This window comes from Calypte anna, chromosome 6 (genome assembly GCF_003957555.1).
Source record: "Calypte anna isolate BGI_N300 chromosome 6, bCalAnn1_v1.p, whole genome shotgun sequence".
NCBI classification, from domain to species: Eukaryota; Metazoa; Chordata; class Aves; order Apodiformes; family Trochilidae; genus Calypte; species Calypte anna.
Genome location: NC_044252.1, coordinates 6,090,593 through 6,667,308, shown reverse-complemented (window position 1 = coordinate 6,667,308; position 576,716 = coordinate 6,090,593). Strand labels below are relative to the sequence as shown.

The 576,716-nt window shown below is 37.9% G+C and overlaps 1 protein-coding gene across 1 annotated transcript; it reads right to left on the bottom strand.

The window, feature by feature from the left end:
• Positions 1-130,115: 130,115 nt before the first annotated feature.
• Positions 130,116-478,082, bottom strand: NRG3 (neuregulin 3). Its single transcript, XM_030453174.1, has 10 exons — positions 477,374-478,082; positions 336,654-336,783; positions 228,205-228,278; positions 191,091-191,117; positions 155,653-155,755; positions 150,693-150,819; positions 142,490-142,617; positions 140,670-140,672; positions 137,030-137,200; positions 130,116-130,626 (listed from the first exon to the last, which is right to left on the bottom strand). The coding sequence occupies exons 1-10, from the start codon at positions 478,080-478,082 to the stop codon at positions 130,116-130,118; spliced, it is 1,983 nt and encodes a 660-aa protein (XP_030309034.1).
• Positions 478,083-576,716: the final 98,634 nt, after the last annotated feature.

The window sequence follows — 576,716 nt, the reverse complement described above, 5'->3', positions numbered from 1 at the left end:
ATGCTTGAGGACTTTGTGGCATCACATATTCCTTGGTTCAGACCTTTCTGACCCCAATTAGCAGCAGGATGCATGTAGTCTTCACCTGGGCAAGAGCTTTTAACTCTTCTTTCTCCAAAGAAAAGCAGTGTGCATAGATCAGATCCTTTTTGAACAGAACAAACAGGTAGGCAGCTTGTGGAGAAGCAGGGTACATTCTGCAAAACTGCACTGCTGCTCTGGATCAAAACATTGATACCAGCACAGCCTCTGCCTAAGCAATCACGAAGTCTTAACACACCTCAGAAGACCAGGAACTGCTGGAGCTCCGGATTCTGGCTCCTTTGGCAGCCTGCAACTGGAGTCCTTTGGGGATCCACCTTACTGCTGAAATTATGGCAGCTTGCCAAGATGAAAGCTACCACTTATATACACTCTTTACCCTATGTGAGCAACTGAGCACTTGAGAAAAGCCTGCTGAGTGACTTCCAAGGTAGAACTGCAAAGCAGAAACAACAGAAAGAAAGAGGACTTCAACAATCACTATTGACTTCCCCCTCCTGCACCCACAACTTCACAAGGGTCAAAGCCTTGCTTAATAGGGCTTGCTGTAACAAAGAAAATTACAATCAGACATAAAAGATTAGGGAACAAGCTTGTTTAAGGATCAATGGCTTGCATTTCTGATTTTGAAAGGAAAACATTTGGATGTAATTCAGTAATCCAAAGAGCAAAGACATATATGATAGTAAAGTAAGAGGGGGAAAAAAAAGGGATTTGAAGAAGAGATACGTTGTAAGTGTATTTCACTTGAATTCACTCTTTTTTCTTCTCATCTTACCACTGACAAATATTTGATGTAACGGGCAAAATGTATGCTTCACTGAGACAATTCATTTCTGATGCTTTTCCCTAACTAGCATTTGAATGATTCATAGAGATTTCAGATTTACAGTAACACTGAAGAGGACCCACTGGAAAATCTTACTCATTGTATTAATTGATCAGGTCAAAGTACTACAAGTTTTCCAGAGTGCTTCAGGGAGATAACTGGTAGGAAAAGCACTTTTTGGCCACTGGATTAGTACCTTTGGTGTTGAACCAGCTGTATCTTCATATTTCTGATGTCCTGCTGCAGAAGCCACCCTCAAAACAAAATTTGTGTACTGTTAAGCAACACAGTAATACACTTTTATAATTAATATGTTTCCCCAGAAATCCAGATTAGAATTCAACCACTCTATACTTCTGTCACCTTTGCTACCTTAAGTCAGTCTAGCGTAATAACAACATATGCATTTAAAGTGGTATCGGTCAAATCTCATCTCCCAGAAGTGGAAGAACTTGGTTCACTTCAGCCTGACCTCCAAACAAGGATACCATATCCTTACAGGGGACAGAGTACAGGCATTATGTAACCTCAGCTTGAAGCTTTCTCATCCACAGCTCTTTCACTGTAAAACAGAGTGAATCAAAATTCAAGAGCTGAGCTGAAAACATTTTTGAGGTCGTCTAAGCCATGGAAGCAGCTAAGACTGTTTCTACATTGTGAAGATGATGTCAGTGAATGAAGCAAACTTCTGATGCAGCCATGCTTAAGGCTCAAAGCCTGCTGTAGCAGCACAGGGCAAACAGAGCAAGACAAAAAAGCAGTCCTCATTCAGGAGGCCTCACAAGCTTTCCAGGCAGAAAGGGACCTGGGAGTCTGCATCGACAAGAAACTGAACATGAGCCAGCAGTGTGCCCAGGTGGCCAAGAAGGCCAATGGCATCCTGGGCTGTATCAAAAACAGCGTCACCAGCAGGTCCAGGGAGGTGATTCTTCCCCTGTACTCAGCGCTGGTTAGGCCACACGTCGAGTACTGTGTCCAGTTCTGGGCCCCTCAGTTTAAGAAGGATGTAGAGGTCCTGGAACAGGTCCAAAGGAGGGCAACCAGGCTGGTGAAGGGACTCGAGCACAGGCCCTATGAGGAGAGGCTGAGAGAGCTGGGGCTGTTCAGCCTGAAGAAGAGGAGGCTCAGGGGAGACCTCATCACTCTCTACAACTACCTGAAAGGAGGTTGGAGCCAGGGGGGGGTTGGTCTCTTTTCCCAGACAACTCTCAGCAAGACAAGAGGACACAGTCTTAAGTTGTGCCAGGGGAGGTTTAGGTTAGATATTAGAAAGAATTTCTTCACAGAGAGGGTGATTAGGCTATGGAATGGACTGCCCGGTGAGGTGGTAGATTCTCCGTCCCTGGAGACATTTAAAAAAAGACTGGATGTGGCACTCAGTGCCATGGTCTAGCAACTGCTCCGGTGGGTCAAGGGTTGGACTAGATGATCTCTGAGGTCCCTTCCAACCCGGCTAATTCTATGATTCTATGATTCTAACCTGCAAAAGGTGAAATTACCAGCCAACATATGCAGTCAATGCTGAAATCCAGATGAAAATTCAGTGCTCTCAGTCAGTGCCCAGTTTAGTCTCCCACTTTGTCAGACACACAAGACTGCTCCACCAGAATCTGTACAGTGGGGCTCTGATTCAACACAGAAGCCTCTGCTTTGAGGATAATTGCAGAATTGCTTTGTTTTGTCTTCCTATGTAAATCTGCCATATGGGCCTCGGCTACGGTAATGAAAGAAAAAGTTGAGTTTGATAATTCTTGGGTTTAGAAAGAGATTATGGTCTGGCAGCTGGCAAGTATGAAGCAGAAAAATTCAATCTAGCATGCTCAGCTGCACTGGGGAAGTAGGATGAGCCAAACCAGACTCTCTGCAGACAGAGAAGGAATTGCCAAGAGTGCTCAGGTACAGAATGTCACATAAGATTAAGAAAAAGGAACAGAAAAATTAAAGAGGCCTCTCCAAAAGGTAGAAGCGGGTTGAGACATGAAAAAAAAATGCAGTAATGGCTCATGTAAAGAAAATGTGGGGACATAAAAGAAGATTATCTTGGTAAGGAAATTATCTCTCTGTATGACTATGGATAGTCATTAGAAATTCATTAGAGTCTGAGAGAGAATACACTCTACAGCTTTACTGTCTGAGCAATCTAATTGCACATGCTGTACAGTGCTCACAGTGTAACTGGTTTTGAGTAGTGATATATAGGAGCTTCAGCCAGGTAGAGCTCCAGAAAGGAAGCAATACCTTCAGTCCTCAAAGTCCAGGATTTTATGAGGGAATACACAACAAATTAGCAAACTGTACAAAGAGGCCTGGTTTAAGAACATAAAATCAAGATGGAAAGACATACAAGATTTAGAATGGTGACCATGTTCACATTATAGTTTTAAACATATGTACATGATAATAAAAATATGTGTATATTTACATATTTTCATATGCTATATAAGTATAAATAATAAAGTATGGTTTTACATACACACACATATACATATATATACTAATTAAACTGTTGCTTTACTTTATTCTAGTCTCATACAGCTGTAATAGCCATGATGTAGAGTCAATCCTAAATTACAATACCATAAAATTAGACCCTTTTTCTGTAAATAAATAGTAAAGCCCTGCATTTACTTAAATTGGGACAGAGAAGACAGACAGAAAACAAAACTGCAGTGCCTCACAAAAGCAGATTGATTAACATGACATTCAATAACAGGAAATGGAAGTTCCTGACCCATCCCCAACCCAGTTGTCAAGTTATAATTAAAACCAAGAGACTTTCTATTGTGCAAAACATGTTACAGACAAAGTATCAACATTCATTTAAAATGAGTGCTTAGTGGCAAAATCCCTTTCTCAACAAATTAAAAATCTCTAAAAGAATCCAAGCAAAACTTTCAGGGTTTTTTGCCAAATCTTGTATGCTTCATTTCTCAACTGTTAAATGAGATTCTGTGTTCTACTCTCTGTTTTTACTATGGGCAGTAAGATACCAACCAGTGTCATTTGTGGTTTGGGCAGTAGATACATACTACTAGGCTTTCAGCCATCAAGACAGACAAAATAAAAGATACTACCAGACTTCAAGCCAATAATGAAATGATTGCTGCAACAGGAAATAATGAAGTACATCTGAAAAGGCTGCTATGACAACATTTGTGCTTCTGCTCAGGGACAATCAATCCTTAAACTTCCAAATTAATTCCTCCGCCCAGACACAGCTTGATAAAAATCTATAACATTTGCTTACTGGAAAGAAACTGAGCCATCAACTGGTATGAAGTTTCTACATTACTAATCTGACCTAACAACATGAAGTTGCTAATATATTTGTGCTGATATATATTCCCATCTTACCTATGCATGTCGATGCTGTGATGCTCCACCTGAAAATAGCACTATGACTGTTTAAGTATTGCTGTCTCCCCCAAAATCATGACCCTTTCCTGGAAAATATTTCCCTTATTAAGTAAGTTCATGGCTTCAGTTGTATGGGTTTTCCAAGCAAATATATTCCTAATGTTAAAGAGAAGGGTAGGTGTACAGAGACATGTATGTGAACATGCTAATAAACATTCAAACCCATACAGATATATACAAAGGCATATCATACATGCATACACAGAAATGCCAAAGATTTGGATAGATGCAAAAAAGACCCCTTTTAAAAATTAAAAAAAAAGCCTATTTTTTGTTCTCTTTAAAAGGGTATTACAATATGCACTCATGTATTTGAACTACTCTTGCTGACAGAATTTGATAGTATTTTCTTATTATCATACAGGTAATTCATCAAACATTTCATTTGATAGTGTACTTTGCTGACTGCTTCACTTCAAGAGTTATTAATAACAGCTGTTCGCCTATGATCCAAACTTTTATCTGCTTACCCAAGTGGAAAATGGAATTTTAGGCTATAGAAATTTAAGGCAGAAGGGTACTTTGGTCTCAAGCAACAACATAGTTATACAAAAAATCCATTGCATAGAATAGAAAAAAAATCAGTGCTTACCTGTGTTACAGATTCAGGGCTCAAGAGCTTTGGTGATATGCACAACTCAAGGTTAGTAATTTAAAAAGTAACCCTTTTTTTTTCCTGGGTTGCCCTGAATAAAAAAGCTGTACTTCAAGATGTCAGTAAATTTCTAGTCTCCTACATGAAGAGGTCATGTCATTGAAATAAAGACATTTTCTTCCCTGCTGGTCCTTTGGAAATGGTAAGATTGACTATTGCCCCCTGCTTAACACAAAGACAAGTGTATAACCCTTGCACTGAACTGAATACTGTTCCTAAATCTATCTCATACCTATGAAGCTACATCCATAAACCAAAACCTGAGTAATACACCTGTGAAATAAACCAAACGTGTCTCAACTATACAGAAATCTCACTGAGCTGACAATAGGAGCTGAAAACTTTCTGTGATGAAATTATCAGGAATTACTCTATCTCCTGCTCTTTGTGGGTAAGATTCAATTTGTTGGAACATAATCCATTAAATTTACAGGAGGAAAATGCTGGTTCATTAAACAGCTAAGGAGGTGAGAACAGTGAGTTAGAGCCTCTTTAAATCACATTTGTGTGCCTTCTAAATTGATCTACAGAAAATACTGTTGCCAAAGCAAAATAGCAATCACTATAAAGGAGAACAACAAACAAGAGGAAATTCTAAGACTTCCAACAACCATCCAGAAACTCAAGTAACTTTCTTCATCTCCTGTGTATTTGCCTGGGAAGGATCTCCACCTGGGGTTGAGTTTCAGTTGCCTTCCATACAAAAACAAACCTGATGGAAGAGAACATTCACTACTGAAGAGGCAGTGTGGAATTTACGGATTGATTTTCCCAAATGGATCTCTATTTATTCAACATAATGAAGAGGAGAGAAAACTCATACTTTATAATCTTTTTAAAACTCATATAAAGGCATTTCTGAAGTGAGCTTGCTCAACTAAATTTCTGAAGTTTAAGCTTTCTCATTACAGCAACTGTACTGTTTTGTGAGGGGCATTCAGGTACAAGCAGAAAGAATGCAAAATCAGTTCTGATGGTTCATCTGAAATGAGAGTCTCCAGTCAAGTTTCAGCACTACACATATATTCCCTGTTCTCTACTGTTTCCTGACAGGGATGATATTAAGTGGGAGGAATCACATTACTCAAAGGGTCTAATATGTAATATTACTTATTAGTTTCTAGAAGCATTAATAAACATTTCTCTGTAGATTTGTTTCATTCCACCCACCTGTCATCAGAAAACTGTGTTAGTGTGTTTGTGGCACTGTAAAGCATAGAGGAATCCAGTGACTTCGTTCACTTTCAGGAGAGTTGCCAAACACCTGTATTTTCTCTAGAAAAAAGTGGGAGCTACAGAAAAGGAGTGCAGTGGCTGTTTGAGTAATGCCAAGTGACAGTAAAACCCAATGAATAAGGTGCTCAGAGAATTTTCTCTATGCAGGTGGGTCAGCAGCCCTCCAACAGTTCTTGTCCTATTGCTTCTCCCCATTACTTACACATTTCTTCTTCCAGTTCTACAAATCATATTTGAGCCAGAAATCTAAATGAACATATTCGAGGGCCTTTCTACAAAGATGAAATTAAAAATGCTCCATCAAAATAAATTAAAAAGCCTCTAATCCTCACCACTAACCTCAGGTTAGTATATAAGCTTAGTTAAACACATGCAGTAATTTTCTTAATCAGCCAGCACTTCAGAAAGACAGATGCTTCTGTTTATGTTGGTCTATTATCAAATCCTTTGGTGTCTGAATAATTCTTATGCCTGTCCTGAATGTCCTGAAACTTCATTAACATAAATTTCTTCTCTATTATTCTGCCTTTCATGAGTAAGAGTATTTTTATTTGGTTGGTTAGCTTATCCTTCTTGGTATTGAGAATCATAGCATTTTGTGCATTTCCTGTATCTTTTATCCAACTGTAGTGGTAGAAAATTAGGAATAATTACACCATGTGTATGAGAATCAAAAGCTGTATAAGTACCAATTCTTCAGTCTTGAAACTCCCGTAGGAAACCCGTTGCTATACAGCTTTCTCATACAGGCTTTTATTCAAGAAATATTGCCTGTTAGGACTTTCTAGAGACTCATGTAAACTGAACATAAATCACAGACTGGTTCAGGTTAGAAGGAACCTCTGGAGATCATCTGGTACAACACCCTACTCAGTCAGGGCCACTTAAGGTGGCTGCACATGACCATGTTCAGGTGGCTTTTGAATATTTCCAAGCATGAAGACTTCACTACCTATCCAGGCAATCTGTGCCTTTTTCATCCTCACAGTAAAGTGTTTATTTCTTCTAATGTTCAGACAAAACCTCCTGTGTTTCAGTCTGTGCACACTGCCTCTGGTCCTGTCACTGGAAAAGCAATATACTTTATTATTTATACTTTATACTTATATAGTAAATGAAACTCAAAGCACTTTGGCTCCACCCTCTTTGCACCTTCCTTCAGGCATTTATTTACAGTGATGAGATTCCTTCTCTTCTCCAGACTCTCTCAGAATTTCTCACAGGAGAGATGCTCCAGTCTCTTAATAAGATCACCTTTGTTTTGCTCTGTCCAGTGTGTCCATATCTCCCTTGGACTGAGAAGCCCAGAACTGGACACAGCACTCCAGGTGTGACCTCACCAGTGCGGAGGGGAAGGATCACATCCCTTGACCTGCTGCATCCTTGAATTCATTAAAGGTAGATGGTTAGCAACTAAATGCTATAAGCCTTGACACACCTGTTTTATGGAGTGTTTTCTATCCTGTTCTAATACAACTGTGAAAAAACTCAAAAGCTTCATTAAGAAAGATTTTCCACATGTCCTCTTATTTCTTGTTTTATTTCACTCACTAAAAGTACAACCTTCAGCCACTCTGCTCAAGTATATCAGTAAATCAGGAGATGTGTGCAAGATTTAGCTGAGTCTAGATTTAAACAAAGTACTCAGGTCTTATTTCCATTTTGGACCCTAACAATCTTCACACTTTCTGTTTTAGCAAAAATCTCAGTGGGCCTCCAGCAATTTTTTTCCCCTTCCCTTCCTTTCCCCTTTCCCCGTAGTTATTTAAGAAATAGAATCACACAATCTCAGAATGTTTAGGATGGAAGATCCAAGATCATCCGGTCCAACCTTTGACTAACACCACAGTCAACTGCTAAACCATGTCCTTAAGACCAGGTCCAAACACCTTTTAAATGCCTCCAGGGATGGTGACCCCACCATTGTCCTGGGCCATTCTGGTGTCTGACAACCCTCTCAGTGAAAATTATTTTCTAGTATCCAACCTAAGCCTCCTCTGGCACCGTTTCCATCAATTTTCTCTGGTCTTATCACAGGTCACTAGGGAGCAGAGGCTTTTTCTCTCCTCGCTCCAACCTCCCTTGAGGTGGCTGAAGAGAGCTCCAAGGTCTCCTCTCAGCCTCCTCTTCTCCAGACCAAACACCCCCAGCTCCCTCAGCCACTCCTCACAGCACTTGTGCTCCAGGCCCTTCATGAGCTCTGATGCCCTTCTCTGGACACTCTCCAGCACTTCTCTGTCCCTCTTATAGTGAGGTGCCCAGAACTGAACACAGGACTCAAGGTGAAGCCTCACCAGAGCTGAGTACGGAGGGATGATCACCTCCCTGTTCCTGCTGGCCACAGTGTTTCAAATACAAGCCAGGATGCCATTGGCACTGAGGTCAAAGTGACAGGTCTGTAGTTCCCTAAAACATCCTTTTGGCCCTTCCTGTAGATGGGCGTTACATTTGCCAGTTTCCAATCTAATGGGATATCTATCCCCAGTTTCCCAGGACTGTTGATAAATCATGGAGAATGGCTTGGTGAGCACTTCTGCCAGCTTCTTTAGTACCCTTGGGTGAATACCATCTGATCCCATAGACTTGTGCACATCCATGTGGCACAATGGGGCACTGATCATTTCCTTCTGGACTATGGGGGTTCATTCTGCTCTCCATCTTGGTCTTCCAGTTCAGGGAGCTGTATCCTCAGGGAGCAATTGACATTGATGAAGACTGAGGCAAAATGAGGACTCAGAAGTTTGGCCTTTTCCACGTCCTCAGTCACAAGCTTCCCTCCCAGGTCAAGTAGAGGGGGGAGATTCTCCCTGGCTTTTCTTTTGCTATTTGCATATTTATAGAAACTCTTTCTGTTATCTTTAATGATACTGCCCAGATGTAATAGCATAGAATTCAAATGCATTCCTGGTTTTCTTTGAATCATGAGTACAGTTAATAAATACACAACATAGTGACTATGCTGCATATAAGATTACTAGATGCAAGGCTGTTATCAGCTTTCTCCAGCTAATATTTCTGAATTACTTCAAAACAATTACCAGAAAACAGCTTTCCTAACACTCTGAAGTCAAGCACTCCTTTCTACTAGTAGATTGACAAAACCCAAAACATTGGCTTTTGCTCATTACCTGTTAGCAATTTAATGTAATATCTAAAGAGCTTGGAAGTCTTTTAGCACTAATAGGCTTATGTCACAATTAACAGATAAAGCAGGAACTACTTATTACAGCTATTACTATCAGGTATGAACAGGTGGGTGTTCTGTGGCCAAAATTTAACTCAATCAACCCTGTTTTCCCTTTCTTCTTTCCATAAACTCTGGATACAACCATCATGCACATGCTTCAAAGATCCCACTGTATACAGTTGAATCCCACAAGGTAACAAATTACTCTTGAAATAAATAAGCTATGGTCTAATACATATGTTAAATATATTTGTTGTTGCCTATTTTTGAAGCTAATACAAACTTATGTGGCTATTAAGGACCATTATGTCTTGCTACATAACACATTTCTATATTCAGAATACAGAGTACATTCTAAAATAATTTTGTTTAATAGGTACAGTAAACATGTAAGGCACTTTTACGTGGCTCACCATCCTTCACTATTCACCACTGCCTAATACTGCCTTCTGTTTATCTCCAAGTACAGTACAGAAAACAAGAAAATTCCCCCCAGTTTTCAGCTTTAAAAACTAATTCAGATTAAAACATGACACTGACTCATAGAGGAATAAGCCAGGTGAAACTAACTACTCCAGCCAAACTTTGACAGATGTCTTCAATCAGCCTACTTATTCTCCATGTGGAAGGTGTAAGCCAGAGTGCTGCCAACTGCTTACCTACAAGGTTTTTCCCCCCATTTTCTACATTAGCATTGCTAAGGCAACAACCCATTCACTAAGTCCACTGTGAAACAACATGCTGAAAACAGATAAGGATGTGGGAACTGCATTTCTTGCCTGTCTTTCTACTGCTTTGCTCCTTCCCACACCCCTGGTAGCACAAGATAACTGCTGTTGTAGCTCGGAAGCTCAGGGAGAAGCACTGGAGAGTAACTGGCACAGGACTTCAGGGCATGAGCAAAGTTCTACCACAGCTTGCAAGAGCTGACTAGAAGAGAAGGCCCGGATGCACTGTCTGGGAACACATCACAGTGCTTGATGGAAGAGACCATACTCTATCACCACATTGATACCTGAGCTATGCAGATCACAAAGAACTCTTTTCAGAGGGTATCAGGAGCATTGCATGTTTGTTCCACTGCATGCAAAGGGTTAAGGGATCCTGTTTTGCTAATGTTCTCTTGATATATACCACTGCATTTCTTCTAGGCATAGATTTTTCAGCCTTTGATTTTCATCTCTGGCTGCTTTCACCCCTGGCTTAACTATACCATATATAGCTTCAGATTTTCAGCCAAGACTGTAAAGTGTACTTAATAATTTATCAGCAGGAATGTGATCAGCATGTATCGTTCTAGAGGACTAATGGAGTTATGGGAAAGAAAGCTACTACAAGCTTTTATGCCACCTACTCTAAAAGCCCTTGTCATTCAGGTATTCTAGAATTACAAATGCAAGCAAGTTGTTTAGGTTGCACTAATGTAACACTGCTCTTCAGGCCACATTCTGCTGCTCTGTAACTACACCAAACTGTGGAATCTTTTTGCTTCCCTTTATTTCATTATATGGTAAACTACATTTTTTCCTGCACATCAAGAGTTCTGCCCAAGATAAACCCTCTATGTTAGGCCTTTTCAAGACTGGTCACTACCTTGTAAATCTATTCTTTTAAATGTGAATGAAACAAAAACATAGAATCACCATGGCTGAAAAGAACCTTCAAGATCACCAAGTCCAACCAGCAGTCCTTCTCCACCTTTACCATTAAATCTACGTCTATAGCCCTGCCCTTTCTCTGCAGAGTTCTGTAAAGGAAAGTAATCCCCTACAATCTGAAGCCAAGCCTCTTTCTCCTACACAGGTACCTTCTGTTCCAGAGGCCTGAGCCTGATTTGGTCAGCAAGACCCAGGTGCAGTTGTTCTTCCTGCACTAATGGCTTTGAGGTCTATGCAGATGTAAGAGAAGCAACAAATAATCTGGTCTCAGCACCTCCAAGGCAACAGGAAAGTAAGAAATAACAGGTCCTGGAGAAACAAGTATCAGATCCACTTACTTGCAGCAAACTGCTTCAAGAATTCTCTGTAATACCTGCAATGATCCCTTTCAGTTCTGTGTCCAGATTCAAATTCTGTCATTACATGAGATTCTGGTTTGTGGTTAATCAGTTAACTCAAAGAGAAGGAGACCTCTGTGTCTTAATTGAATGCATATGCATCAAGCTTTATGCACTTATCCAGTGTACAAGGTTATTAGTGGAACTCTTTGGAAACAAAGCAAGAATAAAACCAGAATGTGAGTAGCTGAACTAATTTGTACAATAAAATATCTGTATTTTTATCTTGGAGTCATACAGCTTCAATTGCTATGGATTAAGTCTCACTATTTAGTATAATTGGCTGTAGGAGGCTGCACAGTGCCAAGACTGTTAGTTCCTAGAGTTCATTTCAGTGCTCAGTGTTACTCAGAGTAAGCCACACTTTACATGACACTCTTCCATTTACAGAATGTTACTTCAAATATATTTATTATTTTCCCTCGATCCATTCCCTGACATATTGCCTGCAGTTGTCTTCCCTGAAGCACGTGTACACATGGTGTATATATAAAGCTGTCAAAGATTTAAGTGTCAGTGAGCTGTGATATCCTCTCATTGCTATCACGGTGACACGCTGGGGGACACCCATCTCACCTTAGTCAAAGCAGTGTAGATCCCATGGCAGGGCTCAGGACTGAGAACCCCTCTGTGGTTAATGAGGAGAAACAGGTTTTTTCAGGTGATTCAGTAAGGACTTTAGGATGGTAAGTTACATATCCTAAAATCACCAGTTCCTCCCCTCTCACAATAAAGATTGTAAACTTTGCAGGACAGACATCAGCTCTCTCTCTGCTCTCCTGTGTACCATGCCAGGCACAACAGCACTTTCTGGGATGGTGGTAATAAATAATAATGATGAACAATGTCAGCTACAACACAAGTAAGCCGTGCCTGGCCATACTAACAACCTGGATATCACTGTATCAGAAGACTACTCTTTGTGGCAATGAGTCAAAACTAACTGGGAGTCTCCTGCTGAGCTTTTATTATTTTTTAGGAAAAATCTTTTGAAAATATTTTTCCTCCCAGCATTAGGAATTCCTCAGTGGATACAAATAAACGGATGCATTTAAAGAATGGAGAATTTTAAAGGAAATGTAACAATTAATTCTGATACCATTTATCATAATGAAATATTTAGGGGCTCTAATAGAGTCCTTGGTTTAGATGCAAGACTAGAATCCTCAAATGCTGTAAATGTGCTTAATACCACCAAAATTCATATATCTGCACCATTTGACACCATTAAAAGCATGGGACTTAAATTTTCACTGTGAAGATTGCTGATAAACAGTTATTGGAATGAAGAACTCTCTGCATCAGTCCTCCAGACAATAACCAGTGAATCAAAAGCAATGTGGAAGAGCAGAACATAAACCTCATGTCAAAACAAACCACTTAAAGATTATCACTCTAAAAAAATGTGCCTCATTCCCTATACCCTGTTTCAGCTCTTTACCCTTTTTCAAGAAAGGAATACTTTTTCAAAATAAGCCCAGGAAAATCACATAACAGAGCTGACTAACTTTCTCTTTGGAACATACCGAGTGGATGTACCTCACCATAATCCCCAAGATTATAAGTAATTAACAAAACTCCTTTCTCTTTGATAATTTCTTACCACTGGCAAACAAGTGGTTTTTTTCTCCTGGCTCAGTTCTGAGACTTCTTCTTGTTACTTTTAATACTGTCAAAAATAAAAGGAACATGGGTTTGGTGGGATTTTGGTATTTTCTGAATTACAGAGAAGAAAGCATTGGTACTAAATCAAGGTTACCAAGAAGGTAAATTACCATTCTCCATTCAAATGGCTACTGCTTTTACAAATATATGTACATTTTATTGCAGTCATTAGACACATAATGTACAGATAAGGGCTTTTCTTGCTTTGTTTTAGGATGTGGGTACTTCCTCCAGCAGTGGGGAATACCAATTGGTTTTATTTTTTGCTCTCTTCAATATCCATAGAGCTTTTTGGTGTATCCCCTATGGAAATACATAATGCCACGAGTCCCACTGGTATTATCTCTCCCTTCTCTTCCTCACCTGTTGAGTTTTTACCAGTTTCCTAACTGTACCACATCCTACAATTTAGTAGAAAAGCACTCTCTCTGCTCTCCTCATTTAATGGCAGGCTTTTCACCAGCAGCTTTCTGTTGTTCTCCCAAGGCTGACTCTCTGCTGTCATTTCACTGGATTCTCTCCTGCTCTTAAATTTCTCACCACGCGCACACAAAACACTCTTGACCAAACTATGTTGAGCCAAACACATTATATTTTTCCCAGTTTCAAGGTATTGTCAACCTTACCTAACAACTTTTGCCTCTCCATGCACTGGGGACTATAACAAATGTATGTTGTGTCACACAACAACATCTGCAACACAGACAAAATTGGGTCAAGTTTGCAATCCTGAAAGGAGATCCAAACTGTTAGGATAGGACCCAAGCATTTCTTACTGTATCTCCTCTACCTGCTTGCCTTCCCTCTTATTTGCATCCATCTTCTAGGCAGTAATCTTTCAGTCAAGAAATACCAGTCTGAGCCTGTTTCGTATATGGCTGCAGCTAGAGGGCTGAGTAATGAAACAAATCAAACACAATACATCAAGCTCTATCTGGCACATTCATAGCCTGTGACTGACAGCCAAGCTGGGAAAAGTCCTGCAGTGATACACTGTACCTATCAAAGTCTACTGTATCCTATAACTTCTGTACCACATTTTTGCCTTCGCCTGATTCTAAAGGAACAGTTTCATGCATCTTTTTCCTGACAGCAGGAATAGCTTAACAACTGCCTTTACACCTTACTCCTAGGTAGTCATTCCCCCTCCCTTCCTGGACCACTTCTGATTTTGGATTTTTTAACCCAGATGATTTTAGGCATGTAAATGACAAAATGAAATCAAACAGAGGCGCTGGAATTGTTGAAGAAGCTCTGAACGGTGGGGAGAACTCATACTGGTGTAAAGTAGGCAATTCATATTCATTCACTTTACTATCAGAGCAAATGTAACATTAACACACCTCAAAACTCCAAGAGGGGTGAGAGGATAAAGAACACAAGGGGATTAAGCGGAAAACTTGAGAGGAGTTTGTACCTGAACCTGTAATGAAATAATTGACACAGTTCATATTCAGGTGCTGAGTGATGACTTTTTATAAAGGCATATAGTGATAAGACAAGGAAAGATGGTAGATTTAGGTTAGATATCAAGGAGAAATTCTTTAGTGTGAAGGGTGGTAAAATGCTGGCACAGATTGCCCAGGGAACTTGTGGATATCCCATCCTTGGACGTGTTCAAAGCCAGGTTGGATAGGACTTTGAGCAACTTGGTCTAGTGGGTTCCTGCCTATGCAGGGAGGTGAGAACTAGATGGTCTTTAAGGTGCCTTCCAACCCAAACTATTCCATGATTCTATGATATGATCCCCAGGTAGAGCCTGCCTGGCTGGGACTTAATTTTTCATCTATGTGACACACTGGAGAGTTGTAAGCTTCATGGGTCCTGTAAAGCCATGGTTCATGTAAAAGCATGCAGCCTTCTCTAAGGAAACATGGAAAAGTGTCATTAGTTTCAGGGACTAAGAAGTTCAGGGTCCCCTTGTGCTAAGATAAAGCCTGAAGTGATTTCCTAGAGGCTTATGGCAGAGATTCTCAAAATTCTGCTTAGCTTTGTCAAGCACGGATGAGCACTCTGAATCACCACATGAGGTTTCTCTCCAAGGCTGTAACATCTTTCATATTGAGAGATGCACTGATGGGCAGGAGGAGCAGAAAATGCAATGCAGAATCCACTGCATATTCCATGTAGCACTGCAGAATCTGAGCCCAGTCCAGCTTCCTGCAAAATGATATCTAATCCTAAATTGCTGGGAGAGTATAAATGAATTTTTAATACTAATATTTTGGCACCATGAAACTGATAAAACAGGCACAATATTTATACATCTATGATAATAAAAGAGATGCTGCAATTCTCTCATCCAGAGGACCCACTATACCTATTTCAAGAGTTTGCATGCATATTATATATGCATAATGCCCTCAATATCCAACTTCTAGGAAACTGTACTTAAAAAAATTAAATTAAGTATTTTACTCATGATCTACCCCAGATAAAAAAACTGAGACCAGTAATTGTCTAACTGGCAGTTCTAAAGTGCTATTACTATTTCTGAACTACTTCAAATACCATATTAAGTAACATTTAAAAAAAAAATTCAGATGCAAAACCTTAAATATGTTCACAGCTTGGTTTTGGATGAGAATAGTTTTGATGGAAACATAGTTTTATCCATAGGAACCCTATGCATGGTATAGTCGCTAGGAGCAAGAGGCATTAAATACAAAAGCATATGGAACCCTTCTGGGAAAGAACTGTCCCCCTTTGCTACAAAGAACAATTAGAAATTATGATAATGACTCTGAATAAGTTCGTAATCCTGTCTCATCACATTGTTATAAATTGTTACATGAGAGAGATGACAAACAGAAAACCTTTTGCTCTGCTAAGCACAATACTCAAAGTGGCAGTGGCAGAAGACTTACAGAAAATAAACTTGGCAAAACATAGCTGAATAGTCACCCATCAGGAAAAATACATTTTTATTATCTAGCATTTCTAAGACAAATTTGAGTCTCAGGGAACCACAGAAAACATTAATTCCCAGCAACTTACAACAAAAATTACCAACATCCACACAACTCAGTCACTGGAAATGTTCTGAAACTGGAGAGATGTGCAACCTCTGGCTTCTTCTGCCTTTGCAAAGTCTCTTTACATTAACAGTAGCGTAGTCCTTGATTATGGATGAGAAGCAGACAGTGGTTTTTATGATAGGAAAAACTGTGTTAATAGTTTGCAATTTTAGTTTCCAGCTTTTTGGTCAGAAGTAAATGCAATAGATTGATTTTAAAGCTGAAGAAATAACAGCTCATTATTTTCTAACTTGATACTAATTTGACCTGGTTTTCAGCAGCTAAGATGGAATACATCTCCAGAGGTCCCTTCTAACCTTAACTGTTCTGCAAGTCTGTAATTCACTGCTTTTTAATGAATATATTTTTCCCAAGATCACTATGTTTAACTGAAGTTGTTAGATTACACATTTTATACTCAAGAGACCTGTTTTCTTTTAAAAAAAGCACCATTTTAGGCCCAGTGTTCCTACAGTCCATGCATTTTTCTCATTAATTCAAGAAACTTAATGTCCATTCTCGCCTTCCCTGGAAATGCTAAATGATGTTGCTGATACTCAGCACTGGGCTTCTGACTGGTTTCAGTGCTGAAACCATTTTTTGCCAAAAAGATAGGCTTTTTTTGCCAAAGACAGAATAGCAAAGATAGGAAAAGTGGTCAGAGGCTAGATACATGTCACACTGCATTGTCCTCTGATTGTGCTACTGTCAGAACATGTGGTTAGCCATCTGGAGCTGGATGACTTGCTCCAGGAGCTCAGTGTCAGTCTTTGACTGGCTAGATCAAACACAACCAGAAAATTACACTGTCTTTCTTTGAGCTAAAGTGCACATAAATGAGAACAGTTATAAGGCCAGAACTCTTGAGGGTAGTCTGGTGTAGACCAAATACTCTTCCAGTTGTCCAACTTCTACACAGCCAAGTTCCCAACCCTAAGTTCAAGGCTAGTCTTAGCTCATCCTTACCCTCAGTAGGGTTCTACATCCTCCTGTCCTCACAGAAACACCATCCAGCTGCTGTGTATGTCAGTAATTTGGGTGCACCAAGAGACTGCAAGCTCCCTCAAAGGGGTTTTGTTACCTCTGTTCAAGGTCACCTCTGCTATGGCACCAGCTTTGTAACCTTGGCTCAGACTGCTGTGAAAGATGCTAAGTTCAGAGAAAGCTGTGTAAGAAGTAGCTGCAGGAAGCCCTATCTCTGGAGGTCTTTTCTCCTTGCAAATAAACTGCTGGGAGTAAATGCTCACAGGGTCATGTCATGCAGCCTGTGATGGAAAGAAGGAACTTTCAGACACAGATATATCTGGATCCAATTCACCTGCTTCAGAATGAAGTTAATTACATGAGACTTGCATAAGACCTTGTGAGGTACACTTCTATTTTTAGCGGATCTTTTTCCTCCTTTTAAAAATTCCACTCACTGTCACAACATTTAGCCATTCCACAGTGCTTTTTATACCACCAAAGCACTACACATGGAACTAATTGCTTTGCAACCAGAAAGGTCAGCTAAGGACTTAGCTCCCAAAAGCAAAGTTAATGTTATTTCTTTATAAGGTAACTCATTTGATTGGTAATTATGCTTTGTAAATTTCATCTTAAGAGTTCCTATAACATATTCCTTATGAATTAATATTAACAGTTTCTCTGAGCTGCTCCAGACATTAGACAAGGTGTTTTCATTCTATCCCAAATCTAATGGTCTAGGGAAGGCTGTGATTTACAGTGCTCAGATACCATTACTCTGAAGCATTTACCCACCTACACTATTACTGATACTATTTGTTCTCATTTTAAGTGACACAAAGAAATAATGTCCTCAGTGTAAACCTCAATGCTGTTACCTTCTGTCCCTCTCAGCTCTGGACATCTGGACACCACTGCCCTTAAACTTGCTTTGCAGAGCTGCTGCCATTTTCTACCTCACTATGCTTGCTGGATGTGGCAGCATTAGTATGGAAAAACACTGAATAGTAGCAACAGAGATTACCTGCCTGAGCTCCCATGCAAGCTCTAAACAACTACAATAAACATAAGTCCATATATACAACAACATTCTGGTGCTAGGTTCTGTACAAACAGAAGCCAGGGGAGGGTAATTTCCACAGAAGAGTTAAATTATCACTAGACTACTTGAAAGAGTGAAGGCTTCACTCTTCATGAACCAAATGAAGACCTTCTTGAAAAAATGAACTGCAAGAAAAGTTACCATCATAATGTGCTAGTGAAAGTGGAGTGAGTGAAAGATCAATAAACCCCTTTCTGTCAGCTAAGTTCAGCCAGGTGAAGTGTGAAGATTCATTAATACCACCCTTAATTCTTAATTCACTAATTATTAATTCATTAATTTGTTTTAAAATGAATGACTCGATGACACTTTCCCTAAGAGGCATGAAACTGCATGCATTTAACTACATAATGTAGGGGACTGGTTTTGCCAAGGTTTTGTATTATTTTTTGCTATTTTGTCAGCCATACTCTTGTTATACCAGATCTTTAAGTTTTCATGAATATAACTTGTTGCATGAATTCTCCCTTTGCATGTAGTGTATGTATGTGAATGTATATAAGATGAAAGGAAAGGAAGTTCCTCATAGCAGCATCATGCTTTGACTCTAGAAGCAAATCTCCTGTTTTGCCCTACTGCTTTCTCATAAAACAGTTAAACATGTATCAGAAAATTTTAAGATTATCTCAGTCATGAACAGCTTCTGCAGTATATTCATGTATACAAATGTTACAGAACTTGTGTGATCTGACTGCAGAATACGTTTTTGATTAATCAGATTTTACGCTTTAATAACGAAACTGCAGGTGTGGTAACCACAAAATTAAAACCCCTAACAGCCTCAGAGTAATACTCCCATAAATATAAAAGAGTTCAAAGCATCTCATTTGCATTTTTGAAAAACATTAACAGCTTACTCTGTTTTCCTGTTCCCAGTAGAAGGCGATGCTTCTGTAGCCCAATTGGTACCTCAGGTTCTTGCTGTATTTCACATCTTCCAGGGAAGGCACACGTTGTGTCCCATGACAAAGGTTTACCTTTCCCTTTGGAAGCGGCTGCTGCTCTTCCACAACCAAGTTTTGGAAGCTGTCTTCTACAGAAGAGGTAAGATCTTGTTCAGAGACTGTATGCAAACTTTGATCAGCTGTTAAACATCTGGCTGTCCCCTTGTGAGCAGAGTATCTGGAAGAAAGCAGAAGAGGCTTATCATAACCTTACCATCTGAATGATCACCTTTTGTCCCATGAACATCTCTGAGTCACTTCTGTCCTTTCAGTTAATAGCACCTCAACATTTAGGATATAGAGCTGCCTTAAAAAAAAAAAAAAACTAAACACAAAAACAGTACAGAAGAGAACAGCAAAACAAACAAACCTCTAGGTGTATTTTAAGGATTTAAAAAAAAAACAATGAAACAAAAACCCAACAAGTTTCCAAATCCATTCTCACTGTAATCTATACTGCTCAGGTTTATACTGCCTCTAGACTGGCATTATATAAAAGTAATTGAGGCCAATTAAAGTGAGGGTTCACAAGCTATGCTAATGAGGACAGACTCAGTCTATGTATTGCATCAAACTTTCAGATGTTTTCAAAACAGTGATCGCCTCCCTTTTTGTTTTTTCTTTTTTTTTTTTTTTTCCCCCAAGCTTAAGGGAAGCTTCTGCTTCAAACATTGGTTGCAGAACCATCTCCAGGCCTAATCTGCTGTGTTTTATATGTGAGCACTATGACTTATCCCTAGAACTTGTTCTCTTTACCTTTTTATCATTATATAGCTGCCAATTCTGGATTTTTGTGCTTTTGTGGTTTTCTTTTATATAAAAAATGCCTAGTACAAACACACACACAATATACACCTACTTCTGAGATACTTCCTCATGAAATATCCCCATTTTAATGGAAATTATTATCCAAATTAAACCCACCCTATTCTATGGACTATCATTTGTGGCCACAGAAGGACTGAAGTTTACATATATCAGCTCCTTTGTTTTCAACCTTGTGTATTCAGGACAATAAACAACTCTTGCTTGTGTCAGCAAATTGCTGATATTACTGACATAAAAAACTTAAAAGCTAGAACGTGAGACAGTTAAGTTTCTTTCAAAAACAAGATACCACTTATTTCCTAAAAAATGCTGAGTAGTAAGAGGACATTGCAATTAGAGACAGTAAATGGACAATGGAAAAGCTCGGGAGGGTTAAGAATCATCCTGAAGACTCATGGGATTACAGAAAGGAAAGATCTCCACTGCTCTGCATAAATATTATCAACCATGGACTGAAGCTGGCTTGGATCTGTTGCTCCCGTGTAGCAGACCAACAGAGGGAAAGGATACAGCTCTTTAGGACAGTTCAAGTACTACTTCTGGGATCTAGCAGCAATCACAGAAAAACAAAATTAAAACAAACACAATATAAACCCAAGGAAAATAAAAATAAAAATAAATTAAAATAAAAAATAAATTAAACAAGAAACTTCAAAACAAAGGACATTAATTTCACTCAAAAAAACAGAGAAGCAAAACAACCCACAGACTTTCAGGAATCAAAGGTCAATGGCTTAATGTGTGTACAGGGTTTGCTGTACTAAGATCATATCCTATAAAATTGATGATCAGTGCTGGACAGTTTGTCAATGGCTTAGATAGTTCCTGTCCTGAAAGCTGGAAAAGCATGGGAGCAGTTGTCATGTCAGGATATTCCTGTCATGGTACAAGCATGTTACTGTACTTGGTGGACAGTGAGTTTCTAAGGATTTTCTCTACAAGAAGAGAAGGGGTTGAGTTCTTTGTAGTTATACTTCAGTATACTTAAGAACTGGAGAGGGTATGTGTATGATTAATGAGGCCACAAAACAAAGCCAGGCCATCTCTTCTTCTAAGAGACAGAACTTCTGCACTGACCCTAATAACCTGCTGTAGGTGGACATTAACACTGTCAAACCCATCAGTCTGGTTTGTCTCCATCTCTCATTTCTTTCCATGGCTCAATGAGATGCAAAAGGCCACTTCAATTTGTGCCATACACTGGCCAGTGTCTATACAGGTCTATACAGGTCTATCCAGGTCTATACAACCCAGAATCTTAGATGTGATACTAAATTCTGTTCAAGGAGAGGAGAAAAATTACCAGGGAAGGCAGGAACAGCCAGTAGGGCTTTGACTGCTTTTGTTTAATTACAAAGCTCCTACACAAAATTCTTGGCCCAAGAATACTCTCTAGAGATGTCCCCACACCAGTAATATGAGGAGGTTGCAGTGAAGAGGATGTATTGTTTAGACTTCCACTGAAGCCCAGTGTACTGTGTATTTTCCATGGAATGCAAGTGGCTTCTAAACCACAGATATATCTCACTTTTTTCATATACTGTAATCATAGATGTGGCTCAAACTCATGCAACCTAAACCTTGGTTCAGACGGCCACAATCTTCAGGTGGGACTCACAGGCTTGTGAGGGAGCAGCTTGTGGTTTGTCACTGGTGCAGCCATGCAAAAGATAACCTGCCAACAGAGGTGGAGAACTGAAATGCACTCAATTTTTCCATTTCATTCATTTTTAAAGAACCGAGATGCAACATCTGAAGGATGTAAAAGGTGCTGTGTAAATAGAGGAGTGGATCCAAATCACTGTCCAAGTAGGAAAGTTCATTTCATTTTGAAGAATTCTGTTTTGTTCTAATGAGTTTTTGGATGTGGAAATGAGAGAAGTGACTGCCAGACTGAATTTATTTCACACTGTCTGAACACTCTGCCCCCAGGGGGCTACACGACTCTGATTACAAGGGTACAGAGTAATAAGAAAAGGAAAGGGTCTGATCTGTCCATTGTTTCATGCTAAGTCAGTGTAATTATTCTGTTTTACTTTGAGTGAATTTTTTTTTTATTAAAAACATTTTAATATATAAATTTATATAAAAATCACTGCATATGTTGATTCATAGAATAACTAAAACAGGAGATGTTTCAAGGAAAAAGCCAACCAAAGTCTGCCTAGAAATACCCATGCCATCCATCATTCAGTCTTCATCACCTCACATACTTTCTATGTTGTTGTATTCTGGGCCTTTCCAAAGAGTGCTAACAACCTCAATATTACTGAGTAAAAAGAGCAGGTAACTGCCAGACAGAGGAAACAGGATGGAAACACCAACTCATTTCACACAGATTATCCAGCTGTTGGTTGTTACTGATCAGTTCTGGCTATATAAAAAAAATCTAAAAGCCCCCTTGGAGCTGTGTTACTCTAGAATAGGTTAGAAGTTCACTTTCAGTGGGTCATCCTGCTGAGGTGTTTCATATCCTTCCCAAAATAACAAGGACCCCTGACTTAATTTGGAAAGCTTTGGACCAGAGCTTTCAGAGGGTACAAAATGATCAAAAGTGTAGCAGTACCAAAGTGGCTTCTGATTTAAAGTAAAGCATGAACAGATACTAGAGGAGACTGCAGAACTGCAAGCAACACAGCAATGATTTTAGCCCCTTTACAGAAAGAGAGGACTCCTGAACTGAATGACAAAGGTATTTCTTTAAAATAACATAAAGAATCTGTTGCAGATCTTGAAATGAAGTTCAGACTTCCTCAGGCCAAGCCCTGAATCAAGACCTCTGCTGCTTTGCATCTGGTATCTTGCAGGACTGTAAATTTCAAGTTCCTCCAGTTTCCATATTGAAACAGGGATGTAGCTTAGATTAAAATCATTAATATTTTGCTTGTTATCAAAAGGCCACTTTCAATATAGTTCCTTTATCTCTAGAGGTGTAAGTCCACGTGAAATACACAGTATATATTTGTTTCTACACTTCTCAAAACCCAAATGTGTCCTTCTGACTTCTCCAGAACATAAAAGATATTTCTCAAAATTGCTTACAGCACAGTCTCCTGGAATCTGTGTAAACAGTGACAAGTTTACTTGCCCAAGTACTACTCTGGCTGGGGACTAGAGAGTTGTAGCTTGGCCACAGGACCTGATAACAGAGCTATAGCATTCATATATACTGTACTTGGGTTACTGTGAACCATATTCTACTTGTTCAAAGAGAGGAAAGATAAAGGGTATTATATATTCTTCCCCACAAAAGCCATTACAGTAAATGCTCCAAATGCAACATGAGTGTAAATATCAAACAAATATAATTGACTTCAGACTATCAGCACTTCAATATTAAGCATCAACAAGGAAACAGCTTTCCAGTCAGGTTCACACTTTATTCTGTGGCTCAACTAGATTTAGCATCACGACTTGCAAAGAAGTGGATAAGAAAAATATGTGCTTGTGACCCTCAAGCCCAGTAGGTGTCATTTTGTAAGTGAAAAGACTTCAGTGTGTATCACATTACAGATGCTGTAAAAAGTCCTCTATATCCTGCAGCTGAACAGTCAAGCCTAATGACACATTTGACCTTTACGAATATACAAACAGGATGGGAGAAGAGATTATTTTAATCAGATCTGAATGCATAAGAGGGCAACATGCAATTATATGGATTACACAATTATGCTTCTATCTAACATTTCAGCAGAAATCAACTCAGGGAACCAACAAAGATTCCTGTTGCAATTGCCACAAAGCACAATAGCACTCGGGTTATAATTTCAACTGCATTTTATTAAATACACACACACTTCCATTAGCCAAAAAATAAAAGAATTACTTTTAGATATATAAAAAACCATATTCTATTGCTGCGTGTCAAATGGTACTTCATTGGTCTGCTGGATGCACAGATAGGATATATTTGCAATTATTTTTGTTGCAAGTTTTCTCCTCATCTATGGACAGGGTAGAGAGCAGAAGGTCATAAAGATGGTAGAGAAAAAAACACATCTCATGCCAATGAAGTAGCACAAAGAGCATAGAAAAACTGTTTCTGGTGTTGGCTCTACCAATCTAGACTCTTGTAAAAGCTTCCACATACATGTTAGGCATCAGAATAGATTGCTATTGGACAGGCCCTAGGGTGAGCTTTGTGAATGAAGGGCAACACTAAAACCAGGACAAAATTAATGAAAAAGAAGATGGCAATGCCTGTGCAGAAACAACCAGTGAAATAAACAACTGAAGCACAAAACAATCTTGCATATTCCATGGCTTTCAATAGAATTATAGTGAACCATTAACAGAGGAAAGTAGTTCCAAAGAAGATGGAGGAAATTACAAAGATCACTGAAAAGTAACTAATCCAAGAAAAGTACAGTGTAGGGATAAATTCTAGTTTCATGCTGATCTCTTGGCTGTGGTGGAAACAACTGAAATCCCTGTTGAGACAGTGCTGGAAAGCCAGATGGTTTCTAGGCTGGAAGGTCAGGTGGGAAAAGTAAACTTAAATTAAACTGCTTGAGGTTTGTATTTTCCTTTTTTTAATCAGAGCCCTTACAAGGACATACCCACCTAAAAATCAACCACCCTGTTCCTAGAGTACAAAGCATACCTGCCAGGTACTGTCTGTGGTTACTCTAAAGTGCAGTATTCCCAAAGGATCACTGAAGTTATCATAAGACATACACCAGCTTTTGCTCCTGACCATGTATGCTGGTTTTAATGATTTGCTTCTGGTTTTGATCAAGCTCCTTTTGCCCCTTGCCTTGCTTCAAATCCATTTTAATGATCCAGTAAAACAAAGCACAGCAAAAATTTTATCACACAAATTGTTTCTCATAGCTACACAAACACTGCTTATGTTCAGGGAGGCTGGAACTGACAACTAAATATATTTTTATAAAAGCTGTCATTTTATAAAAAAAAAAATGTAACTAGTTAAGGTGGGGTCTTCTGGGGTTTTTTTAGACTTTCTATATTGAAATATCTTATTTCAATAAAGGAAGAGGACATATAGCTATTCACAGTAGATCTGAATTAAAACAAAAGGGTTTAAAAGGATAAAAATTGACACCTATATTACTCAGGGAGAAAGCCACTGATGTATAAGTGTTATTGAACCAGAAAGAAATAATGAGGCCATGGCTAGTAACTGAAAAGATGGAGTTAAGAATGATCATTTGGAAGACAGTTACACATTGCATTGAGATCCTTCCATTCTTTCTCTGAGAATGCAGAAGGCATAATAAACAAGAAAGGAACTCAAGTATGTGAATCTAAGAAGAAACATGAAGTAAATTGCAGCTCGTGAGACCTGTTCTAATCAGGAACCTGACAGAAGTACTTAACTTCCAGAACAAAGTCTCTGGAAAGGACAGATTCCTGTAGATAGAAAAGGCAGAGAAATACATTGTGGAAAGATCAGCAGCCCAGGGCAGAAGAAGGGGAAGAGAGAGATATACACACTGACTGCAGCAGCCATTTGTACTAATGGAAAGATATATTGTTGGAATATTATGGGAAACTGCATTTGAGTTCCAGGGCAAGATCAGAATACTTAAGAATAAAATACTTACAAAAGTTAGAAGAGTGATCAAGAATTGTTTGTGTGAAGTACATCTTAGATGGGATAAAAACTGCATGATGAAATGGAAACATTTTTTCCTGTGATGCTGTGCACTTGTGTTCATAGTTACTCCCTGCTTGACAATAGAAAATGAACAGAAATTGTGTGCTTAGCAAAATATAAAGGTAGCTGATCAAAATGTGATGAGAGCTTACGGGGTGTGAAGACGTATTTACAAGATTTACTGCAAATTTATTTCATTCTCTCAAAGTGAATATTTCAGGCATACATAAAATTGAGAGATGGTATCTGCCTAAATCAACTCCCTTTTAGAAAAAATGCTCAGAATACATTTACATTTCTATCAGACCATCAGTCATGAGTGAAACAAAAGAGACCAAGCCCAGGGCAACCTCAAGGAAGGTAAAAAGAGTTGCAGGAAGTTTCTACCTCTGAAGAAACAAGCAATAACTTAAAAAATTCACATTGTCCATTCTGTCAGTCCTGACTGTGAAGTGGCACCTGAGACACTGGAAATGCCAATGACAAGGACATGTGAGACAACAGAACAATAATTCTACTGAGCGTGAATGGGGGAACGAGGTGGTTGTGGTAGCAGCTTGTGTTTTCAAAGATGAGATGCATTCTTACTGCATAAGGATCAAATCTTATTCTGAATTAACTCACTTTTATGCCAGAAATGTTGGTAGCCATTAGATTAGGGACAACAATCTCTATTAATAGAGACCACTTAGGATTTTGCCACTTTTGCTAGATTCATCTATAGCCCCTGACAATTTATTTGAGGATGCCACAGTTTTATTTCATTAGTCAGACCAACATTTCATTACTGAGTAATATATTTAATTACTGAGTACTGAGCCTTGTTACTTTTTTCTCCCCTTCAACACATTCAGCCAAAACAGGACAGCTTGGTAATAAAACTATCAGAGAGCACTAAAGAACAAAACTTCTACATTTCATTTGATCTGCTTCACATATGAACTTCCCAATTTATATGTGTTAACAATATTGAGAATATCTAATTGTCAGTTACTGAAAAAAACATACAGCAGCTCATTAAAATAGTCTTATTACTGTGTTTAGTATGTTGCCATTTTAATGTTGGACCTTGTTAAGAAACAACAATGCCAAAGAAATATTTCAATTCAATAAAAATACCATATATTTATTTTCCTCTCTAAACAAGAAACAAAGCCTTGTAATATGAAAGGTTTCCCCTTCACATGTTATAACAACTTCTGACTTAATTTTTTCCTGCCTGTCTTTCTGCAAAGATAAAAGCCTGTAATCTGTGCTCAGCATTCATCTTGGTTCTATTCCTACACCATCCTTTAAGAAAAGCAAGCCCTCAGCCTGCAGCAGAACACCTACCAAGCTGCCTTGGAATCATGAGTCTTAAAAAGCCTGTAAGTTTCACCTACCAGAAGTGATGAGCACAGGTGCCAGAAAGCCCAGACTAGTGAGGCTCTGTGGCTTGTCAACCTGCCAGGCAGCTTGCCAAGGGCTGAGGCAGGAGAGCAAGCTAGAAACCCAGATGGAATCTGTCAGCATCACACTTCAGCTTTGCTGAAATGAAAAAGGAAATGTTCCAGTTTTAGCAAACCAGCAAGTTTCAATGAAGCTGCACAATGATTTGTTACTTTGAAAGAACTCAGACTATAACTGAGGTGGTTCTCTCCTATATTCTTATGAAGAAAATGTTTTATTAGAATTTTCCAGCCTTAATCAGGCCAAGCCACGGATGCTTCTTCCCTGGGTCACCTTCAGATTAGAAAACTTGCATTGCAATGTATAAAGAGATTCACCTCCTGTGTAGAATCATAGAATCATAGAATTAGCCGGGTTGGAAGGGACCTCAGAGATCATCTAGTCCAACCCTTGACCCACCGGAGCAGTTGCTAGACCATGGCACTGAGTGCCACATCCAGTCTTTTTTTAAATATCTCCAGGGACGGAGAATCTACCACCTCACCGGGCAGTCCATTCCATAGCCTAATCACCCTCTCCATGAAGAAATTCTTTCTAATATCTAACCTAAACCTCCCCTGGCACAACTTAAGACTGTGTCCTCTTGTCTTGTTGAAGGTCGTCTGTGAAAAGAGTCCAGTTCCCACCTCGCTACAGCCTCCTTTCAGGTAGTTGTAGGCAGCAATGAGGTCTCCCCTGAGCCTCCTCTTCTTCAGGCTGAACAGCCCCAGCTCTCTCAGCCTCTCCTCATAGGGCCTGTGCTCGAGTCCCTTCACCAGCCTGGTTGCCCTCCTTTGGACCTGTTCCAGGACCTCTACATCCTTCTTAAACTGAGGGGCCCAGAACTGGACACAGTACTCGAGGTGTGGCCTAACCAGCGCTGAGTACAGGGGAAGAATCACCTTCCTGGACCTGCTGGTGACGCTGTTTCTGATCCAGGCCAGGATGCCATTGGCCTTCTTGGCCACCTGGGCACACTGCTGGCTCATGTTCAGCTTCCTGTCAATGCAGACTCCCAGGTCCCTTTCTGCCTGGCTGCTCTCCAGCCACTCTGTCCCCAGCCTGTAGCGCTGCATGGGGTTGTTCTGTAAGTCAGACATCCATTTCCTTCCTCACATTTTGCATAGAAGAGGGCACATCTATTTTGGTGCAAAACTATTCTTTCAGTTTGAGTCATGGGTTACACTCACAATACCACTGAACCAGCCTCATAGCTCATCTGCCAGCCTTCCCTGGGACTTGGAGACTTGGCCAGACTCTAGTCTTAGCTGGGAATGAACTTGAAAGTATCTAAAGAAAAAAAATAGCAGAAAACCACACCTAATTAACTAGAAATTGAGCAGGTCTTTGATTTAATTCCTTTCCTGACTAGCACTTCTTTGCCTTCTGTGTTGCTATTAAGTGCTTCATGTGAGCTGTAAAGGTTTTTTTAGGCAGGAAGGAGGAAGGTTGTGAATGAACAGTGGAAATGTATGCTGAGGGCCAAAGGGAGCTGAAGAGCAGCTCATGTTTGGTTTATCCAGATAATCACAGTCTTGTTACTGAGAACTGTTCCTGTTCAACAGAAGTCCAAAGCAGAAGAGTGGAGCAATACAGAAAAAATGTGCCTTTAAATGAATGTTTTCTTAATGGCACAGGTCCATGATATCATTTTAGGCATTTCCAGGCTTTTTTTTAAAAAAAGATTCCTTCAATCTTTAGGATTGCCAAAATCTTTGAAACATAACCAGTTTTCAGATATTACATTAGCCCTCAGATATGACAAAGCACTGCAGAAAAAAATTACTAGCACTATCAGACCAGAAACATCCATTATGGTAACATTAACTGTAGACTGAGCACCTTTCTTAAGGCACCAATATTCCATTAAACAGTTCCATCGTAACCAAAGATGCATTTCCATATGTCACCAAGATATTCTGAAGTTCAGCCTAAATAGCAAATAAACAAACACTGCTCTAAGTCTACCCAAGTAACTCAAACTATTGAGACTGCAGGATTTGGTCCTGTAGCAGGGCTAGCCACAAGTAAGCTCATGTGCAAGACCAATAATTATTCAAGGTTGGTCTGAGCCAAGGGGTGCAATGCCACTGATCAGCAGAACCCCACAGTGAGATATAGCTCAGAAGAGAGGAGTAAAAATACTGAGCTCAGGAAATAATGTAAAGGATGACAATCAGTTGTCATAAAGCCACCTGAAATCATTTAAACATAAGCAGGGCTTTGTTATTAGGTATAATGTTGTACCAATGGGTTGCCAGGTTGTATAAACAGCCTTTCCTGTGATAATTAGTGGGACAGGGAAGTATATACATGGCACAGTCCTATGTAAAGTCAAAAAACTAGACAAATAATAAAACAAACTTCTAATAAAACAACAAACTTGAGCTGGTTTCAACACGTGTTCCTTTCCAACAAATACGGACACCCAGCATTGTGGCCTAGAGGAGCAAGTCTGGTGAGATGACATCTGGTGACATGTGTTATAGTTTTGGAATATTGCTGTATAACTGTGCTAAATCAAAGCCCTATGGAACGTCAAATATGTAAAATAAAAAAACTTGATAAATCTTTAATTAATTAAACATTAAACCATTCTTGCCTGGAACACCTGAACAGAATCTGGTCAAGCAGTGTTGGTCCCCCTTACTTCAACTGCTACAGAAGAAAGCTAGGAGGAAGAAAAAAGATCAAAACCACAGTAATATGACAGCAATAAACACAGGCTTGGCTTTTGACTGAGTTCCAATATTAGATCTTCACATGAAAACGACAGTGCCAGATGCTGGCTGAACTGAGTTCATGCCAGCCCTAAACTAAAAGCATCAGACATTTCAATGAACATATCTTAACACTTGTGATACTTGGAAAAAGACCATCCTAACTCAACCACTATGTTCTTGCTTTTTGCTTTTTATCTAGGATGAATATAACTAATGGTAAACTGAAATTATGATATGTTAAAATTATTGTTGTGGATGTAATATGCAGAAAAACCACAAACCAGATACTTGATCTTGACACATCTAGTAAGAGGACTTCATTATAAAAAGGATTTAAATGAAACTGAACATGGGAGAAAGTACAGCAAGTACAAATATACATGATTTCTTTCAAATAGCACCAACTGGGGAAAAGGATGTGAGGCTAACCAAGAAAAACTAATTGTATTTTAATAAAGAGGCTGTGATAATGCAAAAACTTGATTTCTTCTGATCCGACTCCAAGCATATTAAACCTCATGGAAATTTGATCAAATTTACTGGTTCAGAATTAAAGAGACAAATACAAAAGACCTTTACATTTTATGTTACATTTTCCCATAGCAAGCAAATCCATAATCTATTTAAGTATTTTATTGTGAAAGGTAAGATACACTTGCCTTCTTAGAATGTCTGGTCCATTATTACAGTCAAACATACTGAATTTGAAAGGTCACAAGCAAAAATTGCTCACCTAATGCCTATGGTTTTTATACCTTCAAGCTGTGCTGTGAGGTAAAGCCTGTGGTCACAGAATCATTTAGGTTGGAAACAGCCTTTAAGATCAAGTCCAACCATAAACCAGAGCCAGCTCGAGTATCTGCCTCCATGACACAGCCTCTTGCAGAACATCCATCATGTGTTGGTGACCTTTCAGGAACATCCCTAAAACACCTGAGTTTTTAATCAGTGTTTTCACAACACCAGTCACAGGGAGTCAGATATACTGCTATAGGGAGTCAGATATACTGCTATGTTTGCATCTTTGGAAGAAACTCACTTGTGAGTGTGAACTGCCTTCTAGATGGTACCAGAAGACTGCCATGCTCACGCTATTTTATTCCATGCTTAAATAAGATCTTCCATCAGTATCACTTCTCCCTTGCAAAAGAATAGATGAGGCACCAGGGACAAGGTACTCCTATTTCAAGGAAACCAATAAACATTAATTTCCTACTGATCCTGATGGGATTCAGATCAAATCTAAAAGCAGGTAGCATTTTGTTTCGTAAATTCCTATGTATTTGCAGACTAAGTTGCCAGTGAGTACCACATTTAATCTCATTTCCTTGAAAATCTTGCATAACCACATCATGCCAACATCATTTGGTGATAGCTTAGGTCAAGGCCTCAGAGCACCTCTAAAATGAAGGGGCTCTCAACATTCATGGTCTCATGGTCCATCAGTCAGGGTGGACTTCATCACTGTCCTCCAGTATGGATTTACACATATGCATGAAGTGGTTATGGGGTAGGAGGTTTCTCTGTTTTTCCTGAATGAACAGTACTCTACAGAGCCTCCATTTTTCCAGTACACTATTATCTCTCCAACATCATCATTCACCAGAAAATTACTTCTGAAAAAAATGACTTTAAAACATGCATTTTTAAGAGGATCGAAGCATATACAGAGATAAATCTGTGCAAAAATTCCACAGATATGTGACAGCATCAAGTGGAGCAGGTTGAGAAAGAAACATTTTAATTATAGAACCCTATAATCTGAAAAAGGGCTAGCTGATTTCTGTAATGGTGTAATTCTGCTGTTTTTAACATTACATTATGTAGCTATGGTATCTGATTAGGTAATTTACATGGAGTGATTTGACAGGAATTTTAAATATCCTTATTGCTTTATATATATCTATTAGAAAGGAACATTTCTATTTTCCTGTCTAATTATGCAGCAAGGATTCTGGTCTCTGCCATATGAACCCAGCAGACTAGAATTAAATTCTGAAGCCCTTGCATCATAGCAGAGACTCAGGTGAGAATTTATTTCAAAGTCCTTCAAATAAATGTTTTTTAAATTGGAGAAATTCAGTTTTTAAATGGCTAAGTATCACAAACCAACTCTCAGGATTTTCTGCTTTAACTTCTGCTCTGCCTACTTCCATTTGCTCTGACCTTCCTTTCACACCACTATTGTCCTGTATTTTGTTCTTCTATTGCTGTACCTCCTGCAGGATCTGTTATACCCTTACTTTTCATTAAAGAATCCTTCTCCAATGCTCCATATCTCTGTTCCTTATTTGTTTTACCCTTCTGCATTTCTCTGACCTGTCATACATACAATTTCTAAACCCACTCCTCACAGTTATATTATCTACTGCTGACTTTTATCCTCCAAATATTTAGTCTTCCTGTACTGATATCTCATCAAAACTAGTGCAGGTAATTAAAAGAACTGATGTCATCTACTTGTGCAGTTATTCCTTATGCATGTTTACTTATTTGGTAGGAAATTCCAACAGAGAGGTTAAGATAGGAGGAATTACTTTGCAATTTCTCTCTCAGCTGTTGCCCAACATTTTTTACTAGATCCCTAGCTCTTAAAAATAGTTATGGTGAGATGAACCCTATCCAAAGGTACATTTATGTTCACAAGTTAAGCATTACTAGGAAAGAGACCACACTCTTCATGGACATTGAAACTTTAGCTTAGATTGTTGTATTTTTAAGTCATGAATACTTTAGGCATGTAGCAAATCACACTCCCCAAAGCAATTCCCTGGTTCTGGAAACAGCAGATATATAGGATCATTCCCAGAAAAAAACAAGACAGGTTGGATGATGCTCACCTGCCCCTTGTGCTGAAGGGTAGAACAGTCCAGACCTGGGTTTTTCCATGCCAGCTGACCTCACTGCCTCAGAAGAGTCCAAAGCACATTTAACTGCACAGATGGAATCAGTAAGGCCACTGTATCAGCTAGCAATACTGCCATTTTAAATGTTTTACTGAGTTGTACCAAGGGCCAGGAGAGAGGGCAATACAAGAAAAATTTAGAATAAAATGGCTAAAAAAAAAAAAATGGGCCTTTAGTTAGTGTATCCTCACATCATGTCATTTGGGATCTGTTTGCACTGAACACAACCAACTTCTCTAAGAGCTTTGCCTCAAATATTAATTTAATACAGTTTAAACTTTGAAAGCTAATTTGGAAATGTTTACATATGGAAGCAGGAGACATATACAAGAAGAGGAAACGTGACTGATGCATGTGAAAGTTTGTCTGAATTTTGCATGGGAAGTTTATTTATGGGACAGATGCAGAACATCTTTATTGCAACTGGCATCCTGAGAGCAGAGTGCTATTTTACACTGACAACACATCCTTTGGCAATCCAGAATTCAGAGAGTTTGCACAGATCCAAGCCAGGACTGTAAATCCTGTCTACCAGGAGTTTCATGCTGAGAAGCTGACATTTCGGTAACTCCCTCCTCCCACTCCCTAGTAAAAAACCTGCAGTTTATAGATAGTTTAGGTAATAAACCCAGCAAACACATCTTGCTAAAAGCTATTCTCTTTCACTTCATAAGAACTCAGTGAAATACATAGATCTGATGAACACATACACCATCACAGGCAAACTAAAAGTGAATAACAGCAAGAGTTCAACAGCCTTGTTCTACACAAGAGGACAAGTCTCTATGTTTAGATATTTCCTTATCTGAACATTCCTTTCAGATTGAATACTGCACTTGTTTCAACTACTTTTACAAATAAGGCTGAAAAATAAAGGAATGTGAAACGCACTTGGACAAACAATTTCATGGTTTGTACATTTTTTTTCTACCAATGTACAGTCCTACCTCTAGAAAATAAGCTGTCAGGATGTGCAGTAGACAGTGGGTGAAAGCCACAGAATGTGGGCTCAGAGCTGTACACAATGAGCAAGAACAGTGTGGTTTTCCACCAAAAGTCAAAGGAACTCAAATGCAAAGTTAGAGTGGAGAGAATTTCACCAGGCTACCTGACTGATGTCCTCTCATCTCTATGACAGTATAAGGCTATGTATAGATTAGATCATAATTAGTCCCTTAGAGACAGATGGTACCTACTCAAAGTTAAGAACATACTCAGATCCCTATCTTTCAAAAACCTACAGATTCCAGATACTGTCAAAGAAAGCCACTGTCTTAGAGATAACTGAAAACTTTTCTCAATTTTTTCCCAGTGAAAAAGGGATTTAGCAAATTCAAGTGAATCTCAAACTAATCAAACTCAAGGCTTTAACTAGGTTTTGAATCATTATCACTGCTAGCTGATAATCACTTAAAGCAATAAAATTTACACCCACTACTACTACATCTCAGTCCTAAATGAAGAAATCCAGATAATTAGAGAGGGAACACATCATTTAAATAAGGAATTATTGGAAAACAATTCTAATGTAACCAACAGGCTTGAGCCTTCGAATCCCTTAGAAATATAGTCAAACACTGAGGTACCTAATAGGAACAAAGTTCTGACTTTTTTGAATGTCCAACAGCACTTTGTATCAAAAGCAGCACACAGCTCTAGTCTATAGGACTGTTGCTGAACACCACTCAGTTGAATAAGGCAGTGTACACAAGCTGCCTCTGATACTTGCTGTTTCTGTGTACTACTTCCTCTTTCTAATATGTAATGTTCCCTGCAAAACCATTGAAGGAAGTGCCAATGACTAAAAACTAAACACTATAAAATTTATTATTGTTTAATCATTCCCTAGTTTACTGCCTCCTAGCCCAGTGACAGGGTAGTAATACACTGAGACACCTACAATTCCTCTTGCTGACTGTGCTGAACAGAAGACAACACAAGATCGTAACTACAGGTCCCACTAGAAAGAAAGAGTCATGGCAACATACCAGAGGTTTATAATAACTTCTCAACTAAGCTTGATGACAATGCTATGGCTTCCTTAATCACATAGGGATAGTTGTAGGCCTGCTTCTCCTATACTTAACACATTTTATTTCCAGTAAGCTTAGAGTAGCATCCATTCTGTTCTATCAGTACCATTAGGTGAGCTTTTAGTGATTTTTTTTTTTTTTGTGAGAACACAAAGCTTAATGTAGCCAAAAATGCTCTTTCTCAACAGAAGCACATGCAGCCAAAAATGCTCTTTCTCAACAGAAGCACATGCTCTAATCCTCTTTTTCACTACACATTTGACAATTCCATACATCTTTGCTACTAGCTGCTTAAGAAAATTCAGGTCTTCAATCTATTGCTCTATTAATGCCTGAAGCCAGCTAAGAGAAATCTCTTCCTCCACAGCAACACTGCAAATTCCCAGGCTGACCTGTACAGCTAGATATAAAGATACTAAACTCTTCAGATGACCAAAGATTTGCACAGGGGTTGGAGCACAACTAGAGGCACTCAGACCAAACATATCCATAGGAACAGAACACTGAACATTCAATCAGACTGAACTGCCTTTTAGCCTTAGCTGCAGTAAGAACCAAATTGATTTTAAATATTCAGTTGCAAAATCTTGAAAATCAGTTGAAATATTCAAAAGGTTTAAAACCGTATGGATGACAAAGGGAAGTACATCCCACTTACAAAGGGAAGTGCATCACACTTACTTGAATAAAGATGAGTACCCCAAGAGCTCTCTGTATGGAGCTGACCACACCACCCAGTTCAGAGCTTGGTGCTCTCCCTTCATCTGCCAGGAACATTTGAGAGAGAACCTTACAGGGAAAGGACACTCTCTTTGCCACCTAATCCTTTCAACATGACAACATTGTGTTAGGGTAGACATGTTGTGGCAGCTACACCCAGCTCTGTCTCTGAGGTTAGTAACAAACTAAAACAGTTTTGCTCAGTCAGCACAATTTTTCCAAGAAGCACAGAACTGGCAGATATAATAACTACCACAACAGAGGCCTTGGACTATTAGTGCAAAGTTTATTTAATTAAAAAAATAATAAATAAATACTTTGACACACTAAAGCTGCAGGGAATATAGAGTTTGGAGAAATCTTTAAGTTTTGAAGGATGAAACAGCAATTCTAGAATTTATTCTCTGCATTCTAGACACATGTAACAAAACCTTTTTACTTGTTCCTACTTAAATTTCAACAGATGAAATGCATTTACAAGCATGCCAGAGTTCTGAAGCTGAGACCCAGAGTCTCTTTGATTTTCAGTTCTGATGTCTTTCATTCTGAAACTGCCAGGTACTGCTGCTGCATACAAATTGTTAAAGTGCTTGCACTTCATCTTGCATTAACTTCTAGGTCAGGTAACCTACAGTGCAAGAGACTATGTTATGAAAAAAGCATTGTTACTTCATTTACTAAAAAAACATTTATAAATTACACCAAAGACCTGGGGTGAACAAGGCTTTGTAAACCTGTCCTCAGAATCACGTTCTACACGATGCTCTGCTTTTATTGACTGTTCCAGAATATTTTTCATCTTTTTTCCCTCCCATTAAGAGGTCATAGAATCATAGAATGTTTTGGGTTGGAAGGGACTTTAAAGATCATCTAATTCTAATCCCCCTGCATGGGCAGGGACACCTCCCACTAGACCAGGTTGCTCCAAGACCCATGCAACCTAGCCTTGAACATTTCCAGGGAAGGCAGCATAAAATACCCACTATTGCTGTACCTTGTCTCCTAAAGCAGTTCTCTGAAGTTTAGTTAGACCCTTTTAACTGTGTATTTAATTACAATATACATGAACCATAGAAGTTATTTTATGTGACCAAATATTAGTGGCATTGCAAATGCAAGATAACATATCCTCATCACAATGTATAGCTACTCATACACTATTTTAAAGAACATCTCTCTCAAAAGATTAAATAACTAGTCTTTCTAAAAGTCAGTGTCATTTCCAGAGGAATCATGAAAACAGAGAATAATTCAAATGACCCTGACTGTTCTTTAAGATTCAACTTTTCCAAAAAAAAAAAACAAACCAAAACAAACCAGTGAATCCTTTCTTTTCTAAAGTGTAAATCCAAAAGGTTTATGATACAATAAGATTTTGGAATGACCCTACAGAAATATTACCAAAGCCATTCTAATTTATTGCCTCTGTAGATACCTTCCAAGACATTCTTTGTGTAGGAATACTTGTACGTTCCAGAGGTCAAAGACTACTATGCTATGCCTTTTTCAGCCTCAAAATAGCATTTTAGTTTCCTTTGGGCAGTGTACACCTGCAGCATTGTCTATGCAAGTACAGTTGGGAAAACAGCACTGTAGAGGTCAACTGCAGTAAAGGGAGTGAAAAGTCCATCGAGCCTTCATCATATCCAGTCCAACACTGTTGTGCCAAAATTGTGTTGTCAGTGTTGTATTGTGTTGTCAGTATTGAAATTTTCTTTCTGGTAAGATTATATTATTCAAGCTGAATCACCTACTGATTTGCTCACAATTCAGTGAGTTGTGGTTAATGTAGTCTTTCAGCGAAAGAGCATTGGAAATGAATGTGTGACCCCCCCAGTTCCCAATAGACTAACTTATCTTGTTATCCTTGATTAAAATTATGTTAACTAAAAAATTTTGTTATGTCTTGACTTCTCATGCAGTATCAAATTTTCAACCATCTACAACATTTAATATTTACATCATAGAATCATAGAATCAGCTGGTCTGGACGGGACCTCAGAGATCATCAAGTCCAACCCTTGATCTACTACCACTGCAGTTCCCAGCCCATGGCACTGAGTGCCACATCCAGTCTCTTTTTAAATATCTCCAGGGACAGAGAATCCACTACTTCCCTGGGCAGCCCATTCCAATGTCTGATCAACCTCTCAGTAAAGAAATTCTTTCTAATATCCAACCTAAACCTCCCCCGGCTCAACTTGAGACCGTGCCCTCTTGTCTTGCTGAGAGTTGCCTGGGAAAAGAGACCAACTCCCCGCTGGCTACACCCTCCTTTCAGGGAGTTGTAGAGAGTGATGAGGTCTCCCCTGAGCCTCCTCTTCTCCAGGCTGAACAGCCCCAGCTCCCTCAGCCTCTCCTCATAGGATCTGTGCTCAAGTCCTTTCACCAGCCTAGTTGCCCTCCTTTGGACCGCTCCAGGACCTCAATCTCCTTCCTGAACTGAGGGGCCCAGAACTGGACACAGGACTCAAGCTGTGGCCTCACCAGCACTGAGTACAGGGGCAGAATCACTTCCCTGGACCTGCTGGCCACCCTGTTCCTTATACAGGCCAGGATGCCATTGGCCTTCTCGGCTACCTGGGCACACTGCTGGCTCATGTTCAGCTTCCTGTCAATCCAGACTCCAAGGTCCCTTTCTGTCTGGCTGCTCTCCAGCCACTCTATCCCCAGCCTGGAGCTCCCCTTGGGGTTGTTGTGGCCAAAGTGCAGGACCCGGCACTTGGCCGTGTCGAACCTCATCCTGTTGGAATCAGCCCAACTCTCCAGTCTGTCCAGGTCCCTCTGCAGAGCCCTCCTGCCTTCCAGTTGATCCACACTCCCCCTCAGCTTAGTGTCATCTGTGAATTTGCTGATGATGGACTCAATCCCTTTATCTAAATTATATATAAAGATATTAAACAGAACCATCCCAACACTGATCCCTGGGGGACACCACAGCTGCCAACTGGATGCAGCACCGTTCAGCACCAATCTCTGGGCCCAGCCCTCCAGCCAGTTCCTAACCCAGCACAGAGTGCCCCTGTCTGAGCCCTGGGCTGACAGCTTTTCCAGGAGAATGCTGTGGGAGACGGTGTCAAAGGCCTTGCTGAAGTCCAGGTAGACCACATCCACAGCCTTCCCCTCATCCACCTGGCAGTCACCTGATCACAAAAGGAGATCAGGTTGGTGAGACAGGACCTGCCCTTCCTAACCCCATGCTGGCTGGGTCTAATCCCCTGTCCATCCTGTAGGTGCTGTGTGATTGCCCCCAGGATGATCTGTTCCATAACCCTGCCAGGCACTGAGGTCAGGCTGACAGGCCTGGAGTTTCCTGGGTCCTCCTTCTGGCCCTTTTTATGGATTGGCGTGACATTTGCCAACTTCCAGTCATCTGGGACCTCCCCAGTGAGCCAGGACTGTTGGTAGATGATACAGAGAGGCTTGGCGAGCTCTTCTGCCAGCTCCCTCATTACCTTTGGGTGGATCCCATCTGGTCCCATAGATTTGTGGGGATCCAAGCAGCTCAGGTCACTTACTGTTTCCTTCTGGATTACAAGGGGGCTGTTCAGATTCTTGTTTCTTTCTACAACCTTCTACAAGAAGGTTGTGCAGCTCTTTGCAGACATTTCTAGCCCTCTCTCCTGTGGTGGGTGCCGCCCCCTTATCAGCTGATTAATTGGTCTCACCTGAAAATGCCAGAAGGGTGTGCAGCTCTTCACAGCCCTCTCTATCCCTCTGGGCAGTGCTGGGTGCAGCCCCCTTATCAGCTGATTAATTGGCCTCAACTGAGACCACCAGCAGAAAGGTGTGCAGCTCTTTGCAGCCCTTTCTATATCCCTCTTGGCTGTGCTGGGTGCCATCCCCTTATCAGCTGATGGTTGTCCTTACCTGAAACCACCAGCAGAAGGGTGTGCAGCTCCTTGCAGCCCTTTTGAGCAGTCTTTGCAGCCCTGGGTGCCACACCCTTATCAGCTGATTGATTGGCCTCACCTGAGACCCCCAGCAGAATAATGGGCATCTCTTCACAGCTTGTTCTATCCCTCTGGGCAGTGCTGGGTGCTGCCCCCTTATCAGCTGATTGATTTGCCTTACCTGAGATCACCAGCAGAAGGGTGTGCAGCTCTTTGCAGCCCTTTCTATATCCCTCTTGGCTGTGCTGGGTGCCACCCCCTTATCAGTTGGTGATTGGCCTTACCTGAAACCACCAGCAGAAGGGTGTGCAGCTCCTTGCAGCCCTTTCAAGCAGTCTTTGCAGCCATTTCGAGCCCTCTCTGCAGCCCTGGGTGCCTCCCCCTTATCAGCTGATTGATTGGCCTCACCTGAGACCACCAGCAGAAGGCTATGCAATTTGATTTGTTCTCATGACAAGTACCAGGTCAAAAGAACTGGTCAGGAATAACCTGACAGAATTTGGCAAGGCTGTGCTACATTCTGCCTCTTAAAATCTCTTTTTTGCTAGCAAGGCCAAGTGCTCTGGAGACAGAATTATTTCAACACAAGACAAATATGACTTACAGATAAAACACCAAGATGACTGTTCCTTACTAGTAACCTTGCCTCATTCCTCACTTTCAAGACTAAAGCCACATGAACAGCAGACAAAACCACAAGTCCAAAGTCAAACAGCACTCCCTCCAAAAAAAAAAACAAACAAAAAACATGAGCAAGACCAATAAAAACTCACCTCACACCAAAAATAGGAGAAAATGTAAGAAGATTAAAATATCATATTCCTATTCCAACTTAATCTTTCACAGCACCCTCAGTATTCTGAACTCTTTTCAAAATAAAATATCCTTGAGGGAGGAATTCTCTTCTGGTAAAAACCCTCCAAAATGGAACTAGGTCTTGCTCCTATTCCCATGTTCTCCACAATGGATTGTAGTTACAAAGGATCTTCAACAAGTCATTTAATAACTCTGCACCTACGGGGACAGCATTGAAGAGGAGAGAAGTTCTGCTAGAGTTCTGCTACTCATCCTCTGCTGGTAGAAGATCTGTCCACCAAATAACATATTAACAAGTTTCTCCATCATTGCAGTTATGCTGTCAGTTTAGATTACAAGAACATTAGATACCAGATCCTATTTATACAAAACTTGCCAGAGTAAGATGCCATCTCTTGTTTGGGACCTCTACAAGCTGCTGTAAGGAAATCTGTACTTATTCAATCCACAAAGAATTTCTATTTTTTCCTAAAAAATTATTCAGAAATGCAAAAGCTGGATAATCTTTCTTTGTCTCCATGTGGGGTTGGCGTTGTTTTATTCTGTGTTTTTGTTTTCAGTTTGTTTCTTTGTTGCTGTTGTTTTGTTGTTGTTGTTTGTTTGGGGAGGTTTGGGTGTTTTTTTTTGGGGGGGGGGTTGGGTTGGTTTTTGTTTAATTGAAATCCATTATCAAACTGGATCCATTGAAAATAAGATTGAAAGCAAAAGAACTGCTGTCCTAGCCTGTTACTTTTAAAATCTGTTTTAAAATCTGAAACAACTTAGCAAAACGAAGAAAGTTCCCAAGTTGTTGGGTTTTTTGCAAGATTTTTCAGCACCTGCCACCTTCAGATGAAGTGATAGCAGACAATTTAACCAGAGACTCTTGTTTAAGCTGGCCCTCAACTCTGTACTAGCTTTAGAATATACCTAATGTAACAACATAAATTGGAAGCACCCTCCCACAGTCAGCATCAGAAAAGGGAACAATATTTGTACTGTGCTGAACAAGATGAAGAGGAAGCTTTTGAATCATTGCTCTTTGAGATATGACTTTATTCAAAATGTTATCGCAGTCTGAGAGAACAATGAGACAGAAGAGAGAATGCCTACAATAGATCTCAGGAAGACCAAGGATTGCTTTTGAGTCATTCTTATACAAACTGGATCTAGAAATTCAGCCCACTGTATAAACCAGTTAAATCCTTGATATCAGAAACTAGAAAAGGTTAACCAAACTCCAAACCATTTTCTAACCTGCCACAAAGAAAGAGAAAAATCTCTTGCCCCAGGATACATGATAAAATTTTGATAACTGATATCCAAACCCCAGATTTCTTAGCTTGATGTCTAGGCAAATACACAGTTGTCTATTGCCAGTGACCAAACAATACATGGTCAAGAAACTAAATATTGCAGAAATTGTTGAATAATAATACAAAAAAATTAAACTGGAATTAAATGCTTCCATTAAAAATAATTTTACAAATAAGCACAGAAAAGTGATTTGAATGATAATAATGAAGATAGAAACCATGTGAAATAAAACTACTATATGAATAAAATTCATGTACATGTTAGCCAAAAGAACATTTTTACAAACACTGCTTAATGTCAGACCTTTATAAACAGCTGCAAGATAAAAGAACAGAACTATTACTTGAAGGAAAACTATCAGGTGATTAAACATAATAATGTACAGATTAAATGAACTCCTTTAATTAAACTTCATGCTTCAAAAGAAATTGGCTAACATAAAAACCTACCCCAAAAATCTAATCACTGTGTTAGGTTAGTGTGATAATTTAAGACATAATTAAGAATAAGTGCAATAAATTAATATTTAACAATATTATTCCACTGGATTCACAAAATATTTCAGATCTAGGAATTAAAGGCTAACAAATTTTTCATCAAAACAATGATGCATCATTAATGCTGAATTTCAGCCAGCCTGAAAAATGGGCCAGTATTTTATGATTCTTTTCTGAAGACATTCAGGCACATTCAGCTCTTCTAAGATTGGAACTAAAAGATTACACTAAGTAGCAGATTCCTGTACAAGGGAAAGTAAAAACAAAACATTAATCACTCCATTTTCACTATCATGGCAATGATCGGAATTATAGGGTGGCTTTGGATGTGAATAACAAGGCTTAATGGATCCTTCATTTTAGGGAGGGGACTGGGGTGGATTTTATTTATACTCACCCTAAAACCATAGGTATGGAATGAACCAATTCTCTCTCATAGCTGTTATGTTGCTAGGTACACAACCTAGGTAACATACTCAGGTACTGTATTTACTGGGTATCATTTCCTAACTGCAGTGCTACTCAAGCTGAAGGAGCTGTTAATTCATGGTCTGAGGTAAAATTGCATTTTTGTATGTTACTACATAATCACCCATTCTACATTAGACAATTCTAACTCTGCTATTTTGAGACAAGTGAGTGCCCAGAGCTCTCTAGATTCATAGAAATTTAGTCTTAGAGTATCCACTTTCATAAATCACAGTCTTTATCCCCAGCCTGGAAAGTAAACTCAGTATTTGATCAGCAGTCAGAGCCTTTCCTTCCCTAATAAAATGACCTGTTCACAATCATACACACAGTTGTTAAGGGATTTCTTTTTAAGAAATTCCTTTAGTTTAATACATACTTTAAATATTTAATACATACTTTAAATATTTTGTTTGTGACAAAAAATGCTACACGACTCAACAACATTGACCCCTGTGGTCACAACTCAAGATGCTTCCTGAGATCACTAATCAATCACTCATGCAGAGATGTGTTCATTTCTGTTTATGTAAAACTCTGTCAGGCAGTTGTGACAGATAAAATTCCCTTAATGGAGGAAGTGCTAAGACCCACTCATGTTACCATTAGGTTATAGTGATGGAAGGGCATTACTTTAAAGTAGCAGCCAATCTCAGAGCTGCTGCTTCACCACATTACGGCAGGTTTATGACTATGTAGCATTCTTGACATCAAAATGGAGAAACACACACCATCTTCTTCATCTCCCAATAGTTGCTTTAATTAGAACTCAGTATATTAACACTAATTATCTGGCAATATTGTTCACCAGGTACATGCGAGAATTTTCAAAGCAGTGCACACAGACCACAGTAATCAATTAATTTTCAGAATAATTTTGTGACAAATAAATCTTATCTCCATTTTAAAGACAGGAGAGCTGAAGTTGTGAAGCTAAATGATACTTCCATGAAACAAGATTAAGACCTCAACCAGTCATTAATATGACACCATACTCAGGGCTTTCATCTTCTGCCCAAAGAACACAAAGATTTCAAAGTAAGATTGTTAACACAACTATGCTAAGAAAAGTATAATTTTAAATAAAAAGAGAAAACAAACTGATTTATTAGCTCAGCATTTTATAGCTTCACTTTATGATGGAAAATGTGGGCTATGTTTCAGCCTTTCACACAACAGAAAAATAAACCATCAAGATTTCTCAAGCAGTAATTCCAATAGTCACTCCCAAAGTGACAAGTTCCATGGAAACCACCACAATGCATTTAGTTTTCAACTTCACTCCTTAGTCATTTTAGTATTAGAAACCTGTTTTCTGAGAGGACAAGGATTTGTAAGCTATCTGAAAGAGAATGCCAAATCATCTCCACTACTAGGAATACTGAATTTGGTCTGTGAATCTGTATTACCTGAGGGACATTTTGATGCTGTTTTGGCTAGTCTGCTGGGAAGGGGAACATGGTTCTGAATGAGGCTAAGATAATTCAGTTGCTATAGCAATATGCTTCCAGGAGCAAGGCCTTGGTGAAGCTGTTCCAGGTTCTGCCCTTTTTTTTTTACCATATACTCTTCCAGCAGCACCAGAGTGAACAAAGTTTCGTTTCACAAGGGTCAAATGTTTGACAGATGCTCCATTATTTCTTTGCTAGAATTGATGGCCATTTTTAATCTCATCTTTTACTGCTCTTTACAGGAGGTAAGCAGCTGGTATTAGCTGTATATTTTGGGTCTGCACCATTCAAAAATAACCAACATTCTGCAGTTTCCTGGCCTAGGGTTGCCAGTTTTCCATCTACTTCATTTGCAGATGGAACTCCATAGTCAGGCTAACTAAGACAAGGGTTTACTACCTAGGATGTTTTGGTTTTGTTTGGTTTGAGTTTTTATCTCTGATCCAAATGTTACAAATCATACTTTATAGTTGAGCTCTACCCTTTGTCCATCTCAGGTCTTCAAAAAGGAGTCCAGGGACTTTGAGCTTGATACTTGGGTATCAAGCTTTCATACACAGCTTTCATAACCACGAACTCCAATGATCTCCACTATTGATTGTGACCATGACAACCTTGGTTTTCTCTTCTGTAGTATTCCCAAACAGAAGATTAGGACTTTGGTCTTCAATTCTCACAGGAACAGAGAAAATCTGATGACAAATTCAAATACATTTGAAGGGACAACAGAAAAACTGAAACAGACAAGTTAGGCTCATTAGTGGAATACACAAAGTATAAACCTCACAGTCTTTGAAAAGCAACTATAAACAAACAAAGTTTTGTTCTTTCTTTCTGAGATACATCTTTAGGCTGATCCTGAAGTCATCTTGTGTTGTAATTGAAAAAAGACATGGAGAACGTGTGCCATACATCAAAGACAGTGACACTCATAGGTAAGCTGGCTGTCTTAGCAAGATCTGCTCCATGTACCAAAATTAATAATTAAGGATGACTAGAGAGCTCAGATTGTTCTCAATGCAAATTATTTACCACAAAACAGCAGAAAACACTATGAAGTCTGAGGGCTAAACAAAGATAATAATTATTCCTGATGAACTCCATTGCCACTGAGCAGATGACCAAAGGGAAAAAAGCTAAAAGGACTGTTCAGAAGACAAGAATGAACAGTCCTAGGCATAAAGAAACAGACTGGGTGAAAGCCAAATATTGCCATTATTTCCACAGCTTCCTAAGCACACATTTCAAACCTGCTCAGATTGCTCTATGAGCACACAAAAGCTAAATCAATCTAGAGCCTTTGGAGACCAAGTCTTCAGAGACTGTTGTGTGACTGGTACAGTTATATTTTGTTTTAAATGAAAGAAAAATCTCACTGATATCTGTCATTCGACTCCACACAAAATTCTGTTGTGCCCTTCAAAATAGCTAGACAAGGACTCCAGAAGTCAGCAGCACAACTTGTTTACTTCCAGTAAATGCACATCTCTATTTTGATACTGTCTGCCAATTTCAGGTGAGTGAATCTGATGAGTGATGGTAGAGGCTATTCTCCTTCAGCAAATCTTCAACTTATGGACATGAATTTCACAGAACAATGGTAAACTTAATATCAGGAAACAACAAATTTCAGATTACACACCTTGCTGTTAAAGACAGTCTCACTCTGAACTTCTACAATCAGTGAAGAGATTATCAGCATTTTCAAAGAGATTTGAAGATCTGTGCTCTCATCCAAAGAGTTAAATCTGCTTTTCTCTGATACAGCCATGCTTCATCCATCCTATTCCCATTATTCCCCATCTCCTACCATACGCACCTGAGCCCAATTACACAGGTCAGAACTTGTGAGAAGATGCACTGAAGGGACATGGAATTATTCTTTAATATGGAAAACATGGAATATCCAGAAATGAAGTACTCAGAAAGAAATTAAATATGCTAGATGAACATTTGAAGGGGCTACTCTGCCCATTTCCAAACCTCTCATATTCAAATGCAGTGGCAACAGTTTTCCTGATTATTCAGCAAACAAGAGGGTTGCCCATCTCATTATCCATTCACACAACAGGGAGAAAAAACCCAAATTTTTGATTTGGAGGTTTTGAACATCAAAATATTGAGAAGAATGTTTCTGACTAGTCCAACAGCACTAGGGAAAGTACATGAAAAAGAAGCTGGAAAACTTGACACAAATTTCTTCTAAACACTTATTAGCAATGCCAAGCATTTGGGTGGTTTACTGGAGAAGTAAACTTTGGGTGGTTTACTGGAGAAGTAGTACAGAGCTTCTGGTTATTTCTCCCTACTTTACCTAACACATGGTTAAAAGACAACAAATCTAGCTAAATTAACTAAACATGATGCAACTCCTACTATTCATGCAGTTAAGCATGCTGCTGAGCAGTTTTAATTGCCCTTGTCCATACAGATACTTTTTATGCAGCTGTGTAGAGAAAGGAGACTACAGAGCTGGAATGGCACTGGAAACAGCTTTCTTCAAAGGCTTTGTGGAACTCAGGCATAAGGGTCTATCTATGGCTCTTTCATTCCTTGCTTCTGCCAGAAACAGCTACATCTGGTGCAGAAGAGGCTGAGAACAATCCCACAGCCTTTGGGATGCCTTTTGAATAACTACTCTAGTTGTGGCCTCTCTACAGTGACAAACTATACTCAAAAAAAATTTCAGTGGTATAATCTATATCCAAATATTGCATGACTGGGGCAACTACAGTACTCGTGGTCACGTCAGTGAAATGAAATCAGAGAAATTGGAAAAAAATTGACAAAGAAAAAAAAATGGAAAAGAACTGGTTTTTAAAAAGTTTTAATTAAAAAGGCAGCTGTAGAAAAGCAAAGATGCCCATCCTGTAAAATGTTTGTTCCTTACACAGATTTGCTACACAATAGAGGACATTTTAGAACACTGGGGAGAAAATTCTAGTTAACAAAGGAAAAAAAAATATTCCATAACTCAAATGGATTAAAAAGGCCGGTATCAAATAGGGTCCAGTGTTGGCATTAAACACAGTGGTGAATGTGGTTTTATTTCTATCAGAATATTCTTTCTCAGCCAAATGACAGCTGCAGTTAATCTGCCTAAAACATCTTCAGTGTAAGAGTAAGGAGCAAGGTCAAAGGATAGAGCCAGCAACCAGCTGCTACCAAGCTTCAGCAACGGCCAGAAGTGTCAGGTCAACTTAATTTTGATCCCAAGATTCTGGTTTTTGAACCAACCTGGAAAGTTTTTCATAGTTTTTAAATAGTTGATCGTGCTCCAGTTCAATGACCATATCATAGGAAACATTAGTTTTAGAGGGGAAACATACAGAAATAAAATATTAATAATTTGTGTCAGCAGAGGAGAGCACAATACGGAAAGTAACACTAGGAAACATTCACCACTACTACATGAAACTGATCCTCCACACTGCTTACCAGCTACACCACATGAGTACTTCCCTTCAAGCTTTTCCAGTGGAGCCACTTTTCACAGTTATTTCTAGGATCTTCTGAACAATTATTCATTCAGCAAAGAGAAATGAGACAATGCCAGGTAGATGATCATTCACAATAAACAGGAATATGATGGAAGCCTATCTATAATAGCACCCCTGAGTACCCCAACACTTACTGTCATCACATTTCCTTCCCTTAAGCAATACTACAAGGGCACAAAACACCAGAAAACCAATAGTTCACTAAGTCTGACTTATGGCAATTCTGTTGTCCTTCTCACCTCTTATTTAACCATCCTTCTCCTGAGGAGTCAAAGAGCAAATAATTGTGAAAAGGGAGAAGGAAGAGGAGTGAATTATTTGATCACTGAAAAGCCAATCCCTTTGTCCTTACAGTGGGCAAAAGAAACATTCCATATACATGTTACATGAAATACTGTTATATGTTACATGACAGATGAAAACCTGCAAAGGCAGGTTTGTTGGTTTTTTCCTATCAGACAATCTGTAGAAGTTCAAAGAAAAATGACTAGAAATGAAGTTTTGATCAGCTGTAGTTAACGCTTTTAAACGAGCTGCAAACTTCCTCAACTTTTAAAGCAGAGCTCTCTGGACCTGCTGTCATGCTCTATTGTGTTTTGCTTCAGTTTTCCCACTCACAAACTAAATAATTTGTATTTTACCATCTCTCAGGTGTGAAACAGACCTTATCCTACCTGTCACAGCATTTATTTTGGATTTTTGTTAAAAACTCTGGAAAAAAAAGCTGTACCCGAGGCAACACAGTAAGTCAGTTTCTTCCATGAGGTTCTATCCTTGCTTCAGAAAACTGCACCTCTTCCCACAAAACTAGTATTAAATTTCTAGATGGCAGTTTAGTAGCAGCCACACTCATTGAGTTCAACAGAAGAAACAACTTACTATGAGGGCAAGAAAGAACACAACCCCACCAGTGCCTCAGTACTGTTTGCTGAAGTTACAAAAGGAACATGAACAATGTTTTCCATGTTTTATTCATTTTATTCATAATTTTCTCACACTACCTCAGTGTTTCCTTTCCATAATGTTTTTACTTTGAGTGGTGGTCCAAGTGTGTGTGAAGAGCTGGGTGTGAACTTATCAATTCCTGATCAATGCCTGTATCATGCCTGATACAATCTGCACTGGAGACCTATGAAGAGATTTTCTATATTACCTGGAGGTTTTAAAATATAAACAGAAGAAACTTCAAGTTGCAGATCAGCTGGTGCCATTAAAAAGGAAAGTCACATCCAAGGGCAAATTTTGCACAGAAGTGCTTAGCAAGTTTCTCTTTTTTTCAGCAAATCCCCAACATCAGAATAATTGGGATGTAGGAAACTTTCATTAGAATGACAATCCAAGACAGCTTTGTTAAAACACAAAACTCTATTTGCATTTGCTGCTCAAAACAGTATTGAAAATATACCAGATGTTGCTTTCATATTCAAAATTTGAAAACTTTTTTGAAGTAGCCACACATTAGGATAAAAGTTCACAAAATAAAAAAACAAAGAAAAATCCTTTCCACTGCCTGACAAAACAAATTGTGGAGTTTACGACAGGAAAGACCTAGTGGTACAGAAGACTCTTGTTAGCATGGATATCCAGAACTGTTGTTGATGCTGCAGAAAGAATTGCACTGAGTAAACAGAAGATTACAAGAGATCACCTGGGTACTCAAGCTCCTGCTCTTTGTTCATCTGCCCTCCCTTGCTTCCTGCTCAGCAGGATCAGACAGCATTTCCTTCATGCCCTACTATGCACAATGGCCACAAAATGTCCCCAACAGCACAAAAAGAGGCCAGGAAGTGCAGTTTTAATGCACCCTTGGAGTAAAGCTGGCAGGATGATGGGCTCTGCTGGTGCCTTTCCAACTTCAGGGAACACTCTGAAGAAAACTCCTGTACAGTTCTGACATGAAATAGCAAAACCACCACCAAAAAAAAACCCAAAGAGAATTTTTTAAGAGCCTCAACCTAGACGTGCCAGCGCAAAATAGATAAATACAACCCCTAACAAAATCACAGGAATAAACCCAAATGGTTTTCACTCAACCCATACGCAGAGGACAAATCCCAAACACCACCTCAAACATTAACCAAAGCGTTATAAACTTCCAGTCATCAAGAAGCCATGTTACACATTCACTACTGTGCAAAAGTTCATATTGCTGCCTCTAATTAAACCCCCTGTTTAGCTCAATTAAAGCAGAAGTCCATCAAAACCCAACCGCTGACCATTCACTTGGTCTCACGCCAGGGCCGGGCAGTCTGGACCGAAAGAGCAGCTCAGCTCCGCCGCACTCTCTCACAGCCGGCTGCGCACACAACCAGAGGGTGGGAGCAGCAGCCACCGGTACCGGTACTGGTGCTCGTAGCCAGCCAGGCACCTGGAGCCGTGGCTCTGGGCTTACCGAGCAGCTCCTGCGGCCACCGGGCTTGAGGGAGTGGAAAGGAGACGGCTGGCCGTCACCACAGGGCAGTGGCCTCAGGTGTCTGCCCTGACCTAGAGGGGCAGTAGCCGGGGGTCTTCGACGTTTTATCTCACTGAGTGACCAAAAAAAAAACCAACCCCAAAACAAAATACTGAAAAGTTTTAATCTGAACGTGTTGCTCTTGCTGGTGTGATCAGATACACAGCTCTTGGGTCTTTGGCAGCATTTCAGTGTCTGCTCGCAGCAGAGATCTGGTCACCTCGTGTTAAGGTGGTGAAACTGGATTTCATGTGGAGATGACTGCCTGCTTTCTCTGGGGTTGTTCAAGGTGAACTGCATGGCATTTGGATTCATTTAAAAGCCAAGCCAGTGAAAAGATAAAAGCATGTGCTAACTGGCTAAAGAATAACAAAATAGTACATGGAAGGGAGGAACCAGAGCCACTCCAATAATGCTTTCTGAAGTCAAAGAGGGTCTCACTGCCAAGCCTTACCCAAAGATAAGCGGAGCTTGAAAAACAAATGTTTATGATTAAGCGTCTGACCATAAAAGCTGGTAGCATTCACTCATTAACTGTGTGGTAAAACAGGGAACACTGAAGGAGAGCTCACTTTGCTGTGCCTGCCACAGACACGGGCTGCTTGCATTTCATGGGGCAGAAGCACAAGCACCAGGGGGATGGTCTGTCCTTGTCATTTACCTTTTTGTTCTTCCTTCCTTTGGTATTTCTTGTGAAGTAAAAAACACACACCCTAGAAAGGTGTGGCCTTATCTAGGTATCAAAAGGACAAGACTTAGGGCTGTGTGCAAGTGTTCCCTTCCATTGCTTTTTCCCAGTATTTAGGCATCACTGAGTCACAAAACCCCCTGTGTAGTCTTGTTGATGCTTAAGTTTCCATATGTAAGATGCACAGGCTCTTAAGTTTTACTGCTCTACCCACACTTGGCGACCAGCACTGTGATAGCATAGACCTGCTTAGTGTCTAGGTTCCACTTAAAAGCTTTGCCAAATCTCATAAATGAGGCTTTTGCCTGCCTGTTCCAGATTCAGCAGTATGGGGACTTCACTGGCTTAGGAGCACAGAGTTCAAAGGGGCTTCCCAACCCGCAGGCTCCTGGCTCCACAGCTATCCATTAAAAATGCCAGAGATGACTGCTGAAGACAGGTCCAAGCACCAGCTCACATCTGAGGGGAAACAATATTTCCTTGTGCTTATTCACAAGGACTGCTCAAACATGCTGCAATGTAACACATGAAACAGTACTAATAGAGTTGTGGGGCTAAGAACATCCCTGTAAGAGCAGTGTCTATATAAAGCTCCCAGGTGAGCCTGGTGTAAGATCATGGCTTAGTCTGTAGAGGAGGGTAGAAAGCAAAACTTGATACCTGCTCATGATCTGATGCAGAGAAAATTCCCATCTGGCTTCATATTTGTGCTTGGCTTTATTATAAGTGCATTAGCAAAACACCAACCAAACACATCTGAATTTCATGCTCTTTGGTCTTTCTGCCAGCTTGCTAACACATGGTCTCCACTGAATTCAGATTTTCTGTTGTGTGAAACACGTAATATATCAAGTGCAGATTACTGTGTGTACCTTGCCAAATTCCTACCTGTAGCTGGAGCCAAACTCCAATCCTGCAGAGGTTAGACATAATACCCCAAAGTCAAACAGTATATCAAAATTAAAAAAAAATATTCTTGATCTCCCACAACTACATCAGAAGAAACCTGGAGGCCTGAGATTAACATCATATAAACACAATGCAAGCAAACTGTGTGACTGAGCCTTCTACCATAGGTCTGCAGATACGCAAGTACAGCAGAAAACTAAAAATTGCTAGGACATAATTAGGTACCAGAATTTTTCTTGAAGAGGGCAAGGTGTATAAGGCAAATCTAGTAGCCTCACTTCTACTATCCTTTCCACACCTTTATCTTATAAATTAAGTTGCTTTTATTTTATGCATTTGCTGGATTCAGATGTCATTATCCTGAGGCCATCTCTCTAATAACATCAGGCTTATCTCTGGGGCTGCGCTATCTCAGAATGTTTTGGAGATGGTCCAGTCTGCCTAGCAGCACAGACAGATGTTCTTAGACAAAAGAGAGTCCTTTGTGACCTGTTACATTGATAGGATGAATTTGGGGAGTAGCAACCTATCTTTAATTTTACACCCATTCTTTACCCCTCCTGACTGCACATGTAGGGAGCAGGTGACAGGTGTGGCAAGCACCCAGCAAGAACCATGGAGCCAGCACTGTGCAGATCTAAAAATGTCCCAGTCTCACATCCAAGCACTTGGCTGCCTTACACAAGCACCAATCTTACAAACTTAAGAGTCCTCCTAACCAAAATATTTGCTGATCTCCTGGTTTGGCTGACCACAGGTTAGAAAAACATACAGGGAGTTAGTGAAATGCCTGGGGTGACAGCCTTGATTCTTGGCACTTATTTGGCATACATTTCTCTGCTCTAGAAGGAGGATGCTGTTACAAGAGGTTTTTTTAGTATTCCTAAAAAATAAGTTATTAATATTTTTTTATCTAGAAATAGAGTCTGCTTCCAGCAGCTTTATGTTCCAGCTGCAGCTTATGGAGCTTGGGTTTGGTCAGTATGTTCAGAACAAAGGCATTTAGCTACTACAACTTTTCCTGATAAGAAGTGACCATCAAACTGACACCTGAATGAATCCGTGTATTATATGAGATTGTTCAGCAGATGTTTGACTGGCACAACCATTAGTTGGAGATGACTTCCTGCTAGTTCCCTGGTATTCCTAAAGGGTTGTTGATATCCAGTGCTATTTCACAAAACTTCCTTTCCCCTTTCCCACCCTTTCGTCCTTCCCCACTCTTCCTTTCCCCTTCATGTTTGAAGGGCACACAACAAAAGCTCCTAAGGCCTGATTTTGGACCTACAGATCCCCTTTAATGAATTACAAAAGCAAAACTAATTGATGTAACTTGAAAGAAAAACAAACACTGGCAACACTGGGGCATTTTTGAAGTATTTCTGTCTCACAATGTGCTGTCTTTACACAACTACATTTTTGAAGAGGAAGAAGAGAAAGAATAGCCATCATATTTCAAAGCATTTCTAATATTTGGGATGAGGTGTTGCATCACTTTTGCATGCCTGTTGACCATTTTTCTTGTTAGATACTTCATGAATATTGCTTCCTCTTCTCTCGTAATCCATGCTTGTTTCTTTCAGAAAGCCTTCCCCCTTCAGCTGTTTAAAATAGCACAGTGGCACTGAAAAAACCCCTCAGTTAGAGGTCACCTGTTCCTGAACAGTTACTTTCAGGTTTCTTCTCTTCATGGGAGTCACTAAACACCTGCCTTTCTCCCCCCCACACACCCCTCCCCCCCTCTCCTGCCTCATTATTTTGTTACCTCGGTGTTCTTCCTTCTGTTTTGTGTTTTTCTTCCTAATTAGGCACCTTTCACCTCTCAAGTTACAGAACTAAAGTGATGTTTACCAGTGTCATAATTCACTCTGGACACATTATATCCACAGCCACCCCATGAACTTTGTGTACAACCTGGGACAAGCTAAAAGAGCTCCCAGGCTCAGCAGGCATTTGGAATCTTGGCAGATGGGCCTTTTACTCAAAAGAGGAGAATCATGAGGCACGACACAGGCAGCAAAGTAGAAGAGGCCAGGGACAGCCCTGTGTGCCAGAAAAGGGATTAAAACTCCAAATTGTGTTCTCACTCAAGTTTTCTCAGTGTTCAACTTCTGACCCTGCCAACTAGTTTGGGATAAGTAGGAGAGCTCAGTCACGGTCGCTTCCTAGGCATTAGAAGAATTAATACAATCTTTAATAATCACTGGATCTGGAGCAGGACTCATGTTTCAGAACTATACATTAATGTGCTATTCTGTATGGTCATCTTTCTTAATACTTAATAGGCTTTTGCTACTCATTCAGCAAAAATCTGCCTGTCAGCCATCACCTGCAGATCTTTTTCTGCTGTGTTCTGCTGCATTGCTTCTCTAATGCTGTGTAGTACCTCTGCCTTTCAACCAGGTAGCCTAAAGGGCTGAGTTTTTGAATGGCAGCTGCATACTGGGTTTTCTTCACTGATATTTTAGGCTAACTCTGCAAACCTTAATTGTGGCTGAAAGACAGATCTGGTTCCTGTGTGCTTATTTAAGGTGTCATACAGATGAAGAGCAGCTCAGATGTTTTCTTTCATTTGCTTCCCATCAGGAGAGTCTGCACCAGCTTTTTTCATTCCTTTACACTGAGATCAAATCTATGAGAAAAATTTGTGCTTCATGCAGAATGCTGAATTCACCCTAATTTCAGTTTATAGCCCTCCCCCCACATTTCACTAACTGCAGCCTCATGCAGTTAGAAGACACTTTACCAGAGAAAGACCATGAGACATGCAGATGCAAACATAAATATGTGGAAACTGTAAAGAACAGAACTTAATCAGTAAAAACAAACCCATATGCACAGGTAAAAAATGCTAACCAGAATTCTAGTTTCCCAACCCACTCCTCTAACTGAGAGACCAGGAAATCCCTGGGTTAAATGAATCATGGTACAGATAACAAGGCTTTTGAATTAAGTCTTCCTTAATTTACATGAAGTTCAACTTTGAATTACTACCCTGAGGGATGTAGATGCTGGTTTGGAAGTATCTGCTTGCATTGGTTCAAGTCAGTGCTATTGGAAGCAACATGAAAAACCCAGATTAGTGATTAGTCCAAGCTGTAGTGTAGGTGTAGGTACTCCTATGGAATACTGAGCTTCAAAGCCAGCATTTTCCTTCCTTTCAAACTCCACAGCTCAGTCTCTCCATGATCAACCTCTTAGAGTGGACAAGAGGTGGGGTCAAATACAGCCCAATTTCAATTCAAAACCTGATAGCTACCCTAGAAATCTCTATCATACTAGAATTAGCCTATGCCAAATCCCAGGAGCCTGCTCTTTCCCAACGAAATTAAACCACTTCACCCCAAATTCCTGTCTTGAATCACTTCCTTATTTTATTTTCATTATTTTCATTTTGGAGTTCTTAATGGCACTGGCTTATTTTGCTGCCCAGCACTCACTCCAGTGTAGTCATAAAAAGTCATTGGTGGTAGCCTGACAGTGAAGCAGAATAGAGCTGGTTTTTAAAATCACTCCTGCAACACATCTAGAGATGAGGTGGTATTTTGTGGGTCTTTTTCCTGATATTACCTACAAGCCCCTAGATTGTCACAATTTCTCAGTAAAAACCATTTTCTGCTGGAAAATAAACTGAGATCCCAAATGCTCATCCCCCTAGGAAAATTAACACTTCTACCAGCTGGGCTATCCTGTTTGAGTTCTGACCAGACACAGAGATGTAAAAGGCTGGTATCCCTCTGCTAATAATTCTGCCTCAGTCATCAATACCTTAATACCTCCTTCAGAAGCAGAAAACTGCCTGTCACAACAGTAGATTGGACAAAACTTATTTGTCTCAGAGATGGGAAAAAAATAAAAAGGCTAACCCAGCATCAGTTCAAAATATATTTATACTTATTCTCATAATGTTGCACTGCTTTTACACATTTCATATTATCAACTTGTACCTACGATTTAATCAGATTAATTATATTGTCTACATATTTTAATTGCCAAAAAGACTTTAATAAAACAGTTCCAGAGGAGCTAACTGAAAAAAAAATAAATAAAAATGCACAGTTCATAGAAGTACCAGAATACACTAAGGGACAAGTGGAAACACTCAAGAGGGAAGCAAGGAAAATGAGTTGAGAAAAGCAATTCTTTTACTGGGAGAAATAAATTTTTAATGAACTGCAAATCTAAGCATTTCTAATCTTCTGCAGCCTCTGGTATCAAAGAGATCAGGTTGTAAAATCATGTCTGCTTTGTGTTACAAATATAAATGCTCCTTTCCAACAGAGACAGTGCCAGACAGCATAACTTCTGCCCCAGTCCTTGGGTACTGTCAGTGGAGAGATAGAGGATGCTGGCAAAGCAGAGATTGCAGAACACATGCCTGACCTTTGACTTGAGACTGAAAGGGACCTTTAAATGATGTTCCTGTATCTGTTGCCCAAAGATTTCAAATGACTTGTTCACAGGAAGTGGGTTGCCTTTGAGTTTTCCTCCTAACACCATTTGGTGTCAGGTTTAAGTACTCACCTCATATTAAATTCAAGATAAGGATATCAGTTTCTGGTGGATTTCTCTCAGTAGCAGGAAGTGGAATTCCTGGAAAGCAGTAGTGTTTTGTGAGAAGAATAGTGCTAGGAAATTTATTTGTTTGCTGATAGAAGCCGAAAAATACACTTGTTATCTTTAAAACTAAGAAACTGCAAATCCCTTTCTGCTTCTGCAAAACATCATCCGAGGTCCATAATAATACATTTTAGGCTATGCTGCTTATATTACTAGAAGGAAACAGTGCTTCTAAGCTTTACCACATGGGAGCTTGAATGAAAGAGAAATTTGACTTTGCCAGAATAGCATCTTCTCTGCATAATGCATTTAGTTCTGATGCATGTTGCTCTTTCTTCTGCCAGTTAACATGTGCAACGCTGTGTTTATGCAACTTTGACCTTCCTCTTCTTCCCTGTCTCATTTCTGTTTGCATGAGCTAAAGAGTGCAGTACATTTTTAAGGTCTCTACTTCGAAAAGCCTTGAGAAGAAGCCACCTCTTTCTCTGACACAAAGCTGTTAAAAAAGACAGATAGATTCCTTTCCAGCACAGTCACGACACAACAAATAAAGACCTTCATTTTTTAAAACAAGTAGATGAAAAGTATCCAGCAGACTTGTGCTCTGCTTAGTAATGCATCCTTGAAACAAAATAAGTCAAGAAACCCCCACAACCTGCCAGCTGAACAAGTGACTGGCTCTGTATGCACCCCAAGCCTTAAATGTTTTAAGGACAGCAGTTGTCAAATGCCATAAACATACATAAAAATCATAATCAAAGTTGACTTACTAATTTTCCTTTTTTTTCTTTCTTCTTAAAGAACAAACCAGTTGCTGTAGCCAGACTCAATGCTATGCTCCCACATATTTAACCACCCAGAGGAAAAGAGCTGGCACCTCACCTGAGTTTAATAAGGTTTCAAAATGATGTTTTTTTTCTTTAATCTACAGCTGAATGTCCCTTTATTCAATAAACAGTTACTCCCATTAATTAAAGAGGAAACTAGAATTAATTAGTTTGTACCAACTAACATTACTGCAATATTGGCTTCACAGTTATCTTTTCAAAAGCAGGCCAAGTGGTACTTTGCAAGTCAATGAAATTAGCTAAATAAAAAATGGGCATTTTTTTCTCACTTTTAAGCCAAAAATCAGCTGATAATCACATTTATGAAAGGAAGAGCCCAGCTGTAGCTTTTTGAAAAATCAAGATGGAACCATGAGAAAGGTTTCATTTTTCAAGTTCACATAAATATAACTAAATGTTAAGCTTTCCACAGGACAAGAAAATGCATTCAAAAAAGACCCATTCCTGCAGACTAATTTGTAAGAATATAGAGATTGGCCTGTTTGATTCAATCAGTTCATCTTCAAATCATCTACCTTGTCTTGAAAGCATATTTCAAAGATGGATGTAATAATCAATATGTAAAAATATAGGAAATTAGCAATGCTGAGGCTGGCTTTTCCTAACTGGAGGTTGTTGATTAACTGAACCTCCAAAACAAGCAGGTTTCTAGTGGTAGTCACCTGTCACTTTTGGGAACCCATTACCAGAAGACTAACAAAATATAAAAGGTAAATAAATAGACTAACAAAAAGGTTATGTCTTTCCCACATTTTCATAGAATCATAGAATCATAGAATTAGACGGGTTGGAAGGGACCTCAGAGATCATCTAGTCCAACCCTTGACCCACCGGAGCAGTTGCTAGACCATGGCACTGAGTGCCACATATTTCTCATTAGCTTTACCTATAGCAAGAAAAATTCTTCTGTTGTTTACCAGAAAGATTCTGGGCAAAAAGCCTGCAGGTTAATCAGTAACAGCAGCATCTTAAAACTGCTTCATTGGGAAACTTCATGCCCCTCTGGTCTGGCAAATAGACTTCAAAAATTGTGACTTATTGTGGGATAGCAGAGCTATTTCTAGCAGAAGACAATATTAATATCACCTCAGTTTCTGATGTATGTGGGTATGTGCTTTCCTGAGGGTGTGTTCTGTTGCCCACTGAATTTTGTAAATATGAGCTGTGGATTCCAGTCAGAGAGGTGTAATGGTGTCTGTATCATTAATGTTGTGTTTGCTGCAAAAGATAACAGTGTTTAAATGAGACAAAGAGCTGAAGAGAAGACAGTCTTATGGTTTAAAATAGTACAGGCTGTTCTGGAGAATTGCATTTTAACTCTGAAAAAAAACAAAACCCAAAAACTCACCTCATTTTTATTGTTGGGCAACTCATGGGAACCCTTACCTGTCAGAGGTGCTTATTACACATTGCATTCTTGGTGTAAGGGATATCTGGGTTTGATATTCAGATGGGTTACTTGAAAAGGAGCTGTCAGTACCATTCTCTGAGTGAATACATTGCTATAAATGGCTAATTTATGTCTTCTAAATCAGATACCAACCAACCTCTGCACCTTTTAGTATTGCACTTCTGTCCTTCAGTTCCTTAAATGTAAGGTAAGATGAAGAATATCTCAGAGGTGGTGTGAAGATAAAGGCATCAGTTTGTGTTAAGTGCTCAGAACCCATAGTAAAAAATAACCACAGACAAAAGCCTCTGAGGGCATTATTAAATCTTTCATCCATAGAGAGCCAGTATTACAGTAACTAAGGCACTGAGACCACACAATGAATGAGAATGATGCAAAAAGTATGTTAAAAAGTTAGACAGTGAGTGAACAGCATGAGGAAAGAGGCCAGGAGCCAAGAGCAGGGAACAAGGAATCTGGTGGCAGAGTAAAGCAAACTGACTTAAATGATGAGTTAGAAGGATACAGTTTGAAAGGGAGGGAAGAAAGAAAAAAAAACAACAAAAAGCACACTTGAAGTATTTGTGGTAATGATTTCACACCTAAATATTATGTAAAAACCACTAACTATGCTACTCAATAAAAGGTAACCTGACTTACTAAACTGACATACAAGGAAGAATATGTCATGCCTCAAAGCACATAAAACCAAAAGTGAATTTTAGCCCAAGACTGTCAAAAGCTATATTAATGATCTCAATAGCATTTCTGAAAAAGTTAATTGTAATTCTCATTGCAGATGGAAGCTTAAAAGATGAGAGGGCTTATAACTTACAGGACATTCACCTCTAGAGAGGCTGCCTATATACAGAGTGTTCTGTGCTTTTGTCATATTTGACCTGACTAAGCTTCACTCAACAGCATTTTCTACAGAAAAAGACATCCCTGCTCTGCTAATAGGGGTGGTAAAAATGGTTAAATGCAGTCTTGCTCCCTGTTTTCAATTCCTGTGGCACGGCAGGTAACAGTATGAAGCTGAAGAGGATGTTCCTCTAGGTGTGTTTGGTGTCTGTAGAACTATGGCACCTCACCAGCTCGTTCATACCATGTTAGATAGGAGGCTGAAGTGTTATCATTGTCCTGATGGCATAGGAAACCAAAGCAAAATCACAGGACTTGGGTGGAAATTAATGCAGTGCCAGTTTCACAGGTCTGTTTTATCTTCTTTTCCCCTCAAAAAGAGCAAAATACTCTAACGGAACTAATTTCAGCTTCCAAAAAATGATGTTTCTAATGACAAATTTTGACTAATTGCTGGTTTTGTTGCTACTTCAGAGTCATGGGTTTTGTTTGATCAGCTCTAATATTTATTTGTGGATGTCACTCAGGAAGCAATTTATCCCTTCTACAGTTAAGTGCCTCAAACTTGGTTTAAAGCCAGAGGTTACCACGCACGGGGTAAGAAACGAGCACAAGTGGCGATTTGACTCAGGCTAAACTCTTTCTGATATGCTGTCTCTTGCAAAAGCACCCTTGAGAAAGGGTGGATAAACACTATATAAACTTAAAACATCAGGACTGCAGCATCTGTAGAAGCTTTGCACTTTGCCTCTCCTGTTTCAGGCCTGGGCACTGACTCAAACCTCCAGGTACAGCCACAGAGCTGAGCCAGTTCCCCACTTCTCAGTTCTGTAGATAATCCTAAAGTTTTGTAGTAGTGGTAGGATGGGAGAGAAAGGAAATAAGGGCTGGAAGGGAGGAAAATTCATACCTAAACCAGGGCTTTGGTGGTACAGGCAGCTGAGTGTGGTTGTCTCTCTGCCTAAACATTTGACTCAGCCTCTGTTATCAACTCCCTCTTCCTCCACAACCATCCTTCTCTCATTCCCAAATGTCTCTTTGCTGACATTCACAGGGGATAGAAGGAAGTTGGTTTGAGTCAAAGTATCAGAGGACTCCTGCTGCTACTGGGAAGGTTCTCTGCCTGTGAGAGTTGACATCCTCATCAGCATCCATCATAGGAGCAGGTTGGGGTTAACTTCTCAGGTTAAAATAACTGATTCCTTATAGTTTGCAAGCAGTTGTCCTTCTTTGCCTATGCCTGTGCCAACTTGCTTTACAATGCAGGACACTCTCTATGTGATCCTTGTACTAATGTAAGGCTTGGATCCATGCTCAAGAGCAAGCCCTTAGCCTCTTAAACATTTAGACAACAGTTTCTGTTCCTATATGCTTAAATCTCAAAGTTTCTTCTCCTTCAGTTGTTACTCAAACGGGATGCCTCTGATAGGACTGGGAGCTTGTTTAGTGAAAAATACCTGAGAGAGAATAAAGTACTGGGGTTGGTAGTTTGCTTGTAGGCAGGACTGAAGGACAGCAGAAGAATGATGCATAGACACCTCACTGGAAAAATAAAATAACACTGAACAACAGCAACCTCTACAGGCTGTCCTAATTTATAGTAGATATCTGCACCATTTGGTTTTGGAAAAACTTTCTCCAGTCTGAAGAAGAAGGATTTTAGCACTTGCAGTGAAACATACCATCATTTGCTGCGATAGAAAATGAAAGAACATTTCCTTTTTATACTTTTTTATATCTTGTTATGATTTATTTTTTTTTTAATAAAAGGTTCAACATGCAGAAAAGTGAAAAAAAGAGAAGAAACAAGACCAGTGGTTTAGTCCTTTTTTCCTGGTAGGTTCTAAAGTGAAAAAAAAATTAGGTCTCCTCAAATAAACTGCAGTTCTTTTTCTTGCAGTTTCTGTCTTTCATTGTGCATACCATATGTATGTGCAAAGGAAAAAGAAAGCTTGTCTGATACCTCTCAACAGAAACTTCAGGCATATCATTGGAAAGCTGCAGGGTTTTTTTCTTTATTTTTCAACATGGCAAAACAAAATTTATGCACATCACATCTGACATTAGAGAGACTAAAATGATACAAGCTTCACTTAGGATTCCCATTAAATAATCTAGGATGGGAAACAAAGTGGCTTCTGAGCCATAGGCAATGTCACTGTGGGATGGCTGTTGCACAACAGTAACTTAACTACACCTTTGACAAAATACAGACCCCAGGGTTTTGTTAGAGAAGGAACCAATAACTCAGACTACGATTCCTGAAAAGAGAATGGGAGGGAAAAAAGAGGAGAAAAGCTAACTGAAATTTGGAGAATTGCCTGCATCTGTAAATCCCTATAGCAGAACAGGAGAGGAGGTTGCCCAGCAACAGAGGCAGTGACTGTAGCTTTCTGCAAAAGGAGAGTGAGGTTTGTGCAATTGCCATGACTCAAATTTCTCCTTCAGAGCTTGGGAATCACATTCTTCCCAGCCTTACCTATAAGATGCCAAATCAATAGCTAGATATAGGCAATGAGTATCATCTGCAGAGCCTGAGGTGCTACTGCTGGAGCCTCAGTACTAGAGAACCACCCTGAGGCCTGGGAATGCTGTGCTGCAATTGCTGTAGAATGGATAATGGACACATCAGAGATAATAAATACCTGTTGAAGCAGCAGAACAGATCTTCCAGTTGTAGATCAGAAACTCAAAAGCTTTGTGAACATCCAGAGATGCTCTATAATACTTTCCAGTCATACTTTTCTGAAGGAACATAGGTCTCAACACACATTCACAGCCAGACCACTGTCCCTTTATAAACTATCTACCTGGGCAGAATTCTGAGTACAAGTCCCAGATTCAGCAAAGACAGAGACTAAAGACCTTGGTCATTCATAAAAACCCCCAAGGAATTTTTACAGGCAGGGCTTCCTGGAATACTTCAACCCAGGGATTAGAATTTTCACAGCACCAGTCCAGTCCCCCTAGTACTGGGACTCAGCTCTTCTTGAGGTGAATAGAAGACAATTAGCATTTTCCTATCACCTGAAGTCAGGCATCCAGAATTGATGGATGCTTATTTGGGAGTCATATTCCTTGACAGAAGTTATTTTAACCAGGAGTAAAAAAACCCTCATGTTTGGTGAAGCTAATTGGAAAGTAAACAAATTATGTGGCAAATAATGTGTATGATAACCTTTGTGGTAGGTGCACATGAGAACATGACATTTTAGATTAAGAGGAGTGTCATTGTGTTTAGCTCAAATGCCTCTTGGCAGGCAGTGAAATGGCTGGCTGTATATTTACATACAAAATGTCATTTATATAAATCAAAACTTGAACACAAATACCTAGAGATACTGTTTCCTTGTGGATAAAATTTTATCATGGTATTTTGTGCATTCTTGAGTGTGAGGCAGGAACTGATAATTTGAAGCAGCATTCAGGAGTCACAGACACTCATTATCCCTGTCTTTGGCAGTTTGCAGAGAAATGGCAGTTTCTTACCCAAACCAAGGATTTTAAGGTTTAATGCCAAAATGTCTGTTGTGTGAGACTGTCTTGCAGGGTGGAAGCCCATGCATTTAGGGAAACTAAGCTGGAAACAAGATAGCTAATATCTTACAAAAATAGCTGGACACTCTTTAGACCTAAAAATCGGGAAAGAAGAAAACAGAGTATCTTTAGTGAGAGAAAATGAGAAATAATGTGTTACAATGGAACTTAAACTCCTCACCTGGTGTTAGACCCTTTCCTATGCCCTGTTCTGTAAAAATGTCTTAGGTTTTAACACAGAATAGAACTGAGTCAGAGAAGGATTAAAGGGGATATTTTTTGAAAAGCATTTAGTGGATCAAGGGTTGGACTTGATGATTTCTGAGGTCCCTTCCAACCCAGCCAATTCTATGATTCTATGAAGATGAAGCTGGTGGCCAAGGGCATTTACAAACTGCTAATTTTCAGTGGAGTGAGGAAGTTAATTGACTCTGGACATTTGATTTGATGCCTCTTTACTCTGTTTAAAAAAAGTTTACTGCTGTTATTCAAGGAGCATTTTGTAGTCACACACAAGGAAGGTGACAGTGTCTGCTCCTAAGCTCAGAAGAACCTGAAGTTGAGCAGTCTTCACAAGACAGTTGAGGCTTCGTTTTTCCCTGGGAGTCATTCATTGCAAATGGACTTTACCAAATTACTGTACACTGCTGAGCACAGCAAGGTACAGAACAAGACCCTTTTTGTCTTGTTTATTTCTGTGATTCAGAAAGTGACCTGCAGAAATCAGAGACAAACCTCTGCTGAAATTTGTAGTCATCCTTAATATAAAAAAAGCCCTTCTAGTCAACCACTGTAACACTTGTCTATCCTGAATAGTGTAAAAAGGAAGAAAACAATCTTTTGGGATTCATCCTAAATGGAACTGGCTACTAATCTGCTAGCAGGAAAAAGAGAAATTAGCTTTCCCCTTCCTCAGAGGCTCCTCTAAACTGCCAAACAACCAGGTGGAATAAAATGTTTTCATTTCAAAGTCTCTGGAAGTGACTACAACAAATGTGGCTTGCTGTGTGTCACTCTGGCCTTCTTTAGGTCTGAAACGCCACAAGTGGTCATATCATAGAATCATAGAATTGGCTGGGTTGGAAGGGACCTCAGAGATCATCGAGTCCAACCCTTTTACCACCGTTGTGGTTGCTAGACCATGGCACTGAGTGCCACATCAGTCTCTTTTTAAGTATCTCCAGGGATGGAGAATCCACTACTTCCCTGGGCAGCCCATTCCAATATGATTTCATCCCCAGTTAAAGGCATTGCCATCCTAAAAATTGCTTCCTGTGAAATATTTCAAACTGGACCCAAAAGCCATGGTAGATGTTTAGTCCTCCCTGTCCCCTTAATGAGGAAAAATGGAGAACTGGAAAATATTTGAACAGGTGGAAAAAAGTTACTACAATCCTAATTTCCATTCTCTGAGAAAACCCGGGGGCCTGATGTGAGTTTAAATCAGATTTCCACAGAGAAATCTGTTATTTTTTCCATCTGACAGATGGAGAGATTGTCTTGTCGTGGTCATTTCAGTCATAGCCATCCACTCTTCTGTCTGCTCTGTGTGGTTTTACAAAATATCTACTTTCTGCAAGAGAGCCAGTTTTACTTTTATTTCCTATGCAGAATTGCCTCTTGCTGCCTTAAGCAATTTTCATCAGAGAAGCTGGGCACACAGGGATAAGGGATACTCTGTTCACAGGACATCTTCCACATACAAAAGATTCAAATCAGAGACTAGGTGATTTTTGACATTTTTATATCCTTTTTTGTTTTGTGTGGTTGTGCGATTCTTAAAGAGATTTAGTTTGTTTCAGAGATCTCTGTGTTAAGTTTTATGGGGAGAAGTAATACTTTCATTAGTCCATCTGATATGGCTGGGATAAAAAAAAAAAAAGACACTTGCTTAAGCCTACCATCTCTTTTCAGATCTGAAAAATAATTTGCATGCTTGCAGTAAAAGTCCTAGCTATGCAGCTGTCTCTTATCACACACTGTTCCCAGCTTTAAAATGTATGAACAAATGTATTTGGAGTGATGAATAATAAATAATCTTTATCTCAACACTCTTCTATTCCACAAAGTCTCAAGGTACTTCAGAAAAAGTAATAAACTTTCTATAAAGAATAAGGACCAAAGTGCTGCCACCTCCAGAAGGAGAAGTGGCAAATCCTTAGATGTAGAGAGCTGCTCTGCAGAGCACAGATACACTCACGCATGCTGAGTCTTTGCATACTGAATGATGCATAAAGGTGGGAAGAATTCTCAGGGCTTTTCCTTCTATCCACAAGCACTTGTCTGCTGATGAAAAGTAAATGGGAAATAAAAGATTAAAAAGGACAAAGGTTGCATTATCCTGATTTCTAAACTGAAGTCTTAATTGGATTTTTAAAAGAGGAGATAGTAACCCATATTTTGCAATGTGAGGTGAACTTTAAAAATAAAATGAGAATGATCAGCTTGAAATTTGCCTGGAATGCCAGGTTTGAGATACTTGTCCATTGGGAAACAGCCCAATCTCTAGCAAATGTCTTGGTTTCTTTGCATTAAGAAGAATAGGACCAGCAGCAGCAGGACAGTGTCCTCTAGGGATTCTGGACATTAACCAAGGCCCAGCTTAGGAGCCTATACACAAACTTCCTGAAAACATTACTGCACTGCAATGTCATGCACTTGTCTCATTATTTTTATTTTTATTTTTTTTTTTTACGCTGCAATTCTCTATGTCATTGGGGAAGCTAAAGTGAATTGAGTTGGGAGATATAACCCTTAGTTCCCTGTGACTGAGGACTTCAGATGCCTATGAGCCCCTAGCAGGGTTTTGCACAACACAATTGTCACAGTGATGGAGGTTTATAGACAAATGCTGTAAGGGTGTGAGGATGCCCATGAGCTAAAGCCATGCAGGAGAAGAAAAGCAGAGCAGCAGATGCAGCAGTATTTGCAGAGGTGGAGTTACTTAAAGCTCAGGGATTCAAAGAGAGAACACTGACATGAAAAGCTGTAAAATCCCAGGGGAACAAAAAACAAAACAAAACAAAAAACCAAAAAAAACCAAACCAAAAAACCCCCCACAAAACCACCAAAGAAGAGGAAGTCAGCAAACCAGCAACATCAAAGATCATCCTATGCCAAGGAGCAAGGGGTAAAGCCTTTCTCATCTGATGATAACTACCAGTTCAAGAGACTCATCCAGAATCAGAAGAGTTCCTGCATGGCCCTGAAGCATGGTAATGCCAGCTATCCACTGCATGTATTAATAAATACACGTTATGCACTATGCTTGCAGACTCAAACACACAGTAGGGATACCCAGCCAAAAGCAACCCAGAAACAAAAGGCTAAGGAAGGCATGAGGAACATCTGCTTTCACCCACTCTTTGATTTCCTACTATCCATTTCCTCTTGGAAGCCCAAAATATCACCTAGCTCCGTGTTCATGGCAGCTGGCCACAGAAAGGGAAGAATACTGCTGGTTGAAGAGAGGGAAGGAGATGCACTAATCAAGCCTTTTCTCTCACCTGAATTTAGCAGGCAAAGTGACAAAGGAAAAAGCAGCAGACCCAGGGAGGGAATCTAGCAAGATGTGGTGGTTTAGAGAACTAAAAATGAGTATTGCTGTCTTTGGTATGATGGGTGTGGAGTCTCACAGTAAATGCTAGTACTGATTTAAATAGGCTGGAGCCGTATGCAGTTTATGAAAGGAAAAGCAGGAAACTTAATCTCATTTATTTTCCCTGGACAAGGGGAAAACAAAGCTTTTGTCCCCTTCTAGATGATCCTCCCACAAGAAATTCAGTTGTGTGCTGCAATTTCCATCTAAGATTTCCACCAGACCCAACTGTAGGGAGTTGCATAAGCAAGGCTGGGAAGAAGATCTGTCTTCTGGGGAACTAACACCACCAGTTTCTGCAGTACAGGCCTGTTCTGATCCAAATGAGCTGTGAAGCCTGGCTTAGCCCAAATTGGTAATTCTGCAAGCAATACAGATTTCCTAGTACAAAGAAAGTGTTCCTTTCTTCCCATTTGTATGTTTTTCAGAACTCTGTTGAAATCAGGGTTAAATCACAAACAAACAAAAGCTATGAGAAAAGATCCCATGCATGACCTCTGGAGGGGATTTACCTATGTAAATAACATATAATTTTCACAATCTAATTACTGTTTCATGTCCATTTCTTGATGTAGTCTGTATTTAAGTTGCATATTTGCCTCTATCTGCTTTCTCATAGTGTGTCTTGATACCAATATTCACACCACCATTGAGTGATTACTTCTGTGCTAGCCTTGAAAATGCAACACAGCAAACAGCCAGGTGCTGGGGTTGTATAACAGTGAATAAAATAAATCAGCCCTAGCATTTTTTGTTTTAACTGCAATGTTTGGCATCAGACCATATTGTCCTTTGGTTTTTTTTTCCTCAACAAGCTTTATTCCTCTTCCTATAAATTAAGGAAAAGTTGGACCTTACTATGGTTCCCTGAATTATCTGGAAACTGGATTTCTGTAAAAAAGGAATGCTCCAAGCAGTGGGTAATGCAGAATTTCCTGCTTATTGTACAGCTCTTTCAGATGGGAGAGAAAAACACTTTCTTTTGCTGCTGGATACACATTCCTTTCTCATCATATGAAATCTGAAAGAGCATTTTTATTGTTCTAAATCAGGGAAAAAAAAAAAAAAAGCTGGAAGAGCTCTCTGAAGACCAAAAAAAAATCAACAGAATTAAGTCTGCCAAAGTATTCTGGCACCAGTCTGAACCACTTTAGTTCCATTATGATTATTTTATATCCTGAGGTTTTGATGTTCAACTTACATATCAAAACAAAGGCGTTTTTTTAAAAAAACAGAACAATTGGAAAAAGAATGAAGATACTTATTATTTTAAGACCTCTCTCTTTCATAATTCAAGATCTGGGAAAAGAAAGAGGCTAATTCCCTAATCTTTTCTGTAGTTTAGTACCTAGGACTCAATGAACCATGCCCAGCCTGTGCCTGGCTCCCTACACTGACCACAGAGGAATTCCAGAGTCCCTCTGATACAGTCAGAGCAGCCAGGTGTGTCCTTTGCTGGGTGACTGCCCATCACCAGAGCCATTAAACTGGTGAGAGACAGGCTTGCAAGGTGATGATGATGTGGATATCTTATGACAATGTCCTATTGAATACAAAGAGTCTATCAGTATTCTAGTCTTCTACCCCCTTTTAAGAGACAGCTACACACTGCAGTTTTCCCCCCTTGCACAGCTGAACTACCTGAGGGTGTTTCAAAGATGCCCACATTCTGGCTGCTGCTCACCCGCAGGAGGACTGAGCTCACAGCTGGGTAACTTGTCCCACTTTTTGTTTTTTAAGAACTCTTTGCCTCAGTCTACACTGATTATACATTCACCTCTAAGTACCTTCACACCACAGGCATGATTCCTTAACAGCTTTGCAGTTCTGACTCAGTGACTTTGGAGATTTCCAGCCTACAGAAGAGGGAGAGCTGGTCTGAGCTAGGAAGTTACTTCTGTGAGAAGCCATAGAGTGTCTCCTGGGGATTTTATGTCCTCCACTGATTTATCATGTGCTCTATGGGTGTTAAGGCAGAGAGCTATTGCCACTGAGAAGGCACACAAATTTTAGGCTGATACAAATCTTCAGCTAATTAAGGGCTGCAGGTTACCCATCTCCTCTCCTCCCTTTGCTGTCTCCATTGCTGCCTGTAGAAGGCTCTTTAAATCTACTCCACTGATGCAGCTCCACAGGGGCTGGACATATTCATTCATATTCACATTAGGAACACAAATGGACACAACCACCACGGTAAGCTTTTGATATGGCAACCTTTCTCCTGGCTCCTGGTTATCAGATTTGTTGCAGCTCTGGCTAGGGACTAGGCTAAAACTTGTGCCCACTCTTTTTCACATTGAAATTTCATGGAAGGAAGAACTCCACAGATCCATTTATGAATTTCATTATGGGACAGCAACATGGAGAGACAGAGTTTAACAGGGCCTGGGTTCCCTAAAGGTTTGAGAGGACTGCACCCTGTACTGGGAGGTGACAAAGGTGCACTCACAGTCACAGCGCATTTTTGAAAATCACATCTTTATAACTTCATTTTATGGACAGATGACAGTATTATTCACTGAGGACTGCTTCTTTCCCACACAATACATTTAAAAGAGTTCTACTGGGATATAAAAATGCAATTTCCAAACTTATTAATATTAGATTTGTTGCTATGTAGCATGCTGCCATTTTTTAATCTATTCAAGCTGCGTCTTGCTCTTGGACAGAGTTCAAAGATGAAATGGACAAACTTTAAGTAATTCTGTAAGGACCACCAGGAATCTACAAGATCCCAGAACTGTTCTGAGCTTTAACTAAGTTTCATCTTTAACAATTCTGTTCTGCCTCCAAAAAAACTAAATAATGACTAGAATGTTAAGCTTATTTAGGAAGTTGCCATAGTGACAATTAACTACTTCTAAGCCCTTCAGCTTTATTTTACCTTTTTCTTCACTGAGGTGCCCTAAATTACTTGAATCCTGAATAGCTACAGTAATATATCCATGTCTTTGAACTAAATGACATGGTTTTGCTAGAACCCTCATTATGTGAATATTGATTGAATTTCTAATTGGAAGTAGGCATCATCTCACTGACAGCATCTCTGAGAGAAGCCATGTAAGAGCAAGGGAGATTATTAACAGAAAAGTAGGGGGGAAAAAATGCTGTTCCCATGAGGAAAGCAGATAAGCTGATAAAACTGAAGAAATAGTGAATGGAGTAGAATTGGCTTAAATGATTAAGTTTATATGGACTGCCAACCTCCTCCAGATGCAGTGCTTTTTATTTTGGCTGTTATCCTCTTGTGCTTTATTAAATATAAAAATACCAGAGGAACCCGATTAGAATGATTCTGAAATTAGAGTTAAATATTATTCATACCAGTCAAAAGGGCTTATTAACCCTAATTATTCTAATTTAGCTGCATTTTCTACTCACTTTCTCCTGAATTGAATAATCTTGCTATTATAAATTGTTTCATAGGATGTTGTGCCCTATATTTTACTCCACCACTTTTTCCATTTTCATTTGACTTTATGAAGCAGAGCTGCTGAAGTTCAAGTGCCTTTGATGCAATTAAAAATAAATCTCATATTCTCAATGTTTAAACTGGTCCCAGGCACCCATTTTTGATGTTTTTCCTAAAAACCACATCCAACCTGGTGTGTGAGGTTTGTCCTCAGATTGACAATTTCTGAAAGAACCATTTCAATGTTTTCTTTTCCTTTAGATCCTTCAGCTCTTGCTGAGGATGGACTTTGGAATGCAGAACACCCTCACAACACTCTGTGTGTGACCTCTGTGTGCTGGTGCTCATCAGGATGCTCCATGCACGCTCAGTTTTCAGCTTATCTTTTCAATTATTTCTGTGGATTGTTTTCTCAGAATCACTCATAGCTGTGGGTGGCTGAATTTTCTAAGTTGCCTCTCCTGGGTTTGGTCTCATTACCAAGGAGTACTTCAGGGCTTCATAAAGAGCAAAATCAGCCCCTTTCAGTAACATGGCTGCTTGTTTTCCTTGCCAAGGCAAAGAGGAACAACTAATGTGCCCCAGAATTTTTAATAGCTCCAAAGATTTATTTGTCTCTGTGTAATCCTCAGGGTCACAATCTCCCAGTTTGTTTGTGTGCTCCTTCTACAGTCTAACATCTACTGCTTAACTCCAGACAGCATCCTGCCTCCAGTAGAGCTTTGAGAAGTTCATGGAGCTCAGTGTCTGTAGCATCTCACTCCATGTTGTATCAATCTCCCATTTGCTTCCAACACCAAAGGTCTCCTGGGATCACCTGGACCATTAAGCAGTCAGTAATGTATCCAAGCATTTACCTATATGTCTTAGGCAAAGCTGAAGTCTGTAGCACTAACACATGCTGCTGTTCTCATGTCTGTTCTGTATTCACAATATTTTGGTAACCCATCTTCCAAATTAATCCCACTTGTTTTCTGCATGGCCCTTAATTATTTATCACATTAAAAAAAAAAAACAACAACCACAAAAACAAGTGCATTTTCATTTTTAGTGCTTTTTCTTTTACACTATAAACACAGTCGATTTCTACCTTCACGAGTAAAAGTAGTAAAAAACCCAACAGGTCTTTCTTACATCAGATAACTAAAAGCAGAAACTGATAAAAATTGAACTTTAAAGTAACTGGAGCAAAATAATTCCAATTTCACTTGATGGCATGCCTTTTCTCAAGTCAGTCCTAAGGCAACAGGAAAAAAGCAGATGACTTCACTATAGCTTTGATGAAAACAATATTCATCTGGATTACCCTTAAACCTGCCCTGGGGTTTAATAATCACTTTAACTGCAGATAGCTGAAGAGAAATAGCTCAATACTGGGTTTGTATTATTTTCCCCACATCTTGAAAAGAATCTCTGCAAGTCTACTGAATACCTCTTTTGAAATAAAAGAACAATATCCTAAAGCAAAGATGTTAGCTCCATCCCTATCTCTGGCAAAAAGAAACACAACCATTCAATGCAAACAAAATCTGGAACAAAAGGATACGATATGGTCATTTTTAAACCAGAGAAAATGATTCAGCAGCCCTACACTTCTTGCATGCACTGCAGTTCTCAGAATTTTCATAATTTACATGACTAAGAGATGTTTGCCTGCTCAACATGGTAATTCATGGGGAAATAGCATCTGGCTATTTGCAGTTATACTGACCTTGAAGAGCTTCCTGTACATACTTTGCTCTTGCAAAATACCTATCGCTATCACATAAAGCATAATATCAGTGACACCGTTCTGGTGAACATTACAGATCATGAAATAGACTCAGCTCCTGGGCCATGCACTGCTAGCACTCACTTGACAGGACAGTAATATGGAATGGAAGAATGAACAGACCTCTGTGGCAGCAGAACAGACAAGTGTCACAGCCCCAGGGTCTGCTTTCAAGGACACCACACACAGAGAGTGTCCCCAGCTCTTCCTCTGGCCAATCTGCCTTTCTGTGTCCATCTGGATGTGTTCCCCACAACGTGTCCCATGCCACCTGTGATGCTCAGCACAATTCCCAAATGTACAAACACAACACATGTGCTTTCATACATCCAATTCATTTGTTCAGCCCTATTCAATTCAGACACATTGATTCATGCATTACTTTCCTTAGAATCATAGAATTGGCTGGGTTGGAAGGGACCTCAGAGATCATCAAGTCCAACCCTTGATCCACTACTGCTGCAGTTCCCAGCCCATGGCACTGAGTGCCACATCCAGTCTCTTTTGAAATATCTCCAGGGACGGAGAATCCACTACTTCCCTGGGCAGCCCATTCCAATGTCTGATCACCCTCTCCCTAAAGAAATTCTAATATCCAACCTAAACCTCTCCTGGCACAACTTAAGACCGTGCCCTCTTGTCTTGCTGAGAGTTGCCTGGGAAAAGAGACCAACCCCCACCTGGCTCCAACCTCCTTTCAGGGAGTTGTAGAGAGTGAAATATTGGAGATATTAATACCAGCTCAGACACACAGAATGGAAAGGGAAGTAGCAGTGGCATTGAAATTGGTCTGTAACTGATGTTAGAAAAGATAAAGTCTGCCTGGCATACAGCTCTGCTTCTCGGGTGATGTGAGTGGTCGAGAAATAGAGAAGAGGATTGTGAACATTAGGAGGACATCAGGAAATGGAACAATTCTGTACGTTTGTTGTTTCTGTCTGGGAAGGAGACTTCTTAAACCTCTATGAATTACACTGGGAGCCTAAGGAGAAAAAACTAGACCTGTGATTTCTTGCAGAAATGTGCTGTGGTTTTTCTGCAGTGAGAAGACAAAAAGGAAAGGAAGAGGAAAGGGGAAAGGGGAGGTGGAAGGGGAGGGCAGGAAAAGAAAGGAAAGGGAAAGGAAAAAAATGAAAAAATAGGTTGCTCTTTCAGAAGTGATAACTGGAGGCAGTTACAAAAGAAATCAGCTGTTAGAGTGCAGGTGTTTTAAGGCTGGAGCCTGGTACTGAAACGCAAAATGCTCAGTTAAAACGTAGTTTGTATCTTCAATCAAAATATTCAATTTTAGACAAATGCACCAGCATTTTCCTTTGATATTTGTGAAAGCACATTTGCATTTTACCAAGGAAAGCATTTATAGTTATTAGATGTGAAAAATGCAGTAAATAAATTACTCGTTGTCAAACATCTCAAGTGGTGGTTGTGATTATGATGAAAGTATGGTATTTCTCTTCCTTTTTTCCTTCTTCCTCTCCTCTTTCTTTTCCAGTTCATTTCTAGAGTGAGCTCCTAGTTTACTTGTCAGTGCCCCAAACACATCCTGACACTGCTCAGTATTACATATGAAGATGTAATTTTATGGTGTCATATTTCATGATGTGGTGTAACTGGTGGCATCCAGTGTTTGTAGCACAGCATTTTGGTGTCCTTTATAAAATTCTTAATCCTTCTGGTAAGGAAGACTGACTCACTTTAAAAAAGTTGTTTGGGGTTTGTCTACACTATAGTGATCACTGAAATAACTTCACATCCAGTATAAAAAAATATACATAAGGCAATGAAAGATACACTGGAATATCACAATACCTGTAATTGTCACACATCTTAAACATCCAGAATCATAGTTTTCTCAGAGACTCAGATACACTGCTAAGTCTATGCCCACCCTTATGTACATTTGTACTAAAAATACTTATTCAGTGAAGTTCAAATTCTGTTTCCTAGATGTTAAAAAATACAGAAATATTCTAATTTCTTTATGAACTTTTTAAGATGGACAGTACATATCAGCAGATAGTTGAGAGCAACTTCACTTTATTATTTTCATAGTGTGTTAGCTTGGTATTTAATACCATGCTTTACTATTTTCACTTGACAAATTCCATATCTATTTCTTTATGACATTTTCACCTGTGTTTTAAAAATCTTTACTAATTGCGAGAGCTCAGGTTTTCACTACATACCTGTGTATGTGTAACCCTCTGTATTGCCACTGGGTTGGTCAGGCTCTTTTGTGTGTCTGCTACTGGAAAAAAAAATCTCCACCTTGAGTCTGTACAGTGAGTGGTTCACCTATTTCATGAAGTCTTTATCTTCTGAATTGGTATTGTTGCTAGTATTGGCAGAAAGTATCTGATTTAAAAAAAATTAAATCTCATCCTCTGATGGTGTTATGTTTTCATAACAGTAGCACAGCCCAAGGATGTAAGGAAAATAAGCGGTCAGGAAGGGAGACTAAGCCCAAAATCCTGTTTGCTTTTCTACCTGTATGAATTGATCTAATAGAAGATACTACTTCACTAAATTTGATGAACTAAGAAGGGAATGGGTGGCACTTCAGGGAGAACTGGGAAAGAACAACATTCCAGTGAAGCTAAACAAATGCCCCAAAGACCTTTGCCTACCTGAATGTCAAACTGTACTATGAGTGAGGTTCATGCTTACCTTTCTGTAGCAAGACGAACCTCTTTTAGGGTACGGCACTTCAAGGTCCAACCAGGTGTTCCAGCAGAGACTCACGAACAGTGCTCTGAGCCTATAGCCCACAGGGTTGACTAGCCTGGATCAATGCTGTTGCTCTGAGAGCGACTGACCTCTCTGCTAGCTAGCTCAGGAGTGAGCCCTGGCTGTGTCTCAGGCCTCACCTTTTATTGGCCCCCTGGTCCTGCTCATGCGCAGTGGGGGCCCACCCTAATTGGGCACAGGTGGGCTTGACACAAGCTCATGCTCACTCCCTGGCAATTAGTGGCACCTGGTTGCCTCGTTACACTACACCTTTCTGTATTTTCTATCTCAAGCCCAGGACCAGAGAAGCACAGTTTTTAAAAGCATACATTCATAAATACCATGTTTGTAAAAACAGAGATCTCTCCTTACAAAACCTAAAACATCATTGAAAACTGGAACTCAAAAGACTTATGCTTAGACAGGCTGAGTCCTGAGCACTGTCACTGGTGCTCTGAGGAGGCAAATTCTCAAACTGGACACCACCATAAGAACTTCTGCTATTTTTCTTGGAAAAGGAGTTATTACAAAGTCAAAGACAGAAATAAAAAAACAAAAAAAAAGAAAAAGAAAAGAAAAGTACGATGCAAATAGAAATCAGAATTTCTGTAAACCCCATGAAGTTTTGGGGAAAAAAAGCTAAGCAATTTACTAGATAAGGAAAAGTCATATGTGCACTCAGTACCCTTCAACACACTAATCAATTCTTCCTTTCCTAAAATTTTTTTTCAATAAAAATGCAGCCCAAGTCATCTTAGAAATCTCCTTTTCTCATTAAAATTGCTTAGACTTCTCTTGTTGCTAAGATATTTTGCCTATTTTTATTGACCAGTTTTCCTCTGGTCAATATTAATTGAGGAATCTCATTCTTTTAGGAAGGTCAAAGCACAGTTCCCCTGGTCTTAACATGCTTTGACTTGTTAAACTTTTTAGACATTACCTTGGCTGGCTTACTTGCATTTCTATCTTGATCTCTGGTGTTCACCCAAGTAGACTTAAACTATCATTTGTGTCCTATCCAAGGTCTAGTCTTTGGCTGCATTCTTTGCAGATAATTTACAAATTAATAACCTTTCAATAAATAACCTTTTAAAATAATGTGATTACAGCCACTTTGGCATCCTCCAGTGAGTTAGGAAAGAGAAAGAAAGAAAAAGCTGATCACACCAACCAGAATTGACAACAATGCTGGAGGTCACGTTAAGTTGGTTTTGCACTTTCCAAATTCTTTTGTTTCCATAAAAATGGAGCATACAGCTGTGCAAGAAAACAAAATGCATTATGAAGGTTTTTTTTCATCAGGATGATCCTATTGAGAAACAGTGAAAAGGAAATGGTATCATTTTCAGTGGCAACAATTCTCTGGAGACACCAATTCAACAGCTGTACCAGTTGATAAAATAATGCAACACAGATTATTTGCTCTGTTAGGGATTGGAGACAGGTTTCTTGTGCATTAATTAGTAAAAGTCCTTGTTAACAGCTCCTGTTCATCAGATTTCAGAGGATTTTTAGCAACAAGCAGCTATCTGGAGACATTAAGTAATTCAATGGAGTTGATGTCATAACACTGGTTAGGATAAAAGGATATGTTCGTTTCTTACTCTGTAGGCTCAAGGACAAGTCTTGAAGTATTCCACCTGAATTAAGTTTAGGAAAGTTGAATTTAGAAGTCTAACAAAATGCAACAAAGCTCATGAAAGAAAGCATGCAGAGAAGCAGAATTCTTATTTTGTTTTAGGTTCCCCCCCCAGGATTTGCTGTTGAACTCAGTGGCTGTCAATATGTCTCTTGGCTACACGTGATACGCTTATGGCAACTGGGTGAATAGTTTGGGAAGTACAGAGCTCTTATTCTATCTACATACTTACTACATAATTTCAGCATGCTTCTGCCCTCAAAATGAGCTGAGGAAATAGCTGGGAAATTAGTGCTTTTCACACTTCCCTGTCCATCAGTCCATCTACCTGGACTGCAAAGATTTTTCTGCTCTCTAATTTTGGATGTCTAATATATATGAGGCTTGCTAGCAGGTTTCTCTTGTGTGTGATCTTGGAATCTATTTAGAAAATTAAGCATTCCAGAGACAACAGAAGCATTCTTGATTTATTAGATGCTCTGGGCATGAACTGAGAATGACATCTCTCAAATCTGTGCTATGTGCCCCTCCTTATTCAAAATGCATCAGTTCAGACACAGAACCTCACAGATGATAAAATGCAAGAGGAAATAAAACCATCCTTAGATATCTTCCTAAGTAGGAAGGAAATGTTTAGAATTATTAAGCTGCAGACTAAAACTTCTTTAAAAAACCCAAAAACACACCCAGAAAAACCTGGCTACCATTTAGGGTGTTATCTGTAGTTTAGGATCCCTAAAAACAACCTACAACTCTTCCCACTAAGGTCCATAGCTTTTGAAGCAGAACCTTAGTAACCAAGTTTTCAAGACCATTTTTCACATTAACAATGGGGCTCACAGAAATCAAAGCATCACCAAATATTAAAAATTGATAACTAGGAATTGCTAGGTGCTTAAGAGAGTTGCTAAGTCTGGTTGTGAGAGAAATTATGGCAGTAATAGAGAGGACATTTGTTTTCACAGTAATTAGTTTTTGTGGAGATGGTCTTTTAAACAGAGTTCCTGGCTGATACAGTAAATATTTGGTTGGGTACCTGGAACAGTATATTTTAAGAGGTCACTTTGTAATCTTCCTTTGAGTACCCAGTAATTTCAGTATTTGATCAGCTATTCTGCAAAGTGAGATCCACTGCTTTTCATCAGAGCTTGCAGTGAAATCCAGTGGAATGGAGATGAGATGCTGCACACAAGCACTTTGCCATAACTTCATCTCAGAAGGCATCACCAACTGGAGGACACTGTCATGTTGTGCTCAGGAGTTAATGAGCAGAGCTAAATGTCAGATGAGTCCTCTTCCATTTGATCCTTACTCTATTTGTACCAACTTCTGCCTCTCTGTACCTGTGGCAAGATATTTTCCTTTGCTAACTGCATTCATTATTTACCCTTTTTATTTTTTCCCTGCAAACTAAAGGTGCTTTAAGGAGCAACTTTACCTCCAAAGGGAAAATACCAACATGCAATGAGAGACTTATAAAGCAATGAATTGCAACCCTTCAGCAGCTGAGGGGCGTAATTTGCATTACACTTCATTTTGTGTGGAGCTGCATTCAGTGGCACCAGAGAAGGCTTAGTGCCAGGGCACTGTTTGGGCTTCCCATGCCTGAGCAAAGCACTTCAGTGGTTTGCCATATCTCACCAACACCACAGTGCACTGCCACTTGGGTACAGCATAGACCATGTCTTCAAAAATTAATTATAATGACCCACATGCCATTTTCCATAGGCTTTGAATCAAGGCTTAAATAGATCTCCTTAGCTCATCCCAGGTGGGGATTCAAATCATCTTGAGGCTGAGTTCATAAAACTGGCATTGGATCCCTATCCTTGCACAAGTTGCTTGGTAATTTCTTGTTCCTATTTTCACATAGACTGATATTCACAGCCCTAATGACTATATGACTCCATATATATATGTAGGTAGCCTAGATAAATTGCCAGACTCACCTGTTTGATGTACATATGAATAGCTTTCCTCAAGGCAACAATAGCTTCCAAAACACTAAGGATATTTATCTCAAAAAGATCTTGCTCCTCTCTCTGGGGGATCCTGGTTTCCACATTGCTTTGTGTGGTAAACCCTCTGTCTGTTATGAGCAGAAGGAAGAGAGAAAACTGATCCATGACAGACTTTGACTTTGGTTGGTTTTTTTATGGTTATCTGCTGCAGTGGGTGCTACCAACTTAAGTCTAATTTTCATGGTCCTTAGTTACCCACAGATGGTAAATAAATGCTTCACAGTGAATCATTTGAGTATACTGGGACTTGAACTACAACTACTGCTGCAGTGAGGTATTAAAACATAGACAAATAGTAAGCTAAAAGTGATGTAAGTCAGTAGAACAAGTACAGTGGTAAGATGCTGTTTTTAACTACGTAACACAAACCAGATCTTAAATCACATCAAATCTTTCCTTGCTTATCTTGGAGTGCATTAAGGGAACAGTTTGCAAACAGAAACTTACTCTCTTCTCCTGTTACACCACCCACACCTCTATATTTACTGGTGAATCACCCTTCATAACTTGAAATTTATACTAACAGGTGTATGCCAGAAAATCACTTGAAGAGAAAATGGAAACTAGCAAAAGGAAAAACCTTTTCCAGCTCAGCTCAGTTGTGAGTTACTTGTAACAGGGAATCTTGGAGAAGATAAAACAAAATCCAAAACGGAGTTGGTGCTGGTTTTGCTAAAAGGAAATAAATTTTAAAAAGTAGTGTAGTACACATTTTGCATTGTTTAACTGAGAGCCCCTTTACGGGCACTCCTTTCTGGTATTGGTGCAGCAGAACAGGTACAGCTCCCACAAAAGCACAGAAATTAAATTAAAAAAGAAGGGGAAGGAGAATGTAAAATGATTCCTTGACACATTACCATTTCTTGCTGAGCCAAGATTCAGACAAAAAATTTGAATGTGGATAAAATGGGATAAGTTAGTTTTACACAAGTTAAAGAAATTACATTTCCTCATCTACCTCCATAACATTGCGTTTTAATATTAAATACACTCAGTCTAGATGTATCTACAATTTAAATATTTGAAAGCTTACTGTGGATTGAAGTGCTATATAGCCTCTGATTCCTCACCTCTGCCACAAGCTTCTTGAGGAACCTGAAGAAGGAGCTACAGTGAGTTGTCTCAGCACGTGCAGATATCTCTGTACAAGATTTAATGCATCTTTGAAGAATATCTCCTTCCTAGAGAAATTCTGTGGCAAGAGGGAGGGGAACCTCAAGAGAGAACACTAAAGAGGATCTGATGACAGATGAGAATCAAAGCAGTCAGTCAGGAGCTCGGTGCAATCATTTCTAAAAGCTAACCACTTTCTGTGAATACTGACAAGTTTGGAGAACTGCTGTGTGGATTATAGATGAATGACAAATTCTGTTCTGAATAGCAAAGACAATATTCAGAGTATAACAAAAGTCAGGACACACCACTTGCTTTCTAAGTCACCTTAGCCTGTAAGCAATGGGCACGTGGGGCTCATGCTCACATTCTTTGAACCTGAGTCCACAGATTCCCTAGGGAGTGGATCCAGACTGAGCATTTTAGAAGATCATTGTTACTGTATGTAAGCATGAAAAAGCAGTGAACTTTGCCTATACATCACATTACCTTTTTTAAAAAATAATATTAATTCACAGCCTCCTTAATCTCTTACAACAAAGAACCCAAAGTAAACCAACTTGTTTGACACACTGTATAACTTTTTTTTTCTGAGATATCTTTCTATAAATCTTTTCTTTCATAGGTGAATGGGACCAGGGTTGCTGGTGGATGGAGGGGTGACCATGAGCCAACAATGTGCCCTTGCGGCCAAGAAGGCCAATGGCATCCTGTGGTGCATTAGAAGGGGGGTGGTTAGTAGGGCAAGAGAGGTTCTCCTTCCCCTCTACTCTGCCCTTGTGAGGCCACATCTGGAATATTGGGTCCAGTTCTGGGCCTCTCAATTCCAGAAGGACAGGGAAGTGCTTGAAAGAGTCCAGCACAGAGCCTCCAAGATGATGAAGGGAGTGAAAATTCCTCATAGGATGAGGAAAGGCTGAGGGAGATGGGGCTCTGCAGCTTGGAGGACAGTGAGGGGTGACCTTATTAATGTTTATAAATACATAAAGGAGAGAGCCAGGAGGATAGAATGAAGCTTTTCTCAGGGGTGAATAACAATAAGACAAGGGGCAATAGTTACAAACTGGAGCATAAGCAGTTCAATATAAATATAAGGAAAAATTTTTCACTGGGAGGGTGACAGAGCACTGGGACAGGCTGCTCAGGGAGGTTGTGGAGTCTCCTTCCCTGGAGACATTCAAAGCCCACTGGTTGGACTTGATCTTTCAAGGTTCCTTCCAACCCCTAACTTTGATTGTACTCCATGACCCCCCTTTCTCCTTAGGTGGCCCACTGGTAGAATAAAAAAAATTAAAGATTAATGACTGGAACACTGGTCCAGACAAGTGAAAAAGCACCAAACATTCAGCACTGCTTGGTAAATATGAGAGCAGTTAACTTTTTGGTGCAACAAGATGCAAAAGAGATTTTCGTGGTACTTGAACTCTTTCAGGTTACAGATCATCCTCAAAACTTCACTCCAACTCAGTCAGAATTTAATAACTTGATCAGGGCACTGGCAGCTGAAAGCCTTGGGCTTCTTTATGTGGCAAGTCTGATTGGATAACATAGTAGTCCCTTTTTTGCCTTATAATCTATATGGATCTGTTTTCAACCCTATCAAGTGCAATAGCTGTTCATACAAAATAGAATCCCAGATTGCCTTTATTCTCTTGGCAATGGATCCTGCAAGCTACAATCAAGTTTGGCAAAAGAAAAAGTATAGAAGACTGACATATTACTTGTTTTTGACTGTCTGCTGAAGCTTTGGCTCTGTGTTAATTCCAAGAGACTACCCTCTAGCCAGACTTTGCCTTTTTTTTTTTTTTTTTTTTTTTTTTAACACTCCATCTTGCATATGAATATTTTACTGTGCTCCAATGTAAAAATGATAGAATTTGAACTGAGGAGGCAAAGATGAGATGAGGATATTCAAGCTTATCTTTATAAAATGAAAATGGTTTTCATCTTAGTCCTCTTGCTGAAGCAATTGAGAAGAATGTGTGCTTGTTGTTCTCCATTTTGGAAATATTTTATATTCTCATATTAATCGGGAAACATGTGTTTGGTTATGATATATATCTACTTTACAATGACAAATGACTGACCTCAGTGGATAACCACACAAGCAGTGTGGTCTTTTCCAATGCCAAAAGAGAGATTTTTAATCTGTTCTGAGCCATAACAACTTCAGAAATTCACACCCACAGAGCATCTTTGCACCAAGACTGAAGTGTTAAGAGACCAGGCTTTTGCATAAAATTAGACTGATTTACCAGATCTCTCTGATTTTTATCACTTCCCAGCAAGCAGAACAGTAGAAGGAGATGGCAAAGACAGTTTCCAAGTAAAGTGGTTAAGAAATTCTAGGTATTTTGTTGGTAGAAAGGAAACAAATTATGACCTAGTAGGTCAATAAACATACTCCAAGCTTGAAAATATGGTTTACTGAACTGAAAAATTCTTATTGATTATAATTACATAGCTCCTAAACCCAGCAAAAAATGTACTTGGAGCATTTGGTTCCAAGAGTCTGAAAATTAATGAAGTAGCGATGTAATTTGGGGCCAATATGTTTCAAGTTATCACAAAATGTGACACATATCAGGATTTTTCTAAATAGAAACTGGAAAATGCTGCCCACCTTGCAGTTACCATCTCCAAAATAGCCAGTGCTATTTATAGTACTTTGAGCTTATGTGCTATCTCCCTTTTCGTAGGAGTTTTAAATGCGTTGGCCTTCACACCATGCCTGTGCTTCTGTCACTAAACTTTTGTTTTTTCATTTCCAAAAGCAAGATTTCTGCACTGCAAAACTTGCCATAATAATCCCTTACACCATACTTTATTTTTATCCTAAAAGATAATTCTAAAAAATCAAGGCAATATACTTCCCCAGCTGCTCAGTGCTGTTATCATTTCTCCTTCTAGCTTTGCATCACATGCAACGAGCATTTCATTTGCCTAATGAAAAACATATTTAAGCTAATAAGTACACAGTGTTTTTATTTATATATGCAATTAAAATGTATCACTATTAATAGCTGACAGAGAGGAAGAGAAAGTATGATTACTCCAGTAAATGCACACTCTTTCTAGACGATAACACTTCACAGACAGCACTACAGAAAGAGATTTAAAGTTAGCATTAATGTGGAGGAAGACAAAACTCTGAGGTGTCCTAACCCCCATTGTCCAGTTCTGCAGATAAAGCAATGAACACTTTCCCTTTGCCTCAATGCACCAGAATTTATCATCCTTTCATAGAGCCAGTTTGTGCTCCTACCACCTTCTGGAGTGGTGTGGGTGGGTTCTCTCAGCGGAACACATTTTGTAGTTTACTCTGCAAGAACCAACCAGGCCATGTGCTGCTCCTCAAAGCCTGGTGTACAATAAATGTAATGTAAAAAGGTAAAAAAATGTCAAAAATGTAAAAGCCTGGTACAATAAATGTTCACTGAGCACAGGAGAGCCAGGGTTCCTTGCTACAGGAATGAGGAACCTGAAGATGGGGCTGTCTTCAGCAGGTATAGACTGGCTGGCACTGACACCTGGACTGGGCACAGCGAAATGAGATTAATCAGAGTCAGTGAGAGAGATATCTTCAGCCCACCCCATCCTTCTTGGAAACAGAGTTCAAAGACAAGCATCAGACACTGGCTGTCACTGAATGCACAGTCATGGCAGAGAGGACTAAATCTTTCACCTTTCTGCTGTTATCTCTCTCAGATGTTAGAGACCCTGCCAGAGGAAAGCAGATTTCTGCTTCAAGCTCTTCCTGAGCAGTTACTACACCACACTCTGTTCCAGCAAGCAAGAACTTCATGAGCAACACTATAAAGGCACTCAAATCTCTAGTATACATCATAAATCCTTAGTTATTGATAATATGCTGAAAGGCATCTTTTTCTCAGCATTTTGTGGATGGTACAAACATAGCTAGGATAGGAAAAATATTAGTAATATATATTTAAAAAAATCTTACTGCAGTTTACAATTATCAATAATTTTGCTGACTTGAAACTTTGGGTTCAGACAAAGCATTAATAACCACCTATGTACTGAACAGTGGGATTTTTAATTTTTTTTTTTTTTTTAACAAGCATTCCTCTGAAGTGAAGAAGGGAATCCATGGTTGAAAAATCTTGACTCTAAAAGCAGTGCCTGTTCACAGCAGCTGAAGGTTTGTTACCAGACAGACTGCTGGCTTCAGTCACTCTATACTTAGGTGAAATCTTCCTTTTGGCAGTGGGAGAAGGGTCAGCAGCACTGGAACCAGAGCTGAGTGAAGTAATCATTGCTCCTCACCTTTCACTGACAGACATCCACGTGTTGCAAGGCAAAACTCATTTGAAAAATGGAAAGGATGTGAAAACTCCAAGCCAGATGATATTTTGTAGGGTAGATAGTTGTTAAAAAAATGTTCATACCCTAAGTACACATGGAGTTCTGAAGCAGAAGACATTAGTGATAGCATACACAGTCTCTGAATATACTTGGATATAACCATTACTGATCTCTTGTTGGATAAGGAATGAAAATCAGGGGTTGGAAGGGACCTTAAAAGCTCACCAAGTCCCACCTCCCTGAAGGGTCACCTACAGGAGGTCACACAGGAACATGTCCATATGGGTTTTGAATCTCTCCAGGGAAGGAGACTCCACAACCTCCCTGAGCAGCCTGTGCCAGTGCTGTCCTTATGGAACCTCCATGCTCAAGTTTATATCTGTTGCCTCTTGTCCTATCATTGGCCATAACTGAGAAGAGCCTGGCACCATCCTCCTGGCTCTCTCCTTTATGTATTTATAAATATTATAAGATTATATTATATATATATGTATACAAATATATATATATAAAATAAATATTATGTATTTATAAATATTAATGAGGTCACCCCTTGCTCTCCTCCAAGCTGCAGAGCCCCAGCTCCCTCAGCTTTTCCTCATAAGGGAGAATTTCCACTCCCTTCATCATCTTGGAGGCTCTGTGCTGGACTCCTCCAAGCAGCTCCCTGTCTTTCTGGAACGGAGTGGCTCAGAACTGGACCCAATATTCCAGAAATGGAATCATAGAATCATAGAATTGGCTGGGTTGGAAGGGACCTCAGAGATCATCGAGTCCAACCCTTTTACCACCGTTGCGGTTGCTAGACCATGGCACTGAGTGCCACATCCAGTCTCTTTTTAAATATCTCCAGGGATGGAGAATCCACTACTTCCCTGGGCAGCCCATTCCAATGCTTGATCACTCTCTCCGTAAAGAAATTCTTTCTAATATCTAACCTAAATTTCCACTGGCACAACTTAAGACCGTGCCCTCTTGTCTTGTTGAAAGTCGTCTGGCAAAAGAGCCCAACCCCCACCTGGCTACATCCTCCTTTCAGCAAGTTGTAGAGAGCAATGAGGTCTCCCCTGAGCCTCCTCTTCTCCAGGCTGAACAGCCCCAGCTCTCTCAGCCTCTCCTCATAGGGTCTGTGCTCGAGTCCCTTCACCAGCCTGGTTGCCCTCCTTTGGACCTGCTCCAGGACCTCAATCTCCTTCCTGAACTGGGGGGGCCCAGAACTGGACACAGTACTCGAGGTGTGGCCTCACCAGGGCTGAGTACAGGGGAAGAATCACTTCCTTGGACCTGCTGGCGACGCTTTTCCTGATACAGGCCAGGATGCCATTGGCTTTCTTGGCCACCTGGGCACACTGCTGGCTCATGTTCAGCTTCCTGTCAATACAGACTCCCAGGACCCAATATTCCAGATGTGGCCTCACCAGCGCAGAGTAGAGAGAAGGAAGAACCTCTCTTGCCCTACAAACCACCCCTCTTCTCATAAAATACACACCAGTTGTCTGCACAAACCTGTGGGTGCTGATTTAGAGGCTCTAACACAGTGGTGTCCCCAGATGGTGCTGTTACAAATTGAGTTTTACATTCTGCTTCTCTGAAAATGCAGGATTTAGGTGGTCTCCTGGAGAAACTTCTCAGGTAAGAAGTTCATTGCAAAAGCTGAACCAGGTAGCTGCTACCTATAGTGTGCTGATCCTCAGCTCCCGAGTGCTGTTGGTGTTTAAAGTATGGACTAAAATAGAAGGGCTACACAATGCCAAAAGACTAGAGAGATCACTTCTGAGTTTAGCAGTCTTTAAGGAAATAGGCAAATGATAGAAAACAGGTAAGCAAATCTGTAAAACCAGACTAGAGGAATCACCAAGTGCTATGTATATTATAAACTATTCTTATTCACAATGCTAAAGGATAGATTCAGAATCCTGAACTTCAGTAACTATTTTCTGCCTCTTCTCTCTTTTTATTCATGGCCATAATGAGAGAATAATCAAGGAAATAGCTAAATAAGAATACATAACTTTTTTCTGCTGCATAGCTTTGATTTGCTTGTCTCTTCCCAGTCATACAGCACCAGAATACATGAGCAGTCTTGTCAGCACAACAGAGTCAATATTACTATAGAAGACTAAATTGTATTCTTTTCCCCCTTCTGCTACATTAACAAAATTGCTTGGTAAGTTCTGATTCTGGGACATTTGCAGCTTGCAGTAGCTGATGATGATGCATGAAGCAGAAAGTACATGTTGATTTTTAACTGGGCTCAATTCCTACAGGAGGAATATTTTAAAACTACAGTTTCCAAACCCTTATGATTCATAGTAGAGAGCTCTAACTAGATTAATTATGGAATACTGAGATGTTATTTTAGCTGAGTTAATTTTCTAATTAATTGCTGCATTGCAAATGCAGTTATTATATGGTTCTAGAATCTCTTCCCCCTCTCAGTTAATTAGTATTGGAAAATTAAATAAATTATGATGTTATGGTGAAATGACTCAGCTAGGTTCTAGGTGGCTGTGGCTGACTTAGCTGCAGTGCCTTAAGACCTCCTGATAGTCTGAGGAGAAACATTATAAAGCATATCTGTATATACATGTGTGTAGATATATATGTATATATCTGTATATGCTTTATGCCTAGGGATCACTGAGTTCCATTAAAACATGTATGTACCAGTTTGAAAACCATTTCATCCTAATTTATTTGCTGTGTTCTTTCACAGACAAAAACACTTCTCCATGTGTGAAGGTAGTTTTAGGCCCCTGTCCTTCCTTTTCTCTGAGCTTATGCATTTTATTTTTTCCTCCTCTGGCAATTGATGGATGTTTTTGCATTTTAATCACTCTTGTGAAAAAGTGCTGAATTTTAAAAGTTAAATGTATTTCTCAAATGCAAGGATACTGCACACAAAACCAAACTGGCCAAATTACACAGCTGCTCTGAATTATTCACATACCCAGTAAGCAGCATTTGCACCAGAGCAACTAAGTAAGCAGGAGAGAAAAAGAGTTTTGGCATGATTCTAGGAATTAGTACTCTCCATTTCTATGGCAACACTAATAAAAAGTTCTTACTAACAGTAAAATACATGCAGAATAAGAATAAATAAGCTAAATAGAAAGACATCTATTGTAAGCTTAAGTGGTTTTCCCTTTTTAATAGGAAGCATATGTACAAACTTGTACACATCTAAACTTTGGTGCAGCACAGACTTATGTATATATTATTAGCTTGGGTTGCCTGCAAGTAAAGACAGATGTGTGATGAATATGTATTTGACCTAGGATATCTATAGGAAGACTATTAAAATAGACAAATGCATACAGAGATTGGGGTTGTTCAGGCATTTTGTGGAACGTTAGATTCATTGCTGACTACTAATGAATTCAGGGTACTTTCAAATTCTTGGCAGTTTTTCTCTGACAAAAATGACACAATGACAAAAACACACAGGAGAAACTCTCAGCCAGGGAAATTTGCCCACCGTATTTATATTCTTACACAGAAAATAATTTGCTTTACCTCCTGCTGCTTTTGATCCAGCTACAAACATAACATATATAATTTTTCTCTGTACAAATATACATATTTATATATTCTCTTTGGTTTATAGACCTATATCTAGGAAAAACAAAGAGATTGTCCTTATCAGGTATTCTCAAATCTCGTTTGCACTGGAAGGATAATGATAAATAAACATCATGAAAGTCTTACTGTGCCCTCCCATTTGTTTGCAGAAAACATGATCTTGATGATACAGAGAAGTCTCATCCCATCATCAGATAAATCAAAATCCATTACATGGAAACAAGGAAGAGCAGATGGGATGAAGAATAATAAAACCTCATCTTCATGTTAATCTTTGATTCACATATGATCTGAATGTGCAGCAAAGCTCTACCAGCTTTATGGGAGCAGGTTTTCACATTTATTTTCACAGGGATTTGTATTTCCAAACTCCTGATAAAGAAAACAAAAACAAACCACTCAACAGTGAAAGCTGTAATATGTTTCCATCTTTTGGGTGGAACTAAAAGACTTATTTAGCAATGTTTCCAGGGCAAACTCAAGGAATTCAAATAACTTTGAGGCACTGTGGGGGAGATGAAGCATCTCTATGAACCAGGAGAATCAGTCAGAGGAAAGCAGTCTGAATCAGCCCAAGGTACAAGTGATAAAAACCATACCACGTGTATGCTAGAAGAGCTTTAAAATCTCTCCCAAAGAAAAGTATGAACATTTGGACAACAGATACAGTGCAAAATGTGACAAAAGTTGTTGCTGCCAGTGAGGATGTGTCCTAACCTGAGTTCCTTGGGTGCCACCTTCACCTCCCTGTGTTGTTTTCCGCTTTTTACTCCCATCCTTTGGGGGCCTGCCCTGGTTTGGGCACCTCCCCTTAGCTTAGGGACCTTGGGGGTCTGTACAAAGGTTTACAACTCCTTGTCTGCAATCCTGTTTGATAGATTTAATCCGGACTAGAAACAGGAGGCTCCTGTAAGAGTCCCAGCATGGGTCCTGGCTGGATGACTTCTGTAGATCCCTGTGAGATGCACCAAGCTTGCCTTGCCCCTCAGACATATCACAAAGCTGCCCATTTCAAGGTAGAAAGTGAAATGTTTTGTAATACGTAGCCATTTGGCATAATTGCATACAAATAATGCAGATATTTAGTTCTGCTGGCTATTCCAATCTATAGCTACTATAAAGAATGGGATGCCCAGGAGGTCACCCTAGGGTGGACCTGAGCCAGGTTCTCACCCATCTAGACCCCCTGGTTTAGACTGGTTCTTACCTGAGAAAAGAAGTTGTGAGCCCTCAGGCCAGATTGGTTTTGGTTTATTTTTTTCCCCCCCCAACAGAAAACAATGTAACAGCACCAATGAGAGCTTAGCATGGGAAAGAATAAAGAATTCCACTTTTTTTCATGGCTTTTCTCAAAGAAGTCTTGGTTTGAGACTGGTTGTCTTGACCTTCAAGCTTATGAGACATCTAAGACTGAAGCCATTGGAGACAGAAGCGCAGCATCAGAGTCTTGATATTATCACTTGACTAATCTGTTGGATTAGCACTTGCTTTTTAAGATATTATAATTTAGATTATCATTAACTACTTGTCAAAAAAGTGCCTGTTTTCAGTTTTGAGGTTTGCTTGGTTTTTCCTATCAGAATGTCTCAGCCATCATGGCTGTTCCCCCTTTTCCCCTATAACAGTAATGGCATATAACAGAGAAGTTTAATCTCTTCTCCTGTCTCCCATCACTGAAAAACAATTGGAATTAACACAAATGGTAAGGAAAGGCTGGCAAGTCTGGGAAGGGCCTTGCACTGGCCCTCCCAGCCCTAGTACATAGTTGGATGTCAAAACTTAGTAAGGAAAAACTTGCAGTGATAACTAATGTTTGGTAAAGGTATTTTAGTCTCTGCCACTTCCCACCACACATCACTGTCGAGTGTTTCACTTCTCACTTGGTTTCCCTGTGAAATGAAACCTTTCCACTTGTTTCCCCAGGCAGAATATCATCTCATAGGAAAGCTGAGGGCAGGGAGAGACATGGCAGTAAATACCTGAACTGTTTGCAACCCGTATTCCTTCAGAATTAAGCTAAATTGGGCAAAGCAACACAAACCTGAAATGTCTTCAAGTCACTAGGTGAAAACATCTCAAAACACCATCCAAAATGCTCTTGAGGGAAATGGATCATTTAAATGCTATTTATGTCACCCTGTTTGTTTTGGAAAACCAATCTAGAATTTTCTATAGTCATAGCTGTGCACAAATCTAGATAATTAAAAAATTATAATGCATAAGATATGGGTCTTCCTGGGATGAAGATGACTAATTTGAAAAGTAATTTTCATAAAAATGAAATAAAGAACAGATCAGAAGATGTGTAATCCATGAAATATTAAAAAGATTCATGTTTTGTTTTGGTACTTTGCTTTACAGGACTTTAGCTTTGAAAACAAAAATAATTCAAAAGATTGATTGGCCTCACAGGTTGAAAGATGCAAAACATTTGGATTATCAGTGATGAGTGATCCCTAATCTTGTTTGTGCAGTGTCATCCTTTTTCAAAATGTTAATAATTTATTTCATTACAGAATCTTTTAACTTGTTCCTAACATGGAGAAATTTGCATTGAGGTAATTTATACCCCAAAAATAAAAAGACAGAATCCCCTTCCCTTTCATATTCCACTATAATTAAACTGGTTCAGGACTACAAGTCGTACCTGTTGCCTTAATTCAATACCTTTTGTCAGTTTAGGTGGTTAACTAAAACCAGAGCAATATCATCACTTCAGCACTATTTATGTAAAGTACTGAACAAAGCCAGGTTAACAGGATTGATACAGATAGTAAAAATCTGACCTAAATAGTAAAAAAATCTGCTGCTTGTCACCTGTAGGATTTTTCCCCCCCCAACACTTCTAAAAATGCTCATTCATACAAGGTGGATGCTTTTGTCCTTGTAAGCACATCTCTCTATATACACTGCTCTGTAAAATCTGTTTCTACAGATAATAATCACACTTTAATATTTTACTAGGACAGTAATTTTTCTCCAGAGCCAGCTGTATTTATTCCAGTGATTTACCTTCTTAAACACACCATTCTCAGGTGCTTCATACTAAATATATTCCTTCTGTTACTTCCCAGCTGCACTTGTCTCAACATATGAATTCATAAACCCCATGCATTAAAAAAAAATTCTATTATATCAATTCTTTTATTTACAAACACACATTGAAATTTGTAGAGAATTTGTCTTTTCTCTTCCTGTAACCAGTTCTGCCAAGTCTAGATTAATGCATGAGACTCCAGCACGGAGAACCAGCCACAGTGCCTTACATCCTAAGTCTTTTCTCTTTTTAATCTATTTTGCCTTTAGCAAAAAATTGTGAGAATGTAGAAATGAACCTGTCAGATACAATTTCACTTCTCTGGTTCCTCCAGTGGAAAGCACAGAACCATGCAGTTCAGAGTGGGCAGAGCTGCTAGAAAGCCTTTAGCCAGGCTCCCTTTTTCAGTGTGTCTGTCCTTTGGTTTAATTTTAAAAAGCCTTTAAAAAACCAAAAAAACCACAACACCACAAAAAATCCTTTGGATTTAGGACTCTTCTTCATGTTCAGAGGGAAAGAAAAGACTTCATTACTTTGCTCCTGCAGCACACTCTTGGCCATATCATTAAACACAGGTCCTAAAACAGGACATTTTAAATGTGCTTTGATTCACAGTAGCAGAACAATACTTTGCCATGGTTGTTTTAACATACCATTTATCCATTTAAAAAAAAATAAATCACACTCCAACTAAGATTTATCAAGCCTGACCACTGCTGCAGCCAGCACAAGCAGCATTGGAGAAAGCCCTCATATAGATAAAGACCCCTGTGATAAACCACTGTGTAGATAAAAGCACAGGAACTAAAATGACTTGCCAAAGACATTGACTAAATTGAAGTGATTTAGGAATAAAATCTAGGATCCAAGGAAAGTATGGCCTTACAGTCCCAACAGGCTGCTCACGTGCCTGACACTGAAAAGGAAAATAAAGCTCAGTATATGTGTGATTTGACCTGCCAGGGTTATTTGGAAACCCATAGGGTCTGTTGTTTGCTGATGGGGGGGTTCTCCCACACAGGATGCTCCAGAGCCTTCAGGTGCTCCAGCTCAGCCATTTCCTTGGAGGGTGACCACTGATTCTCTTCACAGACATTACCCTTGATAGGGAGTGCAGCAAAGAGGGAACAGGGGGAAAAAAAACCAAAACCCAACACAAAAACCACTGCATACCTTCTAAACTGGGGTTTGGTTTTGTTTTTTTCCCCTTTTAATTCCATGGTGAGTGCATACTGGGCAGTAATTTGGAAAAAAAACCTGAAGGCTGCTACATTAGGGCACTCTCTCACTCCTGTTTTTTTGCACTTCAGCACATGCTTTCTGTGCTCTGCCAACAGCCCTCTCACATAGCTTAATCCTTATTCTGGCAAATTTTAACATATGGGGACTTACAGGAAAGAGATGTAAGATTTCTGAGTTAGAGCTACATTGTGGTATAGATTTCTCCAGCTGTCCCTTTGAGTCTTCTTATTGAAATAGTGAAATTCAAAGAAGCAATGGCAATATTCAGAATTTGGCCCTATTTACTCATCCTTAAAAAAACCTAAGAAGTTACAGCATGTAATGAATTACAAGAAAATGATCTTTATTGGACAAAAGCCTAGATATCCTTTTCTGACACAGAGAATTGAAACAGTTTGTGGCAAGCCAGCCAAAAATAACATCCGTTGCTCAGCATGGCATCCAGCTAAACTAATCTTTGTTTTCCACAGGAGATGCTTTTCCAATAATTTCTAAGAGCTAAAGGACTTCATTAAAAATGATGCAAGCATCGATCCAGATGTTAAGCCTTTCTGTACAATGAGAAGCCCTCTTGGAAAGAAGGAAAGCAAAATTGGTTCGTTGTTAGCTGGTCCCGAGAAAAGAGAAAAATATTGCTTATTTATTTGGTGTGACTACATAGGAGGAATTTATTTCATTGGTTAGAAAATGTCTGAAATGCATTTAATTATAATGGGTTTGTGTAATTAAAGTACAGGTAGACAGTTTCAACCTAAATGCCTTATTGTAGGAATTTGCTGTTGTTGCTAAGTCTGATCCAAAGAAAAGTATAACACTTATGAAAGTGAAACAGGGCTCAGTTTCAAATAACTAATTCTGAGTAATATTTCTCAGCTGGTCCTTGTAGGCTTTTCTTTAGTTCTCATGTTTATATTACTTTTCTATCAGCTTTCAACTTCAAAAATGATTCTTTTTTTCCAAATAATTCTTTGGAGGGTAGATGTATTCCTAAATTGAAAAGTCATCTGGTTCATTATTTTAGAAAAGTCTGTAGCATGTTCATTTTGCTTCACAAAGTTTGGCATGGGCCTGGCAATGCTATTTTAAATGTGACCTTCACATCTTGTACTTTGCCAATTTAGACTTCATAAACTATGATTAATGAAGAAAAAAATTCCAAATAACCCAGTGCTCAGGTTTCAAAGCCAGTTTATCTGCAAAAGCCCATTTGGGGGAGATTTCTTTATTAGTGTCTCAGCAAGTTATTCTCTTTCTCCTCTGTCAGTGGAGATTACCAGGAATTTTCAGGAGATTTATTCTTTGATTTTCACCTTCCTTTGGGTTTGGGACATCTTCCTCAATCTTTCCTGCAACACCACACTGCTTCTCTCTGGTGCTTGCAAAGGGGTTGACCAAGCACAGATCTAATGCCAGATCTGTTGAAGAACTAAAGAAGTATTTTTTTTCTTGTTATTTCCTGTTATTTTTCAAATGAAATCTACACTACCATGTCACACATCAAGCTTTATTCAATGTCTCAATTCCCACTCTGCTGCCATGATTATACTACCCATACTAAATACTACAATACTACTTTCAGCTAACTTGCAGCAATGGTTACATCCACTAATCACACTTTCTTGTTCTCCCAGCTCCTAAAATACTCTGCACTTATGTCCAAGTTTTACAGACTTCAGACCAACCTCTACAGTGCTGGGAGACCAGCACTGAAAACAAAAAAAAACCTTTTAAAATTTAATGATGTGACATGTCCTAATGAGAAACAGTTAGATCCTGGGCTATTCATGTGGAAGTCAAAAGCCATCAGCTCTGTGTTCCCCACAGACAGCAAATTAATTTTGCAAGTAGCTCTAAGTTGCTCTCTGCAGATGTGGCACAGCAGTGTACACAGAGGAGGGAGGCACTGGAAGGTACCCCCTGACTGCCAGATGACTGAGAGTCAGATGAAGTGAGGCCTCACCAAGCATTTCTTTGTAGATCTCTGACATTACAAACACTGTTCCCACTCTGAGACTGCCAGAATGAATTTACAGTAATTTAGGAGGGAAATTAAATGACGAGGCAGCAATGGGACTGCTGAAGCTGTGTCCTGAGAGTCTTTTTGTCATAGTGAGCATGTGAGATGCTGATATTCCTGATGTCTGACCTCAGACATGAGCCTTCACCAAAGGTGTGTTCTTATAGGAAAAACCAAAAGTCTATGTCCTTCCACACAGTCTCCAAGAAGGGGAAGTTTTGCCTCCACATCTGACACCAGCTGTAGGTTTTCCTTCTGGGTATAGAAAATAAAGCAGATTATGCAGTATGACCTGGCTAGCAAACTTCCACTGCTAACATACTATGCTCAATTTTGAAATATGCTGCTCACCTCAGTTCCTCTCAGCCCTGAGAGTTAATGGTTATTTTCTAGCAAAGAAAATAATTTTAAAAAATTCTAATTCTCTGCACTCTTCAGTTGTTAAAAAGAGCTGAACTGGAATCAAGTTAAAATATTTTAACATGAAGAACAGATGATGAATTCTAATTGTGTCTTAGCTATGCAACCTACAGATAACCCCAGCTAAGGTGGTGGTTGGAGTAGAAGTTAGAATTAACTGGTTAAACTTCATTATGACACAAGTAAACCCCACCTCAAAAAACAAAAAAACAAAAAAACCCAAAACCAAACTGGTGAAGCATCCAGATTCCAGCCATGGCAAACTGCAGCACTAAGTCCTGCTGACAAGACAAGAAAAGAAGTACAGAGAGAGGATTACAGGGAAAGAAGTGGGCAGCAGTTCCATTATCCTGGCAGCATGAGAGAGGCTTCTGTGAGAGCAAACGAACCCCAAATTTATGGTACCTGCCTAGCCTTGGGCAGTAATCCTTCCTGCTTTCTGCTGAGCCCCTCCCAGCTTCCCCACAGCAAGGAGGAGAAATTTGGGGTTTGTCTGATGGAAGTTCCTTGGGTCTTAAATGCTGACTCCTTTAGTCACAATATGAGAAAGGCAAGGCACAAGGCCCAAAAAAGGAAAAGCTGCAAAAGGGAAAAGCAGCACATTTCAGCAAAGAAGTAATGACTTCCATAACGAACCAGAAGCAAAAGAGTATTGGGACAGTTCTTGAGTAATTTGCATTTCTAACTAAAAATTAAAAACATGAAGCAATGGTACCTTGAAGTATTTATGTCCAACCTGTAATAAATGAAAAGAAGAATTGTCTGGCAAAACAGCTGATATTAGAGAAAAGTGGGCTCATTTTAGTACCAAGATCCTGTACAGTGGAAGAAATGTTAGATGATATTAATTTTTTTATTTATAAAATAATAACTGAATATGCCTGGCATCTAAACTCTGCTTTACCTAAACTTCTCCTAAAATGGGAAAAAAGGTGTCAAAAATTTTGGTTGTACGTTTAAAACTTCAAAATCAATTCCCCAAATACTGGGGTTTGCTCAGAACTGATCACCAAGCCACATTTTTTTAAGCTGCTTTGCAATGGAACAGGACGTGAACTCAAGCGAGTTAAAGTTTCTCCTGCACCAACCCTCTGGTTACCTAAATATTTCTTTCTCAAGATCCCATCTGGCAGTAAATAACATCCTTCTTCCTGGGGAAGAAATTTGCCATCATTTCTCATGTGCTTGGTGGAGTTGGATGAATGCAGCTTCAAGCAAGAGTCCCAAATCTGGACTTTTTCCTGGAGTCAGGGCTGCATGAACAAGGCAAGGGCTGCTGGACACTGCTCCAGGGATGGTGCAGCAAAGCTGTGTCTGCAGGCAGGAGCATCCTAATGCTCCACAGCCACAAGCACTATGAGCAGATTGGAGCTTTTCATAATTAATCTGCCCTTTCAGATTTCTAGCCCTTAAATTACCTTCTAAAGCATTTTTAGGGAAAAGTAAAGTAAATGCAACAGAGGCTAAAAATACCAAGCCTGTGTTAAGTGGCTTGAGGAAAAGCTTCTGTTCTTTGTGGTTAGATCATTGTCACCATTAAACTTGTAGACTGGGCCACTTCTGACCAACACAAAATAAATGGTGCCTGCCAATAACTGTCAAAATCAAAAGGAAACCCATTATCCCTTCTCCCATCTTAGTTGCAAGAGCAAAAAACAATACCAGGAAGCCCCTCCTTGGCCAGCAATGCCCCAGTGGGTTCAGAGAGCAACATCACTCAAAAAACCAAGCCATGCAAATACTGCCAAAGAAGTTGGCAGCCTTCAAAAATGTCTGAGTGATGAACAACCCTCCAGACACCTCTTTGATGACAACAGCCAGCCATGGGCTATTTATGGCCTTCCTCAAGTCTCCAGCCAGGCAATAAGAAGCTATCATCATGCTTGTGTATTACCTGAACTGCACTTGGCACAGACCCTGTGAGGTGAGGCTGAGAGAGCTGGGGGTGTTCAGCCTGGAGAAGAGGAGGCTCAGGGGAGACCTCATCACTTTCTACAACTCCCTGAAAGGAGGTTGGAGCCGGGGGGGGTTGGTCTCTTTTGCCAGACGACTTTCAACAAGACAAGAGAGCATGGTCTTAAGTTGTGCCAGGGGAAGTTTAGGTTGGATATTAGAAAGAATTTCTTTATGGAGAGAGTGATCCGTCATTGGAATGGACTGCCCCCTGAAGTAGTGGATTCTCCGTCCTTGGAGATATTTAAAAAGAGACTGGATGTGGCACTCAGTGCCATGGTCTAGCAACTGCAATGGTGGTTCAAGGGTTGGACTTGATGATCTCTGAGGTCCCTTCCAACCCAGCCAATTCTATGATTCTATGAAGTGCATTCCTGAAGAGTGCAGAGAAAGAACACCCCTCTTTTTATCCTTCGAAACAGAAAACCAGAAACCAAGTTCTGCACTCTTTTCACTTACTGATCAGGTATAGAATTCAGAGGTGCCATTAGCTAAAGCAAAAATGTATTGGAAAAATCCACCTCAATATTGACATTTCTTTGTGGATGGCACAGATCATGGAAGCAGTGAAAAAGCATTTAGTAAAATAGATAAATATACAATGCTTTCTAGCTTTCAGAAAGCTTCTCGACTCTGGGCCTGGCCCTCTATGGTAGGAGGCAGATATGTTATAAATTGTTTATAAATACCACATTTCACTTATCCACTTACACAAAAACCTCCTCTTTCAGGCTGCACATAAATACCCCTGTTCATTTGTAAGCAGTCATTCAAGACCTCTCCCTCTATCTTAGCTAATCAGCTATGGTTGATGTTTGATTCACTTGCCAGTGTCCTACTGCCACTTCTATAGTTATATTAGGCTTTCCATTTCAGACAAAGAAGAAAAAAAAAATCATCTGACACATACTTGCAGAGAGAAAAGCACATTTGTTACCCTAAGAAATACAAATTCCTCTTCTTCAGACAAACTGAATTTCTATTAAAATATTTTCTTCACCTGACATGGGAACTGCAATCAGAAAGGATATTGATTGCCCTGTACAAATACTCCAGTGTTGGTTTTAACAACACTGTTAGCATGCTTCACCTATCACACCAGTATATTTAGCAAAACCCAACCTCTAGCCTGGCATTTACACAACCACTGCACATTCACTATTTTAAATTCTCATTTCATGACATTTGTACCATTACCAACATAGTTCCCCTTACAGCATCTGGATCTCTGTATCCATTTGAACTTCTGAAGCAGGGAGAAAAAGACTGAGGCAAAGGTTTTCATGGAGCCCACACACACCCCTTGAGCCCCTTTCCTTTTTGTTGCAAACCCAGTTTCACCCCTCCAGCCTCAGTGAGCCTTTAGATGTAGGTTTTGCTGAGAATCACAGTTCTGTAACAGGGTATCCATTCCTGCTTTAAATTGGAACAAGTTCACCAGCTGCACCTGAGCACATCCCCTTCAGATCCAGCCCACATCTCCTGCCACCCCCTGCTTCCCACAGCCCAGCCACTCTTGTCCTGCCATGTGACAGAAAAAGCAACATTTCCAGAGAATTATTGCTCTGCACAGTTGTTTCAGGAAGTGAATGTGTGATTATTTTCTTTTCATGGGGAATAATTTAGGAAACAACCCTTTAGGGCCCAAGATTCAGTAATTATTCAGGACAATTAGTTGCCAAAGTAGCCTGGGAATGTGTTCCCAGGTGGTCCAAGTTACAGAAGCATGACTAGAACCTGAAAAAATTGTTCTCTCTGAAAGAGGTTGACTAGGGCAAATTATCCTTTTGAAGAGGGAAAAATAAATGGACTGAAGGTAAAATACAGACGTGGAGAATTTCAGATTATTTTCCTGTCTTCTTTCAAGTCCTCTGTCTCACACAGGAGAAACTGACACCTGCCATAAGGTGATATAAATGGGTTTTTTACTGCAGCAGTAAAAGTTGGTATCAAGTTAGACATTATTGAGACAGAATAAAATAGTTTCATGCCCCTAACTACTACTGCCATCTTCTCTTCAGTGGGCAGCCACCAGCTCACAGAAGTTTTTAAAAAGTCTCTGTATGCAAGGGCTTCATTATGAGCATCTCAGCAACTAAAAGATTCACCATGGAAGAGGTTGCTGTTTTCTTTAAATTAAAATGCACTTCCCTGCTCTATCAGAATTTGACAAAACCAGCATCAGACAAAGTATTTTTTTTCTTAGCAGATGAAAATGACAAGTGGTAAATCTTCCTTGCCCCGTGGAGAGCCATGGCAAGTGGAATTATGTGTGTCAGGAGGGCCACAAGCTCCATGCCTTGTTCAGGGTAATGCCTGGTAGAAAAACACATGGCATCTGCCCTCCTGAGAGCAGACCCAGCAGAGTGCTTTTTATCACTTACTCCTTCTTAAAGGTGTCATTGTGAGAGCCCTGCAGGACATTTCTGAGCTCCCATTTGGTCCAATCTGAATCAGCAGTGGAGCTGAAGCATCTCTGTGGTAGCTTCCTTCTCTCAGACAGCATCCACACTCACCAGATACCAGAGTTAAGTCCTCAGTGAGTGGAAATGCTCTGTCAACAGGCAGAGGAGAGATGGTGCTTTCTGCTGCTGGGCTGGTGAAGTAAAACCAGAGCAGATGAATCAGAGAACTGCAGGTGGCTGTTAGGAGAACACATTTCATACGAAGTGTAGATACCTGCACACCCCATTGTTTTCCAGGCAATTTCAACTTGTTACTCACACACAAGACAAGTAACAGAGGAAATAATACTGAACTAGAATTGTTTTAAAACTTAAATCTTGACAGCTTGGTCTGTTGATTCACTTTCCAGATTTCTGCGTTTGGATTTACTTACTGAAACCTGTAGGTGATAGCCCTGTACTTTGACACAATTTACAAGCTAGACAGAAACTCCAACAGAAAGATGGCCTTGCAGGAGTGTTATTTCATCAGAAATTCAACTATTAGGAAGGTCACACTGTATCGTTTTTCTTCCCTCTTTCCTTTAAACACCTTATTTGCTACACTCAGGGATTTAGAAAGAAAAATCAGGGCCACAGATAATGATTTGTAGTCAAGCACAGCCAAAGCATTAACCTTTCACATCTTTAATTCTAAAACCATAAAAACTTCCAAGGATGATCAGTCAGTGAGGCTCATTTACATTTTAGCTAGAAATCAAATTTAGAAGGGGAACATCCTGAACTGACCAGAGAACAAAGTATAGAAAATGCTACAGAGGCATTTTCAAGCAGTCCAAATGCATGGCTTCTGTTCCTGTGAAGACGTGTCCTTCATATAAGCAATTCTGTTCTTTGCAATTGAAGTCATGATTCCAGAAAATACCAGGAAAGATGAGCTATAGGAGAAGAGACAAACATACTGGGTCTTTCTCTTTAACAAGGTGACTAAAGGTCACCAAGCTGATGCTTGGTAGCTGGGTTGAAAACGGGAAGAGCCCTAGAGTGATTTATCCTTCTGTTTGAACAGCTGATGATCTCTCTCATGATTCTCACATACATTTCTAATGGGCCTTCGGGAGTTGGAAACAAGTGAAGGCACTGAATATAAGCTCTGTCCAATGATAAATGCCAAAATAACCAGAAATCTTGCTTTTTGACTGATGTTCTGCATTGTGACAAACGTACAAGGCAGCATCACACTAAGACTGTGTTTTGAATTCCACAGGAGGGAATCAGTGCTTGGCATTCAGAGCAGGGGCACCTCCCACCTGCAGATGCATTCCCTATCCCAGAATTATCTATGGAAAGAGACACAAGCTGACTTACAGAGGACAAACACTTACAGGATAATAAAAGCCACTAATACAAGATAAGAACCATTAGAGGGAAACCATTTGTTAAGGCTGAAAACTGCCTTGGCAGTCCTGTCCTGCCAGTGTGGTCACTGGGGATAGGTGCTGCTTTACATAGCAGATAACACTCATCCCAGCAGATCCATCTTCCTACCCATTTCCTGCAAGTTATCACCTGCTGTTTTCTAAGTACAAGCTTCAGCTGCACAATCACTGATGCTTCATGTCACCACAGTTCTCAACCAGCCCGCAGCAGATGCTACAAACAAGAAATAAAAAGTCACTGATATTCAGGCAGCTTCTGTCTGCCTCGGCTCCCCCGTTGGTCCTGCAATGCCTACACTGTCCCAGCCACCCTCACAGGCCACCCACCCTTACAAGGGTGACACCTGCACACACAGGAAGGTGCTGAGCCCCGTGGGGACACGCTGCATCCCACTGGGGCAGCACCAGGGCTGTGGCTCCCTTCACAGAGCAGCTACCCTTGAAAACTCCTGGCTGCTCAGTGCCTGCTCCAGATGGGATCAGCAGAGGCCCCAGACCCCCAACCATCCCAGCAGTGCACTGGAACAGGAGGAGGTCACTGCAATTTGTGATCTTCTTCCTTCCAAGGTGGAGTTTATTGCTCTGTGCATAGTAACCTGTGCTCTATGCTCCTCTCTCATTTATAAGCAATAAGGCAGCAAATAAAGCTTCTTGTAGGATGTCACTCTGTATTTATCAAATGTAAGAATTGCTTAAAGGAAAATCAAAAGTTTATCATTATCATAAGTCTTGCTAGAAATAAAGCCAGGATGGTGTCTGTGATTGCCAAAACTTTCTAGATACCAAAGGAGTTTCAGACAATCATCTCAATTTTCAAGGCTAGAAAATAGCTGAAACAAAAAAGCAGGCTCTGACTGCATGCTATTAGCAACAAAATCTCTTCTGCTAAAGTAGGTTTAGTGGTACAAAGTACAGCTGTGGATCAGGCTAAGGATATATGGAAGAGGAATTATGGATTCTTTATATCTCAGAACAATAGACCTAGGTGTAGATTAAAATTATTTTGCAGTACAGGGCATTTTCAATATCTCTCATGGTTTTAGGAATTCAGGATTCCAAGATTTAGCTTGCTAGCACTTAAACCTAAGGACCTGTGTAAGTGACATTAATTCCAATTAAAATTATCCCTGCTTAGGCACTAGTGTAGCAAGAGAGAATGGCAAGAATGCCAGAGAGAATTCAATTTAATTAACTAAATCAAAATAAAGACACATAAAAATTCCTTTACCATTAGGGTTTCACATGCCTGAGAGGTGCATAGTCAAATTCTCTGCATTTATATGGAAACAAGATAGCCTGCCCATTGAATGCATTATTGCATCCTGCTTTAATACACTGACCCTTGGCTTTCTGCTGCTGTGAGCTTTGTCCCAGATGAGCCTGCAGTAATGGAAGTCTGCTCTCAAGGCAGCAAACTCTATTTAAATACTTCCACTCAGGGCATCACTGGGAACCAGTTTGAAGAAAGCTCTGGAAACTTGCAAAATAGGGAGGTTTCATCAGGGAGAAAGCAGCTCTGGTACATGTGCAGGAGAGGAGGAATGAGAAAGGATTTTTGGGGAATAGACAGAACAGCAAGGAGCTGGGCAAGGGGAGGCAGCAGCCCTCACCTTGCTCATCAGGCACATCTGTGGGCCAGCAGCAGCTGACCAGAGGTGTCTGCACAACCATCTCTCTGCTGTGATTTAAAGCAAGAGCCCTCTCTGTGCTTGCCAAGAGAAATCTCTCTCCAATTGCTCAAAGCTCAGATGAGCTACTTCAAAAGAAAATAAGCATTTGTTGTTTCCTCTCCAGCAAAACCATCCCCTAGAGCCTCAGCTTCATTATCAACACCTACATTTGTGTTCCAGCTCCTAATAAGGACCATGGTGAATAGGCCTTAAACAAGAGCAAAAGAAAATATTTGCCAAAAACCTGAACAGTGTGCTCATTAACAGAGTAATCAAGAGCTTCCTACAGTCATCGGGTATCTTGTGAATGATTCTGCTGTATTCTTGCTCAGATTTCATCAGACCCTGACACCCTCGTGAGTAGACTGGTGAGGAGGGCTGAGTACAGGAAAGGAGGAAGGTGCTTTCAAGGATGACAGAATCAAAGAGGAGAAGGACCCCATACCTGAGCTCTTCCCCAGCTCAGCAAGCAGCAGCTGTCAATCTCAAATATGCCTGAACAGGACTGATCTCCGACAGCTCTGTTCTGCTGTAGCCTCACCCCTGAGCACCACAGGGAAATAGTGCAAAGTCTCAGAGGCAAGGTCTGATTAGTTGAAAGTTTAAGAATCCCAGTCTTATTTTGATCTCACTTGGATGCTCAATACCTCTATGACTTGACAACACACCTTGATTCTTCTTCATCCAACCATGGAACAGAAGGCAATCCCATTTGGCGGGGTTGTCCTCTTGAAGATGGAACTGCTCACACAGAGGGAACAATTCCTGTGACTCAGATACACTTGGGGGGGTTGTGTCTCCAGTGCAGGAAAACTATTCTAGGGCAAGCTTAAATTTTCATATGCAGAAGTTCTATCAGCCTTAGAGTTAAGCAGTTTTATTACTATAATTTGGTCTAGATTATCAAGTCCTTACAGCACAGATAAAAATAAAGGATGTTTAAACACAATCTTTTCATTTTTCCAAAACCAATTTACAAAGGAAACAATGCTCTGTGTGGCCCATCAGCAGGGATTTTCTCAGCTTTAGTAAAAGACACCTCCCCCTATCTATGTTGGCTCTTTCCTGCCAGCCCTATTTTATATGCCTCAGAAGATCCCTCCCATGAGTAAGCTGGAGGCAAGTCCCACTGCAAATGCATGGAATTTTGCTTTTATTTCTGGCCATACAAGTTGCTGATGCAGATGGCAGCTGGACAAAGACAAGATTTACGAGGCATTTGGGAACAAGCTGACATGTTGATTAGTAAACCCTGCAGTCTGTGCCAACTACTTAAATTTTATTAAAAAAAACCAACAACCCAACACTAATGAACTAAGTAGCAATTTCTTCTATTGTTAGCTTTCTCCTTGCAGCTACACAACACTGAATAATCATCCCAACACAATCACAGTTTATGGCTTGTTGAAAGCACAGCAGCTTTCAGAAATCCTGCTGCACCCCTGAAGCACCAACTACATCATCACTGACTCCACTTTTTAGGCTGTGCCCACCACCAAAGTGGGGAACAAGAAGGCAGATGAGCTCCATGAAAAAAACCTCTGGTCTGTTTGTCCTCAAGTGCAGGACCATCCTGCTACCATTGGTGGCTGAGCAAGGTGAAGGAACAAGGATGCAGCTTACCAAACTTCAGCTAGGAAATCATAAAACCCCTTTCCAAAGCTGCTACACTTTATTCATGCCACTGTTTCGCTTTGTGCTGTTGGAAATTCACATGTGATAGGAAATTATTCTCAAAATGTTTAATGGTTGCACTGGTTCACCCACTTCCACAGCTATGGTTCAAGCCAGTGATTTTTAGCTGATTTTTTTTTTGTGTGTGTGTTGCTACCATCCTGCTCCCTCAGCTTTAAGAGAGCTAAGCACTAAATGGAAATATGCCTACAAGATTTTTATTTCTTATCTTTTTAGCCTGAAAATGTAATAGAATTAAAGCAGCCAATTATTACAGAAGCACATGGCTTATTATAAAGCTGTCATGGGACACAAATTAAAGGGCCTTTGTACCCTCTTTACAAGCTACCTGCAGGAGCAACACCAGAGAATTAGCAACAGCTGATACCTGGCCTTTGCTTGGCTTCCTAGGGTGGGTTTCACCCTGCAAGTAGAAGAGCTGAGGGCTTCCTTATCTAGGCTGCACTGAAACCACATCAGTTTGAAATTAATTGATGTAAAAGCCCAGTTTCCTGCCAGGTTATCTTGGCTTGAAAGCAAAGCAACACAAGCTACATTCTAATACAGCCTCCTATACAAGCACTGACAATTGGCACTGCTGTAATTAGAGGCTTCTAATGTTTCTCACCCTCTTAAACAGCAGTTCCTTTTGTGAGACATGCAAGCTTTTGCACATCATTTATGTGGCCTCTAGAATACTGTTCTTTCAAAGCCTAAAAAATAAGTAGGAGATATCTGTGTGTGTGGTTGCCCTGCTTAGGAAATGAAGTAAATGACCAGAACTCAATTCTTAACTATAAAGAGTCCTCCTCATCATGTTTACCACATCAATAGCCAGTGAGGAGACAAAAGACAAGAATATGTTAATCTCTCAGTTTTGCATTACGAAGATTGATGCTCCATGGCCACCCAAAGGGTCATTCAGTGGAGCTGTTTGAAGAGCCAGAGCATCCTCTGCAGGGTTTTAAAATGAATTTGTACTTGGGGAAAAAAAAAATATCACAAGCATCACAAAAACCAACAACTTAGGAGAGGAAGTCTCCTCATCTGTGATCAAGATTGCCAATGTGTGTACTGAGGGAAGAAAAAAACCTGATAAATACACACTAATATACAGGAGAAACACATTAGTCAATATTGTTTCACGAGAGGGAACTTGAGTCCTCATAAATTTATACCTAGACATTAAATATACATAGAAGAGTTTTCTTTCTTGCCTGAAGTTATCTTTGACTGATTTACATCTTGAAGTATGAGCAATAGATCTTGCCTGCTGCTCTGTCATGCATCCTCTTCACCTCCATCTATGTTCTGACACTACAAAATCCATGGTTGTGGTTTTGCCTGGTGGAGGATTGAATCATCCCACCACAGCTCTGAACCTCAGCAAATTGCACTTTGTTTTGGAGATCAGGGTTTGATGCCTGTGCAAGGTGATGCATGCAGACATTTATGGACTGAATTAGACTTTTTCCCAAAGAAAAAGAACATAAGCCATGAAATATTGAACGCAGCAGGTTTTCTGCTGTTCTGCTGGAGTCATAAATTAATTCAGTATGAAGTTATGGCTGGAGAAATCTTCTGCTCTCTGGAGGATCCCCCTGCACTGGGAAGATCCATCCACCCCTGCTGCACATTCATAGCCCTGGCCTGGAGTCTGCACAAGTATCTGGGGGGGCTCACAGCACCCCAGATCCACAGGAGAACTGGGGAAGGGTACAATATCATCATGACTATTTCCACAGGGGAAACAATATGTAAGAACATAATGGAAATAACTGAAAGCTCCTGCTTCCAACACCACAAGCAAATGTGACATGGTTTCTCTAACATGCCCTGAACAATCCTTTCCTTGCACAGCAGTGACAGACACATCCTGGCTGCTGCTCTAAAACACAAGTCACTAAGCATCCCTGTTCATTAACACCTGATTTCCTGCAAATGTAATCCACCTTTTCTGCTCATGCTCTGCCAACATACCTGCACCCTCGACTCATTCTTAGGAATGGCAACCCCCTGCCAGGACAGCTGAAAGCAATTTGGAGTTCTGTGTAATTTGAATTCCGTGGATCATTCCTCTTAGGTTCCCACACTGACATTTAATTCTCACTAGATTATGCAGTGCATATTTGAATTGTGGACTACTGAGCAGTTTGAAAATGGGAAATAAATCCATTTCATCTCTTTTCTCCCTGTGCTTAAAATAATGCTCAGTTCATCAGCCAGGAGTCATTATTGTGATTACAGAGATACACAGAGTTATTCAGAGATAAGAATAGCATCATCTGTAGAGTGGGTTCCAATATTTGAGCTACGTGTAACATCTTAAACATGTTATATACAAGTCACACAAGAAAATAAAGCAGTAAAATGTGCATTTTTTTATACCATCATGATCTTATCTGGAATATAAACAGTCTTCAGACACTTGGAAGAAATACATTTGCTCTTCTGACTGTGTTCAAACTATTTTTGACACACTTTCAAACCTGATTAACACAAATGTAATACTTCTTCCAGTCTAACAATAACAAGACAAACAATTTCCTTGTATTCAAGCAACACTTGTCTTAAGAAAAAGATAAAAAGTACCAAAAGTGAGAGTATCAAAGAATTACCTTGTCAATAAAGCTTGTTATTTATGTTTAAGAGGTTTTCAGTGCGGCAGACTGCTTCATTTCTGTGCTTCGTTTCCCTTTCCTGCCTTTCTTCTCAACCAAAGACAGAGAGAAAAAAACCCCAAATAAATAAAATGCACCTGCCAGATATGACTTTACAAAGAGAACTGCTGGAGTACTCTTGTCTTTAAGCAGACAGCACCTACCACAGATAGAAGGCTCATAAGGAAGGGAAACATGTAATGACATGTAAAGCAGCTTAACAAACATCTTGGATCTAGGAGTGCTTTGAAACCCAATTTCTGCAATCAGAGCTTTGATACCTGCACTGTAGTCTTCTCTGATAATTGTATTTGTCAGAAATTCCTTCAGAAGGCAAAATCAAGTTATTACTGAACACATGTGCTACAAGCAGCTTTTACCAAGCTCTTCACTTCTCGCCTCATAGTTTTCCTTAGGTGCCTCTCAACACTTATGCAAGTACCTGGAGCCCAGCTTTTGTTCCCCTGTTCTGTTCCCCCTCCTGCTGCAGAAGGGAGGAGCCTGCAGTTGCACCACCTGAATCCCTCCAGCTTTAAGTACTCTGTTCAAACATCATCCCCCCACCCCTCCACTTTCAGATGCCAGCTTCATCATTACCCACCCTGAGCAGTTTTTTAATTCATGCCAGGGGAACACTGACCACTGTCTGTACATGTGGCATCTTGAGCATATTTTTGTTTAGCTCTATCTTCTCCTCCTTGAATCTTTACATTATCACCTGGAAAGAATTCATGGCCACCCATCACTAGATATGCTCTAGAAAAGCTTCAAAGTAAGGCTAACATTGCTGGCTTTTCTTTTCCCTTGCTGTATACACTCTCCTGCTGGAATTTCAGGTTAATTTATTCTGCTTCTGGATGCCTACAGTTTCTTTGACTCTCTGCAACTAATTTGCAGTCATAAAATGTCTGAAATTGACCTCTAGCCAGAATCTGACAAGGTGTCCCTAGGAGATTCTTTCCTCTCTATTTAGTGGATGCATACCACACAACAGTTTGTCTGTACACCTGTAGAAAAAAACCAAAAAAACCCCAAACAAAACACCAACACAAAAATCCCCAAACAAAAAAAAAAAAACCAAACCAAAAAAACCCCAAACACCAAACAGAAAAAGAGAAACCCTAAGAGGCTCCAGTACATCAATTACTTATTTTAAACAATCTAATAAAATAAATGTAACAACCATCACCCCAAATTTTGGAGTTGCACTGAAGGAGTTGGTCATACAAGGCACACGTTATCAGTATCCCAACCAATGGACAAGTTTATGACCACCTCCTGCTCTGTGATGCTGATTCACAGATCTGAAGCCTCTTAAGGCATGTTTAAAATCACCTGTACCACAGAAACAAGCTGCTACTCCACCAAAAGCATATGCTGGCAGCAATGCATTGTGCAGGAAGAAACCCAAATTCTTTTGGTTTTGCCCCAGCTCAGCTGGCCACAGATTATACATGAATTGCAGTCACTGCACTTTTTGTCACCATAGTGTTTAAATGACAATACTGGTCTTCAAGATAGAACACATGGACTTTTTCCTTTTTTAAAATTAATATTATCCCTTATTCTTACAGAATCCATGAAATACAAATGTACATCACAGAAAGGAATGCTTGAGTGAAGTCAGCTGCTCTGGAATATATTGATAATGGGGTTCCTTGTTCGGAGGTGCCTTAGGATCTATGCCCTTTGTGGCATAGAGGGTTTCCTAAGAAGGCACAGAGGAGAAAACTAAAGAATAAAGCGTTAAAATGACATTTTCCCCTATACCTAACTTTCCATAGTGATTAGAAAGCAACAGAAAACTGACTTGAATAGCCTGTCTCGATGCTTGAAATTTTATTTCTGTGGAAAATACTGCAACATCATTTTATTTTAAATAAATGTGCATCCATTTGCCTCCTGTAAAGTCCAGTTCTACATCTGGTAAAAAAATCCTATGGAGCCAGTTTTGTCTAAAAGACCAAAGTATTAATGCAATTTCTCCTTTCCTTTATACATTTTGTTTTAGTTACATATGGGGACTTGTTCAGGCTATGCTAATCTGATTGTAAATGAGAGTTTATAAACCATGTTCCATGTACTCTACCTGTTAAGTACAACCTTTGGTTGTCTTAAATAAATTAATTCAGAATTTTAAACTCTGCTTTATGCCAGCAACTATACAAACAGGTAAAGGGAGTCCCTATACCCCTTGGTGGGCTCTCTTGACTCAGGACTCTTCATCTGTCATTTGTCTTGTTTTGATAAGTGATTTTCTTTCACTTGCAATGATAACATGCTATTCTTTAAGGGCCAGCAAAATGAAACTTATTTTCCCACTGATATAATGACTTACGACAGACCTCGTTGTCCTTTAAGCTCCATGGTCCCACCAGTTTCCTACCCCCCTTACCATCCACAGCTAAGATGTGCTCTCCTGGGCTTGCTCTGACTTCACAGGACACTCAGGGTTTGCTGCAGCAGCATTAGGGCACATTACATCAAACCTATTCAAGTATTTCCAAGTATATGGATTGAAAACATCAGGCAAGAATTGGTATGGGAATGCACAGTGATGACGGAGCCAGGGGGACACAGGAGAGCTACAATCAAGCACAACTTCAGTCAGTGATCTGGCAAGGCAATCACCCTAAATTCTTCACAGCCAAAAAGAACAAACCCCTTCAATCTCAAGCTTGCTGTTGTGGGGAAGCTTGGTGGGCAGTGAGTGCAATCCTCTGGCTTCCCAAAAGGAGCAGCAAGGGCAGGAGGAACTTGAGCCATGGAAACAGAAGCTGTAGGCTTTCCAGCAACTTCCCAAGTCTTTCCCTACAGGCCTCCCCATCTGTCTGAGGTGCAACTCATGTGCACATACCTGAGCTGCAGTGTTTCCCTCTGTGCCATCCCCTCACAGCCATGTGAAAAGTTTCTTCATTCTGGAAAGAATGATGTTTGCATCAGAAAGCTGATGTTTGCATTTCTTCTTCGCAAAATTAATATTCTTGTTGGGTTTGGGCTACTCCAGATGCTTAAAGGAAATCAGGAGGGACATCTACAACCCAAGTATGTAAAAGGAGGATGCTAAAAGCACACCCAGTGGGAGAAAGACATCCTGGGTGCCACTGTGTGCACAGTCAGCTCTTGAGGCCATGCAGGGGCTCTGTTCCCTGGGCAGTGACTGGGGGGTGATTTGTAAAAGTCTGATTAAACAACCCAGCAGCATCACTTTACTTTGGTAACTATTGAAAGATAATTTGGAAATTTTCAACTCAAGTTGGGGTAAATAAGCCAAAGTTTGTCCTCATTTTCAGAAGAATTTGTCAACTGGACACAACAGCTTTTTCTTTATTGCTTTGGTCTTTAATTGGCCAGAATCTTTTTCTGCAGCAGGGTGACTGATTTAAAGGAGGCATTCATATCAAGATACAAAATGAACAGTTGTTCCTTCTCAACTTCCACCCTGTACTGGGAAGTATATATAGTATACATACAGTAATATCTTCAACATATGGCACATGACTGGTGAGCCATAGGAACACTTAGAAAACATAGAGCCATGAGTTATTGTTTTTATTCTTAACTTTCCCTAAAGCTGCTTTAGTGTACAGAACTAGGTTTTGCATTTACTATGCTTGGTTTTAGTGTGCACTGCCTATCATATATACCAAGAAAAATTTATTTCTGGGAACTTCATTTTGTCATGCTGTGATTGAGAAAGATGCTGTGATTGAGAAAGATGCTGCTCAGGTTCATGTTTAATCATTAATTGTTATTTAAAAATTTAAAAGTTCTAATAGACTGGTCACCTCAAACAAGCTGAAGAGCAGTAGTCACATTAAAAATGAAGTAAAACTATTCTATTCCCAAACTGGAACTCCCATGAGGGCCATTAAAAATATTAATTCCAAGTACATTAATTAATATTGAAAAACTTTTGTTTGGTATCCATGGAAATAGGCTTTTAAAATACACATGGAACACCACTAGGGTTTGGCATCTGTTCTTTCAAGCCCACGAATGTCATGCTTTAAGTCATTCTCTTCAAAAAACAAACCAAAAACAAAACAGCAAACTGTGTAAGACACTGCCCAGAGTTTGTATGTGGTTACTCCAGAATTCCTGAGCCCCAAAGCCCAGGGCAAGGTAGGCAGCAGCTTTCTTGGCAGGTATCCTACCTTGGCAGAGGAACCTTGGCAGGATGATCTCCCCAAGACACAGCCTGGAGGTGGGGAGCCCTTCCAGTGCCCACCAGTAATAGACCCCTTATGCCACCCTGAGCACTGGCTCTGAGCTGCTGGCCAGAGAACTGATTTAAGTCCTTTCCCCTGAAAGGAAAATAAAACTGTATGGTTTATTAGTCCCTAGGAGGTGACCTTTCACATTTTTTTTTTTGACCCATTTCCCTGTGGCCTGCCAGGGATTTCTGTTTGAGTTACTGCACATCCTGGCCCTCAATACTTGCCACTCTTTGGCACATTTGCTTCTCTATTCCTGGCTTTGCAAGTGTGTTCCTTCAGCTTTATGAAATTTGTCTTAGAGGTGCATTCAGCCAGTTTCAACTCTCCTTTTAAACATTACCTTTAAGAGGTGATCGGGATATACTGAAAAAGATCAAGCACAGTATCCTGAGAAGCAGGTAAGGAGGAAAACAGTGCTCTAGACTGACAATAAAATCTAATTTTTTTAAAGGATAACAGAAGGAATAAACTATTTGGAAGAGTTGATAATATTTTGTTTTCTTGATGTTGCTCTTAGGCTCCATTTCCCCCAGATCTCAGATAGACTTCTTGCCTTAACCTTAAACAAGATTACTTATTTAACAGGTATTTACACATCTTGGATGGAAGCACTTAATAAGAATGCTGGTAAAAGTGACAAAAATCCAATCATTCACAGCCTTTTGCATCTTAGTTGTTTTTAATTAAATCCTAATTTAGGATGAGACTGCTTGCATTTTTAGGACGAGACTGCTTGTGTCTTTAGGACTCCTAATTTCCCATCAAGAATTTATTTTCATTATAGTTAACCCTTTCAAAAGCTTTCAGTAATTTCAACATGTTCTACAAAAATACTCCTGTTACAAATGCACTGTCTCTTTTCACAGCAGCCCATAAAAGTAAATACTCCTGTTCTTGAAGCAGGCCAAGACCACATGTGCATGAACTGTCTGAAATTCTGCTGTGCTGGTGGGAGGTTAATCTGTGCCTGCTCCATTATCAGCCTGAGACACATCATTTAGGTTAGACACAAGGACTGTTTATGATTCTTGCTTCAGCTATTTGTGCCCATGCTTAAACTCTCTGGGCTGATGTAGTTTAGAACATGCTAGGGAATAGCACGTCCCTCTCCATCTGCTCATTTTGACCACAAAATTAGATCTACTAAAACAGATAGTAGCAATAATAAAATCTAGAAGGAAACGTGTTGGATAAGGCAGAAAAGTTAAACTAGCATTTTTCATTATAGCAAAATTTAATTTTTTCTTCAGGTACAGACACAATAGCATAACCATCCTCTCTTTTACTCAGGAAGCTGCACACCATACTTTAAAAATCTGGCAGACCTGCCCCAAACTTCTTAACAGTGCCCATGACAACTGATTTGGTGAATGCACTGCCATAGCATGGACTGAAAGACAATCATGAGCAGGTAACTGGCTTGCCCTATAGTAAAGTCCCTCCTCGTCACTGTTTTAGCAGGGGACACCAGCAGTACCCATCCATCCACATGGTCCAGGACAGCCCCCATGCCAAAAAGGAACCAGTGTGGGTAGTGGCAAAGTTCTTGCCATCAGAGCTACCAGCACACATGCAGGATTATTTGCTATCAGGAAGTCACCAGGAATCCCCAGATCTGTTTTGTTGCTGCTTTGGCACCCCTGCTCTGCTGCTAGAGTCACTTGCTAGGTTTAGGTGTGATTGTTCTCCTGAATGGGAGCAGAAACTTGGATGCCTCATTTCAAGCTCCTGAAGCAGCCATGGCCTCAGCACTGCCAGGCACTGGGGCTGCCAAGCCTGGCTGCAACCCTCAGCATCATCCCTGCCTGCAGAGTCACAAGTGCTTGGCCTCAGCAATTGCCAGGGGCACACAGACACCCCTAAACATTCTCTCAAAACAGCCACACTGTCATAAAAACCTTGTTAATTGTACCAAATTCTCTTTCTAGGCAATGTGGAGGAAAATCCTGGTGGAAAGAGGGTCAGAGAGGTGTCAAAGCCCACCCCTAAACTTTCTCTCAAAACAGCCATACTACCATAAAAAACTTGTTAATTGTACCAAATTCTCTTTCTAGGCAATGTGGAGAGCAAAATCCTGGTGGGAAGAAGGTGAGAGGTGTCAAAGCCCACCCGGGGGGTAGGAAACAAAGCTCAGTGTCTACCTTCAAGTGTCAAGACCTAAACTGCAGCATCTGATGCCCCCTCCCCAGCCAAGAAGGGGAAAAGGGAAAAAGGCAAGAAGCCCCCACAGATCAAAATGTTAACAGATTGAAATAGCACAGCTAATACAAATTCCAACATAAATACATCAACTTACACTCAACCTGGTCCTCAGGAGCAGCTAAGGGAACCACAGGTCACCAAGGAGGAGCACTAAGAAAGGCACAGACACCCCCTCAGCACAGTCCACAGTGACTGAGGAGGGACACAGAGGGTAGGAGACCCCTGTCACAAGTAGGGGCAGTGGCCCTGGCTGGAGACCCCAATGGCCTCTTCTCCACGGCACCTGTGGGTCTTACTCAGGGAAACCAGGACAGTAAGCAGGAGACTTGTAAAGCCAGACTGTCACTAATAAAAACAGAGAAATAGCATTTCATGATGTGTTTCAAAACAGCAGCCACAGCAGGAACACTCCTTTGATGCTACAAGTGATCAGCCCAAAGAATATACTGAAAATCTATCTGGATCAAAAAGAGTCCTACACAGAGGCTGCAGCTGCCACCAGCTTCTGGGCACTGGGGTACCAGGACAACTCTCTATGCACCAAGGAAGGATCCCTGGGCCACTGCAGGAACCCCTGTGACATCTCCTCTCTCATCTTCAGGCTCAGATATCATCATTTTATACCCTGTGATGGCAGAGTTGGGAAGAGGTCTACCCAGTCCCATTTAATATTTTATTAACAGCTGGGAAGACACTTGCTTGACCTGGAGAATCCAATAGTCTGAGAAATAGGGCTGATGATGCAAATGGGCACTCAAAGCCTCAGCAGCCAATGTGTTCAGTTGAGTAAACCCCGGAGCTCACTGAACTGGACACAGAAAAGCCCTGGAAGAGTTAACACTGGAAAGAGAGTCAGGGACATGCCAGGGAAATGCCCACCACAAAAAGCTGAGCAGAACTGGCATGAGGATTCCTTTGTCAAAATGGAAAGAGACTATGGCTGTTAAATCAGTAAATGTCATTTGGTCTCAAACATATTTCAAAATAACAGGAACATTATTTCCAATACAGGATACAAGACAGGGAGGGAGCTATCTCCTGTTCTTCTGTCCAAAAACTCAGAAACAATTTATCCTTGCTTTCCCCACATTCATTAAATCCCCCTTTCCATGTCACTTCTTCCTCACTCCCACATGTCATTAAACCCAGTTTGTAAACAATACTGTAAGGTTTTTTAGTTTCAAACTCAGTTTTCTATACGCTCTGGTACCCAATCAAAATTCTGTGCACCTTTTGGGCATTGCTGGGGACCCTGCTCATTACTTGTATTTGCTGCTCCTTCAGGAGGACTGCTGCAGGAATGATGGTGTTTCCCATGGTGGTAACTACAAATTGACAAGAACATCCCTGGCTTCTTTTTCCCAGTCACCACAGAGGAGGTGCATCACCAATTCACACAAGAAATCACCACACCTGGATTATAAAACCTCAAATCTATCTCACATTCAGCTGAGAGCTGCTCTATTTTCTTTTCTTTTCTTTTTTTCTTCTCCTTCTCCCCTCCCACCACTGTCCTGGAATGTATATTTCAGGAAAATTTTTTCTTCAGGTTTTGTCACATATTTGCAAAATCTGGATTATTTAACTAATGGGATAAATTCCTTCACGATTACTGATGTGACTGCTAGTACCTGTGTCTCTGATCTACTTCCCATTTCTTTGTTAACATCATGAATAACTGAAATGAGATTTCCAGTGCTTTTGTTTGAATTTTAGAAAACAAAACCTGAAAATTAGAGCAAGAGGGCTGCTTTCTTAGCCAAGCATAACTTACCTTCAGCTCAGCAGAGAGCCCTAATCTCCAAGGTTTCTGGCTGGATGGATTCCTTATCTCTGCAAGTAAGTGGTTATACAGTTTATGGTTATTTTAGTTGCTTCTTGAACTCATTTTTGCACTCCTGAAGCCTTCTTAAGGCTTTACTGCTGCTTACATCTTCCATAGCTTATTCTAAATTCCTTAAGAGAATCACTTTTTTTTTTTTCTCCTTCTACAATCCCCAAGCAGGAACAGATAAAGGAATGGCTACATGATTCTACACAAGTCATGTTCCTAATCAATTTTTCTTATTCCAGGTGGGAAACCTCATACCTTCCCTTCCAAACTCACTATCATTTTACAGGTGACACACAACATTGTTTTTTCTGTCAGATCCTAGATCAACCCTCCATCCAGTCCAGCATACATCATTGCTTGGAGATTTTGCTTGTTTAGATGCAATTTTTTTTCTTTGTTTTCCTTCAGAAACTCCAATTCTTTTAGATTTCTTTTTTTATTTAAACTGTGTTCAAATAGTTAATAATTTCTTTGGCCCCAACTATAAAGCCTAAGAAGCTGTCAAAAAGGCTCCACTTTTATCAGCAAGCTTCATGCAGACTTAATCATTTGTAATCTGAAATATTAAATTTGAATTACAGTGAAAGAATTTAAAACGAAGGCAAAATCCACACACAGTAGCAAAATACAGCAAAAGCACCAGGGCAGGTTATGCAGAGATCATCAGGGACTTAGGACACTTTCCTAATGAGCAGCTCCAGCATTAGGGGAAAGACCACATCCAGCTCTTGATAATCAGCTGCTAAAGTAATGATGGTTTCAATCACCCTGATAAAGTTGATGACAATGATTAAACCAGCTACTTAAGACATCTTCTTGATTAAAGTGATATTTAATCCATAAATCATGACATTCACTCCTGTTAGACTTCATGACCTCTCTTTCATGAAACACCACTGAAAGAATTTCCTTTTAGGAAACAAACCCCTTTCCAGTTCATCCAGTTTTACTCATTCTTACCCTTTATCTCCTAAGTGGGATGAGGTATGTTTTGCCCACCTGAAACAAGGTATTTGATAATCATAGAGCACTCCTTTAACATCCTTAACACTGTCTCTTGCATCCAACAGCAGCTCAACATTTTACATTTCTAATAATACCAGAGAAATTGCAGCCTTTGCCATTGTGCAGTTTGGACTCATCAAACATGCAGTAACTCATCATCTTATTTCCCATCATCAACCTGAAAAAGTAAATAGCTTATGATTTCTAGCATCTGAAAAATCTGTCAAATGCTAATAGTGAACATTTTCTTCCTCCTCTTCTCAAATAAGGATGCAATTCCCCCAGTGTGATTCAAGGGGGGCAAAGGACTGCTACCATATGAGGATATCTTCAGCTATTTGTCTGATAGTGCTCACTGAAGTTCCCTCAGGGAACTGGAACTTCTTTGCAGTATTTTTAAGGCATAAGTGCAAACAGAACATTTCAGCAGAAATGTGCTAAACAGACGAATTCAAGTAACTCTGGGTTTGTAATTACTTCAGGCTATTTTAGCCACAAAAATAGCAAATTATTGAGGAAAGGAACTACTAGCCCAAATTAATAGCCCAGTACAGTAATATAATTAGTGATAGCTTTCCAAGAAAGATTAATCCGTTTAACTCAAAGAGAGGGAAAATTGCATGGTAGATTATTTAGTCCATGTTGGGTCAGTTAAACAGATAAGAATAAAAGGTTCATTTGATCCAAAATCCAAAGTTACATCTCTGTATCTGCCTGGTCTCCGTTTACAGTAGAATTCACCACAAACAAATCTATAAACATTGCTCAATTCAAACTGAGAAAGCTCCCAGAGCAAGACAAACCCTGTGGGGGTTGTACTGAGAACCTGTTAAACCAAATGGTAAAACCCAGACAAACAGAAAGCACCTGACACTGCAGCACCCTGGAAAAGACCCAGATCGTGCAGAGCATAGAGGGAAAGGTGCTATCTCCCATTATCACCTCCATCCATCTCTTCCCACCCACCTCAGTCATGTGCTGTGCACTACATCAGCTTCACACATTCCTTACCAGGGTGGTTGTAAAGAGGACAACTCCATGTCCATAAACTGCCCTAAAACTTCCATGCCAAGTTGCTGCCACAGCATCAGCTCTTAGAACAGCAGTGATCTTAGGAGGCCAATCCCCACACTTGCCCAGGAAGGTCCTGGGAAGCTTCTGACAGCCCCCACACATCTCCAGTACAGCTTTATGGCTACCAGGACAAGCCTCAGGACCTCCAAGATTTCCTGGAGATTTGGTCAAAACCAGAACCAAATTTTAAATTTTTTTTTTAAAAAGTAAGCTCTGAATAACTGTCATATCTGTTATCCCTGGTAGAAATCACAGCCTTGACTAGGACAACTATTTTTGGAAGAATAGCATCAAAGTATCAAGCATGAGACAGAAAAAGAGATTCATGAGATACCATGGGAGAAACCTTGTGAAGGAGAACTGAAGGCTTTATATAAAATACCAAGAAGCAAGCAGAGGACATTCTTCAGCTGGAGGAGCTTGTATTAGCTGTAGAAGACAAGCCATAATCCTACCATGCCAAGTCCACTACAGTGGAGAATTTTCTGAATGAAAAGAAAAATAATGAGAAGAAACTGGTATAAATGAGAGCTGTTGGAGTAGGAAGTAGCCAGGCATATGCAACACTTGCAGTGCTAAATCTGACTGTAGAATCAGTAGTTGTCTGCCATCTCAGGCTACAGGAAATCAGGTTTTTTTAAAAAGTTTTGGTTTCCTTAGGTTAGCCTCTAAAATTAAATCTCTACAACTTTTTCTAGCCTGACTTCAGATGAAAAAGTAGAGATAACCAAACATCTCTCACACGAAACAACTTTCTTTTCTAATAGTGCTGCTTTTTTCCCCCCCATAGCTACTTTGATTCTTTAAAAAGAAACCAGCTTTGCTGGAAAACTTCACCTTTATAACAGCTTAGTCAACCTGCTTCACCCACCATTCTTGGCTTAAGCCATTTTTCAGACTGATGAGTCTGGAGGTACAGCTGTCAGTCAAGAACACTCAGGCACCAAATAGGCTTCACCTACAAATCTCTGGTTTTGTTCTCATGTGATTATGCTAAGTAAACCCTTTCCTTTCTTACCATCACTTTTTCTGCTAGATAACTGCAAAAAAAAAAAAAAAAAAAAAAAAAAAAAAAAAATTTTCAGAGTAGATTCCCCTACCTAGTAGCTCCCCTTTACTGCCCTGGATCTGTCTTGCTGGCTTGGAGCCATCTGAACAAAGAGGTTCAAAGAGAGTTCATTTTCCAAATCCTTAGCAATCAGCTCTCTCAAAATCTGTCCTAAGCTTTGGCGAGCCCTGCCCTTTCCCCAAGCCTTGTCTTCCTCCAGCTCCTCTGCTGTGAGCAGCCAGAGTCTCCCAAAATATCAGCCTCTTTAATGCATCTTTGCCTATGGGTAAGTCCTATTGTACCAGTGCTTGTGAATGACATAATTAAAACAAAAAAACTCTGCTACAAATTCATCAGAAGTAAAATAAGAATCTTATGAGTGGTTGCTCTTTTGCTGCCTGCCAAACAATAATTTTGTATCTCACTGTATTTAAAGTAAGAAAAACAAACTCTTCTGTCCATGGTGAAAAAGCATCCAAAGCCCACGAACATAAATGTAGTATTTAGCATTAAATTAACAATAAACCTTTTTTTCCTCTGAAGTAACACTGCTCATGAAACAGAACAGCTTCACAATTATCTCTGCTGCTTCATCTATGATAAAGGAGACATTTTGCAAGTAATCAGGCACTTCACTGTGATCTGTCTGTGCATATCCTAGCAGAAAAAAAGAGATGCTTACAAGAACATATCCTTATTTTGCATAGTACCAGTGACATTTCTATAAGCATTTTGCTAGGAAGAAACTGCAGTGTTTGCCACTAGCAGTAAATACAACTTCAAATATAGCTGAAGAGGTACTTTCTCAACATTTTCAACAGCTTGATATGAGTCTGTAAAGAGTACAAATTAAGTATTTAAATGGTTTGAGGAAAGTTTTTGTTCTGCAGATGACTTCCTGAGCAAAGTGGCTTGAACTATTAGAATTCAGATTGTCAAAGGGAATTTCCAGAGCTGTGCAATAGATGCTGCAGCCCTGTTTCAGAAAGCAGTCATAATTAATGTGCCTTTAGCATTGGCAAATGGCCTTCCAGAAGCACATGAAATTTTAAGCAAGTATCAAACATGATTCTTAGTAGGAATTTTATGAGCTACTGTCATGACTTTATTTCTTACATTTGGAGCTGCACCCTTGAAAGGAAGCCCAGCTCCTCAGCCCTTATGGGATAGAAAGCACATGGTGCCACGTTGGGGCATGAACCTAAGCTTCAAATTTCTCCATTCTGGAAGGTAGCAGACAAGAAACTTGCACTTTACCCTTGGGTGAAGGGTTAAAACAAAAGAAATACTCACCTACCAAACAGGTACATTTTCAAAACACTAAGCCATAGCTCTAAATGAAGTGAAAGCTTTAAGATAAAGCTGCAAGACTGCTGTATTCTAATACTTTAATGCCTTCTCAGTATAATGAATTCAGTTACTATGCAATAGAATAAAATCAGCTACCACAGAAACCACCCTACACAAACCAAAGAGAAAAGGGAAAAAAGAAAAGAAAAGAAAAAGCACAAACATTTTCTCAGAAATTACATACTTAGCAAATCAACCTCCTGCCAGAGCCATACCTCCAGGACTGCCTCCTCTCAGCAGGATAGGGCCCTCTGCTGCAAGAATGCAACAGGGAGAGACCAGAAAGGGGGGCCACTGGTGGGGATTTAGAAGATGTCATCAGTGATTTCAGCTGTGACTGCAAACCAAGTGAACAGCTTCATCTAAGGCAGGGGTGTAGGGTAGCTGGGAGCCTCACCTGGGGCAGCCCTATACTCCCACCCAAACTTGTCCTGTGCAAAAGAAAAAACCTTAGACCAAGAGGTTTCAGCATCAAACTCATTGGAGCGCTTGTGCCCAGGGGATGAGGTACCTGGAAGAGCAGCCCTGAAAGTAAAACATTTTCCTGCTGTTTTGTAAAGTTGGTGAGCTCAAAAGCATTTGGACTCACCCCACTAAAGTAAGGCAGATTTCAAGCAGAAAACATGCAGAAGCAGACTCCAAGTGACAGACTCAGGCAGTTATTCCAAGCTACATGGAAAGAAAAAAAAAACGTTTTGGCAGAAAGTTTCTTTGGGGTTTGGATGATGAATAAGCTCAGAAAAGAGCAGTTCAGCACAAATGACTGGAGATGTGCATGAGCACACGACCCTGGAAGCAGGGGAAAGGAGAAGGACATCCCTGCAAGGTGCCAGGGGCTGTGTGGAGGGGTGGGCATTGGATCCCTGTGGCTGCTTCATCTCAGTGATGTGCTAGTGCCCCACCTGGGCCATGCAGGTGGGGGCCACAGATTTCACCCAATCCCCACAGATTCTGTCAAATTTGCAAAGAACTTGAGCTTCTCTTTAGTTAGACTCTAGAATGAACAATATTGCTGCCTCTTTTCAGTTGGTCTCCTCTGCAAATGTAATGTTTTGGACACTTCAGACCTCATTCATTCCACCTAAAACCAGGATGGCAGCAAGACTGGAAGGATTGATTTCAGCAGAAAAAGACTTGGGCCTTCCAGGCAGCTGCTGCTGGATATACCCCCCTGAACATTGGTTTTTTTTTTTGTCTCAAACTCCAGCTAACCCCAGCAGATCCTCCAGCAGCCGTGCCAAATGAAGAAAGCTTCTGTCCTTAGACAGATTACTCTTGTCCCTCTTTGTGGCTTTGCTAACAAATGAAACCTCTGCTGTAAGAGACACATCACTGGTGACAGCAGCAGCAAACCATTTTGTTAAGGAAAAAGGACTGAAATCAATAACACACAATAAAAGATCTGTGACATTAAGTAGAGAAATGTGACTGCTCAGCTTCACTTACACATACAGTAAACCAATCTGGGTGTTGGGAGGATAGAAATGAGTCAAAATACAGATTGATTCTCAAGTCAGTTCTTTTTTTTATCCTTTCAAGCCGTGGACAGGAATGTACAGCTCCACACAAAAAAAAAAACCCAGAGGCTAAACATACCAAACTAAAACATTTTCTGGGATGCTGCACGACAGTTTTTCTAAGGTTATTCCCTTTCAACCAGTCTAAAAATGGATTCCATTTGAAGTTAAAGTATTTGTGGTACATACTGCACACTCCTTGAAGCACAATCTTTGTCATAGGCACTATGATTATTTTTCTTCTGTTTTTATTTCAGTTTTTAGCAGTGAAAAAATAAACACAGTTGAAAATAGGCACCTTTTTTCCTCAATCTTCAATCTGTTCAGGCTATATGGTTAAGTGGATATTTTCTTTAGCTATTTAGATGAATAAACATTACACTGAAGCACTTATTTCTGTGTTCTAAAAAACGTGTGTATGTAGCATTACATAAATATGTATATATTACTCATAAGCCCCAAATCCAACTCAAGTGTTTACCAGTGATTTTATTGACAGCAGAATCCATTTCGTTGGTATTTAAGTTGTCTTATTTCAATGTATAGAGCTACTAAAAAGAAGGTGGCACAATACTCACCCTGTGCAGTGAGAATGTCAGACTTCCACTTTAGGTGTTTCATGCCTATCTACAGATCAGTTTTAAGGTGACCACAGTTTTATATGTTATGGAAAAGATCTAGTGGTCAACAAAGGAAAGAATGAAATCAGGTATAATTCCATGATAAAAATTCATATATATAAATGAAGTCTGATTCACTCTACTTGATTAGTGCTCAGCAGAAATAATGGATTTGTGACAATTAGACTTGTTCTGGGGACCATTCATTCCACCTTTAGGTCTGAATATCTTGATGTCCATGTTGACTTAATTGCAAGGACTGAAAAACAAGTTAACCAATAATTAAAGCACATGATTTGCAAAGGTGATTCTTCCCTGGCAATTATTCCAGCTATCCCAGCTCAATATTCACAGTGAACAAACTGTGTTCCCATCACCATTGCTCCGTTCTGAAGTGATTTAATATGGGATTTGCTCCAGGGTGCATTGGCAGCCAGTGGGGGATAAGTGCAGGGCCCTGCCTGGTCTTTTTTTTTTTGCTATTGGAGGAAGAGAGGCCAAGTGCTACCACCTACACCCTGCCCTCAAGGAGAGAGAATTGCCTGTGAACTGCAGTACCTACCTAGAGCATGGGTATTTGCGCTGTGATTTCTCATTATCCTCTGAAGACACCTAGAGACACCTTGGAATTACTGTAATTGCAGAACTTACTAGAGATACTGAAATGTAAAATCATAGCTTTGTTGCCCATCTAGACAGAGAAGCCTTTGTTTAAAGGACTGTCATGAGTAGTTCTGTAGTGAAATGAGGCAACCAGGTGCCACTAATTACCAGGCAGTGAGCATGAGCTTGTGTTAAGCCCACCTGTGCCTGATTAGGGCTGGCCCCAACTGCTCATGAGCAGGATTAGGGGGCCAATAAAAGGGGGCCAATAAAATTACCACTACCTGGTAATTAGTGGCACCTGGTTGCCTCATTTCACTACATAGTTCCTCTCCAGTTCATCCTTTTATCTCAGTCCTGGGCGAGTTTTTCACCTTTAGCTTAAGAGGCTTCTCCTGCTGTGAAAGCTGGTGTTGATTCCTGGCCTGATGAAGGGGCTGAGCTCTCAGGATGCTCCCTCCCAGCCCAGAGTGCTGCAAGGCTGAAGGAAGGACTGGATAGCCCTGCTTGCCAGAAAGCAGTGGGGGGCTTGGTGTGACACCCACACACCTGGCAACAGCCTGTCCCTGTGTCTGTCTGTAACACAGGGGTAAGTCAAGTGAAACTGAGGTTAAGGACAGTGGGAAAGGCTGTCCTGAGTGCTCTGAAAACCTGTAAACCACAACATAAAACAGGCTTGAGTTTAGATATATCACAGCTTGCAAATAGATGCAAATAATCAGACATTTCAACATTAGCAGTCTGTGCAAATACCAGTTGAAGTAGCTGGAAAGGTTTTTGGTAAATGGCCTTTACTCGTGCTCCTGTCCCCTCTGCAGAGGAGGCAGAGCACATCTCTTACCTTAACTTTGTTTAGTGTTTTGGATGGTTTTAGGTACACTGAGTCTTGGAAGAAAGGTTTCTTAGGAAGAAAGACAGACAAGATAAGCATGCACATGGCAAATAAGGCTCAGAATAACCCTCCCCCAAGATGCTTTGGAAAAAACTCTGCCATGGTCTGATGAGATGAAAATGCAGACAGGCTGAATTTGCCTACACTGCCTCTCTGTAAAACATGCAGGGAAGCAACTATAGAAAATGTTATTTAAAATATAATTTTCTTAAATAAAATTAATACGAAAGATCAGCCTGGCAGCTGATGTATGCTTAGATCTGAATGCAGACAATTGCTGCAGAATGAGTATGGAGAGTTGGCTTGTGCATATACACAACTTTGAACAGCTCTGATCTGTAGAGTTGACGGACCTCACGCTACCTTCAGAACTGTGATCACAACCAGTTCCTGTGGCAAAGACAAATCAGTGATGGCAACTTTAAGAAGACTTTAAGCAACCCCACTTCTGCAATAATCGAGGAGGATATACAATGAAGCATAAAAAATCAAGTTGAAATCCTACTGCTTTGATGATGTTCCAAATTTACCCTGAGGGGCAGGGAGATTTCTTCTTGGATCCCTTCAGCTCAGGCAAGGTGAACTAATGATGGGTCAGGTAAAACCATGAGCTGTAACCTCAGGAAGTGTCAATCAGCCCGGTGCCAGCAGTCCTGGCAGAATCAGTCCCACCATGTTTTAATTTGTGTGTTTAATTTTGATTTAATGAGAAGAGCCTTTATAGAAGGCAGTGTGGACACCTTCCTTCTGGTGCCATCCCTGGGGAGGGAGCTGCCTTGGGGCTCAGGGCAGGATGCTCCCTTCTGAAGGGAGCACAGGAGCTGTGGAGGTGGAAACATGGATTTTGTTTCCATCAGTTCAACTGCTGAGCCACCATAAATACCCTCAATACCATCAATCCCTTCACATTAATCCTGCTTTCAATGAAACAGTTACCACTTGTAGACCACCAGTCTGACCTAGAAGTTTTAAGTAGCACATTTTTTTCTGTGTAAAACCTGAAGATGCCGCTGGTGTGCACAGAAATCTCCAGCATTTTATGGGCAACTTGATAGATAACAGAACTAAGCTGAACACAGCTCCCAGACAGTGGTTAGTATGGTTTGGATTGGAAGGGAGACTCACAGGTCATTTAAGTCCAACCCCCCTGCAATCAGCAGGGACACCTATAACTGCATCAGGAGAGAAACACAGATCTTATCCATAGCCAATTATTATGTGATGTAAATCTAAACATTTTGTAATTTAGATTTGTAACATCTAATTTAAATAAAAATAGTTACCATAAGACAAGCATTTCAAGTAAAGATGGCTTCTAATAACATAAAAACTTTATTTTTTTTTTTTTTTTTTTTTAGAAGCTTCTGCATCAAAAACTCAACTACAGAAGAACACAGAATTGGGAAATCACTAACAATAAACAAAATAACTAGTGCTGATGACCACAGTTTAATTAACATGAGAGAAAGAAAGAAATTAAGGCAAGTTTCTCAAATGATGTGACCTGGCACAACTTAAAAGCCATCCCTCCTCACCCATGGAAAAGCTGTGTCATGGCCAGGAGAAGCTCTCACTCTCTTCTCTAGAAGGAGTTCACAATGTACATCTTGCTGGGGTGGTTAGGGTGGTAAGACTTCTGCTAGCTGCTGTTTCCCTCATCAAGAACACTTAAAATCTCAGCTATTTTTAGGACATCCAGGTTCAGCATATGGCTCCAATCTTGGTGTCAACTGGTTGGTTTAAAAAAAAAAAAAAAATCACTGAGTATTCAGAACTCTTTTCTTTTCTTTGGATATTTATTTTTGCTTTCCTGAAAGAGATAAGAAATGACCTAAGGCAATGAGTTTAATTTGAACCAGAAAGTCAAAGTGAATCCTGTACCTCATTTCTGTCCTGTTTCTGCAGAGGTATGGGATGCTGCCCTGGCTCTGTACAGCAGTGAGCTTTATGTTATGAAAGAAAGATAATCTTAAAATATTGCCAAGCAAGGAAAATTCTAATCCTGATTTCCTTAAAAAAAAGTTCTTAGGCATGCTACTGGCATGACTCCTCACTGAGTCTTCTTTCATTTCACTGATGCATCTCAATAAACTTCAGCTACTACTGTTTATTTCACAGAAAGCAATGAACTATCTTCTTATTCTAGATTATTAATTATTCTTTGTATTCCTTTCTATTCTTCTATTCCTATTTTTGTTTTCCAAATATTTACACAATTGGGAGCTGTTGTTCCATACTCCTTCAAAGCAAAATGTACATTAAAACAATAATATTTGCCATCTAACTCAATTTTTTGAACTTTGGCATTTTTTTATATTACATATTTCAACACAATCCATGTTAGAGGTTCTTAACCTTTGAAGACATTTTAGTATTATGAGGGAGAAAGCCACATCTGAAGCTACAACTCAAAGCACTTCAGATGGCTCCTGGTCTTTGGTACTCGAAAAGAAACCAGAGGATTCTGGTCTGAAAACTCACAGTAATTTCCCAGGGCTGCACAGGAGAACCTGAAGAGAGTGGCAGAGCTGGGACTGGGAATGTTGATAGCAGTGGTTCTGAAGGAGCAGCAGGAAAATGCCTTGCAGCACAGGCTGCATAAATCCTTCTTCAAGGGCAAGATTTCCCATTAGATCTACCCAAAACAGACAAATGCAAGTGTACAAACTTTTTAATCTTTTCAGCCTTAAATTTACTCAGTGAACATCCAAATGCTAGGCTGGAAATTATACTCCAGACTCTAAGGGCAAGAGAGAATTGAATGTGAATAAAGATGATGAAGTGTTGCAATTTCAGTGATTTTTTTTAGTAAAACCAGAGTGTGCATAAGGCAGTCCAGAAGTGGGCCTTGCAGTGTAAGAGCAAGGAATAAGGACAAGAGTATAGCAATGTCCAGTTGCTATAGTGATGTGCTACAGACCACAGCCACTGTTAAGTAAAAAAGAAATATAAATTGCATGTATGTCTCCTCCTGATGGTGTTACAAGCCACAGTACAAATACAGGGTTTCCATGCCACTTACACATGATATCCTACACTCCATTTCCAGTCTTCAGTCTTCAATAAACCCCTCTCCATTACAGCTATAAAATATTATGGTTCTTTGTAGCAATAAAAAAAAATTAAAATTACAAGTTATCTTTCTGTCTTTTTATTCTACTATTTTTCTGGGAAACGTTTCAGAAGAAGAGCCTTGTGGGGTATTAGGAAATCACTCCTTGCTTACAGGACTGTTGACCAAAGAGGGACTGCTAAATCATTTCAGGAAACTAAGGGTCAGTGTTGGGTGAGGACTCTGTCTGCGCAGCAGACACTGCAAACTGTGCTCTAGCAATAAAGCATGGAAACATTATTACCTTTGTTCCAAGGGACACCACATTATGAATCTGGGACTTTCTGGCCCTTTCCTCCAATACTACCAACGTGGACATTAATAAATTCAGGTACTTGAACTTTTTTGGCAGTTTTCTTGCAAGAAACAACACATTTCTATGGCCCACTACTCTAATTGCTATGCAATAAATATGAAAAAACCCTATAAACACAAACCAACACACCCCACATATTAATATTTGTCTGCTGCTGTAGATATTTCATTTAAATGTCATGCTTGAACTTTGCTATTTAAAATAAAAAATTCCTGTTTGATAAGATGATTTGGAAGTGCCAAGCCTAAAACCTGAATACTGGGTGTCCCAGTTGTTTTCATGCACATAGACTTCCAAAAAAAAGGGGAGCATAATTATGGTAATAATGGACTACAAAAAGAAAAAAAGTTGGCACTGCCTTATATTTTCAGCAAGATGAAAAACTGTATTATACTATGAACAATTTAAAAATATAATTTAGATAAAATCCTGTTCTCTTGGAGGAAATCTAACAGTCCAGCATCTGGACCACAAAAAGGGGGCATTGATGGCCTTCCAGATAATGTATCAGACCACACACATAATGGGAGCTTTTACCTGTCAGGCTATTGAAATAAAATTTAAAAAATAAATCACAAAAGCTTAAACAAAATCTATACTTAATATTTGTTTTTTCCTAATCTGCTTGAAGATGAGCATTTCAAATTCATGCCGAGATAATAAGTCACTTTATAAGCTCATTGTTTTCCCAAGTGAAAAACAGTTTATAAAGAAAATCCATTTTATTGAAAGGCAATTGATATTAGTGCCATTGTCAAAACAGTTTTTATGCCAGGTCTGCTCCTTCAAGCTTTAATTCTATTTACTTCCACTGGGACTCTCAAAAAGTTTTTTCTTTAGCATTCATTTTCCTAACTTATGAGAGCAAGCAGTGTTCAATTCACACCCAAAACTGGACTAAAGAAAACTAGGAGTGAATTGGGAAGAGGAACTCAGATTTTCTCCTGATTTAAATAAGAAGTTGACATGGATTATCTGATGGAACATTTTGGTTCAGAAAGGTCTGTAGCATATGCCTGGTCATAAGCACATGCCACTGTCTCATTGGTTTTCCAAAACTTAAACCTGAAGCTGTAGGATTTTGATGAATGACAGTGGAATTAGCCACATGCTGGTATGTTAATTACTGTTAGAGCCTGGTCAATGATATTCAGCTCTTGTGACAGACCTGGCAAACCAGTCACTTGGCCAATGAACCTTGCATTCTGTCCTAGGCAGGGTGGTCACATCCTGATGTATGATTATCATGAGCTAAACTAAGGTAGCTCCATCAGTCAGTGCAGAAGTCCCTTCATCACATGGCAGGCTACTAACCTTTGAGACACTACACTGGGCATCAAGTAGAAGAAATCTGGGATGTGATCCCCTATTAATCTAAGTTAATGCATCATCGCTGCATTGACTCCATCAGCTGAGAGTGTGGCTAGCAAAATTCTGAAGAGCTCTTTTTCCAGGGATGTTTTTCTTGATCCTGCAGGAATTAGAATGTTTCAGAGTTGGGTCATGAGTATACTGAAATGCTTTCCATTGGTTAAAACTACAAAATACTCACCCCCATTTTGTATTTCGAATGTTGCAAGTATTCTACTGAGTCATTTTTGGGGCTAATTTGAAGAAATTCTACACAGAAGAATAAAAAAAATCAGAATTTACACACCTCATAATTCTGCACCACAGTATTATGCTGAAGAAACATAGGCTTTTTCTGTTCAGTTTAGAGAAAGTTCAATTTATTGAATTAGCTGTTCTCCCGGTTTACTCGAGTGTAATGCTGTGTGTGTGAGTTTTCACACCAGACTACACTTAAAACTTCATAAGTCAGATATAATTTTTAATTATGTTACAGGTAAAAGACTAAGTCCAGAGCCTCTTGTAGGGGCTCTGTCTGTTTCCAAGGCTGGGAACAGGTGTAATATTAGAAATTAACTGCATTTTGCACCAACTTGCATCCCTTCTGATCCACCGAGTTAAATGGGATCAGAAGTAAAGCAAAATTTGGCTTACCAGTCTGACTCTTTCAGGACAACTCTCTTTCGTGTCCTCTACATAATTAATTGCCAGACCTCAGAGAAAATCTTGTCCCATTCACTGTAAAATAGGAGGGTCCACTGTAAAATGGGGGGAAAATGCATTAGAGAAACACACAAACGACATTAAGGCTACCTAGTTTGATGTTTTCAATCCATTTTCTTTTCCTTTGCAAACACTGACAGTTTCAATAGGATCTGAAGCAATACTCTTAACAAATAATACACTAGTCCTTCATATGGTTAATATTAATGTCTCTCTATTCAAACATGCTGAAAACTGAATAGAACAGTTAACATATAACAGTCACACATCCTTTGCTGAGTACAAGGTCGTATCTCTAACATGAACTGAAGATATATATCCTCACCATTTCAGATCTTCATCTGTCATTCAGTCAAACATTTCATTCTCTTAAGTACATTGCTTTCCCCCTCTCTCTGGGTCTTTCAGGGGTGCTGAGTGAACACATTCTCTCCATAAAGGCATTGCTTATGATAGGGTTCTTTCTTCAGCAGAAATCTTGCTGTGTGTTTTCAGTATCTTACCAAAGGTGAATTTTTCAGAATTTGGTAGGTTTTGGGGAGAAGGAGCCTTAATCTCTGGATTGAAGATTTAATTTCAAAACATTTATTTGGGCAGGATTCTGCATTTTTTATTGCAGAGAGACTATCTCTTGATGAGCTTAATGAGGAACGATTAATTTATTGTGATGGCACTTCACAAATTATTGAGTCAGAGCTTTATATAGTAGCCAGTTTTTACATTACAGTCATGCTCACAGGGTTTAAGGGCAGAGGCAAGCTCACTTTGCTCATGTCCTGAGCTGGCAGGGATGTAAACAGTGTTGACAGAAAAGTCCTATGACTGTAGGGATGTGAGGCTGAGCCCACCTACTACATTTGGTCTTTCAGAAGGTTTATTTGGTGTGGGTTTGAGGCCCTACTCACCACAGTCAGCTCAGCACATCTACAGGGAGCTTCTGCCCAGACACAACATGTGGAAGAAACACTTCAGCCTTGAGACCACTCCCCAGAGTGATCCCACCTTACTGCTACCACAAAAGCTCTGTCTCCTTGAAGAGACTTGTTTTAAAGAAAAATTTCTTTTTTCTAAAGAAAAATTTCTTGCATTAAAGAAAAACTGCAAGAAATTTTTTTCTTGAAAACACACAGCAAAGATTACATCCATAGAAAGTTCTGTAAACAAGACAACTCCATCAGCTTTAGCTTAAAAAAAACAAACAAACAAACCAATACTGCAAAAGAAACCCAGAATAAGACTTGCTGAATGAAGACTGAACAGGAAATGTTTTACTGCCTTAACCAAAAAAAAAAAAAAAAAAAAAAAGACATACACCTTCAGCATTTCTTTTCCAAATTTACTTGACAGAGGATAAAATATTGCTTTATTCTGACTCAACATACAACAGCACTGTGTGATCGATTGTGCTATTTTGGGAAGTCTTGAGACTTGTGAACTGGAAAGTCTGGGGCACGTTAATAAATTTTACAATTAATTTGCTGCAAAGGAATATTAAATACATTCTGTATATATTATAATTTTTTTTTAAATAAATCTTCTGACATTAACCAGGGAAGGCTATTTCGCAATTATTTATGATAGTTAATTTTCATTTTCTCCATCAAGAGGCAGAATTTTAATACTAACAAGAACAGCAACGTGTGTGTCACTGAACCCAACTCAATGCATTATTGGGATTTTGTGTTTAGAATTTACAGGGGGAAGAGGGACTCAAAAGAAAGCAGATGCAAAAAATGCTGATAATGTGACTGGGTTGCAGCAAGCAGGAAATGACATTTCTTCTCTAAGGCCTTGATCCCCTGCAGAGTGATTTGGTGGAAACCATCTGCTCCTCTATAGCCTTGTTAGAATTGGATCTCTGCATGCTTGAGGGGCTGCCCATACTGAACTATCTGCAGGGTTGAAGCCTTATAGTTCACAAGCCTAAGCCATGATTAATTAAAATGACAGAAGAACTGAAAGTGGACACAGATTAGGGCAGTGTGGACACTTATTGGCTGGATTTGATCATACTGGATCTCCCTGACTCTTCTCTGAGCAACTCATAATAACAACAAAAACCAAAAAAAAAAAAAAAAAAGGAAAAAAAAAATACACACACACTCAGAAATGCTCTTTGAGAGCTTACAAATGCCTTAAAAGTGTAACAGTTTAGAAATGTTGAGGGGTTGGTAATGAACAATGAAGTCTAAGTTCCCAGTCAAAAAACCCCAAACCAAAATCCCAAACTAAATCTGCAGTAATACACACTTTTGCACTTTCTCTTCTTTGTCCTCACTACCCACCAAGGCAGCTCTGTTAGGCAAATCTCAGAAGATGGAGCAGCTGTGGGCTCCTGACCACTGCCTCTCTACAGACTTCATCCCTACTCCACATCTGGCCAAACCCAAAGCTCCAAATATTTCCCTTTCTTGGGCTGACTGACACATTAAAGATGGAATGTTAAGCATCTGACACAATTTAGGGATTCATTGTAATTTCCCCAGTAGTTACCAGAACTCAGAAGTAGATGTCTGTGTCCAATTCCATGATATGAACCTGGAATCAAGAGGAGAGGGGACCAGGTCTGTGCCAGAGTGATGGGACTCAGTCCCCAGGGTCTGAATCCCTGGCTAGCAGCTCACTGCAGCACTGTCCTGAAACCAGACAAGATTCTTACAATGCTCTTGGCCTTTACTGAAAGAAAAGATGCACAGCCTAAGCCTCCAGACAACTGAATGGGACCATGGTGAAATGTGCTGTAACTGAAACTGTATGTGGAATCCCACCTAGAAAGCACCTGATGTACGCCTCATCCCTCCTGGAACTTTTCCCTTAAAAAAATATTTTGTTAAAAAACACTATGATATGAGGGCGATCGACTATTTGGTTTCTTCTAAGTAGATGCTCTTAAATTAATGCATATAAATAATTTGTATTTAATCTCCTCCCTTCCTGCTTAGCAAAGCATCAAACTCACAGATCTTGTTTTTCCCCCCACCCCCCGGCAGCCCCCACACAAAGTCACTTGGTCAATACCGAGTCTCTTGGCGTTTCACTTTTTAAGACAAATTGTGCCTCTTGCTCTGCCTTAGTCAGGGGGCTCATGGGCAGGAAAGCTGTGTTCTCACTCACACTGCCCTCCCCTTCCACACCCGACAGGTCGTAGTCTTCCGCCCTCCTCGCGTCCGTCAGGATCCGAATCTGCTCCTGCACAGTTTCTAGCAAGATTTTCACTTCGTGTTGTTCTGCTATAAGACAATTACTGACTGGGGAACTCACGTTGACAAGTTCAGCTGAATAGGAGTTTTTGCACCATTTGATGCCTGTTACTTCAGAAACGTTTTGCATTTGCATGCAGGCTTCGTCCAAGCCCACAGACGGGATGATGGGAACGGAGTTGGCCCTTGAAGATGAATAGCTGACCAAGTCCTTCTGATCCACATTATTAAAATAAGGGGTTGTTGTCTCTCTTGAAGGCAGTTGCATATTTAGAGAAGTGTTCTGAGGAGTTTTTAAACCACCAGATGAATACCTGGAAAAAAAGCAGAAAGAGGGTTTTGTTGTACATTGAACACTCAAGAGGCAACGGGTAATGGGAACAGTGTGAAAGTCAGTGAAAAGATAGATGTCATTTTTCTCTCACACTAGGAGCAAACTGGTAATAGTGTGGCCCTGAGGAAAACAGCAGACTCGGGAGACCTGGTTTGGATTCTTAGATCTGCCATAGGAAAACCACTATTTTTCCCTTGACCACATTTTGCCCACCAGTATATGAGAATAATGACAATTTCTTTTCAAAAGCTTTCAGGAATTATACTATATTACAATTAATTTTGTAAATTTGAAATTCTGTTCCTGCACCCTACACCACTTTTTTCAGCACCAGAACTCTAGATGTCAAATGGGTATTTTAGGAAAACACTTAAAAAAGGTGCAGAAAAAAAAAAAGAGAACCTTAATCAAAATATGGCTGTGTAGTCTTTATTTACATAGAATAGCTGTCTGCAAACAAGAGCAGCACCTAAGTGCAATGTGTCTCTGAAAAACATATCTTTTATCAGTCACACATACTCCTAATGTTGGCCTGATTTCTTTTTTTAAATCTCATCTGGAAATAGAGCTAATACATTGGGCTTGAGTGTTTTGAAAAACATCCTCTGTCCTCCATTAAATCCTATATATCATAGGATCATTTTATTTACTGTGAGTCAACTTTGGTGAATTTTTATCAACATTTTCATTTTGTTTCAAAGCCAAAGTTATTACACTGATCAGAAAGTGTCTTTGCTTACAGGCAATACTTAAAAAAACAGAAATGGAAGGTATACTAAAAATTAAATAAAGGAAACAATGACTGAATAAAAAGATATTTCCTATCAAAAAGAGTAGTTTTAGAAATCTGGTGCTCTCAGAGCTACTGTATCTACTAGTCATGATTGCCAAGGACCATAGACATCACCTCAGTATTGGAACATATTTATAGTCAGATTTGTGATCATATCACTATTTAATAAGGCAAGGTAATGGTAAAGTCTTAATATGTCTTATCCATGGATGAGGAAAGCAACTTTTAGATGTGGTGTGGAAGTAGGTGCTCTGAGGTCTGACTTGAAGGCTGTTTTCCTGAAAGCTGCTTAAGCCTGCTGGACTTCCCTAGCTTTCTGCTCACACGTGCCCCACTGCTTTTGGCATTAGCAGAAAGAGAACTAAAGAAAAGAAGGTGAAAAGCATGAAACAGCCACAGTGCAGGATTAGTGTATAATGCTAATTAACTGCAAACACTTCCTTTGGCCCCGTCCTCCTGGTGAGCTGTCAGACAGGAGGTAGAGGAGGAGACGTCTTTAGGCTCCTTTCCAGCAGAGTGCTGCTGACTTGTAATTAACTTGTCAGCAGTGGCCTGGTGTTTGTGCAACTGCTTGACACATCAACCTCTACAGGAACACACATGCAGCTCTTCACAGCTCCTATATGAAAATCCTGCAGGTAGCCCCAAAGGACCCAAAACCACAGCTGGGAGCTCTGTGATAAGGAGGAGGTGGTGTGACCTTTGCTGCTTCCTGATGGAAAGAGATACTGCTTTGGGAAGCAGGACCCAGGGGAATGACATAACAAGAAGCCTTTTTTGGATACGTGCTGGAGTTTTTTGTACATGCTATACAGGTGCAATGTTTTATGCCTGAGCCAACTTTTGGTTAATTACATTTGGACTATGCTCAGACACACGTGTGGCCACTTAGGGAGGGGGCTGCCTTAGATCAGTTTTCAAGACTCAGTATAAATGAAATCCTGATTAGGGATATTGTTCCTGAAGGGAGGAAAATTAAAAAAAAAAAAAAACCAAAAAACAAAACAGTGCAGACCTTTGGGTTGTGCCCATTCTTGTTTCCTTTGCTTATTACATAATTGTTCAAACGACTATAGCTGGAGAGATCGCATCAGTTGCATTATCCCCTTTTTTGGTAATTCAGGCCCTAAATATATTCTGGGTTGCACCCTGAAAACAAAGGGAGTGAATGTTTTTAATGAATTTCACATGCAATGGATGCATAATATGGATGATATATAAGCAAAAACAAGAAAAGACTGAATTAAAATGGGTCTGGTGAGAAAACAGTAACATTTGCCAATTTTATAATAGAGACTCAGTTATTCTTGGTATTGTGAAAACTAATTGGCTTCAACAATAATGCCTAATGCAATGCCTGGCCTCTTGCCACAGTAGTTTTTGAAATACAGATAAATACACCCATTTTATGCCTGAATTACAAGTTTCTGCCCTGTGCTTCAAGGGCTTCCATAGGAGGGTCCAGGATGAATCATAGCACATACACTGTGTGCAACAGACAGGTAAAAAACTAGTAGGGATATTACATCTGAACTGTCTGAGACACAGCTTTTGGTTAATTACAAACTGATCCATGCTTCTGCTTGTGACACCAGACTGCTGCTGTTTTCAACAGACTGAGACTTAGACCTACAATTGCAGAATCTTAATTACATTTGCCTATAATTAACTTTTCTACAACTGTAGCATCTCCTATGAAAGAGGATAATATTTTATCTGAAAAATTACTTTGAACAAATTCATTCACGTGCATGTATTTCAAAGTGGAGTTCACTCCACCCTCTTCCTTAAACCAAGCAAAAAATGAAACTCATACATAATTATGCAACAATGATTATTTTATACAGTGCTTAAGAATTTAAATTAAAGAATAAAACTGACAGAGGTGTAATAATTTCACTGCCCCCTTAAAACAGATATGAAAAGAAGACAGAAGGGATGGAAACTTAAAGTATTTTTTATTTAACACAGTGCTAATAGCTTTGCTATAAGCCCCTCTGCTGTAGGTGTTCAGTATATAAGCCTGATGACCAAGTCCATGAAGATGAATGGGGATCATTACAGTGGCATTACCAGGCTTTGCTTCAGCCTCATAAGTACAGATACCTAAATATGCACACCCCCTTTTCTACCTGTAGATATGACACATTAGGTCTTATAGACTTAAACATATTTATATCTGGGTATATATGTCCAAAAAAGATATATATAGTAAGAAAGCTATGAAGTAGTTGCCATCACAGAAATGTGGTGGGATGGATGGACTGGAGTGCTGCCATGGGTGGCTACAGGCTCTTCAGAAGGGACAGACAAGATAGGAGAGGTGGAAGGAAGGATCTATATGTTAGAGAGTCTCTTGACTCTGTAGTATTGAGGTCTGGGACAATAATGTTGAGTGCCTGTGGGTCAAAATCAGGGGGAAGGCCAAAAAGGCTGATATCCTGGTGGGAGTCTGTTTTAGACCACCCAACCAGGATGATGAGAGGGATGAATTGTTCTACAAGCAGCTGGCAGATGCCTCCAAATCCCCAACCCTTGCTCTCGTGGGTGACTTTAACCTGCCAGATGTCTGCTGGGAACTCCACAAAGCAGAGAGAAGGCAGTCTAGGAGATTCCTGGAATGTATAGAGGATAATTTCCTGCTCCAGCTGGTAAATGAGCCCACGAGGGATGAGTCCCCACTAGACCGTCTGTTCACATTTGAACTTAATCTTGCCACTTCCACTGAGGATAACAAAAAGTCTTTCTATGGATACATCAACAGCAAAAGAAGGGGCAGGGAAAACCTCCATTCTTTGTTGGACATGGGGGCCAATACAGTTACCAAAGATGAGGAAAAGGCTGAGGTATTTAATACTTTCTTTACCTCAGTTTTCAACAATAAGAGAGGCTGTCCTGAGGACAGCTGCTTCTAGGGCATGTAGAGAGAAATAAGAAGCTGAACAGCCCCTCCTGAGCAGTCAGTGACCTGCTGAGCCACTTGGATACTCACAAGTCTATGGGACCAGATGGGATCCACCCCAGAGTGATGAGGGAGCTGATTCTGTGATATATATATATATATATATATATATATACACACATACATTCACAGGCTCTAAGGCACTAATTCTAATGCTTCATACCATGTAACACTAACTCCTGACACCCTCAAGGACTCAGATTGAGATGTAACTGGCATGGAGATGGTTTGTTTTCTTAAAGCCTCTCATTTCAAGCAGTTTTTTCTACTCCTTCAAGTAGCACACCGATTATATAACTGGTATTAGCTGTATTTTGCTCAAAACTGCAAATATACCGTTGCAAATAATGAGGATGGGTGTTTCTTCAAGGCAGAGGCAGCTTTCTTCTCAGTGTGGGATGGGAAGAGAGGCACTTCTACAGGACTAGATGAAAACTAATCAGCCCTTTTTCTATCATACAGAAACATACAAGATCAGACTAAGCTTCATCCAGAGATGTGATGGATGGACTTCAGAGGACTCTCAGAATTAGGCAGATAAACCCCTTTGATTTGTGTGACCCTATAGAGAAAGATGGAGAAGAAAGGAAGGAGTATAACCTCTTCAGGCAACAAGGGGAATTTCCATTTGGGATGGAAATCTAGTGAGAATACCAACACTATGAAACTAGCACATTACTTGGGTAGCAAAAAGCCATCTAATTTTGGGGAAACCTCTTTCTAAGATGGAATTCCACATAAATACTGAATAATTTTTTTGTTCAGAGATAAGATGCTTACCTATATTTTGGTTGTAGAGATTAATTCATTGCTGCAACACAAAATAACTTGCAAAAAGTTTTCTCATACTCTTAATGGATTTTTCATAAAAAACATCATCAGTAAAGCACTGTAATAAATCAAAGAATTGCTTTTGTTTTCATGCCTAACTTTGACATTCAAAAAATTAATTTCCATGGGTACAGTTAAAGAGTTTTGTTATTGTATTTGTGATCTCCAGAGAGTGCTCTGACTCCCTGTCACATCACATAGAGATGCACTCAGAGAAATGTTCCATCATTAAAGTTTATATTAGGAAAGTAACTCTACAGACATCCTTAGCATTCAAAATATGGATGAAGTGCTTTAGTGGACTGAGGCCAGAAGAAGGGCTCACAGAGTGGTTCAAATATCAACCTTTTGCAGAACTGCAAATGTAAAATACAGGCCAGTATAAAACGATGCTTGTAGCATCATACACTGATTTCCTAGAGAAGAGCAAATACAACAACCCAATGAGACAGCTCTGCTGGATCCCTGCCTTGGTGAGGGAAGGCTGGCAGCCTGCCCCTTTCAGGAAGGGGTATTCAGTGTCACAATTTTCCTAAGGAATTCTGTACACATTATCATAAAATGAACTCTAGGGCATTTACAGCAAGAACTAACAAACAAGCTTTTCCTTGAAGAAGCAAATAGTAATAATGGAGTATGAGATAAATCAGCAGTTTTTACAAGAAGTTACCAGACACCCCAAAAAACCCTTTGCTGCTTTCTTCTTTCCTAGGCAAGCCCTGCTTTTGATCTCTCTTTCCTGATTACTGTGCCCAACTTTGTTAGGGATATTTAGCCACAAAACAGGGAGTGAGCCCAGTTCTACCCTCACAGGGTACCCCAGGCTGGGAAGAGTGTTGAGGGACATGTTCATATGTGCAATGACACACACGTAGGGACCCTTATTCTTGGTCAGCACTTGTGGCTGTGATTTCCCAGGAGGCCAGAGTGAAAAGTGATTATAGCTCTTTTCTCCTGTCTGCAAAATTAAACACGTAGAGGGGCTTCTGATACCAATGAGTTCAGCTGCCTTCTCACAGTGCAGCTCTTCACTTAGCTGCATCTAGCTGTGAATCCTGCAAGTCCAAATGAAACTTGATTTTTTACATTCTGTTCTAGACATTGCTCCTGGTTTTATATCTAATATGTTTGTAGTGATTCTGCAGTCTTTGGAAACCTATAGGGATCTGTAAATATGTAAAATATCTCAGCAATTGCACTAGATTTCAAAGGCAGCTCTAAGTGCTCAGGAGCCCTTCTGAAATTCAGAACTTATGGACAGCTGGAGCTCACATTCAATATTCTAATAAGCTGAATTTAAAAAAGGAAGAATATTGGATTCTTTGTGCAGCTTCAGAGAGAAACCTGTGTGACCTGGGATTCTGTGACACGATAGGTCTTCACTGTACAGCAAAGACACTTCACAATGTACATCCATTTATTAAAAAAAAAGCATAAAACTTGGACATCTGAATTATTTTCTCTTCTTGGCATAGTGCTGATGGAAGAAAAAAAGGCTAAGCAAAAGTTACTACAACTGCCCCACCAGGAAAAGCCTAACTCATAAAGGGTAAGGTTGCCAGTCACTTACAGATTGTTCTGATCACTCCTTCTACAGCCTTTGAAAGGCTGAAAAGGAGCAGCCAGCCAAATAAAAACATATCACCTCCTAAGAGCCAGTGTGCTGAAAACATTCTTCTGCTTTCAGTACGACAAACTCTGGATCCACACTACACTACAACGAAGTTGGAAGGGCTATAACAGCAAAGCATACTAACCATGCACAAACTGGCTCACTTCAGGTCTGTTCTCACTTACCCATGACAAGGTATTGTGTCCTGGTCTGTGATCCTTGACTCTTCCAGCTGCTGATATGCTGGTCCTGTAATTCCATTGAACCTACCCCGAGGTAAGGGAGGAGTCCTCCGAAAGGCATTTCTATGCAGCATCCCACTTTTTTGTCCTGGGCTGCAGCATGAAGAGAGACTTCTAGGAACAACACCAAAAGTACAGTAAAAATTACCACAGCCAAAGCTGCACTTTTACTTCTGCAAAAGAAAGATTCAGGATTAATAAGGCACGGATTACTGTTTTTATAAACTTTGCTCTGGTGGTCTAGGATGTGAGTAGAAATTCTCTGTGGAAATATAGTACTGTAATCCACACTCAGCTCCTGTTTATGCTGTATTTAATATACCATTTCTCTTCGAGGAATGAAAACAACTACCTGGTATATTAAAAGTTTTCCTCTACTTGATGAAAGATGCTGCTTTGTTTCCATGCTGAATATCATAATCCTCCTATAGAGAGTTGACTCCTCAGACAGTATAAATAAACTGCAGAGCTGCAGGATACCTGCAGGTGAGCTCAAAATCAGATCTTTGATTCAGAGCCCAATGTATCACCTATCAGCCCACAGGGTTCTGCTTCCTCATAAAAGAAAATTAACTTGGGAAAAAATGTAAATGAAAGCTGTAAATGAAGCTTATGAAATGCAGCTTGAAGAAATAACCTAGGACACAACTTTTCTCCATGTGGAACAAGATTGCTTTTTTATATTGCTTTATTCTTGCTTTTTTACACATTTTCTTCTTCATACATAGGTAAATACTTCATTGTTTCTTTATGCAGTGTAATACAAACTTGAATATGATAAAAACTAGTAATAGTTTTCTATTTACTTTAGAAAATTGCTTTTTTTAAACAACATTTTTGTACTCTTACAGAAGGAGAATGGATTCTTTGCCTTTTGGGCGGGAATTAAAAAATATCTGAAATCCACAGTTTTGGGATATTGACTGTAAATTCAGATGTTGCTAATGCAACAATATGATGTTTTAATGTAAGCTTTATAGATGCATTTTCAGAATCATTATTATTGGTTTTAGAAATAATTTCAACTTCTGATAAAATTTAGCTATGCAAGAGACTTTTTGATAAGTTTCCTTATCTTTTCCAATTATAATGTGACTTAAAAACAATCTGCATTTTATACCTAGTGGGAGCTTTATTTATACTTATAGCCATATCTACTCCCAGTGCAATTTTTGCTTGGACCAAGTATATTGGACAAATTCTCTTAGACTGTAGAATTCTATTCTGCATTTCATTAAAACAGACCTTTTCTCCCTAAAGCCAAAACATAAGGAAGAAATTCAACAATCTACATCCTAGTGCTCAGGCTAGTAGTGTTCCATCATGATCTCCACTTTGTTCTCTTCCATGCTTCTATTTCCCTGGTGTTTTTAAATTGAAAATATCAATAAGCCATAGCCATAGCACTCCCTCAAGGATTTCCAGTGGTTCCCAAAGTAGATTTTTCCTTAGATATTAAGGAGGCTGTGCAAAAAAACCTTTTTAAAAAAACCTGCAGTACTGGCCTTTTAATTCTGAAGACTGGGTTAAAGTTGTGAATTACAGTTCATATTCTGTAAAACAACACTACCACATCACAAAACAATTGACAATATCTGCTCTGAGATTATTGCAGCAGGGGATCTTAAAAGATGCAGTGAAATGAATAATTTGTGATGAATAATAAATTTCAGAGTTTTTATTGATTGCAGTAAATTCATCAATGTTCTAAAAAAAGTCACCAAACTGATTGACTTCACAGGCTTTAGACTCACTGCAAACATTTGAAACCAATTTGAAATTTTGTTTAATTGTGGCTGCTTTGATGCCCTTTCACATCCTCCTTATAATTAGGTGGCTTTCCACCTAGTAACAGGCACATTCACAGAAAAGCCTCAAAAGCTCTGTATTTATATTATGCAACACATCCAGGTGTACCTGAGCTAACTGGTATAAGAGGCAAACAATGCCCTTTGGATTCCTTCAGGGAATTTCTCCTTTTTTAGCCATCATTACAGTTTCTTCTTCCCTGTACTCCAGCCTAACCAGTTGAAAGAGAGCAGCCCACCTAACTGAGCTGCTCAATCAAACAGAGCAGTAAGGAAAGCTGTAGCAGATACATCTTTAAAATCTATTCATCAATAACTCCAGGCTAACAAAAATCAGAATATGCTTGGAGTGGTTCCCAAGTCATTCATAAAGTAGAGAAAAAAATAGATCTGATTAATTAGTGGTTTGAAAGAAATAGTTCAGTCATCTCGAAAGTTAATTAAGAACTTGGAATCCTTTGATGCAAATTGTTTGGTGTGAAAATTTTCTTTAGGTTGAGAAACTGAGTGAAAACAAAGTCTGTCTCAGCAGGTGGAATATTCTCTTCTCAAGGAACAGACACAACTCTCAAGTGCAGGTAACCATGCTCATGAAGAGATGACTTGTAGTGAATTTACAGTTACTCTGAGAATTTTGCTGTATTACTTTTGAGTTAATCACTAAACAAAACTGTTTATCCATCACATTATGAATATGTTCATAAGTAACTTTGTCAACAGGAACATGAAAAGCATTAACAAGAGAATGACAATTAAAGTATTTAATCTTTAGGTGGGATCCCAATCCTTCCCTTCTTCTTTAATAAGTAAAAAGGCATGACAGAAACAGTGATGTGCATATTATGGCAGGGCATATATCTATTTTACTTATTCTTTTCCCCTTTCTCATGACTGAGACACATGAAAGATGCAAAATTGAGAGAAGAAAAGTTCTGAAGTCAAATGTAAACACTCTTCAAAAACTCTTCACAAATGTGTATTATATTAGCTACTGATCAGGAGCTGCAAACATGGCTGTTGAGAGCCTGGCTTTTGTCCTGGCAAGACAGAAATGGTGAATATGTCACCTCAGTGACTGAGCCCTGCCAGACAGACAGTGTCTTCTGACATTCTTTACGAGCCCCATTTTTAGTCTAAGTTAAGCAATTTACTGCCAACATTTGAATAGATCAACTATTGAGGCTTTCAACCAATTTTCAGTTTTAATAAAACTTATCTGTTATGCCTGAGAACATAAACATCTCTCAATAAATATAATAAATGAAACAATACTGCTGTCTTAATGCCCCTTTGTCAGGTAACAAGAACAAGTGGGTCAGCATGTCTGATTACCAAAAAAGCTGTTTTAAAGGGATCACAACTCAATCTCATAATTTTAAAAAAACCTTCTAATTTACCTCTGTTAGAAATTAAAACAATATGGGTTTCCCACTAACTTGTGTTAGGGTTATAGTAATAAGTTGTTTTACATATGCAAGCAGAGGATGTAAAATTCTCATACTGTAATAAGAATGCACAATATAGGGGAAATATTTTACAAGTAAGATTTACCAACTCCACCAACCCCAAATAACCTTACTGTTAGGCCCAAGATGTATTGGTTTTAGGAACTGGAACCAGACAGCTCCTGATTTTAAGAAATAACCAGCCACCACTTGTGCCTTTTAGAACACCAGCAGAGAAAACAGGTGTGGCTGTGAAACAAAATATTTCCATAGCAAGTAGAAATAAAACAATGTAGTTTAACAACAGCATAAAACAGAGAACCTGCAGACCTGCTGTAATTTTTCCAGGATCACATCAGGTTTGGAATGGGATGAAGATCAAAATGTATCTCAATAAAAAAAAGAAGTTTCCTGATTTGGTCACGTGCAGCCATTTGGCCACACTGAAGAATATTCAGAAATTAAAGAAACTGAGTAAATGATGAAACCATCACGTGATGCATATATTTAAGACAGCCTGTTAAGTGTTAAATGTTCAGATCTGTTGCATGTCTTATAAAGCATGGCCCTTGAATAAATCTTGAGATACATAAACTATAAAGAGAATTCTTTATAAATTAATTGAGGCATTCCACATCTTAGAACAGTTCTCAAGAAATTACTCTTAAGGTATTCTAGTGTTTGACATCTGCAAATAAATTGGGGTATTTTTTTGGTTCATGATTTTGTTATTTTTTTTTCCTGGGAATGAGATTTTGTGTGCAAAGGCATTAAAATGAGCAATCTGGGATTTTGAATTAGCTCACTGTAAATTCAATGTGGCTTATTCTGTAATTTCCCTGTGGAAAAAAAGGAAGTGTAAAGAGTTATTCAACTTTTATTCTAAGTGACAGTCATAAAAAAAGCAGAAGTATTTTCAGTCCTTCATTTATTTTCACATTTTTAAGCTTAAGTAATGTCATGGCACAGCACTTGGCCATTGCAATCATGTTATAAAAGGTAAAGGAATATCACTTTGTTTTTTCTGAACTTCACCTTTTAAATAAATGGAGATAAAACTCCTCTCAGAACTTCTCTGAAAAGTAGTCTAGGCAACGGTCCCATAGTTCATCCATGTTTACTAAAATTAGTATGCATATTCTGAGAGTCACTGTGTAATAAGGGATAAGCCCTGAAAAATGGATCTGACATGACAGTTGGCATTACTTTTTCGTGCTAAAATAAAGGCTTAAGTAAGGTAAAAGTAGATAGGACCCAAATATCCCTTCCTGGCTCATGTGCTGCACTTTGGTAGGTAAAGCAAATAATTTATTCAAAAGAGAAAGAACATGAAAGTCACTGGGGACTGCAATGAAAGTGCACCAAAATTTTTTTTTTAGCACTGTTTTAAACTTTCTTTTTCATAAATAAGTCTTCCCCTCCACGTTGTCTAGCTGAAAAAATTCTGAACTCGTTTTTCTTGGCATGCTCTGGACCAGAAGCTACCACTGCCATTCCACCAACATGATTGCTTATACCACACACAAGTTTGGTTTCTGGCCCTGTAATGAAGCATCTGCAGTGTTTTTCATCCAAAAAGACTATGAGCAGAACTTTAATCCAAATGGCATGCAGCGATGGGTGACTTTTCTCTTTTTATCCTCTTGGAAGCAAGCATCCAAACTTTTTAAAGACTAGTTTTCAAAGGCCACCATGTGTTCATAAATAAGTCATTATTCATTTCAAGTATTAGTTGTTTGAAGAAATAGTGAGAAATGCTGGAAGTTTGCAACTGTGTCTTCCAGCAGCATACGAGTCATTAAATTCCTGAACACCCATAAGGAAAGTCTTGTTTTTAATGGTTTCTCAAACCACAGTTGTTTCATTCACTGGTGTGTGCCTCCAGATTGGATGGTGCCTTTAAACATTTCCTTGAGGACTCTTACAAAACACAGATAAAACCAGTGAACATTGTTATTGCCTTTTTACATCTGCAGCTAAGAAAACACATGGACATCTGCTTAACGAGTTGGCTGAGGTTCTCTTGGAATCTTATCACTCAGCATCTCCCAGTCCCGGCAATCACCCTGCACACCTATCACCAGTATCACCAGTTCCACGACATCCCTCAGCTGCCTGCCAAATTTCCCAGCAGACAGCCATTTGCTTACCTATGTTGCTTGATGGGCTGGGTTCCTCTGTCAGGAGACAAGGCCTCTGGGAAACACTGAGGGCCTGAAAAACTAGACTCCAGAACTTTGTCAAGAATGGGCCCAGGATGCCTATCTGGTTTTGAATACTGTGGCACAGAGAAGGAAATTAATTAATACACAAAAAAGCAAAGAACATCGTTGATGCTATGCAAGCACAATTCATACCAGAGTGGGCAAGAAGTGCTACAAAGCATTTCTACATAAAAATGAGGCACTGCAAGTAATACATTCATTCACTCTTTATGTAGCAGAAAGCACCAGTACTGATTATCCCCATTATATTCTCTGCATCAAAATGCTGGTATCTGCATTAGTAGCAAAATTACTGCCCATAATGATAGGGAACATTGATCTCTTTGAAGAAAAGCCTGGCTTTGTGGCTGTCCAAGGCAAAGACTGAGATCACAAAACACCTCAGAGGACAGGCAGCACCCTTGTAGATCCTTTGGTGATTTCAGTCAAACATTGCTCTTATCAGCCTGTGTCACCATGAAAACCAAACTGAAAGAGCACATGTATCACCAGATAAGTAAGAAAAATATTTGAATCCTATCCATAGAGCCAGAATAACCTTCTGAACTAGTCTGAAACTTCTGACCTGGGTGTATCTGTGCTAGTAAAACATAATTCATACTGTGACAGCTGTAGGCATGGGGCAGTCTCTGGGCATGAAGCAAGAAACAAAGGTCTGGAGAGCAGACAATGGACATGAATAATAACAGCAGACTTTTTTTGTTTGGCTTGGAAGTAGAATCAATGTTGTTAGTGGTCATTGGGCAATAATTCAGAGATAACCCACATTTCCACTCAATTCCATGGCACTTTGCATATGGTTCATGTTGCATTACAATGACCTGCACCAAAACTACTTGGTCTATTTTTCTTTAATACATTTCTTTCTAAGTTGAGTTTGCTTTTTTTTAATACCAGATACCTAGATATCCATGTTATCTTTACAATAAGTGGGTATTGTGAAAGTTATTACATGATTATTATAGAAATAAAATAAAAATCAAAGCAAGGCCAAAAATTAGCATGCCATGATTTGATATCATAAACATTAGTGGAGATGAGATTTCTTTCAAAGTGGAGTTCTTCATAATTATTTTGTTGTCTAACAAAAGACCAATAACCCTTTTGAAATACAGAATTATTTTCTGATTTTGACTTATTCTTATCTACACTTCCCCAGGCTTTAGCAAAATAAAAAAGGAAAGTAATACAAGATTATTGTATTTTAAAGAGGTAACATGCAATTCTAGTCCATCTAGTCAGACTCTTTATGAACTATTTCTACAGATCAAATAACACATCTTCAACTTTTTTCTACAATTCTCTCCTTCCCTCTATTCTGTGAAATACCCACAAAAGCAGGGACAAAAATCATTGTTTATGTGCTGCTGCAGGCAAAGCTATGAGAGTGACAATGTGCAAAATGTTGCTGCATGCATGAAGTAAACAACTGAAGAAGAAACATATTCCACCCATTTCTTTCAGTTACCATGATCTTAGTTGTCACTTGTAAATTGTGTAGCTAAAATATTCAGGTATAAGTAAGATTTTGAAGGTACTCATGTCTGTGAAGGTTTTAAACTTTAATAGTTATCCTGCCAGCTGCAGAAATGAAACTGTCTTTGATTTCTGACCTGAGTAAATCAATCTGAGCTATGTAAAGAGTGGATTGGTATTGCTAGATATTTTTGTTATTTTTTGTGTTTGTTCATAACACTAAATTGAAGGTCCAAACAGCTTGTAAGATTATGAAGTGGATCATGAAGGATAATTAGAGATAAGCTGCATATTTGCTACATCCATGGCTGGGGTGGCTGTGGGCTGGAGCAATGGTATATACACTTTCCCCATTGAAACTGAGGGTAACCAGGAGCTTCAGAAGCTGCTCTGATGCTGATAGCAAAGTCTACTGAAGGTTCAGCAACCAGCAGCACCCAGGCACAGCCTGCATAAGATTTTTTTTTCTCTCTAACCAAACATTTATTTGCACATGGTTGGATTTATTCTCCTTTAGATTGCTGCATCCCTTTTCTGAGATCACATCTGGGGAAAAACATCTCCAGATTTCTGTACAGCACTAGATACTTTACAGCAGTATCAGTTGGTGATGAATGGTATAGAATTATTCCCCATCCATATCCCAGCAGAGCTTATCCCACTGCTTCCACAACCCAGTTCTCATGTGAGCTGAGCCCTCTGGCCATTATGAATTGCTGAATACTCAGCTGTGATGGACAATAAGCTGTGAAACACTTTCAAAGGGCTGTTCCAGTAGGCTGAATACATCACTGAAAGCTTATCTGTATTACTTGGGGTATTTTTATGGTTTTATTGTCTTCATGATTAATTATTTTGTGCTTGTTTGAACAATTACTGAGCAACTCTAATGCATATGGCTAAATAAATAAAAGAATAATGATAGCATTTAAAAATAAACCATTTTGCAAATTCTCAATTTTCATGGTCTCATGGAAAAATGATCTGTTATGTACAACTACTCAAGTCTTTGACAGTAAAATTTCACTCCTGCTGGGTTAATTCTAAGTGACTCTGCAATGGCAGCCTGGGCCAGGAGACAAGAATTCAGCTTCTGTCACTGTCCTGCTGCATAGCTGTGAGCATGTGATTCCCCTGCTCCATGCCTTGTCTTTTTTATTCTAAAATGTAGGATCCATGGATAACAAACGCCACTCAGGTGCTGCAGAACACCTTGACACTGTTGTCCCAGTGTTATGCAAAACAAACCACACATCTCTTCCTCCCCAGCTCTTTTTGGTTCTTAAATGGTTTTCCCAAACTACTAAAAATAAAAAATCCAGAAACAGCCGTGGGTATTGGAAGAGAGGTGATGTGGGGATCCCATCACAAAAGGGATTGAGAAGGCAGAGGGTGCAAAATAAAACTACATTCAGAAAGGGTTCATCAAGGAGGTAAAGAGCCTGTGACTTCTCTGGATGAGCTGACCTTGCACAAAAGTCCACCAGGTGGTCTATTCAACATCCTTATGACTGTTCCCAGATGCTCTATGTGTTTTCCCAATGCTCAGTGGTTTTCCCAAACTACTAAAAATAAAAAAACCAGAAACGCCCATGGGTATTGGAAGAGAGGGGATGTGAGGATCCCATCACAAAAGGGACTGAGAAGGCAGAGGGTGCAAAATTTAAATTACATTCAGAAAGGGTTCATCAAGGAGGTAAAGAGCCTGTGACTTCTCTGGATGAGCTGACCTTGCACAAAAGTCCACCAGGTGGTATATTCAACATCCTTAAGACTGCTCCCAGATGCTCCATATGTTTTGTTGCCAACACTGGTTCTAGACAGTAAATGCAAGTTTGTCTATTCTGGCAGTTTTTCCTAAGTAGTTATGGGATAAGAAAATGGGAAATTTGCTCTTGATCTTAGCTGATCACACAGTAACTCAGGAAAAAACACACCACAAGACTGAAGTGGGTCTGCCACTCAGCTTATGTTAATTGTATTTCTAGCACAGTGATTAAAAAAATTTATTTCCTACTACTGTCAACAAAAGGCCAGAAGACATAAAAAGAGCATTTCCCCCCCTTATTTGTAAGAATATCAGAAACCTGGGGCTAGTGATTGCAAGCTAGTTGAAACAAGTGTAGTGAAAAGTGAAACCACACACTACAGCATAAAAGGCTTATTAACCACCTCAGTGGGAAAGTGATGGGGAATTAATAGCTCTACTTAGTACCACGGGTGAAGGTATTAAAATCCACAAAGATGAAAAGGCCACTTTAAACAACCATGCTAACTCTCAGAAGCACTAAAGGAATGACAAGGTTTCAGCTTTTTTATTGTTTTGCTGCACAGCATATGTGCTAAGTTAGGAAAATTTAAAGGAACCCTGTAATCAAGGTGGAAAAGGGGTCTAGGCATCAGGAGCAGGATTAAGACCAATGAATACTGAATACAAGAAACCAGGAGGACCACACAAACTCCTCTCCTCCCTTGCATGGTGGATAAAGGGGCACAGAGTATTCACCTTTCTAAGGGGCAGCTGAAAATGACAATTTACTTTTGCCTCTGAGAACATCAAATGATTTCCTGCAGTCTTCTGGAACACATTAATTAAATATCTCTTGAAAACAGTATAATCTCTTTGGGAAGGGGTGCATAATACCTAAGTTTTGCATTGGGTGAAATAAATTTCCATCTCCTGCATACTTCAAAGATCCTGCAGTAAAAACTGGCACATCTATCTCCTCCTGACGGAAGAACTGCAGCAAGATTACCCAGTGCTTTAGTATCCAAATCCTAAAAATCCTATCCAGACACTAAAAAATCTAGCAAGAAATTGAGTGTGTTGCCACCAGAATATTTGGGCAAGGTAGTGCTCTTAAAAGAGACTCAGGAGAAATACTAGGAGCTGTGCTCAGTTATTTATGGATCCTGCTTACAGTATACAGATATTTTCCATGTAATTTGTATCCCTAACAATATAATGGAATCAATACTGAGAGAAATAGACTTGGCAGAGGTGAATACAATTACCAGCCATGAGCAGCAGAGGTTCAGAGACAATACAGCTGTCCTGGCAAAATCTAACCTTTTTTTCTCTTTTACTTTACAGCTGAAGAGAGGAAAGATGTGGAGGAGAGTAATACATGAGTGTGGGAAGTAAAAGCATATGGATACTTCAAAATATTGTCAATACAAACAAAAAAACCAAACCAGCTCCCTGACATACAACAAATGCCCAACTCTCCTTGAGTTCTTCCTCAGCCTTGGGAGGTGCTGGGATGTGGCCACTCTTCCTTGGCTGTGTTTCCCTGCTGATCAGAGAGGGCAAAACACACCCAAAAGAGTAACTTCTGAAATGGAATTCTGAACGGCCTACAGTTTGCAGTTGGCTCCTTCTTTTTATTTTTTTTATTTATTTATTTTTATTTGTTTGCTTTTTCTGCATATCCTGTTGTTTAACTTGAATATCCACAGCTGAGAGAGCATTCCTGCCATATGAATGTTTAATGAATATGGGGGAATGTTTAACACTTCAAATCCATGTCTTAAACACTACCTTTGGATTTAAGGATTGCTGCAAGGTAATCCATAGTCTAGGATGCAGCAGGAGTGTGCTTTAAAAGTATGGAGTGTGTTTTAAAATGAAACATTCTGAGCTTTTCACCTTGTATATGGTTCTTATAATATCACTGATGTAAAGAAGCTTTAATTGGTGTAAAGGTGGGATACCATGGGGACTGATGTCTAAAGTCCTTATCTTTTTCTTTTGCAATAAAGAATAGAATAAAATTGCTAGAATAAAATGCAAATTTGTAATTCATTTTAATACTTGGTTCAAATATGAAATGTGTGGGTTTTCTGTTAACAGCAATTTTGATACATTCACATGGCTTTTCCCATTGGAAAATAAAAAAAAATAATTCAAAATCGGCCTTGAAAACAAATAGTGAAAAATAATTATTTTCCTAACGTATAGCAAAGTGTAAAAAGGGAAAAAGGAATGATGAGGAGAAAAAGCATTTCACTGAGATTAGTCAAGCTCTTTACAGTCACAAACAAACCACTGGAAACACTGTCTGCTAGATCCTGGGTCTTGAGAAATAAGCAAAACCTCTTTTAGAGCAACACAGCATTTGGAAAGGTCCATGCATCTTTTACTAAATGTAGCAACCTCTGAATAAAATGTGATGGCTCTTTCAGAATAGACATTATTAGAAGAGTCATCAATAATAAGGAACCTTATGCAGCTGTTACAAGATGTACACTACTGCACTCTGTATAGAAGAAGAAGCAGCAGGGTGAAAAACATGAAGGGATCACCAGGTCTGTTCAAAACAGGCAGGAAAAAAGTATGGGAGAATCTTTTAGGGAAAGAGAGAAATGTGACAGACAAGCAAGACAGTTTTTCCTTTTAGAAAGAGCACTTGGAAAAGAAATGGCTTCCAGAATCCCACCAGCTTGAATGCCAGACTAGAGAACTATTCTCCAAAAAACAACCACCTAAATTTATTGAAGTTTCTGTATTGGCTCCTGGAAATGAATAGAACTAAGATTTCTCCCCAGATCCATGTGGTGGGAATTGCAGATGGGAATGGCAGAGGGATCACCCCCTGAAAGTGAGGGGGGGAAGGCAGCAACAGGAGCCCTCCCCTCCCCACCCCCAGATGTGCTGCTCTCTGATGGGGAGGAACTCAGCCATTCCTACCTCATACCATCATAAAGTCCTTTTCTGCTACCTTGCTGTACCCTTTGCCCCTTTTATTTCCCCTCCAATCTGCCACGTTTTGTAAATATTTAATGAACTGCCTACATGTATTCCTGCACTAAAATCTTGCTAACAACAGAAACTGTTATTACCCTGCCCTGTTCCACTACATCCTGCACAAGGTCATTCTGCTTTTCTTCTTTAGTATCTTCATTCCCAAAGGGAAAATGCATTAATGGCAAGGAGAAAACAGCTGCCTGGAAGCAGCCACAAGAACAAGAAAATGGTGTGTTAATTACCAGCACTGGTAATGCCAGTCTGAAGAGCATTAACAGCTGAAAAGCAAATTTGGATTAAAACAATAAATAAAAATAATGGGTTTCAATCCCTAATGGCTGGAATCTACAGACTGCTACTTTAGCCTTTATGGCTGTTGTTATGGCAAAAGAAAAAGACTTAAATAAAGCTTGTTGATGTGTTTGCCAGCTGCTCAGAAGACATCAAATAGTTCATTGTGATGATGGATTGACAAAACATTGCACTAAATTACAGTGAGAAAAAGAGAAATAACATATTCTTAGTGTGAACCAAGACCTACTTTATACATTAGAACAAAAGGATCACAAAAGCTCTTTTAACAACTTTACCTTGTGTTGCCACCATTGCAACATGACAACACTCCCAACAACTTTTTTTCTGGGGCAAGAAATAATAGATGACAAAATGTATTGAAAGTGAAATCCAGAGCTGCATAAAATCCCCTGGACTGTGATCCTGTCAATTTAGTGGAGCTATTTCTCTCCTGAAGTAGCATATTTTTTGTGAACCTCAAAGCATCTCATGACCACAATGGTGTTCCCATAAAGCAGTATCTTTGGGGAACTCGAGAATTGCTCTGAAAACTCCTCTGTCATGGCATGGAGCCTCTGCTCCCTCTGAATTGATTTAAATTAAATTGTATGTATTAAAATTACTACATTACATTAATTGAATGTAAACCAGGAGTTAAGACATTTGTGGCTGGGTGGGCAAGCTCACTTTTACTGAACTTCCACAGTTTTGATGCAACCTGGTAAATAACTTAATCAGCCCTTTAAGCAAAACTGTAATCCTTTTTTCAAAAAAAGACTTAGTATTTAGAAAGGTTTCAATAAATCTTTTATAATTTCCTATTATATTGATACCAGGATCCTTCTCAGTTGTTTCAAAGACTTTGTTCAAAATCAGAGAGCAATAATGTGCACAACAAGAGGGAAGAGAATATCATGGACTGGAAAATATCTCACACCCAGGGACAAATAAATTGATCATCTTCAACTTTCTTATTTAAAATACATTTTATGCATTTCATGGTTGTGAGATCGTATTAATTTACATATAACTATATACAGAAAATAACTAAATTAATTTCAAATTTAGCTTGAAAAAACATCTCTCTCTGGTATAAAATTATTCCTTTATTCAAGACCCAGGAAAATGACCACCATCTATGCAGTCTGCCCTTGGGGACTGATTTACAAATTTAGTTCTAGATGTTGAATTTCCTCTGACACTGTGACAAACCTCTGGTTTTTTTCATGCAGGTTCCTTAATGATTTGTCAACTTAAAATCACTTAAGATCAAGTGAGCCCCACTTCCCCTATAAACCATACCTATGAGCTGGAAACTGTAACAGGAATTGCCACTGCTGGATGCAGAGTTAGGGGGGCTCAGCAAGTTGCTACATGAACAACAGGTACCACGATCCATTGAAATAACTTCAGGAAAAAAAAAAAACCAACAACCAAAGAAATCTCTGTTTGGTGTTTTCCATTAACAGGCCTGATAGAAAACATTTTATGAAGGAGGTGAGAATTCTTGTTCCCATTGCTCAGATGCTAATGGCAAGATGGCAATGTGCTGCTGTCAGCAGCAGGAACTCAGCCAGGCTATTAAGTGTTGGAGCTGGCAGGAATACTTACATTTTGCAGCTGGACTCGGCTTTGTGCCACACACTCTGATTTTGCCATCATGCTGGAAGCATTTAGGCTGTAGGTTTTCCTATTCTGTGTTTCTTTCAGCTGTTCATGAATTTGCTTTGTTTGTTTCCTGCGGAGAGAAATAAAATTCCTGTAAGAAAGAGGCAGGTTGGTTTTCTGCTACAGCCATGATATTTTTATAGCCATGGTTCCCTTTGTTCAAAACTTCACTTGTATTAGAATAATCAGCTGAGCTAATTCACTGGTGTCTAATATTTCAATGCAGTGGTCATTTTCTAGCAAGGCTTAAGAAAGGAAGGGAAAAGCTCTTCTGTTTAAAATATCTTCTATTCTCTGATGACTATAATAACAGCTATAGTAATTTTAGGGCAGAATTTTGTAAGATCATCTCTTATGTATTTAACAATAGCTTGTGAGTAAGCCTGAATATTAAAAAAGCATTTTGCTTGGATTTGGAACAAAGATTTTGGCAAATAGAGCAGGCATTAGCCCCTGTTGGCAATAAAAAGTGTCAATGAATCAAAGCAGCTATTCTGCTAACAGCTGATTAGATTTGACCTGCATCTTATAAAGTTAGTTTGCTTCTGCTTACAAGCTTAAACTGAAAGAAACCATCAGTACAGTATCTGGGGCTGGGTTTTGACACATTATGTCAGAGCTAGGAATTAATCACTTGCAATATCAAGAGATAACTACACTATAAATTGAGGCTTCTGTTTTTGCCACACTATATTAGCAAACTGAGCTTTAAAGTTCTGTACATGATTAAGGATATGAGGTAGCAAACTTTATTTTACTTTGTTGTGCCACGAGCAGCTTTGGGACAGCAGCTGGTGTGGAGCCAGGTTTCAGAAGTAATTTCAGGCAAGTCAGAGAAATATAGTCTTTCTATATTGAAATCAGAAATTTTAGGAAAAAAGCTTCAGGAAATTTTGAAAAATTTCTGGTGATTTTTGCTGTTGAAAGCCTTGGGATATCATTAAGTTTGATCAAATCTTAACTTGGCTCAGGGCAATGGATTTGACACTGAATGAAGTATAAAAGTCACTTTAACCTCCTTCAGAGCAATCTGTGTCTAGTGTAGGAAAGTCTAAGAAACCAGAGGAAAATTACTTAAATTGTCAAGAGGGAAAACTAAGAAGTTCCTTCAATATGAAAGAAAGCAATGAAAAGCATCAATTCAGATATTCAATTTTAATAATAGCTTTAATATGTTAAAATAAATATGAGCTTTCCTCTGCCTTTGAGTCCTTTAGTTCTGTTTTAGCATTGCTCAATTCAAGTGTTTGTTTAAACTGAACGAGCTGTAGTCACCTGCTTAGAAGAACTATTTGTTATAGCACGGTTCCTGAACATGGTTCATAAACCACAATAAATCTCAGGCTCTACAGGTATCTCTTAGGCTTTTTGATTACATCCTAGTTTGAAACAGCATGGCAAACAAAAAAGAACAAATTTACATTGAAAGCATGTTACAAATATGAGTGGCATGTTTTGAGTATAGCTAGGAGCTCATATTCAGTAAGATTTATGAATCTGGGTGGGTGAGGAAATAATTTTTAAAGCAAAAAACTTGCTACACTTCCAATATTCTTTCTGAGCCAAAAGAAGTCAAATTGGAAAGTTAAGATCAGAATGATCTGAATAGATATAGAGTCTGAAGGAGTATACTGTAAAATTAAAATAATTAGTCAGTTGATCCAGAAACATCTCTTTTAAAACCATTTTTTGGTATCTACTCATTTTTGAAACAAATGAAACGGAGTAATCTAATTTGTAAAAGGTCAAAATGAACTCTTTAGCTTCTCATAAAATTCCAGAGGAAATTCATAAAAGCAGCTCTGGAGTTCCTATGAATATTTTCTGACTAACTAAAGTACAGACACTGAGATAATAAGCATTTATATCCCTATGTCCTCCTGAAAGCCAGCCTCTTGCATTTTAGTTTCCACCATGGCTATGGAACATCCAGTCTTTTTTGGTGACTGAGTGGAGACTTCATAGAAATTCTAAGCACAGACAGTAAAACTTGACCACAGAAACAAATTTTGGGAATCTCTCCTATACATACAATGTTCTCAGAATTTAATGAGAAAAACAGCAAAACAAATTACAAATTTTTGAAACTCTAATTTGGATTAATTTACAAGACCTAGGTTTGGAGCTGTATCTACATCTATGAGCACATGTAAGTAAATTGGAACATTAAGCTTCACTGCTGTAATCTAGCATTAACACTGAGATTCCTGAAGATAATTTACTGAAAGAAATAAACTAATAATTTCTTTCCTTTTATGTTCATGCAACCTAAGATTAATATTAGTTTCATGCATATTTGTTTTGCTGAACTATGGGATGCAGTTATGAAACTAGAAATTATTAATAATTCAAACTTAGCGATTAATGTATTTATTTTATAATGGTTAAAGGGTTGGACTCGATGATCTCTGAGGTCCCTTCCAACCCAGCCAATTCTATGATTCTATGATTCTATGGTTGTTTTCACAAATGGGCCTTATGTGTTCAACTTTAGAGATGTTCATCAATAAAGTGTTGTTACTTCAGCAAGAAATAAAAGTCACAAGTCATTTATAAAAGTCTAAGCCATCAAGAGTAGCCCATTACTGTGCTCTCCTGTCATTACCAACACTTACAGAACTTTCTGGTGTACTCTAAAAGGAACAATTGAAAGGGCACAGTCTTTAATTAAAGTTTGAAACTTTTTCAGATTGAATTTATTTTAAGGAATAACTTTTAACTCAATGGCACATAGAGAATTGCTTCTTTTAGCAGCAGGTATTATACAACTGTCATCTTAGGAAAGAATGGGTCAGTATCTTCATGTAAACTTTTTTATTTAAAAGCTTCACCATTCAGTTTCTGTAGGTGTTAGTAATATTTTAAGTATCTCACACATCAAATTAATCCCAAGGGTTATCCCCAATGCAGGAGAAATGCTTTGAAAACTCCTTAAGAAATATGATCAAGATACATCTGTCTTATGAAAAAGCTCCTGAAAATCTGCTGACTTAAAAGCTCATCTTTTAAAATATGATAAGGGCTGAGGCACCATAAATTTGTTGGGTTTTGTACCTTTAAGACATTGGCCAATGTCACAGTTACAATGCTGTTTTACGTGGCTTCTCTGTAATGCATCCCAGACACTCTTGGATAGTTTGCCAGATCGATCAGTATCTTACCTCTACTGAGCTTCATATATTTGATAAGACCTCTTGACTAAACCAGAGATGCTCATTTTCTCATTCCTCTTCAAGCTTGTCCCATAATCTGGTATAAGATCACTTTTAGTCACCCCAGTAACTCCTAACTATTGCATTTATAATGCAGATAAAACACCAAAACCACCACCCCCCCTCCTGCTGAGGACATCCTGTGACTTCTTCTTCAAAAAGCAGCATTTCTACTCACTATTTTTAGACATAGCTCTCTCCACTATCTCATAAAAGCTACAGTATTTTGAAAGCTGTTCCATCACAGCTCTCCACCACTCCCTACATCAGTGTAAAGGTGCAAACCCAAGAGGGGCAGAGCTGAACACCAGAGGGACATTTTATTCGCTCTGTGCTCAGTTGCTGACTGCCTGTCCTTCCAACTGGCAACCCCATTCTGCCTTTTCTGAATCTCTCTCTCTCCACTAGCAAAAGTGCCAAGCCTTTCTAGGAAGAAAGGAACACCTCATTCTCTCTTTCTTCTGCAGATCCAAAGTGCATTATGACAGAATGCAGGAGCTTTCTGTGCCCACAACTTATACTGCAGCCCAGGAGTTCCCAGAGAACTGTCTGGCCACAGCATCCTCCCAGCTAACACCAAATGTCATGCCCTAGGTCCAAAGAAAATTAAACAAACTCCCTCAAGACATCAGTATAATAGGAGTGCTTAGATGCAATATGAACCAACTAAAATCTTCACTCAAACCATGCCTAAACTACCTCTGAAGTTCAAGGGAAAGAAAAAGAGGGGGGGAGAAAAAGAAAAAAAAAAAAGAAAAAAAAGCCTGGTGACTTTTCCAACTCCTTTTTTTTTTTCCTGATACAATTGTCAATTTCTCTTCTTTTAATAAAAAGTAGTCTGTATCAGAGCTCCTACCCATTAAAATAAACTTGAAATAAAGGGGATTCAGATAAGCATCCGAACTTTTCAGTAGTGCAATCCTCCACATTTTTGATGCATGGACACTATGATTAACCTCATGCAGGTACTATTTATATTGATCTGTGTTCTCTCATTAGCTTCAGGTGGAATAGGAATGAGGGATGACAAACATATAGAACATATATATAGATACAGTGGCAATGACAAGCATGTCATGTGATTGCTGTGAGGTTTTTGCAATCCAAATTACACATAGAGAAATAAATATTATAAAATGATGGGAAGATAAAAAATTAGAGTGGAAAGTATTTCATTTGAATATAGTTTAGTCCAGATGACCACACCTACAATGTGCTTGTGCATTACAAATACTCATTATGCATCTACATCAGCAGTTTACAACTACTAGCTAGAGGTAACAGGGATCTGCAGTGAGCTTGCCTGTTTCTGCATTTCTAAATTCTGTTTGTTCTGAGCATACAGACACAAAAGGGACATTTGGGTATATGAAATGAAATGCAAAATGGAGATGGTAAGTTTATACTTTAATTTTCAGAACTGATTATTGCACTGATGGTAAAAGTCAGAAAATTATTATTGTCAAAAAATGAAAGGACAAAATCTCTTCTTTCCTAATATCAGAAAACAGAAGCCCAAAGACATATTACTCCCGTTGACTATTTCTTTGGACTCGGATAGCGTAGCCATGGGGAACTGCTCTGGCCTGCCCAAAGGCAACAACTTCAAAAAGAAGGAAGAAACTGAAGAACTGCAACGCTGTAAAAAGGACAGAAGCTGAGGAACAAACACACCAGACAAAGGCTCTTACTTTGTTTTGAAGTAGAACGCTGCACAAAGCATGGCCACTACGACTATGCCAAAGACGATACAGGCAATAGACAGCACCTGGCGCTGGTACACTTCTTCACTCTCTGTGAACAGCAAAATTGAGAGTTATGAAAGCAGCAGAAAACAGTATTTGCAAAAAGAAAAAAAGCGGATTTTGGCACATCACAGCTTCACTAATGATGGGCAGATAGAGGAGGGGTTTAGAGGTCTGGGTTGGCCAGTTCCTCAAGAGAACGGGCGCTTCTCTGAACCTCGCGTTTAGATCAGGTTCAGAGAACCAGGGCTTCCTAGGAAAGTTTGAGGAAATGGTTCCAATGCACAATGAAAGATACATACTAATAAAAATGAGAATAGTTTCATATTTTCTCTGCCCTACATGCTACTTTTCACCTTTTATATAACGCTTCTACTGTTGATAGGATAAAGAGCTGTACAACCCTGGAGTCTCTGGCTTAAGGCCAGACCCATCAGAGCTCTCATAAGGTACCACAAGATTCAGAGTTCTTTTTTAGCTATCCAAAATATCTCATGAATGGTGATTACAATGCCTTACTCCCATGCCATTCTTTATATTTGAAGCTTATGTACACCCCACCACAATAAAAAAAACTTCATTTAATTAACTTTGATGGAACCCAATGACTAGTATGCTACAATATCCCAGATAAGACTTTCATGGCAAAATTAATTTAATTAAAATTTAATTTAAAATTTAATTTAAAAATCAAACTAATAAGAATTTTTCTTAACAAATCTCAAAAACTTCCACTTAGCTTTTAAAGAGGAACAGAATGACAGTTTAAAAAAAAAAAGATAAGAAAACATGAGAAAACACTTGCTCATGACCACAGATAGGAGTGAACAACTGTAGTTACCACTTCCTTTAGTGTTAGATTTTATTTTTATCATTTCCATTACTTCTCTAGCCCAAAGCCCCAATGAACTAAAGATTGTTATTTTCTTTAGATCATTTCCTCCAAACAAGCAACATACAAACCAGTATTTTCGTTCATATATTTTAGGTAGCAAACCAACATGTAGGGTTTATCAAAGCAGAGTGCAAGCACTGCACATGAACAAACTTACATTCCCTTTCTCAGCTGGATACCTTCAGAGCTTAACCCCCCATTGGTATGAATACCAGACACATATGTCAAGTAGCTGACAGTAACTCCAAGTTTTAGGTTTACAATACTCAGATTCATAAGACGAAAATATTGTATGACAACAGGAAGGTGAATCTAGGGAAATACTGAGAAAATCTGCACCTAACTGGAACTCCAGTCAAAGTGTTACTCACTTATTTAATTTTGAAACTCTAAATTATTAAAATTAACTTTTAAATTATTGTCTTAAAAATAAAAAAGAAGCAAATACAGAAACATACAATTTTTACATATCTTAAATATAGCAGAAAAGGTTTTCATGGAATAGAAAAAAATTAGTAAAACTGATTCCAGCAGAGCTTCAGGCCCATTTCTAATTGGCATGTATAAAATTTGGATCTAGACAGTAAATCCTCACTGGCAATGAACTTTTGGAGGCTCAATTTCATTTTTGTTTGTTTAATATCATTTTTTTTGTTTTTACTAGCCTAAGACAATTATCTAACAAGAGGATTATCCACCTTCTATTTCTACTGCAGTACACGAAGGACTCAACTTACAGATCTTGAATTCTTATGTTGAAGTGGATCACACTGCAACTAGTTAAAGAATTTTCAGTTCAGCAATTGTTAAACTATTGTGCCTGGACACCAATTTCAGCACCTCACTAAGCATGGGAAACTATCAATTTCACCCAACTATCACATGCATACTTATTAACTGTAACTTCACTCAAACATTGCCTGAAATGAAAAAAATATCAATTTATTAAAAGAAACTGATTTAATTAGTGTGTACAAACAGGCTTAACTTTATCTTTTCTTTTCATTCAAACTAAGTCCTCCTTACTTATTTTTTTTCCCATTTTGTTATTTTTTTGAGAAATGGTGAGTTTAATGCAGCTATATTCTCTTGCCAGTCCTGAATGGCTGTCACTGCCTTGTTAAAGATGCTTAAGAATATGTCTTAGCAAGATATAAGCACTTCTAAGACTAGACAAGGTTATCTTGCTCAAACAACTATGTGAAGATTTAAGTCTTTTGTGTAGTTAGATTAATCCCTGCCACTAGCTTTCATCACATGCTCTTCAATGCTTTCTTTCCTTTCTATTCTGTTCAGTGCACATTAAAAAAACTCCTTATTAATTAACATTACTCCATTTCTCAAACATCTTTGCTGCTTTTTTTTATATCCTTTAAATCTTCATTTATGTATTGGCTCCACCATTTTTTTGTCTCCAACATCTTTCAATCAGTTCAGCATTTTTTCCCATTCTCTAATCTTCCACATTGGCTTTTTTTTTTTTAAGAAAAAGAAACCTGCACATTCTTATTGATAGGAATGCAATCTGTTTCTCTGCAAACTTAGAAGGTCTCTTCCCTGTTGCCTTGATTTAACATCACTATTGCTCTGCAAATAACACAGCCGAGATACTCTCTGGCCAAGGTCTACTGAATAGGGTCTCTACACAATGGAGAAGGCTACAGATGAGTACTGCAAAATACTTAGAGCAGACTACTTCTGCTCTCACAAAATAAAAAGCTGTAGAAATTCAACATATAGAAAAGAGAAGAAGTGAAAATTTCTCCTTAGTTGAAGCTGTGCATCAAAAGAAACTTCCTGAGTTCACTTAAAGTGTGAATGAAGTTTATTCACATTTATTTGTATATTCCTTGTGAAATAAATCACCTTAATCCCAATCTATTGAAATAAATACTCCAGGGAGAGGACTCCCCATTGAATAAGCAGCCAAGAAAATATTTCATCTACAAAGCAAAATATCAACTGCCATGGATATTCCTGGATAACCCAGCAGAGGAATCCAGACTATGGAACATGAATTCCACCAAACATTCCTATTATACAAAATACATATTCTACACTAACAGAAATACAGCCACAAACCACTGTGCTGTAAAGTAACATAGTAAAGTTTTCAGATGCAGATTCTTATATTTAATAAACATTCTGGAAAGAAAAGTTTTCCCTAGACATTAAGACAGGACAAACTCTCATGAGACATAAAGCAGGTTGAAAGGTTGGGTTCCCACAGATGAGCCCCCATTCACTACACGCACTGTTACATGTCTACTCCATTTTTATTTATACTATTGATTCTTTCTTCTTTTCATTCCTACCATAAAATTGCCTCTCCTTCCAACTCTGCCATGTCACCCCACCTTTAGCACTCCTTTGCACGGTTGCTACAATAATGAAGCAAAAAATAACTATTTATGATCCACGAAAGAGAAGTTTCTTTCACAGTAACATTTCATCTCTCCTTTACTAAAAAATAAAAAACCTACATGCCAACCTACATGCCATACTCCAGGTTGCTAGGTTGTTGGTTTTGTGTTTTTTTTAATTTATTCTCTTGCTCTTTAAAATTTACTCTTAAAGGCAGTCATCCATCTGCTTTATGTGTGGGGAAAGACTCACTGAAGCATACTCTTAAGTTACTTCTAAAGAATATGGTAGTTTTGTTGTGTAAATAAGCTGAAACTCGTCTCTTCTTTGAGATTTTATTATAAAAGGAAGGACACTGGTACAAGGTCCTGGAGAAACCATGTTTATAAACATATTACTGAGAGAAAATAGTTAATTAAACCAGATTATGTTAGACTTTCTTAGCATATAAATCCACAATGGCTGGATCCCAGTTCTATTTATTTTCTGAATTCACCAAAATATTTTGGAAAGGTATTTCAAATATGAAGAGCAGCATTGTGCAGGTGGCCTAAGCAAAATGATAAAAAATCCCCCAAAATATGTCACTATCCCCCTTGTGGTGCTTCCTTCAATGGCTCTTGAATAAAATTTCAATATGGTCACAAGCCTCACAGAGAATAATTACTGAATATGCAAATTGAGCCAACAGAGAAGTGATGACATTTACCATGCGAATGCACTATTGAAGCTTCGCTCTATAAAGGAAAAAAGGAAGGAAAGAATAGATGTGCAGATTAATTTTTCTGCTGAAATGTTTACTCTCAGTTCAAAAAGCACCACAACCCCCAACAGCATCCAGCATTCCCTTACCTTCTCCACTCCCCTCCCCTAACTCAACACACTCTATTGCTGCAAGGAACAAGAAGACAGGGAATAAACATGGAAAGGGCAGTATCTTGTCATTGGTATGTATGACAAACATTATCCATGTGTTTTCTCCCATTGATAAATGCCAATGAAAGCAATATGGAAATAACTCTATCACTTATTTTTCAAATTTAGAGGTATCTTCAGTCTTCTTCTCAATCCCTACTATTTGTGAGTTAACTGAGAACACGTGGCCTAATGGATAAAACATAAAAACAGTTTTTTTCAACAAAATACCTTCCAGCACAAAGAGAACTTCCTTTTCATCCCCATGCAAAAACCAAGCCATGCAAGTGCACTGAAGTGAATGCTGTCACCTCAGCTGTAACCTCACTGCCACACACGTCTTTCATTTCCCTTTGTTCCCTCCCTGTGCACTTTCTGACACCCCTCTTAGCATCCCAGATCATATTGGAACATCCTGCAAAGCCAGAACCTTGCTATTGAGGTGAACCTCAACAGCATCATTTGACATTTACACTCTCACTGGTGCCCTGCATCCTTAAAGTCCCACACACAACAGAGGAGGGCTACATGGAAAACCCATATGCAATGTCAAGAATTCCAATAAAATATGGATTTCCAGAACTTAAAAAGCAAGACAGCAGTTAAAGCATATTTCTCAATATGCTCAGGTTTGTGTGACAAGTGCTGAACTATATATGGGATTCTAAATTTAATTCTTGAAGATAGTAAAAAAAGCCTGCGTGTTCTACAAAACCTGTGACTGCTTCAGCCTCAGACTTCCAACCCTCCCAAGATTTTTCTCTGTTCTTTCACTTGCAAAAACCTACCACGCAGATTCACTGCCATATGCTGCAGCTTGTGCTATGGCAGAATGATTTAACAGCTTAAATGCTACAAGCCCCAGTTCAGGGATTTCTTCTTTGACCTTGGGGAAGTCAAGACCCTTGCTCTTTCTGTAATTTCAACGACAATGCTGCTTATCCCATTTCAATGATCTGCATGATATAATTAAATATAAACACATTCACCTTTAAAGAAATGAGGCCTGTGAAATAGAAATGATATAGGCATGAAATAGATAAACCTGCCCAAGATAAATCTGTTTCAAGATCTCACCATATGCATCACTTCACGTATAATACTATGTTTTATTCTAATTCTCAGCTACCTTTGTTTGATTCTGAGTTTTCTTTCTTTTACTTTTGTCATTCTGGGTAGAATTTCCCTTTAAAAGGCCTTCTAAATGCTCAGTTTCACAACTTGGGAGTGGAAGTTTGTATCTGCTATCAGTTACAGAAAGGGCAAAGTCAAGGTTAATTGCAGAGATTCTTGTTTCAGCCTGGAATGGGAGCAAGCTGAGTGCTGCTGGCAAGAGTTCATAAAACATTTCATAGTTCTGATAGTGATTCTCTCTTGGGAAGGTGATGGTGACTGTAACAAAGATTACCAAAATACCTTTTCTCCTACTGGTGGAACAGCCACAGCAGAAGGATCTTAATGAGAGCAAACTGAAATAGATATGCCCCATTAAAAAGTACACTTGATGATATTCAATATTGTTTGACTACTGGTATTTAGCATTAGTGAGACAAATTTCTGTGCACACAGAAGGCAGAAAAAAGAAAGAGATGACTTTTCAACCTTTTTGACTGACCTATTTTGATTATTTGATTCTATGTTATTAATCTTTCATTAGCACTAGTTTTGCAGTGAATATTAAAAATGAAGCAAGTTCAGTATGTTATAGACTATATAGACAAATTGTATATATATTATACATATATTATTATAGACAAATCTATGTGCTCTTGTGCTCTAACCTTGAGCTCTCAAACAGATGGTTTAGGTAGGGGAGTGAAAGGTGAAATCTCAATCAAAAATTAATAGACCAAAATCTCTTGGAAAAGGATTTCCATTAAGCCCATCCTTAGAAAAACTCAAAACCAAACCAAACCAAGAAAACAAAAAACAAAAAATAAAAACAAACAAACAAAAAAACCAAAACAAAAACCCCAAATCAACAAGAAAAACAAACCAATGAAAAAATAAAATGAGTCAAAGAGTGGAGAGATCTGCAAAGAAACAAAGAAAAAAAAAGGCTGAACGTACTATTGTTGTCTACAGTTACAAGAGGAGTGAAGGTGCCAATGTTTTTAGAAAAAACTACTTGTTAGGAAGTGAAAACTTAATAAATTGAAAGCTTGCTACTTACTTTTAAAAGAACAAGATTTTAACTCTGAAGGTAAATGATTTTTAACTTTGGTTTCCTAAGAAACAATCATTTCTTTGCATTCATCTTTTTTTCCTTCATCATCAGCATGAAAAATCTTTCAAAGTGAAACTTCTATTCAGCATTTATTCTTATAAGATGACCTTTTCCTGTGAAGTCCATGCTCAGCTGAGCTTTCCAGACCTCCTGAGGCCATGGTTAAGCCACACTTTGTGCTGGTAAATGGAGGAAGGAGACACAAAGGCATTTAGAGACAAGTTTCCTGCATGAGTTACTTAAGTGTATCATGTTTTTTTAGGATATATAGGCATATATGCAGGGACTAATTGAAAGATCATTAAGTGCAGCAGGTATTCAACTGAATATATAATCATCATACATTAAATTGTTTTATGAGTAACTCCATTAAGAGAGTTTTTGAGTGGTTTATTACATTAAAATATTATGCTTTATAAAGCAACAGCATTCTTTAAATCTGCCTTAGTAACTCCTTAGCTGATGAGGGTTGTTATTCCGAAGATCTTAAGCATGGCTAGTGTCTAGTGTAATAATGTCTTAATTTCCCACCTGATATTTTATTTGATCTCAGAGTTTGGATTGCTCTTTTCAAAAGCCCTGTCACTGGAATTTCTCCCCCAGGTGAGATGTGTGTGTCTGGTACCTCACTCACTTGCTAGTATTGAACACTCCACTCAAATCTCGAGCTAACATCAAAGATACCAAAGTGTATTTGACAGTTCTTGTTGATAGCTGTATTGTCAGAAGCTCATGCTAAGTCAAGCAATATTGTGAGTAAATGTCACCTCTGTTTTGACTGCTGTGGTTTTAACTAGGGTGCTTCTATAGCTTTTTTTTAAATAAAAATATGGTGTGAGTAGTGTCGGGAGAACCATAGAAAACAATCATTAGTAACTTGAAATGCTTTTTGCTTTCCTTCTCTTTACACTGGAAGAGAAATAAGTGTTCTAGCTGGGAAGGCTCTTGGGGATGAGGGCACAGAGGATAAGGACAAGGGCTTAGTCAGCTGCAGAAAGCTGTGACAAGGGATGTGCTGCTACTGAAGAGTGATGGTTTCTGTATCACACCGGGCTACCTATTTATGCATTCCATTCTTTTTGCTCCAAGCCCCAGTGCCTTGACCTGGCTTCTGCTCTCAAGCCAGGGATGGATGCACCAAGGAGAGAGAGTGCCAGAGAGAGTCAAAGAAATGTCCTTCTTCACAGTGTTTTATCAATCCGTGTTCCCCTCGAAACCACTGAAGCTCCCAGATACAGAGAGGGTTAAGGGATTGTACACTTGTGCACCCATTCCTTGTTTGGCTGCTTTTCCCTACCCACTCTATGAGGCAATGGAAATTTGAGACAGAAATCTGGCTTGATGCACACTGTCCCTCACCACGTCACAAAATATCCCTTTCAGTCAGGTCCCCAAGTCCATGTTTTCTCACCATAATGATTACAAAACTCAAGTCTAGGCTGAATAAAAGATCAGAGAGAAAATCAGAATATGTTGGCAGAGAAAAGTAATTATGGCAACTGAAAGCAGATATACTCTGCCTTTATTTCTCCAGAGGCTTTTTGCCAACGTGAGGCAGAATGCATCCACTTGTTCCTACTGAGCAATGGTGGATGCTTAAAGTCTTCTAACGTGAGCAGCAGTGCTAAGACACAAGCCCTCAGCCCACAAAATGTCTCTCAGAGCACCCTCTGTGCTCACCCACGTTGAAGGATCTGCTTAATGGATTTGGCAGTGGTTGCAGGTAGGCAGCAAGCTGGCAAACCCACGTTGCTTGAGTGCCAACTTGTATGTGTATGGAACTGCTGACCATGTGCCTGTGCTTCAGAAGGACTGAAGAAGGGAATTAAAATGAAATCTGACATGGCATAAAATGAAATATTACATGACATCTGTCATACAGCTTGTGTTCCCAGTGAAAAGAAAGTTCTTAAAGTGGTTGAGAATACAGGGCTACTTATTTTTGTCACTTCTCTTCCAAGCCTCCTTCGAAGGCAACATACAGCCCAATCTCTACACAGTAATACATATAAATGGGTTTTAAACACATGTGCAAATTGTAGTTCAAAGAAATGCAAACACATACTTAAAGGTAAGCATGTACACAAGAAAAATTACATTTTTTTACTACTAGATTTTTAAATTTCAAACTTCCTTACATATGTTGATTGTTGTTCAGGAGTGAAGCACAGAATGTGTAAGAAAAAAAATCCATAAACTTGCCACTTCAAAAAAGTGTATTCAAATTCATACAGTGCAATGCAACTTCCTATAAGCTACAGAAGGATAAGAAATTAAACTCAGAAATAGCAGAAAATTTTCAGAATAACAGAGGCAATGAGTTTACACTTAAAAGTAACTAAAAAAGTGAAACAAATAAACATCAAATAATCTCTGATCCAGAGGATGTTATTGAGAATAAGGAGCCAGCAGGGTATGTCAGGAGGAAAAGACAAAGCAGTACTTGCAACAAGAGTGCTTCCAAGTGGATATGAGGAAAAGTTTCTTCCCATGAGGGCAACTGGGTTGTGGCCCAGGCTGCCCAGTGCACATCTATGCTGGGTTTTAGCACCCAGCTGCTTGGGCAGGGAGCTCCTAAGGTTCCCCCAAACCTGAATTATTCTATGACTGCATGAAAGGAAGCAGCTTTACCAAGTCACTGTGTGGTGAGCTGAAGGACACACTACACCCATGTCAAACATTTTCAAGTGAAGCCTGACTGGTAGTACCAGAAATAAACATTTCTACACCGAGTGCCTGGGTGGGTGTTACAAGCCAGAAGCTGTCATACACGATAGTGATCCTGGCAGTATGGGACAGCTTTTGATGAGCTTTGTAACATCTCTGGTCGTGATTTTTACCTAAAAATTGCAAATGGAACTCCTTTGCCAGAAGTAAGCACTATGTCTGGTTCATCATTACATTTTAGCATAACGCTTTGCCAACCAGTCACAGCAAAGTGCTTTCTGACTCACTCTTTACATGACAGCCCTTTATGGATCCCTAGCCTTCATGCCTTTAAAAAATATTTCCATTTCTTTTCTGTTGCAGTCATGATGGGACATCAAGATCCTAAGAACTGCTGAGCCTTCAACAGACATTGCTGAAACATCACACCTCTGAGGATGGCTTAATGAAAAGGATGAGCAGACTTGGAGGCGATGAATAGCAGAACCCAAACAAAGGCAGCTCAATAGCATACAATAACTTGGCCTACTTGGGCCTGCCTGTGACCCAATTTTCTTTTCTGCCTGGGTGAGACATATTTTGAAGTGCTCAGATAGTGCTCAGCAGCTGAGGGTGGGCTGATGGGGAGGCAGGAGGTGACAGCTGCTGCACTGCCATGGTGTGACAGCAAAAGGTGAAAGAACACAACAGACTGCAGAAGAGACAGTGTCGTTTATGATCCCAACACCACAAAGAGGTGTGAGAGTTCATGGAGACACTTTTATGATTGCAACTGAAATTCCACCCAAAAAGGCTTCCTTGCTGGCTAAGCTGCTGCCTGGGGCTCTAAGTTATTGTTCTCTCCCCTATAGTTGAAGTTACTAATGTTTTAAAATTATATAACTTCATATTTTCAAGCAGTTTTAAATAGTTATGAATAACCCAGGAAAAATCCAGCCTGTAACATTAACAAGAAGGCAGCTAGGTAAAGTCTGCATAACTTCACTGTCCTTCAATTCCTCCTTTGATACTAAAGCCAAGGAAAATGAAGTGACTTCTCCATGTTGCTCTTCATACATCCTCTTTCACAACATCTGTTTTGCTTCTCTGAGCAGAACTAAGAGAGAAGACTCCTTCAGAATACCCTTCTTTACTCATAATCTTAACAGAATACATCTTACACCTACTCTAAGAAACAATCAGGATACAAATTATTCACCAAGTTGCCAAGGTATTTGCCATCATCAGTTCCAGTTTTCACATACTGTCAGTGAATGCAGAGGTGATGTGCAAAAATGGTAGTTATGCACTCAGAGCAATCAATTCAATAAATTGCCATTAAAAGTTAAGGAGTTCCTCAGCTGCTAACAATAAAGACATCAATTCTCAGTTTAGATGACTCTTCCACTAACAAAGTTTTGTTCATTTATTCTATATATATAATAAAAATGTAAATGTATATATGTACACTGAATTAACAGCTAAGAACTAGATTCAAGAAGCTACAAGACTGCCATTCATCCACACCCAATTCTTCTCACTTGCAGCTTTTATCAACTCTTTCTGGTTATACCCACCTTGTTTACAGTAATTTTTGAGTTGTAAACATGGAATTACTATTTTGGATGGATTTATCCAGGAAACCCACCTGCTTGGGCTCCTGCACAGTTAAATGGAGAATAACTAGGAATAGTGAGGCTGATTCTTCTCTATTTTGTAACATGAAGAAAATGTCACTGAAAAATTTAAGTCATACTGGTGTCAATCCAGCCAGTGCATGACCTGCCATTACTTTACGTTGGCTGGAACAAGATCTGTCATTCAGATGGGAGCTTTCCACTTAAAAATAGTTCTTAATGATCCAAAAATCCAATCTCAGGTATTCTTAACTGTCACATGGAACATGAAACATTCCAACAACAAAGAATCAGACCTAAGAAGATACAGATGAAATAAGCAACTACCATCTATGTGTCCCAATTAAGCAAATCCTTCATTGATCATGTCTCCATTAGGTAATGTCAGGTTTCAGCCCATTAAGAATTTCACAGAACTAACTGCAATAATTGAAGAAAGCAGATATTTTCCAAGTCAGTGAAATGCTTATGAATCCTCTGACAAGGCTTTTTTTTTTGCTTCTTTCTTTTTCTTTCTTTTTTTTTTTTTTTTTAATTACACTTCTAGGTCCTGAAAACAAAAATTTTCAAAGAAACTATTAGGAGACTTCTGTAAGCTTTTGTCTAATTTCAGAAATTAGATTGGGTGGGGATAAAATTACTAAACACAAGTATGAAGGGGTTGAAGAAAACAAGAAAACTTGATTTTTCAGAGCTTCTGCCACACATGTGGGTCACCTCTTACCATGCTGAAATGCACGGGATTTTTGCATGTTTGCAGATTCAGTATTGTGTTGCTATCACTTCAGAGAGGCTGGATTACAAGCACATGACATATTATCAGACATATATTAGTTTGTCTTCAAGAAAGGCTGGAGCTACAGCACATTGAGCTAAACATCAGGGATTTGCCAGTAGGCATTATTAGGTTTTTATATATATATGTGTACATATATACAGACAGATATAGAGGCTTTTCTGCCTCTGTCTTTCTCAAGTGTTCTTGTTCCTTTGCACTAAGCCTCCTCTGACACTACCACTTCATAACTAATAATCTGACCAAGTTTATCTGACTGAAGCAAGTACCCAGGATGAAAGCTCGTCCCTAATATGATCAAAACAAAAAGTAGTACATTTCCTGAGAAAAGTCCACAGTCCAAAAAGACATCTATTTTTTTTCCAAGGGAACAAAGTATTACACTCCAAGTCTTCTTCTGCATGTTCAGTGAACTCATGCTTCCTTTCAGAGGTCATTTTTCATTGTCTTAGCTGAGTGAAGACAGACTGAAGAACTATTATAATTTAAAATTCATATTGTGAGTTCAAGTGTGGGTTGGCTTTTCTTTCCTGCTCTTCACAACATGAAAATTCTGTGCTTCTGTGAAACAAATCACACAGATAAATCACATATATTTCTGTTAAACAAAGAAAATATATCATGTTTCCATGGCCAACAAAGTCCCCTAGAGACACCTAGCAGAGCGTTTCACATCCTTGTGGCATATTACTTAATACCTTAAACTTTGTAGAATATATCAATAGACTGCCTAACAAGTTGTCATTTGATGAACCAAAATGAAGCAAAAGGTATTTCTTGTAGCCTCATGCTAAATTTGACACCATTACATCACCTATAGGATGGGGAACTCAAATAGCAGTGAGACTGAGTTTACGTGACATTTCTTCACAGTATTCTAAAACCAAATCTGCCTAAAGAAAAATAAAAAAACAAAACAAAAAACAAAAAAAATAAAGAAGAAAAGTCCTTTAAGTCCTTTTTCTAAACTGCATATCATAGACTTTCAGTAACTTTTATTTACTAAATATTTTTATTCACTATCAAAACTTGGGCCCTATAGCCACCAGTTTGCATTATGATTCCTGTGAAAAACTTGAGTAGCAGAAGAACAACAGTTTCTGCTCCTCCCTAATAGGCACAAACTACCCTCTTCATACCATAAAACCAGATTATACAGACATCCAGCAAAGCAACCAAGTGGAATTAGTTTGTAAACCAGCATGACATATGTAATGTAAACATTACATATTTAAATATATTCAGATTTGAAACGAGGCAAAATCCTTCCTATGTTAATCAAATAGTCTAATGTTCAGCAGCCCACAGAAGCTGAGATGATGAAAAAGGAAAAAATACCCCTGAATAAATCCAATCCTAATAAATTTTACCTCATCAGCCAAACTGTACCTGTTAAACTAAACTAAACCTGTTAAACTAAACGGTTAAACTTTCTCTACTGAAGCATATCAAGTCTATGGGAAACCCTAAATAGCATCAACATATATTTTAATATATGTATATATATAGTTTAACCACTTTTCACTGGACCACTGAATAGTCTTACATGTTCCAATAAAAATACCTCTTCAGAGAAAAAAACACAGCACTGAATGAAACATTTCAGAAATTTATGGCTATGTTAAGTAAGAAATGTTATACAAGAATTTTATTTCTTAGCTTAAAATTTTACCAAGTCCTATCCAGGTAATAAAACTCTGAGTTATTTAAGTGAATTGCCACAAGAGGAGAACTTTAGAAAAATGCTCCACTTGGGATTCTTGTTGCTATTCCTGTGAAGTTTACACATTGATTAAGGCTTTTTTTTTTTTTTTTTTTTTTTTTCCAATAATGAACAGTAATTACAACTAATGAGCAAGTGAATCTATTTGGGAGATGAAGATAATCAATTTACTTGGGTTATCATTTAATGCATGGCAAACTATTGGGATTGTATTGACTAACTTTTCTTTCTGTTAATTAAAAAGAAAAAACAGTCCCTAGGATCAACCTATTTACTAACTGAACAGAAAGAGTGAAAATTGAACTAATATATTTTACTGAAAATTGCACTTTACATACATTTAGAAATACTTGATATCTCATGTCCTAATTATTTTTACTGCACTCCATTCTGGTACGATCTGTGTCTTCTTTCTGTTATTCTTTTTTATTTTTTTGTGGTGTTTTTTCATCTTAATTTAAAGTGCTCTTTCAAAATTGGATATTAATTTGTGTGACCTTTTCAATATTTTTTGAAGAGCATATTAATATCCCTAAATATTTGAGTAAAGACAGAAGTGAATTAGCTTCAGTTTTACTAATCCCATCTTGTTTTCCCCGTGAGCATCTCCTGCACAATTTCCTAGAACTGCAAGTGTTTGAGATACATTTTAATTTGCTTCCCCTCAAGTTCCTGTGGCACACTATATCCAAAAAACAAAGCAAAGAGGTCCTGCAGGTTTCCTTCTAGGAAGCTGAGAAGCAAAACTGAGTGAACCACACAAACCCAGTTCTTTGAAGAGGAATCCATATTCCCAGCCATAGGGTTTTTAGGACACTAAAAAGCAGCAGTGCCTGTAGAATGCATCCTGATAGATGCCTGCTCCTCTCCCACCTAAAAATAAGTCTACCTTAAGGTCTCCTCCTGTGCTAGGTGTCCATGTATGCCAAGTGCAAGACTTGGTTTATTCCCCGAGCAAGTCAATATTTGGATGGCACATGAGGAATTCCATCTTAGAGCTTCCCAGGGACTGATCCCACTCCCTCCCTTTGGCCTCAGGGCACACGTCCCACCAGTGATCCTCATCATGGTGCTGCTCATCTGTCTGGATACAGTTAGGAGGAACTCAGTGAGTAGAGAAATTTCAGTTTATATTCATATTTTGCAGCTAAGTAGCACTTAAGTTGAGTTAGCACATCATTCTGGAAGCATGATGAGTGCCATCCAATCAGCCCAGATCAGATATTTTAAACACAAATGGCTGAATTTTTTCTAAGAGTGTGTTAGTATAATAAGTGAGGATTTGAGGTTAAAAATAGATAACACACACAAAAAGGTAATTAGGGTCTATGAAATGTTTGCTCAACTGCTGTTAATTTTAGGAACAATTTCAATATAGTCAGTAAACACCAATCAAAACCAGGATTAACTCTTCAACTAAATGACAAACCTCTGATATGGGGAAATGACTCAGGCTGAAGAATAAGTGAAAAACAATCAGGCTAAAGAATAAGTGAAAAACAATCACTCTTTGATTTATGATACTTTTCAGTACTCCTGGGCCAGTAGGGTCTAAGTTAATTCTCACAGTAATGTATATAATAAAGACAATGACAATATCTGAAGCTCTGTGGCATCACACCTCTCATCCTCATAAAATCTGGGATCTCAAAACTCAGCTGAGGCTTTAGAATTAGTACTTTAATTATCTAAACCCAAAACAAATAAACCCAAAGTGGTGAAAGTATTTAGCTCAAGTAGAAGGAGCCTAATGAATCCTTCAGCTGCCTTTTGGTTTAAATTAAGTGGCTAATTTTTATTGTGCTTTGCTGACTGCTGCTGATGGGCAGGCACAGCAGTGTGGATGCAGAATAGCAGCAACAGATTTTACATGATGTGATTATTCACCAGTAAATGAGTCTGGGGAGAGACAAACACTGCGTTCACTTAAAGCTGTATTAAAATCCCTGGCACAGGCATTTTTAGTATGCCTGAGATGGTAGCTCTCAGAGTGAACACTGGAAGTGTATGGAAATGAATGGCCAGACTCAAACCAAAGGAGATTATTCAGCAGCAGAAACTCCAAATTCTTCCAGTGGGGTTTTTTTTATAGTTACATTGCAATTTCCTTGCAAATACTTAAATCCTCCCAGACACTCCTGTGGTTCTTCCTTTCCAAAGTAAATTATTCTCCTTACTGTTTACAAGAACAATCAAAAGTAGCCTGACTGTGTATCAAAGCCACCAAGTATTTTTGCAGACACATTGTTCCCAGTTATGGCTCAGGCTCCTCCACACTGAAGAATAAATGACAGAAAATAAAACATCATGGTGAATTGCAGGTATTGTCCTGGTTCCTGGTTGATCAGATGGACAGACCTCAATGTAAAAACCTGAATAAAAAAACTGAATAAAAAATATTGCACTTCTTCTATTACCATTATTATTAGTCCTTATCTCTTATTTTAGGTTGAGAAAAATATACACCTGTATATTTGCAGTGTTAAGACCCCATTGTTTGAATAGCACCTAATAAAATATGTACAATAAACTCTGGGGCACTGAACAGAACTGCATTGTGCTTAGTGTCCTGGACTCTCACTCTGGCTCCTACACACTACATGAAACAAATAAACTGTTATAAAGTTCAAAAACATTTGAGGCAAAGCAGCAATAAATAAGTCTCTTCACTTCCAACTCAGTGGGTATGTGCTGCCATGTATTTTGTATAGAGAGGGCTTCAAGTTCAGAGAAAGCTGGCTAGAAAATAAAAGGTCCTGATAACCTTTCAAAGCTCCACTCTACCACTGGGAAATGAAAGTTCCCCACATAGGTCTCCAATGGATTAGCAGCTTCATTGTGTGCAAGCCCTCCCCATGGCTTTTCATTATATTTCATAGTAACTTAAGCCTTTCCCTAATAAAAAGACAATGCCATGGGTGAGATTATGAAATACTCCAAAGTTAAATTGATAACGGTTTAATTAAATTTTGCTCACTAACAACATTTCTGGCATGACTCAGACAATAAAAGGGAAAAATGAATGCTGTAATTGCTTCTTTTGCTGCCTTTTCACAATCTTTGGAGATGCTTTTCCCATGACATTGCCTTCAGAGTATGCTGCAAGATCTGGTTACATGACATGGTTGCTCAATCCAATTTCACAGTGAGCACGAATGATTCCTTTTCACTCTGGGTTTCCTAGGGAGAAGGCTCTGCATGATCAGATTTTCTCTGATGCTTTTTAATTAAGAGAGGCAGGTCCTTAAAGGAAGCAAGTAAGCATGACTCTGATGAAGCAAGTGTTTACCAAGCCTTTTCCCAATGTCAACAGCAAGATCTTCCTGTTAAATTCAAGCTGTACATTCTGTGGTGAAGCACATCTCTGCACAGAGAAGGTTCATGGCATTTCTTATAAGCAAGATTCATTCACTTAGTAAAGAGATAATAAATGCATACTTCTGTACTTGTTTCTTTAGGTGTCTTTACTTTCCTTCCATGCTGCAAGTACTACCTACTTTGTGCTCCATGTGCAGTGCAGAATACTTTCACCATCCAAGTCACCTGAGATGGATAAGCAGAGGGATGGTTTCCCTAGCATCTCTTTTATTATAACTTCTACAGTATGTTTCTTATATACTATAGACTTTCCATATGGAAACCAACTCTGATTCAATGTCAGCTTGGAAGTTTTCCTCTGGTAAGTAGTTTGGGGTCAGGGCCTGATCATCTGCTGTTATTAAAAGTCACCATCCTGATGGTATTTGAAAGCTGTGTAGATGTGGTGCTGAGGTTTAGTGATGGACTTGGCACCATGCAAGGTTAATGGTTGGACTTGATGATCTTAAAGGTTTTTTCCAACCAAAATAATTCTATGTTCCAAAATATGCAGAACATCAACTATTTTCTGTGGAAGACATGAAGAGAAGTGATTAACTTTACACTTCCCCTTAAAACTGGACTGCTCTTAGGGCTCTAAACTATGTAACACAAAAATCTTGTATGTTAAAAACCTGTTTAGTCTCCTCTCAGATGTTCAGCATAATCATCCATTAAAAAAGCCCAATAAAGGATGAGATGATGATATACTTAGTGTTAAAACTCTAGTACAAGGGGCTATGAGTTGTACCTGAGCAATCTTGAAATCTAAACAAAACAATGAATTATGTTGGGGAAATAAATAAAGGAAAAATATGCATTTGTTTGCAATAACAGAAATTACCATAAAAACATGCACAAGTAAGAAATATATAAATAAGTGTATAGAGTATATAAAAATATATAAATACAATATACTATAGACAAACGTAGTATGAATATAAAAATTCTATCACATGCTGAAGGCTTGACTTTATGATCTTAGAGGTTTTCTCCAACCTTAATGATTCTATGATTAAATGACCTGGAAATCAAAATTAATTGCATAATATGAAACTTATTCATACACTACACTAGGTAGTGTACAGAGCCATGAACTGCTCTGAATCAGACACTCCTATCTCACCTACAGAGTACTCAGAAAAAACTTTCCTTGTGTATGCAAAAGCAGAACCTTTCACAAGTGGTTCAGCATCTAATAGGTCACCATTCATACCAGAAAAACCTTCATTTATCTCCTGATCACTCAAATAAAGACTTATTGATGTCTTAGTGATGTTTTAGCCCAGCTGGACACTGATTTCCTGATTCACAGGGAGACTGGCTGTAACACTGAATTTTTTCACTGATTTTTCTCCTCGTCAAAACTCTTGACTTCACTTCTGCCATGAGAGCCTTCATTCCCAGACTCTGTTTTTAGGGGTAACAACAGTAAATCAACACTTTTCTTCTAGAACCACAGAATCACAATGTTTCACAGGATCACTGCTACCTTTCTCAGCCGAGTAAGCTGCCTCCTAACTAACACTGAAGTGGTTTCTCCTTGATTTCTTCAAGAGGCACTGGACTTTTCCCCTCTCTTTTTAAACTTACCTTTCCTGCCTACATCAGCTTCTGCTGGAATTGATTTGGCATACAAACACGGGTCAACAGGAGGGATTACAGCATTTTCTGACCCTGATCCACCGTGCTCTGTGCTGAGCAAATAACCCTGGGAAGTAATCCAGCAGACAAGGATGTTTTTCAGACAGTACTTGTCTCCTCCGGTAAAAGCAGTAATTTAGCAGTAGGTGCAGAAAGGCAGAGCAGCAAAAGGAAGGGCAGCAGACATATCATATGCAGTATTTTAGGCCACTGTATTCATAACAAATCCTCTTGAAAACACCAAGCCCAACACTAACAGTGTAAACTAAATGGACTTTGCTATTTTATAAAGGTACACTTGTGGTTTTGGACACCCCCCTGGTTGTTTCTTTATCCCTAACTAAGACAAACTATGCAGATAACAGGGAATATATGGTCCCAAAGGAGCAGCTGATGCATATTCCCTATCAGGCAGCCATAGAGCTGTGCAATTATGAGCCAAAAAGTATCAGCAGTTTCACAAAAAAAGGCTGGCAGCTCCACCTGTCTGTGCTTAACCTACCCCAACCATTAAAGTCAGACATGCACCTCCCCTCCCAGGTACATGTGAACATACCCTCCCACGGGTGGCAAGTGGGTGAGCAGCTCAGCTTCTCAACACAGCACTTGTGCCTCTTGAAGAAGCTGGAGGAACACAACCACAGCTTCCAAAGTGGCTCTTATGCCACAGACTGCTTGCAGCAAGAGGCTGCAGTTGACAGCAGGAAGCCGGAAAGCTGCTGAGCATCTATCTGTGCACTTTGCCTCAGGGAAGGACAGGGAGCATAAAAAGGCACCCCAAAAAGCAGATGGGTACTGGGATTAAATAACTGCAACTCTTCTCCAAAGCCCTTAAAAAGTCAGCAGGCATCCCTATATCACTATGTTGTCTTCACACCGTGTGTAAAGAAGGAAGAAAATTTTAAGTGATGGTTCTCACACCATGGGCAAACCTCACAGGCAGCTGGAGGATCTGATGTCCTCTAGTAATGGACACCGTCTGATTGGTACCTCTTGAGATCTGAGGTCTTCTAAACCAATAATATTAAAATAATGAACTACCTAAACTCTTACCTGATTTTTTAGATTTTTAGAGTAATAACATCTTACTAATCAAGAATACTTAAATTTAGAACTATGAGTAAGAAACTATTTTTCTTTGCAGTACTCCCTTCTGGCAAAAGATGTAAGATTGTTCCCTTCTGCTCTCTCTTCAGAGAACAAAAACAAGAAGCAGAGCAGCCACAACATGATCACCCATATGAACAGTATTCTTCAGGAAAGGAAAACGTACTTTTGAAAACTTCTATAATTGTGTCTGGACAAAATGGGATGCATCACTAGATGATGCACAACTAGATAAGCAGGTTAGATTAGAATGTCAGTAGAGGTATTTTTCTTTGTGTTTGTGTATAACACAAAGGAAAACCATGTGACTTAAATTAAATGTGTATGTAGATGCTTTATCAAAAATAGAAACCAGAATACGAAAATAGAAAGGATTCTACAAAATTGAAGAGGAACCTATACATTAGGACAACTGGGTTATATATTTCCACAGACAAAAATATTAATAAGTTCAGTAACTTTCCCTTAACAAATTTATTTCATTTTACCTAGGTCTTATTTTGTTCCTAAAGTGACTGATGTTATATCTGACTGCTCTGAGATTTCCTGTCAGGAATTAAACTTTGTTTCATCTGATACAGTAATATATTTATATATCTAGTCACTTAACAAATTTTATAAGATACAGGTGGACTTGCAGGTTCTGTCTCTCAATCCTCTACCAGCAAAAAAGGAAACTCTTGACAGGTGAAGTGAAAAAAGAGGTGAATGCCCAGTTACCTAAACAAACCATAATTATATTGTTGGATATTATTCTTATTAGAAGTGTAAATTATAGTCAATTGTGGTGCCTGGAATAGAAAAATATGGGTTTGATTTTTTTTCATCACATATATTAATTTCAGAGACACTTTGTTCACTTGTAAATCAGAGCATGTGTCTGCAATGACTTTTGATCACAAACTGTCCAAACCAGTTGCAAATCCTTTTGCAAAGCATGCATTTTATCACACTGCACAAGATAACTTTACACATTTATATCCAGGAACACAGCAGAACCAAATTCTTCAAGAAGAGATTGATCTCTTCCTGTTTAAGAAAGTAAAACTTCACCCAAAATTTTTAGCTACCAGCACAAAAGGAAACTCTCTTGACAGGTGAAGTGAAAAAAGAGGTGAATGCCCAGTTACCTAAACAAACCATAATTATATTGTTGGATATTACTCTTATTAGAAGTGTATATTATAGTCAATTGTGGTGCCTGGAAGAGAAAAAAACATGGGTTTGATTTTTTTCATCACATATATTAATTTCAGAGAAAATTTGTTCACTTGTAAATCAGAGCATGTGTTATTTGCAATGACTTTTGATCACAAACTGTCCAAACCAGTTGCAAATCCTTTTGCAAAGCATACATTTTCTCACACTGCACAAGATAACTTTACACATTTATATCCAGGAACACAGCAGAACCAAATTCTTCAAGAAGAGATTGATCTCTTCCTGTTTAAGAAAGTAAAACTTTAGCCAAAATTGTTTAGCTGTTTCTTGTTATCAGTCTTTCAAGGAATTCCTACCTGCCTGAAATTCTGTTTCTCTTCTTTGTCACCCTGCTTACCTTTTCATTAAACCTGATGGAATCCCTGGCTGCCAGCTGGCAGTCTGCAGAGGAGGACTCTGGCCTTTGGCATCACTCTGTGCTCTTCCTATCTAAATGGGAGAGGTCAGGTATGACTGAAGATGGCAGAGGTTCTTCACAGGTTTTTGTACCAGGATTATCTTTAATAAACTGCAGGACAAACTGGTTTTTATAACGAAAAGAAAAAAAAAAACCTAGACAACCAACCAAAGATCCAACCCCCCCCCATTGTACTATTGAAGTCATTAAAAGAATAAAAGGTTACTTCTGGTTGGAAAGCCCAAAATGGAAAGGATAAATGCTTTAATTTTTTTGGGTGGCTAACTTAAAAATGTAACTCAGTTGCAGTCACACTACCTGAATAAAAGGTCAGCATGATCACTTGCTGGAGAAAATTAAAAAAACAAACAAACAATAACAGCAATGAAAAATACTATTTCGTTTTGTATTCAAGTTATATGGCAAGGAAAAGAAATCAACACATAACACAGAAAGGGACAAAACAAAGAGAAAAACATGCTATTTTTTGCCTTTTGTCTGCCTGTCAGGGCTAAGGGGAAAATGCATTTTTCTGAACTTCCAAAATATTTCATAGCTTTCTGACAAATTTAAATTTCCAATCTGCAAAACTCTTTCCCTTTAAGCACATGGAAAAAATTCGATGAGGTTTTTTCCTCCATTTACAAGAAAAAAAAAAGTTTTCTTTAGACCACATCTGCTTCCATAGCTCACTCTTACTACAATAATCTCAAAATAATAATCAGTTTGATACTGGTATAAGCTGGAAGTGCTCAGGACTATCTGTGCCACTAAACCTATGTAGCAAATCCTCTGCATAGTGTTAAGAAAGATGCTCAACAAACTCAGCTGCCCCAGCTGATAAACCTGCAGATGCTACTTGGAAAGAGCCAGGACATAACAATGTTAGAAAGTCTGTGGTAGAGAAAAAAGGAATCCAGATGACTACATGACAATTCAATACATCCTTTAACCTTGAAGACACAAAAATCACACAACTCTAAAATGTTTTACCAAACTTCAGGAAAAAGGAGCAAAACCAATGACCAGCATCATGACAGGATTAGTATGTAATTATATTTGCATTTTCAGAGGATAGCATGAGGAGCACAAAGATCTCTGATTAAAGAAGAGGCTTTAGATGAAGGTGCTGTGCTTACAGAAGGAATTCAGTTACATTTTGGATGGACTTATCACAAAGTATCTTGCAATGACAAGAAAACCCCAAACAAACAAATAAACAAACAAAAAAATTGGTCACTAGTGACATTTGGTCACTCATTGACTGGACACTGTTCCATGCTGCATTATGAAACGACCATTTATAAATAAAACCCACTATTTCAGTTTGATTTAGACACTCATTCTGGAGGTCATTTTTTCTTCCACAGACACATCTTTGAGTAAGCACACTATTAATTAAAAAGCTAATTCAATCAGGTCAGTGTTGAGTACTACTCTACTTTATCTGCAAAAGTTAATACATTATTAAGAGATACTAGGCACATTATGAACCTGTGTTTACACTAATTAATCCTCAGTGCTAAGACTGTGGATTTAATGCTGCTGAGCATTATATGTATAAAAACCAAACCGACTGATCCACTAAACCGTAAAATGAACTAAAAGAAGATTATCAATCACATGTGTAAAACAGTATCAATTCTTTATATACCAGTTTTAAATTACTGTGCCCCAAAGTATAAAGATTACTGGGTTGGAACTCTTATTTTGGAAAACTTCCTGAAAGTTGCAATAAATACCCTCTCAGTTCATTAGGGAATGCTGAGCTACTCGCCTCCTGTGCTACAAAAGCCAAAGGCTACACCACCTTCTTGCAGGTAAACCTGACATTAAATGGAAAGGATGGGGAAGTGTAATGTGAAGGCATTTCTGGGGTTCTTCAGTAATACCAATGCAGCATGACAGAATGATTCCTGATAAGATGATCTTAGGGTATTTTAGAAGTAAAGATTTACATCTGCCATATCCCAGGACATTTCACTTCCCATCATTAGTAGAAAATATATAATTCCAGAATATTTCTCCAAAAAAAAAAATAGATTAAAATGAGACATTTTAACTAGAGTTAAAGAAAGTAATTTACCATTAGGACAGTCAAGCACTGGAACAGGTTATTCAGAGCAGACATGCAGTCCCTAGTTTTTAAAGACTAAGCTGGAGAAAGTTTTGAGCATCCTGGTGGCATCTGAGGTAACCTTGCCTTGAGCATCAGATTGGACTAGAGACCTTCAGGTTCCACCCTGAATTATTCAGAGGTTCTGTGACTTCCATTCTACAAATAATTTTTAAGTAAACAGGAAAACTCACAGGCATACCAAGTAATGCTCTAGAGGACAGAAGTTTCAGACAAGTGAGGGGAATGGAAATGAAAAAGTGCTTGAGGAAGCAAAACAGGTGGCACAAAGCAGAAGGAAACTGTAAAGCTAAAAAGACACGAAGTATTAAGTACTATTCTCAGACAAAAGATTAAGATTTGAAAAAAAATTTTGTATGCTAGTAAATAATATACAGTGGTTAGTAAATGATACAGTATAGGTCAGGAATGACTTCAAACTCAGGGAGTCCAGGGCATAAAACCAGAGATAGCAAAGAGGTAAAAGATAGTAAATCATTTTAACAAGGATGTGCTGCTCCTTGTGCTGCAATGCTCCTCAAGATTCTTAAAAGACATTTGGGGCCCTGGAGATAAACATGAGACTGGCAAAAAGAACTCTTCAAAAAGAGAGGGCCAGCATTTATAACTGAATTACAAAAGAGGCTTTAAGCTGTGGCATAGGATAAATAAGTTCTGAACAAGAGATGCATTTGTGGACTTATGAATAATTCAGAAAAAATTAACATTACAGTCATATGGTAAGAAAATAAAGAGATAATACCACCAGCAAAAGTAATAGTGGAACCAATATAATCTGGGAATAAGAGATGGCTGGAAACAGAGGTGTGCCAAACAATGAAAAATAAAAACACCCGAAGGAAGAAAATAGCTAAAAAGCCATTCCCTCAAGTACAGTGACAGAAGAGTAATGAGGGTCAGTGACAGACTCCTTCAAACAGCAGAAGACCTTGCAAGCAGGTTTATCAGGATGGCTGTGCTATCAACAGAAGCATCAATATTTTTTATAACACTGAGAGAAAAAAGATGAAGAATAACATGGAGACATCAAAGAGATTGAGCAAGCAATAAAGATGACAAAAGGATAAATTTAATGATTGATGGCACAAACCTTGATACCATAAAAAGCAAGGAGTATAAAATGCTAGAAATCAGTAATGCTACATGTATCTTTTAGAAGAAAATTCCAAGGCAAGTGAACCATACACTGGTATTTTGATGAATTTTTATTAGCATACTTTACTGAGAGAAGAAACTGTACAAATTTAAATTGAAGCTTTAAATTTAGAAAATAATTAGGGAACCTGAGCATACCTCCTCTAACAGGGGTAGGGGGGAGAGTAAATGGGCTTATTAAAAGCTGAACTGTTTCCCCACTACCTTCTTCAAAGTACCAAAAAGGGGAACAGACTTTGTCCCCATTTCTGCTGCATGAATGACATGGTAAAGTAGCCCAAGCAGAAGCCAGGCACACAGGCTAGATGTGCAGCAAGGCATCTGGAACACATTTCAATCCTAAATTCACGAGGCAGTTTGTTACAGGAAGAGTTACAGCTTAAAGGTGATTATGAATTTTCTTTGCACAAGGATTGTTACATCCTGACTGCACACGAATGAGCAGAGTGAACAAGATGATTGCTGAGCTGATTCATGGACTACAGATGCTAAATCCAATCCATAAAGGTATCTGGGCAAGGATGTAACAAGAGCTGATACATGAATACTCCCAAGTCCTAAGTGATGCAGAAAAAATTACAAAACACTTGAAAACACAAGCCAACTGCATTACATTACTCAGCCCTTGAGCAGAACAACACCTGCCATAGAAGTTGAATAAATGCATGGCAAGGCAGATATTTTAACTGTCTTTCAGATGTCCTCTGTCAACAAAACTTGCACCACAGTCAATTCAGAAACTTTGACCCAGAACTGAGAAGCTATTGTTGTATTTAGCAAATAATTCACAAGAAATAGATTTATTTTTTTTTTTAAGTTTTCATGACATATTCTAGTCTTGAGCAGAACAGCTTAAAATTGGTAATCTCAGTCAAAACACACAAATAGGTATTTAACTTGCATAAAGAGGCTTAACTTAAGAAAAGTACACCCACCTCTTCCCTCCAGTTCACCCTTACGTCACTTTTGGAATAAAGTAATTCCAAATGACCTGATTTGTTTCTACAGGATTTTTAGAGGATTCACTCACCTTTTCCCACTAATATTCAGCCATTTTATTTCAAGGCAAGACTCACTACTAATTGAAAGAGTCAGATACTCAAGGCACAACCTTACTTTGAAAAAAGACTCTCCATCAGGCAAGAGAAACTTTAAAAGCACACTAGAGAGATTTACAAGAAAAAAGAGTGAAATAAAATGTTCGCTTATTTTAGTGATTTTCTCTTTAATGCTTATTAAGCAGTTAAGAGAGATCACTTTCTTCTTTTTGTCTTAAGCACATTGCCCAAAATACAGAAAGCATAAAGGAACATCATGCAGCAAAATTAGCAGGAGTCACAGTGTTCTTCTTGCTGGGGCAGATCTTAATTTGAATTTAGGAAAGTTTTATTATTTTACAGAGCACATTCTGACAGTGCTCTACATGCAATTATTTCCAGCTCAACAATTTGAAAGGTCTGCCCTATAAGTCAGCTGTAATGCACAAATTCCAGCACAACTGGCTTTATATGCAGTCCATGGGCTATACATTACACATGGAAGGAAAAAAGTGACACAAAAGACATAGAATATTTTCTCATCTGAAGCAAATTGTCCTTATCCAGAAAACAAATTAAAATTAGTTGAATAACAAGCACAATGAGAACAAATACAGAAAATGTAGTAGCTGGTATTTTTCTATTAATTTTTCATGCAAGTGTATATTTTAGTGATACATACACAGTTTTGTTTCTCTAAAGCTACTTAACTGTAAATTCTCTTTCTTAGCATTCATATTTTATGAGTTGGGCAAGTTAGTGTGTATGCAACTCCCATTTTTCAAATGCTGTATCACTTCTGGGTACAGGAAAGGATGCTGCAATTATAAAGAAATAACACGTTGGTGTGTGTGTGTGTCCTTAGAGCTAATCAGAGCAGTTGTGATCCAACTGATTCATGGGTACTGCTGTAAACACTGAAATACACTGAGTGACATTGATCATGAATCTGTGGGATTGTATAAAAGAGAAAAGAATAAGGTGGGTACAAAAAGAGAAAAAAAAAGGAGAGGAAGAACAAAAGCAGAGGACAAGAAAGGAATATACTGCTGGCTTTGCACAGTTACTCATTACATGCTAGGTTTTGTAAGCACTGTAGAGGAATTTATCTGTTTCTCAGTTTTAGGTGATTTGGAGCTGATCAGGAAAAGGACAAACTCACTTCACATTTAAATCCACTCACATACTTGATCTCCATTTCAAATTCTGTAGATTGTATTAGAAATTATAGACATGATATTGAAATATCCATTGGCTTCTCTGTGTTTTAGTCAGAAATCACGAGCAAGACAAAAGTAACTTTATTAGTATTAGGTTTTTTGCAGTCAACTAACACTCTGAAAACATCCACAGCTTGTAGGCATCAACTTTAAATATTCTTGGCTCAAGTGGAGGTACTTCAGTCTTTACAGCACTGAAGAACTCAATGTTCATCCCATGCCATGAGGGACCAGCAACTGGGCTGTGAGTGCAGCTGGCAGCACCCAGGATAGAGTAAGGCTCAGGCAGGGCAGCTTCCAGCATTGCTCTTTGGAAGTTCTTCAGCTAAATTAATTCCACGTTCCTTTCATAACTTAAAAGCTTGTACTTTTGGAGACTAAGGTCATTTTTCCAGCGACAGAAGGAAACAACTTACAGCAATTAACAGCAATGTGTGGGAACCTGCTAATAGAAGAATTAATGCTCTTAATCGCAAATAAACATTTTGCTCTTAATCACAAATACACTTTCTTTCCTCTTATTTCCATCTCCTCTGCAAAGTGCTTGGTCTAGTTCACTTTGTCTCACATTTCTCTATTTGTTATTTTGAGTTAATTATTTCTTTTGCTTTTTTTTTTTTTTTTTTCCATTTCACTGTCTAACCGTGATGACCCTAAATTGTTTCAGTTAATTCTGCTTAGAACTTCAATACCATCACATATTCTACTCCTCCATTACCAGGTTTTTATTTTATGTTTCCATTTTGATTTTCCTGTATATTTGAATGTGAAATGCAAAATTACTGAGAGTAACCTGAAAGAATAACCACAGAGGAATCCTATATTACAACCTAGTTTACTTGCTGATGTAGGCATGGAGTAGTGCATAATTATCACAAAAATAAAAAAGGATCATAATAATTCATATGTGAATTACTGAATAACTGATACAATAAATTTAACCACACTGACTGAAGTAGACGGACGTGATCCAAATGGTGTGTGAAAATTCTGAATCCATACTAAATGAAAGTACCTCACAGCGATTAATTTTATTCTTCAAAGAGGGAAAGTCAGCACAGGTAAACAAAAGGGCTCATCTATCATCCACATGCAACAGTTTGCAATTCTGTGATTATTTAAACCGTTAGGAATTAATCCTACAAGAATGACACATACACATTAAAAAACATTTCTTTTTTCCTGCTCCTTTCCTGCTGGTTTTGGCAAATCTAGTCAGAAGCAAGTACTGATAAATACCTGGGTAACGGGACAAACAAGTGATTTTCAGCACACGGGTTAGCTTTGAAATGGTGATAAACTGATGGGGACAAGAAATGGGACCTTGAGGCAATTTTTAATTATCATATCAATAACTTTATTAAAACCAGTCAGTCAGAGTAGTAACAGTATGTGCAGACTTCTTCTCATGCCTGTATCCAACAGCTCCTGCAAAAGAAAAGAAAAGGAAGCACATGAAAAACTGATGCAGTGCTCCCCAGAGCGCATCGGCAATTGTTCCACAGTGCTTACCGTGCTCCTCAGCTTCCAGCAATTACTGGCAGGACACTGTCTCTACTCATTCTAGGCACAGAGGACACAGAAAGACTTAGTTTATTGTCAGAAACATCAACTTTTCTATACAACTGTAATATACTTTACAAGTGCACCACTGTCATGAAGCATTTATTATGGTACTTACCTTCTGTCTTCCGACTCTCTGTGTCATTTACTGGATGGGACTCGACATCTACATAGCACTTCCAAGTGGAAAATGGACAAATAACATGGATTCACCATGACTACATAATCAGGGCACAGCAGCTCTGGCACTTGGAGCTTCTTCTCCCGTAGCAAGATAACTTCAGTACACAAGAAACAAACTTCTATTAATAACCCCTCCCAACTGTGTAGCCTAATAAAGGATTCTGAGTTCTCATGGGCATGCCCAGATTGTACTTACTGCTTTGAAGCCTCCTCCCAGGTCGTCTGTTAACAGGAAGCATGAAGTCCCACTGGCAAGTCTTCTGGCAGCTGTCTGTACATCATCCTCGACATGCAGATCTTGCCTTTGTCCTGCCAGGCTGGTTTCAGCACCATAAAACATCTAAGTCCCTGCCTGCACGTTTCTACCTCTGGTTAAACTGCAACTGAGTCCAAACGAGGCTGAGAGTAAAATCTGAAGGGTATCTAAAACCTGAAAGTCATCTAATTACATTAGCATACCCTTGTGCTGTTAGTTTTAACAATCCCCCCAGCTCAGTGATGCATTTACCTAAATACCACATGCAAAATGCAGCTTCTGAGGCTGCCTGGGTATAAGGTTACATTTAAATACACAGCTGCCAGTGTTGATGTCACCCAATTATCTCTATGTCATGATCAAAAAATGTTTACCTCTGAGCTACATCAGCCGTGCAAGAAACCAGGACACTTCCCAAACCAGAATGTACACAGAATTTGCTTATGCAGAGACATAAAACAGCAAAGTGCCCCCCATTACACAGATAAGATGCTGGGTCCTCAGCAGATATCCAGCCTTGAAGCACACGTCCTTCCTTCCTCAGGTGACAACACAGCACAATTGTTCTTGAAAGCAGCAAGATACAGGAATGGTTTTTGCCCGTCTCTCTGAGATACACAGAAACTCTCCTGGAGACTCATAAACAATTTTTAAGGCATCATAAATTCTGTTTTCTAGTCCATGGATAACACTTTGACCTTACTTGTACCCCTGATCAGCACATCATAATACACAGTACGTGATACACATGCACGTGGGAAGTGACATGGTCATGGATATCCATGGTATTACCACTGACATTCACCCACTTATACAGATTAATCCACCTAGAACCTCCTTCCAACCCAGCCACCAGCAAAACAGAAAAACCTGGGCCAATTCTGGCTTTCTAAATTTGGCAACATATTGTGCTATATTTTTTTTTTTTTTTAATTTCTGTAATTTAATAAAAAATTATTAGTAGCTTCAGTTAGAGAAATCAGAAGAAACAAAATACAAAGGAAGGTCACCAGAATATGTCATATATATTAACATTGTTTTATCCATTTTATCCACAGTTCACAGCATTATTATTTTGATAAAGCACTACAGGCTATTAACACATAGCATAAACAAGTTAGCCATATGGCAAATAAATCTTAGTCTTTCCTTTTCTAAATTATGCCAGATTATCCAACTCAGTTCATTGCCAATACAGAAAATGCAGATAAATCAGAAAAATGACATACCAAGAAAAATACAGAAACACACCAAACCAGTGTCATAGCTACGTCACAAATCTTTTGACTAAACCAAAACCAAAACCAAAGTTTATCCCCAAAACTGAGCCAAGATGCTTTAAGGCAGCCTGCAACATGTTCACCAGGTGGATGTTAACTTCCATTGAAGAGGTACCTCTTCCTAAAGAGTTACAACCACTGGCAGAGCTTCCTCTAACTCCTGAGGAGCCTTTACTTCCACCATTACTCTTCCAGCAGAGACATCAGCTGGAATACAAAACTCTCTTCTGATGCTCATGTCTCATTTCTCTAGAGGTGATAAAATGACTCTTCCCAGCTAAAAGAATCCCCAGGAAAATATTGAAGATCTAAAGCCATTTAATGCCTCAAGATACCATTGTTACTCTGCAACATAGTTTAAAAAAAGGGACAGGTATTTTACAAAGCGAGCAGAAAGACAAGGTCCCAAGACAAAAGGTAAACTAAATTTGAAAAGGTAAATCAGAAGATAATGAAAAGCTGGGACAGAATGAAGAATAGAGAGATTCATGGAGTGATAACAATAGGAGTAAAAATTACAAATATTGACACCTGTCACCATAGTCTCTCTTAGTTCTTCACAAATTTACTAAAGGAGTTCAGAGGAAACATTTTAAATGCTTATGATTAACAATAATAGAATATGCAGACATATATTTTGACAGACATTTTGGAGATTACTGTGAGCAGAATCTCTAAAAATAGATTTTGTGTAAGCAGGAATATCGTTGTACCATACCACCAGAAAAGGTGTAGATGCTTCACACTTTAAAACAGGAATACAGGGAAAACTGAGCTTTATTTTTGGAAGCACATGTTCTTTAAAACATGTGCATTCTTTGCTAATGTAATTGAAAATACATCTTCTCTACAGCACAGAAGAGTTACGTGGGTTTATAACCAGTAAGAGATGCTAAAGGGTAACAAAAGCAAGGACCATTTATGCAAACACTGGATATTTATTTTTATTGTCTGTTTGCTACTACAAGCTTCAGAAGACAACTGTGCAGAAACTAATGACCTTTATGAACTTTTTATTTCTTTGCAGATAGGAAGAATACCAAATTGCTGCAATCTTGCTTGTGGAGCCCACCAGAAAAACCAACTTTTGTGGTTTGGAAAAATCAAAATGCAATTGTTGCAGTGCATGAGACAAAGCCAGAGTCAAGTTAGTCAATGTGTTCCTGGAGTTATAGGCACAGAACCATCTTATCACAATGAGAAGGCAGTGAGAATCAGCAAAGTGAAAATAAAGCGTGAACAATCTTCTCCAATATTAACAGCTGCTCAGAGTGTAGAAAACTGAATACATTTCACATCATAGTTATTGCAAGAAGATATAAAAATTTTAATAATATCCCGTTCTTGAGTTTATTGCTCTGCTCAATTAAACATTATTTAACCATTCACTGCTTACAAGTGTATAATATATTGTTCTTAATCCACTGACTCCAGTGAAGCTGCTTCGGATTTTTCCAGAAAAGATAACTAGTTCTAAGGAAAAATATTTAGTCCCTCTGTAAGGCTTAAGTATCTGCAAGCTAAAAGTAGACACTAGATATAGCAACCACTCGTATTAGTTTTGTAATTCAGAGGGGGGGAGATTCAGGTTATCGCATCAGAGTTGTTTACACCATTTGTATTGGTTTAACTGCTAGGACGAGGACTATTTCATGTAATGACTGTAATTCCAACAAAATTGTAGCAACCTGACTTTTGAACTTTCTTGGGGCATTTTCTTTTCAATTGTATCCATTGTACACTACTATTAGAGAACAAAAGATTCAGGATCATTAGATTAGGTGGTGTGGGTGAACTGCTGAAATAGCCAGGTTTGTTCATGCATTGTAACAGGTTATTCCAATACTCACTCATCTTCACCTCTTTTATCCCTTTACTCTCTCATGCTCAGTGTAAGAAATGAATAAAACTGATGACTCCTGGTCACAGGTACTGACTCGTTGCTGAGAACATTTATTTATAAAGATCAGTCTCAGGCTTTTGCATCTCCATGTATCTGGCACTTAAAGCATCAATTTCACTCTGCAGCTGGGACCACATACACGAGGGCAGTCTCCACAACTCAGCTTTCAACTGCTACCTGTTGTACCAAAATAACTTGATCAGAAATATTTGGCTTTATCACAAGATTTTCTACTGGATAAAAAAAAAACCAAAACCATCTTTGCAAACCAGCAATTTTTTAAAGTAAAAAAAATTATAACAGGCTGTAGATACTCATATCACCATGCTATCTAATGCTAACAAAACATCAGTTTTCTCATGGAACAGAACCTGCTGCTTTCTTTCTCTTTTTTACAGCCATGCTGCCTCACCTGAGCATTACCAAGAGCCAGCCTGCTTTCAATTGACATGAAACTGTTAATACAATGAGCAGCTTTCCAGTTTATAGAATTAGTGTGATAATATTTACTTACCTTTGTGTTGGGAATGTAAATAAAATTGCATGCATCACCATTTGGTGAGATCCTGTGGGATCCACCCTGACAGTTCCCCATGCACAGGGCATTCCTGCAGGTGCTCTCTTAGGAAGAACCAGGGATCACAGGCAAGAAGTCTGCAGCCTCTTGCAGTAGGGAAGAAATAGTTTCTGTCTTAAATACTACTGAAAGACATTCCCCAGAGAGCTGGGGAATTTAATGCAGAAAGCCTGACAAAAAGTACTGTGACTGAGAATCTAAGGTACAGAGAGATTAAAATACCTTGCCCAAAGCCTTTATGGAAGAGGCTTTCCATCAGAGATAGAAATTCAATCTAGCTCTCACAAGTCAGTACCAAACTCAAGACTTAATTTTTTTTCTTCTGAGGTACTAGAAAGTGTAAAGCATTTCCTTATCACCAGAAATTTCATAAAGCTTGGCCACTCTAATCAGAATACCTAAATGCACATTCTTAAGGACACAGTGTCCTTTGAACACACCCTTGCCTTTCATTTAATTCAAGAGCAGCTGAATGTGCATACATCAGGACCATGCATACATTTGCAGCATTTAAAAGCTGGTATGCCACATCAATATGCCTACATTTATCTGTGCATACATACATACAAAGAAACAGACATGGCAAACTGAAGACAATAGCAGTAATAAAATACCAGCTACTGGTGGCTGGGAATGCACAACATTGAATATTGCATGAAACATAAACCTGACAACATCCCAAAGGCAAAGGGAGAACATGAGAGAGGTTAACACAACAGTCAGTGGGGCAGAGAAACTGAGCAGAGCAGCTCCTGTTCAAAAGTCCTGCATGTGAGAGCTAAGGACTGATAGGTGATGGAAAAGCAGTGTACACAACCTCTAACTACAGAGCTCTACAACCAGCATCCACAGGAGCTTGCAAGGGAAAACAGTGTTCAGCTGGTTCTCAGAGATACACAAGTTCAGATCTCTAAAGGACTGTGTAGGTATACACAATTCCATGTTTCTTCAGAGTAAAGTGGAACAAAAAAGGAAAAAGAAAAAAAAGACTTCACTCATCTACTTTCCTTAGTAAATATACACTAAGGTTGATGTATAGCCATTGTACATTTCATCTGTCGCCCCCAGGCAACTCTACAGACAGGCTCCTGTCCACTTGAGATTTTAGCTTTACCTACTGTGGAAGGAGGTCAAGTTTCCCTGGGAATCCAGACTTCCATAGTTTTCAAGAAAAATTGCTGGGCATGACAATGGAAATAAGGCAAATGAGCCCACAAATGCAATGAAAACATTAGACAGAATGTTCCTTGGATCACATACAAAGAAAAGCTCTGCAGCAGCTATACCTTGTCATTTTTAGTAACTGAAAATCATGTGGGAAAATACTCTTCTCACTAATTGCAATTATTTTTCACAGTTCAGAAGTAAAGTCACGGGGGAAGCTTTTAATGAGTGGCCCTAATTGGATGAGTACATTGTCACCTGATCTCTCTGTATACAGGGAGGGAATTGGTGCTTTGCTGTATGTGTAGTAAGGATTCCATATGTGGAATTCCTTCCTAATAATTCCTCAAAAAGACTGGAGGGGAGTTTGAGGAGCACTTGAGAGGCATTTGACTTTTATGTATGAATCTGGAACTTGCTTTTTTTCAGCCCACAGAAACCACCTCAAGCCTCATCTTAGATTATTTTTAGGCACAAGACACAAGTTTTCATTAATCTCTATACCATCATGATCTGTTCCAATATTAAACAACACAATCAGAAAGCTTCTCATATTAGATGAGTACTCTGAGCCAAGGCTTCAGGGGCTAGCTTTGTTTCAAGCCTTAAAGAGATGTCTTTAAGAAAAAGAGGAAACTAAACCACTCAAAATTAAAATAACTCAGCTTTGCTTCCTGGGTAACACTTCCCTGCCTCTTATGGAAAAGCTCACTCTAAGAATCCTATAGATATTCCTTAACACTGGGATCTATGCAAAGCCTTTAAAGTGACCATTCCCCAACTATGCTTGTCCACTAAGTCTGTCAAAGCTCTCACATCACTTCCACTGGTACTTTTTTTTTTTTTCATGTAAAGTCAAGTCAAACACTACACTTCTGGAGATCACAGAATGGTTTTCTATAGAAAACTCTTCTCCAGAGAGGAGACAGTTCTCTAGATATGCCACAAGTCCAAAAGCAGTTGGAAAAAATCCCTCAGCCTGGGAGCTATCCTACTAGTAGTGCATCCTGCCCATGTAGTTAGTACTCATCACTGTATTAGTTTCACAACTTATACACAACTTATCAACAAAATACTCATACACCACTTACAAGTACTGGCCATCACTTGGTTTCCTTTAAATACAAATCAACATAGGGAAAAGATAAATTAAAAGTAATTTTTAATTACTTCAATATGAATTTGCAAGTTTTTTATTATAGTGTTTTCAGTCATATTTAATGGTGTCTGCAAGATGTTTGTACACAAATGAGGCACCAATCCACTAACTTGCTGTGGACAAAGCTTTGCTTCCTGAAGGGAATTACCTGTGTTCTCTGCAGATCACCAGCTGAGAGGTGAAGCAGTGACCTGTTAATGCCATCAGGCTATTAATATGTTACAGGACAGCAACTGAGTCAAAAGAACTCTCCTTTTCCAAAACTATAAGAAGCAGTTAGTTATTCACTCCTGCTTTAACTTTTTCCTAACAAGAAGCTGATTTATTTCACACAATCACAGATGGTTGTCCCATTTCTTCAAAGTATTCCTCTGGCTTGTTGGTTAAAAGCTAACAAAATGGTTCTTATTAAAGCTAGTTATTTTTTAAATAGCAATCAACACCAAATTCAGAAAAAAAAATAATTGTGATGCAAAGTTTAGTTTCTTTTACACGAAGATAAGCATTACCTCTTTCCTAAATTCTCATACACAATATTGTCTCTCCAATATCATCACAATGGTGATACAACATTTATATGATGTCTCATTAAACATCAATAAAATACCAAAACATTGTTATGAAGTTTTTAAGCTCCCTAGCAGAGGACCAGAGAAAGATTCAATTGTCACAAAATTTCAAATGTTATCAGTAAATAGCAGTAGCCCAACCCACAACCCACTGATGGAGGCCACGGGAGTCTTCCCATTAACTTCCATGAGCTCTGGAATATAGCATAAGATTAATATTAGGAAGAGAAAGGAAGAGAAATGAAGACTTACCCATGAATTCAATTCCTAAATGGTCTGCTATACCCAAGAAAGCATGTAAAAGAAAAAAGAGACAGAATGTTAGAAACAGACTAAAATGTAAGCATCACCTTTATCATTTCTGGTAGCATTCAATATTCATAGGGCAGAGCTGGAGAATGCAATGTAGGGTCAGGAGCCCACTCTGTGGGTGCTGGTCAAAAAAGAAAAGCAGAATACCTTTCAAAGTGCAATTCTAAGATGTGAATTCAGAGTACTGAGATGTCACAGAAGGGAAGTGTATTTGAGAGAAAAAACCAGCACATTTCCTCATTATATTTACATTTGGCTGAAGTACTGCAAAACAGCTACCCACAGGAATTTAATTTTCTTTTCCTTCTGAAATTTCTCTAAACACACTTCTGTCATTACTTAAGACAAGGTTCTTGCTTCCATTTTCTCTGGAAGAGATCAAAATCTAAAGAGATAAATGGAAGGCTTTTACTGAGTTTTTCAGCTCTCACTCCAGCACAGTGGCCACACTTGCACTCATCACTATTGAAGAACTCCTATCTGTTGTGTATCAGAAAATCTGAATTCAGCCATCCATGTTCCTGACTTACCTATCTCACAGGTTGCATGCAATAGTTTCAAGACACTTAGAACTGAAGCAAAAATTTGAATGTTTTTAGAATATTGACTGATTTTATTATATTGAGTTCAAAACACTTCAGGAGCCTCTTTTTCACATGGAAAATTAGGATATGGTATGTCTGTAAAAGCCAGATGTTATAGTGCAAAGTAGATTTAAATTTTTCTAACATATTAAGTTGAGAAGAAGTATGTTTAAGTTGATATGCAACTGAAAAACCCTGCCTTTAAAATGTAACAAAGCCAAATTTTGTAATTGTCTTTTTCTTTCTTTCAATTTACAGTCACATTTCCCTAGTACATAACAGATAAATACATCATTTTGGTAAAGCTTCCAAGAGCAGTGTATGTGGAGAAGAAAGCAGTAGGGAAAGCACAGGAGGGTTACATGAAGGACAACGCAAGATGTGTTGGAACTGGGAGATGCTTGGAACTGGGAGGTGCTACTGGGAGCTGTGTGAAGCACTCAGTCCCACTAATGTACTGCAACCTTCAAAAATCCACTTAGAAACTATACAGCAATGTTAAATGAAGATTTCCCCAACTTTAAAGAACAGTAATTTTAAACACTTTATCATATGTATTGTCAGCTCTGGTAGCTTTGACAAGAAGGTGAAATATTTGAGTTTGGGTTAAAAAAGCTAGGAGTGATTTGCTTTTTTCAAGTTTTCAATCCTTTCAAGAGAAGGCATCAAGCATTAGGTTGCTCAGTTCACTTAGCATTCAAATCTATATAATAGCTGCTGAACTCTGTATTTATCTTCACACAGAAGACACACTATGCATCCCAAAAGACAGGAATGTAAGATGATGCTATGTGGTATAAATACCTGATTAGACTGGTATTAGGACAGGTGCATTATGCCAGTCTAGTGACACCCAAATGAATCCCTCTTTGGGATATTAAATACATAACTCAATATTACATGCATATGAATTCCACATTACAGGCTTCTAATCCCTTTTCTTTCATCACATATAAACATGCCTGGAACATTTGACATGGGGATGTAATTTTTATAAGAGTATGAGATCAGAAATATGAAAAGTGCACTCAATGTATGGTATTCACAGAGATTTTCAACTAGGGTTTTCCCTCTAATTTTCTGTACCTGTGAAATCTCCAAGTATTATCTGTGTGCAATTCACATTGTGCACGCTTCTGTAAACTAGACCAAGATGCAGTGAATAACTGCAGTCTTTAAGAAATGGCAGCAGAGATCAAAACACCATCATCTGGTCTCCAAGAAGCTAAGGATATTCACACACTAAGCAAGGCCATAAAATATCATCTCTTGAAATCTGCACAGCTGAAAAAACAATCCTTCTTTCCTAACTGGGCTATACACATTCTCTATGTGCTTTCCATTTGCAGCCTGCAATCAATCTCCTTATCAAGTTGACAAACATGGTTAAAAGCCACTTGCTCAGAAAGTGCAAACAAAATGCAGCTTTTCTTTAAAAAGGTGGAAAAAAGCATTTTTGAGCAGTTTATACATATGCGAGAGTCAAGTGTACCTGTAGCCTTCCTATGAAACATGTTCTACTGGAGAGGTTGGATATATGTCAGGTTACTTATTTTAAATATCTTAGGTGCCTGGACAGCAACTTCAGCTAATAACATAATGTGTCTATTGCTGAGAAAGCTGATTTACCCAGATTATGAGAAAAGGATGTCTAATGGGATAAACCTTTACAGTAAAATATCCAAGCTGCCAATTTACACCATTAAGCACAGCTCAACAAGCTCTGTGAGCAGCTATCTGGGAGCAGAAAGAACTAAATCTGTAATTCTTGCCCTCGTGTTTGGGGAAGGGATGCTGTTCCAGGGCCAGCAGCAAGGCCAAGCCACCAGCTGCACAAGGGGACATGCCACAGGTGATCCAAGGTGTCAAAGTTACTGAAAGCCTAACTCTGAAACTTTTTTAGTTTTAATAGAAATACATCTCCTGCAGTGATGGAGTTTGCCAAGGTGTTCAGTATATTGAGTCAGAGACACAAGGAAAGAAAATGTGCTAGAAGCAATGTCAGCAGTGATTAGCCAGACCTGGCATTTGGTTTTTTTTATCACTCTAAAATGTTTACTCCATTTAGCTACAGGAAAAAAAAAAGACAAACCAACAAAATACCACAAAAATAAGCAAACACAAACCCCACTTCTTTTGTAGATGAAAAAAAATCACAGAAGGAAACAAAAACAGTGATTCTAGCCCCCAGGCCCTTATCTGAGCTGGACCCTGCCAAATCAGCCTCTCAGGCCCAAACCTACCTTTCCAGGAGCTATAAAGAGCCTGCTGGCCCTCTTGGAGTAAAGCAGAGGCACAACTGCAATTCCACAGACATAAAAGGGGTTGGAAACCTCCCTGCTGTAAACAGTGGTGCTTCCCCCCCTGCACCCCAGGCATGCTGGCAGCAGGGAAAAGAGGGATGGGGAGCAGCACGTGGAGCAGGTGATGGCCACCCTCAGGCTGTCCCTTGGTGACCAAACACCACTCCAGCTCTTGCTCTCACTTGCACTGCTGCAGTGAAAAGAAATGATGTGGTGAAATGAAACTGCTGGCAGGCCCATGCCAGAGACAGGCATGGCACTGGGAACTGCACACCGAGGGGGTAAAGGGGAGGAAAAGAGCTGTGGTGGTGACCCAAGGCTGAAACAACCTCCAAAATGTAAAGTATTGACCCGTGACATGCCCCAGTGTGAAAACTGCTGCTATGCAGTTGTAATCTATAAATGATGAACTGCCTGCAGAGCAGTTCCTTGGACACAGAGAGTGCAATGGCAAGCAGCTCAGCACCAAGCAATGCAGCTTCTTGAAGGACTCAGTTCAGCAGCAATGTACACGAGAGCTATGAACGTGCTGAAGCGTGGGGCTGCTCCACAAGATGGGGTCATTAACCAAATAATGAGACAGATTTTTATATTGTTACTGTGATTTCTTCTTTTTCTCTGGTATTATGCTCTTAGAAACGGATACATTTCTCAGACCACAAGATTATTCACTTTTATATTTCACTTTATGAATATTTCTGTATTTTGTTGTTGATGTGAGAAAAATGCTGTACCTTATGTGCATTGCACTGTGGATTTGTTGCTAGTATTAAAACCATTTTAATTTACACTTTATGAATACATACACACCTGAGAATACTTGATAACAAGCACCAGAGAAAATAAATTTTCACTCACTAATGGATTAATTTATTTGTGCTCCACAAAGAACATGCATCCTTGTGTCTGGACTGGGGTTTTCTGGGGCCTTTTTCTTAGTCATATTAAACAGAGATTTTTTTGCAGTGAAAGACAGGTTTCATTATCTCAGCTGCATTCTACACTACATTATGGATACAAATATAAACTCAACATGTAAATCTCACCCCTGTATAGAGGAAAAATTTCAGGCATTACATAGTAATTGCAGACCACCATGGACATTTGAATCTGGTCCACAGATAGGTTGAGTTTGTCATGAAGGAAACAGCTTTGAGAAATCAGTGCAACAGCAAAGTATTTTTCTCTGCAAATGAAATTTATCTGTTCCAATAAACTCATAAGTTTTGTTAAATCATCCTTGCTACATTACTGGCTTGAACAGAAAATGCAACCCAACAATATGCTGCAAGCTACTTTTAGACAGGTTGAGTAATCTGAACAGATGATCTGCTGGGAAGGAACAGGACAAAAGTTTAACTCTTAAGTATTAGACTGATCCAACTTGATCTGAAATAAAGGAAAATCCTTCCATTCAAAAGGCAACCAGATTAGGATACCACCTAAACTACACACAGCTGCTGTCTTGCCCATTATGTTTTACTGTGTTTGCCAGCACAGTTACCAGGCTATTCCTGTATGCAATGCAAGTACAACAGTAACTGCTTTCATATGTATTTACCTGAAAGTATATTATCTTTGAATCCTAAATTATATTTTTTGCTGCCTCATTTTGCATGTGAGCTCATAGAGCTATGGGACGAGGGATTTCTCTGTTCAATAGGATGGGTACCTTGCTCCCATTTCTCTCTGACAGGAGCTTATCAGACAGCAAATGCATTAAGCTGTGATACCAGCCAAATGCTGTCAGAGGTTGGTTGGGGTTTTTTCAGTATCAAAACCTAAAAAACTCCAGCGTGCATTAATGTATTTTACAAATACATTTATTAGAAAGCACAAAATCTGATTTTGTTGTTTGTTTGAGAGAGGTTCTGGTGATTTGTTTTTTTGTAATTAGCTTACACAAAAGTATTCTACACATTGGGGTTTGAGAAATGATTAGGACAGCTCAGTGGAATCAAGACACAGAAGAAAGATAGCTCAGTAACTGAGATTTCAAAGCATCTTCACAGAAAGACATGATAGAAATTTATCTCTATGTAACATCTAAAAAAGCATCAAACTAAATCCCGAGAATGAGTAGATTAATATTCAGTGCCTCCTTTTTACACCCTCGGAAAAAAAAAAAAATTAATACAATTTTACCAGGTAGGCTGTTCACAATCTATTAGCTGCTATAATGGCAGCTAAAGGATTTCAGTTCTTTGCCCCACCTATGTTAGGACTCAGTGCTACTTGGCCAGTTTTCAATAAAATAAGAAATTACAGTAGCAGAGATGAGAAGAACTTAAAAAAAAAAAAAAAAAGAAGTCATAAATCTATAAAAAATTTACAGTCATATTCTCATCATAAATGCCAGAAGAGTTATATTCTCAATATATATTGATAGGGGTAATTTTATTTTAGACTGAATTATAAGACTCAGTCTGTGAAAATAAATATTGAAGACAACACTTAGAGGTTAATTGCTTTATCCATTTGTTTTTGAAGGATAAAAAAATAAGGCAAAGGAGGAAAAACCTAGACATGCTGTGAGCATTTGTATGTCTCTGGAGAGACTACTGTATGGCCTCAGGACAGAATCCCTCCACCCATCATCTATTCCACACCAAAGGAGCATTGGCAAAACATCCAGCAAAACCTGCTGTTACATAAATAATATACAGTGCTGAATAATGAAATCAAATACTGATTTCTTTCCTTTTGACTGACAAAAGCTCATTACTGTGGCTCACATCAACAGAGCAGAAAGACTGTTTCTAACATTTGAAAATAAGTAATATCAATGCTTACAACTCTACAGGCTTAAGACAAGCTGGACAATTCAGCTACCTACCTGATCTGTAGCACACAGGTTTGGAAGATTAAGTTTGTCTACTCTCTATCATTTTTAAGACCTTAAAATATCATCTCTACAGCTAACAGACTCCCTCTTTGAGGGAGTATGTTAGATTTTAATGAAAACCTTTAGTTTCATCAAGCAATGTAAGCAATCTCTGATATCTAGAATATTGTAAATAAGTGCACATTTTGATCCTAGTTCAATTTTTCTTACTGTAGCTATAAATTCAGCAGAACAAATAAACATTTCTTTCATGTCAAATCCATGGAAAGCCCACTGAAGTTACAGCATTAAATTTCCTAAATGCCTGAAGAGGGTGTTTAACAGTTTTAAGAGATCCATGCCAAAAAGTTTAGTGTCAGGTGTCAGCCAAACGCAGCCAGGCTTCTTTCTTCTCTGAATAGCCCATTGCTTTAATCAGTGAGCAGAGAGAACAGGTAAATGTTAGATACTGCTGCTACATACAGATATATTTTTGCTGATTTACTTAGCATTCATAAATCAATACAACTCCTCATCCTGCATGAGGACTTTAATTCATCCCAGAGTATCAATGTCTAAACTGTAACACAGAATACTTTGTCTCCAGTCAGACAACTTGAGGATGCTTTCTTATTTTATTTGCTTAAAGTGTAGTCCTGTTTCCATGAAAATTAGCAACAAGACCAAATTAAAAAGCACTTGCCTGTAAAAAGCCTCATAGCTCATGGTGACAAAGCTATTTATGAAGTTTTCTTATATGACAAAAATGAGAAACTGATGTGATCACTCTGAGATCAACTTCCCCCCAGTAAAAGCTGCACATTATATACTGCTACTGGGTTACTGATATTGCATTGAATGTTATAACCAGTGATTCTGAGAGATATTCCTGGAAAAAAAAAGATTTCTCTGATAGTCTGCAGTTTTGACAGATCAGCTAAAACCCACATTAGAACTGGAATTGCAAAAAATGTAATTTGTGGTTTTTGTTCCTGTTCATTACTGAAGCCTGTAATTTCCTGGCAAGTTTGGTGGGTTTCTGTCTTGGTTCCATACATCAGGCTGGTTCTATATTGCCATCTGAAGGCCCAACCTCCCTCACCAGGATCTCTGGCTCTGCTAACAGCTACACAAAGGAAAAAACAGCAACGTAGCCATTTGACTTAAAATTGCAAACTCTTTTCCTGGGCTGCTGCAGGAGCTATGACAGTGCCTGTACCTGTCCTACAGCCACAGTCACGTAGTAGGTGATTACAGCACTGTCACAACTGAGGAACTGTCAGAAGAATTAGGTTATGAACAATATATTCCTCTATCCTCTGTGTCATTTATGCAAAGGTTCCTGCAGAGCTGACACTCACGCTGCATAAAATCCTGTTCTCATCTCTTACCACTGCTCCAGCTTGGCTGGGGGGCATGACACAGCCTCTGCTGATGGCCTTGCCTTTAGCCCCAGGAATGCTGGCAGCTGTGTTCGCACATATTTGCCTAAGTTGTGCTTAGATCTTAAGTTATTAGGTACTTGCAGTAGCAATCCGTGCGGTCAGTCACACAGAGTCCTGTCAAGATGCCCACCTCTACAGTGGGAAATTGGTCCTTTCTCAACTATGTTGTGACAAGGTCTTATAAAGCTGGATAGGAGGGGAGAAACACATTTTTTTTGTTAAAAAACAGAAAAAAGTGCTAATCACGCCACAAAAGCATATTCAGCACTTTTGGAACATATGGTCCAGAAAGTTTTTGTAATCATGCACAAATGAGATTATTTATCTTATCATGAGCCATGAAAAAAAGACTTGACTGCAGCATTCTGTGGGAGAAAGAAGACTCTTCTGGTTAAATCAATGATGCAAAATGTCCATTAAGGTGGAATAAGTCTACAAGTTTCTTAGAAATCACTGCAGGGATTTTGGCAGCAAATGGGTATTTGATAATATGGGTCTGTAAAATACAAGCAGCCTCACAGAAACATTAAATGAATTGCTAATAGCTCCCTCATCTTATGAACATATGATATTTAATAAACATTTCTCATGTTAAATGTTACTTTATTCCTTCCACAGAACATTAAGCTGTCCTTCACTTGCCTGCTATAGGAGAATGTTTCAGATGCAATTGTGTTTACTGCTCTCTAAAGGCACAGAAAATTTTGTAGAGTTTTTGTCAATTTCTTAAAACCTAATTACTTTCTTCAACTTCAGGACAAAGAACTCACATCAATTTTTGAAAAAATAGAGCTTTATTCCATAAGGAACCAAGTAATTTAGTTCTACTGCAGTCAAAAAAAGAACCACCAGCAGCAGAGTACAGGTAGTTACACCAAGGTTTTTACTATTCAGTAAAAGTTTTAATGTCTGTGAATTCTACATTTCCATTCTAATGATAAGAAAGTTGCCATATTTATTTCTATCCATATACAGCTGCCTAGGTAATTGCCCTGAATTTTGCAGAGGACTCAGGAGACTCAAAGATTTGGGATTCTCAGACCTTTTGGGAAAGATGCTGAGTTTTTTCTGCCTTGATTTGGGAAACTACATTTCTTAAGGCATGTAATATTAAGAACAGTAATCATATTTACTGTATTTAATGTATGCTGAAGACACTTCCTCACATGGTTTAATTTTCAGTAATGTAAGAACTTAGCAAGAGAAATATTTGAACTTCCTCTGCTTACTCTCTGCATGTGTCTCATACTTCATGTGAGCAGATGCTTCGTGCAGCAGCATAGCTGAGTCTCATTTCCAGTAGTCCTGTGTTTCAGGCTCAGATGATGATAAATGGCTAAAAGCTTTCATCCAAATTTTCCCACTGTTTGTGGCGTTTGTTGCCTTATGGGCTCAGTGGTTTCCCCTGCAACAGGTACCCCTGAGTGTCTCTCAACACCTTCCTGAACCATCAAAGATTTATTTACACCAAGATCTCCTGTGTTCTTCCAAAGCTTACTGAGTCCTCTCTCTGGGAAATCAGGCATGGAAGTCCCTTTAGATCCAGCTAGATGTTATCCACATATATATTGTGCTCAAAAAGTTTTTACCTAAATGGCGTGGTTCTCACCTACACAGGTCTTCCCTCTTTAGTGAGGAAGAGGAAGAGTTATTTCTTTCAATTTTAAGGGACCATAACCTTGAAAGCTTTAAAGAACTTACTGCAGTGGACTTTATCAGAAAATACTGTGTTTGTCCAGCATCTCACAGGATTCAATGAAGGAAACACCAGTTCACAAATTAATCTCCTTGTAGTGCAACTCTCCTGTATCTGCAAGAAGGTGATGCCAAGTCTAGGCACAAAAATGGTGGTTTTGTTTTGGTTTTTTTGTTTTTTTAAAGATGCTGCAGGTTTGTTGGCTGTCCTGGTGTTCAAACCATGCACATACACAACTCTGCTTGCACTGTGCTTATGCAGAATATAGTATTATACCTTAGAGGGACAAAAGTTCAGGTATAATTGGCTTGCTAGAGAAACTAATAGGTTTTATTTTTGTTCTTTTGTTTTTTCTTTTTGTTACTTGGGAAATGTCTACTAAAAACTTTGTGATTTCATAAAAACATTCCAGCAGTTACACCTTCTTTAAAACTGGTGAGTACACAAAGACACCTAAGATGATTATTTTACTATCCAGTGTTTCCATATTCACAGACAGGCTCCTTGAAGGTCAGGAACACTTCAATACTCCAATTTGAGTGCTCTCTCAAGTTCCCTACCAGATGCATTCCCCAAACTCCGTCCTGTGCTTGCAGGTGAACTGTATGAACAGTCTTAATGAAAATTAAGAAATTTAAGAAATTACAGTCTGGTAATCATCAGGCTGTTGATGGTATCAAGGCAGAAAGAGGAGATATGAGCAGAAGAGCTCAGTTTTTCTCTAAATTAAAATCATAGAATCATAGAATTGGCTGGGTTGGAAGGGACCTCAGAGATCATCGAGTCCAACCCTTTTACCACCTTTGCGGTTGCTAGACCATGGCACTGAGTGCCACATCCAGTCTCTTTTTAAATATCTCCAGGGACAGAGAATCCACTACTTCCCTGGGCAGCCCATTCCAATGCCGGATCACTCTCTCCGTAAAGAAATTCTTTCTAATATCCATCCTAAACCTCCCCTGGCACAACTTGAGACCATGCCCTCTTGTCTTGTTGAAAGTCATCTGGCAAAAGAGACCAATGTCCACCCGGTTACAACCTCCTTTCAGGGAGTTGTAGAGAGTGATGAGGTCTCCCCTGAGCCTCCTCTTCTCCAGCCTGAACAGCCCCAGCTCTCTCAGCCTCTCCTCATAGGGTCTGTGCTCGAGTCCCTTCACCAGCCTGGTTGCCCTCCTTTGGACCTGCTCCAGGACCTCGATATCCTTCCTGAACTGGGGGTCCCAAATATTTTCTTTCTGGGAATAATTTGTTCAGCTAACCAAACACTAAGCCAGGTACACTAGAAAAGTGCAGAGCACTGTGCCTGAATTGCAGAATTGAAGCAAGATAGTGAGGTAACATGAGCTATTTGTTGAGATGTGAACACCAGAGAGCTGAGGAACATCACCAAGGCACCGAGGAAGCTGTAACAGTTCAAATGGTACCATTTCCATTTGGTTTTGGGTACTGACACACATGCTCTGACAATATCTGATCAACTGGAGTTTAGGAACGCACAGGCAATTCCTCCTATCATACAATCTGAATGGAATCACTGCTTTTTTTCCATGACGAAACTGCTTTGTTTATGGAAAGGTTATGGAAATATATATTTTGCTTAGAAGTCACTGGTTAATGATGGAAACAAAGAAGTTGTAGCAAAAAGGATAGCAAAAAAATGACCATAAGTTCTTCCTCAGAGTCTGTCTTCTGCAAGTTTGGATACATGATAGGCATTTATGACTCTGAAAAATAAAATTTAATGGCTTTTGTGCTTGAATACTCTAGGTCTTCATATTCTTTACTGATATAAATACATTAAAACAATATTAACTACTATAAAAAAATAAGCAGGGTGGTCTGAAAATGTTTGTTTGGGATGGATAATATGACTCATCCACGAGCTCTGAAGCACAGGGCTATGATAAAAAGAATTAGAAGAATTAGCTGATGCCAAAAGCAATAAAACCCCCAGCATATTGGGAAAAAAAAGCATATGATCTGCAGAGAACCCAGAATAATCTACAGCAAGAGCAGCAAAATTAAAGCTGCTCTTTGGCCCCATTTTATATGGCAATACACTGCAATTAATTGCTATGAACATAATTTAAATAGAGCGTCAAAGGGCCCCATTTATAGAAATGTGAAACTCACTGAACATAATCACTCTGTCAGAACCACAAAACCAAATTACCTGCTTGGGCACAAACCAGAAAAAAAAACCAAAAAAACCCCAACAAAACCGAGAAAAAAAAAAAAAAAAAAACGAAAAAACCCCAGAATGGTAAAAAAAACTAAAAAAAAAAGGGTGGGGGGAGGAATTTGCTCTGTGACATTCATAAATGTAAACTATCACTTAAAAGATAAGCAAAGTTATTCAGATGATTGTGGGGCTAATTTCTTAAACAACTTCACAGGAAAAGGCAAGAGAAAGCCCATAGGAAAGATGGGAAGAGTCAGAGGATTGACCATGTCCTGCCCTCTGTGAGACACCTCAGCAGTGGCTCTGCTTAGAATCATCAAATGCACTTCTTTTCTTTCTTCTTGTTTCTTCTTTAGGATCCTCAGAAGATTTAACACCTCCTGACATATCTCAGAGGACATTTTCCCTTCAAAGGTCTCTAGAATTACTCTCTCACTCCAGAATCTAGATGCAAATCTATTTTACATTCAATTAGATGTTAATTCAATGTTTCCCTTATAGCACCATTCTACAAGGGCATAAATTATTTGATAAACATAAACAGGGCAAATGGAAGGTCTGGATTCTTTTTCAGCTCAAACAAGGTATCTCAGTAAGTAAAGGAGTTCTGTTGGGTGGCCTAGAAAATAGATAGAAAGAAAATATTATCACCCACTTAGGTTTTGTTTTAAATCAGCAGGCCCTTGCTCAGAGGAAAACTGTGAAATCAAGCAAAAACTTTTTACTCCTCAGTGGGCCATGCAATGTCCATAAATCATCAACGTGGAAAGAGGAGTCAATTTTTTGCATTAATTTTCCTGTACTATCCAAAACATGCATATGTTTAAAAAAAAATAAAACTAGTACAGAAAACACCTGTTTTTTCTCTCATCACTAGAGAATGAGAGTCAGGAGTGTGGAAATCACCTCTACATGAGATTTAAATGAATTCTGAATCAAGGTCCTCCAAGAGGAAAATGAGTGAATACTACTACAGGTTCAACTAATACAATTTTTGTATATTTTGGTACACAGATGAAATGAGGTTTTCCCCCCCTGAAATGTACCAGTCTGAGAAATTAGATGTGCATATGGTCACGAAGTAAAAACCATTGCATCTCACACATGAATTCCAATAAAATCACTAGAAAACATCACTATCAGTTTCTAGCAGAAAAACAGGACACCTTACCAAAAGGTCTTCTCTTTTTAGCCAGTCATAAAATAAAGGTGTATATGACCCACCAAGAAGAAAATGCTTTCAGCTTGAAAGATAACTATATATAATATATTATCATTTCAGGAGGAAAGTAAACAATACTTCTATTTTTGCATGGGTTTAATTTTGTAATTGGAAAATGAAACTGCATCATCAATTTATTCATTCCCTAATACAGTTACAGTAAACACTGCAAGGTGAGGAAAGGTCTGGGTTATAATTTGGGCTTGCATTTTATTTGAGATTGCACCCTGCATTCAGGCACAAACTGGGAGGTGACCTCACAGTTGACAAGATTGTATTTACTGGGCTGGGAGTCTACATGGAAAATTCCTTTTTTTGTGGCTGCAATATTACAGAGCAAACAGTCATAGAAGTGTCAGATGAACACTGTAAAAGAGTTTAATATAGTGAAGGGAAAATGAGACAAAGACACAATTCTGCTGTGATTCCCAATATATTTATATTTTATATGAGTGTCAGAATCCCTGACAGAGAAGAAGATGAAGTAGGAAAATTAACCTGAAAGGTGGCAAAAAGGTGCCAAAGTTGAGCAGCACAATTTTCCAGTGCCTATTCCAACTCCCACTGAAATAGAACTGCTACTGACCTGAGATGCAAACTGTGCAAATTTCACAGGTAACTTTGGGAAGCTGAGCTTGTTGAGCTGAGTGTTGTGAAAGTCAAGTTTTGGGGGTTTTGAATTTATTTACTTTACCTGCATGCGGTCTTAAAACTGTGAAGTCCAGCTATCACCTTTCTTTCCTCTAGCTAAACAATCATTTTACTGTTATGTTGGTGGCAGGATGGAAAAGCAGCTTTTAAATCAGTGAGAAGCAGAAATCCCCTCTATGATGGCAGGAAGATGCCAGGCAACAGTGAAAAAGGCAGCCTAATGTTTGGGTCAGTGAGTAGATCCCACCCACACCACTCTAACCCAAATTCAGTAATGACACTGTTAAACAAGGTCCTTTTTCCTTAGAGCATGTACAGGTCAGTAAACAGCAGAAAGCAGAGGTCCAGATTATGCTTCTGACTCAAACCCTCCCTTTCCCATAACTTTTTTTTTTTTTTTCCCAGAAGCAGTGCGCTCCATACAACCAACTTGCAAGAATATTCTAATCTGAAAAAGCACCTGTCTCTATTTTGCATTGGCCAAAAACACCTGCCCTTGGATATTAGCCATTTTCTTCCTTTTACTAAAACACTACAGAGTGGCCACCATGTAGTGAAATGAGGCAACCAGGTGCCACTAATTCCCAGGAAGTGGCATGAGCTTGTGTTAAGTCCACCTGTGCCTGATTAGGGTGGGCCTCCACTGCACATGAGCAGGATTAGGGGGCCAATAAAAGCAGTGCTGAGAGAACCAACTGACCTCTCTGCAGGTGTGCTCAGGAATGAGCTGCGCCTGTGCTTCAAGCCTCACCTTTTATTGGCCCCCTAATCCTGCTCATGCACAGTGGGGGCCCACCCTAATTAGGCACAGGTGGGCTTAACACAAGCTCATGCCACTCCCTGGCAATTAGTGGCACCTGGTTGCCTCATTTCACTACACCACCACATAGTTAAAAACATTTAGGCATCTAAATACCTTTGTAAAATACAAACCCCAATACCTCTCTGAAGTCACTTTCAAGAAAAGAAACCTCTCCTCTTAGGCTCATACCTCTTAAGCTCTCCTGAAAGTTTTATTTCTTTGGGGGAGCAGCTACATTGTGAGGGACAAGTGACTTGCACCTACTCTTAGATTTGCACAGCCAAGGAGTCAGCAGGACCTGAAGTAACTGCAGAAGGAAAAAACAGTACACATGAATTACCATGGCCTAGGAAAACCTTGTGGTCTTGCAGCTGATTCTTACATGGTATTTCCAGTACTGCTTACTAGAAGTAGACCAGGTGAGCTTGGAGACACCTGGGTTTGCTGTGACATTTCCATTTTGCTGAGGCAATTCTACTTTTGCTGAAGTTGCACAGACAGAAAGCACAGCAGGGCATCCAAGGATGGAGCCTCAGTGCTCCAACGTGGAAAATTTCTGTGGTCAACCAAGAAACAGGCAGTAAACCTGAATCACTTGCACCATCATCCTATTATGTTGACCATCTGAGGTCTTAAAACACGTCTTAGGCTCCAGGGTGCAGAGCCTGATTTTTGTAATGTATATCAATTTACTTTTGATTTTCAGCCTGAATTCATACTGCAGCAATCTAAATCCATTCATTCTTCTGCCAACATATCTTTCTGCTTCAATTATTCTTATTTTTCCTTTATATTTATCCATTTGGCATATTTACAGACCCAATGATGTCTCTTTGACATATTTCCCAGGCCATCATTCTATACAGCTGTAGTTTCCAGACAGACATAAGAACATCTATCAATTACTGTACTGGATCAGCAATACATTCACTCAAATGTTGTTCAAATACTCATACAAAAACCTCTATCAGCACTTCCTACATTTCTATAAGACACAGAATATGTCCTATCAAAAAGTGTGTGTCTATGAAAAAGCATACTGTATACCTATTGGAGCTGCCAGAATCACCAGAAACAAAGCAAAACAAAAGCCCTAAGCAACATAAAATAGGTGAAAAGCTTCCACTAGCTCCTTTGAATCCTGGACACATCAATGGAGAGAAGAAAACAAGATCTGCCACAATGTGCAATTTCACCCCGAGATAGAGTAAGGAGTGCTGGCTGCATGGCTGCTCCCTCCACTACCACTGCATCTGTGGGAAAAATGTCAAACTGAATCTGGAGATTTCCCTTAAGTCCCTTTTGCATAGGAGTGAAATATCTGCTCCACTAACTGGATTTTATCTAGAATTATTAAATGGAGAGAACGTTTTTAGTAAAGAAAATGTATTCCCATCACATCTGTCTGACAACTTCCAGAAAAAATAAATCAGAACTGCTCAAGATATAACTGTTTCCATAACCCATTTTTGCACCAAGGAATAACATTTGGAATAAAAAGCTTTTGGTTTTAGACTGAAATATAAATTAAAGACTGAGGTCTTAAGACTGCAAATTTTAAAGCAAATTAAAAAAGAAAAATCATGTTGTGATGATTACAGGTTATGGGCATTCACAGTCAGACAAGAAATGCAGTCATGCACTTTACTTTCCCCTCTTTTGTGTAGCTGCTAAGCACTTCTGCACAAGACCATTACAATATAAATACTTTTTTTTTCATTGTTTAAAAATTGTATTATTTTTGCTAATGCTGTTTAGAGTGCTTGGACAACTTACAATAGTTATTTTGATGTCTCTTTGACTTCTCTGTTCAATATACCTTTCACACAAGTTTAAATACACACAGATCATTGCATGAGAGTTGTTAAATACCTGCCTGCCAACTCCACAGTACCTGGAGAAGAAATCCTTGTTGAGGAATTAATACAATTTGAAATCTGCAAGATAAATCTAAGGCTCAACTAGTGGTAGAGTCGAATATTAAACACTAATATAAGTGACTGAAGAAGGGCATATATGCCAAATACTATAGAGAAAAAAAATAAAAGGCATAGCCCTAAATCTGCCTGGTTTAAAGTCTGTGCCACTGTGATGGAGTCTCATTAACTGCTCTGCAACTTCACATCCTCATTTTCTTACAGTCCATCAGGCTGACTTGAACAAAATTAAACACACTACAGGGCAAAATAACCAGCTAAACTAAAATAAAAGACTTGTACTGTTTATAAACATTTTCTTAAGAAATTGCACATTTGAGATAAACATTTATCTCTAGAGGACTCCTCCCAGTTGTCACCTTTGGATGACTGGGATGGGGGAAAGCAAAGGTGTCTTGCTTGTATGAAACACATTCAACAGAAATACATTGTGTCTAACTGGGCATTACTAAATGGTATCTTCACCATAACAAAGAAAAATTAATCATAAAAACAGCAATCAAGCTCTACTGCCATGAGTAAGATTAATTAGACTAATTAGCATTTATCTCAATAATTTTGTTAGGACTGTACATCCCATTCACCACCTTTCCTTGGTTGTGATAATCCTTGCTCTCACTGCCTATGGCCATGAAATGCAAAGTGTGTAAGGACAAAGAATAATTTTCAGCAAATCCTAAGAAATGAATGTAACCTTTTTAACATTACCATCTTTTAAGCATTCAAGAAGATCAGAGATCAGGTCAGTTATTGAAAGACAAACCAGACCCATCCATTTGCTTCATCTGCAGTAAGGTGCAGGAATAGCTCGTGTCTGGAATTTACCACCACGTGTTTGAACAGTAAGCAGATGTTTTGTCAAGTCCCTGGTAACCCATGACAATTTTCTTCTCATTTTTCAGACATTATGTTTATAAACAAATTAATTGGTATGCAAGCTGAACCAGCAAGTCAGGATATTTTATCCATTTTGATGGGTATTTCTAGGCTTTAAAGATGACAGAGCAGACCCTCACTGAGGGATGGAACACCAGCTGAAGGTGGCAGCACAGCTGCTCTAGAAGACAGGGGTCCCTGCATAACAAACTACTTCCAAAGAATTCCAACTCCAAATAATTTCTTTTTGTCCTCTTTGTAACAAATATCTCTGCCACAACTAATATATTTGATTTGAAGCCTTTGGCTACCATGACTTAACCTGAGAGGATGCTGCCATTTTTCACAGGCCACTCAGTGTTTTATGGTGCATGTGGGCTGGCCAGGACACACACTGCTGCTTAAAGATTATGAAACCAGGGATGAAAGCCACAGGTGCCAGTATGCACCGTGCTTAAATCAGCTGATGACCAATAAAATGGCCCCACATGGAAATAATTTTAATTCCAAATTTCTTTGCAATGAACTCATACAGGAAATTTGGGATGGAGGATCAGATCGTTCAGGCTATGTTGTCTCTCAGTGCTACTTCCCCTCCACCCTGCTCCAGTTGATTTCCTTATAAAAAACCCAGAGTGGAATGTGATTTCCCATTTTTTACCTTTTTTTCTAGTGACAGAAATGTGGCAGTGGTATTTTCAGCATCTGCCAAAGTTTAAATGTCAGGTTTCTCTGCCAGGAAACCATCTTTTTGTACAACCAAAGTGGAAAGTTTGGAAATGGACACCACACCTTGGACCTTGTCTTGTCAGACACTGCCCGGCTCTTGCTTTGGATGCTAAGAAAGGAAAACCAGAGGTGAGCACAATAAATCAGTGTTCATGCAAGTACAAGCAGATTAAGTTCATCCCATTTGTACACATTAGACCCTTCACTTTCAGGTAGGGTTTAATATGACTGAAAAAAGATGCTTTTCTGACTGTGAAGGCAAGGCAAAAACCTTGCAATATTTTTGTTAAATTGTATATTTTAATGCATTTTCATCTTAGAAAAAGAGGCTGACTGTTTAAATTTTTTCTCAAGCTATGTCATGAAGAAATATAATTTGCCTTTTAATAGAACTGTCAAGGAACCATTCTCTCCAGTTTACTATATAGATTTGTATACCCCATACAAAAATGTTAGGAGTTTAATTGGAACAGACAGCATGACAGCATAATTTTATACAACTGTTTACAATTACTACAATGGCAGCTTCCACAGAGCTCTTGGTGATTTTTCAAGAGCATTTGCAAGCATAAAGTATGTGTTAGAAAAAAAAAAAATAGTAATTTGCTGCAGCTGCACAAAGTGGATTAAGGAAATCTATCAGTAATGACACAGATATTTAGAAATGGGAGATATTTTGCCCATCTGAGCACAACTGTAAGATTTGATTACTTTAATATAGCTTTTTTAATGGCCAGATTAAATAAAGCATTCTTTTTTAGCCTCAGATATATGGTACATACAAAAAAAAAAAAAAAAAAAAAGTCAGACTTAGACATTAGGAAAATATTCTAGTTGTTTACTTAAGGATAGAGTGGGAACAATTAGACCAAACAAACATCTCTGGTCCTTCAAATCAGAGGAAAGCACACAGCAGACATGAATTTCTGGCAATTTTTTTTTATATGGGAGAGAAGCAGCAAAAGTGTAAAAGACAGAAAAAAAAACAGAGTATGGGCCTAGGAAAGGCAATTCTCTGACAGGTTTTGTGCTGGAGCTGTAAACAACTTGGTTTCATTTGGCCTGGTCAGACAAGAGACTTTGCTCTTTGTTCTGAAAGCACAACTGCATCAAATAAATCCACATATTACCAGTTTGTTTTCCTAGTCACTAATTTTACAGGTTCTTCAGCGCTGGTTAAGCCCTGGAGTCAAAACTAAGGCTGATGTGAAGATCAGCAGTCAGGAAGCCTTTGTTTCACCATATGATGCTGAATGGAGACCTCCATAGAATAGTAGAAAAATAGAAAATTTCTTTTATAAAGGGCTTGCTGAACGCAAACCTCCCTAAAAGGAACTTTGTAAGCATAAGGGCAATAAGAAAACAGAACAGTCTGCTTAACTAGCCAGTAATGAAAAAAGCTCATTAGGGAAGTTTAATACCCCAACAGAGAAGCTTATAGGTAACAGCAACCCAGTTCTGTTCCTAAAGTGGTTTCATGGCAATGCAAGTTCTTCAGATCCACTATGCTATTTATTTATTCTTTATTTACATTTGAAGATATTCTGAAGACCCAAAAGATTGGTTTTGACCTTGAATTTTGTGCTTTTGTTGTAAGTTTTGTCATATACTCAAACCAGATTAGTATAATGCAACACGGACATACAGGGAAGAAAACTGGTCTCTGCTTAATATACATAAATTATGTTGAAAAAAGGAGCCCATGAGAGATACTGGGTTGAAGATGGAAAGAATTGGTTTTGTTCTTTAGGGAGGAGAGCAGGCAGAGCAGTATTATGCAAGGAAGCAGATTAATTGGCATTTGCTGGGCTCTCTGCTGCTACAGATAAACTGCTTCCACAACCTGGCCTAATTCATTTGGATTTACTTGGGTTATTTCCTTGTTCAGCCACAGGACCATTGCAGTATGCAGCATGCTGCAAAAATGATCTTGCAAAGTAGCATAGCCCCATATCAAATAAATTTCTCAGGAGCAAATTAAAACTCCACAAAACATCATTGCAGCACACAGTTGATCTGTCAAAGCAGAAAAGGCTAGAGTAAAATTCTTACACTGCAGTAAGAAAACTGGAGTAGTAATTCAAATGTACTGTCGATGACAATTAGCAAGAAGGTAATAAGGTAAAGGACACTCCAAACCCAAGTGCTTCCCAGCACTACATTTATATAATTGCAGGCCACATTTTCTCCACAGTACTCAGTAGCCTGATTTCCCAGTCTCCTTCTTTTCCTACATGCACAAGCCTGTGAACTGCTTTGCCAACACACAGAATAACAGGTTTCTTTTACACATTGCCCCTCCTCTGAAAATGGCCAGAAAAAAGCTGCTCCTATTCCCTTTTATCACAATGGGTTTGATAGCAAAGAAGTGTCATGAAGACAGAACTTCTAGATAGGGGATAAACTGCTTCCATTCCTTTGTCACCTGAGTAACATAAAAGCAATGCTACAAGGTGGGAAAACCCCACATTTTATTTCTAGATCAAGCTCCTGCATCTGTGCAGGACATTATTCAAGGCAGCAGAACACTATTTTATATATAAATACATACATATAAATACAAATGTGCTCTGCTGAGCATGCCTCTGAAAATTTCAGCTCCAAGAGTCACTATCTCAGCTTTTTGGTTTGTTTTGTTAAATATAAATAGGAGAGAAAATATGTCTGTCCTCTGTGAGAACAACTTGAAGCAACTCAAGAAACACGCAGAGAAATAAAGACAATTCAAATGCATTAGGCTTTGAAATCCTACTTTTAAGCAGATGGTGTGGGCTTTAGTTGCAAAAGTAAATTATGAGAGAGTAAGAATAAGTTGGAGAAAATAATTCCTGCCCTTCAACAAGTTTGCAGGTGACACTAAGCTGGCTGGTGAGGCCCACATGCCAGAGGGATGGGCTCTCATCCAAAGGAACCTGGACAAGCTGGAGAAGAGGGCCCATGAAGTTCAACAAGGTCAAGTGCAAGGTCCTGCACCTGGAGAGAGGCAATGCTCATTATCAATACAGGCTGGGGGGTGATGAGAGAGAGATCAGCCCAGTGGAAAGGGAGCTGGGGGTACTGGTGCAGGCAAAGCTGTACATGAGCTGAGCCCAGCAGGACAATTGCATCCTGGGCTGCATCTAAAGTAGAGTGGCCAGGAGGCTGAAAGGTGACTGTTGCTCTGCTCTGGTGAGACCTCACCTGGAGTACTGTGAGCAGCTCTGCAGTCCTCAACACAAGAAGTACTTGGACCTGTAGGAGGGGGTCCACAGGAGGTTCACAAAAATCTCAGTGAGATGGAACACCTCTCCTATGAGCACAGGCTGAGAGATTTGGGATTGTTCAGCCTGGGGAGACCTTACAGTGGCCTTCCAGTATCTGAAGGGTGACTACAGGAAGAACGAGCAGGGACTGTTTATAAGAGTGCGTAGTGATAGGATGAGGGGCAATAGTCTTAAGCCAGAGGAAGGTAGAGTCAGATTAGATATTAGGATGTTCTTTACTGTGAGGGTGGTGAAACACTCAAAGAGGTTGCCCAGAGACATGGTGGATGCCCCATACCTGGAGATGCTCAAGGTCAGGTTTGAGAGGGCTCTGAGCAACCTGATCTAGTCAGACATCCCTGCTCACTGCAAGAAGGTTGGACTAGATGATCTTTTAAAAGCCCCTTCTAACCCAATGCATTCTATGATTCTGTGAACTGGATTGATAAACTAAAAGAAAGAAAAGGGCTTTAGCTTAGACTGAAGGGCATAAGGTAATGAATGCCTGTGTACTGTTCACAAAATTAGATTTATTTTTAAAAAGGGTGGCTTAAAAATAGAAAAAAGACTACCCTCAATGTTCCCAGCACTGAAAACAGAAGGCTTAGAAGCACCCAGTGCAGGACGAACACATCTTTACAATTTTGCCTGCACACTGCACCTCCATCACTGACCCACCTGACCTGTGTTACCACTAAAACTTAGAACTCACTGATCCCATTTTGTAACTGCAAAGAAGGTTAAGTTATGACCATGTCAGGAAAGTCCTATAACTCCGTGCTCACAATGCAGATCTTCTTGGGAAGAATTATAATCGGATGAGTCCCAATATGTTATTTGACTCTATAAAAGAAAAACCAGCCAAACAAACAAGCCAAGGCAGACATCATGCCTTTTGTTTCTCAGTTTTGCTCTGCTCCCTCTCTGACTCCCTGTTCCTCACTGGTGATACTTTTTCTCTTTAATGTGTTGAGTTAATGCTGAGTCTCTGGTTTTCAACAAGCTTCAGTATTGATAAAGGCTGCATTTTTGAAAACTAACAACAGTGCTTATTGATTTACACAACTGATGATACAAGTTTCCACATCTCTGAGTAGAGAGGCTTGTACACCAACCACCTGGGTACCAATTTAGGATCTCTAATGACTTCCCAACCCTTTAGATAAGGTTGCTGAGCTACAGCCTCTGTCACATTTGCAAGAGTTGCAGTCAGGAACAGCCACAAAGTAGACATGAAATTAAAGCACAGATCCTAGGGAAATTCTTTATAGTTTTAGGGGTTAACCACTTCTCCACAGCCCTACATATGTCTGTAAGGTTCCTCAGTTACAGTCTCTCTCCTTGTGACAACCAGATGTTAGAAGGAGAATCAGATTCAGATAGTTGCCACCTCACCTAATAGTTACCCTCCTATCCATTACCAGTTAACTAGTCCAACATCTCTTCTCAAAAATCCTCAGTGTAGTGAACCAAACCAAGGCACAAAATACAAATACCATTTGGGACACAAAAGAAAAGAAAAACTACCAAGCCCTAACATTGAATTTTCAACAACCATTCAAAGGCATTAAGGAGTTAATGTTCACAGAGCCTAAGTGTAATTTGGAAAACTGACTGAAGGCATATAGGGGCCTAAATAGTATTAAATGTCTGTAGGTGCTGAAATCCCAATAATAATTTTGCACTTTGTGCCTTAATTTTTTCCTTTTGTGTAAGAGATTTTGCATTCTTATGCAGCAGATGCATTGTTTTACATTCTAATAGTGGTGCAGCTGCTGGTACCTAAGGCTTGAGAGATTTATGGATAATAATGGGAGTGCACAATAAATAAGTACATTTGGATGCATAGCAAACAGAAGCCACATCAGTCAACCAAAATGCTGGACAACTGATTCAAGTTTACAGATAAATGTACAACAAAATAAAAATCTCCAGTCAGCAAGGCTGCTTCTTCAGAAAAATGTTCTCATGTCATACTCCTGCACTGACAGGAAAAATCTACTGCTTTCCTCTTTGAACAAAGCATACTACAGAAATTTGTTTTCTAAGCCAACAAATGTCTTAAAGCAGAATAGTCATTGTCCTACATGGTTATCAATAAAAACCAACCAAACAAAAAACCCAAACCTATATAAATCAGTTTGTATAACAAGAAAAAAAAAGTCTGAAATTATCAGGATATAAATGCAAAGCCAAGACACCACTTTGCACACAAAACAGCTTCTCTTCAACACAATGACTGTTGTACTGGGCACAAACTGCTTCTTTCCCAGTCACTTCACTTACTCTGACATCTAATTTTTGCTTTTTTTTCTGGTGTAAATACCATATTCTATACAAATGAAACCAGTAAGAATTTCTGTGTATGCCTTTTACATGAAACAAAAAGAGACCAAAATAAAGAACCACAGCATTCCCAATCTGAACGTGACAAAATTTATGCAGTTCTTTTTCCATCTTGATCAATCAAAACCTCTGAAGCAAAAATAACGATATAGAAAAGAGCTCTGGATTTAATTCTTGTAAACCTACACCAAAAGTCAAAGGTACCTGAATACAGTCCTCATTAACAGCACTGGGGGCAAAGGAGTTTAACATGAACCAGGGAGAAGCCAATATAAATCAGAGAGCCCCATGGTCAAAACCTAGGGAGTAGCATCCTTACTACATTGATCAAAGCAGCTGTGTCTGCTCTGATTTCTCTTTCTCTTCTAGTTCTTTATGTCCAGCAATTAAAAACACTCAGAAACCATCCAGAACATCACAAAGCCCCTCTTCAGCAATCTGCCTGATCCAGGAGCCAGATCCTAACCACGAGCCTAAGGCAGCTCCAGTAGTCAAGGCTCTGCAGACAAGAAGTCCAAGTCTGTTCACATTCATCACCTTGAAAATGAGATTCCATCTGCTCCTCCTGGCCTTCCACCCTACTGCTACATTGTCTTACACAATTAGACCCCCACAAAACTCAGAGTATTTTTCTTTTACTCCCCCTGATTTGGTTTTGTCTTTTTTTGAGTCAATCGCCTACTTCAATATTTACCTGCTCCTACCACATGTATTATAGAATCTGCTGGTAAGGGATTTTGCATAAAGAGAGAAGCACTTAGGCAGTATCATTAATGCCTTCCCTGATCTTGTATTTTTCCAAACTTTCTCCTCTTAAAGAATCTCTTAGCTAATGCCTTTTACCCATTTTGTCCATCTTGACAGTCCTGCGAGGGGCAGAGTGGAAATATCTGGACATTATGTGCAACACAAGGATAAGAACCCTGCAAAGTTTTAGAAAAAGCCTTTAATTTCACGAGTACTGAGCAGTATCAATCCAAGAAGCAGGCTGCTGATGTTGCATTAGATTATTCCATTCACAGCTGAGGTATATCTGAAGTACACTAAATTAAAATCTAAGCAAGGTCTGGTTCAACCTACCACAAGACTGACTGACTGACTGTATATCCACCTACCTACCTACCTTGTCTTAGTTTTCTCATATAGAAACTTTCTCGAGGGGCAAGGAGGGGGGATAAATTATATTTATATGTGCTGACTTCTGGCAGTTAGCTTCACGATGCTGCCAGCTGACTGAGTTCAGCTAAGTATCTCTGAATTTAGGATGTTTCGCTGACCCAGCAGGGTTTATGTCCCTACTATCAGCACAGACCTGCCCTAGCAAACACTGAGTAATTTCCCTCTATTAAGAAACAGCCAGACATGAAGCATCTATGGCTTTGAGTCTTCCTCAGGTTGTCTTACTGAAGCTTTTTAAATAGAAGGGCTTATCTCCTCTACATATCACCCTATAATATCTAAATTTGGCTGTTGCCTAATTTACCACATTGTAATGCCTCTGTTGTAGAGCAGGAGAGTACATCTTCCCCATAAACTATAAAGAGAACTTAAGGTTATCTCAATTCAGACAGGGTGGTACAAAAAATCATGTAGAGCCTGTGATGCTTTCACAACATCATCTGGTGTGAGTTTTCTGACTGATGCGTGGTTGAGAAAAGGAGAAGTCCTGGAGGGAGAAATGGATTATTCTGAATGTACTCTCAAAGGCACAGAGAGCTCATAAAACAAGAACCAAGTGAAAAGGCTCACAATCTCCCCAAGCAGATGCATCTCTTTATTTAGCAACAACTCTTCTACTTGTTGACACCTTAAGAAAGCACCGTTATCAATGTCCCAACTGGGCCTAACTTGTTATTTTTCCACTTATAAACCCATGTAGTAGCCTTGTGTCTTAGTCACAGAACTAGCACCTATACAATGCTGTGAATGTGCCATACTACTTTTCAAGTAAAGAGAGGGAAAAGTGTAGCAATTGTCTACAAAACTAAACTGGATAGCAAATGTTCACTTATACATAACCAAGTCCAAATTCTGAAAATTCTCCTGCCTGCATGAAACACTCTGACAGATACTATCAGCTAAAGTTTGGCTTTTTTTCACATGGCATTTTCTTTTAAGTTTTGAAAACAAATGTTCAGTTTATAACCCTACAGCTGTATGAAAGTCCTGCTGTGCTCAACTCAACATGAATACATGCAAAGGGTACAGAAACACATGCATGGGAGCACACTATGGAGATGAATTGGACATCTCTCTTAGGAAGAAAAGCTAAGGGACTTGGGTCATTTTAGTCTGGAGTGTGACAGAGCACTGAAACAGGCTGCCCAGAGAGGTGGTGGAGTCTCACATCTCTGGAGACATCCAAACCCCAACCTGGACACAATCCTGTGTCACCTGCTCTAGGTGACTCTGCCCTGGCAGGGGGATTAGATGATTTCCAGAGATGCCTTCCAACCCCTACTATTCTATGATTCTGTGAATTCAGACGAGAATTACTGATGACTGCAGACTGAGCAGCTATCAGAAAATAAAACTTGATGAGAATGATACTTGGTCTTACCCATCGATTTCCTGTATGTTCCCTCAGTGGAAACATGTACCATGACAAAGAAAAGATGGTGTCCCAGAAAATGTTTGCTTTTGTCCATTTGACACATTATCCCTGATGTCTATTTGAAAAATGGTCATTTCGTTCTTTACTTTGAACAGAGAATAAACTGAGCAGCCAGGATCTAACAGGACACCTAAGAAGAGCTGAGTTTGTGGCATGAGGCTTTAGCACATGTGCTTGTCCACATGCAAAAGTCAGTGTAACTCTGCTACATCAGGACAGATATACAGATATACAGTACAGATATACAGTAAAGTATATCTGAGAAACAGACTTGGAGGATAAATTTTATCTTACATAAGTTTTATAATTTTTGGTGGTTCTCTGGCAAAAGGACTCACCTTACATGTTTGATACATACTGAGGAACAGGTTTTATTTGAAACAAGCCTCACCCTCTCTTTGCACGTAGGGCTTCACATTCTTCCTGTTCCAGTAACTGCAACTCTTCCAGATGCTCCTACTTGGTAAGATTAAATCTATCCTACTTCAGTCAACAGGTGGGGTATTAAGGCAACATTGATCTTCTGCTCTCTTGAGGGTAGGGCAATACTGTAAAAATACATGTTTCCCTATATTACAGATTTCAAGTCAGTGCAAAAGTAGATTTAGCTGGGAAACATAAGAGAAAGACTTGAGCTTTCTCTTCTAGAAAATAAACAACTAAAGAGACTGACCCACTCTCTTTTCTGTGGTGGGATCTGGGCATTCATCTGGAAAACAGGAAAATAAGGCCAAGTGACCAAGGACTTGAACCGGTGTTTCACCTCCTATGGTCATAGATTCTGTTCCCTGCTCATCTGTAGCCTCTTTTCCTGGATCAAGTCAGAACTGTTTTCTTCTGAATCTGAAGCAGCTTTCCCAGTGCAAGTACTATTAAGGCACATAAAAAGCTTGTGTGTTGAAAATGCAACCTTTTTTCAAGAAAAAGCTTTACTAAAAAATTCAACGAATTAGGTTAAATATATAGGCTGCCTTTCACAAAGAGCCCACACAGTTGATATTTTCTCCTGATAAGCATCAAGTTTTAACCCCTTTCTGTATCTTCAGAGACAACTGGAAACAGCTCCTTGGGAAACAAAAAGGAATGTGGACATCTGTTCATTGTAAAAATGTAAAGAGCATGTTGGATGTTAAATTACACTGCAAATTATAATTTTTATACCATTGTGTGGCTAAAGTTAAAATTATATATAATGGAGAAAGCACAGCCTAAATGATACAAGACCAGACAGGAAAAGAAAAGCCATTTGTGATCTGGACATTCATCTGGAAGATGGGAAGCAGGTCAAACAAAGCCAGGAGTCCAACCTTGATTTGAGAGAGAGAGTAAAGACCACATTCAGAGGCAATGTAGGAAAACATCATAGCAAATGCATGAGGTAAATATCAAGTGGTAACAGATGCAATTCAGATCCCAAAAAGGAAAAGCCCCTTAAGGAGGGAAGGAAATGAAGTAGATATGTTAGAATAGAAGGTAAGAGAGGAGAAAACAAACAACAAAATAAAAAAACCCCACGAAACAACAAAAACTACAACAACAATAAACCTGGAGAGTAGGGAATTAAGACAGGCGAAAAAAAAAAAAAGGGAATTCGTATCTTATATGAAGTAGACTCAAATCTTTTTAATAATGATAACTCAGCTGAGATGCTAAAATGTCTGGGGAAGATGGAAACAAGGTCGAAGAGCAGAACTACTTGTAAAAATTAAATGGGCAATGACAGGCAAAGGTTGGCTGTTTCATTTTGTTGTTTAGCAGCTCGTTACTGAATTCTTCATGTGACCATTCAGAGCCAGACAGTCACATCTGGGATTCAGGATGCCTACAGAAGGAACAAAAGATGCTTTCTGTTCCCCAGGCCCCTTCTTAACCTGCAAACAATTTGTATTTTTCTGGTATGTTCAGTGAGAGCAAAGAACCAGGAGCCCTCTGAAAAGGTTAGAAGTGAATCAAGTTCTCCAAATAGAAACAATCTCATCAAGAACTGCCTGTTACAATCTGTTCTTTGGTTTGCTCCTGGGACTATGCTGAACTGGTTTGTCTTTTAAGAAACCATTGCCATGATCACATTTATCACTGAAGAAAATGAATAAATATCCTCATGGCTGGCAATTTCAAGCCCCCACTGGTCAATACAGAAATATCTAGCAAAACAGTAGTCATACAGGGAATAAAAGTCATGATAGGACAATGTAAAGTCAAAGGATCATTTACTAGTTTCAGCGATACCAAGATTTTACCATTGGATCTTTTTGATCCAGAGAATAATAGTTTCATAAATTGGTGGGTTTGCACAGTAAAATTTTAAATAGAAATGGTTGTTCATTATTAAAAAAAAAAAAATTGTTATGGAAGGCCTGAGAAATAAGCCTGAAAATACCTTCAGGAGTCTCAATATTATCTTTTTTCTTAGAATATAATAATCACCTTGATGTGGTAAACAAACTTATAGTATATGCTGACCCCTGATGTTTTCAAAAAGATTGCCATTATACTAAGAAGATACTTAGATACACACATTAGCCCCAAAGCATCTGGTCTTCACAACAACACAGAGCACTTTACTGCATTAATATTGAACGATGTTGTCCTTAATAAGCAAAGATTGTTCAAATGAGCTGAATCAACACTGGTGGAAGCTCCATGTGAAGTGAATAGTCTGACAACATTTGCCTTAATAAGCAACCTTGCTGTGGAGTGTGGACTTAATGTGAAGATCAGTTAGGAGCAAAGAGGCTCTTAGAAATATTGGTTTTGGGAAGATGATCAAGACACTCAGCAGAAATGCTCTTGAAGGAAACTTTAGTCCTCACGTATGAGTCCCTTAATGTTTTTATTCTCAAGATTATGTTTGTTGGACTGATCTTGAGCTTCGTGCCTGTAAGAATCAGAGCAGAATTTGTCTTCCTGCTGTGGATTACTTACACTCATGGAACTGTACAGTGGAGGGGACAGATCAGAATAGCAGGCACAAACTGATTTATCTGCACGCCTTTGCATTGTTTACTAGAATCTTTTTCACACAGAACCACTCAGAGGAGAAGGCAAAACTCCCAGTTCAGACTTTGATTTAATACAGAGAAGTACATTTGCAGGTAGAAGATTAGTTGCTAAGAGAGAAATCCCTCTCTTCTCTCCATGAGCTCTTACTAACTCCTGCAACAGCCTATGTCATCTTTATGAAATATATACCATACAATTTCAACCAGTCTTCAGGTAGTTACCATCAAAAGCATGACCAAATCACTGAGAAAGTCAAATGGAATTGCTAAAGTGAAATGTTACCTGGACAACTTAGTAATTTCCTAAGACAGAACACAGTGAAACAAATACTTTTCAGCTAAATCACTGCCACGTTTTGTGCAATTTTCCTGCATGCCATCTCAGGATGACCCATCTTTGCTTATACTTTTCTCTCTGAGAGTGAAGAGCTATGGTTGCTCTGCTGCTGAATTTTCTGCTTACAAGTCCCCCAAATGTGATCTGAGAAGTCAAGTGATTGACTGTTCCTTGTCCATACAGGCAAAATCAGAGAAGTCCTTCTGAAAGACAGTGGGATATGGACACCACCAGTAACATACTGTGAGTATGAAGGGTGGGCAAGTCACACAAGTGTTAAATTAGATGCGTCCAGAGTGTCACAGGACACGTACTTCAAGCTCTATTTATACTTATGGTTTTCCAGACATGGGATGCCCAACAGCAGATCCAGAAAATCATAACGTGTTTGTAAGAGGAGTGGCTCTGAGTTAATGTGTCAGGGGCTCAGCACTTCAGAAGGTGGGAGTGTGGGAACAGGGCTGCACCGCCTCTCATCTGGGCCTCGAGATGAACCCGGAGCCATGGCAGAGAGCGATTCACAGCTCCTTCCTTATGTAAGGCTGTACCCTCAGCTCACAGCCATCTGCTGTGCCTGTTGTGTAACAAGCCCTAACTGAGCATTTCTGCCATTGGATGGTTTAAAGTTCCTTAAAACACACAGCAAAAATCACTACACAAAGCCCTAAAATTAGTTAGCTAAGTACAAGTCCCCTATCACAGGTGAATGGTGGCTTGGAAAAGCAGCCTTCAAACTCCTCTGCATGGGGGGAAGCTGGAATTTCCTTCTTGATTTCTAGCACCTATGATCTAGGAGGATACACTTGACTAAAAGTCTTTGCTGACTGCGATCTGCATTGCTAGATATCTCCAGTTTCTGTCTTGGGATTTATAATGAGAGCAAAGAAAACGAATTTTCAATTTAATTCTTATCCTTTGACACACAGGCAGTTTATAAAGATGGAGAAGGAAACAAATGCTTTTGATTTTTATTTGTTTTTTGCAGTGTTTTTTTCTTGTTTGGAAAAACCAAACATACTTCATACTTTAAGTGAAAAGCTATGAACAAAACAATGTTGACTAACCAGATGCCAAGACATTCTTATTTTTCAGAAGAGATGAACAGAGAAGAATAAAGATGTTCCTTTAAAACTAATACAGAATTTTGGTTGAAACAGACAATTTTTTCTACTTTTCCATATAAAGCTGTGCAACTTCTTATTTAAATGCTATTTTAGCTAATACTAAATGAAGCCTGATATGGTATCTGGCAAAGACTGACTATTCATTTAAAACTGAGAGGAAACAGGAATCAATTGTAACTCCCTCTTCAATCTTTCCAGAAAGGAAGACAGGGAGCAAGTGGGGGTGTTGTACAAACTCATTGCTGGTTGCTTTTCTAAAAAGACAGGGAATTCAATGAAAGTAGGGAAAGCAAACCTGTTATTGCACACAACAGTCATGAAAGCAATTAAATTTAATTCTGTTTGGAAATAGCTCTCACAGTGTTTTTATTACTTTTTTTTTTTTTACTTGAGAAGAGCAACACGGAATTGAATTATTTCCCCCTCCCCATTAGAAGATGAAGATCACCAGTGCTCCTTTTAAAATTTATTCTGCAGTGTTGATAGAGAGAAAAAACAATAATTGCTGAGTAACATCTATACTGCACACTCTGTACAACCGTTAGCTTCCCTATAGAAAGCAATATCACTTGCAGTTGTTTCCTATGCATTTATATTTATTTAAGACTGTAAGAAACAATTATATTATCAAAGCTGATAGTTATTTTGAATGTGATTTTCTCTGCCCACTGCATTGTTATCAGATTTGTGATTTCAATTATTCTGTCTTCAGCTTTAGCATCTCCTTATATTCTGACAATGAACACATTCATACCTCCACTTATCACTGGTGAACCATTTTATTAATGTTGCACTTCTGGTTTTGAGCACTTAATTTCAGTTCTGCAGAATAAAGCCTATTTTGTTGATCCTATTTTGGCAAAAAAATGAACCAAACTAAGAAGATTCATGCTGTTCACAGAATGCAAAACTTTACAACTTCAGTGCAACTCTAATTTGAAAACATGTCATGTAGTCAAGTCTGCGCTCTGAGGTCTCTACCCACACTTTATCGGAGAGCAAATATACCTCTCATTACCCCAAGGATATTTTTTCTCTCTTATTTTACCTTGCTGAGGTTTCATATTCCCCAGCCTGCCTCTCATATGATGCATCTTTTCTCATCTCCAGATAAATTCATTAAAACTTTTGAAATAACTGCATTCATTTTCTGCTTTATTAGTATTTCTATGAAGGTGATTCCTTCATTCCTTTCAATCTTTAATTCAATCTACACCAATCTAGGTTGACTTGTAATGCATTTGAACTGGAGGAACTCTGTGTATAGGTTGTTATAAAGAAGCCATAGTTAATAGAAATGTCATACCCCTTGATGGATACCAACAGATCTTACACTGACTTGTCATTTTTCAGGCACTTCACTTGACCACTGTCACCACATAGCTCTTAAAATCTAAGTTTTCAAGGCAATGAAATTATTTCATTTTTATAAAAGCTTAGCATATTAAAACACAATCAGTAATTTTTATTCTATGAACACATAGTTGATGTGGCAATCTTCTTTGCAATTAGATTGCTAAAACAGCATAAAATGGCAACTACTCCAAAAGACACTTGGTCTGCAGCCCCTTCTTCCATTTGGTGCTTTCAAATACAAAACAGCCCATCTGAAACAGATGACAATTACTGCAGAAGGGCTTAAAATTTTTTTTCCTTTCTGAGACAAGGTTAAGCCATAAAATTCCACTTTAGATTCAGATTTCAAAAGGTTTATTTGGGGTTAAACAAATCCCATATTAAATCTGTTTCTGAAGGATCTGACTACCACAAAGCTTCAGATGTCTACCACTGGCTACTCAGTCCACTTATTTTCCCCAAATTCTCTTCCACTGATACCTGCCTTTACCTATATCCAATCTTCAAAGCCTTTCAAATAGTAAAATCTTACAAGCTCCTATGCCTTCTAGAAATCAAAAAAGGAGGAAAAGACAAATTTAAGACGATTGTTAACAAACTGAGGAATGTTAACAAAAAACTTATTCAAGGTTCTAGAAAAATCAATCATTCAGTAAGAGACTCAATTTTTGTTTTCCAAATTATTTGCAAATATATTCTATAAATATTTAACAGCTGTGATGTGCTATTTCCTCTATTTAACAACAACCACTTTACAGACAACCATCATTGTGTTCAGTGCAGTTTCCAGAAAATTCAAAGCCAGCTCTGCTTAAAGCAGGAGGATGAACTTCGAGAGTTCTCCAGAAAAGTCCAGACTTCTCCTTCAACCTAAGTTAGCCTGTGATCTTACAAACACAAAACTGGATAGGGTAAAAAAAAAGTGCAAGACATTAGTCTTTTTGTTGTTGTTGTTGTTTGGTTGATTTTGTTGTTTTGGTTTGGTTTGGTTTTTTGGGGGGGGGTTGGGGCTTAGTGGAGGTAAGCGTGGGACTTCAAATACACTTCTGGAAAACATTTTTTTTCCTTTTTAAACTATCAAGAGTTGTTCTATTTATTTACAGCCCTAGTCTGCCAGGAGAGGGGTTTTGATCCTACATAACAGTGTTATTGAAGAATGAGTAACTGCAGATCCCAGACATGACACTTGCAGGTTTCTCTTTGATAAGATACCAAAGAAGCATTATGTGTGCCATGCTGAAACAGGTTCAAGTATTATAAAATCACCATAGGAACAAGACTTGACATCTGAAAAAGCCAGTTTAACAGACCCAAAGTGTAATGTGGTAGAAACTGATAGAGGGAAAAAATAAAATCAATGTAGAAACAATCAATGCACACATTTTAATCAAGAACATAATTGAAAAACTGGGGCTGTGCATAAATTTTGTGTGGAAGCTGAAGTCTTGAAACCCTCAGAGCAGGAATGATAAACAAAACCTGTTTCTAGTGGCCAGTTCCTGCTGTTTGTAAGTTGTTTACAAACAAAGTAAGATCAGCTTACAGAAGGAATCACATAATTGTGTTGACTGCAACAAGAGGAGCATAGCCTAGAGACTCAAACTTTCCAACCTATTTTTCTTTCTTTAGAAAACAATGCATTCATTTTGGAAAAGGATTGGATAGCATTCCAAATATTTCATAGAGGATCCCTCTTGACCTTCTGACTTCAAATGGGAAAACTTGAAGGTTAATATGACAAATAAAATAACTCTGTACATTATAGAACACTTTTTGCATAAGAATGTAGCCTTCAATGCTATGATAGGAACAAAAAAATTGAAGGTGCAGTTCAACAATTTGGTAAAGAGTTCAAAAACTTGGTAAAAAATAGGTAACATAACAAACCCATTCTCAATGCCTTGCTCACCACTTTGGAACATTCACACAGAACAGTTCAAGCCTTAAAGACTATACTTTGCCTCAATATAAAAACTGATTGAAAGCCTACATACACCTTACCTTTCAGGACTTGTTGGACCAGGCAGGTCTACTCCAGAATACTATAAAGGATAGTACATGAGTACATTTCTACAATTTATGTTGTATATTAGAGTTCCCAATCCTATAAGACACACACAGGACTACACACGCCTGAAAAACGACTTGTACATAAAGTAGTGTCAAAGCTGTATTTATAATGCTGAAGATGTAAGTGCCCTACCACTGCTGTATTTATTTGGAGAGAAGTTAACCCAGATGGAGAAAGCTGAAGCAATATTTCAGATATACCCTTATCTTTCCCTTCCAGCATGTGAGTACTATTTCTTTTCCCTTTGTCCCATTAGTACTTCTTCAACAGATGAAGGAGAGGATGACTGAGAGTTCAGGGTCTTGTTCTGCCCAGTAGCAGCTGGGCTGGTAGCAGACTGTGCTCTCAGTAGTGACTGAGAGCTGAACTGCAATGCAGGGTGCAGTGCAAAATTAATAAACTCCCTTACTGAGGAGGTTATTCATTTTTTTTAGGATCCTTGTGTTTCCCACAGTTTAAGGAGGTTTCTCCCGTATTCCAAGATTTAAAAACTTGTCAACATACTTGTGTTTGGATTATGGTTGTTCTGTTGCTTGTTTGTTTTGTTTTCTGTTTTAAACATCTTTCACTATTAATCAGAAAACATGTTTAAGAGTACAGAAATTAGGGAAGTGGGAGCTGTTAAAACCTGTGATGCCTGAAGGCCTAGTAGAAGGGCTTCTGTTTGGGTTGTTTTGGTGTTGCTCCATGTGTGTCCTGTATCTATTTTCTTAAGAATTTGATCCTAACTGAGCTGAAAGAGGATAGCAGGTGGCAGAGCTGACTTCAAGAAGCCATGGAAAGCTATGCAGTGTGCCTAGGTGGCCAAGAAGGCCAGTGGCATCCTGGCCTGGGTCAGGATCAAGGTGGCCAACATGTCCAGGGAAGGGATTCTGTCCCTGTACTCAGCGCTGGTGAGGCCACAGCTTGAGTCCTGTGTCCAGTTCTGGGCCCCTCAGCTCAGGAAGGAGATTGAGGTGCTGGAGCAGGTCCAGAGAAGAGCCAGGAGGCTGTGAAGGGATCCAGCACAAGTCCTGTGAGGAAGGGCTGAGGGAGCTGGGGGTGTTCAGTCTGGAGAAGAGGAGGCTCAGGGGAGACCTCATCACTCTCTACAACTCCCTGAAAGGAGGTGGTAGCCAGGTGGAGCGGGGTTGGTCTCTTTTCCCACAAGAGGGCATGTACTTAAGCTCTGCCAGGGGAGGTTTAGGTTGGATATTAGGAAAAAATCCCTTACAGAGAAGGTGATCAGGCTGGAATGGGCTGCCCAGGGAGGTGCCACCACCTCAATCCCTGGAGGTTTTTAAGAAGAGACTGAATGTGGCACTCAGTGCCATGGGCTGGGAACCACACTGGTAGTGGATTAAGGGTTGGACTTGATGATCTCAGAGGTCCTTTCCAACCTGGCTGATTCTGTGAGACACCATCAGGTAGTTTCAAGAGGTTTCCCAAAACAGCATCTTAAATACCTTAACCATTTAGTTTAATTAAACTACACATGCATAATTTAACAATCATTAATCTCTTCAAAGTATTACAGAATTTGTATTCATACCATTAGATGTACAGTCAAGACCTACCTCACACACAACTGAAATCAGGTATTAACCTGGGTTTGGCCTAATACTGTTAAAAATCCTGTGAAGTCATAGCATGCTATTTGCCACTATGTAACTTCAGATAATAGCTATGCTGAACAAACCTGGTTTGTTTTAGAGGGCTATTTGAACCAAAAACAAACAAACAAACAAACAAACCCAAAACCAAACAAAAAACAAGAAAAAGAAAAAAGGCAAGGTAAGATTAAAACCATATTGCTTCACTATTTCATGCACGATAATTTCAAATAAGCTAAAAATTGTTATCAGCTGCATCATTAGCAGTTCTGAATGTATTTACTACTGAGAATCCTAAGCAATACCACAAAACTCAAGTGAACTGGACTTGATTAGAAAGCTTGACTGACAACAGACAGTGCTGGCTTTGTGCAGTCCAGTCATGAGAGTACTCAGGTAAATGTTCAACTTGTGGAAATTAAGCCTTGCATTTAAATAAAACTTAAAATTAAGTGTAAATGGAAGTTAAATTGCAAAACTGACTGGGAAGGTCCCTAACTCATGCTACCCTTCTTTATATTGGAAGAGGTGTCTTTCCTGGACCATTGGTGTTTCTAGCAGATCTATGTCAATATGAAACCAAGGCCCCCTGCTCTAACATGCTCTAAATAATACAGTTTGTAAAGAAAGCCTCAGGAAAATAAAATAAATTTGCCTGTTTAGTTAGGAGGTTTAAAACGAGATTTCAGAAAGTCCTTGGCTTACTGGGCAGGATCAGGTGGTGAAACAATTTTACCAAAACAATGAAGCCAGAAACTAACCTGAGTAGGAAAGCATCTCCCAAGTAAGGAGGAACAAGTCTGTGCAACCAACACAATGCTGCAAAGAAACAACACCACTGTCTGCAGCAGATAAACACTGCAGGGCTTTTCATCTGCTTAGATGCAGCTTAACCTGGGACTCTTCTCTGGGCTTTGCTTGTGAGTTTCACCTCTACTCTTGAAAGAGTAAAGCTTGAGTTCCCTGTTAAAACCAACTCAGATGGATACCACCCCTACCCTGTTTTTAATGGATTGCCCTTACCCTTCTTTTTAGGACACAAAGCACCTTTTTCCTTGACATATACACAGCTTCTTTGTTGACACATCCACATTGGCAGAGGTAAAATCTGCCTATTCATTATAGGCTTTGCACATTACCATGAAAGGTCAGGCAAAAGGAAAAGCTAAACCACATACAAAACAAATTTTAACCAGAGCTATACAACACAGGGAATTACAAAACAATTGGTGTCTTTGGCAACAGGCTTGCACATGAAAACGGACAAGAAAATAAAGAGAAACCACAGAAAACTACTAGGAGAACAAGCATTATTCTTAAAAAAAACACAAATAAAACAAACCTAAATCACATTTTAAAGAGCATCCAAAACCAGACAATTTTTTAGTTACAAACATTACAGTATCCAGGTATAAGAAAAAAATCAGGAGACTGAATATGACCCTTTGTTGTATGTCATTTCATTTAAAAATGTAAGATAACATTAATTTGAAAATGGATTCACTTCCCAGAAATTCATCTTGGGTAATATTTTTTACATACTTTTATTAGCCAATAGAATTGAAAAAGGGCAACTGTGGAGGAGGAGAACATAGGTGCATGTGGTATTGTGGCATACACTGAGCAGTGTAGTAGAAAGCTACTTTGTCTCCACATCACACATCACTAAAAGTCCACCTTTACTCTGCAAATAAAAAGTAACTTCACTTGGCAAAGTGGAAAAAAAAAAAAAGTGGCATAATGTGTTTCCAAGATTATAATCCCCTCAATGCCAGACATTAGGAGCCACTTTGTAGTCATGTTTAGTTTTAGACTATGTAATTTGACTTATTAAGTCAAAAGTAGAGAAACACATTTTGGTTTTAAGCAGGGGAAATATTGTTCCAAATCATCAGTTAATCAAGTTATCTGATGCTTTGCCCTGCTGCAGCAGCAGATGTTTTATAAGAACAGAGACTGGAATATTAGCTTTTATCCTACCAAGGAAAACCACATTATTCCCTACACACAACTGCAGGGGTCCATGATGTGCTTTCTGACAACAGGCAAAGGGTCACCTCGCATGGCAAGAACAGCCTCCAGCATGGATTAAAAATATAAGAAAAAACATTTAACGTACTTGGATCTGACAAGATTGAGTCGGTTTTCGGCAAAAATTGGTCACAGCGGACTCCTTGGTAGCCCTCTTTGCACCTGAGAAAAAGGGGATAAATGACAAACATATGCATGCGGTAGTAAAAGGTTAATTTCAAGGTAGCAAAATCAATTTAAATTCCCCCTGCCAGTGTTGTGCAAGGGACTTAAATATTTCCAATTGTTTCAACTGTTATGGAATCATTACTGAAACACAACAGGAGCATGTAAAATCAATCGTATTAAAAACAACATCCTTTTTGATTGTTTTAGAAACTATGAAAAGAAACATCATTTAAGCATAAACCTTTTTTAAACTATCAATTCAGTGAAACAATCAAAGAAAAATCCTCTATATAATAGACATATTTGTAATAAAACAGACTCATTAGGTAACACAAAGCTTTATGAAGCTTCTCTACTGTAGAAACCATCAGATTAACAAACTGGTTTATTTTGGCTGTTTGAATAAGCAGGGAACACTTGTGTAGCCATTATTTTAAGAGTAGTTTCTACTGTGCTTAAAAAGTAACATGTTTAGGCATGACAGACAATGTCAGGCATTGTTTTTAAGTAGACAGTCTCAGATGTCTGTGTGATTACATTTTATAGCACAAAAACAAGACACTCTCCTTGCTTTAACAAACAAGAAGGGGCTTTGACTGAGCTTCTCATGCTCTAATTTATCTTGAAACCTTACTTTGGAGAAATTCTATTCACTGCATTTGGACTGTTCTCAGAACTCTCATTTCAAACAAGCATATCAGACCTTTAATTATTTATTCGTCAAGTAGTTTTTCAGAGAAAAGTGATGAACACTTTAATTATAAATGATAGCAACAGGGACTTGTGAGCTCCCAAAGCTCTTTCACATCATATAAACAATATGCTCCAATCAGCATCGCCACATCCACATTAGGATTGACACCTGCAGTTTGAATCAGAATGGTTTGGCTTGGAAGGGACCTTAAAGATCACCTTGTTCCAACCCTCCTGGATGGGCAGGGACACGTCCCACCAGACCACACTGCTCGAAGTCCCGTTCCAACCTGGCCTTGAACCCTTCCAGGGCAGGGGAAGCAACAGTCTCTCACTGGGCAGCCAGTGCCAGTGTCTCACAACCCTCACAAATAAGAATTTCTTCCTAATATCTAACTTCTTGTAATTTAATGCCATTGCTCCTTGCCCTGTCAATACCTGCCCTTCTAAAAAGTCCCACTCCATCTTTCTTGTATTCCCCCTTCAGGTACAGGAAGGCTTCTATCAGATCTCTCCAGAGCCTCCTCAATAGATACAAAAGATACAATCTCCTACACTAATAATATAATCTTACACTAAGATGGCAATTACTACTGTAATTCAGAGCTTGGTTTTTTAAGTTATAAGAACACTTTCAGCAAAGATAATAAACAAGTCTTGTGGTTTCATTGACAAATGATTTTTGACATCCATAAGACACCAAATAATAGTAATAACCTGATGTATACCCATGCTGCTAATTGGCATCACACCTCTAAAGAAAAAGTAAAATCATACAACCCAGTATAAAAAAAAAAAAAACAAAACAAAAAACCACCCAACAGGGAAACTAACAAAACAGCTCTGTTATGCTACATGCAGTAGTTCAGCCAAGTCCAATATCATTCAGTATTGCCCTACGCAGTGTGAATGATGATGTTCATATTTATGGATGCGTTAAAAAAGCTGTGAGTAATCAGGGAAACCTTGAGAAATGCTTTGATGCAGCTGACTGTTTCAGAAATGACCATCTGATTATATGGCAGGCAGATGTTCATTAGATATGTCTTTAAATAAAATGACCCAGGGTAAGGTATTGCTTTTAGTGAAGGGAGTGCTCTGATCTGCACGTGGAACCCCTCCAGCAAAGGATGGGAGGGACAGTCTGAGCTCCTTCAGGTGCTGAAGTGCTGCACTGTATGAGCAGGTTTGGGCACCTGCTTAAGTGCAAACCATGCTGAAGGGCTCTATAAATTAATTACAGCCTCCTTGCCAAGTAAATATGAAAAAGGAATTATCAATTTCACATTAAAATTTTCACCAAAATAACTCTTTCTAGGCTCCAGACCAAAAATATCAACAAGACTGTATGAATGTTATGATTTAAATCCTTCTCATGAAACAAAAGATAATCACAGGTAAAGCTAATCTGCTGCTGCTACAACACTCACAAATAGTACATCCCTGAATGATAGCTGCTACATTCAGATAAGATTCTTCTATCATGTGTTCTTCACATCTTTCATTGGTAAAGCAGACTTTCTCTAGCTTATGGTTTCCAACCAAAGACAAACTTCATTGTGCATTGCCCTTCACAGACCCACTCCCCGTGTCCTTTGTGTGCAAGCACACAGGCAGAAACACATTTCCCATTCCTGGTGCAGTTTTCTTTCTTTCTACTGGAGCACATTTACACTTAAGTATTAAAAAGTAAGCAAAGTATGTGCATTGTTTCAGTCCTTTTGTGCCTATTTTTGATGTTAAATGGTATTAATACATGTATATTCTAGTCACAGGGACCACAGACATATTCTGTGGACATTCCTCAGATATCTTGTGTATTCAGACCTTACGGAACCAAGGGAGCTTTCAAACAGATGACTGCTTCACATGTAGGAACAACACAGCACTCCAAATCCCTAATTTTCAGATAGGACACACTAGTAAAAAATATAATGAATGGGACCAGAGGAGGGCAAATGGCATGTGAAGTGTAGCTGAAAAATAAAATATATCTAAAGGCAGCAGAAGAAACAGAAGATATTACAAAGAACTCAGTAGAATTAGGGAAGGACATAAATACTTATGGCCAAGAAATCATTACCATCACAGTTTAAGTTTTCCCCAAATCATGGAAAGGTTTTGGTTTGATGGAACCTTAAAGATAATCCAAAAATATTTCCATATATTATCTATAGCCCTATGAAACAAACTATTCAGTTTTCAAGGGACAGTAATGTACAGAAGCAGGAGAGAGAAGCATCAGCAAACTGCAGAGGCTGTTAAAGATGATAATGCTGTGAACCCCCTCTCTTTCCTCCTTCCCTGTGTTGCTGCCCAATAATTTGAAATGGTAATAATTAATTTTTTTCCCTAAGTGTGGTGATCACATTACCTCTGACCATGGGATGAAGTATGCATAGAATAGTTTCTCTGCACAAAGTCTGGAATTTTGCAACCATAAGATGTAAGTTCCTCTGAAAAGGAAATCTTTTAAAATGGCATTTGAAATGCCAGTGAGCTATATATCAGTAAAATAAGCATATCTTAGGCCAAAAGTGATTTTTGACATTTACCTGAACTGCCTTAATAGTACAGTGCAAAAAAGATGAACTTAGATAAACCTATACTCAGATTCTAGTCTCCTAAACAGAAGCAACCCACTTTGAAAATAGAAATAGTACCAATGAAAAATAAAAGGCCAACGCTTGTTTCCTTCCACTCATAAGAGCTCCAAAACAACACTTGCAAAAATTCTGTTAATTAGAATGACCCACCTCATCATTTCACTGGACCAGTTACAAATTACTTTCTCATTACACCATTACAGCCATGGTACTGATGATCAGATGCCAACAGGAGTACACGTTGTATCTCATTAACTTTCCAAGACAGGAATTAAAGATCATGATGAAGAAATATTCTAGTGGTCTACACATTCACACATTTCCATCAAGTCTTATCAATACTTCTGATCAAGCATATCAAATGCAATATGCCTTATTATTATTATTATGCAATAAATATACAGTAAGGAGCAAGCCATGACATTGTAGGGTCCAACAGGCTGTCCCACAGTCTAGCCTGAAATGTTCCATAAATAATCAAAAGTTTCTCTAGCCTGCAGGTAACCTAAATATAGAGTGCCGTGCCTGCAAGTAGAACGACCTTACCTGGAATAAATAGAGATTTCTATATATTGTCATGATTGTTATTTGGTGAATATTTTATTCACTGGGGAAGAAAAAATAATCTTACCAGTGAGGGCCATACAAGATGCCTGTCATTTAACATACGCAGCATGCCACTATAAGCAGAAAAAAGGCTTCCTATATTCAACAGATTAGACCCTGAATAACAATTAAGAACATTTCTCAGTGGATAGCATGCCCAAAGCCAAACAGAAGATGAAACTGTCATAAAAATCAATAGTTTGCTAGTCAGGCTATCACCTGAGTCCTACAAGATTCCCACTCATTTTTGATGTGAAAATGAAGCATTAAGGACTCAAACTCAGCTTTTCTATATTGCAGAAATGTCCTGATTACTTGATTATTAGGAAGGACTGCTCTTGTATTGTTCTTTAAAAAAAATGAAACAGATAAGTCTCCATTTCATCTCAAAATGGAGAAAGGCAATGAAAATAAAGATTCCAACAAAACTCTAATACAGCATAAGCAAGTGAAACAGTCAGGTATGGAGCCGTGGAGAGGTACTACTGTTATCTGTTAAATGTTTACACCCAACAGAGTTTGGAGTGAAATACAAACCAGAAGTACTATTTTAACACCAAATTACCTAATGGTTATTGGAGATTTTTCCAGAAACAGCAGGACTCAAGAGACAAGGTATTTGTTGAGTAGTGCTGTCAGAGGTGACATTTTCCTCTTTGCAAATCTGTTCCTGTAGTTTCACAAAAGGAAGACTTTTTCAAGCTGACATGACTTTTCCAATACTGCTTCATAAAAGAAACATGCAGCAACTCATGAGCAAACTGTTGAAGGAAAAACCTTCTGAATTGTGTGAGTGACTGAGGGCAGTGGGCTGTAGGGATCTGCATGGATGGGAGGAGTAAGAGGAAGGCTGAGAGTCCCTCATACAGAATCAGCTAAAAAACCTAACACAGCAATGGGGGATGGCTCTCCATTAATTCCTCCCTTGATCTATTTAATATTCCAACATACAGACCTGAGTAAAGCTCAATCTATTTCTGAGATGAAACACCAGACTTTAAAGCTCGCTGAAAAAAAATTGAGTTTTCCTCAATGGTTTCCAGGAATGATTCAGCACATCTGTCTCTTTGCACTCCAATCTACTATAGAGAGTTAGTTTCTAAAATATGCTTCTCACTGGTGGGCTTTATCCTTCTTCCGTTCAAAGACAAGAAACTGTAGCTATTTTGTTATTAGATTTAAAATGTACCAATGAGACCTTCCATATGGACTCACTACCTAATAGTCTTCAGGTGTTGGTTATGGTGATTTTACTAAAATCCATAATGCAATCATCTAAATCATATACGACCACAAAAATCCAGTAGCCTCTACTATTTGGGATCACCTATAGTCAAGCAATTTTCACTAGCCAGCCCAGTATTTCCATAGACCATCAGTAAACAAAGAGGAAAAAAGCTAACATGGATTTTTGACAGCTCTTAGTAACCTCAGACATAAATAGCCAGAGGCTTTTAGCACCAAGAAAGAGAAATCACACCTTTTGTGCAAAAAAGGGGAAACAGATGCAGTCATTAGAAGGTCTGTTTAGCCAGGTGAGTCTCCAAAGTGCTGGGGATTTATGACTGCAGCCACATGTGCAGCTCTGTGACCCCCAGACACTTGAGCACTCCCCTTTTATGAAGTTCTAGACCTTACAGTCTATGTTACTAACAGAATATAAATTACTAACTATAATTAAACTACAGTCAATAGAAACGGATAAAATCAAATTAATTACATGAAAATGAAAAATTAAAAAACGGGGGAGGTAATAAAGAGTTGGGTAATGACTCAGTATGTCTGGAACACAAACATGAATCCATTCAGATAGGAAGGCCAAAACTCAGGCCCCTGATCTTTTTCTAAATTTTCTTTCAGATTTTGTTTTTCTTAATATATAAAATAATCTCCACAACACAGATGCAACTTACTTATTAAAAACGTATTAAAGTTTTTGTATCAGGGCTTGAGGACCCTTTATTTTTTTAACGACTTGCAATCCTGCAATTTGGCCACAACAAACCCATGGGGAGCTCCAGGATGGGCACAGAGTGGCTGAGAGCCAGCAATGTGCCCAGGTGGCCAAGAAGGCCAATGGCATCCTGGCCTGGATGAGGAACAGCGTGGCCAGCAGGTCCAAGGAAGTGATTCTGCCCCTGTACTCAGCCCTGGTGAGGCCACACCTTGAGTTCTGTGTTCAGTTCTGGGCCCCTCAGTTCAGGAAGGAGATCGAGGTCCTGGAGCAGGTCCAAAGGAGGGCAACCAGGCTGGTGAAGGGACTCGAGCACAGATCCTGTGAGGAAGGGCTGAGGGAGCTGGGGGTGTTCAGCCTGGAGAAGAGGAGGCTCAGGGGAGACCTCATCACTCTCTACAACTCCCTGAAAGGAGGTTGGAGCCAGGGGGGGGTTGGGCTCTTTTCCCAGGCAACTCTCAGCAAGACAAGAGGGCACGGTCTTAAGTTGTGCCAGGGGAGGTTTAGGTTGGATATTAGAAAGAATTTCTTTATGGAGAGGGTGATCAGACATTGGAAAGGGGTTCCCAGGGAAGTAGTGGATTCTCTGTCCCTGGAGATATTTAAAAAGAGACTGGATGTGGCACTCAGTGCCATGGTCTAGTAACTGCAGCAGTAGTGGTTCAAGGGTTGGACTTGATAATCACTGAGGTCCCTTCCAACCCAGCCAATTCTATGATTCTATGATCTATAAAGTGATCAAAATTAAGATATCTGACTTTTTCAAGAAATAAGCTTGACTTGAATATAGAAATAGTACAGTTCTTTCCGAATGGACAATATCAACATTAAGAAAAAAAAATTGTCAACTTTCTTTTAAAATGTTATAGCTGTTAAAAGTAAGTAGAACAAGTATCCACAAAAAAATTAAACTGAAAAGGCAGCATTAAGAAGGGTATCAAAAGTGTGCTTTTTCCTACTAAATTTCCCTTAGAACCAAGCTACCTGAAATACATTACTATCAACAGAGAAACTGAATCAGACTTTTTAAAAAAACATACTTGTATTTGGCACAAATCACTATTTTTTCAGGCTGCAATTGTCTCTCTGATATAAGGAAGTGCTGTTACCATCTAGGTGCAAATGGAGTGGTTTAAGGTTACAAAAAAGCTACAAAAACTTCAGTCAAGCCCAGATTTACAGAATAGAATTTTCAACTATTTGTTGACTCAACTGTTTCTAGATTCTTTAGCCAAACTAAATGGGGATACTTCAGTAAAATCTGAATTTTCTAAATCTTCTGTAGGAACCATTGAACTAAATGAGGCTTTTAGCATTTAAAAAGAACAGCAATCACAAAAGAACCCTGCTATATTCAAGTTGGTAATATCTTAATAATATTTTTTGGAAGTAGGCAACTACATAGAATGTCACCCATGCCACCACCTGCCTAATCAAAGAAAAAAGAAAACCTTAAGAACTGGACAGCTACTAAATACTGGTAACTCCAACAGGTAGCACTGATCTGATGTGCTTGCTGCCAGAAAACCCTGGTCATACACACAAAATGCTTCCTTGATTCTGTTATCAAAATAATGGCAGCTGAGGGCAATGAACACCAAAGTCATTATGTCCCATTTGAGATCATTTTGTAGGTTAGAATCAGTCTCTGATAAGACTAACTATGAAATTTGAGGAATACATTTGCTTCTCTTGACCTCCTTATCATAAATCATGTCCTTATCAGTGCCATGTTTCTGAGAATTCTATTCTGAATTCTTCTTTTCTGAAAGAAAAGCAGCACAGCTCCTGTGGCCGCTACACAGTGATACCAAATTCTTCTTGTCACATATACACAAAAACAGCAAGGCAAGTTATTCTTATATTACTCTTTCTTAATTCAACCTTAAAGACTTAAAGCCCTTATGAAGAAAAAAAGCAGAAAGCTGCTTTACAGCTCAGCTTTGCAGCTTTCCTCCTGTGTGACCTTCAGCCAGGCACTTCACAGCATCCCCACTCCAAGGCTGCTGTCAGAGCAGCTCAGAGGGATCAGCACTGCCTCCTCTCAGCTGGAACTTTGTCAGGAGAATTATCAAAAACATGCAATGATGGGGGTAATGTAAGCACTCAACATACATAAAATAAACATTTTCTGCAGAAAACAAATCTTCCATTGTCAAGCTCACTCATGCAGCACCTTTTTCATCAGAGAAAAAATATTGAGATTTTTACAAAATGAAACTACATTAATTATACATGCATTAAACGTTGGGTATAAGGAAAAGTAAGCTACTCTCATTTTCTTTTTGAAATTTAACTTCTAAAATATTAACGTGTCATGTAAAAACAAAGTCAAGCTTGGCATTCCCACCCACTTTCCTGAAGGATAAATTCCTTTCTAGAAATAGGATGTAAAGTCTTCTCATCAATTTGGAGCACAGAATGGGGAGTGGAGAGGAAAGCCTTGTCTGAACGACCTCTGAGGCTGGATGGGGAAGGCAGATGTTGTGGATTTAAGCTAAATCATGCATGTCAGAGACAACACAGGTACCTTGTCTTGGCATGCATACCTTTACCATTTCAGCTTCAGTCCTTTTGCCATTCTTCCTCCTTTTTTTTTAGGGTTTTAATGCTAGTAAACCCAGAAAGACTCAGACACAATGTTCTCCAGATCAATTTGGGGCAGAGAAACAGGTGTTGATGGAAGACCTCTGGTCAGTGCTACATTCCCACCCCCACTAACCCATTTTTTTTTCCTCCTTAGAAGACCAGGATGGAAGTATTCAGCAAACCAGAGTAACTTTCAGGGGCTGCCTCTTGCCCAGAGCATCTCAACAATTTAAGTGCAAAGAGCAGAGCCTGGGGCTCCTGCAGGTGCAATGGCCAACTGCATGCACTCTGAAACCACCAGTTCTGCAGCTGACCCAAACTTCAGCATGTCAGACAGGGCACTAGTAAGTACCCTTATCAGTTACAAACTCTTATTTCACAGGATTTCACTGTTAGGGTAACCATCAAGACAACCCACTTCAGTCTCACCCTTTTGCCTCTCTTGACATCTTGTTCAATTCTGTAAACATCTCAGGAACCAAAGATTCTGCTGGTTAAGTATAATGTTACACTGGTTCATACAAAACCTGTTTATTTCATGACACAGTAGCACACAGCTTAACAGGGATTACTCCCCACATGATTTTTTTGTACTGTTTGGCAGCCAGAGAAGTGTTCTGTGATGCAGCAGTGATTTTACTAGGAGTGACTCAGCTAATCTAAGGTTACCTTGGACATTTCTTCACTCCCTTTGTTACAGACTATTCTAAATACTCTATTGCCACCCTTGATAGTTTCACATCATTGCTATCCTCTGGTATTTCACCCCTTAAAACTGCACAACTAAATAACTATATCGATATATAAATTGATTCTTCAGAAGTCAGACCAGCCCTGCAGTGAACACATTTATCCCACTTTTGTGCACAGAATATAAATCTTTTCATTTATCAACTTGACAGAAGACATTACTCTAGAAAATAATCATCATTATAAGTTTACCTATGCCTCTAATGAGGTGGATTTATTTTCCCCACTGATAAGTACTTAGTCAATTCCTTTAAACATAAGTGCACAGACCAGTAAATAAAAAAATTACCAGGTTTTCTTTTTCAGTCATCTTTTGCCTTTTTGGTTTTCTTTAATGCCTAAATAATAATATACCTAGCATTAAAAATGAGATACTCATTAATTTTATTTATTTATAACAACTGTGTTTCTAAAGTAAAGAGAACTTCTTTAAAAATATTCTTGTGTTCTTCTTATTACCCAAATATGCTTTCTCTTCTTACAATTACCTGCCCCTCTACTTCCCTCCACCAGTTTTATGATCTACATAGTAAATTTAATCTGCATTCTATCCTGTTAAAGATTATTTATGAACAATTCTACATACAAAACAACGCTTATGTTTCAAAATACAGAACAATAATAAAACTCGTTTTAGAGCTGTGCTATTCCATTTCTGCAGGGAGAAAAAAATAAGATTGGGTACCAGAACAATGCCTTATGACACCCATATGAAGAGCTAAACCTCCCCCATGCTCCAGCCCTGGTATCTTACCCTACTGAGTGCTTAGTGGGGAAGAGAACTTCTCAAAACACAGGACTATAAATAGGATAACAAAGACACTGAAAACATAACCATCTAAATACAAGTGAGGGATTCCATACACTTGCAGCTTAAAAGACTATTAATTTACCTTATACTAGTTTGAGCTGAAGATTTACATGAAAATAAAAATCAATTGCACTTAAGCTTGGTGTCCCTTTCAATCTGCTTTCTGCTAAACAACTAGTAAGTATTCATGTGGGAATGGTTTAATGTAAGAGTTTGAATTGATTTGACATCAACTTCAAAAAGGTAGCCTGATGATACAGAGATTGATACAGCAATGTTCCCAACTTAAAGCTCGCCAAAGGATTAATCATCTGAAATCTGAAAAATAACAGCAAGGAAAATACATAAAGGTATCCTTTCATATTAATGAAATAATATAGCTTAACATTTAACATCATAAAGCTTAAAGAACTTCTTTGAGATTTCACTAGTGATTTAAATATCTTTTAAAAAATCCCTCTCATTAATGTGCTTGGTTTCTACTGTTCCTCTAGAGCTAGTATAAAATAACATGACTTAACCCAAATATATTTGAGGCAAAAGAGAAGCTAAACCTGAGCTAGAAATAAACATTTTAAAGCCTCAGGCAACTATAACTTAGTGTTACAATTATAATTGCTTATAATGTGATGCATAAAATTAAGAACTCAGGTTAATTCTTAGTCATTTTGCCATGTTGGCTCCCGACTTTATAATTTAATCTGCACGGTCTAATTACAAGCTAAAGGATTTAAAAATAAATAAATAAATGATTCACCAAACTCCTAAACTCATCTTGGCTTCTAATACGCAAAAAAGTTACATTATTCCATTATTTTTAGGATAGCATATGAGTCCTACACTTCACAAAAATAACACTAATAAACATAGCTGCCTAAATTTTAGAAGGGAGACATTAAAGATATCTTTCAATGTTCCAAATAATTATTTTCAAAAGTATCATATTTTGATGGTAATCATAAACACAAGAAAATTGCTCATCTACATCATCCACAAAAACATTTTCTCGGTTTCATAAATAATATTTTTTCCCAGATATGAAATATAAGATTATGCCTTATTTAAACAAACTCAACCTACAAAGATTTACAACTTAATCTAAAGCCTTCTGTCTCTAGAGCCAAATCATGGAAAATTAAATCCATCAATCTTGAAAGATGTTTTTCTTTTTTACTTCAAATTCTACCAGAGCAGGGAAAAAAAATTCTACTAATTAGCAGAGTTTTGCATATCTATCACTGTTAAGCAGTGCACCCAGAGCAGTATGGAAAGGAATCAATGAAATGCATAAACAAGTGTAGAATCACAGAATGAACTGGGTTGGAAGGGACCTTAAAGATCCAAGTTCCAACCCCCTGCATGGACAGAAGCACATTCCACTAGACCAGGATGCTCCAAGCCCCATCTAACCAATAGAGGAGTCACCAGGAAAGAACTGTTTCATTTAGCACCTTCTCAGAGTTTGCTTTTGGAACACTAACCCTTTCTCACCCTCCTTTCCCTCCCGCTCTCTGCAATTCTCTTTCACCTTTGCAGTTCTCTTTTACACTTTGGAGAAAGAGAATTCTTGGAACTCTTCTGCCCCCTTTATTTCTTGCAACCTGGATTCACTCGTATCCTTCTTTATTCTACAGGTTTAACCACCTGCCTCAAAGGGGACACATCCTCTGAAGTGTCCTGATCAACTGCGTAGCCTCAAATGATCCAGAATTTCAGATGCTCTTGGAAGAACACCAGGTCTGAAACTTCATCACCAAGCCAATACAGGACAGAAGCAGCTGCCTGGTGATTAAAGAACTGGCACATCTGGCATGTGGAGAGAGGCTGAGAGAGCTGGGTTGCTGTGCTTGAAGACAAGGCTCCAGGGGAATGTTATTGATGTGCAAAAATGTTAGGGGGGGGGGTACTGCAGAAGACAGAGCCAGACTCTTCCCTATGAAAAGACAAAAGATAATGCAATGCATTGAAGGAGACTCCACTTAAACACTAAAAAACCCACAGCAAAATCTCCCCAAATGCAATCCTTTCTAGAGCAGCAAAATTTATCTAAAGCCCAGGATTTTTCCTAAGTCTCAGTATAATTGTTAACAAGCATTCAGCATCATGAGAGACAGATGAGAGGGAAACAGATTTCCATATCTGAAAACAACATTCCCTGCTTTCTAAATGAAATGCTTGTATGAGATGAGTCATGGAAATCAATCATACAGTCTCCTTTACTTCCTAAAGAAAGCTCTAGGATCTATATATAGACATTGTTTCTCCCCATCATGCTCCAAAGGCTGAGGTCTGGTTTCATCATCTTTCCTTTAAAAGTAACTCACCTGATCTAGACCTATACTACAAAGAATAAATTACATAAATGGAATGCCATGTGTGAGCTGATTGTATTAGCTTCTTTTTTTTCCCCTTTTTTAAAAAACATTTCTAGACTTTTGACCTTTTTATCCTATTTTGATTGATACAGTAAACTGTACCCTGGTGAGACAAAAATGAGGAAGCGAGAGAGACAGAGGCAAAGCAAGAGATTGCATAAAGCTTGGAGAAAGCACTTTACAGCAAAGCAGATGGTTGCAAAAAAAAAAAAAAAAAAGACATTTTTCTGAAATCTCGCTGATGCAGCCTGCAATAATTCATTAATGGAAAAATACTACCAAAAAATATCAGTATAATACAACCATTTGTAAAACATCACACCTATTTTTCAACCACCTCTGTCAGAGGCTTACTGAATTTTTTTCTCAAGAGCCACTTATTTCATCAATCACCCACAATTTCTTTCTGTTCTGTTCCCACTATCTCAGTATACAGAGCTTCAGATTTCAGAAATAGGAGAGCCTGCAGTGGTCCATAAATGTGAAGCAGCAGTGAGATTACAAGTAAAAAGCCAAAAGAGTTCTGAAGTCCACTGTATACAACTGTATATCCAAGCCTTGTATCTTCTTTGGGAAGAAGGAACATGTTCACAGGACAGGGGTTTCTCAGAGGAAATGGAAACTGAAATAAGAATCAGTCATTGCATTTCCATTTCAAATGAGAGCCTCCATTTTATTCCTCACAACCTTAGTGTTCAATGAGTATCCAAAATCATCTTAATGATATATGGATAACTGAATTTATTGCACAGCTTTTCTCCTGCTTCTGTATTCCTGGTAGGAAAGGCTACCCATGTACTGTCTGTTGTGCTTCCATTCACAGACATTCATAAGGAGAGGGTATGTGTAGAGTATGTGTATGAGTATGTAGTATGTATGTGTAGAGCAGCATGTGGCAATATTCTGGTTTTAGCTGGTAACATACACCATACTATTCTCCTGGCTATAAGCTCGACTAAAAGACAACTGGAGTACTTAATTACAGCTCTTTTCTACTAAACTGAAGCTTGCCTAGCAATCCAATGTTAACGTAATGCAAGTCTCCTCACATGCATTAAGCACAGAATTTATTTTTCACACCCAACTCAACACACTTCCAAAGTTTTTAAAGCCCCTGCTGACTTCCAGCCACTGCAACTGGTGCTACTCAGCACTCAGCTCAGCCTCAGCAAGCTTCAGGAGGATAAACATCAGTACCCCTAAAGCCTTCCTACACTCTAATAATCATCTTACCATTTCAGGTCTTACTCTTACCTCTATAACCCACCCCAGATGTTTAAGTAACCCCTACACGACCCAATATTTGCCTAACTCAATTTTAGAAGGACAATTTTGCCCCTAAAGCATTCAGTTCTACCTGCTGAGATAGCCACACAAGCTGCCATCTGGTGGTGGGATTTCAGTTAATTAAAGCAATATTTCAAGATTTCTGGCCATCTGGTGAGATGATAAAACTTCCTTGCTACTGCAGAGAGAAAAGACACCCCACTGAGCCCCATGTACATATCAGTACAGTGATTCTTGAGTGAAACCAGTTCTTCACTCCGGGAGTTTTCCTGACAAGACCTTCCTGAGATCAGAAGCAGCTCAGGCTACAGCTACCCAGGCTACTCTGAACCAGAATTTATGCTATGGCCACTTTGTTGGCACACCAAGACCACTGATTTTGGTTAGAAAGCCTGCAGCTCAAATGGCCAAGTCACTCTAGGTGGACTGATACCTTAGAATTAAAGCATAGGGTGGACCCACAACTCTCATGGAAACATCAGGTTTCTGGACTGCAATTAACATGCAAAGATGCAGATGGAGTCACCAGAGCTGCCATCTGATTTTTAGCATCCATGTGTACACTGTGTTATGAAGCTAAGAGCTTACACATCTAAGATCTCTCTCCAGATTAGATTAGAACTCTCTGTAATTGTAACAGATTTCCTTAATGCTGCTTGCTGGATCAGGCTTCCTTCCTACCTGGTGTGAGTCAGAACCCTTGCCACAAGCACAAGAAGTTTAAGAAAGCAAACGACAACTGCAGAGAGAACAAAAGGCTCATGTTTATTTTTTCTCCTCTTTTAATGCTAGCACTGCACCAGCTGTTTTGTATTTTGTCAGTGGGTTTTGCCTGTTTGTGCACCCATTTCAACTCCACTAAACATGGGTTTCACAACTATGAATAAAACATCCATGGAACACGGTGCTGCCCACAGCTTCACCTCCCTCTGCATTTCACCAATCTACATGTTATGCACTTATGTTCTGTAAACCCAGATCCTGTGGCACTTCAATACACTTGTGGATGCTCTAGCAGAAGAGAACTGTTGTCATCTCTATTTATATTAAATCTCTGAACAGATGTTAGGCTACACAACATGACGAGTACCTTCAGATGAGTAAAATGAGGTTTTCTTCCCCACAGTATTCATAGAACTCCACTATGCTTTTAAAAAAAAAAGATCCTAGAAATACTTCAGTTTTTAGGGAACACCATTTATTTACAAAACCTGGTTTATCTGAGAATGCTTACATGCATTTTTGCATCCTTTTGGCAACAGGAAGATTTGGTGTTGTGTTGTATTAAATTAGAATATGTCAGAAGCCTCATGCCACTGTGGCTTCTGGGGTGTTAGAGGCCCAAGAATTAGTATCTACAGATTTTCTCCATAACATAAGCTTATATCCAGAAACAAGCTACAGCCACTCATTCATTGTGTATTTACAGAAAGACAGAATATTAAAATATTAATACCTAGAATAAGGGTGAAAAGCACAATCAAACCTTGTGGTATCATTTTCAGCTACAATCAACCAAGTGTTGCCCACTCAGCTACCCCCTGTAAAACAGTAATTCTTTATAGAAATATAAAAATCTGGAAGTGCCTGAGGCATGCCTTTCCATAGGCTGAGAAGAATCAGGACCAGTTCCAGGTGATCAGGTTGCAAATAAATCTGGCTAAAAATCCCAGCCACTTAAACATTTCAAGTAATTCAAGCAGGTATGTACATTGTGTACTGTTTTGTTTTTTTATGAAAAGATAGATCCAAATCTTAACACACACACACACACACACACACACAAAAAAAATCATGTCACAGAGAGCTGGATCCCCCTCATCCAGTCTTTTAGAGCACTGAAAGATTAGTGCTGTGTCCTTTATTCCTTCTGAAATGCAATATGGATACACACAAATACGTGTATCTTACTCCTTTTTGCAAGACCCTGCTTTTAAATCAGAAGTCTCAGATTCAGAAGTTCCACCTAAATACTGGGCTGGGGAATAACATCTTTATTTTTCACCCAGGTGAATTTAACCCCATTCTCACCCTAGAAGTATTGTAGAGGGTCATTAAAGAAGACAATCGTGTTTTTTATTCTTGGAAGCCTGGAGTTAGCAATCTGGATAGCAGAAGAGAAAGGAAAGAATTACCTCCCTGGGGACAACAGGCAAGTTCTGCTGCATATTCAGCATTTTCTTCTTTTTCAGTAGCATTTTTCTGGTTTAGCTACCTGAACACCAGGCTCAAACCAGGACAACCTATTCCAGTGCTTCAGCTTTGGGTTTTCTGTTGTTTTTTACATTCTGTGACTATGTAACAGACTCAATAAATACATCATATTTATATACTGACAGCCAGTGGGACAGAAAGCCAATTATTCAAATGACAGATCTTTCAATATAGAGGAGAAGATCTATCTATGTAATTTCCAAATGGATATACAGGTCTCATACAGAAATCATGCGTGCAACCTGAGCTTGGGAAGACATCTGGTAGATATGCTCTGAATTCTATCATTGGTGAGAAAGAAAATAAAATGTTGTATTCATACTTGCCTCTAGGTGTTTTAAAATTATCATTTGGCTGCTTTTTCAAAACAAGTATTTGTGCTGTATGAAAAGAAAGTGAAAGGAAGTTTCTTAGAGCAAAATTTCATTTTCCTGTGCCATCCTTTTTCAGACTAGAGGTAAATTAAAATGAAAACTGAACATAAATCAAACTGACAGCAATAGAAGACTGACACCCAGGGTCAGATGAGCCCTCCCTTTTTTCTATAATTTCACTGCAGATCAAAGGCAAAGACTCCTCTGGGTTACAGCAGAGCTCTGTGTGCTTGAATATGATGGCAATTATATGATAAATGCACCAAACACATATGGGCATAATAGTTAATATTAAATAGGCATTTTACTGTGAAAAAACCCATTACCTTTTTCACTAACAGCTCTAAGTGAAAATTTCAACTAGCTGTCATATCTATTCTTGTATTTTCACATATAAATTCAGACACATACACATTACCTACTGAAAGTGCGTATTTTTTAATCTATCTCACAAAAGATGAGAAAAGGAAAAAAATCCCTTGTGTTATGGGGTAAGGTATCTCTGGTTTGCAAGTCATCAAAGTGGCTGTGAATGATTTAAAGACTTCTGCTATTCTACAGCAGGTAGAAAGGTTTACATCACAGCCAGAAAAAAACCCCAAAAAAACTACAAATACAAAAAGGAACTGAGAAATCTTACACTATAATTTTCTTTAATCAAACAAATGTACTGTAATCTTTCTAGTTTATTAAGACACTTCACAGGGAAAAAACACTCAGTTTAGTCTGCAACCCCAAGCTGACAGCAACCTCCCCTCTCTACATTTTATGAAAGGAACTATAGGATGAAGCAACCAAACCCCTTGATAGAACTGTGCTTAATTGATTTGTCTAAGGCTGGTGGTAGAGAGGTAATCATGGTTTACTTATGAGAAAATTAATTGATTACATTTGATGGAAGCAGCATTCAACTGAATGTGCTCGTAGCCCTCTGACAGAAAGCAGAGACTCAGACTTCCTGGCAAGTAATGAAAATTTTATCTAAGTCTTAGCCTACCCTAAAGATCACCGTCCAGTGCCTGTCTTATTATTTGCTTGACTTTCCAAAAGATTATTTTCCTTCAGCTCCTAGAAACATTAAATAAATAAAAGATTTCATTCTGTCAAATCCTTATCACTACACACAGATAGATTTCATTTCAGCATCTTCGCAACACGGTGCTGATAAAAAGCAGGATAATTATTTATCCCTAAGGAATACATGAATAACTTTCTTCATTGGCAACACACAGAGCCACAGAAATTTAGAACATTCAAAATATTTTCATTTGAGATCTGAAATAAACAGGTACTTGGCAATGATATATTAAACATAAGTACTTGATGGTTTGCCCATTGCTGCTTTTATCAATTGCCATTATTATTTCTTAGAAGGGTCAATAAAACACATCCCTGATCTGATGGCTGCTGTTAAAGTTTATGTTAAAGTTTTATTGTGAAATACTAGCTAAAGCATTACCCCTGTATGCAGTACATTTGGGCAAGGCAATTGAAAATACAATAAATATTTCAGCAATACACAATGAAGTTTTTCATAGCTCTCAGTCCTAGTCTCAGGAGCCCCAACTTCCCTCATTTTGCTCATTTTCATACCCAGTATTGTAGATATGAAATGGATACATATTCCTAACGACAATAGTATTATTAGCTCATAGCATTTTGATTAATTTTGTTTCTTTGGAAAACCTCTCATCTAAGAGAATAAACAAATGAAAAAAAAAAAAAAATGTGTATGTTTTCAGACAGATCCATCCCTATCCTAGAAGAGGCATCTTTTTATCAGTGTGCAGCAATAAGAAATTTTGCTACTTACTAGAGGCACTGTTCATGCCCTCACAATTTATTGATACTTGCTTATACAGAATAATTTCATACAACATAAAGGGATGGAGGACCCTCAGAGTGGGAAGGTGTAGAAATTAATTTCTTAGCTTCTGTTTGCCACTTAATACCCAAATGGCAATCATGATAACAAAAAGTCCAATGCTGGCAAGTAATCTGGGGGGAATTAATTAACACCCTTTCTCCAGCTGTGAACCATGGGACAGTGGCTTTTTTTTTTTTTTTTAAGCCTCCCAGCAAAACCAGCATTAAGACACCAGAACAGGTGAACTGGAAAGTGCAATTCCCCACAGTCAGAAATCATTGCTAACATGCAAAGAACAGATCCTATGGTCAGAACAACCAAGCCAAAAGGGGTCAGGAATACCCCATTATATTGTTCATGCACTTGACTGGAAAAAATAAAAAATGTTCTCAGATGCAGCATTCAGACTTGTTTTTATTTCAATGATACATTGACTCAGAATCATAGAATCATAGAATCGGCTGTGTTGGAAGGGACCTCAGAGATCATCAAGTCCAACCCTTGAACCACTACTGCTGCAGTTACTAGATCATGGCACTGAGTGCCACATCCAGTCTCTTTTTAAATATCTCCAGGGATGGAGAATCCACTACTTCCCTGGGCAGCCCATTCCAATGTCTGATCACCCCCTCCGTAAAGAAATTATTTCTAATGTCTAACCTAAACCTCCCCTGACACAACTTAAGACCGTGCCCTCTTGTCTTGCTGAGAGTTGCCTGGGAAAAGAGCCCAACCCCCCCTGGCTCCAACCTCCTTTCAGGGAGTTGTAGAGAGTGATGAGGTCTCCCCTGAGCCTCCTCTTCTCCAGACTGAACACCCCCAGCTCCCTCAGCCTCTCCTCATAGGGTCTGTGCTCGAGTCCCTTCACCAGTCTGGTTGCCCTCCTTTGGACCCGCTCCAGGACCTCAATATCCTTCCTGTATTGGGGGGCCCAGAACTGAACACAGGACTCGAGGTGTGGCTTCACCAGCACTGAGGATAGGGGCAGAATCCCTTCCCTGGACCTGTTGGCCACACTGTTCCTGATCCAGGCCAGGATGCCATTGGCCTTCTTGGCTGCCTGGGCACACTGCTGGCTCATGTTCAGCTTCCTGTCAATCCAGAAGCTACCTTTTTTTTTTTTCTTAACAGAAGATGCTGCACCTTTGCAAAATAATCTGTTGCAACATTACAGAACTATGTAATAATGATTATTGTATAGCTGGATTTTCTATTTTATGTCATAGCACCTGCCATGCTGATCAAAACTTTCATTATATGGAAGTAACATCTTATATGTAAGAATAATTAACAGCTGCCTCTCAGACTTTAGCAACTAAAATCACCAAGGTCTTCTGCTTTGATTGGCTAAGTGGCTCATATTTGTTGAGCTTGTTTGGGAGGTAAAAGAGGTTAATGAGGCATTCTAAAAAGGAGTATAAATAATACTCAAAACTTTGATGACAGAAGATGAGCCTGGTGGAAATATGTAGGTGTCTCAGAAGGAAACTGTAATAACTTCCAATAAGAAATTGTAATAACTTCCAATTCTGATTGAATAATAGTATTTAAATAAATTCAAGTTCTGAATAAAATTGAATTCTAAATTAATAAATTCATTTATAACTCTGAAGGAGAAAAAGCACAGTATCAAAAAACCTGGTCTCTACTTTGAAACTATTATACTGGAATAAGAAAAAAATCCCTAGCTCAAAGTCATGTGGAAAAAAATGGCAAAACTACCAGGAGAATCAAACTCTGCCTTCCAGTAAATTTCTGTGAATTCTCCTTCAAGTGGCACAAGGTTTACAAGACAGAGTAATAATTTTCTATTATATACAAATGCTGAAAAGAATCTATTTCTATGTAAAATAAAACAGATGCCACTGCAGTTTAGCTACCACTATTTTACATCTTATTCCAGTTCTAGATTACTCTGTTTCCATTCACATTACTCTGCTGCCAGGAACTTCCAACTCATGGCACTGAGAAGGTTTCAAAATGCAAACCAGAATAAGGACAGTAAATGACCTTACACCAAAAGAGAAAAAAAATTGTGTGTAAAACTCTCTCCTAAATAGGTGATATTAAAAATAATAAATGTTCAGGCACCAGAAGGATTTTTTTAATGCATGCAGTCGGTGGCTTTATATTTGTATTATATTAATATGATTTTATATATATTATAATGTGTACAATGTAATATAATATATATTGTATTTTAGCCAGACATTTGGTTGTAGTTGCAAGCAGGTTTAATGTCTTATCAGTTTAGTGTTTAAGTCTGCTGAAAGTTCATTTTGATCTTTTAATGAAAAGCCTTTTCTAATGTAGCCTTTTAAAACACAGAGAACTTTTAATACATAAAAGTCATGGTTCAAGGATCCCCATGGACAGTAACCTAAAAAAAATGGAACATGAACTTAATTTGAAAACTGGAACATGAATTTAATTTGAAAATTTATCAGCCATTGCTTCATCTTCTGTAATGTAGATTAAACTTCACATGAATTCCACACTCCAAAACACCGTACAAGTTAGACATGTTTCATGTTTCATTTCAAATGCAGATGGACTTAATAGTTCAGGGTTAGTAGAAGTTGAAGGTGTTACAGAAAATAAGCACAAAAGGGTAAAAATTAAACCCAAAATTAAACTCTGAGTTTCCAGTTCCCTTAGACAAGATTTCTACAGAGAGAAAAACTGTCACCAGCTGCTTCTAGAGCAGCTGATTACATAAAGTAGTAAAACTTCCCCTGAACAAAAGTAAAATATAATATGGAGAAATGCCAAGTGTAAGTCAAGGAATCAAAAAAAGCTTGATTTGTTCTAAAAAAGCCAGTGATCAGAGTGGATCACTACTGATCTGTCATGTCAATGAAAGCTGAAAACATACTTAAACACTGTGAAATAGTCCCGTATCTTCTAAATAAATTGCTTTCTTGAGTGAATATAAATTCAAGGAGAAGACTAATGTAGGATGATTCACTTAAAGATCCCTAGGCAGGCACAGTGAGATTTTCTTATGTTTTTGGTGAATTCAGTTCTGCTGAAATACAGAAGGAAAAGGTCACACGTCAACTTTCTGAGAGGTTAAATCAGCTTTTACATCAACTAGCAAAGAGAATGGGTCTTTTACAGTCTGGGGAAGGACACGTTGGAATAATCAGCTTCAATGAGAGCAGTGAAAGTCAGAGAGGAGAGAACAGGTTTGGACGTAAGTGCTTATTTTCCATGCTACCATTTACTGCCAAAATACATTCAGTACCTTCACATTTTCAGAGTCTTTGTTATTCAGAATTTATTTTTTTAAAGAAAATATAAATTAGGTTTTTAGAAAAGAGCTGTTAAAACATTCCAAGAAATCATTTTGGTTTCTTAGAGTTACCTACAGAAAGATCATAGATACTAAAAGTTTTGAAAAGCTGCCATGAAAGCAACTGTGAGATTTGTCTCTTAGTAACAATACTCCAGAAGTCCAAAAGTAGAGCTTCCTCCTTTGGTGTGAAAACCAAACTCAGCAGAGCTCAAGATAAACTTGACTATCAGCAAGAGTGGAAACAAGACACAAAATAATCAAAGCATGTGGCCAAGTAGTCAGCCTCTCAGATTATTTCAAAGAATCATTCTGGTTGGAAAAAAACCTTGAAGATCACAGAGTCCAACCCTCTGAGATGGCAATGGTGACCACGAGAGCACAAGAGTGTGAAGTGCATGTGGGGACCCTGCTCTGGGGAACAGAAGCTGTGGGAGAAGAAGCTGACAAGGGGATAGGTTCTTCATATACTGAAGCTCTGCTACAGCAAACCTGCTCCTTAGGGAAGCTGCAGTAGAAAAACCTATTCCAACAGCATGTTTACAGCATCCCAGAAGCTCCACTAAATCCTACTTATCTTGTTGACTGAGAAAAAGTGCTGTGCTGTGTAGGTCAGCAATGTGATTTTTTAAAAATTTTTTATTTTTTTAATAGGACATCATGTGAGCAATGTTAGAAATCAACCACTATAAGAGATACTGCATGAAACACACAAAGTAAATACACTTTGTTTTTTCAAGTTCTGATGTTCTTGCCCTACTGCATCTTTTTTTCTTCTGACTAAAAAATATCAGCTCAAGCTCTCAATTCTGTGATTCGCATCACCTGCCATAATTATTGATTTTATTTACCTCCTACTGCAACCTTCCTGCTGACAAGAATCAAGGCTCATTTACAGCCATGCTGGTGAGTTGCTGTCTCAGATCAGTCAGGTTATTGTATTTGGTTGATATAATGCAGCTTAATTTTCTGAAAGAGGAATAGTTTATTGTTTTCTTTTAAGAATGCTCAATGCTGTCAGTTCCACTGAGGCAGAAGAAGAAAAGGTTTTTAACTGAAGCCATGACATTGACTAGAATATTGTCAAATTTAATACAGATTCCATGCCTGCATCACCCTAACAGGAAAAAGTAAGCTGGTTAAAAGCACAGTTGATCACACACAACTGTACTCAGAGGAATGTTCTCTGAAATGTTAATCACTTAAGTCCTGCTTGTCACAGAGAAAAGCAGTCACAATCCACAGAAAAAACTCTCCTGTTAACCTTATCCAAATGCAAACGTAACCCAGAGGGAACATGAGTTAATTGGATAAAAATGTACCAACAATAGATACATCACCTAAAAACACCACCAGAATCACAAACCTGAACCCCCTCCCACCAAAAATTGAAGCAACCACAGGACAGAAAAGCACCTGAATTCTTTGGCCAGACTGAATGAAATAATGGAACTGGTGTCATTTTGTGTCACCCTGCAGAATTGAAGCTAAACTTCATACAAGGAAACAGAAGTTTTTTCCTCTGTGAGTGATTTCTTTAAGATTTCAGACTTAACCTTTCTGCTGCTTAATGAATAAAGGATGGAACTTTTAAAAACAGAAAGACAAAGTAAAGGAAGAAAAGACAAAGTAAATCTTCAATTAAATCAGTCCTCTTGGTTGCCTGGTTCAGGCAAAAGCAATAGACCATATGGTTCAAGTGCCTAAACTTGCTTTCAGGTTTCTGATGAGTTTGTCTCTGTGGGATTGTTTCTGTCAGCAGCAAAATTTTTTTATGGTTTAGAATTTGCTTGCTAGCAGCCACCTGCTAATAACACCCCCACAGATTAGTGGGGTGCTCAGGAGTTTGAACGTAGATTAAAAAGTAATTGAGAAGGTTGGAGAAAACACATTAGAAACTATAATACCCACTTGAAGCGACCTCTTTCTTGTTTTGGAAATAATTTCTCTTTAGGACATTCAATTCATCAACCCACGACTGGAAAAGTGAGCTATTTGCAGTTCAGTAACTAAGTAGTAGATTTCCAATTTCCTTCTCCAACACCACTGCACACCATTTGTTTCAGGCATTAAGAGATACTACACCAAATTTTGCTTCAATAACTCTGACTACAGTTTCTATGAATAGCAAGTTAATAATAAATTCAGATTTCCTCTCTCACTGCAGTGCCACAGCACATCAAGAAGATGTAGAAATCTAACCATGACAGGATGCTCTGATAACTCTGGTTAAGCACAGTGCAGGACCTCATCTGTCTCTAGAAATCAGAGATGGACTCCAGCCAGATCTGAAATCTTTCATTAGCTCCTGCCAGTTACTACATTTTGAATCTCTTCTCACTAGTTCAGCCTTGCATTTGGCCAGGGAGAGGCAAGAACCAAAAGCACCATTAGCATCACTGTGATGTATTGCTCCTGGTACTCAATCAGCCAATATCCTCTCTCAAACCTCTCACTGCCAGACAGATCTCACCCTGTGCATATGCTTATGATTTAAACAACTTACCTGGAATCTAAGAATCATTTTTCACAGAGCAGATATGTTAGTGACTGTAAACTATTGACAAAAAAGAAATGGAAAACCTGGGGACTATTGAACAACTACTGGAAAGACTTGGGTGTTTTGCATTAATAGTATTCAAAGCAACATAATGACTTTGTAAGTCACTGAAAGGAGCAACATCCACACCATTTATCACTCTTTTCACCACAAATATTTTAAAGAGGTAAGTTTTATGCAACTGCTATTATGCAATTGTGGCTTGAAAACCAAGTCATGTGTAGTTCAGCAAGCCCTTCATTAATCCTACAAAGTTTCATTACACCTGTTTTTTCTATTATTTTTTTGTTGCTATAATACAAAGGTTTTATCCCCCTGGAATTAATAATTTTAAAATCTTTTCATTTCCTCAGGAAATGATCTGTTTTTACAGAGCAGATGAAGTACAGGGTTTTCATAGCCATTGATCTTTGAGGACAGGCCACGTTTTAATAAATTCGTGTAACACCTGCCCACAATAAGGAGAAATAAACACTGTTTCTGCAATTTATACTGTTTTAGTGATTGGACACAATTTATTTGGAGTAAAGTCAGCAGCTACACCACCTTATGACTAGGGTTTATTTCAGCAGATCAATACTGATGTACAGTGCAGTAACCCTAAGGAGAACACAGCCCATGTCTGTGTGTAACAGCCTCAGCCCTGCTCAAACACACCTGCAAACACCACTGCAACAACAAGCACTGTTACACTGCTCTAACAGGAGGGGAAAAAAAAAAAAGAGCCCAGATGAGAGCAATGTCCTTAGATTTTACACTTCTATCTGGAATGTTTTATTGCTTCTGCAATGATGACTGACAACTGGTTTGAGAGCAGTACACTGCAGCTTCCTGTGGCAAAAGCACAATCTTCTAACACCACATCCTCTAAAATTTACTTTGTTTCACATTTGAAGACTTTACCTATCCAAACATATCTGAAAAGGAAACCTTGCTTCTCAGCAAAGAAGAATTGAGATCCTTTATTTCTGATTTGGAAGGAAAAAAAAAAGTCTTCAATTACTTTGGCAAGATCTTATTGAAAAGCCATTTTACAACCAACACAGAAAGGATATTTGGGTTACATACAATGATAAAACTGGGAACTCCACCTTATTGAAATACAGATAAGGCACAGGGGTCAAATTTAATAACTGGACCAAGGTATTTGAAACGCCCATTTAAGAATGCTCTTGAAGAGAGTGGGACATTTTTTCTTAGACCCTAAGGATTAAAAGTATGGTTTTGAAACTCAGGTCTGAGACTTGCTTTGGCTGAATCATATTCTATCAATTTCATCTGATTCTAGATGGAATCAGAAATGTAACTTCATCTACACATGACAGTGACTGTCAAGTCAGAGAGGCAAAGAAAGACCTTGAATGCTGAAGTTAATTTCTGTTATAAATTTGAGCACACAGAGGTTGATCATTTGCTAATTATTGCCTCAGCTATGATGATGATGAAGTCTTTAGTAGCAGTGAGAAAAAAAATCATACTTTGGAATCACCATATTATGATGATTTACATTTTACTTGACAGATCAGTAAGCAGTGAAAACATGCTAGAGCAGTAAGTGGGATACTAAACTGAAATGTAAATGAATATAAAACTTTTTTCACTACTGGAAGACACACAATTTACTGCATTTGGCTGATTCTTCTTCTTCAAAATCCTGACATTAAAGAGCTATGCAAATGCTACTGTGATTTACTGTCCCTTTACTGTTTTTCTCCTACATGAGTTATCTTAAATTGATAAATTGAACTTAAAAATTCCATAGCAACTTTTAATAAGGATGTCAGAGAGCTTGATAAAGTGAATTAATCAGTTAATCAGAGCACCACAATGAGGTATTCTATGCAAGGACACAGCAAAACACAAAGGTAAATAGGGAATACATAAAAGAGGAATAAATTCAAAAGTAATGATAACAGAAACAGAACTGTACTTTGTGACTCAGGTGTACCCGAGACTGAAAATGAGGACATAAAACCAGAAGGATTTAAGACGAAGCTTTATAAAAGGAATTACTCCTTTTTACAGCGACTGTACAAAATGGGAGAAAATAAAGGGAAATGGAGATCCGTGAAAAGTCATTTCCATTCTTTATGTGATGGCCTTAAAGTAATCAGCAAAATCTATACCTTTAATAAAAAGACTCCTTGGTACTTTCAACTGGAGCTGACTACAGACTCTGCTTTACTGTTCACTTCTTTGCCTTTTCTAAATCTTTGCAAGGACCAAGCTCTGCCTGCAGTTCCCTTAGAGCAAAACAAATTGACCCTGTCCTGCTCAGTCAGTAACATCATCCAGATTTGAACAGCAGCTGCAGAGCAAATCAGCCTAACCCTCTGTCATTCATATGATAAATAGCAGTCACAGAATTAACAAAAATACTACCTAGGCCCAGAGGCTTCATGGAAGCCTCATAGACCAATACTCGTTGCATTAAGAACAAAACTACCCAGAAATACAAAGTGTTTTGGCTCAAAGTTGAAGGAACAGACCTACCCCAGCTGAAGCCACAGAATACAAGCTGCAGTGGGAAAGATTTCATTTATTTAACACACTATAATTAATACAATCATTAATTAAATTCTCAGATTATAATTTTTTTTGTGAGTGTTGATATTCAATACCCAATACATTCTAGTGTAACAAATACATGAAAAAAGCACCCTAATTCTCAAGGTTAGCGTAATAATTTTTTTAAATAATTTTTTTCAAGTGGTATATTAAGAGAATTATGAAAAAGAGTAAATGTGGAAGTTCATACTGTAGTCTCAAAAAAAGATATTCTTAATTAATGCTCTTTTATTAGGAAAATAGTAAGAAAAAACCAATTTTCAGAACAACTAATAAAAAAGCCACCCCAAATGAAAGCCAAGATATTTCTGTAAGGAGATAGCAGTCTTCCATGTCAGCAGAAATTAATCAAACTTGAAGGAAACCTATAAAATCTAATTCAGTTTCAGCATCTGCACATGAGAAGGTTTATGCAGCAGCTCAACTGACCAAATAATAGGTTAAAATCTGCACAACAAAGAGACTTCTACATCAAATTATAAAGAGTTTTCTTTTGCTTCTAAGGTGGAATCTACAGCAGCTCCAACCCAGGCTGTTTATGCTTGACAGATTTCCCATGAGAGTTATTAGCATATTTATCACAAGTATTTCTATGTGTGAGGCTCCATTTTGACAACACCCAATGAAACAGGTTCATCTCAAGCCTGCAAATTCAAGAAATCCTCAAATCCAAATCCCTGTACCTAGCCTCAAAATATACTCAGACCTCAGCTTTCCTTTAACTCTGTGTGCCCTGTGTTTCACACACTTCCAGTTTTCCACATTTTGGCCTCAAGCAATGAAAATATTCCATAGAAACAGAATGCACAATACTGCTACTCTGGACAAGATAGTGGGTATCTCAATAAGGAAACTTTGTTTCATGCAACACTGTTAAGCTCCTAATATCTACACCCCAAATTAAAACCATTTTGAACCACACTCGTTTTTCAAGTGAGTTTGTCTGTCAAAAGTTGTGAGCCAACTTTTACTGATTTTCTAAGAGCAGACAAGCCATATCCAAAACACAATTCTGCTCTGCTGACCAAGAAAATTGTCCATGAAAATCCCTGTAAAACATGGGGGCTCCTAAATTTCAGCAACACTCTAAACCAGTAAACATGTTATTTGGAAAGACTTGCAGGCTGAGTAGATGTGTTTGCCAAAAAGGCTGCAATAAGAGATAAAATGCTTCATAACAATAGATGAGTTTATAGCCCTCTCTCATTTAGCATCACTTCTGCTCTGCACTGCAAGACAGGGATGTTGGGAAAAAGGAATGTGGGACCTGTTACAGGGATCTACTGGAAGATATGATAATGTCTGGTGAAACACCAAGAAGATGATGTTGGTTGTGGTTCTATTTCACAAACCCTAAAACTGCAGAAATGATTTATTCCTGTTGCACAACCACTGCCCACACATGCCTTCCCAGCTACAGATTTTGGCTGCCATCAGGCCCCTCCAGGAGCTCTGAGGCTCAGCAGTGGCACCTGGTGGCTATTCTGTACCACATCCATTTACCTGCGGTATCCTAAGGGAGTTTGTGGACTACTTAAAAGCAAGTTTAATTTTTCCAAATATCTAAGAATATATGGAAGTTTTTTTTCTGATTAAAAAGGCTCCTGTACCTCTGCCTATCTTTATAAAGTAATTTTCTCATTTCAGTTTTCAATCTGTGTTAGGTTCTATTCTGCTCTAATGCTGGTTGGTTGTATTTTTTTTTAATATGACATCTTTTTCCTAATCACCTGGGCATTATTCTAACAGCCCTTCTCTGGTCTATGCAACGATGACAGTATCAGCTGATGAATCTTTCCTCCCCTTTTAAGTGTATTTTAGATTGGTGTTTTGACTGGAGTGGATTCTTTTTAAAAAAATCAAATATTAACATTAAAAGCTAGGAAACACAAATGTGGAATGATTAGCCAAAAAAACAAAATTAAAAAAAATCAAATTTAAAAAAAATGATAAAGGAAAAAAGAAAAAAGAACTTCTTATGCTAAATAAAATCCTAGATCTTTTTTAGAAGCCGGAGTTGAACTCCGGTCCCAAGGAGTCCACAGGCAAGGCAGAAGAAATATGGATGTTAAAAGATATGACAAAACCATATAAACCTGCACAATGTACAAATCACCAGATCAAGCAGATTATTTTGCATTTAGAGATGTATTTGTTCTAGAGTTTAAACCCTTACTGTCTTCTTTGAGGTACATCAACTTTTAAGCTCAGAATTAAACATGCCAGATGACAACTGTGTAAAATACATGTTTAACACATAAGAGAAAATATCTTCTGACAGCCTCAGCTCTTTGTTTACTGTACCACCTCTGTATAAAGATGCCAGGCATACTTTTGCTTCTCTTTATATTTAATTCCTTGTAATACCTTGGTTTGGTTTTCAAAAAACCCTTGCACCTAAAGATGGCACAATAAAATACCTCATCATCAGTATTGTGACAGGACACTGGGGAAGGGCCATGGAAGGCTGCTGAGGAGCTCAGCTGGCAGATGTGTGTGTGATGGAGAGACAGAGAGCACCTTTCTTCCCTAAATTTTACAGAGCATAACCAGCTGCAGTTGCAGTTCCCTGCTCAGCAGAAATGTCCTGCTTGTAAAGAGCAGACAATTCAACTGGATGTCCTTCAGGAGGTCGAGCAGCCAAAGCTTTTTCCCCCTAGAAGCTGCACTTCACTGGTACCCACACAGAAAAATACAGAATGACAAAGGTTTCCATGGACACTGGAATTAAAGAGCCACACTGGTGCCAGCATCTGTTCTTCTCTAGTGTAGATGGCAATTTTTATCGAGTTTTCTCAGACTCACTGCAAGTACTGGCTTAGGTAAGCATATGAATTAATATGAATTAATAACCTATCATCAGTATAAATAATTTTTTCCCCTCCTTTGAGGTGCTTCCAAGCATATGTTAAAAATAAGTAACACAAGCAAACCAATCTGAATGCTGGCTCATTCAAACAGATCTCGAGGCTCACTATACTACCAGTCCATTAGAAAAAAGCTTAAGTAACCAAACCTCATATCACATATCCTTAAGGTCACTAAAATGTAACATCAGTGGAGAAAAGAGATTGAGTTTTCATTGAGAAAACTCTTTTAGACCTCATGTGTTTTAATTTACAGGATGCTAGTGAAAGCAAGTTGATGACTTTACTCCCAGTATGTCAAGCACTGCTAGAGTAGGCTTTCCAGGTAAAACTCATCACCTGACACTGTCCCCAGAAGCAATGGAAAAGGTGGGAAATGCTCTAGTGAGCAGAGGGGAAGCATCAAATCTACCATTAGCACTGCACCGCATCCCCAAGTCCCAGCATGTGCCTGCACACCAAGAGCCATCTCTTCCCCACTAACATCAAGCAGCAAGCAAGGAGTGCCAGGTAAGGGTTCTCAGAACATACTGCTGTGCTCAAAGCATACATAAGGATGCTATAAAAACTTATCATAATATTAAAAGAACACATCTATATATAGGAGAGCAATCTAAGGAAACCCAGAACAAGTGTGGATTATATACCTGCCAAATGCTTTACATCTATGGCAAAATATTGGGAAAAGCCTGTTTGAAAAATATTTTCCTGGGAGAAACTGCCTCTAAATGCATTATAACCCCTTCAAGAATATATGATTCCTAATTTTAATATACAACTCCTAATCCTATTTTGGTAATTCATATCAAAATATGATGTAGAACCTGTGGACACAGGATGCAGAATTACAGACATATCAGTGCCTGGCCTGCCTGCCTGTCTACAAAATCAGCACTCACCTGATGTGGACTGCTGAGCTAAAAATGGTACTATCCCCCAAAGTCCTCAATACCTTAGTTTTAGACATTAAAAACAACAACAACAACAAAAATACACTCCAGCCCACTAAAAAATACTTTATTGGCAACAATAAAGAAAAAAATATTTCTGCAACTTGTAGCTTCTGAAAATCAGTGATAGAGGCACAGGCAGCTTAACTTACTTTTTCCTCCTGACCTCAAGTGACCCAGCATCTGTTTTCCAAACGTAGTTGTTTTGGAAAATGCTATGCATTTGGAATAATTACTCCTAATGTTGATAGCAATTCTTTGCTATGGTTATAACAAAAAACTGTGTCTTTTACCTATTACTAGATACTCTTCCTTCAACAAAGTACATTGCTATCACCTCTTCCAGCATGAAAACTACATTTCACAAACATCTATCTAAAGTAAGCTTCTAGACTTAACCTAAAAGAATATGGCAAGCAATTTCCAATGAGAGATTTTTCTAGAAGGCCTTGTCCTAAACTAGCAAGGCTCTGTAAATATAATTATGTTTGTGAAGATGAACACAGATCCACAATTTCCTTAAATACTGTCAATCTCATGCAAATGATCAAATTTAGTTTAGCTCTTGGTTGCACCAAACCACATATAATGAAAACCTCCACCTGCTACAGAAGGAATAACTTCTCTCCTTAAAATACCTGACGTGTCCACAGCAAGCTAGGCTTAAATAATGATTCACTGCTATAGATTAAATGCACAAAAGGCTACTTTTTATCTGCATGTGATTATTCCAGAACAAAACACTGTGCAATTACTAAAAATATATTAAAAAGTCTAGTGTGCACTGATAGGATTCCCAAAGGCAGCCTTATTTTAAGTGTCATATTCCTTCTATTGGTATTCTCTTTTCCATTTGAGAATCAAATGCAAAATTCAGGATGCTTCCAAAAAGTTAGAGTGTAAATAAAAGATCTTTTTCATGTTATGCCCATCAGTAGATGAATATGGCATAATCTGCTTGTTAGAAGATAAATACCTTGCCAAAATTAACAGATCTAATACCTTAACCTGTTGTACCACGTTAGCCAATTACAGAGCAAATTATGGAGAAATCCAGACAGAGGACCACACACAATAACCTCCTTAGCAAAGCCATGCAGTGCCTTCCAGTATCTGCAATTAATTATCAATTACCTCAAACCTATGAGACCTCAAACACCAACAGCTTGCTCTGTTAAAGCCTCGTTTTGTTTCCTTTGCATCTCAGAATGACTTGAGCTCTAGAGAATAAGATCCAGCCCATTCAATCACATAGTGCAATGGGTTCAGTTCAACCAGATGAAAGGAGCCAGATGAAAATATCATCAGTGAGAATAAACTAACTAAAACCCTAAAACCTCACAATGCTCTCACCCAAGCTTCTGTAACCCCCGTGAAAGTTACATCCATAACGTTGCAATGGGTTTTTTGCATTATAGTTTTAAGTCTTATTACAGAAGGAAGCATGAAGGAAAGTACACAGTGTTGTGACAGTCACATTAATCTACTCATCTGGATTCTGTGTCCATCCCTGGACAACTGAGGACAAGACAAGCAACTCCATGAGTGGCTAGAAAAGTTGCACAAAGCTCTTATCAGCTCCTCTAGTTCATGCCTTGTTAACAGAAGTGGTCTGACAAACAAGCTTCACACAGTAAGACCTCAGTCTTCAGAAACATCATCATGGTACTTTCATAAATACTAAATTCACTTGCAAAAGTCTTAGAGGCCCCAGTGATGTAATTTCATCTGCTGAAGCTGTTGACTCAGTGTGATGGAAATGTTTCATACATTTGCATTCATATCACATTCATAATGGTTTCAAAGGAGCTATTTAATGTCAATTAAATGCTATTATAGTGTCAAAGTGAGTTCATTTTAAATATATTTTTATTCTTCCTTAATACTTTGTTGCAGTACTTCTACTCTTTTAGTTCAATAATGGTACAGCAAAGTTAACTGACTACAAATGAACTGAAATAATGAGCAATTTCATTTTGTTCCCAAAGCAAATTACATTGGCCCTTGCCTGTCTGCCTGTCCAGTTTAAACCACAGTCTCTTCTATTTGTCCTCCAACAGTGAACAAACCAAGACTTAAGTGGATAAGTGTAATAATATATGAACTACTATTGGAGTAGCTCCTCTTCCTCCTTGACGTATTTCTAATGATGTTTTGTCTGTTTTCCAGCTTCTGCACTTAGCCACTGAGGACAAACTCATTCTTTTTTGCCTTTTATCAATGCTTCATTCTCCCATCCTTCAGAAGTTTTTAGGCTCTCTCACTGTAACTATTTCTGTTATCTTCCTAGCAGTTCCCTGCTTTAATGAACCAGTCATAAAAGTTTCCCTTGGTTTATTTTTTTTCCCCCATTAATTGGTAGACCACAGTTCTACCTGGCACTCAATTGTTTTTTGAGCTAATTCTGATATAATACCTCTTTCATCCACTCCTCACAGTCACACTCTCACAAAGACCTGTACCCTGGATAGATTTATTTAGTTATTTTTAATTTAATCTGTGCTTGTCATCTATTTTTTTTAGTAGCAGTACACACTGCTATAGATGGTAGCAGTTAAGAAGCCCTCAACGTGATGGGAGTTTCTCTTATTATGTATTTAAAAATGCTTTCACATCTGTTCCATATGAACCGGCACAAAAATGTCTGACCCCAAGGTGCAACAAATCTGTCTAAAAAGCATGAAGTTGTTTCCAGGTTACATCTGCTCTGATAGATTAAGGTTAGATTGATGGGGCAAGAGAACAAGACAAGGAATAGTTATCTTCTCCTACAAGCACTAGAAAAGACTGGGTAAGTGTGAATTTCACACTTTGCTGTCCATGTCAGTAGCCACGTTTTAGCCTTAATGATATGCTCCTAACTTTCTAATTTCATGTTTATATCCACTTGCTTCACACAGAAAAGCACTAGCTAGGGGGCCAATACGGGATCAGTCACTGGAAAAGGCAGAAAGGGTAAAATGATGTTTTCTATTGACAGCAGTATACATGGTAACTAGGCTGCTCAGTATCTTCAAGACAACCTGTGTTTGCCTGAAAACATTCCTACTAACACCACCTTCAAGCATAATAATATATAATTTCCCAAGATGAGACATTTAACTATAGCGTGAATTCATTTCTAAACATTAAGACATGGGAAAACAAAGGTACATTCAATTAAGAAAACCATGATATGAAACTACAATTATTGCTGTATAAAAGCAACTGTGGAACTCAGCTCTGAATACAAAAATCTGATCAAAGGGAAATAAATTCCTAAATGCTTCAGCAGGCAGAAAAGCCCAAGTCATTTTGTACCTACAAAGAGAAGTAGTTATTCTCCAGAGGGGATAAGGGATGGACAAGAAAGATTGGTCATGCTAAGGGATGTCTCTAGAAAATGCTGAAACCTCTATATTGCAGATTTTGACACTGATTTTTTCAACCATAATTTCATTAATTCAACAAATGCCAATATACCTTACTCCCTCTTCTCAAGGAGGCAAGGATATTTTAAGGTCACTTATAAGACCACTTGTCTTTGAGAAACTATTCCCAAGAGTAACACCAAGTTTCACAAAGACCATGGCAACTTCAGCTCTCTCAGAAGAAGCCTGCTCTTACATTAAAAGCAGCCACAATGTGGAAAGGCTAGCTGTTTCTTTATTATAGCACTTATAAAACCCATCAAAGATGTTTTACATGGCAAGAATTCTAATTTGCCTTATGTCTTTAGGAGCCTTGGGATGAGATTTCTAAAAAAAACCAAACAAACCAACCAAAACAAAAAAAACACAAACAAAAAAGAAAGTATTGCAAGCTCCTCAACCAAGACAAATATTTAATTCCAGGAACTTTCAAAGATAGTCTTTGAAAAGACTACATAATTCTAACTTGCCTCTCTAGTTTTGTAACAGATTCCATAGATTCCAGAAGCTCTAATTTCAGACACAGGCTATAGCACACTACAAGGTGGCTACAGTAGCCCTCTGGACTTTTTTTTCCAGTCAGGTTAACTTCTCTATAAAGATGCAATGGACACAGTAAGGTTAAACCACAGTAAAGAGGGATCTCTCATCAGCTCCAGCTTTAGAAGTAGCATTTTTCATGGGTTTTTCTAGCTTGCTGTCAGTCATTAGACAACGGGTGTTCCTAATGCTTCCTGTGTGAGTAGCTAAAATGTTCTATTAATATAAAAAGGCAATTGGGAAGCAGGCTCTAACACAAGCTGCCTTTGCTCAGCTCTGTCAAGAGAACAGAGGAGTAGAATGATCTGCACAATCACAAACCAGATTAAATAACCACAAAAAAATCTCTTGGAAAGCTGCTCAAAAGGACCCAAAGGAACTGAATAACGGCAGCAGTCACACTGCTTCCCTGACACTTTATGTAAAGTTGACCTCTCTGAAGGTTTCACATCCTTCCTAGGAGCAAACACAATGTCCCAACCAGAACCCAAAATGTTAAGATTGCAAAAGTGGATAAAGACAGAAGATTTTCATTAATCCAGCCTGATTTTAATTAATCCAGCTTGCTTTTAATGCCTTAAAATACTGATTTAGAATATCACTGCTTTTTTTGAGTCTTGACTAGGGAAAAAAATAGTCCATTTTAAACAATCCGTGCATCATCACAATACCAAGCTTCTGCAAACACTTTTCTTTCAGTAAACTTATTGAAAACATAACTACATATAAGTATATATAAGTACATATTGGAAACAATTTCTTAATATAATTGTGGTAACTTACAACAGAAATTCTACATAGGTTGCTTATGTCCCTACATGCCACAGGACCATTCACAGACCATACCTGTGCTTCCTGACACCTTTTTGGAAACTTAATCTTTTCAAGAGCTCCTTAAAGCTTCTGCTTATATCAAAGCACATTAGCTGAGTCTTATCAAACTGGTTAAAATTGTTGGAATTTGGTACAACAGAAGAAAGGGCAGCTATCAAGAAAGTTGAGTCAGTTACTCTTTGTAAGACTGAACTGATATTCAGCACATTGCAGTCAACTACCTAAATGTCTCTTCCACCCTCTCTTTAGTTAAAATACCAACCTTTGAATGATTGTAATATAAATCACAAATGTGATTTGCACTTCTGTGATGTAAATCAATGATATCTCTTTCCTACACCTGGGATAAGTAAATGCAATAATGTTTGGGGGATTTTTTGACACACATTTATTACTGTGTACCCTTCTTAAGCCTCATCTAGGTAATGGAGATGGGTTTAATGCTACAGTAATAAACAAAGAAATTTGCTCCTTGCAGAGATAAGCAACTCTCTTCAGAAACAATTTCCAGCTATCTGAAGAAGCATATACTTCATAATCTGTTGCTCAATTTATCATTGCCTAATAATTTTAAACACAGGAAAAGCTAATACATTAAACTCAGGTTTCTGATCTATGAATTATACATTTTTTTTTCATTTAAAATCATTACTACTGAATATCTGCTGTAGTGTTAATATTTTGTTGTAGTACATAGAGATCTGCAAATATCTGGGGTCAACATGAGTCAAAAGGCTAGAAGGAAAGTGAAAAAAAAAAACATGCCAATAATCACAGCAAGTGTTTCAACATCTGTTGATCTACTTGGTTTCCCATGGCAATCTTTCATTTCATGACTGCAAATTACTCATGCATATTCTTTCTTCCTAATTATGGGCCTTAAATTTATGAAAGCCTCAGTAATTCATAACAAACAGGTTACCCTTTAGATTTGGTGCAAAACAAATCACCCTTGGACAATTCATCTCCTGTAGGGCAAAGTTCTTTTAGCCAAATAATTTCAAGGCAATATTAATTCAAGAATATTTTTTATTTCATTTTTGTGAAAAGCAGTACCAAAGAGATGGACAAGTAGTGGAACACACTGCCATAATATCTAGACACAGAACTTAACAGTAAACACAAAAGCATCTACTATGTTTCCATGAGAAGTGAAAACTTTTTTTTATGGCTTTGAAGCAAACAATGACAAATAGGGTGACATTAAAAAATATATAATTTAAAATTAACCCACATCTATTGTTTATAGGGGAAGTATGGCTGCACTTTATCATAGAATCATAGAATTGGCTAGGTTGGAAGGGACCTCAGAGATCATCGAGTCCAACCCTTTTACCACCATTGCAGTTGCTAGACCATGGCACTGAGTGCCACATCCAGTCTCTTTTTAAATATCTCCAGGGACAGAGAATCCACTACTTCCCTGGGCAGCCCATTCCAATGCCGGATCACCCTCTCCGTAAAGAAATTCTTTCTAGTATCTAACCTAAATTTCCCCTGGCACAACTTAAGACCATGGCCTCTTGTCTTGTTGAAAGTCATCTGGCAAAAGAGACCAACGTCCACCCGGTTACAACCTCCTTTCAGGGAGTTGTAGACAGCGATGAGGTCTCCCCTGAGCCTCCTCTTCTCCAGGCGGAACAGCCCCAGCTCTCTCAGCCTCTCCTCATAGGGTCTGTGCTCGAGTCCCTTCACCAGCCTGGTTGCCCTCCTTTGGACCTGCTCCAGGACCTCAATATCCTTCCTGAACTGGGGGGCCCAGAACTGGACACAGGACTCCTGCCATGTTCTAGCATTGCAGAAAGAACTATTGGACTAGAGCTGGTACATGAATGTTCAATGCTCTTCAAATATCTCACACTGCCCTTGATTTCCACACTGTATGCAGGAGAAAAGTAAAACCTGCAGAACATCTATACTACTTATTACCCAATATATATATATATATTTTTAAATTGAGACTCTGATCCAGTTCTTTTTGATATACAAAGATGCAGACAGTGACTTTTGTGTGTGTGAGAATGCATCTATTAATAGGATTATTAAAATGTCTCTAGAGCATTTTTTCCCCCTGAGTTTCAATTGTGCCCATGAAAATAAGGCTTTGATGCAAGATTTGACTCCCTAAGGCCATCCCACTGTTAAATAAGAAATCTAGATTCACATCTGTGCCATATGCTATATTTAACTGCATGTCTGAAACTTACATTAACCCTTCCCTGAAGTTTCTGCTTTGGTATTTTTCTACTCTACTGAGTTTAAAGACCTGAATCAGTTTGTATTACAAGGCAGTAGATGAGTCTGGAACTTCATAAGAAAACAAGAGTTTTAGTCCCAACTATGCAACAAGGTCTGAACAAATGATCCAGAGCAGGTTTCTCCACCAGCACAAGCTTCTGAAAGCTAAATTCAGTTTGCTGGACAGAACCCACTGATCAAATACTGAGTAAAGATAGTATGTATGGGTTTAAATTTTCTTTCTTTAAAAAGCTACCAACTGGATGCCTGAACCACTGGGATTCTTCCAAAAACCCAGACACCTATCCTAAAAGAATACAGACTTTCCAAAACCTTCAGGTAATTTCTTCAAATTCCAACTTCACTTGTAAGATCTGAGCAACTTCTGGCTCAAGCACACGGAGGTTTCATGAGGATAAACACAGTGAAGAATGATGAAGATGATGGTGACACCATAGTAACAAGGTAACTAAATTTTTGGCTGTCACGTGGATAGATTCTGACCTCAGGATGCTACCTGAATTTGGGGAAAATAAGGTTATTAAAAATAATCAGCTTGGTGCTGTTCTGTGCCTTTGTTCTCTGAGCTTCAAATGGCACAGTGGTTCCTTGTACCTTTTTCTCCTGAGCCAGTGAGGAAGCATTTCCAGGGCACTAAAAACATTCCAAAGTGCTGACATGAGCTGAGTGCTCTCACTGATATTTAGGGGATTGGAGAGTCTCAGGCTGAAGCTCTTTTGTGTCCAGACAAACTGCATTTCAGCAGCCTGGTGGTATCATGTACTCACAGCATTAGCCCTAAGAGTCCTTCCAGATGCATTCCTAAAACTGATGTGCATAAAAGATGGAGGAAGTAGCTCTGCCAGCCACACTAATGAATAATACATCAATCAATTAGAACTTTTATGGGATAGGTAATTACCCAGACCTTTAAGAATATCTAGCACCACCTTCAATTCATTAACATCTGGAGTCACAGATTTCCAAATCCTGATCAAGATACTACAGGTCAACCAAATGTTAAAGGGCCCTTAACTGTGAATCACAAATGGTCAAAAAGCTACTTTCTTTTTTTTTTTTTTTTTTTTTTCCATGGAATCATTACACTTTGTCTACAAAGTTTAGATAAATTAATCTGATAATCTGATCAGAACTTGAACAGAATTTCGAGTGCTTTTTCCAAATAAACTTCCTCTTTTAATAAGCAATAACAACCTGCTACAGTTATATATAGGTAATTATTAAATAGATATGTGTAGTGTCAAATTTTGTCTGTTCCTTTTGTAACACTTGTAGAAAGATTAAAATTTTAGAGAACTCATACTGAAGAAATAGAAGAACAGAAACACTGAAACTGTCAGATTAGCACAGACGAAATTCTGACTCTCATATTCTGTCCTTTTTTCTTCTTTTACTTTCTTTTTATTCAGATTTAAGTAGCAGTGATGGTTCTCTTCCATCTACCTGTTATTTCAGAAGCTGATTTTTAAATCTCTTAACCTGCTTGGTCAAAGTAAGTTGTGGCCTGAGTAGTAATTAAAACACAGTGGAATGTAATTTGGAGGTCTGAGAGTTTATTTTAAATGACACTGCATAGAAATGCATATGTCTCATATGCATACTAAACCAGATATAGCTTTTTAAATTCTAAGGCTAGTTGTATTTATTAATTTAGACTAGTCAGAATTAACTAGTGAAGTTATATATTCCTAAAAAAGATTTTAAGAGGGAACACCAAAGATGTATTTATAAAATTTTAAGAAGTAGCATCTCAAATGTATTACAATTTTAAAGATGACTGTAGGCAGACTATTCTGATTTGGGGGGAAATGGGGGCTGGAGGACAGAAAGGGGGAATTTTGTGAGAGACAAAACAAGTAATTAAAAATAATGTGCAAAATTTTCAAAACATCTTTCCCTTGATCCATGGGTGGAGACACCATATGCCAGCTGGTAGCCCCTGGGTATCTTGCAGCAAACTTAGGGTAAAGTCAGATGGTGACACACAAATGGCTACCTTAAAGCTTTAGGAAATGCTGGACTGCAATAATCCCAAGTTTCTGGCCATAAGGAATTCAAGATGCAAGTAAAATTTATGTTAACAGCAAAAACAAAAAGTTGCTTTATGTGCAGTATCTGGGCAATCCAGAAAACCTCTTGTTGTCAAGTGCTTTATTTCCAGCAACACTGCTCTTTGTGGCCACCACCTATTATTGGAAACCTCTTCACCCCCTGTGCAGGGCCTGTGCCAGCATTCTTCACTATTATAAAGGGTTTCTTTTTAAATCACTCCTAGCTAGGGACATCAGATGCATCACAAATGAGATAATTGAAGCATCTGTAAAATCTGCTTTGGAAACCTCGTGAACTCTGGAAGCAGAACCAAAAGACTTGGCTGGTTCCTCAGCTGATGTGCAAGTTCAGTCAGGAGTAACATTCACTCCTGGATCCCAGATGTGACCCCTCCATTTCAGTGATGCTGAGCTTCTGTTTACTTTTCAGCCTGTGCTACCTGTTTAGGCTGTGATCCCCTCTGCATTATCTCCTTCTGTAAAATTCTATGCCAGGTAAAGAATTGCAAAATAGTTTTATGAACATATTTGATGCTGTTGCAATTAAAAAAAAAAAATAATATCGTTTTAACAGATTTAAGGCAGCAGTCATAAAGTTTCTAGAATCCTGTCAGCTAGATATTCAGTGTATTCACTGAAACTGATTTCATTTCTGCCAATTTATTCAGCAACAGAACTGATTCTCTATTATCTTAAAAACATGATAGGTCTTTTCACTACAAATGTAGCAGCAGAGAACTCTGATCACAGACCTGCAGCTGAGGACTTGAATTTGGTAGTTGAGGTCAAACCTCACCATGCTTTTTTGGTATGGGAATATTTATTTGGTATGATTTAAAGTTTTCTGAACACAAAGACTCAGTATACTTCTAGATTTTCTGCTACTTCAAATTCATTTTAAGGTATGAAGAACAGGATGTCACATTCCAAATTTTCTTTCCTTGGATCAGGACAATTAAACTAAGTACAAAAGGAATAGTCCTGTAAAATTAATTCTGTTTATAGCTAAATTTACCAATCTATAGTGCTAAAATAATCTTCTGCTCTTTGCATACCAAATTACAAACTAAAAGTTCTTAGGCTGCATAAGTGATATAACTCACACAGGAGATGCCACCCCACTGAAAAGAATACCATGTCTAAATATTTTTCACTTTTGTACTAGTAATTTACTTTCATTAGAAAAAGTTTTCTTTAATCTTCAGAAATCCTCCCTGCAGATATCTACAGCAATTATTTTCTGGAAGAAAAAGAAATTATTCTCTAGTATATCTGATGGCTCATCCATCACTGGAAGCAAGAGTTTTTAAGAAAGATGTTTAATTTTGTGTAAAAAAACAGTGATTTTAGCCACTGGTCTCTGTGGTTTTCACACAACTCTGATATACTTAACTACATTTCATAAAAACTCAAAAGTCATAAAAGCATAGCTAAGTGCTTTAAGATACATACTTCAAACCTGCAATAGAGCTCACAAATTGTACCATTTCATTCAGTAATATATATGTTATGTCACACATGGCAAGGTCACTGCAACAGACTGAAGCAAACAGTCAAGCTTTTAATAGCCAGGGGAAATAAGAAAGGCAGAATTGCAAGGAATGAAGGATAGCACTTGAGCTAACATACAATAAAACAAGGTATTTTTTTGACCAAAAAAAAAGGAGTAAAAAACCCACCAAAACAACAGCCCCCTGTCCAAAAAAAACCAAAAAAACCCCAAAACCAAACCCAAAACAGGGAAAAGGTTTTGTATAAAGTCTTTCTCCAAGAGGCCTGCAGAGCTGCTCAGATTTTGTAGAGAGATCCTGCATTAGAGGATTCCTAATACTTATCATCTTTATAAGAAGAATACTCATCAGGATTCTTCTGTCAAATGGGTCTTCAAGTGGTCTATTTCTTCCTAAGATACCAATTATAAAAAGAGAGTGACGTTTCTTTCCAGTGTCAGATTGTTGGCATCTTCAATCTGGGTACTTCAAGAGCCCTATTGAACAGATTTAGTTTTAAGTGGTAAATGTATGAGAAAGGTCAAGTGTGTCAGACTCAAGATATTTCAAAATCATAAAATAAAAAATAGCTCAGAAACAACAGAGGAATTAACTAAACAGAACTTTTACATCCTCAAAGTGCTTAGTAGGATGCTTCAGACAATCACATTTATTTGCTGACACCCATTCAAATACTCATATTCAATTAAATAAAAGTATTTCCCAATGAAATTTTCAAGGTCATGTATGTAAGAATGCAAACCTGAAATCCTTACAGGATGCTGGTATGGGATTGAACAAAGAAATGAAAGCTTTATGGTCACATTAAGCTCAGAAGGTCACACCTCTGTGCTGGCTCACAAAGGCCTCCCTTGACTCACCATAAAAAGCCCTCAGAATTAACAAGTCTCCACTGACAGTGATGGAAAATACACTAAAATCCATATGAAAATAAGTTGCAGAGAAAAATCGTGAGGGTTCAGAAACTGCTTTCATTCCTTCAGGATGTGAGTGGTATCTTTCACATCTCTAGAATCAAACCCAGTTGCCTCACTATTGGGAGAAAGACTTGACCACAGCAATCAGAAGCCTTGGCTAGCAGCCAGGAGGTGTTCACCACACTCCCTGCCCTACTCTTCCAGCTTTTTGTGTTACTCAAGGGCTTGAGACTGTTCTTGAGCACCCATTTTTTTAAACTAAAACTAAATTATGATGCCAGGTGTGAGACAGTCAATAAGACTTCCGAGTTTGATTCACCTCACCAGTAATTTCAGGAGATGTGAATTATCTTTCTCCCTGTTTTAATCTCATCCAGAAGCTAAAGAAATTCCGAAAGTATGTGCACAGTAAGGGCCTGCTATGAAAAAAATATCTGCCATAATGACCAAAATATTCCTGGCTAGCCTTTCACTTTGTTTGCTCAGCTTGGCTAGTCCATTACTGAAGTCACCCAGAATCTATACTGCAGCTTTATGAATTAGATTATTATTAAACTTAATTCAATTCTGTTATTCTTTCCTGTGTAGAAGTCTGCATCTTTGGTGCAGGTGATAACCTTGGTGGGAAATGAATACAATCCACCTTATAAAGCAAGGTCTGAGAATGATGCTTTAAAGAAGATACTTGTCATTTTTTTCAGAAACTGCTGCAGGTCCTACTGAGACCCTTGTGAGAAATCCTTTGCATTTCCATGAATTATTAAGAGTAGTCATCCAGCACAGCACTCAGACTTTTTGCTTGAGTGAGCCCTAACATTTGCTACTTAGCTGGTTTTTTGCAAATTTGTGTTTATTAGCTTTTGCAGGACATATGTATGATTCTTTCATTTGTGACCCACAGTAAATGTAACTATAGTGTCCTGCAATATGTCAGCTGGTTAAATGATTCCCTGAAACTGCTTCACTGAATATCACTAATTGATTTTAAATGTGATGATCATGAGCTGTCAGATTTTTTACTCTAGAGGTCTGCCTGATTTAACAGCAGGCTGATTAGACTATGGTATATTCAACTCTTTCATAAGCTGATTAAGAAAACCTCAACTGTACATAAAATAGCATCTTTCACAGCAACAGCACATATGAAAAATGGTAGATAAGTAACATAATCTTGACTATAAAAGGAATTTTATAAATGAAGCAAAATATAACTGAATATATATTGTCATTTTCTAGTTGTGCATCTGAATGGGCAAGTTTTGTTACATTATTTCTAATATAAATTATTTTTTCTTCTACTCAAAAATATTACTGAATAAGATCTCAACACAAAATGAACAAAACCAAACCCCAAACCAACTCTAAAATCATAGTCTACTGCTCTTGTTTTTCAGGGAGCTAAGACTAATGATAATGCTAACATTAAATAACATCAGAATTATGGAATGTTGACAGCCATAGTCAGTGAACATTTTGTTATTGGAAAACACAAAATAGTATCATGAAATAAATGAAAGGCAAAAAGAGAATCTGAGTAATCCCATGCAATACAGCCCTTTAAATGCAATGCTGGAAAAGGCTCATGAGCAACCAACCAGGTCTATGGTATGCCTGATATTTGAGTGACTTTCCTAAAACCTCAAACACAAGAAAAATTTCTGACTTTCTCAGTATTTTTTCATGGTGAATGTTCTCCTAGTATCCAAACATCTGAGCTTGTGCAAGCAAATGATTTCTTCCCCTCTCACACAGCCTCCTTGGAGAACAATCAACCACTTTCCAAGACTATTCTGCATTTTTGAAGTTCTACTCATACTCCATGGAGTCTTCTATATAATACAAACAGTTATGCATTAGTGTCTCCTTATGTATATTTTTCTTTAAATTGCCTGCTGCTCTTCTTGTTCGTCAATGGAACCTATTCAACTTCTCAGATTTTTTTTTTATAAAAGAAGGTGAAAATTTGTATAAATCCTTCTAGTTAAATGCATTTTATTACTCAGTGCTACTTACACTTCATAGCTCACTCTCCCATTTATAGGATTTTGCATTTCATGGACTGGTCTTTCAATTTGTCAAAACTTTGATTCTGTAAATAAAAATGTTTTCACCTCCTTCCCCAGTGGCATTAATTACAAATGCTAAGTTTCACTATTGCCATTAAAATGAAAACCCCAAACCCAAACCATTAGAACTAGATCAAGATGTTGACTTGGTGCAAAAGGAAACTGCTTACAATTACTTCATGACATTCATATTCCAAGCAGATGTAACTTTTGTAACTTTATTATGGTTCCTCATGGAACATACCTAAGTATGGCCAGGAAAAGCAGGCTGATCCATATTAAAACTGAGGTACCAATGCACAGGTTCTCCATCCATCCCCATCCCACCCTCCAGTTATTCTCCAGACATCCTATGCCAGCACAGAAAAGGAATTCGCCCACCTCTCCCTGCAGCACAGCTGGACCAAAGCTCCACCAAAAGAACTGATAGCAACAACTCTGTCATCAGGACTGTTATGTACAACTCAATAAAAGCAAAACTTTTTCTTGTCCCCTGCTGGTAAAGGAATCCTCTACAAGCAAGACAGCATTTTCAGCACTCAGGACATGTATATGAGCGAGTGCAATTTTTCACAGGGAAAGTAATACTGTTAATATGAATGAAATAATACTTTTATTCACTGACCCAAATTCATATGCCACAGACATTGCTCATTACCTGTCTTTTGCAGGCATAAGAACAGATGAGTGTTATCTACATCTTCAACTCCAAACTGAGCAGCCTTTTTCATCAGCTGAAGGTTAGACTTCATTCATTTATTTTGGCTAAATGTTACATTTCTGTCAATCAAAATACAGACAAAGATGACCTCCTGCCTTGAATGCTAGAGAGGAATACACTGCTGTATCAGTGTAAAATGGGAATAACCTACATTTGGGATGCTTCATTATGACATTAAAATATGCATCTCACTTCACCAACAGGGACCCCGATCCAAATTCATTCTTTTAAAAGAATAATCCCCACGTGCCTTCCTAGGACAGTGTTTTTCCTTCTCATGTCTAACAAAATCTCCATCTGTAATAGAAATTTATAATGTCCTTTTGCCTTGAATTAGTTGACATCCTGCAGGTGGACAATGAAATCCAACTCTGGATGGCTGCATAGCTGTTCCCATGCCACATAATATCCAAACAAACGGGAAGATGAGCAAGGAGGGATTTAACCTCAGAAACCCTTTTTCATGACTCCACAGTCCTTCCATTAGACAACATGAAAGTAAAAATGATGATATGTTGAAGCACATTTTAAAATGTTACTGGAATATTTGGCATTGGTATTATTCAGTTCAAGCTGTGAGCATCAGTCTCTAACTATAATTTTTTTTTGCTATGTTCTCCACAAGAACAGATTGGAACAAAAAGGGCTACAGCGACTTGAATTAAGTATAATTACAGGTTCTTCAGATATATTTTCACCCTTTGAGGGATCAATATATGTGATGGATAAAGCCCCAGTGATATTCTCACTCCCACTGCATCAATTTAGGTACAGGTGTTACCTGAGAACTGAAATATTAAATAGAGAATGAAAACTCTACAGGACTTACTACTTTGTGTGGGATGGCAAAAGATTCACACTATTATAGCAGTTACCACGTTTAATTGCTCATGTTGCATTATTCTGTGCCTTCTTAATGCAATTATTGCTTAGTGTGCAGAATCTGAGGTACAAGATGTCACAAATTCTGTGCACCTAGTTAACAGCCTGGGACAGCTCTACATCAAGATAACATTCTGAACACTCGTAGAGAGAATAAAATAAATCACTGACTTTCATCTTCCCCTTATTGATTGAAGGTACTTCACATTGATCTTCAGTTTTTCCAAACATATGGCAGGGACAACAGCCATCAATCACCTGTAACATGACCATCTACCTTACTTTGATTTACTCACACAGGACAGGGAACAGTGAGGCTGCTGAGAGTTTTATTACTGGTACAAGGCCTCACTTACAGGTCACCCAGACATGTCAAAAAACCCACATCATACCACCAATGGATTCTCATTCTAAATGACCAAAATAACCTCATTCACCTCTGCCTGACATTTCAAGATGACTAGGAGTTGCACCATTTCATATTAAAAAAGAAAAAGGAAGTCAAAGCACAGATTTTCCTGAGCAATTTTGCACAGGCTTGGACAAAATGAGCACCTGGTCCTTAAGGCTGCAGAGTCTGTATCCTCCTTCTGGACACAATCAATTGCAGACTGAAAATACAGCAACTCCAATGAGCACCCTGTGAGGAATTTCTAGGAAATGTATTTGCAAATACATTTTGCAAATATAGTCAAAGGATAAAGAAATATCTAATGTAAAAATTGTTTCCAACTTGCTCAGCCCCAGGCCTTTAAAGGCTGTAAACTCAGCAATCCAGGTTCTTTCTCTGTTGTTCTGGGGAAGAATTCCTCCACTTAACAGGTCAACTCTATCCATTTCTTTCTGGGCAAGAGGAATTTATGGTTTGTGCTGAAAAAATTTAGAACTGCAGCAGTTGATAAGCTATAAAACATTTCACAGTAAATTACGCTGAAATATATTTCTCCAAAATTTCATAAATCAACTAGAATCAAACTCCTCTACTTGATAATCTTCATCAAGCTACATTTACTCTCACCAACAACGTTCCTTCAAAAATAAAGCACTTCATAGATATCCTGAATTTCTAAACATGTGCCAGGTGAATGAAAAGCACCATGTGGTTAGAAAGGCCCTGCACAGAAAAAGCCTGCATGCAATTCTTCTGTTTCAATGAGAGATGGATAGAATCCCCAAACTTCTGAAAACATTTTCACAAGGAAAGATCATATTTGTACAACATTCTAAAGATAAAAATAAGAGATGAAGAGTATATTTATATGACAAAGCACACTACTTAAACAAGCCATGAAACTTTACAGTCAAGGTCCATAATACAGTATGAGAGACATGCAGTATAACTTGTATCTTCTGCAAAGATTGTCTGGTAAAATGAAAAGAAAATACATGTCCAAAAAGCATCCCACAGACCATGTCATGAAGCCTTAAATGAGCCTCTGTACAATTATGTGTGAAAAAATTGGACAGATGTCTCCCTGATTCTGTGAAATCCTGGCTCCAAACTTGTGACATTGAGCTGCAGGTTCTAACAAGCATCTGAGGAAGGACAGGGATTGAATCCTCCTGATACCCTGATCTCCTATAAATCTGAGATGTAACAGGGAAAGAATAAGAGAGCACAGAAAGCTGTCTCCTCTCTAGCTGTCCACAACTTGAGAGGTTTTCTTTAACATAAGAAAAATGTGTGTACATAACCTCACATTGACTCAGGCAGGGAAAGGTGTCAGAGATGAAAAGCAGGGATGCAACCTTCTTTTTGCTGTGTTTTCTTAAGGATATATTACTGCAATTTAAAGAAACTATTTGCTTTTCTGCTCTTTGAAGTTATTTCAAATGGTGAGGCCGAGATAATCTGTGTACATTTAAAATGGGGATTCATAATAAGAAAACACCTCAGAATTTTTCAAGTTTATGCTACAGCTCTATGGATAGAAAGAAAATTAATGATTTCCTTGTCAACAGCATAAAACCTATGACATGAAATCAGGATTAAGTCTGTCTGTCAAAACCTGCAAACAGCATTTAAACAGGACTATATTTTTCTGTGTAACACTGCAAATTCAGGTGGTGACTGGAGAGCAGATTGGGATCTGTGAATGCTGCCAAAATTGTCTTGTGCCATGATCATGAGAAAATATTAAGACCTTGCATTGCCTAACGAAGAGAAAATCTCCACACTGCCTTGCACTTAATTCACATTTCTATAAAGATTTTAATCGGCAATTGAAATTTCTTCTCTATTGTATAAATCAAAAGCAAATTGCATAGAAGAGCCCTCATAGCTGCATAATGGAATAGAGCATATACCAGCAGAAAATGAACAACATGCCTTGCAATGGTGACAAAAATGATACAGAATTGTCTGTCATTTCTGTATAATGCAAATCATTGTGATCCACAAGCAGCTTTTGAGGCACAGCTCTTTGCATTCAACTTCTGCCTTCTCTCAGGACGATAACAAAAACAGTTTTGAGATAAAATTTTGGGCTCAGAACAGATCATTTAGGTTCTGCCACTGTAGACTTTTTCCTCAGAAGTAGACTCTCAAGCCAGTGGCTTCTATGAGCATTTTAGTAGCTCCAGAAGGACTGACAGCTCATGTATGACCAATGACCTAACATTTTTAGCAAGAACATAAGAGCTGAAATGCATCCTTCACCAAACAGTATGAACATGAAGAGCACACAAAAAAAAATTCTATTGTTTCTTTAACCATTAGAATAAAGCCCTACATATATTATGTTGTAAAACAGATAGCAAATCATCCCTTGCTACAACCAACACAGTCAGAAGTATCAAGAGAAATCTAAACAACTGTCTGAGCATCCCCTTTCCCCATTACATGCTCTCTGTCTCTGGCAGGTCTTTATCCCATCATTTTGTTATCCAAGAACATTAAATGGAGTAATGACTCCTCTTTGGATTTGAGAGGTACTTTCCTCCTCTGGAGTTACAAGAGGTACTTTTATACTGAGAGATACTTTTCATGTGAGCAGACAGAAAAATTACTGTTTTGACAGAAAACACCTCTCTTTCCCAGGGCCAAAGAAGTGCTTCCCACTGATGAATGAAAAAGCTGATCTATGAATCCTCAACCCACTGCCAGAGAGTTTGAAATATCAGTTATTCTGACACATATAGGCCTAGTAACAAAAAAACCCCACACCAACAAACAAGAAAAAAAACCTCAAACTGGCAGTAACCTTGGGAAGGAACAAAGAAAAGCACATTTATTATACTTTTACTACATCTTATCAGCTGTATCTATAAGGAAGAATTAATGTTAGCTGTGCATGTTAGTATGTGATGAAGGGAAGTGATTACACAGGAATAACACTGGAATTGGAGCAGTATGACAGCTGCAAGTAGCATAAAGCATCCAATAACTTTCAGTATTTCTACCAGTCTTGTGTTATTTAAAAAGGAATCATAGTGAAGGACAGCACAGATTATATATAAAGAATCTGGCATGCAAGTAAACAAAAGTTTCTAGAATGCTTTATTTGGGGATGGGTTTTTTTTGGAAAAACCTTACCTGCTACTTCCTTATTTAGGAAGACATAACCTGTTTGCCTTTTAACAGAGCAGTCTTCCATAATCAAAAGATAACAGTGGATGAGTTATCAAGGTAAAAATCAATTGAATTTCTACAGCTGAATGTCTTTTGAGAGTGCAAGCTGAATAAATATATCTAGTAACAGGTATGAAAACAGAAGCCTTATGACAACTAACCAATATGTCGTTGCAACATCCAGCAACATCTCAAGTCAAAAAGCATGAAATTTCTGTTTGTGGTGGGTTGACCTTGGTTGGACACCAGGTACCCAACAAGTTACTTTATCAGTCCTCTCCTTGGCAGAACCTGGGGTAGAGCAGGGGGAAAATAAGATGGAAAAACCACAGATTGAGAAAAAGTTTAATAAAAGCAAAGGCTGTGTGAGAAAAAAAAGGAAAACAAAAGATTTCTATTTCCCATCAGCAGGAGACATTCCTCCCACCCCTTTCCAGGAAGCAGAGCCGCAGTATATGGAGTTATTGCTTCAGAAGACAAATATCAGAATAAAAAAATGCTTCCCCTCTCCCTGGTTTTACTTAAACTTTATTGCTGGGCAGAAATCATATGGTATGGAATATCACAGGGTCCACTGTCCTGTCTGTGTGCCCTTCCAAGATCTTGACCAGTTGAGGGGGGAATGCTGGAGAAGTGCTCAGCACCAGCTCAGCTCAGCTATCACCACCAATGCAAAGAACAGCAACATGTGGGCTGCTATAGTGAAAATTAACCTCATCTCAGCCAGAGCCATTCATAACCAAGACCATCTTGGCTTATAATGACTTTCTTTCCCTTGCAAATCCCAAACCACTTGCACTTTAACATGAGTTTCAGGTCAACTTTTTCCTGTGCTTCCTCGATGCTGTTTGCAGAATAAGGTTGCTTGTAAAGAGCCAAATAAAAAATTCACATGTAAAAAAGCCATGGAGATCTCAAATTATCTATTTAAGAGATGGCATTTGCATGTAAAAAATAGCATCTTCACAGATTGCTGCTCAGTTGATACACAGAAGCATTTTCTTACTTGAAAACAAAACCCTTGTCTGCTATACAGAGAAAAATTCTTACCCTGAATAAAATGCCCTCAAGTTTCACTAAAATTCTGAACAGAGACTGAAATTTCCCATATAATAAGACAGAATCCTAAATTATTTAGAAAGCTCCATGTTCCTTTAAAATTTATAAATATATGCCATACTTATATGAAGAACTATTAGAACAAGTACTGTTAATTTCTCTGTTTTGATTAATGAATGTGAGGAAGATTAAAAGGCTTGCTTTTTTTCCCAGGTTCAATTCTACTTACTCAAGTAAGCTGCAGCACTTGAAATAAAGTGAAGATTTATATTCTGGTTTTCACAAGTTCCAGAAATTTTGCAAGACAAAAAAGTGGAAGAGTCTCTCTCTCTGCATACATTAAGCAGGTTTTATTTTTTTGCCTGTTGCATTCTAAGATGTAATTCTTCATGTGTGCATGTGTATGTAGAAATATGTCTGTATAAATATACATAAATGGGAGTATAAATATGTGTACCTATAAGTATCTGTGCACAAAGTATACCTACATTAACACATAATAAAAAAGAATGCAAATCAAGCTTAGTTGATACAGAGCAATAAGCAGTAATCTTGATAGCAAATAGCACTAAAATAAAAGGGAGACAGGAAATGAATACAAACGTGCATGGAAAGAAAAGAGTTAAAAGTCATCAGAAATTAATTTCATACACTGCTTCTGAATGAGAAAATTTTCTATTACAAGCACATCTGTAGACACACAGAAGCACACAGTGAGAAGTGGGATGTTCTAATACCCTTCAAACATTTTCCAGCAAAGCAGCAGCAGCCTCAGTGCAAGGGGCACAAAATATTCATCAGCACTTGTATAAAAAAATCAAGACTTCCATGCCATCTTATTATCACTTCTAACCTTTGGGGTTAATTATATTTCATTACCATGTATCTATTTTGTTAACAATTACCTGCAAATGTGCTTTTGACTTTTTCAGCTTTTTGGAATTATTTTTGTAAAAAACAGTTGCTGTAGCAACATGGATTCTCAGTAATGCTTTATGTAATTTTACCACTTTGTTCAGTAAAAGTAAATGAAAATTACACTTATAAATCTGATATAGCAATGTTACTGTTATTTATTCTATTCTATAAGGTTTTTCACGTTGTAACTTAGTGTAACATTCCTGAGAATTCCTTTTGCTTAAAGGGATTGAAGAGAGAACCCTGGGGTAGGACCTGTCAATTCCACAACTGAAAAATATTCAAATTTACCAAGCACTCATTATTTCTGAAGTGATAACCTGTTTCATCTATTTTACTTTCAACAAGGCCATTGCTTTGAACAATTAAGAAATACATTTCAGTGACAAAATTCTTCCACTGATGTTTCAGAAATTAATCCATTTTTTAAAAATCAAGTAATTCAATCTGATTTCCATTGTACAACGGTTCAGACTGAGGCAACACAAAGTGCCCTGAACATTCAGATATTAAACCTCTCCAATTGAAACACTAAATCTCAGAAAAGCCAAAGAAAAGAGAAGAAAAGACAATACTGAGTAATCATTTTCAAGTACAAAGCCAAAATGAAAAATCAACATTCAGTATCTTGCAGAGACTGGAAGCTTTGTGTGAATAAAAATTTAGGGCATGTTTAATAGACTCGGAGAATACAAATTCAATCTTTTACCCACTAACATTTTTTCAGTACTTAAGAAGAGCCTGAAAAGAATAGAAAAATTCTGCATTAATTCTTTTTTGGCAAAATGCTTATCAGAAAGAAGGGTTGGGGTTTTTTAATACTCAAGAGTGTATGACCCTGCCTCTTGGTGGACCTACAGCACATTTGCTCAGCCTTTATAAGGGGAAATTGGAAAAAACACAATTTTTCTACTGCCACTGCTGCCCTCTCACACTCCTTTGGCTGCTGTGCCCAGCAGTGAAGCCTGCAGTTAGCCCAGTTATAGGCCAGAGAAACCTTGTAAATAGAATTAATGTTTTATACTGCCAAGCTTGAAAAGAAGCTCAGTCCCTTACCAGACACAAGTAATAGGGGTCATCTGCAAGTGGGTCTCAAAAGTGGAGACACCCTGGAATACACCTGTGGCCTTCTGCCCTTCCTTCCTTTCACACACAGGACTTGTTTCAGTATTTTTAATGCAGAAGATGACAACTGTGCCTCTGATAACTTATCCCCAGCCTCAACAACCAGACTGCAAAAGCTTAACCACTACAATTAAATAAAAATTAATAATAATCAGAAATGACTGGAGTGATAGTGTAACACAGTATCCTAACTCTTGAAGAACTCGTCCTGAAATGATCTTTTTTCACTTCTGTTTCCTCACATATGTGATGTGAAAAATTCATCAGTACTCTAAATTTACTTCACCAACCTGATCTTGGATTTTTCTTAAAGACTGTTTTGGAAACTATTCTGCATGTTTTGTGCATTCTGTATTCAGTTGTTCCATAAGTTGATCAGTAATGAAATACTCCCCTCTAAAAGGGAGGAGGGGAAAATTTCAAAAAATCCTATGAATTACCAAGGTATGTAAAGAACACGTGGTGTATTTCTTCACAGAGTGATATTCTACAGCAAACACTGATGAATCATTAGTTTCAGTGATTCCCACATCATTCCACCTTTAAAGAATTGCTGTTTTCAGTAACAAACATGAAACAAGATGCAGAATTCAGTAAGGAATCCAGAACTCAACAGAAAACTAGATTAAAAACCATTCAAATATTGCATGTACAAGAAGGTGTTACAATGAGAGACTGAGCATTGAACTACCAACACCTGAATCCACATAATACAGAAGCACAAAACCAACAACCTATTAAAGTTTTATTGTACTGAAAAAATCTAGAAAACTGAACTCTCCAAGAGAAGTGGGAAGGATGCAAGTATTTCAGAAGATGCAGTAGTTCAGAAAAATATTCAGAAGCCAGGATTCAAATGTAGTTGTACAGCAAAACTCTCAAAGTTCTGGGAAAGATCATATGGGAAATGATAGGAGGCTGACATAAAAAAAAGGAAAATAACAAAAAAGTCAAGATTATATCTGTATACAAGTCTCACTATTCACTCAATGATGGACTCTAAAACTATCCTACAAGACAGACATCATTTTGGAGAAATACCACATTCTGCAGGATTCAGGAAGCTGCTTTCTATCAATTTCTCTCAGCCTAACAATAAGAGCACACCAGTTTATCAAAGAGTGTGTTACAGGATGGTTTCCTTCATTTCAACACTGAATAAACAGCTCTTCTGCATATTAAAATACAGGTTATCTGCCCATTTAATTTCTGTATTAATTTATGAAATAAAGCTTATTGTAGTTTGGCTCCTCAATTAACTGTTCCAAAAATAAATATGCTTCCCAGTAATATAGTACTTATTGAATGTTTCATCTTTCTAAGCTTTCTAAGCCATGCTGCAGCATTTATAAGTATTTCACCTCCCAAGGCAATGTAAAGTGATTCTAGCACATCACCAGTGTGGGGCTCATACCCAGATGCCACAATGAAGAATCCGAATCTTTGAAGCAGTTTTTCAACAGATATCCCGTAAAACTCAAAACTTTCATATCATTTGAAATATCAGAATGTTTCTTTTTCCATTAGAACATGGCTCTTCATTCTAACCTACATAGGTCAGACCAAAATAATGAAACATTTTTCAGGGAAAAAAAGTTATTTTGAGTTAGGTTATTTAAAGGTCTCAGAAATGTCCTATTTTCCTTTCCCCTATCAGAAGCCTATGTAATTGATGCACGACAACACAGTCTATTTTTTACTACAGAAAAGGCATTTAAAAATAGCAAAAATAAGACTTTTTTAAAGTGCTAGAATATTTACAGAATTTGAGCAGGGTTTTAAACTAAATTGGTCTCCAAAGGCAAGAGATTGCTTATCAGAACATAAGAGTGTCAAAAGGAACTGGTGCTGTACCCTTTCTTCTCAATCTCTCCTTCTCTCTCCTATGCCCCAACACTTAAAGTAATGAGCTGATAGCATTTACTTCTTTGGGGAAAAGCAACACTGTATTTTATGGTTTCATCACAGTAATAAATCAATCCTCTGCTAATTACAAACACAGAAAAGAGGAGGTGAAGGAGAAGAGGCACTGCATTAGAATTAACTGTGATTTATGGCCACCTCTATAAATTAAAAGAGAGAGAGGATGAGCTGCTGAAAATTCGATTTTCAAACTGCTTTATTTTCATGAAAATATCATGGAAAAGATATAATGTGAAAATGATAAAGAATAAAATGTTTTATATAAAATAAAAAAAATTCTGTTGAGATAAGGAAGACTACACCATCCATCAGGAACCTGTGCCACTCTAAAATAAATCACAAAGTTTATCTATTACTCCTTCTGAGCTCAAAAGGAGAATTTAGTTTGATATTAAAGTGATAAAAAATTAGTTTCTTAGAGATGCAGGAGAGCAGCTCATGCTACAACAGCTCTGAGCATTACAACAGTGTGTAAAGCATGGACAAGTTAAGTTTCCCATAAGGGTTCCCATGCACAGAAAACATTTTGTTGAAGCACTGTATTTGCTGGAAAAAATAGTATTCAAAGAGCATAAATGACAAGATTCAATCAGAGAAGGCAAGAATCAGTATTCAAAACACAGTCATCTACAACACCAGAAAATCTCAAGAATGAAAGCACAGTTCTTTGCATAAAGAGCAAAACAATATCAAGAATTTATCTGCAAATAAGAATTTCTCTACAAATCTATTAATTTGCACTTCCCTCTAAACAAAAGCTTTTATATAACCAAGAAAAAATTTTCAGTCCATTTTTCATTCATGGACTTAGGGAAAACTATCTTCCAATAGCACAGCACAAGCAAATCCAACCCCAGCTCATCTCAACAGAAGTGGCATCTATTGGGCATTTCCTCCTGCAGATAAACTTGAGAACTTTCCTTAAGGTGTCTCAGGACATGATATTAATGCTTGAGGACCAAAATAAAAATTGAAAGTGAAGCCAGAACTGGAAAGGATTTGTATTTTTCTAAATTTGATTGATATTTGATGGCTAGGTATACCACCTTTTGTGTTATTGAACATATTTTAATAGACCTTTTAGGAATGAGCTAATAATTGACAGGTGTGGAAGGGATTTTGTTTTGGTTTTCACCTTACAGCAGTGTTTTCTTCCCACTCAGTTCCTACAAAGCAGCACTACTAGAGTTCAGCACTCAGCTACAAGAAATATTGGGTGTAGTTCAATATTACTTTTCCAGGAAGATTTTCAGTCTCATTAAACAAGCAAGTTGTGATGCTCTCCTAATTACTTGCTCTGACTAGTAACTGATTGGGTGTTTCATACTTCCACTCAAGGTGAACACTCTTAATAATGTCCACTGAATGCAAACATTCCAATAAACTTTATTTCCATAAATGAATAAATTTGCACTTACTAGGGCTACCAGTTCAGGCTATCAGTATAACTCTCAATTTTGCATGCTCTGTCCAGCAGCTATGGCCATAAATAAGCAGGATTTGTCATGCTTACTGTAACTGACCTTACTGAATACTGGATGATACAGATCAAACTGTGGCATCTCTTGCTTGGGTACAGAACTACTTGGATGATGACAATGTGTAGTTCTTTGGCTTGCAACCATTCTCTAAACATCAACTGAAATTAAAAAACTATTGTGAGTGTTTCATGCTAATGAACTAAGTTGCATAAATGTTGTTAAATAACTATTAAAAATAATAAGTTTGCAATCATATATTATACATTACAAACTATCCCCACTACTATAACACTACCAGGTGAGGCTCTGTTTTCATATGTAGAACTTTATCAACCTTTGACAATAATGAAGTTTGAGTATTTACATTTTTGTTACTACTAGTGGTTTCTATCATCCCTGCCCTCCTCAAAACAACCTTCTCTTCTCTTGTTGCCTGTCCCATACATTTACTTGACTACATGAGACTGAATTATTGAAAGAATTGGCAAAAATAAAGCTGAGTGGAGCCAGAGCTGCTGCATCACATTGATGTAACAGATATGAAAATTCTTTTTGTACCTGCCATTCAGAGCTGGAACATGGATGGTACAATCCATGTCACCTCTGACAACAGTGGAACTAAATGGCAAGCAGATGCTATTTGCTGGCTATTTATTTCAAGGTACAGAGAAGGCAGAACCTTCTCTCTGGAAGAACCAGAGAGAAAGGTGACTTGATTCAAAACACCATTCAAATTGCTAGTACAAAACAAAGGCAAATTATTCCCAAAGGGTGAGAGTAGCCAAACAGATATGTATCCTCCAGTAGTGAAAAATGTCAGATGTTGCCTTACACGTGGTTCTTTACTCAGGTTTTGCATTAAAAAATAATCTTTAGCTATCCTAGCATGTTTCTTATATTGTTATGTACTTTAAAAAAACATAGCCAGCTATTATACTTGGGAAACCCACATATCTCCTTACATCACTAATTCACTTCTAAAAAATATAGCAATCCCCATAATATTGCCTGCATCTCCTTCTTGACCCTTCTCTACAATAAAATTCAATAGCAAACATGATTTTGTATTGAACTACCTCCCTTCTTCACCCCACCCTCTTCTAGTGGTCTCTGAAAAATAATTCAGCCATCTCTGTAGTTTTATCACTTACTTTTAACTAAAAGAAACTCATCATAAATTACAACGTACAGTTTGCCAGCAGAAATGATCTCTGTAAAGCAGTGCATAAGAGACAGGCATCATTAACTTAGAGATTATTTAATTAATACCTAAATAGAACTGGTGTTAAAACAAACTTCCAAGCAGACTGACCCTGTACAAATAGATACCTAAGAGGGATATGTTTTAAAACAAAAACCTCCTATTTCTGGTTTATTATCTTTTTTGAACTCTGTGTTAAGACTCACTCACTTTCCTTCCAGAGTAATTAAAAAAATACAAAAAATGTATTTTTAGTTTCCCTACCCTGCAGAAAGACTGCCTAGAAACATTCTCCTCACTCTTTCTGCCTAACTCCACATAAATTCCCTTTGAAAATTTATCCAGCTTTAACTTACTATATTGCATGAACACCAATTCAAGTTATAATTAATATGTCTGGAAAGAAAACCATTACTCCACAACGTCTCCAATATTCAGAAAAATATTCCTTTTTCCAAGGGAAAAAAAAATGAGGGAAAATAAGATTTAAAAAACCCAACAAAGCAAACACAAACCCCCACAACAGACTAAAACAAACCCCCAAAATAACATTGAAACCTGCAGCAATAACCAGGAGCCTTCCACATGAGACTACAGTAAAGATTAATAGCCTGAACATTATCTTCGCAAGTTTCACAGAAGCCCATTGACTTCAGTTGAGTCATGTGCACCAGAGCAAGAAAGAAGAGAGTCAGTCTCATTATAAATACATACTGTAACATGCCCTGAAGTAAAAAAGATATGCTGTGGGAATGGATTTAAAAAATAATACTCAACAAAAAAAGCCTCAAACATTGGAGAAATAAGCATTCACTCATCTTTCGGTCTGAACATTTCTTTCCAGCTGGTTTAAAATCTGGTCTTTTAAAGTTTTTAGAAACTCTGAGCTGAAAACAATTAAACAAAACCCAGGTGTAGACTCTATAAGTGAACACAGAAGTCAATGATAATTGAAAATGTCACAGTGAAAGCACTAAAATCCTGTGTCAACTGCTACCCCTCAGCAGTCACAGAAGAATTAATGCCAGGTTAAGAAGCTGATGTTTGTAATGAAAAAGCTACAAGTGAAACATCTTTCTCAGTTATGAAAACTTACTTTTCTGAGAAGCAATATATATAAAAATATATGTGTGTATGTATATATATTTCAAATATATATATATATTTCATCTAACTTGATAAAGCCTATGCACACATAGAGCAACACAAACAGCCAACTCGACTTCTAGGTTGTCTTTGTATGGAAAGAATGTTATGGAAATGGATCTGAAACGAAGGAAATGCTTCTAATACAATAAAAGAGGACACCAATGAAACCTTTTTCTGTTTCTAGAGTAGCAGAAAGGAAATCAGATTATAGCCTGATTCAATTTGGGTACAGATGGGAAGAAGAAGCATCAGGATTGGGAAACAGTAGTATGAATTTATAGGCAATTGAAGTCTTCTGCAAGTCAATTTTTTTTTCCTGGGAAAATATGTATGTGGCAGGCAGCATTTATCAAATGGAAAATTTAGTTGAATAAAATAACAATTCAAAATAGGCTGTATACAGTGGTACCAGAATAGTGCTGCTCTGACTCCTCTGTTAAGAGTAAAACTCAGGTTATTTTCTGTGTAACTTGAACTCACCCCCTCATGTGCTTCTCCAATCTACACAGTGATGTTTAACATCATATCACACACTTAATAAAGTTATCTGTCAGTACAATTACAAACTCTTCCTGAGCAGAGTTCAAAGTGCAACACAGTTTTCTTTTCTCAGAACCTTTTTAAGTTTTTATGTAACAATTTAAACAAATTTATAAACCTATTTCTAATTTTTGCTTGAAAAGTACATAAGCATGGCACCTTAACTTTCTAAATTGAAATTATTGAGGACAGTCGAGGTGAACTCCCAAGCATCATCTCTGATTGAAGCATTCTGCCAGTAATCACTGGGTTTTCACATGCAAATCAGTGCCAATCCTACAAACTGCATCTCCATGGGCATTAAGATCCTCATGGCTGGGTTGGGCACAGCTGGATGGGAGACATGCAAACAGCATGACTGGAATTTGGATGATAAAAAAAAAAAAAATCAACCATAATTTTTTAAGTATATATGAACATATCTACACATTTCATACCCAGACTATTTCTAACATCCTTCTGTTAATAGGAAAATCACCAGAACTAACATTCACATATTACAGCATTTTGAGGGGTTTTATATTTCCCTCATCCTTTGGTCCAAAAAGATGTCACAGCGCCGAACAAGGAGAGGAAAATTTACTCTTGGGTTTAATATAAAAGGAAATAAGACAACCTCAGTCTGAGCAGCAAGACAATGCTTATACACAATGGAAATAAAGCCTACATTTTAAACCAAAATAAACACACTGGCTTTTCCTTTCAGTAAAAAACTTTAATTCCAAATTGGATGCTTTCTGACATGTGTGTTTTAATCCATTTACTGTGACAGGGGAAACCTGCCCATTTTCACAGACGTTACATTTGGTTTATTCTGCAGGTGAAAAGAGTTAAATGGTGATTTAAATGTGTGGCCAAGTGCCAAACAAACCACCTGCTCCAATTTCAGCTTCAGACCTGTCCACAGATTCAGTAAACATCTTAACTGAGTCCAAGAATTTTCTTGTTCTTAGTAACTGATAGAGAGTAGAGGTCAGGTACATGCAGTATTTACAAGAAGCTTACAGAAGTACTACAGGACTTGACTGAAATTTCTTTTTCTAGAATTTCAGTTCCAAGTTCTATCACATAATTTAAAGACTTTGGAGTCACAATTTAAAACAGCACAACAAAATTAAAAACTTTTAAAGGTAATGTGCAAGTGCCAAGACTGTAAGGTGTTCCAGTTATTCTACATAGGTTTTGTATGTAGCAGAAGTTTACCATTTGCCATTTATATTCTACCTGATGTTCAATGTATGAGAAAACCAAGTACACAACCATCACTTCTTGTACACTAAGAAACAGAGTCTCATCTATTTCAGAAACATCTGTTGGATTTCTTAACACTAACTTATTTCTTAATTCTAGCTTATTTTCCTTTTGGCATATACTGGCCTGTGAATCTGAAGAGACACCAAGTGAAGAAACTGAATGTAACACAAATAAAGGCTTGGTTGTGTTCAGAGATTACAAGGGTGTTCTAACCTTTAATAAATATTTTTTTGAGGAAAAAAAAAATAATTAATTTTGTTAAGTAAGATTTGCACTCCAGTAAGAGTCGAGATCCCAAAGCACAAACCAGATTCTGCCTGGTCAGCAACAGCAAATTTAATTCGTTCCTTCTAGGCAAGCCAAAGTAATGTTTGCAAATCAAAGAAGACTAACTCAGGTGTTTCTTGTTTTACCAGTTATGGAAAAACATAAATATCAGGAGGCTTTATCTGGTTATTTTTTGCAACTACAACTATGAACCCATGGACAGAAGTAGCAGGATAATCTGTATGGTCAAATCATCTGTGAACACAAGAAATGAAAATGTATTCATCTTGATAAAAACACCACCTTCTGACAAACTGCAAAGACAATGATGTGAGTTTGAGGATAACTCCATGGTCACATTTAAATACTACAGAAAATACATTTCAGCAAACTTTAGACTGGATGTTAGGAAAAAGTTCTTTATCATGAAGGAAGTGGAAAAATGGAACAGGCTGCCCAGGGAGGTGGTTGAGGCCTCACCCCTGGAGATACTTAAGGTGAGGCTTGATGAGGCTCTGAGCAACCTGATCTAGGTGAGGGTGTCCCTGCTGACTGCAGGGAGGTTGGACTGGATTAGCTTTAGAGGTCCCTTCCAACCCAAATTATTCAATGATTCTATGAAATTTCCCTTACTTGATGAATACAGTGCTAGGGCATCACTTTGTAGTCTCAGATGGGTGCTTTATGTCAATATACTTGAATGAAGATAAGATTTCAATTACTAAAGATCACTTCTGAATTCCTATTTACATTCAGCCAAACTGTTGCTACATCAAAATTCAAACAATTAATAGTTTTACTTCCAAACACATTCAAATAACTAAGCAGTGACATTATTTTCAAACACTTCTCCCACTCAGCCCAGAACACCAGAGTATACATCCATAGGTAAGAGAGCAAACAGCCAGGTTGCCTTCTGACTGAGTTAGAAGCAGTGATCATAGAGCTCAAAAAGATTTCTGTGCAGAAATATGGGTCAATAGATACAAAAAATGATGAGCACAGCTTAAAGCACAGTGCAGCAGTGGAGAGAGGAGATGCAGACATTAAGGAAACCCCATATCTGGAGTCAATACTCTAAAATTGCTGCTGAATACTCTAAAATTGCTGCTGTACCAATCCCACCACAGCATTATCACCTACAGATATTTCTTTAACAGTTCTTCACAGATTTATACTTTCTAAAAACATTCCTGCATTTCCTTCCATCAAACTATGTATTTCTATTTCCCTTTCATAGAATCATAGAATCGACTATGGAAGGGTTGGAAGGGACCTCAGAGATCATCAAGTCCAACCCTTGATCCACTCCCAGCTGCAGTTCCCAGCCCATGGCACTGAGTGCCACATCCAGTCTCTTTTTAAATATCTCCAGGGATGGAGAATCCACTACTTCCCTGGGCAGCCCATTCCAATGTCTGATCACCCTCTCGGTAAAGAAATTCTTTCTAATATCCAACCTAAACCTCCCCTGGAGGTTTAATTTCAAAAAATTAGCAACGAGTGATTTAAATCTTTGATGTTTTGTTGTCAAATGAATGCTTCAGAGCTATCACAGCAAGTGCTTAAAAAACCTGGTGTGAACCATGGCCCAACCAGTACCTTTTACTAACAAACTTGGCCAACAAGTCCAACTTTGCAACATAGACTCTGAACTAAAAAAAACAAAACAAAAAAAACCAAAAACCAAACCCATTAACAGTTGTTTCACTTATTTGATCTTTAAAAATCAGCCCAAAACATTAAAAATAGGAAGTTTGAATAGGAATGACGAAGAAGTTGGGCATACAGAAGTGGCAGAACTAGAAGGCAGCAATTAATTTGGATTTCAGAGAGACTTTTCAGGAACCTCAGTATCCAGGCACAAAAGGGATTCAGAAAATTACCATTAAAAGATGGTACACAGCAAGGGGAGTGAATGGGTGACTCCCACAGCACAAGGTCTCTAGGAATGGAATTGTGCAAATGTCTTTCATGGCACTATAGGCATTCAGGGTTCTCATAAACAGCCTTAAAACAAGCTGAATACTGAGACATGAAGCTTCTCTACTAAGTTATAGGAAAAACTATCAATCATGAAGCAATGCAGGATACTGAGTGGCTAACAAAATGACAGATAAAATAAAACTGACAATGGACAACAGAAATAAATATAAACGAAGAGCAAAAAAAAACCCCAAAAACACTTAACCTATCAGTGAGAAAAGTAAATTAGAAGCTAAGAGCTTTCAGGAAAGCAACAAAGCAACACAGGTTCCATTTTCTTATTGCAGAAATCCATGGTCTGTCTACATGAATGCTGTGTCAGCTTGGGCACTTAGCTCAAAAAGTATACAAGAGAAGTAAAAATGATTTAGAGAAGGCAAAGTTAAGATCAACAAATGGAAAAGAATAATTTCTGTGCAAGAAATTATGAAGAAATCCCTACTTCCAGCAAAAATACCTCAGTCTCTTTCCACAAAGACATAGCTGAAGGGAGAAGTAATGAATGCCTAGAAAAACATGGTTTTCAAGGTCAAGGTGATAAAAATTGATTCTTCATTCTGTCTTCCAAAATAAGGAGCAGGAGGCATCAGCTGAAATTAGGAGGAAACAGCTTCAAAACGAGATGAAGTGACTCATCACCCAATAAATAGTTGAGCTGTGAACTTCCTTGCTAATGCAAGTTTAGAGAGGTAAAGGTTATGTCTCAATTTAAGGAAGACTGAACACAACTGAGATGGAGAAGGTTGTTAAAGATTAACACATACACAGAAACTACATCCAGCCCTGAAGCAGCCTGATCCAAAAAAGGGCTGGAAAGGTATTAAGAAGTAACATAGATACTTCAGCCATTTTCTTACAGATGTTGAAAAAAGAGTAAGGGACCTCCAGACCGACCTGCTACAGTCACCTTGATGCTATGATGGATAGAAAACTGTATAATTACCATTAAGGTATAACACCTTGATGTATAATTCAAAGAAACCCCACTGCATTTAATATGAAATAGAATGGTAAACTGCACAGCTTGATAAAACTCGAGCTGTAAAAGAAGTTTGATATCTTTTCCATGTATTTAAGATTTTACATTACAGACATTCTAAATGTAAAATTTTAGGGCCATTCCTTTTAGGAGGCTGTTATGTGTGGTTGGTTTGGGGTGGGGTTTTTATGGGTTTTTTTGTTTGTTTTTTGTTTTTTTGTGGGGTTTGTTTGTTTGTTTTTGGTTTTTTGTTGTTGTTTGGTTGGTTTGGTTTTTTTCAGGAGCACAAATCGAATGCTAATTCTAAAACTCAGCTAAAAGTACTTTGCCACAAAAGCTGAAGTATTTAGAAAAATACTACAGATTTGCTTCTAATTTTGACAGCTGGAAGCATCACTTTTTAGCCAAGAGCACAGATCCTGAAAGCAGCTGGTCAATGAACTTACTGAAGGAGACTGATAAAAAACATCCCATCAGCAAAGCTACCTTGGAGCAACACAAGAAATATTTTTATTGTAAAGCTTACAACTGAGACCATTTTCTTTGTATTACATATCAGGTCCTATAGCAGTGATAGAACTGAGCCACATACACATAGAGCTTTTTTTTAATTTTTTTATCTAAGCAGACTTAGGCAACTCCAGGCCTATGGACCTGAAGAGCAGGGTAGTGTGCAGGATGCTGACTGGATTCAGAAACCACCTCAAGATCTGAGAAAAGCACAAGCAGACATTTCTGGTTTGAAGAAGTTCTGCTCAAGAAAGGCCAAGAACTGCCAGAGCATGTGATGGTAAAAAGCTGCTGGGCAGCTCACCCACTCCTTCCAGCCTGTTCCCTGCTCCATCCCCACCTCTCTGCTTGCTCAGCACAGCAAGGGCTCAGCTCTCAGTGCTTCAAAGCCTCCATGCCCCAAATCATTACAGCAAGGAACATCTTGTTCAGATAGGTAGTGCTGCACATGCAAAGTCTCTTCTCCCCTCAGCAGAAAAAAAAAGAAGAGAAAAAAAAAAAAAGAAAAAAAAAAAAAAAAAAAAAAAAAAAAAAAAAAAAAAAAGAGAAAAAGGAAACAGGAAAAAAGGAAAGGGAGAGGGGGAGAGGGGAAGAAGAAGGGGAGAGGGGAAGAAGAAGGGGAGAGGGGAAGAAGAAGGGGAGAGGGGAAGAAGAAGGGGAGAGGGGAAGAAGAAGGGGAGAGGGGAAGAAGAAGGGGAGAGGGGAAGAAGAAGGGGAGAGGGGAAGAAGAAGGGGAGAGGGGAAGAAGAAGGGGAGAGGGGAAGAAGAAGGGGAGAGGGGAAAAAGAAGGGGAGAGGGGAAAAAGAAGGGGAGAGGGGAAAAAGAGGAAAAAGAGGAAAAAGAGGAAAAAGAGGAAAAAGAGGAAAAAGAGGAAAAAGAGGAAAAAGAGGAAAAGAGGAAAAAGAGGAAAAAGAGGAAAAAGAGGAAAAAGAGGAAAAAGAGGAAAAAGAGGAAAAAGAGGAAAAAGAGGAAAAAGAGGAAAAAGAGGAAAAAGAGGAAAAAGAGGAAAAAGAGGAAAAAGAGGAAAAAGAGGAAAAAGAGGAAAAAGAGGAAAAAGAGGAAAAAGAGGAAAAAGAGGAAAAAGAGGAAAAAGAGGAAAAAGAGGAAAAAGAGGAAAAAGAGGAAAAGAGGAAAAAGAGGAAAAAGAGGAAAAAGAGGAAAAAGAGGAAAAAGAGGAAAAAGAGGAAAAAGAGGAAAAAGAGGAAAAAGAGGAAAAAGAGGAAAAGAGGAAAAGAGGAAAAAGAGGAAAAAGAGGAAAAAGAGGAAAAAGAGGAAAAAGAGGAAAAAGAGGAAAAAGAGGAAAAAGAGGAAAAAGAGGAAAAGAGGAAAAAGAGGAAAAGAGGAAAAAGAGGAAAAAGAGGAAAAAGAGGAAAAAGAGGAAAAAAGAGGAAAAAAGAGGAAAAAGAGGAAAAAAGAGGAAAAAGAGGAAAAAGAGGAAAAGAGGAAAAAGAGGAAAAAGAGGAGGACATAATAGTGCTTTTATAAAAACCAGCTGCTCATTCAAGTTGGAACAGTCACTACCTGTATCTCTTGTGATACCTACTGAAAGGTGCTGACCCTTTCTGTGGCAGAACTATTCTCATTTTAACTTCAAATCATGTGACAATGGTCAGAATTCTTTCTTCTACTATTTTTCTTACCTGGTTGGCTTTTAAAACATATTTTTATGTTATGCAAAAAACCCAGCATCATTATCCAATTTTTGGAAAAAAAAAAACAACCAACCAACCGAGCAAGAAAACCCCGAACCAAAACCAAGTGAACAACAAAACACAAAACCATAAAAATCTATAAGAAATAGAGAACAAAATATTTCTCAAAAATTCAGATTATAAAACATGAAGAATAAAACGGGGGTTACATGGATGGAATGGCAGACTGAGCTACCAGACACTGTTGTTGGGACCAGGTACTGAAGAACAGACAAAAGGGGTCAGGGGGGTAAGAAGGAACAACAAAGAAAGGAAACAGGAAACCCAGGAAAAAAATAGCTTATTTTTAAGAACTCAAATAAGCTAATTTTTCCTTTAACAGTATAAAGTGGTAGCTATTTTGACTCTGACATCCTGAAATTAGTCTAGCTGAGTGTCACCAAAGTGAGACTGCTCCAGTACATCATCAGTAAAGCTGAAGGAGCTTCAAAAAGTTAAATTTTCAGGGAAAATTCTATTCCTGTCTTCCAGCTATGTAGTGGGAAGGTATAAGCCTGACTCTTCTCTGAGATGAGAGACAAGGGACAGAAGCTGGAAAGTGGGAGATTCCAGTTAGAAGTATGGAAATTTTGTTCCTCTTGAGGCTGGAAGAGGTTTCCCAGGGGGACTGTGGAGGCTTCATTTCTGGAGATATTCCAGAGAGTTGGACATGGCCCTTAGAAGTCTTAATATGTAAAAAACCAAACTGAAGCAAACCACAACCACCTAGAAAACTCTAAGAGAAACTCAAAGATTGAAGTGATGCCCACTTGTGGTCACTAGTTGACACCAGTGTGTTTGGTATTTAATTCCAGTTTATGGTGACATGGAAACTTTCAGTCATTCTGATAGCACATTAGTTGGAAATTCAGTGCTACTGTCAGTAACTTAGGAGTACGTGGATAACACAGCTCAGGTTACTAATTACATTAGATCAGTGGTGAGTGAGTAAAACAACTGGTCAATAAATCAAAACAGCATGAACACTTCTTGCTTAGTACATTTGCCTAGGAAATTACTGACTGCTTACTCAGACACAGCTTATAGAGACCAAGATTTTCTTTCTGATAATCAGAAAAGGAGGTGTGCTGAATGAATCAATTTCAGTCTCAGTCTGAACCCATCTTATGAACTGTGACAATGACAGCTTAGCTAAAAGAGGTTCCCATCTATTTAGTTTGTTATTTCTCAGGATGGGAATAATGCAAATCTACTTTGGAAAGCCAGTGCTCTATATAATCACACCTACCTCTTGTTTCACTAAATTCTGCAGTGCATGTACTGGAGTAAATACTGTCTGCTGAATCAATAAGCATTCTGTGCCAAAATTGAGCATTTGATCAGAAATTATACACACTTGGACCAGCAGTACTTCTGCTATTTCAACGGGATTTTTTAGAGAATAAGACAAGAAAAACAATATCTAACAAAAAAACCTCACAACCAAAGAGAAGACTTCCTTGCAGACACTAATAAACCAGCAGAAAATGTAATTACATTTGCTTGTGTTTATGCAAGAATATTGCATTACAGTGAACTTGCCCTACAAAGCTCAATAAAGTGCAAGCTCAGATCTTTACTTTCCCAACTCAGTTACATTTTTCACCCTAAAATATGGAGGAAAAGCAACAGCTGCCATATAGATTTTTCATAAACACTCAAATTACCTAAAATATTTTGACAAAGAAAATCAAACCACTCATGTGAATGAGCTGAATCCCAGTTCATAGATTTCTATCAGTTTCAAAGGAATTATGCCTGAAGATGGAATCACAGGTCAGCAGTTATCTGGAATGAAATTCTCTCTTGGTATAACCTCCAAACATTAGCACTAACCTCCTTTACATTACAGAATTCTAAGAGTACATTAAAAAAACCCACAAACCACAACAGAAAGAACATCAAACCCTACTACCAAGATGCTAATATTTAACAGTGACCAAAGCACATCCCGGGTGATAGGTACAGAAATGCTCTTACTGTGTATGTACAGAATTCAAGAGGATGCTTTAGCTTTTATGAGCAATCTAAACCAATAACTGAGAGTTTTGCATGCTTCTCTAAATGTAAATGTAATGACACAAAACCATTACTCTTCTCATACATTCAGAGCTGTATCCCATCCCACCTGCCAAAGCACTCATTGTATTATTTGTGTATTATGTGTGCTTGCTTTGAAAAGCTGAATGTTTCAGAGAAGTCTAAATTACTATTTTTGAGTGTTCATAACTTTTTATTATATATAACAGGATTCAAAGCTATTTTTAACAGGATTCAAAGCTATTTGTAAGCACAATAGTAAAGCTGTTTCTTGGAAAATCAACACACACAGAAAAAAGAGTTTATATACCTAAAGCTGACATGAATCATTCATTTATACATACATACAAATTATGAAAACCAGAAATAGTAAAGCAGTTAAATGACTGCTAGTCAACCCTGCAGCCCCTGTCTGCTAATTCACCCTGAGTACATTCAGATACCCAAGACTAAACAAATAGTGAATTGTGTCCAAAACTGAAAAACCCTTATCCACGTGAAAACCATGTTCACTCATTCATGTGAAAAAGCACTTTTCCAGTGATTGGGTTAGCCAGCCAACATTAAGATAAAATTTCAAAATGGAAAAATATATTTACTGAAATATAAAGATATTTTTTTGCTAGCTGAATATAAAGAAAGTAATGTATATTAATAAGAAATGTAATTCATTAACTTATTATCTATCCAAAGCATGACCTGAAAAGATTATTCAAAGCAAACTGTTATGCAAAGACTTTGACTAACCCACAAGTAGAAAGAGACAACAGAATATTCCATTTTATACACTTAAATCAATTGCATGGCTTCCATAAAATATTCTGCTGCTGTAAATGCTGGGCAAAAGATTCATGTTAAACAACTGCACAAACTGAAATGTTTTACTGCTGAAAGACATCAGACCTCCCCAAAATAAAAGGAATAAATACAAAAAATCAGAATACATTTTTGTCTATGTAAAAAATCTACAAAACTGCTATGCACCAAAACATCTGCAACATTGCAAGACTGTGTTCCTTGATTCAGAGACCCTGAAAAAAAAAAAAAAAGGGAGTTTTTCTGTGGCTTTCAGGCTAAAGATCATCCTCCTCTAGCAGTTGGAAACATCTGTTTCTACTGCATAATCCTGCTTTTCTTATTCCATGATTCCTCCTGCCTCAAGGAAAACTGATGGAGATTCCATTCAAGAAGTGATGAATGCAGACAGGTGACAAACTTCAGCCCTGCTTTGTCTTCCATCACTTGGTTGCTGACCATAGCTGCTGATTGCTCAAATGGTGCAAAGAAGTCAGATGTTACTGCTCTCATCTCATCATTATTTAAAAGTTAGATTTTTTTTTTTTTTTTAATGTGCTCCTCCATTTTTGGAAGGTGAACTGAAACATTTTTCTGAGCAAATGTGGATTTCACTGATTCTACTAAAACATTATTCACTTACCTTCTTTAGGCAAGAACATTTTTGCTAATAGGAAGCTTTCTAAGAATCTACTTATTGTTTATTGCCTTTCCCATTACTGTTAATCTTTTCCTTATTTTTATAAATATTCATGTGATTTGGCTTCAGTAACCAACAGAGTTTTGTCTCCTCTTGTTTTGTGCTCAGTAATCATTACTGGAAGGTTGTTATTTTATAATGATTCACTTCAATATTGTAATTCTTATATTTGTATACCTGAAATAATTATTTCCAGCACTCTGATCCTTATATCTTATTTCTTTTGAACCAAACATCCCCTTGAAAACTAGTATCAGATATGATAAATACATTTTGGAACAGCAATTATGAATATCTCATTGCTGAAACCAGGCACTAGCTCTGTTAAAAAGATTCAACACATTAAAAAGAAAAACTGACACCAACTTACTAGAGCAGATGATGTTCATAAAAAGAAAATAATTATACGAAGACCTTGAAAAAAGAAATTAACAAAATAATCCAATCTTTGTACTAGTTGAGTCTATCAAATAGAAGACACTGAAGGATTAAAGATGGGACCACAGTGTGAAGTCCACACCATTAAGACTGTAATTATTCCTGAAGGATTCTTCTCTGCTGAAGATAAAACATTAACTAATGGAATTCACAAAATACTTCTTGACACTCAGAAGGTTAAAAAAAAAAAAACAAAGAAAAGGTGGGTAAGTCAGTCATATGTTTCTTACGTGTATCACTGACAAAAAACCTCACATACCTCCTGGCTTGTCATGTTATTCAGCTGCTTCTTAGTGCATCATAAAAGCTTACATATAAATATGACTAAACACAAAGAGGTTCCTAGTGCTGAGGTCTTTTTTTTTTTTTTTTGGGTAATTCTAAAGACCCTTAGTTGTTCCTTTTCAGTTGTTATAAGTGCCCATCTCTTTCTGAATTCTCCCACATTCTGAAGAGATGGGAATTAAAACACTAGATCTGATGAGACAAGGGGACAAATATGCACAATAAATGGAACTCAGTCACACAGCACTTTGGTCAGATGTATCTGAACACTGTACAGGGTGATACTAAAATGCAAATTATAATGTGAACTTCAGGGCCTGCTGTGAAAACACAAAATTTACTAATTTAATCTGTTGGTGCATAAAATCTTCAATGATGAATTACATGGCAGACAGTAGAAATACGAGTAGGTTCTTAGAAATACCCATCTTGCCAGCCTTCCCACCTCCCCCCTTATTTTTTTTTTTTTAGATGGTCTCTGTTGTTTTATTCTTTTCTTTACAGATCAGAATACTTGTCAGAAAGTGATTGTTCAAGTATTTGAAATACAACATGTTGTCCTAGGAGATGTAGGACATTATTCCCAACCCATGTCAAGCAAACGTCTGCAAGAAATCTTGTGTCTAAAGCTACACAGCAAGCTGGAGCACATGAAAACAAACAAAAAAAACACCTTGATTTTGAGATATTTGAAATTTGTTTATGAGTTTAGTTAATTCTTTTTTTTATTTACAATTTCCCCATACATTTCTGATCACTTTCTCAACAGAGTAAGCAGAGAAATTAAGGAATTAATTCTTTAAATTTATCTTGGGATAACTGCCCAATGAGATTTTAAATGATATTGTACAGCACAGAAAAAAAGCTGTTATCATCAACTAAAAAACCTCATTATCTGAGCACAGAAGTTCACTCTTATTTTCTCAACTATGAAATCTATGCTCTATATAACACCATGCTCATCCTTTCATGTTCTATTCCTTGCTCATGCACAAGAAAACATTTGAACACCACAAATATTTGTGTTTTCAGTACAAAGATTTGAAGATGCTCTACCAGTGGTTATATTAAATCACAAAAGCTACCACTGAAGATGAATTATAGAATCATAGAATTGGCTGGGTTGGAAGGGACCTCAGAGATCATCAAGTCCAACCCTTGAACCACCGTTGCGGTTGCTAGACCATGGCACTGAGTGCCACATCCAGGCTCTTTTTAAATATCTCCAGGGATGGAGAATCCACTACTTCCCTGGGCAGCCCATTCCAATGCCTGATCACTCTCTCCATAAAGAAATTCTTTCTAATATCCATTCTAAACTTCCCGTGGCACAACTTGAGACCATGTCCTCTTGTCTTGTTGAAAGTCATCTAGGAAAAGAGACCGACCCCCACCTGGCTCCAACCTCCTTTCAGGGAGTTGTAGAGAGCGAATAGAGGTGATGCAATAGTAGGGCCTTTTTTTGCCACACAGAGAGAAAGGATGGGATCCTGTTTCATTAAGCATTAAGGTTGGCATCTCTCTTGCCTTACTTCTCCCATGAAGCACCTAAGCTTAAATGCAGATTTTGATTTCCTCACTGTTCTTCCAAGAGAGGAAAAGAATGCACCTAGAGCATAACACACTTTTATTTTATTCCCCTTATGCAGAAGAAGAATTTTCTCATTAAACAACATTTTTATTTTCAGATTACCTCAGAGTAACCTTTTAGATGGCCTAAATTCTGGTTATCTGTCTCAGATATTTAGTCTACATTTCCTGAAGGGCTTCTGGATTTAACACTGCTGACACAAACTCCTGTAAAAGGAAAACCTCAAATACTGACAAGCAAGTCAACAACTATTTCTATTTACCATCTCAAGCATCCAATCCTTAGAGGCTTATCTTGCTCTCCTTGCAGTTCTTTCCTCAATCTGAGGCTTCTGGCTTTATTTTGCTTCCAAGCCTCCTCAGTCACCCTGGATGTATACAGCCTGATGCAATGAAAGCAACTATAAAGTAGGACACGTTTAACAGCTTAGCAGTTATACCACACAGCCTAGCAGAATTTTAAGTGAGAGCTGCATTGTTTTCAACCATAAGAACCAGAACACTTTGCTTACACTCAGAGATTTCATTTTTCAAAGTGGGAGATCCACATTTTTGAAAAGGCACAACAGGGGAAACCAGTATAAACCCCTTTAAGATAAACACATCATGTGTGGAAAAAAGATTACACACGTACAACATCTTTAAGACACAAAATTAAAGATGTTTTCAAATTTCAGACTCCTAACTGCCCAGGGACTTTTTTTTTTTTTTTTTTTTTTCACACATAAGGAAAAAAAACAACCCAAAACCAAATGAACAAACAAACAAAAAAATCTTACAGCTGTAATCTCTGTCACCCAAAATCAACTAAACCTCGTTGTGAGAAACCTGATTTAAACCTTAGGTCAACCTTTTTCTGAAAGGGAGGTTGAACAAGATGTCTCTGACTTCAGAATGCTAGGAAGTGGCAATCGGCATTTCCTTTTTCCCCACATGATACAGACCAGAAGGTGACTCTCAAACTGCTGGATAAAACCCCTCAGAGAGTCCAGCATCTTCACTCAAGCACTCAAGAAATTCCTAAGTAGAAATAGAGCTGAAAAGCCTGGTTTCAGTGATTTTCCTGGGACCTCATGAAGACAACACAGCAGGAACAGCACATTTTCAGTTTGGGTCAGAAAGCAATTCCTCACAGCATTTATCCTAACTCTTCATCAAGAACAAACCATTAAAAGTTTTGACTACAATTGCAGTAAATATCAGTATTTTCTCTGTTTTAAACTACAAATAATATTCTAAAACACATTATATCAGAAATAATGAGGTTTGTCTAACCCTAGAAATGCTTTTCACATATCTGCTACATATTCCAACTCTTCCATTTTTACAGAGCTCGCTGTCATTAAATACAAAGGCAATAAAATAGCTGTAACTATTAGATACAAAGCATCCAATTGGAATTATACTAATAGAACAAAATAGAACAACATTTTCAAAAGTCACCAGGAAACAGAAAATTTTACACTTGCAAAATAATCTGTATGCTTAAAAAAAAAAAACAACAAAAACCCACAAAAAACAAACCCCACAATGAAAACCAAAACAAAAGAAACCCCAAGTTCATTCCAACCATTAAAGGAAGAAAACCAACTTTCCTTTTCTCCTTAATTTTCGAATTTGCTGGCTAAACTTACACATAATTATACTGTGAGAATCCAGAAATTAGTAAAAAGTTGAAAAACATTAAAAATAAGCTGGCAGCTAAAAATGATAAAATAAAACAGATGGCTTTGTGCTTGAGATTAATCCAGCAAACATTTATCACTGGAGAACACATCCCTGTTTCAGTATAACACAGCCACTGCTGAGCTTTCCTGACTCAAAAAAAAAAAAAAAAAAATCCATATTCTTCTGCTTAACTGACCCTAGATTCATGGAAAACTCAAGGCAGGAGAACTCCATGAGTTCTCTCTCATGGCATGAGACTGCCATCTCATCATGCTGTGCCAATATTCACTGGTACCAATGCTACACGAGACTGTTCTGCTCCAAAAATACATCCTGAGATTATTACAGAGCTGCATCTAATAAAGCCCCAGTGAGTAAAGCTGCAAACACAGATAAGGGCAAAGGGCAAACAAACACATTTTGCAACTTTAAGAAACAAGGAGTTTATCCTCTACTTTTTATCTGGGTGCTACCTACTGCATGGGTAAATGGACCTTAGGTCATTAGGACACATTCTGAGAGTCTCCAATTTTATTTTTTTAAGTGGTGCTTCAGGAAGCTCCTGAAGAGTTTCCATGTTTTTTACTTTAGTATTTATAAAATATACTATATCTAAAACATATTATCTTTTCACTAAATCTATCTGCCAAAAGCAAACTAATCTGTTGGCTTGTAAGTGCCCTTGGTTATGCATTATAAAAAAGAACATTAAAAATATGGTAATAGGGAGCTTAAGTGTCTTTCAGAATTAAATATTTCTTTATTACTTTATTTAAGTATTTAATTTTCTTAACAGACATTTGTCAGGGTTTAACACTGGCCTGGCAATTAAACCGAATAACAGACGCTCTCTATTAATGTCTCTCTCCTCCTTGATAAAGAAAGGAGAGAGAATAAGGGAGAGAGACTTACGGGTTGGAAACTAAACTACACAACTTTAATGAAACAGTAATGATAAATAGGAAAAATTACTAAATATATACAAATATACAGGAAAATGGATACCACATTCCTCCCTCCTTTCCCCCAATAACTCTCATGTCACCACCGAGGCTGCAGGGCAGCACTGGGAAAGTCCAGGCTGGACTCCTGGAGTCGGCAGCAGTCGGGAACCGGAGGCAGGAACACACAGATATGGGCTGGCACGGATCAGGAGCACAGGCAGACGAACGGACGGGATCCTTCCAGGATGCCGGGTGAAGGAAGGGAGGAAGGGAAATCAGGAAATCCAGAAGTCTGGAAATCTGGAAATCCAGAAAAGATCTGGCTCGGCCCTCATGATGCCTCAAATTTATACTGAGTGTGAAGTATATGGGATGGAATACTCTGTTTGGTCAATTCTGGCATCTATCTTGTCTGTTCCGCCCCAAAGGAGGGCTCAGGTGGGACCTCTCTATCCTCCTGGACAGTAAAATGTTTTCCTCAGAGCTGAGCAGTGTCCTTGGCTCTGCACACCAGTCTCTAGCAGTAACTATAAACATCAAGTGTTATCAGTCCTAGAAGCAGACACTGTCTGAGAAACTTGCTGTTAATTTCAGCAAGTGCAACTACTTGCAAGAGACTTGGCTAAAAGCAAAAGTACAAGACAGAAAATCACCTCTATCCTGGCCCAAACCAGGACAACATTATTAATAAATAAAACATAAATAGATAATTCCTATTCCTTATTTTCTTTAAGTCAAAAAGAAAGTTTTGAAAATTTGGTAGGACAGCAGACTCAGAGTGCTGCTGCTTCTCACATTGGTACTACAGAGCATTGATTTTTCTGGTCTTTTTGCCCCCATATTTACATTTTTTCATCACAGAGAGGATTTTCTGGCAGTGCTTTGCAAAGTGAAACAAACTATGACAAGCAATGTTGCCCCTTATCACAAGGTGCAAATTATTTTTCCATCTCTCTACAACCAAAGCACTGAAAATTCTAATTGGAAAGCATCTACAAAGTAAATTGACATTTCACTAAAAGGTTTAAAAAAGGCTATCTTGCATTATTAGACTCTTTAGAAACTGAATTGCTGCTTTGTAATCAAGGAAATAAAACTGCCAGGGTTTTCACTGCTATTGCCACTCACTATGACTTTCAAATGACAGCCCTATAATTTTTCCCTGTTTATTTTTTCAGAGCCCACCTACTTCAGAAAATCAGATTACATTACAAAGACTTTTTTAGTTATGTTTGTGATATACTATTTTACCCCTACCTAAGGAACTCCTACATAATCCATCCACTTTCATTGAAGGAGTACTCGATCCTAGCCCTGTGGCTATCTTGAAATTCGTGAACCACAGCCCTGATTTTTACCAATAAGCAGAGTTCTGATGTGATTAAAAAATAAATTTTAAAATGTCACTGGTGCTTACAATACATATTTTTAAAACATGATAAGAAAATTGCTGGAATGGCTGAATATTTGAAAATTTAGTCTTTACAAAAATAAAACTAAAACCACTGCAGTAATAATGTCAAATTGCATTTAGGAAAATGAAGTAGCAGGCAGCTAACTGAAGTCTTTACTATTGCCTTACAGGAAAGGAAGAGTGTTCCTGGTTACTTTCTTTGTTCAGTGCAGAGTTATATAAGTTCTTAATAACATGAACCTTAAGGGTAACTCAACTTTTATTAAATACAAAAAAATGAGAAAACCCCCAGACAGTAGAGTTGACTCCTTCCACAAGGATTGAGTATGGTACTGAGTATGTTATGGTACTAAATGAAGGCACGGTACTCGAGCTCTCCACAGGAAATGCTGCTCAGACTGCTGAATTTATCTGCAATCCTAGATAAGATACACAGAGAAGGATAAGAATCACAGAAATAAAATTGATTTCTCACAACAGATCAAACACAGCTTCATAGCTGAAGCCTCAAGATCAAGCAACGTGAGCTGCACTCAAGCCTGACTTTTCAGGCATTATGTTCCCTGCTCAGAGAAACCAGGGGTGCACAGCATACAGATACCCAGGCTTATTTTATACTAAATATCTCAATTAAAAAGAAGAATTATTCCCTTCTGTGTGTAGAATCTAAACCTCCTTTCTTTAACTCCAGCTCAAAAGTCTGCTACTTCCCAAACATGCTCAGAATGGTCTCCCATGTCTCTCCCAAACGAGGATACTGTGAAAACCTCAATATCATTATTTCTGCTGCACTGTGTTGTAAACCATCTCAAACACTATATATAGTCCCAGTGTCACTGGAAGGAAAAAATAATCATAATGTAAAATTGTGAACACTACAACTCCAGGAGCATCAGCCAGAACACTACTGCCATATACAGCACCATATTAACCCAATTTTTACAATTAATGATTAATGTCTTCATTTTAGATCTAATTTACAGACTACCAAAGAATTAATCTGTAGCAAACGCCACACACTACGGCCACAACTAAACTACTAAAGTAGTTTGGCCACAAACTAAAGTAACACCAGGGTATGCACAGAGGACAAGTAATTTGAAAGAAGACTTGATAATAAAGGAAAGGCATTAAATCCCAAAGCAAGGAGCTGGGAAGGGGAGAAGAGAGAAAGACAACATTACATACAAGAGCAATTTATCTTTACAGCCCACTGGTTAGAGGCTTTGATGGCCCTAGATAATCTCTAACCCTGAAAGTTATACAAGAGTAAAATTCTGGTAAACTTCCAAGTGAACATAGATCCTATCTTACTGTTTGTGGAACAGTTAGTCAGAAACTTAAAATATTTTCTTGTGTCTGTGGTAGCAGATAGGTTCTGTGTCCTGATAGGTTCTGTTTGGATCCCAGACAGTATCTAAACCTGGACTGTACAGACTTAAATGTAAAAATATAAGATGGCCCTTTTAGGTAGGTCACATCTGCACAATACACTGTCAAGCTGTATATAAGGAAAAGATTCAGAGTACAGGGAGTAGATTAAACAGTATAAGCAATCTGAAGGCTTTTTTTTTTCTTTATAGTTTATAAAAGATACACTCATTCATTTTGAGATTGCTAGAGCATAAAACTTATGTAAAAATCCACTTTGAGACACCACAGCAATTCACAATTACTAAAACCAAGGTTAGTAATGCATAAGTTTTGCAAAACAATGATTTTATTTTTTAAAATCCAAAGTCAAATTAACACTGCAGATGCATATATGGGAGTAAAGCCAACTCTTCTAGCATACTAATAATTGCAGCTCTGCTGAAGAAACAGGAATAGTCAATAAAACATATTACTGAACTGTTTTGCCTACAAAATGATGGAACTAATTGACCTGCAAACTAATCATTACCTACATGCTACTGCTTGTCTTCAAGAGGCATGAGCACACCTTTCAGAACTTCATAGTTTCACCTGTGACTGAAAATCTATGACAAAATTAATTCCTGAAAAGGCTGCTGAGAAGAGACACAGTCTGTAAAAGAGAGTGGAAAAAGAGTGGTTGTTAAGCAGTACAAAATTATTGTTTTTATGGAATTAACCTGCATATTGGAACAGTTCTGATGTACTATTACATCATGCTGACCTGTAGAATATTTCTACCCCCCCTATAACCAACCAAGTCACATCAAACTCTATGGAAATCGAGTTGTTATTCAAAATGCAAAACAAAACAACAATTTCCACAATTAATAACAATGCTAAAGCTACAAGAAATAAGTGCCCCAAGGCAAGCAATTCACACCTAATTCATTTTTTTACCAGAAAAGAATAAGCTAGAGGTGTCCAAAACAAAAATCAGTGGTCTACCAGAACTGCTGGTTTCAGCACATGGATGTGCTTACCTCCAGCTGCCTCTGAGACAGGTTGAATTTCAACCATCATCACCATATAGAAGCCTGATTTTAACACATTACAAAATGAAAGGCTGTAACACAACGTGGTGCATCAGAAAAATACAATTATTTGATGTAAGTAATAAACCACAAAGTTTATCACTAAATTGTAACTTTGACTTCACATTAATTGCTTAACATATCTCCCTGAAACAAGTGTTTTAGGTCTGAGTTAGTGGTGTATTCAGCAAAATTTCATCAGGTTATTCTTAACTCTAAGGATGTGAGCAGGGAATCCCAGTAATTAATTTATTTAGATTTGAGTAAGAATGTGACCACATGGGCCACTGTCTCCCAGAAACAATCTCAGGTGACACAGTGCTCCAGCTCAGGTTTCTAATGTAACTGTGTGATTCTCTTCATCTGGTTCTTTGTTAAGTCATCTGCCTTTGCTAAATTCATCCTCAGCTATTTCAAGATAACTTGCATGATTTTGAATTGATTGAAGTTTCCAATCTTCCACAACATCTCAATAACCACAATCTCCAAACAAGGAGCTTTTTCACTTTCAAAATATCTGTCTTGTCAATTTCTAAGCAACAGAAAGAATAAAATCAAACTGCATTCTAACCTTAACATTAACCATACTTTCCTTTCCAGCATTTATCTGTTATTTTTCATCTCAAATGCACCTTGCTTCTGGGTTTTAGTACTACCAGCATGATAGCTGCAAAAAATACTCCAAGTTCTTCTGGAGACTCTTACAGCTGAGTTGTAAATACAAGAATGAGTCAATATAATTTTTTGCTTCTATTCTTTCACGCTTAACTTGGCAGGCCCAAAAGGTCTGGAAAAAAAGCAATAAAATTGTGGTCCATCTTAAGATATGAAATCAGATAAGGAGATGGAGTTTAGCCTACGGACTTCACTAAACTGTTATCTGGAGCAACAACTTTAAGCACAAACCCATAACCCCAGGTGATGGCAACTCCTCTGCCAGTCACATATAAACACAAAATGCAGAAGGGCACAAGATTTTTTTCCCTGTGGCTTGCATGATATGCAGGCACTGGAAAAAGTAATTACTTGAAATTTATTAGCACAAGAAATGTCCCAAACAGAAATCACAGTTACCAATCTCAGAGAAAAGGCCAGGCTGCTGTGATGAAACTCTGCAGATTTCCTCTGCAAGGCAGTGGAGTCTGTGTCACTGTTTCGGTCCATTTGTGGGCTTTCGGTCATATGAGATCAGTAATTCAAACTAAAGGCAAGAAGTGTCAGCTTGTGAAAGTCATCCAGATACTCCAGAACAGGTGAGTTCTGGCTCAGGGTTACTAATGAAGCTGAGTGTTGGTCCCTCCCCTTAAGTAAGCAGAAGAAATCAATCTAACAGAATATAATAGCTGGTTTGTCTGCTCTCAGCAATGAATTTGGTCATGGCTTTCACGTGGGGGATTACTGGAATTAAAACAGAAACCTCTTATTCATGAGGTAAGTGAGTAAATGTTGAAATTATAACACACCTTCAAGGCTGAGACCTAACAGTATGGCCAGAAGAAGCCTTTATCTTTCACAGTGGCAAGGAAATCTAAGTTAAAATGCAATTCTATAGCTTGGGCAGCTCAAACCTAGCACTAAACCCATCTCATCCCTCCTTCTACTAGCAGCAATGCAGATCAACACCATGGGATAAAAGCCCAAACATCCCTTCTACAGATTAAAGCACTGTGTGCCAGGCTGACTGAAATGCATCATCTCTGACCTGAAATCCACACCTCAGGGTAGATGATACTCTCTTGAACCTTGATACATTTTGTGCATGGCTGAAAACACAAGGCACCTATTACATCTTCTTCCAAATTGTTTATCTACACTAAAGACAGGAAGGCACCTACCCAGCAGAGGCAAATTACCAAGCACTGACAGATCCAATACTGCACAGGCACAAAATGAAGTGGCACAGAACCCTGCAGATCAAGTAATACTTCTAGGTCTAAAAACCTCAGAAGACCAATCTGGGGTTTTACACTAAAAAAGTGCAACAGAAACTACTTGGTATTTACCAGAGAAAGATGACAGCTAGGCTATAAATTACACATTTATAGCAACTTATTAAAATTTCCCTATAAAATAATGAAGGTGAATTCCTAAGTGCTCTTTTTTTCCCATATACCAGGTTGGAGCTCAGTGCTTGTGAGCTGAGGTATTTGATTCTCTCACCCTGTATCACACAGGCTGGAAGATATTAGGGAGCTCCTGCAGGGATGAAAGGAAGCCTCAGCTCTTCATACATGGTTTGTGCCCACCACGGAGGACAATGAGTGACACTGGTAAAGGAACACAGATGGATGTTCAGGTAAAATGTGATATCCATTGGTAAGCTACTGATACGGAAACACGTGTGATGCACACCTGTGACACAAGAGGAAAGCTCTTCCCAAATGGGATTTTCTCAATGCATCACTTCTTATGACTTCAGAAACAGCTTGAAATTATTATTTTTACCTTAGGGGAAGAAACACAAAAAAAAATCCCACATGTGTCATATAAAAATATATTACTTGTTTCCAATTGTTTTTCAGTGCAGATGCATCTACTGCTATCCTAACAGAACAGTGGCAGCCTGACTAACCAGAACATTTGCCATTAATGAAGCTGAAAGGGTTTTTCTTCAGGCACTTATGAAAAAATAGAAAGATAAAACAAGCATAAGGATCACATAGAATTTCCTAATTTTGTTTTTCCAGGATGTACACATATGTTGTGTTGTATACAGTAATGTAAAAAATCAGAAATACATTCACAAATAGACTAATTTAACTTAAACTTTAGTGAAGGAAATAAATTATATTCTCTCTTAAGATTTCATATATTTGATTTCTTCCAACCATACACCCAACCAAGAACACTCTGTACAATAACAAGTATGCCAAGAATTCAGGCACAGATTCAGAATTGACATCTCGGGTCTATTTTCAATGTACATTTTACACAAGATAAAAGGAAAAACAGTCAAAGAAATCTTCTCTGTGAAAATCCTGAGTACTATTTGCAATGGCAACATACCACATTATTATATTTAACATGATCATCAAGATAATGTTCTTTCAAAAAAGAAAACCTTACCACTACACTAGACAATAAAATGAGAGGAAAAAAAATTAAGAAATATTTGGACCATTTTTCATGTTAAAGGTCTCACTCCTTGATTATGTCTTGCAGTGCAATGAATATTCTAATTTACAAAGTCATCTCTGTGAAGAAATAAAATATTTTGCTGTAAGAGAAACTCATAACCCAGGGTTTCAAAGGCTCATGCTAAACACACTCTAGAAAATTTCAGATTAAGATCATTGCAATTTCCAGAGTGAAAGACCAAAACAATGGGATGAAAAGTCTGACATCACACAGAGTTATCTCAACATGAAGCATTCTCTCAGGCCAGAACTTCAGCACAGTGGGAGAGATGTGAAAAAACCCAGCTCTTCTACAGACCTGGAAAAAAACACATGAAATTGTGGAGAATTTGGGGATTTGGATTGTGACCTGTTGTCACTCGTATGCCCTATATTAAATCCTACAACGTTTTTAGCTAGACAAAGAATTAACATTTAAAATACACTTAACTTCACAGCTGAATGTTTCAAAATAAACTGTCTGGTGATGCCTCTGCCACAATTGCAAAGACACTATAATTCAAGTAAAACCAAAACCAAAACTACAAAGAAATTGAAATTATAAATCAGCTTTATGAAGCCTGCATGTCCTTTTCACAGCAAATCTTATTAAATGTGTAACTGCAACTGCCAATGCCAGAGAGTACAATTTACCTTTCCAAAAATTATTTTTTCATGTTTTTAAATTTACATCCTAATGAGCAAATAAGTCACTTCTCTTCAATGAATGATCCTGTTAGTGAAGGGAGAGAGATACAGTTTCCCTACCCAAAGGTTGCTGTTCCAAGTCTTGCAAACAGCAGCTGCTTTTCTAGTGTAAGTGAAAAAAAGGGAACACCAGAACAGGCAGAGGTTTTATTTCCCAAGCAAGTGTTGCTCCTTTATGAGTTTTCTTTGGGTGATTTGCCTGATAAATGCACCCAAATTATGTACAACAGAGCTAAGAAGCAAGGCAGACATTTTATACCAATGCCCTTTTTGTTCTTCCTAAAAAGACTAAGTAATCAGTCCCTGTTAGATATTTATCTGATAGATAGTATGACTATCTATCCTTTCAGATAAATAAATATTACAGCTAATGTTGCTTCTATATAAACATTCAGTTGTTCTGAAGATTCTATGCATGAGAGTGGCAACAGACATTTGCCTCTGCTGACCTGAAGGACACTTTGCCAGATGTTATAAAAATAAATCTATAATCCTACCTACTTCTTCAAAGGTAAAAAAAAAATAAAATTAAAAATCCAACAACAAAAATAAGTAAAAAGCTTTAACAAAGTGGCAAGAGGCCATAGACCTGCATCTCTTTTCAGTCGTTTCCTCTTTGACTTCTGATATTTCTTCCATCATGTAAGTAAACTCATCAAACCTAATCCGATCAAGTAATAAACTGCTATGATTTCTTAATACCTTACCTTGAAGGGATTATGTTTGACGTAGTGAATTAATACCATTTTTTTGGCAAAACAGTATGTTTAGTAAAAAACCAAGAGAAAAAGCTCTCAAAAAATTCTCTTTTCCATGTAAACAGTATCACAGGGCTGTACTTTCTATACCATCACAAAACCTCTCAAGTTCTCCAAAGTAAAAGACTGTCAAGACTATTTGAAAGGCCTTGGATTCAAGTAAGTACCTAAGCATACAACTGTCTTTAAATATATAAAGTACTTTTAGCTATGTGAGACAATCCATGTGTAGGAATATATTTAAATAACAAATTACCTATAATTTCTATTTTCCTTAAGTTCTTACCCTGTAAATGTCAGATGATCTCATATGCCATAATGAGACATCTTAGGTAGCTTTAATAATGTCTGGATTACAGAACTGAATTTTTATAAATTCATTTTAGATTAGATGAATGTAGACTCCCTGTTCACAAGGAGTCCCATGGATGAGACGAAGAGCAATGGGCACAAGTTGCTCCTGGGGAGATTCCCAATGGACACAAGAAGAAAATTTTTCCCCATGAGGACAGTCAGACATTGGAATGGTCTCCCAGGGGAAGTGGTGGGAAGGTTTGAAGCCTTAGCTGAGACAACTCACACAAACAATAACATTAGAAGGGTTGGACCAGATGATCCTTGAGGTCCTTTCCAGCCTGACACTGTGATTCTCTGTGATCTTTGACTCTTAAACTGAAAGACACACCAGCTGTCCTCAAATTTACTAGTATTTTATTCTGAATCCTTTGCTGAAACACCAGTGGTACTTACAAAGAAAGAGAGTAACAGCAAGATGTGGAATTAGTACTAAAGTCTAGATTTCTTCAGGAAGTAGAGCAGGACATAAAACTCAGTAGCCCAATGTGCTCATTGCTAGCCTCTATTTCTCTGACTGGCAAGATCAAAATAAATTTGCTTCAAATTAAACAAACATAATGCATTTCCCCAACAAACTGAATAGTATTACCTCTGGCTGAGTTGTTACACTTGGATTCTTTCCCTCCACAAGTACTTTGCACACAGACAGAACTGCATTATAGGGGAGAAATAATGGCTGCATATGATGCCAACCAGTTGATCTCCTAGTTCTCCCACTTTATTCTATACACAGATATGCCTACAATACAAATCTATAAACTCTGAAATCTATAGTAGGTAAGTAGTTTTAGACATCAAACAAGATTAAACACAAAGCTATCGCTTATATTTCTTTAAATCCAAAGAATTTATTCCATTTTAAAGTACTGCCACATCTTACAGTACTGCTCCTATTAAGAGCATGAGTCCTACTTCTCTTTCCTTCTGCTCACTAGCTCCTTTTCTGAACAAAACCTACCATCAGTAATTTGTCCGTGAGTATCTAAACCTATTTTTATTGTTTTGTATGGTAAACTGCTGAGCAAGACTTTTTAATTCCTCTCTTTCAGTTTAAAACTCAGCTTGAGTTTTAAAACCAGGCAAATAGTAATTTACTGATACCAATTTTGTTCCTTTTACGGTAGTTTACCTTAACTGCTCATCCACAATTCCTTTGAGCTAAAAATCATAGATTAAATAACTAATAGCTAAAATCAGTTTAGCTGCTATGCATCTACCTTTCTAATTGACAAAGACCAGGATTAGAGATTGAAAACCCAGTGATCAAATTCAATGTTACCCTCTCAGAGCATTTGGCTTTATAGTCAGAATGTGTATCTATGGAAACAACACTGATAGCAGTCTGTCTATTTAAAAGGCTTATTTATGTCTTCTTGTGAGATTCAGGTAGAACTATTACATAAAAAGTCAGGAATCATTAAAGCAGTATGAGCTTGGAATTAATAACTGAAATAAAAACAAAAAAAACCCAAGACCAAAAACCCCACATTATTTATACAGATGAGTGATTCGATTTTACAAACATAACCAGTTGGCAGCTGGAAAAGTACCACTGATCTCTTTAAATTGCAGCACAAATCATCCAGAAATCACAGACAGCTCAGGAAAAGTGCAGCCACAGAAAAGCTTCACACAGCTTTGGACACCTCCTAATGCTTCCTTTGTGCCTCTGCTTCTTACAACAAATGACATCTCCAATCTCTAGACATTTACTATAGAATAAAGATGAGGTCAAGCCTATTCTCATACCAATCTTCTGTCCCAAACTAGAAACCCCATGTGTGATACTTCTGCAATTTCAGAGGGCAGAATTAACTCCACTATTTATAGAAAATAAAACTTTGTTGTTGTTGATTTCAGAAGAATACCACAATGTCCTCTTGCCATATGCAGTGAGAACTTCTATCCTTTTTTATGAGGACAGTAAATGTTTTTGAAACTACAAGCTGACAGCAAAAATGCCATTATTTCCATGTAGAAACCTAGTTCTATTGGAACTTAAATAAATGGTTAAGCTTGCTCTCTAATGTGAAACCTACCCTGCCTCTCCCATTCCTATCACCACCACAACAACCTTCTGTTTCTTGAGCTTTCCCTACCTCAGGTTAGGGTAGAATGAAGAATGAATTGATGCTACATGTGAAGAGAAGTTGCACCAATATATTTTCTCATATTATGTACTCATATCTCACGTACTGACACTTGCTAGATGTATCAACTAAGATAAAACCTGAGAGACAGAAAACAAAAAGGATGTAAAATACCTATCTATAAAATATATTAATGTTCAGCCTCCTAATGCCTTGATATGCAATTTTCACCTGCATCTCTGTTTCCTTGCTCAAGACAAGCATGAAGTTCATCCTTTTCCAAAGTATATCCATGAGCTCACAAAGCTAATTCCCAACAGCCCTGAGATTTTATTAGCAGCTGTTTAAGCATTTACTGAACCAACTGAATACCCTTAACTTCCTAAAGAGTTCTCCAACTGGAGACTGAATTCCTGCTCCTCACTCAATTAATTGCAGAAGATTCACTGCATTTGACCTTATTTATGAAGATTAATGGAAAAAGGTGTTCAGAAACTTCTGGGCATTCTGCAGAAATGGTTGCACACTGAGCTTGAGCAATCATCTGACAAGGTGAGCTTTTAAAAGGTACCATACATGGAGCACAAGAAGGCTGAGAAAGGCAGTTAAATTGCAGGTTTAACAGTAGCATCTTCAAAATTACATCATTTGCATCATTAGTGATCTTGTTTACTATTTTCTAGCCAACTATTTTTTATAACATTTTTCTGTAGTAGCTCTAAAGCAGAGTGCAAACAGATAGGCAAAACACAATGCATTGCTAGGGCAGAATGTATTATTTCTCTTAACACAATACCACTCTCCTGCTCAATACAATTTTATTTTTTCAATAAAAAATTAGAGATGTAAACACTGAGGATGCTCCTCACTCTGCCAGACCCCTCTCTCTATCTGCTTCCCCCCCTTTCTCTGTTTCCTTCAGGCAGTCAAGAGGTGAGCAGTTTCCTCCCAATTCTAGTTCCTCCTCAGTAACTAAATAAATATAAAAAAGTCTTTTTAATTCCCTACACAGAATGAAATGTTTTGGACTACTCATCATATTATACCTTCAGGGATTTCCACTCTTAATTTATTTATTTTTGCAGGGTGGGAGGCTGGAAGGAAAAGAAAGAGGGGGAAGAAAAAGTAGCCTTAAGACCTTCCAAAATACAACTGTTTAACAAAAAAAAGAAATTAAAGATTAGACAATTCTCCATGCTTTTTACTGCTTTTTAATTTACATTTCTATAAGGTATAAAGGGATTTAAAAGGCTAACAAATAAAGGATATTTAAAGTATATACACAGGTTTTTTATTTCATTGTCAAAATGTTAGTAGGACACTTTTTTTTTAAGTGTACAATCATCTGTGATGATGTGGCATATACAATTTACATCATTACCATTCTAATGACAGGCAAATACACTTTAGAATAGCTGGGAGAATAAAGACAAAATACCTTTAAAGCCCTTATAAATTGAAAAGCACGTAAAAACATTGTGTAATCTCTCTAATGTCTATAGCACACATCAGGAAATTAAAAGTTAAAAAAAAATCTGTCTGTGGAGTACCTGCTTCTATTAAGATGTAGTAATTTCTTTAGTCATATGAAGATTAAAGCAGTTTGCAAAATGCAATTGCAATCTTTATGTACCTTGATTCAGTTAGTACATTACTGGTTAAGTTCAAATACTAAAAGTTACAAAGATACAAAACTAAAAGGACACCAAATATACCACAAAATTTCTTTCACCATTTCAAATTCAGCTTCCAGAAGTTTATTTCACTATAATTTCAGATTATATATTCCTTTCACAATATAAGATTCCTATCATAACAAAAAACAAGCTACATAGTAAATACACAAGAATGCTTTTCCAGTGTCTTTTATCAATTTGCTACTAATAGTCATATCAAATGGAAATATAAAATTAATTTCTTTTTAAATTGTTTTTTTAAAGTGCACTCCAGGGTTTGTAAACTCCTCTCTGTAAAACTGTGAATTCGATTGAGCACCAATTATTTGATCTTTATTTTCACAAATAGCACACTCAAGAAAGAGGCAACATTTTTCCTCCTCTCAAGGGACATGGGGGGAATTACCAAAATAAATTACATGCTGTGATTGTCGTAGTGTTCACCTGGCAGAAATAATCTCTTATGATATAAACCCAAAATATTAGTTCTGCTATGTAAATGTGCCATTTTCAAAGATGAGTACATGAAGTTCTGCCAAGGACTTTTTTCCTGATGGAGAGAAGGGGTTACCTACAACCATATTAACCAAATCCCTGTGCAGGTTGAATTCTATGATAGGAAAGCTGAAAATTAAGCCACATGTGTCTTGGTCACTTGGTTTCAAGTTTTGTTAAAAAAGTCAGGAAGAGACTGAACTGCTCGGTGAATTTTTTACTGATTTGTTTTATTTGGACAGATTTGTGTCTCTGAAAACAAATTACAGTAACTCGTCAGCTGGAGAGAATTGCTGCAACAATCAGATAAAGGGAAATAACTTCCATTTATTTTCATCTGCGTTCATTAAAAGCTGAAAATCAATGAAAAATTGATGTGGACAGGCTGCTTTATACACCAGAAATAACTGTATGATAGAAATCCCACCAACAGATTCCCCAAAGCTCTGCTTACCTATCCCATACCCTGGTAGAGCTAAACCACCCAGTCAGCCCCCAACCTTCACTCCTTGGGGCACTGCTTGCCTCTGTCCTTCAGAGCTCCTGCATCTAATACCACAAAAGTTTTCTTACTGGTTTGGCATGACCAGAAGCTACTGATTACATCACCTGACTGAATTCTTGTCACTAAATTGACTAATCCATGGTAAAACCTGATTCTGGGGAAACCACAGCAAATGCCAAGTACTTAAAACAGTCACTGATGGGGCCCCTGGTCCTACCCATCAGCTGCTTATCCCATGACTTCAGTTAGAAGCTGGATAAGGACCATGACTCTTCTTTAACCTCAGTGCCATCACCTGTAATTTGAAAAGGTTTTTGTTGGTTTTTTTTTATTGTTAATTTTTGTTTTTTATGCTTCTAAGGGTATTTCGAAAATGGAACTTATGAGATGAGCAAATATTCTACAATGGGCTTTTAAATTACAGAAATCCTTCACAGTTTCAGATCTCTCTAGCTGTGGTTTAGAAATCACATTATTTCTAGTGAAAACCAAATAGAAATGCACTGGGTATTTTAGAGAAACCTTTCAATATAAGCCAAGCAATTAAAACTTTTCCAACTCAGTGCTGACCATCTGCAAGCACAGGCAAAAGTAATACAAACTTATTCAATACAGTCCTAAAAATAGGTTTGAAAGCTTGTCAAAGGTATTAATGGATTAGATTTTCAAGCTCACTTACTTTCATATTCAAACTGAAAAGCAATTAGATTTTACTGCAACAAGTTTACTTTCTTGTTCAAATGGACATAAAAGACCATTACAACATAACTTTTTGGACACAGTCAATTTTGAAAACTTATAAAACTAAGACCTCCAGTAAAATTCTCTCTGCTACTCAAATTCTAGTGTTTTTTGAGTAGCATCTTATGAGGAGAGGCTGAGAGAGTTGGGATTGCTCAGTCTGGAGAAGAGGAGGCTGAGGAGAAACCTTAACACTTTCTACAACTCCCCAAAAAAGGCTGCAGTGAGATGAGTGTTGGAGATGAGGAGATGGAAATGGCCTCAATTTTTGAGAGGCCTCAAGTTGTGCCAGGGGATACTGCGATTGGATGTTAAGAAAAATGTCTTTACTGAAGGGGTTGTCAAGCATTGGGACAGGCTGCCCAGGGAAGTGGTAGAGTTACTATGCCTGGAGGGGTCAAAAAGATGTGGACATGGCACTTCAGGACATGGTTTGGTGGCCATGGCGGTATTGGGTTGACAGTTAGAACCTGATGATCTTAGAGGTCTTTTCCAAATGAATGATTCCATCATTCTGAAACCTCCTCATAGTAACACCAGATGCTTTTCTTAAATGCTGACCAGATATGTAAACTTCATAAAAGAACAAGCACATCCAGTAACACCCTTTAAATTCAAAAGCCAGCTGTCCAAAAGGTTTGCAAAACCTATAAAGAAAGCTGCTTTGAGTAGATATTCCTGATCAGAAACAGATAAATACCCATTATACAGAACATATGCACCCAGTATCATTACTCTTAAAAACACCTATAAGAGATTCATGAGTATCTCTTGTATTCACTTTTGTCCTGCAATGAACATCTGTCTGCAGGTCATGTTTTACTGCTTCAGGGATATCTATTTTTTTTTTATTGATTGAAAATTAAAATGGTAATTTATGTTGTGTGCTTCCATACTGGACCAGTGTGATGTTTTATTTTATTGATTTCCTGGTGGTTCCTTGCATACATTTAACAGCTTATGCAAAACCCTGACATGAAGGTCATTCCAGACAAGCCATTCCCAGTTCTGCTCTTTTCACCTCCCCACAACACCAAATCATTAGCTCTTAATTAAATCTTGTACATCTGGGGCTTTTTTAATCTATAAAGGTTCTTAAATATTAAGTCAAAATTGCTCTTTGTCCTCTGGTGTGTGCCCCATTTCCCTCATATTTAGGCCCAGCAAGCTTTTTTAAAAAGGATTTCTCTATTGATTGAGTGCTTTTTTTTTTCTTTCCTTCTAAGCTTTTAGCTGGTGTTAACCTTGTATGTCAGATCAACAATTTGTTACAATTAGGCTGATAAACTTTCAGCTTTTAACTGCAGACTAAGAGCTCATTTACTTCATTTAATGTAACCTTAGTTACCCAAGTTGCTAATTCTGTTACAAAAACAAACCTGAAATATTATACCAGGCATGAAAAACCTTCCAAAAATACACTTTGATAGCCTGACAATTGACAAGGCTTTGATGCTTCTAAGCATGTATTGGGTTTGGACTGAAAGGACTGATGATAAATGATGGTAGCATAGAAGGTGCTTGCAGAGCCCATTCTTGGGAAATACCTTGGATAAAAACACCAACTACAATAAGGGCACGAATGAAATAAATAAATGGAACTGTCTGCAGGGTGTTTGCCTAAAACTAGTTTATGTGGTTGATTTCACATAGGTATGAACATTCTGTAGTTACTGTTCTACTCATGATAGATTCACTCCAGAAAGTGATCATGACTGCAGAACTACACCTTCATTACTCCAATGGAACACCATCCAGAAGATGGACCATGCCAACTACTTGCAAATGTGGGGTTTGAAACCACAGGCCACCTTTCTGGTCTTAAACTGAAGCAAGAACCCAGGTGGGAAAGTACAAGTTTGAGGTACTGACCAAACATCACTGATGTGAAATACATTCAGACATCAACAAAGGTATTTTGCATGGACCCACCCCAGTAAAAACAAATCAGAAAATAGATTTAAAAGCCCCACCATCTCCAAGGAGACTGTATGAAAACTGTTACTCATTGATTAACCTTTGCTTTCCAAGATGAAAAAAAAACAAATAAGCTATTTCCCTGTTTCCATTTGCTTGTCTCTAACACCAGCTTCTGAAATAGGCAAGCGAAAAAGCAGACAATTGATTTGGTGTTTGTTTTTTAATATATTTGTGCATAAAGTGTCCTCTTTCTGCCTGATTATATCGAAAACAACAACATGGCAATCACAAAGGATTCAGTTCCTACAGAAGCTGAAAGAAGATAATACCTGTAATAACAGTATTTATAAAAGCTGGAGTCAAGAGACAATGCAGGCTTTGCATGAAGATTTCCGACTGACCTTGTTAGGGTCAACATATTTGTTTATAATACAAGGAAAAGATAAAGAAGAGGTGACTGGGAATAATCTAAGAGAATAACTCCCAAAATAACTGCTGTCTGTGATAAGGGAGCAAGTGAAAAATCAGTTATATACATGAATGTAGACTTTTCATTCTATTAAAAGCCAGTTCTTGTTACTTATTCAGCTACTGCTGTGATTGAATAGTATTGAAGATCCCCATCAGGCTCTGCTTAATGTCACATCTGAGGAAACTAAAATAATTGCAGCAATCCAGAGTACAGCATGCACATTCCACATCATGACAGCAGAAACCAGACAGCTCCCCAGTCAGATTTGCACATCCCACAGTCCTCACTAATCAGCAACAAGCTATGGCAAAACAAAGACCTGCTTGATAATGATTTATCAGGTTAAACCAGAGATCATTAGTCTGGTTACCAAAAAGCATCTATTAGGTAATCCCATCTACTTTTGGCCACTAACTTCAAATGCAACTCATAAGGCCACTTTACTAAGCCACTGTGTTTGAGAAGTAATAACACAAAATATTCCATTTTGTAATTATGATGTTATAGAATCAATCAATTTTAAGCACACAGAGAAAGCAAAGATGGGTTGAAGGCACATGGAAGAGTCAGACTGTGAATGTGTTTTCTTGATTTACAAATCCCATAAGATTAAGATCTCCCTATGGCAAGTGCCAACTAGAAGGGATTCAAAGTCCCAGATTTACTGCCAACTAAATAGCAAGACAGGCAAAGGTAAAATGAGTGTTCTAAATGAACTTGAACTCTCTATTCAAAAAAAGGGAACACACAAACAAGTATTAATGTCACCTGGTCAATAAACATTAGAGCCTAAAAGCTGTAGCCTATTCCAGGATCCGATAAGTACTCCTGAAAAGTTCAGGATTAAGTTCCTCCTGAAAAGAAGGAATCAAAATAATGACATTTAACATGTATAGTGGATTCTTCTAAAAGATACCCCAGGAATGCACCTCGGGATCTAGATAGAAGAGTAGGAATCCTCTGTCAGAAGGAAATGCAGCCTAATGTCTACTCCAACAAACTCCTTAAAAGAAAATGGGATACATTTTTATACTTTTATACCTATTAAAAATAATTGACTAATTAATAATTAAAAATAATAATACATAGTCCCATTAGCTACACACAAACTGCTGAGTCACTTTATGAATTGTAATTGCAAATCTTTAATCTGTTTATTTTACCTCCCTGATACTCCAGCTGAGTATAAATGAAGAGACCAGGGCTTCCATAACCAGAATCTATGGATGATAATAAAGATATTTATTGCCACCCTCATGCAATAAAGCATAATAGAAACTAACACCTGTGTTGTAAGGATGAATCTAAAGAAATATGTCAATATCCTTAATTCCCACTAAGAATTTAGTTTCCCCACTAAGAACACTAAGAAAGCTTTAAGGTCACAAAGGCAGCAGTCACCAAATTTACTCAGGATTAAGAGACTCAAAAAAGCTTATATCTGTCAGTAATTAATATGAAAACAAAAATGGTCAAGTATAATTCAATTTTCTAGATGAATGAGGACCCACTCAAATAATTTTTAACAGCTAAATAGCTTCTATGATACTTGGTCTAGAAATGCCACATGTTGGGTTTTTTCTTATTTAAAAAGGAAAAAAATTACATTTCTTTTTCAAGCGTTGCTTGCCTGTTTTCTGAGATGTCAACAGATTAAGCTAGTGAAAAGGATTGCTGGGTACTGCATCTTGCTGTTTTTTCCTATAGGAAATAGGAAATCTTTCGTGCTGGCAGCATTGGAAAAGCTTGTCTGGAATTCTGCCCATTTTCAGACATTAAGGAAGTTTTCCTGCTTAATCTGGAAACATTTTCAGGAAGTAAAAGGCTGAGATCAGAGTTTTTATTTTCTACTACATAGTTATATTACTCTGACCCTGGTGTGAATGGTGATTCTTTAAGCATAGATCCATGTTTTCTCCCAAATTATATAAACTCATTCTGTCATGTAATGCTGTAATTTTCTGTTTCTTGGATTGTATTCCAAGACTAGCACAGTTATTCTTTTAAGGTTACACTGCTTAATCCCTAAGAAAAAAAATAAGTTAAAACAGTAAGTAGGAAAAAACTTAAGAAACCTTTACCATCCCATTTGACTGATTACAGTCACTTCTCCCCATTCTTTTACTTTCTTCTGTAATCCTTGTAAACAATTGGGTTTGTTCACTAACTATACAGAAAACAAGAAATTTGAAAGGAATTTGGCATTACAGAAAAGAGACAGTGTTTGCAAGGCAAAAAAACAAGGATGTCTGGATAAATAAAAAATCCCTTGAAGTTTTCAAAAGAAAATCCAATGTTCTCTCATTTTCATTAACATCACCACTAAAATTTTCTATGCAAGAAGAGCCTGAGACTCTGAAGAGCCATGTGCACTTGTAAATTTACTTGTGAGCACTGGATTCTTGTGTGCAAGGCTTGGAATAATCATCTTTTTTAAAAATGCACATTTTTTTACTTCTCTAATAATGAATTGTCCAACCTATTAGTAAGCAAAAGTCTTTTATTACTTTCACTGAAAAACTGAGTGAGCCTTCTCATAGACACAAACATTCACACACACATATGCATTTAAATATATCACTTTTATAAATATATACAATGTTTTATTCCTTGGAGCTGTATTATCTTGAGTTACTATTTTTTCCCCCCCCAGTTACTGGGTTTCCAATTATTATTTTCAAGGAGCTTAAACATTTTCCACATGCATCAGAAGCTTAACTTGAGCATAATTTGATAATTCTGGAGATCAGTAAGTGATTAAGGAGTATAACCCCTACCTAAAATTTATGTCAGACTGTAATTATTATAATTTTCTAATGTTAGCTTGCTCATGCTTGGACAGTCTCTTAGTCTGACAGAAAATCATCACCATTTAAAGTCAAGCATAGAAAAAAAATCCAGGCTGCTCTAAGCCTGTTTATTAAACACTTCACATTTTGATTAAAACATTCCATTCCCATGAAGAAGAGCTTCCCTTCACAACTGTTCATTCTGGAAATGTCTCTCTATCCATGATTATCCCATTCCTGGAAAACACCTGAGGCAGAACACAGCTTTTGCCCCCCTCAGAGTTTTGCCCCCTACTCAGTGAGGACACAGCTGAGGATAAGACCTTAACATCCATCCCCCTCAGCTTTTTATTCTGAGCCACCCTCCCCCAGGTTCTGCTCTTAGGACAATGACATTAACACTTCTGATTTTTAAAAATTGTTCTTAGAGGGGTGTAGGGTCAGGAGAAATGTTCATTAATCTTCCCTGCAGTACAAAAAGCTTTTGCTCACTGAGTGCATCCATCAAGAGTGAAGTATGAGTATATATTAGTATTTATTATATATTAGTTTTTATAGTTATAAAATATATATTTATAAATATATAGTATCTAATATTATATTAGGAATTAGTATGTATTCTGTAATATGCAGCATTAGCTCAAAAATAAAAAGTATTGGGGTGAAGCTGCTATTTCTGGGCTACAAAAACCATTTTCTCCATAGACCCTGGGAACACTACACCTATAAGGATGCAACTCCAGGTTCTAGCTCAAGAAGGGATTTAAATGAAGAAATAACTATAAGATTAAGAGCAACTTTGTTTACAAAACACCAAAGAAGCTGAAAGTAACTTTTAAACAGGAGGAGATCACTCTGGACTACAGAGACAGAACTTCCATCTGTTTGGGTTGACCAATGCGATTCTGTGATTACTGGTTAAAAATAAATGGGGGGGGGAAGGCAGGGAATGGGGGGAGGGACACACACACACATGTTGGTGCTGTCACACATCTAAATACAAATTACTTATCCTTCAAAAAAACAAAAAAAATTTACCACATGCAGCTAAAGACACAGCAGTGTTTTCCTTCTATCAAATACAACAACAACATTTGGAATAATTCTGCAACAATATCCAAATTCTTTAATTTAATTTCTGTCAATATGTGGCATTTTGTTTTCTGATTTATGTTTAGAACAGCAACAAATCAAACTACACAGGAAAAGAAAGTGCAACGAAGTCCCTCTGGAGGGGACTATAAGTATCTTGATGCCCAAATTTCAGCATATAATAAAATTTATTAGAAACTTCATCTCTGCAAATATTATAGTTATCCATCATGCATAATGAACTAACTTTGCACTTCATTTAAAATTCATAGTTTATTTTTTACTAACGTGTTGCACATATCACTGCTCTCTCATCCATTTCCTTGTATTCAGGAATATTCTATTGTGCACCACTTGCAAGAATGAGGTAGAAAAAATATTCAGAGTGCAGTGCTCTGAACAAATTCACTCCTGTAAAAGTCATTACCATTCTAACAAAGATTTCTGAGGGTTTCCTGGACAAACTGAAGCAGGTCCTGCAGTTCAAACAAGGCAACGTGTAAGGTCCTGCACCTGAATCAGCAATCTCTGGCATCAAAATGGGTCTGGGGATGGAGGGATTGAAAGGAGTCCTGTGGAGAAGGATTTGGGGGGACTGGCATATGAAAAATGCAAACTATTTCAGTAGAAAGTACACTCTTCGAGCAGTGTTATCCTACTTGCTTTCCTTCAGGAAATTTCCTCTTACTCTTCTCTATATTGACCTTCTGACTCTTATTATTAATAAGTTTGTGCACTTGCCATATTTTTTATGTTTCCTTCTTGAAGGCTTGGTTTTGAAATAAGTGATAGTAACATCATTCTTTCATAGGTAGAAGGTGTTCTTTGCAAATAAGTGTGTTCTAGCAAGTGCTTACATACTCCATAGCCATCAATAGAATATGAACACCAAGTGAGACCCTTCTTTTCAGTATTTTCCTCCCAATGGATTCATTACAGTTGAGATCTCATCAAAGGGCTAGCACCATGCCGTAGTCTTTTGGCTTTAAGAATAACAAAAGAAAGATTTAGATAAAGGCACACACACATCTCCATATTATGCCTATTCATGGAATTGGTGTTGTCCTCAGGAAAAGTAATACACCAAGTTTCTTGGGGCTACCTCCAGGTCTATCTTCTATCACTATCACTCTGTGGACACCAGGCTGCATAGAGCTGTAAGTAGATACAGGACCAAAGAGAACTTCATCTGAACTGAGACATTTTAAAGGATTTAAGAAAGTGAAATAAGTGAGGGCTAATTATAGGCTGCTATCAGTTGCTGAGCACACTACTAATGCAGCAACAACAAATCACCAATTAACTGCATGTATGCTCTTGGGTTTTGACATGAATTTAAGTACCCAAGTACTATTAAAAGTAAATAACAGGCTCTCTGGTCATATGTCACCTGTAACATCACCAGCTCAAAATAAGTAATTACAAAAAATGAGAGGAAAATAAATAAAAAAACCCAACCAAACAAAAAACCCCATTCTTGATACCAAGTTTTTAATGTGTTAGAAATACGAAACTTATGAACTCTTAAGAAGAACTGGCAAAGAATGTGAACATCCCATTCATAAAGATTTTTTCTCTAAAGAAATGGTTTATAACATGATGTAACACTTTCCAAAATACACACAGCAAATGTATTTTTTTTAAAACAATGACTGTAATTACACTCTTAGAGATAACACAACTGGTATGACATAGTCATTCCTATCAGACTAAGAGCTCTGTTTTGGTTTTGTTTTTTTTTTTTTCCTTATTGAACTGTGACAGGACCAGAGGAAATGGATGGAAGGTGCACCACGGGAGGTTGAGGTTGGATGTTGGGAAATACTTTTTCACTGAGAGGGTTGTCAGGCATTGGAATGGCCCAGGACAGCGGTGGAGTCACCATCCCTGGAGGCATTTAAAAGGCATTTGGACTTGGTCCTTAAGGACATGGTTTAGCAGTTGACTGTGGTGTTAGTCAAAAGGTTACTGGATGATCTTGGAGGTCTCTTCCAAGCTAAACATAGTGATTCTGTGAAAGCTCCAACATAGGAAGCTAAACTCTCAGCCCCCCCCTCCAAATACAGTATAGGAAAATAAAATAATAATAATAATTATGATAATAACAAATAACAACAATAATGCCTCTCAATTATTTATCCTCCCCAAAGATATTCACAACGAGATACACATCTCTTTTGTGAATTATCAAAATGTTCCAAAGTACTGGAGAAAAGAAAAACCCTAAACCTTCCCCTCCTCCAATACTATTAACCTCTTTTTCAACATCCATTCTAATTCAAACTACTGCAACATGGAGATAATGCTCCTCTTTTTGCACCAATTTTAGCAAAGCTTTTCTCCATGACATTAGACCAATATCTCATTGACACATCCTCTGCCCCAGCAGCTGCAATGTCATGTTCTTCTGTTGCCCAGTAATATGAACTGATTTAGTGCAGGTGACTGAAAGCTCTTCCAACATGCTGAATGATTTCTAAAACAAATGGACCATTGTTCTAGTAAAACAAAGATTATACAGACCTTGGACAACACAACAACATGAAGTTCCAGTTTCCACTATTTTTTGGTTAGCAAACCATGAGGACACAGAAGTAATTTTGCATGGAAGTTGCACCCCAGATTTATAGACATCATTCCCTTGTGTGTATTTTTCCTCAGCACAGTCCACGTTAATGACATTAAATATTTTGCTCCAAGAGCATCAGACTGAAAACTAGACATTGTGATTGGATACCCTGAGTTTTAATGTATTCACTTTGAATTTATATTTTTGTATTTTTTTATTACAACAGCAGGGAAAAGAGAAATTACAAAATTTGTAAATTTGCAATTAATCACACTGATTCCATTTCCACTCAAGGAGTAAAAGTTAATTAACATAATGCCATTGCAGTTTGTTGCAAAAACAAAACAAATCCAGTATCTTACTGTGTACTCAAGGTTTATGATTTACTAGATAACTTTAATTTTGCTCCTATTTCTCTATTATTGCTGTTCCAGCATAGACTCAGAAGGTCTTGATCAGGAATACTGAAAACAACTGAATATTGCAGAAAATTTGCCCACCAACTCCAAACTTCCTAAACCATGCAGGATCTTAAGGGATGGAACTGCAGCCTTTGCAAGTCCTTGCCAAAAGCATGTTAAGAAATACAGACTTACAGGTGTAGAGAAGGCAACACACATCAGAAACCTGAGGAGGTTAAAACATATTTCTTTTTAGATCTGACATCAGCAGAATACTCTAAAAACACAATACTCTAATGCAGAGACAGTGTATTTTCTATTTGAATTTATTTCAAAGGTGAGACAGTGGTAACTTGGTAAGTCCATATTTTTTTCATGGTCAGTCATCTTTATAGAAGAACATGGGGATTTAATAATCAATTTATATTTAATATTCAGCCCTCTCTTTGTATCTTCCAACAAGAGTAAAGTAAAAAAGCAAACAGCCAGTGACAAAGTCAAAATACATAATTTAAAACCAGCATTTTAAAGCTAGATTTCATATTCAACAACACCTCCTGATAAAAAATATGACATTTTACATTAATCTGGCTGTGCTACTCTTTGGAGATTTAAAACATACATGCAAAAGAAAGTATCCTCCCTGTATTCAGAATTAAAGCTCCCTTTAAAGACAGCCAGCTAAAGCTCAGCTGAGTCTTACAGCACTATTCAGCAGACACAGTGAGGACTTTATGGTGCAAGGATTTTCTGACAAGCGTTAAACATCCATAGGGGATCTCCACTGACCTATTTGTAGGAGGTTTTGGTTTTAACTTACTAAGTCACAGGGTTTGGTATACAAAAGAGTAGAGCATATTCACAGATTGCTAGCATTATATTGAGGCTATGCAAAAGAAAACAGGATGCTAGGAAACACAGGATTCTTAGATTTGCTTCCAATGGGAATTGATTCTGTGTTAATGGAGATTTAAAATCTAACAGGAAACTACACATTTACTCCAGGGGTGATTACCTTGGAAAACAACAGGTGAGCAATATATGTAGCACTCAGGTCAGCTTCTGTGGCTGTTATAACCTTGGAGAGAACAGAAAAAGCCCTACACAATACCTAGGATGCATCATTAAGCATCTCAGTGCTTTCAGAGTTTAGTGAGAAGTGATAATAAGAAAAAGGTGGTATTTTGATTCTACCTTTTCTCCTCTTTCTGTCATTCCACAATAGGCTTTTTTACACATATAACAAGTTCTACGCATGGACAAGAACTCATTTGTCTTATCAGGCAAAAATGGGATTTGAATGCTTGATGTTTCAGAATTCTGTTATAAAAATGGTCACAATGATGCTGGTTTTCCTTCCACAAAAACGTAGGGTTTTTTTGGTTAAAAAGAGGGACTGGAAGCATGGGAGGGGAATGAAACAAAAAGCTCCTGTTTAATACACCAAAGCTGAAATTGATTAAATAATCTCATTTTTTTCCTTAATTTAATTTCAGAAAATAAAGCACATTTCCAAGAACTTCTGGTGAAAATATACTGAAGCTTTTTATTGCTTGCAGACATTCTTTACCTCATCTTTATTATTGCTTGCATTCAATTTTGAAGAAAATGCTAAGATTTTTTTTTCCTTATTAATAAGCATTTTAATGCTGATTAGCTGAGTGACTGACAGCATCAGCTGAGACACTGCAGAGACAGCATTGGTTCAAGCTTTCTTGTACAGTTTCAAGGTCAGCACACCTGAAAAAAGAAAGTCCAAGAGCTACATAGCAGGTCTGCATGCAGGATGCCAACAGAAACTGAATCTGTTTTCATCTTCTATTCCCAAAGTGATAGAAGCTCCTTTAAAAAACATTCTCGCGAGTTCAACTTTGCAGACCCAGGATTCAAGCCCTGAACAGCACCACTCAGGGGAAAGAAGGGAAAAGCTAGACCCCAGAAATGTGTTTGCTGCCTTGCTCCCAGATCCTTTTTGAGCCCAGTTTTCTATGATTCTATTCAACCTCTACTGAAAATGACAGAAATCCAAAGAGAAGAAAATTCCCCTTAATGGTGATAGCTGAAAGTAAGACTAAAAAGGCATAACAAAAGTACACTGTAAAGATCACTCTTGGTTAGCTTTATTCCTCAGGTACATTCTGCAAGCATTGCATTTTTATGTCTGTCATCAATTAATTTTCAGCACTACAGAGATTCAAATAATACAATACTCCTCATACTGAAATTGCAGATTCAGTATTTATCAGAGGTACTTAAGAGAATATCTGTTGCAATGTCTCCATGTCTGCTGTCTAGCCATGTTCTCACAGTGCTGGTCTTCCAAATCCCTGAACTGGTTCAAAGCACATGGACTAGACTAGAAGACATCTACCTGAAAGATGAGTAATTGATAAGACTCCAAAAGAAAGATCATCTAATGCTATTTTGTCACTTAAATGGCTACCCTAGGTTAAATTTTTTTAAAAAATATCAAGATTTAAGAAAAAAAATCTCTTATTTACTGAAATAAATCCTATATAATCTATATATTCTATTTATATAATCTATAAATCTCCAAAACTAAACTTCCTTCAAATCTCAGTTCCTCTCTATAATGGCTGTGCATCTGAATGATGTTATAAACCTGAAGTGCCACACAGAGAAGAGATGTAAACAGCAGAAAGCATATCAAAAGTTTCCAATGCTGATCAAAAATCTTTTAGTTTAAAGGTTTTGTAGAAATTCACTGATGGTTGTTTTTATGGTTTGAAATGTCTGTACTGCTTCTGTGTTCTTCCAGCAAAGCTGACATCAGACAAAAATGCTTTCCCCTACTACTGACTGATAATAATCTCCCAATAATGTCCACCATAGTAGTTCAGACTGCAAAAACAGGCAAACAATTTTTAGCTGGTTTTAAACCTAATTTTCATCTAGCCTTAGTAATTTATAAGAGAGGCTTCCTCTTCATAAGTAATTCCAGAGGTAACCTCTAATTTTTGCATTTTTCTAACATTGATCCTTTCTATTTTGATAATACAATTACAAAGATATCATAGGCCTACAGAAAAGCTGGGGAGGGACTATTTGCAAGGGCATGTAGCAACAGGGCAAGGGGTAATTGCTTTAAACTAGAACAGGGTAGATTTAGGTCAGACATTAGGAAGAAATTCTTAACTGGGAGGGTGGTGAGACCCTGGCACAGATTGCCCAGGGAAGTTGTGGCTGCCCCATCCCTGGAAGTGTTCAAGGCCAGGCTGGATGGGGCTTGGAGCAACCTGGGCTGGTGGGAGGTGCCCCTGCCCATGCAGGGGGTTGGAACTAGATGATCTTTAAGGTCTTTTCTAACCCAAAGCATTCTGTAAATCTCTGATTTCTATATACCTGGCATTTGTTGCTGGTTAAATGACTCAACCGTCCAGAGTTTATTCCTTCTCCTAGCAAGACTTTTTGCAGATGATCTTCCAGTGGAATGTGTGCAGTTCGGATTAGATTGGAAATGCTTTCAGTGAATTTAAGACACTTTCAGGGATGAGAATTTAAATGAGAGATTTCAGATGTCTGTATAACGCACTTCACAAATTCCTTCTTGCCTTAGGGAGGGCAAGAACACCAACAAAAAACCCTAACTCATTTCCAAGTTAATTTAAAAGCAGAGTTGGATGGCAGAACATTTGCATATGTTAGCTTCAAGAGAGATGCAAGAGATGCATTGATATTTGCACCCATATGACAAACTTTTCTACAAATACTTTGTGTGTACTATAAAAACTATACAATCCGTTTTTCACTGGTAGCTTTTGGAAAGCAAGGGGGTGAAACCCAGTTCTTATAAATTGATGGAATATTCCTTTGCAGGAGAAAGATTTCATGATTTTGTACTTTTCCAATTTTCAGAATGTGCCTTTTCATCTTGTGTTTAGCTTCAGACAGCATGTAGTGAGTAATAGCTTTCTGTAGGTCACTTCACTTTGTTTTCCTTTCAAATTAGAAAACAGGAGGAAGTCTAGAGGCAGTTTCTTCTATTAACAGATCATGTTTCTTCATGGAAGTTTGTTCTTTTATATAAAACAGATCTGAATCATCTCTACCAGTAGAGATATGCTATAATGCTATACAATCAAGATGTCTTGCTAACCTATCATGACTAGACACAGCTTCAGAAACACGAGTAGGCACAAGAAAAGGTGGTGATAAAAATGGAAGCCTCCACTAGCTTTACATTTTTTTGCTAGTGAGACACGATAATTAGGAAGCAATGCTGTGCTAGCAGTTATCTCCCACTCGGGTGCCAAATCAAGAAATCCAAGAATTATTAGCAGCCTCAAGTTAAACCTTTCTCAGCTGCTGAGCCAGCAACTCCATTTCTCACTTCTCTCTAATCAAATTCAAGATTATAGCCCAGCTCTTGCTTCAACCATCTTCCCAAACAGGGAAAACAGGGCTGGGTGTCTCTTTCTCTTCCAGGCCAACAGATGACAGATCACAGAAAGCTTCCAGAAATATTTTTGTTTCACTCACATTACTGGTTCTAAAAAAACTATACTTCTCCTACCTCTGGGAAACAACTGTACATATATAAATGAAAGAATTAACACTGCTTGATTTGACAGCTATTATCTCTGAATTACAAATGTGTGACTTTTATGTTAACTGAAACTGGATTTACATCAGCCTTTCAGTATTCAGGGAAAGAAAAATTAATTCCACAGTTTTTTCAGTCATCTCTGCAGACCTAAGTGTAAAATATATTCACTCTCTTAAACTTCAAGATTATCTTTGGATGCAAAGCAATGCAATTTCTCCTTTATTTCTCCTGCTTCCTCAAACTCAAGAATATTAATTTTAAAAAGCATTTCAAACAAGATGAAATGGACTATTAATTTAATTTTCTATGAATATTTATGAAGCACAGGTGAAGAACTAAGTAAAACGAGTGTGTAATTTAAATACTTGGTTGTGTATTTTTATGTGTACAGTACTGTGGCTTTTGCCTCAGTGCTCTGACTGGAAAAGTGCATCTGCATAATATCCTGAAACAGGAGGTAAATTTCATTACTTGAGAAGACAGACATGGAGCCAGGAAATGATACTGTTTAATAATCAAAGTTATTCGAAGGGGAATCATTAGAAAATCTAGGTGCTCAGCAGAAAGTAAATAAAACCTCAAATACTACCACGACAGCTTGTAACATGTCAATAAGAACTTAAAACTACCACTAAATGCAAATCTTGATATTGTGCTGTATTTCTTTTTGCCATGAAATGAATTTATTCTCCCTCAAATAATAAAACTAATACAAACTTGTTTTCAGAAAATACTTTAGAGGGATGACCAGATAACAGATTTGCCAGTGACTTCTCTGGCACATAGAGCTGCTTGGAGGAATGATACTGTTGTGTACAGCAACAACAATAATAAAACCAGATTTACTGCACTACTCAAAAACTTAAGCATGTGCTGAGAGTGACTTTTTGTAAACACATCCAGGGAAATGTCTGCCACGTTTGAAATACAGATTGTTACATTGCTGCATTAAACCCCCCTGTTTGCAGGGATAGGAAAGCAATTGGACATCCTAAGACTTCTCCATTTGCACACACATGTATTGCAAGCTTCAAGTATTTTCTGCCACAGAAGTTACACAAGATTGAACAATGCAAGTACCTGCTAAATGCAATAATCTAGGGGGAAATCTGTAAATAAAAACTCCTCTAAAATGGAGTGTTGAGACCGTGAAAATTAAGCACTAATTAAATTACTTTTATAAGAAGCTTTTTGGAGAGCCTCTGTCTTCTCAATGATAAATTATGGATTCATGAATCAGGTGTATTGAATACAGCTGTATTTAATGTGCATAGCACACAGTAGGCTCCTCACCAGGGGTTGATGTTAAAAGATTTAAATTTAAAAACTTATTTATTGAGTTCTTATAAAGTGATAACAGACTTTAATCTTAGAGATCTTTTAGAAAGGAGTATGGATAACTGAGAAAGCTCTGGTGCAGTTTAGTATTTGGACAAAATAATTTAGTTTTGATTAACTGATACTAATTAAATGAGCTCAGATTACAGAAATTTCAGACCAAGTGGTAAAAATCATGGAAGACTGAGCAATACCAAAAATATGTAGGCAACAAGTCCTACAGGTAACTTGGGCTTTAAACCATTTCATTTTGGAAGCCATTCTTCTTCAAGGTTCATATTTGAAATGGTTTTTAAAGGATAAAGTAGGGAAGTGGCAGCAAAGCCATGCAACCTTTTACTGTAATTTCAAGCAGCAAGAGCTTGAACAAGGAGTGTTCATGGGTCTGGGGTTAATAAGGAAATTGGGGGTATTAAGGAAAAGAAATATCTAAACTAGATAGGAAAAGCATGAGGTTTTCCAATTAAAAAAATGGAAACTTAATCAAATGCCATATTTGCTATGAATATTAAGGAAATAAGGTGTTTTTTTGTTATTTTACTAGCACTGTCTTGAGCATATGACTAAACTGATTCTATCCTTGTGATCTGTAGTACATGTGACTGACTTCTCAGCAGCATTTATGCTTCCTAACTATAGCCTGAGTTTTGAAGAGGTTCATGATGCTTTAGAGCCTGTTCCATTTAAGCTAACAGAAACAACTGCATTGCTGAAGGCAACCATGAGTTGTAAAAGGGCTGCTGAATAAGCAGGTGATGAAACAACAATGCAATGGGATATCTATATTAAAATGTAGTTGCTTAACAACAGCTTGGAGCTGCACAATGTGGTCTTTCAAGTTCACCTCAGGTTTTCTAAAGTAAACATGAAAGTAAAAATAGAAGCATTTCCAGCTAATGATATGTGCAGCTACACAAATATAATCTAGATATGTGCTACAGCTGTGCTCATGTAGCAGCCATTTTCTCAACAGGAGGTCTGCTGATTGCCTGTGAACATGGAAAGTATCCTAAATTTTAAGCACACCTTCCTTCTTTAAATTCCTGTAGCTGTGTTACATGCTCAGCTCAATGAAAGGAAACATTTTTAATGAAATTTAACTTATAACGTTGTGGCAGCAATGAAATGTTATATTAATTAATAGTGAATATTTTGTGGGTTTGCTTCATATACATGTTGGAAGCCCTGTGGAAAAATGTCATTGTAACACAAGATGTGTGAAGAACACAAAATGGAGTAGCTGATATTGTAAAACATCTGGGTCAGACTACAAGAGCTAAGTCACATAATAACTAAAAGAGGGGAATTATGTTCTTATAGTTTTAGATTTTTAACTTGAGGTTAAGTGCACATATTATATCCCATGCCCAGAACTGTCCTGAAGTCCAATCTATTCAATACCTTTCTCCTGCTTTTCCTGACATAAGTGGCTAATGCCTGGATGCTTTACTACTATGCAAAAGATTCACAGTAAAACCTGAGAGTATATAAACATATATCCAAATTGGACTTGAAATTAAAATTCAATCCTTCTGGTTTCACAAGAGCTGAACAAAGAAGAGCACTGCTGGCATAATTTTTAACCAACAAGGTGTAAAAATGAATTTTTTGATGCATTCAATGGAGCAAGACCACTAAGCTCAAAATTAATCAGAACAAGAAGGACACATAAAAGAATAGTCCTATGAAATCTGAAAACTCTGGGATAGTAACCACAGTAGTCTTTGTTGGATGTATATGATAACACATTATATATGTATATATATAGATATAAAAAGATGTTTTGTTTACTGCACTTTTGTGAATCTATTCTTTCAATATCTGCTGTGAGAAAACAGCCAGGCTTTATACTGCCTGCTTTGTGAAGGAGAGATGAAGGACAGGGACAAAGGGAGCATCTCATCGAATATACTCAAGTCTAAAAGAGTACAAGGGAGTTCACTGCCAACACCAAGATTTCCAAGATGCACACAATGGTCTTAATGGCTTCTTTCAGAAGAGAAATTTTACAGTGCAATCATCTTTCTCTCTCAAAAGTGTTGGCCACTCATTCATTCACTGTTTCCCAGTCCTAAAGGGGTAATCAAAAGAAAACGAAGGCACTAAAAAAAAAAAAAAAATTAAAAAAAAAAAAAAAAAGGATTCACACACACAAAAAACCCCAGAGTGACTGGAGAGAGAGTGTCTTTGAAATATAATTGTATAGACAAAACCCAATTAAATGCTGATGTGTCAGTGTTGACTTGATTTGTTTGTGTAAATAACAAACAAAAGCACCCTCACCATTCAACTTAAATTCTCAAGAAGGCAATAGGGAAAAAAATATTTCAGCATATGGAAAAACTAAATATGAAGCTTCCCTACTGCTGACCTACCCTATCCTTATAGCAAGCTCATGTTAAACCATTCAGAAAAATAAATACTTAAGTTACATCTTTAAAATAGCACAAACATTCAGTGCATCTCATTTGTTGCCTGGCCATGCAGGTAACTCTGCCAGTTTTCACCCCCAGGCAAATTTTCAGCAAGAGAGTGAGTAAAATGTAGAAATTCAAACAAAAAAGGAAATGTAGAATTTGAACCTAACCATTACTATGATATTTTTTTTCTCCAGTTGTCCACTAAGCTAAAACATCTCCTCTGTGGGTGAAGAAGAATGGAAGATGCATGAGGAGGGTTGTTTCAGACCCCTTCTTATGCCCTTCACCAGGGATGTATGCTGTGTTTTCTCACAAAACAGAAATATTAATTGCCACCAAATGCCTTTTTTTTTCCTTCAGCAGTTATTAGCATATTTGTCCTTAAACACGTACACACAACTGCACAAGAGCCTATGCATATAGATCATCTACTAATACTCTTTCAACCTGATGAAGTGGGACAAAAGTTTTTTTGCTACATCAAAGCCTTCACTCTGCAGCTGTTCCACATGGCAAATTCCCATTTCAGTAAATTGGTGCTCGGTTCCCAGAACAGATGCAAAATCAAACTCCCAAAGAGAATACACAATGCAGCTTGATTCTAAGAACAAAGTATCATTTCAGTCTCTAAGTTTTCATAATTCTGTATTGAAGTTACTCTTTTAATTGCAATGGGAATCCCATAACCCTTTCATTCTCAAGGAAAATTACTTTTCCCTATAGTTAGAGGACACATATTGTATTTTTCTATATGTCTACATTTTATCTACTATTTCAAAGGATCTAGGCTACAGACAGGAAACACACCTGCATCTCACTCCCTACAGCACAGGCCCTGACAAAGAGATGTACAGTCGATTACTAAGGTATGGATATAGAATTTGAAGGTCAAATTAAGAGGTTTCTTTTCATCAATAACATACACAGAAGCACCATAAAAGTGATTCTGAACAAGCTGCTGCTTGCAGCACTAAAGGTCCTTACTCAATTAAAAAAAGCATTATAACTAGTTTAATCACCTTTTAAATTTTAAATTGTGTCTTCTCTTGCTGTATGAATTTTTATTGCTTTCTATGGGTCTTTTTGGGATGCAGACTTCAAAGTACCCAGTGACAGAAGCAGATGTTTAATTCCCAGTCAATGCCTGAAACTTGTGCAAGCAAAGCAAATCTGGTACACGTGGGAATGAGCAGATTCACAAATGAGAACCATTTCCCTATGGAAGAACAACACCAGAGAGGGAGGAAAAAATTTCACTCTGCTGGAAAGAAGGAAAAACTCAACAACTCCAGCATTAGAATCCCAGCAAATAAACAAGAGCTTGGCAAAGGAGACAACAGGAAATATCTTGAAAGGCAAACAAACAAAGACAACTCTCTTATGAGATCTGCTCCTGCAGAGTTAAAAGTTTCATCCCTACAGATTAATAAAATGGTCTGTTTAAATAAATTAGCCAGTTAATTTATCAGTCAAATTAAAAATTTTCATATATTAATTTCTCCCTGCTATTAATTTGTAATCACTTTTGCCCAGCTTGAAAATTCTGACAATGGAAAATGCTCCTATGCTTGAGTGTTTACAGCTCATGACACTTTTAAGGAAGTCTGAAAGTCACACACTTGCTTTTAGAAAAAATACCTGTAATGTTTTATGTTGAAAGCTGAAAAAGTCACATTTTTCCATGATTAATGACTCCTAATATCTAATCTAATAAGCATGCCATAAGAAAACATAAAGCAAAGGAAATGAAGCATATACAACTGAGATGGAAAAATTACCAGCATAGTATTAAACATAAAAATCTGATTAATATTCTTCTGATTCAGCCTTTAAATCCATAAACCTCCATTTTAAAACCAGGCACAACTGATTTTGTGACTTTTTTCCCCACTTTCAGTGGTATTTAGCAGCCTATGTCCCAAACCATTAAGGTAAGTCTGAATATTCTAGGTATTTTCCATTATATTAGACACATCTACATATTTATATACTCAGTTTAGAATTGGGTCATACAAGTGTCTTAGATACACCTTTCATATGCCAAATACAGTATTAACTTTGAAGTAGAAAAAACCCACTTTTTATATGCTTTCATTTTGGATCACTTCTATTTAGAAGACTGTTTGAATAGTTCAGAATTTTTTCATTCTTATCTTTAGAAAAATGCTACAATATTCCTTCTGCATAGAATCCCCTTTTACTGGCCCCTAGTTCTAGAATAATTATATTTGGTGATCTGTTTTTCTCTTCTGATATTTTTTTTGAGATATTCAAATTGGCCACAGACATTGGAGCAGTTCAGGATTATAAAGCTGTACAACAGCTACATAGGAGGTTCAGATACCTGTTATAGTCCATTTTATCTTTCAGTAATCAAAGGTAAGAAAACCTCATTCCTAAAACTACTAACTGAACAACTCTTCCTCTCTCTAAACAACCAGTTTGATATCCTTAGCTGTTGTCAAAGCTATCCAAAATATAGGAAGGCTTCTGGAATATAGAGGAACTTAAGCTTCTAGACTTGAAAAGGTCCAAAAAAAACCCCTAAAGCATTAATCCTTACGTGTTTATATAACCAGAAAACAGAATACTGAAGATTTTGCTATAAAAGAAATAAAAATGCTGTTTTTTGTGTTTCTGTATTTCTATTAATAAGTATTGCACACTATTAAAATGAACCAAAACATCAAGTGTAAGGGATGCAACTGAATTGGAGGCAAACTCCATTGCTTTAGAACATGCTAAGTCTCAATTTTACCTTTTCTCAAGCTGTTTCCCTTGGACAGGAGACTATTTTTTGCAACATATTTGCAAAGGACTTACCGGCAGTGTTTATGTGATCCTGTTAAGGTTTCAATCACAAAGCATTCCCCTTCGTTCAGACAATATGCAAGATCCTTGTCTTTGCATGGCTTAAAGTGCTCAGATCTTTCAGTGGAATACGTTGTAGTATCTGTGGAGAAAATAAAAACCAGGTAAGAAATGCTGTAAGGCTAAATATTGGACATTCTTTAAGTATATATGTTAAAGAAATTTGGTCAAATTCATCCATTAAGACCAAGTGATCAAGACAGACCAATTACAGGAACCAAAAGCATAGGGCAAGCAAACTCCAACGTGACTGGAATATTATTTGAAATCAAATGCCTTTAAAAGATTCTCAAAAAGAATCTTATATTTGGAAATAGTAGCAGAAAGATAAACTTAACAGTAGCAAAGTTGAGTATAATTTCTATCAACCCCAATTTCCAAGGAATCCCTTGTAAAACAAACACGGATTTTGTGTTCTTTAACCAGAATATTTTCATATTAATACAGTAAAACATGGTTTTAAATAAACACATGACTTCACTTAAAAGGTGTAGTAATGGAATGCAGTAAATGTGTAATGTAATGTAGTAAAAACCTAGACAACAATAAACCCCCCAAAAAAGAAAACAACCAACCAAAAAAACAAAACCACAAAAAAAAACCACAACTACCCATGAAAGAAAAAAAGAAAGCAAAAAACCTAAGGAAAATGCTAACTTAACCAGTCACACCAGTCCAGAACTTAAATGCAAGCAAAGCCCTGTAGATTGTGTCATTTTAGGTAAAGCATTTGTAGGATTCCATAGGTCCATCCAAACACTCCTGCAACACAGCTGAATAAAACCTGATGAGAGTTTGAACTGGAACTCTGAAATCTGCAGCTTGATAATGAGATTTTGAGTAGGCTCACAGGGTGTTAGGGTGAGATAACAGATCTCTTTTAACCTTTCCAACTCAGCTGGATTAATCAACAATAAAGTGAAATCTTCAGAGGAAGATGGTAGACTGACAGATATTTTCATTTTCTTCATTAAGACAAGAATTTTTCAAATAAAGTGTGATTTTCAAAGAAGACAATGATTTCCACAGAGCCGTGGTTTAATCTCCATTTACAATCTTAATTTTAGAATCACTTTATGGGGACAAGGACCAGGCTCTAATATACAAACATACATTAAAATTATAAGAGAACATTTCATCATATACCATGTACACTATCACAAAATATTTTGTTGGCTGCAGCCAAAGGAATGAAGCTGTGCTCAATGCACAGAGAACTTCACAAACTGAAAATTAAATAAATCACATTAACTTCCTTCTAAGCTTATAACTCAAGAAAAAGTAAATATCCACCCAACTAATACCAAAGTTGAAAATCAAAACACTGAAATAAGATACTCCAAGTATGGTTCTGCAAGAAAATTCAGGGAATTCTAAAAACCTTTCAAAGTAACTTCTTTCATTCTTAGTGTATTTTGCATAAAACGGTGCTAAAAATCCTCGTTATCTAAACTAAGAGAAGGAAAATTAATAAAATATATTTCAAAAGGATTTAAGATAATTCCCATCATAACCATTGGCACTGAACTAATTTTTTTAGTAGTAGTAGTAATATTTCATACCCCAGAGAGAAAATCCTGGGAATAAACTCCAACATTCTCCCTTCAAACATTTTTGCAGATTGAAAATAAAAGGTCCTGCCATGTTCAGACACCACCACTTACAAAAAAAGGTTGAGGCTTTGTGAAAACTACTATGTTTTTAATGAGTACAAGAAAATTCTCAAACAGAACAAATCAAATGGAATTATGGAAACAAAACAACATTTATAAATGCAAATGAGGACTAGCACATCACTGTTGATATTTGAACAACTGTCATGTTTTATGTAATAAAAATATCTTTATATAGAAAAAAAATTAGCCAAGCCACCTTTTAAGGTCAGTTTTACATAGGAGCAAGTAAATGACCATTTACATTTGTTTAGGCAGAAAAAAAAAAAATATATATATATATATATAACCATAACTTGATATATTTCTAAATAAGGAAAACAGAAAATAATATTATTTGAAAGCACTTGAGACAATTACAATAGGTAAATAAAATTGTTTGATGAGCAGCAACTCAATATGGCATTAGAGAACAGAACATATATTTCTCAGCCTGCTGTGAAGCAGCAATCTGTGCAAATACCTTTAGGAAAGTAATTGTGTTACACAGACCAAAGCAATCTGAGACGTTCCCAAAGGACACAGTGTCTGAAGTGCAGGATACTCATCTTCTACCATAATTAGCTCTAAAATCCTTGTCAAGGTCAACATTTTGGAGCTTTAGATTAAATGCATTCTTCAAAGGCTTTGTTCTGGTTTATTTTGATCACTTGTCTGTTTAATAGTATTCAAGATTAAATAAATCAAGCCCGCAGCAGAAACTTTTGCCAGTGTGGCAGCATCAGGGCAGAGCAAAGACTGAGCACGTGTTGCATGGGCAACTCTCACTGCAGATGCAGCTCCAGCAATGCTTCCTTTGAGTACTGATGGAAATCACACAAGGAATTGGAATTCTCTGCCAATATAAATTGTTAACAGGCTATGGACACCCTTTGCACCAAACCAGCCCTCAAGAAGTGGAGTTTCTGAAACTTCCCGAGGAGTGACCTGGTGTTCTGCTCATCCAGAGCAACAGAAATCAAATTGTTCCCCTTACATCTCTTTTATTTATAAAGAGCTACAAATGCCAATCATTCATTTTCTGCACTTGGGCATGATTTCAAGTTTTTCTTATGTTGTATTGAGTTCTGTCCCTCTTTTTCAAATTAAACACAAAAGTTGAAGGTAACAATGAAGCTGCCAGCTTCTTATGACAGCCTTGGAAAGCACTTCCTATGCTGAAAAGAACACAATAATTTGTAACTTTTTTCTCTTTTAACTTAATACAGTCTCATTGCAAGTCAGCTTTAAGTTATAGCCTCTTCTACCTTGGAAATATTTGTGCAAGTGTCACCAGGTGGATGCACACAGAAACATCTGTCTGAGTCATGACAACATCTGGTCTGCAAAGATCAGATGTCAGCTACAAAGGTCATTAACATTCACGAAGCTCAAAAGCTGTGTTATTAATTGATATCTTAGCTATTCCTAGAGCTGTTTGGTATTTTCTGCTGGATATATTCCCACGCAGGATACGTGAGTTTTCTGAGAGGTTACAATCCTGCTGTTATTTCAGGTTGCTCTGATGATGAAATAAACTCTGTTACAACTTCATTAAATATTGAAGAAAACAAAACCTAAGAACTTGTTCTAAACAGAACTACATAAAGAACAAAACAACAGAAAGCACAGGAGAGACTGTATAGTTTTCTTTAATGTTTCTCTAATCAATAATAAATAGCATTGCCTTGTTTGCAGACACCTTTTTTTTTTTTCTTTTTTTGATCCTAAATAAATATTGAATTGACTTTTCCATGGTGGAATTGTCCTTCATCACACTTCAGAAGCCTGCTAAGTATCCACCACTCTATAGTGAAGTTTGTTGTTATGTTTTGTGTTTTTAATACTTGACAAACCCTAGTCAGTCACAAAACCACTAGTGCAACCTTTTAATTTATTTCTAGTCCCGCAAATCCAAATTCCAAACGTTTACATGTAACAAAAGGAAACTTCAGTGAAGTATTCAGATGTCCCTGGATTCAGTATATAAATGGCAATAATCCATAAGCCCTTAAGGTCAACTATTTTAGTTTTTAATTGCCAGTTGTCTGGGTGTTTAATGTAAAAGCAGCACATGCTAGGGTCTTATTTAATTTAAAATAAATTAAAATAAAGAATTTCAAGGCACTTTTGCTCTATTTTCCTTGCCTCACTTCACTAGCAAAGCTTTATTTATAATTCTCATTCTCCAAAACTGGGTATTCTATCACCAAGTCTCAGATACTGCTGCTTAATCAAACGACCCAGAACTCTGTTCACATTTCAATGAAAAGCTTCAAGACCTTTTCTTTAGAAACATGAAGTTGGTTAAAAAATGTTGTTGTTTGGAGGTGTCGAATAAAATTTGGTAGAAAATTTTCAGATGTTATGTTACTTTGTTAAGGTCTACAGCTTCATCTACAGAAGTGGAAGTGACTTTGGATTCTTCTCATTAATCTGTTTGTGTTTTATACCAGCACCAGATAGTGAATTATAGCAAATTTATTGACTGATCTGCAAGGCATAACATGGATACCCTCTTCAAAGTTACCAGATTCCTTTTTTCCAGTATCATGATCTGATATTAATAAATCATAATTGCAAAAGACAAATGCAGGAAAGGAGGGAATCAATAATTTAAAATATCCTGGGAAATGACACATTCATAGCAGCTGCTTCCACACTTACTGCAGCAGCAGCAACCATTTCCACCCATCACATCTGTCTCACAGCATTTCTGGCTTTAGAAATAGATTTTCCTGGATAGATGTCCAACAAAAAAGTTTTTCACTCCAGCATTAAATGATACCCACACACTGCATGCACCCCATTATAATGGTTTTTTCCTGAAAGAAAGCCTGAGCTGCTATAGAGGGCGTGGGGGGACAAAAAAGAAAAATTAGTGAGGTACTGAGGAGAGAAAGAGAAGATCCTGCTTAACTTTCCAGAAGCCACGAGTGGATAGGCACAAAAATTTTGTATCTCATAGAGGCACTAATTACTAATTATGGCACCTACTACCTACTTAGTGCATTCTCAAGGAGGAATATTTAAAGGCCTTGTATTTGGTTGGCCAAAGCCTGCCCATTAAAGGACTTCTCAAAAAATACTGCATATTTTTACTACTATTCAGTTATAACAGTTTTATAGATTCAGTATCAACATGCAAGTCAGTTTTACCTGCATCTTGTTATCCATTTGCAACCAATCCATTTAGCTGAGAATCTCTGAATTACTGAGGCACACAACAACAAGAAGTATATTTTAAATCCCCAGTTCTGTTTTGAAATGTCCTACAATAAACTAAGCCATCTACAGCCAACTGGACTTTCTCTGGCAATGCAGCTCCAGTTACAAAAACCAAAAAACCACAAGCCAACTCCTCAAGAAACCCCAGAATTTGACAAATATATCACATTTGCATTCTACAAAGAAGGTAAAAAGTTGATTTAATAGCACATGGAGAGCTAAATTTTATGTTCAGTGAAGTTAATGGCAAAATATTTACAGCAACTCCATATAACAAGGGTTCCCTGCAGTTATTACAGGATCACATCATGCTTTTTTCCTGGTATTTTATGTAGTATGCCTACTCAGAAAGGGTCTTGAAAAACATGCAAATCACACACAGAATACTTTTTTTACTCATAATACCCTGAATCTTAAAAACCACATAGCCTGTAATTTCTATTCCCATGCTTTTAGAAGTAAACAGAAGATGGGTGGTTAGAAAAGACACCAAGCCCTAAGCAAGACATTCATTAAGGGAAAAGGTGTGTAAAACTTTAATATTGCCTGCAAACGTGTCCTATGATTTAACTCTTTTAACTTTTTATTAATTTGTTGTAAAGTAAACATCCCAGAAATACCAGTTCTTAATGGAAAACAGAGGTCTTCCTTTGTCAGTGCTACCAGAACTCCAGTGAACATCAGGCATGGGAGACTGCTGGCATAATTTAAATAAAAAAATCCTAGTAATAAAGTATGAGCAAAAACCTTAAGTTTTTAGAAATGAAAACATTTTTTTAATAGTAAGTGGGTTCTTTTTCTAAACTCACTTGAACTGTTTGAATGCATATGTCTATGATTAAAACAAAAAACTTAATGAAAATATGAATAATACTTTATTGCATTTACAAAGACAGCAACTGTGTTCTGAATGATGATTATCTAAGCAGCTACCCCTTGGCCATTTTGTGCCAGATAAAATTTTATTTAATCCAATAACACTTAAAAGGCTTTGACTGCACCATGATATAAAGCAAAACTGTGCACCAGATCATATCCACAACTGGAAAGAAACAACAGCTCAAGCTCCAGAAATGCACAAGTTACAGACAGTCATCTCTCCAAAATCTTGCTCCATAAATAAATGCTATGGACATTTTGCAGATGTTTTATCAGTCTGAAATCACAATCCACTAATCCATATCTTCAAAAACACATTAACAGACTTTGAAGCTAGTAGTGCATTATTAGCAAAATATCATGTGTTATTGGAGAACTGCTTGCTTGCTGCAAAACATTAAAGCATGACTTTGCTCACAATTTAAAATAAATAAATTTATCAACCACTGTTTTTTAAAACAACATGTTAAAAATAAAAAACAACACAACAAAAAGACCACAAAAAAAACCCCTACAAAAAAAAAACCCCACCAAAAAAAGAACCACCAAAAAAAGAACCACCAAAACCAAAAAAGAACCAAAAAATCCCAAAAAACAACAAAAAAACCTAAAAAACAAAACAAACAAAAAAAACCAAACCAAAACCCGCCAACCTAATGGGATCTTGCAACTGGAACTGAAATGCAGAAAAGCAAACAAAGGCAGCATCACTTCAAAATGTATTATCTGATCACATCTGTCAAAACCAAACCATGGGTACCAATTAAATTCACCTCTGCACCTCCAGAATTGCACAGAGTCTGCATTCTCCTGTACAGCTCAAACTAAAATCAGAGAAAGCTGAACAAATGAGGGATGACTCAGGATCAAGCCTCGTGAGACACAAAAGGTCAGGGCGGTTTCAAAAGTCTTTCTAGGAGCCCAAGAAATAGGAGCGGCAAAAACTCTAAAAGGTTTTAGCATTTAATGTGAAGAGTTAATTCAGAAATTGAGTTACAAGAGTTGTGATGGGCACTTTAGGTGCAGAGAGCTTTTGCCAATCAGACAGGTATTCAGTTGTCCCTTGGCAGACCTTCTCATTAATTGATCTAAAAGAAATTCAGAGAGGAATTCCATTAAAAAAGCAGAATACTCAGTATTTGTGATCCACAGAACTGGATCCACCTTCTCTCTGCTTTGACCCCAAGCAGTGCCTCCTATCTCAGCACAGTAAAATCACTGGAGTCACAAAAAGCCCTTCAGATTGGATCACTCCATAGAACCAAAAGGTTGCACTCTTTCAGGTACATGGAAACAGGTCCAGGAAATAGTGTCTAACAGATAGGGAAACTGAAGTACAGTTAAATGAAGTGACTTTGTAGCAAAACGGAACAACACAATAACACACTAAGAAAAACTCCAACAAAATAGTAAAAATAAAGTACTTCAAGGGGTGACATCAAAACTTAAACAAAAAAGCTAACCAAAACTCCAGAACAATTCTGCATAGGTTAATGAAAGCTAAAAGAATGCAAGCATAATACAACTACACCTGTGATGGCTTCAGCCACCAGCACTCTGCAATGGAAAAAAAATTCCAACTTAATTTATCAAATCTAAAGTAGAGTATATCAGTAATTTGTGATGAACAATTCTTGGTTCAGTTTGGTTACCAAATAAAACGTTAGTTTGGAGTAATTATTACTTAGCAAGAATAGTAATAAAGTTGCCTTCAGAAAATCATACTCAGCTTCAAGTGATCTCAAGAAGATTCAAATATCTTTGCCTAAGGAGGACCATTATTTTAACTGGATTTGTTCCTTGTAAACAAGTTTAAGAGTTTCACAACTTTTTGCTTTCCAATCTGATATATTTGGACATCTAAAGCAAAGAAAAGAAAGCAGAAATAGAAGAAATTACAAGGGAAGCTCAGTGATCTAAATAACTCAATAGTGGCTAGAGGAGCAGAAAAGCAGGGCTATAATCATTATTATATGTAGTTAAAAACCCATTTAACAGCCCTCTAAATCTTTATCTTTCTTAGATCACAGTTGTCTTCTCTCTCCTCCTGCGTGTGAAGCACAGTGTGGGGGAAGGAGTTTAGATGCAAAGACTCATTCTAGCAGAGCCCACATGGTACATGTCTTGTTCCACATCTCCTGGTTCCCATCACAAGTCACATCAATAATCCAGGTACATCAGTGTCATCATTGTAGTGAAATGAGGCAACCAGGTGTTCCAGCAGAGACTCACAAGTAGTGCTCTAAGCCTATAGACAGGGTTGACTAGCCTGGATCGGTGCTGTTGCTCCAAGAGCAACTAACCTCTCTGCTGGCTTGCTCAGTAATGAGCTGAGCCTGTGCTTCAAGCCTCACCTTTTATTGGCCCCCTAATCCTGCTCATGCGCAGTGGGGGCCCACCCTAATCAGGCACAGGTGGGCTTAACACAAGCTCATGGCCACTACCTGGTAATTAGTGGCACCTGGTTGCCTCATTTCACTACACACCATAACTCGGCAACAAACCTCCCTCAGTTCATTCTACAAACTCCATTCACCCAGTTCAGATGTCTTGGGTTTGTGTGGCAAGGTTCTGGTAGCAGGGGTGGTTTCTGGGAGAAGCTGAGAGAAGCTTCCCCTGTGCTCAACAAAGCCAATGCCAGACAGCTCCAAGATGGACTCACTCAAGGCCAAGCTCCCCCACCAGTGGCAGTGCCTCTGGGATAACCTAACTAAAAAGGGGAAAAAGTTGCCATGGAACAGCGACTGCTTCAGGAAAAGAAAAAGAATGAGAGAGAAACAGCTCTGCAGGCACCAAGGTCAGTGAAGAAGGAGCAACCTTGAGGGGGAGCCATGCTGGAGCAGTCTGTTCCAAGGATTGTACCTCATGGAAAGCACCCATGTTGGAGAAGCTTGTGAAGAACTGAAGCCTGTGGGAAGTACTCCCACGTCTGAGAAGTTTGTGGAGCGCTGGAGCCCATGGGAGGGACCCCACACTGGAGGAGGCAAAGAGTGTGAGGATCCTCACCCTGAGGAAGGAGCTGCAAAGACTCTTGTGATTTGACTGCAAACCGATTCCTCATTCCCCTGCATTGCTGGGGAGGAGGAGATAGAGAATTTTGGAGTAAAGCCACCCCCAGGGAGGAGTGTGGGGAAGTTTTTTTTAAGATTTGGTTTTATGTCTCATTACTCTACTCTGATTTGATTTGCAATACATTATTTTTTTCCCCAACTCAACTCAGTTTTGCCTGTGACAGTCACTGGTGAGTGATCTCTCACTGTTCTTACCTAAATCCATTAGTCTTTTTTATATTTTCTTTCCAGATGAGGAGAGGAATGGAAGAGTGGCTTTGGTGGGCACCTGGCATCCAGCCATGGTCAACCCACCACAATAGATCAGTTGATGCTCCACAGACCCTTCCTTCACTTCTGTGTGAAAACTGTGTAATAGATAATTATCAAAAGCATTGATGCAATGGACAGATTCTGGTAAACAAGAACAATTACCCTGCAGTTTAGATTTCTATCAACATAAAATGAAAGCTTAACTAATCACCTGCTCTTCTGGATGAAGGGATTTTCTCCTTTATCAGCATTTGATGGAACTCTTTTTCTCCAAAAATGGTGAGAGCAGAGCAGAGAGGGAAAGTTTCTGTGGGTCCCAGGAGGGAGGTGAGCACCTACTCTGGTTCCCCTTTCCCTGACTGCTTCACCCTTGCATTGCTCTGGAAAGCTGAGATGCAAAGAAGTCTGAGAGTTGAAACTCCTCTTTGAAAGAGCAAATATTGATTGTGTCAGCTCCAAAACCTTAACTGACCTGGCCTTTATCATTCCCTGCATCCTGCTGATGCTTCTGTCAAATCAACTACCTCTAAGGCACAGAGCTGCCATGTAGAGTTTTACACGAGGGAACAAAAAAAAAAAAAAAAATGGAAAAAATGCCTTCCAATTTTTCTGCAAATCAAGCTGCTGTTGCCTGGATCTTCCATAAAGTGATAAATCATTTTAAATGAAAGATCTCACCAGACCTTCCACTCAACAAGTTGTTAACTTTGGTTTCAATATCAAGAAACTATAGGAAGTCCAGGTGATTTTTTGTGTTTTCTTTTACATCTCCAAGGACAAAGATTGTATGACCCATTACAGCCACTGGTCACACTGCAGTCACTCATTCCCAATGATTTCTTCCCTCCATAAATCAGACTTTGAGAACAGATACGGCAACAAAGCTGATTAAAATAACCCAAACTAAACTGAAAGATACATAAGTGCAATAGTTTCATTTATGTATGAGAGTGTTTCTTAAGAGTTTCTTAGTAGAAAATAAAAGTTCAATATATGTCAAAGGATAGGTGTACTTTGTTTTATAACTTGATTTTTTTCTAACTTTAATACCCTTAAAGAACTTTCCACAATTATAAGAAAATGAGATAGAAAATTCAAGATTGCAGATATGCCTAAACCACTTCTCAGAAAAGGAGATTTTATAGCTTAGCATAAGAGGATGCTATAATGTTATCAGCAATGGGCATAGTGTGAATTCTGCTTTCAAAAATCTGCTAAAATAATATTTCTGAATGCTTGAGCAGACATTCACTTATATTAATGGTTCTTCTTTTGACTGCTCAGGCCTCTCCTATACTCTTTTCCCTTACACAATAATATCACAGATAGCAGCTAGATAGGCTGTACTGTTGTGAAGTAATGGAAAATTGCAATTAGTTAGCATTCAATAGCAGCAGAGAGAATATTATCAACACTGAAGCAATTTTCCATGGCTAAGAATAACTGCCTTGTAGAAAAATTCTCTGGGAACAAGTACTTTGTGATTTACAGCTTAGGAGGACCACCTGCAAATTCCTTAAAGAGCGATAAGAATTCAATTACTCACTTCTGTATTTTAAAGACTTCATAAATTATTCTTTCTAAACATTCACATAATACAAAGGTTAAAAGAGAAAATAAAAGTGCTGCGCAAAATGTAAGGAAAAGACACTATGTTATAATAGATATTCATTGTCATGATGCTATTAGAAATCTTCATTGTAAAGCCCAGTTTTACGCAGAGATTATTTTTAAACATTTGGAAAACTATGTTTAACTTCTCCAGACATTCTTGAGAAAGGAATGATTTCACTACAGAACTAGAAGTGGCGTGACTGTAGCTCTCAGGCTTTTAACAACAGGAGGCAGTTGAGGGCAAACATCTTTGTTTTTCTCTTCAGAAGGTAAGAACATGATGCATCTTTTTCACAAACAACTCACAAAGCTTTCAGCTCTGAAGACCTTGGTGTTCCTGAAAGTGCTGCCCATCTTTTTGAAAAGCTTGCGTCAATGTATACACGAGAGTGCAAAAAGGAAATGTCACTGCAGAGTAGATAGGGGAAGGTTTAGTTTCCTCAGCTACTGCTAAAGGAAAAAAGCCCTAAAATCGATAATGAAGGCCTTGTCATTATTGGTGAGACTATTTGGTAGCACCAAGAACTTTTTAATCATTTATTTGCAATAATCTGTAGTTGCATATCTTTATATATACACTATAGTACAGGGAAACTCTTCTGAAAACCAAGTATGGGATTTTATAGATTTTTATAGCAAGCAAAAGCAGATGGCAAACACAGACCTATGGCTAAGCAGGGCAGGGAAACCAGTCCCTAACAATGCTGATGTTCTCCATACCTTGTCTCCATCTCCAGCTGGACTCTGGGTGACAGGACCCAGCAGCAGTGACAAGACACATGATGTCAACCCACCCAGCTGGGGGAGGAAGGGCTGGCTGTGGCCCTGCATACCCACAGGTCTGGAGGGAATCCAGGGTGTCCAGAGAAGCAGCTGACACTGCTGTCAGGTCACTGCCTATAACCTCTGAAAAGCCCTGGTGATCAGGGGATGTGCCTGATGACTGAAAGAGGGTACAAATCCTACCCACCTACAAAAACAGCCCAGGAAAACCTATTAATCCAACCTCAGCTCCTGGGAAGATAATGGAGCCAGGCCCCCCAGGGACTATCACAAATCAAAATATGAAGCAGATGATTTTCTTCTGAGAATGCAGGTGATTCACAGCATGGCTGGCCAGCAGGCATGGGAAACACACACAGCTCTTATATGATGCCGAGAAGATTATAAATGATCAGAAATTAATACAAAAAATAGCTATGAGAAGGAAGTCTAACATATGTGCCCCATTTAGTAATCTTTACAGGAGCTGTACCCTGCCACAATCATCAAGAGAGGAAATACAATTCAACCTTTTGACAATGAAAACAAGCCAGTAAACTAAGTTATTGCCACTCTTTTCAGCATCTTCCAAGTTCTAATAGGTCCTCCTGAGACCTAAGCATCAGAAGCACACAAGACACTCAAGTCTTAGAGTCTGCACACCTTCAATGACTTAAAAATGCCCACTAACACGCTATCATCTACTCCCTTTCCAATAATTCCTTCCCTATTACACACAGTGAGATTATAACCTTGCATTCACATAAATAGGCAAAAAAACCTTAGCATCAGCTGCCACTGAGTTTTGGTTACCATTAGCTACTGAACTTATATTTCACTTCCAGGCACCCATGGTATAAAAGCACAGAACTCTGACTTGCTGGTAGCATTGCATCTCACCACCAATTTAGCTGCCAGAGAACTTTGAGTTTATGGTTATTTCTGGACATCAATCTTTCATCTTAATTTTTAAGCTACAGAAGGACTCTTGCAGGCAAGCAGTGAGTATACTCTTCCAGCTTTCTACAGTATGATCTGTTTGCTTTGCTGTAAGTTATGATTTTCTTATTTTAGATAATCTAGTGAGCCTTTAAATAGTTCTGAAATATATGGATAAAGAGCGTCCCAAGAATTCTTTAACTCCACTAATGATCATGAAATAGTAAGTACCCTTGAGAACTAATAATCGCTACAATTTTGAAGTTCTTAGCACTCAGGTGAATTTTCTACTCATTAATGACTAAATTTTGTTGGTCTTATGCTTCATTTACCCTTTTCTTTATATTTTTAACAAAAAGTATCATGTATTCTATTTAAGGGTTTTAAAGACAGCAACTCTAATTTCATGTACCTGATAAAGCAGTGTAATTAAAAGAAAAATAAGTGTTTTCCATCCAGTGTCTAGAAGCTCAGAAAACACAAGATCTACAGGCTGGGCTTCTAGCAATATAAATTCCAATGCTACAGAAACCTCAGTCTCGATTCACACTTAAAATGATAATCAAAACAGCCTGACAGAGCAAAAACAATGACTACTTTAATATCAAAAAAAGTGTAAAGCTGATGTTAAAATAGCAACAACAAATTTGCACTGTTTTGATATTTTATGAACTTCACTATTTTCCCTTTTTCATATTAGGAAAGATGAGGAGTGAAACATTTGTAGCAGCTTCTCACTCCGAGAAGCATTAAGATGCAGTCATATCCCTCCTCCATTCTGTAATTACTTAGTTCAGATAATACAGACTAAGCACAATCGTAGCAAGCATCTCCGGGTACAAATTTCTTGCATTTCTTGCCTTTGCAAGAAGCTAGTCTTTAAGAAGAAACACAAATATTCCTTAGCTTTCTTACACAGTAACGTAGGCATCTACCAATATCAGGTAGTACACAACATGAGAATTCATATTGAAGTTGCATCCTTGTTTTATGACTCAGATTAATTTGGTATAAAATTGAAATAGAAATATCTCCTACCTTCACCTATGAGAAATTTAGGCAATATCACAAGCATTTTGTGTCTCACTTTCTCAGTTTCATGGTTGCAAAGCTTTCCACTGCTAAAGCAAACAGCTTGAGGTTCTACAAATCAGCAGTGTTGGCATCTGATCCAGCTAAAGTAAGGGGGAGGAGAATAGTTGTGAGATGGCACTGACAACTTCCCTTCCACTTCTGCACAAATGAGAAGTAGGCTGGGGCACAGAAATGGAACATTAATTAGCCATAAAAAGTAGGAATGCAGGTTTTGGTTGACTGAAGATATTAGTGCAGTAAAGAAAAAGCAAACTAAAAGAGTACTTTAGCTTACAAACTGCAGCATTAATAATGCTCATAGAGCTACAAGACAATAGCAACAGCAGTTCAGTTCTGAAAATGCAACCCTGAACACCTCTAATGGCAGCCTAATCCCATTTTACAATCTCTCCATTGGAAAATGCATCATCTGCACAACACTAGTGCCACCACATAAAGAAGCAACATCTGTGATGGCTGAAATACAAGTGCACAATATGAGCAATTAACAGCTGAGCAATAAAAGAGAAAAAGTGCATCGTCCTCTTTTGATGGGTTCAAATTCTTCTTTAATTCTAACATATACAATATATTTAGCACGACTGAATAATGGTTTTAACCTGTATCACTCACACATTGTTTTCAAGCTGCTAACCAGAAAAATAAGCTTCATCCTAACACCATCTCCTATGGTGTTAGGCTATTTTTAATGACATTTTAGAACTAGTAGGAGATTTATTGTCTACTTGGAAGCTGCCCAATAGGCAGCTAACATATCATTGCTGCAGCTGCCTCCAAATTTGTCACGTTACAAAGCTGACTCAGACAGTGATTTTGTGCCAGAAGATTTTTGGCGGCAGTAGCAAAAATCCTGGTAATATCTCTTCTGGAGAGCACAACTGCTGCTCTTGGAAGTGTGGAAAAGGCCAAGAAAAAAAAAAAAAGCTGATAAATCAAATAAACTGGTTCTAAAATGCTTCAGTAATCATTGTCAGAATTTAACAGAAGATGAACCGTAATGATAATCAGTTCTTATAACAGCATCCAGTCCCTTCCAACACCTGAAGGGAACCTACAGGAAGGCTGGAGAAGGACCTTTCACAAGAAAGTCCAGCAATAGGATAAGGGGAGATGGTTTTTAAATGATGGAGAATAGGTTTAGATTGGGCATTAGGAAGAAATTTTTCATTGTGTGGGCGGTAAGATTCTGGAACAGTGTTCAAGGCCAGGTTGGATGAGACTTTGAGCAACCTTGCCAAGCTGAAAGGTGTCTCAGGCTGTGCAGTGAGATTGGAGTAGGATCTCTAAGGTCTCTTCCAACCAAAGTCATTCTATGATTCTATGATCCCATCTTGAGTTTGTGGAAAGAAATCCAGACATAAATGTTTGCTCATTACAATATTTGTTGCCCTCTTCTTTCAGTGAATGATTAATTTTTGTTTCCCCAGACATGTTATTTTTTTTTTTAAATAATTCTCATGCAATGTTGGCCAGGTCACAAAAAGAAACACTTAAACATTTGAGGCTTTAAATAACTGAGAAAGTGGATTCAAACAGTGATACTTTACAGCAATATATCACCTACCTCACACAGGTTCAAGTTTAGTGCTCAACTGGGAGAGACAAAGAGACAAATGCCTGTCCTAAGCAAGATACATTTGCTTCTCTGCCATTCCCAAGGAAACATGAAGATTATTTCCTTTAAAAACCATCAGTCCTACTGTAAATCTTTCCAAGGTAAAGACTGCTTTATCTGTGCAAGTTCTGACCAAGGATAACAGGAATGAATGGGAAATGACAGTGTTGGGGAAAGAAAAAAAGAACTTAAAAAGTAAAAACAAATAATCAGATGCTAATACCTAATTTCTCCAAATTTATATGACATAGAGTAGCAGATTTTGAAAGAAACACAAAAGAAGAGGAAGGAGAAGGAAAGCGAGGAAGAAACTTAATTAAAAAATGGTGAAAATTCAGGATGCCCAAAGAAAACCTGCTCACACAAACAGGTAAAAGCTCTCTTCAGGAAAAGAAACAAGATAAATACAAAAAGTCCCACCTAGCCTCTGTGAGCCTACGTTTTACACAGCAGAAATGTAATGTGGATTTCTTCAAGACTGAAGGAATATAAACCATTAATTAGTGGACTACATTAAGTTTTATAATAGCAGCTATATGTTTAGGAATCCAGTATTTGTTTACATATTTTATTCATTTATTATATACAAATATTATTTCACAAATCAAGCTTCCACTTGAACAGCTGTTTAAAGCAGACTGAGTATACCATTGCTTTCCCTCGATTAGACTCACCTACAAAGCTAATCCAATATGAAAGCAAGGTACTAATAGAATTTGTTTTAAAAGCCCCAAAATTTAGCAAAGGCTTGGAAAACTCTGGGGTATGAGGAATCAAAGCATACAAACAGAAACTCTCTGGAACACACTTAAGTGAAAACATTAACTTCAACAGTGTGTTGGGCTGAACCAGACACCTTTTGCACAGGAGAAAGCTTCATTAGTGCAAAAGTTGTTTAAAAAGCTCCCACACCAGCTTCCTTAAAGAGCCACTGGATTAAGACACTTTTACCCATATCTAGGAGAAAGATAGAGCCAGAATTTCTTCCAGGCTGATCTGATTTTTGCTGCAACAGCCTCTGCAGGGCACTGGAAGTTGGAGTAAGCTTGAACAAGATAAAACAATTTTCAGATTATCTTGTTTTCATGAGCAATGTGGCTGGTATCTGGTGGCTCTAAAAATAAAACATATCGGTTTTAAAAAGAAAAAAAAAAAATCAGTCCTGAGATGGCAGAATTAATATTTCACATCCCTTTTGGCAGCTTCAATCTCTCCATTCGCCAGCTACCCTATTTTCTGTTTTCTCTGGTGGAATGTTTCATGGTTATTCAGCAGGTTTCTGTGTTTTCTATGCTATTGCCTTAGTACTGTCAAACATCCAAGCTGATCCTTTCTGCTAGCTAATTCTCTTCCTAGTAGATGAAAAGGCCTTCAAAATCAAAATTATCATCTTGAGCCTTTATTATCCAACCTAACCCCTTGTACATACAACTGCATCTGGAGTTTGAGGTGGTTCTTTGATAGGAAAGCAAGACACAGCACATCAGTATCTGCTAATCCTGGCAGCACAGATGAGTTGCTGGAAATCAGTATCAAAACTAAAGGAGCATTCTGCCCTGCCATGCACTTATGCATAAAGCCAGTAGACTTCTCTGTGAGTACACAAGACTTATGGATATTACTGAAAATCTCTGCAAATTTTAGTGGTGTACCAAAGTCCAAATCAGAAGGAAATTGCTTTTGAGTAATAAGATCAAAATCAGACCTGAACTGATCATTTAAAACCTGAAAAAAAATTGCAGAAACACCAAAAGCCAGCATTAGGGTTTTCAGACAACCTTTATGGCTGGATAACTCTCAGCAGGTATCAGAAAAAGCCACGCATCTGTCTGTAAATGTTACATACACCATGGTTACTTAGATCAGTATCTAAGCGTTGCTAATATTTGGGATATTCCAAGAATCATTTTACAAACCTTTGCATCCATGGCCAATTAGTGCTGCTGATGATCAGAAAACAAACAGATCATTAATGCTGTATTTTTCCCCACCAACACAACTGCACACACATCATGAGACAGTGGGTCCAGAAATCTGGATTCAGACATCACTGTACAGCTCAGGACCTGCAGTGTCCTTCCTGGAGGAAAGCAAGTACAAGTCCTGGAGATTTTACTAGGCCCACACTTCACAACAGCATTATCAAACAGATGTAAAATGTCTGAGGAGAGCAATCAACTAGGCAAACAGCTGAAAGATTGCACATTTATAAAAGTTTGGCTGAAATTCAGCCTTTTTACAGCTGCAGTCATGTTCATGACATTTTGGAAACAACTGAACTTCAGTCCTACAAAGATTTGCTTTTGTGTGCAAGTTTTCACTGCCCTATTTTACGACTCAGAAACTCATCACTTCAACTCTCTCTCAGGGTGAAGCTTAATTTTTAATGAGTTGTAATTAAGAATTGAAGCATCACCCTCTGCCCACCCCCACACTTACAACCCCAGCAACCATCTCTTCACTATTCCCTTTCCTCTCTTTTCAGCACTTGAGGCATAATGCACATAGTGTGGAACCATCCCATCTCTTCATAGAATTAGATGAATAAACTGAGAAGAAATCAGGAAGTAATTATTTCAAAAGTTGAGTACTTTGAACATTCCTTGAAATGCCACCATCAATCTGAAGAGCAGTCATTTTACCAGTTTTCATATCTTGGACACATTTTACCTAGCAAGAGCTTTCAAGGGTTGCGAGTAGCATTCTGAGATATCCTAAAAATCAGAGTATAGCAAAATGCAGGACAGAATCTGCCCACAAATCAAGAACACTTAGAAGTCTCACATTGTAGATGTTAATGTTCTCCATACTGCTGAGAGCTACATTTTATCTTACTTGTCTAGCACCAGACTATGCAAAGTACTCCAGAAAATACAGAAAATCAATGCAGGAAACCATGATTTATTCCTGAATTTGTCTCTCCAGTTCTAGGAAGAAACACAACTCAATACAGAGGTTCACAACTTGTAGAGGATTACCTAGGTAGTCTTCCCCTCTCATTATTCAATTTGTCCTTCCAGGTGGTCTTTATTAAAGGGCTTATAATTAAGTAATTACATATGCAGTCATTTCAAACATCTAAGCTTTTAGAACTGTACTCTTTATTACATTTTAATTTTTAAAAATCATCCTTGTTTCTGCAGATACAGAAAATTTATCATCTTTTTCCCCTTCTCAGTCTTTAATTTCCATCCTGCTTTCATCTGGACTTGTGGTAGAACACACATTTCCCAATTCCATTCCAAACTGCCAGAAACCTTCTTTGCAAGCCATACTTCATTGCTATACATTTGTTATTGAGTTGTCTTCTCATATAGTTATGGTATACAGAAACCTACACAAACACTGTTGCCCAGTAATTTCACTAGACCAGATGCTAAAGCTAATATTATAGATGGGTCGTGTGAAGTAGTGCAATTAATAGTGGGTGCTCCTATATGTGTCTGATTGTTTCTGAAGCTTTGTTGGTGCCATCAGTAGTAACTTCTGACAGTCATTTACAGGATTTATGTTTGATAAACTGAAGTGGCAAATCTGATAATCTTATCATACCCTTGGTTTTTAAAAAAAATTTATACATATGCATGCATACAGTTACAAATACACACTCTGGCTTACTTCCTTAAAAACCCATCACTTGCCTGGAATAAGATTTATGCAGTGGATCACTGGTAAACAACTCTGGCATCTCATTTCAGCTTTATGTGAGGAGAGGCAATAACATGAGAAAGACTAACAAATTATCCCTTGCTTCAGCTAGTATTTTAGAACTATAATATACAACATCAACCCCTCCCTTGGGCTTTGAATACCTCAGACAATTTTAGCATTTCAAGAACAATAAGTTCACCTAGATAACAATACTAGAAAGTGGAAAAAAAAACAAAACTAAACAAAAAACTACTCCATTATTTCCAATCCAAACAATAAGCATGGTATGTTAAAGGCTTCAATACATTTAATACATTTTAAGCCTTTTTATTGATATGAAGTATTTCAAGATCCACCATTTGTCACACATAGTATAGGCTCTGGGTTTTCTTGCTATGATCTAAGATTTCACATTCAAGCAATGCTTTTAAAGCACTGGTGGATGGCACTTAACGTGCTAGGTTTGTTTTAATTTGACTCCAGAAGGCACAACCTCTGTGCAGATAGCACTGCAGAAAATTTTGTTCCACTAGATGCACGTTTAGTTAGATATCCACTAGGGGAAAAGACATCTTGAATAAATTTCCATATCATCACAGCTCCTTGGCCTCGTTGACTGATACACTACAGAGGATTATGAGTAGAGTGGAAGGAATATAAAAAGAAAAATCACTATTTTAAGTCCAAGTCCACTTAGAAAGTTATGAATCTCAGCAGCATCATTTCCCTACCTCATTCTTCTTCAGTTTGCCCTTTCTTCTATGGAAAGCCTCCAAAGTAGTAAATATAGAAGCTGATCTTTTAATATCTTCTTTACAGAGGCTTCTGCCTCTACAAACTTCTAAATAAACTTCTGCAATCCCAGAAGCATATAAACCCAAATAGAATAAAAATCTCAATAAATGAATGACACTACAAAAGGCCCTGTCCTGAAAAAAGTTATCAAATTATAGAGAAAATTATCACTATTAACTTTCAACAGAAATATAAGTGAGCCACAGAGAAACTCAGTGATTCACTGGACCTGAAACACAATGTTTATGCAGCAAAATTCAGAAATAAACTCAGAATACCTGAACCATTCTACATCTGCTGTCTCAAATTTAACTTTCCTTTTCAAAGCTTTAGCAGACAAGATTGTGAATCCCAAACACCAGACCTTCCATAAGACTCAGGTGTAATAAGAAAGATCTTTAGAATGCTTATGTAATTGTCAGAAACCTGCAAAAGGTAAAGGAAATTAATCAGTTGTTTCTCATGCTAATCCCCACTAAACAAATTCACAGAATCATTAAAGTTGGAAGCGACCTTGGAAGGTTTGGTACTCCAGCATCCCACTCAAAGCTGGGTCAGACACAGAATTTAGATTAGAAACCTCTAGGAAACCTCCAAAGAGCTGTGTATTTAAAATGAAAATTATATATCAAGGAGACTACATCCTGAAGAGATATCCCATTAACCACATTTGGAAGAAAGCAAGCAATGATGATATTATTTCACATTCCCTCTTAAAAACAGTTGGCAAGGCTTGGCTGTGCAGCAAGGGCTACAGGATGCCAAAAAGGCAACACATCAAGTTATAAATCCAAATCATCTATCTTCAGGTCTCATTTTTCTCTTATTGTGAATATAGCCTATTGAGAAAATGCGTTTAAAATAGAAAAGCAACCTCATTCCCAAACCAAAAAGGCTCCTATCAACCTCCTGTTGATATGCAAACCCCTTGTCTCACATTTGAGCAAACCAAATCATGACAGTCACACAACATAATAAGGTTTTCCAACCATTCAGTTTGGAAGCATCTGGAAGAGCAGCTAGTTGAACTAATGGTAATGAGGGCACAGAACACTATAAGGAAATGACTATGATGTAATGGTTAAGATAAATTCAGTCTATCTTTGCTCATTTAATATATTCAAGATGATGTATTCTGTAATGTTCTTGGAGGCAGAGTTTTTCTACTACAAGATCTGTATTGTTCATCCCTTCTATACAAAAGCAAACAAAAAAAGAACAGTTTTAAAATAACAACATAGATCAATATTTTAAGAAAAAAAACTTGTGAGAAGTATGGTCTTGAAATAACTCAATGTAATGGTGGCAAACTGTAATCTTAAAAAAATTACACATTTATTTCCGAGGATAGTCTCTAGCAGTCATTGTCATTTATGCCTTTCAAAAAGCACATGATGTTGCCCATGTAAACACTATCCTGTTCTTCTGATGGGTTTCAAGAAAGTAATTTTTCCAGTCAGAACATCTAAATGACCACACATTGAAAAGCAGAATGTCTTACCCCCATCTGATTTGGATTGCTGAAGTGGATTGTTATTCATAAATTTTCACCTGCATGGAATAAAACTGTGGTGACCAAGCAGTAAATATTTGTTTATTGGATACAATGAAAGATTAATTCTGACCACAGGGCACTGTTAATTATTGTAGGTACTGTGCCAAATGTTTACTTAAAAACCAATCAACAAACCAACCAACCAAAACAGAACAGGCTCGCAGTGACCCACAGGGTTCCAGCACACAGCCTAACACCTTGCCACTCACCAGACAGCGTTTTACTTACCATCTGCAGCCAAAACATCCTCTTTTTTGCCCTGCTATACTACTTTTATTAGTTATATATATATATGTACCTGTTATACTAGCTTTTATGCACCTGAAACAAAATCTATTCCCATTTTGCTTTGGATATGGTGGAGAGTGTCCTGAGTAGTTATGTCCCATACTGAGGTCCCAGGTTACAAAATAGCTCTGCCAAATCACTGGGAAAGAAGTGCTTTATAATTCAGTTCGAACAAACGAACAAAACAACAAAAAAGCTCGCAAGAAAAGCCAAACAGCTCCAAAACAAAACCAAAGAAACCCACACAGGCAGTCAACCCCAGTCACCCAAAATCCCTACTCCCTAGGCTCAAAAGAAAAATAAGAAACGTAATCAGAAGACATGGAATTATTTTTATACAGTAAAAAGAGAGCTGGGTCAGGGAGAAGAAGAAAAAAAAAAAAAAAAAAAAAAAAAAAAAAAAAAAAAAAAGGACGAAAACCTCAAACAATCAAATTCTTTTCACTATGACAAAAAAGGAACCGTTTTCTGCTCCTCCTCTGAGCCAGCTGGCATGCTGTCTTCTCCAGGCAATGCAGAAGCCTTGGTTTCCTTTTGTACCCCTAGATTATCTTTACATCATGCATACCACAGAGATCAGTCTGCAGCAGAGAATGGCATCACTGCTGTGATTTCAAACACTGCCATGTATCAATCTCGTCTTGATTTAAGTTGATTAACTAGGATGGGTTTAATTCAAAGCATCTAGAAATGATAGTGAGCTAGAAAAAGCAATGAACTTTTTTCATCTAGTCTGGGAAACCTTACAGTCCAACATTAAGTGAAGCATCATGCCTACAGATTAGGTTACCTGCATTAATAGTATCATTGATTTCAAATACCTAAAATGAAGACTACCTCTGCAACTTGGGGTTTAGGTGTTCATCTCTTTCGGACAAGCTTCTCTTGTCTACACTGGGCTGCACAGTGCCCTATTACACCAAGACACCCAGCAGGCAGGAGTGCCACTGTCTCCCCTGTTTGCCTGGATTTCAGAGGATGCTGGTCTCTCAGAAACCCACAGCAAGAACATCCACATAGAAAGTCGATGCCTTGCACATCTGAAATAGAGGTTACTATTTACAGCCTTAGGTTTGCACATGTTCATTTAAATGCTCTCATTTTAAAAATAAAATCACATGACATTCTATTCCAGTGCATTTGTCAGTGATTCATCTAATCAGTTTGATCTTGTGCAGTCTGGTTTACTAAGTAGTTCCAAGTCTAAGGACCCCTTAAATTGTTTTGCTGAATTTCACCATGGCAGTTTCACAAGGATGAGCAGCAATTCACCCCCTATCCAATAGGCAGGGCTCCTGAAAGTGTCACTTCACCTGGGCCATGTCTTATCTTTGACTGATCCACCTTCAGCAGGGAAGCCTTAACCCTAAAAGCTCTCTGGATTTGGTTAACAACTGTCTTTTCCATGTATTAATACTGGTTGTATGGAAAAAAGGTTAAGAACAATCCACAGGGTTCCTAAAATTATCTACTCTAGATCTAGCATTCCAGCCTTCACATGACCAATGATCAGAGAAGTTTTTAAAAGACAAAAATTAATACTAATAATACACACAAAAAAGTTGTATTTGCATTCATATTGCACTTGCTGCTACTGTTGCTCCTAGATTCTGGCAACTCTTTGTCAAGTTTGCTGCCTGCAGATTTACACGCTCAAGATAAGGGAACTCCGGGATCTCTGCAGCAGTCTCCATCACGGATCATTCATGGGTTTGAAGATTCATGGGAAGACAGTAGAGCAGATTAAACCGAGTCCAGCTCCAGTCGCTGGCTCTGCTTGCTTACAGTGAAGTGATCTTGTTTTAAGCTAATTAGCACGTTCTGCTGGCAATGCAGACCCACAGAAGCCTGAAGCTCTGGACAGCTAAGTGTGAAAATGTTTACTCAGTTCTCAGGTTACTGCAGCATGTGAGGAGCTGCTGTGGTTAGGAGAAAGCCGTGTATGCAAACCAGTTGAATTCATTACTACTCTCATCTGCTGGGAGAAGATAGCAAGACTTGATTTCAATCAGCATTTTTAGATGCAGGTTGTTTACATGACATACCTACAAACTTCTCATGACAATCAAGAAGCGTTTTAGCATACACCCGTCTTTCCCTCCTCCCCAAGAGTTTTAATCCAGAGGAGATCAAAAAGGAAGGAACTGTGCAAGGTTTGTGACTTGCCCAAAATGCAGAGCAAATCACAGTGAGAGCTGCAGTTGCTTCATGGGACACCCAGCCCTGCACACAACCATCATATTCTGGTTTGAACAAGTGGAGCTAAGATCCCAAATTCCAGTGCAGTATCTGCTTGTTAGTTCTTCATGTTCAATTGTAAAAACCAACAATATTCTCCAAAAAAAAAAATAAATTAAAAATTTCAACATCAGAACAATGAGAACATGAAGTATGTCCACACTAAGGTCTGCCACTCCTATGGACTGGTTAATTCAGTTACTCCTTTTGTACCAACACAGATCTGAATGAGAACTAGCTGCGAGTAAAGACAGAGTTAGTGTACATTTATAAAACAGTATTGGTAATAGTTTTCACTATAATTAGGACTTCACTTTGTGGTAACACAAGATTATTCACAATTTTATGATACTATCTCACTCAAAATAAAATTACTGCTCTAAAGGTGAGTAGATATTGAGAAGTTTAATTGAAACCGTTTTCTGCTCCTTAGTACTTAGCATACAGATGCAGTTCTAATAGTTGTTGTCTTAAAGTGGTCATATTAGGAGTATGTAAAGAATGTGGTAAATAAAATCCTGTTACCTGTAGCTGTCAGTCATATGCACTCAGCATAATCTTTGAGTGTAAAAGTCATTTGAATGTCTTGACACTTAAATTTTAGTCTAACTAGAGTGTAGTGGCAAGTTAACAGTAGAGCTTGCCCTTATTTTATGAGGCAATTATATAATGGAAATCTTTCAGCTCCACATTCTTCAGAAGAAAACAATGATGGCTTCTCATCTTCATAACAGAAGAATTTTTATGCATAATGTTTTAAGGACTTGATGTCCCAGAAATTAAATCACTCTTCATGAAGTAAAAGCAATAACCTGGTATCACCTGACATTTAATGAAAGGAGACAATTTCATTATTGGTCAGTAACAAAGTACATGTCTGTTGGCAAGTGATACACAGTTCATACTTGTTAGTTCAACATAATATACTAAAAAATGCTATGCATAAAAATCAGTAATTTGGGTCATTTTTTTTTGTTTTCTTTTGGGTATTTTTACATGTTCAGAGTTTAGAACATTTTTGTACTTCGTTATATATTTAAGTCATTCAGACCAAGCATCATGCTTCCTGTAAAAACAACATTTAAAATATGATACAGAAACATTTTATGAACACTGGACACCAATCAAGATGATATTCATTGAAGCAGATAATGCCAGTACACATCATGGTAACATTTCCACAACAGTCAATATCCAAACGGCAGGTTTTGAAAAGCACTCAATGTACCTCAAGTTCAATTTCACTATTCAAAATTATGTGGTTTTTTCCTCAGGAAAAAACTAATATGCTCTTCCTGAAAACCCTGGCCCAACTTCCTTTTGTTAGGTGTGTGACTATAGCAGTTTATCTCAATACACACAACTGTATTTTAAACAGTTCTTTAGGATCAAAAACTTGGTCAAAAAAGCACTCAAGTGTATATGCTTAATGGTTAAACAAGCATTTTATAATGATCTCTCCCCAGAAGCTGCATATGGGGCTGAAAATTAAACAGAATTCTGCATTATACACTCAGAAATAGTAAAAGTCAGAGGCAGCTCCTTTGTATTAGGCATATATGATAATTGATGCTCTTTCCAAAAATCTAATGTGTTGAGCTGAAACTCAGATTTCATTATACAGGCAAGATTAACTTCCAGCCAGTCAGACCTGCAGGGCTGTATTTGTGACACAAAAATTCACTCCAGGATTTCCTAACAGAAGTCAGTAACTTGGACAGGCCAGCAGCAAGACACCTCTAACTTCACTGAGGTCATTACCCCTGCTCTCCCAACAGCCTGGACACATCTGGCTGTTACACCAGCACAGCTGCATGCACATCCATGGCCAAAGATCTCTCTACAGAGTCTATATGTTCTCCAGCCATGTCAGCACCACTCCTCTGCACACCCAGCAGGGCTTCTCAATACACACAGGTGACTGTGTACCACTGGGATGCTCTTTGCTACATGAAGCAAAATGATATGGATTAAATTAGGAAACATGAAAAGAGCTCCTGGAAGTGGCACTTCTGCTGGGCCATGTCCTATCTTTGACTGATACACCTTCAGCAGAGAAGCCTTAACCCTATAAGCTCTCTGGATTTGATTAACAACTGTCTTTTCCATGTATTAATACTGGTTGTATAGAAAAAAGGTTAAGAACAATCCACAGTTCCTAGAATTATCTACTCTTGATCTAGCATTCCAGCCTTCACATGACCAGCAATCAGTCTATATGTTCTCCAGCCCTGTCAGCACCACTCCTATGCACACCCAGCAGGGCTTCTCAATACACGCAGGTGACTGTGTACCACTGGGATGCTCTTTGCTACACGAAGCAAAATGATATGGATTAAATTAGGAAACATGAGAAGTCCCACAGAAGTTCAGACCGTACTATCTGTAGCCTTAAGTGCCCATTTAAGAGCACAGAATGGGTGCTGTAATAATTCTGTAGTTCACAGAAAAATACACACTCATGAGTACTCTGAACAGTCCTTTATATGACTAAGATCCAAATAAATATGACCATACATAGGTTCAGCATAAAGTATAATAACGTACACATTTAATTAGTCATATAACTTCATTAAGGTTTGACATTCACTCTTCAGATCGCTTGTAACTGAACTAGAGTTGTGTATAAGTCACCTAAGACATTACCTAAAAGCTGGTCTAACTTAGTCTTAAAAAAAACCTTAAATCTTTATACAAATAAATTTCAAAGGGACAAGTTAAAGCCTCCCACTGTTTACTATGAAAAAAAAACCCACACACCAAACTGCAAACAAACAAACGAAGAAATTGCTAAAAAGCTATGCAAAGAAAATCAATATAGACTGTAACATTCACATTGTTAAAAAATGTTGACATCTAATTGACAATGCTGAACTGCTTGGTTAGAGGAAAACAAGGTAGAAAGCTGGTTAAAGAAATTAAAAATCTATTCTAAAAGAAAAGATTTCCCAGACTTTTGCCACCTAAAAAATCAAAATAGCATACTTAGCCTTTTTTTTTTAATTTTATCCTGTCCAGTGACTATATATTACTTTTGTACAACGTATGGGATAAACAAATAAATCTGCATGGAAGCCCAAAAAAAGATCTAATCAGTGAGCTGTGCATGACAACTGGTCAGCTTGTGAACCCTGTAGTCTGACAATATATTTTTCAAAGACCTGCAGGTAGCCTTTGAGCTATGCTGTGTTTACTTAAAAAGAACTCATCCAAAACCAGAAAAATCTTAGCATTTTAAATTGTAGTGGGCCCAAAAAGTAGCTTTTTACTCCCCTTTACTCCAACCTAACAGCAGCATAGAAATCACAAGCAGGAGGAAAACTCCTCCTTCTCATTTCCATAGGGAATAGATGCTTCCCTTAGATGTACAGAAAATGTGACATCCTGTGATGTTCCTTCTGAATTCATTTTTTAACACCACCGTGTGGAGCAGGATGAGTCCACGTGCTCTTGAGCACAAGCAAACATCACATGTGGCTTGACAAGCAAGTTTGGCCCATGTGCACAGGGACTTCAACAAACCTGGGATAATTGGCATGGCACAATTTACCTGCTGGCTCTGTTCAGCTGCAATGAGGAGTTCTGGAGAGCACATCTCTGGGACAGTTATTCACAAATGTGTCTCTAGTTATTACTTCTTCATGATTTTGCTCTCCCACCAAACCAGTCTATAGGTGTGGGTAAGCTAAAATCTTCCTATTTAAATTTAACTTCTATTAGACTAATATTTTATGCAAACATTTTTGGATGTACCTTTTTACCACGACAAAATGAACAGACCAGACACAGCTGAATTCACCACTGCATCATCATAATACTTGTTCTTGGCAAATTCATCAAACATTAAAACTGCATTTTTTCTCTATATTTAAGGTTACACACACCTTTTTTTCCTCCAATGAAATTCTCTGGATTCATTTCTGCCAGTTTCATAGTGTATGGGCATATCTCATTTGAGGATGTAAAAAGGTAAATTCACATTCACTAAGAAAATTTATTTTACAAAAACTCCATACAGTCTACTTAATGTAACCATAATGTATTAATCAGTAGCATAAATGGAGATATTTCAGGAAACATTTACTACAAGTAAATTTACTGTATTTCCTACAAGTGCCTACAAGAAGCTCTCTGCAGTGGCTGGCAGCCTGCACAATGCCAATGGCTCACTGAGTTCTGTTGGGAGCCCACAGACAAAACTCTCCCTGAAATGGGTTTCCCTTTCTCCATTCACACATCCTGAACCTTCAAGGAAAGGGTTATTATAAATACAGTAAAGGCAAAGTATTCTGGAGCACATCAGTGAACGACCTCTGAGGAAGCAGATGGACATTCTGTAACTGAAATAACTTCAGGCAAAAGTGAAAAAGGAGCCTGCATTTTAAAATAAAGTAATATTCACATATTTAAGTAGCTGCAATATTCACATATTTAAGTAGCTAATCTTAATTAACAGATTTACTTATTGCTGAACAAGAGATTACAGGCTTATGCTTTATCTTTTCACTCTGTTCTGCTATAGAGTTGACTACAGAATAAAAAATAATTTCCAGGACAGCAAAGCAGCAACTACAATTTCATAAAGTACTTCCTCTGCCCCCTGCACACACTTAAAAGCACCTTTTCCAGAACATGAAGTAAGAAGTTGAGACAGCTGCCCTCACTCTTAACCAAGAAAACACAGTTACTGCTTTGAAATCCATGGCAGCAGCTAAAATACCTGTTGCTGAACCTTCTAAAATGAGAACACCTAATATATAACACCTTAATAATTTATAATATTAACACACCTTCTTAAATAATCCCCCATCTTTCCCTTCTCTTCCATCAAACTCCTAGCACCACAGGCTGAAGCAGCATGTAGGGCTTCAGTCATCACCAAGTTTCCAGAATTCTACCAATGACTGAAAGCACCCAGCATTCACAACAAAGCCATCAGAACCATATATTCACATCCCTAAACTCTATAAACACCAGAATAATGCATTCTACCTTCTGTGAAGTGTTCATCAGAGTCTCTCTGTGGTAGTGCCATCACTTTATTTTTATTATTACATCACATCTATAAAGTCCTTTTTTCCCCCACATTCCTTCATTTAACAAAAAAGGAAGGGTAGCTCTGTATCTTGCCCAAGGTCTTGAAGGCAGTTTCTGAAATGGTCTGCTGCTCTGGTTCCCTTCTTTTCATTTCATTTCTGGGCATTCCATCCCCATAATAAGGCAAACAGCAAATGTATTAACTGTGACTTGAAATGGACTAAGGGCAGGCCCTAACATTTGGTGTGAAAAGAGGAAAGGAAAAGTGTAATCATGCAATTAAAGAATATGTCAAGCAGTACTGATGTATTCATTTACCATCACTCAGAGAAAATAAAGAATTTAATAGAACACTCAAACATCTGCTTAACAAAGTCACTGTCTCCTGTAAAAGCCATCTGGACCCTTGTGGAGATGATCAATATGGAAGTCCCTAGCATTAAAGTAGCTATTAAAAAAAAATGTATTATCCTTCCTACTTTCATGAGAAAAATATCCTCAAGCCTCCTGTGATTTTCTTCCAGCTTCTCTCTAACCTTCAAAAATGTAATCAGAGCTGCACCTGAAGCTGCTGTTCATTGCAGATTTCAATATCATGTATAGGAAAAACATGCTACCCATGCCTCTCCTCTAGCTCATTATCTTTAAAAGATAAACATCAGACTTGCACAGTTAGCTTTAGATGTTTCTACTGGATTATAATCAATATAAACCACATTATTAACAGATTACAACTACAGATCTGGAACGGGCATCAACATTTTAAGATGCTGGAAGTGTGTTATTAAAACATCTAAAGGCTTCTGAGGTGCTCAGACTCTCCTAGCAAGCAGATGCTCTCCCCTATCTTTGCAGATGCCCTTTCTAAGTAGTTGATTTTTACTGCCTAATTGATCAGAACACCACGTAGCAATCTTTCTACACATTTCATGTATACATGCTACCAGGCATTAATTGACAGAAATGATGATATTATCCAGCAGAATGCATGTCAGAAGCCATATAAATACTCAACCAGAGGACTTACTTAGAAGGGAGATTTCTGCAGTAGTAAATAACTAATCCTCTCTGATCATTACAGAAATGGCCATAATTAAAAGAAAATATGACAGCCCTGAAACCATTAGCACACACTTTTTTAAAGCTGTGATTTTTTGATGTGGTTACCTGCTTTTCTTCTTGTAAAGTTAGTCCAACAGCTACAGAAAATGTCATATTTGAGTGCTGAAACAGTGAAATGTTTATCTTAACCTATGCTTCCAGAACTCCTGAGACTTTTAAAAATTTCTCAGAAAAATTGTCCACTATTTATGCAACCCCTTACACATCCTAGGGTGGTACCTTCCTTTGTGATTGATTCACTGAGAAGGAAAAGGGAAACCATTGCATTTTTGCTAATAGAACAATCCCCACTTTTGGCATGTTTTGTTTTATTTCTCTGGGTAGATCAGTGTGTTTATCTGGTGCCTTACTGATAATAATGTCTACATATTGAATAAGCTACACATTGCAAACTCAAGCCTAATGAAAACAAAAAAGTATTACCATTAAAATGAAACTTAGCAGTTGCCCAACTGTTGCATGAAACACTTTTGGTACAAGTTATTATTTCAAATAGCAGTCTATGTAAATTGATTGGCATTTTGGTACCCTCACCATGCTGCTTCTGTAAATACCAATTTAAGTGCTCAAACTATACAGCAACAAAACATGCAGTTAAAATTATGGCTTTTCTCTCCAGAGTTTGCATAAACATGCCAGCAAACTAAATGTAAATGGTAAGGCTATTATTACTACTATAGCATGTAGGGTACAATAATTCCTTTAAATTTTCCTTAAGTGTATTTGTATTTCTAAAGAATGGATTCATCTTAGTCCAGGTGACTTTAAGAGCTTTCAAACTGCAGTTGGTGTGGTGCAAGTATAAAAAGTCATAATTTCCAAATTGTACCAAGGAAAGAGAACTTAAACTACAAAGTAAAAGAAGAAACTGAGTCGTAAACAAGTTACAGTACAAGGAAAACAAAGCAGCAGGATTTATTTTTAAGAGGCAAGGATGTTTTTAAAAATCTGAATATTCTTAATCCGTTTGGAGATCCCAACCTTGCAGTCTCATTGCATGAGTTCCAGTTCCTCAGTCACAAAATGAAGAACTTATCATCCCACAAAAATTTAAACATGGGTTTAACCTTGCTTTGGTGTGCAAAGAGAAGGCAAGGCAGTGGAATGTGCATCCACTGCATGCCAAGGCATTTTGAGATGCCATGTTGCATTTATGGTTTATGATTAGGAACTACTTCAGCAATGTTCTGATATAGAGGCAGTAAATGATTAAAAACATTTTAGAGAAAAATAAATAACTGAAATAAAATTTAAAACAAAGCCTCATTCATATCTAAAACATACTAGAATACATTCAGAGGGAAGAAACCAATATGCATATAATATAGCTCATTATAAAATAAAATTTTGTTCTAACTAATGTGTCTGTTACTACAGGTCATCCATTATTTTTATGGGGTAGTCTTTGGACTTGCCTACACTGACAAGCAGACAAAAAAAAAAATCATTCCAAAATAATATAAAATAGGAATTGGGTATTTCCTTTTCTGCCATAAGCCTACCTGCAATGCCACGGGGTATACACAGATAACCACCAGCTGAAAGGATCTCAGTCAGACATTCACCAAAAACAAACAAACAAAAAAACAAAACCAAAAAAAAAAAAAAAAAAACAAAAAAAAAAAAAACAAAAAAAAAAAAACCCACACACAAAAAAACCAAAAAAATCAGCCCTGGAAGGAAGCTCAGGAGGACAGTTACTCCACCCACTTCCCAAGACATTCAGCGATGCCCACATTATTTCTTATAAATGCTTGACTAGATTTTTATTTAAAAAGCTTTCAGCATTAGTGACCTTTTCCTGGTGTTGTTACCATTCTCTTTTTCTTTATGGTGTTTAGAATGGTCACTTCTCCTTGCTGATGCCAAAAACTCCTTCTGCCCATCTTGTTTCTCTACAGCCTCCATCTGAAGAGGGAGTTACCCTAAACACAATTTTGCATTTGCCCCTGTCCTATTGCACTGGGTTTCTCTCCAACCCTTTCTCTGTCAGTGTCTGCCTTAGAGTCCTGTCTTTGACAGCCCCATCCTTTCCAGTTATCAGGTGCTATTTAAAAATGTACTACTAGACTTTCTACTCCTTTGTTCTGATCACTAATGAAAATACTGAATAACTCTGGAGCCAGATTTGATCTCAGTAATTGTAATAATACTTCAATGTTGATAACAAACTTTAGAACTATGCTGCAGTATTTTTCCAATCAGTCACTTACCTATCTGCACCATATTTTACTGCTTTACTTATGGGGGGTGGAACAACCTCTCCAAACAGAAAAAAAAGAGGACTTAAAAAAAAAATAAATACTTTGACATAGTACAACGTCAGATGGATTTCTTTTGAAAAAATTACTTTGTTAAAGGAAAGCAGGCTGACAAAAATTAGTCACTTCTTGGACAAATGATTTTAGCTTTTTGTTCTGTATATGTTTCTTTTCTGTGCCATAAGCAATATAAGTGCTTGAGTTTAGAAAGTAATTATTAAATAGTTACAATACTTAATTCTGCCAAAGTATTTGGGCATAATCAAAAGTAGGTGAGGAACATTGCAACCCCCTGCCCACAGTGACAGCCACATCAGAACACTGCAGCAGGATGATGATGAAAATACTTTTAGGGAACAGATGATGTTTCTGCCTTCCTGAACTGAAGGATGGGCCTTACAGGTCTTACCAAGACCTAGAGATAGAGGCTTGTGTTATTAAATGACCAGCTAGACCTTTTGCTTCTCAGAGTCGACTCCACTGAGCCACTGAGTCATCTTCAGTCTTGCATCTTCTCCTCCATTCAGACTGAATTTCTGTGAACAACTGAAAATCCAGCTGAAAGAGGAAAAGTGGTTTTTTTCCCCCATACCAAAAAGGCTCTGTTGCTTTGCTTGTGTGGGTGTCTGAAATAATACAGGTGCCACATTCATTCTAATCATATTAAGCTATCATTCCATATGCTGCTTTTATACAGCAAAAGCAAAGTTATGTGGTCCTCCTGTAAAAGAATAACCTTTTTTTTTTTTCCTACAACACAGTGCAGTGCTTTTGTCATGATAAGGCTGGAGCCTATTTTATCAGCTATTCTTTGTGTATTTCTTTCAAATTCTGTCCTTTGCTGTACAGATACTCCGTTTGCTTCTCTGCATCAATTGGAAATGTAGGGAAAATTTGCCCCCAAACTCAAGCAGATTAAACAAAGAAATGCAGGGAAGTATTTTAGCCTAGGAGTTTGAATCTTATTTTTCTAGTGCTTGCTCTATTTTTTTTTTTAATAAGTTATGTAGAAAAGAGTCTATTAAGTAGAAATTAATCTTTTGTATCAGTCAGAAGGCAGCACTTCCATACAGGAGCAGCATCTTTGTCCTCTACAGACATATTTAATAGCCATAAATTACATCAGATATGTAATTTTAGCACAATGCACAGTTTGAGTGAGAGTTCAGAACTTCTTTCCCTGTTCCATCTCTCCAGCAAAGCTGACAGAAGAAGTAAAATTGGAAAACAACATCTGAAAGACAAAAAGTAAAATACTCCAAGATACAGGCTAACAAACCCAAATTGCATGATGAGTTATTGCTGCTGAAATACCCTCACAAGATTTAAGATCAAAAAGCATTTAGAAAACACAGAAGCATCTAATTCCATAAATTTAATGGGAATGAATCTATAACTTGGAGAATGCATTACACAATGCTAGCCTGCAAAGGAGGACTTGGCAACCTTAGTATTTTAACATTATTTCTGTGAAGTGAACTAAAAGAAATGGCTCTGCAGTTCTCTTTCAAAGTCATTGTTCTTCCCAACCAGTTCCCCCTTAGAGCTAAGAACAAAATCCAGAAGTGTCAAAATGATACTACAGATAACAACAAAACTGGATATGCAGAAAACACCATTGCAAGTGGCCTAATGAAGTATTCCAATGCAATGGTAACTTTTTGCTTTATATAATGCAGGACACCAAAATGAAGTTTTCCCTTTAAAAACATTAAAATCCAAACTTCTTTTAAAAAATGTCACCTTCTAATGCTAAGAGGTGCTCTCCCTTGTCCTTCCAACCCTATCAAAACCCAGCATATTTTCAGGAAACACTAAGATCCTGGAGTAATGGCCTTCTCCAAGTGTAACAGGAATAAAATTTGCAACCATCTCTAACAGCAGACAGGGATCTGCTCCCCCCTGTTAGCACTGTAACAGCAACAAAGCAAAGCACAGCTTTTGGATCCAAACAGCAAATACAGCTCAACAAAAAATCCATTCCTCTCTCTGCTTTTCAAAGATGCATTGGTTTCTGCTGCTGGCCCTTATCTAGTGCAAAATTATCACAAATCAGCTGTTGTTCAAAAATTAAATGCTTGTTTGGTCAAAAAGATGCTTTATTTGAAATGTCAAGTGTGGCATTATGCTATTCCTGCTCCAGTTTTATCATATTCATACTCATCTGAATTCACATCAACAATAAATTCCAGCACAGCTCAAAAATCAGTTTAGTGATAGCTGGTAACTAATGGCACTGTTGATGAGTTCAAAAATATATATATCCAGAATTTGTTACATCATTTACATAACTACATTATCTTTATGTAAACATTTAAAGCAGAAAGCCTTGAGGTCAATTAAACAACAAGCAAATTGACATCTAAATTCACTGCACAATTCACATTTTAAAAAGGCACAAAAACCTTGGAAGGCCAGAAAAATTAACATACCATCCAGAGCCTGGCAAGCTGTCTGATAATTAGAATGCCTCACCTCAACAGCCTGAACACTGAAATCTCAGTGAAAACACAGAAAGAGAAGATGAAATGAGGGGAATCTTTATAGAGCAGGAGAATTCCAGACTACTATAGAGCAACATTACTCCTTGTGAGGAATCTAGGAGGAATATTTGCCTTCTTTGTTGTACATGTGTAGAGAATCCAACATTAAATCTTTGACCATATTATTTATTACTTCACACCACACAGACCTGTTCTATCAGACAGATGGAAACGAACAGACCTCCTGTTTTCTCTTTATCTCCAAGCTTTCTCAGCACTTCAGAGAATCCTTTAGATAAGGACTCTATTACATTATATTACATGGAAGTGAAAGGGTTTAGGTAAAAACAGTTGGTGCTCTAAACCTGAATTAATTCTTACAACAAATCCAATATTGATTTCTCAAGTGAAACAAAACAGAAGTCTCACCAATCCCAACAGAAAAGAATATACTACAAAAAATGTGGAAAACAAAAATCAAAAGAAAAAACAAAAATAAGAAACAACTCTGAGAAAATGGACAAAATATTACTAAGTCACAAAACTGATTAACTTGATGAAAGGAATGTATTAGAGGTAGAGAAAAAGAAAAGATGTCCATGAGTGTGTCAGTAACATAGCTTGAAAAAAAATTAAAGCACATCTCAGCTGTCTGCAAAGATACATTTCCCTGTAAGGGACAGACAACAGCCTCTGTGTGCTTCTTGGTGCTGTGGCACTGTTAAAAGAGCCCAGAAACTGAAAATTAATATTTTGAGAAAATAATCTGGTTTTTGTAAGCTGGTTCCTGCAGTTATAGGCAGTTCTCCCTCCATTCAATAGGTTTCAATAAAGTGTTTTACCCATAATAATTTTTATAATATCTATGGCAAGGAGACATTTGACCTTTTTCCCCACAAGTGTCTCTCAACCTGTCAGTAATCAAGCCACTTTAACATATAATATTCAACTCCACGTTTTAAAGCAACTGAGGAAATTCCCTATCATTACATAAAATCCATTTACAGCTATTCATACAACCAGACAGCATTAGAGAAAGACTGAAAAATATAAATCATCACTGCCTTAACAACAAACAAAGAATTCCATACAAGTCATTTAGTAAGTGATCAAGAAAGTAAAGATCTGAATATAAAATACCACATTATAATAATTCCTGTGACATTTAATCTATCAGAAAATAGTATTTGTGGCCAGATTCAATTAATAACTAGCATGGTTAAACACACACACACACATACAAATAAAAGGAAGAAATAATTTTAGAAAGAAAAAAAAAGTGTCTTTTTTGTATCATATTTTGAATGTACAGACCAAGAAATGGAAGCAAAGTTCTACCTTATAAACTGTAGGAAAAAATTGCCTGATTGGAACCTTCACAGCAAAGAGCACTGAATAAGTTCACAGCAGATGCAACCACCATGCCCACAGCTCTGTTTTCATCTGAACTATGGGCTACACCTCACTGGTACCAGTACCCGACCTCTTCTACCTACCTCATTTCATTGTTTCCCTGCATGAGTTAAGAAAGGATTATTTAATAACTGTGTGGGGGAGGAGTACAATGGAACATTTATTTTCTAGTTTAGTTGGAACTGAAAATATCTGTAAATTAACATTAAACCATGATCTTTCTAGCATCTAGCAAGAGTTCTTTGTAATTTCACATCTCTGCTTATTCAAATGAACTCCAAGGGGTAGGAAAGCAGAGTCCACGAATTTGTCCTGCAAATAACAACAATTACAGTAATTTTACATGTGTAGACAGACGTATCAAACACAGAACTGTATAAAGAAATTACATATTGCAATAAAAAGATGAAAGAGTATATTTTCAGTTTTATCTTTCTGCTTAAAAGATTTTATATCACATCATGAAAAAAAGGAATTGAGATAGAGGAAGATTTAGGATGTCATTTTGGCTTCTGTTAATTTATTCCCCCTTTCTCTATGAAGCTAAAAGGGGTATATATATTTTAATTGCCAAACAAAAAGACCCAAACCCTACAGCTGGACACATATTCCAAGATCTTCCTTTATCACCTGCCACTTCCTTCATCTCTAAAAGCTTCCTGACCATTTTGAGAACCTTGCTTTTTTGTGCTTTCAGTGGGGATTCCATTCAGATCTTTGTAAAAGAATTGTACTGCATTTAACTGTCTAACTCCAGATTTTGTGAGTCCACGCATAGGTTTTGCTATCTAGTTTTCTCCTTACCCTACTAGTATCTGTTCATCATCTCCAGGTGAATTAATTTTATTTATTACTTCATAAAGTTCACCTATTTTATATCTTGCTACTCAATTTTTTTCTTTGCTCAAACACAAGCTGAAACAGATATCTAGTGCAAGATATTGCACGTGAGCCAAACTGCTGATCTTGGTATTCATGCTGATAGCATAAAAACTTTCCACAGCATCTGAATTCCTATTTTACAGACCAATTAGATGACTTGACAGCTGTTATCATGTATAAACTTCAGTTCTGTATCAGAGCAGAAACTGTGATACTGAATGACAAATTTCAATTCTTAATTCTTCAAACTTATTAATTTTTACATCAGCCTTTTCTGTCCATGTCACCACTGGATGGGATGTAATATAATTTAAGTCTTTTTAAAAAGATGTACACAGAAATCAACACCAAAACTTGATTTTGCCCAAATGGCCACAGGACTGTCCCTGGAGCTCACAGAACAAGGGCTTTGCCCATTTTCCCTACAGAACAGAACCAAGTGGCCGCTCACTACAAACCTTCACTTGGTCTCCACTGCAAATGTAGATTTGCTGTATGTGTGAATATTCCTTCTTTTGTGTCTTAGCTATAACCAGAATCTTCAAAGTTTGATTCCAAACACTGCCAGCTTGGTAAATTCTTTCCCTCTCTTTCTGTGTTTGACCCAGGACACAAAGCACTCCTTACAGAAATGATTAATGATACTTTCAGGTATTAATGCTGACACTGGCACTGATAACTCCCTCTATTCCCAAGAGCTTATAAAAGATTTGAGCATGTAAAATAATTTATGATCACTCCCAAGTTTCAGATTTTACTATGCATGGTGAGAAGAGCAACTTCTCACAAAGGGAAAAAAAATGACATCCCAAAACACTGGTAGTTGGAAAGACCACCATACAGACAGACTGTTTGAACAGGCCTTCCATGTGGTTTCCAGTTTTCTTTTTGTTCCCTTACATAGATAATGCTAAACATCAACAAAACAAAGAATCAAGCAAAGAGGCATCAAAGTAGAAATTCATTCAGTCTCCTTCAGCATTAAACACCTGAAGTTCTCACCATCTTTAACAGGATACACCCTGAACACATGGGTTGGGTTGGAAGAAAAAAACTATCAAAGCCATCCTTCCAGATCCCTTATTCAAGCGACCCATTAAGGCTTCAGGAAATCCCATCTAGACAAGCTAGCTTGAAACTGTCATATCAAGCAGATATTTTATAACCTTGCAATGAAAGAAAAAGGTTGAATAACACACAGGCCAGTTCTGACAGGCTTGGGAATTGGGAATTGTGTGTGGGAGTACAACACCTGTGTTGATATTCCTGGTCTGGAGCTAAAGCATGTTTCATGTTGATGCTCAAGACTACCTGAAAATGTTTTCCTGAAAGTTTGCAACGGATTCTTAGCAGTCCCTGTGTTAGTTCAGCTTCTCTCTTCCTCCACTTTCGCTGCCTTTTTAATCTCACTTTTCTTCTTCCATACACTTTAATTAAACTCACTGAGCTTTTGAAGTTTTCAATTAAATAAAAGCATATCTTGCACACCAGGTGGGCAATTACAAACACTTGCTGCTCTAGTCTGCTGGTGAATTTTTCAAATTAACTTGTCTAGCTCCTATAAGAGTAGGAACACATCATTAGACAACATTCACATTCAAATGAGGCAGTAGGAAAGTAAGGCAACTGCATTTCACTTATTTGTAAGATGTAAACAAAACTGATGGCATGGCCACTTCCAAGTTACTGTGTAAAAGAAGCAAATACAAATAAGGGATGTGGAAGAATTTTTCGGGACTGCAGTATTTTGGCTGTTACATTTAAAGAACTAATGACTGTTTTCCTCTGTTTACTGACAGAATTTTTTACAATAGTGTCAAATGAGATACCTACCAAAAGCAGTTAAATCAAATGAAATTATGACTTCAGTTTAGATTTATTTAAGTTTTGCCCATTATGAAAAGATTTACCTAGTGTTTCATGTCTAATGAGTAAGGATTAAACAAACCAAAAATTAGCAAAAACTGCAGAGTATCAGAAATTCACTGGGCCAACAACACAAGCCCTTTCTGCCAACAGGTAGAAAATCACATTGAATGGACTTCAGTAAAGAAAATTAAGCAGCAAGTTGTTTATGCATTGTTTTTTCCAATACAAAAAAAAAAAAAAAAAAAAAAAAAAAAAAAAAAAAAAAAAAGGATTTAAGCATCTGACCTGGCATTTTTCTTAGATGTCCTGTTAAACCAATTATCCAGCTATTGATACTGAACATTGGCTGATAATTTCAGGAAGAGACAGAAAATTCATGAGCAGAACCTTTTAGTCTCAGTTTCTTCACTCCTGTGAGACTGATCATACCATCTATAAAACTGTTAGAAACAAAGGACTCCAGAGAGATGGCAGTCAACATCCCTGGACAACCAGCTAATATGTTGGAAGGGAAGTGGTAAAAAAAGCTGACATTTGTGTAAACACATTCCAGCTCTTGAGACCTGCAATCCTGTAAGGATGTGCATTTCTCTGGAGGCTGGACATGAACACAACATCTCAGTGAGGCAACAAGACCATAGCACTGAAAGACTAATTTAAAACTGAAATGAATATACAATTTTCATGGGTATGTAGGATGTAAGGATAGTGATTAAGGGCAAGTCTGCAAAAGAAAAAAAAAAAAAAACAAGGGAGAATAAAAGCAATAAATTAAGCAAGCTAACTGTACCAAGCAAGCTAACTGTACCAAACAGTAGAGGCAAAAGAAGACAGAGATGATAAAGCAGTGATGACACTCCATTTGCCTCTCTGCAAACTGCTCGGTCTTGTTACTGTTTGGATCTACAAATGGCACCAACAGAGAAGCAAATCTGTGTGGATCCCAGAATCCAGTCCTACTGTCCAAAGCCCTGTACCTGGAAACAGCTTCTCAAGTGGCACAGCAGAATTCTTTTGACTTCCCTTCCTGTTGCCTTCCCAGATTGCATAATCAATAAAATGCAAAGATTAACACTGATTGCAACTGTGAAATTGGCTTTTAATGGCAATGAGGGACTCTGCAATCAATTGGAGTTATAAGCAGCTGCTCTAAATTAAGCAGTGTGACAGCACAGCTGAAGTTTCTCCACACACAACCAACCTGTATTAGCAATGTTATCCCCTTAAGTAGAGAGGAGCCTTTCTCAAGCTGCTGCAGTAATTATAAATACCTCTTGTACTGGGAACAAATTTACTTACCAATACTCTCAAAGAAGTTCTCTAAATCTTAAAAATAGGTGGCTAAGTTAAGTGGTCATTCAGGCAGCTTATCTCATTAATCACAAGGAAGGAAAGAAATTATGATTTACATTTAAAACCAAAATTGGTTTTCCCTTAAAGGCCAAAACAATTCACTTTAAATCTTCAAAGGAAACAGAAGATTGAGACAGTTTGTAATAGCTTCACACAAACACCAAGGTTTGAATGTTGATTGCAGTTGGCTTATGTGACCACAATTTTTCTTTTCCAAGTTCTCTGCACTGGATAGTTAAGGAACAAATCTTGTCAAAGCACAAAATCTTTTTTTTGTTGTGTTTTGAGGCCCTTCTGGTTGAACAAGGTACATTTCTCCCACAATGCCTCTTTTTTTTTTAAAGCACTTCTTTACATGTTAAAAAAACCACAACAGTTTTCTAGGAAAGCTGGATGATCTTATTTGTGCCTAGCTATCCAGACAACACCCCAAATGGCCAAACAGGTAAGGTCTACAAAGCTAGAACTTCTACTAGAACTATGATGTAGCCTCACCTTCACATAATCTTTACAGCAATATTGTTTAATTTTGGTACACTTCCCACAAACTTGCTTTCAGCTAATTCATGTCTTCCTATATGGTCTCCCTGAATTTAATGGTAAAAAGATTCTCTGTATCCCTGAAATGTGATTATATCTACCCAGTTTGTCAAGAAATATACCTATAGTCCCGCTGTTATTTGTGCTTTGTATGGATCTTGCATATGGAACTTTCATTGAAATGCATAGAAATATGTTACAAAAACAAAGGAAAGGTCCAAAAATCTACTTACAAATACTTTCATACCTAATAATAATTTGCTGGTGGAGATGTACCCAGAGTCAAATTTTTAAAGGTATACAACCTGTTGAGGATGTGGTAAAGATAAGGACCCATTCTAACATTACTGAATTCTGGTTTAGGAGAAGAAGCAGGATGATACACAAAACACCTTTTTTCTTTTTCTTTGCTCATGCCATCTAATCATTGATATCTATATCATGCTGCTATCTATATCATCAGACTACTTTCAATATCTATCCTGATACATTTCACAGAAAGTTATTTTACACCTTTGCTGCATACCCTCATCCAAGCAAAATGGCAAATCTAATAGAAGGTAGTTTTAATTTAATAAACACAATACAATTTCATAAGAAGGTATCAAATGGGCTTAAGATGATCCCCACAGCACTATATTGCACTTTACATCACCTGATTTACTCCAAATACTTCTAATGTAAAGTTGTATAAATTTTGTGGAATAGGCACATTGATTAAAAAAATGTTTTAAACTTTTTCTAACCCAGCCCCAATTGGCTGTTACAACACCTTCATTTGCCCTCTTCAGATCACCAAGCTTCTAGAGGCTCTAGCTCAAGTTCTTCACATGTCAATCACCCGATAATAGTCTGAACTTTAATCCTTAGGCTCTGCAACTTTAAAGTAATGTTAACTGCTACTATGGGAACTTTTGGGAGGTGCACTATGATTTGTGCTGAATCTATCCAGATGGGTGAGGAGTCACCTCAGTGCCAATCCTCAATCACTTACGTATCTTGAGTGTCCTCAAAACAAGGGTTAGGCAACACTCAGGTGGGCAGTATGCAGTCCCTGAGCTGGGCTTAATTTCTGTCCCAAGAGATAAGCATCAAGATTGATATAATTGTGGGTGCATACAGAAATACCAAAGGAGTAAGAAAGATTTACTTTCTCCAGTGTTTCTAACTATATTTAAAGAGTCAAATTCTATTTGCTTCATAAAAGCAGCAAGGGATGTACAAATCATGCCAAAAGCAAAAGGAATGGGTTTTTTCTAATCAGCTCAAATAAGACCCTAAACCTATGGAAGAGAAATTTAGACTTTGGGTTGGTTTGGGGTTTTTTCCTAAATGGAGAGAAAATTTCAGTCCTGACTCCTCCCAGTAATATAAATATTACTTCATTTGGAGAACACTTGAAGTGCTAAGGAATAGACAGCCTTATAAACTGGCTAAAGCTTCAGCCTTGTACTCATTCTCTTCTCACAAAAAGTTTTTCAATTTTTCCAGCAATAAGTAAGACTTGTTTTTAAATATTATCTATTTTGAACTAATTATTTCCTGTTTGATTTTCTGAAGGTTTCAGTCAGCATACACATTCGTGCTACATTCTTCATTTCAGTTCTAATCCTTTCTTCTCTATTTCACATTTAAAAGTATGTGCCAATATAGTTTAGCATTGTTATCCTAATGCCTCTAGCCACTTTTTACAAAGAAGGATTAAATTAAATAACTCCTCCTATGTTTATTTGTATTTTAGCTGAGATTTCGTGTGAGAAAACTACTGGGAAAGACTCTGAGTTATACTTTACTTCATACATTGAGAGTTATATTTCTTTTCAGCACTTACCCATTACATTGGAGCGAATTCAGTTACTGTCTTGATGCATATTATAGTCACAAAGGTTAGATATCTGGAGTTATTAAGTCAAGATAACATACTTTAGGGGAAAAGAAACTGTAAAAAGTACAAACATTTACAACACACCCCTTTCCATGGGACTTGATTTTGAGTTTTCTCTCATTGCTGGTGTCATGAGTTTAAAGGCAGAAAGGACTCCATGGCAAGACAGGGTAGGGAGGCCACTTGTTCTCAAAGGCACCTTCATACAGAGTTTTGCACCTTTATAGATTAAGACTGCAGCAGAATAATTGTGGAGATAAGGGCTGTATTAGATTGGCACTAAATAAACAAAAGCACTGCCAAAATGCTATCTCATCAGGACGTAATAAAGAGCAAACCCCTCCTGAACATTTCCTAGGGCTCCTATTTTTAATGGATTTCAAAAGAGAATCAACATGAGTATAGCTAAAAAGAAGTTAAAACTCACTTGGAAGCAGCTTAGAGATTTCTCACAGACAACATGCAAGAGGTCACAGAAAATCCTTTGCCTCATATTCACTAAAGAACTTTGAGGCCCAAGTACTTATTTATGCTGCTTTTATGAAGAATGTAACAAAACTTTCATCTAGCTCTAGTCTTTAGGCTACACACTGTGATCACATTGAAGGGAAGGTGGTCTGGATAAAAACTGATTTGTTTTTGCTTGCAGACAAACATGCCACAGTGAATAAAAGCTTGAACATATTAACATTTCTAGCAGAATGTTAAAAAAAAGCTGAAGAAAATAGAGACTATTCATTCCATTAGGAGCTCAGCAGCTGATAACAGCACATACAGAAACAAGAAATCATTACTAAAACAAAACACAATTAAAGCAATTAGAAGTTACTAATTCTGCACCAGAACAATATTTGAAATGCATGGGAATCTGTGATGGGTTTGTTCCCTCATTTGCTTGAGAAGATGAACAAGATCTTGCAAAGTAATGAAGCCAGGAATAACAAATGATAGTCTGAGACCACGTGAAGGAGTTCTGTGTAGACTTCCTGGTAATTATGTGGAAACAAAAGAACTTTATTAGAACCTGCTAGGAAACGTTTGATGGATTTACAGGCTACTACCACGTAAAGAGAAATTGGTTATTCCTCATTTAAATAATGCCTGTTCTCTTCCTTTTGAACAAATGAGCTCTCTTGAACTACAGGTTATGTGAAGCAATAGGACCAGGCTGTGTGCTGCAAAGGCAGCGTATTCTGCCAATGTAATTGATAATTCAGCAATAATGCAGAGTAACTGAAAGCTGCAAATAGCTTTGGTGTTGGCAATATTAGATAATAGCAATATCAGACTGATCTCTGAATCACATATGTGGCAGGAAGAGTTGTTAAAAGATCATAAAAATAACTAAAATATAATTATCATGAATGTTCAAGTCTTCTGATTTAACTAGCCTGCACCTGGTTTTACTACATCAAATTCCTTTTAATGTTTTATATATTAAAAGCAATTATGAGTTCACAGGCAATACAATGGGGGGGGGAAAACTATCAGAAGTGAATTTTATCACTTTTCTTACAGTAACAACACTTACAATGCTTACATAGATCAACACCTGCCTTTCACAGCATTTAGATTAGACATCAACTTCTGACTGAAAAGAATGGTAGAGACATGATGATCATGGAATACTTTGAGAACTGAGTACCTAAATGACAAGTTGGCAAAAGAAGCAGAAAGAATTTATAAGCAAAGCCTTGCTGTACCATGATCTTCACTATAAAGACACAAGAAACAGCTCTGCTCATCAACTCTGACATCAGGTGAGGAATGGTATGGGAAGTGAAGAACACATAATCAGAGGCTGCAATGTCCTTTGCAACCCAAGTATACATAATTCAAGGCATAAACTGTACCTAGCATTAAAAATTTTCCTTGGTCCTAGAAAAGATCCTGTTGGATGATCCTGGCCACTGCGCTGCTTTCTTCCACACTTTTGTGGGACAGGACCAAAAGGCCATTTATCCACATCTCCCATTTCCAGACACATCCTCTTCCAAGTCATGCCTGTCCACTCGTGTCACTAAGGTTATTTCTCTCTGCTCACCCACCCTTCAGACAAAAACTGAGCTCACACAATTCCACTGCAGTGCCATACAAAAGCAGCAACAGGAACAAAATGAAACCCACCTTTTGTTTATATTAGCCTTCTTCCTCACCCCTGCAATGCAATGCCAAACATCCTCTAGCACATGGTAAAATCACATCCAGGCAACAGCTCAACAGGGTTTCCATCCTCCACCAGTTATTTGGCAGCCTGCTGTGCCCATGACTGATGTGCAAGGTGGTCCCAAGCTGTGGTAAAGCCCAGCAGGCAATGGGATCTGACCAGTAAGTCCAACTGGCTTCCTTTTTAATGACACAGGATTAAAATTCAAGCTGCAATGGATTCAACAGCCACTTAAAACTCAGGCTGCTGAGATCCTCAACACTTTCTATTTTAAAACAGACACTAAATGAGAAGGAAGTTTCATACAGAGCCTGCCTAGCATGAGCCTGTCACTGAGACACAAGTTTATGAATCATCTCAAGTGTTATGCTATCTACAGACCACCAGCTGGAGTGAAAAAATCTTTTGACTTCACAGTAAAGAACAGGTATTTAAACAAGTGCTTCTAATAAAAGTAGTCCCATAAGAAGTATCACATTTACAAAAGGCAAAAACCCAGAGTTCCAAAAGGCTGATAAAAGTAATATTAAAAGGTACCAGTACAATGACTCCAAATTAATGTCCTGGATAAGATAAAGAAAGCAAAGACAATGCAATAGAAGTCCTGTCAAACAAGTATTGACATGGCTATTTTTCAGTATCAATTAAAAATTACTGTTCTGTATGCCAGGAAACACCAGCTACTCATAGTTGGAGCCTGGCCATAACAGATTTTGCAAAAACTAACCTTGGGTTTTAAAGCTAGAAGAAATTCTTTCCCCAACTCCTCTTGCTTGAGCAGGCTATTAGAGATGACAGGTGGCTTCTCCATCAGAGGGAGACAAAGAAGCAAAATACCTTTACTGAAAGGCAGGAATGCTGTGCAAGAGAGAGCCCCATGACAGGCACTGTCACCAGCTGGGGAGGCTTTGAGGACAAAAGGAACAGAAGAATAAACGTGGAAAATATAAGATGCCAATGGATTATTTCCCCAATAACCTTACTCTCTGCCTCCCTAAACCCTCCTATATTCCTATATAAAACATGGATATTTAATACTGGAAAAAATTGCCTCTATTTACATTTCTTTCATCAGCCTGGCACACGCTGTGAGTAAGATAATACAGAAAATTAATACATTTTCCTACTGCCAGATGTGACCTGGGTTCAGAAACACCTTGGCTACAAGTTCTATCAGCTCTGCAGGAATTCTTTATTTTATTTTTGAGTGACTTAAATAATCCGAAAATTATTTGCATCCCCAAATTTTCAATCACTGAATGGTTGGAGGCCAATTAGAGAATTATCTTTCCTGCAGGGAAGTATTCACACTTGTTATGCATTGGCAGGTTCTGCTCACTGATAAAAGTAGTTTGGTTCTAACAAAGTATGTTTATAAATGCATGGGTTTGGAAAGGTTGGAGTTGCCCTTGGTCTGTGGGTTATTGATACTAAGTACTAGGCAAGAGTCATAGTTGTGACATGGTCTTTAATGCTGTCCTATATCACGGTACATTTTGCAAATAAAACTTAGTTGCAAATAAGAAGTTTTTAAAAACAAAAGCCAAAAAAAAGTTTTTTGGTGCTTATATAATGTTGCTGAAGTTTTGATTATATCATTCCATCAAAGTTAACCTTTTCTGTAAGCATTCTGGGGGAAAAAATAGTAAACTGAAGTTCTCATCTAGTTTTACTGAGTGAACCCTGGAGAAGGTTCGGCATGAAGTGGTGGGGAAATAAATATACATATATTTATTTATTATGTATGTATATATATTATAGTATATATTATATTAACTATATATTATATATTATATATATATAAGCTATATATATTATAATATATAATATTATTCTGTAGCACCCTCAGACTTCAAAGACTCAGAGAAAGCATTCAATTTAATCTTTTGACAGAGATCAGTTCAGAGATCTGTTTCACTGTCTGCCCTAGTAAAAGAGCTTTATGTGATCTAAGATGGCATATTCTAATAGAAAAAAAAAACCTGCCAGAATGATGAACATTAAAATAAATGAGGAGTGGGACTGAGGTGGAATTAACATTCCATTCCTCATAAAGACAGATCACAAATGATGAGAAGGTTGATCACTCTGGGGAATTGAAAGATTTGAAGCAAGATAACAATAGTAGCATTTAGCAAAAAGAAAAGAAATATGTAAAAACATGGACAACATTAATATAGTACAAGGAAAAACTGATACTGTCAAAAATAGTCTCAGAACATTATGATGAGGAGCAGTTGTGTTTTACTTCTCTAAAATAAATGCTATCAGTGGCATTATTAATTGGTAATTAAGTTGTTAATTAAAAACCACTTTCAGGTGTTATGTCGGTCTGTATTAATTCTTATAACAAACATATGACCCAAGGAAAAGTCCTGAACCCACACTAGACAAGAGGAGAAGTACATCAAGAGCTGAATGGAGTGGATGTCTCATTGTTTCAGACATACTGGGGAGCTGATAGTTTTGCATTCCTTCCTTTGTACTGGGCTGTAAGAAAATATCCAACAAAACATCTCCCACATTAGACAGAAACACTGTACACACACTCAGAAGCTTTCTGTGAAGCATCCTGTCTACAAGAAGCAGGCTAATAAATAAGCAAAATTCACAAACATCCTCAGTCTGTAATTGAATTGATGCTTTCACTAACACAACTATTACAAAAGAAAACTCTGTAATGGTGACAGCAATATTAGTCATTAGGAACTTCGGATTAGCACATCTACAGTTAGACTTATGGAATAAATGCCTCCAGGTACTGTTGTCTACCTGATCTCTTCATGTGGTTACTGGAAGATTATGCTTGATTACATAAGAAAATAATGATTTATCAAAAAAAGTGAAACTGCAGGCAAATAATTTGTTTCTCAAACTTAGCAGGGTATATATTCCCAAGTACCAGACACAAGATGATGAAAGAATTCATTCTGCATTAATTGCAATGGATAACCCATCACTCAGTGACTTGGAGTGCTTGTACCAGCCTCCTGCAACCCCATGACACAGCATAAATCCACCACACTTTTTACCAATTCCCAAATACATATTAACATAAATACCTGTTCAGCAGCTTCGTTTTTATTAAGTGAAACCACAGAAGAGGAAGACATCAGTGTGAAGAGAACAGTTTATTAATGAAAGAGATCAAACTCCAGTTAGGAGATCCTTGCAATACTAATTGCACATTCTTCAACAGATCAGTGGTCACGTTTTATGAACATTCTAGAAAACTGAAAACTTGACAGTGAATCTCAGGTTGCTGGAATGATAAGAACTGTAGATCAGCCATTTGACTTTTGGCATTTATAAATAAAAATAAATAGACATGATATTCTTAATAAGCATAACTTGATCTATATCCTTTTTATACAGAATCAAAAATCAAGAGAAAAGCATGCAGAATATTCATTTAAGTAACATTTATCTGCACAAAAAGAAGCTGCATTCAGTGGCCCAGTTAACATTTTCAAACAAGGCATCATGACTTCAGAAAGCAATGCCAAGTGGCTAACATGCAAGTCACAGCAGTTTACCATCTGCTTTGAGAAGATTACAGAGGTAGAGCAGAAATGATTAAAAAACTGGTGAAACAAATTTTTAAATGCAGCAATTTTGACCTTAAGTATTTGGGCAATTATTACAAGTCTCTGTCAGACCTGACTGTCTCATTTCTAACGTTCAAGGTCCTTCCTCTGCTTAGTTCTGAAAAATGCCTCTAAGAGAACGTACATAGTATTATTACATAGCCAAAAATAATGTTGTAGAAGAACTAATTAATTGCTCTTTTCACTTCTCTATCACTAGCTCAAGACTTACAGGGCTGAATTCTCTCTCACTTTACAGTACAGAATAGGCAGTAGATTTGTACTCCTTTGCCTTATAAATAAAGGCCAGGTAACATGCCAGAACAGAATCAGGTTTTTCACATCTGTGAAAAGTAAAAACATTATCCTGACCTCAGAAAATTGGCCAGTTCAATCATATTCCAAGAAATCTGCACATGCTGTACTTGCACATGTTTGTAATTTAAACATGGCAGCTGCAAGAAAGTGAGCAAGGCTCTAAGCAGCAGCCAGGCAGCACAGGCTCTCCAGAAAACTTGCCAGCTAAGCAGGGAAGGTGAGAGGTTCCTGCAGTTTTACACCAAAAGCACTGAACAACAGCTGAAGGTACCTGGGAGAACGTGAAATTCCCCACAGCCCTCCACAGTGAGCAGCTCATCCCCTGCTTTCTCACCTCTGGCATGCTCAGGGTGCACACATCCTTACACGAGTTCATTTTAAATCATTATTACAATTATTGATCTCCTTTCAGAAGTTCACCTGTAAATAAGTGTGTGCTCCTCCGTAAGCACTGTGAGGAAATGAAACCTTGCACAGAAGTAACAACATTCTGGCTCTATAAAACATGATTTTGGAACTGTGCTAAAGGAGCTTCTGTAACTGCTTGAACGCTGCCTGTTCTAATAAACTAAAGATGGTACAATTCACACATAATTGCCAGGTTCATTACATCAAATCTTATAAATACCTCATTACACTGCTTTACAGAAAATGCTCTTTAAATCTGCCTGCACTGCAGACTCTACGACTACTCAGCTATTGTGCTCAGAAGAGGTGAGCACCCAGCATCCCCAGCCAAGAACATGGGATCGGAAGCAGTACAGCAAAAAACCAAGTAACTGCACAGAATTTACACTGGAGTTTCTCTGCATGGCAGCCTAAGGACTTCAGCATATTGAGTTTGAGTCGTGGTTGCCAATGGTTCACTCCTTTAGTAGAACCCCTGGTTCTGGTAATAGGAAGTGGAAAAATGGGCAACAAAAATAGCATGAAAGCAGCTACAGCAGAAGTCAGCTCCATAAACCTTGTATTTTAGATGGGAAAATAGAGCTAGATTGAGATTTCACTATTCCACACAGTAAATAACACAGCTTATTTGGTCCTCAAGCCTCCTACAGAAAGGAGACAACAAATCAGGCACTGCTCAAAAGTGCTTTACATTTTTGTATTTGGTTCCAGCCTACTTCACTATAGCATCATGCATTCAGAACTGATACAACACTCTTCTTCCACGTTTCACTCCCAACCTTCCTTCGTTAGCTCTCCCCCCCAGTTAGCTAAAGATATATTAAAAAATTATGGCCAAAAATTATTAGAGGTTCCACCTTCTATGTTCATTGAATGATGCAGACTATTGGAAAAACACAAGTATCAGGTTTAAAAGCTGTGCTTTTTGTTAAAGAGTAATGACGGGGAAAGAAGGCAAGATTTCAGGTTTCATTTCCTTTTACTAACAACTTTCTTTACTGTTTACAGATTAAATACTGTAATTTTTATGCAAGTGTTTTATGTATAGAACTAGTCTTTAAAAATGGGTATTTGTGAAAAAAGATTAAAGCTAATAAATAGTGATAGTTGAGATAAGGATTATGCTCTGAAACTGAAATCAATGATTCAAGCATGCTCACAACTATAAAGTTACATATAACAATTTTTCAGTTAAGATACAACACTGCAAAGAAAGTCCATACATTAAACCACTGAAATAAATATTTTTTAAAAATAGTAATTTTAAATTATATAAAATTTAAATAATTATGGCAGATACTCAAGTTTACCTTGATAATCCACCTATTACATGAGATCAGTTACCATCACCCAACTGGTGAACAAGACTCACAAAATTCCTCTGCCCTTCTGATAAACTTTCTGTACGTTTTCCTAAATATGTACCCCCTGGGAACTTATGGAAGGCAGCCAATACATTCATTATCAGAACACAAGGCTATTAAAACAAACTCAGTGATAGCTGTCAACAAGAAATTCCCATAAAGTTCTTGCAATATTTAAATAAATATTTAAAGAACTTCAGTTGCTGTGTCCACCTGGAAGTTATAAGGAGCTACATTCTGTACTTGGAGGCTGGAAATAAATGCCCAAGCTGTTCCAGTTACAGAGAGAATTAAAGTGCTTACAATACTCATTGACTTCTGAAGCCAGATCCTTTTAGCTTTTCATGTAAAAGATACAAAATACACTGCTGAGTAACTGACTTTGGTGCAATTACTTTTACCTACATTAATTTTCTGTAGCAGGAACACAGCCTCAACATTCTGTTTGTACTACAACAGCTACAGCTAGAAGAGCAGGGGAAAATCACAGCCTGGAAAGTTTAAGTTGAAAAAACCCCGAAAAGGGGGGGTTATGAAAGGCAATACTCAAACTTTAAGAAACTTTTTTAACATCCAGTTCTATGTTATTTTCCTTCTTTAGGAACAAAATGCTCCTATACCATTTGCAGTCCCTTGTAACAGGCCACTTACATCCACATTAATACACAGTTTCATAAGGGTACTTTAAGGTACTTTTATATCTATTTTAAGTAAAGGAAGGATTATTTTAAACAAGGAAAGCATAGGTGGATTTCTGAAGCCCAGAAACACATATGGTAGGAACAGATGAATTCTAGGTGAAGGAATAGAGGACATATAAGTAACCTGCAGAGCACGACTCAAATACCAAACTACTTTAGATGAAAAGTTGGGTTTTTTGTTTAAAAAAACAAAACCAAAAAAACACCCCCAAAAACCCAAAACAAACAAAAACAAAAAAAAAAACACCCAAACCTGACATGTTCTATTTGTTTGGTATTGGTAACTCAAAAAAGATGGCTGGTTTTGGTGACATTGGCTACTGGAGGGGAGAGTTTATTAATGCAAGGCAAAGTTGGACAACTTTCTAAACCTGTACCTTCGTGCCAAAGGTGTCACCTAAGCAATTCCCTTTTCCTACATTTGCTTGAGAAAACCATCTCCAAATCACTCTAATCTGACCTACCACATAAGTACAGGCTAAGTGCAAAAGGATGTCATTCAGTTCATAAAGGCAGTAATTCTGATTTTACTCTATATTAGACTTTCATGCAAACTTGGGCTGAAAAGGTCTTGAGCATCAAGTCCAAGGGTTAGTCAAGGGATATTTTTAGGAAAAGCACATGTTAATATTAATTTCATTACTAGTTCTACATGATGTCTTAAGACAGACATGCCTCCTATGGGGTGTGCTCAATAGTGCAGATACTAAAGCAGATTATGATTAAATCTCTCCCCAGCATAAATAAGAAGTAACACCTGTCAGCACTGAATAATCTCTTTATTGCAATGTTTCTCTGTCTCACAATATTGTTTTAATTAGTGTTTACTAGAGAGGCCTGTGAGCTCTAGCAAAGCATGGTCACACAAGATGGCTTCTTAAAGCATCTACTTCTACTTAATAATTATGGTGATACACTGAACACTATGCAGGACACTCCACACATTCCTTAGGATATTATCTTTGTTTTTAGGAGGAAGTTTATTTTTTCATTTTACTTAAATATCTGCAGTATAAACCAATTTTACATACTCATAGAAGCAGGGAAGATTAAATTTAATCCATGCTTACATTTCATAAGCTTACACTGTTCAATAAACTCCAAACTTCAGATAAAATTTGTGCTTTCCACACATGCTCTCTGTCCTTGCTTGATCCCCAAATATATCCCCAAACTTTGAATCCCAGGAAAAGAACACACAAACAACAAAAGTTATTTTTCACTCTTGAGCAGATAATAAAGAAGAGCAGAGCTTATAAAGTCTTCTTCTCCTAGGAGAGGCAGTAATTTGATTTAGCTAACCTCAAAAAAAAAAAAAAAAAAGGAGTAAAGAAGAAATTGCAACTCAGGTGGGTTTTTTCTTCAGGTGTTTCCTGGAATTACTGAACATTGTACTTTACTTCATAAATTAGGGTTTAATGAGTAAGCCTGATCCTCTGTAGCCTGTCCAAGAACTCATTTTGCCTAAATTCTTGGTATCACATGAGTAGATGATTAGACAGAAGTAAAAAAAAGAAAGAGGGGCTGGAGAGCTCTACTTTCACAAAAATGTTAGCATAGCATTGTAAATGTTAGCATAGCATTGTATCAGCTACATTTCAGGATATTCTCATTCATTTAGAAGCTTTTGCATTGAATGTTTTCAAATTTGGAGTTTACAAAGAACATTTATATAACTACTTTTAATATATTTTTCTGCTGCATCCCTCAAGTCACAGGTTTTTTTATGGTACGCTACTCATAGTAGAGCTAATCTTGAATCATATCGTAGACTGAATCTTTTATTACAGAAGCTTTTCTGGATTTAAGTTGTCAGGCAAAATAGATTTTCAATTCACACTTTGATGATGTAGAAAAAAAAAAAAAAAAAAAAACACGACCAAATAACTTGATTTAGCCTCTTACTTTTTCTCTGCAAACATGGGCAGTTTGTGCTGCTCTGGATTAAAAGCATACCTGAAAAAATGTCACAGCTGAACCAGTTACCTTGAGAAAAATGGAAGGACACAAGTTTCTTATAGGTATATGTAAACACATTTTCTTTTCTCTCTAAAATAAAATCTAAAAAAATAGTGGAACCTTTCTGCCTTTGTACAAAGGATTTTATCCCCTTTATACAGCACTTTGTGTTGAAATAGCCACTTTTAGAACTCAGAAAAAGGGGTAGAGAATAAGCTGCCTCTCAAAAATAAAACTTATCTTTCTGATTTTCAGCATAACTCCATTCTAAAAACCTTAGCCAAGGGTAGTACATTAGCTTCAAAACTAGCCCTTGATTTGCAAGCTTGACCCAAGCCTTTCCATTCACTTCTTTTCACTATCTTTCCGGTGACAATATTGTAGCCCTGATCCACATAAAACAGAATTTTCTCCTCACCTGAATTACATAAAGCTGCATTTTAAATGTGTTACAAAGCTGTGCTGAATCAAGAAGCAGACAGCTTTACCCAGAGGCACAGAAGGTGGTACATATGCTTCTGCTCATGTAAGGTGAACGTGGTCACACACCCTATGTTCACAGATCATATTTAAACTGAAGCACAGAGCAGCGAGGCAGAAGTTAGGAGGAGAGTCCCAGAGATGGGAGTCTCTGGTCCATGGAAGATAAAGCTGCTTCATACCTTCCACCAAACACATGCAGATTCAGGCTCTGTAAAGTAAATCTCTTCACCATTTTCAATACTGAAAAGAGGGGTTCTATGCTAATGTTTCAATATTTATGAAAACAATAAAATAATGAGATTAAAATATTTTCCTAGCAGTTTACCAAGTTTTACAAACATCAACACCCACTTGCTTCTATATTTTATAAATATCAATATTTACCAACACCATGACAATAATTCAGTGTCAGTCATCTCATCAGTTGCATTTGGCTGATGATACACAAGGTATTAAAAAAAACCCTCTACACTACCACCTACCAGGATGTATTAGGTGCTGAATTTTCTTAACCTGCTATCAAAAGGAACTCTGCAGGAGACCTTCAGTCACATTTGACTTTTTAACAAGCTGCCTGCTACAGGCACATAATGCTAGAGCAATGGGACTTGTAAGAACACAGGGCACAACCATCACTCCTCATTATACTTAAAAGCACCCATAGCAAAGCCAGAGGTAGCAGCTTCCTCTCCTCAGACACAGCACACAGATGGCCAGGGTAAGTTTTATCCTTATCAGGGGCCACACTTTGTTTCTGGGACAATCCCCATGGGTTGAATGGTTGATGTAACTTGCACTAAATCCTTGCTTTTTCCTGCTATCATCTCTCTTGCGACTGTAACCCACCCAGGCACAGGACCCATATCCACATTTACCACATGATATATGAGGAGTCAACACCTACTGCCAGGACCACAACTCATCCAGACCTCACTTCAGCACAACACATCAGTAAGGAAAGAAAGCTGAAGGACAAATCTTTATTTATCATAAGACATAGCCTGGGGGTAACTGCATGAGCACTGCTGTACAAAGAGAATAAATGACAATACCACAACACAAAATAACTCTTAGTTACAACAGTATCCACAGGCTGCTCCTTTGTGCCCAAATCACAATGTGAGCCTCTGCCAGGGATGCTGCAGCAGCTCTAGCACCAACAGGAATCTCATACAGATTTTTAAATTAAAAAATTCATACCTCTGAGGGTGGAAGACATCTCCAAATCCACCAGTCCCAATGCCTCTCCTGAAAACCTTTCCCTAGGTCAGAACTCCACTGAATGCTCTTATTCACCCAGGTTTTAATCCTTAAGAGGAGCCAAAAGCCCCCACTGTGTTACCTCATCAGGTTTCCCAGAGTCAGGTGAGGAGCAGCAGCATTCCCACCCCCCTTGTACCCAGCCCTGCTCCCAGCTGTTCTCCATCTCCCACTTAACAGGGCTGCTCACAAGGCACAGCTGAGGCTGGGCAGCAGATTGGCCACAAGTCAGAGGTAAGAAAGGTCACCAATAACATTTTCCCTCTACAAAAGGCTAAATATTTAAACAAAACACCTGGGGGCAAGGCCAGCCATCTCCTGAGCCCAGAGCACGGGCTACCAAGGTGCTGAGGGGAAAATGGTTTCAACATGAAGACATGGGTTTTAATTTTAAAAGGTGATTTATCTTCCCAGGTTACACATTGCATAGAGCAAGCAAGAGGGAAAAATAATATATCTCCATAATAGTATTTTATTAATGATAATAACTGAAACATATCAAAGCTTTCTTGCATAGAGGCAAATACCCTTACACATCCACACAGGGAGGATTTTTCCAACATTTGGTGGTCATATGGACCTCTTGATAAAACATCAGTAAATGTTACATGAGCACTGAAATGGATGATATGTTCCAGTGTTATAATACTAGGTTTTTTGCACAGTTCTTTTATCATGTAAGAACACAGCCAATTCATATCAGAGGATAAGAATGCTAAACTACGGTTTTCTTTATAAAAATATGGGATATTTAATAAAACAGGAGATGTAAAACATTTCCTTTTCCATTAATTTTACCTAAAATCTGGAAACACTGAGATGTAATACTCACAGAACTATAATTTCTGGAAACCAAAATATAATCTGGAAATAAGTTTATGAATGTAAGCACCTTTGTGCTTAAATAATAGCTTAAAAGGATGAGCTGGAGCAGAGAAAAGAAGTATGGATGCAGTGATGTTTAGGGTACATTAAACATACAGACTCAGCAGCTTTAACAAACAAGGTGAAGTTTTGAAGCCTTTTCTGATTTGGGACACCACACTGCTCCCTAGTGAGAAGGAGGGAGGAATTAGGATCTGTGCTCTTGCACTATCAATATGCAGTATGTTGTGTTTGATGGTTGTGTACAGTAAGTTCTACAGATAGTAAATATACCACTCCAACAGCACAGGGAGGGAAGCTTCATACCCATAGTGGTGTTTTAAACCATGGATTTTCTTTCTGCCCAAAGTCAATGAGTTCACATTTATTTGTGTCTATAATGAACACATAAACTGGAAGTTCTTGTATCCAACTCTCAAAAGCAGGAAAATATTTTTAAAATTTATATTACCTTAAGAGGACAAGTTACAGAATGTTTCACCATGTAGAAGACTTGCCAAGAAAATGCAAGTAACCAGAGACATATGAAAGTACTTTGCTTTAAATGTAATGTTTGATAACAAAAGCTGAAACTACTAATCAAAGGACACCAAAGACAAAATGCATATACACAAAAATAATTAATATGAAAATTGTTCCTTTATGAAGACAAAGTTTCATGAAATGCAATTAGATTCCTACCAATTGCTACATTAGAAGCATAATAGTAAAATAGAAAACACATGCAGGAATAAGAACACAAGGACCCAATAAGAATTCTTATTTTACTCTTTTTCACAAAAACTGTTCCTTACTTTATATTAATCAGTTACGAGGCAGACAGAAAAAAATGACAAGCCAGGAAGATAAGACTGAGATTTTCATCCTCATTCTCTTTGGTTCTGTTACTGTTATCATCCCCATACTATGCCTAGAGGCTGTTTTCTTCCAGTCCCTGCTCTTCCTCAGGCCCATCTTCTTCTCTAGAAAACACTCCTTAAATCTAGAGTGTTTGGCTTACTTGGCTTACATGCTCTTTGCCACATATTCTACAGTTTTAAATAAACCACAGAGGGAATCCCAGCAGAACTTTCCTCTAGTGGCTGTGGGGGAGAATGGGCAAAAATAAATCCAAATAAATAAAGCCTGAGCTTTAGGAGTCTCCATTCCATTTCTTGCATTCATAGACTAAAAGTAAGACAACTTTGATAAACAACTTCTTCTGCATATATCACATTAAACTTCCCCCTTCAATTAAAGATAGCTTTTGCGGTTTGTGGCTTGACAGTCCAGTAAATCTGGCTTTAAAGCTGACAGTGCTGGATCAAAATCAATACAGTCATGCAAGATAAAGCACTGATCTCACATAGGCTCAGCCTGCTCATTTAAATTCATTCTGAAGGATTCATGGAATAGTTTTATACTAACCACCTTTCTGCTGAGTAAGGTGTCTCAGTAACACTTCTACAAGGAGACATCATATAACTCATCTCACTGCTAACCAAGGCAACATAAACTCCACATCACATATCCCTTGTTTTCAATCTGCCAGACTATTTTATTTCCCACACACACCACGACCAACTTTGTACAAAAGTTCACTACTGAATTCCATGGAGCAGCCTGTCCTCAGGTTAGATAGAAACACAGCCACTTCTTGGGTAAGAAAACAGCAGCTAGGTCTTCAGAGACCAGGACTGCAAAGAAGCTCTGAGGTGCAGCTGGCTACAGGAGCTGGATGAACTGCTAATTGCCTCTGATTACTGACAGTTTCCTTGTTAGGTAAATACCTGTTGCCAGCGTCTTCTCTATCCCCTGCCCTGAAGGAACAGAACTGGTGCTATCAACTCCCAGTCTTGGCACACTTAGATTTCTCTCCTCCTGGGGTGGGCTGAAGGGCTGAATGCTTTCAAGTCACAGGACAAATGAGGCAAATGGTTCTTGCTTTTTGTACAAAGTTGAGAATTACTGACCTAAAAGCTGTATGTGTAAAGATCACAATAGAATACTAAGTTTGCATTGCCCCAGAAAGAAAGGGGAGATGGGAGTCTAAATCTGCACAGAAGCAGCTCTGAGCTCTGGTGGGCTCCTGGAGCCCTTGGCCTTGTTGCAATAGCAGCTTTTGGGAAGAAAAAAAAACCAAACCTGGAGGGCTCCAACAGCATGACAAGACTACTGACCAGATCCTTGCCTGAAGCTGAGCTATCTCCCTAGGTGTGGGAAACCCCTGGATGGGAGAGGAGCCCGTGTCTAGGCAGCAGGACAGAGTTCACATCCCTCATTACAGGGCAGACTCAGAAGTTCCTGTTAAAAATTTTCTTGTCTTCTCTAGAGCCAGTGACTGGTGTCTGCTGTGGAAAAGCATTATCAAGTACACTCAGCTGAAAACATTCACAAGTAGGTCCACAAAAATAAATGAGAGACCCAGCAGCAACCTAAAAGAGGTTTTTTAGGAAAGAATGCGAATCAAATTTTAAGCATCAGAACATGAAATGTCATTTTGAGAGTGACAACAATGTAGACACTGAAGATTAAGAAGTACAAATTTTGCTTTTAAATTGTTTTCTACGGTCTCAGTTTATAAACACTGAGCATCTACAGTTTGGCAACATAATTCAGTTTCATCTCATATGTTTTTTCCATCATCTGTCTCCAAATCCGTATCACAAATAATGTGCAAGCAGTTTTACCTGGAATACAAGTCTGTAATAGTGTTACAACATAGTAGTGGCATTCAGTAAATGCTGCCAGAAAACAGAATGTGATTCAGTCAGAATTAATATCCTAAATTGATGCACAATGAAAACACATTTTCCATCAAACCTATTTAATGCAGCATGTGTTTTCCAGTGCACGAAAGCAGCAGAGCTCGCGGGGATCCTGCAGGAAAGAGCCCACAAAACCACCACAGATTTTTTGCCTATCCATATTCTGGCATAAGAAATTAAAAAGATTGGCTTATTGCTTTGTCCCTTGACTGTTTTGTTTTGTTTGTTGGTTGTTCTTTTTTTTAATTCCTGTATTTTAAAATTGGTGAGAAGCCTTTAAAATTCCCTTCTTCTGCTTCCTTGACTGTCACCTTGTCCCCTGACTGGGCAGAAGAGAGAGGATGGCACCTGAAGCAGGTTACACCTGGGGAAGGGATGGCAGGGATTTGTAATTGGTGAAATAAAACAGGTTCTACAAATAAACAGGCTTGATCTGTGGGAAGTCCCAGTTTACAGCTGAGAAGCTTTAGCCCCCCTTTCTAGCTCAGCTATGTAGAAAAAAAAAAAAAAAAAAAAAGATCTGTTTTGCATTTAGTGTCACCAAAGAGACTTTTCTTCTAGGACAGAGAGCAGGTCCTTCACCCAAACAGTGGTAAGTAAAGAAGAAAAGTCTGGATTTTGTGGGGTTGATGCTAAAATCCAGCCTTTGGTCAAAACTGAGAAGTGGATTTTAGAAATTCCTTCAGTTTGAGATTTGGGCCTCTCCTTAATCTCCGTATCTTTTAACCTGTATCCTACAGATGATATTAAATGGTATTAAATATATGTCAAGAACAAAAACAACAAAAAAGTTTTTACAACACTCACAGCATTCTCCTTCTTTCTTCATTTTACAGGGATTAAAATGCCCTGTGTCAGAAATGCTACAGAAGGAAAAATATATTTAATAAAGAAAATGGAAAGAAAGTTTCATGATCAGATCTCAGATCAGCCATATTTCACTGAAAACTTCAAAGAAGAGAAGAAATTGCTCTTAACAATCTAGTAATAAGGCTGACTTGCAAAGAAAGGGCTGAAAGAAAAAGGGCTGAATTCTTTGAATGAAACATTTTGAAAATTTCATATAATACATCATTTTTTCATTACTTGTTTGTCTGTGTTACAAAGACTGCTTGCTGATGTTTGGTCTGCCAAAGACACACAAGAAAAGAGCCACAGGTGAATGTTCCCTCTCTGCCTACTACCTACCTATTAGGAGCAGCAGAGCAGCATTAAAAAACCCCTTTCAAGCAAGAAAATAAATGTGTGCTAGCAGGAACATAATCCAATAGGACAAGTACTGGGGGAGCTCCTCATGGGTTCTGTGTGTCAGGGCTTTAGGGATGGCATTGGGGCACAGTTACTGCTGTGTCTTCTGGCAGCCTGAGGAAAAGCTGTCACAACATAAACAGATCCCCAAACTGCTACCATGAAATTAGAGGGCACTTTTTGTTAGGAAAGGAAAATGAGTGGGCTAAGCCTACCTTAACCTATAATCTGCCTTCACTACCACCACCAAAATCATTTCCACAGCACCTCTCCTTAAGAGTATCCATTAGCAAAGTTCATTCACAGTACGATTTATTTTTTTGTATTCAGCATTTGGAATACAATTCAGAGCCCTACAGCTTCAGAGCCCCATAGCACTATACACAAAACCAAACTGCAGATCAGGAGCTGATACCTGGCCCTGACACATGCTAACATACAACCAGTCCAAGCATATGTGAATATAGCAGAGCTTCATTTTGAGTTTGTTTGTTTATTTTAAGTATTTATTACAGAAGAAAATCAAAGAGCTGGAAAGTTTCCCTTTCCCTTCTGTATGACATTCACATTTACCTATTTACGACTTAAAACTGTACCAGGTGAGAATGAAAGTTTATTGATCTCCCTAGTTTTTGCTTCAGCAGTGGCAAACAGCTGGTGACTGAAGTATGTAACAAATCGAAAGTAACAGGCAGCCTTCTTTACACAAAATATTGTGGATGAAGAAAAAAGGTTGCTGAAACAGTTGGCTTCAGACTCCTTGGCTACAGCCTTGATAAAGCTTTTGTCAGAGTGGGATTTCAGACCTCTGAAATGCAGCTAAAAACTACTAGGCAGAAGAATTTAGAATAAAATATTTGAATCCTACATGTATAGAGTATTTTTTAAATTACTCCTCTGGAGAATCTGATGGCTAATGCTGGAAAACAGTACTGTGAGGTGACTCAAGAGTACTAAAGCATTGGAATAATTTTATTCCTCTTCAAGAAAGCATATAAACATTATGTTTAACTTTAATCATTGATCATCATACTGCTTTCATCTGGACCTAATCATTAACCTTAAACACGTGTCTAAATGCCTGACTGAAAAAGGATGAGATTATTCATACTCTTACAGTTAATTTGGGCTTGGATGTTATGGTGGCCTTTTGGCAGGCTGCACTGTGTACTGTGCCTGTTGAAAGCAGAAGCAAGTTGTAATGCCCTACAGCAAAGATTGGGGTTGTGCTGTTCTCTCCTGGTCCTTAATAAGCTGTGTAAGGTAGGTTCTGTAAGAGAGTCTCTGCATGCAGTTCTCCCCTGAGACTCAGACTAAAAAGTACATCTAGTGAACTGATCCCATTCCAATAAATTTTCTAACACTGAAAATTACTTCTGGCCCAGTAAAAGAATACTGATTAAAGTTCACTTGTTAGACTCTAAGATTAAAGCCTAGCTATTAACTGGCCTCATCAGCTATGGTGAAGGCCACAGAACCTTGCTTTTGGTACAAAAAAAGACTCTGTAAAAGTATACACAAAGATGTCTTCTGAAAAATATCAAGCTTATTTTTCCACACAGCCTCAAGCACTGGTACTGGAAAGGCAGTCCGTGTGTCAGTTCTCTCTCTCCTCCTGTGATACCATATTTATGACCCTTGTGACTGCAATGTCTGTTTGCCTGGAGAAACTGGAAAAGCAAACCAGAGATCATAGCAGCAAGCTGAAATCCATTTCCAGGGAATTATTTCAGATCAAAACATGCATCAAATCTCAAGTCCTTGTTGGAATAAAAACTGTGTTATAAAAAGGTGAAGCAAATTTCTTCTAAATCTCCCATGATTTCATATTCAGTCATGTCAAATTGTTTAATCCAGTAAAAGGCTGATAACCAGCACAGGGACAGAAAAACAAGTATATGAGCACTTTAAGAGGAAAATAGGATCTGTAGAACTAAAAGAGATCAAGACTATTACACAGCTGTTTGGTTTGTAGCCACTCACAGAGCATTGCATTTAGCATTTAAGCCACTTGTCATAGCTGTTCATGCACACACTGAAGCATTCCTCCTAACTGGATTGCTGGACTGTAATGCAATGCTACATTGCCTGTCATGATTTTTTATAGCTGGACAAGTAAATAGCCTTTGATAAATGCTAGCACTTGTTAGGGAAACATCACTTCTCCCAGGAACAATAACTGGACTATGTCCATGGCTTAGTTACCAAATATATGTCCAAACATTGTTACCAAAGATGAAGGCTGAGGTATTTAACACTTTCTTTACCTCAATTTTCAACAATAAGAGAGGTTGTTCCAAGGACAGCTGCTTCTGGGGATTGCAGAGAGAAATAAGAAGCTGAACAGCCCCCCCTGAACAGTTAGTGACCTGCTGAGCCACTTGGATCCTCACAAGTCCATGGGACCAGATGGGATCCACCCAAGGGTAATGAGGGAGCTGGCAGAAGAGCTCGCCAAGCTGCTCCGCATCATCTACCAACAGTCCTGGCTCACTGGGGAGGTCCCAGATGACTGGAAGTTGGCAAACGTCACAGCAATCTACACAAAGGGACGAAAAGAGAAACCAGAAAACTCCAGGCCTGTCAGCCTCACCTCAGTGCCTGGCAGGGTTATGGAACAGCTCATCCGGGGGGCAATCACACAGCACCTACAGGAGGGACAGGGGATCAGACCCAGCCAGCACGGGTTTAGGAAGGGCAGGTCCTGTCTCACCAACCTGATCTCCTTTTATGATCAGGGGACTGTCTGGCGGATGAGGGGAAGGCTGTGGATGTGGTCTACCTGGACTTCAGCAAGGCCTTTGACACCATCTCCCACAGCATTCTCCTGGAAAAGCTGTCAGCCCACAGCTTGGACAGGGGCACTCTGTGCTGGGTTAGGAACTGGCTGGAGGGCTGGGCCCAGAGAGTGGTGCTGAACGGTGCTGTATCCAGTTGGCGGCCGGTCACCAGTGGTGTCCCCCAGGGATCAGAGCTGGGCCCAGTTCTGTTTCATATCTTCATTGATGATTCAGATGAAGGGATTGAGTCCACAATTAGCAAACTCACACAGATGACACCAAGTTGGGGGAAGTGTCGATCAGCTGGAAGGCAGGAGGGCTCTGCAGAGGGACCTGGACATACTGGAGAGTTGGGCTGATTCCAACGGGATGAGGTTCAACATGGCCCTGGTGAGGCCACAGCTTGAGTCCTGTGTCCAGTTCTGGGCCCCTCAGCTCAGGAAGGAGATTGAGGTGCTGGAGCAGGTCCAGAGAAGAGCAAGGAGGCTGTGAAGGGATCCAGCACAAGTCCTGTGAGGAAGGGCTGAGGGAGCTGGGGGTGTTCAGCCTGGAGAAGAGGAGGCTCAGGGGAGACCTCATCACTCTCTACAACTCCCTGAAAGGAGGTTGGAGCCAGGGGGGGGTTGGTCTCTTTTGCCAGACGAATTTCAACAAGACAAGAGGGCATGGTCTTAAGTTGTGCCAGGGGAGGTTTAGGTTGGATATTAGGAAGAAATTGTTTACAGAGGGGGTGATCAGGCTGTAATGGGCTGCCCAGGGAGGGGGTGGATTCTCCATCCCTGAGGTTTTTAAGAAGAGACTGGATGTGGCACTCAGTGTCACGGTCTGGGAACCACGGTGGTCGTGGATCAAAGGTTGGACTCGATGATCTCAGAGGTCCTTTTCAACCTGGATGATTCTATCATTCTATGACTTGGAAAAGATTTGCACTTACTGTCTGCTACTCTTCTGTCACAGCTGATGAAAAACCCACTCCCTGCCTCATAGTATTCTGCAATTAAAGTGGTTTTCATTTTAGAGTCTCAAAGCACAAAGGAGAATTTTAAATATGCATCTTAAAAAGCAATGTATTTTGAATAGTTATATTACTTTTAATAAACTTGAAATGTTTTTTATAGCATCTAAATTGACATGAGTGGTTTTGTTCCTACAGTTCCCAGAAACAATTATACTTCTTACAGACAGTCTAACTTGAAATGGGATATTCAGGTAGTAATCCAGAATCACTTTTAGGTTTATTTGGTTGTTTCCTGACATTAAAGAAATAGTAAAGAAACTAATTCTTTTTCTGAAATAACCTGAAATGGTTCAGATCTACAGGCAAGAAGGTGAAGGACTAACTGTAAATTTTTAGGGCCTGCTATTAATCTAATGTAATTTTTTATTATCGAATCTGAGAAACAAAAGGAGCATATTTTTTCCAGAGTTAATGAAGCAAAAATATTTTTAGTCTTTGTGTATGCAACTGTCATTTATTTGGATAAATAAGTACTGTCACAAGCATAAAGTAACAGTCCTGCAAGCAACCAGTTCTGTCGATTGCCAGTTTAGACCAAAAATAAGATGTATATAGATTCAGTAGCATAAAATGACAGTCTGTGACTACAGGGTCACTTAGGAGCTTTTAAAGCCTTAAACTGAAACACACTTCTTGAATTTAGTTTAGTCACTGATAATTCAAACTAATGTTTTACACAGTATATGATGTATTACCACAAATCCAAGTTTGATTCTTAAAAACACCTCAAATCAAAATTTGTGATAGATGACTGAAAAAGCTGAGACTGATAATGAAAATTAAAAGCAGTTTCCTTTGAAACCAAATAAATTAATGCTACAGGTCTCTATTTATTTACTTGAAGTTACTAACCCTGATAAGGAAACACAGGAGCAAGGCATAACTGAATTTGGTGTCCCTGTGCCAATTTCAAACAAAATTCATGTAATCATTCATTCAGTTGTGAATCAGCCATTTGGTGGGATAGGGAAACCACAGCTTTCTTTTAAATGTCTACTTACACCTACTCCAGACAAAAAGGTGGGAAAGTAAATCCTGTTTCACAAACTCACAAATTTCACAAGTGAATAAAATGATTCTGAGAAATAAAAAATATCTTTTTGCTGTAACTGAACAGCAAGAAAAGAGACTCTGATGGAGGTAGAGAACTAATTGGGAATCAGGGAACTAATTGGACGTTTGGACAGAGGGAACAGAAACACCCAACAGACTTACTATTTGATAAAGGATGCATACTGGAAAAATGCACTGCTCATACTGTTTTTCAATAACACCTATGCCTGACATTTATACAACAGCACATCCAGTACATTCCCAGGAATCTTATCCACAATGCTTTCTGCTGTAAAAGAGACTGAGATTTGGAAGGCTTCTTTCTTCATGTCACCTCCTGCATTTTTTAATAAAGTACACAGATCCTTATGGAATATTGATGGAATACTGGTGGTATCAGTAAACTGTCAACTGATAAACAGGACATAAATAGTTTCTGTAAAATACCTCAGGTTTATAGTCTAAACAATTCAGGAAGAATTTAATAGCAAACATTTAGAGAAAGGCAAAACATACATAAAAACAGTGATGATTTTTTTTCCTTTTGAATTAATTCATCTTTACAAACAAAGGAAAGATTAAAAGCTTTATGTGGGTTTATGCTGGCTGAAACAGTTTATACAAGATGCAAACAGGTAAAGAAAAAATAACACATCTGTCAAAATCTTTAAAGCAGACAAAGATAAAAGATGGACTACTTGCACAGAAGAAAGCTCTAATTTTTACACTTATCTGGGGATCAACAATTGGAATTATACAGATAAAATTTCATACTTTTTTTCAGTATCAAAAATACTGCCAGACTTCCAACAGTTTTTCTTCTCTTAGGGAAGGAAGCTGCAGGGCAGGTAGGGGGGGTGACACTGCCAGCAGCAGTGCTGGCCCCCAGTTCACTGCCATGTTCCATCCACCCAGGTCCCACCAGGTGCTACAAGAGCAAACATCCAAACAACAAGAAAAAGTAAACTAACAGAGTAAAATGGTTTCACAGGGACTGAACATCCATTTTCCCATGAGATGGGGAACTATAATGATTCTTTATTTGAATCAGATAACAAATTGCACGAGATGATTGTTGTAGGTGCTCTTCCAAGTGACATAGTTTATTCTATTCACAGTTTTCCTACTCAGGGTAAGAGGTTGAAAGGCTGAGTCTACCAGAAGGCTAAGTCACATGAACTCCTTAAGTGGAGGCCTGGTATGTCATTATTTACATGAAATAATGTAAAATCATTTATGAGAGCCCACTTTTAATTTCATCTTTAAATGTACTAACAAGCCAGAGAAATGGAATCAGTTTAAGAAACTAAAAAGAGAGTAAATCTGTTAAACTGGTAAAGTTTATTTCCTCCAGAGCTGACAGATAGCTATGACTTGTTTTCTTTGGTTAAACAATTACACCAACATAAAACAACAACAACAGCAAAAAGCAAGATAACACATCTTTAACTTTCAGGTGCATAAAAAAGTTAGATAATTTGGCATGACAGAAACATCAAAAATCTCAGGAAAAACCATAATTTACTTGAAAATTCTATTACTCCAGTTGACAGAGCTTTTCAACATGGAAATAGTTTTCGATAGGTTTGAAAATCCCTGAGAAGTTATTCAAATATGGGGAAAGAAGGCAATGTAAACCTCTTGTGTCAACTCTGAGAAGTTTTTGCTCTTTTTCCTTTTAATATGGTAAATTGTACTGGGTGAAATGATCTGTTTGAGAATTACTTTGCTACAGCATAAATTGAATCTTCTATGTTACCTTGTACAGTGCATGACACTAGGAATGCAGCCAAAATTCAGGTCTCTGAATGAATTTTTCACTTTAAAATGTCTTTGAGTTGAAGCAATCAGGAACACAATTATGTGCTCTCCATCACTTTGCTGTATGAAGCGTTCATCTTTTGTGCTGCTGTCAGCATTACAGCAGCTTTACTGCTTTCCTATTTCTTTTGTATGTAAATCTCCAGAATATAATGAACAAGAAGCTATCATATTGTTGGAAAATATCTCCAGCAGATATCGTGTTTATCCTGACTAGGCATATTTTTATCAAGACTTGGAAGGTGGAAGGTGGAAGGTACTGCTTTAAAAGTTTTGACTAGAAACTCAGCTTGCTTTAAAATCTGTGCAACTTCACAGGCATTGTCACTGCAGAGGGTATCAGACAAACCTACCTGAAACAACACCATTTTGAGTGAAGAGGTTTTTCTTGAAACCAGCAGTCATCAGCACCATATTACAGCTTGATTATAAATGTCTGAGCTTCTTCATCAAGACCAGACTGGCTATATGAACTTTGGCTTGCACACAGAAATCTCTCCCAGCCTGCAAGTAAGTAACATCCAGTTGCTGTCTTCAAGAATTTTTGGAATTGGGGGTCCACTTCTAGAGGTAAAGTATTTTTGGCTCACCTCTCCAAACCCTATTTGTACATATGAACAGGAGAGATGCCATCATTCTCATGGAACTGAAGTAAGTAGACAGTGTTACCTCAAATGGGTTTGGAAAGCTATAGTTCCACTATAGTTGGAAAGCTTCATGTTCCACTGATAAATCCCAGTTTATTTAAACACTGACTTATTTAAATACTGCCACTGCTCATTGAAATCAATCTCATGTTAACATAACATTTTTCCTTTCCCTAGAACATTTTGGCAACTCCTGCCACCCATGTACTCCTCCTTATCTACTCCTCATCGTTTTCATTCCCAAAGTATTTACAAATGGATCTACAAAGCATGTACTGGAATTGCTAACCCACCACTGAAATGCAAAAATCTCTCAGGTGAAACAAAGCAATTACTTAGGAGTGCCCAACTCCTTCGACTTATCACAGCTAATTATTTGAGGTATTAACTGATGTTTCACAAGGTGATTCATAATTCTTTAAGAAGTTTTATTAAAACTAACTCTGAGTGGAGTTAAAATACCAAGACAAGCAAACAGGCAGATTTAAAGGCAAGCAGCACACTGAATCTATTAATGTATATTCTGGCAGCTGGATGAATACATTCGTAGTTTCCTAATCCCAAACAAAATTAGACACTATTCAAAACTAAGAGAGAATTTACAGTTTATTTATTTAAATACTAAAAGAGGTCATTCCTGGGAAAGGTTTCCATAGCAACCACCACTGTCAAAGATGGAGGAGAAAGGTGTTGGTTGGGCTCCCTCCCTAATGAACCTGGAATTTGCCACACTCCCCTTTCCTAGCAGGAGACTGCTCAGCCCCTGTTCAGTCCATCATTAATGCACCTTCCCATATCCTGCCTGAAACAGTACCTAAAGAGAACTGTTAGCTCATGAGCACAAAAAAGTATGAATTCCCTAAAATCATATTTTTTCTTCTGGGGAGAAGGCTTTCCTGACTTATCCTGATAGCAAAGAATGATCAGCAACCAAGCACTAGACTGACAATCCATAGCTGATCTGAGCAGAAAGCAAGAGATTAGAGTAGTGCTTAATATTTCCCATCTGGACTGGGTTATTGTACACATTAGCTCTTTTTGTTCAATACTACTTTAGGCCCACAGAGTACAATATTATTTCTGATTTGTTGTATCTAAGCTTGTACACAGTCTCTGATAATGAAAGGGCAAGTCACTAATCCTCTGCATCACAGAGTTGCTATCACCTGGCAATTTTGTATTCATACGTTATTGATTCCTGCAAAAGAAATATTCTTAGCTGATTTTTAAATTACGTACATACAAGAGATAGCTCAGCCTTATCTCTGCCTTTGGCTGGATACAACAAAGCTATAAAGATTTATTATTTTTTTTGAAAGATGATAGTACAAAGGAGCGTGCTGACAATGTAATTTAAATCTGCTTAAAACCAGAGAGTAAATCCAGTTTATGACAAAGCTGAAATAATAAGTTCATCTTATCTAATAGCATAAAGAGGGAGTGGGAGAACAATTACATTACTGGAAGGATGCACTTTGGAGAATGACACAGCATCTTACTTAAGATCTTATCCTTTCTGAAAGACATAGCCATCTTTTCTGTCATCAACACAAACGTTTCCAAAAAAATCTGGCTTCTATATTAAATATATATCTGTGTGTCAAAATCAAATGAAACAAAAATCAGGAGAATCTACCTATGAAGCATTTAACTTCCTTTGTCACAAAGGACACCATGTGAGTCACCAAGAGTCCCAGCACTGACAGTAATGAAAGAGAACCCTGATTTACACCATGTATGATTTTTCCAGAGAAAAACGCCTGGTCCTGCAGTCTCCTGTACATGGCCTGTATCCTTATTAGCATCATTCCTGGAGGTTAAACTTCCAACCTTTCCTCCTAACAACAGCTTCCCAGTAGGCTTATATGTGAAATAGTCAGAATTTCAAAAGTCCTGAGTAACCCAGCTGCTTTCCATGAGAATACTGGAAAATATTGCACAAATCTGCCCTCACATAGCTTTAAACATCAGCTAATAGTTCCTCATGCACCTTGAATCCCTTTTTGTTTATTCTTCTGAGAGAAGCAAGCACCAATATCCTGTGGAAACCCAAGCACTTCCACTACTGTTAAAGGTTTCAGCCCTGTCAACCTTCCTCTGTAATTATGTTATGTCTTCTTTTACCATTATGCAGAGATCAAGCACTTCAAGAAAAAACCCTTTTACTGCAGGTCATCCATTAATAGCTGGATCCTGTTCCAATTACTGTGACAGTAATCCCATGTATAATTCATCCAGTATAAGAACAACAGAGTCTGGCCAAGGCAGCGGTTCTGGTTCCCTTGCTGATTCAGAACTACCTCCAGAGTGGTTCTTTCATTGGTGCTCATCAAGAGTCAGAGAAGTTCAGGGCCAAATCAATAAAAAACATGTCCTCCCTCTACAGCTTGGGCAGAAATAGCTCCATCAATAGAGAAAATCAATTCATTTTTCTGCAGCTGCCCAGGATTAGCACCAGAGAAGACTAGACACCTTTGACTTTTAAAATAAGCTTAGAAGAGGCCAGAAGAACCATCTATAGGTCTAACATTTATGAAAAAGATTAGTATGTCTCCACTCAGAGCAGCCACAGGTAAGTTTTTGAAAGTACTAGAAAATATTGATTTGTAGAGATCCTTTACTTGATCTTTAGTTTTGGTTTTTTGACATATTTTTATTACTACAACCACACAGAACAAGAAAGTCTGTCTATACCAGCATTGCTCACTGAAAGCAATAGCAATCAATACCTTTTGACTTCTTAGCCATTCAACTCCATCTTATTTCCCAAACAAAATTTGAAGCAACATTCATAGAAGATAAATCACATTGTGTGATCTGGTCCAGACCCCAGACACTCCATGTGAGCAAAGTCCAGGTCCTTTCAGAGCAGGGGGCTGAGAAGTGTGCACGCTGCTGGCAGACAGAGCCTTCCAGCTCATCAGTCATCACTCACCAGTGAGCTGAGAGACTGGAATTTCTGAGGCATGAACTTCCAGGTGAGTTATGAAGTCCCCCCCGTGGAAGTCTAATGCTTAGAGCTCTGTGTTTCTAGGGCATCTCTTTTGTAGCACTGCTTAAGCAGGAGAGACAAAGCTGGAAGCCTTCCAGTGGAAACAGGTAAACAATGAAATTCTTGTCAATCTATCGGTATTTAAAAAAAGCTACATTTTGTCTGAATTAAGCACTCCTGCTCATCTAGATAGAAAATGCTAAGGAGAATTTTTGGCATGGCAAGGAAAAACAGTAGCAGAGTGAAGAAAAAAAAAATCGTAGTTAAAATGTCACCATTTCAGAATGTAGTTCTTAATTTTCTTCTATCTTTACAGAGAAGTAGCTACACAGTATAAAATTACATCTTGAATAAAGCTTACGGGGTAATTAAAGATCAATAAACATTGCAACAAGGCTTAAATTACTGAACAGATACATTTTATCTTGCAGACACCACACTCCAGCCTGGGCTGTGAAACAAACACACACAACCAGCCTGGGCTTGCTGACCACAGCACAACCTACCTGGGGCATCCCTAGGGCAGAGACAAGGGCTGCCCCATCTTCCTTCAATTATCTAAATTATCATGGAATTCACTGCTATGGAACCTGACACTTCAATTAGCTAAAACGCCTTGTTCTTTTGGGTTTGCTTATTGTTGGTTTTTTTCCTCCAAGGTCCTTCACTCTTCTCTCCTTGCCACATTCCCACCTCAGTCTGAAATTCTCCTGTTTGGAGTTTCTCCCTGTCTCTCTCTCTCTGTCTCACACACACACACACCCTGTCAAATATCCTGAAAAGAATGTTTGTCTCAAAACAGCCTCCCTGACAAAATGGACGCAGTGCTGAGGTGGAGGCCTCATTCGATAGCCATCTGGACTCTGCTCTCTCAAGGAGAGACCCCCATTTGGGGAACCACCCTGATAAACAGGGCCCTACTCTCTCAAGAGCAGCCCCTCCTTTAGTGGCCATCCCGATAAGCTGAATACTGGCCTGGCAAGGGGAGCTCTGTTTGGTGGCCACCCTGGCAGGCAGGACACTGTCCTTATTCGATAAGGGACAGGGGCAGGCACCCTGCAGAGGCAGAGTGACATCTTGTGTGTGCCCTGGGTAAAGCCACTGAAGAGGGCACATGCACAGAAATAAGGGTTATTGCTGTCATCCCATCTGGAGGGGAAAAGTAGAACCCTCCACCCCCAGAATGATGGGGTCAGGCAGCAAAATGAGGCACACTCAAAATGCTGGATGTGCATCCAGCAACCAAGGACCTGAACTTCCTACCAAGATCACTGCTGGATCCAAGGGTGATGATATCTTCTCTATCTCTTCTTTATCTCTCTCTCTCTTTTGCTGTGTTTCTGTTTCTAACCTTATCTGGACACATGAGGGTAACACAGTTTCTAACTTTGTTAAGTTTTATTACTGGTTGCTTTGTTAAATTTTGTAAATTGTAAGTGTTGTTTTGACAACTTTAAGTTTTGCTAAATGGTAATCCATTGCTTTGAAAGTACTATAATTTATAATTCTGCTAGTTGTAATCTGAAATACTTTATAATCTTACTCACTTTTAAGTAAACTTGGGTTTTTATACAAACCTCCTGGGTAATACCCTTTCCCCTGAGTACTGCACAAAGAATTCCCAAACTTAATCTCGCCAAATGGGTCGTTAAAAGAGATTAATTAGAGGATTGGGCACAGACACACTTAGGGTCCTCTCTGAGGGAGTTTAGAAAGCAAGGGGGTCCAGTCCGAATCTCCCTGGGTCAAGCCCCTCTCTGGGGAACCCTACCCGTGCCCACTCTGTGGGATGTGACATTTGGTTTGGCCCCCACATCTGGGGATGTCACTGAGGTGTGACAGTGCCTCACCCACCCTGTGGGGCATGACAACCCCCCACACCCACTTTCCACAAGAAGATTACCTGAATTAATATGTATGCAGGTCACCACCTTATATTTTATCTTATGCATTCTGTAGTCATCCTACAGAGTGTGTATTTTGTGAGCACTGTAGGGAAAACAAGTATATTTTTAACCTGGAAGCTCTTCATTAGCAGGGTATTTTAGAAGGGGACTCTCAAGCCCCAAGCCCAGAGGTGTCAATGGCACATGCTGGCAGCACTTGCTGACAAACCTCTCCATTTCTGGAAATTTTGGCTGGTATTTTAAAGTATCTGAATGGTATATGTGCATACAGCAATGTACAGTTAAAAATAAAATACACAGGGATGTCATTAGAAAGTATGCTAAAATCCAAATTTGAAGTGATAGCAAAAAAGATGTAACTTGACCCAATGTACTACTCCCTGCACCCACCAGCTAGTGGTTGATTTACTACATAATTTCAGACATGCTGTCCAAAAGAAAATGCTGGGTTTAATGGACACTAATCTGATGTGTTTCCTTTCACATAAATGTTGCATACATTTAAAAAAGACCCAAACCAGCAATATTGGTGTTAAAGATTCCTCACACTGTGTGCACCCTGTCAGCACACTGCACTGCACTGAGAGGTACTGACATATTGCAGCTCCCAGAATAACCTGCTCATACATTTGCTAAGCAAGAAGAGGCAAAGCAAATCTTCTAAGAACGGATGTGTTCTTGCATTTAACTGACTGCAGTGATAAGATGAATTAGATTGATGAGGCCAGAAGACTGCAATAAGCAGAGGAAAATGTGTAGTGAGTCAGCTGGCAGTGATGGATGCTGACTGGACAGGATAAAAATTAGTTTAACCCAGGAGCTCTTAAAGTTGACTGGATCAAAGGAGAGAAAAGAAAACAAAACAGATGGTCCTGACCTCTAGGTAACAATGAGCAGCACAAGGAGTCGAGTAACACCAGAGCTCAGTGCTGAAGACCTTGTTGGATCTCACTTAAGTTTTTTCTTATTCATCACAGAAATCTGAATTAATGTACATATTCTGCAACTGCTGATCGAGTCATACATCAGGTGACCTGGTGGCACAGAGTTTCAATGTTTTTGCTTTCTGAAGTGTCACAGTAAACTGGGAGAGGTCTTTGCCCTCTCAGTAGTTATTTTCTAGCCCACTTCCTTAAAACCAAGTAGTGAGTGGACAGAAAGCATCCTGACAGCTGGCTGGCCACACTTAAAATTGTCCCTAGGTGATGTGCAATGTGTAAACCCCCCTGAACCCTGGTGTAATGCTCTGAATGTCCAAATCGACTCTTGGTCACACACCTCAAAACACAGACAACACAGTTTTGTCTGCTACAAGACTTTAACTTCCATTCTTCTCTCGATCCAACCCTGGGATTGATCATCAGCATAAAAAGACAAACTTCCAAACCAGTCAGTATAGGTTGGCTGAAGTAAGTCTAAAGACCTGAATTTGAACATTTACAATATAACTGCAGCAAAAGGTATCCTATCATCAACCTCCACTTAAAGAAAAAGAACAGAAATTACAGACTTGTGACACTCATAATAGGAAAGCAAGAATTGCATTTTTAGCAGTGAGAAATAAAATGCATCTCTTCATCATGCCTTTTACATTTTTAAAGAAAATATTTAATGGCCATCCTCAGCTTTCTTCTTACTTGTTCACTTGTTCACTTTGAGTAAGAGCTAAGTTCAGTAACCCATAGGCAAAAATTACCAGAAGTTTTGGAACAATTTTTAGAAGTGCTACGGGATGTTCATGAAGCACAGTATTCACAAAGCACCTCTAATTCACAAAGTTTCCTCTAATTTATAATTGGAATCCACAGAATTATGATTAATTGTATTTACTGCAGTGTTTTGTGTATCAAAGAAACAACTCTAAGCTCCTCATCTCATTATTCTTAGCAGGGACTTGTAGCTTCAATATTTAATGTCAGGGAGAAGGAGATGGGTTCTAAAACCACCACTTCATTACACATTCCATGAGTCTATGAAATTAAGACATAGCCATGTACATGGTAAATTATGAACAGAACAACTACTATTTCATTTCCTGCTCTGGAATAGTTCTTGCTGTAAAAAAAAAGTCTAGTTTTCACTTCTAGAAATCACACTTCAAACTAACTGGGATCAAAGATAAAACTCATTATAGCAGTGATAACTAGTTTTCCCACTCACCCACAGATATCAACAGAAGAAAAATATTAAGCCTTTCTGATATTTTCAGTTTTACAAGAATAAAATAGCAGGCCTCTAAAAACTTGCCATATTGTCAAAAATGGCAATAAATATAAAATGATGGAAGTATGGATTCCAGGTTAAATTTTTAGAAATATTAAACCAGCACATTGTGACATTTCCTATTTAAAATACTTCACCTTTTTGATATGCTGATAGCTTACAAAGGAATGCTGAAGATTTCCTGGAAAAGCTACAGGTGCTTCAGGGACTATGAGAGAAAAATACTGCAGTGTACAGAATCATTGATGCATTAATTGTCAAAACAGCAAACATGTTCTGCTCCCATAGCTCCTGATGAGCTGAGGTCACAGCAACTCTTCTAAGGAAACCAGGTTGAATATTTTCCTTTGACAATTTTTGCAGTTATTATTGAATTTGTTATTAGCATGCCAAGCAACAACAGCCATAGCACCAGGGGAGCTCTAGAAAGGCCAATTCAGTAGCCTGAACTACACATTGTTTTTATCCACAAGTCATTTCACCACATCAGTGAGAACCTTTCCAAATGCCATGACACTGAGGTGTGATGTGTATGACAATGGGGCTGACTCAAATCATGATTTATGCATGGCATACAGGGCCTAAAAATCAGGTCATCCCTTACAGATGCAAATGCACAATGTCAAACTATTCTTCACAGAAATTTTACAATGTAGTAAAACAACTGACTGTAGATGGAGTGGATCAGCAAAATGCCTTCAGGAATGGCAATATTTATTTAGACTGATAAAAGTAGGTTTGAAAGGTATATGGTCCAATTACTGCCCCCTCAATTTGTGCAGCTTACATCTTACCCACATTTTACTTAGCACATGCAAAATGCAAAATTCAGTGTTTTTACTGGGAACAAACGTTTTACCAGATGGTCACTTAATCAAATGTATTTGCTTTCTAATACAGAAACTTTGCAACTATCAGCACATTTTTATAACATTGACATTTATAAATCTAAAGGCTGTTTCAGCTCTTTTTATGAAGTCAAATATTGTACAATAAATACTGCAACAGAATTCCCAGTTTCAAAGAGAGCAGATCTAAGACATTTGGGTTTGGAACCTCCCTCTGTATGCTTAAAACTTTTCAAGTTTGAGTCCATTAGAAAAAAAAATAATTTAAATCTATCATCTTTGGAAAGCAACTCAAAACATAACTCTTGTCTGCAGGCTTAATTTCACTATGCAAAGCTTCAGAGTACACAGAGATCTACAAAATTTTTGTGCTGAAGAATATTGCCCCAGAAGCTACACCTCCAAACAACAACCTGCCAGCAATAAGGCCTTCTGCTTACTGCTGATTTACCCTGGAGTCAACACCCCTGCTGAAAATCTCTAGTGCAGGAGTGGAAAAACTGAACTCAGCCCAAACTGAACTCATCCATCATGTTAGTTTTGTCCAAGACATCTCATGCTGAGACACCAGAAAGCTGACAAACATCACAAAAAGGCTCATCACAAAACTTACCAGGCTGCCAAGACAAAGGATTTGCCATGTCCAGACCCATCCATTCATTCAGAATACCTTCTCAGAGTTTCCAGAGTTATTTTCTTCCCTATATAGCTCAGAATCATCATATACTCAAAAGACAGGATTATTAACAAAGCTACTTCGATGTGTATTATCAGCCCATAATGGCTTTGGTGTTGTTTTTTTTTTAATTACACTCTGCATGGTGTGATTAATTAAATGGAGGTAACCTCTAGCCTGCATTAAAATAAGCATGACTTCATAGGATGGTTGTATATCAATTTATTTGACCCAAAAGAATAAAATTTGTCCTTTTATTTTTGTTATCCACCCCATCTCTAGTTACTGTAAAAAAAAGACCTCAAAAAAAAAACCCAAAAAGGTTTAAAAAGCACTGAAATATTATTTCCCTACTAGATGAGTTAAGGCTAACTATACAGACACAGCTAAGTAGAATCCCATGACTATGTGTGTGAGAACAAATAGCTCAGAAATATCAGAAAACCACCCCAGCACCTAACAACAAAAGCAAACTAAAAACACTTTTGTTCTTTTTAAGAGCATCAGCAGGTAACAAGTCATGATTTGAATTAACAGAATTTGAATGAAACCAAATTTTTTACACTTGCCTGACACAACAGAGTCTCAAGTCAACATCCAAAACACTCTTTAGAGAGATCTGGGAAGGAAATCTAATTCTCCATTTTAGTCTGCATGTCAATTCTGTCTTCCTGGGGGAAGCTTCTCCCCTACTCCCTTGGCAGAGGGCAAATCAAATTCACAACTCCAAGTCAAGCAGTCGCAGTTGCCTGACTGCAGGCAGACTTTAAAATGGGAAATTCTTGTTTTCCTATAGAGGGCTCTTCATTATCTCTTAAAATATTTATTAATTTTAGCTAATATTAAATATTAATTTAGCTCCACATGTGTTCCTTTTCCAGCAACAGTATAGCTACAGGAAATGTTTTATTGATCAAATACCAGTTCTCTTTAGGAACATCCTCAGTGAAATGATAGAAACAAAACTTCAGACAGTCCTTTAGGATGCAAACATTCGAAGCCAGTTCTTTCAACTATTTACTATTCAGCATAATGTCTGAAGTGAGGACACAGAAATTACTAAAAATATAATATATATAATTATACAAAATATAGAATATATATCATAAATATATATATAATGTTATATAATTATATATATGTATATAATAAAATTACTAAATATAAAAATAAGTTACAGGTGCATCAAGCCAATAAAATTTTTCTCCTCAACATCTGAATTTAAAGCCAGATTATAATATTCAAGAGAGACTCTTTGATTGCCCTTGGTTTAAATTGTATATAAAAAAGGATAACATGCATGGTTTATGATTCTGTTTTGTGTCTCCCTTTCATGTAAGCATAGAAACAGTATAAGCTATGGGAATTTAACAGGCAGCAAATGCTTCTTTCATCTCTATCTTTCTCTGTCTGCTCTCTCTTCATGTGCTTTGTATGCCTATATACATTCATACTCTTGTTCTTTTTTCTTAATGAATCAGATAAATGGAATACACTGGAAGATGCAGAAATATTTTTTCAGTGGGTGCCAATATTTATTACTATCATAAAATTATATAGTTTGCTGCATTATATACAATTATTTCCAATTAAAAGCATTTATTCTTAAGGTTAAATCTTAAGTGGTGCAAAGAACAGGTATATTAATGTCTCAGAAAGATATTTCAGGAATCTTTTAAAGCAGCAAATGACAACTTTCTGAAGTATTCTTTCTAAAAGTTGCCTTTTTATATAGTGCTGTGATGGCAGAAGCAGGACCAAAGGCTTACAAAGTATCACATTATTTATGTCAGTGATGAGCCACTAATTCACTTACAGTAATAAAAAAAGCAAATCTGAAGGGGAACAATCAGACAACCACAGAACTCAACATGGTGATGCTGAAAATGCCATGTTACACACAACAGAGAAGAAGTCACTTGAATTCTGGTCACCTATATATCCTGAAGATTGTTTTAAAATTAAGTGCTGCTTTTCTAGAACCTGGTTAGGAATTTACAAAAAAATATTATTTTTACCCACAACAGAATTATCAGTCACCTTTAAACAGTACCACAATTAAAAGTGGTATTCATGACAATTTTATAGGTTAATCTAACAGCTCAGGAGTTGAAGCTCTATTTTTCTTCATTGGCCTTAAAACATTGCCCTAGTTCACCATACTTTATTTCATTAATGTATCCTCACTGGAAAAGAAAGCATTAAGTACAAAAATACATGGCTTATATAAAGTTAAAATGGAATGACACTTAATGGAGAGCTAATGCCTTCCCCAAATGCATTTTAATCACCTACAATGGCACTGGCAGACTCAGGGAGGCTGTTTTTAAAAAAAAATAATAACTATCATGATGATCTGATCATGTCACTAGAAATTTTCTGTGGACTCTCTCTTTCATGTGTTCAACAGGGCAGGCTGCAGGAGAAATGGAAAACTTCAGTAACAGTTCTATACTGATTTCTTTTTAGCCCAGTAGTTCAGGTGCTCAAAACTTTCTAAATAAACTGGATAAAAAGAAGAAATAGATCGAGTGTCAGATCTCTGACTAGAAGTAGAGCTAAAAAAAAAAAAAACAAACAAAAACCTGAAAAAAGCACAAAAAAGCAACTCCCTCCTATGTTTGTTTTTATAAGAAACCAATCATCCCTCTCCTTGAGGAAGTCTGGGGATTTTAATATGAAAGATGATAATTATTTATATAATTGTATATATATATATCTGTATATATATAATTATATATCTTTAATCCTACAAAGGAATAAAGTTTTGCAGAAAACTAATCAGTGCTACGACTTCTGATCTGAAAACCAAGCAAATTTCCAACACAGTATTTGCAGCATTCCTGATGCAACGAACTTTAATGGTATTTGTACAGCTTCTGAAGTTGGATATCTTTATAGGTAACTGAGGTTAATAGAGATCCAGCAGCTAACAGAGAGATAATCATTGTTTTTAAAGACCACCACAAATTATCTCAAGAAGATAAAGAAGTGCTCCTGGCAGCTGGTGGAAGAAACAGAAATTCATTGTGGGAAAAAGCCTCTCCTGAGGAAGCTGCAGAGCTGCAGCTGCTCCACTATCAAGTCATTAACCAAGACAAAAGCAGGCAAGCACCTTGCTAGATAACAAAACCCCACCTTGCACCGAAACATACAATTCTAGAGCTTTACCTCAGCAGCTAGAGAATCTCACATTACTGAATATGTCCTTAGCTGAGTTACTCTCCAGACACAAAAGACAAAGCCATAGGGGTAGAAAATGCACTCGACTCCCTCTGCACCTCCCTTGGGTCACGTTTAAGTTCAAAACTGGGATTCCTCCTTGTGTAAGCAAACTGTAATTCCTTTCTTTTGACACCCTAATGGGAACAGAATTCGACCCAAAGCCACAGAGTTACAAGCCTTGCTCATCCCCAGTTCCACAAACCATTAGTGATGACCCAGCAGTGTGCAATCACCCCCTGTGTACCTGGGACATTTTCAAATGATACCAACTCAGCACAGCAGCAACTTAAGACTTGCAAGTGAAAAAGCTTGCTGTTTGTATTATTTTAAATTTGCCATAAAGGGGGTCACATAGCAATTAAATCTTGAAATGATTCTACAGGCAGCTAAATGGTGTATCCCTCTATAAGAAACGGATGAGCTTCCAGCAAATAATCTATTATGCATAATCCAACTATACTTTTTTTCCCTTCTAAGTCTGTCTCTGAAAAGCCCTATTAATTGTTTTGCTGTTGGCAACAGAGTACTAAGCCCACTATCAGTGCTTTTCAAAATGCTGTTAACAAGACAGGAATATAATTCATGCAAATATTTTTAATTTCTGAAAATATATTTAATCCATTAAGGCTATTTTCCCATTGAGTTTCTCTGACAGTAAAAGCCAGCAACAAGAGATGGATCCGATCAAGCAAAAAGCAAATGCTTTTCTACTGCTGCTCAGGCAACAAACTGGAGCCAGTCAAGCTTCCACTGCAGCATCAGACTGCTGACATGAAGAGCAGCAGCACTGCTAACCACTAATTCTTGTCAATCATGTGGCAAATTTTTCTAAGTGTTCAGGTTTCAATTTCTTAAGCCACTGAAATGCTGAAACGCTATAGCAGTATTTTAAAAACATTTAGACAAATCCATTTTTGTCTGAAATATGCCACTGAGCAGTCCACAATGAAACAATCAGATTTCCTGGCTAATAGGTTCACTGAAAACTATCAATTTTCAGTATTTAATTAAAATACTTTTACTCATCCAAGATGGTCATTATTTTCTAGTGGAAGTTGGAAGATTTCATTGCACTCCCTCAGCTGTCATCCCATCTTTGGCACGCTAATTATTTCTCTCAAATCAACTGCATTTCCACTGGAATATTGTTGTGCACGTAAAAATAATTAGAAAATTTCCACCAATGTTAACCTGCATCACTCAGTTTTGCTATTTAAATGCAATAGGCCTAATGGGTAGCAGGGGAGAGGGAAAGGGGAGCAGGTACAGTGTCTATTTATGGTTGTTTTTTTTTAAGTTACACAGAGTTACACATGAAAAAGAGCAGGAGCATTTAATTTTTTGACAAGATTGTGTAAACACAGCTAATGGTCTATCTACCCAAACTGGAGCAATACCCAGAATGGGAGTTACACATGCATATTAATAGCTGCACATCTCATATGAGCCTTTTGAGATTGCCCCAGAAACCTGGCTGTCTGGTGGTTTGTAACTGAGTGTTCAAAAACCCAGGTACAGATGAATTATTGGAAGATTGTTGGAAGAATTATTGGAAGGAACAAAATCATCTTGCAGTGACTGTGAAGCAACTACCTTGCTGCCAGGGCCAACATTACCTGCAGACTTGGGGAACCAGAGGAGTCCTCAGGTTGCCATCTTCCCTTTAAGCTTTCCCCCCAGGAAAGGGGCAGAAGGCACAGCAAGATCCCTGAGACCAAGCAGGGGACACTGGACACCCAGAGTAATTCCCACCTAAGGAGGATCTCTAACAAGTCAGTGTTTGCACCTGCTCTCTGTGACCCTGCTACAGGATTTCAGCAGCACTCAAACAAGCTGGACCAGAATCCACAAAATTCTGCTCTGAATGTATCAGAACAAACAATTCCTTGAATCACAGCATATACATGTGATAAATCATAACAAGAGATTACTACTCTGCTGCAGTTCTCCTGCATCCAGCACGGATAACATGTGGTAAATAAGAAGTGGAAATCTTCAAAAAATATATCAGTTCCTTAAAAATTCCTCCTTTGCCAAACAGGCTGTGCCCAGGATCTGAAGTTATCTGCAGATAAGCATCACTTATTGAACAGCACCTGTTGCCAGGTTCTTTCAGTAAGTTTCAAACAAACACATAGCTAACAGAAAACACTGGCATCTGCACAAGTCATGTAGAATCCTACTCAGAAAAGCAGTTCTGTTATTATTAAACAATTACAGACCTCTGGAACATCTTTGCTTACTTGTCTTATCAGATGACAGCACTGAACACTAAGAAACTGAAGACAGGATAAAAAAAGTCTTTGGTTTAACTGCAAAAAAATCCCAGAGATCCCAGAGATGGCAAGTTAGTATGATTTTAAAAATATATATATTCCCATTTAGCACTTATGGCTTTGGGGTTTTTTGTCTAACAGCAGGAACCAAGAACTTTCCAATGCTATGTACTACTTGAATCATTAATAAGTGACAGGTACTAAGGGCAGGTTGTACACTACTAACACCAAGACTGCTTTCCAGAAGTACACACTACAAAAAACATTCAAACTTTTTGATAGCCTGTCCAGCTCCCATGGATTGGAGAACAAAGATGCTTTTTCCTCTGGTATGATTTAATCTTAATAACTGGCACAAGAAAGCTGTATTTCAACTACCATGCTGTAAAACTACAAAGCAGAAATTTCTGCTCCAATAACACTGGGAAAAAATCTCTAGCTTTAATTACTGTTGTCATAGGATTTACCTGTTTGCAAATCAGTACCACTAACAAAATTCATCTCTAACCTGGTTTAAGGTCAACAAATGCTTAACAGTGGTTGACAATAGTGCAAAATAGCCATCATTCTAGATCCAAGCTCCTTGCCTTCTCTCTTTCAATCTGAAATAAAGCAGCTGAATCAAACACAAACATCCTAGGCCATCTTTTTCTAAAGAAGATTAAATCTGTAACTGGAACTGAGGGTTTCATACTGTAAAATAGCAGGTGATCGATGCCTGAAGTCTGCATGACAGAAAGATGCAACAGCAAAAGGACACTGGGATTTGAAGGAGGACTCATAGAATGAAAATGGCAAAAGGTTTTCCCCCACCTGCCACGTTAAATCATAAATCATACCCTGCAGGTCCCACTGCTGTGCAGGTGGCTCCTCTGTGTACATTGATGGATATAATCTCTATTATGGACTATCCAGTTCAGTTAAGGATACAAAATTTGTACATCCTTGTAATGGAGTTAACTACTGCATTAAGATGTCTTAATAATATGAGTAAACTGATAGTTACTACAAATTCAATAATATTCTTTTTTTGGGGAATCTGATATTCAAATGATATGGGGAAAGTATGAAGCAGATTAGGAGGCTGCAATAACTCATCGTAGAATCTGTGAAAATTACACTTTTCTTATCCAAACTAGGCTACCTTTCATTTAAATTAACTCTACAGAAGACTGGATAAGAGTGCTTACCATGCCCTTTCTAAACATTTAGGGAAGGGCTGCAGTATTTGGGATTCTCATCGCCATACTGGGAAAAAAACCAAACACTTTTACATTTCTGTGGTAACTTCTGAACATTTGCCTGTTTGGTTTATTAAGTTAGAAGTTACTGTCTGTGAATAACCAAACAAATAGCTACTGAAGCTGGAACAGCTCTTTCAATTAGCAGTGTGATACAAACAAGAACAGTTGTGCTGCGAATGAGTAAGTGGCTGGTAGAGGCAAGAGCCTGACTGGGGGAGACTGAAGAACGACTGCAGTGAGGATGCCATTCCTCACGCCAGCTCCCCCCACTCATGGACACCCTTTTCCAAGACTGCACTGCGTATGCTCTCTCAAATCAGCCAAATATTATCAGTCAGGAGATGGAAAAAGATGACAGACATCCCGCGGCTGGCTGACTCCTTCCCCTCTCTGCAGCAAGAACAGCCCACAGCAACAGATCTGGAGCAGAGGAAGGTGGAGCTGGAGTGGTTTCACACTCTTACACAGCAGCAGAGCAAAGACACCCCACCAGACACTTCACCATAACTCCTACCTGCCTGTCAGCCAGCCCTACACCAGGACCATGAGCATCCCTTGGGTCAGTCCTCCCCTGGAGGATCTTCCCAAGGAGAAAGGCCACGACATTCGGCTGATGTTGGGCAGGGCAAGAGCCCCAAGGGGCCCTGGCACAAAGACCCAACCTCTGAGGGCTCCCCAGGGCCAAAGAACTGTCAGAAAACCACCAACTGAGATGACCATCACCATGCTGGTAAACAGCAAAAGCTAAAGTGTCAGGTGGTGGAGGCAAATGGAGTCTGTAGAGCAGGGAGGAAGAAAAAAGCTTCAGATGACAACATCCATGTGTTCCATTCAAATTAAGAGTTTTGTTCCTGACCCTAAAATTACACTGCATTAAAGAAATAGAGTAATAACACCTATCTTCATCCTTCTGATCCTCTGTGTGTCCTGGAAAACCAAACAGAAATTATCTCCAACAGTATGGGGTCATGAGACTAGACAGATTATCCATCCCACCCTGCACAAAGGTATCAAAACTAGCTGAACAGAAGAGGTTTTATGAAGGCAACCAGCATCTTTCTGATGGTAGCCACCCAGGCTTAAGTGTTTAAATTTGGAATTTAAATCTTCAAAATTTTAGACATACCTAACTTGTTCAGACTGAAAGGTATCATGCCATGCCCTGAGAGTGAGTTTAGTGAAGATTTATTAATAACATCTATTCTATTTCAGCATTTTTTAATCCCCTTAAAAAACCCTGTTGTTAGTGTTAATAGGACTGGTTTGGCTTTGTTTTAAATAAAAGAATGGCCAGCTCAGTGCCTGGTTAAACAGAGGGGCAGCAGACACCAATGCACCTTCTGGACACATGTGAAGCAGTGTATCTTACAAGTATGCAGACACTTGGGTCTCCCTCTTCCTCTCTAAACACTTGACAGAACTCAAGTCGTTGCTTAGAAAAAGGGGAACTTGGGAAAAACAAACAAACCCAAAGAACAATAAAAGAAAAAGTAGAGGAGAAGAAATGCCATTATAAATAAATTAATTAAGCCCCTCATAGTAATTACCACTATTATTACCTACTATTGGCAGCAGGCAAGGACTTTTTTGTCAGGTATCACACAGTTATATGAATATTTTACAGAATATGAAATACAAAACTTCTCAAACTGGCAAAGTAAAACAAGAGTATTATCTCCATGCAATACATTTACTACTATGATCTTCCATGCAGGCTATAATATATTCAGTATGTAATCACTGATACTAATTTAATTTATTTTATTAAAAACAATTGCCCTACTTTATCAAGTTATTCTTGTGCCACTATATACCTTATCTGAGGGTGTGCTGATCAACATCTTCAAACATCTTCATCACAGATTTAGAGCTGCCTGTAAACTGGAATTCTAACACTACTTTTAACTCAACCAGAGGAACAGTCTGAATAATTGCATTACTTAGTTATTTATGGTAAGTCAAGTTTAAAGCTCATATAATTTAGTAGTTCTCTGAAGAGCTCCCAGCTAGGATACTTTAGTTGACTTAGTGAGCAGATGAAACCAGATCTGATTGATGAGGTAGCACCATTGAAGATGTTCAGGCTTAGCAATAATGGTGGTGTTTTCTAATGCCTGTGCCTCAGAGCACTCTGCAGAAATAATGAGATCACATTTTCACTTCTTATTATCTGCACTGTCTTCATGCTGGGATAGCCACTGGTATGACTTAAGGACAGCACTACAGATTAGAAGTGCCCATTCCCTCCTTTGTAATTACATCAGCATGACTCTCCCAATAAACAACAGAAATGGAAATTGTCACTACATAATAATGGCTTTGGATTCAACACCCAGGCAACACAAGAAAGCAGAATTTAGGAAACATTGGACAACCTGAAAGCATTAGATACAAGCCCCCTTTATTTATTTGATTTTGGTTTTTATTTTCTTTTTCAGCTAAAATAAACCAGGCCTCACTCTAAGGTCACATTGCACTTACCACACAAATACATCTTGTTTCTAACTCAGCAGCAGACAATACAGACGAATATGTTAACAGCTGTAAGTGACAAAAATATCAAAAAGCTTTAAATTGCAATAACTTCTTTGACCTTCCAGTGAACAATGTGGCATTTTTATAATACTGCTTTCTGTCCCTTAGCAGTACCTAACATTTCATTTCAGTTTGACAGACCTGAATAACTTTGACTCAGGAAGTTTTTTGAAAGTATGACACAGCAGAACCTTTGTTTTCAAGAAGAGCTCTACAATACAGCATGTTACCTGTCCAGATAATAAGAGGTTACACAATTATAACTGTGTATGCTGTGCTGACTGAACTCATTACAAAGTTCTTGGTAGGGAAAGATGCAGGAGGAGACAGACTGGATTAGTACAGCATCAGGGAGTAATTCAGGCTCAGAGAGCTTTTCATGGGTCACCTGGTCCCCTGCTAGCAGGGGTAATGCCAGGTTAGATAAGGATGCTCAGGGTCTTGTCCAGCCAAGTTTTGAATATCTTCAAGGATGTAGATCCCACAAACCTGGGTAGTTGTCCACAAACTGATTTGGCTCTTTTTTAAGATAGCAAATACAATAAAATATTCCACAAAGCCCTGCTATCATTCAGTTGCTTATTAAAGACCATGTTCACAGTATAAACTGATACCTCAAGGCATTTCGTTCCAATACCTATTACTGAGAGAGAAATATTTCCGTGGACCTGGATCCAGAGCACCTTTCTATCCTGACAACTTTACTGTAAATTTTCATAGTGCTTTTCTCTCTTGATTACTGGAAAAACTCAACAGGATCCTACTACAGCTACTTAGGTAGCCTGAGAAGGAACCAGTATCATTGTCTGTAAGATTTAGAAAACTGATGATTTGTGTTTAATTTTTTTCCTTTATTCTCTTTTAAATTCCTTTTTTTTTTTTTTTCTTGTTGCCATCAGAAAACTACTACAGATACAGAATTTGCAAGTGCTGTTTTCTTAGACTACATTCCAGCATTGCCTTGTAAAACTGAACACAGAACTGTCCTAAATCTTCTTTTCTGAGAGGAAATGAATATATTTAATACATAAAATACAATTCAACATCTTTAAGTCTTGAGGCTATTTTCCAATAACATTTTGTTTGTTGGCAACAAATGCAAAACTCCAGTGGTACAGCTTTGAATCTCTTTGTAAATAATGACACTGAGAACAAGCAACTACATTTAGTTTCAACCAAAGATTTAGATCATCATAGAGAAAAAAAGCAAGAAGGGGAAAAAAAAACCCTAACCAACCAACCCCCACAGTTCTGTTCCACTTACTACACATAAAAATTGATTGGAAAATTATACAAGCAAGATTTCATGTTAGATTGGGGAAATAAAAGGCAGTTTTAATTAGTATGATTATATTCCTCACTATAGAAACTAACATGGTTGTTTAAGAGATATCAAAATTGTATCTTTCAGTAGTAATTATTAAAAGCCTACGTGGCATTTGCCCACTGCTCTGCACTTCATGTGACTTCTGAAATATTACAAATCAGTGCTCTGGAACTGCCTGCTGAAATAAGTACACATTCATCAGATTTAATACCAACTTCCAGCTCTTTAGCAAACTGCAGTCTAAAATGACAGAGCATTAATTAGCAACAACTGATGTGACTAAGGTTTCATAAAAGCTTTCAAGAAGTGACCTTTAAACAATAAAAATACCCCATGGTTTGAAATATCTGAGTCAGAGACAACAGATGAGGTGACTTTTTTTTGTACCCCTTTTTTCTGCCTACTCACTGGATATGAATTAATGAACTGAACATAACTGTCATGACAAATTCAATTTATGCATACAAGAACACAAAAAAAAATCCTAATAATTAGCAAATAAAGCATCATGATTAACCCCATAGGTTACCTACCCACATTTCCCTATCTTTCCATAAAAAAGGATCCTTTGGTAGGCTGTAAATTCAGTGGTAGTGATTGAAAAAATATCAGCAAGGTAATGATTTCAGGATAAGGTACTTTTTGCCTTAATAATTTTAGATCAACAAATATAAATGAGAAATGTCTATTACTATCATTAGCAGGCTGCTCTCAGATGTGAAAATTAAACATTTTCCACCAAAACCATCCAATTACATGTGTTGTGTCTAAGTCTAGCTTTTCTTTCATAGATCTGACAGTGCCTTACACTGTCCCCCAAATCACCAGGACTCTGGTGCTGAGGTGCATTAAAAGCTTGCAATGGGGTTAAGACACATTAAATGGCATTTCAAATAATGTTCTGACACAGCAATCCCTGTGAATTTCATCACTGACTTTTGAACTCACAGACCTCCATGATGCATTAGAAGTCCACATCACGATCTTGAGTGATACATTCAGCATTTGAGTATCTGATTTCTAAAAGAAGTAAAATTGTCAGCACTTTATTATCTATTCCCTATGTACCTGAGCTGCTGAAGAGCTCAAGCCTTCTTTTTACATGCTAAAAAGAAAATATTGTAGAGCACATCCCTTGTTATGTTTGTCCTGCCAACAAAGATATTCTGGTGTTTTCAACTAAAAAACTCCAGTGGATTTTCTAATCTGGCACCTAATGGGCCCACAAACATATGAAGTAGACCCTGAGAGATGTGGAACAGACTCAACCTGTTCATATCATCTTCCTCCATTAAACTCTACCAGCAATAGGATAAATAGACCTCTAGATTGAAACCCCAAGAAACAGCATGTTCAGTCAGTCTACCTGGGTATCCCTTACTAACACGAGGTTGATTTAATTCTGCCTGTACATCTACTGTTAGCTGTATCTGCAAATATTCGTACTAACTGGAAGAGTCTGGCCTAGAGGCAGAAAAGCTGTTTATTGTTTCTTCATCTACATGGCAGTTCTGCCAAATTACTTGCACGCAGGGTATCTGCAAACAGGTGTGAAACCTATTACAGACCTACCTAGTCTATTTTTTTGCATCTTTTTTCTACTCAAAATTTACCTATTTCAGAAACCAAAGTAAAGGTGTGGAACAAGTAATATTCTGGGCTTCAAAACACATCTCATTTTTCCTATCAGTAACACAAAAGTTGCAAGAAATCTGGTACTACTTAAGAACAGCAACAGATAAAATTATTATTTCTGCCACGTTTTCTTCCATCATTACAGCTTTTTCAAGAATGACAAGAAGAAAGGGATTTCCTTCTGGTTTATAGAAGATTGTTTCTTGCAGTCTGTAGAAACCCAGCACAGATATTTGTTAAAAACATTTGGTGCAGAGACCTGAAGATGATATGGTTTTCTGCAAAAGCCTTCTCCCTGCAGCTCTGACTTCTCCTCCTCACATGTTCATCTTCTCAGTCTGTGGCTGGGGTCAAAAATCCCTGTCTGGAGAGACCTCTGCCCTCAGTGAGCCCCAAGTCCTTAGGAATCTGTGCTTAGGTGCAGCAGGAACAAGAACTGGACTAAGTTGTTCCAGCAGATCTGGAATCCAATTATGAAATTATGAAAACCTACACAGAAGCAGCTGTCAGCATTTTATATGAAACTCCTAAGTGGACACAACTCCTGTATAATGGGGAAAGATGATTCTCCTACTTCCCAAGCCTGACTTACTCAACATGAAGATTTCCTTATCCTTCCTTTAGCTGGATTTTCTCACTTGCAGACAAGGATAAGGCAATTCCAAACATCACAAGTATCCAGTGAAATGCCTCTCATTTCCAATTAAACAACTGACTACAAAACCCAAATAATTCCAGCTGTTTCAGATATCAGCTTTGCTTCTCAGCCTACAAAACCTGGATTTACAAGAGGTAAGATATCTCTTCTTAATGTTTTTATTAACGTTTTGCACTAGGAAGAATTAATTGGATTATATGAACTCCATTGATGTGGCTAAGAGCCTGCTTCTACATTTTGAGAGTGTGGCTTGATCACCTGAATTCTGAAGTTAATTCAAATTTCAAAGCCTTTCACATCTTAAGTAAAAAAGAAAAGTTTAATTTGAACTGAGAATTTGAAACATATATCACACAAGCATGTACAATAACCTTATTTTTAAGATCATTAATTTTCTTTTATAATGTTCAGGGACATCATTTTTTCAGGGTTAACACTTCATGAGAATTTTCTAAAATACTGAAAACTCAGTTGAAGAGAAAATGCCATTTCTTACTCAATTTGCATTAATAGGCACCAAAACTGAAACACAATCTCATGGTCATATACATATGTCTGTAAATCTTCACATGGCTGATTATAGGTATAAACATCTAAATACTTTTCTTCAGCACCTCCAAAACACCTTACTTGTCCTGGTTTAAACTAGGACAAATTAATAATTAAAATTACACCCCTCCATACTTAACACCCTTTGTTAATTTGTATGCTCTGCCTGTACTTTCCCCCATAATAATTCAATAAAAATTAGTGCTTTGCACAAGCATCACAATGCAGAAAGCAACAAAAAACAACCACCAACTCTGAAACCCACTCCAATATTGTCATCTCACAGTTTTTTCTGTGAAAAAAAATTACCACATCTAGCTCCTTTGGAATTAAAGGTCAGTAATAAATGAAAAGAGTCCTGTAAATTACTTTGAAGTTGTCAGAGATTTAGATTAAAATCTCATCAATTATTTCTGTATTCTACATATTGAGACTTTGGTTTTATAAGCTTTAGCTTATAAAATTTACCTTGCCTAACTGTTGCACATGCTATGACATGGAAATTAAATGCAAGAAGCATGAAACACATTAAGAGGTGAATGACAACATCAGTGCCATCCTGCCTCCTGCAGAAAAACTTTGCAAAATACCATAAATCACATTAACAGCAAGGGTTTGACCTGAAGATGGATATTTATCCTCATTCTGGGCTATCACAACAGCAATTCCTTAAAAAACCACTTAGAAATACAGGGAGTTACTATACATCCAGGCACATATTTCATTATCTGCCATGAAGAAAGGCAACTTGGGGCTGGGAGAGAGACAATTTCTTTTCTTCCTCTACATCTTTACCCAGAATGGCATTAAGCTATTTTGCAGCTGTCCTGCCATGTGTCACTACATGTTTGGGAAGAACCAGGTAGCAGCTTTTTAAAGAGCTAACCAGATGCCTCCCAGGGGAGACTGATTTGTCTGCTGCAAACATCAGCAGAAAGTTCAGCTGTGCTTGAGTGCGAGTCAAATCCCAGCATAATCCCAGAGTACAGGGATGGAAGGCAAAAGTAAAGGTCTCTTCAGATCTGTGTATTGAATTAGCTTTGTCATATATTTAAATAATAAAATGAACCCTGAAAATTACCTAATTCTATCTCTTGGTTAATATCCTCTTCAATTTCTCTTGTAAATTAAATAAGACAGTTCATTTTTTGAAGATAAATAACTAGAAGCAATTTCTGCTCTAGCATCACTCCATGCTTATGGCCTTTTAAACCCCCTGATACTCAACAATTATTGTTTCCTACATCAGCAGATGGAAATGACACAGTAATGTCTTCAGCAATGCTGCCTTAACTTGACAACCATGTTACACAAAAGTATTTTATACCAGTTTACTAAATAAGTAAATCAATGTTTAGCCTAACCAGAAACAGCCACATAAAAATATTCCAGAATACTATTTTTAAAAAAAATATATTTTAAAATAGCATTTGCCTCTGATACTTCTGTCTCCACACTGCATGAGAATTGGCAAAGCACTGACAAGAAACTCAGGATGGCCTCACTAACCTTGAGAAATTTATAAGAGAAATTTGCCTGCTCAGGCAAGCTCCTGACATTCAGAAAAAACTTTCTGAAAAATAAATAGTGTGCAAGATTTCAGCCAACTAATGGGTTTTAACTAGGGAAAACTGGTATATTTTATGATGACATTGACAGCTTTGGTTCCATACTTTGTCTTTAAAATGCCACATACAGCTCAGCTGGAGAACATCAATAGCACCTTTTTTTTTCCCACTTCAGTTATTTAACTTGCTATAAAACTTTCTATTTCTACTTTCTTTTTATTTTACTTTCTATAGTCGTAATGATACTGCAAAATTAAAGCAACTATTTTGATACTTGAGACCACTAACTCAGTCCTCTTTTAGGTATGTGCCTCAGTATATGGCTAAAGCTTGAATCACTTGTGCTCAGACTTCCCTTCCATGACTCCTAATGAAACTCTAAAAACCAAATAATAAATTTAGTTATTACAAATGGATGAGAAATTGGAAGAAAAATGCAATGTGGAGCTGTTATAAGCTGCAACCTCATCATTTATTTTCAAATATTTAAGAGAAGTCCATGTATGCATCATTGTGATATCAAGATTTCAAACAGAAGATGAGAATACAAAGGCAATGCCTAGAAATTTAACAGCTCATTCTTAACCATCACACTTTCTTTTAAATGGTATTCTCCATAAGGTCACCAGTCCCTCCCCACATACAGGTGTTAGAGAAGTTACTGAAATGTGTTTTATTTGGGCTTTGTTTTTTCCCATGTATATATTTTCTGAATCTTTTCTTTAAGCATTAGGGAAAACACTGGACAAAAGGAAATAGGTGGGGATTTTTAAAAATGGTTCCTTTTGCCAGTTAAAAATTTAGACTGGAATCTGAAGGACATTTAGTAAAGCCCTGCTGGTATCAGCATAACTTTTTCCTGGGTGCCTTTGTGTATTCATAATGAAGCTTCATAACACAGGCAAAATTAGCTTTAAGTGATTTCTTCTTTGTTCTAACTATGCAACAGTAATCTCTAAGCTGGTCCTGCTTCCTGTTTATAAGCTATCATTGTTGAGCCATTTCAAATATATGAAGAGTAAGTTGTATAAACAGGGAGGAAACATACTTCCTCCTACTTTGTTCAGTAAATTCACCAGAAGATATTCCCCCTAAAGCCAGCAGAACTGCTCCCTGCTTACCCAGAGTATTTATTTTTGGTGGCCTGAGGATCTCTTTCCGTGCAACAATTCATGCCTTTTTTAATGAGAAATTATTTATGTCATTAAAGCCAGTAAGATAAAGAGAATCAGCATTTAATATTTTTTTTTCATGTCATCTTTCTTATTACAATAAGATTTTTAGTTGCCAGTTACCCTTGAAAGTGAGTCATGGAACAGTGGCTGCCTTTGCTACTGGCTCTTCTTTAATTTAAAAAAACTGACACAAACAAGTGAAAAAACAAAAGCAAACAAACTTTTGAATTAATTCTAAGCAGAAAAATTGTGGATAACTTAATTTTTAAAACAATTGTTAAAAAAAAAAAAATTACCTATGGCAGTGCAGTAGAGTCAGATGTTTCATGCTGAGTCTGTTGACATCTTTCTTATTAAGATCAAATATTCTATATTCTTACTTTCAAACTTCTATGAAGTTGCAATTTAGTCAAGCAAATCAGGTAAACCAGAGTTACTGTAAGGGCCTATTGCTGACATTCCTATACAATCTGAATTATCACTTAGCTCACAAGGAATGTTTTCATAGGATTAATCCTCATCTTCACAAAGTGTTTAACTACTGGATTTCTAATAACTTCATCTGCATTAAATTCAATTCTCCAATGATCAACAAGGCCAAGTTTGCTTCTGGTTTTCTTACAAGAGGAAACAAAATTGTCAGTCCTTATCATCACAATAACATTTGGACTCCAGTTTCAAGTCTTCCATGGTCTTTCCATAGTGCTTTTGATGAATTAGACTTTGTTGAAAGGATTCATTTTGTACAGGAGAAAAATACTGATGATGGAGAGAATTTATCAGCAGATAGGATCATAATAAGGAAGCTTTTAATATATACACTAAAGAATCACTCCTACCAATGTCAGCTGAAACATTATGTTCATTATAGTGCTTAAAACATCTTCTAAGATCTCAGAAAAACATTTTTTCTAACCAGCAGCATTTTAACTCAATATCTGAACAAAAATAGACAAGTTATTAAAACCAAGCAGGCCACAGTTACAGGCAGATTGTTTTGGGGAAAAAAATAAGAAATTCATCAAGTGGTTACTAATAATTCAGTAGGTTCATCCTCACCCAAAGCAACTGCAAAGTAGTCTTCTAATATGTTTTATCTGTAAAAAGAAGGTTCATCTATTATAGCACTATACTTTGATCGTTGTTTTTATGTTACAGTATTTCCTACCTAAAGCCAGAAGCTACACTTTCAAGTGAATTACAGAATATAATAAAAGCCTTGGAATCACAGGCAATTGTTCACAGTATTATACTGCCTTTGAAAAAAATAAATTTTGCACATAATTACTTGCAGTCTGAATAACTCAAAGCAGTGTAGCTTTTAAAAAAAATCCCAGCTAATATTTTTGCTTGTATCACTATTAATAATCAGTAACATAACACCCTTCCTTTTTTATGTCTGCAGAAACAGATCTCAGCATCCCCATCCGTGTTGCTCTCAAGAAGACCAACTTTTCATGAAGCCTTTGAGTTGCCACCTCCTCCAGAGCAGATGGAGGCATCAGCTCCATTCTCTCTCTGACATGACCTCTATTTTGAGGAAAACTTTTAAGCCTGTGTTGCTACTAACATGAGAAATTCTGTCACTTCTCAGATTTTTTTTCAACTCTGTATATTGAAAAATGGACTAAGAATTATCTAGTGTAATAATTCTTCATTATTTCTGCCATTACTTTCAAAAGAAAATAGTATGCCTGATTGATTTCATAAGAATTCTTACTTTCAGTACTTCAACCCAGAAGCTTTTCCTTGTTTAACTATTTGTTCTATGAAATGTCTACAGTTCACCTGCACTGGGTGCATCCATCCCTGGCCATCCCCATCCCAGCACTGAGAAAACTGCACCAAAATCTTTACAGCTATTTCACAGTTATTCACACAATGCAAAGGTAGTTATGTAGATTAGGAAGGAGATGAACAAATTGCTAGCTATATACACAGAGGTTTTTATCTGTCTGTATAAATACAAGGGATTTATTTATTCCCAAAGCTTGCAAATCTTGATTACCCTGACTGACACAGAGGCTGGACACAGCATGGAACTGTGCTCAATCCATACTGCACACGAAGCTAACCAAAGCAGCTTAGATGCTTTTATTTGATGGCACAGAACTAATCTTGGATGCAGCACAATTTGCACAATCTCAAATCACTAAAGTGATTTTATCACCCCCACTTTTCATCATCCACACCTTATCCTTGCAGCCAGACTAAAACCTCCCTACTCCTCCCCTGAGCATCTCACCAATTCACAGGCCCGGAGTCGGCATCACTGTTTGGGAAAGTCCTGGGCAGATCCCTCACTTCTCTCTGCTTCCTCAAACAAAGCTGTGGAAATCAGCCACCTAAATCCGCCCTGATCTCCTTCCAGTGATCCCACTTCCAGAGCTTATTCAAACATATGGCCAGAAATCAGGCCCCATCTAACCTCTTATTTACCAGAAATATTCAGAACAGCTCAGTTTCCCCTCTTTGTCTGTAATTTCAATTGATACAAACCTCATTCCCTTGAGACATCAGTACCCTGCTTAAGTGCAAAATCTTATCTGGATACATCAGAAAAATAAGGAATTAGCCAAAATGGTGAGAAAACTTTAAAGAGTTATAAAGCCAGACAGGAACCTACTGAATTTGATTCTTGGAAAAAAAACTTGACTTGCATTGTTGCACCCCAAATGGAACTGAAATTTACTACCTCGAGGCACAGAAGTATCTGTAACATTACAAGGGAGATTCTCAGATTTCAGGTGTGTTCATCAGGAAACAAGTGTTTCCCAAATTAAAAATATATAAAATACTTAAAGAATCTTTGAGAATTTTTTTGTTTATTATCTAGACACTTGAAACCACATTTAAGAAAAAAATCCTTTGTAGAAAAGTAAATTTATGATTTGGTGATATCTAGAAGCTGCAGCCTTTGTTCTGGTTGACTTCCACTGTCATTACTGCCAGGCAGGAAGAACTGGGTGACAGAATGAGTAGAGAAAACCACAGTGATGACAGCCTGGGTTGGTTACTTAGAGACTGAAACCAAATTATGCAGGATGCTTATGCATCACTATTCTAGCTCAGACATTATTTACATCGGATCTCTAAGAGAAAATAAAGGCACACACAGACAAAATATTGCTCTATTTCTTGGTGAATTAGCACATGAAATACTGAAGAATGGATTACATACACAAGGAAAGCTTCTGAGAGAGCATGGACTTCAAAGGAATACAGCAGAAATGATGTAGTTTATTGAAAACAGAACGGAATCATTAAGGTTGGAAAGGGACCCTAACAACAAGTTCAACTCTCAATCCAACACCCCCAGTCAACTAAACCATGTCCTTTTTGATGGTAAAAGCCAACACTGCATGCAGGATAGCTTTACAGACACTAATTATTTCCTGATTTTACCTGGACACACAACTGGCTAAAGAGAACATGAATATAAAGCCTGATTTTGTATGTAGGATTTAAAGACCTGATTAGCAGAGAGCAAAAAAAATCTTTATATAGAGAAAAGAATTTTTTCACTTTTTCTTTGTGTATATATAGTGAAAACGTAGTCCTGATAAGCAGTTTTATTTTTTATTTTATGCCATCTACTAGGCTAACTTCAATTACAGCTCAAGCCTTAGAACAGCTATAAAATATATGTAGATGCAAATAGATGTAGATGCAAAACCAGTAAAGGTGATTTTAAATCAGACCAATTAAAGCACTCTGGTTCATCCTATAAAAACTCTCATCATCCCACTGACATGGCAACTTGTTTCTGAAGTACTTGTGGACACCTTGGTAGACATTTCTGAATTTATGAAAATATGGAATAAAGAAAAAACTGGAGTAAAAGATCTGAAAGCCTCCTTGGAACTTGTGAATAAAGATCAAAGTAAGTCTTTTCATACTGTGATTTCCATTTCTTCTTACTGCTTAGAAGTTCTGGTTTCTAAGTGCATATAAATTATCTCTGCATTTCCTATCCTAATACATGTAGAAATTGCCATGATAACCTTATCTGCTTTACAATTTTTAATATTAATATCTCCAGTGTAATATGGAGACTAATGCAACTGTAATATGCAACTTGTATTTATTTCCAAGTTGCATATTATATTTTGTATCTTATTTGCATATGTGATAGGGTACAGATTCATTTTATATCTTCCCTACTGAAGCAACATGAGCTTGTCTGCCTCATATATGTGGATACTCAAGAAAACAGAGACAAAGTAGCTTTATGTGCCAGCAGTCTTAGAAAATCCTAATTTAACAAAGGTGAGATGTTCAGAATGCAAGGAGCTCAAATGTCAGATTTTGTTTCTATTTCTAAACACATACTTGGTCCTACTCAAATTGCAAAATGAGGTTTACACTGCTAAAGGTTTCAAACACTACAAGCCAAAGAGTTAAAGGTATCCAATACAAACTGAACCCACTATCTCATCACACCACATATGCCCTAATTGGATTCACATGAGCTTTTTGTGTTCTGAAAACCTTAACAAATGGATTAGCATGTTGAATTATGCACCTCAGAAAAAAGATAAAAGAAGTATTTTTATTTCCTTTTTTTACCCAATGAGGTAATTAAACTTATATTTGGAAACTAGAATTACAGCAGAATCCAAGAAAGTTAACTCCAAGAACACAGAGGTTCAAAAGAATATTCCAGACCAAGGAGTTTTGTATTAAACTTATTCCCCTTAGCTAAATAAGAACATTCACAACACTACATCAACTCCAGTTCTGTCAAAATTACTTCTATGCCACAGCTTTCTGCATATATGCTAATTTATGTCTTAAAACCAAATGGAAAAAAAAAGAAAAAGCCACTGCTTTGTTTGTGCACTATTGAAATATATGCATTAAAATTAAATATCTAGACTCTTTTTCATACAATTTACAGAACTAATAATGCCTGGAAATTTGATGCAAGAATAAAAGCTTAGGTGTACCTAGAAATATTAATTTTCAACCTCACAGTAGGTCAGTAAACAGAAAAATTTACTCTAACTAAACCAAATAAAGAGAACTGGCAGCTGTACTGACACATGTTGGCTAGCTCATGAGATACTACAAGGACCCAATCAGATCAACCAGTTACAGGCAATTCCATCTTCATCAGGAAGGTGTGCACCTGAAGAAAAAAAACTTTAGATATACTTAGGTATTTTGAGCCAAGAGAGTCATAACTCCTGCATTTTATTTGACAGAGTTAATGCTGATTATCAAGTAACAGCTCCTTTACCTGCTGGCTGGACCTCATTTCCTTTAAAACCCTGCAGTGGCCACACTGGGTTCTGACAAAGAATTTGAGCAGGACAAACACCTGACACAAAATATCTCAGCATTGGACTAAAGATGCAACCTTAAAGGCGAAGATGGGAAAAGCAAAAGCAAGAACTGATTTCTGGTTTCACAGTATTATCTATTTAACCCTTTGAAAGCATCAAAACCCTTTGAAAGCTTGGCCACATCAGGAGTGGACTCCCTCCAGCCATGCTCAAGACTTCTTCAGTAAGTGCCCAAGTAATTGTGTTCTCAATGTGTGTCAGCAGTTTATCATTTCTATTTTAAGACAAAACCATGTTTGGTGCACACTGGCACGCCATATAGCTTATTCAGTGTTTAAAAGCCATATTGTACAGAGAAAAAAAAAAAGCTAATTTATCCATTCATTTTTGAGTTAAATTTTGTGCTGAAAACTTCTGAGAATGCACTAAATGTCTCCAGCTCCCAGAGGCTTCAATGATGCCTGAAATCCAGAAAGACTGAAACCACCATTATAACCTAACATACACAGATTAAGATCCTCATCCTTAAGATCTGAATGCAGATAAATGAAGAGGCTCTGCATGAATAAAGGCTCATAAAAGGAAAACCTTTACAATTAGTGTTTATTCAGCAAGGCAAATAAACATCATGTCTACCTTGAGCAGATGAATAAATTTACTTAATTCAATAAGCACTAATGAAATTAATAGAACATTGATTTCAGGGCAGCCAGGATTTGCCCAATGTATTTACCCTGAGCAGAACTGTATAAACACATTAATTGACCACATGGTTAGGGATTCAGAAAGATGCAATATAAATTCCACTGACATTTTTTTAAACCAATACTTTTGACTCAAACCTTATTGTTATTTCATCTCATTTTCTCTCTAAATTGTACCTTCTGAATCAAATCAATAAACTACTATTACCAAAATTATTTTTATGAAAGTCAAACTATACTTTATTCAATGAAAATGTAGGTACTTTCAGCATATTCACAGTATATGAGCAGCCATCAATACATGGGAGATGTGTTCAACATATTTGGTGTTTCCTTTTTAATAATTATTCTAAAGAGATATTTTGTAACCTGTTTCTCTTTTGAGTATCTAGTACTTATTAAATATCTATTTCATAGAATCATATCATAGAATCATAGAATTGGCTGGGTTGGAAGGGACCTCAGAGATCATTTCAGAATCACATGCAAATTTTATCAAATTTGTGCTTAGGATAAAAGAAAATTATCCACTTCTAAAAACAGGGGGAAAAAATGTGAATAAGTGCAGCATGAACTGCAGTGGCAAATTTTTTCCTAAAAAACCTTTATATAAAATGGACACTGAGTTTTGAGGTAATGAAAGTCAATCTCACCTCCAAGAAATGTAACAAGAAAAGTAAGAAATCTACTAATCACTGCTAGATAAAAAAATCAGATTTAACTACTGTAACTGTGTCCAAATGGATTCAAATTGTCTCAATGTACAGGGAAAGTTTTCAATAGAAAATTTTGGCTAAAGCAGTTCAAATGACAGCCCTATATGTACACATACACAATTTAAGATTTTATATTTATATTAAAATTTTATTTGTTGATATAAAGATTCTGAGAAGACTTCAGGCAATAATTCTTAGTAATTTTTAGCCAATGTGATCAACAATATTCAAAGTCCATTCTGTAAACTGACATTATGTACCAGGGACTAAACAGACCTGATTCAAAGACACTTCTTAGATGTCTCCTTTACTTTTGGTCATACACTTTATACTTATGACTTGAGAAAGTTCCTATAAGCACACAGAAAAGGAGTTCATACCAGTTATAGAATTCCAAAAGCCTCTTACCAGTAAAGGATCTAAAGTTTCATCACTTCAGCTACACTACTGTTAAGCATCAAAGCCCAAATGGGACAGAGAATCATTTTCCTTCAGTTCTCTCTATCTGTGATGGGTTAACTCCTCAGGAGACTGCAGTGGAACTTGAGCAGGATTTTTATTTTAATTAAAAAAGTAGAGATTACTTCATTGGAAAAAAAAAAACCCACTATGTTTTTGTTGCTTATGACAGATGCAATGGTACTAAGGTATAAATGTGAATAGATGCATTATTGTCAAAAAAAATGCTAATTCATTTGCAATTAAGCAAGGCCTGCTAAGCATGCACCATGGGATCTAGATAAAATGAAAGGAAAAAAAAAAAAAAAAGAAAATAAACTCTACCCTTTAAACCATATGAGGACCATGTTTCTTTTCTGCTGAAATACTGGATTATTTTATACATGACATCAAAGAAAATAACTGCAGTACTGATGATCATTTCATATATAAATTCACAGTCACTGTCAGTCTGCTTTGTTGGTTTCTTTCTCTTGGTTGGTTTCAAAGATGAAAACATATTCCAGCTATATGAGAAATGCAAGGGGTTACCAATCCAACTAGAGTCAGGAAAATTAATGTCTTGCACAACCAAGCTGCACTCTATGAAAACAGAAAAGACATGCAAGGCATTTTGCTTTGTTAAAGCCCCATGTAGCCCTCTAGTGATGTAGACTGATCCCACTTGATTCCTAATTGTAAAAATGCTAATTGTAATCTACTGGATTGGACTTCAAGAAACGTTCTGTAATAAATTATTGCATGCAAGACAATGCAGAGAATTCAGATTGTTACCCAGTGTTGCTTTAAAGTCTGCAGTCTGAGATTTTTACTCTCCTTTTAATTATTTTAATATTAGAAAATATACATTTGCTTAGTATACTCTAGATTAAATAATTCTCCTAGCAATAAGAGTTGAAAGGAAGTCAGAAGTTTGCAAAATAGCTATTAAAATAGTTAATAAGCATATTACACAGCCAAGGTATATGTCTGATTATTAATGGTATATCTACCAAGGTAGTTCATGCTTTCTAAAATTACGGAAAGAGCAAAAAATTCTTTTGTGAAAGACTTTTACTCTTCCAAATCATTAAATGGTTACTTATGAAATCCAGATTATTAAATGGTTTCAAAATATTAAGACATTTGTACTTCATATTCAAAGCCATGTGCTTCAGCTGTATCCTGACTACATGTACCAGCTTTGGAAATAGATTTGACAGTGTGTGAGGTAGGGAATATTATTCTTCCATCATACAGGTCAAATAGGAGAGTTTATTACTGGAAGTACCAGTATTGGAAGCACTGTTGCAACTGGTGTGCTGACAGACTGATAGAGGTATGAGTTTGATGGAGATGCAAGAGTTACTTCACCTGAATTACTGAGATACTTGCATGGAAGAAGAAAGGAATAAAACCAAGGAGCAGTCATCAAGTATGAATTAGGATTTTAGAATTATTCCATCTGATACTTTCACTATACTCCCTCTCCAAAAGTGCGGTGTAAGAATGAAGTGAACATCAGAAAGAGCTGAGTTAAATGTTTCTGTGGGAGACTGGAAAGAAAACATAGAGATTAGTACAATGATTTTACTTATTTAATAGCTTCAGCGTAATTACATCTATATTAAGACTGTCATAGTGAGGTATCAACAGTGCCATCATACTGCCTACATAAAAGGTGACTCATCAGAGCCCTGAAATTCAAGTGGAACACTTACTGTCACTTAAAATGGTTTAGGAAATTAAAGCAAATTTATGCAGCCTAATATACTAACTTACTCTGCTATTTTAACTGGTTTTCATTGAGACGCCAATCTCTTGGCACACAGAATGAATGCAGGAAGGAAGAGTTGCTTCTGAAAACAATGTGGCAACCTGGGAACAATGAAGGATGCAGGAGTTAAAAGAAGAGGGAGAGAAAAAAAAAGGCAGATGTCATCTAAGATGACAAACCGTAAAGCTCAGATTTACAGAAAGGGGAATGAGGGAAAGAATTAGGGGAGCCTGCAGGCCTTTAGGTTTATAAATAGTCACTTTATGAATGGTCATATTTTGCTGGAAATGTGTCTGATATAGAATTCTACAACATTTATTCTTAAGGCTGTATGTAAAACTAAAAGTCACTGGAAAAAATCCATGTACTTCATCAGTTAAAGCATACAATTTAGATTTTAAAAAATCCAACACATGTACATTATATAATGCACAACATCATATCCATCATGCCTGTGAATATATAGTGACCTGAGAGAGTAACAGAGTGACTTCCACATCACTGGGACATGACTTTTCCAGAGGCCAATCTCCACCTCAGTAAGAGCTGAGCCACAGCACCACTTCCCTGCACCTCACTCGACCCCAGGAAAGTAATGGTACCTCCTCTGCTTACTCCTTACAGGGACTCCAGGATTACTCCTTACAGAGTTCCAAGTTAGTCCTTACAAAGCCTCCAAGTGTTTTTTCCTTGTCTGTCCGCACCCTGAATGACAGCATTTTCAGCTAAGCAGATATATACAATTGTGTCATAAAGCAGAAAAGCACAAGAAGGTCACACAGAGTTATATTTTAAATCCTAGCAGAGTCCATTACAAACTTCCTATTTTGTAGGAGGAGGCATATCTGGAAAACTTTTTGTGAAATACAGAAAATTAATCTCTTCAGACCTAGACTAGGTAGGACAGGCTAACATAGCTAGAAAAGAGATTGTATCTTAAATGCATTTATTTAAATACTGTTTCAATTTTGATTCAACCTACTAGAATATGCTACAGATCTGTATTAAGTTTTTGTGAATTGCATTTTGACAGCACCAACAACTTTATTAAAAAGCCTATGAAAACCCACGAGCATTGGATAAATACACACATCCTTCATGTTTAAAATATCAATGAAAACAGTTTCAACTAAATAATTTCCTCCACTTGATTCCTGTACTTTAAAGTGGTGTAATCTATACCATTTCATCTATAAAGTTATACTGCTTAAGTACAGCCATAATGCAGCCAAATGTCCCATTAAACAATATAAAAGTGGGCCATTTCCTCTGCATGAAATTCTGAAAAAACATTACATTTCAGAGTAACGTACTCTGATTTCAACAGAATTGTCAGTTTTCCAATCAGCCTTCAAAACCACACTTCTATAAAACAGTATATTAGAATTCTATGGTATGTTATCATACACACGTTTGCTTTTCCTCACAAAACCTGAATCTTTTGTTCTGAAGTTATCATCTCAAATATGCCCAGGTAGCCAAGAAAGCCAATGGCATCCTGGTTTGTATCAGGAACAGCGTAGGGAGCGGGTCCAAGGAAGTGATTCTGCCCCTGTGCTCAGCCCTGGTGAGGCCACAGCTTGAGTCCTGTGTCCAGTTCTGGGCCCCTCAGCTCAGGAAGGAGATTGAGGTGCTGGAGCAGGTCCAAAGGAGGGCAACCAGGCTGGTGAAGGGACTCGAGCACAGATCCTATGAGGAGAGGCTGAGGGAGCTGGGGGTGTTCAGCCTGGAGAAGAGGAGGCTCAGGGGAGACCTCATCACTCTCTACAACTCCCTGAAAGGAGGTTGGAGCCAGGTGGGAGTTGGTCTCTTTTCCCAGGCAACTCTCAGCAAGACAAGAGGGCAGGGTCTCAAGTTGTGCCAGGGGAGGTTTAGGTTGGATATTAGAAAGAATTTCTTTACGGAGAGGGTGATCAGCCATTGGAATGGGCTGCCCAGGGAAGTAGTGGATTCTCCGTGTCTGGAGATATTTAAAAAGAGACTGGATGTGGCACTCAGTGCCGTGGGCTGGGAACTGCAGCAGTAGTGGATCAAGGGTTGGACTTGATGATCTCAGAGGTCCCTTCTAACCCAGCCAATTCTATGATTCTATGATTCTATGATATGTACTTAATAAAGAATTACAGAATTATCTGGGTTGGAAGGGACCTTAAAGACCATCCAGTTCCAACCACCCTGAATGGGCAGGGACCAGGCTGGTCCAAGTCCCATCCAACCTGGCCCTGAACACTTCCAAGGCAGGAGGCAACCACAAGTTCCCTGGGAAACATCTTCCAGTCTCTCATCACCTGCACAATGAAGATTTTCTTTTTTATGTCTAACTCAAATCTATATTCCTCTAGTTTAAAGTCATTACCCTTCATCACTACAAGCTGACTGACTAAAAGTCAGTAACACAGGACGACCTCAAAATGCTTCTTGAAATTATTTCTCACTATCCAGGTACTATGAAGAAGTACAAGGAAAAATAAATGGCTGAAATTTATTATACTTACTGAATAGCTGAGAAGCTACTGACCATCAAGTTGCTTATTTCAAAAATACTGAGGTAAATTGCACTGAAATTAGTTACCTGCTACAGGCAGCAGGTATATGAGATAAATACTGGTGCAAGCAAAGATTTTCATGACAAAAATTAATATTAAAGTATTTTCCCAAGACCACAATCCTCATGAGTAGTTGTCATGATACCACACCATTAGAACTACTGAACAGCAGACAGGACAGGACTTGGATGGGAACAAAGCATGAAACTGCAGCCCTCTATGAAAATCAACACACCAAGGGTTCTTTGCTTGAGGTAGTAAGATACCTGCAGATAGAGGTTTTTTTTAATATTAAGCTAGCTAGATTTTCATTCAGGTTACATTATTAATAATGTAGAAGTGTAACCTACAGAGTCACTGGTTCAAGTGAAGCATCCTTCTAAGCAATATCCCAGGATTAATGTTGCTAACCTACTCTGAAAATAAAGTCCCTGGCCATGGCCTTGCACCAACTATGAGTAATCTGTGCTGTTCCATCTCCAGCTTTCAACTAACATGGCATTTTTGAGTACAAGTTCTTTTCCTGAGAAGAAAATAAAATATATAACAAGTAAAAACAAGCCCAGCAAAACTGCTTGCACTGTATTAAGGGTCGCTGTACAATACCCAAATATATTTCCCCGTGGCTACTCCTTCCCACTTCTGTTGTAAAATACAGTAAATATAATTAGAGATCTGTAACTAGAACCCAAAATAAAGTATTCATATACTCACTTGTGTGGTAAAAGCACAAAAAGTTTCAAGCAATAGCTAGCACAGAGCTGTTACTTAGTTTTCAAGGGTTGGGTTTTGCTACCATAAAATGGGACAGAAACTGGAGAAAAGGCAGAATATTCCCCAGAGGACTATGTAGAGGTCTGAACAAAAATTTAGGTGCCAGATCTCACAGTCTGCATCTTGTAGTTAAACATTCATCTAAAAGGAAGTACAAGGGGACAAAATGCAATCATTTGGACTGAGCAAGATGAAGGCACAAAACAGAAAAATCAGCATTTTATGGATGATGATGATGATGATAATAACAGAGATAGCAGATCAAAGACAAGCAAAGAAACACAGTCTTTTTGAAAGCACACAAAAAACACTGCTTGACACTAAAGGCCAGGAATTTTTTTTCTTTGGTTGTAAGATTTTTCTTTTGCTTTTAGAGGTTATGGGACTCTGGGGACTTTATTAGTTGGAGCTGGAATTAATCCCTTCTGCCTTTTTCTCTTCAGACATAAGCACAGAAGACATCTCTGAATATGTACTGAGAGGCAGATAGATTACTAACAATTGTCTTTTAAAAAGCAATTGATGCTTTTTGCCCCTAGAACTCATCCCTGAAAGACACTTTCAGTCCAAATAATATGTTCTAGAACTCCACAAAATATCTGATTTTTTTACCAGGCAACAGTGTGTGGATTTGCTAAATGAAATGTTTGTCAAGTTTTACTCAAACACCTTGGAGTGAATAATCAAGTTCACCAGCACAGTGGTCACTTTTTCTTAGCTAAGCCTTCAAGAATAGCATGAACTGTTTGCATCTCTCCATGATGAGGACAAACCCCATGCTACCCACTACAAATCCACACCTACAAATATAAAGTCATCAATAAAAAGGAAAACTTCTTGATGCAAAAATTCCTCAGTGTCTGTAAGATTTATTTACATCTTGACCTTAACTGAAAAAAAGGCCACAAGACAATATCCTCCTGGAGCATATTTAAAAGAGATTATGAACTAAAAATTATTTCCATGACATGTTCATCCTATGTCAGCTGTTCCAGGCCAACTTGTCTTTTCAGAAAGAAATATAAGCTCCATGATCCACACAAAAATTCCAAGGGAAAGACTAAAAATTCAAAATTAAAATGCTACAAAGAGTTTCCTGAAAATCCATGAAGAATTGTTTCCTTCTGCATACAAGTTTATAGAGATATAACTACATAACATGAGAAAACAAGCCAGAGTTGCACTTATTTCCTTCTCTTCTTTGATTTCAGCTGACCACTTGTCTTTTGAAAAGCAACAGCAACCACTAATTTTATCTGTCCAAGCTTTTAGTAATCTAAAATATTTCCTCTTTTGATTGAAGGCAACAAGGCAAAATAAAAAAGGTCAAGCAACCCATTTCAGAATCTGGAATCAAGGCCATAAGCTGTAAAAGCCAGGGTCAGAGAAGATGGGCTGAAATACCAACCCAGGGAATATGATGACAAAGGAAGACTAATCAAAAGGATTATTGTCTGTCTTGCCTCTGAAACTAAGTCTGAGATGGGATATTTTTAGATGGGAAGACTCAAGTCAACGATATGATATACACTATCCCAGAAGGCCTGAAGATAACTGAAAATTAGGGAGGTTCAAATGTCAGCATTTCTGTGTTACAGTATTATCAACTATAATAAGGAAACAGAAGTGTTCTTTAATTTAATAACCAGCTGTCTAGGATGTAAATCAAAGAGTTAACAAAACAGTTAATGTATGATAAATAAACCATTCATAAGGGCAGTGGATAAATCACTGGTATTTTACCTCTGCTACCACAAATCATGAACTGAAGAACTTGTTCTTCTCAGTTTGAAGAAAGGTATCACACATAACCCACTTTGGCAAGATTAACACTCTATTAAGAGAAAATTTTAATTTCTGCTTCTCATCTACTCTGGGATATTATTTATGACAAGTGACTCTCTCGGGTTGTGAAAGCTAAATTCAACTACTACCTGGAAGGATATTTATATCCAGAATAAACTCAATCTCATATTCAATGCTTACAAATTATCTGGATCACTTCCATCTCAATGTGCTGAAATTCCTGAGTAAGTCAGGTGATGGATTTTCCATTATCTTCTGAAATAATAAATATACTTGACAATAAGCTAGTAAATGTATTTCTAATATGTTTAGCAAACAAAACTAAACAAAATCAGAAACAAATTAAAAATAACAAAATCATTTAAATCTCCAGGACAGAAAATGTGAGAAAATGAATTCACAATTCTTCAGGCCTGACAGAGCAGCAGCAGCTCATAAAGTGACCACTGTCTGGCACAAGTGATTAAAGGGGTTTATACATTCAGATAGGAAAATGGAGATTAATAAGGAACTAAAGCATCCCAGATGATGCAAAACATCCTTCTGCCTCATCCCTCACCTTGTAGTTACTTCTCACTAGTTTACCTGTGTGCCTTACCCAGAGGACTTGCTTCCAAGGTGGAACTAAAACTTGTAAGAGAAAAAAGGGCATGAGATTCCTCTGACCCACACCAACATCTAAACTACTCTCCTAAGCTTTCTGTTGTCAGTGAGGAGACTTAAGAGCCCCTATGCACTAATTTGTCTAAACATTTAGACAGAGATGAGATAAAATGAGGCATATTACGATTATCTTCACATATTCACATACTTCAACAGTCTTAGTTTCTTTTTCTTTCCCCCTTCCTCATAATTTTATGTAGTTTAACACTGAACTTTGCTCAAAGCTATGTAGCAAGGTGGGAACTGGACTCTTTTCACAGACGACCTTCAACAAGACAAGAGGACACAGTCTTAAGTTGTGCCAGGGGAGGTTTAGGTTAGATATTAGAAAGAATTTCTTCACGGAGAGGGTGATTAGGCTATGGAATGGGCTGCCCGGTGAGGTGGTAGATTCTCCGTCCCTGGAGACATTTAAAAAAAGACTGGATGTGGCACTCAGTGCCATGGTCTAGCAACTGCTCCGGTGGGTCAAGGGTTGGACTAGATGATCTCTGAGGTCCCTTCCAACCCGGCTAATTCTATGATTCTATGATTCTATGATTCATTTTGTCACTTTTGTTCTAGACAGGCAGAAACAGAAAACCACTTTCTACTAAGTAAATAATTATGGTCCAAAAGAAAATGATAGCTTCCTGGACATGTAGGGCTCTGCTGACCAGCATGCAAACTGCCTTCTCTCAGAATCATGGAAATAAATCCTAGTTCTACATTTCACAAATAACATGAATTCACTCTATGTCTATGCTGCTATTCCTACACAGCTTAAAGGTCATGCTGCACAACACACTTATTCTGATAAAATTTTAGAAGGGAGTGAACAGTGATTGAACTCAGCTGGTTTAAAGTTACACTGGATGTAAATTGATTGTATCCTATAATATTTAGGGATGCACTGTACAAAACAGAATATTTTTTTTTCTGCACAATTCATCTAGGCAAGCATGTTTTTAAAAGAAAACTAAATGTTTTTTTCTGACATAGTATAACTTTACTCCTTGAACACTTTAGGATTAAAAAAACACAAACAAAATACGCTTGTGCAAAGTTCATTAGTACTGAAGTTCACTGAACTGTAACCTTCATGATAGGTCAGAAAACTTCAGATCAGTAAACATAAACGTGCTGCTGCCTCCAGTGAATATATTCAATTTTAAGAGCTGTGTTCACCCCTTCAACAAATACAATTTAGTATAAACAGTCACATTTTATTTTCTCACTTTAAAAATGCCCAGAGATCAGTTCTAACACTTATGCTTTGATTTGTTTGAATAAAAGGCTATTTGACATTTTTGGTCGGTATAAATAAAAAACTTGGATATAAACATTTCCTCCAGTTCTGAAATAAAGCTTTTAAAAATCATATTAGAGTTGGATATCTGATGCATCAAACTAGGATAACTGGAAACCCATTAAATAAGAAAAAGCTTTTATACTGCATTTTTCTGTAAACACAGCTCACTCCTATTCTACACAGCTAAAACCAGTCACGGATCAAGCTGTGGCTGCAGTTTACATTTCTGTATCACTGATTATATCTGGAGAGGTGCAGTGAATAGCATCTGACTTTTTCACTACCTGGCAGCTCACTACAGAGCCAAGTTTCATAAAGAGGAGTCACCATTCCTCTAGTGTTTGGAAGTCAGAGACTCTACAAGCATTCAAGTTACCTGCAGTGTGATTTTACTGTATTAACTTAAGCGTTCTTATAACAATCCATGGCTGCATTCTAAACATAAAACCACCTTGAGAGAGCTACCAGGCATATTTTCAAGCAGTAAATTAGATGCACACAGGACAACCTGACAGGAGGGTGATTGCAGTGAAGTGAAAAAGTTGATGGTTCCAAGAAGAGATTTTTTTTCTGCAGAACCGAAGCACAACAGTTCAACAGTTTGCATAACATTGACAGTCCTTGACAATTACTAGACCACTCCAGAAAACCATTAAAGTAGCTGTTGCTGTGTTACTTCCTCCCCATTGAGACTTACAAAGTATTCTCAGAGCTGTAACTCCAGGATTTAGACTGCTTAAGACAGACAAGATAATATAAAGCATGTGGAGTACTTCATTGTCACTTAAGATAAAAAGTTGGAGATGAAGAGCTGTGCTGGTATTTCAGAAACTCAAGAGAAGCAGGTAAAGTAGCAGTTATCTTTTTTTCAAGGAGCACTTGAAAGAGCCATGCAGAGGTACCAGTGGTGTGTAGACAACTGGGAGATCAGCCTTGCACTCCTAACTGATGGGAGAACATGAGCACCACTAAGCCATGGGTGGTTAAGGGAAGAATCTGTGGTTAATAAGATTTATTGGGTCTGTGTTGATTTATAACAGAACAGGCAAAGTTCATCTGATGCTGTGATTTTTGGAAAAAGGGGGTTGGGTATGTATGCACATGGACATTTGTAGCAAAGCAGAGCATCCAGCACAACACTGGAATATGCTCAGATGATCTGGAATTCAAACTAAAACAAAAAATCTATTCTACACACACACACACAGAGAACAAACCTAAAAACCCCTAAAAACATTTTGAAACATATTTTTCTTAAAAAGAGCCACTTCATCCTAAGTCAAAAGACTTGAAATTATGAGAAAATGCACAGCAAAATGTGAAAGCTACTTACTTGTAATTCCAAAACGATGAAAACTTTTTCCCTGCTGTATCTAACACTGCAGGTAGGCAGGGGGTTTAGGGTTGAAAACCAAAGGCTGCATGAGTAACAGGTAATCAATTTGGTATTACCCTTAATTTTCCCAACATTCATCACCAGAAACAGAAATGCAAATAATAGGGTTTTTTATCCTCACTACAAATTCTGTCGTTCTGAAGCAATAGCAAAATATTAATGACTCACATATTCTGTGAATGAGCATAATGAACACGACCACACTGACACTTTCAATGTTGTGTAATTTGATTTGTTTGCAATTCCTATTCTCTCCTGTTTACAACCTGCAGGAAAGAAGTGAAGTATCAAGCCAGTCAGAACAGAATATTTATAAGACTCAACTTTATGGATTCATTTTAACTCTCCAGTAAAGTGGAGAGTGTTACCTTATTATACATCCTGAAAAACCAATCTGCACAAACCTCAGCAATAGCAATCCTTCTGAGAGCAACCACATTACGAGTTTAAATAGTGTCAGGAGAGAACTCAGCCAAATATTTAGCAAGCCTCCCCCAAAGCTGAAATTATTCTGATTAATAAAGTAGATACACAAATACTAATGCCCCTTTCTTGGTACCAAGATAGATTTTTAAATTTCAGTTTCTTTCGTCTCAAGCACATGTAGAGAGAAACCAAGGTGATGCTCCCAGGCTGGGTTCTGACTCGCTAACAGGGGCAAGGTGACCAGCAGTGAAGGGGAACAGTCTGTCACCTCCAAATTATTTCAGCATGCTGTCACCTGTGCCCCTTTTCATCAGTGTGGTTCTATTGGCAGGGTGACCCTGCTGTCCTCCAGAGAAGGACTAACAGCTCCTCCTTTCATGGTAAATTATGCTGCCCATACACATCATCCCCAGCACCTCTTTGGCTATGAGAGCTGGAACTTGTCTTTTTTAACACTGTTAAAATGGGCCAAGTGTTCTGGTACTACCAGAAAAAGGAGAGAGACCTTTGTTATAGGTTCTCTGAATTAGAATGGATAATAAAGTTTAGTGAAAAGAACATTTTGGGCTTCTTTATTCACTTTTTTAAGGGATTAAACAGAACAGTTCTAATTTTATTAGCAACACACCTAGAGCATTTCCATGTGTTTATTGCCTAAGCTTTCAGTAGATAAATAGACACACATCTCAGCTCTCCTTTAGAGTCACCATGTGTGACAAAATTGTTATCTTAGTTCTACTAAGATGCTGCAACATGTTGCACAGGACAGAAGTACAGAGAGTCCTTTGCTATCTCCATGCAACAACCTGAGGTTTCCTTAATATCTCTCTTCATTCTGAACTGGAAAAAATTAGGAAATAGAAACAGCAGGGGAGGGTGGCTTAGTCTCTTTCCCCCAATGTTCACTGTTGTAAATAATGACACATCTAATTTGATACTTGGTTCTCTCTACTTGTTTCTAGTGATACCCACTTACCTACATTTTACCTACTGGGGTGAATGGAAATAAATCTTTCCTGAAAAGCTTCTTTTCCTTCTTCAGTACTCAGACCTCGAAACAATAATTTTGGACACTACAGATCAACTAACTTTGATATAAAAAAAGCTTTACATTTTAAGCACTTAGAAAACAATTAGAGTCCTCTTTTCTGAAGAAGACTTGTAAAATCTTAATAGCTATTTCAAAGTGTTTCTAAATGCTGCTTCTGAATAACACACCTTAAACACCACAACATTTTAAAATTGTTTGTAATATGTGAATGAAGTGTTAAACAGACTATTTTCTTTTACACATCAGAAATACATTTTCATCTGAGTAAAAGCTGCTCCTGGTGTAATAAATAAGGTTACCAACCAGAGAATGACAGACAGTAGATTTTCATTATTTTAAAGGAGAACAGCAAAGCTGTATCTGTGGTTTATTATATAAAACCCTACGTTTTGATACTGTGATTAAAATGTCAATTTTCTTAAAGAGCCATTCTCCATCAGATAGATCTGATTACATTTGCATAGCTTAAGTATGAGAATTAAAATGACTCAAAATTGAGATAAACTCTGCTATGAAAGCATACACACAATGTTTGCACAAGTGCCTAAACAACAAACTCTTTGGAGCCACATCTATCAGCATGGCACTTCTGCAAGGTCTCCCACAGGCTCCAGCAGACCAAGCAGAGGGGATCATTCTGCCAAAACAGTCCTCAGAAAGTAGATACACAATGAATGGAAAAAAAAATCAGCAAGAATTATAATCTTTCTACATAGTTCTCATAATTCTCTAATATGCACTACAACACAAAGAGCACTTGTTATGGACAGCAAGTGTGCTGTACAAGTACCAAGGGAAGGAAGAGAAGGCTTCAAAGTCAAGAACCTGAATGAGAATTGCTGGTCTATAGAAGAACCACATTAGAGAGTGGCAAGGAGTCCCAGCCTGGACAGGGGCAGAGACTGGCCTAAGGACAAGCAGAGCTGCCCCATGCTGCAGGGTAAGTTGACTAAAGAGCTCCTTGGATTCATGGTCTGGATACCAGCGCACTGAGGTCTTGATCCAGACATAAACCTGGCACTGGGGAGATGGTCCCAGGCTAGGCTGAGGACACAAGATGAAGATAATCTCTTTCTGAAAGGCCACATCTTTTTCATTGCTGAAATAAAACCAACACCAAGCAAGGACAGCTCAAATAATAACATATAATAACAACACCTTTCAGCCCAGTTTTAACAGTTGAGTCCAGTCCTCCCCTGAGGGTGCAGCACCCTAATTTATGTCACAGACCATGACAAGGTAAAAAATTAATTACTCTGGATGTATGTGGATGTGTTTATCCCAATTCTATTAGGTATGGAGGTCTAACTGACTAAAGGGGAGGCAGATTAGATGAAAAAGACCCCTTTTCAGTTTTATACTCTCAGGTTTAGAAAAGAGTCTATACTGTACAGTTCTCTATGACAGCACAACACGGGGAACCATTACAAAAGAAAAGTGTGCTCCTAACTGTTGGGTTTTATTCATGACCAGTGGGTTAAGTATATGCAAACACCTCATGAAAGTACAATATTAATTTGCTTCTTGCAACAGTTAAAATACTACTTGAAAACACTTCTTTTGCTTCATCCCTTAAATATATATACACACACACATATATGACATTATATTATATATAAAATTAGTTCCAGGTCAAACTGAAGAGTCATTGCACACTTACTGGCAGGGCAAACAGGGCTTTCCATCTGGAGCTGAAGAACTGATATTCTAGACCCATTACAACTCAGCAGAAATACATGCCATGTGAAGAGGTAACTGAAAATAAATATTATACTTACTTGAAATTACAAACCACTTCACACTATTAATCACTTCAGCAAGCTGTGTATTTTTACACTTGTAATCACTCAAAGAGATAAGATTACTGATACAGCAGACTCAAAATAAATATACATGCCAATAGCTATTAAAAAAATGCAAAATCCAACAAAAACAAAAATCACAAACCTGCCACCTGAAAAAGAACATTTCTCCCAGACATCACCAAGACATTGATTTCTGCACATGCTTCCTGGCTCCTACCAGTCCTGTAATGATGATCTAGAGCAGCCATTCACAAATCATAAATGCCCAATACATAATCATCCCTTATGGCTACCAGCTCATAAAATGTTAAATTGCATTATGGAATCAATGCTTCCTATACAGCAGAATGATAGAGCAGTTCTGATCAGAAAGGATCTCCCTGGATGTCATCCAGTTCAAGACCTTCCTCAGACAGGTTTAAGTAGATCAGGTCACTCAGGAACTTGATAACTGAGTAGCCTGGAGGAAAAAGAGAGAAAAAGGTGACAGCTCCTCTGAACTGGGATTAGTGAAGAGTATCAGCAATGATGGAGGGAAATGGATCAAAAGCTGTGAAAGACCACTGGAAGAATGTTTCATTTTTTAAAATATAAGGACCATTAAACATAGTAGCAAGAATGAAATGACTAGCAACATTCTTTAAATAATGCCACATACAACAGGGTGGTTTAAAATTATTAAAATGGATTAAAATGGATCAGTATAAAACAAAATTTCCCTGTCACTTGTTAATGATAGCCACCCATTTCTCAGCAATGCATGAGACAAAAATAAACACGTTAGGAATGGATCCTCACAGAACTTCAAGGGACTCTCCTTCTTTAAATGTGAGCAGAATAACATCTTCAGGACTACTGAAGATGACACAAAATCAGGCTTTTATGAATTTAAGAGGAGAAACTTTGTACACTTTTAAACAATTTAGAGCAGACTAAATTTTTAACTGAAGATTACAGGTAATATGGCTAAAAGCAACTTTACCATCAGGGCCTGACTGACACCAAAAGCATTCTTCCATTTAAAAATAAAAGTTTCTTAAAAGTTACTGGTATTTGTCTTTGCAAAATTTTCATAGCACAGCTTGTAAAAAGTATGTATTTTGATCCAGTAAGAAAAAACTACAGGATTAATTTCTATGTTCTTTAGACCAGAGGCCAGACTATTTTGGCCTTTATCATGAAGATTTCAGGTCATTTGAAACTGATAAATTTATAAATAGGGTTTTGTTAATCCAGTTTTTTTTTTCCCCCACCATACTTGCCCTCCCTTACAGCAACTTATCAAATTCTCCAGCTACTCATGATTATGTTATAGCATTGATGAAGTGTTAGCATTTATGTGTTAACCTCATATGAAGTTTATAAATCTCAAACCACTTAGCTATTCTGTAGCTATTTCTCTATTTGAAAGAGAGGAAAAAAAGATAATTTACTTGACTATGGTTACAAGTGGAGGGCAAATTAAAAATAATAACAAATAAAGAAAGCAAACCTATATTTTCAAACAAAAAGAACAACCTAAGAGACCTGAAAAAAGTTCCAAGTCCTAAAAACAAAAATCATAATTAAATAATGAAGATCAGCATCACAGAATAGGATATTTCATTCTTCTCAGAGCCTCTGCCAAATGTAAATCAGGAGATGCAGACAGACAAACATAAAGCTGAATTTTGCTAAATCTGTGGGAGTGCTACTATGGATCAGTTTCTTTTCTCGGTTTCTGATCTCCTAAAACAGCACATCTTTGCTTTAATGTTCCAAAGATCTCCATACCACATTCCAAGTACAGGACATGGAGCTATGGAGAATATTCCGTTTTAACTCTGAGCAGACTCCTCATCTCCTAGCAAATCACTACACTGCATCTAACCCTCTTATTTCTCCTGCCAGTCACAAAATGGCATCTATTCTATGTATCCTACAAGGCTTCCATAAAAAGTGCAGAGAACATAGAGAGAATATCCAGTAGCTTTTTTACTTTTGTTAAATAGTGAGCATTTGAATGATACTCAAGTAAAGACATTTTCAAAGTAAGTAATACCTTTACCCTTTCAAATGTGTGACAGGGCACTGTCCTAGCTGTAATACTTAACTAATATTTCCATGCATTTCTGGCTTGCCAGTGAGCTAAGAAAACTTCCATGGTAAACCTTAAAATTTAAAAATACTTGAATTGTTTTTTTTTCCCAACTCCATAAAGGAAGGTACTATACAGGTGGTAAAAGAAAAAGACACCTGTTTTACTGTTTCAGAAGATAACCATATTACTCACTATGTATAGAAACTACCTTGGATATGGTTGATGCCACATTTTTTATACTGCCCAGTGGCCTAACTTTCTGTTCATGATTTTCATTACAGTAAGTAAAAGCTATTATTCAGCAGGGAACATAAGAATGATTTTTTCCTTTGTTATCAAATTTAATCAGATCTGTTATTTCTGTATGTTAAATTCATTGAAAATTATTGTGATGTTCAGAGAATTAAATGCTACGAGAAAAATATTGTTTACATAAAGTATTCACAGAGAAGCCCTTAGTTATACATATATATATATATATAAAAAAATGAGCTCTTTGATAAAGAAAGCCAAAACCCCAGTTGTTTCAGACCACAGACTGTACAATAATTGTCTTGAACAATTATTATTACATATCTTGACAATGAGTGAGAAATGAGGGTTATAGACTGGGCATTCCATCAATAACCATCACCTCTCTCTGGAGCTCCACAGCAGCATCTCCAAACCTTATTTACAGATCTGTGTCAGGTACAGAAGCATTTAACAGCAACAGAGCACTGCTGCAGAGCTGATTAAACCAATGCCCAAGTTCCCTTGTGGGCAAGAGACATGGAGGTTCATTTATAATTACATAAATTATAAGCCAACTGTAAGTAAGGTTCTTCCATTGTCAACAAACTTTGCTAAATGATGTTATGATCTTCTAAGACACTAGTAATATAAAAGGAAACAAACTAAATTTTAAGTGCTAGTGTCCTTTTATTTGTTTCCTTTTATTACTAACACTTATATAACAATGGCAAAACAGCATGAGAACCACGAAAAAAAAAACTACAGGGAGCCCTCCTGACAACAGCAAATACATGAACAGAATTTTCCATTATTTTCTTTTTAATTTGTTTTGGGCTTGAAAGACATTGCTCATCTAGCAATTCTCCATGAAATATATTATCTTTGTTTCCATTAAATCATTAACCAACTTCAAAAGTTGGAGCTTAAATCAAGAGGGCAGATCCCCAAGTTTGCAATGCTGCCATCTACTAGTCCACAGATGTTTTGACTCAAGTTGTGACAGTTTTTATTGAAGTCAGGTATTTCTGAAGAATCCAATTCTCTGCTTTCAGAGTTGGGATACTGGGGAGTGACAGGACTGCCAATCCCCAGCCACATTCACCCCCTTGTCTGTGCCCAGCTGACACAGCCGAGCAGCATCACTGCTTAGGTAAGGTCAGAGAGGAAGAGCAGGCACAGAGAAAACAAGGATGAATTTCTCACTAGTGACATGAGGCTCCATTTGTCAGGTTCATACTGCTCCCAAATTTATGACAGAAAAACTATTTGCATTTGTGGCTTTTTAAATAAAACAGCCTCTGTGCTCTATATATTGACTACCTTCCAGAAGGCAACTCAACTGTGACTTACTTTCTCCATCCATAAAGTGGCTGTATTATACCACAGATCTCAGAAAGAAACAGACCCAGTGGGCCTCTTGATAAATGAGAAATATCCAGAAAGCTGGAGATCACACACTGATGGAAAGATGGACAGAAAATGGTTGAGGATATGGCAAGAGTGAGAATGATATAGGAGTTCTGTACCTTGTCTGTGAGCTTCCAGCAAAACACACACCAGGAGAGGTAGGACACAGAAGTGTAAGTTCAGTATCTAATATTTATTGTACCTGCTTTGTATCACAAATATCCCATCACACACACCCATAAGTATGAGCACAACTCCTCCATTTCTGTCCCTACCCTGAAATCACAGCTGGAATAACTGAAGTTTTTTTACACAGTATTCTCCAGACAGAAGAAGAGATTCCAGTCAGAGTTTTACCTTTCTTATTCCGTTTAAAAAGCTCCCTAGCAGGACCAAACTTGTCTCTTTTGTGGAGTCCCCAGTACTTCCTGACTTCCAGACCCAGGTAACAAACACAGCACTTGGCAATGACTCTCCCTTGAATTTTATTTTTAAACTGATCTTTAAACCAGATTCCTGCAATTTGTTGCTCTCTCTCAGGCACACTCACTGCAGTTAGAATGAGGTAGGGCTGGAATACAGGAGCTCTACCTCTGCCTGAATAGTTGCTCTTGAGACAGCATGCCAGGGGTCTGCCTCCTGAGCAGCAGCAGTGGTACTTGAAAGACAATTTCTATTGAATCCAAAGGGCACTTAAAACCAAGTGCTGAGTGGAATTTCTACATCAGGTTGAAACCAGTAATCTACTATTAACCCCAGTTCCTCACAGCTGCAATGTGCCACAGCATCACAGCCCGCTTGCTTTGCCTTGGCATCCAGAAAGTGACAGGTTTTGTAGCATTTACTGTTAATTACATGAAAATTATTAATTACTCCTTACCATTTCCCCTGAGACTAGTAATTTTCAGGTGCTAAGTAATAAATGAATCATTTCGGTAAGATGAAACATCTCAACTGTTCATTCTGAGCTGGAGAGCTCAGCATTATCCCTGGTACACAAGAAAGCCTTGTAAAACTTCAGCAATGTGGCAAATTGCAATTAGATGTGCATCAGACAGATGCACACTTAATGATGTAATTAAGTCATACAATGAGGAAGTTCCAGCTATCTGTATCTCCTCTAGAATATTCCACACAGACTGACTGCAGTGCTGTTTAAATTACTCCTGATTTATGCAATCCCATGTTGGATACACACAGCACAGCTTTGAATTAGAGGCCCTGAAATTTCAACTATTTTGTCTAAAATGACACACGCTCATCCAACATTTTTTGCTGCAGCAGCACGTGCATCCGGAAGGGAGACAGCCCAGCAGAATGCCCCATATTGCCAGGAAGAGGACTAAGTCCTGGGTTGCAGAAGTAATTCCCAGGGAGCTCCACTCAATAAAGGAGCAGAATCCCCTTATCCTGTGCTCCTGCAGCAGCAGTGAAGGGATCTGAAATATCAACTGCACAGAGAGCACATTTCCAGCTGAAGCACCACTGTGCTCCCTGCTTCTGTTATCAATTCATCACCTGCTAAACAATCTGCATAAAGAAACAAAAGGTTTCTTTATGTTCTTTCTCAATGCAGTACAACAGGGATAATGTTTCTTCTGTACCAGTGCCATGCAGCTTTGAGAGATAATAAAATACTAAGGGATGGATGTTGCCCGGGTTATAGGTACTTTCACTGTAAAGGGTGAAGATTTGAGTTGCTTCATTCCATTTGCCACTGAAAATCCAAAAGTAATCAGCAACACCAATAGTAAGATGTATGCTCTGAAGATAAGAGCCAGCAGGAATACCTAATAGTGGATTATAAGTGAAGAACTAACTCCTTCCTAAGTGGACATTAACTACAGAAAACGCATTTTAAAAGTACCAATCCAATTTAGGCAAACTCTATCAGGTATCAGCACAACTTCAACTCTAGAAGTTATCCTGTAGATTCTTTTGATGCCATTTGTGATGCACAATGCCTCAAGATAAGGAAAAAACGGTAGAAAAAAAGGTTGAGTAAGGTCTTTGTTAAAAATTTCAACCTAACACTAAGCACAACTAAAAACCTTTAGCCATTACAGTCAAAATATATACCTGAAAAAAATGTTTTTTCATTCTCTTATATTTGATACACCCTAGAGTGATAAGAGAATGAAGAACATAAAAAACCACATTCTTCTTCAATACATACTTGAAATATTAATTTTAAAGCCCAGCATATTTGGCAACTCCTTCACTGCCACTTCCACTCAAGTGTAAAACAACATTACTGTGAATTCTGATGTGCCATAGTCCTTCCACCTCAGGCAATGATCTTATACCTCATTAGCTAAGTAGGTCTGAGCAGGATCAGAACTGAAAATGTGCAAAGAGATCAAGATTCAAACCTGGAGGATATTTGTACGTGAGAAGAATTCAAACACACAAATACAACATTTATCTGAACATCTCTAATCCCCTCATTAGATGCAAACACCTGCACTTCCCTTCACACACCAGAGCAAGCACCATCCTGAGACTTCCTCTAAGACCTTCTTAGAGATCAATTATTCTGGTTTTTAGTTTTTGGTCTATTTAACATGGTTTTACATGATACACACATACATGGATTTCATAGACCATTTGTTCACCCACAGTGATCCTCTCAGACTATTACAAACCAGACAAGACTTCCTCTCCACTCCTACAACCAGATGACTGCTAGTTAACTACCAGCTGTTTGCCAGGTCAACTTTATAGTGATTTTGTCCAGAACAGCTGTCCCTTTACCTCTCTTGTACTTATCCTAGTCATCACATCTGTGGTTCTTAAATATACGTAGTCATTCACGGGATTTTTTTAATATCTATAGAATACCTTAATTGACTAAAAATCTGCTTAGTCATTCAGAAAGTTCCTTATCCAGAGATAGAATACTCTTGCTCAGTGTAAGCTACCCAGACCTGCAGTCCAAATTTTTTCAGCTTTACACCAAATAATGCAATACATTAGTTAAGTTTCTTATAAAATTCAAGAGTGTTTCATTACCTCTGTATGTTACACAATTTCTCTCAATTGTTTTTGAAAAGTTTCATTATTAGCCTTGCTTCCACTGATCTTTACTAAACCTACCTACGATTAGACCTATGCCATTTTTTTAGCAGCATGTCATTGCTGCTAAATAGTTTATGAAAAAAACCTACAATAATTCATACTTGGTTTTATTTAGGTGCACTCTGATACCATTTAGCAATTGCCCATTTCCTACCATGTAGTGCTCTCAACTTTTCCATTTTTATTTATTTATTATTCATCCTTATTACTCCCTTGTTGATTAACTTCTCTTTTTAATCACATTTTTTAAATCGGAAGTTCTCTTTCAGGATTAATGAGCTGCATTCTTTGGCATGTAACAAATCAGAATTGCAGAGTTCCCAATTACCCTGGGATTCTAATGCTGCAGTAATACCTCCCACTCCATTCACTCCTAACTGCTTTCAGTTTCACATACGTGTATTTATGTATCAAATTGGCAAGTATGCCATATTTACTCTGTAATGTTGACTATACTGTGGTTTTACAAATCAAACAAAATTATCATAATCACTTTTAGTTCAGTGATCAGAGAACAGCAGGGCAGCAGAATGAGGCTGTTCTATGTAACCTAAGGTAGCTCTAGTGTTTTGCATAAAACATTAACTAAAGACTTCATAGGATGCTACTACCTTTGACAACACGAGTCCTTTCCTCATTCCCAAAAGGAATAAACAAAGAGGACACAGTATGTGGAGAAGTTTCCTATTTCTCCTATATTCTACTCAACTACCAAGACAGGATATGGAGGAGAAGAAAATCCTGTGGTCCACCAGGATTAACACTTGAAAGGCAGGCTGAAGAAACAAGGCTCCTCAGGAACCAACTTCTGAGCTGAACTAGAAACTGAGATGTAATCATATAAATATTCTTCTTGGATACTCACCAAATGCAAATGCATGCTCTAGGTAAAAAAAGGTATGGATTCTTATCAAGGAATGCTCTCAGACTTATTTTTCTTTCAATATTGAAAAAAAAAAAATTGAACCAACTAGACAGGGAAGTTTTGCTACATGGACTTGTACTTTACACTTTCACAAAGACACAGGTATGCTGCTATATTCCAAGGGGCCTTTTTTAATTTGCAATGAAGAAAAATGTGGTTTTACTGAACTATTTCCTGAAGGTTTATAGATTTATCTTAGATTCTATACTCCTCTGCTTCTAGATCCTGTTTACATGTGGTTAAAAATATAAACATCAGTTCCATCACCAAAGGCATCACCTCAGTAATGAAGGAAGAAAATTGTGTTTGCTTGTACCTATATTAACAATCAATTAGTCAATGTTACAAACATTAAGTTGAAATGGGTGGCTTGTGCCATAACACCAAAATCATTTACACACATTCAGGAGGATAAATATTCATTCCCCTTCTAGGACTAAGGCTACTAAGTGTCTAAATCACTACTGAAAAGAAAATTGGGTACCCTTGAAAAATGTTACTGCATATGCAGTGGTAATAGTGTGCTTCCAAAGGGTGATAAAATGAGAATTTAATTATGCATGTACTTGTACATCAGTAACTTGCATGTAAGCTCTCTGCATAATAATATACATATATAATATACATTGATAATACTGAATTATAATTGAATGCTTGTAATTATTTTCAGGATCAAAGCCCTTATTAAGAATTCAGATTAAAGCCCTATAATGGCAGTAGTCATGATGGACTTACATGTGGATATAGTAAAATTAAGTCCTGTAATAAGTGCTATATTTTGCATATACAATTAGATAATCTTAAGAATCATCTGTGCAGGGCTGACAATTAAATGCTAAAAGGAAAGAGATGAAACTGTGATGATATTGCTGACATTTAATAGGCAAATATGAAACAACAAAACTGCTGTAATAGCATTCCTGAGGAGATGTGGTGAACCTGTCAAATAACAGGAAACCTGACGGGATGGGATGTTTGGCCATCTCTGGGCTAACAGCCTGAATCTAATCTCTGGTTAATGACAAACACCAGGGGATTGTGGTAAGAACAGCAACTCCACTGCCTCCAACCTGTGTTAGCAACACTGAGGCTGAGCTCTTCCCAAGCAAGCAGAGGAGCTCCAAGGCACAACAACTCCACTGCTCAGCAGCAGCAGCTGTACAGGGACCTGCAGTGATCTGGGTTTTAAAAAGCATATCAAAGGCAGAGAAACACCATCTCTGAACTGCTTGTTATGGCTTTAAACACTGGTCATGAACACAGGGAAGAAACTACTCAGGCAAATACTTCCAAAGACACAGAAGACTTAGTTTTAGAGTAATATTCTGACTTAGTAAGGATTAATATTTGCTTTTTTGGAAGGCATTTATTGCTACATTTTGGGTATAGCCAGTTTTCTTACAAAGATTATACACTGCAATTTGTTTTGAAACTGTAAACATATAGTAGAACATAAACCTATAAACTAAACTAGGTCTTTCTGGGAATATTGTTCCTAAAGGCAACAACATCCATCCTCATGTTCACTCAGATCTCTAGCTAGCTGGGTCACGCTGTATTTAAAAGAGAATCCACCATCAGAATTAGGGAACAAATCAAAGTACAAATCAAAGTACAAAAGCAATGGCATCATAAAACTGACTAAAATAACTTCAGATTCCAATTCTATTTCTACAACAGTTTGTCAGGGTGTATCCTTGTCAACACTCTCACAGCTGCACCCTATCAAAGGCATGGCAGGATGGTAAAAGTTTCTTGCAACAGCAGCAGTTTAGAGGCTTTTGTTTGGTTTAAAGTAAAGCTCTTGATCATAATTACTTAAAGCAAAACTTTAAAAATATAAAATTTATTTTGCAGTATAAACTGGCTTGCTTTGTAGTTTCCTGTAATAGATCATCCATGACTTAATTTCTGAATTTATAACACTGGTATCTAGATCGTTTTCCCTGTAGCTTTCTCTTAAATATTATTCACTCAATATATGTACTTAGTTCCTACATAAGCTTCTTACTAAAACCTTTTCTTCTTAATCCTGCCTACTGCAGACAAGCAGCTCCATATCTTGTTCCTGCTAAGAACAATGACCAAAAAAAATATACTGGCTTTTTTTTCCACCTTGAAAAAGTAAATGAAGGCATAAAATAAATACCTAATTATTTTTCTAAATTATCTCCATACCACTGTTGTAAAAACACTGTAGCTGAAATATTGGATTGTATTTATTCCATGTCACTAAGTTTTAAAGGGACAAACTGCTCCCCAATCAATATTCAACAGATATGTCAGCTAAAGTTAAGCAGCAGAGTGGTTAAATTAGAGGATTCAAAATGAGGGCTGTGTGTGGCATCCTCACAAAAAATCCTTCATAGTTGACAGTCATCTAGTTCTGTTCACTCCCATTCAATCTTTAAAAATAAAGCTTTATATAATTTTTTGCTATTTCTATGATGACATTTGAAATGTGCTTTGGATTTACCATCTACTGGTAGAGCTCAAGGCAACGAATGATTTTAACTTCAAACAGCAAAATGCTGAACAGATTATGAAAAAACAAATAGAAAAATCAGAGTAACTATGGTTTTATTTTGCATATAGGGAGAGAGAGAAATTTGAGGAAAAGAGGATTCCTTTTCTTCAGGCTCCATTTATCCAGGTAGTGCTGAGCATATGTTCTGTCTGCTCAGGCATGCCAGGAACTTTCCTCCAAGTTGTGCAGTTAAGAAGGAAACTACTGAGGAAGAATTTGATGATTAATCAGTAGCTAACTGAGGTTATCTAGAGCATGAAAGATGGGGACAACATATTAAGCAAGTTGCTGTGGCAGCCAAACTCACCTGATAAAATAAAAATTAATGGCTGACCAAATATAAGGTAACTTTTTCACTGATTTTTATCTAGCTGGATTGGACTATAAAAGAGCTATCAGAGAAAGCTACCCATTAGCTGTCAACTCAGAATGCCCTAAGAAGCAATTGCTAATCCTTCAATGATATCTCACTACATCCTAATCTCTACAAATTGTTTTTGGAAGAAGTATTAAACTAGTCAAACCAGGTCTTTAATGCTTCTTGGAGTTATTCAAACTGTAACCCACTAGAGATCATTCAGAGTACTTAAACTTTTAAATCCAGTTGCAATAAATAAATCAGTTGGATATTGTCAGTGGCAGATCTACACCTTCTGTTTTGCCTTGTGTAAAAAAAAAAACAAAACAATGCAGGAAAATAAACCATAGTTACAATAAGTTAAAATACCCTACTAGGATTCATAAAAAAAAGGAGAGACCTCTTGTGGTTTAATTTTGCTTCCAAATATTATCTCCTATTATAAAAGGGTATAAAACACTTGTCAAGTGGTAGAGATACCATCAGTAGAATTTCAGTGCTCATACTACTCATACTACTACATAAACAATAAAATAAAACCCCATACTTTTTCTCACCTTTTTAAAATCTTGATTGCCTCACCTAGAATTATGAGAGGGAATCATTAAAATGGGTACAGCTAAACCACTGTGAAGCTGATACAAATTAATAATGTTGTAAGACAAATGAAGCATTTTAAAAAAGGAGAAAAGAGGGATGGAACTTGAAAAACATATATAATAGGGATATTAATTTAATGGAATAACTGTAATTAAGAACTCTCTCATATGTTGCTGAAGGAAACAATTCCTTTTGGCTTCCCAATGCCACAAAAGTTTAGCTGAAGACTTCTGAATAGTGTTCTGGTGGGAGGTAAAAATTACCACTTGTAGATAACAATCTAATAACTCGAAGTGCTCTAAGCAGGACAAACACAAGATATGATCAAGCAGAAATGATCAACAAAAGCAGCACAGAAAACAAATGTCTACCATACCATAACAAACAGTGAGACAATTAAAAAGCAAAGAAAACAGAAAGGATCCCAAAGTGCCAAAGTGATCCAATGGGCATCATCTTTTCTACCTATGTACCTCAGAAAGAGCAACAAATGCAGTGTCATATTAGACACTAGAAAATCTTCCCAAAGGTTAACACTGTGAAACACTTGAATGAAACTGTCTTGTGGAAGCTGAAAGCCTGGACAACTGGGTGCTACAAATCTTCTGATTACTGAAGAGGAAACTGTGAGAAGACAAGGAAAGGGACTAGTTATTAAGTAGGCTCAGCTTTTGTGACTGCATGAATTCACTCCCCTCACACAAGAACACTTACAATTTTTTTTTTTTGGTAAAAAGATAGCAGTGGTATAACTCAAGTGAATCAATGAGGCTAGAGAGGATAAGAAGACAATCTGGAGGCTGCACACTGCTGTGTCAAGAGCACAGCATGAAAATTGCAAGCTTGTATCACAGTAACTCGGAAAATAAAATTTTTATCCTATAAAAAGCAATCCCATGTAAAGATTACACAGTAAGATAATAAAAGTGAGCAAACAAATTGATTGGAAAAACTAATTTTTCAGCAGGCAAACAATAATAGACTCGCATATATCAAATTAGACAAAAATATTACAATTGTTCTGCATTTTCAGAGACCATCCTGGGCAAATCATTAATGATGTTTTGAAATGAATATACTAAAGCTTATGATGTCACAGAACCCTTTACAAATCTGAAAATAACAGGTTTTATTTAAGTTGTGACTACTATTTGGTGAAATATTTCAAGAAGTGAAGAGAGCCCAATGTTTCCATTAAAGAAAAGGAATGCAGATTAAGTGCAGACATCTGTGATGATCAGTGCTGAGTAGCTGGGGCTATATAAGAAATGTTAACATTGATCTAACTCATGACCTTACATGGAAGGGGCTATTTCCTTGACAGATGCCTATGCTGAGTTCTATTAGAACCACTATTAATGCTATATGAGACTTGTGCTGATAGGTTTTAATTGCATGACCAAGAGAAGTGGTTGAGCACAGGATGAAATAGAATATTCGATCACAGAATACAGTAAACAGGGGGGAAAGGTGATTGTCTTCCTACAGACTAGTATTTTTTTATGTCTAGTATCTAATCTTCAGCACATCAGACAGCTGCTTCTTGGAACAGGAAGAAAAGGGTCTTAGGTGATGAGTTTTGACTCAGTTCTCACAGAAAAACAAGCTGATTCAAAACATAAAAGCAGGATGCAGTTTGGTTATGACAGAAAAAGGGGACAACAAGGAAGGCAACAGGCATTACAAATAACAGGTAAAGCTTTTCACAGACTTGGGAAGCAGGAGAAAAAAAGAAGAATGGAAATAAAATTGAAGAGAGGAAGCCTGAGAATATAAAATATAAGAATACCAAATAACATTGCAATCTAATCCAGGGTAGAATGGAATTCTTCCTCTCCCTGAGAGAGAGAGAACACAGCAGGGGAAGACAGATCAAGTTAAATGACAATACATCCTTTGAAAAATAATATCTAGCCTGAGAACAAATGGGTAAGCACAGACACCAAACTTCACCTTTGCCTCTCACAAAGGCGAGGCAAATATTCCAAATATTTTGTCTCTCCACAGACTTTCTGAAGATTTTTATCGACTCAAGAGATCTAAAACGTGATGATAATTCTCAAAATAAAGTAAGCTTTGAATACAGAACCATCATTTTCTGCTTAACTGGAAAGAAGTATTGAATTTGTTTTGCAGTTGTCTGCATCAGTATTTTTGATTGTCATGCAGCAGAGAAACAGAAAGTGAGGCAAGAGAGATGGCAAGGGGAAAGAAAGACTCAATTCGACTTTCATAGTAATTACATAACACTCGAAATTAACAATTCTCTTACTAGGTAGATTTGCAAAAGCCACAGCAGCCCTTCATTGTATTTTTTTTAAAAAAACAGCATTTTGGATAAAGTAATATTAAAAGGGCAGTAAGAGTGTTACAAGCACCATTACGGTGAATGGAATTTTCTGGGGCACAATTCTCTGTTCATTGAGACTTGTGGCAGATTTTCAACAAGGGCAAGGGATGGAAGAGCAAAGTGCACTCAGGGGATGAGAATGACAACAATGAAGAGTTCTTTCAGCTCAGACTGCAGGTTGCAGGGACAGAACAACAGGTTCAGCTGGCTAGGAAATAACCCTGTTGGGGAAATTGAAAAGATTCATTGAAATGGCCCTTGATACCTGGAATCCTTTCTGTAGCTCCTATTACTTCTTTCTCTTTGGTAGTGCCACTCCAGGAGAGTCCTTGGGGGAAAAGCTACAGGATTCTGATGGAGAGCAGAAGAGAAATTGATCCCAGAGACTGCATCACAAGGTTATGGGCACAGCACACCACCTGGGGGCAATTTCCTTCTGAGCTCTTCAATAATTCATCCACAGGCAAGAGTTTTATCATAATAAATTAGGCCTACAAGAAAGCATGCTAAATTTTCTCAATACATACAATTCCACTGGCTTTTCTGATCTCCTGAGCTTCTAAATCTGTCTCTCAGCTTCCCTCTGAGCACAAGATCTCTGCTTTCTATCTCTACTGTCCTGTTCTTTCTGTGTTTTTCTGGAAAAGCTTCACTGAGCATCAATGATAGAAAAGTCAGCACAGAACACTGAGAACAGCAATCATAATTTCACTGCATCAGTAAAGCTCAGGTATCAGAGCATATATTTTTTAAAAATGAAATGAGGAAAGACAGCATCTGTTATCTTTATTCTGTACATGTCCTTCAAATCATGAATCACTTGGGAATAACTGTTACACGTCCCTCTTTAGAAGGTGCTACAGAACCCACAGATGACATTTCTGTATGGTTATCACAGTCTATGCTTTGAGAAGCAAATACAACAGCACATATTAGATTTAATGTCTACTGAAAAGCTAAGCCAAAAACTACAGTAATTTTAAATATACGCTGTGCCAAATCTTCCTTTGACTGCATCTTGATTTCATGTAAAAACTCCAAATATACCAGGTGGGGTTTTTTTTAGGTGTGTTTAGAGAATTATCTAAAAAGTGTATAGCCTGTGATTTCACAGTGACAATGTGTACTGCTATACAAGCAACTGCTTTTCTCTATGAGAAGTCAGTAATTTGATAACTTCACATGGTTCAGAGACAGTGCTTGGGACTTGGGGGAACTGTGAGGTTTATTTTCTTCTGAACTGCAACAAGGAGGTTGGGACTATCTTTTTAATGTAAATTTATTCCTTATTATTCCTTATTAAGGAATGACCTTGAAACCTCAGGAAGCTCAGTTCTCACAGAGTTGTTTCAACCTGAGGCTGCACAACTCTATGAGTTTGCTTTCTGAAGAACAGACACTTGTTAAATGGAGACTTCTGAATGGAAGTTCTAACCACCCATGCCTCTTACATGAAGCTCACCAAAGATGTAAGCAGGATTGTATAGGATACCAGGTGTGTACCTACATTAGCCATTTATTTCCTAGTAAATACTGACTCAATAAAGCCACTTTGACTCTCCAGGATTAGTGCATTGCTTGGTTAGATTATCAATGCTGTCTTAAATTAAAAACCACGTAAATATTACCTTGCTTCAACACTTTCTCTTACAGAATCATTTGCCTATTAACATACTCTTTCATTTTAAGACCTTAAGTTTACAGTGTAGCTTTCTGTACAAATGTTATTATCAAAGCTGCACCTGCAGATCCCCAGGAAAATTCCAAGGCAAGGCAACCACTCCCAAACTGAGAATCCCACAAAAATAATTTCATTTATTTTAAGGCTTATCTGGCTACCAAGTGCCCTACCACACAGTCACAGCTAAAATATGTAGAAAGGAAGGGGCCATGCCACTTGGAAAGATTCAACTTTTATGTTGTTTTTAAGCAAAACCATCTGAAAGAGCAAACTTTTTTACTGCTTAGATGTTCATGTAATGAGATAATGATGTCAGTGTTACAAATCAAGATTGACAGAACCTCTATGTATCATGGAGAATATAAAAACTTTGACAAAACCCTTCTGCAGTTACTAGCCCACCATTCAGTAAAATGACTGCTCTGGTCAGGGAGGACTGGCAGACTGAGAGGGTTTCCATGTGTCTCCTCCCAGGCCACGTGCAGAGCTTCCACTGACTTCAGTAGCAAGAAATAAAGATTAAAGGGCTATTAAATTAGTATTTCACTACTATTAAGATTAAAATTGCTTTAGTACTGCTTCAGCAGGGGAAGGATGGGTTCCCAGACAGACCACTGCCTGGAGTCAACTCCATGATTGCCTGGGAAAAGACATCCCACCTTAGGTGGTGCACACCAAATACTCTGGTATCAGGATGCCAAGCCCAAGCTTGCTGTTAATAGTACAAATCCATTCACTTATTACTCCTCCTTGTTTTCAGTTCATTCCATTATCCTATTTGCAACCAAAATACTCCCAGCTCTCCATTCCAAACAGCAGATTATGCCACTTAATGGCAATTAAATGTCCTAAAGGCATTAAAAAGGCTATTACCAAAACATATTTTCAAGCACTGGTATAAATCATGTCACATAGGCTTCGAAATTCAAACTGAGTGAGCCTACACTGACAACAATTGTTTTGGGGTCATATGTCTAGGTGTTAACACAGTACTAATATTCAGTAATAACTAATGATACTAAAACTAGCACCAAACTACTACAAAAATCTGAACATATGAGAATTTTGAGATGATAAACAGTATCTTATCCACCTTTAGTATATTTCTTAGGTAGAGATACTGTTTTTCAAGCCCAAGCCTAACAGCAGGATAAATAAACAAACAGGACAATACTTAGCAGGCTTTCTACTTACCTATTTACACAGCTAAGTCAGTAAGTTCAAAACCATTTTCAGTTAATTAGTTAATTAAAAAATAAAACTATGTTGATATTAGAATCCTATTCTTGGAAGTAAGTTGAAAAGTGAAAGGGTAGTCAGCTACATTGCTGCACCAAAGGGACACAAAAAGTCCTTTGCCAGTTTTTCTCCAGTTGTATTGTAGTTGAATACCCCTCTCACAAACTTTGCCTCATTCTCCATCTGAGATCCCCTCTAACAGAGACTCCTGTTAAACAATTTTTTTTTTTTCTTAAGAGATCAACATAGCTATGTTTCATAAAAGTCAATCAGGACCAAATGCAGAACAACAGACTGGGCTAAGTCATTCCTTTGTAACTGCTTATTTTTAATGTTAGCTGGAGCCCACTTATTCTCACTTAGCTCATTGCTAAGATTTGGCTAAGAATTCCACCTACTCAGAGAGCATTTTGACACTATCTATAGAAGACTACTGAAAAAGCTTCTTCCTTTTGATGTGAGATAGGGCAACAATAACGCTTCAGTTCTAAAATATAACAAGACAGCAATATAAGACATAGTAGTTACTAAAATTCCTGGTGACAACTGACTATAAAGTGAAGCTCAAATGATTTAAATGGGGTTGGTCACAATAGCAGTTTGTGGCCTAATGAGTGTCCCGAACTCAAACCTGATTCAGCATCCCACAGGGCAAAAATAATTTCCATCTGGAGTAACTGGTTGTTGTGGCAGCTGACATGCAGCCCTGTCTGGCTGTCAGAGACATCCCTGTTATTCAGGGACACAGCTTGGCTGTATTTGGAGATATCCTTTTAAATCACCTAATAAAGTAAAAGCTGCTGTCTCCTCCTCAGCAATTTTCAAGTCTAATGGATTGCACTGTTGGAAAATTATTTCAAATCATGACACACACAACAACCAAGGCTATCTGGTACTTTCTGAACATTTAAAATAAGACTCGTTGAATGTATTTCCTAATTTGAGCACTCATTATAGCATAACTTGCACTTCTCATCTGTACCTCTTCACCATGCCTTTATTTCATAAATAAAAGGAAAAGGAGTGACCACCCCTGGTCTCTTAGCTTCCACTAGCAATCATCTATAGCCTGTTATTCTCATTGAGGTTTAAAAAAGTTTTGAGGGTGAACTGCAGACTAAAAAGCAAGTCAAAATTGTGAAAATGACATCATTCTATAGCAGCTGTCTGCTAGAACAGCTCTGTGCTGTCAAAGTCACCCTTTTTCTGGTGAAAGGGGAAAGTCAAGGTAATTTCATTCATTTTTAGCAACCAAGCACAGAATTCCCAAGCTAAGAGTGCAGCACAGAAGATTATTCAACCATCTGCACACAAAGGCTCTCCATCTATGCTCTTCTGGCTTATGCTTTTAGAACACCTAGTGGGAAAAGTTCTATTGTTCTGAAAGGTAGGAAATCATCACACAAAGAAACTAACAAAGACATCAAACAATGCTGAATCTCTGATACTACATTTGGGGTTTGGATTTGTTTGGGTTTTTTTACATCAATGTTATCTTCCATAACTGCTATTGAAAATTGCATATCACATGATTAATCTAATATCCTCTTATTTCCTTTATTTATGTGTTTTGATAATCCCAATCTTCATTTATACAGAGCTGAACTGAACTCAGAAGCTTTTAATTACCTCTTTACCACTGAAGAGTTGGACTACAGCCTGGTGGTAAGAATTTCATTATGTTTGGCCTCTAAATTCTTTACCAAGCTTTAACAATTCATCTTCAAGTAAAATGTTCACTCCAGTGCCTGTCTGTGGTCTGTCCTACCGTGATTCTTACAGAACATCCCCTGCCTGGTTATATGTGAGTTGAGTTCCTCAGATTTGTAATTCCATTTCACTGCACAAAATATAGTAAATTTAGTTTTAAGTAGTATTTGTTAAAGTAGAAAGTCCAGGACTCTATGCTGTTGTTCAAGGGATAGTTGAAAAATATCTTTAATTAAATAATTCAAATGTCATGTATTTAATTAGAAATAATGTTACAGTATCTTCCTAAAAGCACTTAAAAATATCTGCCTAATAAAGCCACATTGCTTTTAAACATACAAAAATTCTCACAGTATAAAAATGAAACATCTCACAACAATTATTAATCATTTTTATCATCTAGAATTCCTCATTCTCACTGAAGGACTCTACCCCCAATAATCCCTTTACAGTAAGGACTTTTAGCCTAGGCCTGTCTAGTACACTTCATTTTCTACAGATACTTTACTTACCAGCCAGGATCGTTGTTAAAATCAGGGCTGGACATATTTTAATTACTATCTAATTTGAATAAATACCTTTTCATATTTCAAATATGTGCACTGTAAAGAAACTGGGAATGTGGAGCCATTACTCAGCAGCTCCTCAAACCATTTACATCCATTTACAATTACAGATGCACCTTACAGAGGTGAAGCTGTGACTAAAACTCCCCTATATCTGCCCAGCTAAGAGAGGAAAGCTTTTCTAATGTGTGTAAATATAAGGTGTAACCAAGCCTTGGGGTGTATCCTATCACCAAATTCAGTAAATGCAAGTGATCTCTTCCAACTCCCATAAAATAACAATTACCGTATCAGACTCTTTCTTCCCCTCTTAAACAACTCACTAACAATTCAGCTTCATATGTTCAGATGCAATCTGGCCATCCATGACCTAAAACTTGTAAGAATTCCCCATTGCAGGCAGATATTTCTAAATCCAATTTAAAATACTAAGCCACTACTCTTGGTTTTCATTTAGGACTCAGAAAGCCTCTGTAATGAATGTGCTCCAGCTATGAAAAGGTATCAGAAGCACTTCTCTCCCTTTGTGCTTTTGCAGAAAATGAAGCAGGACAGGAACTGCTGATGGAGCCAGGGCAAAGGATGTGTCTTCCCAGATCAGGGCAAACTCTGCTGAAGAGCTTCTTGTGCAGAAGCACAGGATGGATGCAGCTCCCCCCATCACCTCCACTGCCCATCCACCACCTTTCTTCTCTAAGGCAAAGTGACAGCAGTCATTGAGTAGCAAATGTTCACCTTCCCCACTACAAATGAGCCTTTGGACTGTCAGTACTAGGGCTGTAAGTGTCCTGTGGATGCTGCATTTTCTGTCTTGGTTTTATTATCATTATGAATGTCAAGGTTGTCATCTACAGGTAATGAGCTGAGGCTGAAGTACAACCTCCTCACAGCTCTGGTAGAATGAGAGCCTATGTGCAGTAGGCAAACCTGTTGCAGCAGTACACAGATTCAGTTCAGTAGCAGACTGTGTCATTTATACATTGCTTTATACATTCAGTGACCTTACAAGAGTGTATGTTACAATCTCAGTACCAGCTCTGAATGAGTATTTCCACCTATTAGATTTTAAAACTGTTTTAGTTTGCAACCTATATTTTTCTAACATTTTGATTGATGGAAACTAATTATAAATCAACTTTCTTACGCTGAGATATGGTCTTATGAATAAGCAACTGAGTCTGTGAAATGTATAGTATGCTCTATTAACATTAGAAAGATTGAAATAAAAAAGCAAGAGAAACCCAAACTGCTAAGGAAAAAGTTGTTGTATGTATTGGTGCATGGCTTTTGGGGGTTTTATTTATTTTATATTTTAAAAAATGAGAAGATTGAACTTTAATGCTATGACCCAGCTGGGCCAGCCTTCTGGTTAAAGACTAATGTGGTTTAGCTACTTACAAAATAATTGTATTTTGTATATATTATAGTTTGTATTCTACCATTCTCAATCAGGAGCACTGACACTCACCAGAATAATCCCCTCAGTTAAGTTCCTGAACCCACTGGCCACTGAACCCTGGCAGTGTAAAGTATTCATTTTTGATACCACTAAGTGGCAGGAAAATCACCATACCACTTCAGCACAGCTAATCTCTAGTTTTCAAACAAACACCCTGTTTCTCTTCTGTAAATTCACAGACAGATTGAACAAGAAAATTAATTTCCAGACCACATCTCTTAGAAAAAACATTAACAAATCACACGGCCTTAGAAGACAGTTAATAGCTTGTTTTTAGCAGAAATTCCACAAACAGATCCAAATCAAAATTGCTGGGATGGTTTAGTACTATTTTGATGATAACTCTCTGACCACCTGTACTGCAAATAGCTGAGGGTCAAGGAAACAAAGCTTCCCTATTTTTATTTTTATTTTTTTAATATTCAACAGTAATACTCAGCCACTGCAAGATGAGCCAGCTACAACTCCCAGCCACTCAGAGCACACTATTGGAAATGTTATTTTATTATGCATTAAACTGGGAGATAGAAGTAAGCATTAGCACTGCACAGCACAATGCTGCAGGTTAGCAACACTTTGTGATACGAGTTTTTTGGGTTTCTGAAAATCCTGGTTACATTTAGAAGCAGCACAGCAGCTGCAGACTCCATTCTGTGTTTTCCACCTTCCTTGCCAACCACATTAGAAAAAAGCCTTGTCATTGAGGTAAAAACAGACCACCAAAGCTCTTCCAAGAGAATAACTCCTTCTTATCTCAAATGCTTGCTTTACAAGTTCTGACACCAGTGAGAATAATCAGATCTGGAAAAGAGGCTATTTGCTATTAATACTAATTTATTGCTTTGCTGTTACACAGTGCTATAGCCCCTCTATCTGGTAACACTCAGCAGTCAAGGCTCAATTCCTACTGAACTAGAATCTTGAATTTTAGCAGTAATTATTCTATGAAAGAAATAATGTGAAGATAACGTCGTAATTTTGGTTCCAGAAAATAACAAAAGCTTCAAATGCAACTTGCCATCTCCTCTGTTTTAGGGAACATTTTACATCTATAAGCTTCAGGGAAAAGTCACTGTTGGCATTTCTCTAAGAAGTAATACAGATAATAACTGCACAAAACCAGAAGTATTACTTTCCAGGATATTTTTTAAAATATAAGAATCAGATAAGGAAATAATGAAAAAATGATGTGCAAAAAAATTCATGACCTACATGTCCTGTGACAGGCTCCAGCTAGGCAACTACAGGGTCCCCAGAACATGAAGGTTTTTATCACAGAACATATTTCAGGCAAAGAATAAAGAAGGTGATGGGATGTTTTTCATGGTAGTGCTAAACACACACACACCAGATGCACTGGAAGGACCTCAGTTCTAAAAAGCACATTAAATAATCCTGACAACTTTTTAAAAGCTGCACTTTAAAGCTGATGCACATCTATTTACACAAGCATGGTTTGTAAGCATTCTGCAAGCTAAGATACAGCAACAGATTTAATATCACATAAATTTACCCTGATTGTGCAGATGCAGAACTCTGCAAAAGAGAAAAGGCATCACTGGCACACCCTAAATCTGGGCTCTCTGCAAAACTGGGCCATACAGCAATTTCATTGTAAAAGCCAGACTCTAGACTACTTACTAGACTACTACTTCAGCACAACTACATGGAATGTTTTTTCCTCAGTTCTTTGCTAACAAAGTCACAAAATGCCTCAGTGAAAGAGTCTTTTTGTACAGATTAAAATACTAATTCATTTTTCTAGAAAGAGCACCTACCACATCACCAATTCATATGCATTCCTAATGTGCATTTTCCCTATCGGAATAAAATACAGGTGGGAGAGGTAGGGATGGGACTCAGCTCTAGGGCCCTTCAAAATGGCCAAGAGATTAATTAATAAGTTATAAGGGAAAAAAAAAGAAAGCCATAAGATCAAGAATTAAAAAACAAAAAGCAGGAATTCCTGTAGGTTTTTCAGAGCAAACTTACACTTTTATCTTCTCACTCACTGATGTTTTTATTGGCCAGAGAACCTTTCCCATTCTACCTGAGCTCTTCCCAAAGGTTTAATTCTTCTAGAAATAAAAAAAAATAAAACTACCCTGATCAAAAAGAAAAAAAAAACCAAACATTAATCAGTTGCTAAATACAAAGAAATACAAAGTTCCTAAGTGAATTGTCTTTTTGTCTTTGAAGAGGAATAGTTTGTCTCCTACAGTCAGCAGGCATCAGAAGAACAACCAAAAAAAAAAAAAAAAAGGGGGGGGGGCGGGGGGAAAAGAATCAGGGAGCAATACATTGTTAAAAAGACCTGAAAGTCACCCATTTTCCATTTCTTCTACATAAGAAACAGCCTTAAAAATGCAAAATACTGCCCTTGAAGGACTGAAGATCTGGAGTACTAGGGAAGGCAGGATGCTGAAAGCAGGTTAAGAGCTTCCCACCCAGAAAAATTAGTTCTGAGCAAGGAGAAAACACAGGAACAAAACAGCCTCACAAATGACACTTCTAACCCTCACCACACCAACCCAAGAACAAAGTCCCTTAAAATGAGAAATCATCTCATCACACAAAGTATCTCCTTGTTTTTCCTGTGTTTTGTCTATTCTTGAAATACAAAAAAAACACCCAACCAGTAACAGTACCATTAGCAAAGACTCCTTTCCACACAGCAGAACCTGAAAGAGACTTCTAAATTAAAAAAAGACACATTTTAATTTGCCATTCAGTCTAGTTAGCTACAGTGAAACCTCCAGGTTTGCTTTGAGGCCTACGAATACAAGCACCACAACCAAAGCAGGTCCCTTTCCTTGTCTCTGAGGTCCAATCCTCCTCGAAAAAAGGGACTGTGCCAATGTACAAACACCTGCTTGGATCTCCTGCTTGTGCACACACACACCTGCACACCTAGGGCTGCTGCAGCCCAAACTACTTCACACCACAAAGAATCTCAAAAAGAAATCATCAGCCCCAGAGACATACAAAAGTCTCTGGGGTTTATTTGTATTTGGGACCAGATAGTCCCAGATGATTTTATTAGATGCTTCTCCTTGTGCAGTTTGTTTCCAAGCAAGTCATGGGAGAACTCAGCAAACCCAAACTCCTGGATGCTTTAAGCACTTCCTGAAAGCCACATGAGCTATAGAATTTAAAGATGAAGTCCAAGCCAAATCCATACCAATCCGTGTATTTACTGAGCTTTGCAGGAGGTTTCAAAGCAATGAGTCAGATGATAAATGTACTGCAACACTAGACACAATACTGTAGATAGAGACAGGTCTTTGGCTTTAATTTTTAATTTCCATTTTCTGTGGGTTTAGACAAACCACTGACATTACTTTAGCATAATACTTTGCAATGAATCAATACTTTAATTTAATAATGGTATTCTGTTGTCAACATGTAATCTATCAAATCATGTCCTTGTGTAGGTACTAAGAAAACATGACAAAAAAAAAAAAAAAAAAAAAGTAAGGCTTTGTTTTTACCAGTAATCATGGGTTAAATCAATGTAATGAGAATCATTATGGCCCCCAAAAGAATTTTCTTCAGGGCTAAAAGGCAGCATGGAGTACTTTCAGCCATATCCCTTCCTCTCATCATACCACTGCTTGAGAGCTCTCCTACGTCATGGGATTCTAACAAACACTTCAATAAAAGGAACAGAAAGGAAATTTATCTGAATAGAATCAATGTACATATCTGTGGGTGAGGCTTATTTAAACATTCTACTTTCTAATGAACTCAGTAATAACTGCTCCAGTTCCTAACTATAAAGGAGATTAAAAATGGAAAATGGAATCAAGTCCAGTGTCATGCAACTTAATTGAACCAGATGAAGCAAGTTACAGCAGTAAAATCTGAAAAATAAAATAAAATTGCAATAACTTCCACTTTGGTGGTGTGACTACAATTTTGTATTTATTATTTTCATCTTGATGACAGCTTTGCTGTTGACAAGTACTGAAGATGGAAAACACGGATCTGATCATGTCTATGGTATGTTGACTCATGGTATGTGAACAGAAAGTAAGTGGGAATGGGGAAGAAGCAAATGCTTTCCAAACTCCCAGTTGTTCACTTCAGTGTTCTTTTTCCATTCAACAGCTTTTGATGCATTACAAATTGATAAATAATTGATATATTAATCTTAGTCAATGCTACAGGCACATGCTTTACAGCCATGTGTGCTCCCCTCAGTTTCAATGACAGCTCATGATCATAATGCAAAGCCTTCACATATAGATGGCATTTGTTGGCAGAAGGTTTAGAGCTCTGGGAAGAGTAGGTCTGGTTTTACTACAGCTTGGCACCTCCCACAACACTCCTCAGTCGGTGAAAACCCTGCAGTTCCATCTAAGTGTCATCCTTAATGTGTAAAAGCTATTTGAGTCAGTGCAAAATAAACCAAACAGCTTTTACCAAAATGTCAGTGTTGGTTAACAGTTCAGCTGCCAGGTGCTTGTTACTTGAGCCCATGCTGTGCATAGCAAACAGACAGAGAGATGAGGAGGATAAACGACTGGACCAGAAAATCTTTAGCAGGAAATCAAAGTATACTCAGGCTGCAGTCTGGACTCATAAAAAAGGTCAGAATTGGATTTTCACAAGATGTATTGATTAAGAGTTCTGTAACATCTCTTTCCTCGGTTACTATGCACTAGTTGAGCCCCACCTGTCTGACCTCAGTTGTCCACATCAGCCTTTGGTTATATGAACACAAGAGAAACCACAGTGCTATTTCATAGCTGAATTCACAGAGGAAATCTTACAAGTGCAGTATCTTGATTTAAACATAATAACATTACTGAAGAACCCAAAATACCATGAAAAAAATGCATATTGGAAAAATCAGGGGAGAGCTCTCTAGAAATTAAACCAACAGCTCAATACAAATAAAAACTCACTAGCATGTTCCAGTCAATTGGCTGGTTTTTCTGATCTATAGGCTGGACTATCATTCTAAATCAATGATTGATTTTTGTGTTGATCACTGAATAAAGAGGCTCAGCTGACAAGCCATAGTCCTCACATGATCATGAGAAACACACGCAGGCAAGAAGGCACAGAGTGAGATTTGATGAGTAAATGGCTTTTGCTTAGTCAGAATCTGAAGGATCTTCTTCAAGAACTTTCAAAACAGCTAACAGATAGCTTGACTTTGAGTGAAACACAACCAAGAATTATTGTCATTATGCACACCCACAAAAAAGGGAGAGATTTCACAACATCTCCTCAGATGAATACACACAGAGAGAAAAGGCTTTACCAACATTTGCTTCAGGTGGGCAATCATCTGGCTTTCTGAAGAAATAACTCCTGATTTGCCTTCCATTTTCTGAAGTCATATTTTGAGCCCATTTTAATGTGTTAAAGCAATTAAATAAACTGCACCATAAACCAGTGTAAAGAACGCTGCTTCTTTTCTTAAAAGCTGTGAAATGCTAAATAACCTATGAGTCCTGCCCACACATCTGCCTTGCCAAGCCAGAGGATGGCACAAGGATGTGTACTAATTTGAAAGGTCAGGCATCAGATTTGTCATGTGAGATTTATATCCACAGAGTACAAGGAAATCCATGACTTTCATTTCAATAGCAGCTGGAAGAACGGGCATAGAAGTAACACACAGCTCCATCCGGGAAATGAGGATGAATTTGTCTTCAAAAATTCCTCTTCTTCCTAAGAGATGTTTGTGGCAGATGCAAATACTTGCTTTGGGTTCACACCATGTCAGCAGGTCATGGCAGTAAGATTGTATTTCTCCTCCTTCTCCTCTCCAGTGGATACTGCAGCCTCAGAGATTTTTACATGTCTCCTCAGAGATGCTTAGATGTGTCAGGAAAGTACTGCTGCAGGCTTAAACAAAAAAAAAAAAAAAAAAAAACAAAAAAAATTCCACATGCCCTACAAATTCAAATCCTTTTTTATGTAATCTATTTAATCTTCCATTAATGATAATCTCTGCTATCAATGTGCCCAAACAGGGTCAATTTCTGCTGGATTTGCACTTCTTGCATTTCATCCTATAACCGAGCTGTATTTAATGAGGGGAAACACCCTGCTGTAAAAGGTATTAGCAGCCTCCCTAAAAAAAAAACTGTTACAAGACTCTGCTAATGCCAGGAACATTTCAAGATTATGGGTTTTATTCTTCCTTTGTGTGTCTTCCATGGAGGAGAGTCCTGCCAGCTGAGCATTATTTATTAATCAGGATATTCTTGCCTCCTAGACCTTGTAAGGAGACAGCACAGAGGAGCGGAAATTGCTGTGGATTTCTCTCACATACCCAAAAAGACAGGAAGGAGAGGATGGAAGAGCATTTAGACTCCAACAGATCCCAACTGGCAAGCCCAAGCAGCATTTCAGACACACAGGTCACAACAGTTTGAAACACCCTGTAACAAACCTGGTACACTCAAGGCTTGAAAACAGAGATACAGGTTGAAAAGCAGGCTCTATTTGCTGATTTTTTTTTTTAATGTTAATCCTTAAAAAAATTAAAAAAAATTGCCGTAGACAGCTCCCTGCATCTAAAATGAAATGGGTGGGGTTCTGCTACACAAGCCATTTGCCTTCTGTTAACATCTGACTTGCTTAGGTTGGACCTACAGAGCAAGCAGTCTTGCACACACCTGTAAGGGACAGTTCTTGTTCAATTACTGCAGCATACACCGGGGAAGTGAGTTACTGACTTGTTTGTTCTTCTGATGTAGTGATAGTTTGATGCGTAATCATTCCCTGCCATCCACCACCTGCACACCCACCCACCCACACACATCCAATTTGCTCTTCTTCTCCCGATTTTGTCAATTCACAAGATCAGTTCGCCCTGCGTAGACTCTCTGCCCCGAGGCTCATCAGCAAATAAATTTAATGGAAAAAATAAAGTTCAAATGACTCGCTAACAATATCCTCTGGTGGAACTGCCAGACATTAGCATGCAAAAGGGGAGCCCTGGGCTGTAAAAGCAATTCAGGTCGTAGCATTCAAATGAACTCAGGTTCCTAGCAGACGCAACTAAGAGTTAATGGAGGACACACGGATTCTCATTTCCTATGCAGCATCCAAGAAAACGCAGAAAATGACTATAATACAGTATAATCGAGCGTTTCACTAAATCGCACCACACAGAAGTTCTTTTGGCACACACTGCGTTTGTCCTAGATAACCTTTATGAGAAAGTTGATGCACCGAGACCAAATGAATTTTCAAATTTAACCCGAATCCTTAGCTTTGTTCCGGGGAAGGTGGGAAGAGCCAACCACCGAATATCAATCAGGGCACTAGCCCCCTCCTCTGCTTAAAAACAAATTACTCAGTTACGGCAAGACGGTGCCATGGCTACACCCAGGAGCCGGGAAAGCGTTTGACTGCGTCTGCATGTTCGCGGTGTGCCCTCCGCTCATTCCCGGGGGAACCGGCGGCGGCTCTTTCAAGAGCCGGGAGCTGGGACAGAGGGAGCATCCTTCCGGAGCCCGCTGTCATCTGTTTCAAGGGAGACAACTGTGTGGAAAGCCAAACTCTCACACCGACAGAGCCACGACCCACCCCCCCAGCTCCGGAGCACCGGTCTCTCCACCGCTCCTTCTAGGAGGCGCAGATGCCTCTGTGTGTGTGTGGGGGGGGGGGGGGAGGCAGTGGGTCATCAGTCGTCCCCTTCGCTTCCAAGTACCTTCCGCAGACCAGCGGGAAGGGGAAAGGCAGCTCTATATCTTCCCTAAAAATCTCAGCGCAATCTAGTCACCTCAAATGGCTGCTCCTGCCTCACCGTCCATCACCCCAGACGGGAACTTGCCGGGGGGGGTGGGAGGGGGGGCGAGATGAGGGCGCAAGCAGGGAGGGATAAAAGAAGCGCAAACTTAGGAGCTCTCCGGCCCCTCTCACGGCAACCACCGCACGGGAACCCCACGGCTCCCCCCGACCTCGCCGGCGCTCTGCAAACCCCGGGTTGTGACAGGGCGGGCGGTGCGGACACCCCGAGGGCGCGGTGCGGCTTGGCTGTACTTACGGATTTTGGGGGTGGTGCTGGCCTCCGGAGTGGTGGTGGTTGACTCCTGAAAGGGAGACAAGGTCCAGGACGGCGCCGAGTCGTGGACGTAGATCTTGTAGGAGGAGGTAGCGTGTGCCGCAGTGGGCCAGGCGGGCAGCGGTGGAGTGCTGGGGGCGGCGGGTGGCGGCCGGGCGCCGCGGCCGGGGGTACCGGGGGGGCCGCTGGCAGGCGATGCCGTGTGGGGCACGGCGGGGTGCCGAGCCGCGGTGGGCCGCGGGCCGCCCCGCGGCGGTCCGCGGGTGCCGGGGTGCCGCGGGGGGGCCCGGCTCATGGTGGTGAGGCGGGGGCTGACGCGGCTGGGCGGCCGCGGCGTGGAGGCGGCGGTGGTCTCCGCGCTGCGGGGGGGGGCGGTGGGCTTGGAAAGGAAGAAGGGGTCCTGCCCCACGCCCTTGGCGTCCATCAGCTCGGTGGGGACGTACTCCTTGACGGAGCCCACCACGATCCACTTGAGCAGCATGAGGCTGAGCCCCAGCCCGATGAAGCCGATGAAGAGGGGCACCACGCACAGCCACGTCTGCTGCCGGTTCCAGACGATGCAGTCGCTGCAACGCAGCTCTCGCGGCGGCCCGGCGGCCCCATCCCCGCCCGGGCCCCCCGCCGCTGCCGCTGCCGCTGCTGCCGCCTCCGCCGCCCCGGGCGCCGCGGCGCCGGCAGCCCCCTCGCTCATCCTAGGGGCCGTCCGCAGCGCCGCCGCGGCCCCGGGGCATCAGAGCGCCGCGGCTGCGGGCGGCATGCGGCGGAAAGGAGCGGAGCGGAGCGCGGCGGAGGGGGAGCGCGGCAGAGCGGGCGGCGGGAGCGCCCCGCTCAGTCACGCCGCCGGCACGGCATGCCCCGCACCGCGCAGCCTCCCGCGGCCGCGGAGTCAGCGGGACGGCCGCGCCATCCACCGGGCGCCCGCCTCCTGCGCTGCCCGCTTCAGCCGCTTCGCTCTCCTTCTTCTCCCTCCGCTCTCAGGTTTTTATTTTCTTTCTTTTATTTTTTTTTTTTTCCGGGTAGTAAGTCGCAAGCAGCAGCCTCCTCGATTTTTTTTTTTTTTTTTTGATTTTTTTATCCCAAGCGTGTAGCTCCGGCGGATGGTAGGCACATTCCTTCACATTCACATTCCTCGCGTCTCTTTTTTCCTCTTCTCCCGGGGCTGGGGATCTTGTCTTTCTTTTCTTCCTTCCTTGCTTGCTTTCCTCCGCTCCCTCCCCCGCCCGCTCGGCTCCTGCCTATGCCCGGCCGCGGCGCAGCAGCATCCCCCGGCTGCTCCGCGGGGAGGCGGCGGCGCGACGCAGCGCACCCGCCACTCCGCGGCCCCGCGGCCAACCCGCGGCCGGCGCCGGGCCAGGGAGGCCGATCCGCGGGCGGGGCCCCGGGGCAGGAGGCACGGCTCCGCAGGGCTCCGCGCAGCTCCTTCTTGCCCGCTCTAAGTCCGGTCCGGCATCAAAACTCCGGAGAGGGTTCCCGAATGAGGGGGAAAAAAAAATTAAAAAAAAAAAATCCACACACAAAAATTACGATGAAACCCTGGAGGGGGAACGGCAATGACCCAGTCGGCAAAAAAAAAATAAGGATCCGGTAAATATATAGGCACGCAGAAGGCAGCTCCTGCCAAGCTTGCAGCTTCTGTTCAATTGTGTATTCCTCTCGCAGCGCAGGGGAGGCAAGGCTAGCGCGCAGAAAGTGAGGCGCCTCCCACCAAAGCCTAATGGTTTCTTAATGCGCACAAGATAAATAAATGATCCAGGCAAAGCCCTCGGGAGGGTGTATGCCACGGCAAGCAAAGCCTAGGAAAGGAGGGAAAGGAAAGAAAAAAAAAATCAGGGGGGAAGAAACAGGTTGAACCCATCCTATGGTAGCATCCCACAGGCTGCTGCTGTGTGTCAAAGAAGACGTGTGTGGAGGGAGCAGCGAGGGTGTGCGTGTGCGTGAGGGAGGTGGAGACACCTTCAGAGAGGATTCCCAGCCAAAGACCAGGGCTGAAGACTGGAAGATGTTGTCCGACGCTGATGCTATCTCATAACTAACAAAGAGCAGCATTTTGTTGTTGCTGTTGCTAAAAGGGATTCCCTAAAAGAAGACAAACCCCACCAGAAAGCTGCAGCAACAGGAGAGCCCTTTCCATGCACCGGGGGAAGGGAGGGAGGGGGCAACTGACAGTGCAGACAGCGAGGTTGCACCTTTGAGGACCTTGCCAGACACGTTTTGATACTGAAATTAGTCTAAGCTTTTTATCTGCTCCAGAGCTGAACTCCCAAGTTCACGGTGCTTTTCCATTCATTTGCTGGACAAAACATTTAAACAGCTAGGGTGGTCACTGAAAGGTTAACAGCAGGGTACCAAGGGGTGGGTTTATTGCCATTTTCAAAATTTTAGAAAATGATAAAATCACCAGATGGGTTTGGTTGGAAGGGACCTTAAAGATCATCTAGTTGCAACACCCCTGCACAGGCAGGGACACCTCCCACTAGATCAGGTTGCTCAAAGTCTCATCCAACCTGGCCTTGAACACTTCCAGGGAGGCAGCATCCACAGCCTCCCAGGGAAACTCTTCCAGTGCCTCACCATCCTCACATTAAAGAATTTAATCTTGAAGTCTAACCTAAATCTACCCCTTCTCCAGCATAAAGCCATTACCTGTTGTCCTATCACTATGCACCCTTGTAGAAAGTTCCTCTCCAAAATGGTCTATAAAATAATGTATGTACAGATGTTTTAACCCTTTCCTCTGAACTTGGAGTCACTGCCTGATTTTGACACAAGAATAATTTCCTTATGAGGAAAGTAAGGTATTTTAAAGTATGTTGACATTTATACACAATTACTGAGCAGAAAAGTTGGAGACAAACTGTGAAATACATTTGTTCTCTATATACACAGACAAATACAGAAAATAATTAATGTTAATAGCATTTATAATATATAAAAATTGCATTAACTAGACATCTAGAGAATTGTCACTTCAAGCAATCCAACTGGAGTTTGGCAGCTTCTTTAACATGGGTCTGTCATAACAGCTATCTGGAAAATCTGGAAGTGGCTTATCAGGTAAAAGTACTGTAGGAAATTTGGCACTGGAAAACATGAATATATGAGTTTCTAATCCTTCAGTGAAGAGGCTAAAGGATGAGGAGAAAGCATTCAGAAACAACCATATGAACATTGCCCAGTACACAAACAGGTGCCCAGAAAGCAAGCAAATGGAGAAGATGAGGAATTCTTGGGGGATCTAGGGAGTTTTTGTCATTAATTTTATGGAATCCAGGGTTTCTTATGGAAATGTAGAGCCAGAGACTGCCTGCCCTCCTCTGTTCTCATCTTCTCTGCAAACTACGAATGCCTTTGTTCTGCTTTGGGCTTTGTATTGCCTCTACAAACATCCTTTAGCTCTTGCTTCTTCTGCAACCATATTGCTGCTCAGTAAGCTCAGTGTGAATCATTCTTTGTGTTCATCCTCAAAACAATTCGTACGTGCATCTTGGGAGAACAGAACACAGCAAATATGTTTTATAACCCTCAGAAGACAGAGAGCTTTTAGTTTTCTCTTGACTATGTCCTGAAGTCTTTCAGTGTTTCATCTGTCTCAACTGCACTTCTTCTTCCCAACTAAGATTTTCAGGCTATCTGCACCTTAACTTTGTAATGGTTCTAATGGAAGACATCAGGATGTGATGCCATTAAGATGACTCAAGGGTAGCTGTAGCCATTTCATTGTTTAATATTGAAAGACTTCATGTATTATGAGTAAAGATTTGCAGGCTTCTTTTCTTACAATTTCCCATTCTTACCATTGTGGGTTGACAAACTATTCTTGAGATTGATTGTGGGATGTTTTCAATGTGCCTTACTTAAGTGAGCTACTTAAAAACACATATTCCCATGATAAGTTCACAAAGGTCTTACTACTATCCTCTTTGAAGGAAGTTCTTTAGACTAAAAATATGAAATGGCTTGGATCTTGATACAGGAAGTTCAAAGCAGCTTTCCCTTAACCCAACAGTAAATGCAAATGTATTTCAAATAGGTTATCACTCAGTTAAAAATAAAAATAAATGCCATATACCTAGACAGTCACCTGAGTGCAGGCAATGTCTGGCAACCTCTTCCCGTAATAATTTAGTCATGAGTTAAAATGTTACAATGTGTACAAAAACAGTCTCTGAGTGCTTCCAGACTATTTCTCTGTCCTCACACATTAATATTCAAATCTTAATCAGTTTCTCAAATCAGCCCACTCTTGTTAAACTGAATCTGTTCAGTGCATTAATTCTAATTTACGTAGGTATTTGGTAAATTTCACTTGCATTTCTTCCTACTCATTCTGTATCACAGTGCAACACTTTTACTTTTTCTGGAAATATTCTCATCGTGTTCAGGAAACAATGTATAATTTATTTTTCTCCAGTTACTTTTTATCATAATATGCAATGAAACCCTTAGTATCTCCATGAGGACATCTGTGACTGGGATGGGATAAAGTTATTTATCCATGGTGGAGTCAGAGGTGGTATTTTCTGAAGGACTGGTGTGACAGGCACAGAACAGATACACTGTTTATTCATGCATTGCTTTGTTTGGCACAGGGGAGTTACAAGTTGGCTCTGTAGTAGGTTCTCTTATGTGGGCTCTTCGTGTCTGCGTTCAGCAAAACCACATAGGGCCACACAGCAGCTTCAAATAGTGAATTGTAATAAATGAGTTAAAGGAGGTAGATTTGTTTCAACTGTTTTAGAAACCTCAGTGTAATTGTCTTTAGAATAGCCAACAAAAAAAACAAATTCAAAACTGGAAAAAAGACACTTTTGGAGCTATGCCTGTTTCAGCACCAAAACAATATGCATGTGAAATGCTTGTATTCCAGTCCCACATGCACACACAGTTAGAAGCTTTTCTTTTCTTCGCATCTTTACTAAACATAAGGAAAAAAATAATTTTTAATTCATGTAAATATTATCTGGAGATACAAGCAACAAACCCTCTGCAGTTTCTTTGCTTTACGGTGCAATCAGCTGCTCTATAGCATCAACAGACTCAAAATTCCACCAGCACCCACCTCACTTGCTGTGTACTGACAGCTGGGTCACTGGATGTGTCAAAAAAACCCCAGAATTTCACAAACAAAGGGTGATTCTTCCAGGCTCTGTTCCAGCCACCTTAGCCAAGTACTTATCAAGTACAATCCAGGTGGCTCAGTCGTGCCTGGAGTGATCACCCAGCACTGACCTGTCCTTTCACAGAGCACAGGTAACCTGGGTTGTCCTCAACAACTCACAGGGCTTCAGTTTTTCAAATCATGTGTAACCTGTTTGTAAATGCCAGGGCTGCCACTAAATATTCAGAATTATGTTAGAATGTGCACCAATGAATAGAGACAATTCAAATATTTATCTTTGCTGGTTCAGAATGATTAACTGGAATACATCATGATATCAAAAAAAAAAAAAAAAAAAAAAAAAAAAAAAAAAATCTCACACCCCAAACCCTGAAAAACGTGTTGCAATAAGGAAATATTGGTAAACTGAATACTTTCTTTGGAATAATTCATTGCTAAATAACAAAAATCCTAAGAACTTGACTCATTTTTAGCAAGCCAAATTCTCAATATTCTTCTGCTTCAGCTGTCTGGATATTCTAAGGATCTCAGTGGGAAAAGTGTTTAGCAAGAGCAAAATCAACGTAATTTTTTAATTCCAGTTTTAGTGGTATTGGACCAGCCCCATAAGAACATAATAATGATTTCAGACTGAGAAATACAGTGACCAGGCTTAACAACGCCCTTGAGACATACTGAAGCCACTGCAACATAATAGAAATGCATCTATTATTCCTTAAGCCTTTGTAGCCCTTGAGATTTTTATCAGAAACATAAATTTAACATGCCAGAAGAAGAGATATTTGAAAGCAAAAATGGAAAACACCATCAGAAGGGTTCACTCCAAAGCAAGATGAAGTCAGCAGAAATCTTACACTATAATGCAGTCTATCTGGGACTAAACTCTAAAACAAAATTCAAACCTTTCCCAGATTTAGGACAAAAGGATTACAACAGTGAGTGAGAAAGTCTATGAAGCAGCCATCAACAGACAAGAAAGTTCAAATTATTTACTATTATGACTCACTTCTAACTTTTTTCCTGAAAACTTGCACATTTTCTGCCCCAATTAATACACTCAATGTCAATTAATCAGGCAGAAAGGTAACATATACTATTTCAGACCTTGGCATCATGGGCTGCCCAGGGAGGGGGTGGATTCTCCATCCCTGGAGGTTTTTAAGAAGAGACTGGATATGGCACTGAGTGCCAGGGTCTGGGAACCACGGTGGGAGTGGTTTAAGGGTTGGACTTGATGATCTCAGAGGTCCTGTGATTCTGTGTGATCTTTTCTTTCCAGAATTTTCTCCTGTCCCATGTAACAGAACAGAACCCTGCTCCTAGGTGTTGCTCAGTGTGGATATTGTCACAGGGCACAGTCCTAGAAACATTCTGGAGATGTTTGCACTTTTACTAGTCTGTTGCTAGAAATAAAGAATATTTACCTTTAGTTCTGCTGGCCATTGTAGAAGAGGTCTTTGTGGAGAGGTGACAAATAAACTTGTTTCTGCAGTGACTACCAAAGGGGCAAAGAGGCTAAAGTAATATGCTCTTAAAATGTACCTGAGAGAAAAGCAGGTGCTTGTCTGGGTCCTCCTCTCCCCAGCAGCCTCCAGGAGGGGAGGGATGTGTTCCAGCAGCCTCCAGGTGATGGGGACTCCAGCAGTGGCTCTGCTTCAGAGGTGCCAACCTTGAAACTCCTCCACTCACAGGTCTAAAGCATCCAACATACTCTGAGTTTCCCCTGGAAATTAACCCAAAATTACAGAGTTACTATAAAATTCAAGAAGAGTGTGAGGCATCCAGGTACTGAATTAGTTTCACCTATTTCAGTTTCAGAGATACATGAATGTTCTTTAAAATGGTAAACCTGCAAGGGTAGCAACACAGTGCAAATAGTTTCACCTCCAGATGACTTCAAATTAAGCCTTAAATCAATCATTGCCTTCTCTAAAACCTACAACTGCATACTAACACTGGTTGGTTTGGGGTTTTTTAGTCTTGATTCCTTTTGACAGTAAATAAAATTACCTTCTGTCACAGTCTTTGGATAAATAGTACATTCATCTTAGCTGTTACATCTTAAAGGTGAGATTTTTTTATTTAAATAAATGGCAGTTATTTTGTAAAGGTATTACAATTACTTAAAAAAACAAAAAAACCCCACAAAAACCAAACCAAAACAAAAAAGCATAGCTATAGAAGTGCCAGAAATCTATATTTGAGGGAATAATAAAACAGTGATGGAAAAAGTAGAACTTAAAATAGATTTAGTGGTCTCCCAAAGTCCAAAGTTGATAGGAGGAGAGATAGATTAAAACTTCCTCATCAGTCCCAGCAATTAAATTACACCCAGAAGAAATGGCTTATCTGCCAAGAATGACCAAGTAAACAATGAATCAAGTCAAATAGTCCTGCTGATTCTAACACCTAGAAAAAGAGTGACCAGAAATACTGATATGAGCAATTAACTTAATTTTGTGTAGATCCTAGAGGAAATAACTTGGAATTATTATTTTTAGTATTAGTGCTCACCCAGGAAATTGTTTTTCCTAGAATCACATAGGGAAATTGCCTGGGAGAATTATATAAAAAATATTGAGTGCTAATAATATGATTTTGGATGTCAGATATTTGGATGTTTATGACTCCTACTACTTAGGAGGTTCAGCAGCTTAGCAGGTACCTCTTTAAAGATGCCCTGAATGTCCAGAAAAGCAACAAGTAGAGCAAGCAAAAGGAAGCAGCTTCCTTATCCTTCCAGAGACCAGAAAAGGAACTAATTCTGTCAAACTTCATGGAAATGGTTTTGTGGCATTCGCCCTTAGAATTATATTTGAATGACCCTTTGAAGTAGAAAAAGCCCACAGGAACTCATCATTCCCATAGCTTAATCAGGAAGAAAAGCTGGATCTTTCATCTTTAAAGCTTTGAGACACCCATGAAATCATTCATATTTTCCAAGCACTTCACTTATTGGTGGACTTCAACTATGTAGAAAAAGCACCTTTTTTTTCTTTTTTTCCTCAACACAGGAGTCAGAAAAAAAAGTTTCTTTGCACCCCTATGTAAATATGAGGCACCTTTCTATACCCAGCCTAAAAAGCAGCTATGAAAAATAAAGCAGATGAGAATCTTGGTTTTGTTACTGTTGTGTAATTCAGTCTCACTGCAAATAGAGAGACACGAGGGAGGGACAATAAGAAGTAAAACAATGCCTAGAGCAAGACAGCTGCTGAATAAATATTTAAAAGAGAACAAGAGATAGAATGCTAATTGTTAAATACCTGCCTGATAAGTTTATATACAGAATCTATTGTATTAGATGCTGTGATTGAAATCAGGGGGGAAAAATGTAGTCTAAAAATTTTAAGATTTTGACAGCAATAGAATTACCAACAATTACCACAACTCTCAACCTCAGAGCTTTAAAATCAATTTACTTAAAAAAAAAAACCAGGATTCAGCCTTAAGCTAGTTAAGTACCAATGTACAAGTCTATGTTTCCACTTATTAACACTGTAGGTATTAATATTTATTTGTTCATTGGAAAACTTGAGATGAATTAGTTAATCTAAAATCCCAGGTTAGTAATTTTGAATCAAAATGCTCTATTTCTTTGTGTTTACTACAATTACACCAATCTACAGCCCTCATCATGATACTTTTTCACTACAGTTCAATAACTGGGGATACTATTTAATCAACAGTATTAAACCAATACCAATCTACCTTGCATACTCTGATGTGTTGATAATAGCAAGCATGATAAAGAGATGTAAAGTTTATTGAGTTGGCTCTTTTGATGGTTTTTTTGTGTTTGGTTTGGGGTTTTTTTTTGTGGTTTGGTTTTGGGGGGTTTTGTGTTTTGTTGTTTTGTGGGGTTTTTTGCTTGTTTGTTTGTTTCTTTTTTACCAGAGCAGCTGAGGTAGTTGGTTAAAGAAAAAGAGTTTTTATTCACACAAGGCTTGCTTTATTTTAAACTCTTCCTTTCCCTACAAAATTACATTTGTGCTGCTATTCATTTTTCTACAGCCTTCCACTTTTGCCTTCATCTCTTTTGGGAAAGTGAATCATATTTTAAGGAGGAACCTCTTCAGTCAATCTGTCTATAATCAGAGGATCAAGCTCAGCAAAATGGTAAATCCATACTCAGAACTCAGAGGCCAGGAATGAAAACTTAAAAATTTGTTGCTGTAGCTCCCTCATCATGCGAAGCTGTGGTCAGGGAATTAGTGTGTCCCCAAGTTCTCTGCAGAAGCTTCACCTTCTGTATTTCTAGAATCTAGTACAAAATAACAACATCGACAATGAAGCAAAATATTGGTCAAACTTGGGTGTTATTTTCAATGTTTATTTGGATATCTTAGATAAAACACCAGTGTCAAAACTGCTGCAGATCATCTGCTTCCATGAAAATCACCTGGCAATTGCATGAATTCTTTATAAATCTAATTTTCAAAAATCCAGGTGCCTGAATGTAAAGCTTAACTACATTTCCACAATTTTAAAAGTGAAGAGGTACTGATATCCCTGAGTTTTTTCCCCTGCATACTGCATTCCTGGATATACTTGGAGGCAGAACCAGATGTATGGTCAGGAGGCAGGGGCATGCTTGAGCTGATAAACCCCAATCAAGTTTTTGGCATGAAGAGAAGGTGAGCACAAAGCACAGTAAAAATTTACCTTATATCAAGGAGTTGATGCCATGAATGAAGCAGCAGCTGTACTGTAGATGTTTGTTGCCCTCCCCTCTGAAGGCAGGGAAAGATGAGCTTGTGGATTTCATTACTTTTGCACTCTTAAGGATATGTCCTAAGTTCAGCTGTTCTAATTTCAGCCTAATTTCAGTCCTCAATGTCAGCCTTTACTTCTCAGCCCTGCTGTGTAACAGCCCAAGCTGTACTGGCACCTCTGAGAAACTTTCTACAAGCAGCTTCTGACAAACAAAGTTTAAAATGAAAACTGCCCCTAAAATATTAATATGCTGTATATAAATTCAAAAGTGTACATAGCCATGTATCCAAAGAACAAAAAATATATAATTTTCAGCCCCAGAAAACCTATTGTAACTCATAAATATTGAAATATCCTAGGTGTGGTCAATCTATCCATTAGAGTCACTATATTCATTTACTGGTTTTGCACAAACTGCCCTTAAATACTGAGCTGCCTTTCTCTTTTAAAATGAGGAAGCTTTTAATGATTAAGCATCCTTTTGATAAAGCAGTGATAGAATTTTAATTACTTCCCCAGTAATGGTCACACTATTAATCCTTAGGAGGTAATGTACAGAAGTGTGTCTTGCCTCTGCTCCTTGCTTCATCTCCTACTTGTTCATCCTAAAAGCTTCTTTTGATTAAGAAAAAAATCAAGCAGGGAAATGTGTACATATAGCTAATAATGTACACGTCTGATTTCCTCCAAGACACTTTGCTTACATACACAAGATAAAAATAACTGCTAAGATGAAACACACTTTTCATCTTGAGACCCTATTTCCTATCGCATAAAACTTTCTAAAAATATGTTGCTTTTGAGATATATATTTGCAATTTCAACTCTAGCAATGCCAGCCACAGTGGGAACTTTGAAGGAAATGTTAAGTTCAATCAATCCAATCATTAAAGTTATGCAAATAGAAAACCACGTTCCTTCTTTTTCAACATTGCCACATTTTAGTTGGAATTGTAAGCTTCAAGGCATGAGGGTGGCATATAAAAGCCAAAAACTTGACAACATCATAGGGCAAATCTAGTCCCAGCTGTGGTCAATAGCAGAGCTTTTCTGTGTATCAAGAGGAACATGATTTTATTTACAGTCTTCACAGAGCAACTGAGAACTGACTCAAGTTCAGAGTGAACCTGTTGAGATCACTTGTCTGTAGGAACAGGCAGCAACTTCCACTGCGTGCTACAGGCTCAGAAGTTCTGAAGCAAAATGCACTAGAGCAGAAGAGCAATAGTAAGAGAGACTTGTGCTGCACGCTGGATGAGGTCACTGTTATTAATTTTGACAGCATTCAGTTTCTTTGCAGAAGGGAAGCAACTCAAATGTCCCACTCTTTGTCCCGAGACTGTGGCAGCACAGCAGAGTCCTCCAAGAGGCAAAGTTTCTCTGAGGCTGGTCCTGCTTGCTGTTTATAAGCTATCACTTTCTAGCCATTTCAAATATATGAAGAGTAAGTTGTATAAACAGGGAGGAAACATACTTCCACCTACTTTGTTCAGTAAATTCACCAGAAGATATTCCCCCTAAAGCCAGCAGAACTGCTCCCTGCTTACCCAGAGTATTTATTTGTGGTGGCCTGAAGATCTCTTTCCGTGCAACAATTCATGCCTTTTTTGATGAGAAATTATTTATGTCATTAAAGCCAGTAAGATAAAGAGAATCAGCATTTAATATTTTTTTTTTCATGTCATCTTTCTTATTACAATAAGATTTTTAGTTGCCAGTCACCCTTGAAAGTGAGTCATGGAACAGTGGCTGCCTTTGCTACTGGCTCTTCTTTAATTTAAAAAAACTGACACAAACAAGTAAAAAAACAAAAGCAAACAAACTTTTGAATTAATTCTAAACAGAAAAAATGTGAATAACTTATTTTTTAAAACAATTGTTAAAAAAGAAAAGATTGCCTATGGCAGTGCAGTAGAGTCAGAATTTTCATGCTGAGTCTGTTGACATCTTTCTTATTAGGATCAAACACCTCTATATTCTTACTTTCAAACTTCTATGAAGTTGCAATTTAGTCCAGCAAATCAGGTAAACCAGAGTTACTGTAAGGGCCCATTGCTGACATTCCTATACAATCTGAATTATGTCTTAGCTCACAAGTGCCCATGCCCACTATTTTTGGAAAACAAGAGGCTTAGGATGCTCAGTTTTAAATGTAAAGTCCTCAGCTCTCTGAGAACCTTGAGAACCATTAAAAAGATAAATCTATTGACAAGGTAGGTGAAAATCAAACCCAACCAGAAAGAAAGCTAGGAAAAAAAAATAAGAAAGGCAGATTGAAACTGAGAGCAAGGGGACAATCTCTTCTTTCTCTGAAGCTATTATGGTCAATTTTTATATTCAAATAATATACAATATGCTGGGATATAGAATCATAGAATCATAGAATCATAGAATTAGCCGGGTTGGAAGGGACCTCAGAGATCATCTAGTCCAACCCTTGACCCACCGGAGCAGTTGCTAGACCATGGCACTGAGTGCCACATCCAGTCTTTTTTTAAATGTCTCCAGGGACGGAGAATCTACCACCTCACCGGGCAGTCCATTCCAATGTCTGATCACCCTCTCCGTGAAGAAATTCTTTCTAATATCTGACCTAAACCTCCCCTGGCACAACTTAAGACTGTGTCCTCTTGTCTTGTTGAAGGTCGTCTGTGAAAAGAGTCCAGTTCCCACCTCGCTACAGCCTCCTTTCAGGTAGTTGCAGACAGCAATGAGGTCTCCCCTGAGCCTCCTCTTCTTCAGGCTGAACACCCCCAGCTCTCTCAGCCTCTCCTCATAGGGCCTGTGCTCGAGTCCGAGCTTTGGGTTTGCAATTTTTATTCTTATTTGGTTTTTTTCCAAGTTCAGAATCACCAGCCAAGAAAATGACTCTAATTGCTATGCTTTGCACAGAAATAGTGATTACAGTTTAGTGGACTGTTCAGACACAACACCACACAAGTGAGTGTGGTGAGTGATGCCTGCACCACACCAGTTTTCCCAATACAGTTAAATCAAGCAAAGGTTTCTCAGAAACCTCAATACTTGTGACCAAAAATGCATGGGTGTCAAACCTGCCAGACACCAGTTACATGATCTTTGATTTAGAAGTATTAAATAATCAGGAAAAAACAGTTGCAATGTAGGATGGCATTAAAAAGCAACAGCAGCAAAATCAATTTCAATTAGTTCCCAAAGAACAAATATGTAGAGGCCAAAAATATTTCTCCTATTTACTAATCTAGCTTATTTTTTACTTGGTTAGTTTTATGGAATTCATAAAAGGGTTAGTGAATGACTAGAAAGGTGCACATGAAAGCACTCAAATAGTGAACTGCCTAGAGATGTTTCTGTATTTCCATAATCCTTTTTTTTTTTCTAACATATTCCCTAATATATGAATATTACTTATATTCATAAAGACAAATATGTGGAAGACAGAACACTCTAAGTTCTACATTCATAATGAAGCATTTCAACATACTATTTATGGTAAAATAAAAATTGTCCATATGAAAAAAATAAATGGCCAGCTCATGTACCAGAAATTGTTGGTCTACTTACAGAATACATCCAGCTCAAAGCAAGTAAGCCTGCAAAATTAGCATGACAGTATCTGTACAACAGGGAGAAAACTCAGGTTTCCAATAGCATTTTTGGTGCCTAGTGTCTTTTAAGGAAAAGTGGAAGTAAGTGTGTGGAAGTCGTGCCTTTTGGAATGGGTAGTAGAAAAAAAATACAGTAACATTCTCTCTCCATCTGGTATATAAAATGGTATTTCTTTCCTATGAAAATGTTGGTGTCAGAACTGTAGTATCTAGTCAACCAAATCTCAGCCTTCAATGGACACTGAGTTAAATTTCTGCAGTCTTGGTGAGACATACTAACCCCCAAAGCTGTGCTATTGATAAATACATAATAATACATAAATACATAATGGGTGCTCTAAGCAATGCTACTTAAAAGAAAAAAAAAGGAAAAAGAAAAATTATACTGTGACATGTTGAGGGCAAGGATAGTTTTTATGATGAATATTTTTTAAAAATTTACTTAATTGGTTTATTAATGCAGTTCAACCATCTATTTCTTATTAGAAGTAAATTAGTAGATTAATCAGAATTCCAGCAATCTTTAGGAAATACCACAGCCAAATAATAGGGCTGCAAAACTTCTTCCATCAACAACCTGAGTTTTGGAAAATCTAGATGAGATGTTTTTTCCACTAACCCAGAAAAGTCAGTCCTGTGGTTGGCAGTGCCAGAATAATGTGTCCAAGTGCATCCTGTTAAGGAGCCACAGTGGGCTTCACATCAGAATCCCCTGTCACAGGTACATAGAGTATTTCTGCAATGTAGAAAACTCCAAGGGCTGGGCAGTGACTAGAATTTAGCATGGAACAATTTTCTTGATTTCACTGTAACTGGTCCCAGGCTTAAAATTAAACTCAGGCTTATATGCTTAATTGCCTTGAAGTTATCTTTATTTAAATTATTAGCATATCATCCCAACAGGTCGTAAACTAGTTTTATACCAATGCATAAGTATAAAAGTATTGATGTTCAGTCTGCCAGCATGGGACATTCCATAATTTATACATTCATTATGCTACCACAGACACATAGATCCGTATCACCCTGAGCAGCTGTACCCAGGCTGTCTGGATTTTACTCATTTATTCTTCTACCACTTGTGCTAGCATTGTTTTAACACACTAAGCAGGTGTGTTTACCAGAACAATCCTAAAAGTCACCTAATTGCACATTATATGTGCCTTCTATATAGCAAGACAAAATTCTTTTTCTGCTTGCATCCTTTTACCCCCTCAGAAAAGAAGAATTTTCCCTTCTTAACATAAACAGAGCACCCAAGTTAAGTGCTACTGTAACCATCTGGAAAATGTTGCTATCCTATGCATCTAGACAGAGCTTTTGATGCTCCCACAGAATCAGAGGTGAGGCCTCTTTGCCCTGAGGAAAGCCCCTACCCAGTATCACAGCCCTAATGCCACAAGCCCAACAAGCTGGGGCAGAGGGATACTGCAATCTGTTTGGCCTGTTAGCAGCCCCTTCAGTTCCTAGGGATTTAACCATGTACAGACACAAATCAGACTACAGAAGGGACACATAATGTGTAGGTTCAGGAGTGTGTGGTCATGCATGTCTTCATCAGACATGGTGCTCAGCAGTGTTTCCCTGTTTGGCTCTTCTTGAGGAAGACATTTGCAAGAGGTGATGCCAAGAGCAGTTCTGCTGTTAGTGTGAGTTGGTTCAGAGCACTGTGAAATGCAAAGGAAACTTTTCTTCTTGCCTTTGCAGTGTGTCTGATCTCTAATGTTACTTCCTGCATACTGCCAAAATGTTTCTTTACCTGTCAGATACCTACCTGGCAGGTTGTATCTGAAACTGAAGGTATTTGTTTGGCAGAGCCTCATTTTTCAGAAGGCATTTACTCTTTTGCTTTCCTTTCCCTTTCCACTGTGTTGTGGGTTTTTTTGTTTCTTTCTTTCTTTCTTTGGTTATTTTTAAGTGTCTGGCCTGCAGCATGTACTACAGAACAGATTAATTGCTTTCTAGGACACTTGGTGGATTCATTCCAAGAAAGAATCCTTCATAGGGTTTGTTTAACCATTTTCCCATAGATGATACAGTTGTGAAATTGTCTGTTGCTATTAGATCTATAAGCTTGAACTTGATCATTGTGTGCAATCACACATCTCTAAGATTCACCTCTCAGAATGAACCTTTTTCTCTCCTCTGTGCCACTTCTACTCCTATGAGTATGCCCTTAATAGCAAGTCTAAGATTCCAGAAGTGACCATCTCAAGACAACAAATGAACAAAAAGGATAACTTAAAAAAATCCTTATTCATCTAGAAGAGAATGAAAGTTTCATCTACTTTGAATTAAAATTGGAAAGGAAATTTGATTCAAATGGAGGAATTTTATCCCTATTCCAACACAGGATAATTTTATTCTTTGACAAGATCTTTTACTTCCAGGACTGGCAGAAGCTCCTTGCAGTGGCCCTGCCTCAGTCATTCCCAGCTTTTACCTTGAGATTCTCTCCCTCCAGGCACCCTCATTCACACTAAGGCTTGGTTGGTGTCCACCACAAAGCTTAACCCACCAGCAGGAATATTGAAGCTTTCAATTTACAGCTCAGTTCTCTTCCAGCTTCCCCATTCCCTGCATGAAAGCTCTTGCTGTCTCCAAGGCCCAGCTTCACATAGATTTTTCCTGCACAATCCATTGCCTTTCTTGGCAAGACCTGCAGGTTTTTCTGTAACATGAATAATTATTGAGAGTGTATTTACTAGAAGAGCATTAGAACCTTTTGGAAGACAAAAAGTGTTCTCCAGTCACATTGTGAATCAGGAAAACCGTAGTGCAGTTAGTGAAACCTATCACTGCATTTGATACAATTCTTGGACCTATTTTTTTCCCCCATTTTATAGAAAATGGATGAAATCATGGTTTTGTTTCTTTATTTTTTCTTTACACTTGCTAGTTTTCTTTTTAGGATTAGAACAGGTCTTGGCTAGAAGGTTGGGAGACTCCTTAATACTATTCTTGCTTCATCAGAGAAAGGAGAGCAATAGCCTCAGTCCTTGAATTATTTTCTTTTTCACAAGAATGAGGTATAAGACATCATTTCAATATAATTTCATCAGGGCAGGATCCATTCTTAAATGTTATTCTAGTGACTAAACTTGTGCTTTGATGACATGTTTATTGTTTAAATGTAGGAAAAAGCAAGAGAATTTTTATTCAGAGTGGGTGTTTTCACCTGCTGTATGTAAAAAAAAAAAAGCCCACAGCTTGAAGCACATCCGAGTAGCAGCAGTAATTAGCTATTGGCATATCATGCAAGGAGAAAAAGAGCTTGAAAGAAGATACAGCTTAATAGAGCTTTAGTATCCTAAAGCTACACAGAAAAGTTCTCAAAGGGAAATATAAATTGTGAATGGGGAACACTTATGATTCCTAGAGGGGTTAAGCAATAATAAATACATGGAATAAGGACAAATTATTCCATTGAAGTCTGTGTAAGGAATAAGATCAGGTATCTGTATGCAAGTAGCCAGCCAGCTTTTTACAGATACCAATTGCCAGATGACACAGGGCACCTTCCTGAGGAAGTTATTACAACTGTTCATCTCACCTAACACATCCATGCACTATCAACATCTACCAGGAAATCTGCACCCAACAAAAATGAGAATCCTTAAAGGATACTGTTTTATGAATCCATTTAAGACCTCAACACATTTTGGACCAATTTCTTTTTTTTTTTTTTACTGGAACAAGTCCTTTACTGTCCTAAATTTTTTACAAGCAGTCTTTTATATGTTTTATACACAGTGCTTTCAAAACCTGATGTAACTCTGCTACTAAGCAGGGTAAGATCAAGTAATGCATTTTAGATGGATAAAATGAATCTAAAATCTCAGAAGATTACAGTGATGTTGTCTTCTCATGTCTATTAGAGCCATCAATGCACACTCACAGGGTCAACTGGAGCCAACCTGAACGTGGGTCAGACACCTTGGCAGGCAGCAGCCTTTCCTTGCTGCTATTCTTTAGGGCCAGATGCCCTGAGCTACCTCACTTGTAGCCATGCAGGTATTTTGGGACTCTGAATTTTCCACCCTTTTAGTTTTTGTCTTCAAGCAAAAGGCAGGGTCACCCTACAATTCCAATTGGGCCTGGTAGAAAATGTTAAGATTTGAGCATTTGTTTCAAATTGGAAGGCAACCAAATTTTTGAAAGCTTCCTTAAAATGGAATTGCTTTTCTCTACCCAGACTGAAACGCTGGAGGAAACGTTTAAAAGGAAAATAAAATTTATGCTTCTGAGCCCAGATTTTTATTCATTAGGATTTTTGCCTCTCATTTGTTTGGCTTCTTTCTTTGTTCAACAAAAAGAATTATATAAAAAAATATTTCATAAATGGACAAAATTTTTCTCTGCTTCACTGTCCCTGATATTTCCTTGTTGTGCAGAGAGCCTGTGAAACAGGAGCTTGCATTCTGCAGCTGAATTACATTACAACAACACAGATGGAACTTTAGATACAAAGCCATATTTTTCTTCAAAGCACGGTTGATGCGTTACCATCCCATGTACGTAGAGACACACACAAAGAGGCTTTCAGTAACACAGATTTATCACTTTCAGTGAATGACATACTCAGCATTCTGTGTCTGCTGTCTTTAAGAAGTACAATCATTTACATTTTCTATTTTTTCCCCTTTAGCAGGAAAGAATTTTCTATTTCCATAGGTGGCCTTGTGTTGGTGTTCCATTTGGCTGGCATTCCAACTGCTCCTCCAGTTTGCCCATTGGGAGCACCTGCACGTGAAAACTGAGACTCTCATGGTCACTTGTGTGATTGCTCCAGGGTGTCACATTTGCCATTTCTGTCAGAGAAGGCAGATATTCATTGTAAGAACTGTGAAATTCCACCTTCAAAGCACAGATGTGAATTTCCATACATTCACAATTGTCAGAGGGAATGTTCAATGTTTTCAAGGTAAAATGTTCATTCCCAACAGCAAAATCCCCTAATTTCATGAAGGATTTGAAGTGAGATAAGAACCATTTATCAAAAAATATTGCTGTGAAGGTTCTTTGGTGTGGAGAGGTTTTATTATTTCTGATGTATTGCATATCTGATCTTAAAAATTAGAAAAAATATCTTATTAAGATAGTAATTTGAAATAACTAGAAGGATCCAGAATTTAAAAGAAAGAAAGAAGGGCAGAGCTTTGGGTACAGTTCTCTGCACAAACACATATTCACCATTGCCAGTTCCTGGGCTTTTTGTCCCATACAGACACATCAGTAGAGGTGCTGGACAAAACTTTCTGGAAGGATGAATATACACTGCTCTGACACTGTGATAAAGGAAGAGATTGCAAAGATACAGAGATGCTGCAATAGCCCCTTATCACTGCCTTTAAAAGAGTAAAAAACAATTGGAAGCAGCTCCTCAAGTCCTCCCTCTTTAAATGAATATTATTGTTACAGGAGTAACAAAAGATATAAGAGGTTCAGTTGTTGGAGTCTCTTCTGGAAAAAATGCTGGATTTTATATTGCTTTATATTTCTGGTAAATGGGATGCAAACTGTGAGAAAAAGCAAGGGAGAAGTATAATAATAATTTTTAAAAAATGAAAGAGAGAATCAGACAAGGAGGGAGGATGGAAGGAAACAGGCTTCTCCAAGCCTGTTGCTACTAGTGAGCATTGCTTTTCCAAAGAGAAAATTCCATGGCACAGCTGAAGAACTGTGGCTGTTAAATATAATGACAATAAGCAGCCATCTCACAAGCTAGTTGATATTTTCTGAGGTATTTAATGTTTAAGGAGATGAAAACATGAGTATCTTTTATCTATGAAGTTTCATAGTAAGAAGTCTTCAAGAGTATTTTATAAATTGATAAAGCAAGGAATGTCAGAAACAGCTTTTGGAGCTCTGTTTTTCATGCTTTCCTTCCCAGGTGGAAGTAACAAAAGGGTGGATGGCAGCCATGGAGAGTGTGGGTGATCAGGGTGCAAAATATTAGACAGCCCAGCAGTGGGCTCTGTTATGTATCCATGACTACACCTTTAGTCCTGCCCAGAAAACAGGGTTTAATTTATCTCAGAAAAGCAAAAACATTAATTATCTAATAAACGATAGAGCCCCACCTACTGTTGTTTCACCGCATATATATATCTAGATATGCATCCTAATACAAATATAATTAATTAGTGTATGGATGGGTATATTATTTATAGGAGCTCTAATTATGGATCATAATTACACAGTGTGTGTGGTTTACATATGCATACAGCTGCTTAACTTGCAGCTAAAATCTAGAAATATGAAAGGATTTCTTTCCAACACTGTGATTCAGGCTTTTCTGGCTAATAGGAGCACACACAACATACTAAAACCTCCCCAAGGAAAGATGAAAATTCTTCAAAAAGCCCTGAAAGTCTTTTGGTCAGTAGTTGACAGTATAAATACTCATTTTGCTGGTAACTCTGGGGTTTACAGTCACAGAGGTTCCATGACCTGGTACTGTCCTTACCAGTTTCTCTGCCACATGGTGTTTTCCACCCAGACTCTCTCTGCTCATGTGTAAAGGAGAACAAAGTATTCCAGCAATGTGAACAACCCTTTTGCAGTCCTAAAAGTATAACTTAAATTCAATGTGTGTGGAAGAGAGGATATACACTATTCTTATGTTAAATAGGTTGAACCACAGTACTCAGGAAGTTAGTAAAGGTACCATTCAGAAAACACCTACCCAGTGTATCCCATGCTCATAAAGAAAGCAGCACAGAAATTACCACCCAGCACAGAAGATGGTTTTAAAAAAGCCTCTTTCACCTGTCTCCTTATTTACTTTTCTTTCACCTGAGTTTTAGCTGAACTGGAATTCCCCTAGCAAAGTGAATACTTCCAAGAACTTTACTGAAATCCCATGTCCCAGGTGGGAGGTGTATGTGAAAACATCCAAACACATTCCTGTAACCTGCTGCAATAATAAATCAGTATCACATTTTGCAGGTAATGCCTTCTCTTTCAAGTGTTACCAGTTACTACAAGTTCACAGTTTGGTGTGATTTTAAAATAGCAGCAGGACTGTGTCAAAACTAGAAGGAAATAAGAGGTTGTGCAAACAAAGTGAGTTGAAGTAGCTAATCAAATGTGTCAGCTGGAGAAAAGGACCAATTCATGTCTCGCCTTGAGACTGGCAACAAGCTTCAAAAACCTGTTGTTAGCTGGCAGCAATTGTTCTGTCATTTTAATAGGTGTAAAGCCAAGCAGGTGGAAGCAAACCCTCCATTTTATAAGTACACTGGTTTCTACAAAGTCATGGTAGAGTTTAGATGATGCTTTATGTAAAGCTCTCCAAAATGTAGTTGCAGTGCCTTAACGAAGCTCAACAGAAATTAACTTCTAACTTCCAATTTGAGTACTAATTTCTTCAAGTGAAGCACAGACATCTCTCCAGCCTGACCTTCTGCCCCTGTTTTTTGCTGGCAACAGCTGGTATGGTTTGCTTGCCCCCAAAATGTAGAAAAAAACCAGGAGAACAAAAAAAAAGAGCTTTGTGGGATAGAGGTGCCTAATGGGCTGCTTGATCCTGCTGGGAACAGAGGTGTGAATAATCCTAGGATTTGCCTCCAGGAAGATGTTATGGCCTGGGTTCCAGGGGCAGGGTACAGGCAGTGGGAAGGGTTAGACAAGGTTTTATGTTACTGGATGCTTATTTATCAATATGTACTATTTTGACAATTCTACTGAACATTACTTGTAGAATGTAAACTACAAATCAATCAATAGATATTGGGAAACAATTTATGTGGAGCAAAGCACACAATAAATGATTCTGTTTGTGCACAGCAGCAGGGTCCCTGCCATCGTGTGCTCAGACACACAATAGTAGATCATTTCACAGTAGTCAAATGAAAGACATGGTCATAAATATTATTGTTTGCTGTTTAAATTATGCAAAATACTTGATTACAAGATCCTGAAGTAATTAACAGTCATGTAATTTTGGCAAAATTTTGAGAAATAGCTTTCACTCAAAATTCTGACATTTTACAAACAATCTATTAAAATACTTTATATGAGATAGTATTTTCAAAGCCTGAATGTTTATAATATCATAGTAAGCACTGATAGCTCATGAAGGAGAGGGAATATCTTATTCTTGGTATAACAACATAGTGTGCACCAACCTAAAACTATAGAAATTTTCACAATTTCACACCAAAAAAACTTTTATCTTTAAACTATGTGGTTTCTTTTTTTTTTCCTTTTTTTTTTTTTCCTTTTTTTTTCCTGGGTTTTAACACTGAAGGGTTGAATATATTAATATGATTTTCCTCAAATAAAGAAAATACCACACATATATATATATATACTTCTTTTGTTCAAGAAACAAAATCTGTCCTTTCTAGCATCCCTAAGCAGAACAAATCCAGAATGCAGGACAGAGAAGAAGCATTAGAAATCAGAAAATTAGCAAACTTAATTCATCACTATGTGCCTGAAAAATGAAGTTCAAAGTGGGTGTCTAGAACACTCTTTGGAGCTTTCCTCCTGCTCCTCTCACCACCATTACAATCTGAGGCAGAGCTGTGCTCCCACCTGTCTTCAGAAGGCACCTGCTCTGCTTGCCCAGGAATGCACATTGGGTGATAAACAACATGTGAATTATTGCTTGTATCAGAATATCTCAGGTCAGAAAAGGCTTCTGCTGTCTTGAGACCAACTTTCAGAACTTACAAGGACATAAAAAGACTGGTTATAGTATGAAAATATCTTGATTTTGAACTATATATATGGGATAGGTTTATTATATTCAATAAAAGCCTGGGGTTTATTTATAGTGTGATATTTAGTATTTATATAATATATACTACTTCCCTATCAAAATCAAAGGAGGATTAGGAACACGGTTTTGAAAAATATATTTAAGAAGAGACAAGTTGCTTTCTGAGTGTTTGGAGCACATCCTTGAAGACTATGGCATTGTGCACAGTCTAAAAGCTAACATTTCTAAGTTCTGCTGCAGAAGCACATTTTTTTAAGGATGAGCCATATAATGCCTTTGATGTTTGCATGATACTAGGACAAGAGTGCATTAAACAGTCTTTTTTGTCCCTCAGGGGCATCACTGCAAGGACTGCAGAGCAAAAATACATTGTTAGATATAAGTGCCAAAATCCAATGGCAAAACAGACAGGAACCTAAAGTTGTATAAAACACTTCTGGCAAGTTAAGATCAGTTATATTTTATAGTTGTTCACAGCACTGGGAGGCCAGACTATATAGTCTGTGGAGTTTTTTTACTACTGGCACAAAGAATTTAGGACCAAGTTCCTATTATTAAATCACCAATGAAATTTACTCTGGAAAAAGGAAAGATGGGAAAGTCTGATACTTCATGTGATAATTTATTAAATAGTTGTAAATTTCACAGGACTTCTGAATAACTTGCTTTTGAAATCATTCTCTGATTTCTAGATCTGCTTTTAAAACAGATCCTTCCTCTGAACACCCAGGCTGTGGTTTTGCTGCCTGACATCTCTGCATTTGACAGTTTCAGCTGGGTTAATACTCTGTAATGTTCAATAAAATGTCAGGGCTTCCTGAGAGTGAATGTATCTGGGGGGGAGGGAGGAAAATATTTTTTGGAGTCAGGATGAAGAGGAGACAGGCATGGCACAGACAGCTTCTGGCAAACTAAATATGAACTGAAGATATATAAGTGCACCTACTACTAGTTTTCCATAATGTTGACCATTTTGTCCTTAGAAATATACCCAGACTGAGCACTCTCTAAACAGATATCAGGGTCCTGTAAGCATAATTATTTTTTAAACTTTAAACTTTTAAAGTGTGCAACCCACAGAATGCTCCTTTACCAGCTGGGACCTTGTGTGAATATCAATTTTCACATCTCACAGGAGTGTGAAAAATGGAATTTTCTCTAGGACAGATCAAATGACTAGGATTAAATTTGAAAGGCCAGACATTTGGAATAACTCGATTGACTTTTCACAGTTAGGCAGCTTTACACCATTTGAGACCCTGGTCTAAGGTACACATTAATCTGTTTAAAGTATTTCAAGCATTTTAGCAGTATCTCCTAATAGCAGCTTTAAAAATCTGTTGCAAGCCTAAAAATATGTTACTATTCCATGTGTTTTATTCTCATATAACAGACTCAAAGGAGAAAAAAAATTAGGAATATCTGATATATTGTAACTGTAAACCCATATTCCAACCTTGACACTACCTTACAATATCAAGAAGCAGCAGCTTTCCAGTAATACTCCTGTGGACTTCAATTTAAGTCACAGAAAAGTAGATTTGATTATCACACATTCAGACCAGGCAGATTAATTATCACAGCAAAGTGTAAAGTGATATTTGAGACTGCAAATAGAAGGCACAGGTGTGATGCATGATTCTATAAAATTAATTTAGAATGAAAAAAATTTTCAGAAAGTAAAATGTAGCAACACTGCACTAACCAGCTCCAACTATTTCATGTATAAAATGTTCTGAAACACAAAGGTTTTGCTGCCAGCTTCAAGAAGAATTGAGTCCTAAGACAAAGACAACTTCTAATAGCAAATTCAATGCAATTTAGCAGTGTATGAATTTTAAATAAAGCAAAGTGAAAGAATATTAGGTCCACTAAAGACTGTGGGAAGAGATCTGGGGCTGTACTTTTGTCTGCACCTTTTTTTTTCAGGCACACCAAGCACATCCCTGCAAAAGACTGCAGACTGACTTCACAAGCCTTCCTATTTTCCAAGCCCAATAAGGAAGGCTGCAAACTCTCAGGGACCCTTTGAACTCCTGGGATGCTCTGGTCTCCTGAATCTTCTCCTCTGTTAGTATTTTGTCACAACCTAGCAATGTTATATAATAACAACCAGTGACACAGCTCCCTCTTTTCCATCCATACTGCCTCTTGTAAAGATACCCATATCCTTTTAACTCAGCTGGCCATATAAATCAACATTGCTACAGGGGCATAGAGGTCAGTGTAGCTGCAAAAACCCTCTTGAAAACCAACATAAATTCCCAGCTGCTCAGCTCTGGGGGTAGCTGGGCTAACCAGGTAAAATCTGTGGGCAGGTCCTGCTTCATCATAGACTGGATGGAAGTGTGAACAACATACAAATGGGAAACGAAATGGTGGAACTTCATAAATAACCTAAAGATGCTGCTACTCATTGATAAATAGCCAGAAAAAGTTAGATTTCCAAATGCTAACAAAAACTAAAAGAAGCTGCTTAGCTAATAATCCACCAAAATCTATTTCTGAGTTTTAGACAGACTAATTACATATTTCAAAGATGTGAGAACAACTTAAATCTTGAGGATAACTGAAAATTTCTGCCAATTCCACCATTATCAGCAGGGTGGTTGTGTGCCCACAAAAAAAAATGTGGTAGTGGCTTTTATATTGACTGTCATTAACATACACAAACCCTTCCCCTTCCACCCCCCCAAAATTTAAATTATTCTGCATATTATTACATCTACCAACATGCACTGCCATTTCACTGAGCCCTCCTGACCCCAAGCCTTTCTTTAAGTATAGTTCAGTGCAAGCCCCAGCATCCCATCTAACTCTGGAGGATAATGTTTCCCTGATTTAATATCATCTAGCTGACATAATAATTAATTGTTTGTATACAAAATAAAAGTCTATTAAGAAAAAAACCTTGTTGTGAATGCATACCTATCTCCTTTCTTTTCTCTCAAATTGTCCAGTTATATTTGATCCATGTGAACCCTCCAAGTTATTAGATCTTTTTATTTACATTGTTGATCAATGAAAACATTAAATACATATTGGAAAAGTCTTTATCTGTCAAATCTTTTCTCTCCACTGCCACACACGGCCTGAAAATATGAATGAAAAATAAATGGCCAACTCAAGTGAACAGGTAATGTCTGAAATAAAAATAAACCCCCATGAAGCTCTCAGCCACCACATATTTTCATCCAGAACAAGATTTGCAAATACTTTGCAATCTGAAGACAGACATCTTTAAATTATCTTTTAATGTATCCGACCTTTTTTTTTTAGAGCAACTGGCACAGGAACCCTGATGTTGTACTCTATGATTTAACAAATTTTACATTGTTAACCAGAGCTTGGTTTCAATTGCTTTATAGAACTACCATGGTGTAATCAGGTGAACTCCTACAATCTAACTGAATATGTACCCTGTGGACTGACCTTATGTAAATATATAAATGCTCAGATTGCTAAATTTTATCTTAAAATGCTACAATAGTTTCATGATGATTAATAAAGCAACACAAACCTTCTCAATTTAGGAGTTGGAATTCTGTCCAAGCATTAAAATCTTTATTTTGCTTGTGTTAATTTTGAAAATTTTGTATTTTCCATATTTATTTTAGCTGTAAAATCTTTTGCAGCTCCCCAGCTGTAACTGTCTTTCCTGTCTGTGCACTTAGCAATTTATTATTCTACATCCCCTTGATGTCAGTGGGACTAATAATATAGTAGGCACTCCTTCCTGATTACAGCATAACTCTTAGTTTAGAAAATCCAGTAGAAAAAGGGGGAGGTGGGAGGGGTGGAAGGAATAGTATAAGCATTTATATTTAATTATTTTATGGTGAAAAAGTGAAGTTTGGACTTTTATGCTTCTGCTCAAAACACTGAAATTATCCTTGGTTATTTTCCTCAACACATTTTTCTACAATGATTTCCCAGCAACCACTGAAAAACAAACTTAGCAACAACACTACAATATTAGCAAGAAAAAAAAAAAAAGGTATGAAACGTAAAACCTTTCTAACAATCAATAAAGCTCTAATAATGAAATGAAAAGCTTTCAGTACATCTCAGAAAATAATTCTGGGCACAAACACAAATGCCAAGCCCTCTTCACAAAGATATTTCTCTTTGACTTCCATTTCCAAGCTATGAATATAACAATAGCTTTATCTTTAACAACAGAAGGATGGAGATTTTCTACAGTAGTGCATGGTCATCCCAAGTGTCAATAAGTTTTCTGAAAGAGTGATTTAGAAATACCTCTATTAAGTTCATAGCTAAAGAATATTAATTTTGTATTTGGAAATCTTCAAAGTCATATCAGCAGAAAGATGTAGGATGTACAGAGATTTATCTTGGTGCTGTTGCAGCTCTGTAAGGAACAGAAGGTAAATGGAGAAGTCCAAGGTATTGACCCTGATGGGCAAAATACTTTCATGTTCCCTTTCTTTTTTCCTGCAAAGATGTATAGTACTACCTCTTATAGTGAATATCAACTTGGTGAATTCTATTAAAAGTATTAACTTTTAATTAAAAGTATTAACTTTTAATTTACTGTTGTGTTATTAATGTCTCTTTAGGTCTAGGAAACAAGTTTGAAACAGTGTGACATTAGTGCTGTAATTCTGCATTGCATTATGTAGTCTAATCCTATTGGGACAGACCTTGAAATGGAAAAAAAAGTCCAATTCAACAAAGTAAATGTGAATTTTAAGAGTTTAAACTGAATTGCATTGATTTTAATAGCTTAACAGCATAATACAGAGTAATTACTGATGAGCCCATAACATCCCTCCATGAAATTGAAATTATCATGAAAACCGTTTGTTGGGCATGAAAATAATTTGAATTTTGTTTATGTTTCTATGTTTTAATCCACAAGAGATGCTAAAATAGTTTCTCCCATGAGGAGGAAAAGAAATAAGGTATTCTACAATTCTCCATTATTTCTGTGTGTAAATGGGTTGCTCAGTACAACATATTTGCTTGTTCCTTAGTAGCAATTTCAGAAAAGGATTTAATGAGCCAAAGATTAGCAAAGACCAAAGTATTTTAGGATGAGTTTGTTCAGTTTCTGTTTCCTCACTTAGCCATTTTAATCCATGCTCTCTGTTACTTAAGCAGTGTGATATTACAGGCTGGAGAGTTGGGCAGGGAGAAACATGATGAAATTCAACATGGGGAAGTGTAGAGTTTTGCATTTGGGGAAGAACAACACGATGTCCCAGTATAGGTTGGGGGCTGACCTGCTGGAGAGCAGTGTAGGTGAAAGAGACCTGGGGGTCCTGGTAGACAAGAGGATGACCATGAGCCAGCAATGTGCCCTTGTGGCCAAGAAGGCCAATGGCATCCTGGGGTGCATTAGAAAGGGTGTGGTTAGTAGGTCAATAGAGGTTCTCCTCCCCCTCTATTCTGCATTGGTGAGGCCGCACCTGGAGTATTGTGTCCAGTTCTGGGCCCCTCAGTTCAAGAAGGACAGGGAAGTGCTTGAAAGAGTCCAGCGCAGAGCTACTAAGATGATTAAGGGGGTGGAACATCTCCCTTATGAGGAAAGGCTGAGGGAGCTGGGTCTCTTTAGTTTGGAGAAAAGGAGACTGAGGGGTGACCTCATCAATGTTTTCAAATATGTAAGGGGTGAGTGTCAGGGAGATGGAGTTAGGCTTTTCTCAGTGGTGACCAGTGATAGGACAAGGGGTAATGGGTGTAAATTGGAGCACAGGAGGTTCAAGTTGAATATCCGGAAAAATTTTTTTCCTGTAAGGGTGACAGAGCCCTGGAACAGGCTGCCCAGGGGGGTCGTGGAGTCTCCTTCACTGGAGACATTCAAAACCCGCCTGGACACGTTCCTATGCAAAGTGATCTAGGTGGCCCTGCTCTGGCAGGGGGGGTTGGACTAGATGATCTTTCGAGGTCCCTTCCAACCCCAAGGATTCTATGATTCTATATCAGGGGAGAAATAAACTCAGATTCACAGAAAGTGTTTCTGTAGTAAGGGAAGAAATAGGATGGGGGGAACCCCCCCTTTTTTGCTCATGAACCTAACTATTTAGGAGACAGGAGATATGACCACTATAAATATGAAAGGCATAATTATGGTTCATAGCTGTTCTCTGCATTACCAGGAAAAGAGGAAAAAATCAAAGTGAGGGTATATGAGGCTTGTTTAAGAAATACATAAGCTCTGCAGTAAAATGTGCCCCCCTAACACCAGCCAAAATGCCTACAGGCAATGTGATTCACATTGACTTTTGCATCTTTTTGTTTTGTTTTTAAATACCAAGATAAGGAGAGCCCAGTTAGCTTCTTGTTGTCAGGCTCAGCCATTGCTGGTTGTTTAATTACTGACCAGCATGGGCAACGTGTTCTTCCCCAAGCTGTGAGCACACAGACATCACTGGCCATGGTTTGACATTTTGTGACACCCAGCAGCCTGATTTAAAGAGCAAGGGTTGTTGTGTTTTCCCTGCACCTTGCAGAGGCTTCTGGCAGCTGTGTTAGGATTGCAGTGTGTAAAGGAAAAGACAGGAAATATACAGAGGTTTACAAACAGTTTAACACCTCTCACAGTTAAAGTACTGAAAACTCATCCCTGCACAATACTAAGTCACAGAGTGAATTTAAGGGAAATTATCCCTGCCTGTATTCTCTGTCCTGCTAGGAAAAGTCTGTGCTTCTGTGCTGGTGACCTCAGCATTCAAATCACTGCTTGTGGAAAGCAATCCATTATCTTCCCAGAAAACCCAGTCAAGTTCTAAGAGCTACCCTGATTAAGCCACAGATTGTGGGGGATGGATTTGCTCCAGAAAAGTAGGAAAAAGTTTCAGCAGCAAGAGGATGCAAAAAGATGGGAAAGTGTGTATGAGGGGAGGAGTCCAGGGACAGGGCAGAAGGGCTCCTTTCCTTGCCTTGCAGGAGAGCAGAATGGGAAAATAACAATAATCAGAAATGCCCTGCTGTAGCAGGAAGAAGTGATGACATTTCACCAGTGCCAACTTCATTCTACAGTTCTTACCCATTTCTTCATCAATAACATCAGGATAGGTACATTTTCTGAGAACAAATGCTCCTCTTCCCTTCCCAAGAAGTAATGATTTGCAGAAGACCTTTAATGCAAACCAAGACTGATTTTTTTTCTTGTTTCAAGAACTATTTTTTTATTTTTCAAAATAAATTCTCCTGAAGACAAAAAAACCCAATAAATTGCCTAGGCCAGTTTTCTTGTAAGTACAATATATTTCAGAGTGCTTTTAAAGATGGAAAATCCAGTACATGGAATAGAAAAGTATTTTAGTCTACCATCTATCATGCTGGCCTAATTTGAGGTAAACATGTTATGGAAAAAAGAAACAAAAGCAGGCTCAGAGCAACAGAATGTAATCACCTGTACTACGGGAACAGTCCAACCAATGAACTTTCTAGACCTACACAAAAAATGAAAAAGGTGAACTTGTAGGAAAATATTTCATTTATATTCCTACTAACAAATCACTCTGGTTTACCACATGTAGCTGCAGACTGCCCTTCTATTTTGAGCAATGAAATAAAATAGTCTTAGGAAAGGTGAATGGAAAATTCCTCTTCTGTAAATAGATTTCATAGGTGAGATAATATAAAAGAGATAGATTTCCCATAAAGAGCAAGCTTGCTGCAGCTTTATCTAGGACTGTCTTGACTCTGCAGGATCCCAGCAGTGGCACACTGAGAAAATCCCTGTCAGCAATTTTTATTCCCCTCCTACCCCCTGCTAGCTCTAATAACACCTGCTAAATTTATTTGCATGCTCTGCTATAGGAAATAAAAATTCTGTTTCAAATTATGGTTTTTAAATATAATCTGAATGTAATATCCTTTTAAATATAATCTGAACACAATATCCTTTGTGAAAGAACAAAGTAAATAACCCTTTGAAGGATGTCATGATGCACAGTCCTATTCTTTGTGACAGGTGATGTAAGTGCATGTCCTCACCCTGTGCTTGTGTTGTTCATAGGCATGGAGCTGTTTTATGGATCCTCTCTTGCTCCCCAGCAGCCTCAGGGTCCCATCTTTTTCTGTCCTCCCTGTTTACTTGGGTTCCAACAAGATGTGTTTCTTCTTTAACAGTAGCCCCTCTTGCTTGCTCATTTCCTTAGTTTATCAAAACTGTTCATGTTGTTCAAAGGTACAAGAAAAAATAATAATAATAAAAAAACCCCACAATCCCTCCAGATCCTGAGATACTGTAGCTACAAAGAGACAAGTAGCTCCGAGATAGAGTTTCATGAATGTGAAGGGGATTCTCAATGGACAGACTTTCCTTGTCATCACTGAGTTGTCACAGAACCATAGAATTGTTTTGCTTGGAAAAGACCTTTCTGACCATCAAATCCAGCCATTAACCTGGCTCTGCCAAATCTACCACTAACCCATGTCCTTTGCCCTGACTCCTTTGTCATACCACATCCTTACCAGCACTACTCTGTATCCAGTGGGATAACTTAGAACAGTGGCAAAAACCACATATCAGTGGTTAAGTTAACTGACAGAGAAAGAGTTTTGGCGAGAGATGGCATTGGGTGACTAGTACTTGTCACAATCAGAAAATCTAAAATTACCCTATCAGTAATCAGCCAACTCTTTGTCAGTCCAGCCCTGAAATTATACTGGTGCCACTTCAGGAAATGACATCAAGACTATGTAGGCTTTCTTATATAAATAGGATTTTCTCAGCAGAGTGAAGAAACTGCCCCAGTAATAATTACTTGTGTGTCCTATATTTGTAAGTGCTTTCCTTTCTATAAGCATATATCCAGGCTGGATTTATAACAATTTTTAACATAATGTAAAACTTTTATAGATAACAGTGATTTTCAATACCACAACAGGGCAGTTAAAGAAGATTGCCTGAGAGTTGATGTGTTCTGTTAAATTTTATTTACATTTCTTGAAAATTAATTCTGTTTTCCTGCATGCCTGATACATTAGATGGGAGGAGAAAAGTAGGACAAATCCTCGTGATGGGACAAATGCTAAGCTTGAGGGGAGAAATCCTAACCTAAAGAAAATACTACAGGCCCCTGAATCAGCATCCTGTCACTATTGCTGCCATAAATTAAAGGCAGAGAAAACTGTTTGTAAAGTAGCCTTGTTTCACTGCTGCTTTTTCAAGCATCAGTGTTTATGAAGTACTATAAACAGAAAGCCTCTTTGGGGTTGACTGACTTGTGATTCCTTCTGCTCTCTGCTGAGATATTATCCTAGAAAGGAAACTTCAGTTTCAGCATATCTGAATATTCTGGATCCAAGCCCACTGATCAAGTTTATAAAACAGTTAAAGATATTACATCTGGTTTTCACACCTGCCATGAAATATTGTCTTCTATACCACAGAACAACCCCCTACATGTCTATACAGACAAACAAAGAATTTTATTTGCCTTTTTGTAGCATGAAAAATCTCAGTAATGACACACCAGCTGATAAACCTCACATGGAAACATTTCATGAGGTTATGTAATACTTTTCCCAAAAATCTTTCAGAGATACTTTAGCACATTACATTATGTAAAGATGTGTTTGTGATAGAACAGAAGAAATGGGTTGATTGAGTGTTCTTAATTCTGCAGATCCTTAAAGTTCTGATCCAAAAATCTATTTAGTTCCTAAATTCCACATAGCTTAACATTAATAAATGTTTACATGGGGTTTAAACATAGTTAACGTACTCAAAGGAAAAAAAGATTTTTACTTTTCTGGACACAATACAATAAAAAGCTGAAAAAAAATTCCCAAACCCAGGGAACAGATATTAAAGTTATTCTAAGTGGTGAATGCCCATAGGTGCTTTGGATGAGTACTTACTTTCTATAATAACTGTTCTCTAGGCAGCAAGGATGAAATGTATTGTCAGCCTCTAACTATGCTTTTGTTGCTGGGAAAGCCAAACCCCACACAGTTTGGGATGTATTTTACCACAGGATAGCAATATCTATTCATTTATATAGTCACAAGTTCATACCCTTCTTTTTGATTTTTCATAGCATGCTATTTCCATATCCATATACTTTAAGACAATGCTGATGAAAACTTCCCTAGGGACTATGTCCTGGATGAAGCTAACCCTAAGATTCAGCACATCAACTCAACAAACCAGTGGATTTGCATCCTTGAATATCTGTTTAAAATCTGACTACAGAAAGCATGGACTATGTAACTCCCTGTAGGGCAGATGTTCTGGCTTCAGCAATACCCTAGGCATGCTTTGAAGGAAAGCTATATAATTACATTCATTATATATATTAGGTCTGCTTCCAGTGAGAGATCATCCTGGTGCAAGGCCTCCATCTGTAACTGCAAACAGCCTGCTGTAGGCTGAGTGTCCATCAGTTTGCACAGCCTGCCTTGGAACCAGACCTCACTTTCCAACCATTCTTTAACATTAAAGCTTAAATCATGGGCCTGGAACATGTAAAAAAAAAAAAAAACCAAAAAACCCAAAAAAACCAAAAACCCAAACACCTGAAAAGAGTAATAAATTAAATCCCCTTCTCTGACTATATCAGCCTATACTACAGGAGATTATTTTGAAATCAGTCCACACTCTTTGCATTTCTCTTTGTATTAGTAGGTATTAATCTCTTCTGAATCTGTGCAAATATTTCCAAATCTTCAACGTTTCAACTCAGGGCTGATTCATAAAATAGAGAAGAATAGATTTAGACTGCATGTTAGGAAAAAGCTCTTCACCATGAGGGTGGTGGAAAAATGGAGCAGACTGCCCAGGGAGGTGGTTGAGGTCTCATCCCTGAAGGAATTCAAGGTGAGGCTTGATGAGGCTCTGAGCAACCTGATCTAGGTGAGGGTGTCCCTGCTGACTGCAGGGGGTTGGACTAGATGACATTTAGAGGTCCCTTCCAACCCAAATTATTCTATGATTATTTCCTTTATCTGTTAAACTGAACCCCAGGCTAATTAGTTATTTAAAAATTAGAGCTCCCAACATGAAAAGATGCAATTCAGCCTTGTTGCATTTCTGAATCTAATAACTGTCCATCAGTTACAGTGACCAAAAATTAAACACACTAAACCCTCAGAATAATTCCAGGAAATGCATGGGCTGTAACTTTTGTGAGTGAATGCACCTGGGCTGTAAACCCACAAGTCTGCTCTGTGTTCTCTGAGGCTTTTTACCTTTGCACTTTCTCATCGATCTCTTCTCTCAGTTTTTTTTCTTTTCTGGACATTGATCCACAGATGAAAATTGTTGCAGAAGCAGAGAGATTCATGGCACATGTTTTGATTTCAAATCCTGTCAGGAAAACTATTTGGAAGGGAAGGGCATTGGGAAGTGGAGGATTTACGAAATGCTTCTTTGTGCCTTGCTCTCACATTCCAGACATAAATATTGCTTTCTAGCCACTCTGCTAGAAATAAAAAGCCAATCCATTCAAAATTATCCCATTTCTGAAGACAAACAAGTGCCTCTCTCAGTTGGATTTTACTTGTCCATCTGTCCATAATTATATGGCTATAAGCAATATTTATATTTATGAAGCTCTAGCCCACATAAAGGCACACCAAAGGCCCAGAATAGAGTGTAATTAAATTAGCATGTGCAGACTTGCTAAAAACATAAAAAACATCATATGTTTTTCACTTGGAGCATTTATTTCAATCTGCAGTTGCACACTATTCCTCAGAAGGTTATTGAAATTTTTTTGTCTGAATTGATAAGGTTACACAGCTTCTCTTAAATCCCAATATACCCAACAGACTCACAGTTACACATGGGGACCTGTGGTTCCCCAATAAGGCACAACATTATTTTGTATAATGTAAAAACTATGTCTCAGGGTGCATTAAGCTACATAATACAACAGCAGGGGCAAGAAGGTAAGAGAAACAAAAAAAGTAGAATACTTAAGAAGACAGAGGAAGAATATCTTTTCAGGGCATTTCTAAAGGCAGAAAGATGCCCTAAAGTTATCCCAGATGCCAGGGATTCTCACAGCAGCAACTGCAAAGTGTTAAAATAGAACAAATAGGTGAGTATCACTAGGAATGACCAGTCAAAGCAGAGCTAAGGATGCAGACAGATGTTCCCATAAATCTCTGTGCTGTAGTTTCACATGCAGATTAAAGAAACCTGCACTAAACATATGCATATAATGTTTCACAAATATTTATAATGTGATTACATTTTAGAAAGCTTAGATTTTTCACAAAACATTGAATTGGAGCCCAGAAGTGCATTGTATCATCTCTGTGTACGTAGGGTTGCAAGGAACACTAAATTGATGAAGGTTGATGCAGATCACCAAAATAAGCTTTTGTAAACTTCAGCAGGAAAGGTGTTGGTACAGGGACACTGACACACAGCCATACACACACACACACAAAAGAACAGCAGAACATTAAAGTGGATGAAATGAGACTGAACTGTAAAGAAAGTCATCTCCACGCATCCTAGTGGCACAATGCTAAAGGCTGCACCAAAATTAATGAAAATGAAGAAGAAACAAACGTGTTCCTTGTAGGAGGGAAGATGCCAGTCACACAGAACACAGTGAATTCTTTCCTTGGACAGTGGACAGATTGAGCCATTATTGAAATGGTGAAGGTTATTGGTAGTTAAGTGGTGTTGGAGGGGAGAGAGACAGATGTTGTGTTTGCATAACATAGGAGGGCTTAACACCTGCCTCTACTGCCTGCCCTGCCACTACTTTCAGCTGAGGTCAGCTTCTTATCTGTTAACAATGTTATAATCAATCATCTGTCCGTCATTTCAATCTCTTCTTGGGCAGAACAGACATGAATGAGTTTGTAATGTGGCCCTGGGAATTAAGGCTTTCCTGGTTTACCCTAAAAATCTTATGTCTGTGTATCCTCATAGTACAGATTACAGTTAACTTCCAAGGGGACCTCAAATAAGGTCAGAACTCTGCTGGTTTAGAGCTCACATACTCACAGAGGAATAAACATTATCCTGTTTTAGGAATATGCACCGAGGAGACATAAAAGAGTTGTGAAAAAGAGGCTGCCTATTTTACAGCTGAATACAGAGAAACCAGATGTGTTTTGCTGACTTCTGAGCATTAGTTTAAAACTTTCATTGATAAATGATTCTGTCAGTCTTACCAACTAGCAGATCATACTCTTGGATGTACAACCCTACTGATGTGACCATTAAGACAGTAATGAAAGAAACAGCAAAGAGATGTGTGTTAATGAATCCTCCTCCTGGTGTTTCACTGGGTCTCTGTCTTACCTGGAGGGCTGCCATACAAATGCTGACCCAGTCAAACTCTCTTGATCTCATAAAAATCAAGCAAGACAACAGCCTTGGGTGATATTGCTGTGGGCAATTCAGATGCTTTACAAAAGCCTGATGCAGAAAAATTTCTAGGAATTTTTTTGTGAGCAACAACAGTAACGAATCCGAACAAAATGCTGATTCAAATCCTGACATGTACAAAGCATTTAAAGAGAAAGTGTAGGCTGATGGAATGGGAAAAGATGGATAACTGGAGAAAAGGGATTAACAAGTGAGTGCCTCACAAAATTACTAAAATTTACCTTCCCTGTAATCTTTTCCAATTAAGAAAGAACAAGTATTATGTGAAGGTGTGACTGGTGACTACTTTTCAAGTACATCAGCAAGAGTCCTATTGCAGGTTTTTCTATCAAAATTAGCATTCTACAGACGTCCAATTCTACTGAAATTAGTGGAATGTTAAAAATCAATTTATCTTTTCAATGAGGATTAAATTATTTAATGAAAATGTAAAGTGTCAAGTATAATTGAAAACATAATTTTGTAGCATTTTTTAAAGGACTAATACAAAATATAAAAATTTTTACTAATTTTTAACTGTGCTTTCACACTGAAGCAGCATTCAGACCTTATAGAAGAATTTGAAAAATATGAGACTAAAATAATACATGTGTCTGTACATATATATAATCTAGACTTATTATTATTAATATTTTGATCTTTGGAACAGCATCTATCATATATTCATTCCTGACACCTTTGCTACTTTCTAATATTCCCTTTCCAGATCTGCTGTAATCATACTATACTTATCTACTTGTATGTAAGTATAAATGAAAATGTATAATTCCAATTAAACTTTAAAAGAAGTAGAACACAAAATAAATAAAATAAAATAAAAATCTGTTCTACATGTAATTGCCTACCCAACAGAATAGATGACATGTCTTAATCCAGTGTTTTTTATTCCAGATCTAAAAGCAAACCCATGAAAGTTTATGCCATCCAAAAGCCATTCTTTCATTAAGGCTGTTCAAGAAATTCCCTTTGCCCCCCAACAAATCCCACTAAGCAGTTATTACCTGGCTCTGTATCTCTCATCATTCTAATCACTTCAAATATGTCATTGACAAAAATGTAATTAACTCAATTTCCCTGTATACTAATAACACAAAATAATTGTAAGTGTTTTCTTTAATACCATGATTTTACTTTAGGCACTTGACAGCTGTAGGAAGATCAGAGGTCTCTGGAAGCTTTAGGAAAGGAACAGTGAGCATTGGTTTAACCCATGAAAACAGTAACATTTTTTTATTAAAAAGAGGAGAGAAAGAAGCATCTTTTCCCCTTAATAAGAAGAGAGTTGAATGTCACTGATAAAGATGAAGATTTCCTTGGTAGATATTAGGATACAGACATTAAAATATAGAGTTTCTGAAACTTTCAAAGCTAGGATTCAAGGACAGCTGTAGGACAACAGCAACAAGTTATGTGTACAGCTGGGAGAAACCTTGTCTCTATCTTAGAGCTTTAACATTTTTCCTGTTTTCACACTTTCAAGTCCTCTCTAATGTCTCACCTCTTGTTTTTGCCTCCAAAGAACTTTCATCAGATAATTAGAGCAGCACTTGATCTCTGGGAACAGTCCTGATTGGGACATGGCAGTCAGAGGTAGATACAGGTCCTGGAGCCAGGACTCTGTTTGCAAAGAGAAACAATGGAATGAAGTTATGCTCAACATAGGGGTGTGTTTTTCTACAAAATCAAGTAAAAATTCAATTTTCAAAGTGTATATAATTAAATTATATCCTTTAATAGTGCACCAGGTTATTTGGGTTGATGATTCAGGGAGCAGCAAGGCTCTACACAATGAATTTATTTTCCATTAAATTAAAGTGTCCTTTTTCCTTCATCTGCATTGCTCTTGATAATTTTTATTATCTTACAGGGTGCTATTTTACTTTTACCATGGGGTAACTGTTGAAAACTTCTTTTAAGCCAAGACAGCATACCTCCCACTTCTGTATAAAAGTGATAAAAAAGCATATTTATATTCGTGCTTTTTTTGATCCCTGTAATTTACTTCTGCTAACATTTTGAAGTTCTAACTATGTTTTCCTTTCCACTTCTTCTTATCTGTAATTTTATGCCCTTTTCTCAATTTTTGCCCTTTTTCCAGGTCAGAAAGAAAAAGAAATTACACAACAGATTTCAAAGAAACTACTTACAGCCTACATGATTTACAAGACAGCAACTAGTTACAAACCAGACATATTTCTGTCACATTTAGAGACCAGCAAGCAGAAAAACCTGATGGGGTAGACTTCTATTACACTCTATCTGTATCTGTGGTACAGCTTCTTTTTTTTCCTAGGTACTGGGTACTGACAGCTCATTTTGAAGGCTGGGAATAGAAACATCTAAGTGGCAGGGGTGAAGGAAAATCAAAACTAGTCAGGTTAGAAGGTTTTGCTCTAACTGCCTCCTCATTTGGATGGAATCACAGGTATCCAAACACCTGGAGAGCACCTAAACCATTCAGCAGTTCTCTCTGTAAGCACTTGAGGACACCAAGACTTTGTGAGCTGACCAGGGAATCGGGGAACTTGAGGGGCAGAGTCCTACCATTTGAACTGAAATGGGAAAGATGTGACAATGAGTTTCAGGAGATGCCAAGTGACCCAAATGTCCTCCCTGGTTGGTAACATCCATCTCCCAGTGACTCCGTATGAGCAAGCATGGCACTTGGCTCACCAGAACATTCCAGGCTCTCTCTCCTGTTTCCTGGTAGAAGAGCTTTTGGAATGCATGGCACCAGCTTGGCACTGAGTCTTTAAGAAAAGAGGAACTTGTTATTCTGGGGAGGCATGAGGGTGTTTCTGCTTCTTCTGAGAACACATCCCTGTCCAGCCATGACCTTTCAGTTACAAGAGCAAGAGGAATTAGAGAAGCCTTCAAGCGAATACCAATTTTACTTGATGTGAATGCCAAGACTTTTAACAAGAAGTTTTATTAAAATTTATAAAATTTTATATTAAATGTCCCAGACATCTTCAGGCTGATAGGCTAAGAGCATAAAATATGTTTAAAGGTAAATTAGGATGACCAAGTTGGTATGTGTGTGTTTCTGTGTCTGTATTTTTAACCTTACTAATTCCAGAACATCCTCACAAAACCAGGTTACACTATTAACTCATATACTGGATTTTTTCAATAAATATTTTTTATTCTAATTTCTCTCTGTGACAGAAAATAAGAGGGAATTTACTATGAGCCTAAGACATTCCTTTTCTAAAAACAGAGGAAAATTATATCACCTCTATGTGTTTTAATGACCTCCAGTTCTCCTAATGACCTTGTGCACTACTTCTAGCAACAGAAAAATCGTGGTACAATAACAAAGCAAGAAGAACTATGACTTTTACTTACAGTCCTTCTAACAGAGTAAAATATTACTAGTTTATAATATAATTTGGCTTACTTAGAGATATCTTTTACTTGATTTCCTATTTTAAATCTTATTTCTCTTTTAAAAAACCCAACCAAACAAAAAACAAACAAGGAAATTTCTCTCACCATTGTAAAACATTGTGCAGAAAGAGCCTATAGAACTCCACATTTTAATTTTTTTCTGACAATGTCTCTCTAATTCTGACAATGTTTTTTCATAGCTTTGGACTGGGTTCATGTAGTATTATTTCTGTACAATAATTTTTTTCTACAACACTGTTAAATTATCCACCAAGATGTATACATCTTTTAGGCTTTCATAAAAATTCCAAGACATGTGGACATGTTTCTAAAGAGTCAGAAGGACATTTCTATGTGCTATTCTTTTCCTGAGGCCCACAGGAAGACAAATTCAGGAGCAGGCCTTTCTAAGATATAAAATGTGTCAAAATAGAACTGTCAACCTTTTCAAAGTAATCAAAATGTTCCTGCCTCATCTTTCCAACTAGTTACTTTGACTCTAAGAAAATAAAATATTTTTTCCCTTCTGAAAATAAAATTTAAGTAGGGTATTCATATTTAGTATGAAAAGCAAGAATCATCTTTAATTCTGAAGGTCCAACCATATTTAAAAGGTAAAAGCTAATTGAAAATCACAGCCTCTACTCAAAACAATTATTTTTTCCTCATGAAAAATAACAAGACATTTTCATTCCCCCCCCCCCTCACAATTTTCAGCTTCCTGCATAAGTATTGATGTCATTAGAAATAGAAACTACATAATCAAAATACTATTTGATATTTCCAACCTGACCAAAGGTGAAAGATGTTTGGAAATCACTTGGAAATGAAATTCTGTGACATTTGTGCTCTGGCTTTAGATCTATAGAAGACCAACATCCAGGAAAAAAAATTGGAGAGGAATTAGTAAAATTATGTTATTTATTTCTACAATGATTTATGAGATGGGTTAATTCCTGTAGTTCAATGTCTTTTTCAGTGAAAGGGACATTATAAAGAGATGTTGATTTACAACTGTTGCTTAGGAAAACAAAGGAGAATTCATAGCAAGACTTCTATATCAAATGTTCAAAATTCTGAGGAATGTAACCTAATGCTTGTGGTTAAAGGTAAAAAGCCAGAGCTTTAATTAATTAGTGAATTCAGAAGGCAGGGCAGCAAAGTATCTTCTTCCAAAAATGTAATTTCTTACAAACAGCACATTCCCAACACTTCCCCAAAGTGTGTTCTCTTAAGAGAGAATTTTGTGGCCAGATCAGTGGGAACGTTGCTGTTGTTGAGCACTTTCTGTACAATAACCACAGTGAGTGCCAACGTTCTGCAGCTCTGCTTGAATGCATAAGCAGCTTAAAAATTGTTTAGCATTGCATTCAGCCTTTAAGAATGTAATAAGCTCTTTCTGTTTCTTCTATGCCTTCTAAATGGCATGTCAGAAACAACATGTCTTACACCAGCAGTATTCCCACCAGAAAAAAAACCAGTAAAACATTTTGTGTTCCTTACATAAATTCCAAGTGAATTATCAGGTTTCCATGGTAAAACACATTATTCTGGCATTTTTCACAATATTTATTAATCTATTCAAAATGCCTATCTGAAATTCTGTGCACACACACACACAAAATTCTAACAGATCTAAATGTACTAAACTCCCATAAACACAATCTTATATCACCAGTCTTGACAAACTCTTATGCAAATATCCTCAATTATTTTCTAAGCAGAAGAGCTTAAAAAATGAATGACCCTCCCTGCTTGCTCTAAGTCCAATGAACAGATTTGAATAATATGGGTGTAACAGATACCAAGCAAACTCATTATTTAATGTTTTCCTGAAAGAGCCTCCTGTTTAATTTCCCAGAGTGGCTTTAGATTTTACTCTGCAAAGTTGTTTAGGGAGGGAAATTTCAGACAATGATCTTCTGTATTTAACATGGGGACACAGGTAGTAGGACTGTAAGCCCTACTGCTAGTTGTGTGTCACTATAAATAATGGAATTAACTTTACCATACTAAGGAGCAGTTGCAATTACACCTAACTACCCATCACACTCTCCAGATCCATTATAAGAAAGAATAAATTGCATTTCTTTGGAACAGATTATGCTGCTTTGTTGAAAACATCTTCAGGGTGGGGGAAGGAGGAAGGAAGCCCCCTGCTCTTTGAGCACAGCATCCTTAAACAGATGGGATTACACATATGGATGAAATAATTAAGATTCAATATATAAAATGCTATATAAAATGCACTACAGATTCTGCCCTCCCTGCAATTAAGAGATTTTACTTTGGGCTACGGAAGCATCCTCCTACAAAAGCCAACCCAAAATAACTACAAAGAACTTTCTATATGCTAAGCTAAAAAACACTCTAAAGAGGAAAGTCAGGCATGAAATGCCAGAACTGCTCCTCAGCACAGTAATAGCAGAATCATAAAGGTGTTACTCCAAAACAGACTTTATGAATTAGTTTCACTCATGTTTATATTTTGATCTATACACTTTGTAACACTCTGCCTTCAATTAAAAACCTAATTTAAAATTTTCTTTTAAAAGAAACTCTCTCTTAAGAGTAGATAACAATTCAAGGAAAATGAACAGAAACTGAACACCAGCTGGGCTGCACCACATTTTCTGGAGGAAAAGAAAAATGGTAACAACGCTCAAGGGCTTGCTGACAAATATTAAAATGAATTTAACACAAGTTTAGTCATTGCAATCATATTCTGAAAGCTTCAAAATACATCTTTTTCCCATAACAATACTCTGCACTTAATTTCACAGTAGCTATTGTAGTCCATCTTCCATTTGCCTCACTTTATTATAAAGAGTAATCATATTTTAATTGCTACTTCACCTTAGCTGTGATTTCCAATCACTTGTGTCAGTTTGCCAGTACAAGCACATTTTTGTCTGAACTACGCATTTGATATTGGCACATTAATTATGACCTTTGGAACACACAGATAGCACTGAAACTTCCCAAAACCAGGATGAAAGCATATTTTTCAGTCTGATACACAGTGTTAGAGGTTCTCAATCCATGCTAGAGCCTCATTCAAAATCCGGGTTTCCAGCATTAAAACAAATGAGAATATACAGGGGACACAGCCTTGAAAAGTCAAGAGCATTGACTTTACAGTCTAGTGCCAGAACTTCATAACAGACTTTGGAGTTTAAGAAAAAGATAATATGCCAATTTATAAGCTTAAAATGTAGCCTACCATATGATAGTATCTAATTACACTTTAAATATCAGTATTTATTTTGATACTAATGGGAATATGTTTTGTTTTACCTACCACCAAATCAACAAGTAACACATCAGAGTGACTGATGTACCACTGGCTATCATTCTTCTGAGAAAGAGGGAGTCAATATAACTTTTAAATGAGATGCAAGTTCCTGATTTTCAGCCTCATTCTAAAAGTTTTCCTTCTGCTCCTAGACAATTAGAAATCACAACTCTAATTACTGTAAATGACATCCATCATTTCAAGTTAATATACATTAAATGAACGATAGAGATTCAATCCAAACAAGATGTCTGTGGTTCTCTTCCTATTTCTACTTCTGGAAAACATTTGATTTGACTATGCATTTAAAAGTTGATCTCTCATCTGTCACTCATCCTGGCAGCCCTCTGCTGATATTCTGTGTTCTGAGATTAATAAAAACTCTGCAGGCTCCTTATCCCCAGACTGAAGAGAGAGATATGGAAATAGAGTCGGTCAGCTGCCATCAGAAAATTCCTTGGGTGTCCTTGCTAAAATGTAAATCAAAGACTTTCACATGAACAGCTCAAAGAAAAGCACTCTCTTACTGCAGAAAAACATAACAGTTTTTGAATAACTTTAAAAATCAGATCAGCAATTTCCAATTTTGTCTCCTGTTAAAAAGCTGTTAGCAAATACATCCTGTCTGTCAAGGTACATGATGAACTGGCATCTCTAGGAAAGTGCCTTGATGTAATCAGACAGGCTAAGCTCTAAATGAATGAGAATACAGAAAACACATCTGGAATTCTGATGATTTCAAAAACCAGATCTGTCTCTCTGATACCACTCAAAACACAGTAAGCTCCTGATGGTTGCTTCTTTTCTCTCTCCAGTAGTGGAACAGTTGTACCTATAGAGAGAGGGAGAAGGTGTGGCAACAAGGGCCCCATTTTGTGTGATTCAGTGATCTGTGCAAATATCTGGGATGTGGGTGGAGTCAGTTAAACTTCAACAACTGCTTCACTGGGAAATCTTGGAGATGTCTTGTCAGGATTACTGGATATCATGGAAATGTAGAAGATTCTGAAGTGTGTTCATATCCCACAGGGATGTGCATCAGTCATATGCAAGGACCTATTTGAAACTACATAAAGAGGAATTATAAATAGGAGGTATCAGCTGATTCAGCAGGACTCTAAGGTACCATCACGCTATGTCCCTGGGAATGGGAGGAACAATGAGGAGAATTCCTACTAAAATAGTGATGGTCATGATGAGCAATTTCTGCACAGTTAACGAGAGGTGCCCAGTAGACCTCTCATGGCATGAATGAAATAAGAAATTTCTGTGGACATCCAAACAACACTGCACAGGACAGACCAGATATCTGTAAATGGGTGCTGCAGTTTAAGTGACACTTTGTGTGCACAAGGAGAAAGAACCCAAGCCAACCAAAAACCTCCCAGAGGAGGCTTGTTATACAAACTGGAAAAAAAAAAATAAAATTGAATGTCACATAAATTGTTCCTAATCTCACATGAGGTCTCATTCAGAAAAATATTTCAAACATTTAACATAATTCAGTGTGGAGACTTTCATGCTCTGTCTGAACTTCTCCCTATAAAACCAGAAACTGAGCAAACTTGATATAGCAGCAACAAGATTCAGATACTCAAAAAAATGAGGCACCAGAACTAATGTAAAGTCACCTGGGAACTATTTATATGAAAACATTACAGAGTGTAGGAGTCCATGGATATGCAAACAAAGAATAAATCAGATTCTGAAGGTTAATGTGCCCTTTAAATAAACAGCAAAATTTGGGTGATCTCTTCTCTTCAGGTTTGCATTGATGGTGATATCTCACAGTTCTGGTGATAGATAAACATGCTAAGGGAGCAATCATCCATGTAAATCAACAACAAGAATCAAGAAGAGGGAGGCAAAGCAAGCTTCTACTTTCAATAAAAAATAAATAAGGTGTTAGAGGAGTACATTTGTCAATACATAGGCACAGAGAATATAAGAAACAAAAACTCAAACCACTAAATGCAACAGTCCTTCATCACACAGAAATCCTGTTGAGGACAATGCAAGTCTTGCATGATTAAAGGCTGAAAAATTTGTCCCAAAGACATGATAGAACAAATAGTGGTTATTCCTGGTGTTTCACGTTGTCATACTTGAACACAAATGGGTGAATTTCAAGCACAGTAGGAGAATGATACAAAAATCATGGCTTCAGCAAATTGCTAAGCATCATTTCAGTGCCTGCAAGTCCCTCTTACAAACCTCTACACCAGACCAGTAAATAACAACTAGAGAAGAGTTCTTAAAACCCATCCAAAAAAGTGGAGAGATTCATAAATCCATGGATTGGAGTATAAGATAAATTTATTGACATCACTGATTCAGAGACTTCTTTAAACAGCTTCATCCAACTTGACACTGAGAGACCAAGAAACTAAAATGCTTGTAATACAAGTAATATAGTATTAGTGATGCAAATGATACCATAAACATTACTTGTATTAATAATGTGGGTAACAGGCTAAGTATTACTTCTTTACATTACAAACATAACTTGACAACCTATCAGCTGAGAACTAAGATGATGACAACTGATTTTCAGATATTTTTTAGTTCTAAACCAGCAGTATCAAGATTAGGTTCCTGAAATTAATCTGCTTTTTGACATACCATGAATTTCACAGGTAGATTTAAGACTAAGATTTTCCTGAATTTTTTTCTGCTGCCAAATCATTTATACTTTTAGGTTTAAGATGAGGACTTTTTCTGTTGGATTCCTTTTTAACAGAAACGTCCTAAAGCAATTTCTGACTTAAGCAATTTACATATAAAATTCAACTTTCAGTAAGAATGTGACCAGGTACTACTTTAGTATCAATTATCAGTGTCACACCCTAATATTTCAAAAATGATTATTACATATTTTCTTTAAGAAAATACTATTTGAAACAGAAAAGCAGAATTTCCATTTTCAGGTGGAAAAGTGCAGTGGTGGGAATCAAATGGCCACATAGAAAGTCTGTGGCACAAACAGGACAATCCTGACTTCCATTCTTGTGCCTTCATGACACGTTCCTACTTCCTCCCAACAAAAGGAGAAAAGAAACATGCAGATCCACTTTGGTGAACACAATGTTTGGTACAAAGCTGGGAGTTTTGCTCATTTTCTTAAACCCAGAAGCATAAAGGTAGATGCTACATCAGAGAGCCAATTTATTACATCCTGATCCAGTGACAGTTACAAATCCCAATAATTTTTATGGAATAATTATACATGGGAGTCCAGTCAAACAATGGTTGTCTATCAGCTAAAGTACATTTAATACAGTGGATATCTTGCTACTACTTCCTTTCATTATGACAAATACCTTCTTCAAAAGCAGTTACTAAAAGCAAGTAGGGATACAGGGGCTCGAATTTCTATGTTTCATACTTCCCCAGCTAGAAAATAAATAGTCCTTATGATTCAATGACATAATATTTTTGTCACCTTTTCTTCAGTTCCAGTGGCTGAAAAATGTAGTGCTTTTTTCTCTTTTGCACACTCTAAGCAAACCTCAGGTCAAAGCTGACTCTCAAGTAACTACACAAACTCCTTTCTACATGCAAAGTTGTTTCTCTGGATGACCTTGAAGGCAAACAAAAAAAGCCAAGCATCTCTTTATGGTACTTACTCTCTGCCTTGAAGCTGACTTCAAGGAAGGTAGCTGCTAAATGGGAATTTGGATCATGTAGTATCTGAAGCCTTAATCCTAAGAAATTTATAAACCAGTGTCAGCTGAACTGATACATACACAACAGGACAGCTGCAAACAATGTGGAAGCAACATAAAAAAAAATATTTTAGAAGTAAAACAATTACCTTTGGCTTTACTATATTTTACTCCTTGAATAAGACACCTGTTTTGAATTTCATTGTGTGACATGACCAGAGCAACAATTAATTTTAATTGCCTGTTTTAACCGTAGACAATAAGCTTGCAAATTTCCAAGTGATAAAATAGTGGAAAAGACTTTAATCAAGCTAAGATCCAGATGATGAACATGGGTATAGATCCTTAAATAATATGGATTAAAAACCCATCATAACGGTCTTTTATATGGTATAAATCATCTTGTAATTTCTCTGCCTTTAAACTGGTCATGCTTAAGTTCCTGTGTTTGGTCACTGAAGGATTTCAGTTTCAATAGAGTTGTAGCATCAGCTCTGTGGTGATGAGGGGACATTTAAAAGTTTGTGATGTATTGGTGAGACTGGATGATCTTTTCAAAGAGCAGTGAAACAGACATTAGACTGGGTACACAAAAAGGTTTTTCCTTTAAATCCTTTCCCCACAAAAGTGCTTTCTTTCTCCTCTTTAATAAGAATTTGTGGGTATATTTTCTTTTTCATGGAAAAGACTATTCAAGAAATGTGTAATATTAAGAGGAACAAAACCATCAAGTTGCACGTAAAATCTCACCTTAGAAACAAAGAAATCATTTTGCAAAGCATGATTTGCTCACCAGCATAATTGCATGGCAATACAGCTGGATGGCCTTCAGACTGCTTCTGAATCAATTATTTAAAGGGAATTCTCATACAGAAGGGCAACAGGAAGGGCTGTGCATATCCTAAGGCTGACAGCATTTTTTTATGGTCTATTTCCATGTTGTGACTAAAAATACACAGTTCAATTCATGGCTTGTATCCTGAACTAAGCATCCTTAGGCCCTTCATCACTTCACAAAATCCTGATTTCAGAGATGACTTTCTACCAAATTTCTCTCTACTGAAACAAACATTTCCAGATCTCATTACAAATTGGACTGTAAGTTTAACAAATTCAAGTCCTGAATTAATTTCAGTGTACTTGATATCATCCTTTATGTTATTACAAAAGAAAGACCCAAGCAGAGACAAAGAATTAAATATAAACTAATTACAGAGTACATTAAAATATTGAGAATTGAATTTCAGAGGTTGGCTGCTCTGCAAAATCCCTAAAACCTGGTGGTTTAAATTCAACTATACTAGATTTTATAAATCCAGGCTACAAACCCCCCTCACTTTCTCTGTTACACTATGCTTAAAATATTTAAAACAGCAAGCTAAACATTTCATATTTGCAATATTCTTGTCTCAAGATTTTGATCTTTGCAAACAGTAATAAACGTGTGTAGTGCTTTGTAAAAATGGTGACTTTGCTGCAGAAATCTTCAATTTAAGTAATACTTTGATAAAGTCATACAGGTACTAAACCCTTAAAAAAGCTAAAGGTAAACAAGACACAAGAAGTCATTATCACAGTGCACAACCAACCATGAACCAAGCAAAACAGCTCTTAAAAATCATTGCTAATTATTCAAATGTAGGAGTTAAGCTTGGTACCAGCATGTTTTCTTTCAGCTGATTCCACTACAGGACTTGAGCTATACCACACAGCTCTTAAAACTAATATTCTAGAACTTTCTTTGCAGACTTTCCCCTCTGACTTGAGGAAGCCCTAGCTCAAAATTCATAATTTAGAGGGGTGACATGAGGCAGTTACAGGCTTCTTTTGTACAGTGACAGCATCAGCTGTTGATGCCAGAAAAAGTCAGAGGAGCCAAACATGTCTGTGGAGAAGAACCAGGCATGATAGCAATGAAAGAACTTGTGAGAAATTCTAAAATAACCTCTCAGTTCTCCTATCACTGGAAATCACATGATACCAAAATCTGCTCTCATCCTTCTCCGATGTTGGCTGAAAACCTCTATTTTAAGTACTATTTTTTTCTCCAAATGAAAAAATAATATTGTGAATTCCAAATCACAAAATATTCTAAGACTTTTTTTATTATTATTATTTCAATATGGACTTGTTTCTGCAGTGTAAGAAGTTAGTTCTGGAGAGCAGAAACAGCTCTTACCTTTTAATTCACTCTTACTCATCCCTAAGATGATGCCTGACCTCCATACTACTGAGAGGATCTGAACTATGGGAAACTTCAGTCACTTAGGTTGACACAAATCAGCTAAATCTGGCTCTGAACATTGCCTGGAGCAGCACAGTAGGGATGGGACAAGGGCTGAAATGGGTCTAACACTAAACAGAGGCCACTCTCTGTGGAGGGTGTTTGTCACTGTGTCACTGTCATGGGATAGTGCCTGCTGTGATTTGCTTTAGAGCACTCATTTTCCTCTACTGGAAAGAGATGCCCCAAACACAGAGAATTCCAATCATTTATAAACCACCAAATAGGCCCTCTCATCCCTCCCATTTGTTCACATCTATTGCTGCCTGCAGGTGCCACAGGTCCCCAGAGCAGTAAGAGGATACATACAGAATACACAGGATATTCTGTTTATAATCCAATGTACAAGATAAAGTGGGATGAAGAAGGAAAAGAATAAGTGGTTGACACTTTTTAAATACATGGATGTCATGGTTACTTTCAAAGAGTTGGATGGTGAGTCTTCTATAGTCATCATGTAACAGTAGAAATTGGAATTTATAGGGAGATTTGCATTTAAGATGAAGAAAAATAAGACAAATAGAAAAAAGATCCCACACGTTACACAAATTAAACAAATTTTATGTATTATAATAACTTAAAATATTAAATATACTACTTGTGTAGTCTCTCATACACAGAGTAAAACACAATGAAAAAACCTCATGCAGCTAAATGATCACATTAAACTGAAGAACAAAAAAATGTTCTATGTATTGCAAAATAGCTGTTCATTGCACAATAAAACTGTTATTTTTCCACTGAGTATATTTTCCCTTGGAGTTCCTAAGACAGAGAAGAATAATAGAGTTTACAGCATTTGTTTCACCCTCATACTTCTAATTTGGCTTAGAAGCAGCTGAAATACAACTAAAATTATAAAATCTGTTTAAACTGCAGAAAAAGTTCTTAGCATAAGAAGTAGAAAACTACAAAGGAAAATGATGGGCAGCAGTGACAGAAAGTGAGTGTGTTACTCTCTGTAAAAATGTTTTGTGCTGAGTGTTCACTTGAATGGACTTAAAGCAAACTGGAAGGAAATGCAGGTGACAGTTCCATACTTCTACAGATACATTTTTGCAAATCCTGGAACACATTTAGCTCACCTTTTACTGATTTTAAGGTATTTGAATTTAAGTTAGTACAGTGTTACTTTAGCATGCTGAGTTTAAAAACCTGAAAACATTTTTTGTTTCAGAATTTAATCTTCCATGTATCTGCTAGGTACAAAACGTGAATGAAGCTTGAATTAATTATTTTCTAATGATGGTGGTTAAAACCTGCTGGGTTTTATTATCCTTGCACACTTATTCTGCTATTGGACCCCAGGGATTCTGTGTTCCCATCTTTTCAGACCTGGTGTCAGATTGGGATGTTACACACTAGAAATATGTCTGGATACAAATAACTTCACCCATGAACCACCAGATCAGCTCAAGGACATAACCTGGGCCAAAGACTAATTTATATTATTGAAAACAAAAGACTTTTTTCCTCTGTAGGCCTACCAATAGGTGAAGTCAGCAGAGGAGATACACACAGGAACCACTGCTCACCCATTATGGAGACTAATGGGGTAGATACAATCTGATAAATGTTCAAACAGGTTGCATTAATTTCTGCATTCATATATGCAGAAATCAGAGTGCATGATGCAAGCTGAAGAAGCACACTTAGAAACTGAAAAAACATATTTTGCTAAGAAGAACCTGAAGGTATATTAGGAAAATATGACAGAAAAAGAAAAATCAATGAGAGCTAAATAACCTACTGACTACTGTACTTTTCATCATATTCTGCTGGATTTATTCAAAGGCAGGTTTACTTGCATGGCACTCAGATTGGATGCATGGTGTGAGAATGACCACTACCAGTAAACTCAACTCCAATCTCTCTCACATTAGTTACACATTGCTATATTACTCTTTGTGGGTTTACTCTCAACTCTGAGGAATCAAGTAGGCAGACTTAGGCTTTATGCTACCAAAGGTATGAATATTGCTTCCAAACATTTCAGGATATATGTTATTTTTTTTGCCCAAAAATATAAAGGAAAAACCCCCAAACAATTGGTTTTCCAATGTAAAGTTTTGGCTTCTTTCCTGCAGAAGTATTCTCCAATATGTATTCCTTTCCAAAGTATTTCATCTTTATAGCAGAAAATTCCAGAAACAAAGTCAAAGTTAAAAATGTTCATAGAATCATAGAATTGGCTGGGTTGGAAGGGACCTCAGAGATCATCGAGTCCAACCATCGAGTCCAGCTGGCACTGTCCAAATCAATATGAAATTTTCATAAAAATTATGGCTTAAAAAATATCTAAAAAATATTTTCACTTCAAAAATATTTTAAGCAGTCGGACCAGTGAGTGTGCCATTCAAGTTTTACCCATCAAGAAACATGTTTAAACTGCTGGCTGAAAGACACAATATGAAGTATATTCCACATAAATTGTAAGAGAAATACAGTAAATCTGCTAAGTATGCAGACAAAAGCTAACTGAATGAATAGCATAGTATTTTTTACACTTGGAATTTCTTGGAAGCAGATCATCAGTAAGAAGAAAAGATCACTGTTATACTGTAGATATAGAAGTGAAAAAGAGAACTGATTTTCTCACAACAGTGCAATATCTTTTAAAGGCAGAGCCAGAAACAATCTGAGATATTTGGTGTCCATCGTGGTTGCAAACCAATGCTCTGATCTTTCAAAATGCCCAGTGATCTTCAAGCCACTGTTCTAACACACCATCCAAGGGACAACTTGGAAGCAGCCTATATTTTTAGGCAGCTGTTAGCTAAGTGGCAGCATTTTACTTGAGCTCCAACAGAGAAATGAGACATTGAAGATCATGTCATTTATTGCAGATTGAAGAAATTACACTCAGATCTGCTGCCCATACAATGCCATGCCATGAATAAGAACAAATAGGGGCATGAGAGAAAAACCTGTGAAAATATCTGTGAAATGGATAAATCAGAGTGAGGTCTCTAAGTTTCATTTTAAACCCCACTTTCATTGCCACAGATTGACACATGTAGAGTTCCTCCCCTTCCTCTTCAAGTCCAATATGCTGGGATCTCTACAGTAACCACAAAAAGTGCAGCAGTTGTTTACCCAAAAATGACTCTGCTGAGAAACCACAGGGAGAAGAATTATACTGAACATCAGTTGAGGAAGAAATTTGAAAAATAAATCTGAATTTCAAATATTCTGACTGAACCAGAACAAGGATGGACCAAGTAGTCATGGGGATAGTAGCAACCATAACCCTAACTTTGCTGCCATGTTTATATTGGCTATGAAGTGGTTTCCCAGCATGCTGAAGTACTGGAAAAAAGTGCAAGCATCCAACTTATTCCTCCTTGCAGCAGCAGTGGGGGATTCCAATCCCAAATGCACGTTTCAGTAGAGACTTTTTTAAAACAGAGCCTGTTCCTTTGACAGGCAGAGAACTGCAACAAAAGATTTATTCAGTGGAATAATTGGTGAATGCGTTATCCTGTCAACACAGAAGTATTATAATCAACTGAAATAATAAAAGCTGTCCTAGAGTTTATATTGTTTTACATTTTTTTGAACATAATTTATTCTATCATAGTCACATTTGCACTAATGTAATTGAAACTAATAAGCTAAACCTCAAAGTTATGTAAAAAGAGAAATGTAACACATTTGAACCTTCATGTGAGCCCATACATTCTCATAGCTGGTGCCGTTTAAACCAGCAGATGACATCAAATGCTTTGGCATGCCACCTATGTTATCTATGCCCACACAATGACATTGTGATGATGATATTGCTAATTAGGGTCTGCTTCCAGCACTCTTTGGTTCTTTTCTCACCTGAAGTCACTCCAAAAAGTGGCTCACCATGACTAGCTCACTGACCTCTTTGCAGATGTGTTATTAACACCTTTCTGAGACCTCTCTAACTCTCTATGCTTCATTAGCCTGTTTGCTCCAGTCAAGCATAAACTGCTGATTTTTGAATTAGCTGATTTTGTGTTTGATTTTGTGTTTTAATCTGCCCTTGACTCAGACTGAAATGTTTCAGCAGCAGAATAAATATTTTGAAGCATTTCAGTAGCTGTCTTTGAACCACTTACTGACAGCATGTTTTGCCAAGACCCAGGGGCACTCATAGACTGTATGTGAACCAAGAATATAAATATAAGTATAAAATGAATAAGTGTCATTCTTAGGTAGAGGAAAACCTAGCCTAACATGGTGCTATCAGAAACCATATTGATCTCAAAGCTACAGCAACAGCATGAGATCTTTTGACTCTTCACAGAACAGAGGAAAGCTGTAGCTACAGATCATTAGAATTTGCTGCATGAAGCCATAACCAAAAAGCCATTCCTAACCAGCCATATACTGGTACAAACTCTTAAGCTGTTTTTCACACACTTTAGTTTCTAGATGATTCTCTCTTGCTCCTCTTTTGACTAATTAGGACATACAACAGGCTGAAGAACCTAGCAAAATAAGGTTTATATCTAATGCTATCTAAGGTTTATATATCTAACTCCACAAAGATGGGGAAATCAGTGTGTAGAATGTTGCAGACAAAAGGATGCAACTTATTCTGTAATTTTGATGCCAGTCAAGCCACTGAATCTGCATCATTCTTGAGAGAAAGGAAAAACAAGAATCCCTGGAAGTTTCAGGGCTCCCTAGAGACACATTCATCTTACATTTAACATGTGTGGGGCACAGCTGCCAGGACAATAACCTGTGGCTCAACAGATCCCATCACATATATGGCACATCCTCAATGACAGATCATACAAATTAAGAAAGACACCAAGGGTTTGGACTGGGTACTATCTATGCTTCATTCTTTGCTTTACGTCAGGATATCCAAGTGGGAGAGAAAAAGATGCATTTAAAAATATTGCTGATGGTTTAATTGCTGGAACTTGCTACTCCATCACTATTCAGTTGCAATAATGATCAGGGCATGGAGCATTACCTGAAGAATTAATGACCACCTGAGGTTAACAGCCCACAGCTGAGCCTCAAGCCTACAGCTTTCTCATATAGTCATTAATCCCCAGGAATTGTCCTGTGCCTCCATCATTACCTCTAATTTAAAAAGTGAATTTTCTCCTTTTAATTTTCTTTTCACAAAATTAAAGTACTCAATTAGATTTTGTCATTAAATTAAATCTTCATTGATTACCTAGGAAAAAATAATGACAGCAAAATTGAATTTGCCTATTTCATCATTGAATCCTGATTAAATATTTGTTATAAGCATTTCATTACAATGGGCATTAAAAAAAACACCAAAAAACCCAAACAAACAAAAACAAAAAACCCCCACATCAGGGAAAAAGGATTTATAACTCAAAGCTGTAACATGTTCTGACATGTTTCTGTTTTCAGATTGTGATCCAAAAGCAAAATGCTTTAGGTCAACACATTCATATATGTACAATTAACATACACATATAATTCATGTGTAAATAATCCAGTTTTCAGTTAAGGGAGAGTTTCATTTCTTCCCCTGCTTGCTCAGAACATTTTTCCATGTCCTCTTTGTCCCTTGTCAAAATACTTTTGCTTTCCTCAAACTGATCTACTTTAGGTTTTGGTGGGGTTTTTTGTGGTTTTCTGTGGGGTTTTTTTGTTTTTTTGGTTGGTTGGTTTGGGATTTTTTTATTTTTGGGGTTTTTTTGTTCATCTGTCTTTTCCACATTTTCGTGTATTCATGAGTTTCCTATCAAAATGGTTGCCTGTAAGCTCCTGATTCGAGATAATTGGAGTACACAACTCTTCCCAGACATTAGTCAGTATACAAACAGATTTGAAGACATAACTGAAAATATCAATGAACATTTGAAGACTTTTTTTTTTCTCCTCCCTGTCTCATTTCAGTTTCTCTAATATGGAAGCAGATGGAGCAGCATAAAACCAACATCATCTAATCCAAAAATATACCTAAAAGTGTTCAGGTTTTTTGAGTGTTTTATTGCTCCTTCCAAGTCTTTTTCCAAAAGCTTGCTGCTTGCTTTTTCATTGTCTATATTTAGGCTGTAGGAACCATACCAGAGGCCACATCTTTTTAGCACTTTTTCTTTAATAAAAGCTTTACTATGAATGAGTTAAATAAGAGGGCTGGCATGCATGCTGACTTTTGTGATTGTTATGAAATCAAGGATCTCAGAATTATTTCAACAGCAACATTCTGAAAGAAATTTCATGCATTTTGTGTGCTATCAATAAATCAGCCATGAAAAATATTTCAGCCAAGACATATTGGATGGTGTCAGTGAAGGAACAGGAAGGTTACCTGCAGATATAGCCAGCTATCATTTTTATCCTTGCAGCTGCCAGATGGTGCTGAACAGAACAAACTGCTATGCTGAATTTTTTACCAGGTAAGTGTGTCATTACACACAGTGTTTTTATCTATTCAGATGCCCTGGGGAAATGATACATGCATATTTGATCAGATTAAAAGAAAATATTGACTAATCAGCATGCCGTTTGTGTTGTCTTTCACACACTAAATTTTAAATTCTAGAGAAACATCTTTCTATCAGAAATATCCCCATCCAATAGAAGCAACAGACCCCACTGCAAAAAAAAACCCAAAACAACCCCAAACCATCTTTTCATACATAGCCTGCCATATTTGAAAATATAACAAAAGCCATCACATAGCCCACATGCATTTAATGAGAATAATAAAAGACAGAACCCCTTTCCAGTCTTCAAGTACTAATTCTATGGAATGAATGATGGATTTCAGTTTCATTTTATATTACTGCAGTCTCATGAAGGATACAATTCAGTGGACCTCCCATGACAAAACACTAACGAAGACTCTGGTTTTGTTCATACCACAATTAAAATCCCAGGAATCATTTTTAGATGCAGTAGGCAGAAAGAAAAGAACCAAGGCAAAACAAAACTCCAAACCTGTGAATCTTACTCCTGAAGAGAGAACAGGGGAAAATTTAATGGCTACATATGGTCTCATTTGAAAGAGCACCTCCCACACTAGCTTCCCACAAGTACTTTATGGAATATTGGTTCAAAACTGATTCAAAAGAAGACGACCTAGTGAATCACCTGTATCATTTAAGGAGATATAAGAAATACCTTCAAGAACTCTTGCCCTACTATTTGGTCTTACCCTATTTGTAAGGGCACTGTTTGAGGGTGCATACATTTAATCAAATATTCTAATAGATTTTAAAATATTTTCTGTATCAAAAGTGCTCTTTCCACATTTATTATGGAAGCAGATGAAAATTCTTATTGTCCAGTACTTTTTAAAACCAAAAACATTGCTTTAACCAGTACTTACTTTGGTAAAACCAAAGTAATAATTTCTGGACCTATCACTGCCACCTTCTGAAACACTGGAATCCTAGTCTTATGAATTCATTAAGAATTCCATAGCCTATTTATACATTACTAACACTGCAAACAGAGTGCTTCCTTGTTAAAATGGAGCTTATTAACCTGTGCATGTTTTTAAGCTTCTACTACAGAGCCAGGATAGAGTGGAGGTTTTGCAATGTAGCATGATCAGCCATTTGTGGAGGCTAAAACGTTGCTGGACCTACATGTGTTTACACATTGAACAACACAGGATGATTTTTCATTTCTTTAAGAAATTAATTCAGTGTTAATGAAGGGAGAAATACTAACTGAGACAGTCATTAATTTAACTTTTCCTCTTGATAAGATCAGCTAGGCTACTGCTTCTCACTTACAAGGATATGTCAGAGAAACAAACTATTTTATAGCAACTCAGTGAAAAGTATAATAGTGGCAGTATTTACAAAATCCTTTAGATAGAAATTCACAAGCCACCTCCAGGTTACTAGAATAACTGATTAATGAGCTTTCCTCATACCAGATGGGTATCATCTGTAAACATTTTAGAGATTCAAGTTGAAAACTATTTTAACAGCAATATGATACCAACCTAACCAAAAAGAAAAAAAAAGGAAGCAACAGTAAAACAGGAATTGCTGGTGGAGATGTCTCCATTTACATTGTATATTGGGATCTAATTCCAGCCCATCTTTGTCTTTGTATGTTTTCTGGTTTGTGTGTGTGTGTTTGGTTTTGTTGGTTTTTTGGGTTGCTTTTTTTGTTTTTCTTTTTAATTCTCTTAAACTATAGACTGTGGTTTCTACTAGCAGCATGCTGAAAGTTTTCTGAGAGAAGAAATAGAGCACTTCAATGATACAGCTTTATTTTCCAGGACAGATTGGTTACTGAATGTTTGTGAGCCAAAAGACACTGCAGACCAGATTTTTGTCTTCTATGTAACTTGGCTAAGCCACACTGGAGTTTTTGCATAGGTTGTTAGTAACCAAATACCCAGTAGTACACAACTACCAGGTACACTTATTATTAGTTCAGACAACTCAGTGTGTTCAACTACGAGAAGGTAAAAAGGCCTTAAAAAGCAATAAAACCCCAAAGTAAAGGAAATACAACCTGAACTGAAATCCAGGAATCAAGTAATAGCCATAAATCTCCTGTGAACAGGTTGCAGATAGCCCTTCATTTTTCTATTAATCCAAATCTCAAAACACCTAATCTAAAACATTCACATTCTGCATCAGGATGGTTGTTACAAAGCTAGAACCCAAACCTGGGGAAAAAGAGAAAACGAAACCTATGCAAGATTGCATGTGTGAAAGTGTGTATTGCTTTTCATCTTACTGGCTTCATCTGAATGAACTGAAACTGGGCAAAATTTTATTTATCCTTTTGCTCATTACTCTTACTAAGCCCAAGAGCTCCAAAAAGAGAGAAAAAGTCACTTTTGCTCACCCACTATTCTAAGTTTTAGACATAGAAGTAGCAAGCAGTTTACATTTTCTACTCAAATCTAAAAATGTTCATCAAATGCTAGACAAGTATATGATTTTTTTTTGTAGCTATAATATGTAAGTTCACAATATACAGCAATAATTCACAAACTACTGTTTGTACAAAGATAAATATCTGAGTAAAAATTGCAGCCTATAGCTCTCTGTATATTCTACACACATTCTTATTATTATAAAAGGCAATATAATGAAAAATCTTCCTCATACCTGTGAAATTTATAATCATTTTGCATCTGTGGTAATGGTCTTCACATTTGCCCAAATGCTATTCTGGCAAAGAACACATCTGATATATATCTATTTCAGAAAGACTCTATATACTTGTTATTCAATATTGAAAGATATGTTTCATTTGATTTTTGATTGTACTTTTTTTTCCTTAACTACTATTTTGCCTTCAGGTAATAAATGTAAAAGCAAACATCTATTACAAAAACTGCACAGCAAGCAAGAGAATATACTGTTCACCAGCAAGTACTAGATTATTCTTTATATCCACTGGAAACAAAGTCTTGTCCTGTTATTTAAATAAAATATAAATATCTTGCTTTTATCTAATAGCAACGTTAGGAGATAATTGTGTACACAAAGGCATAAATATCTATACCAACATATAGAAATTAATTCCAGTTGTTATAATAATCCCTGGAGCACTCAATTGCACAATATTTGCTAATATTGGTCTCAAAAGAGAACAATTGGAAAGAATGGCACCCCAGCTTGTTTTTATGTTAGAGCCAAAGCACTATTGGATACTTTTATCAAAAGCCTAAATGCACTCAGATTTATGTAGAACAGTCATGCAGTCAGTTGTAGTTTATTCTAACTGGAAATAAATCTGTAGTATACAGCTAAGATCAAAGAGGCATTTGGAAGAACTGCCAGATACAAGGTATTACAGCCATTTGGTCAGAATGACCTTCTTAACTCCTTCACTGTAGAACTAGCAAAGAAATATAAAGGAAACAATAATGAAAAAAAAAAAAAAGACAAAGATTCTCCAAGAAGATCTAAGTTAAGATTCTGTTAACATCAGATTCATAATTTTGAAAATTTTATTATTAAGAACAGAAATTTAATGCCAGTTTTAAAAGGTTTCATTAGAATACAATGATTGCTAATTGAAAAAAAATTTATATGAAATCATATCATAGGTTCCTCATACCTCATCCTCTCTAATTTATAGAGAATAAAAAAAGAAAAACAGGATAATTTTAAGTTTTCTGGTTAAATTGTTAATAATCTAATGATTACTTGTGTCAGTCATTGAATTATCAACAAATTTCTTCTCAACTTTATCAAATCAACTGCTGGTATAAGACAGGACAAAATATCTTTTTACTGCCAAAGAACTGATTTCAATCTTTAGAGATGTTCTGCACCTGTGGTCCTTCAGGGGCTTCCAGAATGTTGGGGTGGCAGCATGTTCATCTTTTTTTTAAAAGGCAAAAATAGGCCTATTAATCTCAATGCTTTAAGATCAGCACTTGTTCAGATGCTACACTTCTAGGGTTTAAGTGAAGAAAAGGCAAACTTGGTTTAGTTCCTGCTAGTGTGCACATAAACATTTATCACAATAAGCACTCAATAGCCCAGATACTCAGTTGGCTCATCTTCTTCTTTAGATTCTCAGTGAAAAATCTCTTCCTGCGTTTCATTGAAATAAGTTTTATTCTTCTCTTGGTTTTCCTTACTCATTTTATCTAATATATTCACATGTCTTGTTTGCTTTTTCTCTGGTGTGCAAATTTTTGAGTAAGATTTAGTTGCATGAGACCAGCATGCTAAGGGAAGAAAATGAAAACCAAGTACATGCAAGTAAATACACATGAATAAACCAGTAAGGGTTGTTTCATCTTATTCTGGATTGACTGAAATATGCCAATTCCACACTGAGTTATAGTGCTGATGAGAGACCTGAGCTTGTGTTGAGGGGCCTTTTCACAGCTCTGAGGGAAGTCAATGGTATTCAGCACTTCAGGGATGTCAAATCTATTTGTTGGCTGCCTAATTATGAATTTATGAGCCCAACTTTTGTAATTTTTATACTGTATCTGTCCATAGTATTCAGTACTGCATATACTGGAAAATGTTTTCTTCCTTTTGTGTCCCTCTTTTACCACATGTTTTTGTCATAAAAGCTCCAAGTAGGATTATTAATCCACAAACCTGCTTCACTGAGCACTGTGCAAGAGCTTCCTACAGCAGCATTCTAACCTCTTCTTTAGAAATTTCAGCTTTCATCAGAACTGAGATACCAGCCTGTCACCTCCACTGGTTGCCCTCATGAAAGCTACACTTCAATCTCCATGTGTAACTTTAAAACTTTATAGAAATGTAATGTATATTCAGAGGGTCTTCAGTACAATTCATCTATGATGTTATACAGTCATGTTATACAGTCCTTCCAGCTTTACCTTAAGGTGAATGAACACTGCAGCACAGTCAGGATCAATTTGCTAGAAAACAACCCACAGAAACCAGCAACTCTATTGCTCCAGTTGGTAGGAAATTTATGTACAATACTCTTTTTACTCTTCCTTGGAGCTCAGTTTCCTCAAAGGTAAAATGGGACCAAGGAAATTTTTTTATTATTATTTCTGTCATGATATACCTCTGTTTTCTGGTAGATGTGAAGTTACAACACTTTACAGAACCCCTCTCTTAAACATTTGGCTGGTGCTGGGTATCACACCCACTACAGGGCACACCACAGCAGAACAGGTATGCAGGAAGGTCCTCTACTGTCCCACTCAGAGTGGGTCTGCCAAAGGCCCTTAGTCTTTTTTTTTTTTCTTTTTCTAACATTATTTTCTTAAGGTTCCTTCAACATTGAATTTTGAGGAATAAACCCACAAACGAGGAAATCAGGTATAGCAATAATCTATATAACACAGAAGACACTGCCTGTTCAAAGAAGACAGTCTTGCAACAGCCTTCTAGAATTCTAGCATGGACAATAAAATAGCAGATACAGGAAATTATTAGTGTGATTTTGCAGAGGTAGAAAACTGGAATTAGTTAAAATTATTCCTCCCTTCTCTTTCCTATTTTAGCACTATCTAAGGCATGTGTAATCCTAATAGGAAAATAAACAGACATCAGAAGCAGACCTTGTAGGTTGCCATGCTGCAAATCTTTTCACATGTTTATACCCTAACAACAGGGGATGGTGCTGGAACAGCAGCAGGATACACACCAGGTAACAGGATAACACACCAGGTGTGTGGAATTACTGAAACTCTGTTAGAACAGCGTGCCTTGGGTCTGTGCAGTCCCAAGATGATGAAATGTCAGCTATGATAAAGATAGAACAGCAACCACAATTGATAACCCATTGATCACTCTTGGCAGAACAGCCCCTGCACTGTGAACTAACACTAAGCCAGATCAGAGCTGATCCAAAAATCTGCCAGCCTAGAAAATGAAGATCCTCTGGCTTCTTAGCAACATCCCATGTGAGAGAGCATGAGCTATTGAGTGCTTTGACATAAATGGTGGTACCATGACTGAAGAGTCATTCCCAAAGCCAATCTGAACAGTGCTGATACAAGGAAAACTCAGTTTTCCTCCTCATCTCCTCAGGATGCTGAGCAGTGTGTCCCCCTGGGGGTGTGCAGCCCTGCTGGGCCTGACTCCCCCTCTGGCTTCCCTGTTTCCAGAGCTGCTGATGGTTATGGCAAAGGCAGAGAGAATTGGGCTTTGAAACCAGTAACAAGCACAGGCAACAGGAAAAATGAAACTGAGGAGCTGCTTGACACTCTCTCATGGAAAATAAACAATGAATTAATTATGATCCATGATAATTTAGCTTTACCTTAGCTTTAACCATTCCTACAAGTGGTTCAGCTCTATAAAAGATAACAATACGTGGAATGGTGCTAAAGACAGGCTGCATGAACTTTTTCAGAGCAGAGATCTACACTGTTCTAAGCTACCTTGCAACATGGGGGTATATAACTTTGGTGAGAATGTGGAAAATGGTGTATGTCCTAAAAAATATTTTTACATACATAAAAGTCATTCCTCCCTTCAGTCACCTTCACACCAATTTCTGCACCCTCTCCTTTCAAGTGCCATTTTCTTTTACTTACTGTTTTCATCGGTTTCCTCAGTACTTCCACATTTTTTCTTCACTTTGTATAAACGTAGACTCAACACAATTTTCCAACTGAGAATTTTCAAGGGTTAAGCAGCTGTTTTATTTAACATTTTACCAATTACACTTTTGTTTATGCACCTCAGAATTATTTCAATCATCTTTTTCTCGATGAGAAATCATGGCTGACATGCAATCAGACCTTTGCCTTTAGAAAAATTACCCAGTCAGTCATTTTGTACTTGTGCTTAAGTCTGTAACTTCAGATTCACCAACACCAAATAGTCTAATTTTCTTTTTAAACTAATACATTTCTTCACTTTGTCACTCCTTAGGTATATTTTGTAGCTTTAAATGTCCTGCTCTGCTGTTTCATTAGAGGAAAATTTTGGACCCTAGTCAGATTCCTGCTTAATCTCTCTCAATGTGCTCTTCAAGTCTAATAGAGAGCTCCTGATACCAATTCTGATTTGTCAGGCTTCTAAACATACCCATCATAGCAATACATCCCAGATTTCTAAGTAATACATTTTTTTAAGTTGCAGCAGCTGTCATACTTAGCTTGAGAAAACCTCCTTAGCTTTCCCTCACAAAGATGCTGTTCCATATATTTGACATACCTCAGCATCCTTCTTTATTCCTCTGTCTAAGCTTTTATACATAATTTTTGCAGTGGAAAACAGTGACTGTATAGCGTACAAGATGTGGTCACACTACCAAATAAAACACCAACAAAATCTATTTTATTCCATATGGGAAATCCTAATAGAAATTGGAAGTTCCTACCAGCTGATTTACTTAGAATTTAACAACTACTAAGACCTGAACTCTTCTAGTTACAGAATTGTCTGTAAAAATGTAAGATCTTGTATCTAATGTTAATAGTCATCTCAGAACCTATCCTTTTATATGCAAAGCTAGTATTAATTTTTCCTCATGCACACTAAGGTGACTGCCAGCTGAATGATCTCAAACTTCTTGGGAGATTTGCTGTTGACTTTTATTTGCTGTGTTACCCATCTGAAGTTCCCCAGTTATAGTAGAGAAACTGAAAAAAAAATGTGTTGTGCATAAGTGTCTAATATAGATGCTGATGAAACTTTAGGAGTCACAGTCCAAATCCAGCAACAGATTGCACTCCATCTCATCCATTTCTAGACTTCTTGGAACATAAATCTTTTGCAACCAAAAGGTGCAAGATGCAGGAGAAAGAATGCCAAAGAAAAGATAAATGTAATTTTAAAAAGTAATTAGGTACCTAAACATACAGATCAATAAAAAGAGATTTTCCAGAAAGTTATGGGAGTGGTGTTGAAAAGTTTGCTGAGTAGGCAAAAGTTGATCCTAGATCCTGACACTTCAGTGAAAATGTAACATTAAATAAACATTGCTCCAATTTTAGCCTCATACCCTGGAGAAAGCTTCTTCCTGAGCATACGACTACCTCCCTAGCAGAAACTGCTCTGTCTTTAAGGGCCACATATTGTATTTCTGTGTACTATTTTACATATTCAGATGAGAAGTAGAAAATCATGGTTAAATTAGGTCAGAAAAGCCTGAACATCATGCACAAACCTGTTCATCAGAACTTTAGCATCTGTCAGCATGAAAAATCATATATGATTAATTTATTTTTAGGAGACTATATCCTCCTGTAAAACTGCACAGCTTGCCTGCTTCAGCATATTGAGGCCTTAGGGAGGTAAAATGCAACAGTCATCCTTTAAATCAAAGTGTTTTAACATGATTATTATGAGAATTTTTTCAACATTCCCTCAGAAGCTGCATGGGCAACTGGTCAATCAGTGAGCCATGTTCACGTTTTTACAGTTTCTGCCCTAGTTGTCACTATCCTGGCCAACTTATACACTTAATACATGAAATGCTTTCCCTTTTGGCAGCACATGAACAGATTCCACAGTATCAGCCTGGCCTTGTAAACCTCTGTAGGCAGCCCTGCATTATCTGATTTCACTGAAGTGAAAATGAGATAAAAACTGGTACATTTTTCCTTTTAGAAGCAGTAAAAAGAATCGAGAAAAAAAAGAAATAAAATACAATTCTTTTAAATACTTGTTCAATCCTTCAGTTGATTGGTTATCCTTGCAGAAATGTGTTATAGTATCAACAACAAAAAAACCCAATGAGAGACAACAATGTTCTTGAAGCAGAACCCAGTATGCAATTTTAAGTCAAGGAAGACTGCAGAATATGTAGAGGAAAGGGTATGTCAGGTTTGGTTTCTGAGCTGTCATCCCTCCCTGGTTTATCCTCATTGTCATTTTGAAGAGAATTTCTTTCCTCCTTGCATGGAACCTGACATTCTCAAGAAGGAAGTTGAGAAGAGATGAAGTGCTAAAAGATAAAGGCATTATGTGAGTACAATAGAAGAGTCAAATTTAATCATAAAACAGGAGTGTTACATAAAACAGACAGAAAAGGAAATCAGACAGTTACCTAACAGCAAAAATAATAATGCAGCTGTGCAAGTGCCTGCTGCTGCATCAAACAGACCATTTCCAGAATATTTTTAACTGGTATTCAGCAGGCGTTCAAGACTGTGGATAGACAGAGCCAAGTTTGTGTTTGCCTACCTGAAATTTGCACTGACTGCCACATGGCTCTGCAGTGAAATTTCAATGCTACATCAGCTTCACCTTATAGGGAACTTCAGGGTTTGCTGTGTCTGCTGGTGCCACCTAGAGTGAGCTGCCCGCACCTAGGGTGTTTCTCCCATACTTCAGTACAACCGCAGGGATTTCAACAAGTAAGCAAGAAAAGCTTCCCGAAATGCATTAAAATGTAATTAAAAAAAAAAAACAAAACAAACCAAAAAAGGTCTTTAATTATACAGAAGAAATGGCATAAAAATGAAAACAATAATATTCAGAAAAAGAAGCAAGCAGGTGAGCAAGTAGGTAAAAGGAGAGGGAGAAAGATCAGTAAGTAGTCAGAGATGAACCTAGGAAGCAAAACACAAGCCAAATATCCAAGCAAAAATCAGATTATTCAGCTTTTAGAGAGAAACAGAACACAGATGGATAAACTGAAAATATATTTATGACTTGGAAAAAATATTTTTTAATCTCACCTTATCTTTATTCCATTTTCAATACAGTAAGGCAATGGCTTTTGTTATCTTGTGTTAATCCATTCTGCATGTGTTTGATAGAGAGCAAATAGTATGATCAGCAGAAAAATACCAAAGGGAAATTCAGCAGCAAGAATATCAAACAGATGTGTTTGGCAATGAAGAACATATTGGGAGATCTGGGACAATTTTATTTTTAGTAAACACTGTGTAGTTGGTGAAGAACAAGGATTACGTGGAAGTTGTACTTCACTTAATGCAAAATCCCTGATGAATGTATTTCAAGTGGATGCTGCTGCTAGAGAAAGGAAAACTGATCCTGATACACACAGAGAGGCTCCAGCTGAGAAATCTCTTGCGCTATTTAGTAACCAGAAAGAAGACAAGGTCCCAAAGAGTTTATAATTCAAATAAACTAAGAAAGCATGTGACATTTAAAAGATTATCACTCTCGTTTCAAGGAAATGCAAAATGGAGGAAATAATTTGTTATTTCAAAATAAAACCAAAAAGTGCCAACAAAAAGTTTCCAGGACATAAGAGTTTAGAGTTCTAGAGAAGCTGGATAGACATTGTTCTGCCTTCTCACTATTGATCAGGATATGATTGAGTACACACTGCCAGCTATCTGTATTGAACAACTTGAGACCCTGACAGGGAGCTAAGGACCAATTCATTTGATGGATAATAAGTGAGAATACCAATAAGTTCTGTGGTTACAGAGTCAGTCAGAATTGTATACATCCACATACAAGGAAAGGCTTCATTTTTACCAATCTCTGCATTCTGTTTATTAAAGATTTCATGCAAGTCAACACATAATCCAAAATCCTCAATCTGTCTTAAATTAGATCACTCACACTGCAGTCAGAAAATGATTCAGAATGGAATGGGCTCTGATGATATCTCATACTCATATCTTTTAATATGCTGGAAATCCCTCAGATAAAACTGAACCAGCAGACATCATTAAATTACTGTCAGCTGCAAGCACTAAGCAGCTTTTGTTTGCACTATTAGTAGTCCAGAACAATACACTTTCTGAAACAGAAGTATTTAAATGTAAGGGAATTTCAATTTATTTCTCATTTTATAGCTTTAACTCTTGGTCTCAACTGCAATTTATAAATGCTATTAAAATGCAATTAGCTATTATCAAATAATAAAACGAAAATTTTGAAAGCAAATTCAAACTAAGAAAACTTCAAATTCATCTTAGAACAGAAGATTGTGCCTCAAAGAGGGCCTTACTAGCTGTGTGTAACTACCCTTTACTAATTTGGTGCAGCTATCTTATGGTAAGTTATTTTTTAAAGTGCCTTTAAAATAACATGTGCCACCCTGAAATGGAAACATTAGAGCAGATCATTCAACAAGTTACTAATTTAGCAATATTCCTCTTAAACTTTCCCTCTCTTGCCTGCATTCAACAAATTGACTTAGAAGAGAATGTAAAGTGCTGTATCTTCTAGCAAAATGCCTTCTGGTGCATTACTTCATAAAAAGAAAGAAGAAATGGGAAACAAATGTGCTCAGCAAAATGGAATCTTTATCATAATGATTTGATAAGGGCAGAGATACTAAACATCAGGTACCAAACAACCAAGAAAGCCACACAGGACAACAATCAGCAGACATTCCTAGGGGAACATTTTCATGAAGCTGAATGTAGGAAAAATTATGACACACATAAAAAAAGCAAGAAGGAAGAGCTTTGGTTTGCCTGGTATGTTTTTTAACTTTGAAGATCTAATAGGATGTGATCACAGTGCTAAGGGATAAGTGTAACGAGTAAGAACATTACAAATAAATCCCAAACCTCCTCTTAACAGTTGGACTGGCTGAATAATAGAGCAGACTGGAGGATAATCACAGTGGCAGATGTAAGTGTACAATTTGCCTGTGAAATCAAAGCAACAAGAAATGAACAATAAGCTAGGTTTGGAAAAACTTCATGTTGAATTTAATTCTTTATTTCTCTAATACTTTCTACTGGTCAACAATGTTTATATGATGTATGTGGGAATATTTAACATGCCAAAGATGTACAGACACTCGTATTAGAGCAAGAGTCCTTCAAGAGCTGGACTGTTGTTTTGACTCATAGTACAAACAGATAAATGAGTTATATTAGGTTTTATGCTCAATATATGAATACTCTGTAATTGTTGCACACCACAAAGCTATCTTGACAATAAGATCAATATTTTTTTTCATAATGTAAGGTTATTGCCTTTACTTCTCCTACATAATGTATACACAAAAACCAAAGAAATTGGGTTTTTTGGTTTTTTTCCAGACATTTTTATCTGTATATTGCAGAATAGTATCATCACTTAGATAAAACTGCTTCTGTTATCCACTTGGTATGTGCTAAATTAGGTGTGCATTTCTCTAAGCATTGTTTTTTCCACCAGCACTCCATATACATCCCTGCCTGCCAGTTCCAGTGCCTCTTGAGAGAGATGAAGCCATGAGTAATAGAGAAGAACAAAGTGGAAAGTGGCATAAAATGAAAAGCAACATTAATAATCTTTAACCTCACACTGATTCACTGACTCACACAAATAAGGACTCTGGGATTTGGTCCCTGTTACAGAACAGGAATTTGTGGTGTTAAGTCTTTAATCATCAAGGCAATTAAGCATTATCTTTTTAGCACTAACATTGGAGTGAGACCACAAAAGTGAGCTGGCAACTCAGGCATTAAACCATTATTATGCACCTGAGGCTGGGTATTTGTGGTGGGTGTATTGCAGTGTGTCACGGTACTGGTGATCATTTTCATTTCTTATATTTAAAGACCTTGGGGAGTCTGAGAAAGAGAGAAGTCTCCAGTATGCAAAGCAACATTCCATTTAGCCAAGAAGGTAAATAGTGCTGGAGCAGAAAGTGGGGGAAAGGCAGGGAAGGTACCACTGGGTTAGTGTTGTCCAGATAAAAGGGTTCAGAGAGCTGAAAGCAGGGAATTTAGTAGGGACTGCAGTCCATATCAGTCCCTGAAACAATATTAGAAGACAATATACCACTTAATCCATTCCTTACAGTAAAGTTTGAAATTGCTTGATGGTGGGTACTGAATTAAGCTATTTTCACACCCTGCAGCTCTCCCCTGTTTGAAACAACTACTTCAGATTTCAGATACAAGAGGCAATAAGGGATCATTACTGCTTTGGTCTTTCTTCTGCTGTATAATTTACATATTTATCATAATACTTTAAACTTCCCAGTTACCCGTGATAGTTCCTGTGTATTTATCCATCCCATGGCTTTTGCTTGTTTTAAAAAACACAAACATGGATTCTTTTTCTTCTATGCAGTTGCTAACAAAATTTTAATTAAAATGCCATTTAAAAAGAAGAAACAATTATTTCCAAACAGGCAATGTCTGTGCCTGTTTGTTTTAAAACCACTCCTCTAGACACAAATGCCAGGCTACTATCATTTACTCCCTCTGGCTACAGCTTTCTTCATGGGCTCCAGTACTGTAGGAAAATATTTTTTTCAACATCACCTTTTAGACACCTCTTCAACACAGATTTTTTATAGTGCAGTTGATTCAAATCAATTCGCCCCTGAAAAATCTCAGTTTCCAAAATTCAACAGTTCAATGATCAAACACCCAGAAATGCTCAGTCTTTAGGCACCATGATACCAATGAAGAGAACAGTAACAGTCTTCAGTAGGTGGCTGAATAGCAACTAATAAGACAACTGTATTTTTACTTACAACACCTAGATAATAATATTTTACAGACATTAGATGAAAGACCAAACTTGACCTTACTCTGTAGTAAACCTGATGGAAGATTTGATGTACAGCATGTTTTCTAAACATTATAGAACTCTGAAATGCAGAAGTTGGACATTGTCAGTAATAAGTGTCAAGTCCTTTCTACACATCTATTATCAGAATAAACATTGATGCTTTTAGTTTACTGGTTAATATTATATTGATCCTTTTCCATTTAATTTCCTTCTGAAATTTCTCATCAAAATATTATTGACTAATAGAGACATTCATTTTTAGTGCATTAGTTTCATGTAGTAACATTTATGGCTATAGAGAGTTATGATTTAGACATTCTAATCCCTCCATATCACAGTAGCTCTTTAAAGCTTATGCTCTGAAACACAGGCTGGGGTGGGGGACAGCTAGAGGAAGAGAAAATGAGATGATGAGATGAGAAAAAAACCCACAGATACTGCTGCTGCCTTTTTGTTAAGAATTTCAAGTAAAGCCTCTCCAATTTTCCAAAGCTGAACCATATAAATGTACAAAAATATGTAAAATATGTAATAATGCATATTTGGTAAATACCTACTGCAAAAACTTTAACCTCTAAGGTTATACTATTAATTTATAACCAGTTTAGGAGCTGGGTTTTGTCTCCATTGATTGCAGAGATTATGTGCCCTAACCACAGAGATCAGTGTACTGGTCACTGCACTACAAGTCATTTTTTAAATTATTTTTTTTTACCCCCTCTCTATGTATCATTGAACTGCACACTATGCTAAAAAGGGTGAGATAACAGATGATCTGTAGCTATGAGAAATTACACTTCATCCTAAGTAAGTGGAGATGTGAGGTGAAACAAACAGGAAAGTCTGAAGGGAGAGAGAATTGGAACTGCTGTAAGAAATAAATATCACTGAAGCCTTATTTGTAAATCTACAATTCCTCTGCTGTTGTAAGGGAGATATGACAGTCTTAGATTCACTAGAAATCCAGCCTCTAATTCCAGGAGGGGTTCACTCCATGACATAACCTGTGATCCTCTTCCCACCTGGGAAGGCAGAAAACCAACATAGACAAAGGACCTCTCTCACATTTCTCTAAAGAAAGAGGAACTTTGCTCAGAAAACCAAATGACACCAATTTGGGTAAACAATGGCCACAGGCTCCCATAAAGTTTTAATTGCAGAGCTGATTTTGGTTTTATATCCATTAATTTTCTAAATACATCCCAGACTATAATGAAGACTGTAAAATAGGACAGGCCAATAAGACAGAGGACAGCTTAGCAACACAATTACTACTGCAAAAAGAAGGGAGGAGGGAAGTCAAACAAGAGTCTTCTGAGTATTTTTTAAAAGAGTATTGCTTTCAATCAGAATTTTTTCAGACAAAACATGCTAAAGACTGAAATCCTGAAAGTGCCAGGGAACAAAAATAAGTTAAACTTAAATGGTTCATGATCTGCAGAAGCTGCTACATGTACATATAAGTAAGCAAACCTTTGAGTAAGATGTAAATAAAATTTATAAAACCACAATTGCCATACAATGTAGTGAGAAGGTGTGATCTGAAGAATATATTTAGTTAGAACCTATCCATATTTTTGGAGAATAATGGCAAAGACTTGGAAAACCCTCAGAACACAACTGCAGCTTTTATCCAATGCACTTTACACATCAGTACAACAGTACAGCTTGGTACAACTGTGTTTATGCAGAACATCAGCTGTATTTCCCCCAACCTTCAGGGAAGAGCTGATGACAACTCTTAATGCAGTACAAGGTTCTCTGGTGGAAACAAAATACAAAAAGAAAACTTTTTTCTTTTTCTGAGTAACCACAATCTGCATTAGTAGCATTTTTAACCTGGGGAGTTGTGCTATTGATGTGCTGTACCTGCTGGGCTGAGTTCAATAGACTATTACAAGCTTCAACTCAAGCTTTTTGGCAGTAAGTCCTAGATTTTTAATGGACAGTGCTAACAGACATCTGTGGCTCTGTTATTTCTCCTCCCTTCCTGCTATGATCATTTTACCTAATACAGCAGTTGTTAAAGTAATCACTAATCAGTAGCTGACTGGGATTTGCCAGAAGACACTAAAAAAATTGTAACTGGCATAAAAGGGTGTTTAAATCCCATTAAGAAAAACAAAACAAAACACAACAAACTTGAAAGTTACTCTCTCTACTCATAGAAATATCAGGAAACCCATTTCCTGAAAGCTGCTCCAGGTCCAGATTTTCCTGCTCTGGCTCCTGCATTCACTCCAGGTGATCCCACTTATTTTGCTAAATTTACACAAGGTTTTCTGACAGTGCCATGAAGATGTGATCTTCTGGATGCTTCACATTCATCAAAGGCCACACACATCATTGAACAGGAAAGCCCTGCCTTCAGTTTTACTTCCTTAGGGCTGGCTCTGAAAACCTCCTTTTCCTCCTCCCCCTGCATCAACCCTGAGCTAAATTCCTTTTCTTCTTTACAAGCCACACTCTGGAAATAACTCCATGGTACCCACATCAAACCAGGCACTTCAGGAGCCACCAGATGAAGTTTTTGGCACTGTAAGGCTCCAGTCATACTTGAAGCTCCTAGTCCCAGACTTTTAGGTGAAAGCAATGACAAAATCTGTTCCTGTTATGTTTAGCCTCATTCTTTGAGGTTGTGCATTGTAATATTTAACAGGGCTGCATTATAACTTATTTTTCTTATTACCCAGAAAAATAACAATGCCATTAAATGAATTTCTGTTCAGTTTAAACCATAAGTAATTTCTTCTCATATTGCTTTGCATCATTTTCATCCGTTTAAACTGGCAAATGTTTTGCCCCCGTTAGATGTGATAACATTACAAATCATCTGATGTCATAGTCAAAGCCCCAGATACTTCCTTTTCATTGGAAAACTACAAATCCCTAGGGCAGCTGTGTGTGTTTTGTGCAGAGCAGGGGAGAGGACAGGTTTTGGGTTTTTTATTTTCTTTTTATTGCTGTTCTCAGCAATTTACTTCACACACCATGAGACAACAGCCATTGACCATAATTACTTTGGGCTGAATTCGATAATAACAGCCTCATGATGAAAGGTTTCTTACTTTATAGCTGCTAAATTATCTTGGCTAATGGTTTATTAAAAATAACAAAATAACTCCACCAATATTGTTATGTAGAAGTATTCCTTGCACAGGTACTTTCAAATGAAAATGAAGTATATTATGATTCAGATGGCAATATGGGAAATTTTTAATGAATTTCTGGGCAAATTTATGAACTTAAGTCTGGTTTTAATCAAAAAGGGGAGAAAATGAGGAAGGGAAATCATAGGGTGGTTTTGAGCCTTCTACGTAACTTACAGCCCAAAAGAAAACCCTGAGCAAAGCAAGTTTGACATCAGTTCCAGCTTCCCCCTGAGGCATTTTGAGGCTCTTTTGTCATTGTGTTGCTGATTCTCTTCAGTCAGAAACTGAGCAAGAAGATTTATAACACAGGACACAAAACTTCCAGATTTTTGGGGGGAAATGGCAGCTACTTCCAAAAGCAGGCAGACACTCCATGAAAGACTGAAACAACTCTTCTGAGTACAAGACCAAATGTCTCCCTGTCTTTTTCATTTTTTCTTTTTGCTTTTCTTTTTTCCTTTCCGTTTTTCTTCTCTTTCCTTTTCCTTTTCTTTTTCTTTTTTTTTTTCCCATTTATTTAATGCAGAAATAAATTACTGTTTAGGCATGAATTATCCAACCTTCCTGCCTAGTTGGACAGGATATTTGTATTAATATAGGTATTTTTAGTGTGCTAAACAGACAGTCAGTTACTTCCAGGTTTGTCAACAGCCTGGAGTGAGTTTGTATTTGCTGTTCCAGAAGCAGCCTGTGCAGAGAAGGCATCTACTGAAACGTCCTTGATGACTGCAGAAGATTTACACCAAAGTCTGGGCAAAAAGCCCCTCTAGCTGCAAAAAGCCTTTGCAGAGTATTGCTGCTGGTTCAGAGGTGTTCAAGCCATGTGCTTCACAGGGAGAACTCTCACCAGCATTTAATGGTTTCACCCATAAACATTCTTTTGCTTTTCCATTAATACAGCATATTGTGAGGCTCAGTCCTAAGAAAATATTGCCTTCTAAAGATGGAAATGTAATGAGGAAAGGAAAATGAAGGGAAAAGCAATTGAGACCAAAATAGTCTTGCTGCTGTGTTTTATCATTTAGTTGCCAAAATCAAACTCACTGTTGATTAACAAGTTAGCTCTTAATAAATATGTTTTGAGAGGAGAAAATGTGCAAGAGTAATATTAAATCCTTGTGATTATTACAAACAACCACTGCTAATTGTATGCCCATTCCATGACAGCTAGGAACTAAAGGAATGACTTAATGAATTTAGTGATCAAGATTAATGATTGATTTTCTACATACTCTTAATCAGTTCAGTTTCACATTGGCTCACAGACCAATAATTTCCTTTTCACTTCTTTGTTCCCTAAATTACTTTTGAGATGAGACCACAAGATTGATTTTCTTGTAAATAAATTCCATTTCCATACAAGAGACTTGAAGAAAGCCTAGGATAAAAGAGGAGAAAGCTTTTACCCATTTCTTACCAGGCTGATTTTCATATATTAGGAAAATCAGAATTACCATCTGAATAATGACAATAAACTGCATTTTCTGCATGATCTGCATTTTCAACTTTGAAGTGGAAATTCATTGTTGCAAAGGATATTCTGAAAAAAAGGGGAAGGACAATAATGGAGTAAACTCATTTCCTGTGCTTCACTAATAACTCAGTGTAATTTTATTCTTCAGGATAACGTGAAGAATGCAGAACTCCATGACTGACATCTCAACAGTGACTGATGTGCTGTAACACCGGTGACAAGATTTGCTAAGCACCAGTAGTTAGAACAAGTGTGCAAATAGTTTATTTGTGAAGGGTGTAGTTTGAGGGCAATAAATCTTATAGATGGTAATACCAGAGATTACTCAAAAAATAGAAAAAAGATGCATCTAGAGTAAGAAAAAACTTGGCAATTTTCTTCTCAGAGCCCAGTTCACAACTAAGGGAACAGAGCATATGCTCATTCATTTTTATGGTTTCATTCTTTAATGTGCTGTTTAATTTTGCAAACAGATAAACTGCCTTATTTTGCCTCCTGGAGGCAGACAAATTTGCTACTGCTCCACATAAAACTAGATAAGCTTCTTTACTTGCATATACTATTGACCACACCATATCCACTGACTCTAGTGATTTAGCAGCTGCAGGCTGGTTTGCTCAGTCCCTGGCTGAAACTGCTGGATTCCAGACTTTTCTTACTGCTACAGCTCTGTTTGCTCACAGACATTTCCAGAATTTACCTGCAGTAGTTAGAAAACTATGATACTACTCCTACAGCAGGTATGATGCATAATTATAGTTTTATACCTTCATATATAAAAAAATGGATACAGTGCAAGAGCAGTGATAGCAGAACCCTTTTCTAATAGATCTAATTCCCACTGAGCTGGATAACTCCTCTGAAACAACTGTGTGAGTTGGATGTCTAACACCTTAGTTACCTGCTTGAACTTCTGACTAAATTCAGTTTTCTCATGACAGTTTCTGATGTGCAGTTTATCTTCTGTCTGTCAGTGGCTGCCTGCCACAGGTTCTTTATCAGTTCAGAAGCTGTTAAGTACAAAAGCATCACTGTGACACATAGCTTCATAAAACTAAAAATATTTGGCTAGGGAATAATTAATTTTGGTTTCTTTTAAGTGATACAGATTTGCTGTAGTAAAACTACTACCCTGGTGCTTTCAAAAAACTTCAGTAATTTTCCATCAGGTTCAATGTATTTTATTTAGGAAATAAATCTTTCCTTGCACAAAGTTCATCTCAAAACTGAAGCCAAGTTTTTTGCAGTCAAATGAAGAGACATTGACACAGGAAACTTCTAGAGCATGCAAAAAAACCAATCTCAGCCAAGCATATGGGTCCTGACCTGGGGTTTAGAGGGAAAACATGGCTATCCACACAAAAGGTATTGACTGGATTCTGATATGTTTGGAGTATAAAAGAAAAAAAAAAAGCTGTGTATTTTGTTGAATAGATTCATACAATCATTCATTTCTATAGCAATTAAAATAACTTGATATTAATGAAAACTGTCAGCGACACAGAGCAAATTAGAAAATGCACCACTAGGAACTTCTCTTATCTGTGGACTCAACAGAGTAGGCCAGGTATCCACTGGCATGGAGCAGGCAGCTCCAGGGGAAAGAGCAAATACATTTCTGGCTGGAAAACAAAAGTCAGTTCTCCCTCAAACTTTACTGAAGCTGCCGTGATGGAAGGAAGCACAGCCTGAACACTGCCTGCACCTCCAGCTTCCTCTCTGAGCAGCCACACTGATTGGGAACAGCAATAGACATGGAAGATATTCAGAGAATTAAAGTTTTAAAGAGATTTACTGCTGCTTAGAAGTTCAACCTTTTCTAAATAAACAATTATCTTCATAACTCTGTTTGTACACATCTTATATTCTCTAGGGACTCTATAATCCCAGGTGTTACTGCAGAACACCTAATACCAATTAAATACCATCAATAAATAAAATAGTTTTACCAATATTTTAACTTTGATTTCTTTGATGTGTGTTTAAACCATTTTGTATTTCAAACAGAAGGCATAGATATTTCTATAATGCCTTACTGCTTAATTCTAAACACTGCATATAAATTAATTACTGTGAATTCCACAATTGTGTCTCCCAGATGTGTTATTTTCACTTAGCAGATGTTAAATTGAAGCACGGAGACTAAGAAATATGACCAAAGCCTGATGAAATCCATTGCAGAGGAAAGATCACAATCCATATCTCATAAATTCCAGGCTAAAAGTTCAGTTGACTAGTGGTTTTTTTATTTGCTTTTGTATCTTTTGAATGGAGGGTAAAATACTCTAATCAAATGCTTAGAACAAACTGTTTGGGTGTCAGCTTTTTCTCTTGCAGTGTACATTACTTGCAATATCTTTACACTCCCTGGAAAACTATAAAAACTGTTTGTACAATTATTTTCCATGTTACATCATACACAAATCCAGCAATTAATCAAATTCCAAACTGTTCTATTTAAATATTTTAACATCATAAAGTTAATGAATATTTTAAAATTTAGAACAATAGATTTCCATTGTTACATCTGTTCCTGTTTCCACTACTTTGCTTATGGAATGAACTATACTCATAGTATTACTGCTGTTACAAACCTGTCAAAAGTTTCAGGAGAGAAAGAGAGAAATCAAATTTTTCTTTTTCCTAATAAAAAAATCCTTCAGTCTCTAAAGGTCCAACAATAATTTCAAGTTGCACAAGAGAAGTAAATATTACTTTTCTGAATTGGCTATGTATTTAACTATTAGCCATAATTTTTCAGAGTATTTTGATCTGGGAAGCCAGTACTTCCCAGTGCAGGGGGCAAGGGCATCCCAAGCTTCCCAGCTCCAGCACCCTTAAATGCAAACCCAACACATTTCTGAGCAGAGCAGAAGCCTCTGGGGTACTCTCCCAGAGAAACACTCTTTACACACACTTTACACACTCTTTACACACTCTTTTCCTGCATTCTCTGGGAGAGGATTACGAAGAAATTGTTAAGTGTGAGACTGATGGGATCACGTCCAAGTCACGTCCAAGTATGGAAATCCTCATTAAAAGGAGAACTGACACATCAGGGCTGCTCACCATTCTTACAGAACTCTGTGCAGAAAATTGTGGGGTTCACAGGACTGGCTCTGCTAACCCCTTTGACAGAAAACAAAATCCTGACACCCCTGCCTGAAATGCAATTGTTGAGAAGAAACTGCTGCTTGAGTTTCATTCTTCAGGAGAGAATGCTCCAGCCCAGAGTAATTACACACTCTTACAGGTTGCCATATGTTTGTCCAAAAATTTATTTTTTTGGTCATCTAGTCTTATATTTAGTGTTCAACTTCTTCAACTTGAATGCAGTTATAGGGTAATTAAAACATATCATATTAAACAGGCATTTGCCATATAAGAGAAACCTTTACATGATATGCACACTGTAACTAAACCTACTTTGAAAAATTCTGTGACATTTGTTCAACTTGATCTCCCATTTAGGGAATCCAGCTTCACTTGCTTTAATTAAATCACAGCTCTCCTGACAATTCCTATTCTTTGGTTACTGTTTCTACTGCATGTCACTACACTCAGTCTATAGATTTTACAATTTTCCCTAGGACCATCTTATTTAGTTTTCATCATCTTACTTGCAGTTTCTCCTTATATCTTACTTTGTCCATCAGAAAAATGAAAAATGGTAAACTTTGAAGAACAGCATGTTTCCAGTTTAAGGAATATGAAACTGTAACAGGATATTAAGACATTTTATGCTCTGCATGAAGATACTGAAGCATTTCCCTGTCCCTCTGGCCACTTCCTTCAAAACTCAGTTATCACTCTTAAACCCAGCACTTTGCCAGCTGGTTCCCTAACTGCTTGCTTTGCCATGAGCTCTCTATTGTTTTGCATAGGAAATTTGTTTCTCGCTGGCATTAGTTGTCATTTCAGAGAGCATCTGGGGAAATAATTCTTCAGAATTTAATCATTATTCACTTCCTATCTAAACCAAACAAAAATCTATTTCAACTTTTCCATTGCCATCATAATAAACCTTTTACTCCACAGACATATTCTTACAATTTCTCTTCAATCACAAATTTTCATTTGGTTCCTTTTTTTTCTTTGGGCTCCTGAACTGTGAAATGTACAGGCTTCCTTGCCTATGAATTTCCACAGTGCTTGTGAGCTTCTGAACAAATTTTTGTCCTTATTTCTAATATTTTTCTCCTGCTAGGTTTGGTGCAGCTGTTTCCAGCTTTTTGAAAAATTTCCTTACTTTGATACTGCATTTCCTGAATTTGTCTCAAGTGTGTACTACCACTCTTTCACTTCTGGCTCCAGTTTTCATTTTGATTTTACATAAGGCCATGTTTTTCTAAATTAATTGAATTATTTAACTTAAAATACTTGGAAGCATTTAGTGTAGATAAATTAGAATAGTAGAATGGTGTGGCTTGGAAGAGACCTTAAAGATCAGCTGGTTCCAACTCCTCTGCATGGGCAGATACACCTCCCACTTGACCAGGTTGCTCCAAGCCCCATCCAACCTGGCCTTCAACACTTCCAGGAGTGTTTTCAGCTTCCCTGGGCAACCTGTTCCAGTGTCTCACCACTCTTACAGGAAAGAATTTTTTCCTAATGTCTAATTTAAATCCTCCCTCTTCAAGTTTTAAACAATTTCCCTGTGTCCTGTTGCTACACACCTGTGCAATAGGCCCTACCCCAGTTTTCAGAGCAAAATTCTTACTGAATTTAAGAAACTATAATGATGGGACCTCAGTGCAGCCTCCCTGTGTGCAATGTCCTGCTGCATTTGTAGTGTCTGCAGCCTGAACTGGCATTTTGCACTGTTTGGAGTAGCCTTTGTTTGTAAAGCCCCCATCCTTCAAGAAACAATGTGCTGTAATCTGTTCCCTATCTGCAGACTGATGTTCTGGAAGAGAATGTTCTGATCAAACCCAGCTCTTTATTAGAAGCCTGCTCCTGAAGCTGTAATGATGATACAGTGATGTACTTGGTTAGCACGGGCTTTATTGACAATCTCTTGAATAGCTCTTGCAGCCTAATCTGATGGATGGTCAGGGCTGTGCTGGATGCAAAGTCACTGCCAGTAAAAGATGGGGCTTTTGAACCTCTGTAAAACTTGTTTCTCCTTGGGTATTGTGAGCATTTTTAAATTTGAATTTGGTTTTAAACTAGTCGTTCTTGTTAAAACTAGTTTAAATGGTTTTATGAACATTAATTTTTTAATTATTATATTTTAGAAGTAATTATTTAACTTAAAGAGTTAGGGTGGTTGGTTTTCTTTTTCTAAAAGTAGTTAAAACAAATTCTGAACTAGTAGTGATACTGAGATATATAATTTCCTTAAAATTTTACCCACCTGGAACAAGAGAATTTTGCCTTTTATATGGGTGAAATGCTGTATGAGATCACTAGTCCAGAGATTTTAACTGTGTGGATTAGAAAGGGAAAGAAAGCTAGTTCCATTTTTTAATTAAAATCAGTGAGACTTCAGGTTCAAACTGAGTTAGCAAAGAAGTTGGACACCATTTATATTTTAAGATTTTGCCTTAGTGTTTTTCATTACACTCCGTACTAGTGCTTCTTATGACAGTTGTGTAAATAGAGTTGTTGAGCTTTCCCCAGATTCATGAGAATGTCACAGAGCTCAGCTTTTCCCAGTTAAGACTCCAGTTACATTTCTAGAATTATTTTATAAAAGTAATTTTGAAATGCATTTTCAGAAATTTGATATACAGCTCACTACCACAGCAAATAACACTTAGAAAGATAGTTAGGAATTGTACCCACTTTGAAGCTTCTCTACCTAAAGTTTAACTGGACACCTACAATAGTTACCTTCCATAAAATTCAAACACAAATTGCAAGTGTATGTTCCACCAGCTTTCTCTCTCTGTCACTGGAAAATGCAACGCAGCAGACAGAAGGAGGCACCCATAAAATCATATTCACATGCACTTCAACTACACAGCAATCTCCACTGCTATACTCTCTTTACACAGCTCATTTGCAGCCTTGATTGAAAATGATCAAGAACTAACATACATTAAATGCTTTAGTATATTCTATACCCCGTCCTTAATGTTGGGCACTTAAATTTGATCTACTGACTATTATAGCTAATTAGGTCTCCTCAGTTGAAGAGATGGTGACCCACACCTAAGTGCATGACTGGATTACCCTGAGCTGTCCAGGCTCTAGCTGGAAACAAAGGCTGTGACCCAGAGAGTGCTGTGGAGGAATGGGGAAAGCTGTGGCCCAAAGCCAAGAGAGAAGAGGTGCCTCCATTTGAGTTGACAGGCAAGAGAGCTACAGGAGAAAGTGAGCAGACTGGTGCTGGGAAGGGAAAACAGGACAGTAAAGTGGGTTTAGATCTTGTAAGAAATCAATGATGAGAGGAAGGAGAAACAGCTGCAAACTTCATTCAAATGAGGAGGGGTGACAGCTCTCAAAACAGGGGAGGCTGGAAGCTTGTGAGCTCTGGTAGAAGGAGAAATTGTTCCAGTCTGTCTGTAAATCTGACTGTAGAGGATCAGTGCAGTGCTCGGCAGTAAGTAGGTAAGGAATGGGAGCAAATTTCATGGAGAGAGGGTTCCAAGATATCTGTCTGATCTGAGCACCAAACCAACCACTACTTGAACCCCTACCATTCAGTACTTCAGCAGCTGCACCCTCTACTGAGTTGTCAGATTTTTTTCTATTTTTTTTCTTTTTCATTTAGGAGCTAAATGGCAAAAACCCTCCATAATTTTACACAGTCTAACAGCATTATGCAATTGTTTACAGAACACCTGGGAAATCGTTCTTATACTCTGGCTCCTTTCAGATCTGTGTCCACTCTTTTCCCAGTTGCTCAACCATGTCTGATGCACCTCCATTCTGGGTACTTATGGTAGCTGCTGTCTACTAAATTCAGTGTATTTGTTGCCTATTTGATAATTTCCATGCGTGCCTCACCTTTTCTATAGCTCTGCTTTTGTTTAGCTCTCACTTTTTAGCTAAGTGTGCTTTTAACAGGAGGTTCTAATTCATGTCAAAGGATTTTAGCAAGTCTCCATAATTCACCTTAAAGCCAACACTTAACTGGAGTCATATCACATTACATTAGGCCTTATATATAAATATATTCCTGACATGCCTGAATCATTTCCTCCTTTTGGAGTTTATTCTTGACTGGCATAAGTGAGTTAGTGCCACTGAAGACAACAGCACTATACCAATTCATGCATTTCTAAAATCCATCCAGTCCCCTAATGGTGCATAAGTTAATGATAATACAGTCATCTACTTAAGGCAACACAAACTACTGCATGATTGCCCAGACTGAGTATATTTTATCTTACTCCACTCTAAGTTGGGATTCACAGGCCCTTTATGGGCCAGGCTCTTAAATTTTAGAGAAGTTTATTTCCTCTTACCTCATCACATTATATACATGGATCCAAAGAAGTCTCACACATTAATGGAAAGTCTGAATAGCTGTAAATATTACATGATACAGACATTACTGGCTTTGAAAGCAGGATGTATTTGAGGTGAAATTCCATTCACAAAGATTTCCCAATTGTCTTAGAGAGTGAAAAAACAACCCTCTGGGTTTCCACGTTACAATCATTTGGATATTTCCTATGACCAGCTGTTTCATATCAAATTATTAATGATAAAACTCGAGAATACTTAGGGAAGATCAGGAACATAATTAGTTTTAAAAGAGACAGTAACAGAACAAGACAGAGTTGTTCACTCTATTTAACCTCAATCGATCAGTTTTACAGCACAGGAAAGAGAAGGCATCTCTATTATGTTGAAGGAGACTGTGCTCCTGAAAGCATTGAACTGTGGCCTTTACCCTTTGCAACGTGCCAGGAAGAAACCTGGATCTTTTTCACCATTTTTGTTCAAAGTTCATCTTTGCAATGACAAAAAGTGACTCTTTGTTCTCAGACTCTATTGTCATATTGTAAAGTAACACTTGAAGCAAGATATTCCCCCCTATTCTTTTGTGGCCTAAACTTCCATCAGCTCTTTCACTGACTGCCACAGCTCTGCAGTCCCAGGCCCTGGGTCTGCTGGAGGAGTTGGCAAGAGGCTCCACTGAAACCAATGGCAAAATTATCCTTTCATCTGAAGCTCCATATGGTAATATCAGCCTGATTACCAAAAGCATAAATTATTAACAACTACAAATAATTTTTTCTTTCATCATTTTTTTTTTCTTCAAGTTGAAATATCTGGTCTTATTTTTTTCTGAGTTCTGTATCAAACCATAATGATACCAAAAATTAGAGGAAAAATCCATAATGATAAATAATACCACATTTATCATAACTACCTTAGAAACTAAGATTCACAAATGAGCATAATTTGAATGAAGCAGTAAGAAGGCAATCTTTAATTAATCTACTTATTTTTAGAAGTCTGTGACTAATGTAGTTTTGAATGTCAAAACTTTTTTTATATTAAGGTGAAAACACATGCATATACAAGCAGCCTTCATTATCTCTAGATAATCAGCACAGGAACAGACTCTGAATGTCAATCTCTGCTCTGAAATTAAGAGAGAAAGTCCCAAAGAGTGAGCAAAACAAATCAGATATGACAGAGCATGACTGACACCTGATCATGCACTGATGGTTGTATTTCTGAGCAGCAGACAAGGAAAAAAAAAAGCAGTATGTGTAAAAAGAAAAACTGTGTTGTTTATAACAACAACTTTCTAACTAGAGCTCAGAAAGAAATAGATTAAGTTATTCATTACTCAATGAGTCAGACCAATCTTCTTAAGAAAGGCTTTCTAAATACAACAATGTCTGCATTGCTCTTGGTTTTCTTGCAGTAAAACTTGCCAAAAATTACAGTACCTGCAGGGAATATTATGACCCTCAATATGAATTAAATCTTATTTCTAATACTAATGCCACATGAGATATAGTCTCAGCTATGATATATAGATGAGATATATATAAGATGTAGTCTATGTGATATAGCCTCATAGCAACTGAACCCCATTGGACTGCCAGTATGGAAAAGATGTCAGGAAATTACCTTAACAGTTAAAATAAAATCAGCAGACACATTAGAGAAATAATAATCTTAGTTTAAGCCATCTGTTATTATAGGTTTGCATTTTAACCTGAAAAAATAAACGAAGCTCACAGCAATATTAATGTTTGAATGTTTTCACATGGTTTCTAAAAGAATGAACTCTCATAATCACTAGAATAAAATTCTAATTGATTTATTACAGATTTAATAATGAAGTAATAAAGGCTATCTTTAGATACCAAGGTGAATTAGTTACTGTGAATGTATATATCACTCCTTAAATAGGTACTGAAGAACAATATTGCTACCTAATGAGCACTGGGGCTGTGATTTTAGGATTCTGGGGTTCTGAGTGATGCAGTTTGTTTTTCACAAAGTTCTACATGGCTATTGTGGACCAGCAAGTTTATGGTTTACAAGAGACAAAACCAAGTATAAATGAGTTTATCCATGATAAACTTCATGAAGAATCCAAGAAATGCCTGTAAATACTGTACCACCTAATCATAAATTCCCTAGAAGTTATAAGTTAAATCAATGCTGACTTGTTCATGTTATCCATGGTTTTGTTCTTGCCCTAAATAACCTTAGAAAAATGCACTTACACCACTATCTTTTCATGTCTACAATGTAGGCAAATAGACTCAAAAAAGGAAATGTAATACTTTCTTCATATCAACACATGCAAACAATAACAACAGGTAGGATAAAATCCATATGTTCATGCTCAGTCCACAGTAGAACATCAACAAAATCCAACAGCATAAATTAATTTACATTACACTGCTCCATTATGCACTAAAACCCCAGGACTTTTAAAAACTGTAAACCAGAACAGTATTTGCCCTGATAAAACAAACCCAAACCACCAAGCATAAAAAGTTTGGGGTTTTGTCCTAAGGCTGTTATTTTGTCAAGCTACAGTAAAAACTGGAGGAAGAGAGATTTTAAATACATCTTCCTCATAGATGGAGCAAAACAAACACTTGAATGAATGGGGGAGAGGGAGAAAAAAGAGAAATGAATCCCAGGAAATCCCTCCAAAACCTTTAAATAAGCATGAAGCCTCATGGATAACAAGACAAGTAAAGCTTAACTCCAACACTATATAACCCTTGAATGTCTCCTCCATTCAAAAGCTAAATCTGGTTTCAGAAGCATCGCTTTGGAAAGAATGCAACAGCACAGAGAGAAAAAATATTTACTAATGAAAACTTCACAATATTCAAATGGAACAAATCATGCAATTTGGCTTTCATGAGTCTAAACATGCTGTTAAAATCTAGTGCTAAAGATTTTTATACCTTGAAATGTAAAAGATATAGTGATGGGTTAGTTTACATTTATACTCATCACCAAATAGTACAGTCCTCTGTATATTATGATTTCTCTTATGCAGCATTGCAGTAATTTTCAAATTATCATGACACAGAGACAGATAATTTACATATATCAACAAAAAAATTTCAAACAAAATAATGCCAGTTTTATCTAGATAAATGCACAGATGTGTAAAAAGAAGTTAGACACATCAATTCCACCTGAATTTGAAATGTATGCAGCCTTGGAAAGTCTTCCTCTCATGGAAACCAGCCCATGTGCCCAAGGTTACTTATATTTTAACTATCAAAATTCCATAGAATCTGTCCTCTGTATTATGTGTGTTCTTCCTGTTCTGCAGGCAGAGCTATGAGGTACCAGAATATTACACAGTGTAAAATAGAAGGCTGTATAAAGATTTCAGGACTGGCTAACATAGAGTAAACCAATAAACAGACTGTCCTTGTTACTTACCAGAGATTTACATGATGGGTGAAGAGGAAACACGTGGCTGCAGTGACAAGTTACTTCTATTAGAAAAATTATAGTATCACAATAAAATGGTTTATAGAGAAGTTCTATCCTGCTGGGTCCCTCCATTTTTTAGCATTTAGAATTAACTACTGTCCAAATTAATGTCTAATAAATTGCTCTTTAATCACTCCTGGAAAGCTGCTACTCTGACAGAAAGTGTAGATGAAAAGTCTCACAAAAACATCTGCATGAAAGTAGATTCAAGTCTGAAGGAGAGGCAAAATATGTGGTAAAAGCAATACCCCATAGGCAGCAGAGAAGCAGAAATTTAGCTGAATGGTGAGGTTTTTTGTCAACAGATTAAATTCAGTAGCTTTAGAGAGGGTTAGCTGTGAATGCAGTTCAAAGCATGCTATGTTGGTTTGGTTACAGTCACAGTAAATACGTCTTAAATAAACTAAAGCTGCTTAGAGATATTACAAAAAGCTTCTACAGTTCTTTTCATTTCCCTCACATTAGGTCAATGCTGACCAGGATCTCATTTTCCTGGGGCTTGGATGAGTCTATTTTACAAAGTATTCCTTTGACCCAAAACAAACTAATCTGTGCATTCAAAATAGAGGTGATGTGACAACTAAGAGATTCAGAATTTTTCCTTTTCCTCTTAAATAGACATTTAGGGTTTCATACCATTTGTGTTATGGCACAGAAGCTCACTACTCTGTATTTTCATGCAGTCAAGTGCAAGCAGACAGCAAAATAATAATAAAAACAAAAAGAAATTCAATATAGTTGGTAAAAAATGCTGCTTTAGAAGAGTAGAAAAGCTCTCAGTTTCCTTCTTAAGATAAGAATGATCACTACAGCCTAAATTTTTCTTAAAAGCCACAATCAAATTTCACCATCAGTTCTGCAGTAGATAAGCAAGCATTGCCAGGGTTGGTGACAAGAGCTTAATCTAGAACATAATACTTGAAAGAAACTGATTTCAAGATTTAAATGAGAATAAATTTTATTCTTCCCTTGGAAATCTGGTTTAGTAGTTACTCACTGTCACTTTTCAAATGTTGCATAATATTTTCTCTTTCCTACTTTAAATTAGATACCATGGGATCCTTTTTTTTTATTTCTGCCTTCTATTCTTCCTTCCCTCCAGAAGTGTGGATTTCTAGACCATGAGCAAGACATATTTCAGTCCTATTAATTCCTTGAGCCTCATCTTAAAATATATTTATATTTCTTTCTGCTGCCTTTTCTGCAATCTGCCATTTTACCAACGAATGGTCAGAACTACAGATATTATTCCAATAGCAAATTCTTGGCTATACACAGAACGTGGCTTCTGTCCAAGAGTCCTCTTTCTACACTAAAGGATATTTACTTTTTTCTCAGGCCTTAAATATTATGCAGTCAATTAGAAGTTTTTTCCAACTGCTTTCTCCCAAAACACCTTCTCCACTATGAAAATGTGGCCTACATTTCTATCTTAGATGTGTGCACTTCAGATTTATCTGTATGAAAGTGCAGTTAATTCTTTAATGAAAGAATTATTTCTGAAGCAAATGAAGCCAAATACCAAGGGGATAGTTACAGCCTGAGATACACAGCAGCACCTTTCACTCTTGCAGAAGGAAAATTCTCATGAAAAAAATCCCTCTGAATACAATCAGAGCACAAAGAGCTGTTCCAAATTCCACTGATCTCATATGAAATGGATTCAGCTTAGGAAATGTAAAGAGAACAACAGAATTTCAATTCTCTAGGTATCAGAAGGGAAGGGAGGAAAAGTACAGCAAACAACAGTGTGGGAGTACAGTCATTGCTTCCACAACCATCAAACACAAATGCACCACAGTTATGTTTCATGTTAAAATTATAACACAGAAACATGAGGCTTAATTTTATATATCCAGGTCATATTAAAACAAGAGAGAGAAATACAAAACATGAAAACTATAACTAGACTTTGGCTATTGGCTGATAGCTGCCTGAGTATGAGGCAGCACTGTGCCAAGGTGGCCAAGAAGGCCAACAGCATCCTGGCTTGTATCAAAAATCAGGTGGCCAGCAGGATGAGGCTAGGACCGGAGTGGGAAAAACTGTCACAGGCCTAGAATTACTGACAAAACACAACCCAAAAGGAATTACCCCAACTGTAAAACCAACCAAAAAATAATTCCTATATTCTTTTCCTCCCTCAATTTAAATAATCTCTAAGGGTTTCAATCACAGTAAGTTCACCAGCTATTCTAAATCAAGCATAACTTAAAGGCTGGTAACTTTATCCTACCCACACCCAGTACAGGCTTCCCTTTTCAATAATTATTTATCCCATGATAGGTTAACCATATGCATGCTTGGAGATTATTTTCCTGTCCTTTAGGAGTTTCATTATGTTCCCAATCACAACAACACCCACATTAACCCCACTGACTGAGGAAAGGACACATCCTACCAGGGCTTATTTTCCAGTCCTTGGTATCACTGACCTTTTAAAATGTGCAATGTTCTAAAAGGCTATGAAAATCCTGTGCAAGAGAATGGTTTTTCTTCAGGGCTACAAGGTCATTGTCATGAGCGTGCTAAGTGCCAGTTTGCTACACAACAAGAGAAGTGTGTTTTCAGGAGACACAAAGGAACCAGGTATTTCTCAGCTTCATTTCCAGTCACACACAATCTCCTCAGCACTGACAAATCCCTCCTTGCACACCAGCCTATCTGTGAAATAGAGAAAAAGGTGCTCACTGTACAAAGGTATTAAAAATAAAAATACAGCTGGTGTACTTAATCCATTCCTTGTGGAACTCCACTGAATTCTAGGATGAGATATGGCCAATTGCACATCCACATTTGGAAAAGCAAGGGCTGCCACACATAAGTATTCCCCAAACTATGAGCAATCCTTACTAATTCAGAACAATTCCTGGTGGACTGAGATATCTGAGGAATAGCTATGAGCACTATGTGGAAAATAAACTCTTTATTAGGACTATTCTTAAAAATGAAGTTGCTAAAATATTTAACTGTCAATAAAAAAAAATATTTTTCCCCTTCCTGAGTACAAAAATATTTAAAGCACATTTCCCACTCTGCAAAGCTTATTTGCTATGTGACAGATTAACTTCTGTTTGCAGGTATAACAATTAAACCCAGTGGATAAAATTAAACTATTCAGTGTACACAGATGAGTTCTGTTGCTACTTCTCCACTGATATATTTAATGAAGTATCGTGTCTAGTGCTGTGAGAATATTTTTGCATTAATTCTTGTCAGACTTTTTATTTGATAGACTTTTCCTCATCACTCTGTGGATTTATAGGATTTATTATAATGAATAAAAGAACTGAGTTATTAAGTCTGCTATCCAAACCACAGCAGTGACCGCTACAGGAATTTACTCTGTGCTATCAGGGAAATGATTTATTGCCTGAAGCATAAATATATTCTTTTTTTTTTTTTTCTAAATTTAAAAACCTGTTATTGGTATAACTATGAATTACTATGTGAGTTAGGTATAAGTGAAAAATAAAAAAAATTTAGAAACTTGTAAACAGATATGGAAATAACAAGAGGACTTTTCTGCTTAAACACTGAAAATAAAAATTGAAGGAAACCTCAAAAGATAATTTTTAAAAATCTAGTTAAAAATATGCAAAGATTCTTTTCAAGAATCAAATTTTTTTATTTTAAAAAATCAAAATTTCTTTTCTCCTGATAGAGCTAGTTTATGGAATTAAGCCTCAGAATATTTTAAGTCCTAGAAAGACAGTAAAAAAAAAATAGAACTCAAATATTCTGTCAAAGAATACAGCAAGTACCAGCTCAGTCTTAAAGTCTTACATCTTCTGGTTTTTTGTTGGTTTGTTTTGTTTTTGTTTTTGTTTTTTTTGGTTAGGTTCTTAATTTTTACAACTTGGGCTACATTTTCTGTCAATGGGGTGAAAGACTATTCCAACATTCCCTAGGATTTAAATACTATGTTCCAAATTAAAATGAAGTGTGAAATCTACTGTTCCATATCTGCTCCTCATACTTGATCTACCTGTCTTTTCCAATGAATGTTATTTTCTGCAAGCCAGCCTCAGATTTGAATCTAAAATGGAACCCTCATGGGAAGAATAATAAAACCAGCACTATACTATGAACCTTCATTCAGCATCTACATTGCAAAAAACATTTCTACAAATGGAGTCATTCGAAATTAAGATTTCACCAAATGACATTTCTTGAATTTTCACAAAACATCAGAACACAATTTATTAAATGTCTTCCATAGAAATTCAGAAAATGCTGAAGAATGGCAACAGGCTGCTTTGGAAATCGAGGGATCACAGGGATCTGTTTGTTTAGTTTTTTTCTTCTATTCTTTTCATCACAACATTCCTAGACTGGATGAGTGAAAGATATAAATAACTGCTTGTTCTCTTTTCTGTGGAAATAAATCAAAGAAGAGCAAACAATCCAGTAACAAAAGAAAGGAGAAATATATTCTCCTTGCTATTATGAAACATACAACTGGGTGTCATCTGCACAAACATGTAGTAGGAGAACCCAGGGCCCTGTTCAGGGTGTTGTCTTTTGGCTCCACTTCAGGTAAGAAGCAGCAACAGATGAGGCTGGTTACAAGTCTGCAACACTCAGTACTGCAGTGTAAGAATGCTGAGGAAGAAAGAACAAGCACAGGAAACTCAGTGGCAAAGAGCCAGGTGACTGGCTAGAGGTACAACTGTAATGAATTTACAGTCAGAAAGTCAGAGCCATGCAAAGGATGCTGTAGGCAGCAGGACATAGACACACACAGAATCCCACCTATGATCCTTTTAACACAGAACCATGCTGTGGAACCTCTGCAAACTAATCATTATCTTCATTAAAGTATCCAGATTTGTTGCTAAATAAAATAGGAAAACATTCTTGGGCAGACAGTGAAAATTATTTCAGAAATAGGAATGGAAGCACAGTAAGTCTGGAAAAGACTTCTGCTCTAAAACAGCCTGAGCATGAAGCTACCAAGTGAAGTACAACTGATTCCAAGTTTTGTTTTAAAGAATGGCAAAAACCTCTTTCCTTGGTCTCTGAAAAGTCAGCCTTTCAGGCAGGTAGCTCTGTTCTCACTTGAGCTTCTCAGGATCTTCCCTTTTAGTTCCCCTGGGGAGACACCTGATTCCTGCACTGTAGCACAGGTGACACGGGAGATGACATCAAACAAACACCTAGAATGCTTCCTAAATTCTTTATAAACCTCAGCAGACAATCCCTGATTCAGACAGTAATATGCAAAACAGAAATGGGGTCAGTGTTGTTAAATAAGTGCCTATAAGAAACCAAACAAAAAGCCAGTATGCCTGGAATGAGGTAATAGGAAGGATTCTGGTATCCAAGGATCAATGAATTCTACTGAAAATATTTAAAATTTCTGATAAAATTTTAAAACTTTTTTAAAAAATTAAATTTATTTCCTGTCAAGTTCATGGATAGATTTGACTCAGCCACACTAAATTCTAATGAAAATATTATAAGGTCAGTTGATTGATAGGAAAGCAAATATATTCCTACAAATTAATGTTGATAGCCAGCACATATCCAATATCAGCTAACAGGGTGGTCTATAGGGGATCCTTTTTTCCCCTGTGAAAAGGCACTAATTAAATTACTTCAGCTAGGTTCACACTGTAAATGCTGAATTTAAATAGCTACAGCCAATTCTCTCAAGATTAGCTGGGCAGACTCATTCTGAAAAAAATGAATCTCTTGGTAATTGTGTAAACTCCTTTCTCCAGCTTGCATACAAAATTCATATCAGACTTAAAAGTTCATGTGCTACTTCATCACATTCTTAGCTAATGCAAAGGCTCATCAGCTGAGAAACAGAGAAATTCTTCAGCTGTTCTGATTTACTGCTAGGGTTACACCTGCCTGTAGTTTGCCTTGCTCTGCAGCTAGTTTGCAGTATTTTTTCCTCTGTAGCTTTGCCCTGGCTTAAGCCAAATAAAAATTCCTTCCTGTTGATTCCTTCACCTTTTCTCTGTAGATGAACAGAACTAGAAATGGTTGTCTTGTGAATTTACAGTAATAAGTAAAATACAGGCTAGTTAAAAAAAAAAACAACGAAACAAACCCCAAAGTGACTCAGAGTGAAGCATAAAGGTTCTCTTTCTTGGTTTGAAATTTTAACTACTTTATTATTTTGGAAATGAGATAATTTTGTATCTGGCCCAGAGCCCTTTCTCATCTCTTTCTTGTTATGCACATAAGGAAATAATGAACAAGTCTGGAATAGTCAAGGAGCACTTAAAGAACACAGAAAGGAACTGGTAAAGGTTTCTTCATAACTGGCTTCTATGTACTATTCAAGCCTGCAAAACTGGTTAAGCAATGGCAAAGCCACAGTTTAGAATGTCCTTAGTACAGAAAATTCCTGGAATATTACATTATTATTTCAAATTTGATTCAGTAAGAAACATGTCTATGAAGTTTGATATATCTGAAAACAAATGTAGGTTTAGGGTAGAAGGGGTAAAGAATACAGTATCTAGAAGAAGACCACGTATTGTTTGTGGTTAAGAAAAAATTTCCTGTAAATTGCTTAAAAAGCAAATTCTATTCATACTGTCAAAAATGTGATCTTGCTAAAGACAGCCTAAACTAAATAAAATATAAGCCTAAATGTTACATAGGGTAAGAAATTAAATTTTGTAATTTTTGTAATTTTTCTCCTCTTCCCCCCCAAAAAACATACTTTAAATTCTTTTCAAAAAATGTTTCCATCAGATTAGATTCTCCTTTTTTCAAAGTTGTTTTTCATATATTTAACACAATGCTTTACAAGATGAGTAAATATTTTACAGTCTTGACAGTGTCAATGATACTTGTATATAATTACACTGTATAAAAAAGTGTTTCTTTGGCACACTGTGCAACTTTCAATATGCCAGAGACACTGCAGAGGAAATGTAGCAGACATTATTTAATTAGTGGCATTCAAATCAAGCTTTGCAGAGCAAACACATGAAAATATGGAACTTCTTAATCCCCCTGCACTTTACAGATACAGAGAATTATTTTTACTTATGTGTTTATTATGAAGAAAACTAAACACTGCTGAGAGCTTTGCAATACTGACGAGTATACAGAAGATTTGAATAATATAATCATAAAAATTAAAATACAGTAGACAAGAAATATTAGTTACTTTGTTCTTGTACTCTCATAAGTAGGCCAGATTCAACTGCAATTTTTACCCCCATTTAATATAATACTTTGCTAATCAACACTCTCATGCTTACTGAGAGCAGTTGTTTAACCCCAATTTTGGTCTCTTTTGAGTGAATGGGGGAAATAAGTATCCCTGCTTTCACAACAGGAATGCTTATAGGAGCAAAACATGGCACCAAATTCAGACAGGAATATCCTGCCTTGTCCTGCAGCTACTGAAGTTAATAGCAAGATTCCCACTGGATTTTCAGAGAGACAGGAGTTCCAAAGTTCCTGGCACGCAGTCAAACTGCTTGAATTAACAGCCCTATTCTCTTAGGGAGACTCACTGGGGTTTGGGACCTCACTTTGTGAACTGCATGCACACAATTGCTCTTTGGGTAACCTAAGCTGTTCATACACACTCCACCAGCAATTTATTTGTACAGACTGCAGTTCTACCTGCATACAGAAGTGGCTGCTGTCATCCTGTATGCACAAAAGCCTTGCACTGTGATAATTCTTTGTAACCAATGCAGAAAATTATTGCATCTCAATGAGGAAAGTATTTAATACAAATTTGCTCGTTGTCTCTGATCAGTACAGATGTCTTCAGTGACATTCCTAATGCTAAATAACTCTTTTCAAGGAGATATCAATCTGCAATGTAAATACAGGAAATCAGTCACCAATATATCACTGCATATGTATATATGGACACCAGTGAGATGTGCTAACAGAAAAGGCTCCAGCCCTCTTACCATCCTTCCCCCACAACATTCGCAGTGGAATTTCTAATCCAGTATTTGCCACACATATGAATTATTTCACTTTCAAGTGAATATTGCTTGTTGGTGGTAACATAACTTTTCCAAGAATTTCACATCTAGGGGTATTTGCAGAAAAATAGTTTTCCTTCAGTCCTGCAGAACATTAATATTAGAAAGCTGAACACACAAAAAATCCAAGACCAGTTTGGCTGTCAGTGCTTGGGTAGTGTTTACAAGTGTTCTGGTGTGCTCTCACCTCATTAGCACTTGTTTGACATGCTTGTAGCAGGGTTGCTGGGACAGCTGAAGACAGCTGAAGAGAATGAGGGATTCTTCTTGTTAATGAGGCCTGTGCAGGTTTAACAAGTCTGCTTTCTTATGTGAGAATGCTACCCGGCCAGGACAAGGTACTAAAATGAGGAGAGCATTGCCTGTCTTAGAGCAGCTGTGTAAAATGTGTAATACCAGAGTCACAGTAAAATAATACAGTATATATATATATATATATATGCATATATATATACACACAGTATATATACATATAATAAATATGATATAAATATCATAAATATAATACAGTAAAATGTGTAACACCAGAGTCACCCACTCAGACCCTATGCACCCGGGAAGATTAACAGGTTAATATGCTTCATACCTCATGTCACTGTAGAAGGAAATAGCTGGAAGAGGTAAAAAGTATAGCAGTTTCCTGCAGTAAATTTTTAATCTATTTTTTCACTAATAAATCATAAGAGAGCAATGGATCAAATGGTGAATCACCCTGTAATTCCAGGTGTATTATAGCAAAATTATTATTTCTTGATCAGCAGGGGCTCTGCTTTATAAATCAATATATAAAAAATTTTTGTCAGTAGATGTCAAAGAAATTTAAGGCAGTAAAATGTCTCTTTAGAAGATGACACACAGAAAGAAGATTCCCCTTTCTCAGAAATTCTATTAGCATGCTACCATGGCTATCAGAGATAATTTCAGCTAAGTAATTATATTTATAAACTTTACCTACCTGTTCCAAAGCCAAGAAATGATTTAAGTTCAAACATTGAACTGAAGGGAGTTTGCACATGCTTGCTCAGGCTGTTTACCCCCAGGTTCCTTTAGGTGAAGAAACTGATTTCACTCCTATGGTCAGAATCAGTTCAAGCAGTGGGGTGTTTGTAACTGAACAACTGAACTTACATTGTTTGGTCCCATTTCCTCCCAGATATGTCTTGTCCTCCTCCTCCCAAACACCCCCAGCCCCCTGCTTGCAGAAGTGACATCCTGGTACTCCACTGCCACTCAAGTGCTCCCATATTAGATATTACTATTAGACATTAGTATTTTTGCCACATGCAGTTTTAACTCTCTCTGCACAAGACACAGACATGAGATCTCAAAATGTTCCTCCTCACATCTAACACTGTAGGAAAACCCACAACACACTTGGTTTAGGAAGGAACACAGGAATTTTTAAAGTTTGAAGAGTGTAGAAGACAACTGTTTCCAGTGCAATGGCCACAGTGATTTGTTCTCCATGGTTGTGGCTGTCAGATAAACATTTCCACCAACACAGTGCAGAGCCCAGGAAAATGAGGATACACTTGGATACTGGAGCTTGTGTGCTATGGCACAAGAATTCCAAGTTTAGTTAAAAGTAGCAAGTTCCAAGTATACACACACTATGATTTCAACTCCAATATTATCTTAGAGTTTCCCATCCTGCTAATAAAACTTCTGTACCATAGGTCTACTCTGCAATCCTGCATGGGCAACTTAATTAGTTATCTCTCTTCCAATATCTCTGGTGAATATGAATTCTTATAAAATTGCTCAGCCTAAACCTCTCCTCTAGGAAAAGTATATGGCATATTTCTAACTTCAAGGGGATATGAGAAAAGGGTTTATACACAATAATGTTATGAGTACAAAGTAAATTTATTTTCAAATTACTGAAAGTGAAGCTCAGAAAAGCCACAATAATACCAGCTGAGTAGCAACCATAATTTCTCATTACATTCATCAAGAAATTTCACTGCTGAAATTGTCACATAGAAAGTATGCAGGAAACAAAGATTTAAATAGGCAAGAAAACTTATTAAACTTTTTTCCTTATTTTCTTGTCAAAACAAAGAGGCAATTAGAAAAGCATGTTCATAATGTTTCAACTACTTGTATTGCCTCTGTATAGAGTCACCTGGTGGTAATGCAACAAGAAGTAGAAAAAAATATTTTAAACCCAGATCCAATAAAAATGCAATAAAAGCAATAAAAATGCTACTTAACTGTACCCAAAGGTTTTAGTTCTAGGCACTACAGTATGGCTGATCCAATTGCTTTCTGATAGATTGGTGAAAACAAAAAAACCCCATGTTGACATTGGGGCAGAGGGTTCTGTGTTTGAAGTGCCATTTATCTCCTACACAGTAAAGTTTTCCTCAGGAGATTAAACATTAAGATATTTTATACAACTCAGTAATTAGAAAATCAATGGATATTTTAACTTAACTGATGTGGATAATCCCAAATATCCAGTGATGGTGAAAGGTATTTCTATTTGGCTCATCCCCAATAAATTAAAATAGCTAAACTATCAACAAAGATAGTTGATTCTGTTAAGTTGTATTAAATTAAACTTTGAAGATATACACAAAATACTCCAAATTATTGTTCTTCATATTTCCATCTACATTTATGCACCCTATAGCTAAATAAAAGTATAGTTTGATTTTGTCTTTCATACTGAGTTTAAATTGTGAGAGTTCTGAATGAAGAACAGTCAAGAACCTCAACATCTGTAGTAATCTAATGGGCAAATGAAGGAAAATTCAGATCTTTCATTTCAACAAATATCTTTGATCTCTACAACATCTGATAAATGGATTGGTTTAGAGCAACTGACAGAATTTGAAAAGACAAAATATATTTAAATGCTCACAGGTTTTTCTTTCAAGCACTGGTGTTGACCTATTGCTCCATACATTTAGCCCTTGGTGGTATTTTCTTGCAGGGCAATATATTAACAAGTTGGCAATTTACTTCCACTGGTTAACCTACAATAAGCCTCACAAGAAGTGCCAGATGTGAAAATATCTGAAGCTACAATCAATGATGGAAAAGATAGAAGCTGTTATGCTGACATCCACTTACCTTTCTTTACAGTGGGCAAATCAGAAAATAATTCATGGTTACTAAACATGGCAGGATCACAACCTTCCTCCTGTTAACTATTGGTGATGACCATATATTGATCTAAGAAAGTCATCCAGCCTTCAGCCTCAAAAGAAACTGGATCTAACCATAGTATTTAACAAACAAACCTTATTAAGATATTCAGCCAGTTCTAGGGCTATAAGGTAATTAATTATTCTGAGATCCATACACTACTACTTTCTGTAAGGACTTAAATGCTGAGTCCCTCAAAAAAACCAGCAACTGCCACAAAACTCACCTAGGGCCCAAATCTGGGCAGGTATTTCTGCACACTGTGCTCGTGCTCAGGAAGGCTGTAGGCTTGTTGTGGCAGATTCATATCCACAGAAACAGCTGAAGGAGTCAGTAAGGCATGGAGAGAATGATGCAAGCAGGAAACAAGGACAGTTGTGCCCCTAAGACTCTGCCCATTTATCCTCTTGAGAGCCTCCCATTTCCAGCCATGCTCAGGCTGCTTGTTGAACATGTCCCAGGCTTCTCATGTTTTTCTCTAACACCAAAGCTTAACCAACACTTTTATGCTGAAGAAATCAGTAAAGCTACTGCTGAAACATTTGTGGCACCAACCTTCTCATGTTGCTGCTGGCCTTGACAAAACATTTATTTTCAGAACCTGACTGCTTGGTTAGTGGACATAGTTAAATTTATATCTTCCATTTCAAAAGTATTTCTATTTTAAGTATATTGGCATTTTTTAATCTCTGCTAGTAGGTTTTGAAACATAATGTCTCATTTGAATACATTAGCATATCAGTACCACAAGGTCATTACAGAATGCAGGTGATGAAAGCAGTTTTACATGCCATTATTTCACAAGAAAACTAGGAGAAGCAAGAGAGTAAACTGCCCACTATTTTGTTTTTGAAGAAAAGAAACAAAAAAAAAAAAAGAAAATGAGAAAAAACAATGAAAAATGAAATCAGAAACAATTCATTCTGTAGGTGTTTGGTACATCTGTGTCGTGGAGAGCTCTGGTCTAAACAGCTATGGATCACTTTACCCTTGTTGATTTTAAAAATATCCAATGTTATTTTAATACCAACATTAAAAGGAAACACTGTACTTTACTCATGGTTGCTAAGCAACTCTGCATTTGTATCCCATTCCATTTCTGATCAGTATGAGTAGTACAGCAACCAAAAAAAAAAAAAATAGTTGTCTATTTGTCTGTTTAGCAGTACTGCTTCCAGCAAGTGCAACACAGCTACTGGACTTTGCTTGGGCTTGCTTTGACAATTCATTCCACTCAGCAGCAGGAAAATCTTTTGTCCAAGAGACAGTAGCAGAGCCAGTAATGGACTCTTGTCTTTCTAGATTCAAACTGAGACATGTAACAGCCCAACACAGATGGGCTTTCCAAGAAAGTATTCTTTCATTAAAACACCCAGTTAAATAATGCATGCAGTAAACACACACATCTGAAATGATCAGAAACTACACATTGTATATAGCCATAATGTAATGGAAAACAAACTCATTATGGTATTTCATGGTACAACTGTGCAGTAAATGCAACAAATTCAAATCAAGGCTAACGATTAGAGGCATCATGAAATGAATTCTGAATCCATGTTTTCCTCATCAGAGAAACACTAATATAAACATTTTCAAGAAAATGGCTTTTGAACTTGCTCAGTCTCATTGTACATCTAAATCCATGGCTGTAGTTTAGATTCAGCCTGAGTATGTTTGAGAACATACAGTCCTGAAAGGAAACTGACCAGTAGCAAAGGGAAAGCATCAAATTATAATTCTTTTTTATGTTATTCAATTACTTCATCTTTCATTTGGTTTTATTATTCTTCAAAGAGAATTTAAAAAAAAAACAACCATCTCCCTTTTTGATCAGTACAGCAATCAGGCACTCCACCAGTTAATATACTGAAAAACAGAGGTGGAAATTATCTTAGGAAGCATAAGGGTTTTCTTAAATTATTGGACATTTCAGAGGGTACTTAAAGTGCTTCTTGAACCTTTAAATTTTTATACTGCTAGACTGAGCAAAAAAGATTATATTTGCATTTTACAAAGCATTAATGTATCCAATTAAGATGTAGGCAAGGCTACAGAAGTGTATGGAAACATCCGAGGGCATGACTTGATGATGAAAAGGAATTTTTCTTTCTCTTTCTGATGTGGTCGGGAGGTAACATACTTAGCAGTCTGGTTCTTCAGGGAAATAGAAACAAGCTGGTGTATACTTTAAACATTTTCTATCCATTTAACTACAAAACCTAAAGCTGCAATTTTTAAAAACTATTTTCTGTTCCTCCAGACCATCAGATAGGCCCTACTCCTTTTGACAGTCAGAAAAGTTGCTTTCCAGACTTCTCTTGACACGTGACTGGATACCCTGAAGCCATGGGAAATGGCCAAGGTGGGATTGATGCCATGGGAGGGATCTGCTGCTCCTGGGACAGCAGAGCTGCTGTGCAGGGCACTACCAGACATGCAGCAAGCACTGGGTCTGCTGCTTTTCTATCTGCCAGCAATGTCAGTGCTGAGACTGGTAACAGCCCAGCAGAAAGTTAAAAAAAAACCCTCAAAAAACCTACAACCCCCCCCACAACAAAGCACACACATCCAAGTAAATGTAGCCCATGAAACTTAAAAACCAAAATAATACAAAAGTTAATGCTTACATGTCCTTCAAAATTAATGATTAAAAAAACAAAGCAACTTTCCAGTGGTTTACCACTACCAGATCTAATTCAGCTAGATATGAGTTTGGCAGAATAGGGAAAAAATAATATATTCAAGAGAAAAGAAAAGCAAGTTTCAAGACACAAGATGCTGCAGTCTGGAAGAGAAGTCAAAGGAAACACTGCCTTATGATTGTCCTGGTTTTATGCTGTTTCCCAAGAATCTCTCAGTGGCCACTAGAATCCTGAATTAACTGAACTTGTATGAAATAGATGTACCCATCCTTATTTACCTAGATCTTTTAAATGTTTCTTAACAATCTGTATTGGGAAGCCCAAAATTGGGCACAGTACCCAGATGTCATCTAAAGTGTGCTAAGTAGAGGGGAATAAGCCCTTTCCTTGCTCTGCTGGTCATGCTTCTGTTCATACAGACCAAGATGCTGCTGACAAACTTTGCTGCCATGGCACATTCCTCGCCCATGATCCCACCAAGAGCCTCAAGGACCTTTCCACAGAGCTGCTCTCCAGCCAGCTGGTGTCCAGCTCTGCTGTTGGCAGGGGCAGGATTGTGCATTTATCCTTGTTGAGTTCCATATGCCTGCCACCAGCCCCTTCCTTCAGCCTGACAAGGCCTCAGCAGCTGAAATCTCTCTTGAGCAGATCAGCTGCTTCCCTCAGTTTGGTGTCACCCACAAACCTGATGAACAAGCTCTCTGTCACCTCATCCACACTGCTGGTAAAAGTTTGGCAGATCCTAGACAGCCCCCTGTGTTCCTGCACATCTCACTGGTACCCATGTGGCGTTCAACCTTCCTCTGATATTGAAAATCCAAATATTTTTTTAACTCACTTGATTGTCCCCCCCATCCATACTGTTCCATTCTAACTGGTAAACAAAGAAGGATGCTACATGGGATTGATTTGAAAATCCCAATAGCATTTCTTTTTAAGTTCATGATCCTACCCTCTTAGCACTGAAACACTACAGGTTCCCAATTTACTAATTATTTCTTTTTTCTGTTCATGTTTTTACAAGCTCTAAATAATTCTATGCTCATATATATAGTAATTATTTCTCTCTCACAAGGAAGAAAAATTAACTTACAAATTACTTCAGAAAGCTAATGACCAGTAAGGCTCTTTGAGTTTCTATGACTGCAGCAAATTAGAAACAGACGACTGCAGGAGAAACAGAACACCATAAAATATGAATTTGACTTGTTTTTAAAGAAGAAAAGATTATTTCTTTGAAGCAGATAGAATTTATGAAAGACTACCTTTTATCTGACAGTGTACATGACTCTAATCTATTAATGTTGTTAGAAAAAGGCTTCTCTTGTTACTATTTTGGTAATGAATGGAAGTGTCTCAGAAAAGCAGTTATCTTATGTTCCAGATCCACAAATAGGTTACTTATAAAACCTTTAATAAGAAAAAACAGACAATTCACAAACTTTTTAATGGTAATTTTCATATCAGCAACTTTCAGCAAAGTATAAGGGGAAAAAAAATCTTTTGTCAAACTTAATGTACAAGTCCAGAAGCAATGTGTTGGTAGTAATTATTCCAAAAGAGGATTACTGATAATATATATAATATTCTCAAGGGAAATGGAAACTCATGAAACATTATTTTAAGTATGTTTTAATGTGTTTATTAGAACTAGAATTTAGGAGTTTAAGTATGAACACTTAAATCATTGCCAACCTAGGCAGGTGTTATTATAACTATATACAAAGAATAAAAATGTACATGATATTGAAATTGAATTGACATGTTCAGAAAAGTCCACATCCCCAGAATTTCACTAGAAATTACATATCAAAGAAGCTGAATACTAAATTATGGAAATGCTGGAGGAACTATGAGTAAAATTGTGGTAGCTCTACAGACCTTGAGTAGCTTGACTGAATTCAATACATCTTTTGCCAAAAGGGGAATTTACAGTGTAACAGTGACAAAAATATGGCCCATAAATGTGAATCAGACATTTAATGCTTCCAAGTTAGTTTGAGCCATGAAAAGAGTAATTCTCAAGAACCCAAACAACATTATGACAACATGTACATTCTGTTTCTAGTTTAACTTTTGTCACTGTAACAAAAATACCAGAAATGGG

Bases quoted from the DNA above. Each gene is read 5' to 3' on its own strand.
- NRG3 (XM_030453174.1), bottom strand. From the start codon at position 478,082: ATGAGCGAGGGGGCTGCCGGCGCCGCGGCGCCCGGGGCGGCGGAGGCG. The intron at 155,756-191,090 runs GTAAGTCTTCAT...TGCTGTTCACAG, and splicing joins TTTAGGAATTGAATTCATGG to AGAGTGAAGAAGTGTACCAG. The intron at 142,618-150,692 runs GTAAGTATTCCT...TCTGTGCCACAG, and splicing joins GCCGAGTCCAGCTGCAAAAT to TATTCAAAACCAGATAGGCA.